The sequence below is a fragment of the Macaca fascicularis genome, chromosome 12 (assembly GCF_037993035.2).
Source record: "Macaca fascicularis isolate 582-1 chromosome 12, T2T-MFA8v1.1".
NCBI classification, from domain to species: domain Eukaryota; kingdom Metazoa; phylum Chordata; class Mammalia; order Primates; family Cercopithecidae; genus Macaca; species Macaca fascicularis.
The window spans coordinates 65186724-65721635 of record NC_088386.1 but is presented as its reverse complement, the minus strand read 5'-3'; the positions used below and the strand labels follow the sequence as shown (position 1 = coordinate 65721635).

At 39.4% G+C, this 534912-nt stretch overlaps 7 protein-coding genes, 1 long non-coding RNA gene, 2 other non-coding genes and 3 pseudogenes across 44 annotated transcripts; 5 read left to right on the top strand and 8 right to left on the bottom strand.

Moving 5' to 3' along the window:
- Positions 1-22349: 22349 nt before the first annotated feature.
- On the bottom strand, positions 22350-23293 carry LOC102114854 (large ribosomal subunit protein eL15-like). Its single transcript, XM_005573437.4, has one exon. The coding sequence runs from the start codon at positions 23254-23256 to the stop codon at positions 22642-22644; it is 615 nt and encodes a 204-aa protein (XP_005573494.3). The 5' UTR covers positions 23257-23293; the 3' UTR covers positions 22350-22641.
- A 15795-nt stretch (positions 23294-39088) lies between these two features.
- LOC123568114 (U6 spliceosomal RNA) lies at positions 39089-39194 on the top strand. The gene has a single exon (XR_006691340.2). It is a non-coding gene; the product is annotated as a U6 spliceosomal RNA (small nuclear RNA).
- Positions 39195-75008: 35814 nt separating this feature from the next.
- UBR3 (ubiquitin protein ligase E3 component n-recognin 3) lies at positions 75009-343930 on the bottom strand. 9 transcript variants are annotated; one of them, XR_012421203.1, is made up of 41 exons: positions 343316-343930; positions 296571-296710; positions 293006-293164; positions 291667-291810; positions 290710-290759; positions 277244-277310; positions 272038-272168; positions 269802-270030; positions 260902-261081; positions 259735-259868; positions 251736-251822; positions 243128-243193; positions 242950-243039; positions 240770-240898; positions 239785-239837; positions 239558-239691; positions 239116-239201; positions 237664-237805; positions 233563-233659; positions 223739-223880; positions 219990-220094; positions 218649-218822; positions 218428-218460; positions 216307-216767; positions 207543-207631; positions 184509-184658; positions 176833-176966; positions 170054-170164; positions 164897-165097; positions 163163-163299; positions 158078-158209; positions 156678-156763; positions 143005-143107; positions 131081-131184; positions 116278-116402; positions 104544-104651; positions 104284-104409; positions 86002-86181; positions 79448-79657; positions 78788-78927; positions 76227-77416 (listed from the first exon to the last, which is right to left on the bottom strand). XR_012421203.1 is itself a non-coding variant. In XM_005573426.4 (40 exons), the coding sequence occupies exons 1-40, from the start codon at positions 343858-343860 to the stop codon at positions 77299-77301; spliced, it is 5712 nt and encodes a 1903-aa protein (XP_005573483.1). In that variant the 5' UTR covers positions 343861-343930; the 3' UTR covers positions 75009-77298. The 9 variants fall into 9 exon arrangements, 8 of the variants coding, with proteins under 8 accessions (XP_005573483.1, XP_005573484.1, XP_045223158.1 ...); XM_005573426.4 differs by lacking the exon at positions 158078-158209 and having other exon boundaries at positions 75009-77416; positions 164885-165097; XM_005573427.4 differs by lacking the exon at positions 158078-158209 and having other exon boundaries at positions 75009-77416.
- LOC102142737 (ribosome biogenesis protein NSA2 homolog) lies at positions 81181-82275 on the top strand (annotated as a pseudogene).
- On the top strand, positions 94731-95117 carry LOC123567911 (mitochondrial pyruvate carrier 2 pseudogene; annotated as a pseudogene).
- A 2536-nt stretch (positions 343931-346466) lies between the features above and the next one.
- On the top strand, positions 346467-359043 carry METTL5 (methyltransferase 5, N6-adenosine). Of its 12 annotated transcripts, none has more exons than XM_074009426.1 (8): positions 346467-346504; positions 346732-346883; positions 349291-349405; positions 350208-350269; positions 351414-351496; positions 355543-355594; positions 358293-358342; positions 358940-359043. In XM_074009426.1, exons 2-8 carry the CDS (start codon positions 346775-346777, stop codon positions 358976-358978), a joined length of 510 nt encoding a protein of 169 aa, XP_073865527.1. In that variant the 5' UTR covers positions 346467-346504; positions 346732-346774; the 3' UTR covers positions 358979-359043. The 12 variants fall into 12 exon arrangements, with proteins under 12 accessions (XP_073865527.1, XP_073865526.1, XP_005573487.1 ...); XM_074009425.1 differs by having other exon boundaries at positions 358275-358342; XM_005573430.4 differs by having other exon boundaries at positions 350088-350269.
- Positions 346471-356141, bottom strand: LOC141408184 (uncharacterized). The gene is made up of 2 exons (XR_012421205.1): positions 356044-356141; positions 346471-346664 (listed from the first exon to the last, which is right to left on the bottom strand). It is a non-coding gene; the product is annotated as an uncharacterized lncRNA (long non-coding RNA).
- Positions 354710-354788, bottom strand: LOC123568214 (small nucleolar RNA U3; annotated as a pseudogene).
- SSB (small RNA binding exonuclease protection factor La) lies at positions 358737-372166 on the bottom strand. 3 transcript variants are annotated; one of them, XM_045367217.2, is made up of 12 exons: positions 371707-372166; positions 370049-370123; positions 364792-364895; positions 364530-364704; positions 363483-363590; positions 363305-363405; positions 362511-362582; positions 362159-362201; positions 360361-360501; positions 359746-359932; positions 359475-359606; positions 358737-359132 (listed from the first exon to the last, which is right to left on the bottom strand). In XM_045367217.2, the coding sequence occupies exons 1-12, from the start codon at positions 372046-372048 to the stop codon at positions 359044-359046; spliced, it is 1569 nt and encodes a 522-aa protein (XP_045223152.2). In that variant the 5' UTR covers positions 372049-372166; the 3' UTR covers positions 358737-359043. The 3 variants fall into 3 exon arrangements, with proteins under 3 accessions (XP_045223152.2, XP_045223154.1, XP_073865521.1); XM_045367219.2 differs by having other exon boundaries at positions 372070-372166; XM_074009420.1 differs by lacking the exon at positions 364792-364895 and having other exon boundaries at positions 372070-372166.
- A 5278-nt stretch (positions 372167-377444) lies between these two features.
- On the bottom strand, positions 377445-434219 carry KLHL23 (kelch like family member 23). 4 transcript variants are annotated; one of them, XM_065525634.1, is made up of 4 exons: positions 433964-434219; positions 431833-433047; positions 426641-426793; positions 377445-378024 (listed from the first exon to the last, which is right to left on the bottom strand). In XM_065525634.1, the coding sequence occupies exons 2-4, from the start codon at positions 433043-433045 to the stop codon at positions 377975-377977; spliced, it is 1416 nt and encodes a 471-aa protein (XP_065381706.1). In that variant the 5' UTR covers positions 433046-433047; positions 433964-434219; the 3' UTR covers positions 377445-377974. The 4 variants fall into 4 exon arrangements, with proteins under 4 accessions (XP_065381706.1, XP_065381705.1, XP_005573481.1 ...); XM_065525633.2 differs by lacking the exon at positions 377445-378024 and adding an exon at positions 378813-380514; XM_005573424.5 differs by lacking the exon at positions 377445-378024 and adding an exon at positions 416476-418703.
- A 6405-nt stretch (positions 434220-440624) lies between these two features.
- On the bottom strand, positions 440625-440756 carry LOC123568162 (small nucleolar RNA SNORA51). Its single transcript, XR_006691383.1, has one exon. It is a non-coding gene; the product is annotated as a small nucleolar RNA SNORA51 (small nucleolar RNA).
- A 26112-nt stretch (positions 440757-466868) lies between these two features.
- Positions 466869-474320, bottom strand: PHOSPHO2 (phosphatase, orphan 2). 3 transcript variants are annotated; one of them, XM_065525631.2, is made up of 5 exons: positions 474041-474320; positions 473536-473568; positions 471321-471491; positions 470241-470334; positions 466869-467635 (listed from the first exon to the last, which is right to left on the bottom strand). In XM_065525631.2, exon 5 carries the CDS (start codon positions 467607-467609, stop codon positions 466884-466886), a length of 726 nt encoding a protein of 241 aa, XP_065381703.1. In that variant the 5' UTR covers positions 467610-467635; positions 470241-470334; positions 471321-471491; positions 473536-473568; positions 474041-474320; the 3' UTR covers positions 466869-466883. The 3 variants fall into 3 exon arrangements, with proteins under 3 accessions (XP_065381703.1, XP_005573476.2, XP_005573477.2); XM_005573419.5 differs by lacking the exon at positions 470241-470334; XM_005573420.5 differs by lacking the exons at positions 470241-470334; positions 473536-473568.
- Positions 474321-474383: 63 nt separating this feature from the next.
- On the top strand, positions 474384-531039 carry CFAP210 (cilia and flagella associated protein 210). 9 transcript variants are annotated; one of them, XM_074009417.1, is made up of 11 exons: positions 474384-474529; positions 487626-487852; positions 494028-494094; positions 494415-494588; positions 494684-494877; positions 507318-507474; positions 519097-519197; positions 521501-521640; positions 525170-525362; positions 526693-526857; positions 530599-531039. In XM_074009417.1, exons 7-11 carry the CDS (start codon positions 519123-519125, stop codon positions 530938-530940), a joined length of 915 nt encoding a protein of 304 aa, XP_073865518.1. In that variant the 5' UTR covers positions 474384-474529; positions 487626-487852; positions 494028-494094; positions 494415-494588; positions 494684-494877; positions 507318-507474; positions 519097-519122; the 3' UTR covers positions 530941-531039. The 9 variants fall into 9 exon arrangements, 7 of the variants coding, with proteins under 7 accessions (XP_073865518.1, XP_073865515.1, XP_015287820.3 ...); XM_074009414.1 differs by lacking the exon at positions 519097-519197; XM_015432334.3 differs by lacking the exons at positions 494028-494094; positions 519097-519197.
- The last annotated feature ends 3873 nt before the right edge of the window (positions 531040-534912 follow it).

Below are 534912 nucleotides of genomic sequence, written 5' to 3'. Positions count from 1 at the left end.
CAACATGGACGGCAGCAAAAATTCTAATTAGGAGGCTATTGCAGACACTTCACCACTCTGTGGCTCAATGTCCTCATTATAAAATGACAAGGGTAAGTCAGGAACTGTGTATAAGTGACAAAAACATGTCTGAAACTAGTTTTTTTTTTTTTTTTTTTTTTCCCAAAGGTGGTTTCTTGGCTCATATAGGGCTATACTGACGTCAGGCATCACTCACAGGATTTCGTCAGAGCTCTCTCTCTCACTCTCTCCATCTAACAGGCTCTCTCCATCTGAGAAACAAGGTGGCCACAGCAACCCAAAGTTGCTAATCTATAAAGTTAGTCCCCGCCAGTGGAAGAACAGCACAAAAACAAGTGTCCCACGGAAAACGCTAACTGAGCTGGCTTTGGTCATGTGTCTAGCCCTGAACCAATCACTGTGAATTGGGAAATGGAGCTCTCTGATTGGCCAGGCCCGAGTCACTGCCTACTCCTGGGAGATGTGGGCAGGCAGGGGTGAGGCCACATGGACCCCCCATGGGAAATGGGACTCCTGCTCCTTCCTCTCCCAGAGGAAAGGAGAAAGGATGTTGAGTGGGCAAAAACATCGGTCCACTAGAGGAGATGGAGGGAAAGGTCTTTAGGATCCACATGCTGTAAGTCATGTTTTCACCATAAGCTCACTCAAATTTCTCCATCAGGCAAGGCTCCAAGAGCCCCAAGCCCCAGTCCAGGAGGGGAGTTTACACATTTCTCACTATGGCTTAACTTATTGGCTAAAGTTCATTATTTTGAGCTAAGACTGTACACACGCACGCACGCGCGCACACACACACACACAGATACACATACATACTGATCGATAATGAACAGAAGCAAATGACTTCTTTAGTTCTTGCATAATTCAGCTTTACACTAAAAAGAAAGTGAAGAAGTGGGGAAGAAAGGGAAAGAGGATAGATTCCAGTGAAGCAAGGGCCCTTTTTCTAAAGAAAAAGCACCAGGGCTCAGAAACTCTGTTAAATTGCTTTTATTGTGAAACTGGAAAAGGTTCCAAAGACAGCAACCCGGATGATTAAAGTCACAGAGAATACGTTCTTAGGAAAGCTCAAGAATCTCAGATTTTTCACTACAAAGAAAAGATTAAGATTGAATAAATGGCATGCACCAGTAAGGTACTTGGCTTCTATCTACAATATTAGAGAGTGTGCTAGACATAAAGAATAGCTATACTTCTTTCCTCTTCTTTTTCGTCCTCTCCTCCCACTCTGCCTTTTGACTGAAAAGATGTGGGGGTATCTCAAATGACAAAAACCCACTCATGAAGGGATATTGAAAGTTAAAATAGTTACTAGAGTAAGGTGAGAAAAAGGAAGAAAGAGAGAAGCCCATAGATTCTCAGGATAGGTATTAGATTGCTGATTCTTTACAACATGAAGGAGAACTAAATGATGCTGAGGTTTCTTGTGCTTCAGTCTAATCTTAAAATTAAATTAGGTGATAATGTATATTCTTCTCACTTGACTTTTAGCCATATTTCAAAAACTACCCTCCCCAAACCTTAAAATATACAAATGTAAAAAAAAAATTGTCAAACAATATTCTATGTACACATCACTTAACACTTCAAGAAAACAATAAAGTGGTGTCACTCTAACATCTTTGGTTTCAAAGTACCACGTAGGATAAATGCATTTCTAACTAAAGATTTCCGAACTTTTGAACCAAAACAAAAATTTTCAAAATGAAACTAAGAAACCAACTAACACTTAATTTTGTTATCTTTAGCCTCATGTCAGCTATTTTTGTTTTAAAGTGGTTTATGATTCAACTGGCATATGTTTAGGGAACATATCTCATGTGCAAAATACTATCCTAGACATTGTGGAGAAAACAAAGAGGCAAAAGGAAAAGTCTCTACTGGCATGAAGCTTATAATTAATTTGTGTAGACAAAGAGTAAGTATTGTTACAAGTTAAATAAAAATGTATAAGAATGCAATATGGGCCAGGCACTGTGGCTCACACCTGTAATCCCAACACTTTGGGAGGCCGAGGTGGGTGGATCACCTGAGGTCAGGAGTTGGAGACTAGCCTGACCAACATGGTGAAACCCCATCTCTGCTAAAAATACAGAATTAGCCAAGCAGGCTGACGCATGCCTGTAGTCCCAGCTACTTGGGAGGGTGAGGCAGGAGAATTCACTTGAACCCAGGAGTTGGAGGTTACAGTGAGCCAAGATCCCACCATTGCACTCCAGCCTGGGCAACAAGAGCGAAACTCCATCTCAAAGAAAAAAAAATGCAGTATAGCAAATATCATGTGGCAGGTCGCAATTAAGTACAAAATAACTGCAAGAAACTCCCAGTCTCAAGCAGGCAGGGGTCATCACTGTGGGCTGGGGAGACTGCCTGGAGGAGGAAGTCCTGAAGGGGGCCTGCAAGCTGACTGAGAGTCAGGAGAGGGCTGCGCAGCTGAGAAGCAGAATGCGAGGCTCAAATCTGGAAAGCACACATGAGAACCAGCAGAGGGGCTCTCCAGGAGGCAGTGGGATCAGCCTGGGTGTATGTTTTGGCACAACCCTAGCCTTCAATTCTTCGGGATTTAGAAGTTTCTTAAGAGAATCTCGAATAAAATCGTCATGTTAGGACCAGGGGTCTGGTTGCAATTGGTTTATTTGTATATACTGCTTACTGTGTTCCAGATGTAGTTCCAAGTGCTTTTTAAAGATCAACTCAATTCATCCTCATGACACCCCTTTGAGGTGGGTATTAGGAAGCTAATGCACAGAGTGGTTACAGTAACTTGGCTATGGCCACACCATGAATAAGGGATGGAACCAGTATTTGCAGCCAGCAGTCCGGCTCCCAGGTCTGTCCTGCTCAGCGCTATGTTATGCCCTACAGAGAAGCCCAGGGCAGAATGTGCCTCCTGGAAGCAGGTCGGGAGTCCCCACCCAGGGGCTGAGAACTGAGTCAGAGTGTCGGTTGATGGAGAGGAGAGGGACACTGGAGGAATAAGGAATAGACAATATAATGACTGGTTGGATATGAGTGAGGGAGGACAGCAAGGGAGAGGGGATAGGGAGTGGAGATAGGGGTGATAAGAAAGGAAAATTCAAAGGGACTTGGAATTTTTAATTTGTATGCTTCCCCTGGTGAGGAACAGGTCTACTCAGGGATGATGAGTCCAATTTTGACCCAAAAAGTATGAGCTCCTTGAAGTCAGACAAATCTCAGTTTGAATCTGGTTGTGTGGCTTTGGGAAAGTTTCACATTTTCTCTGTGCCTCTTCTCTCTTCATCTCTAATGGGAACAATTCCAATAGCTGAGGTGATGTAAATCAAGAGTCTGGCACAGTGTCTGACAAGGAGAAAGCCTTCCATTCAATGTCCTTAAGCCACTGGAGGTGTGGAACCCAGAGCCTGCACATGAGTTCACGGCTAGAGAATTTGGATTTGGAGATGGAGAGAAGGCAGAGCTTGAAATAATCAAGAAACAGCAACGTGACTGCCACTGTGCTGGGTTCTTCGCATTCTTTATTTTATATGATTATCACAACAACCCAACAAGGCCATTTACAGATGAGAAAACTGGCTTAGGAAGGATGAGTAAGAGGCAGCTTTTCCAGCCTGGGTCTGCCTAACTCTGAAGTCCTCAATCCTCACAGCTCATTGCCTCCTCAGCTGGTGTTATGAGAGGTGAGATCACCAAGAGATCACCAGAGACTATCGGAGTTGGGGAAGACAGATGGAGACTGAATGGGAAAAGAGACCAAGAGGGATTATAGGAGTATCTTTCCCTCCCCAGCTTCTCATAGTCATGGATGCCATCTGCAAACTATGAGTATAAGCTGGCAAACAGTGGTTTTTTTTTTTTAAAACACCCAAATGTCAAAAGAGGAGTTTGGCAACAGTGGCTTTGTGCATACCACCTATACAACATGGGGAATCTCCAATCAACTCCAGATGAGGAGCTGTCTCACCTCCACCACCCAGGAAAAGCCCAGACCTGTGCCCCAGATAGCCACCTGGGATCTGCTTTCTCTCTCCCCTGCCAATCCTGTTTCCAAGGTGGACTGGATCCCTGTTGGTCCTCTCTTTAAAGGACTTCACTCAACATAGCCTGGTTCTGCAACTAAAATCTGCATCCCACCCTCCCAGAGATGTGCTCCCAAGCCTGCCCCCTTAAATACGAACACAGGCCTAGAATCGGAGAATTTGCCAGTCCCTCTTGGTCTGGGTGTTCTGACCTGCTGGTCATTGAGCTTTTCCTGAGAAGGAGCCACCACTTCTTGCCCCAGGGTTTCCTTGCCCCCTGCAGCCCAGTAAGCCTCCACACTTATATTCCCTGCCTATCTTGCAGGCTATTTTAATCCCTTCTGGAAAATATTTCTGACGGAGTGGTTAGTGGAGATCCCAGCCAAGGAAGGCAGAGTTTCAAAGAAAGAGTGGTCGATAGTATTAAAGTCTGCAAGACAACTGAGGACTGTGAAAAGGCCATTTGAGTTAAGCTGGTAAAGGCTAAAGGTCTCATACCAGTTAGAATGGCAATCATTAAACAGTCAGGAAACAACCGGTGCTGGAGAGGATGTGGAGAAATAGGAACACTTTTACACTGTTGGTGGGACTGTAAACTAGTTCAACCATTGTGGAAAATAGTGTGGCGATTCCTCAAGGATCTAGAACTAGAAATATCATTCGACCCAGCCATCCCATTACTGGGGATATACCCAGAGTATTATAAATCATGCTGCTATAAAGACACATGCACACACATGTTTATTGCAGCACTATTCACAATAGCAAAGACTTGTGAATGTCCAATCAACCCAAATGTCCATCAGTGACAGACTGGATTAAGAAAATGTGGCACATACACACCATGGAATACTATGCAGCCATAAAAAAGGATGAGCTCGTGTCCTTTGTAGGGACATGGATGCAGCTGGAAACCATCATTCTCAGCAAACTATCGCAAGAACAGAAAACCAAATGCCGCATGTTCTCACTCATAGGTGGGAATTGAACAATGAGATCACTTGGACTCGGGAAGGGGAGCATCATACACCGGGGCCTATTGTGGGGAGGGGGCAGGGGGGAGGGATAGTATTAGGAGATATACCTAATGTAAATGACGAGTTAATGGGTGCAGCACACCAACATGGCACACGTATACATATGTAACAAACCTGAACGTTGTGCACATGTACCCAGAACTTAAAGTATTTAAAAAAAAAAAAAAGGCTAATGGTGGCTTTGAAATATGTAAAGGAGGCAGAAGCCACATTGTAAGGGTGATGAGCAGAGGATCTGTAAACCTCTTTCCCCTTCAAAACTTGTCCAAGACAAGAAAGGAAAAATAATATTATGGTGAATGGGCCCCAAGTGAAAGTTTTTCTTAAGTTATTAAAAATCCAGGGGTTATTTTCCAGCAGAGGATAAAGAAACAGAATATAGAACCAAAGTCTAAGGTGTAACAAAATTTCCCCCTTGTTGTTGAAATATTTATATCTATTTGTCATCAAGGATTAACTTTATTTTCCAAAAGTTTTAATGAGCAAGTAAAGTATATATGAATATAGGTACCTTTTCACTTGGCTTATGAAAATGATCTCATAAAAGTTAACATATGCAAATCATTTAAAAATTATAAGCCTTGTATGACTCTCTGACCTCCTTTGATTAAATTCGACTGGCATAAAAACAAGTAATTGAAGTATTAAGAATCAATTAACAGTGAGCTGGCTGATTGTCATTACACCTTTAATTAGCAGTATTGGTTTCAGTATCACAGTGCTATGGTTAGCAGCTATAAATGAATGGATTGAGCAGCCACCAGCTGACATTTTGAGAACCTTGATACATCATCACTTTTTCCTGCTACTAATTAAGATTTATATCTTCCACTGTATTAATACTGCAAAGGCCTTTGTGATGGAGGCAGGATTTTTCCACTGCCTTTGTTTCTGTGGGTCTCTTCGATTACAGTGTACATTGCCTGGGATCACAGACTTGTAAACACCATCCCCGTGACTCAGTTCAAACAGGGTCTTCTGCTGATTCATCCAACAAACACTAAAGAACGACCACATGCAAATCACTGTGCTAAATGCTAGGGCAAAGGAGGAGGAAGAGAGAAGAATCCAATGATGAATAAGGTATTCACCCTGTATTTAAGAAGCTCATAGTTTCAGGAGGAGACACACATAGTACTTTCACCGTGATACATAATAGGATAGAAATAATGTGAATGGGAGCACAGAAGACAGAGAATTTAGTTCTGACTTCCAACAAGTTACTTTTTTTGTTTATTGCCACAAAGATTCAAGGGCTCACTCTGAGTCCATACAACTGGGAAGGAGAATTTTATCAGGTCATTCCATGACCACTCCATGGACATTTATGAAAAAGGCGACTCACTCATCTCCAGGCCATGATTTCCACTCACTGCCGGGATGGGCACAGCCTGTCTACAGCTCAGACTCAGCTTTCCATTCTCTTGTCAGAGGGTCAGTGCTCGTGCCTCTCAGGGCATAATTTCTCTCTTCCTCCCAAAGCAACTCAATGCCAACTGTTTGAATGAGCTCAATGCTCATTTAATTATGTGGGTTCTGCTACGATTAAATAAACATGCATAAGAATGGCATTTTTATAACTCCTTTCCAGGCCACACTCTAAGAGATTTTATTTAAACTGATACTCTAGGTTATTTTGATGCTAGAGGTCTCCAGACCACATTTTGAAAGCCAGCACTCTAGCTTTACAGCTGAGGAAGCTGAAACCAGACAGGTAAATTACCCTAGGACCTAGTTAGTATATAATAACAGCAAACGTTTATATAGCCCATATAATGAGGTAGGTATGGTTCCAGACGTTCTAAACATGCAGTGGTAATTCATTTAGTCTTCACAACAACTCTACAAGATAGATATGATTATCATCTCTTTTTATAGATAAGGAAACTGATGCACAAAGAGGTGAACTAAGTTGCTCATGGTCAACAATAAGAAGCTATCAGACTTGCCCCTTGAATCCAGACTGCCTGAATCAAGAGTCCACCACAACCACTGCCCCAGAGGGGCAAATGTGGGTCTGAACCCAGGTTGTCGGACGTCCAGACTGGGTGCTGTCTATCACACATGCTGCCTTGAAGGCTGAGTCTCAAATAAAAAGCTGGAGTTCTTCTATTGGCCACTGAGACATCTAGTGATTTTTCTTTCCAGGAAGAGCTGGCTTGTTTCTGAGACTCTTCCATACCACTTCTTTGCCTCTGCAAAATTCTGTACTTTTCTTTGCTTAGAGCATCTTGAGAACCAGAGCAGCTCAACTTCACAGCTACACTTAAGCTAAGCTTTAACTGACACATTCTTTAAGCAATTGAACTGATGCATTCTGTTAGCAATTCCAGAAAAGGACAGGAAAGAAAAAGATATATACTGATATTTAAGTGTGTGCTGAAGATTAGAACGCCTGAAATTATACTTCCAACTTTGCCTCATTGTTAAACTTTTCTTTTTTTTCTGCTTTAACTGACTGAGAGACCCAACTTCTCATGGAAGAGCGTGGGGAAGTCAGAAGTTCCAGTCATTAAGAAGAAAGTGTGGCAAGTCTGGCTGACAGAAACAAGCTCAAAAGTAGAAGTGCCTGACTACAAATTCAAGTGCACTTGTCTGCATGAGACAATAACCTTCATGAGACATTTCTCTTTATGACTCTGCTGTTTTGAATCTCTGGCTGGCTGTAACAATAATTAAGCAAAGCTTTTTATTTCTGAGTCCCTTCATTTAAAAAAAAAAAGAAAGAAAGAAAGAAAATAACCAAAAAACTCTCCGTGGTCCCTTTAGTGAGCTCTTCCTCGCTGCTTTGTTACTTGGTGCTGATAGCTCAAGGTTCTCATTCCAGCTGGTTCTGCAGCTCTGACTCAACTGCCAACTTCCTGACTTTCAGAAATCTCATTTCCAGGTCCCTGCTGTTTTCCTGCGTGATGCTGATTGCTGGCTCTGGTTCCCAGGAGGCGCCCAAGATCGGATTAACTGCCAGCTTCCTGACGCACAGCCTTGTTATCAGAGCCTATATCCTTGTTCAGCAAAGTGCTTCTCCACCAACTTAATGTTCTTTTCACCAGCCCATTTCTGCACGACGTAGTCACAGTAAGACACAGAGTATGCAGTCCCAATCCCAGTGCTACACAATAAAAATCCAGAGCTCACTTTTGTTGCACCAATGTTCTCGCCAACTGCTGGTCACCAGACTATCAGGAATCATAAGCACAATTTTGGAAACGGTGATGCCTTAGGATTTTATTGCTGCACCACACTAGGCCAAGGAAAGCAATTGTACTGTGCAATATTGCCCAGCATTTGAGAACTCTTTGTTGTTTTTGCCACATTCATGGCTTTTTGTAGGTGTCCTTTATCAGGTTTAAGAATTACAGATTACACGCATGAGCCACAGCCGGGCACAATGGCTCATGCCTGTAATCCCAACACTTTGGGAGACTGAGGCAGGAAACTTGCTTGAGCCCAGGAGTTCAAGACCAGCCTGGTCAACATGGCAAGACTCCATCTCTACAAAAAAAAATTTTTAAAAATTACTTGCTGGGCACGGTGGCATACATCTATGGTTCCAGCTGCTTGGGAGGTGGCAGTGAAAGGATTGGAGGTCAAGACTGCAGTGAGCCATGTTTATGCTACTGCACTCTAGCCTGGGCCACAGAGCAAGACCCTGTCTCAAAAATAATTAAAATAATAATTTCCCTTCTATTCCTAGTTTGCTGTTTTTTTTCATGAGTGAATGTTGAATTTTTTAAAATACTTTCTCTGCATCAATTGCTATAATCATCTGCTTTTTCTTTTTTTTTTTTTTTTTTTTTTTTTTTTGAGACGGAGTCTCGCTCTGTCAACCAGGCTGGAGTGCAGTGGCCGGATCTCAGCTCACTGTAAGCTCTGCCTCCCAGGTTTACGCCATTCTCCTGCCTCAGTCTCCCAAGTAGCTGGGACTACAGGCGCCCGCCACCTCGTCCGGCTAGTTTTTTGTATTTTTTAGTAGAGACGGGGTTTCACCATGTTAGCCAGGATGGTCTCGATCTCCTGACCTCGTGATCCGCCCGTCTCGGCCTCCCAAAGTGCTGGGATTACAGGCTTGAGCCACCGTGCCCGGCCATCATGTGCTTTTTCTTTAGACTATTAATAGGGTGAATTGCATTGATTGATTTTCACAGACTGAACTACTTTTGCATTCTCAGGATACACTCCACTTGGTTGTGGTGTAGTATTCTGTTTTTATATTGCTGGATTTGATGTGCTAATAATTTGTTGGGGGGTTTTGTGTCTATGATCATGAGGATATTGACCTGTAGTTTCCTTGTCTTGTTACTGCCTTTGTCCAGTTTTGCTTTCAATGTAATGCTGGCCTCATAAAATGAGTTGGGAAGTATTTCTCTTCTATTTCCTGAAAGAAATTGTTTAGAATTGATTTTTTAAATATTTGATAGACTTACTGAAACTCTGGTTTTTGAAGTTTTTTTTAGTATGGATTCAATTACTTTTGATAATTATAAGACTATTCAGATTATCTACTTTGTCTTGGGTTAGTTTTGGTAACTTCTGTTTTCTGAGGAGCTAGTCTGTTTCATCTACACTGACAAATGTATGTGAATAAGAAACTTATGCTTTAGTCCTGCAGCCATAAGGGAATAAATTCTGCCAACAACCTGAGGAAGTTTGGAATCAGATTCTGCACCTCCCCCCACATCATCCACCACCCCCAAGCTTCTGATGAGGCCACAGCTTCATCCAAGACCCTGAGGGTTAAAACTCGGTAAGGCCCTGAAGTAAAGTAACCAGCTAAGCCATACCCAGGCTTCTGACCCCTGAGATGATAAATGTGTTGTTTTAAGGCACGATTTGTAGTAATCTGTTACACAGCATTTAAGCCACTACTTGTAGTAATCTATTACATGGGGGGAAAAAAAACGGATACGGTACAATCTTTTCCTGTCCTCTACCTGTATAACTATGAAGTAAATTTCTTGTAGACAGCATATAGTTGGTGTGTTTAAACCATTTACATTTAATATAATTTTTGATCAGTTTGGATTTAGTTCTACCATCTTATTATTGGTTTCCTGTTTGTTTCTAAGTTGGATCCTTTTTAAAAATCTATTTGACCATCTCTGCTTTTAATTAGTATTAACAGGAATTAGTTTCGTTTTCCCTGCCTTCTTTTGAGTTAAATGTTTTTTAGTATTCTATTTAAATGTATTTGTTTTCTCACTATATCTGTTTTTCAGTGCTTGCTATAGTGATTACAACTTAAGCAATATTCCACTTGAAGCCGTAAAACACAAGCACACTATGAAACGTTAAGTGTGTGCTAATATTATGAAATGAAAAAAGATATAGTGGAATGAAATGGAATGACATGGAATGGAAGAAACAACTGTTTGGAAAATGTGCATATATTAGAATTGGCTTAGTGTTTTGGCACCAGAGAAAGCAAAGGCTCAGATAGGGCAGGATGGGAAGCTGGAGATTCCTCTTATTCCGTGGGCAAAATATTTGGTAAGACTGTCCTCTCTGTGAACTTGCATATTAACCCAATATCTACCAAGCCTTTAGCTCTTGGGGCAGGAGTCAGCAAACTGTGACTCATGGCCAGTTTAGCCTGTTGTCTGTTTTTGTAAATAAAGTTTTACTGGAACACAGCCATGCCCATTCATTCACATATTGTCTATGGCTGCTTATGTACAAGAGAAGCATTGAGTCGTTGCAAGAGAAACTATATGGCCCTCAAAGCCTAAAATGTTTACTATGTAGCCCTTTAAGAAGTTTGTCAACCCCTGATATAGGCAGTAGTGGGATCTAGGTGATAATGGAGCTAAGAAATGAAAGGAGTCACTCAGTAACCAGGACCTGTACTGTTAAATGAACAAGAAATTAACTTCTAGAGTATTTCAGTTATTATCTACTTTAGAATTTATTTGTTTCAGCAGGTTAGCCTGCCCTACTGTGGCTGATTGATGGCAGGCATGGCCTCAAATCCTCACGCCTCCTTGGGTCTTTTTCCTATGTAACTTTGCAGTGCCTTCCCATTGTAGAAGGGCCTTTCTGTCCCAACTCTCAACTTTAGGTTTTGCCATGTGATTTACCGTGATCACTGGGATAATAGCAAATATAACACAAGCATTGACTTGAGAAAGCACTTGCACATTCTTGCTTTCTCTCTCTTGTTCCTCTGACATTGCCATGAGAACAAGCCCAGACCAACTTGCTGGAGGATGAGTCACATGGAATAGAATGCCCAGCCACCAGCCTCAGACATGTGAGAGAGCCCAACCCAGATCAGCAGAGCCATCCATCCAACCTATAAATTCACAGGGAAAAATAAGTGCTTATTGCCACTGAGATATTGTGGTTGTTACATGAAGCATCATTGTGGCAATAAATAACCGTATATCTTCTAACACATAACAGATATGTGTTACTCATTCTTATTTATAAGCTGAGGTGCTTATCTTATATGAAACTTTTCCAAAATCTTATGAGGTCATTATATTTCCATTGTGCATAGAAAGAAAAAGTCTCAAAAAGGTGAAGTGACTTGACCAAGTTGCCCCAGCTGAAAAATGTCCAAGCTGGGGCTTTAGCTTTGTCTTCACAAATCCAAAGCGTTTTGGCATAGAATTAAAGCAGTCAGTCTAATATATTACTCAAGTATCACATATTCAAATACACAAATGAGCCAGGCAAGTTGTATCAACAGGGAAAGAGACCACTGTCATTGTCAGAGCTGTCAGGGAAGGGGACAGATCGCCAGAACTGGAACGGCGTGCCCCTTCTTGAGGAGCTGCCACAATTCAACTCGGGCCAACTGCTGCCACACAGAGATGGGGCCCAGGTTGCCACATTGCTTGGTTTTTCAAGAGAAGAAATCCAAAATTTATGTAAATTGTTCTGTTTTTAGATGTTAGCTCTGTTTTTAAAAATACAGTGCAAACCAAGCAAAATACATGTGCAATATTTGGCCCATGATTGCCAGCATGTGACCTCTGCCTTGTATTTGCACAACACTTTACAGTTTGACAAGCAGTTTTACACCTATTATGTACTTTCTCCCTCATAAAAGCCCTGTCAAAGCTAGGCACAGTAGTGTGCACCTGCAGTCCCAGCTCCTTGGGAGGCTGAGGCATGATGATCACTAGAGCCTAGGAGTTTGAGACTAGCATGCATAATATAATGAGGCCCTGTCTCTGGGGGGAATAAAAAGCCCTATAAAGACAGAAAAAGTAGATGTTATTAACACTTTTAGAGATGTGGAAACTGAGGCTCATAGAAAGTAAATAACTTGCCCAAGTTCACATAGCCAATTAGTAAGAGTCAAGACCAGCATTCCCAGGCCTTAGAGTTTCTGTACTGTCTTTTTCCTTTTTCTTTTCTTCTTGCAGTATAAGATCATTCAATCTTATTCCTTTTTCACATAATGGTTGAAAGCTTTTCTATGTCTGGGGTAAGAGCAGTAGGGGGTGGCGGTGGAGTCTCCATTATTTCAGAAAGTGATGGTCTAGTCAGATCACCAAGGCTCTGCACTGTAGGCAGATCTTTATTTAAATTAGGAAAATGATTATGGTCGTTCCCCCAAATAGTTTACTTTCTCTGATTATTTTCTTTGTTTCCTCTGTAAGTGAACCATATCTACTTATTTAATTTATAAAAAATCTGCCTGCCCATCCAATAGCCTTAGGCTATGAAAAAAAGAAAACTCATAATTAAAGTATTAATAGAGCTTTAAAAGCAGCAGAAATTATTTTAAAAAAAAAACCCCTAGGCACTAAATCTATACATTAAGCATAAAATTACATTAAGAAATAATTTCCTCCTGGTATCCAATCAAGGTAGCTCAGCAGACGGCAAAGACAATATAACATGCAGCAAACCATCTAATGAATGGCCCTGATGAAAACAAGCATGTAATTTCTGCACAGGAAGCAGTACTGTTTTTACTTCGTTAACTTGCTCTTTAATCATTTAAACAAATTTATATTTGAATGAGGAGAGCCAGAGGGCGGGTAGGAGGCAGGGAAGATGAGTAGATGTCTTTTCACAGTTCACTGCTGGCTCAGAGTATCCACAAACATTTTCAAAGGTCAGGGCATTCCTGGAGTCATCTGTCGCTATTCTGGGGCTCTAGTTTTTCAAATGAGCTCAAGAGGCTGAAGTGAAGGAGACAGTAAGCACAGCGGGGCGGCAGCAGGGACATGCAGGCTCACCCATCCATACCAGGAAGGTATATGTCTTTAAGAGAAAGGCCATTCACAATGACACTTCCACTAATGCTAATGAGATGTTAGACACAACAGCTTATAGACTTACAACAGTCCATAGATTGCCCACATAAAAGAGAAAACACAATTCAGTTGATGCTGAACATAAAATGTGCTTGAGGAATTCCCTTATTGAAGTTTCAGTCTTTTTTCATATTATTTTGACATTTAAAAAAATACATTTTGGGGACCTCTCTCTAAAAAAACTCAGGATTTTTTTTTTAGGACCAAAATTAATAAAGATTACTCTCTCACAATACTGCTGTCATCCTGCCAAGTAAATAAAGTGACTACTCAATAACCAGAAATTGCACCTTGAGTCCTTAGTCATCACCAATCCAAATTCTGTTAGCTATTACCAATTGCTTTGCCTTTTTTTTTTTTTGTAAGAAAGTCATTCAGCACAAAATATTCTAGAAACATAAGAGTGATGTAATAGAGTCCTGAGGAGACATGGCAACTAGACAAGTGATTTTGGGGGGAAAATAGGGGTGTGGATTCTCCACCACTAAAGTCCCAGAGTATGCTGCTTTAGAGACGGAATTCCTGGAAAGATTCCTTTAGCAGAGCTTTAAATTCACCCATCAGAGCAATAACTGGGATGAATGTCCTATTGGAAGCAGCTTAGCATTTTACTAACTCGCTCAACTTTTGTAGTCTTCACACCAGACATTTATAGGTGGTTGCTTTCAGGGAGGTAGAAAGCTGTGTACAGGGCACGTTGCTGAGCCTGGCGTCTGGCCCATCTGTGCCAGTTGGCTGAACACCCAGATTATGTAGAATGGGGAGACAGTAAGGTCAGTCTTCTCCTTCCACAAGCAGGTTTGGGCACCAGAGAAATCCATTAATATTTCTCCTTGAAAGAAACAGACTTGCTAAACGCAGAGAAAATGGAGGACATTGTGGGGACATCCCACATCCCACACTTGCTTTTATAGATATTTTTAGCAAGTGACCAAAGACCAGTATTTAGGATTCCCACAGAGGACTTTCTTGGTTAAAAAATATCTGCCAGATTACTGGGGTAAAAATGGTAGTTTTATTAAATCCTGCCTGTGTCCAATTAAGCCTTTTAGTTCAACACCACTATCCGTTTCACTTTATTCAAACAGACCGAATCTTCAACAGCAATCATTTGAAAATCAAACAGTTGCCTCCTCCAAAATTGCCTTTTCTTTATATCCTTCCCTAATTATTAATGCCACAAACATGTATCAAAGTCCACTCTGAAGTGGTTCTCCCAGGCCTGAGGAGATCACTGAAGAAGACACTGGCCCCACACTGTCGCCAGCTGATGTTAGTCAAGGGAGGAGACTCTTGCGCAAACTGTTTTCACGTTCAACTTCTACTTTCATCCTATGTAGATAACTCAGCATCCTGCTTCTCATTTTTATTAAAAATGTCTGAGTATGAAAGATATAGTCACTGAAAAAAATTAAAAAGTATTGACAGATATGAAGGAAAAGAATAAAGTCATGTGTAATCCTCTCATTCAGAGATAATTATTAAAATATTGGTGGGTTGTGGGGGAGACTCTTTCCAGAACGTTTTAAATGTATGTATATACCCAATTATACCTACTATTTTGTAAAGTTTATCGGTGGAGACAAGTTTAAGAGAGAACAAAGAGAGGGAGAGAAACAGAAAAAGAGGAGTGGCTAAAGCAAAGAGACAGAGGCAGAGCGGGGAGAGATGAGGAGGAAGGGCAATGGCAAGCTGGCAGGGTCCTTAAATCAATTGAGGTCTGCTTCCTCGCCAGGATGATCAGCCAGTGCAGGGTCGCAGGCCCGCCAATTGACAACCTTTTATCCTACTGTCCTTTCCAAGCACACTGAATCAATAAGCTAATCCAACCCTGCCGTTACCTCCTGCCCACAAGCCCAAGGCCACTGAAAATTACAGGAGGCCGATTCATAAAAAAGCACTGCTGTCTCCTGACTAGTGGTTTAAAAACATTCTTTTTCAAATTTTTAAATATTTATTTAGCATTACTTTATGCTTATACCTCAATATCTGATTACCTTGTCACGTCATCTTCTGTTTTGGCAAAAAGCAAAAAGAAAAAAAACCCTGTTCACAACCTGGCAAAAGATTCTGGCTGAGCCCAAGGTCACCACCATAGAGAAGCAGATTGAGGGTATTCAAATCTACTAGCCCAAGTATATTTTTGATTAAAAAATACAACCAAGCCATGTGTCAGAGCCAAGATACCTAAATGCATGGCCTTGTCCAGGCAAAACTGTCAGATAAGTGAATTTGCTTTGGACTTTATATGTGGGGGTTTTGATGTTAAGTGGACAATAACTACATTCTCATTCTGGTTAGAATGAGAGAGCACAGTCTTAGGCAATCCTTATCAAGGAGTCCCCTGCCTGCGCTGATAACCACCTGGAAAGCATTCTTTATGCTTCCATCCGAGGACTTGACCACACCAAGTGTTTACTCCTAAAGCAGCCAGTGAAACCCTCAAGAGATCTGTCTGGAGATCATCTGGGGAAGTGGGGAAGAGGACAGCAAAAGCATTAGGTTCATCAGCTTCTGCTTGGGAACAGCCCCTCCTGGCAAACATCAATGACCACTCCAGGTGAGGCCGGGCAGCAGTGGGAGCCAGCACCATTCCCACCTCTCACAAAGCCCATTGCCACCGAAGAAAATGTGCTCATCTTAACCTCATTTTTGCCTCCTGGTGAGAATCTTCCAACAACTAGCCTTTCTGCTAGGCATTAGCAACGATGAACACAATGAGCTCGTGATTGCATCTGGGATCACACACCACATTCTGTCGTTTAAAAATCATGAGATAACTCTCAGCCACGACAAACACTGTCTGCCAGTGGACTGTGTAAGACACTGGGGGGGCAAACAATTTTCTCTAAATGCTTCCTGATGACCCATTCTCAGGATTCCCCTTATCGCCTCCCATCTGAAGACAGACTGCCAGCCAAGGCACTCCCTAGCCAGCTTCAGGGCAGGCAGAACGGCATAAATCAGTTTTAGAGCTGTGGTTATGATGAGGGTAAGGAAAGCTACATGCATCTGTCCTCTCCAATTTCCTAAACCTTGTCATCTTATCATCTGATAACACTGCCATGGCCTTCCACCAGCTTCCCTCTGCCCTGCAGTGGGGGCGGCCTTAGAGACGGGGAAGGAGGGAGGCCTGACCAGCCTGTGGTGGGCAGAAACAGGAATCAGACCACTCACCTACCTACCTAGTGCTTGGAACTCGGAAGCTTTCTCTCCAAAAATGTCAGGGGACTGATTGCATGGTAAAAGTTTTGGACTATAGGGGAAAAAAACAGGTAGGTAAGTTCACCGAAGCCCTGAGCAAGAGCCCCTAGGGGTCTGGGTCTGAGCAAATCTGCAGCCCACCTGCTTCCAAAGTGACCCGCCCAGCAACGATCTGTCCGTGGCTCCTCTGCATTGCGGCTCCCTCATGGTCTGGGCTACTCTGGGCGAGGAAGGTGTCACACAGCTAAAGGGAAGGGAACCAGCCCCACTCCTTAAGCTGCATGACGCCCCACGGGGAAAGCAGGTGAGGCCCATTACGGGGGCACAGCAGGCAGTTTACTGGAACGTGCGGGCGGAGGGTACACAGCAGTTTTCAATCATAGTTTAAGTCAAATTTACTGAACCCTTACTAATTTTAACTCTTCTGGTGCCGCAGCTGACATAATCACAATCACATGACTCGCAGCTGTAATGTTTCTTAAAAAGGAAGCTTCTTCAGGATGATATCAACTAATGCAGGACAGAAAGAGCAGCTTACAGGTCTAGTTCTCCAAGGAGGAATGAGTGGCTTTGGAAATTCTTCCTCTTACCTTGTTTTGTCTTCTTCAGTACCTTCGCTGCTCACATCCAATGCTGCTGCAACGACAAGCAAAAAAGCAGAATCATGACAGGCACCTGACACCTGAGGCCCTGCCGCCAGCCTGCTGGGGCCGCCTGAGGTACCAGGGTCCAGGCATTGGTTTTCACTCACTGTGCTCCTGGCAGAGGAGGAAGGGCCTTACCTGCCATTGTTCCACCTGACCAAAGATGAGACTAAACCAGGGGAAATCCTGCTCCCAAGGAAAAGGACTGGGAGAGATGAATAATTAATAATGCCCCAGAACTTGAAGCAGAAGGTAAGTGTGAGGCCTGGGGTGAATAAAAGAAACACTCAACGGGAAAGGCCACATTTTACCCCTAAGGAGGCTCAGAAAGGGGAGGTTCACGTTCATGTGCTGGGAACTGAGCCTGTTTCCAAATGTTAGTTTTGGACTGAGGAAGACCAGGCCGTGGGTTCCAAAAAATCCCAGGGGGACACTTGCTGCTGGCGAAAATGCCCGCTTTGGAGACTGGCCACACTGGTGAGTGCGCCCGGCTTGCCATGCAAGTCAGTTCTGAGGCGTCCGTCCATGTTCCTCCCTGTCCCCTGGGTTCCATTCCTAGGAAACTTTCTTTTTCTTTTCGCAATAGTTCACTGTTGTAAGCACGATAACTCAACCAATACCATTCACTGACTCTTTTATCCATGCATGCTTTCCTCCACAAATATTTGTGAAGTCTCTCTCTGTGCCAAGATCTGTGCTAAGACACTGGAACTGAAAAGAAATATAAGACCCAGAATGTCTCCAGGCTGCCTTGCAGGCCTGTGGAGCTGAATGCCCATGTTGGTGGCCTCCGCATGGCCATCTCCAGCCCAAGCCTCTCCCATGCAGTCAAAACGCACACACCCGACAGCCCACTCGGGATCTCCCTCAGACACCTCATGACGTCCAGCAGGTGTCTAAATGTAACTCGTCCAAAACCAGGCCCCAAACCTGCTCTTCCCAGCCTTGTCTATGGCAGCTCTGTGCTTCCTGTGGCTCAGGATTTTCTTGGGATCATTGATGCTTTCTGCGTTAGAGTCTGTTTGAGAACTAGAAACCACAGCGTTATTCTCACAGAGTTTAATATAAATAATTGTTAATCAGGTATTAGAGGTCTAAAAGGCAAAAGGGGGCCCCCGAGGCAGCACAGAGGTTGTTACTGTAGGAAGCAGCCTCTCTGTCTGGAGGGCTGGGGGAACAGAGAGAAGAGCTGGGCTCATCAAAAGCCTGCAGTCTCGAGAAGGGACCCACAGTGAGACCAGACCACTGAGGAGGGCGCGAGGGCCAGTGGGTGCTGGTACCTCGGAGGGGTCCAGTGAGGCTGCTCTGGCAGTGTGAGGAAAAGCTGGAATTTGGAACTAGCTCCTGTGGTAGCGTAGCTGACAGGGACAGGAAGTCAACACAGCGGAACACGTCTCGTCTCTCTCCCCAGACTTTATCTCCCTCTAGCTCTGCTGAACATGGAGCTGGGACTGGGAAAAATGAAGACTGGTTTGCAGAAACATTGGGTGAGAAACATAAACTTAAGAACCAGCACTGCCCATGTCTTTGGCTTCTGAGGCTCCACACACATTTCTAAAAACTTTTTCTTTCATGCCCCACCTCCAACCTGCCAATAAATCCTGTCAGTTCTATCTGTAACATTTTCTGGATTTTACTCCTCCTTCCCACTCTGCTGCCACCATTGTGATCTAAACAGCAGGCCTCACCTGGATCACCATAGCAGCCTCCTCAGGGGTGTCCTTGGCTTCCCTGAGAGTCAGTTCTTTATCCAGAAGCCAACAAGATTGCGTTCATTAATGAGGACTGCTGGAACAAATTACCACAAACTTGATGGATTAAAACAGTGGAAATGTATTCCTTTACAGTTCTAGAGGCCAGAAGTCTGTGATTAAGGTTTTGGTAGGGTTGGTTTCCTCTAGAGGCCATAGGGGGAATGTTTAGATGTTCCACACCTCTCTCCTAGCTGCTGGTGGGCCCTGGCGAGCCTTGGAATCTCTTAGTTCTTAGATGAATCGTTCAGGCGTCGGCCTCTGTTTGCCCATTACCTTCTTCTCTGCAGCTGTGTTCACTGTGTTCTCCCACCAGTCATTGGGTTTAGGGCTTACCCTGAATCTAGTATGATTTCATCTTGAGATCTTTAACTTGATTACATCTGCAAAGACCGTATTTCCAAATAAGGTCACATTCACAGGTACTAGGATATATCTAGTCTTAGACATGGACATACCTAGATTTGGACATATCTTTTAGGGGTCAGTCTTCAACCCCCTGCAGTGATTCTATTAAAACACAAATCACATCACCCCTCCGCTCAAAATCTTCCAAAGAGTCCCAGCTCATCCTGAGTCAAAACTATCCTCCTCCTGAATCTGTCACTTTACTCTCTGATTTCCCCTCCTTCTGCTCTCATGTTTCCCCACCCCTTAAACTACTCTGTTCCTCGACACTCCACACACAGACCAGCCTCGGCCTTTGCACACACTGTGTCTCTACCTGAAACACTGTCCCGCTAGTTACTCCTGTGGCCCACTGCCTTGGATTCTTCAGATCTTTTCTCAAAAGTCATCCACTCAGTGAGCCTGCCCCAGACCATGTTGTGTACAACTTCTATCCTCATTTCCTACTTTTTTTCTCACCATAGCATTCAACAATATAAGATACTATACATGTTTATTAATCTTCTTTCTCCTGTCAGCAAAATCTATGCTCAATAAGGACAAGGAGTTTTTGCCAATCTCATTCACTGCTGTACCTGAAGCACTTAGAATAGCACCTGGCACTTATAGGCCCTCAAAAATTATACTTTAAAATGCAGCATATACAATTGGAATCGCCCAAAGCACAATATACTAACATTCCTGTGTCGGTAAGGCACAATACTACAGCAGCATTAAAAACAGCTAGTGCTGCTGTAGATGAAAACATGCTTTTGCTTCACAGCAAATCATAATTTAGTATATTTGACTCACTTTATCCTGATGACATCTGATGATAACCAAAGTAGAAAGCATACTTGCCACCAATGGAGTTAAATAGTTTAAAATTTTCTTGAGATATAAATAAAACCCAACTTTGATCAACAGTAATAAAAGCTGAATTATTCTATTCTCTTGGTAGAAAATAATGTTACAAAACTTTTTATCATAAAGAGTATTCAGTAAATATTTTAGGGAAGAAGTTCTTTAAAGATGTGTCAGAAGGTTAATAAGATATGTTATTTTTCTGGATGGTTTTACTTTTGCAGCATCTGTCAGCCTTTTTTTTTTTTTTTTTTTTTTTTTTTTTGGAAACAGAGTCTCGCCCTGTTGCCCAGGCTGGAGTGCAGTGGCACGATCTTGGCTCACTGCAACCTCTGCCTCCTGGGTTCAAGCAATCCTCCTGCCTCAGCCTCCCAAGTAGCTGGGACTACTATTTTAGTAGAGATGGGGTTTCACCATGTTGCCCAGGCTGGTCTCAACTCCTGAGCTCAGGAAATCCACCCGCCTCGGCCTCCAGAAGCGCTGGGATTACAGGCATGAGCTACCGTGCCCGGCCCCCTGTCAGCTTTTTATGACTTTTCATTGACTACTTTGTTGAGGTATAAGTGACATAGAATAAACTGCATGCATTTGGAGGGCACGATTTGATGTTTTGACATTGCTATAAACCCATGAAATGCTTACATTCATACATCATTATCAAGATAGTGAATATAGCCATCACTCTCAAAACTTTCTTTGCAACCCTTTATACCTACTGTAACCCTTAGCTGCTTCTCGATAGGCTGTGGCTTTCTTTTCATTCCGTTTAAAATACTTTCTAATTTTCCTTTTCATTTCTTCTTTGACCCATGTAGAGATATGTTCTTTAGTTTCCAAAAATTTAGAGGTTTTCCAGAAGTCTTTCTTTTGTTGATTTCTTATTTAAATCCATTATAGTCAGAGAACAGTCATTATGTGACTTGAATCTTTTAAAATTTACTGAGAATTGTTTTATGCGGCAGAATATGGTTTATCTTGGTAAATGCACTGTGAAAAGAATATGTATTCTGCTGTTGTTAGGTGGAGCACTCTCTTAATGTCAGTTAGATCAAGTTAGTTGATACTATTGATCAAGTCTTCTATATTTTTATTTTCCTATTTTTTCTACGTATCCTATTAAGTTAGGGGTTTTGAAATCTCCAGCTATAATTGGAGTTTGTCTGTTTCTCCTTGTAGTTATATTGGTTTTCACTTTACATCTTTTAAAGCATTGTTATTAAGTGCGTAAACATTGAGGATTTTTATGTTCTCTCTAAGAACTCACTGGCTTCATCTTTAAGAAATGACTTTTTTGTTGATACATAATTGTATATATAGGTACATATATTTTGATACATGTACACAATGTGTAATGATCAAAATCATTCTTTTTTATAGCTGAATAATATTCCATTGTATATATGTACTACACGTTCTTCATTTATCCATTCATACATATGTAGGTTGATTCCTTATCCTGGCTATTGTGAATACTGCTGCAATAAACATGGGTATGCAGATATCTCTTCAGTCTACTGATTTTCTTTATTTAACCCAGTAGTGAGATTGCTTTCTATCTAGCCAGCAGTGGGATTGCTGGATCATGTGGTAGATGTATTTTCAGTTTTTTGAGGAACTTCAGTATTTTCCAAGTGGCAATACTAATTTACATTCCCACCAGCAGGATCCTGTGAACAATCTGCAGAGTGAAGGGACAACCTATAGAATGGGAGAAAACATTTGCAAACTATCCATCCAACAAGGGGTTAGTAACTACAATATATAAAGGACTCAACTCAATATCAGAAAAACAATTCAATTTCAAAATGGACAAATCTGAATATACATTTCTCAAAAAAAGACATATCAATGGCCAACAGACGTATGAAAAAATGCTCAACATCAGTAATCAGGGAAATGCCAATATTTATCTAAAAGACAAATTTCCCTTTCACAACATCCTCACCAGCATCTATTATTTTTTGTCTTTTTGATAATAGCTATTTTAACTGGAGTGAGATGATATCTCATTGTGTATAAGTTGTCTCTTCACTCTGTAGATTGTTTTGCTGCACAGATGGTATTTAGCTTGATATAATGCCATTTGTCTTTTTTGCCTTTGTTGCCTATACTTTTGAGGTCTTACCCAAAAAAATCTTTGCCCAGATCAATGTCCTAGATCATTTCCCTAATGTTCTCTTTTTTTTCTCTTAAAGAATTTATTTTAAACCTATTATACCACAGTATGTTTTATACACTGACATACAACTCCCTAATAAGATAAAGACAAAAAAGTTTATCTTATTAGAAACAAGATACACCACCACTTATTGTCTTCAAACATTATTGCACTTTAACTTTCTTAATTTGACAAAGCATTCAAGAAACAAGCTGCAGACTAGTTTTAACAGACAAATAACACCTGTAAGCAGACATGACTGTCCTAAATTGTTTATTAGGTATGAATTTTACAAACTTTACTTACATTAGCGGTAACGGTGGAGCTGGAGAGTATTGCGCCTTCTCCAAGCTGCCCGGTGAGAACCACCAATAGTGTGGTGGAACTTACGGCCCTTTCCAAGGCCAGGGCTCTTTCGACCTGCAGATGTCAGCCCACGCATCTCCCTGTGCTTGTGGACTGGTTTGGTGATCCATTGGGTGTCAGGATTTCTTCTGATAGCTTTATGGAATGGATCAATGAGGATAACCTCAAAAAATTTGTATGTGGAATCTTCTCCAACCCAGTAAGAATTCAGGACTCTCAGAGCCCCACAGTGGCGTCCAGCTCGCTCCTCTGCAACGGACTGAAGGCTTCGAGCAAACTTTAGCTGGTTAACACCATGATGGACAGGCTTGCCGTAAGTTGCACCCTTAGGAACAGGGCATTTTCGGCCACCACGGCGAACACGAATCCTATATATAACGTAACCTTGCTTGGCCTTGTAGCCCAGTCGGCACACTTTATCAGGCCGGGTGGGGCGGGGAGCCCTGTGGAGAGCAGAGAGCTGGCGGTACTGCCAGCAGCGGACCCTCAGAAGAAAGCGCATGACATCAGACTGCTTCTTTCTCCATAGCTCCTGGATGTACTTGTATGCGCCCATCTTGGCTTACCTGATGGCTGCCGCCAGACGGAAAGGCCTAATGTTTTCTTCTAGTAGTTTCATAGTTTAAGGTCTTACATTTAAGTATTTAATCCACTTTCATTTGATTTTTGTATATGGTGAGAGATAAGAGTCTACTCTTGTTTTTCAGCATATAGATATTCAGTTTTCCCAGCGCCATTTATTGAAGAGATTTTCATTTCCCCACTAAATGCTGTTGGCACCTTTGTCAAAAATCAGTTGGCTATAAATATGTAGATTTATTTCTGGATTCTCTACTCTGTTCCATTGGTCTATGTGCCTGTTTTTATGCCAGTACCATGTTCTTTTGTTTACTATGACTTTGTAGTATATTTTGATGTCAGGAAGTGTGATGCCTTCAGCCTTGTTCATTTTGCTAGGATTGCTTTGGCTATTTGAGATCTTTTGTGATTCCATATGAATTTTAAGATTGTTTTTCTATTTATGTGAAGAATGTCATTGTTATTTTGATAGGGATTGCACTGAACGTGTAGATTGCTTTTGGTAGTATAATAATTTTTCACAATTTTACTTTTTCCAGTCCATGAATGTGGGATGCTTTTCTATTTTTGTGTTACCTTTTCAATTCTTTCATCAGTGTTTGGTAGTTTTCTTTGTAGTGAGCTTTTACCTCCCTGGTTGAATTGATTCCTAGGTTTTTTGTTGTTGTTGTTGTTGTTGTTTTGTAGATATTGTAAGTGAGACTACTTTCTGGATTTATTTTTCCTTGGGTTCATTGTTGGTATATAGAAATGCTGCTGATTTTTGTACATTGATTTTTTTATCCTGAAACTTTACTGAATTTATCAGTTCTAAGAGTATTTTGTGAAGCTTTTAGGGTTTTCTAGATATAAAATAATGTCATCTGCAAATAGGGATATTTTTACTTTCTCCTTTTTCATTTAGATGCCTATTATTTCTTTTTCTTGCCTAATTGCTCTGGCTAGGACTTCCAGTTCTATGTTGAATAAGAGTGGCAAGAGTGGGCATTTTTGTCTTGTTTCGGTTCTTAGAGAAAAAGCTGAAAGCTTTTCACTATAATGTTACCTGTGGGTCTGTCATATATGGCCTTCATTGTATTGAGATATGCTCCTTCTATACCTGTTTATTGGGGATTTTTATTATCAAAGGATCTTGAATGTTACTTAATGCATTTTCTGTGTCTATTGAAATTATCATATGGCTTTGTCCTCCATTCTGTTGATGTGATGTATCATATTTATTGATTCACAAATGTTGAACCATCTTCACCTCCCTGGGATAAATCCCACTTGGTCGTGATGAATGACCATGTTAATGTACTGCTTACTTCAATTTGCTAGTGTTTTGTTGAGGATTTTTGCATCTATGTTCATTAGGGATATTGGTCTGTGATTTTCTTTTTTTTGTTGTGTACCTGTCTGTTTTTGTATCAGTGTAGTGCTAATCTCATAGAATGAGTTTGAAAGAATTTCCTCCTCTTCAATTTTCTGGAAGAGTTTGAGAAGAATTGGTATTACTTCTGCTTTAAAAGTTTAATAGAATTCAGCACAGTGAAACCATGAGGTCCTGGGCTTTTCTTTGATTGGAAACCTTTTATTACTAATTCAACCTTGTTTCACGTAATTGGTCTGTTTAGGCCTTCTGTTTCATCTTGGTTCAATCTTAGTAGGTTTTATGTTTCCTGGAATTCATCTATTTCCATTAGGCTTTCCAATTTTCTGGCATATAGTTGTTTGTAATAGTTTCTAATAATCCTTTGTATTTCTGTGGTATCAGTTGTAAATATGTTTCTGTTTTTATTTATTTGGATCTTTTCTCTTTTTTTGGTTAGTCTAGCTAATGGTTTATTTTTATGTTTTTAAAGAACAACTTTTCATTTTATTAATCTTTTGTATTTTTTGTCTCTTTTTTTAAAATTATACTTTAAGTTCTAGGGTACACGTGCACAATGTACAGGTTTGTTACATAGGTATTCATGTGCCATGGTGGTTTGCCACACCCATCAACTTATTTACTTTAGGTATTTCTCCTAATGTTATCCCTCCCCCTGCCCCTGACAGGCCCTGGTGTGTGATGTTTCCCGCCCTGTGTCCAAGTGTTCTCATTGTTCAGTTCCCACCTATGAGTGAGAACATGTGGTGTTTGGTTTACTGTCCTTGTGATAGTTTGCTGAGAATGATGGTTTCCAGCTTCATCCATGTCCCTGCAAAGGACATGAACTCATCCTTTCTTATGGCTGCATAGCATTTCATGGTGTATATGTACCACATCTTCTTAGTCCAGTCTATCATTGATGGACATTTTGGTTGGTTCCAAGTCTTTGCTATTGTGAATAGTGCCGCAGTAAACATACGTGTGCATGTGTCTTTATAGTAAAATGATTTATAATCCTTTGGGTATATACCCAGTAATGGGATTGCTGGGTCAAATGGTATTTCTAGTTCTAGATCTTTGAGGAATCACCACACCGTCTTCCACAATGGTTGAACTAATTTACCTCCCACCGTGTAAAAGCATTTCAATTTTAAAAAATTTGTGCTCTGATCTTTATTCTTTCTTTACTTCTACTTATTTGGGGTTTAGTTTGTTCCTGCTTTTCTAGTTCCTTGAGATACATCATTAGGTTGTTTATTTGAAATTATTCTACTTTTTTGATGTAGGCATTTATTACTATAAACTTCCCTCTTCATACTGTTTTTGCTGTATCCCATAGTTTGTTACGATGTATTTCTATTTTTATTTGTTTTAATAAATTTTTAAATTTCCTTCTTAATTTCTTCATTTACCCCTTGGTCATTCAGGAACATGTTGTTTAATTTGCATATATTTGTACAGTTTCAAAAGTTCCTCTTGTTATTGATTTCTAATTTTATTCCATTGTGGTCAGAAAATATACTGGATATAATTTAAATTCTTTTAAATTTGCTGTCCCATAAGTCTTACAGGCATTGTTCTCTATTTTTATTCTTATTTCTTTCTTTCTTTCTTTCTTTTGTTTTTTCTCTAGCTGGGCAATTCCAAACAATCTATCTTCAAGTTCAGGGACACTTTCTTCTGCTTGATCAAGTCTGCTGCTGAACCTCTTGATTGTATTTTTTATTTTATTTATTGAATTTTTCAGCTATAAAATTTATGTTTGGGCTTTTTAATGTTATCTACTTCTTTGTTGAATTTCTTGTTCGTATCATATATTGTTTTCATGATTTCATTGTCTTTCCAATTGTCTATCTGTATTTTCTTGTATCTCATTTGAGTTTCCTTAAGATCATCATTTTGTAAATCTTTTCCAGCAATTTTTCAATTTTTTTGTATTGGGGTCTGTTACTAAAGATTTATTATGTTCCTTTGTGGTGTCATAATTCCTTGTTTTTTCATGTTTCTTATGTCCCTGCATTGAAGTCTGTGCATCTGGTGGAATTGCCTCTTCCAATCTATCTAGAGTGACTTTCATAGAGACTTGCACTTATGGTTGAATCCTAGTGTGTTGGTTGGGAAGGGTGTGGCGACTCTGTTTCTAGGTAAGTGCAGCGGTATAGTCTCTGTGCAGCTTTTCTTCTGCAATGTCTAATTTACCATTAATTCCCTCTAACAGACTTATATAGAAAAGAAATGAGAGTTTTCATCTCTAGAGATTCAATTTGATTTTTTAAAATATCTTTCATGTCTCTATTTACTATTGTAAACATATGTAACACAGTCATTAAAAAAACTTTTTATGTCTTTGCCTACCAATTCTAACATCTGTATGAGTTCTGGGTCAATTTCAATTGGTTTTCTCATAGTTATTAGTCATATTTTCCCTCTGCTTTGTGTACCTGGTAATTTATTGGATGCCAGTCCTTTTGAATTCTTAAGATTTTTTTCTCCTTTGGATTTGTGTAGGGGTTTTTTTTGTTTTGTTTTTGTCTGTTCTGTTTTGTTTTTGCCATTTTTTATTATACTTTAAGTTCTGGGGTACATGTGCAGAACATGCAGTTTTGTTATATACGTATACGTGTGCCATGGTGGTTTGCTGCACCCATCAACCTGTCACCTACATTAGGTATTTCTCCTAATGCCATCCTTCCCCTTGCCCCCTACCTCCACGACAGGCCCCAGTGTGTGATGTTCCCCTCCCTGTGTCCATGTGTTCTCATTGTTCAACTCCCACTTATGAGTAAGAACATGCAGTGTCTGGTTTTCTGTTCTTGTGTTAGTTTACTGAGAATGATGGTTTCCAGCTTCATCCATGTCCCTGTAAAGGACATGAACTCATCCTTTTTTGTGGCTGCATAGTATTCCATGGTGTATAAGTGCCACATTTTCTTTATCCAGTCTATCATTGATGGACCTTTGGGTTCGTTCCCACTCTTTGCTATTGTGAATAGTGCTGCAATAAACATGAGTGTGCATGTGTCTGTGGAATGATTTATAATCCTTTGGATATATACCCAGTAATGGGATTGCTGGGTCAAATGGTATTTCTAGTTCTAGATCCTTGAGGAATTGTCACACTGTCTTCCACAATGGTTGAACTAATTTACACTCCCACCAACAGTGTAAAAGCGTTTCTATTTCTCTACATCCTCTCCAGCATCTATTGTTTCCTGAATTTTTAATGATTGCCATTCTAAGTGACGTGAGATGGTATCTCATTGTGGGTTTAATTTGCATTTCTCTAATGACGAGTGATGATGAGCTTTTTTTCATATGTTTTTTGGCCACATAAACGTCTTCTTTTGAGAAGTGCCTGTTCATATCCTTTGCCCACTTTTTGATGGGGTCGTTTGTTTTTTTCTTGTAAATTTGTTTAATTCTTTGTAGATTCTGGATATTAGCCTTTTGTCAGATGGATAGATTGCAAAACTTTTCTCCCATTCTGTAGGTTGCCTGTTCACTCTGAGGATAGTTTCTTTTGCTGTGCAGAAGCTCTCTAGTTTAATTACTTCCCATTTGTCAATTTTGGCTTTTGTTGTCATTGCTTCTGATGTTTTAGACATGATGTGTTTGCCCATGCCTATGTCCTGAATGGTATTGCCTAGGATTTCTTCTGGGATTTTTATGGTTTTAGGTCTTATGTTTAAGTCTTTAATCCATCTTGAGTTAATTTTTGTATAAGGTGTAAGGAAGAGGTCCAGTTTCAGTTTTCTGTATATGGCTAGCCAGTTTTCCCAATGCCATGTATTAAATAGGGAATCCTTTCCCCATTGCTTGTTTTTGTCAGGTTTGTCAAAGATCAGATGGTTGTAGATGTTCTCTACAACAGAGGTTGTAGAGGCCTCTGTTCTCTTCCATCAGTCTATATATCTGTTTTGGTACCAGTACCATGCTGTTTTGGTTACTGTAGCCTTGTAGTATAGCTTGAAGTCAGGTAGCGTGATGCCTCCAGCTTTGGTCTTTTTGCTTAGGATTGTCTTGGTTATGCAGGCTCTTTTTTGGTTCCATATGAAGTTTAAAGTAGTTTTTTTTCCAATTCTGTGAAGAAAGTCAATAGTAGCTTGATGGAGATGCTATTGAATCTATAAACTACTTTGGGCAGTATGGCCATTTTCATGATATTCTTCCTATCCATGAGCATGGAATGTTCTTCCACTTATTTGTGTCCTCTCGTATTTCCTTGAGCAGTGGTTTGTAGCTCTCCTTGAAAAGGTCCTTCACATCCCCTGTAAGTTGTATTTCTAGGTATTTTATTCTCTTTGTAGCAATTGTGAATGGGAGTTCATTCATGATTTGGCTCTCTGTTTGTCTGTTATTAGTGTATAGGAATGTTGTGATTTTTGCACATTGATTTTGTATCCTGAGACTTTACTGAAGTTGCTTATCAGCGAAAGGAGATTTGAGGCTGAGACGGTGGGATTTTCTAAATATACAATCATGTCATCTGCAGAGACAATTTGACTTCCTCTTTTCCTAATTGAATACCCTTTATTTGTTTCTCTTGTCTGATTGCCCTGGCCAGAACTTCCAATACTATGTTGAATAGGAGTGGTGAGAGAGTGCTTCCTTGTTTTGTGCCGGTTTTCAAAGGAAATGCTTCCAGGTTTTGCCCTTTCAGTACAATATTGGCTTGAGTTTGTCATAAATAGCTCTTATTATTTTGAGATATGTTCCATCAATACCTAGTTTGTTGAGAGTTTTTAGCATGAAGCACTGTTGAATTTTGTCAAAGGCCTTTTCTGCATCTATTGAGATAATCATGTGGTTTTTGTCATTGGTTCTGTTTATGTAATGGATTATGTTTATTGATTTGCATATGTTGAACCAGCCTTGCATCCCAGGGATGAAGCCGACTTGATAGTGGTGGATAAGCTTTTTGATGTGCTGCTGGATTCTGTTTGCCAGTATTTTATTGAGGATTTTCACATCAGTGTTCATCAGGAATATTGTTCTGAAATTTTCTTTTTGTGTGTGTGTCTCTGCCAGGTTTTGGTATCAGGATGATGCTGGGCTCTTAAAACGATGTAGGGAGGATTCCCTCTTTTTCTGTTGTTTGAAATAGTTTCAGAAGGAATGGTACCACTTTCTCTTTGTACCTCTGGTAGAATTCAACTGTGAATCTGTCTGGTCCTGGACTTTTTTTGGTTGGTAGGCTATTAATTACTGCCTCAATTTCAGAACTTGTTATTGGTCTATTTAGGAATTTGACTCCTTGCTGGTTTAGAATGTATTCATTTCTAGATTTTCTAGTTTATTTGCATAGAGGTATTCATAGTATTCTCTGATGGTAGTTGGTATTTCTGTGGGATCAGTGGTGATATCCCCTTTATCATTTTTTATTGCATCTATTTGATTCTTCTCTCTTTTCTTCTTTATTAGTCTGGCTAGCGGTCTATCTATTTTGTTCATCTTTTCAAAAAACCAGCTCCTGGATTCATTGATTTTTTTTTTAAAGGGTTTCATGTCTCTATCTCCTTTAGTTCTGCACTGATCTTAGTTATTTCTTGTCCTCTGCTACCTTTTGAATTTGTTTGCTCTTGCTTCTCTAGTTTTTTAATTTTGATGTTCAGGTATCAATTTTAGATCTTTCCTGCTTTCTCTTGTGGGCATTTAATGGTATAAATTTCCCTCTAACCACTGCTTTAAATGTGGGATTCTGGTACATTGTGTCTTTGTTCTCGTTGGCTTCAAAGAACATCTTTATTTCTGCCTTTATTTCGTTATTTACCCAGTAGTCATTCAGGAGCAGGTTGTTCAGTTTCCGTGTAGTTGTGTGGTTTTGAGTGAGTTTCTTAATCGTGAGTTCTAATTTGATTGCACTGTGGTCCGAGAGACTGTTTGTCATGATTTCTATTCTTTTATATTTGCTGAGGAGTGGTTTACTTCCAATTATGTGATCGATTTTAGAATAAGTGTGATGAGGTGCTGGGAAGAATGTATATTCTGTTGATTTGGGGTGGAGAGTTCTGTAGACGTCTATTAGGTCTGCTTGGTCCAGAGCTGAGTTCAACTCCTGAATATTCTTGTTAATTTTCTGTCTCATTGATCTAATATTGACAGTGGGGTGTTACAGTCTCCCATTATTATTGTGTGGGAGTCTAAGTTTCTTTGTAGGTCTCTAAGAACTTGCTTTATGAATCTGGGTGCTCCTGTATTGGGTGCATATATATTTAAGATAGTTAGCTCTTCTAGTTGCATTGATCCCTTTACCATTGTGTAATGGCCTTCTTTGTCTCTTTTGATCCTTGTTGGTTTAAAGTCTGTTTTATCAGAGACTAGGATTGCAATGCCTCCTTTTTTTTTTTTTTTTTTTTTTTCTTTCCATTTGTTTGGTAAATATTCCTCCATCCCTTTATTTTGAGCCTATGTGTATCTTTGCACGTGAGATGGGTCTCCTGAATACAGCACACCAATGGGTCTTGACTCTTTATCTGATTTGCCAGTCTGTCTTTTAATTGGGGCATTTAGCCCATTTACATTTAAGGTTTATATTGTTATGTGTGAAGTTGATCCTGTTATTATGATGCTAGCTGGTTATTTTGCCCATTAGTTGATGCAGTTTCTTCGTAGTGTTGATGGCCTTTACAGTTTGGCATGTTTTTGCAGTGGCTGGTACCAGCTATTCCTTTCCATGTTTAGTGCTTCCTTCAGAAGCTTTTGTAAGGCAGGCCTGGTGGTGACAAAATCTCTCAGCATTTGCTTGTCTGTAAAGGATTTTATTTCTCCTTCACTTATGAAGCTTAATTTGGCTGGATATGAAATTCTGGGTTGAAAATTCTCTAAGAATGTTGAATATTGACACCCACTCTCTTCTGGCTTGTAGAGTTTCTGCAAAGAGATCTGCTGTTAGTCTGATGGGCTTGTGTTTGTGGGTAACCCAACCTTTCTCTCTGGCTGCCCTTAGTATTTTCTCCTTCATTTCAACATTGGTGAATCTGATGATTATGTGTCTGAGGGCTGCTCTTCTCGAGGAGTATCTTTGTGGTGGTCTCTGTATTCCTGAATTTGAGTGTTGGCCTGTCTTACTAGGTTGGGGAAGTTCTCCTGGATAATATCCTGAAGAGTGTTTTCCAACTTGGTTCCACGGTCCCCATCACTTTCAGGTACACCAGTCGAATGTAGATTTGGTCTTTTCGCAGAGTCTCATATTTTTGGAAGGCTTTGTTTGTTGCTTTTCATTCTTTTTTCTCTAATCTTGTCTTCTCACTTTACTGTTGTTGATCTTCAATCTCTGATATACTTTCTTCCGCTTGATCGATTCAGCTATTGATGCTTGTGCATGCTTCACGAAGTTCTTGCGCTGTGTTTTTCAAGCTCCATCAGGTCATTTATGTTCTTCTCTAAACTGGTTGTTCTAGTTAGCAATTCATCTAACCTTTTTTCAAGGCTCTTGGCTTCCTTGCATTGGGTTAGAATGTGTTCCTTTAGCTCAGAGGAGTTTGTTATTACCCACCTTCTGAAGCCTCCTTCTGTCAATTCGTAAAACTCATTCTCTGTCCAGTTTTGTTCCCTTGCTGGCAAGGAGTTGTGATCCTTTGGAGGAGAAGAGGCGTTCTGATTTTTGGAATTTTCAGCCTTTTTCTGCTGGTTTCTCCCCATCTTCGTGGATTTATCTATCTTTGGTCTTTGATGTTGGGGTCAAAGACCCCAACATCAGATGGGGTCTCAGAGTGGATGTCCTTTTTGTTGTTGTTGATGCTAGTCCTTTCAATTTGTTAGTTTTCCTTCTAGCAGTTGGGCCCCTCTGCTGCAGGTCTGCTGGAGTTTGTTGGAGGTCTACTCCAGACCCTGTTTGCCTGGGTATCACCAGCACAGGCTGAAGAACAGTAAAGATTGCTGCCTGTTCCTTCCTCTGGAAGCTTTGTCCCAGAGAGGCAGCCGCCAGATGCCAGCCAGAGTTCTCCTGTTTGAGGTATCTGTCAGCCCCTCCTGAGACATGTCTCCCGGTCAGAATACACGGGGGTCAGGGACCCACCTGAGGAGACAGTCTGACCCTTGTCAGAGCCCGAACACTATGCTGGGAGATCTGTTGCTCTCTTCAGAGCCGTCAGGTAGGAACGTTTAAATCTGTTGAAGCTGCACCCACAGCCGCCCCTTTCCCCAGGTGCTCTGTCCCGGGGAGATGGGAGTTATAAGTCCCTGACTGGGGCTGCTCCCTTTTTTTCAGAGATACCCTGCGCAGAGAGGAGGAATCTAGAGAGGCAGTCTGGCCTCAGTGGCCTTGCTGAGCTGCGGTGGGCTCCATCCAGTTTGAACTTCCTGGTAGCTTTGTTTACACTGTGAGGGTAAAACTGCCTATTCAGGCCTCAGCAATGGTGGATGCCCTTCCCCCCACCAAGCTCAAGCATCCCAGGTCAACCTCAAACTGCTGTGTTGGCAGTGAGAATTTCAAGCCAGTGGATCTTAGCTTGCTGGGCTCCATGGGGGTGGGACTTGCAGAACCAGACCACATGGCTCACTGGCTCCAGCCCCCTTTCCAGGCAAGTGAATGGTTCTGTCTCGCTGGCATTCCAAGCACCACTGGGTATGAGAAAACAAAAAAAATCTCCTGCAGCTAGCTCAGTGTCTGCCCATACGGCCGCCCAGTGTTGTGCTTGAAACCCAGGGCCCTGGTGGCATAGGCACCGGAGGGAATCTCCTGATCTGTGGGTTGTGAAGACTGGGAAAAGCACAGTATCTAGGCCGCAGTGCACCGGTCCTCAGGCACAGTCTCTCACAGCTTCCGTTGGGTGGGGGAGAGAATTCCCTGACCCCTTGCATTTCCTGGGTGAGGTGATGCCCCACCCTGCTTTGGCTCGCCCTCCATGAGCTGTACCCACTGTCCAACCAGTCCCAGTGAGATGAATCAGGTACCTCAATTGGAAATGCAGAAATCACCCACCTTCTGCACCAATCTCGCTGGGAGCTGCAGCCCAGAGCTGTTCCTATTTGGCCATCTTCCAAGACTTTTTTTTTTTTTTTTAACGTGAGGGAAGACCATGGTTTTTTCTAGAGCTAATTACTTCCCACCACTGAGATTATACATTTCTGAGTATTCTACCTAATGCTTTGAGAATTCTGAGGGTTTCCATCTGGCTGGTAGAAAGAAATACTATTCTTGGCCCTGTACAAACACTAGATATCCTTTTGGGTGATTCTTTCTTTGGCCTTGTGTAGTTTTCTCATACACATGCACTGATTAGTACTCTGCCAATACACAAGGGCAGCCCTCTGCAGATCTCTGGAATTCCTTCTCTGTGGAGCTCTTTCCTCCCCAGTAGTCTGTCTATGAACTCTCGCTGCTTTGGACTTCACAGACTCTCAGTTCAGCCCGTTCAATTCAGGGAGTCCACCAGGTTCCATTTGGAATTTTCTTCTTTGCATTACAGCCTGGAAATGCTCAATAAAGTAAGGGTAATTATAAGATTTATTTTATTTATTTCTTATTTCTTTGATCACTGTCTTTTGTTACTTGATAACCACTGTCTTGAAAAATCACTGGATTATATATTCTTTCCACTTTTTTGGATGTTGTTTTTGACTGTTTCAGGTAAGATGTGGTCTCTGTTATTCCACCTTAACCAAAAGTGGAAACCTCTATTACCGATTTCGAATTTATAATTTGTTATGATTTCTTTTCTCATTCTTAATATTCACTTTTCTACTTAATTTTCATTTGCAATTTTGTGTTCTCTTTCTTAAAGAGGACCCTCCACCTCGGGTCCTTTACCCAGGCTCTTGAGCCGAACCCCCTGGTTAGAATTCTGTCTCCACCACTTAGGAGCTTGTGACCATGAGCAGCCTCAGTACCTCAGTTTCTTCATCCTATTAAATCAGAATAATAGGAATTACCTCATGGTGTTGAACATCAAGTGAATTATTACATCTAAACTACTTAGAAAAAATCCTGGAACATAGAAACCATTCAAGAATAGTAACTGACATTTCTACTCTTGAGCATCATTAATGTATAGGTGGTACTATAAATTATGGGATCATTTACAGAGAGTGTGAAGGCTTAGGATGGAACCCCACATACATGATAAGAGCAGAGTGTAGACCACAAAGGAAATAGAACAACGGCCAGAAAGCAGGAACTAGAAGAACATGGTGTCCTGGAAAACAAAGTAGGCAAACATCCAAAGGAGAGGTTAAACAGCAAAATGAGGACTTAGAAATGACCCCTGAATTAGGCAATAGAACAGTCACGACTGATGCTGTGAAATGGGGGTAAAAACAGGCTACATCACATATGTTAATGAGTATTAATTGAGATAATTCACGCTAATTCCTCAGCACAGGACTTGGCACATATGAAGTGTTAAAAATATAAGATATCTTAATTGTTATTGTTAAATATGTTTGCCTTTTGTGTCACTGGACCCAGCCCTTGTCTTACCATAGTATATCAATATTAGAGCAGATACAGAGTCTCTTCTGGTCCTACTGTCTCTATTTTCTTTGTCTCACCATCACCCATACCCCAAGGTATGACACTAGAAGTCCTTCTGTCAAGCAAACACAAGCACATGCATGCATGCACACATACTCACACACACCACATACTATACACATGCCACATGCACACATCAAAGTCTATCCTGCAAGATCCTTTCTTTTTACCAAGGGCAGTCATTTCCCCTACCCTGACACTCCCAGTCTATCTTATTAAAATAGTATAGATGTCATGAACAACTACTACTTCCTGTGGATTCAAAGGCCAAGGCCAATCCTGGGTCACGTGGCCACATTCTTTCCGGGCTAGGAAAGATGCTTGGGCCCCTCTGGCTTCTTCAGGGAGAAGTACAGCCCATCTTTCCACGAAGATTTCTTCCAAGTAACAAGGGAGACTAGATTCTTAGCAGCCAAAAACTAGTGGCTGCTGTGCTCTACAGCCAGCCAATTCCAGGGTTTAGGATGTAACCAACCAAACCAAAAATAATAATTTTGACAGCCTTGGAATTTAGATCAAACACCTTGAGTTATATTTCCAAATTCTCTTTTTAATTTTGGGGAGGCACCAAATCCATTTGGTCACTTGTTTATAAACCCACATAGATTCCAGGTGAAACGTTTGGTTCTTGTGGTTCTGATTCATTGCTGTGTGAAACATATTAATGCTATTTGCATTAAAAGCAAGGCAGGTCTATGTGGAGCTCCAGATTATACCTTTCGAGATGGGAAGTATAATTTGTACCAAGAGTCAACTGATTAAAACCCCAAACGCACCTGTGTTCACGCTGAAACCCTGCTACCCAGGCTTATTTGAACCTTGTGCTGTGAGTCATTCTAGATGACTAAGTCTCCAAATACTTGAAAATTCTATCATGTATACACAAAACTTAAAAGTTTTAGTGATTTGAGACAAAAATCTTTCTAAACAAATAAATTTCAACTTCCTTAAAGTGAATATAATTTTACCTCTTCTTAAAGACTCGGGGTCATCAATGAAAATATCAGTAAGTGACCCAGTCTAGATTAGGTGTAAGAGTCTAAGGGTTATTTAACCCCACACTAAATGGGCCCAGGCAGTTGGTTTTGGGCTCTGGAGACTATTACAGTAGTTTTTCTGTCTCCCCTCTTGTTGGAACTTGTCATTTCCTGCTGTTATCAGTTTCTCTGTCTGTAGTAGCTTCTCCCACATTTAATTATTTGCTGCTTTTTATATTTAAGAGCTTAGAAAACTTATTAGAATTATGTGTAAAGTTAGTGCAAATGGATTCCAAATGGAGATTTTACATGTGAATAAATTGAAGTTACTCTGAGGCTTTTTCTGAAAATAGGTTGGTTATAAATAAATAAAACAAGTGAAACATTTTGTGACATCGATTTTGGCCTCTTTGGTGATTTGCTGGCTTGTTTTGTCATTCTTGGCCATGCCCTACACTGTTGGGCGGTAGGAACCTCACAAGGGGACTAGGCTTCAGGTGTGCTTTACTTGCTCTAAAACGTCATGGGTGGCAGCTGGGTTAGAAATAGAGGCAGTCACTCGGATTGGCAACTCGTGAAATATCTCAGGGAAAGACTTGCCAATGGTTGTGGCAGGAGGCAAAAGAGCCAGGGGAGGAGGAGGAGGGGAGGGGCAGAAGGCGGCACCCTCACAATTTCCTTATTCCTTATAGAGAATTACTAAAAGAATGAGGTCTTCCCCATCCCTGAGGGAACTCTGTTCCATAAGTTTGGCTGAGTGGGGTCCCTGCCCACAAGGAGACCTCGGGCTATGAGACGCCACACTTCCATCCTGCAGAAATGGCTTCCAGGCAGGGCTTCTTCCTCTGCTGCCTCCCCCTGCAGCACACCATCCAGTCACTGGATTTTTCTGTACCAGGAGAAACCCCAGCCCAGCATTTCAGTATCATCCTGGGGTGCATTTTCAATGGGTGAGTGAGATCCCAACCATTTAATTCCTTATACAGCAGAAATCTCAACTGTTCCCAGGTGTCTGCACATTGGCTCAGGAAAAGCCCTGCTGCTTCTGTTCCCCCAAAGTCTCCTGGCATAAGACTGCAGAGGCACCCAACCATTCCTTGCACTGGGACATTGCTCAGGCGAATGGCCCTCCTCAGGCTGTGGGGGGCCCTCTGGGGAGACAGGTGCCCTTGTCCTGGAACACACACTCACATCCTAACCCTCTGTCCCCAGTAGGCTGGCCTGTGAGCTTCTTTCCAGCCTTTTACAGCCTCTGGGCAACTCACACTTACCTGACCTATTTTTACAAGCTCAAGACAGAGAGCATAGAAAAGTGTTGAATCACTCTGGGGTCTGTGTCCTGGTTCTAGAGTTCAATGTCAAAGTGAAATTCTGCCTTTTAGTGGATTCTAATGAATGTCAGCTCATGTTTCTTTATTTTTCTTTTCCTAGAGTGAAAGGAAAGAAAGGTTTTTTCTTTCAGAAGAGTCTATATTCTGTATTTATAAAGCTCTTAAGGGCTATACATTTTCTTCATGACAAGAAAAGTAAAGATTTTCCCTATTCACCCAAAAGGACAAACCAATTTTCTCTTTTATTATTGGGGCATTGTCTTCCCTCTTCATCTCCAACTCAGTGTCCTGGGTCTCTAGGCACATAGTAGCTACTAAAGAAATATTCATTGGTTGAATGAATGAAAGAACGAACGGATAGATGGATGGCTGGACGGACAGATGGACGGACGGATGGGTGGATGACTAGATGGACAGGAAAATGTCTCTGCATTGTTGCCTTCCAGGGTACCTTCCCAACTTGGCAGAAACCTCTCATAATGCTCCTTGGTAGCTCTTCTTCAGGGATCTGCCTATCAAAGAAACATCTTTTAAGCCTATTTGGGGTTCATACAATAGAATTTAATAATGAAGACTCCTTTATTGGATTCTTTGCTATCTTTTGCAGAAGAGCTGGATGAAAACCTGGCTGCCTGGGTCCTGGCTAGAATTTCTCAGTGAATGGTTGCATGGTTGTGTGCTTCCAGCACAGCTCAGTTCTGTCAGGCCCCTTGGCATCTGCTTTGTCCTGGAATGGCTGTGCACAGTTTGGGGTCTGGACAGCAGTTCCAATGGCTCTTCTGGGGCTCTGAAGCAATTAAAGTTGGGGCCTATTTTTCTTTGTCATGAGGCTGTTGGATTTTTTGGTCTTTTTAAAAGCCTCTGCAGTTGCTGGCTTTGCTCTAAAGGGTATCATTCCTCAGATATTCCAGGTTGCCACTGCCCACTGGCAACCCTGCAGAGAAAAGTGCCCAGGCTGCTGGCCCCACAGAGTGTGGGAAGCCAGGGGCTCAGTTTCACAGAACCAGACCAAGCCTCACTGGTATGACTCAGTGACTCTAAGTCCCCAACCTCCCAGCCCTTCAAGTCTTTCTCCCTTTCCCACAGCTGAGCCAGGACTCTGAAGACCGTTTCCTCCTCCTGATGGGACCCCTCATTAACATGTCTTCTTTTCTCTTTTTCTCTGCTCCAGTTCCATCTGCAGCTTCCTAATCACAGCATTGGCAACCTCAGATCTGATCCTGCTTCTGATACAGTGCGTCCAAGAGAGAGCTCCAAGCCAAGAGAAGATGGGTTTGTGGTCGTGAGAAGTGAAGGAGCCCTCCTAGGATAGCAAGAGGCCACATCTGGAATGCACAGTGCTCGGCATGGGAAAGGTATGCTCACAATCGTCACGGTTAGGGTATCTGCATAATCTTAAAGTGATCCCCACATATTATTAGTTTCTTATTAGTTGTGAGGGAGAAAAAAAACCAAAATGGTATGAGACCAGGGAGAAACCGTGCAATACTTTTTGACCAGGTGATCAAAATTAACCTCATTTCTGCAGTACCGATGACATTGTGTGGCTCTTGATGTGACACCCTGGATAGGACAGTATTCAGGTTGAAATTACATAACCTCAATCCAACCTTGAGGAAACATGAGACAAACACACAACGAGGAACATGCTATTCAAACAAAAATGGTGCATGGTGCTTGCTTTGACAGAATATATGTGAAAATTGAAATAACACAGAGAAGATTAGCATTGCCCTGCACAAAGATGATACAAATTTGTGAAGGACAAAAAAGGGTATTGGTGGTGGGTGATGGTGGAGGGGGTCAGATGAGGGAATCAACATCATGAAAGCCAGATCAAAGGAGGCTAAGGAGAAATGACAACAAAATGCCATACCTGACCCTAGACTGAATCCTGTACTGGAGATGGGGAAATGCCATAAAGGACATTGGTAAGTTAATTAATAAAAGTGACATACAGTGATAGACTAGATAAAGTGCTTTGCCAAGTGCCAGATCTGACCTGCAGGCCTTGGCTGAACAATGGATGAAAGAATGCACTCAGACAGAGGTATCCAGTGAAAGAGCAGGCTAGGAGACCGGGCTGTTTATAGACTCTGAGAAGGGTGCTGTAGAGTCAGCAGCTGTGGCCCTGACCCACTGGCGCTGCAGGCCTTTATTCAGTACAGATTCAATGAGAAAGGCCTGAGTCAACACACCTGGGGGCCACCACCCCCCAACCTCCCCACCCAGAGAGAGCAGTCCTGTGTGCAGATGACTAAAGGCCAAGTTCCGAGGCCTGAGTAAGCTAACTTATCTAGATCCGTTTCTTTACATCCCCTTGTTATCTAACCTAAGCTTTCAGGCACCGGATTAGAGAATCTGGCTGCCTTCAGCCAAATCCTTTTCCAAAGCTTTTGTAAAACCTCCTGGCCTTCCAAGAAGGTTTGAGTCTTTCTACAATTTTTCCCACCACCCTGACCGATCTCCTACATCTCCTCTTTTTCTGTTTTTTTGCATCAGGTTTTGTTGATTGAAGAGTACAGATTTGTACAGCAACAGGTTCATCAGGCGTGGCGGTCATTGGTCATATTCTAGCTTTGCATCCTAGAATTAGTGAATAATATAAGCAAACATGAGTATAATTAGCAACATTCTTTTGCAGTGAAGGAGTGGCCCCCAGGAATGGGAGTCTATCTAGGAGAGATGATCTCGCACACCCTTCCATATGGCTGTTTGTTGGGTGTGTAGATCTATGGCATTTAGGGAGTCTAGAATTTTAGTTTTAAGTTGCTTTATGTCTGCTGTTAAATTGTCATGAAAGGTTCCCCAGAGGTGTTGTTTCACCTCATCCCAACTATGTATTGATTGATTCCAAGGAAGAGAAGTGACACAGGTATGCTTATGTCCCAGTCACAGTTTAATTGCTGTCAGAATGCCAGTGCATCTTGTCACTCCCCCACATCTTCCAAGGCAGCCTTGAGGGCTTGCAGACATACAAGAATCTTTTGATCTATATCCTGCTGTAAGAGAAGTTCATTAGACACATTTCTGGCCAAATTATCTACAAAAGTAGCTATTTGTACTGATTGAGTAATAGATGCTACAGCCACACTAGCAGTTGCTAGGATGACTATGGCTGAGACTATAAAGGCTATAAGTGTATGAATCTTTTGTGTCTGAACTGGGACAAGGCACATTTTAAGGTGGCAAGGGCAGAGGAACCTTGCCAATCATGTATTGAATTGGCTGGTAGAAAAGCCTCAGATTGTCTCCTCAATACTATGACACTGGTAATATTTAAATTAAATATATTATAATTAGAGATACAAGAGGCAAACCAAGCCTGTCCCTGCACTCGGGTCACACATGTGGAGTTTTGGGGTGTAATAGAAATATTGGTTCCCATAAGGGAAAACATATGGATGGGTAGTGCAAATCAGGCACTGATCAGTGTGATTATGAAAAAAGGTCATAGTATAATTGTGACGGAATTATGGTATGTCCCGTGCCAGGTGTTAAGGGGGGTGCTAAGATGTCCCAGGCACCATAAAGAGTCTTGAGGTGGCATGGACTCTACCTGGGGTCTGGAATATCACATCCTATCAGTCCAAATTATAGGGGAATGGGACGTGGCTTCGAAACTGTCATTGATGCTACCATAGGCGTGGACATCAGTATGATCGCCCTGCAAATGGCTGTGGGGGCTCCAGTCTAAGATGTTATAATTGCCTAACTCCCCCGTGACAGACCTCCCAGCTAAAGTGGAATCCGTTACTTTCCCAGCTTTGTTCTTTTTTTTTTTTTTTTTTTTTTTTTTTGTTGTTGTTGTTGTTGTTGTTGTTGTTGTTGAGACAGTCTCGCTCTGCCGCCCAGGCTGGAGTGCAGTGGCCGGATCTCAGCTCACTGCAAGCTCCGCCTTCCGGGTTCACGCCATTCTCCTGCCTCAGCCTCCCGAGTAGCTGGGACTATAGGCGCCCGCCACCTCGCCCGGCTAGTTTTTTGTATTTTTAAAGTAGAGACGGGGTTTCACCATGTCAGCCAGGATGGTCTCGATCTCCTGACCTCGTGATCCGCCCGTCTCGGCCTCCCAAAGTGCTGGGATTACAGGCTTGAGCCACCGCGCCCGGCCCCCCAGATTTGTTCTTTAGCACAGGAAGGAATGCTTGGGAAAGCAGCATTGATTGCGTTGCCCAGTTTGAGGCTACCGGCAGCTGAGAATGTTAAGGCATTTCCTTTGCCATGATGTAGCCATAATTGTATTTGGGGCAGGTACACAGTAAGAGTTAGAACTTTTATAACTACCCACAGCGGGAGGATAGTGGAGTGATATGTAGTGTTACCCGGCACCTTAGTCCAATGTGTGCCATTAATGAGAGACCCCACTGGGGGTAAATCTGTCCCTCCCAGCCAAGCAGTAATGTTATTGAGGGGGGAAAGGGGTGTCTGCCCAGGTGACAGGGCTAAGAAAAGCAGATCTAAGATATGAACCCAATAGAGTATAGCAGGTACAGGTTGCAGACAAAGCGAGAGCATAATGTACCCTACATGAGTGGCAGTGTACTACAGACAGCATAGCAAGAAACAAATTATCTGGAGTGAATGGTGTCTGTGTCCGGAGCAGGATTTGTTCAGCCTCCTGAGTTGTCTTCTTCAGCATCCTCCAGGTAACATCTGAGCTTGTGTCATCCAAGGAAGCCACATTGTCCAGGGCTGTGGGTCCTGTAGGATCATTTTCTTCATTTCTGGTACCAGGTTGGGTCCTAGCCATGCCATGGTATGGTTTGATGCATCGTGCTGGAATCCAAAGAGGACCTGAGGGGGTGGGGGTGAACACAAGCATATCCTCTTCCCCACATTAACGATTCACTTGGACCACACCATACATTACTGTCTACATCTTTCCATCAAACTGCAGGTTTTATGTCTGGAGAGGTTTCAGCAAAGTGCTTTTCTACAGCTGATTGAAATTTATCATTTAAATTTAAAAAATTGGCCGGGCGCGGTGGCTCAAGCCTATAATCCCAGCACTTTGGGAGGCCGAGACGGGCGGATCACGAGGTCAGGAGATCGAGACCATCCTGGCTAACAAGGTGAAACACCGTCTCTACTAAAAAATACAAAAAAAAACTAGCTGGGTGAGGTGGCGGGCGCCTATAGTCCCAGCTACTCGGGAGGCTGAGGCAGGAGAATGGCGTGAACCTGGGAGGCGGAGCTTGCAGTGAGCTGAGATTCGGCCACTGCACTCCAGCCTGGGTGACACAGGGAGACTCTGTCTCAAGAAAAAAAATAAAAATAAAAATAATAAATGAAAAAAAATTTTTTTAATTAAGAGTAAATAAGGCTTGTGCCAATAGTGTTGCAGGGCCCTTACTCATATTCCTCCTTTTGTGTTTTCTGAACATATTTTTAAGGGTGGAGTGGGTATGTTCTACTATGGCCTATATTTGGGGTTACATGGGATGCCTGTGGAATGTTGGGTGTTCTACGTGTGACAAAAATTGTTGAAATTGTGAGCTGGCATAAGCCGGACCATTATCAGTTTTAAGTTTTGTGGGCTGCCCCATAAATGCAAAAGTTAAAAGATGTTTAATGACATATTGGGTGGACTCCCCAGGAAAGGCATAAGCGCTAATTAAGTGAGAATTGGTATCAATGAATACATGTACATATCTAAGTTTTCCAAATTCAGGGATGTGTGTAACATCTGTTTGCCATAGCTGATTAGGTTCTAGTCCTCTAGGGTTAACACCTGTGGAAGGAGGTGATGTGACTGAGCTGGCAATCTGGGCATTGCAGGATAATTTGTTTAGTCTCTGGGTGAGTTGAAATTGTTTAGATAAGTTTCTCCAGTTTTGGTGGAAAAATTGATGCGATTGGGTGGCTTGGTCAAGCAGTGATGTCATAACTGGTATGTCTGCTTGTTCATGCCCCAGGTTGCAAAGGGCCAGGCAGTGAGCTGTGGGTTCGAATATGTGTGATAAAAATAGGATGTCTACGTTGATCTAGCAAATGCTGAAGTTGGAGAAAAAGTGCACACGGGGTGGGCTCCAGTGTGGACTTAATGAGGGCTGCCTCAAGATTCTGCAGTAAATAAACAGAGTAAACAGAGTCGCTAACAATATTGATGGGCTGAGCGGAAAAAGTTTCCAAGGCCAATATTAAGGCTCCAGCCTCAGCTTTCTGAGTGCTAGTAAATCCAGACCAAGTGAGGGAAGTATGCAAAATCCACCAAACAGCCGCTTTTCCATGTTTACCAGAACCATCAGTAAACAGTGTTAAAGCCTTAGGTATGGGGGATTGAACTATATTAGTAGGCAAAACCACAGAAGTACAGATAAGAACTGAAGGAGTTTGTCAGCAGGTAGGGCATGCTCTGTTTGGCCTGTGTAATCAGACAGGGCTATTTGCAGGTCCATAGATAAAGGCAATACTGCTTTGAGTTGCTTTTTACTTAAAGGAATCCTGATGATATCAGGGTCATAACCTAGCAACTGATTGTATCATCTGCAGCCTGAATAGATGACTGTACTGATGAGCTGGATATAGGGAGAGAGTGTTTTAGTCCCAGTATGTGAGCAAAAAACCCATTCTAGGAAGTGTGCAACCTGGGGTCATCTGTCCTATTAACCCTGTAGGGGAGTATTTAGTGGGAAAAACAAACAATTGAACTGAGTACCGTGGATCTATGCCATCTGGTTGCCTCTGAGAAATAGCTTGCTCTCTCTCTTCAATTTTCCCTTTGTGCTGCAGGAGTTAAATACCTAAGAGAGTCTAGGGCGGCGTTGCTTTTTAAGATAGAAAACAGGTTCTGTAACTTATCAGCAGATATGCCTAAAGCGGGGTGAAGCCAGTTAATATCGCCTAGTAATTTCTGATAATCATTTAAGGTGTATAAGTTGCTAGTATTTAATTTAACTTTTTGAGGGCTTACTGACCAGGAAGTTAGCATGTATCCAAGATATTTCCAAGGAGAAGACATCTATAATTTTTCATGTGCTATGATCAAACCTCTTAACTGTGTTCTTTACAACAGAGGCATATAAATTTACAAGTGCTGGCTCCGTTGGGGCTGCTAGTAAAATATCATCCATAAAATGAATAATCTTGCAATTAGGAAATTCTTTTCTACTGGGGAGCAAAGCCTGATTTACGTGATACTGACACATGGTAGGACTGTTTAGCATCCCTTGAGGAAGCACTTTCCAATGAAATCGGTGATTTCATTACTGATAGTTGATATTGCAAACGCAAATTTTTCTCTGTCCTGCTTTGCAAGGGGAATAGTATGAAAACAGTCTTTAAAGTCAGTAACGATTATAGGCCAATCTCAAGGAATCGCCACGGGGGAGGAGAGCTCCTGCTGAAGGCGCCCCATAGGTTGCAAATGAGCATTGATGGCACTTAAGTCATGCAAAAGTCTCCCTTTACCAGACTTTTTGGGAATGAAAAAAATGGGCGAATTCCAAAGGCTGTTTAATGGCCGGTTTTTAATTGCTCCTCAACTAATTCATGGGCTCTTTGTAATTTCTCTCCTTTTAAAAGCCACTGTTCTACCCAAATTGGATAGTGAGAAAACCATGTCAGGGTACAGGACGGATAATAACAGTGACCATTATTAGAAAGGGGTCTGCAGAGTGACCCCCCCCATTGGGCTGATAGATCCCATCCCCAAAGATTAACAGGGATAGGCATGATTAGAGGTTGTATAACTGCCTTTCTTCCCTCTCAATTGCAACAGGTTAGAGGCGTGTGCTCTGCTTAGCTGTGTGTGCTTCCCCGATGCCGACAATTTTTTGTTTCTGAGTGACCCAAGGCCAAGTTTCCAGCCAGTTTTCATCACTAATGATTGAAATGTCCACCTTGTATCCAATAAGCCAGTAAAATTTTTATTTCCAATTTTTAAGGTAATTATGGGTCTCTGATCAGTGATTAATCGATTCTGGTATACTCCTGTGGCTCCTGTACTTCCAAAACTTCCCTTTCCCCTTTCCTTTCCATGGGCGTTGGGGACCCAGCATGGTAATGTTATGCCCAGACCGTTTATTCCCCGAAGAAGACCACCAGAGTCCAGAGTCAAAGCTAAGCAGCAAGGATCTTTATTACAGGTTCGAACCTGGAACTCTCCCTCGCTCGTGAAACGAGACGGGCAGGAGAGCTCCCCCACTGAGCTCCGAGCAGTGTTATATAGTCTAAGAAAAGTGGGCATAGAGTTATTATACAAATCAGATATATGATTGGCTAGTGTTTGAACAAGGCGATTTGGCTAACTATGATTGGTTCCCGCCATTTCTGATATTTTGGTTCAAACTTTGAGGCGGGAGAGCAGGTTTATGGCAGCAAGAGTTTATCTTACTTAAACACGTCTTGTGACCTTGCCTCAGAACTTACAAAATCTCTGGTATGTGCAAAACAAAATCTCTGGTACGTGCAGAAAACCAGGTACTCACAGAACTTACGAAATCTCTGGTATGTGCAAAGATTAGAGAGCAGAACAAAAGGGTGTAGCGGGTGGGGGGCGGGTACACATCTATCTTTGTGTCCTTTCAGTAAAAGCAGTAACTGCGATATCTTTGATCCAGGGGAAGACTACGCAGACCTTTACATTCCATCATAACTAATATCTCACCTTGGTAGTCACCATCAATTACCCCAGTGAGCACATTGATTCCTTTACTGGATGGGCTCGATCACTCTAGGACTAATCCCACTGTTCCCAGAGGCAGTGGGCCCCAGATCCCAGTTGCAACCCTTTTAGGATCTTCTTCTTTTAGCACTAATTCACTGGGGCAGAGTAAGTCCAGTCCTTCGCTTCCAGAGGTGGCTGCTCTGAGAGAGAAGACTGTGGGCTTTCCGTCTGACCAAGGAAAGCCACTGGCATTGCCCCAGTTTGAAGTAGGGCCTGGGGCGGGCCCCCTCATGAAGTTTCCTGCCTGGTTACTTATGGGGTTGCCATTCTTATCAAATTTGGACCTGCGTTGATTTGCCCATTGTATCCCCTTTTTACATTGCGGGCATATAGAAGGGGGTTGTTTTCCTGAGGTACCTTGGTCTCTATTATTGAGGCATTCTCTCTTCATATGACCGGGCTCTTCACATACAAAACAGTTTGGGTTTCTCTTCCCTTTTCACTTTAGGAGGCCTCAATGCCATAGCCAGTATTTTGGCTTTGTGTGTTTCAGTCCCCACCAGTTGACATGCTCATATAAATTCTCCAGCTGTGGCTGCCTTTCCTCTGATTGCCTGTGTTTCTTGCAGGCAATCCACATTAGCATTTTCATAAGCCAATTGCAACAATAAGATATCAGCAGCCTGGGCGTGACTAATTTGTCTCTTAATTGTCTGGGTTAACCGATTGATAAACTCAACAAATGGATCCTGAGGCCCTTGTCAAACATTGATAAAAGATCCCTGTTGAACTCCACTTTTGGGAATTCAGTCCCAAGCCCTGATAGTGCACAGAGACACTGTGCATAGACCTGGGGATCAAAAGTTAGTTGTTGTACGTCGGCATGGGGGACCCTCCCCTGCGGCATAGCAGCTGTTGTCTTGCCCGGCAACCTGATTCTGGTTGGCTTGTTGTTCACACAACTCATTGTATTCTGTTCTCCAGAGGATGTATCGGCTGGGCTCCAAAGTTGTTTTAGCTAGCACTAACCAGTCCCGTGGGTCGTACAGAAGTTTTCTGCCATGGCTTCAATCACTCCTTTCATAAATGGGCTAGCAGCTCCATTTTATTTAATGTGTTTTCTTAGCTCTTTGTAAGCATTAAAGAAATGGGTTCATGTACCTGATCGCCTTGTCGATCTTGCATTACTGGGCAGGCTAAGAGCTTCCCTTTTAATGTTGCTTGTCTAAGACAGGGTCCCATAGCTGTAGCGTATCCCTTGTCTTTTTTACATTTTATTGGAGGAGGGGACTTAGGCAAAATCTCAGCTGCTTCTTTGTTATTTTGACCTGGAGATAGCAGGGCTGAGGGATAAGGAGGCAGTAAGGTAGGTGACGGTTCTTCCTCCCTTCCCTTTTTCAGCTCTTTTGTGTAAAGTAGAACCAGAGCCTCCCTAACTAAAGCCCATAACGTTAGAGATGTTACTGGGACCCGTTGCCCTTGCGGATGATGTTGTTTAAGACTTCTCCCCACTTGTTCCCAGAGTTTCTATGTCTAGCGTACCTTCTTCCAGGAACCATGGGTTATGGGAAACAACAGTTTGCATTAGGTCCCTTAATTGAGCCTGCAAAACTGAGACTCCACAAGCTTTAAGCAGCTGTTTCAATACTTTTATGTACTGTTACTGTTGAGCTGATAACTGTTGTCCCATGATGAAACTCTAGCCTGAACAATTCCCTTGAACTTGGAAGTCTCAAGCAGGCACCAGTGACTTACTGACTGGACAGTCTCTCCACCTTCGTTTTCAAGGGTTCCGTCACGATCCGTTGTGGCGTTCCTCACACAGGGCACCACCTGCTGGGTCCAACCTGCAGACCCTGGCCAAGTGATGGATGAAAGAATGCACTCAGACACAGGTATCCAGTGAAAGAGTGGGTTAGGGGACCCAGGCCATTTACAGACCCCAAGGAGGGTGCTGTAAAGATTCAGCAGCTGCAGCCCTGACCTGCTGGCACTGTGAGCATTTATTCAGTAAAGATTCAATGACAAAGTCCTGAGTCAACACACTTTGGGGTCGCCCCCACCCCGGAGAGAGCAAAGGCCAGGTTCCCAGGCTTAAGTAAACTAACTTATCTAGATCAGTTTCTTTACATCCCCTTGTTACTAACCTAAGCTTTCAGGCACCGAATAAGAGAATCTGGCTGCCTTCCGCCAAATGCTTTTCCAAAGCTTTTGTAAAACCTCCTGGCCTTCCAAGAAGGTTTGCATCTTTCTACAATTTTTCCCACCACCCTGACTGATCTACTACAGCCAAGTATTGCAGTTAAGTTTTAGAACATCCCTGTTCTTAGGAAATACACACTGGAATATTTAGGGGTAAAGGGCCATGAGATATGTAACTAACCTTCAAGTGATTCAGAAAATATATACATATATATGTGTTGAGCAGGGGAGAAACATACAAATAATAAAGCAAGTGGAGTACAAACATGACCAAACAGATGCTCTTTGTACTATTTTCTTGCAACTTTTTGTAATTTTGAAATTATTTTCAAATACAAATTTCAAAAGTATAACTGCACTTATTCTGATCCTCACATATTCTCCAAGTCTGAACCTTCCCCTCAGGTTCGCAAAGTGTCATGAAAGGGGATGTATTTTGAACTTACCTGTAATTTTGAAGCAGATGTTCCATGACAGCAGCCACTCTGGGGGCCCTGGGCTTCCACTGGGGGAAGACATGAATGGGATAAGGAGGGCTGAAGGCAGAGTGGGGCATGAAGCTTGGCAAGTTTAATCCATGGCTCCATTTTGCCCAATGCCAGGCTTAGGGCAAGGGCTTTAGAGAGAGCAAACCCCCAGCCATGACCCCCTCCCAAGTCCAATTCAGAAAATAAACAATGCCAAGCTGTTGGGACTGACAGAGCAACAAAAACTCAGATCGACTTCAAACTCTATTTTTTTTTTTAGCAAAAATCAGAGATGCCATATAGCATAGAGGTTGAATGTGACTTGGGAGACCTGTGGATCTGGGTCTAAATTCTGACCCTGCCACTACCAGCTGTGGTACCTAGGGCAAGTTACTTTGTCTTCTGAGCCTCAGTTTCTGCCTCTGTGGAGAGATAATTTCCAAAGGTTATGATGAAGATTGAGGGAAGCAGTATATATGAAGTGCTTAGAGTGTATGAGGTTCAGGCACGGTAAATTCTCAGCTGTCGGTAGCTGTTATTGCAAAGACGGTGTCTCCTGCCCCTGACTCTGTGCAGACAGACACAGTTATAAAGACACCTGAGTCCAAGCGCAGGGCCGTCAGGGGGATGTGGTCCTGGAAGCAGGACTTCTGAAGGCAAAGAGGGTTCTTCAGTGGGAGAAGGCCTGACAAGAGAGCCACTTAGACCTGACAGTGTTTGCTCTGGGGAGCTTCCCCAGACAACAGCCACAATCTGCTCAGGCCTTTTTCTACCATTTAATAAGACAAAACACATATGCACACAGGCTTTATTTGATAAAAAGCTGGGTATATTGGGCAATTTACCATGAAAGCCAAACCTCTGCTGTAAGAATTTACCAGTTCCTTCTGTTACGTCAAACTTTTTCGGCCCCCAACAAATACTTTAAAAAGTAAAAAATGCCTTTAAGTAATTAATTCTCCTCTAAGCAATCTGGAAAGTGAAGAAACCAGATCTCCCTGGAGAGCAGCGCTCATCTTTCCGCAGCGCGGTCATCACCGGCCTGGCTCACTCACGTTTTTGGAATTGCCTGGTGGCCTCTCTACTAGAATTCCAAAGACACTTAACCCAAGCCACATGAGGACTCTGGAGTGGGCCCTAAATGCTTATTGCCTGCACATCGTTCGCTTATTATGTTCTCTATGTTCCTAATATTCTTTCTTTTCCCATCGCGGTCTGTCTACTCACAGCATCTGAATCAGGGTGGCCACCGTCAACACGGTGCACCAAGGGTAGTTCTTCATCCAGTTCTTTAATTGTTAAACAGAAGCCTCCTCACACGATGCCTCCACTCATTCACAACACAGGCATTTTACTGATGCCCATTTTTGTGCCAGATACTGGTCTAGACACTAAAATGTGGGGAGGAATGAGCCATTGTCCCTCCCCAGCAGGAGCTCAGCATCCAGCGAGACACATGAACACAGACAGGAGAGGCAGGTAGAGTCACAGCTCACAGGCCTACACCGGTGCTTCCCAGCCCACCTTCTGCACCAGAGTAACTGAGCAACTAATTTAAAACACAGCATCTGGCCCCAAACACCAGAACTACCAAATCAGAATCTCTGAGTGTAAGGCCTTGAAATCTGCATTTTAACAATGGCATCTAAAATACCCCCAAGTTTAATACTCACAGATCTGTCCTACACCCCACTGAAGCTTTAGCCATATCTGTGCATTTAGTCACATCTGTGTACAGATTTAGTCACATCTGTACATTTCTGTGCAGTAGCACAGGCTCACTGGGGGTCTATTTCTATGGGGTTCCTAGGGACCCATAGGACTGAAGGAGGCACCATGGGCAGAACCCATGAAAACTCTTGAAACAGAAGGGCTGCAGCTTTGGGAGCTCAGGATGAAGGGACTTCACCCCACCCCAGCATTGTGACTGCTGTGAGACCGTGGGGTGCAGCATGGGAACAGTGGCAGCAGTCATTACATACTGGTGGAATGGAGGAGCAGGAGCAGAGGACAACACGTGGACAAGTTGGAGTGAATAGAGCCGCACTCCAGCACTAGAGAGAAGCAGAGAGGAAGCAGCCAAGAGGTCGGTGTTTCCGATCTAGCATGGCTTTGCTGCTTCCAGGGACCTCTTGATGCATCATGGAACTTGCAGGAGTTGGAGAGGTGGGTGAGCTATTCACACCAAAGCTGCCAGTGTCTCAGGTTGTCCTCATGGAGAGAAATGTTTCTGAAGCATCCAGCACCAGTGCTGCTTCAGGCTTCATGTGCATGGAGTTTGACTATAGCCGTGTCCCCCAGGACACTGTCATAGGCCAACATGCTATGTGCATATATCCCAGATGGGCCACTGGTCTGTCAAACCTAGTGAGACAAGTCCAACTCTCAGGTGAGCACAGGTTAGGCTCAAAAACCGGCTCCGCTGCACTGGTTTCCACTTTGGTCTCATCATATGCGCTTGGCTAATGGATTCCGTCCCTTGAGAGATCACACAGCTAAAACTAGACCATCCTGTAGATCTCTTGATACCCAGCCTCAAACACCCCTAATTCAATGCTGCTTTCTTTCTAAGCTCCACACTGGGTTGTGGAAACGATATTCGCTTTAACCCATTGAATCCCAGCTGTGCCACTAACTCGTTGTGTGACTGGGAAAGTTGTTTACCTTTGAGCTTCAGTTGCCCCATCTATTAAATAATAATATATATTTCACAGTACTGCTTTATAAATATCAGCTGCTTTCCATTTCTCTAGAGTTCAGTATCATAAGTAATAGGCCCATGTTTTGACATTTGAAAAGACACATTTATAGTCAGCCACTTTGTTCATAACTTCATATATTAATTTTAATTTGAACATTTAGTTAATGGAAAAGACTTCAGATACAGCAGAAAATTCTCCAGAGATACTTTTCAATGGGTGGTAGGTTTTAAAGTGTCTGTCTTTTGGAATGGATGGCAGACAATTAGCCTGCCTTTTGCCTGAGAAATCAGACTAATTACTGGTGAGGCTTGGCTAATGGGGTCCTTTGTGAACTCTCTCCCTAAATGAGAAATCTTTAACTTTTCACAAAAATGCAATCTCATTTGTGCTGCTGATTCCTAATATTTTGAAATAAATGCATGGCCTCTGGGCTTTTGTAGTCAAATCGCCCAAATCAAACCAAGCTGCTCTGCTAGGAGAAACGTTTATTTTGCGTGAATCTCCTGGAAGAAATTTTTAGAATCAGTTTGGAGTTACCACAAGCAAAGACTGGCCGTAGCCTGCTATGGGGCAAGATTCATGGGCCTGGCTTAGAGTGGGGGGTTACCCCGTTTGGGCTGAATTGGCTTGTTGAGGTGTTTGAACAATAAACTCTGGCATGTTTCAGAGCTCTCAGTTTGTAAGAAGCAGGCAATTTTCCTGACCCCAAGTTGACTGCCACCCATAGACACAGGAGCAGGGTTCTTTCTGTATCTAAGGCAGAGGAGACAAAAGGTCAGGAAAGACATTATCTGTCCTGCATCAACTTGAAATGAGGATAAAAGCCTGGGGAGGTAAAAGGAGTTTGAGGCATGGGACATCCTAATAATGACAGGGTCATCCACCAACAGGAGGCCCTTCAAAGACAGCTTGAAATAGACTGATACACATGGACATGCTGATAGGAGGAGAGGAATGGGCAACCCAGGGCTTGGCAGAAATCTGGAGAATCCAAAAATGACCCAGAGCTGAGATGTAACCCATCAAGTCAGCTGGAGGGAGCTGTTCCAGCAGAATCTCCAGTGGCCGTAAAAGGGATGTCTGAAATGTTCTACTTAATAGTCCTTCCTTCAAATTTCTTTGTCAAGGACTTTCACAACCACAACTCTTGAGTTACAGGGTCAAAATGGAACTTGGAGATGCTAGGTGCCTTTAGATTGCTTTTGTAATATTAAATGACATTGAACTGCTTCCTAGCTGACCCTAAGCTCTTCCCCTATTTTATTTTCACCAGCTTCGCTAGTTCTTCCTGAAACTTTGAGAAGGGATGGTTGTCTGCCCCATAAAAGTTTGGGATATTCTGGGTCCCCAATCCGTCCTGATGGTGGAATGGAAAGAATCCTTCATTTTCACTTAATGAAGATATCATTCAATTAAAGAAAAGATTTGGTGGAAAACTTTAGGAAGATAAGGGACAGAAATGGTTTTAGGACATACAGATAATGAAGTTGTAAGGGGAGTTTTTGGCAAAAGTAGGAACCCATACACCTCACCTCTACCTGGCCTAGAACACCTTGATCAAAAACATCTTTTTAAATCCTTTAGCATCTCCATTTCCCATTTCATTCTTAGCGTGTGTACCATCCCTGTAGAAAATAAGCTTAGGCAGAGGCCTCCATCGCCACATGTAAGACTAAATAGGTCATTAAAGGCCTAGGCAGAGAAAGAATGCCTTTTATTTCTAAATAACCATGATTCTCAAACTGTAGTGTGCCTAAGGACCGCCAGGAAAGTATGTTAAAGTGTATAAAGAGTTATTCCTAGGATCTGGTTCTTTCTCCTCCTCCAGGATAGCACTCTGTGGAAGTTGCTCACAACAGCTGCTGCCTGTTTTCAAAGATCACAGAGGAGCAAGGTTTCCACATCCTCCCATGCAAAGCCATTTGTGTTTAATTGCCCTTCAGTTAAGAAGTTCTTCCTTAAGCATTTCATCAATTCTCTCATTGCAAGACTCATCAACTCTTGCTCTATTCTCTGTGGAGATTGAAAAACAAGAAGTTAGTGTGTAATTTCTAACCCTTCATTGAATCACAGAGTGTAAAAGCCAAATGAGACTGGAGACATTATCTGGCACTACTCCTATATTCTACCTATATGGATGCTTGCCCAAAGATATGCATGTATTCAGTGGGTTTTAGTTTCCAGTGCCTGCAAGACATCTGAGGGAAGCCGTCTGAGACACAGTTGGCTAAGCTAATCTTCCTCTGGTACTGTCCATAGAATTTAAAAATTCAATGTGGTTTTAATTTGGGGGTGGAAATGGGTGCATCTGCCCTTCTCTGTTCTGGAATATACATATGAACTCCTTCACCATTCCTCCAAAGGGATGTGCTTTCTATTCCTGTAATCATTTTACTTTATCAAATGAAATTACAAGATACCTAGTTAAATTTGAATTTCAGATGAAGAACTAATAATTTTTGCAGTATTTGAAACATACTTTTACTGAAACAAAAAGTTATGTATCTGAAATTCAGAATTAACAGGGGGTCTATATTTAATCTGGCAATCCTCGTTCCAGACATTCTTGAAGTTTTTCAATTAAAACACGACACAGAACTCTTCACATCTTTGGCAATTCTTCATACTCACTAAGGATACTCCCACCTCATGGTCTTTGTACTTGAAGTTCCCTCTGCTAGAATGTTCTTCCCCAGAATACCTACATGGCTGGATCCCTCACTTTGTGTCAGTACTCATATTTTTACTTAATAAAGATGTGTTCCTTGGCCATCTTATAGAAGCCCCGCTATTACTTTTCAACTTCTTATACTGATTTATTTTTTTCTCAACACTTATTTCTACCTGGCAAAGTATATCTTTATTTCTATAGTTTATATATCTTCTCTTGAAGTAGAATAAAAACTGCATGACACAGGCACTTGGCTTTACTCATTGCTGTGTTTGTATTGTATATATTGTATGCCTATATATTGTAGGCATACAATAGGGCCATGTATTAGTTATCTAAGGCTGCATTAAAAAGTGCCCCAAAATGTAGGGCTTAAACACTAGTCATTTATTATCTCTTACTATTTCTGTGATCAGGAATGCAGGAGTTGCTTGGCTAGGTAGTTCTGGCCAAGGGTCTCTCATGTGGTTTCAGTTGGATATTGGCTAGGGTTACACACATCTGAAGACTTGTTTGGGGCCAGAGGATCCACTTCAAGGTGGCTCATTCACACGGCTGGAAGATGCTGCATTTCTTTTTTTTCCATGTCAGTCTTTTCACAGGGCTGCCATGATGCTTGTGTGATGTAGTTGTCAAAGTCACAGAGAGTTGGGAGGATTGCTTGAGGCCAGTAGTTCAAGACCAGCCTAGGCAACAAAGGGAGACCCCATCTCTACAAATACACACACACACACACACACACACACACACAGAGAGAAACAAAGTCACGCATTGTTACTTCCTTCATATTGTACTGATCACATATGCCAGCACTGATTTAATGTGGAAAGGGACCTGTATTAATTTTCTATTGCTGCATAACAAATTACCACAAAGTTAGCAGCTGAAAACCATACAAGTCTGTTATCTTACTGTTCTATAAGTGAGAAGTCTGGGCAGAACTTACTAGGTTCTTTGTTTATGGTCTCACAAGCCTGAAAATAGAAATACTCATCAACAGAAAACAAGTACTAAAAATATAGACCTAAATCTAAATATATTAATAATTACATGAATGTACATGGTCTAAATACACATTAAAAAAGAGATTATCAGAATGATTTTTTAAAAGTTCCAACTATAATATCTTCAAAAAACTTATTTTAAATATGATGATATAGGTAAGTTTAAAGTAAAGGATGGAGAAATATATACCAGGCACACGTTTATTTTTTTAAAGCTGAGTGGCTATATTAATAACAAAGTAGACTTCAGAGCAAAGCAAATGACCAGGTATAAAGAAGGACATTCTACAGTGATGCAATGGTCATTTCACCAAGAAGACAGAACAGTCTTAAATGTGTGTGTGCCTAACAACAGAGCTTCAAACGTGAAGAAAAACTAATATAACTGAAAGGAGAAACACATGAATTACAGTTAGAGTTGGAGATTTCATACTCCTTGCTCAGTAATGAATAGAATTAGTACCTAGAAAATCTGCAAGATTATAAGAACTGAACATCGTCAGCCAACTCTAAGTGAAAATTTTGGAATATTCCACCCAACAACAGTAGAATTCTTTTCGAGTACACATAGAACATTTACCAAGATGGACCATATTCCATGTCACAAAATAAACTTTAACAAATTTGAAAGCATGGAATTATACAATGTATGTTCTCTGACTGTAATGGAATTAAACCAGAAATCATCAGCTGCAAGAGAAACCAGAAAGATATCCGAACACTAAATACTTATTTCAGAAAAAAAAATAAAAATGTCAAACCAATAATCTAAGCTTCTTCCTAAAGAAACTAGAAAAAGAATAGTAAGACAAACTCAGAGGAAGAAGGAGGGAAATAATAAGGAGCAGAAATCAATGAAATTGAAAGCAGAAAAGCAATAGGGAAAATAAATGAAACAAAAAGCTAGGTCTGTGAAAATAATAAAATTTACAAATATCTTGGAAGACTGAAAAGAAAATAGAGGAAAGACATAAATTCTATCAGGAATGAAAAAGAATATTACTAGAGATTTCATATGCATTAATAGGATAAGTGAATACTATGAACAATTCAATGCTTATAGACTAAAAAATTAGATAAAATGGACCAATTCCTCAAAATCCTCAAACTACTAAAACTCTCTAAATGAAACAAATAACCTACATAGTCCTAAAACTGTAAATAAATTAAATCTGTGGTTTAAAATCTTCTGAAAAAGAAATCAAGAGGCCCAAATTATTTCACTGGCAAATTCTACCTAACCTTTAAAGAAGAAATACTAATTCTATACAATGTCTTCCAGAAAACATCTCATTTTGTGAGGCCAGCATTACCCTGATACTAAAACATGGCAAAGACAATACAAGAAAACTATAGACCAATGTTCTTCATCAACATAGATGCAAAATTCCTCAATGAAATATTAATTGAATGCATTATAAGTAAATAATAGTATACTAACACCAAGTGGGATTTATTCTAGGAATATAAGGCTGATCTCAGTAATCAAAATGCACTATTCACAATAGCAAAGACATGGAATCAACCCAAATGCCCATCAATGATAGACTGGATAAAGAAAATGTAGTACATATATACCATGAAATACTATGCAGCCATAAAAAGGAATGAGATCATGTTCTTTGTAGGGACATAGATGGAGCCGGAAGCCATTATTCTCAGCAAACTAACACAGCAACAGAAAACCAAACACCACATGTTCTCAATTATAGGTGGGAGCTGAACAATAAGAACACATGGACACAGGGGAGGGGAACAACAAGCACTGGGGCCTGTCAGGGGCTGGGGTGAGGGAGAGCATCAGGATAAATAGCTAATGCACGTGAGGCTTAATACCTAGGTGATGGGTTGATAGGTGTAGCAAACTACGATGGCAAATGTTTACCTATGTAACAAGCCTGCATGTCCTGCATGTGTATCCTGGAACTTAAAATGTAAAACAACAAAAAAGCAAACCTTTTATAACTTCCACGGGGAAGGGGAGAAATCAATAAATGTAATCTACCCTATAAATGGTGTAAAGATTGTACCAATAGATACAAAAATAGAATTTGACAAATTCAACATCTCTTCATAATTGAAACTAGCAACAAACTAAAAAATAGAAGGAAACTTCCTTAACCTGTGAAAGGACAGCTAAAAAAAAATATGGCTAACATTATACTTAGTGGTTAAAGACTGGATCATTTTTTCTTAAGATTAGGACCAAGGGAAGGATTTGCTCTTATCCCTCTTATCCCTGACTGGATATCCTAATCAGTGTAATAAGGCAAGAAAAAGTAATAAAAGTCATATAAATTAGAAAGGAATAAAAAACTGTTTCTATTCACAGATGACATAATTATCCACATGGAAGATCCTAAAAAAGCTATCCTCTCCCCCACCCCTGCCAAAAAAGAAAAACATCTCCTAGAACTAATAAGTGAGTTTGATAAGGTCTCAACATACCAGGCCAACACACAAAAATCGTTTGATTTCTAAATACTAGCAATAAACAGTTGGAAACAAAGATTATTTTTTAAGAAAACACCATTTATAAAATGAAATCTCAAACATAGGTCTAATATTCAACTTCAGGTTTTTTTTAATTTCTAATGTATTAAGGCATTTAAAAATTCTAAACAAAAGTTCAGAAACAGACAAAACTAAGCTGTGATGTTGGAAGACAGTGATTGCGCCTGGAAAGTAAAAAGGGTGTATCGTTTGGGTGGGGCCATGGAGGCCTTCTGGCATCTCTGCTGCATCCTATTTTTTACTTGGGTGATGATATGTTTACTTTGTGATAACTCACTGGAGTAAACAATTATGAATTATGTACTTTTCTGAAAATTTGTTCCACACCAAAAATTTAATAATAAACATAAAAAGAAAATAGAGTGCTATTATGTCTTGAAACATTTGTAAACTGCATTTTGAAATTGCAGTTTGGCATTAACCAATTAAACACTAGCAGAATGACCTGAGAAATGTGTTGATTTAACTGTATCTAATTAACAGTCATTTACAAATACCTTTAGATCTCTATACATCTTCATGTTTTATAAAATTTGCAGCAGCCTCACCCATATTTTACTCACCACTGTTACCTACCACTGGCAGTAACTATTGTCACTATGACTAACACTAGTGGTCCTCACAGAACATGGAGTGTATTTTTATTTAGTGAGTGCTGGTCTTAGGGTTAGAAAGGTGGGATAAACATCCCCTATTTGCACAAGTTCTGTCTATGGTTTTGTTTTGTTTTTTTCCAGTGTCCCTAATTCTTCTCTTCCTGTCCTCCTTTTGCCCCCAAACATAGGTTCCTACAGAATGTTCCTGAAACTATTCTTGGATGTCAATGTATTCTTTATGTAGAGTCTTTTAGTGTGTATACATTTTAGTATACATACATGGTTTGGGCTATAGATCTTATTCTTTTCTTTTTTCAGCCAGCATCATGTTTTTGAACAATTGTCTCTGTTACCATGTGCATATCTGACAACCGCAGCGTTTCCTCAGCATGTATCTACTACTTTAAAAAAATCTGTCTTTTCGTTTTGTGCTGAATAACAAAAAACACTGCAGAGAATATTCTCTTACCCATCTCCTGTGTAAAAAGTTTCTCTGGAATATATATCTGGGATTGGGATAACTGGGTCATAAAGTATTCATACTTATCTTTGCCAGGTACTGCCAGCAAAGAAATCCTAATGCTGGCCGGGCGCGGTGGCTCAAGCCTGTAATCCCAGCATTTTCAGAGGCCGAGACGGGCGGATCACGAGGTCAGGAGATCGAGACCATCCTGGCTAACACGGTTTACGGTGAAACCCCGTCTCTACTAAAAAAAAATACAAAAACTAGGCGGGCGCCTGTAGTCCCAGCTACTCGGGAGGCTGAGGCAGTGTAAACCCGGGAGGCGGAGCTTGCAGTGAGCTGAGATCCGGCCACTGCACTGCAGCCCGGGCGACAGAGCGAGTCTCCGTCTCAAAAAAAAAAAAGAAAAAAAAAAAAAAGAAATCCTAATCCTTTCTAGAATAGTATCTCATTATGCTTATGCTTTTAGCCTGTATTTCCCTAACTGTTAGTGAGGTTGAGCATTTCTTTCATCCACATAATAATACAGATTTCTGGTTCTGTAAATTACCTGTTTATATTCTTTTCTCATTTTGCTACCAGGTTTCCAGGTACTTTTGACTAATTTAAACAAGTCACCCCAAAAGGACAAACTAATAAACAATTGATAAATTTGATATCAAAACTAAACATTTCTCTTCCATGAACAACACTATAGGCAAAATTCAAATAAAACAGATAACCCAGTGAGGGAAGATACTTGCAGTAACCAACATCAAGTGAAGGAGGAGGTCCTGTTCTACCTTATTTAATCCTCCCAAAGACCCCAGAAGTCAGTGCCATTATAATCTTCATTTTATAGACAAGAAAACTGAGACCAGAGAGGCTAAATCACTTGCCTAAGATCAAAGAGCTACTTGGAAGATGGACAACAGGTTTACTGCCAGATTTATCTGATCTAAAAGTCTGCGCCCATATACACCTGGTGTGTACCCACAAAAAATTTTTTTAAATGAGAATAAAGTTGTATGATTTTTAAAAATCTATGCTCATAACAATCGCCCCCATTTCCTTCTAGCAGATTGAGAACATCCGTCCTCTACTTCCCACCTTCTATTGTATCTTTTGTTTCCTTCCCCCTTCATCAAAGTCTGTATTTCTCAATAATATCAATGTCTTTAATGCTGGGACATTTGTAGTTTTTACTCTGCTAGCCATATGTGGTTCATACTGTAATTGTATTCCTACTTAGTTTTTTATTTTACAGTTAAATTAATGTTTCACCAACTCTAGTATCACCTCCTTGAGTACATGGACTTCTGACTTCTTTGTATTGCTGGAAACAACCAACACAGGGCCTTAAACATGAGGCCCTCAATAAATACACGTTGCTTTAAAACAAATAAATACATAAAACACTTCTATATCCCTCTATCCCACTTCCTGCCATCAGTTTCCACAGAAAACAGAAGATAGAAATGCTTGCTATTTCTTTTAGGTACACTGCCTGTTTGCATTTGATCTTTGTCGTATTTGTGGCTCATGTGAACAGTTACAGCTGAAAGATCTGAAAGATTTAGTGCCATGTCGGGTCAGACCATTCACTGATTGAATCATCTGAGGCAGTTATCTCTGTTACTGTTTTAGTTTTCTTATTGGTGAAATGTAGAAGATTGTATGCCTTGGGGTTTTTTGGACAGAATAACTTAAGAACATAGAACTTAAGTAATTATGGTATATGGGCAAGTAAATAAAAATAAAAGTTCATCTGGTTTTCTTTCTTTCTTTTTTTTTTTTGAGACGGAGTTTCGCTCTTATTGCCCAGGCTGGAGTGCAGTGGCACGATCTCCACTTACCACAACCTCCGCCTCCCGGGTTCAAGTGATTCTCCTGCCTCAGCCTCCCATTACAGACATGTACCATCACACCCAGCTAATACTGTGTTTTTAGTAGAGATGGGGTTTCTCCATGCTGGTCAGGTTGGTCTCAAACTCCCAGCCTCAGGTGATCCACCTGCCTCGGCCTCCCAAAGTGCTGGAATTACAGGCGTGAGCCACCTCGCAAAGCACATCTGGTCATTGTTAAGTCCCCTGACTAATAGATCTCTGACCTATAAATCTTTATGTGTGGCCATATGTAGGTACGTTTTTTTTCTACTATCTTTCTTTCTTTCCAAATGATGACATAAGTATAGCAGTGGGGGCCAGAGTAGTACTAGAATTGGAAGTAAGCCAGTGAAATCTAGAAACAAGCAGAATTGAAACCAAGAAAAATAAACCTTCAAGGCTGATGGTTAAACACAATTACAGGATATTGAGAAAGGCCCCAAATATGTTGTCAACGAGCAGGTCAAAAACGAAGAGATGGAATGGACAGAGTCACCTGTCTCTTCTCTTCTTTTTTAGCTGTTTATTTTGAAATAATTTTACATTTGCAGGAAGTTGCAAAGATAGTACAGAGAGGTCCCAATATCCTTCACCCAGTGTTTACATCATACGTAATCACAGTACAATATAAAAACTAGGAAACTGACATGGGTAGTGTGTACAGTGCTATGTCATTTTATCACATGGGGATCTGTGTAACCATTCATTTCTGCAATCAAACATAAGATTCTTCCAATCACCACAAAGATCTCCCTCTTGCTACCATTTATAGTACAGAGTTTGCTTTTATAGGAGGATAACAGTAAGTAGAGGGCAAGTTCAAAGCCCAGTCTAGGAGCACATCCAGGGTGTGGGGAAAGTCAGTGGAGGAAGGTTGTTCCTGAACTGTTCTCTAAACCCAACTCTCCAGTGTGTCAGGAACTTTGCGTATCTCTCACTGTTATATATTATAATTATATGTTATTATATATAATACATATATATGTTAAAATAGCAGAAAAATACAGAGAAAGTAATTTCTTTGAAGCAACTGTTCCTTTAAATAAGAACATTAAGGAGAAATTGCTTGACTATAATACCCATTCCAGGCAAGCAACCAATCTGTGTAGATCTGGGTCTCTAAGGTAATGGGATCATCTCTACATAATCATCCACTACTGATATCCCCTTTGGAAAAACTAAAGTGAGGGGCACTGATCTGAAGAATGTAAAGGTCACTGAAAGACTCATATACTTAAAAAAACCAAATGTCATATAAGAAAAGAGAAGCCTAGAGGTAAAGTTACATAATTATGATTCTCTTAAAGTATCCATATAATATAACTAGTTTGGATAACTTAGAAAATTTAACAACAAATGGCTGGCAAAAGAACTGTAATCTATTTTTTAAAGGAAACTAGCTAAGAATATATGGGCCGATATTAACAATGAAATAAAATCAAAACATTTAACCTCAGATAGGAATTCTCAAACATTTTAGGCCCAAAACCTTTAATTTTATTTCATCCAGATTTTCTTATTAACCTTTGGTACTTGCTTATGTATATTTTACTTACAGCTGTCATACTCCTTTTAGACAAAATATTTAACTTTGACATTTGCTTCTTTACATCTAACTAAAGCCTGTAATCCCTGGAGTTTTTATTTTAATGATTAGTTTTCCTTAGAACACTTTAAGAGAAGAAATATAAAGTGATTTAATATACATTTTAAAAATCATATTTATTAAAAATCTGTTGCAGAGAAAAACTATTTTAGTAAACAAGTCTAATTACATAGAAAACAAAATGTGAATATATAATAAGGGAAAAGGAATTAGATAACAACAATAAACACTTCCAATTAGAAAATTAAAAAATTAGTCTGGGTGTGGTAGCTTACACCTATAATCCCAGCACGTTGGGAGGCCAAGGTGGGCTGATCATTTGAGGCCAGGAGTTTGAGACCACCCTGGCCAACTTGGTGAAACCCCATATCTACTACAAATACAAAAATTAGCCGGGTGCGGTGGCATGCACCTGTAATCCCAGCTACTCGGGAGGCTGAGGCAGAAGAAGTGCTTGAACCTGGGAGGTGGAGGTTGCAGTGAGCTGAGATTGTGCCATTGCCCTCCAGCCTGGGTAACAGAGCAAGAGCAAGACTCTGTCTCAAAAAAAAAAGAAAAAAAGAAAAGAAAACTAAACACAGCAGTCACTGATTCATAGCAATTTTGCAATGTGGCTGGGAAGATACTCTGAAGTTCCTCTAGGGGACAGTATGTAATATTTCTCGATTAGGTCCAGATTCTGCTCCTTGGGAAGAGCTCCTTTGTCCATTGTTCTTAGTAGCTTGTGGCTCCAGCCTCTGGGAATATCTTCCTTTCCCATTATACTCTTGGTCCACATCTGGAGTGGGCATTTGAGAATAAGCCTCCTTGGGAATTGTGCAGTTCTCTCAGCTTCTTTCCCATATATGGCTGGTAGTACAAAGTCATTTCAAGTCCCAAAGAGTCACAGACTTTTAATATCTAGATTTATGGTTTAACAACACAACTCTCTTAAAAACATACACTTTTTATGTATTAGAGTCCAATCAGTTCCATGTTTCAAAAGCTACATCAACAGCTCCTTTCTAGACATTCTCCTTAGATTTACTCTATTCATTGCTTTCTAGTTTCCATGACTCTCTTTCAACAATTTTCAGGTAAATTGAATTTATCAGGACTTCAGTGATACAGTCAAACTTTTAGTCTATTTTCCTTAAACCATTTTGTCTAAGTACATCCTTTAGTTGGTCCTTGATTCTGAGACAAATACTTTCACAGAAGCTTTTCAGAGGTTTTAACCATGGTGTCAAGACCATAATCTCATTTAATCTTTGCTACAAGGCTGAGTTTAATCTTTGTTGCTCACAGCTCTCTCAGTTTTATCTGTTAGTGGTTATGGTTAAGAGCAGTTGTGTTTTCCAACTCTTAAATCCCCCAAATTTCTAGACTATATTATTTTTTATTCCTGCTACAAAATGGCCATTTATATATCTGAGTTCATCTCTTCCATGTAATACCCTATGTAACGCAAACACTGGCAGGCAACACATTCTGTTTTTCAGCTCTTTCCCTTATAGTCACAAATTCATTCGGTGTGTTATTCTCTTATAATTTACTGCACACAACAGCTCAACAAATGCTTTGCTCCTGGAAAACATGGATCTCCCTTTCATCCTTCATTATCACCTACCATCGACTTTTAAGTCATTAATACATATGTCAATAACTTTTTGTTACAAAAGCATCCTGTTTCTCCTAGCAATTTCTATCAGAATGCATAATCCACAGTACATTTCAATAACTCTAAGAATCTCATCAAATTAAAACACTGGGTTTATTTTTGCTCATGTTTATTTTGCTTATCCAGCCAGATTGGCTTGTTCTCAAACTGAGACCTAGGCCAACAACTGGAACATCGCAAATTGTCATGACAGTGGGAAAAAGAACAGAATGATCACTCACTGGCTTTGAAAAATTCCACCGGTAGCACATATCACTTCCAGTCACATGACATTAGCCAAAGCAAGTTATGTGGCTATACCCAATTTCAAGGGGTAGGGAATTCTAACATGGACCTGAAAAGGAACTAGAAATATTTGGTGGGCGACATTAATGACCATGACATCCTCCAGTATCTTTGTTTTGCTTTTCATACTTAGGACTACCGTCTAACTGGAACAGATTTTTGTATGGTGTGATGAGATCCAATATAGATCGTATCATTTATTGAAAAGCACATCCTCTTTCCACTGCTGTGCAGTACTTCCCTTATAATAAATCAGTGTTCATGTATGCACAGCTCTCTTTCTGGGCTCTTGACTCTTTTCTTTTGGTCTACTTATCTACCCTTGCACAAACTGCGTATTATCTTCTTTAATTTTTTTTTTATATTCAGAGGTAGATGTGCAGGTTTGTTACATGAGTATATTGCATGATGCTGAGGTTTAGGCTTCTAATAATCCCCTCACCCAAGTAGTGAACATATTATAGTACCTGATAGGTAGTTTTTTGTTGTTGTTTGGTTGTTGTTATTATTATTTTTTAGGGTCTCACTGTTGCCTAGGCTGGAGTGGTGCAGTGGCATGATCATGGGTCACTGCAGCCTCAAACTCCTAGGCTCAAGTGATCCTCCAACCTCAGCCTCCCAAGTAGTTGGGACTACAGATGCATGCCACTGTGCCCAGCCTGATAGGTAGTTTTTCAACTTTTTCTTTTCTTAAGAGATGGGGTCTTACTATGTTGCCCATCCTGGAGTTGAACTCCTGGGCTCAAGCAAGCCCTCTGCTTCAGTTTCCCAAGTAGCTAGGACTAGAGTCCCACACCACCACCACCCAAGTAGCTGGGAATACAGGCATGTGTCATCGCACCTGGCTTGCACATTATCTTCACTGTTATTGAAAAGACTGGATAACAGTGAATCTCCCCTCCTTGCTCTTGTCCTGGGTTAACCTTGATGTCTTTCTGTCTTTCTTTTCTTTTCTTTCTTTCTCTCTCTCTTTCTTTGCTTCTTCCTTTCCTTCTTTCCTTCCTCCTTTCCTTCTTTCCTCCTCCTTTCCTTCTTTCCTTTCTTTCCTTTCCTTCCTTTCTTTTCTCTTTTCTCTCTCTTATCCCCCTCCCCTCCCTTCCCCTCCCCTCCCCTTCCAGATGGAGTCTTGCTCTGTCACCCCATCTGGAGTGCAGTGGAACTGCAACCTCTTCCTCTCGGTTTCAAGAGATTCTCCTGCCTCAGCCTCCCAAGTAGTGGGATTACAGGCACCCACCACCACGCCCGGATAGTTTTTGTATTTTTAGTAGAGATGGTGTTTCACCATGTTGGCCAGGCTGGTCTTGAAATCCTGACCTTGTGATCCTCCCGCCTTGGTCTCCGAAAGTGCTGGGATTACAGGTGTGAGCCACCACGCCTGGCCAATGTCTACATTTCTATATAAAATTTAGATTTATCCTTGAATTTTATATCTTTGAATTTTTACCGCATTGGCACTGATTATAGATATATTTAAGGAAGGCTATCTTTACAATGAGTCTACCAATTTTTAATATGTACATGTTTAATTAGGTTCTCTTTGATTCTTCTCATTGATATCTTACTGTTTTATCTAAAGAAGTCTTACAAATCTTTTATTGTTCAGAAACTTGATACTTGTATGCTTTTAGATAGTAACTTTTAAATTCTTTCATTTTTGATAGAAATTGTTTATCAAACTATTAGAAATTATTTCCAGTAACCTGTTGACATTAATTGGGATAGTGCATCTGTAGATCTGAATTTTCTGTGTACATATATCAGGTGTACACAATCATATCACTGAAAAATGAGTTTTATTTATTCCGTCATTATACTTTTTATTTCTTTGCTTGTCTTATTGAACTAAATAGGACATCTTACCTTGTTCCCAATCTCAAAGGTAAGCTTTCAATCTTTCACCATTCGATATATGACCTATGGCTAGTTTTTTGGTAGCTAATCTTTATCAAAGTAATTTAAAATATAGCAGTAATTTTTTATATGTATCTCTTGTAAACAGCATATGCTGGTTTTCCATTTAGTCTGACAATCTTTGTCTTTTAACTAGGAATTCAGATCATTTGCAATTTAATGTAATTACCATGTGAACTTAAATACCACCCTCTTATTGTACTTGTATTTCTCTTCACTGGCTACATTTCTTTTTCGCTTATTATTTTAGATTGCTTTTTATTATTGCATTATCCACTCCCACATTAGTTTGGAAGTTTTACCCTCTTTATACTCTATCTGAAAAATTTTCAAAACACCTGCCCTAGAAATGAACTTTACATGGTATAATATTACTCTTCTTCTTTCATTAACATTTATGAAGTATGTCCATATATCAGGTGAAGTAAAACGCAATGGGGCTAAGAAGGTGAGTAGCACAGTCTCTCTTCCTGAAGAACTTAAGTCTAAGTCAACCTCTTCATTTTTCTTTTGAAGGATCTCCAGGTCTCCCAAGTTCAGACCACTACTTTTCTTTCTGCAAATGCCATATATTTACAAATAAACTAAATATTTTATGAGCTTATTGTAGAGATTGTCAGCTGTTATATCAGTCTTTTTCACATATTAATTTTTTGGTTTGGGTTTGTCATTTCAAAGGATCCAGCTGTTTGGGATCTTTACAAGTATCTTTTTACACATTACAGCTATCCTCACCACAAGCTTCAAGTGAACTATTATCTCCATTATACAGAGGAGAAAACTGATTTCAGTGAGATTTTCCCAGGATCACACAGCCATTAAGGGGTGGACTGAATTTGAACCCAGACCTATACCCATCTCTAATGCCTATATATTTTTCCCACCTTATCACAGAAGTTGTCAAAATGTAGGCTAAATAACTATAATATGTATTGCTACTTTGAGTGCATATGATTGTCACTTGATTTTTTTGAGGTATAATTACATAGTACAAAACTTATTATTTAAAGTGCATAACTGACTGGTTTTTATCACATTCACAACGTTGTGCAATGATGATCACTTTTGAATTCCAGAACGTTTTCATCTCACCACAAAGAAACTCCATCCCTATTAGCAGTCATTCTGTATTTCCCTTCCCCCAGCCCCCTGGCAACCACCAATCTACTTTTTAACTGTATAAAGATGCCTATCCTGGATATGTCATATAAATGGCCTTTTTTGTAGCCTTTGTGTCTGGCTTCTTTCACTGAGCAGGTTTTTAAGGTCCATCCATGTTGTAATGTGTATCAGTACTTCATTCCTTTTATGGTTGAATAATATTCTGTCATGCAGATATACCACCCTTTGTTTATTCATTCATTGGTTGGTAGACATTTTTCACTATTATGAATAATGCTGTGTAAACATTTGTATGCAAGTTTTTGTGTGAACATATTTTTTCATTCCCTTGGGTAAACAGCCAAGAGTAGAATTGCTGAGTCATGTGGCAATTTTATGTTTAACGTTTTGAGGGAACACAGCATCCTTTCACATACCTACAAGCAACATGGAGAGTCTAACTTCTCCACATCCTCCTCAACACTTGCTGTTCATGTTTTTCATTAAAGCCATCCTAGTGGGTGTGAAGTGATAGTCCACCGTGGTTTTGATTTCCATTTCCATAATGATAAATGATGTTGAAATCTTTTCATATGCTTATTTGCCTTTTGCATATCTTCCTCAAAGTATTCAAGTCCTTGGTCTATTGTTTAAGTGGGTTGTCCTTTTATTGTTGATAGGAGTTCTTTATTTTGGACATTAAGGCTTAGCAAATACATGATTTGAAAATATTCTCCCATTCTGTGGATTGTTTTGTCATTCTATTGATAGTGTCCTTTGAAGCACAAAAGTTTCAAATTTTGGTGAAGTGAAATTTTTCCTTTTGAAGGGTGGGGAATTGCTTGTGCTCTGTAGATTAGTGGTTCCCAAACTTTTTGGTGCCAGGGACTGTTTTTGTGGCAAACAGTTTTTACAGACTGGGGGGTGGGAGGGAGAGCATGGTTTCTGGATAATGCAAGCACATTACATTTATTGTGTTCTTTATTTCAATTATTACATTCTAATATATCATGAAATAATTAATTCACCATAATGTGGAATCAGTGGAAGCCCTGAACTTGTTTTCCTGCAACTAGATAGCCCCATCTGGGGGTGATGGGAAACAGTGACAGATCATCAGGCATTAGATTCTCATAAGCAGCAGGCAACCTAAATCCCTTGCATGCTAGTTCACAGTAGGGTTCACACTTCTATGAGAATCTGCTGCCACTACTGATATGACAGGAAGTGGAGATCAGGCAGTAATTGGTGCCATGGGGAGTGGCTGTAAATGCAGATGAAGCTTTGTTCACAGTCACTCGCCTCCTGCTGTGTGGCGTGGTTCCTCACAGGCCTTGAACTGGTCATGGGTCCATGGCCCAGGGGTTGGGGACTCCCTGCTTTAGATGTTATATCTAGGAAATGATTGCCTAATCCAAGGCAACAGGGACTTAAAACTATGTCCTAAGTATAATGTTAACTTTCACCATTTTCTGAGATAATGCAAGGACTTCGGAACATCTATCCCCGTCTGCTTATATTTCTGTTAAACACCAACGTACACACATACTGAAATCCCATATAATGCAGTATCATAATCATTTTATGCAGAAAGTGTTCATTTAGTTATACATATATTCACAATTTTTATTTTCTTGCCAAAACTTAAACTTCCACCAGGGCTTATTTTCCTTCTGCCCAAAAACTCTTTTTGTGTTTTCCTTGCTTACTGTAGTTATGCTGCTGTTACATTCTCTCCATTTTTATTTTAATGTCTTTATTTTGCTGTCATTTTTGAAGAGTATTTGTTGTGTAGAGGATCTTTGGTTAAGAGTTATTTTCTTTCCACATTTTGAGGATATTTTTCTATTGCTCTGTTTCCAATGTTACTATTAAGAAGACAGAAGCCTTTTGACGTAATCCATCCTTTTTCCACCAAGCAGTTTTTAAGATACTTTTTATTTATTACAGTTTCACTATTATTTCTCTAGGTATGGATTTTCCATTTATCCTATTTGTGATCTTTTGAACTTCCTGAATTTATGGTTCAATGTCATTCATCACTTCTGAAAAATTCTCAGCCATTATCTCTTCCAATATTGTCTCTGCCATATTCTCTCTCCTCTCCCTTCCTGGGGCTCCAATTACAAGTGTGTTTGGTATTTTCACAGGGTGCTTTATGTCTTTTACCTCTTACTCCTTTTTCGTCTTTTAGTCTCTGTGCTCTATTCTATATGCCTCCTTCTAATTTATAACCCAGTTTACCAACTCTTTCTTTAACTGTATTTCATCTGATAAACAGCTCCATTTAGTTCTTATTTTTGGTTATCTTTTCAGGACTAGAATCTCTAAAACTTTTTCAAATAAAAAAATTACACAAGTCAAGTAATTTTAATAACTGGAGTCCCTGTGATGTTATTATTTTTCTATTGATTCTGGCTTTTGTGAATTGTCTGATCATGTTTACTTGAAACACTTTCAGAAATGGTTTGAGAATTAGAATGACATCATCATTCACCAGAGAGGATATTTCTTTCCAGGCACTGGAGGGTAATAGCAGTCTGTGACCAAGATTTGAGTTTATTTTAGAGCTGGAGTACAATTAATATCTCCACTTCAACAGTCTTGTTGAAGTTTCCTCCAGTCTACTTGTGGCTAAACGAAGCCAATCTTTTAGTAGATTTTCACTAGAAAGACTGACATAGGCATGCTTTAAACTATTTTTCTATGATCTGATACTTGAAGGACAGCATGACCTTACATAAAATCACTGGCTTATACGTTCTTTCCTTGAGGTTTTCTTGAAAATTCTGCTCAATTTTGCCTTGCACTTGCTTGTGAAAAGTCTAATACCCAGTCTAATTCTAAGTCTTGGGAACTTGTCTTTATAGTCAAATAGTTTTTCTAGGGTATGTCTTACTATTGATGATCAATTTTCCTGGTACTCTGTGGGCTCTTTCAATATGAACTCAAGTCTTTTTATCTGAGGAAAGTTTTCTTAGGTTATTGGTCTTTTTTAAAAAAAAACTTCCCATTTTAAAATACATTTTAGATATACAGAAGAGTTGCATGAGGAATGCACAGAATGCCTGTACACCCTTGACTCTGCTTCCCCTAATGTAACAATTCACAGAAACACAGCACAATCATCAAAATCAGAAATTAGCATGAAATACTATTAACTAAACAACAGACTTTATCTGGATTTTGCGTTTTCTCACTATTATCTATTTTTGGTGTCAGGATTTTGTCCAAGGTTTCACATTGCATTTAGTTATATCTCCTCAGTCCCCTACAGTCTGTAACAATTCTTTGATTTTTCCTCCTCTTTCATTTTGACATTCAAAGAGTACTGGTAAGTTATTTTGTAGAATGTCCTTCAGTTGACTTTGTCCTATGTTTTTACATGATTAGAATGAAGTTATGCAACATTTGCAGTTACACTGCAGTAATGATACTATGTAACTTCTCAGTGAATCATATTTAGGGGTTTATTAAGTCTTTACTGGTAATAATTGATTTGTTTTATGCGACCACCGGAGCAGGCGCCAGAGATGAGGCAAGTAGGCAAGGTAAAAAAACTTTACTAGCTAGCCAATGTGAAGGAGGAAAGGGCGAGGTTCACTGGTCTCCGGCGGTGGAGGCCGAGGAAGTCGCTCTGGCATTCTCGGGCGAGGTTCCTAGGTCCGCATATGAGGAGGGGCCGAGGAAGTTCGCCCTGATGTCTTCCAGGAGCCGCCTTTTATGGGTGGGGCTCAAGGTGGGCAGGACAGGGGCGGGGGGTAAAGGCATCTTCATAGGCGTGGCTGGGTAAGTTTTGGTTTCTTTGTTTTGACGTCACAATGCGCAGGCGCAGACAATCGGTGTTTTTCCCGGGCGGGGGAGTTTTTCCCAGGCGCGGGAAAGTAGCTGATGAAGAACCTGGAACTGTGCCATCTTGTTTACCTTCTTTACCTTCTTCCATCTTGTCCTTTCTCCCCCACCCAAACAATAATGAATTTTAATCACTTATCTATCAGGTTTCTCTTCTGTAAAGCTACAGTCTTTCTCTTTGTAATTCATACGTACCTTGAGGGACGTACCATGAAACAATGCAAACCTGGTTCTTCAACTTTTGCCCACTCATTTGGCATTTTTCCTTCAGTAAGATGGGCCCCTAATGATCTCTCCTCCCCGCAGTATTTAGACTCTTGTGTAACCTCCTACATGGTCTCGGGGTTGGTATGTTTGGCAGAAGTAATATATGCCACTTCTAAGATTAGGTGATAAAAGACACCAGGGCTTTCCTTGTAGGCATGCTTTTTTATGTGTTCTGTGTCTCCCTCTCTTGGATCACTTCTTCCATGGACAGTCAGCTGCTATGTTGTTAGCAGCCCTATGGATAGTACTTAAGGGTCTTACCACAGGCCCTTTTCTCTCTGGATGAGAGCCATTCCCATGGCTTCAGTTACAATTTGTTGGTGATGACTCCTCTGAGCATCTACCCTTCAAACCCATCAGTTATCACATCCCCATCAATTATCACATCCCCATTTGGATGACTCACAAAAGTCTCACTTTCAACTGGTCAAAATCTGTACACATCACTTTCAACTTTATACCTGGATAAAGTTGATTCTAGCTCATGAAATAACATGACCAACCATTAGGCCAGAGCATAAGTCGTTTCTGTCACTGCCCTAGTATACACCATACACCATCCTCATCTCTCCTCTGGCTACTGAGTTACCCTCCTGAAGGGTTGTTCCAAATGTTCTTGTTACCCTCCTCTCATTCTCTTGACCTACAGCCTGCTTTTGTAAGTAAGTCTTATTGGAACACAGCCATGCCCATTCACACACACACACATACACATCCATATGCATATATATGTGTATATATATGTAGGGGTGTGTGTGTATGTCTTGGATGCATCTGTATTATAATGGCAGAGATTAATAGTTGTGACAGAAACCATCTGGCCCTTTATACAAAAGGTTTGCTTACCTATGCTCTAAACTGAGGCAACAACCAAAATAGAAAAGGTTTGCTGACCTCTGCTCTAGGCAATAACCAAAATAAAGGCCACAAAGCCCAACATCTGTAACATTACTCAAGCAGCCAGGATCTGATTCCCGCCTATTGTTCCTGCACCAGCAATTACTAATGCTCTTCTGCCTTCTATGCTTCAACCATACTGTACTTCCTTCAGTTTCCTGAGTGCAACCCTGCTTATTCTTATTTCAGGGTCTATGTGCTGCACTCTTCAAAATGCCCTCCCCCATTCCCTCCTTCACTTAGCTCACCTCTACTTTTTTTTCAGGCAGGTCTCGGCTTAAACATCATTTATTCCACATAACCTTCTGTGAACTTCCCAAACTAAATGAGTCTATTGATTCCCATAGCCTAACTTGCTGATAACATCCTGTTGAACTGTAATGACATAATCAGTGTTGTTTTCCACCAGACTGTAAGCGGACACTGACCCTTTCTGTCTTGTTCAACGTGGGATCCCTAGAACTTACTTTAGTATCTGGCACACCTTAGGCACTCAATATTCTTGGCCATCCCTTACGTTACTGCATTCTGTCAACTCTCTTCAGATACTGTCCACATCTTTCTGTCCCCACCACAACTCCCCTACTTGAGCCAACTATCCTGTTGTATCTGGAGTCTTTCAACAGACGCCTGGCAGGTTTCCCCACTGGTGGATTTTTCTCCAGGGTGCAGCCAGGTTGACTTTTCTAATGCAAATCTGATGTCACTCTACTATCTAAAGCCCTAAAATGGCTTCCTATTGCTCTCTTAAAAAGTCTAAAATCCTCAGCATGGCTTACAAAACTCTTTGTAATTTAGATTTTACCTACCTCTCAAAAGCACCTATGCTTACAGTCAAACTGATTCCCTTTCACATCCACAAGTGCTCTCTCCACTCTTTGCAAACAATATTCTCTATGCCTGCCTGAATCACTATTCTCCACACCTGTTTCACCCAGAAAACGCCTATATAATATTTAGGGATCATCATCTCTCCCCACTGGAAGCCTCCTCATACACTCAAGTCTGGTTTAGAGGGTCCATCTATAGCACCTTCTACTCTACTTCTCTTCTCCAAACACACATACCGTTTGTAACATTAATCATATAGAAAGCGAGGTGAGGGAAGGGACTATCTGACTTCTTTTCCACTGTATTTCCAGTATTTATCACAGTGCTTGGTACACAGGAGGAGCTCAATAAGTATTTACTAAATAAATGAATTTAAATGCTTCAACATTGAAGCTATTTTGCATCATTTTAAAAGAAAACTTTGAAAGATTTCATTGTCTTATTAAATCTTATTGTGACTTCCAATCCTGCGCCCCTCACTTTATCCTACAAATCCAACACGAACCCCACACTCATTTGAACCAGCACCCCTAATTCTCTTATCAACTTATATTGCACCCTTTACATACTGTATCTGTCCAATCCCCAGTTAATTTAGCAGTCTAATTTCTATCCTTCAGGTCCTAAGCTGCTCAACTCTGGGGCTCCATAAAGTTACAGAATCTTTCTAACTGGCTCCATTAAACTTAGGTTTTCTAACCCCACTCGGTTGTGAATATAACTTCAGTGGTGCTTCCCCTTATTTCTGGACTGTTCTCTCTCCAGCATATGTCTAAGCTTTTGCCACTTATCTCAAGCCCCCAGATATGCTAGGCTTGTTCACTCTTGGTACATGATCCTGCTCCTTTGTCACCAAGAGAAGAGGGGATAAGACACAAATCCTCTTTTTTGCTCTAGACTTTCTTCCTTTTCTCTGTATCTTTCCCCTGAACCTGAAGCTTTTATCTGTGCTTTTGACCCCACTCCTTCTGGTCTGTTCTTGGACTCTACCTCACTGATTTTGGTACTGTCACATCTTACATTAATTTAACTTGCACAAAGGCAGCTCTACACAAGGTTCCACTGTGTTTTCACTGTGTTGCATCAGCTGAAGTCACATTCATTCCACTGCTTGTAGATTACTGTACACTAAGATGGCAGGTCATAGCTCTTCCATACCTGATATGCCTAATTAATAGAGAGGCTGAAGTGTCATAAATAGAGAAGTGATCGTGTTGCTGTTTTGCCCACTCCAACTCATTCCTGTTGAACTAAGCAGTGCTTAATATCATCTAGCCAGATCATAAGGCAGAGGAAAGAACTATGTGCTGTGAATGGGACTGAGACACAGTCATAAGTCATCTGCTCTCCCATAATCATCGATTATCAGGCATCCTCACCAATGAATTCATCTTCTCTTGGCGATTTGATTCTAGTGGTTAAAACCATGCTTTGTGCCCCCCCAACCCCCAATATGATCTCAAATATGATCTCAAATATGATCTAAACAGCCATTTGAGAGTCAGCAATTAGAATCCTGGAGATAATACAGAGTCTTAGACCATATCTCCTCCCATACTGCTGTTTCCTCTAAGCCTTCAGTGCTTTTAGTCAGCATCTTTTCTAAGTCACAGAAATCAGTAAATATCGGAATCCATAAAACGGAAAGGTCTGAAGAGAAACGGACTGCTAGCTGATAGATGGCTGGTGAGCTTCAGGATGGAGAGGTAGGGGTGAGGACTGTCAATTCAAACAAGAATGCAAACCACTCAAAATAAACATTCTCCTAAAGCAATAAACATTTCTGAAGTCTGGCTGGGAACTTTCAGAAAAGAACACAGACCACAGCAGCTGTGTTCCTCAGATCTACATACTCATTTCCTTCTCCCCCTACCAAACACACACACTTAGCAAAGACACTGATTATGAGATAAGGACTGAAGAAGCAAGAACTAGCTCTGCAAATAAAAAAAAGGCAAAGCAAACCCTTTACACACTTACTGCACCCTAAAGCAACTACTAATTATGTTATGCTTTGATCTTTTCAGCCATGTTCACTCACATATATTACTGTCATTATCTTTGGGGGAAAAAAAATGTAAGCAGTAAACATTTTAAGGACCTTTCACAAACCAAATGACAGCAGGTTTTTATTAACATATCTTACAATGTTGATTATTCCTAGTTTTGTAATTTCTGCTTAATTATAAAGATCAATTTAGCTTCTACAGTAATGTACTGTATTTAAATGATCATTCATACAAGATATCACACCAGTACATTTTTTTGAATAATATACACACATCACTCTAACTTGGACCTGTTATTTTTAAAAGTGGGTTTATAAATGGGACTTATAAAAGTTATGGGGAAAAATTAAAGTTCTAGTTTAGCAGCATGCATGTATGTATTCAAGTACAATTTTCAACCAAGTGCTTTTTTAAAATTTACTGGTGACTAATTCACCAATATCAAAATAAACACTATCAAACACCCAAATTTTAAAGTTAAGGCTAATATTTTCACTTCACATCCATATGCACAACCATAAAACATTCCATTTTAAATAAGTAGTAATCAAAGTCTGAATACATTATACCATGTATATATAGCATCAGAGTTTCAAACTGTAGAATTATTCAAGTTCATGAATCCTGTAACAGTATTTACTAGAGATGTAAATTAGCATTTTGCTCTTCAACCACACTTACAAATGGTCTGGTATTCATAATGATCAATGCAAAAAGTATGACAGGCTGAACTTATGATACAGTATTTAAAAAAGTAGCAATGTGTTGGAAAGGACAGCTATTTAGTCAAACAGAATCATTTGAGTCTTACAGAAAGTTATCTTAATATTTTGGAAATGTATATAAAAATAGCAAGCTATTTCCATGTATTTTATTGTAGAACTATAGGTAATTTTTTGACTTTGTGAATACATTTGAATATGTACTGCTCTGCTTTCCATATTTTAATGCAAGGCCATCATTTAATATCCATTTTTATACTCTTGTAATGTCATGTCATTAGAAACATTTTTTAGAACATGGATCTGACATTATTTTTATACTTTATCATTAGATTTGTTTAGTTTATTTTTACATGTAAAAATGTAATTTTATATAACAAGCCATGGAAGTCCAAAGTACCAGGGATAGCTTGATTTGATAGCACTATATGTTAAATAATCAATTACCGAATCATTTAGGAAAAAAATCTTTGTAGCAATATATCACATGCTTTTCAGTAATTTTCCTTCTCATAGAGTGGGTTTTAGCTCAATCATTCCCATTTTTACTGATTTTTAAACCCTGCAAACATAAATTGTTTTTCACAGCAGTTTCTAAGAAGAATGCAGAAGCAAGGCTCATTCATGAGGGTCATCACCACTGCGCCTTTTTTTTTTTTTCCTTTTAGGAAACCAAGCAGAAATAGCAATGATTACACTGCACAAATACAATATAGCTGAACCTCTTGAGCTGAAAGAAAGTTCCAAAACTTATGGTTCATTTCTGGGGAAGTCTGAGCATTTCTAATACAATCATATAAACAAAACCTTGTTTAGTAATAAAAGGTGGGCATGCACAGAATCAACATCTGCCCAATGTATGTACCTCTTGATTTTATAGTAAGATTTGTTATTACCTCTAGTAATTCATCCAACTTGAAATGGCAAATTTTGATTTTTAAGGACCCCCCCAACCACACATATGCCCCCCAAAATGTACTGTATTATATTAACAGCAGCTATCTACTTATTTTACAGCTATTTCAATTATTTACCTGGGGAGAAGATTTATGAAATTCCTGAGAATGAATTCAGTTTTCAGCAAAGCCTTAAACTTTTAACAGATTCCTCACAATAAGAAAAAATTTTAAAGTTCTACTATTAGACCAACTTTTACTATACAATATTTCACATAAATCATGTTTTACATTTTTTTCTAATTACATACAGAAAAATTCTCAAATCAACACAAGAATGGCAGAGGAAAAAAGATGCATTATGCTTAGCAGATGCAAATTAAAACACAGAAAGAAGCAGTAAAATGTCAAATAAATCACACCCACTCTAAGTATCAATGAATAGCTGATATGCATTGTTGGGAGAATCATTTCTGAATGAGTTTGTGAACAAGTTGTGCTTCTTATTAATTGTGCACTTAAAAAATGACCACTAAAGAATAATTTAACTTGTTATTAATGTTTTCCAGATATTAAAACAAATTATTATACCATTAACGTGATTACCAAGCACCTAATTTTGGAAAGGCTTCATAATATGTTTTCTTTTTCTCCCTCAGCAAAAGTGTTAATCCCCCAAATTAAGTTAAAGCTTATCGTTGAAAAATAAATTCGTAGCGAAAATGATGATATGATGCAATGCTGAGGTGGAGAGTCACAGCCCATTGTAATGTGGACCCCATCTTTTATTGATGTGATCAAAAGTATGGGAAATCCACTGTTGCTCAAGAACTTTGTATCTTTCCTTACAAATGTAGAGAGGCTTGCCTCGCCTAGAATAAAAAGAAAAAAAAAAGTATTAATATCATACAAGGAAGATTTCACTTGCATTTCTTTCTTCTTTTTTTTGAGACAGTCTCTCACAGTGGAGCAATCTCAGCTCACTGCAACCTCCACCTCCTGGATTCAAGCAATTCTGTTTCAGCCTCTCGAGTAGCTGGGATTACAGGTGCTCACCACCATGTCTGTCTCTTTTTTTATTTTTTTTATCTTTTATTTATTTATTTATTTATTTTTTGAGACAGAGTCTCACTCTGTCACCCAGGCTGGAGTGCAGTGGCGCGATCTCAGCTCACTGCAAGCTCTGCCTCCCTAGTTCACGCCATTCTCCTGCCTCAGCCTCCCGAGTAGCTGGGACTACAGGTGCCTGCCACCATGCCCGGCTAATTTTTTGTATTTTTAGTAGACACGGGGTTTCACCATATTGGCCAGCCTGGTCTCGAACTCCTGACCTCAAGTGATCCACCCACCTCGGTCTCCCAAAGTGCTGGGATTACAGGCGTGAGCCACCGCACCTACCGCATTTCTTTTTTTACTAGATTCTTCTTTTTTGAGACAGTCTTTCTCTGTTGCCCAGGTTGGTGTGCAGTGGCACGATCACAGCTCACTGCAACCTCCACCTGCCGGGCTCAAGCGATCCTTCCACCTCCTTCCGAATTGCTGGGACCACAGGCATATACCACCACACCTGGCTTATTTATTTATTTATTTTTTGTAGAGATGAGGTCTCACTATGTTGCCCAGGCTGGTCTCAAACTCCTGGGTTCAAGCAATCCTCCTGCTTCAGCCTCCTAAAGTGCTGAGATTACAGGTGTGAGCCACTGGGCCTGGCCAACAGATTCTTCGTGGCAAAAACCTCACATGGTAATTTGGTTTATTTCATGTTTCCTCAATGTATTGATAGGGACAATATCTCAAAAACTAGAAATAGCTCTAAATTAATGACTGTAGGAATTTCTTTCTTTTTTTTTTTTTTGAGACAGTTTCCCTCTTTTTGCCCATGCTGGAGTGCAATGGCACCATCTTGGCTTACCGCAACTTCCGCCTCCCGGGTTCAAGCGATTCTCCCGCCTCAGCCTCCCGAGTAGCTGGGACTACAGGCATGTGCCACCACCCCGGCTAATTTTGTATTTTTAGTAGAGACAGGGTTTCTCCATGTTGGTCAGGCTGGTCTTGAACTCCCGACCTAATGTGATCCACCTGCCTCGGCCTCCCAAAGTGCTGGGATTACAGGCGTGAGCTACCGCGCCTGGCAAGAATTTCTTAATATTAAAAAAATTGTAATTACAAAGCCAGGAATAGCATATTGGTTTTCACTGACCAAATTTCAATAAAACACCAGGATATATCCATGAACATCTCACCTAAGATCCCGGTCTTCCTCTCCATGAGCATCCAAATACACGGAACCCCAGAGGCAGAAGCGGTGACCTCGAATGATGATAATTACCGATGCATTGATCAAAAGGAAAATACCTGTTCCTGCACCACAGTTCTGAGAATGCTAAAAAATTAAAAATATATTAATGAACTTCATAATCAAATAGGCTTTATAATAAAATCAAGAATATCTTAATGCCTTCTAAATAATACAGTGACTTAAAAATAGTAAGATTTCATTGAAGTTAAACTTATAACTCCAATGAAACTTTATTATTAATACATTAAGAGGAATTTGGGTAAGGAATATCTAGTAAAGCAATTAAGAGCCAATCTAATTCAGAGTCTAGTATCTCTAACAGCACAGATGACTTTTGTTTCACAGCACATTCCCAAGTATATACCATTAAAGGATAGTAGGTGAAAGGAGAACTAGAATTGTACTTAAGGAAGGATTTACTCACTTAAAACCTCAGAGACTTTGTTTTTTTACTGTTCTACTGGATTAAAAAACACACAATCCCTGTATGTATTATATACTTAATTCAAAGAGTAGTTAAATATGAAGAGCTGGCTTGACCATATTTTCCTTGTGCTATGAGATCTATGTTTTCATAAATTTTGTATTATCTATTATTGCTTACCAATACACATTCACAGTAACTTTGTTGCTTGCAGCAAAGTCCTTTCAGGCATACAAAAGTACCACACACAAGGCAAACAGCAGGATCTTTAGGAACCTTGGTGCAGACACTACAGGTTTTTCTGTGGTAGTACTGAAAAATGGTGTTATAATTCTCAGGCAACTGTAGTAGGTGTGGTAATTTCCATTTTGACTCTTGGATAAGCAAGGCCTAAAACATCCAAAAATATTCATTAGTTTTATGTATTTAAGTCACTAACACAATATATTTTTTAAAAGTAATTTTTACAGAAAGAAAAATCTGCCTCCAAGAATGTGGCTTATTTTCTTCATTAACACTCCTCTCATTTCCATTTTATACATGACTAAAATAGTAGTTCAACAGTTACCATTATCTATTTTAATGTATTATCGTTTCCAATTACAATATGATTTAATTTTTTAGATTAAGCAACCTAAAACATTTAAACTTGTTATTACTTTAAAAGAAAAATACCATCTCTAAGCATGCAGGGAAAATACATCTAATTGTATTTGACTTTAAACATGCATAGTGCAAAGGTTTTTAAAAGTTACATATTTTTTAAAACCAAGTTTTGACCATTCTCAAACAATTCTTTAGCTTTTTCTTTAGGGGAAATCATGGTTATAACTCATTTTTTCTACTTTAATACTTTATAATGTAGAATCTCCTTCCTAGAATATGTACAATTCATTACACCTCAAGCTCTTAAGATCTTTTATATCCGTTAAGTGCTGGGTTAGAATTCTTTTCATACATTTCTTGCTTTAAGAATAAAAAAAATTTCAAGTTAGTTAAATTTCCCTGAAGGGTATGCTTTATTAACTATTTGCAGCTGTATAAAAATACCGGCAACAGCATTAAATTTTTCTAGATGCTACTCCATTCACACTTAAAACAGATAAAATGTAGTGTGAGTCTATCACCTTAAGAAACTAAGTAATAGTCAATTTAAATGGAGATCATATCATGTTACCTACATGCAGCCATAATCTACCTAAATCAGTGGAGTAACTAAGCTAGCTTGTTCCTCATCAACAAGTTAATGGATAAAGTGTCCATGGAAGCAATTATAAGAACAGTATACAATATATCATTTGCCAGTACTCAGTGCCCAACCCTGGACCCCAAGGATGGCACATTCTGAAATGAGTTGATTACAGTGGAACCCTTCCATTAAAGGGAGGGGATAACAATTTGTCCTCACTGAACTTGACACTTATTATAGGTTAGGCTGCATGTTATCCAGTAGCCCATAGCACATTACCTCCAATAATTTCCCTCATGAAGAGAGATGTAAGGCAACAGGTGGATGTCCATGGAATTCACTGATCTTAACATATACTCAATCATCTGAAAAAAGCAGTGGTATTTTAAATCATGAACTACAAAACCGTTTTTTTCAGTGCCATAAAAATTATGAAATTCATGAAATTTACAAATTTTTAGATGGCACCAGCTGGAAGAAAACACCTACAGAATGTGTATGCTCTAAACAGCAACCAGTATATATGGGTGACCTTTCTCGCAACTGGAATACATATGTCTGGGAAACAAGAGGTGGGAAGTATTTAACAGTTGTAGCAACTCTCATGATTACACCTAAAATTCGGTCTTGCCTTTCCTGTTGCGGCCTGTGTGGAGTTTGCTCATGGGTCTCTGAGACCCAAAAATTGAGAGCATTTTCACACCCCAGGGGCTGTGCCTGTGCCATGCCACAGAACAAATATATTGAATTACACTGTGAATGCTAATGGATATCATTTGGATTACTATGAGAAAAGGAAAGAAGGAAAGTTGAGAGGCTTATGAACATTCAAAGAAGGCAAAGAAAATGATTGGTCTGAAGGCTAAGCTTTATCTTAAACAGCACCATGCTGAGAAAATACAAATGAAAAAGACTATCAAGATGCATGAAAAAAGAAGCACCAAACAAAAAAAAGACTCCACAGGGAGCAGTACCTGCCTATCTGCTGGACAGAGAGGGACAACCTCGAGCTAATGTACTTTCCAGTATGATTAAGCAGAAATGAAAAGAGAAAGTGGGAAAATGGAAAGTCCTTCTGTCTAAAAGTACCTGCCTAGGGAGAAACAGAGTGTTAAAAGTTACTTCAACAGGGCCAGGTGCAGTGGCTCATGCCTGTAATGCCAGAACTATGGGAGGCCAAGGTAGGCAGATCATTTGAGGTCAGGCGTTCAAGACCAGCCTGGGCAACATGGTGAAACCCTGTCTTTACTAAAAATACAAAAATTAGCTGGGCATAGTGGCAGGCGCCTGTAATCCCAGCTATTCAGGAGGCCAAGGCAGGAAAATCACCTGAACCCGGGAGGTAAAGGTTGCAGTAAGCCAAGATCGCTCTACTGCACTCAAGCCTGGGCAACAGAGCGAGACTGTGTCTCAAAAAAAAAAAAAAAAAAAAAAAAAAAAGTTATTCCAACAGGAAAGAGAAAGAAGAAGGCATGGAAGAGGATGGTTACTAAAGTCTACTTTGTTGGAGATGGCTTTACAAGAAAACTATGTATCTATGGAACATTCATCAGGCCAATGGGCTTGCGTTTCAAGAAAGCCCATGTAACATCCTGAACTGAGAGCCACCTTTTGCCTAACAATACTTGGTGTAAAGAAGGGTCCTTCATTCCCAATGTATATAACTTTGGGTGTTATTATCAAAGGTACTGTTACTGAGGTAAACGTGAGTGAGTTGGGCCCTGTGACAGAAGGAGGCAAGGTTATTTGGGGAAAATATGCTCTGGTTACCAACAATCCTGAAAATTATGGAGGTATAAATGCAGTCATACTGGTTTGACAGTTTCATAGATATTTGTTGAAGACTACATACCAATTGAAAAACTTGCCATTACTGTGATGTTTCTGAATACTACCAAACAGCCTTACATGTCTGCAATCAAGAGATTTATTAAATTGTAAACATTAAAATGGAAAAAAAAACTTTGGTTGCAAATTTCTGCTTCACTGCTATTCTGGATTCTTCTGTGGATTTACAAGCTAAGGGAGCTATGTACTATCTATCCTCTAGTACAGTTTATAACACTGGTTATACTGAATTAGAAACTAAACGTCACCTGACCATTCTATGTTCCTCAGACCACTAGGAACATTTGTGGTATACGCCATCCACATCACAAGGATAGCTTATCGCATTGCCTGGAGGGATTGACCATGACTATCAAGAAGAATAAAAATGTTGCCATACAATTGGTAGAGCAATATTTTGGAATTTAAAAATGCCCTCTGCCACCCCACCATAGACCAAGCTTGAAAGGCAGAAATTTAACACAGAATGATTACAGCCTTATAGAAACAAGACAGGACCAATCACCAGAAGCTCAGCCCTCTCAGAATAAAGTTTGGTATCACATCCTTGCTCAAACAAATCCAATCAGGTGAGGTGTGCTGGATCACGGATGGTAAAATAATAAAGTCATATATATTTGTATATTAGCTGCAGCTTTATGACTACTTGCAAATCTTGCTTACTGTGTCATATATCTTTGCAACATTTTCATTCTCTTACTATTGAATTCAGTGAGAGTAGGTACTAATTAAAATGTTCCAGACCATCTGGGTGTGAGTACAACAAATGATAGGAACAATGGACATCTCTCAGAGCTACTGGATGCAGAGAGGCCTGATGATGTAAGGACTGTATGTGACAACAGGTTGCTTATTTGGAAAAGTCACAGATGCATTTGCAGTCATAAGTAAAATGGTTACATCATTTTGAACAGCAGAAGTGAAATTCTGTGAATGAGAAGAAGGGTGTGTATGTGCCAGGCAGGTAAGATGTGAAAGTAGTGGGCCACCAGTTTGTTTTTTAAATCCTCCTAGCATCCTTTGCTGCCTTCTTATATTAATAACATTATAAGTTGTTTTGGAAAATAACCCCTGCTCTTGCTCCATACAGTTCTGATGGGGCTGCCCCCAACACAAGATCCTGCCCCACCACTAGGGTATATATATTACAAGAGTTAGGCCAACCAGATTCTCTCTCCCAGGAATCTGAACCTTGAGCATGCAAACGGATGGAAGGAAAATGGTTGAAGCTTAGTTATCTGGTGGCAGCACTTCAGAGAAAAGAGACCAGAGATCTTTGTGGTTTCTCTTCTTCCCAAGTGATGACAGTTAAGCTCTTCAATTCTGCACATTACCAAGTATGCTTCCAATGAATCTTGTTTTTTTTTTTTTTTTTTTCTGTCATAGTTTGCTTTGGTTTTCCTTATTTTAAATCAGAACTGGATTTTGTTGTTTCTGAACAAAGAATCTTAACTGATACAAAAATTCAGAAGTAGAATTCACAGACAGTTTTTCAAGGGTAGTGCTGTTGGACTACACAGCTCCTGTCACCATTTACCCTGCTAGGTCTCTCTATACAGATTAACCTTCCTGAGAAAGAGAATCTGGTTGACCTAGGGGTCAGGATCAGGGTTAGGAACACAAGAGTGGAGCAGGGACACAAGTGGGGATGCAGGTCAAATGGTGGTGCACTACTTACATAACTGGCAAAAATTCTGTGTTAGCATAAATTAATAAACTAATCAAATGTCTACTACACTGCCTCTAAAATAATTATCACCTAATTATATAAAAAAGATTAAACATTTTAAAATGATAAATTATTGTTTTCCATCAGCATACATACCAATAATCATTCATCTAAAATGTAGGCTTGATTTTAACCTATGGCTCATATGAAGACAAACTCTGGGTGTGCTCATTACTTTTTTCCCTGCCTTGGTTCTACAGTTATACCCATCTCTTACTCCATGTCATTCTGCATAGGTTTTCAGACATCAAAGTATGATGTCAAATTATTGCTATATGCTCTGTGAATAAAGAAATTATTAGGAAGATATTTGTATATGTAATATGCAAGGTTCAGTTAACTTCTTGAATTTCCCTTTCCTTTTTTTTTTTTAAAAAAAAGGGTATAAAATGAGATAGCATCTTTTTAAGGATTTCAGCAAAAAATGGAAAAGAACAAAAGCAGAAACATTTATAACTTATGCTTATCTTGCTTTTATTTTTCACTTCAATGTTTTAAAAATTAAATCGTCTGACATATCCATCTGAAATATTAATTTTTTATTGTCCTTTTGATGTTCAAAATTAAAATTCTCATTTTCCCTGAAACCTGGCTCCTCTTTCACAAGTTCTATTTCTGCCAATGACACCACCCCACAACTTAATTGTTCCACAAATATTTATTAGGTGACTAGTCTATATGAGACACTTTCTAGAAACTGGGGATAAATAAGAAACAATTTCTGCTTCATGGAGCCCGCATTCAGATACATTAAAGAAACAAATGTAATAAACATGCCAACTGTTAGAGACAGTCAAAAAAGTACAACCTTATAGAACAACAGAAAAAAAGGGATTAGGATGTAAGGAAGATGGACTATCAGACAAATCTTCACGGAGGAAGTCACATTTATCTTAGCAAAAGTAAATGTTACTTAGCAAACAGTGATTATTAATTCAACAGAAGGGTGGGAAGGTTGCTTTAGTAATAGCAATAAGTAATGTTCTAGAAGTTTAAAAATGTATAGCATATTTATGAAACATGCTTTTGTGATTTGAGCAAGGTAATGGCACAGGAGGGGTATACAATGAGATGGAAAGGCAAGCAAGATGGTGAAGATCCTTGAATGCCATGTAAGGAGTCTGTACCTTCTTCCACAGGCAATGGGGCATCATCAGTGGTGTTTAAGCAACATCATGTTCCTACTGTAGTTATATATACTAGACACTACTTTCCTAATGATTGGAGTTCAAGATCTTAAAGTCATGTACATCTGGTCACCAAGTCCTATATTTTTCTCAAATGTCTCTTACATTAGTTACTTTCTAAGTTTTACAATCAGAAAAATAGTCTAGATTTTCTTCACCACCTAAATATTTTCTGGCTTCCCTTTATCCTTAATTTATCCACCAAAAAGACACCAGAATTACTTCCCAAAATACTTTCATCACGTTATTCAATTTTTTAAAAACTGTAGTTCTAGAATTCTGAGCCTCCAACCATGGCATACACAGCCACTCACTGCTGTTCCCACTCTATTCATCTTCAATACAAACCCTTTCACTAGCTGAGCCAGTAGCACTAGGCCCAACAAATTTTAAAGTTAAAGACATGACCTTTTAGATCTGCTAGTCCAATTTGTTTTAAAAATATAAGTCAGTTCTTCAAACAAAAACACAATTCCTTGTCTATCTTATAATTCCTTTGTATCTACCAAGTCTAATGCTATGATTACTTAAGGTGTTCAATAAAAATCTGCTGACCCCAAACAAACTAAAAGTGTTGACTAATGCCTCATCTTTGTTAGCTAAAATACTTCTGCCATTATACTCATAAATGCAATTTACATAAGTAAACCATTTTTTCAATTTAATCAAGTTTTATAATTGCTGTCAAACACAGATGACCTAAAATTTAACAGTCTTCATTATTCTCTTACCTATTAGCATATCACCACCGTGGCAAGTTAGTACAACTCTTTTAACATACCTTTCCTTGTTCTGCATGTCTTTCAGTAAACGATTTTATCTCAAAACACCACTGAGTTATAATATCAAATGCTGGAACCGGCCAATCCAGACAGGAGGCACTGATGAATGGATGTTCTGTTTGGTAAAATGTTGGCAGAAGTCCCAGGCAGCTGGCAAGAACTGAAAATTCTTCTTCTTCCTTTTAGACATGAAATAGAAAATTCTCAAAATATTTCATCAAGAACATTTCCTATTACATAGATTTTAAGGGTCATCCTCATCAATTACTTTAAGACAATAAAACTTTCTTAACTGAGTCAACTGAAAAAACATGAAGGGAGTAGGAGAAACAAGAGAGAAAAAGGTTCCTAGCTGTTATATCTAAATATCCTCAAAATACATCTCTTTGAAATATAACTCCTAAATGTCATCTGCTGCTTTCATATATTTATTTTTTAAATAGAGTCGTTACATATCTAATAGTTCTATGGAACCTAGCTACTCTGTGAAAGCAAATGTTAATTTGGAGCAAAGAGAAAGGTATTTCTGGTTTAAAACGTGTAGGTTGTCAGTGTGGATAAGGAACAACAGTAAAAACACGAAATTCACAAGAGACGGTGCTAATTAACGTGCCTAGACTTTGAATAAGTGTGAAACAAAATCAGTTTTAAAAAGGGGGGTGGGGTTGCTTATCAGCTTAAGGAGATTTTGGGCTGAGACAATGGGGTTTTCTAAATATACAATCATGTCATCTGCAAACAGGGACAGTTTGACTTCTTCTTTTCCTAACTGAATACCCTTGATTTCTTTCTCTTGCCTAATTGCCCTAGCCAGAACTTCCAACACTATGTTGAATAGGAGTGGTGAGAGAGGGCATCCCTGTCTTGTGCCAGTTTTCAAAGGGAATTTTTCCAGTTTTTGCCCATTCAGTATGATATTGGCTGTGGGTTTGTCATAAATAGCTCTTATGATTTTGAGGTACGTTCCATCAATACCGAATTTATTGAGCGTTTTTAGCATGAAGGGCTGTTGAATTTTGTCAAAAGCCTTTTCTGCATCTATTGAGATAATCATGTGGTTCTTGTCTTTGGTTCTGTTTATATGCTGGATTATGTTTATTGATTTGCGAATGTTGAACCAGCCTTGCATCCCAGGGATGAAGCCCACTTGATCATGGTGGATAAGCTTTTTGATGTGTTGCTGAATCCGGTTTGCCAGTATTTTATTGAGGATTTTTGCATCGATGTTCATCAGGGATATTGGTCTAAAATTCTCTTTTTTTGTTGTGTCTCTGCCAGGCTTTGGTATCAGGATGATGTTGGCCTCATAAAATGAGTTAGGGAGGATTCCCTCTTTTTCTATTGATTGGAATAGTTTCAGAAGGAATGGTACCAACTCCTCCTTGTACCTCTGGTAGAATTCAGCTGTGAATCCATCTGGTCCTGGACTTTTTTTGGTAGTACCATTCAGGACATAGGCATGGGCAAAGACTTCATGTCTAAAACACCAAAAGCAACGGCAGCAAAAACCAAAATTGACAAATGGGATCTCATTAAACTAAAGAGCTTCTGCACAGCAAAAGAAACTACCATCAGAGTGAACAGGCAACCTACAGAATGGGAGAAAATTTTTGCAATCTACTCATCTGACAAAGGGCTAATATCCAGAACCTACAAAGAACTCAAACAAATTTACAAGAAAAAAACAAACAACTCCATCAAAAAGTGGGCAAAGGATATGAACAGACATTTCTCAAAAGAAGACATTCATACAGCCAACAGACACATGAAAAAATGCTCATCATCACTGGCCATCAGAGAAATGCAAATCAAAACCACAATGAGATACCATCTCACACCAGTTAGAATGGCGATCATTAAAAAGTCAGGAAACAACAGGTGCTGGAGAGGATGTGGAGAAATAGGAACACTTTTACACTGTTGGTGGGATTGTAAACTAGTTCAACCATTATGGAAAACAGTATGGCGATTCCTCAAGGATCTAGAACTAGATGTACCATATGACCCAGCCATCCCATTACTGGGTATATACCCAAAGGATTATAAATTATGCTGCTATAAAGACACATGCACTCGTATGTTTACTGCAGCACTATTCACAATAACAAAGACTTGGAATCAACCCAAATGTCCATCCATGACAGATTGGATTAAGAAAATGTGGCACATATACACCATGGAATACTATGCAGCCATCAAAAAGGATGAGTTTGTATCCTTTGTAGGGACATGGATGCAGCTGGAAACCATCATTCTTAGCAAACTATCACAAGAACAGAAAACCAAACACCGCATGTTCTCACTCATAGATGGGAACTGAACAATGAGATCACTTGGACTCAGGAAGGAGAACATCACACACAGGGGCCTGTCATGGGGAGGGGGGAGGGGGGAGGGATTGCATTGGGAGTTATACCTGATGTAAATGACGAGTTGATGGGTGCTGACGAGTTGATGGGTGCAGCACACCAACATGGCACAAGTATACATATGTAACAAACCTGCACGTTATGCACATGTACCCTACAACTTAAAGTATAATAATAATAATAAATTAATTAAAAAAAAAAAAGGGGGGGTGGGGTTGTTAGTAGCCAGGTAATCCGAAGCTCTATTTGCTAATGAAAGTACCAGATATATCAGTGACCAAGAACTCATATCCTAAAAGTTGATTTTTAAAGAAGCTTATTAGTCTTATAAACACAGAAATATATTCCCCAATCCCTCTTTATTTAACTGAAAGACCACATAGGAAGCTAATGTGTCTACTCTCCCTTGTGCACGGAATCAATTCCTATTATCCTCCAAATTCCAGCTCACTAGGGAAGCCTTCCCTGACACCATTTAATGAAACCTCAGACCACCCAGCTCCATTCAGATATAATTAGTTCTTCCATACCTTGTCAGCACTTCTATTCTTGCATTTATGTTTCCTATTAATTACTTTAAAAACAAATTTGCCTTCTCCATAAGATTGTGAGTTCTCTGGAAGTAGGAACTCTGTCCTCCTAACGCTTGGCACATAGCAGACATTCAACAAAGGTCTGCCAAACTAATTATGCACATTAAGTACAAAATTCTGAAATATACTACAAAGAAGAAATGCAGATGAAAAAGAAAAATATGCAGACTGAGAAAGATGTTAATTTTCAAATCTCTAGAAATAAAGTTACAAATCTTCCATTTATATAGTTAAAGAAGGCATTTAAAAAAACTTTACTGAGCTATAAATCCACATACCATAACATTCAACCATTTTGTGTATAGTTTAATGAATTTTGGTAAATGTATAGTCATGCAACCACCACCACAATAGTTTCAGAATAATTCCATCACGCCTTAAAATTTGCTTACGTTCCTATGCAGTCAATCCTGGCCCCTACTCTTTGGACCCAAGCAGTCACTGATATTTCTACTATTATAGTTTTGGCTTTTTTAAAAACTTCATGTAAATAAAATCATACAGGATGTAATCTTTTGTACCTGGCCTCTTTCACTTATTTTGAGACTCATTCATGTTATATACCACATTTTGTTCATGCATTCACCTGTTGATGGTTGTTTCCAGGTTTTGACTATGAATCAGGCTATTTTGAACATTCATTTAGAAGTCTAAATGTAGACATATGTTTTCATTTCTTCTGGCTGATACTTAGCAGAACTGCTGGGTTGTACAGTAAGCATATGCTTAATATTTTTAAAAACTGCTAACCTTTTTCCAAATTGACTATACCATCTTGCATTCCAGTGAATAAGACTTCTAGGACTTCAAATCCTCGCCAACACTTCGTATTATCACTTGTGATATTAATTGGTACTTCTCTAATGAACAAAGATGTTGAGTATCTTTTCATCTACTTGTTGGCCATTCATATATATTCTCTTAAGAAGTATCTATTCAAGTATTTTGCCCACTTTTGTGCTGGGTTTTTGTTTTCTTACACTTGAGTTAAAAGAATTTTTGACACATTCTGGATACAAGTCTTTTTTCACACAGCTAGAAAAAAATTTTAGGTATAAGTCACATACCATAAATGTTACTCTTTTAATATATACAATTCAGTGGTTTTCAGTATATTCATGAAATTGTGCAACCCTTGCCAGTATCTAATTCCAAAATATTTTCATCACCCCTATTATAAATTGAATTATTAATTTCATTTTCAGATCGCTCGCTGCTAGTGTATAAAAATACAATGAAATTTTTGTACATCTATCTTATATCCTACAACCTTGCTGAACTTGTTTATTAGCTCTAACAGGTTTCTTTGGAGATTCCTTATGGTGTTCTAGAGGTAAGGTCATTTTATTTGCAAACAGAAACTGTTTCACCTCTTCCTTTCCAATCTGGATGTCTTTTTTTCTTTTTCTTGCCTACCTGCCTTGCTAGAAAATTTAGTACAATACTAAAAGTGGTGAGAGCAGGCATCCTTGTCTTGTTCCAATCTTGTTCCTGTCTTTCACTATTAAGTATGATGTTAGCTAAGAGTTTTTGATATGCTCTTTATCAGGCTGAGAAAATGCCCTTCTATTCCTAGCTTTGTGAGTGTTTTTACCATGAAAGGACATTAGGTTTTGCTAAATGGTTTTCTTTGACAAATGAAATGATCATATGGTTTTTCTCCCATTTATCCAATTAATATGTGAACTAAATTAATTGACTTTTGTTGTCAAACCAACTGTGCATTCCAGGATAAACCCATTTGGTCATGCTCATGTTCAATGCAGCATTACTTACAATAGCAAAGATGTTAATGAACCTAAGTGTCCATTGATGGATGAGTGAATAAAGAAATAGCCCTCTGTATTCATGAGTTCCACAACCAGCCATACATTAAAAATATTTAAAAAAATAAAATACAAATAATACAATATAATTATTTGTAAAGCATTTATATTATATTAGGTATTATAAGTAATCTAGGGTAGAGATGATTTAAAATATATGGGAGGGTGTGCATATGTTATAAGCAAATACTACACTATTTTATGTAAGGGACTTGAACATCTAAGGCTTTTAGTATCTGCGGGGAGGTTCCTGGAACAAATCCCCTACAGATAGCGAGGGATGACTGTATACACATGAAATATTACTCAACCTAAGAAAAGAAGGAAATGCTGTCATTTGTCACAACATTAATGAATCTGAAGGACATTATGTTAAAAGAAATAAGCCAGTCACAGAGAGACAAATACTGCATGATCTCATACTGGAATCTTGAAAAGTAGAAGCAGAGTAGAATGGTGGTTACCAGGGTCTGGGAGAAATGGGGAGATGTTGGTCAAAGGATACAAACTCTGTTATAAGATGAATAAGTTCTGGAGAGGTAATGTATAGCATGGTGACTATATTTAATAATACTGTATTGTATACTTGAAATTTGCTAACAGAGTAGATCTTAAATGTTCTCATCAGAAAACTATGTGAGATGATGGATATGTTAATTAGCCTGATTGTGGTCATCATATACAATGTATACATATATCAAAACATTACACATTGTATATGATAAATATATATAATTTTTACTTGTCCTTAATATTTATAACTCAAATATTTCTTGTACCTCAATAAAGCTAAAAGAAAAATACCCATTTGGTTATAGTGTATTATCCTTTCTATTGCTAATATTTTGTGAAGGCTTTTGCTTCTATGTTCATGGGAGACATGGGTTTGTAGTTTTTTTCATAACGCCTGGTTCAACTATCAGGATAAAACTGGCCTCATAAATTGAGTTCAGAAGTGTTCCTTCTTCCTTTATTTTCTGAGATAGGTTCAAGAGTATTGGTACAATTTCTTCCTTAAATGTCTCATAGAGTTTACCACAATGTTATCTTTGTTGGTATAAAGTTCTTGATGTTTCTTTTCTGGATGAGTAACAATTATGTAAGTTTGATAACTAAATTAAATTTTCTTGGTATACATATATTCAAATTTTCTATTTCTTCTTGAGTCAGTTTTAGTAATTTATATCTTTCAAGAAATTTATCCATTTTATCTAAGTTGTCAAATTTATTGCCAAATGTTATCCATATATTCTCTTATGGCTCAATATGGATGTCTTCTTCTCTTTCATTCCTGATATTGGTAATTTGTACCACCTCCTTTTTTTTTCTTATCAATCAGCTCTCTTCCAGTTCAGCTGAGCTCTTGTCATCTAGGTTTATCCATTTTACAGACTTTTGCAAAGAACCAGATTTTGGACTCATTCATTTTCTCTACTGTTTTGCCATTACAACTTCATTGATTTCTGTTCTGATTTTTATTATTTCCTTTCTTGTATTTGCTTTAGGTCTAATTTGCTCTATTTCTAGCTTCATATGGTAGAAACTTATATAATGATTTAGATATTTCTTTTTAATTTTTATGTATTTATGTATGTATATATGTATTTATTTATTGAGATAGAGTCTCGCTGTCGCCCAGGCTGGAGTGCAGTGGTGCAATCTCTGTTCACTGCAACCTCCGCCTCCCAAGTTCACGTGATTATCCTGCCTTAGCCTCCTGAGTAGCTGGGACTACAGGTGCGCACCACCATGCCCAGCTAATGTTTGTATTTTTAGTAGAAACAGGGTTTTACCATATTGGCCAGGCTGGTCTCAAACTCCTCGGCCTCCCAAAATGCTGGGATTACAGGCGTGAGCCACTGTACCTGGCCCTTCTTTTTTTAAAAAAAGTATTTGAAGTGACAAATATCCCTCTAAGAACTGCTTTAGCTGGATCCCACAATTTCAGTATATTGTGTTTACATTTTTACTCAGTTAAAAATATTTTCTAGGCTGGGTGAGGTGGCTCATGCCTGTAATCCCAGCACTTTGGGAGGTCAAGGTGGGTGGGTCACTTGAGGTCAGGAGTTCAAGACCAGCCTGCCCAACGTGGTGAAACCCCATCTCTACTAAAAATAAAAAAATTAGCCAGGCATGGTGTTGGGCACCTGTAATCCCAGCTATTCAGGACTCTGAGGGAGGAGAATTGCTTGAACCCAGGCAGCAGAGGTTGCAGTCAGCTGAGATCACACGACTGCACTTGAGCCTGGGCAACAGAGGGAAACGCTGTCTCAAAAAAAAGGAAAAAAGATCTTTTCTAATTTCCTTGTGATTTCTGCTTTGATCCATAAATTACTTAGAATTATGATGCTTATCACAGATTTGATGATTTTCTGTTACTAATTTCTAATTTAATTCTGTGTGGTCAAAAAATGCTCTATAACTTCTTTGAAAATTGATACTTTACGACTTGACATATGGTTTATTCTAATGAACGATATTCCATATGTAGTTGTATATAATATATATTCTACTGTTTGTTGGAGAAGTTATAGATGTAGTTATGTCATAATAGTGTTGTTCAGGTCTCTTTTATCCTAGTTGATTTGCTCTCTACTTGTTATTGCTTACTAAGAAGGCACATTGAAGTCTCCAGCTATAACTATAGATTTGTCTATTTCTTCCTTCAATTCTGTCATTTATTTATGTAATTTGGAGCACTGTTATTTTGTGCATGTATGTTTACAATTTTTGTATCTTCTCGCTCTATTGAGAGAGGGAATTTGTTACATGTAATGCACAAAATAACTTGGGAAGATGGGAACTGCCAATGGTAGAAAAATAGCAACATTTTTCCAGCTTATGATAGGAAACACAACAATGAATAAAAATTAACAAAGATCTACATAAATACATTTTTTCCCCTAGACCTCATAGGATATATTTCAGTATTACTTGGCCTCTCCTATGAAGCAGACCTTAAGTCCAAATGTTGGTCACTAAGATGAAAAAAACCTACTGCAAGAAACATTTATAAAATAAAATTTTCTCAGTTTTTGACTTGGACAAAGGTGACATTATTCTAAACAAAGAAAAACTCATGAGGTGATGGCTTTTTAAAAAATCGAATATTTTCAAAAGACGTATTATATAACAAGCGTGTCATAGTAAAGAAAATACAAATGGGCTTTTTCTCGCAAGATGACGATCACCCTGGGGACTGAGGCTGGTGTGTGCCGCGCGGCTGCTCTCACCCTGGAAGAAGGCATTCGGGCCACTCTAACCAGATTCTTAAGTCGCTAGGGATAAAAGAGGGGTAGAGAGAGAAGCGACTCAATTCTGTAGTCTCTCGCTCACGAGCCTCCAGTCAAAAGAAGAGAATGGTGCAGCATCATCTTTAGGCACTGAAGGCCCGAAAAGCCCATTTTAACTACAGGTCTGCTTAATCAAAGTTAAGGAGCAGAAGAACCAGCGCAGCTTTACTTTCCCTTCTCTAACATGGCCTCGAGTGCGGGGTGGGGGGAGGGGAGAGAAAGAGGAGGTTTCCGCTCGACCCCGCCCACGCCTCGGGGCGAGCCAATCCTGGCGGGCAGCTCAGCCTGCGTAAGCTCGCTGCCAGTAGGGCGCTGGGTGGACTCGGTGAGGTGATTGTTTTGACACCTGTTGCCAAGGCTCCTCCTCCCTCTCTCCTTCACCCGGCGGGCTGCGGACCAGGAGCGGGCCAGGGGCGGGCCGTTGGCAGCCTCCGCCCCCTCAACCTTCGCGGGGCGCCGGGCGCGGGCCGCGGACCTCAGCTTTTTGGTTCACAGCGGGGCAGGGAGAGCCACGGGAAGGGCTTTCCAGGCGAGAGGCGGACGCCAGGCGTCGTGGCAAGGAAAAGGGACTAGCTCCACTTCGTTGTCAGCTGGGGACGAGAATCGAGCCACGCTCCCACCTGGCTGCTCACGATCCGTCGGCGGCGATGTCGGCCTCCGGTGCCCGAGGCCTGCGGGCCACCTACCACCAGCTCCTCGATAAAGTGGAACTGATGCTGCCCGAGAAATTGAGGCCGTTGTATAACCATCCAGCAGGTCCCAGAACAATTTTTTTCTGGGCTCCAATTATGAAATGGGGGTTGGTGTGTGCTGGATTGGCTGATATGGCCAGACCTGCAGAAAAACTTAGCACAGCTCAATCTGCTGTTCTGATGGCTACAGGGTTTATTTGGTCAAGATACTCACTTGTAATTATTCCAAAAAATTGGAATCTGTTTGCTGTTAATTTCTTTGTGGGGACAGCAGGAGCCTCTCAGCTTTTTCGTATTTGGAGATATAACCAAGAACTAAAAGCTAAAGCACACAAATAAAAAGAGTTCCTGATCACCTGAACAGTCTGGATGTGGACATAACCATTGGGACCTAGTTTATTATTTGGTTATTGATAAAGCAAAGCTAACTGTGCGTTTGGAAGGCACAATAAAACTAACTGTAACTGGTAGCTAGCGCTTGATTCAATAGAAAAATGAAGTTTTAATAACAGTAAAAAAAAAAAAAATACAAACGGCTCAACTATGGAAAATGCTCAACATCAGGAGAAATTAAAACTACACTGAGTTGCTACACTGAGTGATCTTTTGTACCCAGACAAAAGAGCTCAAAGATCAAATAGTTTTATAACACAAAGTAACTTATAATAGGGTAACTTACACATTACTGGTATTCACATAAATTGGTAAAACTCAATGAAGGGCAGTTTTACAATAACCATTAAAACTATAAATGTATGCAACTGTTGACACAGCAAATCACTCCTAAGAATTTATCCTAAAAATATAATTGAAAAAATGCAAAATAACATATATGTACTATTATTCACTGTGGTATCATTTATCAATGGCAAAGGATTAGAAATAATCCCAATGTTTATTAACAGTGGACTGATTAAATACACTCAATATATCATATAATGAAATGTTCTGAAGCTGTGAAACAGAATGAGGAAGATCTTCATGTACTGAATATGAAATGGTCTCCAAAATATATTAATAGCAGAAAAATGCAAGGTGTAGAACAGTGTGCAAAAAGGGAGCTAAAAGAAAAAAATATATACCTTCACACCCATGAATTTGTATAGGCATAAAATGTCTATGGAATAATAAAAAGGAAACGGATAGTGATTGATAGCAACTACTGAGTGGCTAGGGAAAGGGGTAAAAGGGAAATTTTTTCATAGTCTTTTTGCACTGTTTGAATGTTGAAAAATGTGAAAACATTACTTATTCCCCCCAAAATACATTTTTTATTTTCTGTAAATTTAATTGTTGCAATAATGTATCTATGCTGTTTAGAAATCAAAAGTAAAAAAATATATCATTAGCAAAAAAGTCTCTTCACCATCTTCTCCAAATCTTACATTCACTACCCCAACTTCTACGACTAGACGTAATTTATGTATCTTTCCAGAATATCTTACACATATATAAGCAATATAAATACCACTATTTCTCCCCTATCTGAATTTATGCCTTACCTTTAGTTATTCATCTCTGAGCTCTTTCTATGTAACAATATAGAAAACTTTCTATTCTTTACTACAGAGTATTCCATTGTATGAATAAACCATAATTTAGCCAATTTCTCATTGATTAATGCTTAAGATGTTTTAATTTTTTGCTATCCCATTATGTATATCCAACTACCAATAAATAGATCACCATATTATTATAAGAAATGTCTCCAGTGGAGTTTTGATAGATTGAGATCAAAGCGAGTACAGTAAGCAATATTATAGTAGTTTTTACAGATTTAATACTAGAAAATTACCTATATTTCTCAAAAAATGCTTTTGTGTGGCAAAAAACAGCGTAGCCTGGGTCCAGATGTTAGTAGTGTAGGGTCAGGGTTCAAACTAAATGTTTTCAAATTCTGCCTGCTTTTACTTACAAGGTGTGAATCTTAAGTTACCTCATCTCTGTGCGCCTGCTTCCTTGTCTGGAAAATGATAACAGCTACCTCTCAGTTATAATGAAGTTTATTATTATTATTATTATTTTATTATTTTTAGAGACGGAGTCTCGCTCTGTCTCCCAGGCTGGAGTGCAGTGGTGCGATCTCGGCTCACTGCAAGCTCCGCCTCCCGGGTTCCCGCCATTCTCCTGCCTTAGCCTCCCGAGTAGCTGGGATTACAGACGCCCAGCTAATTTTTGTATTTTTAGTAGAGGTGGGGTTTCACCATGTTAGCCAGGATGGTCTCGATCTCCTGAACTCATGATCTGCCTGCCTCGGCCTGCCAAAGTGCTGGGATTACAGGCATGAGCCACCGCGCCTGGCCTATAATGAAGTTTAAAAGGATAAAAATGCAAAGCACTTAAACAGTACTTAGCATGTAGTCAATGTGTACTACATGCTAGCTATCATTTTTCATGGGAAAATTACTTTGACAGAAGAAGAAAAAAATAAAGGAGATATATTAATGTTCTTCAAGTTTTATGGAGGTGGGGGGGGGGGCTAGATAATAAGGCCCTGTGAGAATCTTATAACTATTTTCTTCCAATAAAAATGCACATAACACAAACTACAAACAATGCTATGGAACTTAGAAGTTACATGAAGCTGCTCTATTTAGAATTCCAGAGTTAGAGAATAAAAGAGACAGATTCATTTAAGAAGAGAGAAAAGATAAGGGAACTATGTAGGTTACTATCATTAGTCCTAACATGGTAGTAGAAATAGTGCTAGACTAAGATATTTCACTAAATTAGGAAGTCTAATAGATTACTGTGGAGCACAAGCTTGCTGTGTTAGAACATCTACTTACCATTCTTGATTATTTGCTATGCTTAACAAAATGTTTGATTAAAAAATGTATTGCTGGGGGCGCCCAAGATGGCTGAATAGGAACAGCTCCAGCCTCCAGCTCCCAGCGTGAGCAACACAGACAATGGGTGATTTCTGCATTTTCACCTGAGGTACCAGGTTCATCTCACTGGGGCATGTCAGACAGTCAGTGCTGGTCAGCAGGTGCAGCCCAACCAGCAAGAGCTGAAGCAGGACAAGGCATCACCTCACCTGGGAAGCACAAGGGAGAAGGGAATTCCTTTTCCTAGCCAAGGGAAACTGAGACACACAACACCTGGAAAATCGGGTAACTCCCACCCTAATACTGTGCTTTACCAAGGGTCTTAGCAAACTGCACACCACATTATATCCCACACTTGGCCTGGAGGGTCCCACGCCCACAGAGCCTCCCTCATTGCTAGCACAGCAGTCTGAGATCTAACTGCAAGGCTGCAGAAAGGCTGGGGGAGGGGCGCCCACCATTGCTGAGGCTTAAGTAGATAAACAAAGCTGCTGGGAAGCTCGAATTGGGTGGAGCCCACCACAGCTCAAGGAGGCCTGCCTGCCTCTGTAGACTCCACCTCTGGGGACAGGGCATAGCTAAACAAAAAGCAGCAGAAACCTCTGCAGATGTAAAGTCCCTGTCTGACAGCTCTGAAGAGAGTAGTGGTTCTCCCAGCACGGAGGTTGAGCAGTGGTTCTCCCAGCATGGAGGTTGATATCTGAGAATGGACAGACTGCCTGCGTAAGTGGGTCCCTGACCCCTGAGTAGCCTAACTGTGGGACATCCCCCACTAGGTGCAGACCAACACCTCACCTCACACAGCTGGGTACATCTCTGAGACAAAGCTTCCAGAGTAAGAATCAGACAGACAGCAACACTCGGTGTTCAGCAATATTCTATCTTCTGCAGCCTCCGCTGCTGATACCCAGGAAAACAGGGTCTGGAGTGGACCTCAAGCAAATTCCAACAGACCTACAGCTGAGGGTCTGACTGTTAGAAGGAAAACTAACAAACAGAAAGGACACCCACACCATCATCAAAGACCAAAGGCAGATAAAACCACAAAGATGGGGAAAAAGCAGTGCAGAAAAGCTGGAAGTTCAAAAAATCAGAGCACATCTCCCCCTTCAAAGGAACGTAGCTCATCACCAGCAACGGAACAAAGCTGGACGGAGAATGACTTTGACAAGTTGGGAGAAGAAGGCTTCAGTCGATCAAACTTCTCAGAGCTAAAGGAGGAACTACGTAACCAGCGCAAAGAAACTAAAAACCATGAAAAGAGAATGGATAAATGGATAACTAGAATAATCAATGCAGAGAAGACTATAAAAGAACAGAGAGCGATGAAAACCATGACACGAGAACTACGTGACAAATGCACAAGCTTCAGTAACTGACTCCATCAACTGGAAGAAACAGTATCAGCAACTGAAGATCAAATGAATGAAATGAAGCGAGAAGTATAGAGAAAAAAGAGTAAAAAGAAATGAACAAAGCCTCCAAGAATATGGGATTATGTGAAAAGACCAAATCTACGTCTGATTGGGGTGCCTGAAAGTGACAGGGAAAATGGAACCAAGTTGGAAAACACTCTGCAGGATATCATCCAGGAGAACTTCCCCAACCTAGTAAAGCAGGCCAACATTCATATTTAGGAAATACAGAGAACGCCACAAAGATACTCCTCTAGAAGAGCAACTCCAAGACAGATAACTGTCAGATTCACCAAAGTTGAAATGAAGGAAAAAATGTTAAGGGCAGCCAGAGAGAAAGGTCGGGTTACACACAAAGGGAAGCCCATCAGACTAACAGCAGATCTCTCGGCAGAAACTCTCTAAGACAGAAGACAGGGGGGCCAATATTCAACATTCTTAAAGAAAAGAATTTTCAACCCAGAATTTCATATCCAGGCAAACTAAGTTTCATAAGTGAAGGATAAATAAAATCCTTTACAGATAAGCAAATGCTTAGAGATTTTGTCATCACCAGGCCTGCCCTACAAGAGATCCTGAAGGAAGCACTAAACATGGAAAGGAACAACCGGTACCAGTCATTGCAAAAACATGTCAAAATGTAAAGTCCGTCGATGCTAGGAAGAAACTGCATCAACTAGTGAGCAACATAACCAGCTAATATCACAATGACAGGATCAAGTTTACACATAACAATATTAACCTTAAATGTAAATGGACTAAATGGTCCAATTAAAAGACACAGACTGGCAAATTGGATAAAGAGTCAAGACCCATCAGTTTGCTGTATTCAGGAGACCCATCTCACATGCAGAGATACACACAGGCTCAAAATAAAGGGATGGAGGAAGATCTACCAAGCAAATGGAAAACAAAAAAAAGCAGGGATTGCAATCCTAGTCTCTGATAAAACAGACTTTAAACCATCAAAGATCAAAAGAGACAAAGAAGGCCATTACATAATGGTAAAGGGATCAATTCATCAGGAACAGCTAACTATCCTCAATATATATGCACCCAATACAGGAGCACTCAGATTCATAAAGCAAGTCCTTAGACACTTACAAAGAGACTTAGACAACCATACAATAATAATGGGAGATTTTAAGACCCCACTGTCAACATTAGACAGAACAACGAGACAGAAAGTTAACAAGGATATCCAGGAATTTAACTCAACTCTGCACCAAGCAGAGCTAATAGACATCTACAGAACTCTCCACCCCAAATCAACAGAATATACATTCTTCTCAGCACTACATCGCACTTATTCCAAAATCGACCACATAGTTGGAAGTAAAGCACTCCTCAGCAAATGTACAAGAACAGAAATTATAACAAACTGTCTCTCAGACCACAATGCAATCAAACTAGAACTCAAGACTAAGAAACTCAATCAAAACCACTCAACTACATGGAAACTGAACAACCTGCTCCTGAATGACTACTGGGTACACAACGAAATGAAGGCAGCAATAAAGATGTTCTTTGAAACCAATGAGAACAAAGATACATCATACCAGAATCTCTGGGACACATTTAAAGCAGCGTGTAGAGGGAAATTTATAGCACTAAATACCCACAAGAGAAAGCAGGAAAGATCTAAAATTGACACCCTAACATCACAATTAAAAGAACTAGAGAAGCAAGAGCAAACACATTCAAATGCTAGCAGAAGGCAAGAAATAACGAAGATCAGAGCAGAACTGAAGGAGATAGAGACACAAAAAACCTTCCAAAAAATCAATGAATCCAGGAGTTGGTTTTTTGAAAAGATCAACAAAATTGATAGACCGCTAGCAAGATTAATAAAGAAGAAAAGAGAGAAGAATCAAATAGACGCAATAAAAAATGAAAAAGGGGATATCACCACCAACCCCACAGAAATACAAACTACTATCAGAGAATATTATAAACACCTCTATGCAAATAAACTAGAAAACCTAGAAGAAATGGATAATTTCCTGGACACTTACACTCTCCCAAGACTAAACCAGGAAGAAGTTGAATCCCTGAACAGACCAAGAGCAGGCTCTGAAATTGAGGCAATAATTAATAGCCTACCAACCAAAAAAAGTCCAGGACCAGACGGATTCACAGCCGAATTCTACCAGAGGGACAAGGAGGAGTTGGTACCATTCCTTCTGAAACTATTCCAATCAATAGAAAAAGAGGGAATCCTCCCTAACTCATTTTATGAGGCCAACATCATCCTGATACCAAAGCCTGACAGAGATACAACAAAAAAAGAGAATTTTAGACTAATATCCCTGATGAATATCGATGCAAAAATCCTCAGTAAAATACTGGAAAACCAAATCCAGCAGCACATCAAAAAGGTTATCCACCATGATCAAGTGGGCTTCATCCCTGGGGTGCAAGGCTGGTTCAACATACGCAAATCAATAAACATAATCCAGCATATAAACAGAACCAAAGACACAAACCACATGATTATCTCAATAGATGCAGAAAAGGCCTTTGACAAAATTCAACAGCCCTTCATGCTAAAAACTCTCAATAAATTCGGTATTGATGGAACTTATCTCAAAATAGTAAGAGCTATTTATGGCAAACCCACAGCCAATATCATACTGAATGGGCAAAAACTGGAAGCATTCCCTTTGAAAACTGGCACAAGACAGGGATGCCCTCTCTCACCACTCCTATTCAACATAGTGTTGGAAGTTCTGGCTAGGGCAATCAGGCAAGAGAAAGAAATCAAGGGTATTCAGTTAGGAAAAGAAGAAGTCAAATTATCCCTGTTTGCAGATGACATGATTGTATATTTAGAAAACCCCATCTTCTCAGTCCAAAATCTCCTTAAGCTGATAAGCAACTTCAGCAAAGTCTCAGGATACAAAATCAATGTGCAAAAATCACAAGCATTCTTATACACCAGTAACAGACAAACAGAGAGCCAAATCATGAATGAACTCCCATTCACAATAGCTTCAAAGAGAATAAAATACCTAGGAATCCAACTTACGGATGTAAAGGACCTCTTCAAGGAGAACTACAAACCACTGCTCAGTGAAATAAAAGAGGACACAAACAAATGGAAGAACATACCATGCTCATGGATAGGAAGAATCAATATTGTGAAAATGGCCATACTGCCCAAGGTAATTTATAGATTCAATGCCATCCCCATTAAGCTACCAATGACTTTCTTCACAGAGTTGGAAAAAACTGCTTTAAAGTTCATATGGAACCAAAAAAGACCCCGCATTGCCAAGACAATCCTAAGCCAAAAGGACAAAGCTGGAGGCATCATGCTACCTGACTTCAAACTATACTACAAGGCTACAGTAACCAAAACAGCATGGTACTGGTACCAAAACAGAGATATAGACCAATGGAATAGAACAGTGCCCTCAGAAATAATACCTCACATCTATAGCCATCTGATTTTTGACAAACCTGACAAAAGCAAGAAATGGAGAAAGGATTCCCTATTTAATAAATGGTGCTGGGAAAATTGGCTGGCCCTAAGTAGAAAGCTGAAACTGGATCCTTTCCTTACTCTTTATACGAAAATTATTCCCAGTATGTCCTTTCCTAACTGGTCTTTCTGTTCCCATCTGTCTATTCTTCACAATCTGTCTTATACTAGAATGAGGTTTTATCCTGAAACAAAATTTGAGTCATATCATATTTTTGTCTAACATCTTTCAATGGTCCAAATTCATTCATGTGAAATTCAAGATCCATTACAACTATATTTTAATCTCTTTCTTCACCATGTCACATTGTTCCTTTTTATGCACTATATTGAATGTATTTCTTTCTTGGTCTAAGCACATGTGGTATTCCACTACAGGCATCACTGTACACTCAAACACCAGACCAACTTTCAATGCCCAGCTCAAGAGCTTCTGCCTCCACATACTTTCCAACTTATGGGCAAAAAATACTCTCATAAAAACTAATAACAAAATAAGCCATAAGGTAAGAAGAACAGAGAGAACCAAAGCCTTTAAATGTGAAAAAAGTACAGGTGGTAAAAGAAGTTGATTTTGTTCGGTTACACTTCTCCATGCTTGAGGATGCTCATATGCCAGAAACAAACACACTTTTTTAAAATATAAAATTTTAAAACTATGAAAGAAAATATCTAATGAATGGTTATTCTAAGAATTTGTTCAACATCTTATAACTCTAAAAAGAATGTTTTGGTGACAAATGTGCAGCATTTATCTTGAAGCACTTGATAAAAACCAAAGAATTCTAACTATTTAATGTAATGATGAATTACTTAAGAAAGAGGGAGCACAAAACTGCTTAATTCTAAAATACTTCAGGATTCAAAGGCCATAAATATGATAAATGTTTAATTTCCACATCAAATTCCCTAGAACTGAATGGCAGATAAGTCAGGATCACATTCCTATAAGCACAGTTTGGGTTTACTTACCTTCTGGTTTCCTACCCTGTCATTTTCTTGCCCACTCATATCAATCCACAGTTTTATGAAATAGATTAAACCAGTGATAATTCATTCACCCATTTTAATACAACTGGTTACAAACTGAATACTGCTATAAATGCCGTCATAACTTCAAACAACCAGTTTTCTGACCAACATAACTTTTAAAAGAATATTAAAAGCAGATGATGTTAGGGATACAAATGTCAATAACACTGAATCCTATGATCCTATTCATCAGGTACTGGGAATGTATCATTGATCTAATCCAAAGCTGCTCAAATATCCAACATTAGTAATATTATCATAAAAATGGGTGGATGTTAACAAATACAACAAAAATAGTAAATATCCTAAATATTTATTCCTTTAATCTAGACTAACATATAGTCATATGAGTTACATATGTACTACACTACATATCAGTATATTTAAAACAAAATAGCTTACTATAAAAACAAGGCTTGGCTGATGCAGTGGCTCACACCTGTAATTCTAGCACTTTGGAAGGCCAAGGCAGGTGGATCACCTGAGGTCAGGAGTCTTGAGATCAGCCTGGCCAACATGGTGAAAACCCTGTCTCTACTACAAATACAAAAATTAGCTGGGCATGGTGGTGTGTGCCTGTAATCCCAGCTACTAGGGGGGCTGAGGGAGGAGGATCGCATGAACCTGGGAGGCGGAGGTTGCAGTAAACCGAGATTGTGCCACTGCACTCCAGCCTGGGTAACAGAGAGAGACTCCGTCTAAAATAAAACAAAAAAGCTCCCTCCTACCTATCCCAAATTATCTACCTGGCAGCTAGGTAAATCTTCCCCAAAAAGATGGTGCTGAAGAAGGCTGGTGATTCTGAGAAAAGGTAAGCAGAAGTCCTGTAAGTACTTTTCCATGGATTCAGGAGACCAAGCAATAGGGTTAACCTAAAGTTAAAAAAGAAAATTAGAACAAGTCAGTCTACAATAAATAAGAGTTTTCAAAAATTACTTTCATAATGGCAAGAAAATGTAAATTTTTTACTAAATAACCACTACATCTGATTTTAGCAAAAGCATACCATTGCACACTCCTGAGTTCCTTCTTCATGGTATAACTTTCCTTTAGATAGTTCACTTATCACAAAGCTCAGTAACACTTCATAAGACTTTTCTGCATCACATGTACTCTGAAAAAATTAAAATATAAGTTACACTGGTCATTGAAAATTATAAGAAATTTACATTGGAAGTAATTTTTAATGAGTAGAGTAAAACTGTGATCATATTATTTTTCAAGCATATGAGCTTCTTCAAAATTTGGGTAAAACTGTACACCTCTGGATTCACAATGAAACTGGGTAGGTGGTCAAAGCTATTCCAATACTTCTTTAAAAGACAGCTTATAAATTACATAATTATATGTAAATAAACATATGTAAGTCATGTTTTTTGACCCAGTAACTCCCACCCCTGGGAATTCTTTCCTGGGATATAATCCAAAAGAAAAAAAAATAGCTGTATGTACAAGACATCTATTACAGCACTATTACAGCAAGAAACTAGAAATGACCAACAAGAGTGAGGGAGTTACCTAAAAAATGGAATACTAACTTAAAAAACATTTTCTAAGCAGTGAATGTGACAAATTTAAGCTGTACAAAAAATATTTACGATGTGAAAAGAGTCAAATTTTAAAAAAATATAGTCATTATAGTGGTATAATATATGCATATAATATATGCATACAATAGAAAAAATATAGACCACAACTTTTTTCTTTTACAATTTCCCTCAAATGTCTTTGAGGATTTATTAAAATAATACACCATAAAAATACGACAATATATTTATTACAGAATATGCAGATAGTGACATTAAGTAACAGTCTACAAGTTGATCTTAGTGATTACTTCCATTTTTATAAGAAAGAAAAAATAATGGCTTTTTATGAATTCAAATTTATTTCAATAAAATCTTTATACTTAAAGAAATGCACCTCTTTTTATATTCACTAAAATAGAAAGTGTAACATGCAAAGTACCATAATATGTAAATTGGGATAAAGTCAGAACTGCTATGATGTCCTTTATTCTACTTATTAACTATACTTTTAAAATCCTAAAATATAGGAAGGGACAAACACCACAGAATGTAAGTTTAACCTTAACTTTTAAGGCACTGATAGTTTGGATCAGAGAATTTATTATTGGATGATATTTGGTCTTTCTGTAGTTCCTCATTGTTTCCTTCATGTTACTATGCTCTTTCAAACTAGACTGTAAATTCCAAAATATCAGGAATTATGCTTTTTATTTTCCATGTATCCCTCTGCATAACAAAAAGCTGAGCAAGAAATACTTGCTAATTAACTGATGAAATTTATTTTGGTAATATTGAAGTTTTGGAATACTGGACGTTGGAACTCGCTTGGGTGTGCCTCTTCTGGTAATCAGTTCTTTGCATTATCTTTAAATTACTCCTGTGCTTTCCGCCATATTCACTCAGTCATGTAGTATTATGTCCTGATTCTAAACTATAACAATGACTCTGACTCTGCAATGATTCTCTTTGTATCATGTGACTCGCCCCATCCTTATCTAATTAACAGTATGATTACTTGTTAAATATAATGACCTATAGATTACATATCCAAGAATCAATATCCCACTAAATATCAAAACAGCAATGTATCATGTTTTTAAAATTAAGTAAACTATCTCTTAAACAGACAGAGTTCACCTAAACTCAAAACACTACCATAGATTTGTAGAAAACTCAAAATACTACCATAGATTTGCTATTTATTAATGTGGCATAGTTAAGTTTCTCTAAATGTACAATTCAGCCTAAAAGCTTCCTAAATGCAATATACCTTTTTGAGTAAAATATTCAAAGAGTACAACAGAATAGTATTTCTGTTCAGATCAGCTAAGTAAGTTACTGAGTGGTAACTGATTTTTAAGTCATTATTAACATACATTTTGAGTGCTTGTTTTACACACAGCAAGTTTTATATCATATCAGAAAGTTAAATATAATGTAATGTTCACCGCTTTGTATTGAGAATTCTTCACAATACAAAGTATTAAGAAAACATATTTTACACAGGCAATCTCTGAATAAAAGAAAAAGTAGGCTCATGAAGCTTAAGAAAGATAATTTCTGAGAACATGGATGAAAGACCTAAAATAGAGATAAGAAGAATCCTAAGGGGGAGGCGGCAAAATTATGTGGGTTAAATTTTAAAAAGGATCAAGGGTCAAGAGATGCAAGAGAGTCTGTGTTGGATAGAATACTTTGTCTAAATTATAGTACTTCTTAAAGTTTTTTATTTCAATATATTTTGGATGCTATGATACCACACCCCAAACAAAACAAAAAATACAAACAAAACAATAAAACCTATCCAAGGATCCCAGACTAAGACATTCTAGTAGGCATAGTGGCTCATGCCTGTAATCCCAGCACTTTGGGAGGCCAAGGTGGGAGGACTGCTTGAGGCCTGGAGTTCAAGACCAGCCTGGCCAACACAGCCAGACTTCCTCTCCACAAAAAATGGGAAAGTTAGCCATGTGTGGTGGTGTGCGCCTGTAGTCCTAGCTACTTCAGAGGCTGAAGTGGGAGGATCAATCGAGCCCAGGAGTTTGAGGTTGCAGTGAGCTGTGATCATGCCACTGCACTCCAACAAGGGTGATAGAGTGAGACCCTGTCAAAAATAAAAAAAGAAAAGAAAGATAAGAAAGGAAAAGGAAAAGGAAGGAAGGAAAGAAAAAGAAAAAAGAAAAGAAATTCTAGTATAAATACTCTTAGCAGAAATTCCATTGACAAAAAAGTACGATTTACACTAACTGTAATGATGACTTTTTCAGAACTAAATCTCATTATCAAATTAACACCCCTTCAAAAAATATATAGTACCTATATTTTTACTACCATAGGCCAGATTAGATCTGGCAAAAATATGTTTTCATTACAATTATTATGCCAAACACATGCAATTAAAGAGATGAAGTGAATCAGTGAAATTCAATGAAGAAAGGGAGGAAAAGGTTGGGAGAAGACATAAAGAAGGAAGTGAAAAAAATAAGAGGAATCAATGATGCAGAAATCCAAGTAGTTACAGAGGTCACGATGGTATATTTTGTCACTCATAAATATGGTTGTCTCCCAGTTTCCATGATGGATGGGTTCCAGGAACCTCCCCATTGGAAACCAAAAGCCACAGATCCTCAATTACCCAACATAAAATAGTGTACTACAGTATAGTTATTGGTATTACAGGCATTTACAATCTGCTATGTGTCTAAATGTTTATGTCTGTTATACAAAAATCTAATAACATGTAGTAAACCAACCTATAGATTATCATAATTTTTAATTTTCTTTCACTAAAGAAAATTATATATTTATATAGCTATAAACTAATATACTAATATATATTTATATGGCTATAAGCCAATATGCTTCTAATTAATGTTCTGATAAGAATCTGTCTCATATAAAGTATTTTATTAAGTGTTTTTTAAAAATAACTAAATTATTAGGTTCAGGAAAAAACTGTACTGAACAGTTACCTAAATTACATCAATTGTAAATAGAGGTAGACCCAAATTATATCAGCAAATTTCTTAAATGTGTAATTTTTATGATTAGACAGCTTACTAAGGAAACATATTTAAATAATGACACAGCACAGACACCTAATATACCTGATTTGAATACTATCTAAGCACTAACAATCCAAATATCAGATTACATTGCAGTCAGAAAAATTAAAAGAATATTTAGGAAAAATAGGCCAGGCAAGGTGGCTTACGCCTGTAATCCCAGCGCTTTGGGAGGCCAAGGCAGGTAGATCACCTTGAGTCCAGGAATTCAAGACCAGCCTGGGCAACATGGTGAAACCCCAGCTCTACTAAAAATACAAAAAATGAGCCGTGCATGGTGGCACAAGCCTGTAGTCCCAACTACTCATCAGGGCTGAGGTGGGAGGATCCCTTGGGCACAGGAGGTTGAGGCTGCAGTGAGCCCTGATCATACCATTGCACTACAGCCAGGGTGACAGTGAGACCCTGTCTCAAGAAAAAAAAAAAAAATTAGGAAAAACTAAAGATAATTACAAAAAGAAAAACTGCCTAAGAATTAACCAGCAAGAAGGGGAAAAAATATTTCAAGAAAGACAGAAATTCATTTTGAGAATTTAGAATAACAGAATTGAAACAGAAGTGCCCTTATAAATCATATGGTCTGGTTATTGTTGGGGGGCGGAGCAAGATGGCCGAATAGGAACAGCTCCAGTCTCCAACTCCCAGCGCGAGCGACACAGAAGACCGGTGATTTCTGCATTTTCAACTGAGGTACTGGGTTCATCTCACTGGGGAGTGCCGGACAATCGGTGCTGGTCAGCTGCTGTAGCCCGACCAGCGAGAGCTGAAGCAGGGCGAGGCATCACCTCACCTGGGAAGCGCAAGGGGGAAGGGAATCCCTTTTCCTAGCCAGGGGAACTGAGACACACGACACCTGGAAAATTGGGTAACTCCCACCCCAATACTGCGCTTTAAGCAAACAGACACACCAGGAGATCATATCCCACACCTGGCCGGGAGGGTCCCACACCCACGGAGCCTCCCTCATTGCTAGCACAGCAGTCTGTGATCTACCGGCAAGGCAGCAGCGAGGCTGGGGGAGGGGCGCCCGCCATTGCTGAGGCTTGAGTAGGTAAACAAAGCTGCTGGGAAGCTCGAACTGGGTGGAGCTCACAGCAGCTCAAGGAAACCTGCCTGTCTCTGTAGACTCCACCTCTGGGGACAGGACAATAACAAACGCAGCCGAAACCTCTGCAGACGCAAACGACTCTGTCTGACAGCTTTGAAGAGAGCAGTGGATCTCCCAACACGGAGGCTGAGATCTGAGAAGGGACAGACTCCCTGCTCAAGTGGGTCCCTGACCCCTGAGTAGCCTAACTAGGAGACATCCCCCACTAGGGGCAGTCTGACACCCCACACCTCACAGGGTGGAGTACACCCCTGAGAGGAAGCTTCCAAAGCAAGAATCAGCCAGGTACACTCGCTGTTCAGAAATATTCTATCTTCTGCAGCCTCTGCTGCTGATACCCAGGCAAAAAGGGTCTGGAGTGGACCTCAAGCAATCTCCAACAGACCTACAGCTGAGGGTCCTGACTATTAGAAGGAAAACTATCAAACAGGAAGGACACCTACACCAAAACGCCATCAGTACATCACCATCATCAAAGACCAGAGGCAGATAAAACCACAAAGATGGGGAAAAAGCAGGGCAGAAAAGCTGGAAATTCAAAAAATAAGAGCGCATCTCCCCCGCCAAAGGAGCACAGCTCATCGCCAAAAACGGATCAAAGCTGGACGGAGAATGACTGACGAGATGAGAGATGAAGGCTTCAGTCCATCAAATTTCTCAGAGCTGAAGCAGGAATTACGTACCCAGCGCAAAGAAACTAAAAATCTTGAAAAAAAAGTGGAAGAATTGATGGCTAGAGTAATTAATGCAGAGAAGGTCATAAACGAAATGAAAGAGATGAAAACCATGACACGAGAAATACGTGACAAATGCACAAGCTTCAGTAACCGACTCCATCAACTGGAAGAAAGAGTATCTGCGATTGAGGATCAAATGAATGAAATGAAGCAAGAAGAGAAACCAAAAGAAAAAAGAAGAAAAAGAAATGAACAAAGCCTGCAAGAAGTATGGGATTATGTAAAAAGACCAAATCTACGTCTGATTGGGGTGCCTGAAAGTGAGGGGGAAAATGGAACCAAGTTGGAAAACACTCTTCAGGATATCATCCAGGAGAACTTCCCCAACCTAGTAGGGCAGGCCAACATTCAAATCCAGGAAATACAGAGAACGCCACAAAGATACTCCTCGAGAAGAGCAACTCCAAGACACATAATTGCCAGATTCACCAAAGTTGAAATGAAGGAAAAAATCTTAAGGGCAGCCAGAGAGAAAGGTCGGGTTATCCACAAAGGGAAGCCCATCAGACTAACAGCAGATCTCTCGGCAGAAACTCTACAAGCCAGAAGAGAGTGGGGGCCAATATTCAACATTCTTAAAGAAAAGAATTTTCAACCCAGAATTTCATATCCAGCCAAACTAAGTTTCATAAGTGAAGGAGAAATAAAATCCTTTACAGATAAGCAAATGCTTAGAGATTTTGTCACCACTAGGCCTGCCTTACAAGAGACCCTGAAGGAAGTACTAAACATTGAAAGGAACAACCGATACCAGCCATTGCAAAAACATGCCAAAATGTAAAGACCATCGAGGCTAGGAAGAAACTGCATCAACTAACGAGCAAAATAACCAGTTAATATCATAATGGCAGGATCAAGTTCACACATAACAATCTTAACCTTAAATGTAAATGGACTAAATGCTCCAATTAAAAGACACAGACTGGCAAACTGGATAAAGAGTCAAGACCCATCAGTCTGCTGTATTCAGGAGACCCATCTCACACGCAGAGACATACATAGGCTCAAAATAAAGGGATGGAGGAAGATTTACCAAGCAAATGGAGAACAAAAAAAAGCGGGGGTTGCAATACTAGTCTCTGATAAAACAGACTTTAAACCATCAAAGATCAAGAGAGACAAAGAAGGCCATTACATAATGGTAAAGGGATCAATTCAACAGGAAGAGCTAACTATCTTAAATATATATGCACCCAATACAGGAGCACCCAGATTCATAAAGCAAGTCCTTAGAGACTTACAAAGAGACTTAGACTCCCATACAATAATAATGGGAGACTTCAACACTCCACTGTCAACATTAGACAGATCAACGAGACAGAAAGTTAACAAGGATATCCAGGAATTGAACTCATCTCTGCAGCAAGCAGACCTAATAGACATCTATAGAACTCTCCACTCAAAATCAACAGAATATACATTCTTCTCAGCACCACATCGTACTTACTCCAAAATCGACCACGTAATTGGAAGTAAAGCACTCCTCAGCAAATGTACAAGAACAGAAATTATAACAAACTGTCTCTCAGACCACAGTGCAATCAAACTAGAACTCAGGACTAAGAAACTCAATCAAAACCGCTCAACTACATGGAAACTGAACAACCTGCTCCTGAATGACTACTGGGTACATAACGAAATGAAGGCAGAAATAAAGATGTTCTTTGAAACCAATGAGAACAAAGATACAACATACCAGAATCTCTGGGACACATTTAAAGCAGTGTGTAGAGGGAAATTTATAGCACTAAATGCCCACAAGAGAAAGCAGGAAAGATCTAAAATCGACACCCTAACATCACAATTAAAAGAACTAGAGAAGCAAGAGCAAACACATTCGAAAGCTAGCAGAAGGCAAGAAATAACTAAGATCAGAGCAGAACTGAAGGAGATAGAGACACAAAAAACTCTCCAAAAAATCAATGAATCCAGGAGTTGGTTTTTTGAAAAGATCAACAAAATTGACAGACCACTAGCAAGACTAATAAAGAAGAAAAGAGAGAAGAATCAAATCGACGCAATTAAAAATGATAAAGGGGATATCACCACCGACCCCACAGAAATACAAACTACCATCAGAGAATACTATAAACACCTCTACGCAAATAAACTGGAAATCTAGAAGAAATGGATAATTTCCTGGACACTTACACTCTTCCAAGACTACACCAGGAAGAAGTTGAATCCCTGAATAGACCAATAGCAGGCTCTGAAATTGAGGCAATAATTAATAGCCTACCAACCAAAAAAAGTCCAGGACCAGATGGATTCACAGCTGAATTCTACCAGAGGTACAAGGAGGAGTTGGTACCATTCCTTCTGAAACTATTCCAATCAACAGAAAAAGAGGGAATCCTCCCTAACTCATTTTATGAGGCCAACATCATCCTGATACCAAAGCCTGGCAGAGACACAACAAAAAAAGAGAATTTTAGACCAATATCCCTGATGAACATCGATGCAAAAATCCTCAATAAAATACTGGCAAACCAGATTCAGCAACACATCAAAAAGCTTATCCACCATGATCAAGTGGGCTTCATCCCTGGGATGCAAGGCTGGTTCAACATTCGCAAATCAATAAACATAATCCAGCATATAAACAGAACCAAAGACAAGAACCACATGATTATCTCAATAGATGCAGAAAAGGCTTTTGACAAAATTCAACAGCCCTTCATGCTAAAAACGCTCAATAAATTTGGTATTGATGGAACATACCTCAAAATCATAAGAGCTATTTATGACATACCCACAGCCAATATCATACTGAATGGGCAAAAACTGGAAAAATTCCCTTTGAAAACTGGCACAAGACAGGGATGCCCTCTCTCACCACTCCTATTCAACATAGTGTTGGAAGTTCTGGCTAGGGCAATTAGGCAAGAGAAAGAAATCAAGGGTATTCAGTTAGGAAAAGAAGAAGTCAAACTGTCCCTGTTTGCAGATGACATGATTGTATATTTAGAAAACCCCATTGTCTCAGCCCAAAATCTCCTTAAGCTGATAAGCAACTTCAGCAAAGTCTCAGGATACAAAATTAATGTGCAAAAATCACAAGCATTCTTATACACCAGTAACAGACAAACAGAGAGCCAAATCAGGAATGAACTTCCATTCACAATTGCTTCAAAGAGAATCAAATACCTAGGAATCCAACTTACAAGGGATGTAAAGGACCTCTTCAAGGAGAACTACAAACCACTGCTCAGTGAAATAAAAGAGGACACAAACAAATGGAAGAACATACCATGCTCATGGATAGGAAGAATCAATATCGTGAAAATGGCCATACTGCCCAAGGTAATTTATAGATTCAATGCCATCCCCATCAAGCTACCAATGAGTTTCTTCACAGAATTGGAAAAAACTGCTTTAAAGTTCATATGGAACCAAAAAAGAGCCCGCATCTCCAAGACAATCCTAAGTCAAAAGAACAAAGCTGGAGGCATCACGCTACCTGACTTCAAACTGTACTACAAGGCTACAGTAACCAAAACAGCATGGTACTGGTACCAAAACAGAGATATAGACCAATGGAACAGAACAGAGTCCTCAGAAATAATACCACACATATACAGCCATCTGATCTTTGACAAACCTGAGAGAAACAAGAAATGGGGAAAGGATTCCCTATTTAATAAATGGTGCTGGGAAAATTGGCTAGCCATAAGTAGAAAGCTGAAACTGGATCCTTTCCTTACTCCTTATACGAAAATTAATTCAAGATGGATTAGAGACTTAAATGTTAGACCTAATACCATAAAAATCCTAGAGGAAAACCTAGGTAGTACCATTCAGGACATAGGCATGGGCAAAGACTTCATGTCTAAAACACCAAAAGCAACGGCAGCAAAAGCCAAAATTGACAAATGGAATCTCATTAAACTAAAGAGCTTCTGCACAGCAAAAGAAACTACCATCAGAGTGAACAGGCAACCTACAGAATGGGAGAAAATTTTTGCAATCTACTCATCTGACAAAGGGCTAATATCCAGAACCTACAAAGAACTCAAACAAATTTACAAGAAAAAAACAAACAACCCCATCAAAAAGTGGGCAAAGGATATGAACAGACATTTCTCAAAAGAAGACATTCATACAGCCAACAGACACATGAAAAAATGCTCATCATCACTGGCCATCAGAGAAATACAAATCAAAACCACAATGAGATACCATCTCACACCAGTTAGAATGGCGATCATTAAAAAGTCAGGAAACAACAGGTGCTGGAGAGGATGTGGAGAAATAGGAACACTTTTATACTGTTGGTGGGATTGTAAACTAGTTCAACCATTATGGAAAACAGTATGGCGATTCCTCAAGGATCTAGAACTAGATGTACCATATGACCCAGCCATCCCATTACTGGGTATATACCCAAAGGATTATAAATTATGCTGCTATAAAGACACATGCACACGTATGTTTATTGCAGCACTATTCACAATAGCAAAGACTTGGAATCAACCCAAATGTCCATCCGTGACAGATTGGATTAAGAAAATGTGGCACATATACACCATGGAATACTATGCAGCCATCAAAAAGGATGAGTTTGTGTCCTTTGTAGGGACATGGATGCAGCTGGAAACCATCATTCTTAGCAAACTATCACAAGAACAGAAAACCAAACACCGCGTGCTCTCACTCATAGGTGGGAACTGAACAATGAGATCACTTGGACTCAGGAAGGGGAACATCACACACCGGGGCCTATCATGGGGAGGGGGGAGGGGGGAGGGATTGCATTGGGAGTTATACCTGATGTAAATGACGAGTTGATGGGTGCAGCACACCAACATGGCACAAGTATACATATGTAACAAACCTGCACGTTATGCACATGTACCCTACAACTTAAAGTATAATAATAATAAATTTTAAAAAAATAAAATAAAATAAAATAAAATAAAATAAATAAAAATAAATCATATGGTCTAAACCTTTCATTTACCTTTGAGAAAGCTGAGGCTTAGACAGTTATGTTTTGACTAAAAAAGTAACATCTCTATTCAGTGGCAGGAGATTGGCCTTGTACTTGGGTTTGATGGCCAACTGACACATAATACATAATTATCCTTAACCCATAATTAAGACATAGTGAACTCTGTGATGATATATTAAATGTACACATAATTGTGATTTGAGAGTAAACTGGTAACAGTGAAGATTATATTGAATACATTTCCTGTATTTGTAATTGGTTCTCTCTCCTTTGATACAAGTAGATATGATTTTAACAAAAAAGTTTTAATGACATTTTAAAACCCCTTAAGACTGTGAGCCAATCAAAAGGTTCAATTTATACTATACCTACTATTTTTTTCCTACCAATTTCAACAAATAAACACTGAAGCAATTTTCTTCTTTACCTATCTCTAAGCTGAACCACTCAGTCAGTTCTTCGGTTCTATAGCTCTATAGTATCTCATTCATTCTCAAGCTACTGAAAGTATTTACATTTAGTGTAATTTTTCTAAATGGTTTACATAATTTAGCTTAAACTGAGTTCCTCTGAGTTTGCTGAGAACTTGTATATATTCTAACATGAAAAAAGGTAATATTTCAAGAAGCATTATTAAGAAAAGGTTAGGACTGGCCGGGCGCAGAGGCTCATGCCTATAATCCCAGCACTTTGGGAGGCCGAGGTGGGCGGATCACGAGGTCAGGAGTTCAAGACCAGCCTGACCAACATGGCGAAACCCTGACTCTACTAAAAATACAAAAATTAGCCGGGCATCATGGCAGGTGCCTGTAGTCCTGGCGATTCAGAGGGCTGAGGCAGGAGAATTGCTTGAACCCGGGAAGCAGAGGTTGCAGTGAGCCGAGATTGTGCCACTGCACTCCAGCCTAGGTGACAGAGAGGAAAAAAAAAAAAAAAGAAAAGGCTAGGATTTTAAATTTAGAAGTGGTGCATCAAAAGCTATCTTTGGATTGTGATTGGGGATAGGGACAAGAAGAAAAAGTGGCAAATACAATAGATAAGTCTGCAGATCTTTTACCATGTGCTCACTGTGTTAGCACAATTTTTACAACTTCTCTAAGTTTAAGGCTTGCAGAAAAGGCAAAACAAACTGCTGAAATATAAAGGGATAAAAGGATGAGGTTTAGACACAGATACAGAAGGCCTCATTGTTCAGCGAAAACATTTTCAACGTTTTTGAGCCTGTAGGTGCTCAATTTACAATTAAAATACCAGTAACTCATTTTTTAACACCTACTCTTATTCACTCAATATCCCCAGCTTAAATGACTTCACCTACCTGCTAAATGACAAATTTAGAAAGATACTTACCTTTTTGAGAGCTCCCGCGTGTTTCCAGGCTGACCTATCTTCTTCGCTGCATTTAACTGAGAGTTCTGCAAGAGCCTGTGTGTACAGTAGGGTAAAAAGTACCTTCACAATGCAAGTAAAGTGGTCTGCAAGAGAAAAAAAAATCATTATTTCTTTGGAATCTAGATATTTTGTACTTAAGATAGTTTTACAAATATATGCCTTTCCTTGCATATGTAATTGGTTTTTGTTTTCAACACTTCATTGTTTGTTTGTTTTTGAGACAAGGTCTCAGTCTATCACCCAGGCAGTGTGGTGCCTGGAGTGCAGTGGTGTGATCAGAGTTTACTGAAGCCTTGACCTCCCAAACTCAAGCGATCCTCTCATCTTGGCCTGTGATCTGCCCCACCCAACAGTAGCTGGCACTACAGGCATGTGCCACTATGCCTAATTTTTTATTTTTTGTAGAGATGGGGCCTCCTTATGTTGCCCAGGCTAGTCTCAAATTCCATGGGCTCAAGCAATCCTCCCACTGCAGCCTCCCAAAGTGCTAGGATTAGACACATGAGAGTCTGAAATTATAATGTACTATTATATTTGCTGCCCAACAGATCTGAAATTATGAAAGCAAAATTCCTCTATTCATCCAAAGAACATATAAATGAGAAGCACTCAGCATAGTGGAAACGGTGCTCTCTTTCAGAAGACCAGAGTGCTAACTCCATTCATCCTTGGAATAGCTGTGGGACCTTGGCAAACGCCCTTCCTGGGCTTCAGATGCTCAAAAATAATGTTTGGGAGTCTCAGTGTTTAAAACCAACACATCATCTACCCCTATATGATATACATCTTAACAAGGACAGTATTATATAGAATATGATATAAATCTTGTAAAAAAAAAAAAAAAAAAAGAAATCTTGATGTTTAGGTTACTAATTTGGCTACAGAATTTAATGAAAACTATAGAAATAAGCCTGGGCAACACAGACCCCCATCTCTACAAAAAATTTTTAAAATAGCTGGGTGTGGCCAGGTGCAGTGGCTCACGCCTGTACTCCCAGCACTTTGGGAGGCCTAGGTGGGCAGATCACAAGGTCAGGAGTTTGAGACCAGCCTGGCCAATATGGTGAAACCCTGTCTCTACTAAAAAATACCCAAAAAAAGCCAGGCGTGGTGGCGGGTGCCTGAAATCCCAGCTACTTGGGAGGCCGAGGCAGGAGAATCGCTTGAACCCAGGAGGCGGAGGTTGCAGTGAGCTGAGATTGCGCCATTGCACTCCAACCCAGGCAAAGTGTGAGACTCTGTCTCAAAAAAAAAAAAAAAAGCTGGGTGTGGTGACAAGCACCTGTCATCCTAGCTACTCAGGAGGCGGAGGCAGAAGGATCACTTGAGCTCAGAAGGTGAAGGCTATAGTAATCCAAGATCACTCCACTTAACTCCAGCCTGGGCGATGGAGTGAGAGCCTGTTTCAAATAAAGATAAAAATAAAAACAAAAAAACTACAGCAATATGAAATAGTAGTAACAATATGTAAAGTACCTGGTAGCTTCTGGCACATATTAGGTACTTAATAAATGGAAGCTTTAATATTGATAATTAACATTTATATTTACCTAATAACTTAGCAATTTTCTTCAAGTGTCTCATTCAATCCTCAAAACAGTCTCAACTGGATAACTGAGCTTCAGAAAGATGTGCTTGTTATATCAAAGCTAATAAGCACCCAGGTCTGAACTTGAATCCATATAGATCATTTTTCTTCAGGTTCAGTGTTCCTTCTATTTTACTCCTCCCTAGTAAATGGATACTACCATTTAATCAGTTGCTGGAGTTAGAAATTTTCAGATATTCTTGACAATTTCCCCATTAAAATAATCACCAAGTCCTGTTAATTCTACTTTTTAAATATTTCTCAAGTCAGTTTCAACACCCTGGACTAGACTTCCAACCTTTCTTGCCTAGACCTACAATCCCAGCTAAAGTGGCTGTGTTGGGGGTCCCGAAAACCACTGCCAAGTTTGATGATTCACTAGGAGGACTTATAAGACTGCATACAGAATCATACTCATAGCTGTTATGACTTATGACTGCAAAAGGATAAAAGTTAAAATCAGGAAAGGGAAAAGGCATATTGGGTGAAGTCCAGAGGAAACTTCCAGAGTCTTCTCCCAGTAGAACCACACAGGATGTGCTAAACTTCCCCAGCAACAACAAGCTGTGATGGCATGTAGGAAATGGATACCAGGGGATCTCATTAGAGACTCAGTGCCCAAGGTTTTTACTGGGGTTATGCAGGTACTCTCTTCCTGGTACATAACAAAATTCCAGACTCTCAAGAGGAAAGCAGGTATGTTCAGCATAAGCCATATTCTTTGTACAAACAGTTTAGGCATAGTGTGACACTTTTATCAATTCTGGGAATAGTGGGGCCCCTCCTGAAATCAAGTTCCCAGATGCTAGTCAAGGCCTAACGTTGCAAGCAGGCCTTTCAAAGGACAACAGTCAGGCCTTCTATGTTAATTCTTTTCAGTACAGTAGTTTATCTTTACCACCTCTCAGCCCCCTGCAATCTACTTTCCTTATTCTAGCCAGAATGAACTTTTATTTTTCCTCCAGCTTTACTGAGGTATAATGGACAAAAATTACATTATTGAAGGTAGACAATGTAGTTTTGATATAAGTATACATTGTGAAATGATGGCCAGAATCAAGGTTAACTAACATATTCATCATCCCATATAGTTACATGTGTCTGTGTGTATGTGTGTGTCCTGAGAATACTTAAGATCTCTTTGCTTAGTACATTTTAAGTATACAGGAGAATATTACAGCTCTCATCACCATGTTATATATTAGATCTCCAGAACTACTACTTCTTATAACTGAAAGTGCACACCCTTTGACCAACATCTCCCCATTTTCCCCACCTCCCTGTCCCATGTGAACCACCCTCCTACTCTCTATTTTGACTTGTTTAGATTCCACATATAAGTGAGATCATGCAGTATCTCTCTCTTTGTGGCTTATTTCATTTAGCATTATGTCCTATGGGTTCATCCACACTGTCACAAACGGCAAGATTTCCTTCTTTTTTAAGGCTAAATAATGTCCCAGTGTACTTATATGCCACATTATCTTTATTCATCCACTGACAGACACTTAGGTGGTTTCCATATCTCGGCTATTGTGATTAAAGCCACAATGAACATGGGAGTGGAGTGCAGATGTCTCTTTGAGATACTGATTTTACTTCCTTAGGATGTATACCCAGAAGTGGGACTACTGGATCATACAGTAGCTCTATTTTAGTTTTCTGAGGAACCTCCATACAGTTTCAGGATGCCCAGAACTAAGGAGGAACAATGAGTCAACAATCAGAATGAACTATATTAGAGACATATTTTGATGACAGAAATTATAGGATTTGGTAGACCTTTGGAGGTAGAGGGTGATGGTGGTATCTCATAGATGGTAGCAGCATTGACTAAAATGTAAAACAGAGGATGAGAGCAGGCTTGGATAGGTAGAAAATTAACATTATATATCCTGAGTTTGAGGCATGTCTAAAAATTCAAGTCTGGAACTCACTGGGGAGTTGTAGTCTAAAGCTAGAGATTTGAATCATCAGATCATAGGTATAGTTAAAGCTATGGGAAAGAAGATAAAATCATGAAGGAAGGGGACAGGAGATAAAAAACAATTAATTTAAAAAGAGCCTGAAAATGAGTCAGTAGAAGAACCAGGAAAGAACCATCGAAGTCAAGAAAAGTATTCCATCAATAATTAAATATTTTAATAAGTGACAGACATTACAGAATTTGTCTATTAAGCACACAAACAAAAACATCCTAACCAGAAAGTCATTTATATAGTGTAGAAACACCACTCACATACAGCTTCTTCTTAAATTATACATACATATATTTTTTCTTTCACTAAAAAGAAGTGATGTGGCCAGACGCAGTGGTGGCTCACACCTGTAATCCCAGCATTTTGGGGGCTGAGGTGGGTGAATCACCTGAGGTCAGGAGTTTGAGACCAGCCTGGCCAACATGGTGAAACCTCGTCTCAACTAAAAATACAAAAACTTAGTTGGGCGTGGTGGCGGGTGCCTATAATCCCAGCTACTTGGAAGGCTGAGGCAGGAAAATCGCTTGAACCCAAGAGGTGGAGTTTGCAGTGAGCCAATAATGGTGCCATTGTACTTTAGCCTGGGCAACAAGAGCGAAATTCTGTCTCAAAAAATAAATAAATAAATAAATAAATAAAATAGAAGTAATGTACTAAAAGAAATGATAGCCACTAGTTTTAGCCTTTCATCATAGAAAAGTACTAATTTCTAGTTTAGTCCATTTGTCTGTCTTGATTATCATCATTTAAAAAAATACAGTCAGCTCTTTGTACCTGTGGTTTCCTCATCCATGGATTCAACCAGTCATGGATCAAAAGTATTTGGGAAAAAAAAATAGATGGTTGTGTCTGTACTGAACATGTACAAATTTTGGCCTTCTCATTATGCTCTAAAAAATACAGTATAGCAACTATTTAACATTTGTATTGTACTAAGTAATCTAGAGATGATTTAAAGTATATGAGAAGATATGTGTAGTTTATATACAAATACTATACCATTTTATGTAAGGGACTTGAGCATCTGTGGATTTTGGTATTGGCAGGGGCTCGTGGAACCAATATCCCATGGATACCAATGGATGACTGTTAACTGGCAATTTAAAGTCAAAGCTTAAGTTCTCACATTCACTTGTTCATTTAACGAATATTTATTTATTGAATGCTTGCCATGTGTAATACCAACATCTTTCAGGGACCAAGAATAAACAAAGAATCTCTCACATGAGATTTATATTAGGTCAACAGACTGCTAACTACCAACATTAAAACAGAAAACAAAGTCCTTCAAATACAATTATCAAAATTTAAAAAGAAGAAAAAAGGACTGGACATCTAATCTAAATCAATGTGTTTAAAAATTACAATAACAACAAAAAAAACTATCAAAATACCTGAGGATGAACAAAGGAAGATCGATACTTACTTGAAATGCCTTAAAAGCAAACTATCTGTAGTTTCTTTTAAGACAAGGTAGAGTGTATCTAAAATAACAAATCCCTAGGGGAAGAGCACACAAGTAAACAGGACATGATCTGAAGAAGGTATCAGACATTTTATTCTGTTTCTATCACCATGATAATTTTTTTATAAAAATATATACTATTCCACTGCTTTAATAAAGCACTTTGCATATACCACATGCAGACATCAAATCTTCTTAGTCTTACCTTTTATGATTTGGAGTTACTAACTACATGTGCTCTGACCCTCTCCAAAAAGAAAAATCAATCTGTGATGTGTTTTTCTGTGTGATAAACTCAAGTCTATTTTCTCTTTGATGAGTGAAGAATCTACACAGTTTAATAAAACTTCATTTGCCGTAGTCAACATAGAACCAAGAGAAGATACCAAGTCCGTCTAACAACTAATAGGGCAGTAAATGCTGGTCCTTTGGGTATACTTCAGGCAATTGAATTTGGGGTCCAGTAAACTGCCAACATTCTCAAAAAACATAATACAGAAGTGATCACAATGTAAGTGGTAAAGATTCAAATGAAAGTAATAGCTTTTTTGAATTTTAAAGTGGAAAAGAAGCAATTTGCCATAAAATAAGACTATTGTATTTTTAACACACCCACTGCATCCCCAAAGCATTTACTGAACATATGATGTACCAAGTGGGCATTGGGGATATACACAAGATGGTGCTGCTAGTCTTGGAGGAACTGACAGTCTGGAGAAGGAGACAGTAAAGAAAATCAGGCAAGTCAGACAAGTATCAAAATAGAATCACAGAGAAGTTATGGCAATGAGAAGAAGGATATCCAATAGAAAGGCTTCTACGAAAGGGCAACATAAGGTAAAGGACCATCATGAGTTATTAAGTAAAGAATGGAGAAATGGCAAACACTTAAAGATGCTCACAATTCTCCTATCTTGAAAACAAAAAAATAACCCCTTTGAAATAGTAATCCCCCTCTTATCCTCAGGAGATACACTCCAAGACCCCAGGGATGTCTGAAACTGCAGATAGTTCTGAACCCTACATCTGCAGTACTATGTAACAAGATGGGTTTGAACTGTGCAGGGATTTTCTTCCACTTCTGCCACCCCTGAGACAGCAAGACCAACCCTTCCTCTTCCTCAGCCTATTCAACATGAAGATGACAAGGATGAATATTTTTATGATGATCCACTTCCATTTAATGAATAGTAAATACATTTTCTCTTTCTCATGATTTTCTTAATGTTTTCTCTAGCCTTATTGTGAGAATAAAGTACATAATACATATACAAATTATGTGTTAATTGTGTTATGGTAAGGCTTCTGGTCAACAATAGGCTATTAGTAGTTAAGTTTTTGGGAAGTCGAAAAATACGTGCAGTAGATTCAATTGCATGTTGGAGCAGGGTGGGAAGTGAAGAAGTAAAGGGGGACTGCACCCTTAGCCTCTGTGTTGTTCAAGGGTCAACTGTACAGATATACCTATGATAAAATTTAATTCATAAATTAGACACAATAAGACATTAACAACAATAATAAAATAGAACAATTACAATATTATAATAAAAATTATGAAAATGTGATCTCTCAAAATTATTTACTGTACTATGGCCATAACTTTTGCTGTTTAAAGTGTGATTGTGAAACTAGCACAATTTTTTTTCCTTCTTCATAATTTCATGGATAGAAGGTTCATTCGTACCAAAGACCTTAGTAACCTCAGCATACAATTTTTTTCCTTTCCTTATTAAGTCAGGAATTTTCACCTTTTCACTTAAAAGAAAGAAATTTAGTTTCTCTTTGGTGTATCCAAATTGCCAGTGTCAACTGAAGAATCACAAGGTTTACAAATTTGGAAAGGAGGGCTTTATTTCTCAAAAAGTTTGTATCCTGTAGGCTAGCCATCAGCAAGCTGGGAATCACAGCCTGTAGGATAAGCCAAGAGCAAGTCCTTTGAGGGAGGTCAGGAATTTATGCTAAACAGGGTGGCCTGGTGTTCATATTCAATAAGCTGTAGGAAGAGTCATGAGTATTTATGAAAGGAGAAACATGCACATGCGCAATTTAGCTTCATGCCTCTTCATGGGTTGCCTGTTCAAAAAATGGCGGCAGCAGCATGATGCCAGGGTGGAGGTTTCGGCCCTCTGACATTAGAAGGTAGAGTAGAAGACACAAACACCCTCACTGAACTTCCTCCATGAGTTGGCCAAAACTAGTCTAGAGATGCTGGTCAGCTTTGGGGAAGGGATGTATTGTGAAACTGCAAAGAGGGAGAGGGGAGTTCGGTTGCAACCCCAGATGATTAGCTAAATGTGATTAAAGAATGATACGATGATCCTAAAGAATGTTGTTCACACCTCAGTGTGCCCCTCCCTTATCAACCTTTAACCTGAATTATTTTCTTTTTTTTTTTGAGACGGAGTCTCGCTCTTTCACCCAGGCTGGAGTGCAGTGGCGCGATCTCGGCTCATTGCAAACTCCACCTCCCGGATTCACGCCATTCTCCTGCCTCAGCCTCCCGAGCAGCTGGGACTACAGGCGTCCGCCACCAAGCCCAGCTAATTTTTTGTATTTTTAGTAGAGACGGGGTTTCCCCATGTTGGCCAGGATGGTCTCGATCTCCTGACCTCGTGATCCGCCCGCCTTGGCCTCTCAAAGTGCTGAGATTACAGGCCTGAACCACCGCGCCCGGCCAACCTGAATTATTTTCTAAGGAGTAAGCAGAAACCAGCTCTAGAAAACAAGAAACAAAAGATCATTCTTTAATCACATCTGCTCAGTTGGGGAGCTTAAGATTTTATTTTTATTTCTCACCACCATCACTAGTCTTCTGCTTTGGGGCCATTATTAAGTAAAATAAGAGTTACTTGAACACAAGCACTGTGATACCCCGACAGTTGTTCTGACAGCCCAGATGGATACTAAATGACTAATGGGTGGGTAGCATCTACAGAGTGGATATGCTGGGCAAATAGATGACTTCACTTCCCAGGAAGAAATGAACAAGACAGCACAAGATTTCAGTGTACTACTCAGAATGGCACGCAACTTAAAATATATAAATTGTTTATTTCTGGAATTTTCCATTTACTCTTTTTGGACCAAAGTTGACCACTGGTAACAAAAACCACAGAAAGTGCAACTATGGGTAAGGGGGGACTGCTGTACATCATGTATGGCTTCTGTTCTCCTCCATTCTCTCTTAGAAGATCTCTCTCTTCACTGTCTCAATTATCTCACTTCTCATTTCTCATCCCACTGTAATCTGCTGATCCTACAAAATATATTTGTCTATGGCCAGGAGTCTCCAGGATAATATATAAGTAATTCAATTTCAGGGGTCAAAATCTTTTTGAAAATCTGGTAAGAGCTGTGAAACTACTCAGAAAAAAAATGCATATATATGTACAATTTTTTTCCTTACCATTTTAGGAGACTGATGGATTTCCTGAATCCTATTAATGAACTCTGGAACCACATACTAAAAAGCCTTGGTCTTAGGCCAGCACAGTGGCTCATGCCTGTAATTCCAGCACTTTGGGAGGCCAAGGCAGGTGGATTCCTTGAGCCCAGAGTTCGAGACCAGCCTGGGCAACAGAGTGAGACCCCCTCCATCTCTACAAAAAATAAAATTAGCCAAATGTGGTAGTGTGCGCCTGTGGTCCCAACTACACGGACTCTGAGGCAGGAGGATTGCTTGAGCCCAGGAGGTCAAGGCTGCAGTGAGTTATGACTGCACCACTGTACTCCAGCCTGGGCAATAGAACAAGACCCTGTGCCTCCCCAAAATAGAAAAAAAAAATAAAGCTTTGGTTTGAAGAAGCTATCAAAGACTGTTGGGGTTATATCAATAGGATACAAGCCAACCTGAGGTGTTTAAACAGTTATTATTTTACTATGGAACTGAAGGATGCTAAATATATTAAAATCCAAGAATTCATAATACTGGAAAAAAAGAAATCACCTTTGGAGAACACACACACAAAAAAAGTCATTTTTCTGAAAACTGGTAAAAAAAAAAATCAAGCATTTAACCTGCCTTTCCTGTATCAACTTTACCAATGTATAAACAAATAGGAAAAATAAATAGGAAAAAATTTTATTTTATGAATTCCACTTAACAAATGAAATAATTAAGGAATAAATCTAAAGAATAATCAATAGCTTCTACTGTCACATAAAGAGAAACAACTGGAAATTATATCTCCTGACAAAAATATTAAACACTATCCATGAAGTATTTTTGCAAAAAGAAATAAGAAACTGATTCCATCTAAATCTATCTGCCAGTTTGTAGGACACACACAGGGACAGAAGATCATGTTATTAAATGATGTTATTGGGGGTACAATTAGCAAAATAGAGACTATGGGAAGTTCTGAAGGAAAAAAGACCCAGATTTTTCAACAAATAAAATGCAAGGAGGTAGGAGGAAGGAAGCAACCCACAACAGATTTAAAAGAACTAAAAAAACCAAATCCAATGTATGGATCTTTTTTGGATCCTAAGTCAAATAAACCAAACATAAAAAAATCATTTACAGGCCTGGCGCAGTGGCTCATGCCTGTAGTCTCAGCACTTTAGGAGGCTGAGGCAGGTGGATCACAAGGTCAGAAGATTGAGACCAGTCTGGCCAACATGGTGAAACCCTGTCTCTACTAAAAATACAAAACTTAGCCAGGTGTGGTGGTGGGTGCCTGTAATCCCAGCTACTCCAGAGGCTGAGGCAGGAGAATTGCTTGAACCCAGGAGGCACAGGTTGCAGTGAGCTAAGATAGTGCCACTGCACTCCAGCCTAGGCGACAGAGAGAGACTGTCTCAAAAAAAAAAAAAAAAAAAAATCATTTACAAGGAGCAACTATGGAAATTTGAACACTGATGGGATAGTTACTGATATTTAGGCATAACCATTCATTTTTAATTGTGTTCACAATATTTTCTTTTATTATTTTAAGAATCCTTATCTTTTAGAGATATATACTGAAGACTATATAGATAAAATGATATGCGGTCTGGAATTTGCTTCAGAATAACCACAGGTGGGAGGGAGTAGGGAATAAGTCAGGGTATAAATAAAACAAGACTGGTCATGAGTTGACATGGGGGTTCATGAAACTCTGCTCTTTACTGTTATGTATGCTTGTAAATAAAGTTTTTTAAGCCCTTGATTTATAACAAAGCAAAACTGAGATACTTTTTCTTCAAGTCAATGGAAAATAATAAGCAGCATTCAAGCTCTCTTCTGTGAGCCCTGCTTATGGGATCTTGGAAGCAGGGATATTCTATAATCACTGGTCCCAGATGCTCTACAGAATCTTGGAGTCTGTATTCTAGAAAGCATGGTTAAGAACAGATTTGTGAAGCTCCTCAAGAACAGCAACATGATCCGAACCTGGGTAACTGACCCTCCCTGACGGTTTCATTGTCTCCCCACCCAAATCTCATCTTGAATTGTAACTCCCATAATTCCCCCATGTTGTGGGAGGGATCCAGTGGGAGATAACTGAATCATGGGGGTGGTTCCCCCATACTGTTCTCGTGGTAGTGAATGAGTCTCATGAGATGTGATGGTTTCATGTGGGGAAACCCCTTTCACTTGGCTATCATTCTCTTCTCTTGTTGCCACCATGTGAAACGTGCCTTTTGCCTTCTGCCATGATTGTGAGACCTCCCAGTCATATGGAACTGTGAGTCCATTAAACCTCTTTCTTTTGTAAATTGCCCAGTCTCAGGTATGTCTTTATTAATCAGCATGAAAATGAACTAATACACTCCCTATAAAGGATGATGATTTTATGTCTTAAACCCTGGAGGCTCAAAAATAAGAAAGAATTTTAGCCTGAGAGATAATAATTGTAAATTTTGTGTGAATCGTCTAAGAGGGCTTCTTTAAAAAGGTGAAGTTCCTCTCTTAACTCTCATCCTGCTGCTTTAAACTAGACTGTGATGCCTGGAACTCTTAGCAGCTACCTTGGCACAGGGAGATGAGAGCCATACCATAAAGAATCTGGTGCTGTGAAGTAGAAGCGTCTGGCCTGCCTACTTTCATACTTCTACATGAAAGAAAAACAAGCAGTATCTTATTTAAGCTACTGTGTTAATTTGGTTTCTTCTCTACATTATATAGCTAAATCTGATCCTAAGTTATAAATCTTCTTTCCCCTTGTACATAAAGAACTAAATATGAATACCTGAAAACAGTGATGTCAGAAGTTACTTCCGAGTTTATTCTTTAGAGACCAGTGATGTGATGAGTATTATGAAACATAAGATACAAGGACATAAGAGATCAAAGAAAAAACTTGTCTTTAATATATTTAATTTGAGCTTCTGATGAGATAATTGGCTAAAAAGGTCTTTTAACCCGGAAACAATGCTAAGCATTAAAAAATTTAAGAGGTATATAGGTAGGTTTATGCATCCATCTATTTTTCAGATAAAACCATGGGAAGCATTTAACATTCTAGTAAGTCTATACAGTAAAATTTTCCTTTGCTTTTCTCTTCTAATAACAACCAATAACTTAAACAGTTATACAAATACACATTCTTACAATAAAAATAGTTCATAATAAAAACACTGTCACAATAAAGACTATTAACTCTTACATCAAAAGGGAGTGGAAAAGAAAAATTTATATTAATAACTCTATCTCCCCAACTCTCCACCTCCCCTCAAAAAAAACCTGTCTGTGGAAAATTAAGCTCTGAACTTCCTAGCAATTAAAGGCCTCTATCCAGTTCTCAAACTGTGAAAGACTAAAAAAATTAATAAGTAATGGCATTTTTTGTCTGACCCTAAATTCTAAGAGGAATTCATCACCACAATGACAGCTAGCAAAATATTATACAATGTGTTTGACAGCGGTATAATCCAATCTCAAGATAATCTGATCTTGAATTAGTGTAAAATTTTAAGAAATAATATAAAGCACAAGTTTTAAAAGCAATTCTAACTACAGGTAAATTTAATGACTGCTAAATACCTAGCTATTTGGTTCCCTAAGCACAAAGTCCATGTTTTAGTCATCTTTGTGTATCCAGCACTTGGCAAAGAAGCATAGCAACCTGGTAAACAGTAGGTACTTATTAAGTATTTCTTGAACTGAATCAAGCAATGAATTTATTAAATTTTCTTATTAAATTTGTCCACCAAGAAACTCTTCTTTAATGATATTACTTTAAGGCATGATTATTAACAATATTATACATTTTTATGTTGATGATTTCCTGAATTTATTAACCATTACTAAGGAGATCAATTTTCTTGACTCATTTTAGAACATAGTTTTTAGACTCTGTTTCTACTGAATTAAATTCACTAGGTTTGGTTAATTTCAGGTATTGCATCCTCTTTCAGCATGAACTTCGTCTTCTGTTGAAAGCCAGTGCCAACAATGACTTCTGACAAGGAGGATGATGCACCAGCTACAGCTCTCAGACACTGACACAACAGGTCCTTTACTCTTAACTAAAATATTTTTCTCTTTAGATTAAATATTAATATAGATTAAATACTGACATAGAGACAATCTTCTCTATGTCAAGTTTCCTTCCCTTTTACCTTTTCAGGTTTATGTAATAACTAAGCTTATAAGTAAAAGGTATATTTAAATAATATATTTAAATATTTTGAAGATATAATAAAGTAATTTTTTTAATATTTCAAAATGTAATACTACTAATATAATTAGAAGAGCACAATCAGGAGTAAACCAGCATGATCCAAGGCAACTGTTTCCCTAGAATAAGAAAAACTAACCAAAGTGACACAAAAAGCCTAAAGAATTTGAAACTAATTTTACAAGGAGATTAATTTTAATGAGACTATTTAACAGGTTTTTAAGCTCTATAAACACAAATGATTACATTAGCAGACACAGCCTAACCCTCCAAAAAAGTAACATTCAAAAGTATCTGAACTTTTGCAGTTAAATATATAATTACCTCAAGAAGTTAAACAGAATTACCATATGATCCAGCAATTCCACTTCTAGCTATACATCCCCCAAAAAAGAAAAAAACGTGTTCAAAAACTTTTTTTTTTTTTGAGACAGAGTCTCATTCTGTCACCCAGGCTACAGTGCAGTGTCGTGATCTCAGCTCACTGTAACCTCCACCTCCCGGGCTCAAGTGGTTCTTGTGCCTCAGCCTCCTGAATAGCTGGGATTACAGGTGTGTGCCACCATGCCAGGCTAATTTTTGTATTTTTAGTAGAGAAGGGGTTTCACCATATTAGCCAGGCTGGTCATGAGCTCCTGGCCTCAAGTGATCCATCACACCTGGCCTCAAACAAAAACTTCTATATCAATGTTCATGGCAGCACTATTCACAATAGCCAAAAGGCGGTAATAACCCAACTGATCCATCAGTTGTGTTGGTAATAATCCATCAACTGACAAATGGATAAACAATGTTGTATATCCATACAATGGAATATTACCAAGCCATCGAGATAAATGAAGTAATAATGCATGCTATAACGTGGATAAACCTTGAAAACATGCTAAGTGAAAGAAGCCAGACACAAAATGCAATGTAATGTATAATTTCATTAATATGAAATATCCTGTGTAGGCAAATCCATGAAGACAGGAAATCAGATTAGTGGTTTCCAGGGGTTGGGAGAAAGAGAAAACAAGAAGGTGACTGCTTAACAGGCATAGAGTTTCCTTTGGGGCTGATGAAAATGTTCTGGAACTAAATAATGGTGATGATCACACAATACTATGACAGTACTAAATGGCACTTCAGTTGTACACTTTAAATTGTTTAAATAGTAAGTTTTATTTTATGTGAATTTCATGATTAAAAATATTAATTGAAGCTCACAGCGCTAGTATATTATGCTTGTTTATTAATCATATTGTTTTACAGAATGTCATAATTTGCATGAAATATCATAATTTGCCTATATATTTTTAAATGATTATTTCACACCCTTAGGTAAAAAGATTTATCAAAGATCAAGCTGGAGTTTGTATAAACAATGTCATCCCTAGGAACAAGAACTTTATACACCCATAGATGTTCATTCTACTGATAAAAACTTGTTTTCTAATATACAAGATGTTAATTATCTGATAGACTATTTAAAATGTTGTCTTCAAGTGAAAGCTACAAAGACCAAGAAGCAATAATTAAAATGTTGCTAACATAATACTGATGCTGTTAACATAATAATGTTATGATATTAACACTAAAAATGATGAGACTATATTTTTAATAACTCTACAATTACTACTATATCAAAATATGTACACATATAGATAAAGGCACTAAGGCTGAGTTTGCTCTGTTTTTCAAATTTTCATTTGTATCATCACTTCAATATTTTAAGCCATTTTCAGAGTGTTTTCCCCACATCTTTACCTCTTAGTGACTAAAAAGCTGAAAAGAACAGACCCATAAGAATTTTAAAAAACACTTTTTCATTGTCATTTTTTTAGATATGATTACTATTTGCTAATAACAGAAAAAACAACATCTGTTATTACCACAAAAAATATCCAGCAGACTTACTGCTATATTTACTTCTCTTTCTCTTTCTGGACAGCATCTCACTATATTAATAGCTCAGGCTGGTCTCGAGCTCCTGGGCTCAAGCAATCCACCCATGGGCCTCAGTCTCCCAAAGTGCTGGGGTTACAAGCATGAGCCACCACACCTAGCCTATTTGTCTCTATACTCTCTAGAATATGCAAAATACATAGTATATAATCAAAGAATCTGAATTACAAAGACATACCTTTGCGTAAGGGTTGTGGCATCATTAAGATTTGGATGAGCAAAAGGGATGTTACATCATGATAAAGAATTGGAACCTCAGGCTGTTGTTCTTCATATCCCAGCCTAAAAGAAAAACGTAGTCACTTTAGATAGTATTGTATATCTTCTCTTTCTAATTTATTTTATATGTCACATATATATCTATGGAACAGAAATAAAAACTGTAATCAACAAAGAAGAAATCTAAAAAAAAAAACCTTAGGACTCATATTTTTGCAAAAAATTATATTTTAGACTCATATTCTCTTGACTCTAATATAAAGAAAATGCACAGAAAATATGTTATCGAAGTAAACAATTAGGGTACATTAATTTGATTATGAGTCTTTCTGATCTCAGATTACAGATAGTAAAGCATTAAATACAGAATGAAAGAATTAGTTTCACTACAAATGGAGTGGCTTACAGGATACTTATCACAAACGAATAAGGAAGTTTTCACATCATTAAAAAAAGATAGGTACAGTTCCCAAATCGATTCCTGTTGAAAAGGTATGGTTAACTGCTCTTATTAAAATGTTTCAGCCGGGCACAGTGGCTCGTGCCTGTAATCCCAGCACTTTGTGAGGCTGAGGCTGAGGCAGGTGGATCACTTGAGCTCAGAAGTTTGAGACTAGATTGACAACATGGTGAAAACCTGCCTCTACAAAAAATATAAAAAATTAGCAGGGCTTGGTGGTGTGTGTCTACTTGGAAAGCTGAGGTGGGAGGACTGCTTGAATAGAGGAGGTCAAGTCTGCAATGGGCTGTGATTGTGCTGCTGCACTCCAGCCTGGATGAAAAAGGGAGACTCTGTCTCAAAATTAATAATAAAATAAAATGTTTCAACTTTGTAAGTAACAAAATTCAAATAAATCTTTAGCACTTGCAAAGTTTCAAAAGGAGATAACCAAAGCAGAACTTAAAATACACTATAAAAGGGCTGGATGTGGTATCTCATGCCTGTAATCCCAACAGGCATGGGAGGCTGAGGTGGGAGGATCACTTGAGATCAGGAGTTCAAGACCCAACTGGGCAACATAGTGAGACCCCGTCTCTACAAAAAAATAAATTTTAAAAAGTACACCATAAAAGATAAAGTAGCAAACCTTAGGAATGTGCAGTACTATGAAAAACAGACTATACTATAAAGCAGAGCTTATTCTAAAAGAATTTTTTAAATGCCTTTAGAAGGTTAATTTTTTGACTACAGGTTTAATTTTTAATGACAGAGAACAAAAGTAAATCTTAAGCTCCAGAAGTGACTAAATTCTGAAGCTACACTTTAGACTTGGGATGAACAAAATTGTTCAACTCTTTTATTGGGCTCGATTGTTTAGCAAATATTTACTGATTACTTACTACACATTAGGCACTAAACACATTGGTGAGTAAATCAACCCCTGCTGCTAAGAAACTTTTAGCTGACAGAGGAAGACAGCTCTTCGAATTTCTCCATTTTCTACAAATATCCCTTGCTATACTTGTTTTCCTCTCCGAAGGTAACCCTTCATTAATGCTACGAATCCTGATACTGTCTTTCAAGTTTCTCTAACCTCTCTGCAAGGCCAAGGTTTAAAAAACAAAAAAAAAAATGTGTAGGGGTCACACCATTTCTATTATTCAACTTCCCCACAGAAATAGTTTCACATGATCAATGATGATATCCTAATTACAAAATTTAGTGGACATTTTAAATCCTCATCTTACTGACCCTTGACTTGACTTTAGATACAGTTGAATATTCTGCCTGGAAAATTTTCTTGGCTTTTGTGAAACACTGTCCCAAGTTCCCTTCTGTCTCTCTGATTACTCCACTTTAGTCTTCTTCACAGGTTCATCTTCTCTAACAAAAAATACTGTTATTCCTCAAGATTCCAATTCTCCCTTTCTTTTCTCACTAAGGACTCTTTTTGAAAGACCTTCTAATCCACGATTTCAATTGCCAGCTATACAATGATGATTGTATGTCCAGCAATGACTCTCTCAAACTCTCTATCTGAATATCCATTACTTCCACTTGTAAATCTAACAGGCAGGCAGCTCAACAGGCCTGAAAGTGAATTCATAATCTCTCTCTATATGCACACTCCCACCCCAGTCACAACCACTCTACTAGGCTGGTGCCAAAGTAATTGCTGTTTCTGCCACTAAAAGCAATGCACCAATCTAATACTTTCCCCTCTATAATCTACGTACTGATGTGGCTTATTTCTTATATCCTCCTGCATTTACACAATGCCTGAAACATAACAATGCCTAAAACATGACAGTCCTCCAATAAAAGCATGATAAATAAATAATCTAGGAACTTGAGGACATCCCAAAGCCATCTTCTCTTACTCATCCCATATTTAATTGACACTAAGTCCTAATGACTCTATCTCTACTTCCTCTTTGCCACCCCTATGGCCATTGCCTTTAACTATTCAATATCCGCCAATTTTATGTTCCTCTAATTCATCCTTTATATCTTTAGTGCCTGGAAGAAGTTTCCACAGGAATGATATCTTGCTTATCATTATATCCCAATGCCTGGACTGAAACAGTTAATAAAACTAGCTGGATAAACAAATGAAATATTCATGGGAAAATGGATGGATGAATGAACAAATAAACAAGTGGTATATAATTTCAGATTATCAAACTGCTACATTAAATTTAACAGGTGTTTAAGGCCGGGCGCGGTGGCTCAAGCCTGTAATCCCAGCACTTTGGGAGGCCGAGACGGGCGGATCACGAGGTCAGGAGATCGAGACCATCCTGGCTGACACGGTGAAACCCCGTCTCTACTAAAAAATACAAAAAACTAGCCGGGCGAGGTGGCGGGCGCCTGTAGTCCCAGCTACTTGGGAGGCTGAGGCAGGAGAATGGCGTGAACCCGGGAGGCGGAGCTTGCAGTGAGCTGAGATCCGGCCACTGCACTCCAGCCTGGGTGGCAGAGCGAGACTCTGTCTCAAAAAAAAAAAAATAAAATAAATAAATAAATAAATTTAACAGGTGTTTAAAAGATTCTCACTGAAAATTAGAAGAAAGTTTATGGATCCATTTAAGCTAGCCCAATTTCACTCTTATGCAAAGATGTACTTTATTGCACAAAAATCAAAAAGGCTTGAGAACTTCTTGCATGATAACCTAAAGATCAACAAATTAGCTTTTAGGTACAAAAAGAAAAGCATTCCCAAACAAAAAAATTAAATATAGTTGAATAGGGGTAGTATATACAACTGAAAAACTTACAGTGCTTAACAATTCTAGACTCTTATTTTACATTATATGCTAACAATTGCTTTCTACAATACAAGCAATCTTTCTCAAAATTAGAGGTGGATTCCTTTATGCTATTATTAATTTGCTTATTATTGTATGTGACTTTCCAACATTATTTAAAATCAGTCTGAACTGCCGTATGCAAGAATTATATACTACTAAGAATGCATAATTAACAAATGTTTCAGAACTGCAACATAATATGCATACAACAGAATAAAACAAAAAATGAATTAAAAGAATGGGAAATATTTCTAGTTGAAGAAACTGCATATTGTAAAGATAACTACCTTCCCAGATTAATTTATGAGTTTAAAATAATTATAATCAAAATTACAAGTGAGGCCAGATGCAGTGGCTCACACCTGTAATCCCAACACTTAGGGAGGCCAAGGTCAGAAGTTTGAGACCAATATGGTGAAACCCTGTCTCTACTAAAAATACAAGAATTAGCCAGTCGTGGCAGCGTGCGCCTGTGGTCCCAGCTATTTGGGAGACTGAGTCAGAAGAATTGCTTGAATCCGGGAGGTGGAGGTTGCAGTGAGCCAAGATCACGCCACTGCATTCCAGCCTGGGTAACAGAGCAAGACTCTGTCTCAAAAAAAAATTATAAGTGAGGGGAAGGGCTTAGAAAAGTTTCTAAAAATCTTCTGGAGAATAAATGAGAACAGCAAAGAAAAACTGGGAGTCAGAGTTTGGGGAAGAGAAACGAGAGGAACCTAACTCCACCAGATAATTAGACATAATAAATCACCTCAACAATAAACCAGCATGGTATTATCAGAGAAATAGGCTTGGAGCTCAATAGAACAAAGAAGAAAGCTCCTAATCAGGCCTATAATGTAGGAACACTTAATATTTCATAACTAGGATATAAAATCACTAAAAAAACCTAGTTGGTTATTTGCAAATAAATTTTAGATCTTCACCTAACAATACAGGTGAGAATGAATTCCAAGTATATTCATACAGTTTTAAAAATCATCCCATGAGAAAATCCTAAAGTGAAAATATAGGTAGATATTGCAAATCCTAAGACCGGATTACACATTGTAATACTAGTTATAAAAGTATACATCAGCTCTTGGAAGAGATGGGCATTCTAAGTATGAAAGTAATAGGAAAAAATAAGAAATATAAAGTCTGACTGATCTGGCTACATGAAAATTTAAAACTTCAATGGGTCAAGAAAAGTAATTACAAAAGTAGAAGGCAAACATATTTTGGAAAATACTTCAACAACTATGACAAAATAAGATTTAATATTTTAAACCGTGAAGAATCATTCATATAATTTTAAACAATAAGATGCCAACAGAAAATGGACAGAGGTCCTAAATATATCATTTACAAAGAGTGTATACAAATAGCTAATAAATATAAAAATACTTAACTTTGCTAGAAATCAAATAAATTTCCATTATTTTGGGATCCCATTTTTAATCACTCATATTAGCCAAAAAATGTGTCAGTGATAATACTGTTTTTGGGTAAGTTTTTTTCCCCAATAATAATCAGAAAAAATCCTGGCAGTTATTGGCTAAGATAAAAGTAGCCATTCTAAGGATGGAGAGAAAAAAGATCTTTCCTAGCACATCACTGACCCATAATTGGAATGAATGAATGGATTGATGCACCCCTCTGTAGAAAAGAGAACCAAAGACCACATGTACAAAATGAACCCGGGTCAACTTGTACCAGAATGCAAACATATGATAAAAGACTACTTGGCTCACGTCAAAAGTACAAAAGTCAGTCTCAAGTAAAAGGGATCAATTTGTATCAAAAAGAAGACTGAAATGGAGTGAAACACATCAAATATATAAAAATCCATGAGATCATAAAATACACAAAAAAACAAACTTATTGGTCACTATTGGAAGTTGATAGGGCATCCATTCCTTACTTTGAAAATTTATAAATCAGAAAAGAATCAAGTGTTCATCCTGCCAAACTATATTTCAGGGTCAAAAAATAGTTGATATGGTAAAGTTCTTTATAAAAACATTCCATCTAATCAGAAGAAAGATTTTTTTTAAATCACCATTTTGCAGCACCTAATGAAATAATGGATTTTAGCAAGATTATCAGGGGTCCTTAAAACCATTAGGTGAAAGACTAATGGGGCACTTTACAATGGAGGAATCTGACTAAAGCTACCTGAACCCACTGACTAATTGTGACGTAAAAAGAGAGACAACCAGCCATTATGTGCCTCCAATTCAATATTTCATCTGCATAAATATCAGTGGGATTCTTTAAAATATTTTCTCATGGTGGGGGATGGTCAGGGCATGCCCAAGATGGCCAAACAGGAACAGCTCCAGCCTCCAGCTCCCAGCGTGAGCAACACAGAAGAAAAGTGATTTCTGCATTTTCCACAGAGGTACCGGGTTCATCTCACTGGGGCATGTCAGACAGTTGGCGCCAGTCCGCAGGTGCAGCCCAATCAGCAAGAGCTGAAGCAGGGCAAGGCATTGCCTCACCTGGGAAGCGCAAGGGAGAAGGCAATTCCTTTTCCTAGCCAAAGGAAATTGAGACACACAACACCTGGAAAATCGGGTAACTCCCACCCTAATACTGCGCTTTACAAAGGATCTTAGCAAACGGCTCATCAGGAGACTATATCCCACACCTGGCCCGGAGGGTCCCACGCCCACGGAGCCTCCCCCATTGCTAGCACAGCAGTCTGAGATCTAACTGCAAGGATGCAGCGACGCTGGGGGAGGGGCACCCACCATTGCTGAAGCTTACGTAGGTAAACAAAGCCGCTGGGAAGCTCGAATTGGGTGGAGCCCACCACAGCTCAAGGAGGCCGACCTGCCTCTGTAGACCACCTCTGAGGACAGGGTATAGCTAAACAAAAAGCAGCAGAAACCTCGGCAGAGGTAAATGCCACGGTCTGACAGCTTTGAAGAGAGCAGTGGATCTCCCAGCACGGAGGTTGAGATCTAAGAACAGACAGACTGCCTGCTCAAGTGGGTCCCTGACCCGTGAGTAGCCTAACTGGGAGACACCCCCCAGGTGCAGACCGACACCTCACACCTCACACAGCAGGGTACACCCCTGACACAAAGCTTCCAGACCAAGAATCAGACAGCAACACTCGGTGTTCAGCAATATTCTATCTTCTGCAGCCTCTGCTGCTGATACCCAGGCAAACAGGGTCTGGAGTGGCCCTCAAGCAAACTCCAACAGACCTACAGCTGAGGGTCCTGACTGTTAGAAGGAAAACTAACAAACAGAAAGGACACCCACACCAAAACTCCATCAGTACGTCACCATCATCAAAGACAAAAGGCAGATAAAACCACAAAGATGGGGAAAAGCAGTGCAAAAAAGCTGGAAGTTCAAAAAATCAGAGCACATCTCCCCCTTCGAAGGAACGCAGCTCATCACCGGCAACAAAACAAAGCTGGATGGAGAATGACTTTGACAAAATGAGAGAAGAAGGCTTCAGTCGATCAAACTTCTCAGAGCTAAAGGAGGAACTACGTAACCAGCACAAAGAAACTAAAAACCATGAAAAGAGAATGGATGAATGGATAACTAGAATAATCAATGTAGAGAAGACCTTAAAAGAACAGAGAGCGATGAAAACCATAACACGAGAACTACGTGACAAATGCACAAGCTTCAATAACTGACTAGATCAACTGGAAGAAACAGTATCAGCGACTGAAGATCAAATGAATGAAATGAAGCGAGAAGTGTAGAGAAAAAAGAGTAAAAAGAAATGAAGAAAGCCTCCAAGAAATATGGGATTATGTGAAAAGACCAAATCTACGTCTGATTGGTGTGCCTGAAAGTGATGGGGAAAATGGAACCAAGTTGGAAAACACTCTGCAGGATATCATCCAGGAGAACTTCCCCAACCTAGTAAAGCAGGCCAACATTCATATTTAGGAAATACAGAGAACGCCACAAAGATACTCCTCGAGAAGAGCAACTCCAAGACAGATAACTGTCAGATTCACCAAAGTTGAAATGAAGGAAAAAATGTTAAGGGCAGCCAGAGAGAAAGGTCGGGTTACACACAAAGGGAAGCCCATCAGACTAACAGCAGATCTCTCGGCAGAAACTCTCTAAGACAGAAGACAGTGGGGGCCAATATTCAACATTCTTAAAGAAAAGAATTTTCAACCCAGAATTTCATATCCAGGCAAACTAAGTTTCATAAGTGAAGGAGAAATAAAATCCTTTACAGACAAGAAAATGCTTAGAGATTTTGTCATCACCAGGCCTGCCCTACAAGAGATCCTGAAGGAAGCACTAAACATGGAAAGGAACAACCGGTACCAGTCATTGCAAAAACATGTCAAAATGTAAAGTCCGTCGATGCTAGGAAGAAACTGCATCAACTAGCGAGCAACACAACCAGCTAATATCATAATGACAGGATCAAGCTCACACATAACAATATTAACCTTAAATGTAAATGGACTAAATGGTTCAATTAAAAGACACAGACTGGCAAGTTGGATAAAGAGTCAAGACCCATCAGTTTGCTATATTCAGGAGACCCATCTCACATGCAGAGATACACATAGGCTCAAAATAAAGGGATGGAGGAAGATCTACCAAATGGAAAACAAAAAACAAAAGCAGGGGTTGCAATCCTAGTCTCTGATAAAACAGACTTTAAACCATCAAAGATCAAAAGAGACAAAACAAAGAAGGCCATTACATAATGGTAAAGGGATCAATTCATCAGGAACAGCTAACTATCCTCAATATATATGCACCCAATACAGGAGCACTCAGATTCATAAATCAAGTCCTTAGATACTTACAAAGAGACTTAGACTCCCATACAATAATAATGGGAGACTTTAAGACCCCACTGTCAACAATAGACAGAAAAATGAGACAGAAAGTTAACAAGGATATCCAGGAATTGAACTCAACTCTGCACCAAGGGGACCTAATAGACATCTACAGAACTCTCCACCCCAAATCAACAGAGTATACATTCTTCTCAGCACCACATCACACTTATTCCAAAATCGACCACATACTTGGAAGTAAAGCACTCCTCAGCAAATGTACAAGAACAGAAATTATAACAAACTGTCTCTCAGACCACAGTGCAATCAAACTAGAACTCAGGACTAAGAAACTCAATCAAACCCGCTCAACTACATGGAAACTGAACAACGTGCTCCTGAATGACTACTGGGTACACAACGAAATGAAGGCAGCAATAAAGATGTTCTTTGAAACCAATGAGAACAAAGATACATCATACCAGAATCTCTGGGACACATTTAAAGCAGTGTGTAGAGGGAAATTTATAGCACTAAATGCCCACAAGAGAAAGCAGGAAAGATCTAAAATCGACACCCTAACATCACAATTAAAAGAACTAGAGAAGCAAGAGTAAACACATTCAAAAGCTAGGAGAAGGCAAGAAATAACGAAGATCAGAGCAGAACTGAAGGAGATAGAGACACAAAAAGCTTTCCAAAAAATCAATGAATCCAGGAGCTGGTTTTTGAAAAGATCAACAAAATTGACAGACCGCTAGCAAGATTAATAAAGAAGAAAAGAGAGAAGAATCAAATAGACGCAATAAAAAATGAAAAAGGGGATATCACCACCGACCCCACAGAAATACAAACTACCATCAGAGAATACTATAAACACCGCTACACAAATAAACTAGAAAACCTAGAAGAAATGGATAATTTCTTGGACACTTACACTCTCCCAAGACTAAACCAGGAAGAAGTTGAATCCCTGAATAGACCAAGAGCAGGCTCTGAAATTGAGGCAATAATTAATAGCCTACCAATCAAAAAAAAATCCAGGACCAGACGGATTCACAGCCGAATTCTACCAGAGGGACAAGGAGGAGTTGGTACCATTCCTTCTGAAACTATTCCAATCAATAGAAAAAGAGGGAATCCTCCCTAACTCATTTTATGAGGCCATCATCATCCTGATACCAAAGCCTGACAGAGATACAACAAAAAAAGAGAATTTTAGACCAATATCCCTGATGAACATCGATGCAAAAATCCTCAATAAAATACTGGAAAACCGAATCCAGCAGCACATCAAAAAGGTTATCCACCATGATCAAGTGGGCTTCATCCCTGGGGTGCAAGGCTGGTTCAACATACGCAAATCAATAAACGTAATCCAGCATATAAACAGAACCAAAGACACAAACCACATGATTATCTCAATAGATGCAGAAAAGGCCTTTGACAAAATTCAACAGCCCTTCATGCTAAAAACTCTCAATAAATTCGGTATTGATGGAACTTATCTCAAAATAGTAAGAGCTATTTATGGCAAACCCACAGCCAATATCATACTGAATGGGCAAAAACTGGAAGCATTCCCTTTGAAAACTGGCACAAGACAGGGATGCCCTCTCTCACCACTCCTATTCAACATAGTGTTGGAAGTTCTGGCTAGGGCAATCAGGCAAGAGAAAGAAATCAAGGGTATTCAGTTAGGAAAAGAAGAAGTCAAATTGTCCGTGTTTGCAGATGAATGATTATATATTTAGAAAACCCCATTGTCTCAGCCCAAAATCTCCTTAAGCTGATAAGCAACTTCAGCAAAGTCTCAGGATACAAAATCAACGTGCAAAAATCACAAGCATTCTTATACACCAGTAACAGACAAACAGAGAGCCAAATCATGAATGAACTCCCATTCACAATAGCTTCAAAGAGAATAAAATACCTAGGAATCCAACTTACAAGGGATATAAAGGACCTCTTCAAGGAGAACTACAAACCACTGCTCAGTGAAATAAAAGAGGACACAAACAAATGGAAGAACATACCATGCTCATGGATAGGAAGAATCAATATTGTGAAAATGGCCATACTGCCCAAGGTAATTTATAGATTCAATGCCATCCCCATTAAGCTACCAATGACTTTCTTCACAGAGTTGGAAAAAACTGCTTTAAAGTTCATATGGAACCAAAAAAGACCCCGCGTTGCCAAGACAATCCTAAGCCAAAAGAACAAAGCTGGAGGCACCATGCTACCTGACTTCAAACTATACTACAAGGCTACAGTAACCAAAACAGCATGGTACTGGTACCAAAACAGAGATATAGACCAATGGAACAGAACAGTGCCCTGAGAAATAATACCACACATCTACAGCCATCTGATCTTTGACAAACCTGACAAAAGCAAGAAATGGGGAAAGGATTCCCTATTTAATAAATGGTGCTGGGAAAATTGGTTAGCCATAAGTAGAAAGCTGAAACTGGATCCTTTCCTTACTCCTTATACAAAAATTAATTCAAGATGGATTAGAGACTTAAATGTTAGACCTAAAACCATAAAAACCCTAGAAGAAAACCTAGGTAATACCATTCAGGACATAGGCATGGGCAAGGACTTCATGTCTAAAATACCAAAAGCAATGGCAACAAAAGCCAAAATTGACAAATGGGATCTAATTAAACTAAAGAGCTTCTGCACAGCAAAAGAAACTACCATCAGAGTGAACAGGCAACCTACAGAATGGGAGAAAATTTTTGCAATCTACTCATCTGACAAAGGGCTAATATCCAGAACCTATAAAGAACTCAATCAAATTTACAAGAAAAAAACAACCCCATCAAAAAGTGTGCAAAGGATATGAACAGACACTTCTCAAAAGAAGACATTCATACAGCCAACAGACACATGAAAAAATGCTCATCATCACTCACCACCAGAGAAATGCAAATCAAAACCACAATGAGATACCATCTCATACCAGTTAGAATGGCAATCATTAAAAAATCAGGAAACCACAGGTGCTGGAGAGGATGTGGAGAAACAGGAACACTTTTACACTGTTGGTGGGACTGTAAACTAGTTCAACCATTGTGGAAAACAGTGTGGCTATTCCTCAAGGATCTAGAACTAGAAATACCATTTGACCCAGCCATCCCATTACGGGGGATATACCCAAAGGATTATAAGTCATGCTGCTATAAAGACACATGCACACGTATGTTTATTGCGGCACTATTCACAATAGCAAAGACTTGGAATCAACCCAAATGTCCATCAATAACAGACTGGATTAAGAAAATGTAGCACATATACACCATGGAATACCATGCAGCCATAGAAAAGGATGAGTTCGTGTTCTTTGTAGGGACATGGATGCAGCTGGAAACCACCATTCTCAGCAAACTATCACAAGAACAGAAAACCAAATACCGCATGTTCTCACTCATAGGTGGGAATTGAACAACGAGATCACTTGGACACAGGAAGGGGATCATCACACACCGGGTCTTATTGTGGCGATGGGGAGAAGGGATAGTATTAGGAGATATACCTAATGTAAATGACGAGTTAATGGGTGCAGCACACCAACATGGCACATGTATACATATGTAACAAACCTGCACGTTGTGTACATGTACCTTAGAACTTAAAGTATAAAAAAAAAAAAAGATTTTCTCACATGGTGGAAATTTGTATGCAATTTTTACAGACAGCATAATGGTAAACTGTTTTCAATTCTTATGATATATTTCTGTGTTTCATAAAGAAAATGTGAAAAAAATCACATATACTGAAATTTCAATTCCATTTTTATATTTAACACCTATTTTTCATAAAGAGTTTTAATTGATTTTAGTCTTTCAATTATACTTACTGTGGATTCATCTCTTCTAACTGGGTGAGCTTTCTCCAGGGATTATACTCAGAGTCAATGCTATAAAGCCGCATGTGCAAGGCTAATACATGAAACAGCTGATCTGAAAAAATTGAAGGAAAGGTAATTAGAAAGTTCACACATTTGTTCCAGAACAAAATTCAGACAAAATTTCTAGTTATTTCATAACGAAATCTGTTTCCTATCCTGACAATTAAAATTCACCAAGTTTAAGTCCCAATTACTTCACACTCTCTTTTACGGTAAACTCTGAAATACATATCCAAATAATCTGTGCTAGAATCTGGACTGTCCTTACGCTCAATACAGGAATGGTTTTTTTCATCTCCTATCACAGACATACTTGTCCTTGACTTTATGCTGCAGCCTTGCCAATTTGTACTTGTCACCATTGTGGTCTCCTCCTAACCAAACTTTACTATTATCTTCAATCCTCTACCCTGGGTAACATGAACCACAACATCCTAATAGCTCACTGTTAGGTGAAGTTCTTTCTTTGCTTTATATGTCCCTCTAAACCTTGTTTAGACTGAAGAGTGAATTCATCATCTTTGGATTCTACATAAAGAAACAGTAACTGAAATAGAGTATTATTTGGTACCATTTCAACTATTTAAATTTCTTCTATCTGAATTATAACAATAATCTACCAATCTTGGCTTTCAACAAAATTCTGCTCATGACATTTAGAAGAAAATATCACGTTTAAAATTATTCTGGAAAAAAAACCGTAAGTATTGCTTTTGTATCTGATGCATCTCTTCTTTTTTTGTTATAAATGACAAGAATTGTCATTTGGTATAAATTGTCATTTGGTACAAATGACAATAATTATTCTGCCACACAAACTCAAAGATACTTGGAAATCAAAATTTTTCCCTTAAAAAAATATTTTCGAACTCTGCCCACTGAATTGGTCTATAAACAACGATATATTTTAGAAATTCAGATATGATACTTCTTAACATACGATAAAAATTCATTCTTAAATCTAGGAAAAAAGCTAACTGAATGACACAAACCTATTATTGTTACTTACTTTCTAATTAAAACTAGACCAGATATTGCTGCTCTGAGTCAGCAGACCTAGAAATTAACTATATTTTATGTCAACTTACTCAAGATCCATCAATACAAGTGGTGTAGTATGGGGTGTGCATGTGTGTTTATGTGTATATGCGTGTATGTGTATAGTAGTTTTGGGAAGCTGTTATAAAACATATGAGAGCTGTAAAATAAGTAAAATAAATGTTCTACTCTATGGGGCAGGATAAAGGAAATATATTTTTGTAAGTTTCAATCTGATCTCTCTTTAACAAACAGAAGAATCTAAATACCCTGTTTCATCCTCTATTTATAAGTCAATATGTAGCCTAAATCTTCCTTAAATTTCTTCATTCTATTAATGACTTAGTTACTTATTATGTGCCAGGCATTATGTTACACTGATTGATAATCTCAATTAATTTTCACAAAAATTCTAGGTGGGTAATACTATTAACCCTCACTTTTGGGGCAAGTAAGTTCCCCAAATTTCCAGTTTTTATAGTAACCTGGTTTCACAGACGATACTGAGAACAAGGGAAGTTTTAGCAGAGGCAAAACATGACTAAAGATTGGTAAATTTTATTTTAATTGAATTATACATAAGAGATTACTAAGCATATAATTTTTACTTTTAATGAGTGTTTTAATGACTAAAACCTAAAAGTGTTTAAAAAACTAAATTCTTCTCACAGAAAAATATTAAGATTATCTCAAGTTGCATGGTGAGGAGTTCTGCATTCTTTTTATATAGGTATTAACTTGATCAAAGGGCTAATTTTAATAACTCCTATCAAGATGAAGGTGGATCATTTTAGTTTCCCTAATTTAATCAAAAGCATAGAAGCTGCAATTGTACTAACCTGTTTTGCATTGAAACCACAGCCAGCACAGAAAATAACGTTACATTCACCTATTTTCCTAATCACTATCCTAATTTAAGAATTTCAGAATGTTAGAAGAAAAGTTTTGCATCATTTCCTTATTCTATAGATAAGAAAATAGGCCCAGAGAAAGGAAGTACCTTGCCAGCTCACTCTTAATTTATTGTTTTTCTAAAAGTTAAGAATAGGATTCAAGATTTGCCACTTCTTAGTTATTTCTACCACTCCACTTCTTGGGGGTTTTATGATTAAAATAAAAGTACAGGATTCTTTCTCTCTCTCTCTCAGAGAACTGACCAAATAACCATTAATAACTTCAATTTGTTAATAAAATTCATTGTTTATTGTTATTTATTCATTATTTTGTTTTCAAAATTTAGTCTTATAAGAAAGAACTCTAATATTCATTTAGCAGCAACAATGCCTCTTATGCCAGACAAATATTAAAGATGCAGGATGAGGAGAATCTATAATCATAATCAAAAGGTTAACAACTTTAAAAAATGTATTACCTACCAACTGCATGCATGACATTTAAAAAGTTGAAAAATAATTATATCAAGAAAGCATATTAAAATTTTGAATAATAGCAAAAAAAAATTAACTCCTTTCCTAATATAACACATTTTAAAATTCTAAAGTTTGATCCACATATAAAAATAGATTTGGAAAAGACAAATACCTTTAAATTCATTTATAAGTGTGCTGTGATTTCAATCTATGTATAGGAAGCACCACTGTCTGGGAGGAGCCAGGAAGTCCTGCATTGAATCCAAGTCTGTACTAGCCATGTATCCTTAAATAAATTAACTAACCTTAGTTTTACGGTCTGTAAAATAAATATAGCATCATCTTTCTGGTACATTATATAGTATAATAGTTATAGCATAAATCTATAGTATGTTTGTAAGTTGGGCTTACATACAGGTAGATACATATATGTTTTGTATAAATATGAAACAAATTTAATATTTATAAACTTTACAACTAAAATTAGAGATTATTATACATTGGAAACATAAGGTCTCCACATAAAACCATCACTCTACAAACATATATTAACATATATTCTTAACTCTCTTCTCTCTTCTTTCCTTAATATTTGATACCACTCTCCCCTGGCTTTCCTCCGGTTCCTTCTCAGTTACTTTTATGTGCCCTTCTTCTGCTAATGAACCCTAAAAGGTGACATTTCTCATAAAAAAAAGGAAAAGGAATCCTTTGTTAGTCCTCTTTCCCTCTCATTCTGCACACACTACCCAGGCCCACTTCTACCTGTTAAGTTCACAATTCACAAGGCTCTGTGGTACTTCAGATGTTCAACAGGCCTTAAAATCAATACACCCAGACTAACCTGATTTACAGCCCAACCCAGCTCCAATGTTAATTTCCTTTTATAATTCCTATTTGAGTGAATGATACCACTACCCATGCAAACATCCAAGGAAAAACTTGGGATTCATCTCCCACAGCCTTGCCCTCCATATCCAATTGATTACCAATCCTATTGGTTCTGCCTCTTGTGATCCATCCTATTCTGGCCCACTCTGCCACTACATTGTTTTCCACCTAAATTGCTCAACATAATGCTCACTCAGCTGTATGCCTTTTGGTTCACCCCTTCCAAACCGTCTAATCAATAAATCTGTTCACAATACCTCATAATTGATGTTGAACCACTGAAGGAACAGGCATAGAAAGCCCTTCATGAGCTAGCCTATTTTCTTTTTCAGGTTTATTTCTTAACCTTCCTTCTTTTCTTTTCAAGTATTCCCCAAAGTGTCATGTTGTCTCATGTCTTTGCAAGCTGTTCTCTCAGCCTAGAAAAGTATCATTTTGTCCTTCAGGCCAACTCAATTCATCTTTCAAGAGCCAGTTCATGTGCTGCTCTGTAAGGTTCTGATACCTCAAAAAGATCAGATTATCCCCTTACTTTATGCATTATCTGTACCTTGTGCTATCTATTTCAATTTTAGCATCTCTTACAGAGTTTTGTAATTACTTTTCATGTTTTCCTCTCTCATTAGATGGTCAGATCTCCCTGAAGAAGACAATTGTGTCTTTATATTTTTGAACCACCTAGGCTAGCACAAGTGCTTGACATACAATAGGATTTTTAAAAGTAGGCTGAGCATTATATATTTACAATTCTATGAAAAAATCATAAACATAAAATTCATGATGATTTTCTACTTTTCCCTCTCTGTCACAATGACACATTGGTTCAGTTACCAAGAAGCAAGCCAATTAATCAGCCCTACTTTCACTTCCCCAAAAGAGACTGACCTCTCAACTCTAACTACTAAAGCAGTGCTTGACCTACTTGCTCCTACCATCTTCTTCCCATGCTGGTTCCCATGCGACAACTCACCTGGGATAAATTCTATTTTCTGCAATATCTAATCAAATTCTTTACAACTGTGACAAGTCTAAAGTATTATAATGTGATTAATCACAAGACAGACACATCATCTCTGAAAATGAGAAAACAACACTGAAAGACCAGTTTGTCCTTAAGAAAATCTAAGACTTAATTATAAGTACTCCTAGCTAGAACCAAAAAGTAAGGTTTAAGAAATCCTTCTACCTTTGTCAACATTAAGGTAAGACTATTAAAAAAAAAACTCTATAAAATATAACTCCAAATTTATTATATAATTGAGTTTCACATGATGTGTATGAATACCACACACACACACAAACACACACACACAGATACTATTATGCCAATTTTTATGACCTCAGGAATATCCACTTAAAGAAACTAAAATCAAAGTTACCATATGTCTAAATCTTATCAAAAATGCTTTTGAAACAGATGTTCCAGCACCATCCTGGAAACTGTGTATCTCTGTCAGTTATTTATTTTCTTTCTTTTTTGGAGATGGAGTCTCATACTGTTGCCCAAGATGGAGGACAATGGCACAATCTCAGCTCACTGTAACCTCCGACTCCCGGGTTCAAGCAATTCTCCTGCCTCGGCCTCCCAAGTAGCTGGGATTACAGGCTCCTGCCACCATGCCCAGCTAATTTTTTGTATTTTTAGTAGAGATGGGGTTTCACAGTGTTACCCAGGATGGTCTCGATCTCCTGACCTCGTGATCTACCCACCTCCAGCCCTCTGTCAGTTATTTCTAAACATGCAAGAAATCTAAAACTGGTAGGTTATTTCTTACTATACTCATACTGATCATTAAGATATAAAGACATTAAAGAGTTATCCTGAAGACTTCCTGCCAGGTGTGGTGGCTCACACCTGTAATCCCAGCACTTTGGGAGGCCAAGGGGGGGTGGATCATGAGGTCAGGAGATCGAGACCAACATGGTGAAACCCCATCTCTACTGAAAAATACAAACCCCATCTCTACTAAAAATACAAAAATTAGCCAGGTGTAGTTGCAGGTGCCTGTAATCCCAGCTACTCAGGAGGCTGAGGCAGGAGAATCACTTGAACCTGGGAGACAGAGGTTGCAGTAAGCCAAGACCATGCCACTGGACTCCAGCCTAGGCGACAGAGCAAGACATCTCAGAAACAAAACAAAACAAAACAAAAATTAGCTGGGTGTGGTGGTGGGCGCTCATAATCCCAGCTACTTTAGAGGCTGAGGCAGGAGAATTGCTTGAACCCAGGAGACAGAAGTTGCTGTGAGCCGACATGGTGCCACTGCACTCCAGCCTGGGCAACAGAGTGAGACTCCGTCTCAAAAAAACAAAAAGACTTTGATAAATATGGTTCTATCTTAAATTGTACCACTGTTAAAATGCACCTAAGGTAAACTTAACGGGGTCTGCATTCAAGATTTCAGTCTTACCAGTCTAGTCATCAATAGTTAAATCACTGTCAATGAAAAAAACCTCAGTCAGGTAAGGTGACACATACCTGTAGTCCCAGCTACTCAGAAGGCTAAGGTGGGAGGATTATTTGAGCCCAGGAGTCTGAGGCCAGCATAGGTAACAAAGCAAGACCCTGTCCCTTAAAAAAAAAAAAAAAAAAAAAAAAAAATCTCAACTAGCCAAATGATTCTCTGAAATATCATAGCGGTGGAAAAAAAAAAAAAATCTCCCTTTCTCTGCAACTGAATAATTAAAGTGAAGAAATGGTTCTGACCTATTTATCCTAAGGTGAACTGTAATAGGTGTGAGTATACACCTCTCACAGCAAAGCCAGCTTCCACTGGTTCCTCTGTACATTCCTGAGAAATCAGCCATGAAGAGACGGGAGAGAGCTCCTTAAATGAGGTCTGGGAACAGGTCCAAGAAGAAGGGAATATCTGTAGATCTGGTTCCCAAGAGACAGAAGGTTGATGTCATGGATGACAGGAGCTGACTCATCTCTCCCTATCCCATTCCTAAGCACTCCAGGCAAGGCAGGGCAGAGAATCAAGTGGCAGTTATGGTAGAATTTTAAAGGGTTAAAAGACAAGTTTAATAATCATTATTATATATAATAACATTATGTAAGATACTTTAGCTCATATATCTAATACTATTTGATCATTACATTAACTATGATGGATATATCAGATAGTCAGTATAAGTACCATCATCCTCACTTCCACAATGAGGTAAAAAGTTAGGTTAGTTTCCTGAAGTCCAACAGATAACAAATACACTAGAATCCACATCTTCAAACTCCAACCTGGTGTTCTTTCCAGCACTGTATGCTATGTTTTCGCACGTCAACAAGGACACATGGGAGTTTGGCAATAGAGTGGGGAAGTGTTGCTTCCTTTGGAGAGGTTTTTTCTGCCATGTGAGGAAGGGAAGACAGTGAAAAAAAAGGCTGTCTTTAGTACTTTCATAATTTCCATGCTGTGTTCCTCTCCTGCCTCCCAGAGTTCCTATGTCTCCACTCCCAGGCACACTATGACATCATTCTCTGGTTACCTCAAGTATCCACAAGTATTATTATTAGCTTCAACAAATTGTTCACCTTATACTTTAAGGTTTCAGTGACTAGAAGCCTCCCCTTTTCCCTTTCTGACAGAGCTTAGGATGATAAGAGGCAGGGAGAGGTACAATTCTGTTTCTGCATATAGGTAGCCCTAGGAAGGGGAAGAGAGAGGTCAGTTCTTAGGACTCCTAATTTCCCCTTTATTAAAGAGACACATTCCATGAATCCAGGTCTTATTTATGCACCTCATCTAAAATGGAGGTAGGGTTTGTCCCATCTAACTGCAGAAGAAAGAAGCTGCCTTGCCCTAAGCCAAGTAAGATCTGAAGACCCCATGCCCTGATAGTGAAAACTACTATCTATGGTACTTAGTTCTTAGAATGCCCAAATTATAAATATAGAAAGGCCTGGCTACTTAAGTCACAAATCATGGGACTTTCAGAAAGGCCTTAAAGAAAAGTTAAAGCCACTCTTCTAACTTAAATTTTCATGCCACATTCTTAAACCTCTCCAAAGTAACAATGTATTTTGTTCTCAACAGACAAACTTCATCATGTGGATAAATCTCATTCCGTCCTCCTAATCTCATCTCTGAAGAGGTCAAAACAATGTTTGTCAAGTCCCTTAAAAAAAACTGCAATGGACTGAATGTTTATGTCCCACCAAAATTCATACGTTAAAGTCCCAACCCCAAGGTTAGTATAAGGAGGTGGGCCTTTGAGAAGTGATTAGGTCATGAGGAAGCCCTCATGAATGGGATTAGTGCTCTCATAAAAGAGATCCCAGAGAGATCTCTTGCCACTTCCACCACGTGAGGTTACAGTGAGAAGACAGCTATGTATGAGGAAGCAAGCAGGTCCTCACCAGACACCAAATCTGCTGGAGCCTTGATCTTAGACTTCCCAGCCTCCAGATCTGTGAGAAACACATTTCTGTTGTATACAAGCCATGCAGTCTATGGTATATTGTTATAGACTAAGACAAAAATTGAGCTAAAAATTGTTATCTTGCTCCTTCTCCTTATCCACACACCCCCTAATTTGACAATTATAGTGTTGAAATAGGAGAAATATTAATGTTGAGATTTACAATCTATAGAAACTAGAATATATATTATAAAATTGAATTCTTACAACAATCCTCTGATTGGGTATTAATGAGGAACACAATCTCACTCTCTAGTTTACACTATGCTGCCTTTTAATATCACCATCCTTCAAAAGGCTTACCAAACTCCTCACCTATCTCAAAAAGTACTCTTTATCTCTGAAAGTGTTTAAGCAGAGCACAAATGATTGGAATAGTAGGTACAAGATGCCTGAGCTAGATAACATTTAGACTAGGTGATTTCCTAAGTAACTTTTAGCTCAAAGATTCTGATTCTATTTATCATGTGACTTCATTGACAGCCTCTATTTTTTATTTATGTACTACTTAAGAGCAAAATAAAATATAAAACAAAATACCAAAATCTTCTGAATTTGTAAGATGTATCAAAAGAAAAGAACAACAAAAACTCCAAGCCTTGATTTAGTCTATAGTATATGACTATAGATAAAGTATAATTCTAAAAGTTCCTAGAGTATAACTCCTAGTCCAGCTATTTGCCTTTTGTGCTTAATGTCAATGATGTTAATTAACAGGGGGAAAAAGCTCCAGATTGGAGCTTTGCATGTAAGAGTTAACAACCATGAACATCTGTCAGGACACAGATCATCCAGTCTAATACACTAATTTTATAGATGAGGAAACTGAAGCCAAAAACATAAAATGTCTTGCGTAAGCACATGCCTATGACTCCTAGTTTGCTGTTGTCTATTCCACCACATATGCATCTTTCATGTTGGCCCTAAATACACACCAACTGGCTCTTCAGAACATAAAACATTCCCAAATACCACAAAATCAGCTTTTAGCCATCAAATCTTACCAATAACTAGTCTCAGCAGACAATTTACACATTTTTGTATTAATTTATACCTTTTGACCATTATAATAATTTGATGGCCAAATTTCCATCCTTTTTATGGTAACAAAAATTGAACAAAATTGTTATTCAGTCTGCTTGCAGAAATTGATATTTTTACATTTGAAAAACGCGTTCATAAACCATCAATGTAAAAATTTTACTACTAAATGTGAAATAATAAGGCCAGGCTACTTCAAAGTAATTTTAGGCCAGGCATAGTGGTTCATGCCTATAATCGCAGCACTTTGGGAGGCCAAGGTGGGAGGACTGCTTAAGGCCAAAACCTTGAGACCAGCCTCATCAACACAGCGAGACCCCATCGCTAAAGAAATATATTAAAAAATTAGTTGGGTGTGACGGTGTGTGTCTGCTGTCCTAGCTACTCGGGAGGCTGAGGTGGGAGGACTGCTTGAGCCCAGGAGTTCGAGGCTGCAGTGAACTATGATTGTGCCACTGCACTCCAGCCTGAGTGACAAAGGGGAGACCCTGTTTCTCAAAAATAAAGAGTAATTTTGTTAAAACTCATTACTTGTTTAACAATATCCTTATGCTGCCTAACTGTAGGGAGAAATTAATGTCAAAATAATTTTCTATAATTTTTTTTTTGAGACAGCATCTTGCTCTGTCGCCCAGTCTGTAGTGCAATGGCACAGTCATGGCTCACTGCAGCCTCCACCTTCTGGGCTTAAGCGATCCTCCCACCTCCATCTCCTGAGTAGTTGGGACCACAGGCTCACGCCACCACACCCAGCTAATTTTTTTTTTCTTTTTAGAGATGACGTTCTCCCTATGTTGCCCAGGCTGTTAACAACTTCTGGACTCAAGTGATCCTCCCCACCTCAGCTTCCCAAAATGTTAGGATCACAGGAGTGAGCCATCGCACCTGGCTAATTTTCTGTAATTTTAAATTCACCAAAAATTCACTCTTTCTCTGAGAAAGTAGAACTATTTTAAGTTGCCTGCACAGATCTAAGCTGGGTTGCTTGCTATGAATAGCAAATTCTGGTAGAAATTATTTACTGCAGTGACTATGCATAATTTCTTGATCAGATCATAGATTACATCAAAATTAAGTCAGAACTTCCCAAATGAAAATGTCAAGGTAAGAGTTTGCCTTATCCTCTCTTGCCTACCGTTTCATTTTTAATCTCTCTATAAAATCATGGAATCCATTTGAGACATGAACTGTGGTTTCTTAGTTAAATGACAGTAATAAGCAGAAAAATTCTCAGACCCAAAGACAGGAAAAAACATTTACCTACAAATAATTTTATATTATGCTCCAATATTAATAATCTATCAAATGGCATTGCCAATGGTTTCAACAATTTCTACTTGAGAAATACACTGAGAATATCATGCCAAAAAAGTGTCAAAAGCATGTGAACTTCACTAGAATTTATGGGGTGTCATATTTACTTTCAAATCACTTGAATGAAGAAATTAATACAGTAAGCTTAATATTTTTCTTAATAAAAAGTTATGCCTTTAATTTTTACATCTGCTTTTTCCAACATATGTTGCTAACCAAGTTGGTGGTACTTACCGTATATATCAATTTGTAACAAAAACTCGAAACCTCACTTACCTTTCAAAGTCTTGTTCAAATGCCTTGTCCACCAAAAGCTTCACTGATTCCAGCAGATAGATATGATCCCAAACCTCTAAATTCCCTAGAACTTCTAAGTAACTTTTCACTGCTGGAATCAGTGAAGTTTTTAGTGGACGTGGCATTTGAACAAATCTCATCTGCTGAATACAAGTCCAGCAGATGAGAACCAGTCTCTAGAACCAGTATCATGTGCTGAATACAAAGTCCTAAATGCCTGATCTTCCCTGGTGGGTAAGGAGGAGGGCTAGAACTCTGACCTGGGAATCAGCAGCTATGCCGTATGTGAGAGCTAACGCACATGGCTCACAGCAAGAGCAAGGGGAACCAGCCGGCAAACTGGCAAGGAATAAAGGAGAACTAACTGGTATCCAGGGCAGAAGGACTCAGGACTAGGACTTGCAAAAATGTCTGAAAAGATGGCTCAGAACAAAGGATTTATGGTGAAAGGCTGATAAAAGAAAATAGACAAGATAAATAGGAGAGTAAGCACAGAAGGGCCTGGAAAGATCCCAAGGCAATGTTGTACAGTAGAGTGTCTTTGACTAAACCAATGGGTGAAAGGTCTTAAAAGTTCTGCATCCTTTGGGACACTTAAGGGCAGGAGATATGTCTTATATAACTGAATTTACAGTCAGAAGAGCTGGGCTCAAGTGCAAGCTCTGACATTTTCCAGCTGTGTGACTTGGCAAGGCAATTACTCTGAACTTCAGATTCCTTTTCTATGAAAAAGAGATAACACCTATTTCACATGGTTGTTCTAAAGATTAAATAATTTATGTGAAAGAACTTTACAAACTTTAAAACTACAAACGTAGGATATTATTAAAATACCATAGTATGCTGCTATGTGAGCTAATTTGAGTAGCTTTTTACTATGGAAAATTTCCCACACACATATTTTTAGGACTGACGTTTTGCTCTGATTGACACTGGTTAACTACCCTCAACTATTTAAAAATGTCTGAAGATGTAGTTGAATGGCATTGTTCCATTTCAATTTTATTTCTCACCAGAGATTTGGCCATTAATATTTTCTGCTTTCATTGTTGTAGAAAGAACAATCTTCTTCTCTTCTCCCCCACTGAGTGTATGTGTGTGTCCCCATAATTATATACCAGGCATGACACAATCCTTTCTAGACAAAATTTATTAGAAGTTTTCCTGACTAGACAAATTTTCAGTTTCATCAAGAAGTCGTAACAGAACAGTATTTCAAAAGTGTGATATTCTTAGAATGAAAAAAGTTCCCTTATCATTTGCTTAGTCAGTGAGGCATTTTCTCACTCTCCTCAGAAACATTATGGAAGAAAAAAACATTAAAAGTGAGATTTTCAAAAAGTAATAAAGAGCAATCAATGGGAAAAGGAAAATATGAATACAAGAAGATTTTTCCCTAGAAAAAAGAATTTTTTTTTTTTATAATACCACTGAAGTTGCACTGGAAGATCAAAAAAATGAGATATTTGCACTGAGATCCCATGAATCATCATCAATTTGAGTCCTGGTGTACAATTTAAGTTTGAATTTTATTTGAATAAATAACAAATACTAAGTTCATACACTTGTAAGATAGTGGGATTTTGTATATATACAACATATTCTATATATATGACTTACAGGCTGCTTTTATTAATATTAGGATAAATAAGTAATTGAACAATAATAAATTATACAAAAACTAAGAAACATATTAACTTATATTTAGGATAAACTGTATCATGACTTTGTCTATACTGGCACAGTGTAATTTCTTATTTAGTAAAGGGAAAAATAAGCGAAAATCTGAAAGTAACTATAAATTTAACAATTTAAATTACAAAATTGACTCTGGTAATTGAAGTGACTACCATCAGAATTTTATTACTATTTTCAGGAATCTGGATAAATTCATTATTTACAAGCCTCTAGATAAGTTTAAGTGCCTCAGAGAAAAAAAATTAAGTAGATTTTTAAAAACAGAAAATCATTCACTAAAGTAAACACTTTGTAACACAATGGTTTCTGGAATATTATCAGCCAATGCCAAACATCAATTAATAACAAATTAACAAGAAAGAATAATTTATATAACTAAAATGATTATTATATCTATTAATTCAAACAGATTAGAAACTAAAACTCCCATGTATCAACAACTACCTTTGAAACATACTAGTAAAGCACTGAACAGAAATAGGGTTTAGATGAATGCATAGAGGGGTCAATTTTTACTAATACTTGGTTAAAAAATAAAAACAATAACCTCCAAAATCTTAAGTTCTAGGAATAAAGTGACAATCCAAAAGAAAAGGCAATTTATAAGACTTTAAAGATAACCAAGTTAAAATTTCACATACGTTTGCTTTTACGTTAGAAATTTTAAAGTGCTTTTGATCATCCCTCTGCTTTGAAATCAATTCAAAATTACATATTTTTTGAAATAACATATTTTTGTTAAAACACCAACATGTATTGATAATTTTTAATACTTTTTTTAGTATTTTAAGAAAAATACTCATTTTTCAAAAGACGATATTATGTGTTTTAAACAAGTTTTATTTCCTACACCAATCACATTAGGTAATATTTCAACTCCAGTGATCTGGGGCCAATAATCAGAGCTATATGGTGACATTCAATAATAATATTCCTAGTATTCACCTTAATTCCCTAAACATTGACTAAAAAATGATAGCATCAAAGCCATGCTTATGAAAAATCTACCTTAAATTACAAGTTACACTTTTCTCAAATATATCCTTACAAACAAGATTGCAGAATTATGTTCATTTTATAACATAAAGTATATATATAAATAAAAGCAAACATCTGTAATTTCAATTCATTTTAATATGCACATCAAAATATAGCACAAATATCTTCATTAATAGCAATAATATAAATCTGTGGGCAACATATATTGTCTTTATAAAAATATTTTCTTAATTCAATGTAAAAATTATTTAAGAGAATTAAAGTTTAAGGACAATTTTTTATAGCTGAGAATAATACAGTGCTTAAATTTTGAAACAGTATAAACCTCGTCACTTAGCATCACATTTATCTGCTAGGTAATCATAATCTAGAAAGAGCTAAATATTCATATGATTCTTCCAAGTACAAGATTAACCATTTAAAGTACATATCACTATCTATATAGATCATATATAACATAGACAGAATTTGAAATACACCAAAATGTCACTTTACCTGTCAATGCTTCCAAAAATGACAGAATTTTTTTTTAATTTAGTACTATTTAGTACTTACTTAAACAAGACCTTTTGCCAGCTGTGCTTGCACCACCTGAACACAAATTGCCTCCTCGATGAATCAATTCAAGTTCTAAATTGGTTCTGTAAGTAAAACATTATATCTCAGTCACTAAACAGAAGAGTCTTTACTAATTTGCTTTACTGACATGTCTGAATCAACCTAAAAAATAAAGTTCTTCAACTTTTTTTGCAAAAGCAGTTTTTATGTTGTATCAATAATAATCGTATTTATCTGATATTAAGAAATAAAAAGGGAACAATTTATCCATCCTTACTTATATGTTCATATTTATACCTGCAAAAAATTGCACACATCATGGTGTAATTGTTGCAAAGTCCCAACTCTTGGCACATACTAAAAACTAGGCCTTAAGAAAAAAAAACCTGCAACATATTTCATAAACCTTCATAAGAATATGAAGAAAGAATTTGTACTCCAACATCAGCCACTGTGTAGGTGGTTATTGCCATATAAAACACAAGGGCATACCAATTTTTCTATCAGAGAAATGGTTATCATTCATTAGAGGTTAGATGGTATCTGGAAATCAGTATTAAGAAACAAAATCACTAATATCGAAATGGCTAAGAACACCACATATAATTTAACAGCAGTCTCTCTTATGGACTTCTAAAAGTAGTTTCATTAAAATACACTGTGTAACTATTGATATGGCTAACCATCAATATTGTTCATACATCTGAAATTGCAAGGTATTTAGCAATTATTAGCTTACAAAATAGCAATAATCAATAAATCAACATTTCAAAAATCAAACTAATGCAGAATCTAAGGATTTATTCAAAAACAGTAGCAGTAAAATAACCAATTATGCCAAAATAAATGACAACTCTGAGAAAGAATTTAAATTGTATTTTTCTTCAACAGTATTAATACACTTAGACATACCTTTATTTTCTACAACCAAAACTGAATAGATTAGTTTATATTCAAGATATACATTTAACCCTAATAGTGAGATACTGTCCCACTTAAAAAAAAAAAAAAAAAGAGAGAGAAAAAGCAGTTTCAAGCTTACTCTTTGCAAGTGAATTCATGAAAGACTATTATCCTATTTTATTTAAAACAACACATTTTGCACTAGTTTGGTTGTATTTTGAACACAGAATGTTTTGAGATTATATTTCCATGTATTTACTTATAAATGCAAATTGTTAAAAATATTAATATTCCTAAGTCTGTACATTTGCCACCCATTTCTAAAGGAATGCTTTAATCCTCTCTACTCAGGGTGGGAGAAAAAGCAATTTAACACTGATAATGTTCCAGCTCAGAGCTCCATCTGGTTGCTGCTGATAAGGGCATCTGTGTGACAAGGGAATTTTCCACCCTTCAGGCGATTTGCATTGCTCACTGAACTTCTAAAAACCTACCAGCAAGGAAGCAGGGACAGGGATTTCATACTAGTGGACAGAAAGCGAGCGGAGACCAGCATGTGTTCCTTCATCAAGGGAATATAAATGAGATCAATACATTTTGTTTTCACAAATCTTCTGTTGCCTAATCTGTAGAAAAAAATTAATGGCTATATTCTCTTATAAAAACTAAGATTTCCTAGATACTACTTTTAAGAGAGCTAACCAGAAACACAAACAATACTTACAAATGAATGTTAAAACCAGAATGTCAACATTTCACCATATTTGCAAAAATATTCATTAAAATTAAATATAAGAACAATTCTGTTTTCTCAATCCCCAAATATAAAGGATGACAAACATGTTACTAACAATTTCATTGCAAAGAATACTAGAAAAAAAACTAGTAAAATCTAATTAATTATTCCAGATTATGACTGGAAGATCTCCTATGCAATATTCTTTCTGAATTAAAAATAAAAAAACTACCTATCCAAAGGATTAATGTGAATAATATCTACAATTTTACATTTCTTAACATTTTTTTTTGAGAGATGAGGTCTTGCTGTGTTTCCCAGGGTGTATTTGAACTCCTGTGCTCAAGCAATCCTCCTGCCTCAGCCTCCAAGTAGCCAGGAATAGGCGCACACCACTGCATCCAGCAATATCTAGGATTTTAAAATCCAATATGGCTCTAAATATCAACTTTTATTTCATTTATGTGAAAACTGGTCCTTTGAGACATGATAAAGAACACACAAATGGGTCATATGTCCCATGTCCACATTTCCTCAACTGCTGAAATTCACACAGCAGTATTATGTTTCTTCCCTCCTCAATGAATGATGTAAAACTAAAGATATGCTGGGAGTGGTAATTTTCTGAGCTTTTTGCTGTGAAAGAAAAGCAGACTCTTTTCTGTATTTTCTAACACAAATACATTCAAATTAGTTTGGAAGAAAAAGGAGAAAATCTCCACCTCTGAAATAATGATGAGAAAGACTGTTTAAAGCCTACCCTAGTGGCCACCTAGATATGCGTATTAAAAACCCCTCTAATTATGCTCCAGCTTCTTTTTGCATGACCAAAGTATGCTGTCTTCTCAACCCCCCATTCCACACTAACTTCTATTTTAGACCATAATTTGAAAAGCAAATGTGTGTACACACACTACACACCCCACACTCTCAAACACACGTTGGTTGGGTGAAAAAGGCAAAGCTTCTGGAAAGAGATCTAGGTTCAAGGCCTGAGTAGACCACTTAGTAGCTGAGCAAGTTACTCAATTTCTCAGGGAAAAAAAAAAAAAAAAACAGTATCTTCATCCATACCACAGCCTACATTATACAAGAGGCAATTCAAGTTTTAACTTCTCCAGGAAGCTTTCCTGGGACAAGAAAGAAGGCCTTACGCATATTTCATATTTCAATTTGCTCATCTTCCCTTCAGAAGTTCTACAGTACTTTCTCTATATGACATTTTTAAAAACAAATTATATTCTGTTATATAGATTGATGTTATATTAGTTCCATCTCCCCAACTAAATTGTAAATTCCTGGAGAACAGGGATTATTTCATATATAGCTTCTAAATCCCCAATGGTACCTGGCAAGATGCTTTAAAAAAAAAAAGTGTGAAGTGTGTGTGTGTGTGGGGGGGGGAATGACATCTTTTTTTTGATATGTAACCAATTATAAGATTCTCTTTAGCCCCTGCAGTTTATTTTCTTTCTTTTCCTAACTCTTCCATTCCCTTAAACCCAGTAGTGACCCCCGTCCAAGCCCCAAAAAAAGGATTGTTTTAGGAAAGAATTTTCTGTTTTTTAAAAGGCTTCATAGTTTGGTATTTAGCAAGCATCCGTTTTATTTTGAACAGAATTAGTTTACAAAGTAACTAACCTGTGAAGGTACACTGCCTCTGCTGAGTAACCACGATGTAAAGATGTCTCTCCACCTACACTGCAGTTACTTAACGTTTCATTTTCTTTCCATTTTTCTCTATACAAACCACCTACTACTCACCGATACCTTTTGATTATATGAAATTTGAGTCCAAAATCCTTGGAAAAATCAGTTACTGAAATTCATGTCATTCATTGTTTCAACAAAAAAATAATGAATTGGTATTAAAAAAAGAAAACTTTCTTCCCCCAAATTAGCTTTCCATTATCTGTTTCGATGACTGACATTTGCGATAGAATGAAAATTCTGGAAATACATTAAAACTTGAATGTAATAATTTTGATTAATTTTTCAATTATTTTAAATTTGAATGGATTTTCCAACAGTTTCTTCTCTGATATCCTCAGAAAATTCTCCAAGGCTTCACCATGCAAATAAAATTTAAAAACAAAAGACATGTACTGTCTTACAAAAAAAAACAAAAAACAAAAAACTCTAAAACTCACCAGAAACACTTTGCTTCTAAATATCCAAAATTCAAACTCTGAAGAGCAAACAAAATTACTTATTCAGCAGGGAGAAATTCAGCTCTAAGAAATGAGGGTTATATTCTACTCACATTACTAATACTAAATACAAATAAACGTGCAAATTCTAATGAATTATACCTTTTAAAATCACTACATTTAATTCAAAACTTAATTCAAAGTAAGTTTATTGTTAAATATTTTAAACGTTTAAATATTGCTAAATATTTTAATGTTCACCTTTTAGGAATAAATGTTATATGTTATGCATAAATAAGTTATATGTTACGCATAAAAAGCCTGGTTTCCTGTTTTGAGAAAATTACAACCTATTTAAACAGAATACAATATACTTTTTTCCTTCAATACATGTAAATTTCTGAGTCAATTTGTTTCTCTTATTTTTTATATTTTTTAGACAGGGTTTTGCTCTGTTGCCCAAGTTGAAGTGCAGTGGCTCGATCACAGCTCACTATAGCCTTGACCTCCCATCTCTTGTAGCTCAAGCAATCAACCCATCTCAGCCTCCCAAGTAGCTGGGACTACAAATGTGTGCCACCAAACCAAACCTAGCTAATTTTTTTTTTTTTAATTATTTTTCATAGAGATAGGGTTTTACTATGTTGTCCAGGCTGGTCTCAAACTCCTGGTCTCAAGCAATCCTCCTTGGTCTCTCAAAGTGCTGAGATTATGGTGTGAGCCACCATGCCCAGCCTTTGTTTTCTTTGTAATGACTAAGTAAAACTTAGAGAAGGAATGTCGCCTCACTGGAAGAGCTTTGCAATACTTTGGGGAATTCCAAGCAAAGGATAATAAAGTTTTAAAGTGTTATATACACTCATTTTCAGAATTACTGTTTTGCTGCTTTAGAGCTTATCATTAAGTTTCAGAAAAGGATGGGGGAAGTATATTTTCTCTGTTTCTCTGTCTACACCTTAGTAAAGTATTTGACATCTGTTTCTGCTTCTCTAAAAAATAGAGAAACCAAAATGTCTTGATCCAGAAGGTCTCCCATTATTATTGCAAGCTTTTTTCTCTAAGTTACTTATAAACTTAAACCAAGAAATGAGGATCTAAAACTTCCACTAAATTATATTTAAATCAAATTGTTTGATTTATCATACTACGGGAAAATTCCAAGTACAGATTATTCCCATTCAATAAAGATTTTCTTAAAAGGTCAACTCTAATAAAATTAAAGGCATAAATACATGAGCAACATAAATGTGTGTAGGTCTGTGATCATGTATGTGTATAAATATGTATAGCAGAACTGAGTTGATCCATATTCAACCCAATCGCCTACAATGTTATAATCACAGTATCATATGGAAGTTCTGTAAAACCTTGGCACCCTGGCAAAGTTAAATTATATTCAGTTTTGTTTTCACATAAAGTATCTTTTATTGCAAGAATGTAGTAACTAGTAACTCTTCAGAAACAAGATACCAAATTGTTATGTCTTCCCCAAAAACATTCTAGATAAACAAGAGGCTAGGAATATACAAACTACAAAGTTACTTTCCAATCCATTAGATCCTTTTACATCAACCCATGTCCAGTATTTGCATTCTCAGACCAACTAATGCTCCTTATCTTGAACTCTAATTTGCTTGCTGCAATTTTTCTAAGTCTGGTTCCACTTCTCCTGGGTTCCAAAGGCTATGTATAGTTCATTTACTCTTTCGTTACCCTCTGTTCCAGGAGTGGGCCAGAGAGAATAGCCATGATTAACTATATACATAATACAACTTATAAAAGCTAAACATAGGAAAGGAAAAACGAAGGTAGCAAATTGAAAAAAACACTAAACCTTGACTCAAGAGATCCTACTCTGCCACTAACTTGCTGTATGACTTCAAGTCACATTATCTCTCTAAATCTTACCTATTACAATACTTAGATAAAACATGAAGTACACTTCCAGAGATATTCAAGGATGTACAGAGTCAGTTTTGGCAGAATGCATTTACAAGTTCTTAGTTGTGTCTGCTTCTCCTCTATTTACTTCTTTTATAGTTCTGCATTTTCACTCAAGTTTTCCAAAATTCCCATTTAGAACTACTGCTTCTGTATTGCATACAATTAGACTAATCCTTCCTAATCTGAAAGATGAGAAACATTTACTTCTAACAGCTTTCTTGAGCCCCTTACTCACTACAAATTGAGGTTTAGAACATGCCTGATCCCTTGCTTCCTCTCCCTTATCTGATTTTTCTAAACTCCTGTCTTTTAGGCTATCGCTAGATCTTTCCAGTTTCTATTTAAAACAAAGTTCTTCTACTCCTTACTGTTCTTATTTTTCCATAAATCAAAGGGTTTAACATATTACAACGTTTTAGTTCTCAGTATTACCACTTTTTGACAGGTCTCATATATAATACATGCTTCAAGGTATATATCTGTGCCAAAATGTTAGTAACATACTTTTGCCCCATGTACTATTAATGCTTAGTAACATATATGCAAATATTTCATTAAAATAAAACCTCTTCAGGAAATAAAAGAAAGCTACACACTTATAGTTATCCTAGGAGGCACTAAAACTAGCCATAATTTCAACTGATATTAAAAATATGCAACCTTTAAATAAATAAAACAAATATTTATTAAATAATAAAATCAACTATTAATAATAAGTAAACTAAAGAGTATATACTATATATACCTACCTAGCAACAGAGTACATAAAGAGAAAATCATTGTCTGGTGAGCCCGGGGTCTTGCTATAGTCTCTATATTTCTTCTGAGTGGTATTTTTTATATCTTTCATTACAGATTCCATTTCTTTACTTAAATTTGTTTCTGACTATAAAACAATGCAAACATATATATATAAAGTTTATATTCACTTTCTTTAATACTGGTCTAAAACTAGAATGTTTATTATATAAACATAGGAAATAAAAATTAAAAAGTCAAAACAGATAGAACATTATCTATTATAAATATATTTAGTATACAAAGATAAAACCAGTCAAAAAATACTCTCTTAAACAGTGATCTTTAATTCTACATTGTGACTGGTAACACTGTAATCCAACTATGAATTAACCACATAAATTATTCTAAGCCAATGAGATGATGGTATTAAAATAATATGTTAGAACAAACTTTCCATGTCTATAAAAAACCTGACTTTCATTTAAGTTCATTTTTCAAAGAATTATATCAATGTCCCATAAGTTTAAGCATATTTTAAACACACAAGAATTAGGGTTTATAAAATTTAAAAAAGACCACAAATTCTAAAATTAGTCTTCGCTTGAGAAAGGGAATTGACAGATGACTCTACTTAGGTTTAAAGTATGCATTTCTGTTTCAAAAGTCACATATTCACAGTTTTCACAAATTTACTACATAAACCAGACACAACTGTCACTTCTCTCAGAGACCATATAATAAATCTATAATGAAGGTGAAATATTTTAAGAATTTAAAACAAACAAATCCTACTGGATGGCATAAAAGATGAGTTCCCCGCTACAGTAGTCTGACTTGTGATGAACAGTTCAATCAATTACGCAATATTTTATCTCTCGAATACACATACACACAAATACATGTGCGTATCTGTGTAAATATATCTTCTGAATCCTAATATACCTAATGGGCATATTTTTAAGTGATTAAATTGTGCTTTATATTGAGATACACACACACACACAGAGTATATATAGCTTGTGTGTTTGCTTTTAAATACTTCAACCTTTTTTTTTTTTTTTTTTTTTTTGAGAAGGGAGTCTCGCTCTGCTGCCCAGGCTGGAGTGCAGTGGCGATCTCAGCTCACTGCAACCTCTGGCTCCGGGGTTCAAGCGATTCTCCTGCCTCAGCCTCCCGAGTAGCTGGGATTACAGGTGTGTGCCACCGTACCCAGCTAATTTTTGTATTTCTAGTAGAGATGGGGTTTTGCCATGTTGGTCAGGCTGGTTTCAAACTCCTGCCCTTAAGTGATCCATCTGCCTCAGCGCCACCATGCCTGGCTAATTTTTGTATTTTTAGTAGAGATGGGGTTTTGCCATGTTGGCCAGGCTGGTCTCAAACTCCTGACTTTAAGTTATCTGTCAGCCTCAGCCTCCCAAAGTGCTGGGATTACAGGTCTGAGCCACCACGACTGGCCTCCTTCAACATCTTAAAAGAGCCTAACTATATCTAAACCTATAGGGGTTCTTGACCTCCGAAGATGTATATTAAAACTAAGAATTTAGCCTAAAGAGAAGTATAGCCTTTGATAATAATTTGTTCTATTACTTTTATTTAAATATAAATAGAAGAGAACAAAACCTCTAAAAGCAATTTCTACTAAATATGTAAAAGTCCAGAGTAATTTATAAACTGAATGAAAATGAAAGCAGAAAATCAGAGCTGAGTTAACCAGGATATTTATGCCTTACACTGATGCTTACTGGGAAAGCTCCCGGTCGTCCCTGCAGCTCCTCCACTTCCTTTATGAGATCTTGTATGCTTTTGTTGCTAGGACGTTGCCAAGGGTTATTTTCCACATTGCTTCCAGGATAACATGGAAGAACACTGTTAGCAAACTGCCTACAGAGGGGACACGTGAATTCTCCTTTGTCCACTGAGAAGCCCTGAAGAACCTGATCATTCTAAAAGATGAAATAAACATACAGATGCATGATACACACATTTACAGAAAACAAAAATTATACCACCCATTTTATAGTAAATTAATAAACCATACAAAAAAAGACATCTCTAATATGTCATAAAGAAATAAACAAAATCCTTCATTTAACTGTTAAAGTTCACCAAATCACTTCTTACATCATAGCAATTACATAACACTTGCCCTCACCAAAACACTGTTTAAGTATCTTACTCTTCTCTCAGTATGAAACATTCAAGTGATTATGCAATTAATCTGAAATGTGGATTTAAGATAAACAATAGTTCAAAAAACAGGTCACATTAAAGTGGGTCACCCTCCTCTTACCCCACACCCCTGTTTTCATAATCTGTAACTGACTACTGGGAAGATTATCCCAATGCTCATGTTCCTTGATCTAGGATAAATAGCTTTTGAGAGCAAATAAGCCTCAAAAAAGTAACTTCTAAGGTGTCTAACTGCTAAATACAACTGATTAGACAACTGAGTTAGTGCTCATTTCATTATATCTTGCATCTCAAGTACTTTGACTAAGAGAACTATGAATTCTATTTTTCACTTTTTGACATTAACTTTTTAAGTCCTTAAAAATGTAACAACATATCTTCCTAAATCCAATTCTACAAACATTTACTAAGCTCCTACTATGTGATAAATGCTGTGCGAGGTGATAGCATAAAGAGTTAAGATACATTTTTCCTTCTTAAGGTGCTCACAATTTAAAAGCAAAATCAGGCAAATAAATTATAGTGCGATAAATGCAACAACGGAGAAGCCTTCCCAGAGAAGATTTGTGAGCTAAGTTTTAAAAATACACAAAAAAGAGAGTGCTAAAAATTGGGGCAATGGTCCTGATCACAGAACATTCTGTGATAAGCTTCTTGGCAGCCTTAATTCTAAAGAATGCTAGATACTCTTTTTTGCTATAACTGAAGCTAGGTTCTCTACTGAAGCACCCCCAGAAACCCTCTCAACTCACCCTCCTACATCTCTCACATCTCAGCACCCTCTGGTGCTGGCCCGAGATCATTACTCTTGCATTCCCTTGTATTTGTGGCTCATGTCATTTAGCAATACTATCCTTTTCCTTCCTTTTCACTGCCACCTACTGCCCGCAACCACTGAAGACTTTGGTACCTTGATACGTTTTCCTCATCACTCCAAGTCCTGCATCTTCCTATGCAGTTTCACTATATATGTATACAACCAATCTTATACCTCAGTCCTTCAGCTCCTTAACCTCATCAGCGCCTACAGTTTTGGCCTTCACTCTACTCCAGCACCTGTTACCATAACCATATCCTTGTCCTGTAATAACTCAAAATTACTCGTGATCTGAAAATATTAAATCTAAACATCTTATATTCTGACTACCAACTTCCACCTCCTTTATTTCTCTTCTTTTTCTCCTAGTTCATCAGGTTTTTCCTATCCCATCTGCACACCATTGTCTACCACTTCAAAAACTCATGGCAATACTTCCCACTTACCCTCCATGTGTCCTTTCATCATTCACACCAAACAAAGCCTTCATACTAAATTAATCCAATGTATGCCTTCTCCAATTCTGCACTCAAACTGAGTGTTGTCAGAGAAAAATGAAATGCCTTCTTGCTACAAACTGTTTCCAACCTCAACTTTGTCCTGCATACTGCCTGGCACTTTCTCCACATCCTAGGAAGCACTCTCTCATCCAATCCCAGAGTGGTTTTTCTGTTTTTGTTTATTTATTTTTTATTTATTTTTTTATTTTTTGAGATGGAGTTTTGCTTTTGTTGCCCAGGCTGGAGTGCAATGGCGCAATCTCAGTTCACTGCAACCTCCGCCTCCCAGGTTTAAGCAATTCTCCTGCCTCAGCCTCCCGAGTAGCTGGGATTACAGGGGCTCGCCACCATGCCCAACTAATTTTTGTATTTTTAGTACAGATGGGGTTTCGCCATGTTGGCCAAGCTGATCTCAAACTACTGACCTCAGGTGATCAGCACGCCTCGGCCTCCCAAAGTGCTGAAATTACAGGCATGAGCCACCGTACCTGGCCCCCAAAGTGGTTTTTCAAACCACCTCCTCACCTGCCAAGTCACTCACCTTCCCCACCCCTGTTCCCTTTACTCTAGGAGCATAAGGTTACACCTCATATCTCAGAGAGAAGAGCCTCATAGCAACTCCTTCCATATCCTGCCCATCTCCCATCACAAATATATAATTAATTAACCCCATCAATCCTTCCATCTACTTTCTTCTTTCTGTCCCCTTTACTAATTTCTCTAAGTAGTCTCCCAAACATACCACTACATGACCTAATGCGTCTAGTGTCTAATGTCTAATTTGAGACTTTGTTATTTCCAATCAAAATCTTTCAGTGTCATCATCACCTCCCACCTTGATTCCTTCTTCCCCCTCATGCTCCACAAGACTGTCCTAAATATATTTCAAATCTATATTCTCTTCTCCATTTTCATAGACATGAGTAAGTCCAAGCCCCTACCATATTCTTTCTTACTTTTCTGCAATCCCCCTTCTACACAACTGTCACAATGACTCTTCTGGACATTTTATATTTCTGCTTAAGTCTTTAATGGCTTTCTCTAAGGAATCTATATAAAGTCCAAATTCTTTAAATGGACCAGAAGGTCCCTTACAATGTAAACCTTAATTACTCATTCTGTCTCATCTCTCATCACTCAAGCGCCTTACTCCATCAAAATGTTCTGGCACCTGGCAGATGTTCCAGTAAGACTCTGTGTATACCTAACATTTAGCACGCATACTGTAACTGTTTACTTGTCTCTCTTACGTAATACATATTAAACTCATTGAGGGAAGGAACTGTGCCTTATGTACCATTGTATCCACAATGATTATCACAGTATCTGGAACACTGTAGATACTGAATAAATATTTACTGAAAGAATACTTGAATACAGGGATATGAAAAATGCATAATGTGCTTAAGGAACTAGTAATTAGCTTATTAATGTTGAATTGATGGAAGACAACACTAAAGCAATAGGCAAGTCCAGATCCTGTAGTACCTGAATGCCATTCAGAGAATAGTGAACTTTATCCTATCAGGAGGAAGACAGCAAGAGATTTTAAGCCAACAACACATATTGTCGATTTAAATTTTAGAAAGCTCAATGTAGTAAATAAATTACACCTGGAGTAAGGAAATCAATAAGAAAGCAATTCCTATAATCAAGATGAGCAAGGAAGGCATACACAAAAAAGTAGCAGTGGGATTAATGAAGGTAGAATATAGTCAAGTGAGGTTTAGAAGGCAGAATCAATAGAATTTTGGTAAGGGACTGAAAGTGAGAGGTGAAGAACAGGAAGGAAAAAAGAGATATCTACTGCTTCTGAGTTAGGAATATGGGAATATAGTAGACCTGTATTTAAGAAGTTGCTTTTAAGAAGTTGCACTGCTTGAACTCAGGAGTGTAAGGCTTCAGTGAGCTATGATCTAGCCACTGCACTCCATCCTGGGAAACAGAGTGAGACCCCATCTCAAAAAAAATAAATAAATAAAATAAAAGTTACACTGAAGGAGAAAGAGAAGTCTTCAGCTATAGGAAAATAAGAAAATGTAATGTCCAGGGAAGGATTCTGAATGGGAGAGGTTTGAACTCAGCTCCTGATGAGCTGAGAAGGGGCAGAAGAGGCAGAAAAACTGAAAATACAGAAGAAAAAGAGGTTACCTACTGATGAATCAAGGCCCCTGAGGTGTTGGGGAGAAAGGTCTACCAGAGCTCAGGCAGAAAAGTTATTCCTGAACAGAAGAAAGGCTATAGTACTACCTCAAAGAGTAGCAAAGAAAAGACTGGTTGGGATGTTGGACTCATTTATCAGGGAATAGAAAAGCAAGACAGGAATCTAAGAGAATGTGACAACAGACACTGTTTTCTTCATGACAAAGGAAGAGACCGAATCTATTAAGAGGAAATGAATCTTGGGGAGGCAAAGGTTTGGAATAGCTGCTGAGGAAAACAGGAGAAGGAACTGATCAAAGACAGGTAAATGAATTAATGGGTAGTATTTACAGCCCATAACTCTAGTCTAAGCCACTGTTATAGGAAGCCACAAGTTTGTGATAATAACCATTCACCTAGTTTTATGACTTTTCTAGCTGGGATAGCTGACTGGGTCTAAAGTCAAAGGAGGTTGATTAAATGAGATTCACAAGAACAGAATGGGTATAGTACAAGAAAGAGAGGATAGCAAAGAGCTAATACACTAGGAAAAAATTCAAAGGGTTAAAGGACTATAGATCTCGATGTCAGAGGCAAATCACAATAATGAGAGTGAAGACAAGAGAACTTATGTGATAATCATAAGATGATATGGTAGGATATTAAAGCTTAATATTTCAGAGAGAGTAGCAAAGTCTAAAGTGCAGCCATGGAAGTCAGTTGCTGAAGTGAAAAAAATTTTTCTTTTTTTTTTTTTTTTTTTGAGATGGAGTCTTGCTCTGTTGCCCAGGCTGGAGGGCAGTGGTGCAATCTCAGTTCACTGCAACCTCTGCCTCACAGAGTCAAGTGATTCTCCTGCCTCAGCCTTCCGAGTAGCTTGGATTACAAGTGCACACCACCATGCCCAGCTAATTTTTGTATTTTTAGTAGAGACAGGGTTTTGCCAGGTTGGCCAGGTGGCCACATTGGCCAGGCTGGTCTCGAACTCCCGACCTCAAGTGATCTGTCCACCTCGGCCTCCCAAAGTGCTGGGATTACAGGCATGAGCCACTGCATTCAGCCAGCTGCTAAAATGAAATTTAAAATTAAAATCCTTGAAGTTGAACAGGTCTGTGTTAAAGTGAGACTGGATAGTTTACACGATGATCAAAACCACCTAAAAAGATGAGCTGGAATTGGGATGTATATACTATACAAAGATTTAATACCTGGAAAGATACATGCAACTTTAAAAAATTTTTGCAACTTACCCGTAATGATTCCATATAAGATTTATGACAATCTATATGTAATGTGTGACCACAGGTTTGTACATAAACACCTCCTTCCCAGCCAATTGATACTGCCAAGAGACATGAACTCTTCAAAATAAAAAGAAGACAAATACAATTAATTTTAAAGTATAAACATATTTAAATATTAATATGTCCGCATAAACCTCTGCATGATTTTCTATTTTTATATTAACGTGAAGTTTCTATTTTTGTGGTATCAATTAATGCCTGACTAGATAGTCTTAAGACATTATCTTTAAAATTGGAATACCATGAAGTTGCAGCTCCCAAACTTCTATACTCATAATGAAAGAGAATATTATGAATTAGCCTTTGTCCGCTCCATAAAATATATGCTCTCAATATTACACTATAGTTCAGTATGAACTATACTGTTGCTGAGATTAAGTATGGTACTTAATCTCTCTCTGATTTCTGACATTAACAACTTACTTGTTGAAACGCCTACTTTCCTCTGGTTTAATGCTACTCTCTCTTGGTTTTGTTCCTGTCTCTTTAACTGCTTTTCTCAGCCTTCCTTCTAAGGATCTTTTTTTCTTCACTACTCCTTCAATGTCTATTCCTCTACTCCTCAAGGTTCTATTCTCAGTGCTACTCTCTTCTCATTAAACTATTTTTCCTAGTGATTTAAGCAGTAATTTCGACTACACCGTAAGCTTAGATCCCTTGCCTGACTGTTAGATACAAGTACTTAAACGCCACTCAGAAATCTCCAGTTTAATGTCCCAAAGAAAATATAAACTCAATGTGCCAAAAATGTAAATTGTTAGCTTCTCCATGAATCATTTCCTTCCTCTTGGTTCAATAACTCCACAATCTATTTAGTCACCACTCAGAAAGCCAAGAGTCATTCTGTATCACACTCTTACCTTCATACCACAGTATCAGTTCCCAAATCATATGGATTCTGTGTCCTAAATAACTCATGATTTTGGTCTTTCCTCTTCTTTTCCACTACATAATATTCAAGTCTATATCCCACAGACTGGGAGAAGGGGTTCTTAAACAGTTTCTTAACTCGTCTCCTTAACTCAAGTTTGTTCTGATGTACCCCCCATACATCTTTATAAAGTATAAATCTAGTCACAAGAATAACCCAAAAACATGCCTTAATATTTACAAGGTCTTAATATAATATACAATAAAGAAGGGACCTAGACTATATAAGCAAACTATAATCCTTTCCAAATTTGTGTTTTTGTTTTTTGAGGTTTTTTTTTTTTTGAGATTGAGTTTCCCTCTTGTTGCCCAGGCTGGAGTGCAATGGCGCAATCTTGGCTCACCACAACCTCTGCCTCCTGGATTCAAGTAATTCTCCTGCCTCAGCCTCCCGAGTAGCTGGGATTACAGGCATGTGCCACCACACCTGGCTAATTTTGTATTTTTAGTACAGATGGAGTTTCTCCATGTTGATCAGGCTGGTCTCACCTCAGGGAGTGATCCGCCCACCTCTGCCTCCCAAAGTGCTGGGATTATAGGCATGAGCCATCGTGCCTGGCTCCAGATTTGTTTTAAAGGTTTCTTTCTCTCATCTTTCCTTTCTCTTTTACATCTTCAACTTCTCTTTCATTGCTAATTCCTTCCTCTAAACTTATAAATAGGCGGAAGACTTTTTCTCCTAAAATCTCTTCCTTAGAATTTTCATCAATTGGCCTCTGAATAGCATTTGGGCCTAAACTTGAATTCATTTTCTACTATCTATAGTAAATAGATGGGCGGGCCAGAGCAATGTGAAAGCATAAGATCTAACAGGAGTGGCAGCATATGATGAAAGATTTGAAAGCCATCAAACAAGCATGTACTTACATGCTTAAAAACCTGAGTCAATCTTTAAATTTTATTTTTATAATGTAAGATTACCAATGATCTTTAAATGACAGTAAAGTTCCGATATTAAATCAAGACTCTTCATGAGTATCTAAAGTTGAAAGTACTGTGTATTACATAGTACAAAATGACTTCCCAGCCAATTTAAAGATGTGAAGCAGCATAAATCAAATACAGCTGGTTAGCAGGCTTCTGTTACAAATGAGAAAAACAACAGGAGCCCTGCTCATCCTTGTTTTACATTTTGGAGCTGCTTGAAATTGAAGCAGATTTTGGTGTTAGATCATTTAGAATGATTGGTAGTCAGTTAATAAACCAGTTGCTCTCTTTGGCACTATACTACAAAAAGGCAATTAATCTGTATTTTTAATAAAAATGGTTAGCTTTTAAAACTGGAAACAATGAATCATTTGTCTATACAACTTTTAGATGTTTGAGTTTGACAGTCAAAAAATGCAGGGTAACATTTAATAATGTGAGACTAGTATTTTAGGGAGACCTCAAGTATCCACCACTGTGCTAAGTGCCTAACACTGAAATGTCACAACCTCAATAATTACTAAAACCTAATACAGTAGCTGGAGTTGCCCCTTTTTACAAGAGAGGAATGATAACTTTAGTAAGATCACGAAGTTATAAATTCAAATCCAAGTCTATCTAACTCCAAAGATCAGGTTCCTTCTCTCTGTTGTGTCATATTCCCCATGTGTTACACTTCCAGTTTCTACAGTGAATGCACTGTCTTACATAACTAATATTCTACATGTCAATTCTGTAAAATGCATGCATTTAATCTGAAGACAGTAGAATCTACAGTCTAATCCTATAATCAATATCAGTGCCTACTGATGGTCATTCTTCAGCTCTATACAGTCTGGTCCAGCTACCACTCTGGTACTCTTATGTTTAGAGTAATTCAGGAAGAAACCCAGTAAGCATCTACAACACACATAGCATGTGCTAGCCTCTGAATCAACATGAGGCACAGCTCCGGACCTTCAGAGGTATGCAGTCTAGGGAATATGCCATATATACATAAAACAGGTCTTATAAAAGCATACAAAAGTAATGATGTAGGAATACAAATCTCACAATCACTAACAGAAATACAACAGAGTATAATCCAACTCAGATTTCAGCTCAGAGACTTTTTATTAAAAATATTTTTTTCTAGAAATGAATAATTACTCTGGCTGCAAAAAAGAGATACCCTCCCTTTTTGCTCCCATTTATTAGATCATCTCTTTCCTCAAAATTATGATGCTCTTAGGTCTAGGTTTATTTTGATCGATTTTTTTTTTAAGTTTTCTATTTGGTGTTGGGATTCATCTTTACCTGTTTACTCTAAAGTAATTAAAAATGATAAAAATTAAAACCAGGATTATTGATAGTGGCAGGAGACAGACAAATTCCTAGGTAGACAGGGCCAGGTCCCTGGTGAAATCCAACCTTCAAACCACAGACAATTTAAAGCCTGAAAACCAGTTGCAGTTTCAGGTAGAGTCCATGACTGGAGTGAGAACTTCCTCGAAGCCTTTTAGCCAATCAAACAGTGCTGCTTTTATCAGGTCCACACATGGACCATTCAGCACACACTCCCCCATTCTGAGACCATAAAAACCACAGACTCAGTCACACAGGCAGCTACGCGTTTTCAGGCCCCCTCTCTTGTTGTTGAGATCTTTCCTGTCACTTGATAAAATTCTTCTCTGCCTTGCTCACTCTCTGGTGTCCATGTACTTCATTCTTCATGGTTGTGGGACAAGAACCTACTCACCAAATGGCAGGGGCAAAAAGGGCTGTAACACATTCCTGGCCGGCTCACAGAGCTGTGGGTAGCAGGAATGAAAAGAGTTGTGACACGCTCCCATTCACTGGACTATGGGAGTGAAGAGCTGCAACCCTTCTGGGGGCCCAGACCTCGGCACTCCCCAAGCAGAAGCTGTGGCACTCCCTTGGGGCTCTGCAGTTGCTGGTGTCTCTGAGTTTTTGGGTGCCACTGCATCCCCATCATTTGAATGCTGGCACCCAGCCACAGAAGCTGCTTGCAGCACACCTAGCCCCACCACAGGCAGAGCTTGGAGCTGCAATGGTTGAGGGATCCAGACTAGGGAGCGAGCTAAGCATGGCCCGCCAGCCAGCCTGGGTAGAGTGAGCCCAGTGGGCCCTAGTGAAGCCCAGGCAGAGGTGCCACCTAGTGAAGTGGCACCAAAAGAATCCTGTATCATTATGACAAGAAAATAAGGTCTAAATAAGGTGGCAGTAAATTTCTGCAAAAGCAGAACTTAGCATCATTTCCCAATTTTCCTTGAAAATAAAATATTTATTGGTCTCTGATTAATAAAGTAATATATATATATCCTGTAAAAAAAAATCCAAAGCAAGCCAGGTGCAGTGGCTCACGCCTGTAATCCCAACACTTTGGGAGGCCAAAGCGGGCGGATCACAAGGTCAAGAGATCGAGACCATACTGGCCAACATGGTGAAATCCTGTCTCTACTAAAAATATAAAAAATTAGCCGGGTGTGGTGGCGGGCACCTGTAGTCCCAGCTACTCAGTAGGCTGAGGCAGGGGAGTCATTTGAACACAGGCCCCGGGAGACGGCTGCAGTGAGCCGAGATCGCACCACTGCACTCCAGCCTGGAGACAGAGTGAGACGCCATCTCAAAAAAAAAAAAAGTCCAAAGCAATAAAGAACAAAGTGTGAAAATATGTATGTGTGCGCACATACATGTATTTATACACATGCACATACAGATACTGCTACAAAATAACCATAATTTCATTTTAAAGTCTCTGAAAATATATGGAAGCATGACCCTTATTACCTAACCCAAACTGCCTAACAGGCCTAACCTAGCCTTCCTAAATGGGATAGCTTGAATATTTAAAACATCACTTTACATTTATATTGACCTGTATTATATGCAGGGTGACCTATATGCAGAGTGAACTCTAACCTGGTGATTACTGCATGAAAGATCATTATCAGCCCTATTTTACAGATGAGGAAATTGAGTCTCAGGCCACTTAAGGGATTTGGCCAAGCTCACATTGCTCAGAAATGGCAGAATCAGGACCAAACCCAGTTTTTCTGGTCTAGGATTCTTTCTGATCTACACAATACCTCCCTGTAGGTCCATCAGCTCCTGTAGAAGCCACCAGAAACCTTCTTGTCAGTCTAGCATATTAAGGAACCAGACTCGACTCTGGCTCTTACCATCACTAGGTCAGTTCTTATTTATTCTGATTATGTATTCTGTCTTCCACTTATCTTACTAATTTCTTCCACTTCAATGGATTTATGGGCAAGAAAGTTCTATTTGGAAATCTATCCATATAATCATCTCATACAGTTAACTAAAAATGTTTTACTTTATATTTTAAGTTTATATCTTATCTTTATTTAATTCAAGACACAGTAGATTTAAAAAACTACAACAGGAGAAAGGAAACCCCATTTGATAATCCACTCAGGAAACATCAAAAGGAATACAGAAATTTTAAAAAGACGTTAACAATGCTGCTGCTACTAAAGTTTATCTTGAAAGCCTTCAGATACTTATGAGTTCCAGAGTCCCTAAATGCAAAACACTGAAAAAAACTACCAAGTTTATAAGAAGTCATAGCAGATATGAATCAAATCCATCCTTACTTTACATTTTAAAAGTATCATAATGAAATTTTATTACATATCTTTAAATGAAAGTAAAAGAGGGAGGCAAAAATCTTCATACAATATTCCCACCATAATACAAGTTTCCAAAGAGTTAATACATTAAGTCCTCACTTAATGTTATCAATAGGTTCTTGGAAACTGTGACTTTAAGCAAATTATGTGGAACGAAACTAATTTAACCATAGGCTAACGGATATAAACAAGAGTTAAATTCCTATAGTATATTTCTGATTACAAAAACATCATCATAACTTCTAAAGACCCAAAACATTTCTAATATGAAACACTGAAATGAATGCAGAGTATTTGAGAAAGGTTAATAGAAACAAGAAAACGATTTACCCAGTTTTTAACAAAACAATGAGTACTGTGAGTAGTAGTGGTGATGGGTTAAATTAAGGAATAAGTGTTTGCAAAGTGAAAATCGTTAAAGAGTACTTCCTATTACCATGCAATTTAAAAACAAACAATAACAAATATGCAGGTTCACTGAGCCCTTTCATACCACATCGTTATTATGCAGTTGTATAATTATCATATGCTTTATAAATTTTTACTTTATCATACACTTTGTAAATTTATAAATTTAAAAAAAAAAAATACGTTTTCATTATTTCATTCATTTTCCAACCTACTTATTCTAGTTCACAGTCATAGGTGGCTGGAGCCTAATCCCGCAGCTCAGAGCACAAGGCAGGAATTGACCCTGGGCAGGACACCATCCAATGGCAGGACATACTCACATCCACACCCATACTCACTCATACCAGGACAATTTAGACATGCCAATTAACCTAATGTGCAGCACATCTTTGGGAAGTAGGAAGAACTGGAATACCCAGACAAAACCCATAAAGACAAGGGGAGAACACACAAATTCCACACTGACAGTGGCCCCGGTAGGGAATTTTTTTCTCATCAACATTATAACAAAACAATGTTGAAAGAAACATCATTATTTAAGGATCTGCTGTACTCATCATTCCACTTAATTGAATGTGTGTATCACACAATAAACAACATTTAAAACAAAGGTATCACATTTATTATCTGAAATGTTTATTAACAGATTTCCATTTCTTTCTATCCACATATTAATTTTTTTCTAATAAACTTTCAAATTTAACATCAGAATGCCATTTTGGTAAAAGACATATAAAATTCTGGAGGGAAATAACCAACCATCAACTTGGCAGACAAAAGTACTATTTTATAAAGAGTACTTACATCCTTAAAATAACGCTGTAATAATGAAAGCCTCACGTCATGAACGGCTGCACAGGTATCCCAAGGGTAAATCTGCTCCTCTTCAGTGATTGGCAACTTTTTTGGCTCAACATTGTCACGGCACTGCCCCAAAACTACATTAACAGATAAAAGCTCATTAATCAAAAATAATCAATGCCATAGATCTGTAACTCCAAGAAAAGCTGAGTTATTTACCACAAGCAACTCAAATTTTTTCACTATTAGAAATTTTTAAAGACTCCTCAAAAAAGTGGTATTCTAGTTTTCTTCTACAGGCTAAATAAAGCTTCAAATATGCCAATATTTACTTTAAAAAATAACACTGAACTATGATTATAAACTCAAAATGGATGGATGGATGGATTGATGGGTTCCTAAATCTGTCCACTGAGAAAATCTAGATGATATAACTCTCTAGTATTCACAAACTTTATTTCTAAATATACTATTTCTCACTAAAAGGAAGAAGAGATCCATGGAGAAACAGCTGAGTCCAGGGTTGGGGAAAAGTGCAAGGTGACCCCAGAAGGATGTGTGATTAAAAAGAGCAAGTAAGGGTTCAAACACTGAGGGAGCAGATTTATAAGGACCTGGAGTTCTGACTGGTAAAATTTGAGAAAAGTTGAGTATTAAAAAGAATAATAATAGTAATAGATAATACAATACGTTCACTGACCCAGGCAAGGAAAATGAAATAAAAGAGTAAAAGGGTGAGTACAGTCTTAATGTATCATCCTATAGATTACCTACTACCTTACCCAAGTGATCAAACTTGATTGGCACCACCAATAATAGGACAAATTGACACAGTGGACCTCCTGATGTAACGCTATTCAAAGGAACATCACCTGTGTAATACCCTTGCCAAAACTGTTTAACTTCAATCTAGTAACAAGGAAATAATCACACAAATCCAGATTCTGAGATATTCTATGGAACAACCAACCTGGACTCTGAAACTTTAAAAAGGGGCTAGAGAAACTGTTCTAAATTACAGGAGAATAACAAGAAATGACAATGAAAAAACAATACATGATCTTTTATTCGATTGTGAATCAAGAAATATCTGCTATAAAAATATTACTGACTCTGACCATAAAAAAATGATGTAAGTGGATATGTGTATAAGTTAATCAGCCTGATTAATGGCAAAGTGGCATATATGTTGATTAGCTTGGCTTAACCATTCCACAATGTATACATATCAAAATACCATATCACATTTATGTACCCCATAAATATGTACAATTTTTATTTATCAAGTAAATAAGAAACACAAAAAATATTGCAGGGACAACTGAGAGAATCTGAATATAAACAATATTTGATGTTAATAATGTTACATTTCTTAGGAATGATAATGGTACCATAATTATGTAAAAGAATATCCTTGGGCTGGGTGTGGTGGCTCATATCTGTAAACCCAGTACTTTGGAAGGCCAAGGTGGACAGATCACTTGAGGCCAAGAGTTCAAGACCAGCCTGGCTAACATGACAAAACCCCGTCTCTAATAAAAATACAAAATTTAGCTGGGTATGGTGGTGCATGCCTGTGATCCCAGCTACTTGAGAGGCTGAGGCATGAGAATTGCTTGAGCCTGGGAGGCTGGGGTTGCAGTGAGCTGAGATCGCACCACTGCACTCTAGCCTGAGCAACAGAGAGGGACTCTGTCTCAAAATATATATAAGAAAAAATTTAAAAAGAGTATCCTTGTTCTTAGGAGTTATATTCTAAAGTATTTACAGATAAAATATCACGATGTGTGCATCAGAAGAGCTGCTCTTTAAAAAGGGAATAATATTAGGTGTATCACTGTGGGCCCTAAGTTTTGGAGGGATTTATAATAGCAACAGAAGTAAGAGACAAAAGCTGATAGATGCTACCAGCTAAAACATAATTGCCATGATGCATAATCCTCTTAATATGCTGCTGCATTCAATTTGCTAGAATTCTGTTGAGAATTTTTGCATGTATATTCATAAGGGATATTGGTCTACTGTTTTCCTATATTATCTTTATCTGGCTTTGGTATCAAAACTAGCCTCATAGAAAGAGTTAGGGAGTGTTCACTCCTCTTTATTTTTTGGACAAGTTTGAGAAGCACTGGTGTTAATTCTTTAAATGACTGATATAATTCACCAGTGAAGCCATCTGGTCCTGTGCTTTTCATTGTCAGATTTTTTAAAATTACTGAATCAATCTTTTTATGTGTTACAAATATGTTCAAATTTTTTATTATTTCTTGGGTCCATTTGGTAGTTTGTATATTTCTAGGAAATCATTTATTTAATCCATGTCATATAATTTTTTGGCATAAATTGGTCATAGTGTTCTCCTATAATCCTTTTTATTTCTGTGAGGTCTGTAGTAAAGTCAACAATTTCATTTCCAATTTTAGTTATTTGAATCTTTTTTAATGTATGCATTTACAGCTGTAAATTTCCCCATTTTCACTGCATTCTAAAGGTTTAGGTATGTTGTATTTTCATTTTCCTTCACCTCAAAGTGTTTTCTAATTTCGTTTGTAATTTCTTCTTTGGCCCATTGGTTGTTTAAGAGTATGTTGTTTTAGGTTGGGTGCGGTGGCTCACACCTGTAATCCCAGCACTTTGGGAGGCCGAGGCGGGCGGATCACAAAGTCAGGAGATCGAGATCATCCTGGCTAACACGGTGAAACACCGTCTCTACTAAAAATACAAAAAAATTAGCCAGGCATGGTGGCAGGCGCCTGTAGTCCCAGCTACTGGGGAGGCTGAGGCAGGAGAATGGTGTGAACCCGGGAGACAGAGCTTGCTGTGAACCAAGACTATGCCACTGCACTCCAGCCTGGGTGACAGAGCTAGACTCCATCTCAAAAAAATAAAATAAAATAAAGAGTATGTTGTTTAATTTCCATATACTTGTGAATTTCCCAGGTTTCCTTTTGTTATTCATAGCTAGTTTCATTCCATTATGACCACAGACAATTTTTTGAATAATTTCAATCTTTTAAAATGTTATTGAGGCTTTTTTTGTGGCCTAACATATGATCTACCTAGGATAATGTTCCATATACCATTGAGAAAAATATATATTCCACTGTTCTTGGGTGGAGTGTTCTATTTAAGTCTGTTAGGTCTAGTTGTTTTATAGTGTTGCTCAAGTATTCAGTTTCCTTTCTGATCTTCTGTCTAGTTGTTCTATCAATTAAAGTCTCCAACTATTATTTTAGAAGTATCTATTTCTTCCTTCAGTTCTATCCATTTTTGCTTCATACATTGGGGGCTCTGTTGTTTGGAGCATATATGTCTATAATATCTTCATGATGGATTGGCTGTTTATCAATATATAATCTCCTTCTTTGTCTCTTGTAACAATTCTTAACTTACAGTTTATTTTGTCTCATAGTATAACCACCCCAGCTCTCTTTTGGTTACTATTTGCATGGAATCTCTTCCCATCCTTTCACTTTCAACTTATTGTGTCTCTGGATCTAAAGTGAATCTCTTGTAGCATCACATTTTTAAAAATTCATTCTGTCAACCTCTGCCTTTTACCTGGGCAGTTTAATGCATTTATATTTTAAGTAATTACTAACTTTAAAAAAATTAATTAATCCATTTTGCTATTTTCTATTTCTTCTTTAATTGATTACTGACTTTTTTGTAATTAATTGACTTTTCTGGTATAAAATTTTGATCCCTTTCTCTTTTCGTGTGTGTGTGTGTGTGTGTATATGTGTGTGTGTGTGTAACTTTTTTTTTATAGTGTTTACCCTGGGGATTAGAATTAACATCTCCACTTTGTAACAATCAAATTTAAATATCTACTTTATTTCAGAAGTATACAAAAACTGCTCCATCCCCCTTCCCTTTATGTTTTTATCTCAATGCCTACACTCTTCCACAAACAAGAACATTATTATTTGATTTACAAATCTAGATATGCAGTTCTATCCAGATTTGCTTTCTTTTTATTATATATATTTTTGAAGTGCTATCACAACTAACTTTGCACTTTCTGAATCTTTGCAACTTTGGACTTTCTGAATCTTTGCAAAGAATGTAGGGTTTAGTAAAAGGAAAAGACTATATAATATTATATTCTTCTCCTATGGCGAACTGAAGCTCCCCAGATCAGTAATGCTTACAACAGGCATTCTGAGCAATAGTGAGATAGCACATAAATTAATATCTTTCCATGTAGATAAATGTACTTAAAGGCCCTTAATTTGAGCAGTGTTTTGAAGGGTTTCTAATCAAAAGTCTATAATTTAGCACAAATCAAATATAAAAATAAAGAGATAAAGGCATGAGACTTTTAATACATGGTTTGAAGAACATGGCAATAAAGTATTAGTGAACACTAAAAGATCTAGAACAATAAGCACACCTAGCATCCAGACTTTTGTCTCTAAATACCATTTCCCACTAAAAAGAAACTAATGCTTCTTTGAGAGACTGCTGATTTCAGGGCAGGAAATGTATAAGATAAATTTATTGTAACTAGCCACACCAAAAAATGTAGAAAGACCCAAGGCTACTCTAGGCTTGTGTCAAAAGAACTCAGGAGACAACTCGAATAAGCTCTCAGTGAACAAAGATGGAAGAACATGAGCATCAACAAGAAAGTAACTACAGAGTTATGAACAGAGTTCATAATGATTAAAAACAGAGTTCATTAATGATACCTAAAAGTACTAATTATCTTTAGAAAATGATTTTTAAACCCCACTATCTCAATACTTTGAGCACCTGTAAATAAAAGGAAAGAATACTGTGTCTACTCTCCTGCGCAATCTGGATCTTTCCTGCACAATCTGGATCTCGGAGTAACAAAAAAAAGGTGATGAAGTAAAATTTCTTTTATGGAAGTATATGTCAGCTAATAAACAACAACAAAAAAAAACCATGAAAGAGATTTGTAATCTCTGATCACCTGATGGATTTAAGCAGTAATCATCATTTGCTACTAATCTCACAGAGAGAAAACAGAGGGAACAGAGGAATATGTTAATCATCACAGCAACATTCAGAAAAATCCAAATTGGTTTTCAATGATCCAATTTCTTTAAAAAAGTAAAATGATGGGAGGAGGGGGTAAAGATAGAGGGAGAGTGGATCTATTAATTAAAAGACCACAAAGGAACACTACAACTATAAATAAATTAAGCAAAATAAATAAATAAATAGAGACAATGGGGAAATTTTAAACACTGACTGGATGTTTGATGATATTGGAGAATGTATTTAGGACTGACTGTGGTTATGTTTAAAAAACAAGACCTTTCTTTTTAACAGAAACACTGAAATTTTTACAGATGAAATTATACAATGTCTGAAATCTGCTTCGAAATAATTCTAATAAGGAGGGAACAAATGAAATAAGATTAGCCAGAAATTAATCACTGTTGAAGATAAATGGGGACATGTGGGTTCACTTTGCACATCTCTTTAGCATATTGTTAAAAATGTTCCATATTCAAATCTAAAAAGAAAAGAGAAGAAATGAATCAAAATAAATAAGCCCAGAGAAAAAAGGGAGAAAGTATCAATGGGTGGATAAGGTTCAGATGGTAAAGAAGGAAACAGCTACACAATTCACCTGGTATACTAAAATCATTCCTGAGATTTAATACTCTTTAATGTCAGTTTCTTTTTTTTTTTTTTTTTTAATTTTTTTTAAGATAGGGTCTTACTCCATCACCCAGGCTAGAGTGCAGTGGTGCAATCTCAGCTCACTGCAACCTCGACCTCTTGGGCTCAGGCAATCCTCCCACCTTGGCCTCCCGAGTAGCTGGGACCACAGGTGCACGTCACCACACCTGTTTAATTTTACTTTTTGTAGAGACAGGGTCTTACTGTGTTGCCCAGGCTGGTCTTGAACTCCTAGACTCAAGCAATCCTCCAGCCTTGGCTTCCCAAAGTGCTGGAATTACAGGTGTGAACCACTGTGTCCTGGCAATATTAGTTTCTTATTTTTTTCCCCTTCTATCTCTAAGAGATAAGGCAGCTACAGTATAGTGGAATTGTCTAATATCTATTTATCTAGCTAGCGTATATACTACTGTTTAAAAGAGACTTTAAAAACTAACAGACCAAATAAACTTAAAAATATAAAATAATGAACAAATAAAAGCTTAAAACAAAAACATAAGTTTCACTGGAGCAGAGATTTTGTTTTGTTTCTTACTAGAACAGTGCCTGGCACCTAGGTGCTCAATAAATATCTATGAAATAAATTAATAAATAAAACAAATCATTAAGTTGATAACTATATAGTATTTAGTCAAAAAGTTGAAAGTCAATTGGCAATAATCTAATAAACTGCTTTCCTAAGAGTAGTAGAAAGGAGAAGAAGCTGTAGAAGTAGTTAATACTTCCATACATTTCCCTTTCAGTAGGCATTTCTGATTTTGACAGCTCTATTTCAATGTCCCACTAAATCAGGGTTTCCCAAATCAATTCATTTTAGGCAAGAAGAGTAACAGAATAAACGAATTTACTATGCACCATATTGGATTCTTTTTGCTTATATTACATTACTTAACCAACACAAAAATCTTCTAAAGTCAAGAAAATAAGATATTTGGCCACATGAAGTAAAGCAATACCATATTTGAATTCAGGGGAGTTTATAATATCTAACTCTTTCCACTTTACCATACGAATTCAGAGACTTAACAACCTAGGAAAAAATCCTCTGGAGAAATATGTAAGAATTTTATTTTCTCTTTATTTTACACATACTCCTGTTGGAAAAGGATTAAATTCATTGTGACTAGATTGTGTAAGAATTATCACTACCCTCAAAAATACTTCATTACAGAAGACAATGGACACCATTCAGATGAATCCTTCAAACTTTTAAAATTATACGTTTATAATGTATAATAAAATTACATAGTTTAAAACTATAGACTGGTAAACATACCATTTCACAGACTGAACAAATAAAGGCAGAGCTGTCTAAATATGCCTTGTGTAATTAAAAGCTGACAATATTTATGGGCTAAGGAGCTTTCCAGATCTTAGAACAATTTTTTTTTTTTTTTTTTTTTTTTTTTTTTTGGAGACAAGAGTCTCACTCTGTCACCCAGGCTGGAGTGCAGTGGTACAATCTTAGCTCAATGCAACCTCCACCTCCCGGGTTCCAGCAATTCTCCTGCCTCAGCCTCCCGAGTAGCTGGGATTACAGGTACCTGCCACCACACCCGCCAATATTTTGTATTTTTTTAGTAGAGACAGGATTTCTCCATGTTGGCCAGGCTAGTATTGAACTCCTGACCTCAGGTGATCTGCCCACTTCAGCCTCCCAAAATGCTGGGATTGTAGATGTGAGGCACCACACCCAGCCAGAACAATTATAATTACCAAGAAAGCTGAATGCAGTTATTGGACACCTAGCATTTAAAGAAAAAAATTGTGTAACCATATAGCAATATCTTTGTTAAGAGTTTCTTCTAACACTCATGTCCAGGAAAGTAAGATATAACCAGATAAAGAATCTTTGTTATTCGGATCTAAATCGATCCTTGCTATGAAGGATCTAAACTGACCCTTGCCTAGTTGTAAGTAAACAAAGATATCATTTTCATTTAATACAGATATTTATTAATCTGTTGTATATACTTCGGCTCTAAAATGTTCCCATGAAAAAATTACTTTGACTTTACCTGAGGATGCTTGTAACAGTACAACTAATCCAGTAGGTCGGTCTTCAGAGGAGGGGCCACTCTGTCCACAAATAACACAGTCATATACTGCCTCGGAAACCTGTGGTTCTGCCGTGGTGATCTCCATAGGTATATCATTCTCAGGAGAATCTGAGGGAAAAAAGTTACATCTCTTTAATTCCTTAGGAGGAAAATCTCTCTTCAATGAAAGTGTGAGGGAAAAATCAAGTTCAAACAATTTTTAGCTTCAATACCAATAAAGTATATAGTAATAACACTGTGGAAAAACTTACCTTACTCAAATAAAATATTTAGACAGATAAAATAATGCAAAGACTTTAATAATGAAAGATTTAAACTAAAATATGGTTAAATATACTTCTAATGTTGTATCATTCAAATATAAAATAGATACAGAAAACACAGAGGCAAAGATTATTTGTATCAAAAGATAAATATTTTAAAATAACATGTTACAGAAAGAAGGGAGATGTTCGTTTTAATCTTCCTTGAGGCACCTAAGGGGATATTCACAACAACATGACAGCTCTTGGGAAAATATGGTAGTATTTACTAGAATATAAAAGAGAAAAAAAAACTATTTCTTTCTCACTCTCAATTTTAGTGATTGTATCTCAGAAATAGTAGCTATCAATATATTTTTTTATGTAGAGAAATCATGAAGATATGACCATATTATATAAGAATAAAGCAGAACTCATTGAAAATAGCAATAATCCTCTGGTGATATAATGTTATTAATAGCAAAAAATAAAATATTGAGCTAATAATTATTTACAGATAAAGATACTTAAATTCATGAAGATAAGTGATGCTGCCACTGGTGACAAAGAAATGGGTGGAAGAGACTGGGAAGAACTGGGAAGCAGAAGTTGCTTTATGAAATGTTTAAAAGATGGAGGCACATCTAAGTAAATATGTAAAAATATACGTCAGAAATAAGAAAAGAAAAATGTCAAGTTTAGGTATTTTAAAATAAGAATTCATGCAGCTATACATACCTCTGATAGTTATGAAGAATGACTGAGAGGAAAAGGGACAGTAACCTAAAATAGAACTTTGGGTAATGCCTACTATTACTGGAAATAAAAAGATGCCACCAAAGAAATTAGCAAAAAACAAAAACAGTGCCTGAATAGAATCAAACCAAAAAGCACAATGTCTATGAAAATACATTAGTAGGTCAAAATGAAAAGAAGGTTTCAAAAGAAAAAAGTACCAGAGGCCATTAAGAATTGATATAAGGCCAGGCACCATAGTTCATGCCTGTAATCCCAGCACTTTGGGAGGCTGAGGTGGGCGGATCACCTGAGGTCAGGAGTTTGAGACCAAGCCTGACCAACATGGTGAAACCCCATGTCTACTAAAAATACAAAAAATTAGCCAGGCGTGGTGGCGGGCACCTGTAATCCTGGCTACTTGGAAGGCTAAGGCAGGAGAATCACTTGAACCCAGGAGGCGGAGGCTGCAGTTAGCTGAGATCACACCACTGCACTCCAGTCTGGGCAACGAGAGTGAAACTACGTCTCAAAAAAAAAAAAAGGAGGGAAAGGGAAGGAAAGGAAAGGAAGAAAAGGAAGAAGAAAAGAAAAGAAAAAGAAAAGAGTTGATATGGGATTACTTCGAGTTTTAGGGAGAAAAGAGAAGAGAAAACCATACAGAAAAAAAGAAATGTGTCTGTTCTTAAGGGCAAAGGAGAACACAGAGATACCTGACAAAGTACAGTGAAATAACTTGGTCTCGTGTTAAATGCCAAAGAAATACAATTTCATTAACCCTATCTCATACACAAAGATTTATTTATTTTTTTAATAAGTCTTGGTACAATCGACTTGAAAACCTCCAGGAAACCCTGATGCCAACACACATTATACAAGATTTTGCTAAGTCATCTTTTCTAGTTTTTAAAACAAACTTCAATGACAATCTTCAATGGTGATACAGTACCAATGGCATGAAAATAAAATAGGTGACCTCATTTTCATGGAGAGTACTATTTATTTGAAGTCTGACTTTAAAAATTACAGACACCAATGTCCCTTCTTTTCTTTAAGAAACTAAGATCACGGTTTATTTCCGAAAAGAGGAGGAAAAGTCACAGCTTTTTATATCCTATGTTGAATTAAAAATGTTATTGGTAATACATGGTTGATTCTATTATTCCAGTACCAAATTTTGACATTTTTAGTAAGATTTTAAAAGGATCTGTGTCCAAATTAAATGCTGTATTTAAATGTGATTATTGTTTCTCACTTATCTGTGAGATATGAAAAAATAAAGAACCTATTCTGAAAGAAGTCAGGCCCCAAAAAAGTACATATTGTGTGTAAATGGTTAAAGAACAAAAGCATGAAAAACTAATATACAGAGTCCCGAGTAATGACACTGGTTACTCTTGGAAGAAGCAGTGACAGAAAGAAACTACGAAGGGAGCTTATGGGATGCTAGTAATTTTTACTTCTCAATTTGGATGCTGGTTTCTCAATCGGGATTCGGTTATACAGTTACAATCTGTTTGTTAAAACTCAAAGAGCTCTAAAGTCCTGAAACATGCATTATGAGTATATTTCAATAAAAAGGTTTCTTTTAAAAACCCCTACTCTAAATGAGTAACTTGGTATATTCTGTAACAAGTATTATAATAAAGGTACTTAATGCACACATCAATATCTGCACATATTTTTCACACCAAAAAAAATCTAAATGATGTGTCATGCAAATTGATGCAATTAAGAGATTACAATGATTTACAATCTAGGTAAACTAAATGAATAAAAGATGCAAAACTGAGAGAGTAATAGTAAAAAATGACAAATCCAAGAGACTAACAACGAAAATAGTCTTGCTACCAAACAACCCTGGAATTCTTAAGTTCTACTTTCACTTTCAATTCAATTCAGATCAAAAGGGTTTCTGTATAAAATTCACACTTGCCCTTTTAGAACAGAAGTACTACTTAAATTACCATACTTGATATTATTACAATAAACACAAAAAAGATAACTAAAACAACAGTTAATTCATCTGTTTGGTTTTACATAAACAGAAAAGAATCTATCTGAATGAAGCAGTTGATTCTTCTGAATGCTATTTCACTTAGCCAAATGACCACAAGATGGCCCCAATTCTCCACTCCTCCCTGTATCCACGCTCTTGACAATGTGATATTGTAATTCCTCCCATCAAGACAGAGTTTATTTCCCCACTCCTTGAATATCACCTGGTCTTGACTTGTTTTAACGAAGAGAATGTGGAGGATGGGCACGGTGGCTCACACCTATAATCCCAACACTTTTGGGAGGCCAAGGCAGGTGGATTGCCAGGAGCTCAAGACCAGCCTGGACAACATGGCAAAACCCCATCTCTACTAAAAATACAAAAATTAGCTGGGTGTGGTGACGCACGCCTGTAATTCCAGCTACTCAGGAAGCTGAGGCAGGAGAATCACTTGAACTTGGGAGGCAGAGGCTGCAGTGAGCCAAGATCATGCCACCATACTACAGCCTGGGCGGCAGAATGAGTGAGACTTCATCTCAAAAAAAAAAAAAGGAGAGAGAATGTGGCAAAAACAACAATATGCCTTCCAAGACTAGGCCCCAGGTGATCTTGCATAGTTTGTCTCTCTTGCTCTTGCTCTCACTCTCTCTCAACTCCACCTTGCATAGTTTCTCTCTCCTGTTCTTACTCTCTCAACTCCACCACCTCCATAAAAGTCCAGGTGGGCTACCTTGCCAGGGGAGGACAGACCAAATGGAACACAGATAAGTTGTCTCACCAGCTCATGGCAGCCCCCTGTTAACTAATTAGCAGATCACAGACCCACAACTCAGCCCACGGGTCTGTGGGTGATGAGATCAGCTAAGCCTTCTCCAGAAAAGTTGGGTTCACAATAGAACCACTGAGTCTACTCATTGACTCACGAAAACTAACTAGAGGTTGTTGTTTTAAGTCACTAAATTTTGGGGGACAGCTAGTTACACAACAATTGCTAACTAATAATTCTACTGTATGTTAATTATAATACAGAAACTTTCAAAAGAATTGAAGTACTTTGCCTTACCAAGATGAGTCATGAAAACTAATATTTAAAGTGATAAAGGTATTTCCGTTCAGAAAATTTTCTAGTCTAAGGAATTTAAAAAATCATTTTCCAAAATGATTTTTATCTTTAATATCTACTTATTTTACAACCACTATTTTCAACATCATCAGAGTGAAAAGCCTCCACATTCACAAATATCACAGTTCTACTTCAAGAGTTTACACTGTTACCTAAAATTTCCTGTTCTAATATTTGTTAAAAATGCTTAAAGTCTATTTTAATATAAAATTAATCTTTAATTACAAAATATCCTTTGCCTTTATTCTTAACCTTTATATTTATAAATTAGATTAAACTAAAATAAGTATGTATAGAACAATCAAAATTCTTCCGGCTTCATGTTTTGCTTTCATGTTTGTGGGGTTTTGTGGCTGAATAGAAGGATGGGTAAATGATATAGGGATGATGTATTCGGTGCCCTCAAAATCATGTGAAATACGTTTTTATTTGAAAGAGGAATAAGCAACTGCAAAACACAAGTGCAAAGAGTAAGGTGTGGTTTGCAGCCCAGAGGCAGGCACAGAGAATTTTTATTGCATAAATCCAAAATTTTAAATTTTTAACACAATTTAATTTTTAAAAACAACTGAGAAGTACTTGCTACTAACCTAGCAGGTGAGCTACTATTCATAAATTAAGCACACTACTAGAGTTCACTGATTTCTGCTAAGAAGTCTGACTTCCCTCTGATAAGTGCCAATATTGCAAAACTCCTACTGCACAAAATCATTACTTTTGGTAAGGATGTACAGTATTACCTTCAGTCGGTCATCATTTTTATTATCTTTCTTGCTTTCCTCTTTTTTTAGTTGGTGTATAGAGAGAGTATTCGCATTCTTTTTTAAAAAATAATCTTCCCGTTTTAGAATAGTTTTAGACTTGCAGATACTAGAGTTTTGAAGATACTACAGAGAATTCCCACGTACCCCACACACAGTTTCACCTTAAACTTCACATTAGCATGGTATGACTGTTAGAATTAATGAATATATATTATTTATTTTTATTAATACAATATTGACAAATTAACTAAAGTTCAATTTTTTTCAGATTTCCTTCATTTTTATCCAACGTTCTTTTTCCATCCCAGGATGCCACATTACATTTAGTTGTTATGTTTCCTTAGGTTCTTCTTAGCATGACAGTTTCTCACACTTTCCTTGTTTCCTTGCTTTGATGACCTTGACAGTTTTGAGGAGTACTGTCCAGGTATTTGCATAACAGTCCTCAATTATGATTTGTCTGATGTTTTTCTCATGATTAGTCTAAGGTTATCGATTTTAGAGAGGAAGACCACAGAAGCATCATTCTCATCACATCATATCAAGGGTACAAAATATTAACATGAATTACCACTGCTAACGCTGACCTTGATCACCTTGTTAAGATGTTTCCCAAGTTCTCTACTGTAAAATTACTCTTTCCCCTCTTTCCACATAAAGAAGCCATTACATGCAGCTCACACTTAAGGAGTGGGGAGTTATATTCCACCTCCTTGAGGGTAAAGGCTCTACCTAAAATACTTGGTATTCTTCTGCATAGGAAACTTCTCTATGCTACCTTATTTATTTATTCATTCATTTATACTAGTATATACTGATTGATATTTCTTTTATACTCAGGGTTATAATGCTTTATACTTTATTTTGTTGCTCAAATTGTTCCAGCTTTGGCCACTGGAATCTCTCAGTTGGCTCCTGTGCACCTTGACATAGCCCCAGCCCATATCATCACTAGAGGGGGTGGGGGCTGTTTGTTTTTGAGTACCCCTCTACTTTCCGGCCCTATGAGATACACCAGATTCACCCTGCATGTTCCCTGCCCCAGTTCTTAAAAATCAACCATTTCTCCAAGGACCCTAGTTCCTCTTTTCAGCAAGGGAGGAGGGGACTGTATTAGAAACCAAGACCTGGGCAATGGGTGTGTATGTACCTGGGAAATATCTATGAATACATACTAATATAAATGAACGAATAAATAAACAAAGGAACACAGATAAAGTTTCCTAAGCAGAAGAATACCAAATATTTTATGTAGTGCCTTTACCCTCAAGGAGGTGGAATATAACTCCCCAACCCAGTTTCTACTGGAATGTCCTTGCTTCTAGGCCCTTTCAGCTGACAACACAAGGGACTACGTATCTGTACACTAACTCATGCATATGCATATGCCTATATTTATACATATATAATTCCATCTTTATCTAGAGCTGTCTAAACATGAGTTCATACTAATGTGTCTAACTCTAATCCATATTATCACATGAATCATTCACGCCTTCTCCTTTTATCTGTAACTTCTTACTCCAACAGTGAGAAATCCAGCTCTCATCATCTGCCATTCATTTACTTAATTGTTCAATCTCAGTATATACGTATAGTGGTTTCAGAATTGTTAACTCATGATGCCATGGAGAAACTTTTTCCACTGGTTACACACAGTTCCTTTTGCCTTTAGTCTTATAGACGCTATTTATTTCCAAAGTCCGGTAGCCAGCACCTTTCCCCCTACCCTTTTCAGAGTGGTTGTTTCATACATTTGTAATACAGTTAGATTCTCCGGTCATAGTCTGCATTCCATCCTGGGATCACCCCAACTCCTAAATGATTTTTTAAAATATACATACTTTAAAGATTCACTCTTTCTGCTATAAAGTTCTAAGGGTTTTAACAGCATTACGTATCCAACTTTACTGTATCACGCAGAATAATTTCAATGCTCTAAAAAAACTCCCATGTTTCATTTATTCACCTGTACCTCAACCCTGACAACTAGTGATCTATTTACTGTCTCTATAGTTTTGCATTTTCCATAATGTCATATAACTGGAAACACAGTATGTAACATTTTCAGATTGGCTACTTTCACTAAGTGGTATGTATTTAAGATTCACCCATGTCTTCATGTGGCTTAATAGTTCATTCCTTTTTATTGCTGGACAGTAATTCATTATATGGATGTGCCACAGTTTCTTTATCCATTCATCTATGGAAGGACATCTTAGCTGCTTCCAATTCTGAGCAATTATAAACAAAGCTGCTAGAAAAATAAATATGAAGGCCAGGCACGCCTGTAATTACAGGTGGCTCACGCCTGTAATCCCAGCACTTTGGGAGGCCGAGGCAGGCGATCACAAGGTCAGGAGATCGAGACCATCCTGGCGAACACGGTGAAACCCCGTCTCTACTAAAAATACCAAAAAAAATTAGCCGGGCGAGGTGGCGGGCGCCTGTAGTTCCAGCTACTCGGGAGGCTGAGGCAGGAGAATGCCGTGAACCCGGGAGGCGGAGCTTGCAGTAAGCTGAGATCCAGCCACTGCACTCCAGCCTGGGTGACAGAGCGAGACTCCACCTCAAAAAAAAAAAAAAGAAAAAAAGAAAAATCAGTATGAAGACTTTTTGTGTGGACATAAGTTTTTTAATCAGTTAAATGAATATTTAAGAGCACAAGTGATGGATCATATGGTCAGATTAAGCTTAGCTTCACAGGAAAATGCCAAACTTTTCCAAAGCAGCTGTACCATTTTGAATTCCAACCAGCAATGAATGAGAGTTCCCACTGCTCTGCATTCTCACAAAAAATTGGTAGCGTCAGATTTCTGAATTTAGCCATAGTCACGTAGTGGTATCTCACTGTTGTTTTACTCTGCACTTCCCTAATGATGAATGATGCTGAGCATCTTTTGACACACTTATTTGCCATTCTAGAATCTTCTTTGTAAGGTGTCTATTCAGATCTTTTGCTCATTTTAAAAGCTAGGTTATTTGTTTTCTTATTGTTGAATTATTTCTATCTTTTGAATACCAGTCCTTTATCAGATGTGTGTTTTGCAAATATCTCCTCTCAGTCTGCGGCACACCATTTCATTCTCTTAACAGTACAATACCTCCTGGGGAACTGATGCCCTGGCTGAGCTACAGAGCCTAGGCCTAGGCTGATACAACACCCCCCATCCCAGGAAAACAGAGCAGTGGCTGAGCTGAGACACTCCTCCATACAGGTCAAACAACTCTAGTAATTTGCTTCCCTGGAGCTAGACTAGCCCCTAGAGTCTGAGCTGCTGAGACACCCTTCTCTATGGGAAGTGGACTCCCTGCTGTGCTGCTCCATAACCCTCAAGGGCCCAAATGACATCTGTATTTGGCCATTCTGACATACTTGCTGACACTGCACCTGGGATCACAGAGTCTGGGATACTGCCAAGTCCCACCATCACAGTCTAGAGTCACCATTATACAGTGCTACATCCCCAGGGACCTGGCTGCCACTAAGCCCTACTGGCTCAGACTCCTGAATAGTGGCTATACCCCACATCCTGTGCTCAAACCTCAGGAGCACCCTTTCTTCCCCAGAGGCAAGATATGACCTGTTCCCCAGGGGTAAACAACCCAACTCCCTGAATCCAAGCTGCTAGAAGGTACCTCAGAATCACAGATCCTGTCTCTGTGGCAACCTAAATCTACCCCTACCACAGACAGCAAAATGGCATGCCAAAACCCAAGTGCCATAATAGGTTCATGAGACCCAGGCCCCACATTCCCTCCAAGCACCTGCACCTGGAACCCAGCACTGCTACTGGTACTCATAGGCCATGAAAGACATGACACCAAGAGGGATCCCGTTGGGTAAGTCTCCCCACTGTGGAGAAAATGAGAATAGGAGGAGCCCAAAAGGCCTTGCCACCAAGGACATTAACAGCTTGTGTCACCACTGCTGCTACCACAAACTTCTATAGCCTAGGCCATAGTTATTGCTGATATTGAACACCACCAGAGAAGCTGCATGGAAGTTATACCGCTATACTCACCCAGAAACAGAGTCACAACATCTTTCCTAGACAGCACACTAAGATTCAACTGCAGGTGAATCATTCTCTACAAAAGCCACTCTAGGAAGTTCAGAAGACAGAATTCCACAAGATGTATAGATATCAATGCAGTGATACAAGAAACATGAAAAAGCAAGGAAATATGACATGACAAAATGAACTGATGGCTAATACTAGGTGTCAATTTGACTGCATTGAGGGATGCCTAGATGGCTGGTGGAACATCGTTCCACATTCTGGGTGTGTCTGTGAGGGTTTTCCAGAGGAGAATGACATATGAGTCAGTGAATGAAAGAGGAAGAAATTAAGAGGGAATTTTTGTTGTTGTTGTTGTTTTGAGACAGGGTCTCACTCTGTCGTCCAAGCTGGAGTACAGTGGCATGATCTCTGCTCACTGCAACCTCCACCTCCTGGACTCAAGCAATCCTCCCACCTCAGCCTCTCAGGTAGCTGGACTACAGGCATGCACCACCACACCAGGCTAATTTTTGTATTTTGGTGTTTTGCCATGTTGTGCAGGCTGGTTCTGAACTTTCGGGCTAAAGCAATCCACCCGCTTGGCCTCCCAAAGTGCTGGAATTACAGGCATAAGCCACCATGCCCAGCCTTAAGAAGGAAATTTAAGTTTCTTGAAACAAACGAAAATAGAAACACAACATACCAAAACCTATAGGATACAGCAAAAGTAGAATTAAAAGGAAAGTTATAGCAATAAACACCTACATTGAAAAAGTAGAAATTTCAAATAAACAACCTAATGATGTATCTCAAGGAACCAGAAATGCAAAAATAAACCAAACCTAAAATTAGCAAGAGGAAGGAAATAATAAAGATCAGAGCCGAAATAAATAAAATTGAGAGTTAAAAAATGCAAAAGATCAATGAAATGAAAGGCTGGTTTTGTGAAAAGATAAAATTGACAAACCATTAGCTATACTAAGGAAAAATAAGAAAAGACTCAAAATAAAATCAGAAATGAAGAACACTACAAATGATGCCACAGAAATACAAAGGATCATTACGGAGTATTATGAACAACTATATGCCAACCAACTGGAAAACCTGAAAGAAATGGATAAATTCCTGGACACATACAACCTACCAAAATTGGACCAAGAAGAAATTAAAAATCTGAACAAATAAATAATGAGTAATGAGATTGAATCAGTAATAAAAAGTCTCCCATCAAAGAAAAGCCCAGGACCACATGACTTCACTGCTGATTTCTGCCAAAATATTAAAGAACCAATACCAATTCTTCTCAAACTCTTCCAGAAAAATGAAAAGAAGGGAATTATTCTGAACTCATTCTACAAGGCAAGCATTGCCATGATACAAAAACCAGACAAAGACATAACAAAAAGACTACAGGCCGATATCCCTGATGAACACAGATGCAAAAAATCCTTAACAAATACTAGAAAGCTAAAAGATCATTCACCATGATCAAATGGGATTTATTCCAAGGATTCAAGGATTGTTAAACATATGCAAATCAATAAATGTGATACATCACAGCAACAGAAGGAAGGACAAAAACTGTACAACCATCTCAACAGATGCAGAAAAAGCATTTAACAAAATTCAACATCCCTTCATGATAACCCCAACAAACTAGGTATAGATGGAGGTATGTCAACATAATAATGACTGTATATGACAAGTCCAGAGCTAACACTGGAAAATGTTAACATTGGAAAAAGCTGAAAGCTTTTCCTCTAAGAACTGGAACAAGACAAGGATGCCCACTCTCACCACTCTTTTCCAACACAGAACTGGAAGTCTTAGCCAGAGTATTTCGGCAAGAGAAATAATGGGCATCCAAATGGAAAAGGAGGAAATCAAATTGTCCCTATTTGCAAATGACCTGACTTTACATATAGAAAATCCTAAAAGCTTTGCCAAGAAACTTTTAGAACTGATAAGCAAATTCAGTAAAGCTGCAGGATACAAAATTAACATAGAAAAATCAGTAGTGTTTCTATACGTCAATAATAAACTAGCAGAAAAATAAATCAAGGAAAAAACTCATTTACAACAGCTACCAAAAAAAAAAAAAAACCTAGGAACAAGTTTAACCAAGGAAGTAAAAGCTCCTACAATGAAAACTATAAAACACTGATGAAAGAAATTGAAGACATCACCAAAGAACGGACAGACATCTCATGTCATGGATTGGAAGAATACTGTGAAAATGATCACACTACCAAAAGTGATCTAACAATGCAATCCTTATCAATACCAATGACATTCTTCACAGAGATAGAAAAAGAGATAGAAAAATTCACATAGTATGGAACCACAAAACATCCTGAATAGCCAAAGCAATCCTGAGCAAAAAAAAAGAAAAAAGAAAAAAGCTGGAGGCATCATACTTCCTGACATCAAAATATACTACAAAGCTATATTAATCAAAATAACATGGTACTGGCATAAAAAACAGACACAGGCTGGGCTCATGCCTGTAATCCTAACACTTTGGGACGCTGAGGCGGGCGGATCATGAGGTCAGCAGATCAAGACCATCCTGGCTAACACAGTGAAACTGCATCTCTACTAAAAATAAAAAAAAAAAATTAGCCAGGCATGGTGGCAGGCCCCTGTAGTCCCAGCTACTCAGGAGGCTGAGGCAGGAGAATGGCATGAACCCGGGAGGTGGAGCTTGCAGTGAGCCAAGATTGTGCCACTGCACTCCAGCCTAGGCAACGGAACAAGACTCCGTCTCAAAAAAGAAAAAAAAAAAAAAAAGACACAAAGACAAATGGAACAGAACAGAGAACACAGAAATAAATACACATATTTACAGCCAACTGATTTTCTTTTTTTTTTTTTTTTTTTTTTTGAGACGGAGTCTCACGCTGTTGCCCAGGCTGGAGTGCAGTGGCGCGATCTCGGCTCACTGCAAGCTCCGCCTCCCGGGTTCCCGCCATTCTCCTGCCTCAGCCTCCTGAGTAGCTGGGACTACAGGCGCCCGCCACCGCGCCCGGCTAATTTTTTGTATTTTTAGTAGAGACGGGGTTTCACTGTGGTCTCGATCTCCTGACCTTGTGATCCGCCCGCCTCGGCCTCCCAAAGTGCTGGGATTACAGGCTTGAGCCACCGCGCCCGGCCCAACTGATTTTCAACAAAGGTACCAAAAACATTCAGTGCTGGGGAAAAGACAGTCTCTTCAGTAAATGATGTTAGGAAAACTAAGTATCTATAAGCAGAAAAACGAAACTAGACCCTTATCTCTCAACATATACAAAAATCAAATCAAAATGGATTAAAGACTTTCTAATACCTCAAACTATGAGATTACTAGAAGAAAACACTGTGGAAATGCTTAAGGCATTGGTCTGAGTAAAGATTTTTGTGTGTACAACATCAAAAGTACAAGCAACAAAAGCAAAAATAGATAAATGGGGTTATATCAGCTAGAAAGCTTTTGTACAGCAAAGAAAATCAACAGAGTGAAGAGACAACCTACAGTATGAGAGAAAATATTTGCAAACTATCCATGCAACGAAGGATTAATAACTAGAATACAGAAGAAACGAACAATTTAATAGCAGAAAATAATCCAATTTGAAAATGGACAAATTATCTGACAAGTCATTTCTCAAAAAAGACATATAAATGGCCAACAGGCATATGAAAAAAAAAAAAAAGGTCAACATGATTAATCATATGGGCAATACAAATCAAAACCACAACGAGATATCATCCATCTCACCCCAGTTAAAATAGCTATTATCAAAAAGAAAACAATCACAGATGCTGGCAAGGATGTAGAGAAAGGGCATGCTTGTATACTACCGGAAGGAATGTAAATTAGTATAGCAACTATGAAAAACAGTATGGAGGTTCCTCAGAAAAGTAAAAATAGATCTACTAAATGACCCAGCAATCCAAGTGCTGGGTATATATTCAAAAGAAAAGAAATGAGTATATTGAAGAGCTAGCTGCGTGTCCATGTTTATTGTTATCACAATAGTGAAGATACCACCCTAAATTTCCATCAACAGATGAATAAAGAAAATGTGGTAGGTGGCTGTGTGTATAGAATGGAACATTATTTAGTCATAAAAAGAGTGAAATCCTGTCATTTACAGCAACAAGGATGGAATTGGAAGTCATTATGTTAAGTGAAATAAGGTAGGCACAGAAAGACAAATATCACTTTTTCTTACTCGTGTATGGGAATTTAAAAAGTGAATCCTGTGAACATAAAGAGCAAAATGATGGTTACCAGACTCTGGGAATGGTTGGGGAGGAGGAGATGAAGAGAGGTTGGTTAATGGGTACAAACATACAGTTATAGAAGGAATAGGGTTTGATAGTACAGTTGGGTAACGATAGTTAACAATAATTGATTATGTATTTAAAAATAACTAAAAGATTTGAAACGTTCCTAACACAAAGAAATGATAAATGTTTGAGGTGACAGACATCCTAATTACCCTGATTTGATCATTACACACTGTATTCATGTATCAAAATATCACATGTGCCTCATAAGTACATACAGTTATTATGTACAAATTTTTTTAATATTAAAATTTTTAAAAAGAATGAAGAATATCTCCACACACTGCATGGTAGGATCCCCTGGATATGACATTAAGTGAAAAAGCAAGGTAGGGAAAGTGTACATATATGTTACCTAAGAAAAGTATACACTTACCTAAGAAAGGGACTCTAGGAAAAATTAAATATTTTATATTTAAATATAATATACATAATTATATATATTTATATAAGAAGATATATTCATATCTCCAGCCCTACTTCTTATATAAATGGTAGCACACAAACATATATGTATTTGCTTATACTGTTAAAAGGATAAATCACAAATTAAGCTGTATTATTAAATAAAACAACTCCTTCCATCTATAACAATAAAAGTCAACCAAATCCTGCAATGTGGCAGCTCTCGGCTCAGACTCTCCTACTTTCCAAGGGAAATCTTAATGTATGCGGTCTGTGGACAGATGCTGTTCTTATCTACCCAGTAGCTATTGTCCTTTCTGATAATAACAGGCCTCAATTTTTGTTGACAAAAAATCACTCCTTCACCACCCTTTTCAATTCATATGATTTAGGTGGGACTGACTATACAACCAGGCAAGAGCGGTAGAGTCACAGCAAGGATTTTTGTTGTGTCTACTGGAAAAGCAGTGTTTTCAGTCTGTTTTATAAAATTAAAAAAATAAAACTTTTCCAGACACTCAGAATATCACTTCTATCCTGTGCCTGAAGCAATGAACCAACCATCAGGTCTATTAATTCTTATTTTGCAATTGATCTCATATCTATCCCTTCCTATGTATAGGCTACTAACTATGTGTGGGGGTGGGGGTGTGGGGGCGTGGGGGGAGCATACTCTCCTCGATTTGCTTTAAATATGAATAGTAAAGAGCATACAAAACTTGTTGATTAACAGCCCTTGTTCCACAATTACTACTGTATAACCTCAAATTTACTTAATCTCTCTTAGCCTAGGCATCTGTAACTGGGATAATACCTATCTCATGGATGTGTCAAGACAAAATGCAATATACATAACGTATTATCACAGTCCTGAGTACACAGTTAACATACAAAAATATGTTTCATCCTCATCATGCTCAACCCCCAAAATTCATACTCTTGGACCCAGACTAAAAATAGAGGAAAAATTTTACGTACACAGTGTTTATTATAGTTAAAATTAGGGAAAAAAACCCTACAGTCCACTTGTGGGTGAATGATTAAGCAAACTGTAGAATAAAAATGATGACAGCAATAGCCAACATTTATGTAATGCTTATTATGTACCATTCTATTCTAAGCATTTTAAATGTACTAGTACATTTGACCCTCCCAACCCTATGATGTAATCTAAAAATTCCTTTGTAACAATGTGAAAACTGAGGCAGAGAGAAGTTAAGTAAATTACTCCAGGCAATGGAGTGTGACTGAGATATAAACCCAGTCAGGCTCCAGAGTCCATGCTCGCAACCACTACACTACACTGTTTCCCCAAAGAAGTATACAGACTTTAATAGTTACAAGAAGCTTTCAATAATAATGTAGGGAAATTCTTACACTAAAATATCAGGTAAAAAGGCATGGCATAAAATTGTGCTATACAGTATAATCAGTAGTGTACATTATTTGGATAGTGGGACCAGGGATAAAATTGTTCCTTCTTGATGCTTTTCTGTACTGTATAAATTTTACAATTAAAATCTAATATGTCTAATAACAGAAAGTAATTCCCAAATAAATTCTTATTCTTTATTAAGTACTTGAACTCTCACTGGGAACGTAATTCTGTTGCATTTCAGCTATACCTATCTGACAAACCTGACAAACCTTACTGGATCAAGGTTATAATCTAACACCTTGACTCCTACACCTAGATGGCTAGTAAAACTAAATAAAGGTGGGGGAGAGGATAATGATCAAGAAAGAAGGATGAAAGGAAATGCAGAAGTAATACTGCCTCTTCATGTAGGAAACTTGATAACTACAGAAAGGCATTAAACAGACAGGCAAGAGTACTAATCACAGTAGAAATCTGTTGCATTCAGAGAGAAAAGTTTTTGTACTTAAACTACCTAATAATGTACTATATTTGATTAGAGGATTTATAATATACTGTATGTTATAAATTGGAAATATTTTGTATGTTAAGCTTCTACATTAGAATTTTTGTCATATACAAAGATATAGACACAATAAAAAGAAGCAACTACAGTAGTTTCCCCATATCTAGAATTTCACTTTCCATGGTTTCAGTTACTTGTGGTCAACCATGGTCAGAAAATATTAAACGGAAAATTTCAGAAATAAACAGTTAAACAATTTTAAACTATGCACCATTTTGAGCACCGTGATGAAATCTCATACTGTCCCATTTGGTCCTGTCCAGGATGTGAATCATCCCTTTGTCCAGAATATCCATCTCTGTTATCAGATCAACTGCTGTAATATCCCAATGACTGTGTTCCAGTAACCCTTATTTTACTTAATAATGGCCCCAAAGTATAAGAGCAGTGATGCTGGCATACCGTTGTAATTGTTCTATTTTATTATCGTGTTGCTAATCTCTTACTGTGCTTAATTTATAAACTTTATCATGTATAGGAAAAAACAGTATATATGGGGTTTGATACTACCCATGGTTAGTTTCAGCCATCCTCTGGGGGCCTTGGAACAGATCCCCGGTGATAAGGAGACACTACTATACAAATTATTTACGTTCTTACAACACAGATGTGAAATAAGACCAAAAAAAGGGGGAATTTGACAAATGAGGGAGAGGATGTAGCTAAGGTTAAATTGTATCAGTATGCTGCCAAGTATTAATAGTACTTCAGGTATAGGCCCTGCTTCGTGTGTTAATAATACTATAAGTACAAAATGTGACGTGTAAATAGTCATCAAAAGCAGAACAACACGTTTGCAAGTTTTATCTTGAGCAGTGGGTGAAAATGGGGTCTCAAATAGGCTTTTTGGGGTCAGATATCTTTGGAAAGAGACTGCTATAAATAAAGGGAATACAGAATCAGTGTGATCCGGAATCCTAGTGGTGTGGCCATGGCCAACATAAACAAATGAAATGCCCATAAATCTTTATTGCCTCACCTGTCACCACTGCAGCATGCAAGAACCGAGACTGGGAGAAAGTAGAGCTCATTATCCTGAAGACTTCTGTGAACTGCCTCTGTTTGCTAGCAATCATATTTGCCTGATCCCTCAATTGTTCTTCCTGTGCCCTGGCTACTGCCAAAAGAGGTCAAACCTTCCAAAAATTAGGACATGGAGTCAATAACTTTGCACTTATGACATTCAAATCTATGATCTTGACCATAACTGAGCTGTAAGCATTGTTTATCAATATTTATAGTCAGCTTTCATGACCAATGTCTCCCACTCTCCTCAGCAATTCCAAACTTCAGGTCACATTCTTTTTCACCCAGAAGAACTCACCTTTTACCTAACCCCTGAAAACTAAAGCAATCAAAGGTGATCTGCCTGAGCTTCCCATTTCCCTTAAAGCCAGTGGAACTTACCTCTATCTCCATCCATTCTTTCCTCCTTCCCTCCAGTTTCCTCAGAGGATAAGGTGACCATTCTCTTATTCAAGGCAATACCACCCAGTCTGCTCTGGGTACGTTGCTTAATTGATTCCTCAGAAAATTGTTTTTGTTTTGTCTCACTTGTGAGTGGGAAGTAGCAAATAAAAACAATTTCTTAAAGTATTAATTAAGCTTTTTTTCTTAGTTCTTAAAATTGCAAACATACTGACATGGATGAACTAAAACTATACATCAGACTAGTTACATCACCTCACAAAAACAGGACTGCTCCTAAGTAACTTCAGAGCTCAAAACTTGGACTATATACCTTTGGTGGGATGCAATGAGGACAAAATAATCTGGAAAAAATTTAAAATTTGCTATACTTTTTAAACATTTTTTAAAATTTAAGAAATTTTAAAGTTTTATTCAATAATTTCACTGTTTAACATAGTACTGAGTTTGATATTTTGAAGCCATTTTCTTTATTTTATGGGAAGGTAATTTTCTTAGGTATGATGTACTGTGATTGTGTAAGAGAAGACTCTCAATCCTAAGGCATGCATGTTAAAAATACTTTAGCAGTAAGGTCTGCAACTTACTTCATTTAACAGAGAGAAAGCAAGAGAACATATACAGAACAATGTTAACAAGGTGATGGTTATATTAGTATATGGGTGTTCACAAGACTATTTTGTCAGCTTTTCTCTACGTTTGGAATTTTTCATTAAAAAATAGCATTGTAAAACCTCATTTTGGTAAAAAGTACATTTATATGCATATGTTCTTAGAAAAAGTCTTGTAAGGATACAACCTAGGTTAGGAAATCTGGTAGTAAAAATATATTATTTCTTATTTTTTATTATTTGTGTTTTCTAAATTTTAATAAAAATTTAGTGCTTTTGTTATAATAAATTAACTTTATACACTGCAATAATGCATATTAAGTATTTAATTCAAGATTACAGGCTAAATATCTGCTTTTGTCCCTCATTCTTTTTAAAAACAATCCCACTGAAATAAAGATAGAAAAGAAATGAAGAAATATTCCCACAGAATATAGAAAAAGGATGAAGTGGTAGGTGAGAATTTCACCAGCAAATAGGAGATGTCAATAACATTTCTGAAAGACTGGAGAAGATAGAGGCATGATGACAGAGAAAAGATATGTGATATCAGAAAGTTAAAGAAAAGCAAGAATTGATCTATCCATTAGAATGTCAACTCTGCTCAGAATCAGCACATGAGGCAGAAGACAGGAGCCATAAGTATAAAATGACTCTGAAAACAGAATAATTATTTGAAGGACTGTATGTAGACTTCACTACATAGCACCCCAATTCCTTCCCCAACTCTGACTAAACAGAGCATTCAGGGGGCTTGGCATTTACCTCACAGAAAAAACAGATCATCCACAACAACAAAAACCAGCCTATTCTTATCCAAAGAAACTCAACAAGAAGCTTGGAGAAAACTGGGGCTTCTAATGTGAATGTTAGCATCTGGGCGCTCCAACCTAGAGTGATCAGCCCTTCTCCCATCCCTAATCCAAATCTGATAGTCAACACACCTTACCCATGTACACAGACTAGAGACAATTATTAGGATCAAACCTCTTTACACCTCAGTAAAATGAACCCACATGAGCTACCCAGACCACCTCTCCAGGACAATCAGGAATCATCAGGCAAATGAGGAAAACTAACAACATGAAAGACTAACATAAGTTTTTCAAGCAATTTAGAAGGATAAAGGATAATTTAGAGAGAGAAACAGATAAAGAAAAAAAAAGAAACACCCTAAACTCATTCAGAAAGATTTTTAGAGAAAATTCTATACAGATGGTAAGAACAAGATACTGGAGAGAGGAAATCTATATGTGTATAAAACAAAAACAACAAATGATATAAAAGATAAAACACATTACAAAATTAAAAGATCAGTCTTGGAGATCCAACATCCAATTACGAGTCCCAAAAAAGAATAAAATGTTAAGAAGGAAAGTATTGCTGTATAACAAAATACCCTCATGCTCAGTGGCTTAAAAAGAATTATCTCCAACAGTTTCTGAGGGCCAGGCATCTGGGAGCAGCTTAGTGGTATGGTTCTGGCTAAGGAGCTCTCCTGAAATTACTATCAAACCTGCAGTCATTTAAAGGCTTAACTGGCACCAGATGCAGTGGCTCACACCTGTAATCCTGGACTTTGGGAGGCCGAGGCAGAAGGATTGCTTTGAGGCCAGGAGTTTGAGGCCAGCCTGAACAATACAGAGAGACTTTGTCTCTTTAGTTAAAAAAAAAAAAAAAATTTTTTTTTTTAAGAAAAAAATAACAAAATTAAATAAAGGCTTAACTGGGACAGGAAGTTTCACAACCAAGCTCACTCACATGACTGCTGGGGAAAGAAGCCTCAGTTCCTCACTCACATGGGCCTCCACAGGGATACTCATGCCATGGCAGCTGGCTTCCACCAGAATGAGTAATCCGAGAGAGAGAGAAAGTAACAAAGACAGAAGCCGTAATGTCTTTCATTACCTAATATGAGAAATGATATACCTTCACTTCTGCCATATTCTATAGGTCATGCACATCAATGTAGGAGAAGACTACACAGGGCATCAGGACCAGGAGATAGAGATCATTCAGAAGAACCATCTTGGAGGATGACTATACCAGTTATCAAAAAAAAAAAAAAATCATGGGAAAAAAAATCTCATAGTTTCAGAGATATGAATCTTCAGACTGAAAAGGCTCATTAAGCACTAAGGAGGATGGGAAAAAAACTCTTAGATACAAATGATAAAACTTCAGATCTCTAAGGATCAGATAATCACAAATTTGTCACAGGAAAGGAAAAAATGCTCACCTACAAAGGTGTAAGAATTAGATTACCACCAGACTTTTTATCAAATGAATGGTAGAAGACAAAGAGGCAATGCCTTCAGTTGTAAATTTGTGACAGAATATGTTTATCAACCTGGAATTCTACATCCATCTAAATGAACAATCAAGTGTGAGAGTAGACTAAAGTCCCTTCCAGAAATAATCAGGTGGTTGAGCTACCAAACGTCATTATTAAGATTTGAGCTAGGCACAGTGGTGCATGACTATAGTCCCAGATACTAGGTAGGCTGAGGTGGGAGAATCGCTTGAGCTCAGTAGTTCAAATCCAGCCTGGGTAAGATAGCAATGCCTTATCTCTTAAAGAAGAAAAAAATTAAAAAAAAAAAAAAAAAAAAAAAAATATATATATATATATACACACACACACTTGAATTGGCACCCCAATAAAACAAGATTTCAAAAAGAGATGACATTAATATGCAAGAAACTCTATTATCAATCCCAAAAGGGGAAAATCCTCAGGTAATGGCTGTAGGGCATGCCTGAAGAACAAATGGACCAGATTGGAAAAGAATTCCATGCAAAAGACAGTATGATTGAGTAGGAAGAATAACAGAGATATCATAAAGGCACACTGGTTCTTGCTACAATAAAATTTTAAAAATAAAATTTAAAAAGACAGTTCGGGAACTTCAGGGAAAACAAAAGGCAACATAACAAAGTCATGGTTCATATAGAAACAAATAAAAGGTCGTATGGGTTTAGCAATCAAGGGACTGGAAGAAAAGAGCTATGTACTAAAGATAGTCTCTTTGAAGGGGTCCAGGAGTTGGGCCACCAGACTCAAAAATAGTCAATGGTTCTAGCCTTGTACTCAATAGCATTTAAAAAGTCATACTAATACAAACTCTTCATTGTTTTTAAGAGTCAACCTTCACATGGAAGACATTAATGTGACTGCAAAACAGAATGTCAGCAACCTTGACAATTTAAAAGTTAAAAAGTATCTGAAAAAACGCAGGAGGTAGAAGAGGAAAGGAAGGATGGGGTGCTTATTAGTTCATTTTATATGAAGCAGTATCAAGATACTGACTACTGCAGATAGAACAATACATAAATATTATAATTATATTAAACATGTAAAAAAACAAAAATAAAATTATCAATTTTTGGAAAGAAGAGAGAAAGGGAAAGTAGTGTCAATAAACTAAACCCTCTTCTTTCATATGATAAAGTCAACTGATGCTAGGTAAATTTCATAAACAGAATTTCAGTACAGGTTAAGTATCCCTTATCTGAAATGCTTGGGACCATTAGTGTTTCAGATTTCAGATTTTTTTCAGACTTCAGAATATTTACATAGACATAATGAGATATCTTGGGGATGGGACCCAAGTCTAAACACAAAATTCATTTATGTTTCATATACACTTTATACATACAGGCTATGGTGATTTTACACAACCTTTTTTTTTTTTTTTTTTTTTGCTCTTGTCACCCAGGCTGCAGTGCAATGGCACTATCTCGGCTCACTGAAACCTGTCTCCTGGTTCAAGCAATTCTCCTGCCTCAGCCTCCCATGTAGCTGGGATTACAGGTATGCACCACCACGCCCAGCTAATTTTTTTGTATTTTTAGTAGAGATGGGTTTCACCATGTTGGTCAGGCTGGTCTCAAACTCCTGACCTCAAGTGATCTACCCACCTCGGCCTCCCAAAGTGCTGGGATTACAGATATGAACGACCGCACCCAGGCTTATGCAACATTTTACATAATTTTGTAAATGAAATATAGTTTTGACTGCAACCCATCACAAGAGGTCAAGTGTGAAACTTTCCACTTGTGGCATCATGCCACGGCTATATGCCAATCAACTGGAAAACCTAAAAGAAATGGATAAATTGGCATTTGGGCTTTCAGACCTGTAACAATGGCCTCTTGGGGGTTTTTGGCCTTCAGCCTCAGATCGGGTGCTGTACTTTCAGCTTCTCCAGTTTTGAGGGTTTTAGACTTGGAATGAACCATGGTACTAGCTTTTCTCATCCCCCAGCTTGCAGATGGCCGATCATGGGATGTCACCTTTGTAATTATGTAAGCCAATTCTCCCTAGTAAACTCCCTTTCATATATACATATCCTACCATTTCTGTCCCTCTGGAAAAACCTAATAGAGATTTTGAACTTCATAGCTCTCTAGTAACAGACCCAAATGAAAAGGAAATCAACAAGTTGCCAGAAAAGAAATACAAAAGGTGAATCTTAAGTCAAAAACTTTCCACATGTGGCATCATGCCACCAGTGGAAAGTCAAAGCTCAGAAAGTTTTGGATTTTGGCACATTTTAGATTTCAGATTTTCAGATTAGGGGTGCTCAATCTGTATTCTTTCTGTCAAAGTTATATCTTGAATATTAACTATACTTGATGGTTTAGAACCCATTAGGCTAAATTTGAATTGATCTCTACAAATTTCTTCAGGAAGTTGGTTATGTGTTTAGGTGCACAAAAATGCATGAAAATGTACATGCATGCTCGAATGCATATATATGTGTGTATTTTAACTAAATGCATGACTTTATTTTCTTTCTGCATTTTCTAAAAATTAAAGAAAAAATTTGCTGGAATGCAAGAAATAGTCAGGGAAGGGAATATCCCGGTTAACTAAAGACTGACACTAAGATTTAATCTATTTCTCCAACGTGTGTAAAAGGCTACTATCATACAGAAACATGGTATCCTCTCTCACTGTATAAATTCTAATGCTAATCTTAATGGAAATGAGAAGTTCACCTGATTTTAAGAAATAATGAAGGGGTACCAGAAAGAGGCACTAGAAGCATCTGAAACTATTTGAAGGATTTTAAGATAATTTCAAAGAAAAAGATCAAGATAAGTAAATATATATTGATGGATCTCACAAATCTAAGAGACCATTTAACAGAAGAGAACAAAAGGAGCATACTACATTGCTACCATCAGGAAGAACTTCCTAACAATTATAGCTACTAACAACAGAATGGACTGTCTATAATAAAAGTCTGATCTTCCATCACTATATTACTTAAATAAAGACCAAATAAACACTAGAAATAATAAGTCTGTAATGTTTTAAATTAGTAAAAGATTGGACTACATCATCCCTAAAGTAGTAAGTATAATTATGAGAGTTCTAAACTAATAACTTTGACTTACCAACATCCATTGCAGTTTCCATAAAGCTTTTCTGTCGTGAAGCAAACTCTGCAAGCAATTTCTGCTGCCTCTCTCTAGCCTTCTGTCGCCTAGATTAAACAGAAATAAAGTTTTAAGTATCAGATGTCCTTAAGACCTAGCTACTATATTTCAAGAGTATATAATGTATGCAAATGTATATATGTATGTCTTTAGGTGCACAAAAATGCATGAAAATGTACATGCATGCTTGAATGCTATATATGTGTGTATTTTAACTAAATGCATGACTTTATTTTCTTTCCACATTTTCTAAAAATTAAAGAAAAAATTTGCTGGAATGCAAGAAATAGTCAAGGAAGGGAATATCCTGGTTAACCCCTGGCACACAGTTGAGAACAATCCATTTTTTGTATTATGTATTAAACTTCTTCTAATATTTGATTGTCCTTAAAAGGATTCTAATTTTAAAAGGTTACAAACTCACTGGTTTAATGAAAATAAAAGCCAAGATGTACTTTAAAATGTGAAATAATAATTAAGGTAGATAGAATATTTGGATTTCCAACAACACAAGTTCCTAAGTATATGTCAGAAGGCAGCAAGCACAAGAATAGTCTTTTTTAGCAAGAGACTAACAATTTAACCCCAGGCACAAATAACAGTAAACTGATTGCTAGAAGAAGCTATGATGTTTAGATATAAACAAAGCCTAAAAGATAAGAACAGTCATATTTACTGTTACCCTAAGAACAGGTCTCTCCTAACAGAGAATGAACAGAAGCCAGTAAGTTTCCCAGTTTCTACTAGGACATATTTCAAGTTTGGTTTATTTTGTATAAAGTAAAGGAATGTGAAGGAGTCTCAAACACAACATAAGACAAAACTGTATTACAAAGCCCTAAATATTCCCTTGGATTAATTCACTATATTATATTTATTATGTATGCCTTATCTACTTCCAAAGAATATTTTAATTGCAACTGGTTGCCAAAAAAAAAAAAAAAAAAAAAAAAAAATCCACCAATACAATGTTACCATAACATAGGAATAGGAAAATAAGTCAAAGGCGACAGGTTTCTTCAGATTATGTGACGCTAACAATACCAGTAGGCATAAAGTTTCACTCCCAGCAAGGAAAGGTTAAATTAGTAATTTAAACAAGAAGTGAAGGAGAGGAAGAAGAAGAAGAAAAGAAAGGTTAGAAAAGGTAAATTATATGTTAGTTCATGGAAGAGATAAACTTTTTACTTGAACAAAACTCAAAGAGGAGCTGATGTTCTCTGTGTCATACCCATAATACAGAAGAAAAATGAGAACATAATGGACAAAGTATACTACAGCAGTTTTTTTAATGACCATTTATTATGTCTATACAGTATAGAAGTCAAAGCATTATGTTAAACTGAGAGTCTATGCAATCATTGTTATGGGAAACCTAAAAGTATTTTTCTATTAATCTGATCTGATTCAAGGATATAACATATAAAATTCAGAAGAATGAAATACAGTAATTTTTAAATTATCCACACATTTGCTCCCATCAAATTGGTGGGGATAATCAGGAGCAACTATAAAGTCAAGTTCTGTGGTCCACTTTACCATGAGAAGTTACATATTTTTGACAATAATATTCAAAAAATTGTTAACACTCCTTTTCTAACATTTACAGATAATTTAGGATCCACATAAAAAACTCGCCTTATTATTTTATAACAACAATTCTTTTATACTGTTTTTGAGCCAAAATGTTATTATCCAGGTTGCTCACTCACCTTATTCACCAAAGTTAACTCTCAATGATGATGGTCATTTCAAAAAATTAAATCTACCCGTCCCCTCTCTTCCCTTTCTGAACATGTCCTAGCATGGAGTGTCAGGACTCGACAGCCTGGCACAGGAGGGCATTTGTGTGGTAAAATTTTAGTTAAATATGTGTAATTTTTTGACTAAAAAGTTAAATATATGTATCTACATAGAGAGAGAGAGAGTTATAGGTGTCAGGTATCTCACTGTGGAAGAAGGGAGTTACAGAGTTACAAATATGGAAAGAGAGAAAACAAGAATGACTCCTAGAGTGATAGATTGGAACGGAAAGTATCAGAGTGAACTCACAGTTTTCAGTACATAAAGGTAGACATAAAACTAAATATAAATTTCTCCCTTCCTCTCTCTCACTACCTTCCAAAACAAACACAGACTTACAAAGAAACACACACACAATTTTCCCCAGCTCTGTCCTAAGAGGACCTGAGACAGCTATACTTCATTAGAATAAACACATGGACTGGGGTTTCTAAATACCATTCTCTCTTAAAAGCAACCAGGACACCTCGGAGCAATGGCTGACTCCAAGTACAGGATAAGCCTGCAACATCTTTTTTTTTTTTTTTTTTTTTTTGAGATAGAGTCTCACTCTATTGCTAAGGCTGGAGTGCAGTGGCGTGATCTAGGGTCACTGTAACCTCTGCCTCCTGGGTTCAAGCGATCCTCGTGCTTCAGCCTCCTGAGTAGATGGGATTACAGGAACGCGCCACCATGCCCGACTAATTTTTGTATTGTTAGTAGAGACAGGGTTTCACCACATTGGCCAGGCTGATCTCGAACTCCTGAGCTCAGGTCATCTGCCCATCTCAGCCTCCCAAAGTGCTGGGATTACAGGTGTGAGCCACCACCTGGCCAAGCCTGAAACATCTTATTGCCCCAGAAAATAAGAATATGCTCAAAGAATGATGGGGACAGATCAACAGGACCCAGAAACCAGCTTGACGTGACTCCTAGTGGCCAAATCTGTAATAATTTGAGCACCAAAATTAATAACAAGCATATGAGATTATAACCCATAAAATAAAATAGGAACCCATGAGTCCATACTGATAAAAATGAATGAATATAAAGTTGATATGGATTGGGATATTACAATATCTCAAAGTATCTCTCCACAAATTATGTATTAATTGTAAAGTGGGGTGGGAAAGGTAATTTGACTGTGAAGAAGTCTGGCAGACATGGTCAAAGTAAATCACCAGTGATGAAACAAATTGAAATCATATAACACCTTATGGGATACAATGAAAACAAAACAGCAACACTTCATTGACATTCCTGCCAAAGTTGTATAAACTGAGTCAAAATATAAAGGGAAAACAGAGAATCCCAAATTAAGAGATATTCTACAATGTTACTACTGCTTCATAATCTTTAAAAGTGCCAAGGTCATGAAAATAAAAACTTCTATATTGAAGGAGAACAAAGAGGCATGACAATTAAGTGCAAGGAGTGATTATGAACTGGATCTTTCTGCTATAAGAAATATTAGTGGCTGGGCACAGTGCCTCATGCCTGTAATCCCAGCACTTTCGGATGCCAAGGCGGGTGGATCACAAGGTCAGGAGTTCAAGACCAGCTTGGCCAACATGGTGAAACCCTGTCTCTACTAAAAATACAAAAATTAGCCTGGCGTAGTGGCAGGCGCCTGTAATCGCAGCTACTCGGGAGGCTGAGGCAGAGAATTGCTTGAACCTGGGAGGCAGAGGTTGCAGTGAGTCGAGATCACGCCACTGCTTTCCAGCCTGGGTGACAGAGCGAGACTCTGTCTCAAAACAGAAAAAAAAAGAAACAAAGAAAGAAAAGAAATATTATTGGGGGCTAGGAGAAGTGGCTCATGCCTGTAATCACACCACTTTGTGGAGCTGAGGCGGGAGGATCACTTGAGCCCAGGAGTTTGAGACCAGCCTGGGTAACATAGCAAGACCTCATCTCTACAACTGATTTTTAAAAATTAGCCAGGCATGGTGGCACACACCTGTAGTACCAGCTATTCAAGAGGCTGAGGCGGGAGAATCACTTGAGCCTAGGAGGTCAAGGCAGAAGTGAGCCGTGATCATGCCACTACACTCCAGCCTGAGTGACAGAGCATGACCCTGTCTCCAAAAAAAAAGAAAAGAAAAAAGGAGAAGAGAAGAGAGGCGAGGGGAGGGGAGGGGAGGGGAGACGAGACAGACGAGACGAGACATTACTGGGACAACTATCAAAACTTGGGATCTAAAGATTTAATCATACTCAAATATCATATTGATTTGCTAATTCTCATAGTTGAGGGTACAAAGAACTTCCTGAACCATTTATGTACGTTTAAGATTCCTTCAAAATAAAAAGCTTTTTAAAATTAAATCCATCCTCAAAGGACAAATATTTGCCACAATGGAAGAAATGGAAGCAAAGAAAAATGTGCTCTAGATGCTCAAAGCATTCTAAGTGACCTCCAAAAATGTTTTGAGCAACAATAGCAGTGACAGACTACATTTTTGGTCTTCTGAATCACTACTTTGCAAATCTGTAAGTTTTGCCATGCTTCTTTAATTAATGCCACTCACTCTACAGCTCACCTTTAAACATGTACACTTAAAATTAGAATACGTATGTCCATAGAATGTACTTTTTAAAATCTATTAAACATAAGAAAACCTCAAATGTAACTGCTTGACACTAGTATTAGAGTGCATTTCTATAGCAGGTTTCTATACTAACCAGAAATGGAATGTCATTGTTGTGAATGTTTTCTTAATCGAGATTATTACTTTTCTAAATGGGCATAAATGTAAATAAAGGCCATTAACAAAGAACATACACAAGTTCTGGCAGATTCAGTATAACTCAAAAATTTTCCATTAACTCCTGAGGCAAAGACATTAAAGCTGCATTTTATTACAACCATCTAATGTTTTCTGCTTACATCTTGTTTTCTATGAAGTTAATCTATTATGAAAGTGATACTGAGTTTGTCTAAAGGTGAGGTACTTGGAAATGGATCCTCATTTATTGTTCATAAACAAATGGAAGTGTTTATGAACGGTTCTGCCTTTATCATGAAAATCCAAAACAAAACCAAAGGAAAGACAAATGTGAGAAGCATGGTGAGATCCAAATAGTCACCTTAATCCTTAGCTGTCCACTACAAATTAGTTTCAAGTACTTGTCAATACCATCATTGTTCAAAGGAAACAAAATCTATCACAAAGAAAGCCTTTAAAATTTTTAGAATATTATTTATTACAGTAGCATCAGGGCCTTTGTAAAAGTAGCATCTAAACTATGTCCTCTAGTATCACATTATTAGTAATAATTACCAAAAAAAACAGATTTTGATTCACTGTTTATCTTCTTTCAAAATAAAAGGATATACTATTACATAACAGAAAGAAGGATCTGACCACTAAGAGAGACCACTAATTGACAAAAATAACAATCTTACCTCATTTTCAACCTTCTAATTTTGTCAGTAGATTTATTACATTCTAGGCTATTACTAATTCAAACTTAATGACTGGTCATCTAAATTATATGTTACTGAATGTCCTTTCTCCCATGGAAACAAATTTTTAGTTAGTTCTTTATAACTCCTATTTAGGAATTCTCCTAAATTCTTAATCTACCGTAGGCTTTTGCATATATTAATATAAATTTTTTATAACAAACTTTTTTTTTTTTTTGAGATGGAGTCTCACTCTGTCGCTAGGCAGGAGTGCCGTGGCATGATCTCAGCTCACTGCAACCTCCGCCTCCCAGCTTCAAGCAATTCTCCTGCCTCAGCCTCCCTAGTAGCTGGGACTACAGGCACACGCCACCACGCCCAGCTATTTTTTATATTTTTAGTAAAGGTGGGGTTTCACCATGTTGGCCAGGATGGTCTTAATCTCCTGACCTCGTGATCCACCCGCCTCGACCTCCCAACAAACTTTTTTTTTTTTTTTTGAGACTGAGTCTGGCTCTGTCGCCCAGGCTGGAGTGCAGTGGCCGGATCTCAGCTCACTGCAAGCTCCGCCTCCCGGGTTTACGCCATTCTCCTGCCTCAGCCTCCGGAGTAGCTGGGACCACAGGCGCCCGCCACCTCGCCCGGCTAGTTTTTTTTTTTGTATTTTTTAGTAGAGACGGGGTTTCACCGTGTTAGCCAGGATGGTCTCGATCTCCTGACCTTGTGATCCGCCCGTCTCAGCCTCCCAAAGTGCTGGGATTACAGGCTTGAGCCACCGTGCCCGGCTCCAACAAACTTTTAATTACATCAAAGATGTAGTATAACTATGTATGTGACTAAAATTGCTCCTTATACAGGTACCAAAGGATGACCTCCTAACTAATAAATCAAACAGGATGGCCAATCTTATTGAACTCCTGTAGCACTTAACAATTTTGATAAGTTTCTTGCTTTCTGAACTTCCTCTTGTGACTTCTCTAAAGCCACTCACCCCAGTTTTTCTCTTACTCTGCTCAACCATCCATTTATCAGTCACCTTTGTAGGTACCCTTTCCTCAGTCATTCCCTTTAATGTTTTTCCCTTGAGTTCTATATTCAGTCTTCTCATTTTCTCACTGTACACTTTCTCCCATATACAAGGATTCTACTATTACCTATGTGCTCATATCTGTATCTCTAAGAATTCTCCCCTAAATCTTAAACCCTATATCTGACTGGACATCTTCACCTGGGTATCCCTCTTAAACTTAGTAGTGTCCAGAACTGAACAGATCAGTTTTACTACTGAGCCTGAGACCCCTCCTATACTCCATTATCTTGGTAAAAGGAACATTATCCAAGTCAGAAATCAGGGCACCATTCATGACATCTCCCTCATTTCTCACATCAAGCTGATTACCGAGTCTAACAACTTGTACCTGCTAAATATCTCATATACATCTCCTCCTCTCTTTATTATCATCACTGTCTTAGTTCAGACCCTTATCACACCTGCCCCACTAGATGACTAAGTAGCTTGCTCTCCCAATTTCCAGTCTTACCCCACTCTAATCCACCCGCATGTAATGATCCTATATATATACACACATATATATACATATATATACACACACACACATATATGTTTTTGTTTTTGTTTTTTGAGGCAGAGTCTCACTCTGTCATCCAGGCTGGAGTGCAGTGGCACAATCTCGGCTCACTGCAAGCTCCGCCTCCTGGGTTCACACCATTCTCCTGCCTCAGCCTCCAGAGTAGCTGGGACTACAGGCTCCCACCACTATGCCCAGCCAATTTTTTGTATTTTTAGTAGAGACGGGGTTTCACCGTGTTAGCCAGGATGGTCTCAATCTCCTGACCTCGTGATCCGCCCGCCTCAGCCTCCCAAAGTGCTGGGATTACAGGCGTGAGCCACCGCGCACAGTTCTATCCTATATATTATTCCTCACTTAAAATCCTTCCAGTTTCCCTGTAACCATTTATACCCTGTGCCAGTTAATTATATGCAGTTACCCTCTTAGCCTTATGTCCTGCTACTCCCATTAACACTCTGTGTACCCAATATAGTACCTGTTACACTATGTTAACACTACTAACAAACTATCTGTTTACCAGTCTGTCTCTCCATTATAGTATCAATTCCTCGAGGTCAGGAAGTCCAACACCGGACACAGATATGTCTAGAAAAGTGCTGGACTGACACCCAGTGAGTGAGAAATGGATCAATCGAGTAAGATCCATCTTAGGCTTGCTTCCACTGATCATTTAACCCATAACTGCCTATATTTAATTTTAAAAGTAAGAAGATGAAATTATCCAGAAAATACCTCTAAAGTACACTTCAAACTGCTAAATGATGTATTAGTCATACCGCTCACAACAGTAGTCCAAATAACTCTGTTGATAATGATTTTTACCTATATAAAAGAGATCGAGATGATCAAGGTCCTAGGTTCTTAAATTAAGATAATATTGATGTGATCTCTTTGGACCCTCCCTAAGGGGAAATGTGTACCCTTCCCCTATAATTGTTGCTTTGGTAGACAAATTTGTCTTAAATAATAAAGAAATTAAAACAACGAATATTATTTATAACCTCGGAGAAGTGAGCAATGACTATCTTGAATTTGATCTGAAATCCTTTTTTTTAATGTCCTGGGTCTTTTAGCCTATGTACACTCATTAAAAGGCATGTTCTTTTTTTTTTTTTTTTTTTTTCTGTAATAAACACTGAACCCTTTCCAAGAGTTTGACAATTATGCTGAGTTTCACTCTCTCAAGATTCACCTTGTCATGTTTATGACAGTAGGGTCAGCAATGTTGACAAGGCTCTTGGGAAACAATTGGTGACAATGCACAGTAACACAACTCTTCTGGCAAACCCACTGAAAAAAAGAACCATACTATGCTCATAGTCCTTGACCCACAAACCCCACATAACATAGTATATATCTTGAGATTTTTTTTTAAATCCCATTCTTTTTTTTTTCAAGAAAGTCAAAAGATGAAAAAAAGTTTATAAATATAATTTTAACAACAAATTATAAGCAACCTAAAGATCCAAAAGCTAGAAGCATAAGTTAGTCAGAATGTGTTTTAAAACATCACTTTTTAAAAATCAGCAATCATATATTAATAAAGATTAGAAAAGACCAAAAGAAACTAAAGCAGTTGGATTTTTATTTTGAGAAATGTTTAAATATTTTTTTATTCTCATTTAAAGTTGAACAGTTCAACTTTAACAGTAAGAGAATTATTAGATCCTTACAGCAATAAAAGCAGTAGCAATTTTTCCAAAGAGACATATAGATTTAAGGTAGTAATTTTACGGTGGGGTCAGAAAGTCTCACCTGTCCATCAATAAACTCAATATATCACATGTACAAGCACTGACCATGCTCCATTCCACTTACATTACATCAGCTATGACTGTTGCTATTAAACATCCAAGTGATTATCCTCAAATGACCAAAAGGAAAAAAATATCAATTTTTCAACTATACACACGTTTAAAACATTAAAAATAAAAATTACCTTTCTTCTTTGTCCAATGTTTTCTTCTCTGCTGCAGTGACTTTTTTAGGTGGTACAGGAGGGGTCACTTTTCTACATATCTCTTCAATGATGCGTTTGTTCATTCTACTTTGCGACGCAGCTTTTAGTAAAATTCTTTCCACTGCAGTTATACCATCTCCATGACTGTATTTAGGAATTTCTGGTTGGATTAAAATTTCTATGTCATCAAGCCAAGGAGGATAGTAGGAGTTTTGTTTTCCTGAGAGTTTGTGATGAAGTTTAATTAGCAAAGACAATATGCTTTCTTTAATTTCCAAAATGGCTGTAGTTAACTGTGGAGCTGAGCCAGGAGCAGACCATTTACTTGAAGTTTTGGGACGAACCACCTGATTTGCTTCACTGCTACTGCGATTGATGATTTCCTGAAATTTCTTTCTACGTTCTGCTACTAAACTGAAAACTTGAGCTGTACCAGAATTCTACCATTAAAAAAGAGAAACAAAGAAAAATCAAGAGAAGTTATTTAGCATCATTTTAAAAACATACTAGTACTACATTTTCCAAAGGGAATGCTCAGTTTCATAGAAAGATTTATTCAACAGATTTGCTCTTTAAATAATTCTGTCCCTTGACCTATCTCTCTCAAATATATTTAATCCCACTCAATCTGGAAAGACTTATAAGGAGATCATCAGCAGTAACACCTCCTTTTCAACCTCCCGAAAACAGACAAAACTTACGTAGTATCTACAGCCATATTAAAGAGAATCATAAACTAAATTATTCGTTAGTTTAAAGGAGGAAAGGCTGTTCTGGTCAGCATTCATGAGGAATAGGGTACTCTTTAGTAACTTCTGGAAGACTGCTACAGTTTCCAGTTAAGAAAATTATAAATTCGTTTTTCAAAAAATTTTCTAAGCTAACAAACATGAACTAGTAATTAATTTCACTTTTAAGGAACTTTAAAGTTTGAAAATTCTAACATAAATGCTTAAAGTTACTAAACTGAAATATAAGGATGAAAAAATCAAACTGATGTTTCATATTTTAATATGAAATTTAATTTGTTTTATTAAATTTTAATATGAAATTAAAACTGTGATTTGTGATTTGTTTTTTCTTTGTTTTTGGTTTGTCGGTCAAGGACTATGAATTGTTTTCTGAACAGTTTTTTTTTTTTTAACTAAGTATTTTCCTCATTAATTTAAATTCTAAAAAGCTTTTTTGCTAAAGCAATCAAACTGCACCAGGGCTCTTAGAAAACATCTTTTAATTAAGATATGAATCAGTTTAATGAATTTATTTTTTAAAAGCAAGCATAGAAAGGATGCTCTAATATCAGATGAGCTTTTGTGAGTCAAATGACAGTATATACTATTTTTTAACATCGAAGCTGTTTTTTAAAGTACTCTGCCAGCATTAGAGGCAAAAGCCTCTTTAGAGGTTCCAGTTTTTGCTTACAGCGAAAATACGTTGTCAAAGACCAAGAAAGCTCCTACAAATAGACTCTACTATAAGAAATGTATGATTCAATGTTCTCTACTGACAAAAATCTAGGCTGGGAAGACTAAAACTGCTTAAGTTTAGTTACTTAAAATGTCATTTCAAGATTTTTCATTACTGCTTTTTAAAAATTAACTTACATGCAATGAAAGCACTGATTTTCAAAATGAGTCCAAAGCCAGAACATACAGAATTTAAGACTTCATAGGCTTAGTTTGTCAAAGTTAATTAATTGCCATAGAAGCAAAAAAAAGTTATTTGCAAATGAGCATGCTGCTAGCAATTAAATTTATTTTAATTTAGAAAATATCCAAGTCATTTTTAAGAAGTTAGTAGTATAGTGGCAATGCTAAATGTAAAGAGACTCAAATATGCTACCTATAATTGGTCCAAAATACTTCGAACACTAATAAGAAAATACTCAGTGTTATTTTTAAGCTCAATATAAATTTTCTTTAATATTAAGCTTAAATCACTTTGTCAAAAAAAAAAACCACACACAAATCCAAGAAACTTTCTTTTAAATTTAATCATATTAATTAAACACCTATACACACACAAATACTTCAAAGCAGTTTTTCCCCATTTCCAGTTAAAGCCATGTTGCTAGTTAATGCAAATATCATACACATCTACCTCTCTTTGAAGAACTTTAGGCCGTCGTGAACTCTGGCAGATTAAGGGAAAAAGACTGATAAGGTAGAAGTTGCATAGATATATCAGAGGAAATAAAAAACAATTTAAAGTTATCTGCAACCACTTTTTTTTTCTTTTGGATATCATAGGAACAGTATATCCCAACATAACATACATAACTTAAAGCTTTTCCTTATTTTCTTTCTTACGTTTACACTTACTTGAAAGGAACCCAAGTTATCAGAGCTAGTACTTGCAGGTGAGTCTCTCTTCACTTCAGGCGCAGTCTCTGGAACTCTTACTCTAACATAGTTTATAAAGTGTCGCATGTTTGACACTAAGTTACTGCCAGGAAACCAACTGTCATGACAACGTTCTGGTCCACCCACGGATGCCTAAAAAAAAAAAAAAAAAAAAAAAAAGAATATCAAATCTTGCCACGTCAGGTCCAAGGTACAAAGGAGATGTAACAAGCCCCCAAAAATCATCCATTGCCTATCATAATCCTGGATCCTTTACTGTCTCATCCACAAATTATAGAGTGAATAAATTTGAATAAAACCAAATTCAAACAAAAAATGTAGTAATAAATTACTCAATACCAATATGGGTAAGTCTGATGGAATCAGCTAAACATCTGACTTAAAATACATTTTTAAATACATTTTTCAATCTAGAATACTGAACATTACAGAATATTCATCCTCACCCATTAGTAATACAAATAATGCTAATTTGGACTAATTTGGAGGAAACTGAAAAATCAACCAAAGGTATGACCTAATCATAGAGGAATCTTTATAACCTTTTAACATCTATGAAAGAACATATGTTGATTCAACTTGGACTACAAAGAACTACAAAGTGGTTTCTTTAACTTGTTTTTTGCAATTATTATGTTGTGTTACATTTTGTCATTTAGGAGGGAAGAGATGAGGAGAATCTTACACATTAGTGAAACTAATTTGTAGTAACAATTGCTTTTATGGACACAATACTTCTAAAGTCCTGAAACAAATTAACAACTTTCACTCTTAAGTACTTTAAACATTCTCCCATATAACAATATTCATGCCATTACCTTAAAACCTTTACAGAAAGAATTTGCTACTCAAAAATAATCCCTAATCAAATTATTAGAATTTTTGGAGCTAAGCCCTAACTTCAGTTTTACTGATTATTTATTGATTACTGGTAATTTTTTGCCAATAATCAATATTCTTAGCATAACACCAAAAATGCATTAAACACTTTTATTAATTTTTGTGATAGGAATTATAAATTTCAAATTCAGTAATTCCATAATAGAATTTAATGCATCAATTAAGGCCCTAAAAAACTGTACGTATTTGAAGATCCCAAAGGGCCTTTTCCAGTAGTTCTTTAAAAGATCTTATGAGTCTGATGAAAACATAAATATACCTCAAGATGAATCCATAAATACACTTTACTAAGGCATGTCATAACTAGCAAAAGTATAACATGTCTGGTTTGGCAACAATTGGTTGGAGCCAGATAGGGACTGCCTATCTAAAAATTTTAAATTACAAAAAACTACTTACCTCTTCATCTGGTTCTTCTTCAGCAGAATTTTCGAGTCCTAATTCAATCAGATACAAAACCATGCAGAGTACATGTTCTGACAGATTTTGATGATCCATCAAAATCTTTAAAAAGGGAAGAAAATGCCTCATAATTACTTTTTTCCACAAAATGTATTTCATTTAGAGATCCAAAAATATTTTACTGTTATAGACAAAAAGTACTTTAAGTAATATCTAGAAATACCAGTTCACAAATTTTCTAAAGGTTATGTCAGAGAGTCCACTAAAATAAATTCATATGAATATAAGTATTTAATAAAATAAATAAGAATATTTTTATATCCTAATTTGCTGACACTCTTCTCTTGATGACAAGGCCATCAGATAAATAAGTTTACTAAATAGGATAATTCAAGCAAATGTGTTTAGCACAGCACCTGGCATATAACTGGAAGCACAATAAATGTTTATGGTGCATTAATGTTCTTAAAAACATGTCTCTGAAATTAAAGTTCTGAGCCTCTGAGTATTTTGAGTAGCTATATTCATATGTATGTCAGTGTGTGATTTACATGTAGGAGAAAGGTAGAAGGAATTCAAGCGGTTAGTAAAGAGGCTTCTCTGAAGAAAATTTGATAAATCTGACCTATGGATTACTCAATGCAAACCTTATGCATCTTACACAGGGTTTCTGGGCTACCTACATCAATCACTCATTCACTATGATATAACAGACCACTAACCAGAAGATATCTAAAATACGACAAGTAACAAAATGGCCTGGCAGCTATCATCTTGTCCTCATTATAAAAGTCAACTGGCCAAATGATGGAAAGGACAAAAGGAAGAAATTCTGTAGGGAATGGCAGTTTTAATTGTGGGCAAGATAGCAGAGAGCAAAAAAGAGGACAGGATAAGCTGAGCCTCACAGAAGCTGCCCAAATGGCTGAGGCGACTTGGAAAGGAGGTCTTAATCGCTTAAGACCTAATCTACTACAACTAAAGAATAGAGAGACTTTCAAGTCACTGACTCTTCTCATGTTTTTCTGACTATTCAGAGGGCTTCTCTGTTCATCTGTTGTGTGGCACAATGAAGAGCACAGGCATTCAAAACCTTTTAAAAACCAGATTTTTAAACAAATTTCTGTCTATTCCTAGTTGACCTTCAGCAACAGACTCTGGTCTTAGTTTTCTTATCTCTAAAGTTGAAATTATAGAGCCCCTCCTAGCACTTTCACTTGTCCCATCCCCATCCAAAAAAAAAACCAAAAATAAGAAAGAAAAATAAAAATGGAATTAAAGCCCAGAATTGTTGTAAGGATTGCACGGGTTAATATCTGTCATTTGCTTTGTGTAGTGTCTAGCAATGTGTGTTCAACAAATAGTGAGTGAGTGGTGCCAACGATGTGAGGAGCAGAAGCAGCAGCAGGAGGAGACTGAAGGCTGGGAGACCACAGAAGTCATCCCTTCTGATCCACTATGTTATGGAGAGAAAACCAAGGCCCAGCCACACAACCAGTTAGCTAGTGTAAGCAACACTAGAACGCAGACCTCAGACTCCCAGGCCACTGACTATCATTACTATACTATCTCCTCCTGATAAATAAAACATTACCAGCTAAATTCAATTAAATTTTGACTTCAAAGCTTGTGGCATTACAGCTTTAACTGAATAACTTAAGAGCTAAGGAGGAAAAAAATCCCTCTATTAGGTACTTCCAAAAAAAAAAAAAAGAAAGAAAGAAAAATGATGTTTCCAGGCAGTTTTATTTTGACACTAAACACGTCAGAGGATAAAGGTGGTTTACTAAAATTGATTTTTAGAAAGTTGACTTGCCAACGTAATGTCAATGGAGAATTTTATTATTAGTAGTAGTAGTAAAATCAAGAAAGCTATTTTAAAGTTGAGATTTCAAGAGTTCATTTATGATAGTCTTGTAACAACTAAAACATTGTCTTATTTTTCATAAAATACTATTTGTACATTTAGCATACGAAAACATTGAAACATATAACTTGAAAGAGCATAATAATTTGCCATAAGGCTTCCTTAAATTTTCATGAATTATTTGTCACTTATTAATTATTACTTATAACAGTACTTAGCTTCCCCATCTGAACTAGTTATTTAACCTCTAAAACTCAATTTCATATCTGAAAAAGGAGAATAACAACAGAACTTTCACTCATAAGGATTTTTGCTAGCTTAAGCAAAATAACGTCTACAAGTATATATAAAGCATTTCAAACAAAATCTGGCACTAAGTAAACATTCGAAGACTGTCCATTATTTGTAAAACAAATACAAATATCTTTTCAGTACAAAAAGATATTCTACATTTTTTAATAAAGAAAAAGAACATTTTAAATCAATTACTGAATAACCCTCTTGGAAGTTAATGAAAATAAACCACCCAAGGTGTTTTTTGAGGCACCTGTCCAAAATCATAACAGGAAAACTTTAGAAACAAGTACAATGAAAAATTGGTCATGGGTGGAGTTGAAAGAAAAGTATAGAAATTTAAAAGTATTATTTCATTATAAGATTAAGAAAAAAACTAAAATTCCTACCTAACTAAATATATACTTTCTTAAACAATGTGTTAAATGATTGTACATAGTAATTGGAAATTTGTGTAACAAATATTCTTATTTTTCTTTGAATTTCTCTTAACTTTTAATTTTTCAAATTATAACTAGGAAGAGGAACAAGAGGTTTTCTTTGTATCTACCTGCATAACATTTATCATGTCTATATAGTTATTTTCTTTTTTCTTTCATCTTTCTTTCCTCCACCCCCGAGATGGAGTCCTACTATGTCACCCAGGCTGGAGTGCAGTGGCACGATCTGGGGTCACTGCAACCTGCACCTCCCAGGTTCAAGCAATTCTCCTGCCTCGGCCTCCCAAGAAGTTGGGATTACAGGCGCCCACCACCATACCCATCTAATTTTTGTAGTTTTAGTAGAGACGCGGTTTCACCATGTTGGCCAGGCTGGTCTCGAACTCCTGACCTCGAGATCTGCCCACCTTAGCCTCCCAAAGTGCCGGGATTACAGGCATAAGCCACTGCACCCAGACTTTTTTCATCTTTCATGCAGATGAGATTATAAAAATCCCTATTATATACACACATACATACTATACAATATTATGTTTCATACAAGTTTTTGAGTACACAATTAATGTTAGTCAAATAAATCTGTTTTACGTGAGAAGATCCCAAAATAAAACAAATTTTAGATAACAAGAAAGTAAATGCATCATCTTGTGAGTTCCTAAGATGTTTATCAAAAACAATTTTTGATCTTGCCACATAGAAACCACACTCAAATCCTTCCACGTCACTTTCCTGATTAGAGGAAAAAAGCAAAAAGAACCACCCCAACCTAAGATTCACTGGCTCACATAACTGCCATTCTAGTTTTGTCATTTTAGTGGGTTCTGATGGTTGTTTGGTCCCTGTAGCTCATTCTACACCTCTTGTAGTTCCATGGTATTTCACTTATTGTTCTGCAGAAGCCATAAATACATATTTTTATCTGTAGCTAGATAAGATAAATAGTTTCTCACAAAGAATGCTGTAGCTATTCTGTTATATTCAACTTGGATTTCAAATATATGTGATTATAACATATCTTCATACATCTTAAATGTATAAACACACTTTGCTTTATAAGTGATACTTTTATATAAATATTATCCTAAAGGATTATTATTTGAAAATAAATTCTAAACTTAGTCTTTCTATTCAAATTACTACTGTACCTTGTAAAGCAGAGTGAATAGCACAATGTGTAAAGTTTTACAGTGCAAAAGTCTCATGAGACCTTTATAGCTAGGATGGAGTGATGTCCTTTTCTTATAGGGAGGCCAGGGATTTCCAGGAAATTTTCCGCTCTGTTTTAAACTGTAAAAAAAAAACAAAACTAGAATTAGATGATAGCCTCAAAATCAAACTGTGGTTTAAATGTAATTTATAGACACCAATTTCTGCCACAATGTTTTATGCAGTGCTATTTTTAATCAAATTGCTTAAAATGCCAAAGAGGTTTCTATTCTCTATACAATGAACATTACTATTTCTTTTCCTAATGGCTAAAAATGAGTAAAGAGAGCTAAGCTGAATATTAAAAAATATATAAACTTTAAAGTGCTAACAAAGAGAAATGAACAGAAAGAATACAGATGAAGTACTCAGCAAAGAAATTTCCAGCTGTAACAATTAAGCAAAACAGATGACCTGAAAATTCTCCCACTACCAATGGTTGGAAAAGCTGGATAAAATAAATATAATCTTTTGAATGCATATTTGAGCTCACACACAAAAAGTGGAATTCTCCAGTTACCACAAAAAAGAAGGAATTAGTGACAAGCACTAACACTGTGCCAGTTGTTATAAAGTCCTTGAGCAAACAGATCACAAGGTGTGTTGGGCTCACATAAGACTCAGAGACAGAACTGAGATCCCACCTAAAGCTAAGACCCTTGAAAGGCTTTACCCTCATTGAAAGAATAACTCACAAGGAGAATGAATTAGCTTGTCTGTCTCTTCTGGGATGTAAGAACAACAAGTTCCCCAAGAAGATAATTATGAACTTGTATGCAAATACAGTAGGCCCCTCTTATCTTCAGGGAACATGTTCCAAAGCCCCCAGTAGATGCCTGAAAATAAGGATAGTACCAAACTCTCTATATACTATGTTTTCCTACACATACATACCTATGATAAAGGTTAATTTATAAATTAGACACAATAAGAGACTAACAACAGTAAGTGATAACAGAATAATTACAACAATATACTGTAATAGAAATTAGGTGAATGTGTACATGCTTTCTCTCTCAAAATACCTTATGTATAGTAGTCCCCCTTATACCTAGTTTCACTTTCCACAGTTTCAGTTACCCATAGTCAACCACGGTCAGAAAATATTCAATGAAAATCTCCAGAAATAATTCATACGTTTCAGTTGTATGCCATTCAGATTATTGTTACAATTCTTCTATTTTACCTTTAGTTATTACTGTTTATCTCTAATTAGTATTATCTATCTAATACTATGATAAAGTAAGCTTTATCATAGGTATGTATTGTAGGAGAAAAACATAGTAGATATAGGGTTGGATACCATCCCTCATTTCAGGCATCTACTGTGGGTCTTGGAACATGTCCCAAGGATAAGAGGGGGACCACTGTACTATACTCACTCTTGTTCTTCTTGTGATGATGTGAGATGATAAAATGCCTACGTGATGAGATGAAGTGAAGTGAATGATGGTAAGCACTGTGACATGGCATCAGGCTACTAATGACCTTCTGACAATATGTCATCAGAAGGAGGAACATCTGCTTCAGGTGATCTTGAATCATCAGGCCATGACAATGTGATGGCTGGATGTCAGGAGCAGACAATGTCAATAACTAACAAGCAAGTAGTATATACAGCATGGTACACTGGACTAAGGAACAATTCATATTCCAGGTGGGACAGAGCAGGATGGCACAATAATTCATCACCCTGCTTACAATGGCATATAATTTAAAATTTATAAGTTATTTATTTCTGGAATTTTCCATTTAATATTTTTGGACAGCCATTGGCTATAGGTAACTATGCTCTTAGAAATTCAGAAGCCATTAAAAATCATAACAGAAAAATTTAAAGCCTAAACTATATAGAAAAAGTTGTGGGCCACAACCAAAGTAGTGCTTAGAAGGAAATACATAGCCTTAAAATCCATATGTTTGTGAAAAAATCAACAACTAAGCATCCAAATTATAGTTAATAATAATGTATATTTCAAAATAGCTAGAAGAACTGTAATGTTCCCAACATAAAAAAAAAGATAAATGTTTGAGATGATGAATATCCCAATTTCCCTGATTTGATCATTACACACTGTACACATGTATGAAACTATCAGAGAAGTATCTTCAAATACTGTGTAAAAGGTAATATTAAGGCTAAGATATATCAATTTAAAATATTTTTTAAATATATAACAATAAAAATTAAATAGGAGTAATTAAAAATGAAAACCAAATGCACTAAAACAACAACAACAATAACTGAGTATCCAAGAAAAGGAACAAAGACAATCCAAACTAAATTGCAAGAAGACAATAATGGCCTGGCATAGTGGCTCACATCTGTAATCCCAGCACTCTGGAAGGCCAAGGCAAGCAGATCGCTTTGAGCTCAGTAGTTCAAGACCAGCCTGGGCAGCATGGTGAAACTCTGTCTCTACAAAAAATACAAAAATTAGCCAAGCATGGTGATGCACCCCTGTAATCCCAGCTACTCAGGAAGTTGAGGTGGGAGGATCGCTTGAGCCCAGCAGTTAAAGGCTACAGTGAGCCAAGATTGCACCACTACACATCAGCCTGGAAGACAGAGTGAGACTGTCTCAAAAAAGGGAAAAAAAAAAGGCCTGGCATGAGGGCTCACACCTGTAATCCCAGCACTCTGGGAGACTGAGGAGGGAGGATCACGAGGTCAGGAGATCGAGGCCATCCTAGCTAACATGGTGAAGCCCTGTCTCTCCTAAAAAAAAATACAAAAAATTAGCTGGGCGTGCTGGCAGGTGCCTGTAGTCCCAGCTATTCAGGAGGCTGAGGCAGGAGAATGGTGTAAACCTGGGAGGCGGAGATTGCAGTGAGCAGAGATCGCACCACTGCACTCCAGCCTGGGCGACAGGGTGAGACTCCAACTCAAAAAAAAAAAAAAAAAGATAATAAGTAATACAGAAAAAAAAGAATGAAATAGAAAATGAGGGTGGGAGGAGAGAGACAATCAAAAGTTGGTTCTTAGAAAGCATAATAAAACTGATCATCATCTGCTATGACACCTAATTCAAAATAAGAAATAGCAAACACACATAAATAACAGGAATAAAAACACAGGGAAGTTTTTTTAATCATTAAGTATAAACTTAAAGATTTCTTAGAAAAATACAACTTAGCAATTTTTTTTCAAGAAATAACCTAAGCAAGCCTATAACCTTTAAAGAAAGTGAATGTGTAGTTTTAAGCTATCCACAAAAAAAGAAAAGATTGTATGAGGCCCAGGTTGTTGAACAGGCAAGGTCCATTAAAACTCAAAGAAACACCACATGAATAAGAATGAAGTTGGACCACTACCTCACAGCATACATAAACACTAACTCAAAATCGATCAGAGAATTTGATGTAAAAGCTTCAGCTGTAGTTTTATATTTTTAAGCATAAAACTCTTTGAGAAAAACACAGGTTTAGCTATTTGTGACCTTGATTTAGGCAACAGACAGGAAAATTAAATTAATTTAGGCGACAAACAGAAAAATTAAAGAAAAAAACTGGAATTCATCAAAATTTAAAACATTTGTGACTCAAAGGACACTTTCAAATAAGTGAAAAAGACAATCCACAGAATGGTGGAAAACATGCACAGACGGGCGCCATAGCTCATGCCTGTAATCCCAACACTTTGGGAGGCTGAGCAGGCAGATCACTTAAGCCGCAGAGATCAAACCAGCCTGGGCAACACATGTAGAGACCCCATCTCTACAAAAAATTCAAAAATTAGTCATGTGTGGTGGCACATGCCTGTAGTCCCAGCTACTCGGGAGGCCACTCAGGATCACCTGAGCCTGGAGAGGCTCAAAGCTGCAGAGAATTGTGATCATGCCACCAGTCTGAGCAACAGAGTGACATTGTCTTAAAAAAAAAAAAAAAAAAAGGAGAAAGAAATGAAAACATTTGCAAATCATATACCTGATAAGTCTAGTATTCAGAAAATATAAAGAGGTCTTAAAACTCAATAATAAAAAGTGCAATTAAAAAATAAACAACAAAATTGACAGCACCTGGTACCTTTACAACTGGAGGTGGGAAGGCAGGGGGTTAAAATAAGGAGGATTGGATGAAAACTGCCTTTCCACCATTGAAACAGAATTTTGGCTACAGAACTCATCTCTGGGGAGGATAAAATAGCAAGTACAACTGAGGGTATAAGGAGGAAAGATTAAAGTCGTCATATGCATATTTGACTCAGAGTCCCTAGGCCTTGTCTCCCAGTCGGTTCACGGAATAATAGCAGCCATACCATTACCTCTGGGCAGTATCTCAGGATACTTCCCTGAGGAATCTGACCAGGCCAAAAAGAAAGATCTAACACAAGTGTTTCTCAACAAACCTGCCTACCCAAATCACTCTATATTAAAATTCAGAATCTACAAGTTCCGACAATGCACTCAAGAGCTCTTAATAACAAGCAGTCAACATTGTCAGACATCTGGGGAATGCCTCTAACTCGAAAGCTAGAGACTGAACAATAGAAAATGCACCTTAGAGGAAACAAATACTATATAGAATGAAGAAAAAAAAATCTTAAAAATAAGAAAACTATCATTAATATATCAGAGAAATAAGCTGTACCTATGATTATGAAGATGCTATAAAATTAACTTTGCAATTAAAAAAACTGGTTTCTGGGCCAGGCGCGGTGGCTGCTGCCTGCAATCCCAGCACTTTGGGAGGCCGAGGCAGGCGGATCACCTGAGGTCAGGAGTTCGAGACCAGCCTGACCAACATGGAGAAACTCCGTCTCTACTAAAAATACAAAATTAGCCGGGCATGGTAGACACATGCCTGTAATCCCAGCTACTTGGGAGGCTGAGGTAGAAGAATTGCTTGAATTCGGGAGGCAGAGGTTCCAGTGAGCCGAGATCGCGCCATTGCACTCCAACCTGGGCAACAAAAGTGAAACTCTCTCAAAAAAATAAAAATAAATTAAAAATAAATTTAAAAATTAGTTTGTATATAATACTACAGTGACAACATATAAATGTAATTTTCAAAATGATCGCAATAGCCATGATGAAATACTTCAACTATTCTATTTCATTTAGCATTAAAAAAGCAATTTTTAATTTTACTTTGTCTCTTTGTTTGCTTTAAGCAGTAACCACTAAATATGTGGCACCTAGATTAATAAATTGTTGCAAAATAAAGGTTATACATTTGTTGAAGGCCTGAGTAATACATCATTTTGACTGCTCTTTTCAAAAGCATTAACAGAATAATGCAAAGGAAATGCTACATGACAGAAAAAAATTACTTAAGTGACTCACACCAACACGTAATTATTGACTAGTTTGAGACAAAAATGACATACATAAAACTCATACATCATACTTTCAAACATGGGGCAGCAGTCATTAACCTTCAAAATGGGAGACAGGAGGCAACAGAAATACAAGAAATTACATATTTTTTAAAATGTACTTTTCAGTTGAATTTAAAACAGATGCTTTACGAAATCATTTCTATCTTTGGAAATGGCCTAGCTCATAGTTCTAACAACACTGCCACTGTCAGACATATTTCACCAGGAACAGTGGTTCACATCTATAATCCTAGCACTATGGGAAGCTGAGACAGGAAGATCACTTGAGACTACGAGTTCAAGACTAGCCTGGGCAATATAGCAAGAACCCACCTCTACAAAAAACTTTTAAACAATCTAGCCAGGCATGGTGGTGCACCTGTAGTCCTAGCTACTCAGGAGGGTAAGATGGGAAGATCACTTGAGTCCAGAAGTTGGAAGCTGCAGTGGGCTATGATCACGCCACTGCACTCCAGCCTGGGTGACAAAGTGAGACCCTGTCTCAAAAACAAACAAAAAAAAACCAGACATATTTTCACTGACCTTCTCTGAGCCACAATGTCTTCATATATAAAATATAACACTGAAATGATGGTTTTCCAACTGTTGGTTTGCTTTGTTGTTGTTATCTCGTTTTTGTTTTCTTTTTAAGAGCTGAATGCCCACTCGGGGATATTTGGAAGGGAGAAAGGGAAGCAGGATGAGCCACTTCCACTCTCTTAAGCCTCTTCTTGTTGTTGCCCAACCCTGTCTTCCAGTGAAGGCCCACAAGACACTTTTATAGAACCTGGACTAGATTTTAAAGGCCTTTTCCAGCAATAAGAGCCTAAAATTCTAAGCATCTAAGCATCACATAGAGCAAATGGCTTACTTTCACTTAAACTCTCAGCACAAAAACTGAAAGAAATCTACTTTTCATTCATTTAACAAATATTTACTGGTTGCCTTTAAAGTGCCTGGCACAGAGCTAAATTGTGAGAACACAAAAGTTTAAATTTATCTGACCATTTTTCATTTTAATTTGCAAGATGACCTCCAAAAGGTCATCTTGCAAATAAAAAAAGATCCCTCCCAGTATAATCAGTTAAGCCACTTTTTGTCCCTTAAAACTAAAAAGCAGATGAAAATAATCAATAGCAAACAAATCGGCCAGGCATGGTGGCTCATGCCTGTAATCCCAACACTTTGGGAGGCCGAGGTCGGCGGATTATCTGAGGTCAGGAGTTCAAGACCAGCCTGGAAAACATGGTGAAACCCCATCTCTATTAAAAATAGAAAAGTTAGCTAGGCATGGTGGTGGGTGCCTGTAATCCCAGCTACTCAGGAGGCTGAGGCAGAAGAATCACTTGAGCTCAGGAGGCGGAGGTTGCAGTGAGCCGGGATCGTGCCACTGCACTCCAGCCTGGGTGACAGAGTGAGACTCTGTCTCTATAAAATGAAATAAATTAAAATAAAATAAGATAAAATAAATAAAATAGCAAACAAATCCTAGAGTTTAGGGTTATCTTCCCACTTGTGCTGAAACAACAACTGAAACAGTCAATTGTACAGTCAAATATACAACAAATAAAAGACACTGCATAAAGGAAGCAGGTATTATTGTTTCACATACAAAATAAATCACAAAAATTTTAAGTTTTACATAATTATGTAACCAATGCATTTCTTTTTTTTTTTTTTTTTTGAGGTAGAGTCTCACTCTGTCTCCCAGGCTGGAGAGTGGCATGATCTCAGCTCACTGCAAGCTCCACCTCCCGCGTTCACGCCATTCTCCCGCCTCAGCCTCCTGAGTAGCTGAGACTACAGGTGCCCACCACCACGCCCAGCTAATTTTGTTTTTGTATTTTTAGTAGAGACGGGGTTTCACCGTGTTAGCCAGGATGGTCTCAATCTCCTGACATAGCGATCTGCCCACCTGACCTCCCAAAATGCTGGGATTAGAGGTGTGAGCCACCGCGCCCAGCAGTAACCAATGCATTTCTGCAAGGATATGGTATTTATTTTACATACACAAAAGTTATCACACAAATAGGTTGCACATAAAATTTCAAAGAGTATTTTAAAAGATAATGGTTAAAAGGTTTTAGTCTAAAGCTAAAAAGTTTGTAATCTGCTATTACTGCTTTGAGTACATTATTTCTTTTAAAACATAGATTTTCAAACTGCTAAGAAACATCACAGTGGTTCAGAAATGTTTCTGTTTTGTTTTACTGTGAAACAGGGGTCTCATTCTGTTTACAGGCTAGAATCCACTGGCATGATCACAGCTTACTGCAGCCTTGACCTCCCAGGCTCAAGCAATTCTCCTGCCTCAGCCTCCCGAGTAGCTGGGACTACAGGCATGCACCACCAGGCCCAGCTAATTTTTGTATCTTTTGAAAAGATGGGGTTTCACCATGTTCCCCAGGCTGGTCTTGAACGCCTAGGCTCAAGTGATCCACCTGCCTTGGCCTTCTAAAAACTGCTAGGATTACAGATGTGAGTCACTGTACCCAGCCTGTTCAGAAATATTTCTAAGAAGCTATAAAGAAATTGTACAAGAACTCAAAAGCCAAATAGAGGAAACAAGAGAATGAGGGAAAATAGAGAACAAAATAAGAAAGTGAAAAAACTGATAAAAACAGCTTTGGGAATATGGTTTTATCTGACTATGTGAAATAGTTATAAATCAAAATATGATACAGATCTAAACGATATAAAACAGATCCCAAAACACAGGATACTTGGAAACAGAAAAAGTATATCTATGTATCAATATGGGTCTAAACCAGGTTTCTCAACCTAGGCACTAACGACATTAAGGGAATTCTTGGTAGAGGTGGTAGAACTGGCCTTTACTAGATGTCAGTGGCAACCCTACTAGTCTTCAGACAACGCCAAATATCATCCCTACTTAAGAACCACTGTTCTAAATGAAAGAAATAAACTGCTCAGAGCTAAAAGTTTGCTAAGTGAAAAATAAAACAATTATATTTTCCTTACAGAGTACCTGGCATATAATAAGCATTCAATAAATGTGTACTGTTAAATAAAATTTCCCCTTTAAAACTGATTGCATTATTTAATGATTCCTTCAAAGCTTTGAAAGTTTCAGCCCAATCTCAGTCCAAATTTCTAGTAACTACAAAGTAAAAGAGAATAAAATTTACTTCTTATACATTCAAAACAACTAACCGTCACCACTACCCTGAAAAAAAGGCAGAGTCATTTAAGACCGGTGTTTATGAAGTCTCAGTTAGGTTTTCCATGCAAATACTTCTTCCCAATTTTCTTCATTTTTCAATTTTTCAACAGGAATTACTCAAATTTATTTATTCAACAAATATATTATGAATACCTACTAAGTGCCAGCATTGAGATAAGTATTAAAGATGTAGAAGAGATACAGAGATAAAAATATCCTCCCTCAAGGAACTAAGAGTTTAGTAAGACTACAAGCAAATTTTTACAAAACTACATGAAAAGCAGAAAAAGAGGGAGATAAGAAACCAGAGAAAGAGAACCTCAGTCTAATTTCTCCAAGGGTTTAGAGAAAGGGAGAGAGAGATGCTGATGGCTGAACTGGGTTGTTGTCGTTGTTGACTCAAAGATTGTTTTGGTTTTGTTTGGGGGGAGGAAGCAAATTAAAATTCCACATTAAAAACTTTCTTCAGATATTTGTCTGTGATAGATATTTCTATTACTGCAAAGTCTTGGCAAAAGAGAAGTTTCACTTTGATAGTTATCTGGGTAAGTATTAATACTTTCTCAAAATCAAGGACATTTGCATCATTTAAACTTGCTTTTTAAATGTTTAGCTGTAGGAAAGCACAAGTAAAAGATGATATCCTGTGATATTCAGCAATATAATATTAACTATTAAGGTTTTAAAAGAGGTGGAAATAATACATTTACAACAGTCTACAATTTACAATAACATACAAAATTGAATTCTGCATTTAAAAGATATCTTTCAAAATGTTTGTCTTCTGCAGGCATCAATACTGTAAACTATTTTGTTAAATATTTACAAGTAAAATTCATTTTGCTTTGGCTATTTTCCCAGTTGTCACGAACACAGAAATATGTTCACTTATTACAGACACCCATTACCATCTCTGATGTCAGAGAATTCTCTTAACTTGTGCCTCCTCTACTGGTTCAAAAGTAGAACAACACAAGACCAAGCCTTTAATTCCACTGATGAAACAGCAACTAAGTAAGTTTCTGTTTTTTAAATTTAGTGATCATGTTCTAAATCTATCACATTAACATCAAATTTTGGATAAAGATCTTAACATAAATCTCTGACAGATTATTATTTAAACCTTAAATTATTATTTGCATCTCTAAAGAATGGACATATACTTTAATGAGAGCATATCATATCTGTGTTATAATTGAAATTTTTCCATATAAATATAAAATACTCTGTTATGATGCTAATCAATTTGATGGACTTACAATGCAGTATATCTGTCCATTGCAGACTGCACATCTCTACGGTAAACTGTTCGAAGAATGACCATGACGGGGTCAAACTCTTGATCCCAGACTTCAGCTATTATTCAAAAGAAAGTAGAAACATTGACTTCTCAGAAATAAAATCAATATTTATTGACTTCTTACATTTGTTAAGTATAGTTTACATTTGAAAGACAGAACAATTTAATCTGATTATAGTATTTGCCTTAAGAAGCTTGATGCCATGATTACTTTTCTAAGTCAAAAATCACAATTTCATCATCAGGAATGTTCTCTTGAGTTCAGCAAGCACTAAAGAACAAAAGTTTTGTAATACAACAATGCCTCACCAGAAAAGTTTACTTCATTGTTGTTGTTGTTTTCTGCAGGGTGCCAATTAGAAAGAAACCCAGCACGTTAAGACCTTTGAGTGTACTTAAAGGCAAGTAGGGTATGTCTCACACCTGCAGTCCCAACTACCTGGGAGGCTTAGGCAGGAGGCTCATCTGAACCCAGGAGTTGGAGGCCAGTCCAGGCAACAAAGCCAGACCTCATTTCCCTTCCGAAAAAAGTATTTAAAAAAAAAAAAAGTGCTTAAAAGTAAAAGCATGAAAACTAGATTTAAAGATTAATGAGGCTGGACACGGTGCCTCATGCCTGTAATCCCAGCACTTTGGGAGTCTGAGGTGGGCAGATCACTTGAGGTCAGGAGTTTGAGACAAGCCTGGCCATCATGGTGAAACCCTGTCTCTACTAAAAATACAAAAATTAGCCAGGCCTGGTGGCACACACCTGTAATCCCAGCTACTTGGGTGGCTGAGGCAGGAGAAACACTTGAACCCAGGAGACAAAGGTTGTAGTGAGCCAAGATCACGCCACTGCACACCAGCCTGAGCAACAGAGACCTACTTTATAAGTCTTTTTTGTTTATAAAAGATTTTCTGCTCCTTTGCTAAAACGGATCACTTGTCTCCTTATCTTCGGCATAATTAGGAACCACTATCCTGTGTGTGGAATGTGTACAACTGATGGTTCACAAGATGATTTTAAGTATTAAGTATATAAAACTTTTCATTTTAATAATTATGTAATTATTTTTAAATGTGTATTAGAAAATTGTAAGTTGCAAATAAAATTCATGACACCTCACTAATAATCATGCTTAGGATGAGGCAAGGTTTTTTTTAAGTTAACTCATTTTTTAAAAATACTGAAATACTAAGTATATTTCAGTAGAGCGGATATTTAGATGTGGCAAAAATCTAAAGGATGGACTGAGATAATAATTTTAGAAACCACTGAATTAAAAGAATCTCCATACTAGATTAAGTTTTTTTCTTTCATTCTTTCTAGCAAAATTCTTAACATTTGAAAACATGATGAGAAGCTTAAGCTTCTCCCTACCCATCTACTATAATTACAACTTTCTAGCACAAGACACTGTTAACCATTGTTAACCACTGTCCCTAGTTTCATGTAACAAGCTATTCATCTTAAAGTATCAGAAGTATGACTTAAAATTCTGAAAACAGTCCTTCACAAAGACCTTCATTAGTATTTCTAGAATCATTTATCTTTTTTTTTTTTTTTTTTTTTTTTGAGACAGATTCTCGCTCTGTCGTCCAGGTTGGAATACAGTGGCGCGATCTTGGCTCACTGCAAGCTCCACCTCCCGGGTTCATGCCATTCTCCTGCCTCAGCCTCCCGAGCAGCTGGGACTACAGGAGCCCGCCACCACGCCCGGCTAATTTTTTGTATTTTTAGTAGAGAATGGGTTTCACCATGTTATCCAGGATGGTCTCGATCTCCTGACCTCGTGATCCACCCGCCTCAGCCTCCCAAAGTGCTGGGATTACAAGCGTGAGCCACTGTGCCCGGCCGTGATCGTCCTTCTCTTTAAACTCTATTATTCTGCACAATTAACATGCCAAAGCTTTTATTAGAATTGCACAACCTTAGCAATGGAAGAAAACTTTAGTGATTAATTAGTCCAGTGGGCTTCAAACAGTGTTCCATGGAGCTGAATTACCACAGATGTATAACAGGGGTCACTTTAGGAGCAAGTGGATAGCAGGACAGAGGAGAAGCTAAGTTCAACTACCCATACCCACTTTAACAGGAGTAGGCCAGCTTTTGTTGGTTTTATATTAATATAACAAATTCACTTGAGGGTTAGCCCCCGAAACCAGAGGCTTGTTTCAACCACTTTTTAAAAGTTTAAAAACTTATTTTATAGATAAGAAGCCAAACCCAAAGATAAAAAACTGGCTGGACACAGCGGTTCACATCTGTAATCCCAGCACTTTGGGAGGCTGAGGCAGGAGGACTGCTTAAACCCAATAGTCGAGACCAGCCTGGGCAACACAGCAAGGCCCTGTCTCTACAAAACACACGAAAATTAGTCAGCATGGTGGTGGGTGCCTATGGTCCCAGCTACTGGGGAAGCTGAGGTGGCAGGATCGCTTGAGCCCAGTAGGTCAAGGGTGCAGTGAGCTGTGATGGCGCCACTGCACTCTAGCCTGAGTGACAAACACAGCTCACTGCACTCTAGCCTGAGTGACAAAGTGAGGTTCTGTCTCCAGAAAAAAAAACAAAAAACAAAACAACTGATTTCCTAAACCACACAACTAGCAAATATAATTCATACGGTATTTAAATATGACAATTTGCTAGCTTTAATGTCCGAATGCCCAGTATTCCATCTCAGCATTGTTCAGAACAATCATCTAAAGAGCTTGTTTTAAAAAGCAGATTCCCAGATTTCACCCACAGAGATTCTGATGACAGCAGACAGGAGATGAGACACAGGAACCTGCATTCTTAATGAGGAGCGCAAGTGAGTCTGACAGAGATGTAATCCTCACATCACACTTTTATAAGTCCTGCACTACACCACAGCACCACTCCACTCCCAAATTCATCTAATTTTACACACAAAATATCCTCTACACTAAAAACATACTGTGCTTTTCTTTCATGGAATACTTTCCAACCAGAGACTCTGGATTTTCTTGCTCCTTGTGAATTCCCTGAAAAATCCCAAATAAGGCTTTTCTGTTCTGCTTTGCCAAACACACACAGCACAGTACGTATTATTTACAACTTCAAAATGGGCATTGGTTTTTCATTTAGACAATGTGTTGAGGGAGGCAAGAAGCACGTAACTGTTACTTCCTTCAAAATTTTAACTTAGAGAAGTGAAAATCTGAAAGTCAAACAAAAAAGACTGTGTAAATCAAAACCTCACTTACCTCTGGCTCCTGTCAAGCATGTCAACTGTAAATCTAGGGGGGGAAACCTTAGAAAACCAATCATCCACTTAAGGAAAACGTTCTGTGCATTTAACATAGGTTCAAAATGTAAGTAAGTGCTATCAGCATTCTATGTGGACTTTTTTTTTAAGATGGAGTTTCACTCTTGTTGACCAGGTTAGAGCCGCAATAGCGGCTCACTGTAACCTCCATCTCCTGGATTCAAGTGATTCTCCTGCTTCAGCCTCCCGAGTAGCTGGGATTACAGTCACCTGCCACCATGGCTGGCTAATTTTTTTGTATTTTTAGTAGAGACGGGTTTCATCACGTTGGCCAGGATGGTGTCGAACTCCTGACCTCAGGTGATCCACCCACCTCGGCCTCCCAAAGTGCTGGGATTACAGGCACAAGCCACCGCGCCCAGCCTATACAGACCTTAGTTTGAACTATTTCAAGTTAAAATTTGGGTCATGAGGATTGTTTTGCTGTTTCAAAATCAAATTTGGAGAGTAAATACATTCAAAATATTTTTAAATATACATTTTGTTTTATAGTTTCTGGTTCACTTATGGTTATGATCACTTATAAAAATGAATTAGAGTTCAAATATAAATTTCCTTTATAGTTTAGAGTCATCTAAGAAGTCTTAGTGTAACATAAAGCTATAGATTTCTAAGTAATTGAAAGCAGTATCACTGTTTACCAGTAAAGACATACATTTATAACAAAATGGAGAAAAGAAAACCAAAGCTTGAAGGAACAAAAGGTAAACATTTTCTTTTAATACACAGAAGAATTCACCATTCAAGAACTGATATTTGAAAGAGTTCATTTATGTATATAAACATACCTTTGGGAGTATACATGCCTTGTTGCATAGAACCTCCAGGTTCAAAAACAGGAGCCTTAAAATCAGCTACAGCTGATAAAACTGATTCAAAGCTGTAACTGCCTGGAATAATGCCACTTTTGGGATTAGGATTTTCTGGAATATGATATATATGTCAAGAAAAAATATTAGCAACAAAAAGCCAGATTTATAGCCTTTCCAAGGTACTCTAGTTTCTCATTTTGCTGAAGTAGGCAAATAGTAATTGGCTGTAATATACAGAGCTGGCCACAAGAGGGCTATATAATACAACAGTTCAATAATAACTTTTTAATTGTGATTTTTGAAAATATGTTTAATCTAGGAGCCTACTAATAAATTGTATGCTGTAGTAGTTCCCAGGTATATTTTCCCCGAAATTAATTTAAAAATTTCAGAAAATGACTGAAAAATTTCTAAAAATGTGTCTTCATTTTCATCATTTTGTAAATAACTTTTCCTTAAAAAAACAGAAAGAACTTGCGAAAAATTAGCAGATTTTTATAGCAAAGATTGTTTTTCCAAAAAACACAAAATTTCACCCCCAAAGAAAAAAATGCTAAGCAAATTTAAGCAAAGAGGCTAACCAAAAAGATTCTCTCCTCACATTACACAAATCTTTAAAATTCAAAATACAGAGATCGTTTTTACTCTATAATAAACTGATGCATAGTTCATAATGACTGAAGGAACTCATCAGACAATATCAAATTGATGCTGCTTACAAAAATCAAGGTTGTCAAATAGGCATTCTAATAGGACTTATTTCACAAAACAAAAATTTTAGCCAATTCTTCCAAACATAGTCATAAGATATACAAATACTAAATTTAGCCAGAATTTTTATCACAAAATTACTTGATAATCTTGTGTAAAATTTTATTAACAATAACTTAAAAAGATAATCAGATACTCACTGTACGTTCAGTCGTATACAAAGAACCACAGGTTCCCTGTTTGTAAACAATAATCTACAAACAAAAATGCTTTAAGACCAAATTCTACAGAAAAACCCTCAAAATGTTTAAAATCCTGGTAATAATAATCTTAAGGTGTACCTTTAACTGTTCGCCATGAATTGCATCCTGGCTACACAGACAAAATAGACCTAGCTGCCTTTTACAAAACGTTCAGTAATGTTGTCCTAGAAGGTTAAATGCTGGGGTGGCCAAAGCCATCAATCTGTCCTGAAATCTACTCTAAAGTCCAAGAAGAGTTCCCCAAGAGGTAATAATAGGAGGTTAAAAAAAAAAAAAAAAAAAAAAACAGTCACCAGCACTGAATACACACTTGAGCAAACAACTGGCATTCTTCTTTTTCTGTTATTTTTCAACTTTGAAAAACAATTAATCAAAAAACTGATAAACCATTAATCATAAAAATTACTTATTTTAGATCCTGCAACTAACAGAAACTAAAATTTTAAAAGGATATGAGGTCCAGCAATGAACTGTGTGTCCTGTCATTCATACACAGCTGGGCTACCATCTCCGCCCTGAGAATCTCATCATCAGACATTCCTAAAATTATTAAAAACAGAATTAACAAATCTGAGTATACATAAATTATAAAGAAAAAAATTACCACATTTTTCATTAAGCTGTTTTACCAACTACAGGATGTTTCAAATTAAAGAGTAAAGAAGCAATGCTCTAAACATAACTGTAGTTTAACTGCTATTTGCAGTTCCCTTAAGCAAAGGATATTTTAAGGATATTCTAAAAGGTATACCTATAGTACAACATACAAGAGTTTGAAACATTCTTTAAATTTATCTACATCCTTTCCTTTTTTCCCTAAGCCAGTTCTACTACAGGGATGGGGAGAAAGGGAGGAAAACAGTTAATACCTAAGTATTAGTATCAGTGAGTTTTACCTAAATGTAAACGAAGACTCAAAAGAATCACAAGAAATGTAAGAGCGCCTTCTAACATCGACCTCTCATGCTCTGCATCAAGTACTGTATTTTGATGTTGTGATGCCATTGTCAACAAATCCACTACCTTAAATCTACAAGAAGAAATATTTGAAACATATTTTTATAAATTAAAACAAAATTAACTGGACACTTCCTAATATCTGTCTTAATAAAATTATGCCTACCTTTCGAAGACGGATGAAATAAAATAATCTGGGTCAAGTCTAGAAGCACAAACCTTTAAAAGAAAACAAAATGCTTTATTTCTCAATATTCAGTTTTCCTTCTTCTATTAATCATGTTTTTCTATACTTTTTGTTTTTTGTTTTGTTTTGTTTTTTGAGAGAGTCTTACTCTGTCACCCAAGCTGGTGCAATCTCAGCTCACTGCAACCTCCACCTCTGCCTCCCAGGCTCAAGCTATTCTCAGCCCTCAGTCTCCCAAGTAACTCGGATTACAGGCGTGTGCCACCACAGCTGCCTAATTTTTGTGTTTTTAGTAGAGACAGGGTTTCAACCTGTTGGCAAGGCTGGTCTCAAACTCCTGGCCTCAAGTGATCTGCCTGCCTTGGCCTCCCAAAGTGCTGGGATTACAGGCGTGAGCCACCACGCCTGGCCATGATTTTTATTTTCTGTATGTTATAATGTTTTGACATCTTGAGGGGCCTTACAGGCCTGAAGACAGATACTCCCTCCCAGAGCCAGCTAATTCCTAAACATAATAAACAACTTACTTGGGAACATGCCCATCATGAAAGCCAATCATTGTCTTTATCTAACTCTCATACATCAACCTAGTATTTCCCCTGCTCTAAATCAATCCAGGGCCAGGTACCACAGAGTCAGGTTCAGCCCCTATGCCTCAAAACCTGCTGGAATTATTCAAACTAGCCAATCCTGCCTTGCCTTGCTTTTCCCGTAGAAACCCCAATAAAGGCTCTTGCCTAGGCTCTCCCCTCACTCCTTTCTGCCTCTTGACCAAAACCTGGTGCTTTCCTTGTAGTCTTGTGTTGGGTGGTATGCCTCTTCTCCTGGGAAATGTAAGTAATAAATTATTCTTTCAGTGGCATCGGCCTCTCCATGTCATCTCTCAGTCACCTCTATAAATTAAAATCCCTTGGGTACAAATGAGACACTTCTAAAGTATATCTGCATTATCTAGTTGGCTTACCTGTAACAGGTAAATGTCAGGATCAATCATGGAATTACAAAAATGAGACTGGACATAGGTCATGGCTTGTCCTTTGATTTGTAGACCATTTCTTACCCACATATTGCTGTGGATTTCAGCAAGACTTGCCTAATAAAAGTAAATTGGACAAAGAATAAATTATCTAAACTCAATCTTTACAAAATATTATAAATAACCATTTCAAAATATTTAATGATGTAATCATAGTATGAGCCCGATATTCTGTCCAATGTTAATCAGTTGAAATATACACTTCTACATTTTTTTTAACAATAATTATGTTTTTACATAGCCACTTTTTTTTTTTTTTTTTTGAGACGGAGTCTCGCTCTGTCACCCAGGCTGGAGTACAGTGGCTGGATCTCAGCTCACTGCAAGCTCCGCCTCCCGGGTTCACGCCATTCTCCTGCCTCAGCCTCCCGAGTAGCTGGGACTACAGGCGCCCGCCACCTCGCCTGGCTAATTTTTTGTATTTTTTAGTAGAGATGGGGTTTCACCGTGTTAGCCAGCATGGTCTCAATCTCCTGACCTCGTGATCCGCCCATCTCGGCCTCCCAAAGTGCTGGGATTACAGGCTTGAGCCACCGCACCCGGCCATAGCCACTTTTTTTTTTTTTTTTTTTTTTTTTTGAGACGGAGTCTTGCTCTGTCGCCCAGGCTGGAGTGCAGTGGCCGGATCTCAGCTCACTGCAAGCTCCGCCTCCCGGGTTCACGCCATTCTCCTGCCTCAGCCTCCCGAGTAGCTGGGACTACAGGCGCCCGTCACCTCGCCCGGCTAGTTTTTTGTATTTTTTAGTAGAGATGGGGTTTCACCATGTTAGCCAGGATGGTCTCGATCTCCTGACCTTGTGATCCACCCATCTCGGCCTCCCAAAGTGCTGGGATTACAGGCTTGAGCCACCGCGCCCGGCCCATAGCCACTTTTTTAGTTTAAACATGAGTTGGTTTTCCATGTTGGCCTCTGGATACATTTATAATGACTTTCACTGACATCTTTCATAAGAAATCAATGCTTATGTTTCACTCTATTTCTCCCTTAAGAAAACTCTAAGTAACAACAACAATCCTAATATACATGTTTAAAGAAAGACACTTGGAATAAGCATAAAATAAAACCAATTGTTCAAAGTCAATGAATACATTCTACATCTTTAATTCACCCTAACTCAAACCTATACTACTAATTTTCCAAATATTGGAGGTTAGAATAAATGTTCTCACTATATCAGTATTCAATTCTTCATGTATTTATGTCCAGTGTCAACTAAAACTAAGCAGTCATAATTTTTTTTTTTTTTTTTTTTTTTTTGAGACAGAGTCTCACTCTGTCACCAGATTGGAGTGTAGTGGCGTGATCTCGGCTCACTGCAACCTCTGTCTCCCAGGTTCAAGCAATTCTCCTGCCTCAGCCTCCCGAGTAGCTGGGACTACAGGCACATGCCACCACGCCCAGCTAAGTTTTGTATATTCAGTAGAGACAAGGTTTCACTATGTTGGCCAGGATGGCCTCAATCTCTTGACCTCGTCATCTGCCCGCCTTGGCCTCCCAAAGTGCTGGGATTACACACGTGAGCCACCGCTCCCAGCTTCAAGCAGTCATAATTTTATCTGTTTCCTAACACCCAGAGTTCAGGTTCAATAATATTATAATTAACAAATCTAAAATTGCCAGGAAAAAAAAATTGAAGTGCATGTATATAAAAAGCTGGCCTGCCAAATTACAGTGTTGGTATTAAAAGAAATCACAGTGCTTATCTAAGCTAATTCTTCTCTCTTCTTTCTCCTCACATTATACAGATAGGGAAATTAAGAATCAAGGAGGTGAATTACCCTAAACTTTGTGGAAAATAAAACAGTGGTAGCACCAAGGCTAGAATCTTTCGGATCTCCTGACTCCCAAAACAGTGCTATATAGTATGTTAAATACCACCCCATAAGTAAATATCATGAAAAGAATTCCTGGAAAAAGTAAAACTAAAAAGTAAATCTCATAAAATGAAAAAATACCTAAACATAATCTGGCAAAAACACAATAACAACTTTTTTAAAAAAGTTTTCAAACATCTCAGCTATAATAACAATGAAAGGCAAATAAATAAAGGAAGAATCTCCTAAACAAGGAATCCACTTCAAAAGTTTTTAAATGCCTGAATACATACTTGAATTTGGAGTGGGTGAATCATTAGTTTCATTAACATTTCCTGATCTGGTAAAACAGAATCCAAATCTAGTTCTTGACATTTCACAGCCTAAAATTATAATAAAAAAGTTACTAATTCAATTCTTATTTCTGAAAATTAAAAAAAAAAGAACAGAACTCTTTAATGACAGTCTTACCTTACTCAAAAACATAGCATAGTAACGATGTAGTGGCAGATGAAAAGTGACTTGGTTAGGTGCTGGCTGGAATAAACAAACAAAATCCATAAGTCAAAGACTATTTTACAGAAATTTTAAGATGGTTGTAAAATGTTTAAACCATACTCTCACCTGGATTTATTCCTATACTTTAAATTCAAAACTTAACATTTTAGAAGATGCAGATTCTAAAATCACTACAGATAAAATTATCCCATTTTAAACACTTAAGCATAAGTTTCTTAAAGGCAGAAATCGTATTCTACTCAACTTTGAATCCTCTGAAGCATCCAGCACAGATTAATATTTCCTAAATTCACTTTAGCCAAAGTAAATAATCATTATTAAAACAAGGCATGGAATGGATTTCAGCTACAGAGACCATTTGGGACTCTTCAAACGCATGTATACCAAATATCATGACAGTAATAAGAGTAACGGTCACACATAACATTCATTGAACACTTACTATGTGCCAGTCACCATGCTAAGCACTTTATTCACATTATCACATTTAATCCTCAGAAGAATGCTATGGAGTAGGAACTACTAACATTCTCATTCTACAAGTAGCAAAATTCAAACTTAGAAAACTTAAGTAACTTCCTAAAATTCAAAAGTAGTGAACCGGGGAGCTAATCTGGACTCCACTGTCATATTCAAAACGGTAAGAAGACTCTGACCAAATCCCTAAACAGAGGTATAAATGCAGGGCATCGTTAGATTCCTTCACCAGTTGGATAAGATGCTTCCAATCAGTACCAAACAACCAGCCTCCATACAAAACTTCGTAAAAAATATGTGAATGACGTTACGCATTCCTGTAAATATTACAAAAACTGTATTTTAAATCTGTGAATCCCATGGATCACAAAATCACTACAGGGCAGGGCAAAAATATACCACAGCTGTCCTTCTTAAACAAATGAGTTAAAAACTAAAAAGGTGTTGTTTGCTTTTAATGCTTTTTAAGTTCTTAGTAAATATTCTCTTGTTAAAAATTTTTATACTGGACATTCAGGTAATTATGCTAATGTCATATCATTATAGAGGTTATAAGGAGTCTAAATATGTCACCATCCCTGAAATAATTATTTTTTTCAAAACCAATAAGATAATAACATCCTCCTCAATAGGTAAAGGCTACAAAAATGTGTTCTAACAAATAAAAGTTTGCCCTCCATAAAAAGAAAGGAAATGATAACAATGTTCTGTAACATGAATAAACCTTGGGGACATTATGCTAAGTAAAATAAGCCAGTCACAAAAAGTAACTATATGATTCCACTTATATGAGGTTCTTAGAGCAGCCAAATTCATAGAGATACAAAGTAGAATGGTGGTTGCCAGAAGCTGGGGGAAGAGGAAATGGGGAGTAGCTATTTAATGAGTATAGTTTCAGTTTTACAAGACAAAAAAGTTATGGAGATTGGCTGCACAACAATACAAATACACATAACACTACTGAACTGTACACTTAAAAATGATTAAGATAGTGAATTTTATGTTTTATGTGTATTTTGCCACAATTAAAAATAAAATTTTTAAAAGTCTGCTCTCCATTACCATAATCATCTTAGTAACATATTCTACACTAACTAGCTAAGTCAGAATCTCTCTCTATTTCCTTTGAGGCATTAAGCAGACTGGGTAAGTGCAGACTCTTTTTTTTTTTTTTTTTTTTTTTTTTAATAGACAGGGTCTTACTCTGTGGCCCAGGCTGGAGTATGGTGGCACGATCACAGCTAGCTGCAACCTCCACCTCCAGGGCTCAAGTCATCCTCCCTGCTTGGCCTCCTAAGTAGCTGGGACTACAGACACACACCACCATGCCTGGTTAATTTGTGTATTTTTTGGTAGAGACAGGGTTTTTGCCACGTTGCCCAGACTGCTCTCGAACTTCTGGGCTCACGCAATCTGCCCACTTCAGCTTCCCAAAGTGTTGTTATAGACGTGAATCACCATGCCCAGCCTAAATGCAGACTCGTTTTTTGAGCCTCGCACTGTCCCCCAGGCTGGAGTATAGCGGCGCAATCTCAGCTCACTGCAACCTCTGCCTCCCGGGTTCAAGCAATTCTCCTGCCTCAGCCTCCTGAGTAGCTGGGACTACAGGCGTATACTGCCACACCCGGCTAATTTTTGTAATTTTAGTAGAGATGGGGTTTCACCATGTTGCCCAGGCTGGTCTCAAACTCCTGACCTCAAGTGATCCACCTGTCTCAGCCTCCCAAAGTGCTGGGACCACAGGTGTGAGCCACCGTGCCTGCGCCCTAAGTGCAGAATCCTGTCTCTGCCACCTACCTGTAAAACTGGGCAAGTTGCCTCTCTGTGCCTAAGCTGTCTGGTCCTTAGAGTAGGAATAATAAAGAGTTGGGCAGCTGCGAGAAATAAGTAAAACAGCACAGCACCCAGTACATATTGCTATTAACTAGTAAGCCATGAACTCTATTTTATCTTTCAGGGCTTTAGCATATCCTATATTCACATTCTCCATAATGTTAAAGTCCATATTCCTTCCTTGTCTAATATCACAGACTGGCTACTTGATAAGCGCTTCTTCTATTCCTATATATACTGATAGTCCTTGGATTCCATTCTTCACTCTATAGTCTTCTCATTATATGTGAATTTATCCAGATACACAGCTTCAGCTGCTAACTCTACCCAGTTGACTCCCAAATCTCAGCAGAAATCTAACTCCTGAACTCCAAATCTCACTTTCAGGTGTCTACTGAACATCAATACTTAATATTCCATGGGACTACAAATACAGTGTGTTCAAACCAAACTCAGTATCTTTGCCATAAAACTCAATCCTCCTCAATAATTCTTCTCCAGATTCCCAGTAATTTAAATATGAAATGTAGACTTCCTCCTTCTCACAAGCCTCCTATATTTGATGAGGTATCAAATTATGTTTACTTATTTTTTAAATAATCTCTTAAATCCACTTTCTTCTTTCTGTCTACACTGCACCTAACTAACCTTAGCTCAGGCACTCAACACCTAGTGCCTAGGTTTCAGTGATAACTGCTACTTCTACTATTATCTTCCATAAAACACCTTTTGTGGTGTCTGCCTAGCTCACAAGCTTCCCATCTTCTCAGAATGTCTCTCCCTTCCCCACTCTCTGCCACCTCAACCACACACAGAGATTGGGGCCTGACAGTCAAGTTTATAATAGCCATATTTGACTGGAGGCAGGGCAGGGGACATCTGACCCAGCCTGAGCAATGATTTTCTCTCTTAAAAAATTGGAACTGGGATTCAGGGACATTCATAGACAATCTGGGAGTATGCCTGAAATGGTAACATTAGGCAACTATAAGAAGGCAGTATTTCACCACATGGACAAAGTACGGGAAGGGAAGAAAAAATGAGGCACACACACACAGGGCAAAGCAAAGGCAAGCGACAAGAGCTCCTATTCAGATTTTCAGTCCATCCCTGAGGTCCAGGTGCCCTAACCCTGAGACACCCCTATGTATTAATAATAAATGACTGCTTCTTTAACTCAGGCTGCTTTAAATTATTTTTCCCCTTGCATTAAAAGAATCTTGACTAACATATCTTCTATTACCCGCTATATGCTGCCAGAAGGTGGTCTTACTTAAACATTAATTTAATCTTGAACTTCTTCCACTCACAATCTTTTAATGACTCCCTATGGTTTTAGCCTCCTGATAACCTTCCAACTCCTGAAAGAAACAGCTTACCTCTCCAGCCTCATCTGTCACACAAATTCATGCACCATAGGTACTGCCCCTAACTTACTAAGCTTCTGTGCCTTTGTATATACACTATTCCCTCTGCCCCAAATGTTATATATCCCTTCTCCCATTGGATTAATGTATCTTTAAGACTGCTCGGTTGACACTTCTACAAAGAAGCTTTTCTTGGGTTCTTCAGGCTAAGTCAGGTGCTCCCTTTTATCCTCCTACATGGCACCTGGTCACAACTTTACAGAAGCACAGGAATCAAATTAACCATATACTTGTCTTCCACTTCCTTAAGTTAGGGACTGTTTTACCACTATATCCCCTATGTTTACAACATAGTAAACATTCAATAAATATTTGCTATATGAATGCATGTTCTACTTTCCTCTTACCAGAGGACTCTAGCCAAACCCACTCTGCTACAAACTCACAATTGTTGCCCTACATGATATTCATATTTTTAAGAACTCTTAAATGGCCTATCTTATAGGAAAATGTATTCCATCCCCTGTTTCTGTATGATTGATTTGGCTTACTTCAGTTCAAAACATATTATTGGCCAGGCACAATGGCTCACATCTGTAATCTCAACACTTTGGGAGGATGGAAGAAGAACTAATGTTTATCACACATGTAATATGTGCCTCTTAGTCAATCCTCACTGGTTAATGTTACCAACTTCAACAGATGAGGAAATGGGCTCAGCAGGGTTAAAAAAAAAAAAAAAAAAAAAGTAAAAATATATTAAAAATTAAACCTAAAAAAATCTATCCAAGGCCACATAGCTAGTTAAATTATGGCAGAGTCACAATTTACACTCAAATCTGCCTGACGTTAAAGCTCTTTCCACTGCCAACAACCAATATAGTTAAAACACTACCAGACAAGGAGTTCCAAAATGTGGACTGTGGACCCAGAAGTACCATAATTTGCTACATAACAATAGGCAAGTCATTTAATATCTCTGCATCTCCACTTCCCAATGACAAAAAAAAGGAGGAATAATAAAACCTTTAAGCACCATATAAAAACATGACATGGGCCAGGCACAGTGGCTCGCGGCTGTCATCCCAGAACTTTGGGAGGTCAAGGTGGGTGGACCACCTGAGGTCAGAAGTTCGAGACGAGCCTCATCGACACAGTGAAACCCCATCTCTACTAAAAATACAAAAATTAGCTAGGCATGGTGACACAAGCCTGTAGTCCCAGTTACTCGGGAGACTGAGGCAGGAGAATCGCTTGAACCCAGAAGGTGGAGGCAGCAATGAGCCGAGATTGTGCCACTGCACCCCAGCCTGGGCAACAAGAGCAAAAACTCCATCTCAAAAATAAATAAATAAATAAATAAATAAATAAATAAATAAATAACATATTATTTGATTCCTTAAGTTCTATACTTAATTTCTACTCTTTTAAGAATCCATTTAAATTTTTTAGAACATTCAATATCTTCCTAAAAATATTTCTGTGTGAAAAACAAATACACTATTTCCTAGAGTTCAGCTGCTCTGTATGTCATACATGATTCTAACTGTCCTTCACTATACTCCTGATTCCAAGCATGATTAATTTAAATATTATTTTCTTTTGTATAATTTTCCCCCAGTTCAATCTTACTGCTGCCTTAGTGATGCTACTATTTCAACAATAACTCCTGAAGTTTCAAACACCAAAGAAAGCTGGATTGAGAAAAGCTTCAGTTAAAGCTCCAGCTGAGGGACTGACCCTGGACAGGTTGAAGAAGGAGGGAAGCAGGCTGGAAGTGGGATGGAGCTCCATGAAGGCTGGAGAATATTCTCTCTGAACACTGACCTATTACCATTTATGTAAACAGAATTTAAGCCTAAAGACCAACAATTACACAAAGCAAAGAATCAAGATGAGCTGGTCAGGGCAGAATCAAAATCCAAATGGACAAAATCCAGGTTGAAGGCTAAGAGCTGACACAAGTGTTGGGGGAGGGGTAATGAGGGGTAAAGAAAAATTAATTCAGGAAAGGAGGGATTAGAATTAAAGATAACAAAGGGTTCTTCCCTTCCTAAACCATTCCTAAAGCCACTGGAAGGTAAAGAGAGGGAGCATGGTAAAATAAGCATCTAAAGGTTAGGAAACTGAGAGGGAAGTCAGAGCTCAGACTGAGGAGGGCAACTGTTGGGGGTAATCGAGGGGTTGAGATGTCAGGGGTTGCTCAGGCATAGGGGGTGTGGCCTAGCACAGGGCATCAGACGTGGACAGAGTCAAAGGGGACCCACACAGCAGGGCAGCCCAGTGTAGAGCATCAGAGCCAATCTGGGTGAGGAGGGCCTCCAAATGGGGAATCACAGCCTGACTGAGGTAAGGAGGGCAACAATACAGGGGGCCAGCCTGGAATAGGGAATCAAAATCCAAGCTGGGTAAGGAGATTATCCACATGTGCAAAGAGCCCAGCAGGAGGCATCAGAGCCAAGGCAGAATGAGAAGGACATCCAAAAACAGGAAGAGCCTGGTGCGGGAATTTCAAGCACAAAGAGGGTGAACAGGGCTTCTCCACAGAAGGGCAGTCCAAAGTGGGGAGTCAGAGCCCAGGCAGGATGAGGAGGGTGTCCACGTGTGGGAAAAGGGGTACTAGGATGAGGACTCAGAGTCAAAGCAGGGAAAAGAGGCATCCATGCAGGGGAAAGAGAGGCAACTGAGATGAGAGTCGCTTCTCATATTTATATGTGAGATTGGTCATAAATAAATATGTATTTATAGATAAGTAAACATATAAAAGATAATGGAAGCCAGGTTTTCCACTATTGAAGAAAACTAGAATAAATCCTACAGTGTTAAACTTGAATTAAAAATATCAGTTTGAACTCACAGATTTCACTGTAGACAAAAAAATATAGATGCAAATATGTATATGTACTTACATACATACACTCCTCTGTTCACTGTGAAGTCCTGGGAGCAGTGATACGCCAATAGCAATGAGCACATGTAGCACCTAGATTTTTCTAAATATTGTTCCACACTAAAAGTAACCAGGGATCCATAAAGAAATGACTGATTCCAGGAATGGATGGGGAAACTATGAGTCTGAAACATCCTGATGGGCCAGAAAACATGGAAGTTCTCAAAAAATGATGGGACAAGCAGAAACTAAGCTTAAAGGGGCTCTCACTGGCCAAATCTGAAGCAATTTGAGCATCAAATAATGACGGAAATAGCTTATAACCCACTGAATAAAATAGAAACTATGAATCTCTAGAGACAAAAATAAATGAATGAATTAAAAACTGGATCACAAAATACTTTATTAATTACATGAGAAAAAGGGTAATTTTATGATGAAAGAGTCTAACAGGTACCACCCTAATCAAGTGATCAAAGGGAACATCATCAGTAATAGAACACAAATCACAAACCACCAGATAGGATGCGATGAAAAGACTACAACATCACTTCTGTAATATTCCTGAAAATGATACATAATCTGAATCTAATCATGAAACAAACTCAAACTGAGAGGCATTCTTCAAAATGTCACTGTCCTGGCCAGGAGCAGTGACTCACACCGGTAATCCCAGCACTTTGGGAGGCTGAGGCGGGTGAATCAACTGAGGTCAGGAGTTCCAGACCAGCCTGGCCAACATGGTGAAACCCTGTCCCTACTAAAAATATTAAAAAATCAGCTGGTGCAGTGGCACGCACCTGTAATCCCAGCTACTCAGGAGGCTGGGACAAGAGAATTGCTTGAACCTGGGAGGCAGAGGTTGCAGTGAACGGAGATCGCACTCCAGCCTGGGCAACAGAGTGAGACTCTGTCTCAAAAAAAAAAAAGTCACTGTCCTAAAATGCAAAGAAAGACTGGGAAAATGTCTCAGAAGGAGATTAGAGACATGATAACAAAATGCAAAATGCAATTCTGAACCAGATCCTTTTTCTATAAAAGATATCATGGGACAACTGATAAAACATAAATGAGTTATAAGAATTAAACGTTAATAATATATTAATGATTTTTATAGTTGCATTCTGGCTATATAAGAAAATATCCTTGTTTGTAGGAAACACTTAAATGCATGGGGGTAGTGAGGCATCAAGTCAACAACTGAACTCTCAAATGGTTCAAGAATAGAAAGTTCTTTGTTCACTCAACTTTCCAATAGATTTGTGATTGTGTCAAAAATTTTTAAAACAGAAAGGGAAAAAAACACACATACACACAAGAGATAAAATTTGCCTACCCTCCACATATACACAAACACACAGCAATGTTCTGTGTGCCCAGGGTTCAGAAACCAGATGAAGTGGGGGTGACCTGTCTGAAACATGGTCTTTCTTTTGCATATGGCATATTCTGACCCTGCTTCATAAGAGGAATAGGAGCTTCTGATGGTAAACTTGGCTGACTAATAAAAGCAATTACTTGTTCAATTCATACATACCAAGTCCTGTGCCAGCTCTTCTCATTATTAACAATAATCACCTTTGTTCAAGCCCATCTTTTCCTACTCTGACAAGCAGAACACTGTCCAATTAATAGAGTTGTGATACCCTTTTCATTAATCTCCCCTATCCTACTCACACTTGCATTGTCACTTTTATATATTCAACTGAAACTAATTTTCACTCAATAAGAAATAATGAAACATATATACTTCATAATGGAAAAACAAATCATGCCACTCTTCTCTAGGAAATAAGCAGACATATTAGTGTGCTCCAGAATTTCCTAAATGTCAAAGAACTAAAGAATTAGTCTCCCCTTTGGGTTTCTCTTTTTCAAAGCCTAATACGTTCATTACTTCTCCCCTCTCCTATGAAAAGGTATTATTTTCAACATTAAATGAAATCTAACACTTTTCTTAAATGTCTTTACATACATCAGAAAATATACATACCTCATCTACGAAGTTAATAGCATCAAACCAGTCTTGAAGAGCTTCAAGGCAATATCTAACAACATTTCGGGTATATTCTTGAGTTTCCTAAAATAGTAAGTTATATATAATAAATGTATAATATATAAACATATATTTTCAACATTAAATTATATGTAATACATAATCATTATATGCATTGTATATACATAAAATGGTAAAATGTAAACATTTTCAATATTATATTTGCCATTTCAAGAAACTGTCCCTTCATAACCAACCAGTGACAAATATGAAAATTTAAAAAGTCGATATGCTTCCTTTTTTACAATATGTTTCTAAAAATGAATGAAAGCTGAAATAGATTTTAAATAGATTTAAATCAGACTCCATTTCAGGAGACCCCCCCCCCACCAATTTATTATAAATTCCCTAATGTCATTGTTTAATGGGTACACAGCTTCTTTGTGGCTGATGAAAAAGTATGGGACATGGACAGTAGCGAGAGTTGTACAACACTGTAAATGTACTTCAAGTCACTGAATTTCACAGCTAAAAATAGTTAGTGGTAAATGTTACGTATATTTTACACAATTAAAAAGAAAGGGCAGAGCATATGCGGACTGTAAGTAACCTGTGAATACCTTGACTTACAACAGAATTAGGGAAAAGACATGATGTGTGTGCCACTTGAAGTAAGAGTACTGTAAAACACAACTACAATGTTTTGTGGTAAAACGGATCCACCAAAATAGGTGAGTTCCAAATTAAACAGAAATAGAAATAATGATAGGCTTGCTCACCAAAAACAACAACAACAACAACAACAACAGGCAAAGGATTTAAAAAGACATTTCTTCCAAGAAAATACACAAATGACCAATAAGCACAATCAAAGATGCTCAACATCATAGGAAAATGCAAATCAAGCCACAATGAGATACCACTTTACACCAACTAGAGAGGCCATAATTTTAAAAAAGGAAACAAAGTGTTAGGAAGGATGCAGAGAAACTGGAATCCTCATATACTGCTGATAAGACTGTAAAATGGTACAGCTGCTTTGATAAATTGTTTGCAGCTGGGCACGGTGTCTCACACCTATAATGGCAACACTTTGGGAGGCCAAGTCAGAAGCATCAATTGAGGCCAGGAGTTCAAAACTAGCTGGGACACAGCAAGTCTCTGTCTCTGCGAAAAAAATTTAAAAATTAGTCAAGAGTGGTGGCATGCATGTATAGTCCTATCTACTTGGGAGGGAGGCTGAGGTGAAAGGGCTGCTTGAGCCCAGGAGTTTAAGGATGCAATGAGGTATGATCACGCTACTGCACTCCAGCCTGGGCAACAGAGTGAGGCCCTATCTCAAAAAGAAAAAAAAAAAGTTTGGCAGTTCTTTGGTAAGTTAAATATAGAGTTACCATACAACCAAGTAATTCCACTCCTATGTGTATTTCCAGATAATTGAAAACATATGTTCACACAAAAAATGTACATAAATATTCACAGAAGTATTATTCATAGCAGCCAAAAAGTGGAATCAACCCAAATATCTATCAACTAATGAAAGGACAAATGAAATGTTGTATATCCATATGATGAAATATTACTCAGATAGAAAAAGGAATGAAGTACTGAGACATGCTACAACACAGCTGAACCTTGAAAGCATTACATTAAGTGAAAGAAGCCAGACACAAAAGGCCACATATTACAGGATTCCATTTATATGAAATGTGCAGACTAGGCAGATTTATAAAGACTGAAAGTAGATTAGTGATTTCCAAGAGATGAGGGGAGGTTGGAATTGGGAGGTATGCAATTTCTTTTGGGGGTGATAGAAATACTCTGGAATTAGATAGTGGTAGTAGTGGTAAACTTTGTGAATACACTGTAAACCACTGAATAGTATATACTTTAAAATGGTTAAATGGTGAATTTTATTTAAGTTAAAAAAAGATATTTTGGGGTATCAATGTATAATGTGTAAGTACAGAAAGCATCAAAGCCACGTGGGTTAAACTCATCAGCTACCTATGTAAATGATATAAACATGCCTTTTTAAAAAGCTGAAAGTCTCACATTCATTCTTGACTTCTCCTTCACCTTACTCATCTCCATGTCATGTCAATTCTTGCTTGATATTATCATATAGCTTCATGCCTATTTCCATTGCCACAATACAGACCAAAATCACTTACCTGGTCACCTTACTAACATTCTCATCCTGTTTTAATCTATGCTATATGAGATTTATATTTATAAAATATTATTTTATACATTCTATTCCACACCTCTCACTGAAAACAAATTAATGGCACTTATAAGTTTTCATAAATAATCTGTCATAACCAAACTAAAGCAGCAGGTAATTCACAGATAAATAAACTTTTAAAACCAAATGTTCTCCTATTTCATCAAGCATTTGGGCAATGGGGTACCATTACAGGCTCTTAGTGCAAATGTAAACTGGTACCACCTTCTGGAGAACAATTTGACAAGTAGGTACTAAGAGTCTTAAAACAGTGACCAGTTAATTCCATTCATAAATACAGCATATTTCATAATCATGTTCTGATTGTCTCTCTCCTATCTTCCCACTACTACCACTCCCCAACCCCCAAAAAAGTCAGTATGCATGCTAACTTAGTAGTTTTATGACCTTGAGCAAATTACTTAAATTTTATGAGTCTCAGTTTCTCCACATGTAAAAACGAGCATAATACAACCTACTTCCCAGTACTGTCCTGAAGAGGCAAGTGAAATGATGTACATAAAATGCTCTGTATCATAGGTTAACACTATGTGTGACAAGTAATTAAGTGCTCCAAAGAGTCAAGACCACATTAATCTTTTATCAAGTCTATAGTACCCTATAGTTGCCACCGGATGAAGATTTTGCAGTTTAATTTTCTCCTTAGAAAGCAAGTATCAGTAAAATTCTAGAAACGTGTCATCCTCTTATCCAATCTTCATGTCATTAGTTAATTAGCATTAAAAGTATGATGCTGTACTGACTGAGCTATCTCAGTAGTATTACTTTTTTTAACTAGCCCTTAATGTTTTCAAGAATCAAATAGCATTCAATGCAATCATACAAAGACAGTAATTTATCAAGTGAAGTTTCCTTTTAAATTACTTAATCCTTAAGTTTTATATTTTACAGTAGAAAATTTAAACAGAGAAATAACATTTTTTTTCCTATAAACAATAGTGTTTCTTCTAGTTTATACTTCTAAACCCTGACAGCACTGCAACTAAAAAGCTTTGGACATTCTTGCTTAAAAAACAACTATAGCAAAGTGATAAAGAGCATTGGTTTTTAAATCAGATGAATTTGCTTTCAAATTCAGTGTCTACTTATAGTATGTGAACTTAAGCAAGTTATTTAACCTCTGAAAGAACAGAATGATGCCATGTACTTTATAGGAGATACAATGAAGGTTAGATAAGAATATATGAAAAGTGCCTAGAACAATGTCTCACATAGTGTAAGTGTTCACCAAGAGAATGTCTTATCTAGGAACCAGATGCTCCTATAACTGAGAAGTTACTCTCTGATACTGCCAGGACAACAGGAGCCTGTTTTCTCTCTGTTCTCTTTATTTCATAGATTAGGAGAACCATACTGCATTGTAATTCTAGCCTTCAAAGCTGAAATATGAACTACTGCCCAGAAACAATAATTTTTCATTATCAAAGAGATAAACATAACCTCAGCCTCATAATTCAAATTCATCTTTAACACAGTAGTCAGAATAATCTTCTTAAAATATTGATCTTTTTATATCAATATCATATCAACCCACTTTACTGAGTATCTTCTGTTGGCTTACATACATGACATGGCATTCTTCTGATTTTTCTCTTCTCCCTATCCTTAATATCTAAATGTCAGTTTTTTCTTCGGGGTTCACATCTCTCTTCTCCCTATTTAATCTCATTCCATCCCTTGGTGATAAATATATTCTATATGTCGAAGGGTCTAGAATGTATAACCTCAGTCCAGACTTACTTTTTGAGCATGAGACTCATATATCCAACTGTCTATTCTCTATTTCTACTTGGACATTTCACGGGCATCTCAAACTTAACCTATTTAAAGCTAATTCTGATCTCTCTAAACTTGACATTGTCTCAGTCTTTACTACCTTTGTAAATAGCACTTCCATACACAGTAACTCAAAAGTCTCTCTCATCAATAATGTACAATCCATCACCAAGCCTGTAGATGCTACCTCAAAAATACATCTTGAATATCCAAAATACACTTTGAATATATATATATCAAATATATATGCTACCTGAATTTCATGTTCAGACTACTGTCATAGCATCTGTTAGTTGACAAATAATAACTACATTTATTTATGGGGTACAATGTGATGTTTCCAGATATATATATGTGTATATATATATATACACATATATATACACACACACACAAGGATTGTGGGATGAATATATCAAGCTAATTAACATATCCATCACCTCAGACACTTATCATTTTTTGTAGTGAGAGCATTAAAAACCTATTCCTTTAGCAATTCTGAAATGTAAAATACATTATTATTAACTACAGTCACCATGCTGTGCAATAGATTTCAGAAAGTTATTCCTCCTCTCTAGCTAAAACTTTGTATCCTTTAGTCAAAATCTCCCCATTTCCCACTCCCTCAGCCCCAGCTTCTGGAAACCATCATTCTACTCTCTACTGCTATAAGTTCAACTTTTTTAGATTCTACATACAAGTGAGATCAATTTATCGTAGCATCTTAATTGGTCTATTTACTCCTGGCCTTGCTGCTTCCCACCCACGCTACTCCTGCTCAAATCCAGTCTTCTCCAGGAACAGAATGATCTTTTAAGGGTAAATCTGATCACATTAAACCCTTGCTTAAAAATCTTCAGTGGTTTCTCCTTAAAATTGAATCCAAGAGTCCTTAACATGATCTGCGAATATCTGCAATAATAATCTGATCTCTGCTTCTCTCTCCAACTCCACCTTGTTTACTCTGTGGTTCCAGCCACAAATTCCTTAAAAAGACCAATCACGGCCGGGCGCAGTGGCTCACGCCTGTAATCCCAGCACTTTGGGAGGCCGACGCGGGCGGATCATGAGGTCAGGAGATCGAGACCATTCTGGCTAACACGGTGAAACCCTGTCTCTACTAAAAAAAATACAAAAAATTAGCCAGGCGTCATGGCAGGTGCCTGTAGTCCCAGCTCCTCGGGAGGTTGAGACAGAAGAAGGGCGTAAACCCCGAGAGGTGGAGCTTGCAGTGAGCTGAGATCGTGCCACTGCACTCCATCCTGGGAGACAGAGCAAGACTCCGTCTCAAAAAAAAAAAAAAAAGGACCAATCACTTTCCTACCGAAGGTAGGCTATTCCCTCTAATCTCCCGCGCGACTACCACTAACCCCAATTTAACCTTCACAGAGATAGGCCCTTCATATTCTCTCTTCATAAAGACATTCTCTGATACTCAAATCATCAGTCCTCATACTCATTACTCTCCCTCATAACAACCTGTTATTTTCCCAAAAAGCACTTTACGAAAGCTTGTGAAGTAAACAGATGTGTTTACTTACTCAAGGTTTATCTCACCCATGAGAGCAAGAACTGTATCTATTTGGTTCAGTACCAAAAATTTAAGCATCTAAATAATGTCTGGCATATATTTTTTGAATAAATGAACAAACAAACCTCATATTATATGACAGTTTCTTGATAAATGCTACAGTGGAAATTAAACAAGGTACATTATGAAAACAACCTGACTGGAGGAATAAATGAGTAGATTATATATCTGAGTCTTCAGAATATTTGAAGAAAACTTTAAAATTTCAAAGAGTTAATATTAATTGTTCTTCATTTTGGTTAGAATCACTACCCAGGTCCCACTGCATAGCTAGTGGGACCTCTGACAGTGGGGCTCATGCATACATATTTTTTAAGCTTCCAAGATAACTCTCATGCAAGAAAAACACTGAGCCAACAAAAGAGAATGAAAGAGTGTATGCCAAAGAGAGAGACTAGCTTGAACAAAAGCACAGGAATCAAGAAAGGACACTGCACGTTGAGGAATAATAATCAATCCAATAAAGGTACAGAGGGAGAGGTGATATAAGAAGATGAATTATAGGCTAAGGTGGGCAGTTCACCTGAGGTCAGGAGTTTAAGACAAGTCTATGCAACATGATGAAACCCTGTCTTTACTAAAAATACAAAAATTAGCCAGGCATGGTGGTGCACATCTGTAATCCTAGCTACTTGGGAGGCTGAGACAGAAGAATCACTTGAACCAAGGAGGCAGAGGTTGCAGTGAGCTGAGATCGCACCATTGCACTCCAGTCTGGGCGACAGTGAGTGAGACTCCATCTCAAAAAATAAAAAATAAAAGATAATGAATTATGAGAGCCAAGTTGAGGGCAACCTGTGGAGAATTTTAAATGTCTCTAGAAGAAAAATAGATGTTATCCTATAAAGTGATGAGAACTTGAATGATTTTTAAGTAAAGGAGAGGGAGATTTATAGAGCTTAGAAAAGTAAGTTTGGTATTGAGCTAGGTCACAGTAGAAAGAGTCTAGAAATAGGAAAACCAGTTAAGTTACCTTAATAATCCACATTTTTAAAATACATTAATAATCCATATTTTTAAAATACAGAGAAATAAAGGAAAAAAGCAGGAGAGGAATATTTCTGGAATGAAAGAAAGATTCTTAGTATCTGATTACAGGTTGAACACAACTAGTACAGCAAGGGAAGAAAGTTTCCAGAATGGACAATTAAGTAATTTAAGATACCATTAAATGACAATAAGGGCACAAAAGGAAATATTGTATGGACAGATAGTTTTTAAAAGTTAATTCAGAACCTGAGAAAATTCATGTACCTACAAGGGGATCTACATTAATAATCAGACCTGTTAGAAATTTGAACCGGACCAACATGGTGAAACCCTGTCTCTACTAAAAATACAAAAATTAGCCAAGTGTGCTGGTGCACACCTGTAATCCCAGCTACTCAGGAGGTTCAGGCAGGAGAATTGCTTAAACCTGGGAGATGGAGGTTGCAGTAAGCGGAGATGGCGCCACTGCACTCCAGCCTGGGCGACAGAGAGAGACTCCCTCTAAAAAAAGAAAAAAAGAAATTTGAATCTATTAAGACTGTAACAAGGTTGTGAGTCATTTGCATTTAGGGAATGGTTGAACTAACAAAACACAGTATAAATCTACTTAAAGAAACACATACGTTTAAGTGGTAGATGGAAGAGAGCTTCACAATAACAAAGAGCAAGATTTACTGTCCATTTCTCTTTCACTTTGTTTTTAAAAGGTCAGTAAACAGACTGAGAAATTCAAATATTTTTAAATGAGCTGACCAAGTCACCCAAGTAAAAAAGAGGCAGAGCCAAAACTAGAACCCAGGGCTTCAAAATATGTCTACTACAAAATCTTGTCCAGCATGATTACTGGTACAGGACAATAGGCTGGAACTGCATGGTGTCCATATATCAAAATTTTAGTCAAGTCTTCAGTTTAATAGGGTCAGGGATTCCATTTGTCTGGATTGCCCAAAGTTTCTGGAGACCCATCAAACCAATGCTTATAATAGTATATATTATAATATACATTATATAACAATCACTGGAAGGTTTTTGAAATTTATACTTGTTTTGTCCTTGGAATCTTGAAAGTGTAACATTGAGGACTATCCTACTCCTTGAAAGATAAGAAGCATTAGGTAACTGATAATAAATGAAACAATAAAGATGAATGTGGAGACTAATGAAGTTCCAAAGACTGTTCACAATAGCAATAGGCTGGAAAAATCTGATAATAATGAATTCCAAACTGCCTAAGAATGAAAATTACCGTCTCGGGTCAATTTTCATAAAGTTGAATTCAATTTGAAACAAAATTAAACATTACACATTATATACAAATGAACAAACCAATATTTTTCACAAGTCTTTTTCTTAAATAAACACAGAAATTAACAAAAATATTTCCAACATACCCTAACTTTACAATGTGATAAAAGCCCCCACATTGGCTGTGCACAGGCCTCAAGTTCAGCAGCAAAGGCAGCATAGTAGGTCTGAGACTCAAATTCCACATGCTCATTTAGTTCTCGCTTGTTTAAGTTCATACCTTGCAAAAATTAAAGCAGATATAAACTTTGTCAAGTGGAAGCACACATTCATATTAAATATCAAGTACAACAGTTCCCAGTCCCAAACACATTTATGCACACAAACGGCATTACTGACACAGTACATACAGAAGCAAATGACTAAAAATGAAATAATCTAGTCCTTTCAGAATTTTTTACAAACTAAGTTTTCTTAGAAACATGTTATGAATTGTCTCATGTAACAAACTGAATATCTTTTAATAAGAAAGTCAAAAAAATTAAATTTTTTTTTTTTGAGACGGAGTCTCGCTTTGTCGCCCAGGCTGGAGTGCAGTGACCGGATCTCGGCTCACTGCAAGCTCCGCCTCCCGGGTTCACACCATTCTCCTGCCTCAGCCTCCCGAGTAGCTGGGACTACAGGCGCCCGCCAACACGCCCGGCTATTTTTTTGTTTTTTAGTAGAGACGGGGTTTCACTGTGTTAGCCAGGATGGTCTCGATCTCCTGACCTCGTGATCCACCCGTCTTGGCCTCCCAGTGCTGGGATTACAGGCGTGAGCCACTGAAAAAAATTTTAATTGATCTTACTTGAAAGTTTTATGTGTTATGAATCTTTCTCAGAGAATAGATTTCACATTTCTAGATTAATGGTTACAAATGCTTCAAAGCCAGGCACAGTGGCTAATCCTGGTAATCCCAGCACTTTGGGAGGCTGAGGCAAATGGATTGGTTGAGCCCAGGAGTTCTAGACCAGCCTGGGCAACATAGTGAGACTCTGTCTCTACTAAAAATAAAAAAATTAAGTTAAATTTTTTAAATGCTTAAAAAAGTTATACTCCCGTTTCTTTTTCAATCATTTGATACTTTTCCTAATTCCTTGGTATGTTTTATGAACAATTTATTAGAGTACTTACAAATACCAATTAAAATAATGAGATATTTCATATGTAGTCTGAATGATATGCTATTATATTTTAATTGATGCTTAATAATTTAGCATTAGGAATTTTGTAAACCAAAAAATTAACAAAGGTACCAGTAAAATTCATACCTTGAAAGAAAGATACAAAGTTCATCCATGTAACTAACAAACCGTGATCCTCCAAAAATCTCTTGGCCACACTTTGATGAGAAAGAATATTAATAAAATCACTAACAAGAGGCCAATAAGTGTTATTCTTCAGTAATGCTTCTCCACAGTTCACTACCACATGTAAACTATTTTCTTCATCTAAAAAAAGACATACAAAACCCAAAAATGTCATAAGATTTTTTTAAAAGCTTAACAAATAATACAGAATACATACACTTTAGAATCAGATATACCTAAATTCAAACCCCAGCCTTCCATTTAATACCTATATGGCTTTAGGCACAATATTTACACTCTCTGAATCAATTTCCTCATCTATAAAGTGGAAAATAAAAACATCCATCTTAAAATAATTACATGAAGCATTAACAAAAAGTACTTAGCACATCATTACAGTAATTATTACCATATGTCCAATATATGACATGATACTGAAGTAGCTGTATGTTTATAAAACCTTATTTTCTTGATTCTAATGATATAATGCAATATTTTCTTTTTTTTTTTTTTTTTTTTTTTTTTTTTTGAGACAGAGTCTCGCTGTGTCTCCCAGGCTGGAGTGCAGTGGCGCGATCTCGGCTCACTGCAAGCTCCGCCTCCCGGGTTCACGCCATTCTCCCGCCTCAGCCTCCCAAGTAGCTGGGACTACAGGCGCCCGCCACCACGCCCAGCTAGTTTTTTTTTTTTGTATTTTTAGTAGAGACGGGGTTTCACCATGTTAGCCAGGATAGTCTCGATCTCCTGACCTCGTGATCCACCCGCCTCGGCCTCCCAAAGTGCTGGGATTACAGGCTTGAGCCACCGTGCCCGGCCAATGCAATATTTTCTGATCCAATCAATAAAAAATTTTTACCCCTAGATTAATCTCATTTCATCTTATCAATCAAATCTGTATGATTTCAAGAGACATACATTTAATTCCTTTCTTCTATTCAAAGAATACATCAATACAATTTTTAGCAAACAGTATTTCAAAGATAAAAGAAAAAACACATTTTAAAAAAAGAAAAACACACACACACACCAACTTCTTAAGCTGTGGAAAAAAAGTAGTTTAAATACATCGTTGGGGGTGGTGGGGGGATAGGCTTGTACAAAATATTTAGCATTAAAAATTATTAGTATATATGTATTAGCTCACTTTAACCTATTCCAACTTCACTGACTCACTGGACTAGGAAGTTTCCATTCCCATTGTAAAGCATATTAATACCCATAATACATGGAATGCTCAAGGCTCGTAGCTCATTCCCTGTACACAAGCTGGGGTGTATGGTTACCCAGAGTCAATTTTTGTTTCTATTTATGCTAATTGTTCTTTTTTTCATAATTACACAATTTAGATCAAAAGTATATGAACTAATGACATGTGAAAGCACAGAGAGGTATTACAGAAACTGAATCATATGCTTTTGAGAGACAATAAAATAAAAACAAGTGCCAGGAAAAAAAGCTAAAAAACCTTGGGACAGAAAAATCATAAAACCTATAAGTATATTTTACACTCAGATTGCTTTATATTCTAACTCTATTTTAAAGAGATTAAAATTAGAATCCACAGATGATGCTTCATAGATGTGCTATTTATAAAAAAGATGAACGAGAACTCCAGTCAAGGAAACCATATCCTGAAAATACTTTGCCCAAAGTTAAAAGCCTGGAGAATGAACACGCAGTTCTGTGTTTTAAGTTACAATACAATGTTTAAGGTATATATATATTTTTTCAAAGATGGGGGTCTCACTATGTTGCCCATGCTGGACTCAAACTCCTGGGTTCAAGCATTCCTCCCACCTCAGCCTCCTCAGCAGCTGGGATTACAGGTGTATGCCGCCACACCCAGCTCATACCATTTTTTTAAATGAGTCCTCACTTTAACCAACTTATTCAACTACCTACCTACCTGTCATACTCATCAGTCAGGAAGGCCTCTACTGCACTTTTTAATTTCCACACATTAAACTTAGGTTTCAGTCCACACAATTATTTTGCCAAATATTAAGTAAGTTTAACAATGTCTAAGAACAGGGCCTACTGAAGTTAAGTACACTCTCTTTCAGTACTTCTCAATGGACAAGGGAGGGTCTAACTCAATGAGGAAGTAAGGATTAGGGGCTTCTTACAAATTATTTATACTAACCCCTGAGATTCTGAAAAGCACCCCCATGACTGACAACTACAGTTCCACTTCTGAGCTAGTGAGCCATTGATATTGATGCGACAGTGCTAAGGAATGTTGGGATTTTTTTTAAGTTAAAAATTGAGAATCACTGTTGTATATAATTGAAACCAGAGGATGAATAAGCAGAATATAATTAATCAAACTCACTATTTTCCTGACATTGCTTAAATACTACTGTTCTTGTGAAAAACGCCTTGGAATCATTAATGAAATAAAATGATTAGGACTTCTATTTTTACTCAAACTGGTACTTTCCTCATTACAGATATAAAGAGCAATGATTCAGTGTTAAATTAAATTCACTCATCAACAAATATTTATTGAGCACCTACTAAGGGTCAGGTTTTCAACTAATCTCTGAGAATAAAGTAGTAAATAAATCAAGATTTAGATGATCTCTGTCTTCATGGAGATTAATACCTAAGAAGGCAGAGTGTGATAAGGGCTGTAACGGGAAAAGTACAGGGAGTCATAAGAACAAATAGGCCGGGCGCGGTGGCTCAAGCCTGTAATCCCAGCACTTTGGGAGGCCGAGACGGGCGGATCACGAGGTCAGGAGATCGAGACCATCCTGGCTAACACGGTGAAACCCCGTCTCTACTAAAAAATACAAAAAACTAGCCGGGTGAGGTGGCGGGCGCCTGTCGTCCCAGCTACTCAGGAGGCTGAGGCAGGAGAATGGCGTGAACCCAGGAGGCAGAGCTTGCAGTGAGCTGAGATCTGGTCACTGCACTCCAGCCTGGGCGACAGAGCGAGACTCCGTCTCAAAAAAAAAAAAAAAAAAGAACAAATAAAGCTAGACTACAATTCAAGAACAGACTTGGCTGGGCATAGTGGCTCACACCTGTAATCCCAGCACTTTGGGAGGCCGAGGTGGGCAGATCACCTGAAGTCAGGAGTTCGAGACCAGCCTGGCCAACGTGGTGAAACCCCCACCTCTACTAAAAACACAAAAATTAGCTGGGCATAGTGGCGGGCACCTGTAATCCCAATTACTCGGGAGGCTGAGACAGGAGAATTGCTTGAACCTGGGAGGCGGAGGGTGCACTGAACCGAGATTGTGCCACTGCACTCCAGCCTAAGTGACAGAGCAAGAATCCGTCTCAAAAAAAAAAAGACTCTCCTGAGGAAGTGAAGATTAAACTGAGGCCTATAAAATAAAGCAGGAATTAGGATTAGCCAGATAAACTAGTGATGGTGGAGTAGATGGTGCTATAGGTAGAAGGAGCAGTACCATAAGAAAAGGTTAGAATCACTTGAAGAAAGAATGCAGAGGATGCATGGTACAAATGAGGTTACAGGGTCTTATAAACCAGCATCCGAACTTTAGCGTTCACATGAAGAGAATGGAAAGCCACTAGGGGGTTTTAGGAGAGGAACATTATAAGAAGTGTAATATAAAAAGTGACTGAAGGAGAGTGACAACAACAAGAGATGAGAGGCTTAGAGATGGCCATGGCTTGAACTGTGGTGGTGGCAAAAAGATGCAGTGATGAAGAGGCTATGTAAAGATATTCAAAAGATTTGAAGGACAGTTGGTAACGTCTGCTATATCTGCATGGAGTAAAAAGAAGTCAAAGACAACTCCTAGGTTTTTAGGCTGCACAACTGTTTAGAATGGTTAGACACTGGAATCAAAATACACAATCACGTGCTCATGTACATACACACACACACAGGATAATGTAAAAGAAGTCAGATTAATGGAGCAATAATGAGTCTTTGCTGTGAACATTGTGTGTTTGGGGTGTTTATAGACATCCAAACATATAGTTCAATAAGTAGCTTGATATGCAGGGAGGAAAGGCAATCTGGGATTATGAGCATCTACAGACATTCCCATGTCATGCAACACATGGTTTTAGATTCCACTTTACAAAGACTGTTTCAAAAGACAAATTCTAACATAAATTCTGGGACATGAAAAATTATGAGCTATGTTTGGAACCACAAAGCATACGGTATAATATTGAATATAAAAAAGTAAAAGTATAAGGTAGGAATCACGTACTACTATAAGGCTGTTTCCCTTTAGTCTTCAGCTATTGCTGTGGCCAAGCAAATTCTCATTGTATCAGCTCCTGTATTTATTAAAAGTATAGATAAAATTTTAAAATATCATTTAACAACAATTCAAGCCAAGGCTAGATAGAGGCTGCTAAAAAATAAAAAGAAAGTACAGAGATCCTGTTGTAGTATCTGTGGCTAGTTATGGGTAGTTCAGGTTTATTCTAATACTTACTGTAAAAATGGGAAAAGCTTATGATACTTTTAGAAAAGCAGTAAATATATATCATAATATCTTATGCTACTACTGAAAGAGGAAAAAATAGTATGGCAAAGTTTGCAGACTTCTAAAGATAGTTTTAGACCTTGGCTGGAAATAATGTAATTTACTGCTAAAAAAAAAAATTATATTTAAAGATCTCAACAATCTTTACTTCAGCTTGTTGAAAATTCAATTTATATAAGAATTTCCAGAAAAGACTAACTGCATTAGAAGCATATGTAAAAAGCAACTGATACCATATAATATCATTTCAGAAAAATATGGGAAAAGTGTGAAAAGCAGAGCCACGAGGACAAAGTGCTAAGAAACACCAATATTGATAGGATAAGTAGAGAAGAGTGCTGGGCCACAGAAAGAGAATCAACAGTGTGAAATGCGACTGAAAATCAAGTAAGGTAAAGTTTAAACTATGACCACTGGCTTCCTCAACATGTAGTTTACAAAAAGGGTAAACCACATAATTTATCATATAAACTGGGACACTTTTGAGCGTAAAAGAAATTGTATTAATAACTACATCAGACTAACAGGCACAACTTAAGGCTATTCTCGGAAAACTAGGACATATGGCTACATGAGTCATGGACAATTTTGTAGACAGCAATTTCAATAGAACAATGGGAGTGAACACTAGAATGAGGTAGGTTAATGAGTGACTTGTAGGTAAGGATATGAATATAAAAACTGAGGAAAGCTACTATTTAAAAAAAAAAAATGGGAGGCAGATTTAAGACTCATCTTGTTCCCAAACATTCTCCCTTAAAGGCCAAATGCAAACTGTATGTAATAAGCACAGCTAAATCACCTGGTGAAGACAATGGACTCCAGATTCTTTTAAAACAGGTACTTCTAAATTTTGTTTTCTCAATTATGAATTTAAAACATTTTGCTGCGAAGACTTCATGACTAAAACACCAAAAGTAATGGCAACATAAGCCAAAATTGACAAATGGGATCTAATTAAACTAAAGAGCTTCTGCACAGCAAAAGAAACTATTATCAGAGTGAGCAGGCAACCTACAGAATGGGAGAAAATTTTTGCAATCTAGCCATCTGGCAAAGGGCTAATATGTAGAATCCACAAAAAACTTAAACAAATTTACAATAAAAAAACAACCCCATCAAAAAGTGGGCAAAGGATATGAATAGACACTTCTCAAAAGAAGACATTTATGCAGCCAACAAACATACGAAAAAATGCTCATCATCACTGGTCATTAGAGAAATGCAAATCAAAACCACAATGAGATACCATCTCATACCAGTTAGAATGGCAATCATTAAAAAGTCAGCAACAACAGACGCTGGAGAAGATGTGGAGAAATAGGAATGCTTTTACACTGTTGGTGGGAGTGTAAATTAGTTCAACCATTGTGGAAGACAGTGTGGCGATTCCTCAAGGATCTAGAACTAGAAATACCATTTGACCCAGCAATCCCATTACTGGGTATATACCCAAAGGGTTATATATCATGCTACAATAAAGACACACGCACATGTATGTTTACTGTGGCACTGTTCACAATAGCAAAGACTTGGAACCAACCCAAATGTCCATCAATAATAGACTGGATTAAGAAAGTGTGGCACATATACACCATGGAATACTATGCAGCCATAAAAAAGGATGAGTTCACGTCCTTTCCAGGGACATGGATGAAGCTGGAAACTATCATTCTCAGCAAATTATCACAAGGACAGAAAACCAAACAATGCATGTTCTCACTCATAAGTGGGAGTTGAACAATGAGAACACATGGACACAGGGAGGGGGACATCACACACCAGGGCCTATTGGAGGACAGGGGGCAGGGGGTTGGGGGAGGAATGGCATTAGGAGAAATACCTAATGTAGATGACAGGTTGATGGGTGCAGCAAACCACCGTGGCACATGTATCCCTATGTAACGAACCTGCACATTCTGTACATGTACCCCAGAACTTAAAGTATAATTAAAAAGTAAATAAATAAATAAAACACTATTTTTGTGAAAAGTCTTTCTTTAAATATATAATTCCATATAAGAACATCATTCATACAGCTGAATGACAGCAGACACTATTTCAAAAATGAAAAAAGAAAAAGCAATATATGTAGATAAATCTCTAGGAAAGAAAAGGTCATGTTACATGAAGTTAGTAAAACTATAATATAAAGCAGCTTTTAAATTTTCCTTTAAAAAGTAAAGAAGTAGGCCAGGTATGGTGGCTCAGGCCTGTAATCCCAGCACTTTGGGAGGCCAAGGCAGGTGGATCACCTGAGGTCAGGAGTTCAAGACCAGCCTGGACAACGTGGTGAAACCCCATCTCTACTAAAAATACAAAAAATTAGCTGGGCGTGGTGGCAGGCACCTGTAGTCTCAGCTACTTGGGAGGCTGAGGCAGAAGAATCACTTGAACCCGGAAGGTGGAGGATGCAGTGAGCCGAGATCACACCATTGCACTCCAGCCTAGGCAACAAGAGTGAAACTCCATCTTAAAAAAAAAAAAAAAAAGTAAAGAAGTATATTGTTAATGTAAATAATGTATTATGCTCCCACTATACCTACAATGGGAAGACAGACTCACAAAGTAGGTAAGAAAGAGTACAGCCTTTGAAGTTAGACAACCCGGCTTACTACTCAGAGCTGTAAGATCACAGATCATTGACTTCAACTCCCTATGCCTCAGCTGCCTCATCTATAAAATGGAGATGACAGTATCTTCAAAGAATTATTGATGGTTAAATGACATAATGCATATAAAGTACTGAGAAAAGAGTCTAGCATATAGTTGAGTACTCTAGAGATGGTAGCTATCATAATTAGCTAGCTATTATATATAATGCATTATGCCTTGCACTGAGTTCATATCAATTTTCAGGACATGGTGTCACACCTGAGAACAGACAGATTATCAGTATAAGGAGAAAACAGGAGCTGATATGCACAAAGAGGCCAAGAGTGGAACAAAGCAAGGCTCAACTACAAGATTTCTCCTCCTCAGAGAATGGAGAGGTCCTAAGATTTAATTAATCTGAGGTACTGTTTGTCATTATTTTTAAAGTTTAGCTCCTAGTGCCAACAAGTAAAGACACATCCTATCAAAGTGGGACTGGCTGTGTCAAGGTTAAGAATACTAAGAGTTCTGACATTAGGAGCCATGAAATCCTTCTTAACTGTCATTTGCTAGCTATATAACCTACGGCAAATTGCTTAATTTTCCTAAACCTCAATGTACTCATCTCTAAAGCATGGATAATAATAATGCCAATCTCAGAGACTTGCTCAGAAACTTAATTGAAACAATATGTAAATAGCATCCAACAAAGTACCAGGTACATAGAAAATATTTAAATACTTATATTATTGGCCAGGCATGGTGTCTCATACCTATAATCCCAGCACTTTGGGTGGCTGAGGCAGATGGATCACCTGAGGTCAGGAGTTCAAGACTAGCCTGGGCACCATGGCAAAACCTCATCTCTACTAAAAATACAAAAATTAGCCAGACTTGGTGACGCGCACCTTTGTAATCCCAGCTACTCAGGAGGCTAAGACAGAACTGCTTGAACTGAACCCAGGAGGCGGAGGTTGCAGTGAGCCAAGATCACACCACGGCACTCCAGCCTAGGGGACAGAGCAAGACTCTGTCTCAAAAATAATAATAATAATTATATATATATTTATATATGTGTATGTGTGTATATATATATAATTTAAGGGAGGTAAAGTTAAGATGAATAACCATAGAGACATGAGAACAGGAAGAGATACAGAAACATTATGGTAGGCTGAAGAGTATCAACCACATAGTGGGCACGAAAGAAAAATATAAAGTTCTCACTAAGGGAGTAGAAAAAAGGCAAGATTCATCCCAATTTTTAAGTTATAAAATATAAGCATTTAAAAATATCTAAGACTGACAGCAGCAAATTTATGATTAAAAAATAGAAATATGTCTAATAAGGAAATGACTAAATAAATTATGGTATAGCCATGATATTAACACCTACACTTATTAAAATGCATGTTTTTGACATGTACACTATGGCAACTTTTTTAAAAGTATTTATTGTATCTATAAGTATAGTCATCACACAAAAAGAAAAGAAATATAGCAAAGTGCTAACAACAGGTGTTTGTAAATAACAAAACTACAAGTGCTTTTAACTTTTTCTTGAAACTTCACTGGAAATTTTCAAAAATGTCTGCAACAAATATGTATTATTTTATAATTTTTTAAACATAAGGTCTTTTTAAGACTAGTTATACAAAGTTCACTAATACTAGACTATTAATACTATCATTAGTAATTAGTAATATTACTAACTATACGAAGTACACTAATAATACTAGAATAATAATACTGATAATAATAGAACTAGTGAATATAATTCTGAGTTACCTTGTAGCTCACTTTTAATAAGGCAACTTTCCATCATGTATAATAGCACAGTGACCATAATATCCAGCAGCTGACATTCTTCTGTTACCTGTCTGGCTAGCTCCTCATTGCTGAACAACTGAACACTAATATGCACAATTCTGTTAGACATTGTGTCTGATTCATGACTTTTCTTCAGTGTTTTCATAATGAAAGCATAATGCTGAACAAAAGTTTTTGTAAAAGCAACCTGTAAACATTTTAATAGAAAGGAAAAAACACATTAGTTTTAATTTTTAATTTAAAATCATTTTTAATATATCATATTAACATTTTACATCTTTACTAATTTATAATAATGTCCAAGGTAACAAAAAAAAATCTCAATGATGAGGTAGTCTTTCACTTTTTGGGAACATTTGCAAAATATTTTGATGGTTAAAGAAAAAAAAACTTTTTTTTTCCCCAAGATGGAGTCTTGCTCTATTGCCCAAGCCTGAGTGCAGTGGCATGATCTCGGCTCACTGCAACCTCCGCCTCCCAGGTTCAAGCAATTCTCCTGCCTCAGCCTCCCAAGTAGCTGGGATTACAGGCATGCGCCATCACGCCCAGTTAATTTTTGTATTCTTAGTAGAGATGGGGTTTCACCATGTTGGCCAGGATGGTCTCAAACTCTTGGCCTTGTGATCTGCCCGCCTCGGCCTCCCAAAGTGCTGGGATTACAGGCGTGAGCCTGGCCCCGTTAAAAAAAATTTTAATAGACATTTTAAATTATTAAAGTTGTAAAGCAATAATAAATGCTGTGGTTTAAGAATACAAGATATACTAAGTCTCAGCTACAAACTATTGCAGAGGATTTAACATAACTAAATAAGTGAGTCAATGTGATTACTTCAAAACAAATATCTTCTCCTATTTGATCTGAATGCTGACCACTAATTTGACTAAACGATCTGCAGGATTATTTATTTTTACTTTTTACTTTTTTTTTTTTGGAGACCAAGTCTCACTCTGTCACCCAGGCTGGAGTGCAGTGATGCAATCCTGGCTCACTGCAACCTCCGCCTTCCAGGTTCAAGCCATTCTCCTGCCTCAGTCTCCCAAGTAGCTGGGATTACAGGCACATGCCACCATGCCCAGCTAATTTTTGTATTTTTAGTAGAGATGGGGTTTCATCATGTTGGCCAGGCTGATCTCAAACTCCAGACCTCTGGTGATCTGCCCGCCTCGGGCTCCCAAAGTGCTGGGATTATAGGCATGAGCCACTGCGCCCAGCCATATTTATTTTTACTGTTATTTGCAGATATAAAGACACACAAAACAATGACACTATTAAAGTGTCTCTCCTAACCTACACCATAAAAATTACATCATGCTTTATTTTCTTTTCATAAACTGAGCTTTGTCACTCTGCCATAACCATATGATGGTAACAGGTGCGTTCTAACCCCCTGGGTCTAGAAACTTCACCTATCAACATTTTTATATGAGTCAATAACTGTTCTCTGTTTATCAGCAGTGACCAGACACTATTCAATCCATGCTTTTCCCAGCCTGATCTCACAATCTAAATTCAAATGCCCCCATTAAACATTCTCAAAGCACCTTGTACTCTTCTTCAGAGGATTTAGAACAATTTGTAACTACATATTTATTTCTGCAAAATAAAAATTGTGGTTTCAATGTTTGCTTCCCAGCATTCCCTCCAGACCAAGTTCCATGCAGAAAAGCAATCTTTTGGAACTCTGCTGAGTAATGCTGCTTTGCCACAAAGTTAACACACTGTTGGCTGGACGCGGTGGCTCACGCCTGTAATCCCAGCACTTCGGGAGGCCGAGGTGGGTGCATCACGAGGTCAGGAAATCGAGACCATCCCGGCTAATAAGGTGAATCCCCGTCTCTACTAAAAATACAAAAAAAATTAGCCGGGCATGGTGGCGAGTGCCTGTAGTCCCAGCTACTCTGGAGGCTGAGGCAGGAGAATGGCATGAACCCAGGAGGCAGAGCTTGCAGTGAGCCAAGATCACACCACTGCACTCGAGCCTAGGCAACAGAGCGAGACTCCATGTCAAAAACAAAAAAAAAGCTAAGACACTGTGCCTTTTGTGCAGAACCTGTGTTAGCAAGAGAAGAAACTAATGCTTGTTTATAGTGTTATATCAACCCTCACCTGAGATATATATCAAAAAAAAGATTTAATAATGAAAGGCAAAGAAAGAAAAGCAAAGTTCAGAAAAGCAGAAAAATATATAGATACCTTATACTCTTGATCGGGAAGCATGTTGAGTAAGAAAGTTACCATCTTTTGAGGGAATTCATATTTTATAGTCCAAAATAATAGTTCTTCTAGGAAGCTTTTATGTTTCAAAACATCCATTATGGATTGATCTGCATAAGAAAAATGAAATTTATCAGTTAATGATTGAAGTTGCTCATCTCATTTAAACCTTACTATAACTAATAACCCATAAACCATAAAACGTGAATGTATCTAAAAATTAAAAATATCCTTAAGTGCAATAATATTGACAAGCTAGATTTCTATAATGTACATACTATATAAATAAGAAAAAATTTAATGCGTATATTTTAATATAAAGCAGTAAGTGGAAAAATGAATGGGGGAAATGGATGCCCTTTTCAAATAAAGGTATTCAATGGAAGATAGCATTATCTACTGGAAAGTCTAAGGCCAAGTGCCACTTCTCGAGGGCCAGTCTGTCTCTTCCAAAGCTCTGCATCCTTGCCAAGCTTATTCAACAGAAGATCTCAAGAAGTATATGAGGAACTAGGTATTTTGAATACTTTCACTGTTTCTTTCTCTCACTAATTTCTTCCCCTGCAAATGAACTAGAAAATTAAGACTATTAATCTTTGTCAGAGGAAATGATCTTAAGTTACTGCTCTGGATCATCAGCTCTACCACAAAGACATCAAGAGGATACAAGAAGTATCAACTATGAATGTATTGGCTCTAGTGACACTGCTTAAGCAGGGGCTAAACTTAGATGAGAGACTGGAAAAAACAGTATCTAACACACATTAAAATCCTCAGGTCCAGCCCTAACTACATCACTGTTCAAGGTGTCTTGCAGGATAACCTTGTAGAGTTTTTTCAGTTAACAGTACCCTACCCCAGCTTTATACTTCTTCTAGTATTGAATAATGTGTTCATACCACATCTCCCCAGGTAGTGGGTCTAAATGAGTAACAATAAGCTCAGTATGTCATCACTTTCTTTATAAAACATTGTGTTTACTAAGACTTGAATCAGTCCTTTAGATATAACTGTAACATAGTTTTTTCATTAATAACTAAAGAAAAAACGGGGCCGGGCGCGGTGGCTCAAGCCTGTAATCCCAGCACTTTGGGAGGCCGAGACGGGTGGATCACGAGGTCAGAAGATCGAGACCATCCTGGCTAACACGGTGAAACCCCGTCTCTACTAAAAAAATACAAAAAACTAGCCGGGCGAGGTGGCGGGCGCCTGTAGTCCCAGCTACTCGGGAGGCTGAGGCAGGAGAATGGCGTGAACCCGGGAGGCGGGGCTTGCAGTGAGCTGAGATCCGGCCACTGCACTCCAGCCTGGGCGACAGAGCAAGACTCCGTCTCAAAAAAAAAAAAAAGAAAAAAGAAAAAACGGCACCAAAATATCCTATATATCCTGAAGATATTATGATTTTAACCACAGAGAGGCAAAAATGTCTTCCAACTCCCTAATTCCATTTCAGTGGTGACATAAGTGATAAATAGGAGTGGTTAACATACAAAGACAAATACACTATAACACTATACATCTGGTTTTTTTTGTTTTTTCCTTAAGAGTCAGGGTCTCACTCTGGAGGCTAGAGTGCAGTGGCGTAATCATAGCTCACTGCAGCCTCAAACTCCTCAGCTCGAGTGATCCTCCCACCTTACCCTCCCAAATAGCTAGGACTATAGGGGTACAAGACCACACCCTGCTAATTTATTTTTTATTTTTTGAAGAGACAAGGTCTTGCTATGTTGTCCAGGCTACATTTCTTTATTATTAGCAATTAAGTAATTATTTTCAAAACTCAGAATATTCTACTTATAAAACAGAAATATATTCCTCCTGAAACAGATCATTTCCAGGGCATGACAATGATTTAAAAACAAAAACAAGCCAAGATTGCAAGAAATGAGGTAAAATACAGTAAAAAGAACTCACTGACAGATTCAAAGACAAAAAGTAATAAAAACAGGGCTCAAGAGATTCAGGTAGCAGGAATTTAAGATTTGTAACTAAAAATTATAATATAGGCTTGGCACAGTGGCCCACACCTTAATCCCAGCACTTTGGGAGGCTGAGGTGGGCAGATAGATGGCTTGAGCTCAGGAATTTGAGACCAGCCTAGGCAACATGGCAAAACCCTGTCTCTAAAAAACATACGAAAATCAGCCAGGTGGGGTGGCATGTGCCTGTAGTCCCAACTACTCCGGAGGTTGAGACAGGAGAATTGGATCGCTTGAGCCCGGGGGGCAGAAGTTGCAGTGAACCAAGATCATGCCATTGATCATTCTAGCCTGGGTAACACAGTAAGACCCTGTCCTGAAAAAAAATAAATTATAATCCACCGCACACTGCTGTACCTAATTTAATTCTCACAATTCACTTAACACAATGTGACTGATAATTTCACAGACTACCAAAATAAAAGCTCTCATTGGTAAGTGCTTCTTAAAAGCATTTACAAAGCTGAACAAAACTAGTACTATTAATCACAGAATTCAGTTTTGACTCTGCAAGCCTGTATTAGGCAAATGAAAAGCCTGAAGCCATCATAATTAACTGTCAAGCACTTAAAAGAAAATATACATTAACAATGTTTTAAATCAATTAAACAACCTGAATATACCAGGAAAGCTGTGGCTTCTGCTAAAATGAAAATAGTTGCAGTTATGTAGAATTTAATATTTTTGTCTGCAGACCAAAAAAACTCCAGCAATGTCTTCTTTGTTGCTCTTAAAATAGGTGATGTCAGTCTCCCAAGATGTTAAAGCACATGTTATATTGTGTAATATTATGAAAATGTAGTTAGAAATGCTTCTATTAGTTATGTTTGACTATCTTTAAATCTTGACATGACTTTTAACAATGTGTAAACTACCTTAAGTCGAATTGTAAAAAAGAGATTTTTGAAGAATCACTATGCACTGTAAATGCATCACTAAAGCAAAGGTTTTAATAATCTTGGAATCTTGGCCATGTAGTTAAAACCCTCAAGGCCTCAGTTTCTTCACCCTTAAAATGCAGGTTTAGAGAACAAGCAGTGATGAGGTTAGCATAGTGTCTGGCCTCTTTCTTACCATTACATATTTTCTTCTCAGTGCACTTTTCAAGCTGTTGAACAAAATTCTTACAAAAATTGAGCCATTCCCTAAACTTCAGATATCTTCAAAATAAGGTCAGTTTTTGAAAACACCTGGCGTTCTAATTCACAAAGCCATTCCTTCCATGTACATACTTAAACTGAAAATGATAACTGATGAAGTCTTAAATCTCTGTACTATTTCTTACCATTAGAGGAAAGAAGAGAAGGCACTCAATCCAAACACACATGTGAAAAAAGTTCAGGTATTTAAAAACAAAGAAAAAATACTTCAACTTAAGTCTGCATAAAAAGTATCTTCAGCCAGAGAGTGACCGGGCTGAAGGAAAACAATGACTTCTTACACCATAGCAGGTATTTTCTGGGCACCCCTAAAGCTTAAACTCAACTATGTGCTTAACAATCTCTAACTAAGATGTGTCACAAGGACTCAGTTTAATATCTGATAAGTTAAAGAGCCAGATGGCCATATGGGTTCCTAATTTCCTTCAGACATACAGGTTCTCTGCTGAGCCAGAAGAAAGGAGAACATATGTGTATGTGTGCATCCTGGACTGCAGATCAAATTCCATACCCTTTCCTAGCAACTCCCAAGTTAAATGCAGCAGCATAGTAACTGAGACTTAGAAAAGGAACCTGCAACTCAAAGTGCCTGCATGTTCTACCTTTCTAGGCAGTCCTAAATATTTCACAAGATACACTTAATTAAGAGCAGAAGTAAGAAATTTCTTTTCATTGGCTGGGTGTGGTGGCTCACGCCTGTAATTCCAGCACTTTGGGAGGCCGAGTCGGGAGGATCACGAGGTCAGGAGATCGAGATCATCCTAGCTAACACAGTGAAACCCCGTCTCTACTAAAAATACAAAAAAATTAGCTGGGCGTGATGGCGGGCACCTGTAGTCCCAGCTGCTGGGGAGGCTGAGGCAGGAGAATGGCGTGAACCTGGGAGGCAGAGCTTGCAGTGAGCCAAGATCGCACCACGGCACTCCAGCCTGGGTGACACAGCAAGACTCCGTCTCCAAAATAAAAAGAAATTTCTTTTCATCAAAATAACATTTTAGCCGCTGGAGACTTTTTTTTTTTTTTTTTTTGGAGGCAGAGTCTTGCTCTGTCACCCAGGCTGGAGTGCAGTGGCCAGATCTCAGCTCACTGCAAGCTCCGCCTTCCGGGTTTACGCCATTCTCCTGCCTCAGCCTCCCCAGTAGCTGGGACTACAGGCGCCCGCCACCTCGGCCGGCTAGTTTTTTGTATTTTTTTTTAGTAGAGACAGGGTTTCATCGTGTTAGCCAGGATGGTCTCGGCCTCCCAAAGTGCTGGGATTACAGGCTTGAGCCACCGCGCCCGGCCTGGAGACTTTTTAAACCAACCACACCTTAAGATATGGAAATCCCTGGCAAAAATCCAAAGCACAGACTTGTCAACTAATTACAAGTATTCTAGAAAAGCTTTTAGTGACAGTCAAGTAAACATTGTGGTTAAAAGCTTAGGCTCTGGGAGATGAATTAAGGATCTACCTCTCATTAGCCATAATCTCTAACATGTCCAACACATACAAAAGATTCAATAAATATTACTCATTATTATTACTAATCTAGTCCCTCACTACAAAGCATATCTATAATACTTTCTCCCCTTGAGTAAACACGTGAGTCCCTACTGAGCCTTTATTACGTGTTAAGTACTATTTACTCATTCCCATTGTGTGTGTGGGTGTCTGTCTGTCTCTGTCTCTCTCTCACCATGTCATCTCCCTTGTCTTTTTTCACTCTAGAAATTGCACACCCCAGATTATAAAAGGAACTAGGCCAAACTACAAATTCACACAAAAAACACTGGAGCCAAATCAATCAACCAATGAAAAGACTTCCTTTTGGGGGGGACTCAAATATGATAATGCATATTTTATGATGAAAATAATGAACAAAACCCAATAGTAATCCCTTAACAATACTTTCTCCAAGACTTACTAGATAAATCTAATAACATAAGTCTCCCTTTAAACAGCTTTGATGTCAATATGGTTAGCCCATCAAGTATTTTTAGTGATTAGGCATTTTTTAGAAGCATTTTATTCAAGGAAAAAAAATAAATAAATAAAAATAAAAATACCTTTGGTGCCACTGCTTAGTTTTACCCTCTTTCTCTTGCCCAGACCTTGACTACCATCCTGATCATCCTGAAGGAAAATAAAATTAGCATTATACACAGTCACATTCATAAATTGATACACTTTATAAATGTGCTACAAATTACATTAAACACACAATATATGCATACTTACATACTACTAATCAACATCTATGTATTTGCTATAATATGTATTTTAGTGTTAATTTTGATTTTAAAATATAGTGAAATATCCCTAATATTAAAACACAAGAGTTCTTAATCTCTGCTTCTAACGGAAGACTCTTAAACACCCCAAAATGCCAAGATTAAAGATTTTCCTAACCTTATAAATTAACATCAAATGCACAAAGAAACTAAAGAGTGGAATAAGAGAGATTATTATAGGAAAGTAGGAGAGAAGAGGAGAGGACAAAAACAATGAATAGAGGAAAGGCTTTCAAGAGTCTAAGAAAAAATGAGTTCAAGAAATCAAATTTTGAAAAACACAACATATTAGAAGTTGGAGTTGAGAGTTCAAAATAATAATAAAAACAAATTAAAATATGCTTAGAAAAAAAAATCCAAAAAGGAAATACAGACATTTCTGCTCAATGTGATATATACATACATATATCCTAGAAAAACCTCACACTAAAAATAACACGGCTTATGGGGTAAAAAAAGGGTAAGGGGCGGACACTCACAACCTATTCAAATTTGTAACCAGAGAAGTAACAAAAGCAGTAATTGGTGCCTGGGAAGATCATTCGCAGGCCCAGGCAAACATCTTGTGGTGGTTTAAGGCTATATCAGAGCATGTTAACACTGTACAACAGAGTAAGAAAGCCAGCCAGCTATGACAATGCAGAGGGAAGAGGAGCAAAGGGAGCCTCCCTCTGGTAAAACCAAGGTAAAAGTAGCAGTGCACCTCTTGAGAAGGAAGCCCCAGGTATAGGTGCTCATTTCTAATTTTCTTAGTATAGTGCTGAAAAGGCTCCTGCTGTCTTTGCAGCAGAGCTCAGAGTTTTTTACTCTCCAGCTAAAGGTTATGATTCTACCCCACTATCCCAGCTCTCCTAAACCAAGGATGTTACATATGAATCCACAACTTCCACATTATACTGACATATTTTCCCTGTTTTCCAAACACATATGAACCAACCAATATTATAAAGAGGTGTGGTAGTATTTGGCAAATAGTCAGTTGTGCTAACAATGGTGTTGGTGGCAGGTGAGAATTATAATATAAGTTCCAAAATACTTTTCTCAATTAGCATCCATCACATTTCTAAAGCAGAAAAGTAGCCTCAGCTTCATGCTGGAGCTCTACACACTGGTGCAGCTTCCTTGGCCTAAATGTAATAGCCTTAACTTAGGTTTCTGTGAAGTGCAGCATCAATCCTCAGGGCCATTCTCTGGGGTTTTCCAGAGCTGCCACTTAGCTCAGTCATTCAGCATTTACCGGGCCCTTCAATATGTCTTCCCTGTTAATCTCTACCTTTGCCAGGCCTCTCTGGCCATCCACCTGGCAACAGAACTGACAGTCAAACTACAATCTCCTCCTCCTCTGCCACTCTCAGCTGCTGCTGGAGAAATTAACGAGAAAGAAATATGAAGCCTTAAAAGACAAAAAACAGACACAGGAATGTAAAAGCATACTACAGGGCTCAGAGGGTTCCGAAATTTAAGATTTCAGTTAATAGCCATTTATGAAACTTGTTCTCTAAGACCTGAGAGAACAGGCAAACTTGGAAAAACATGTTATGTCCCAGATGAGGATTATTTCATAATTTCAAATATAAGCTTCCTATGAAAAGAGCATCCTTGATCAAGTGATAGTCATGGCAATATGAAGTTTTGTAAGTTTCCTGACCTTACATACTTACAGGACAAGTAGAATTAGACAAGCAGAGGAGGGCAAAGTCATGCCAAGAAGAGAATACAGCATAAGCAAAGGCAAAAGACAAAAGTCTGAAAACACGGACCACTGAGTTGGCCTTAACATCATGTTAGATATCAAATACAGCTAGGAAGGGAGATTATCTGCATCTGAGCTGGTGGGAAAATGGGTACTCTTATATACCAATGGGGAGAATATACAGTAGTAAAATTTCCCTGAATGGCAATTGGGTAATCTTTGGAACAGAAATTCCAGTTCTAGGAATTTAACCCAAAGAAATAATCAGACAAGTGAATTGGGACTATATGCATAGCTATTCATCACAATGTTATTTATAATGGCCAAAAAAAAAAAAAAGGTCTTTGGTTTCCAACAGAAGATGATTAGGTAAATAAATAAAAGCACACCTGGGGCCGGGTGCGGTGGCTCAAGCCTGTAATCCCAGCACTTTGGGAGGCCGAGATGGACAGATCATGAGGTCAAGAGATCGAGACCATCCTGGCTAACACGGTGAAACCCCGTTTCTACTAAAAAATACAAAAAACTAGCCGGGCGAGGTGGCGGGCGCCTGTAGTCCCAGCTACTCGGGAGGCTGAGGCAGGAGAATGGCGTGAACCCGGGAGACGGAGCTTGCAGTGAGCCGAGATCCGGCCACTGCACTCCAGCCTGGGCGACAGAGCGAGACTCCATCTCAAAAAAATCATAACATAACATAACATAACATAACATAACATAACATAACAGCACAACTGTACCATATAAAGAAAAACAATGCTGGAGCTCTATATTCATTGTGACCAGATGTTCAAAAACTATTATTATAAATGAGAAAAGCATGCTATTTAAAATAGCATATGCAGTATGAAATTACTTAAGTATTGATAATATTCACAAATAAAATCTGTTAGTATATTCCTTCTTATAGATGTTCAAAACTATCATTAATGAGAAAAGCAAGTAATACAGGAGTATATACGGCATGAAACCATTAAAATACAACATACATAAAATCTATTAGAATGTCAGACATTATAAAGTCACAATACAGGACTGTGCGCAGTGGCTCACGCCTGCAATCCCAGCACTTTGGGAGGCTGAGGCGGTGGATCACCTGAGGTAAGGAGTTCGAGATCAGCCCAACCAGTATGTTGAAACCCCGTCTCTCCTAAAAATACAAAAATTAGCTGGGCGTAGTGGCAGGCACCTATAATCCTGGCTACTCAGGAGGCTGCGGCTGGAGAATTGCTTGAACCTGGGAGGCAGAGGTTGCAGCGAGCCGAGATCACACCACTGCACTCCAGCCTGGGCGACAGAACGAGACTCCATTTCAAAAATAAGTAAGTAAATAAATAAATAAAGTCATAACACAGATGAAAAAGAAAAAGAAAAAACTGCCGGGCGCAGTGGCTCATGCCTGTAATCCCAGCACTTTGGGAGGCCAAGGCAGGCAGATCACCTGAGGTCGGGAGTTTGAGACCAGCCTGACCAATATGGGGAAACCCCATCTCTACTAAAAATACAAAATTAGCTGGGTGTGGTGGCACATGCCTGTAATCCCCGCTACTCAGGAGGCTGAGACAGGAGAATAGCTTGAACCCGGGAGAGGTAAGTTGCAGTGAGCTGAGATTGTGCCATTGCACTCCAGCCTGGGCAACAAGAGTGAAACTCCGTCTCAAAAAAAAAAGAGAAAGAACAAGAAAAAATTTTAAAAATAAAGAATGTCAGATGTTTACAGTTAGTCACCACTAAGTGATAGAGATTTAGGTAATATCTTTTTGTTAATATTTATTTTCTATTTATTCAACAATAAATACGGATTGCAGTTTTAAGTTAATAAACATGTTTTTAAAATACAAGTCTGATTTCCAATACTACTTGCTCCAACAGTAATAGATTACTATATTATCAGTTATAAGTTTTATATTTTTATTTTTAGAAAGTACAATACTGTTAACAAACAGAAATAACTCCCAACAGTGGGGAATTCAAGCATTAAGGAAAATGAAAACGAAACAGTTATCATAACCACAATTTCCCATTCCTCCAAATTCATGATGTGGAGCTGAGGTTCATTTGTACCTGAGGAAGCAGTACAGGACCCTAAGAGAAGATGATGATCCAACTGACGAGAGGAAATAAATCAAATACAATCTCAACCCAGACAGCATTTGTACAGCCCTCAGGAACTTTTCAGACCTTAAATAGTCCCTGAGCAGGGAAGTAGGCACTATTGCTACATGTGTTTCAGGCACAAAATATGGACACAGGTCCAAACCATTTTGGAAAAGAAACAAGAAGACATGAGACAAGAAAATCCAAGAAAAACAGATTCAAACTCCCAATCTGCTATATCTACAGATGGTTTCTCAACCTAAATTAACCTTTCTTTTTTTGATGGATTTTCTAGACAGATGAAAAAAATGTGAGCTTCATAAAAAGAAGTCAGGTAAATTCAAAGCTGGTTACAACAATACTCAAAGAATATTAATACAGACTACACAGGGCTAGAAGGAATATTTAATATGTCACCTTATAAAAATGAAAGCCAAAGATCTTAAAAGACTAGAACGATAAGATGAAACTTGAAGATTTATGTAAGCCTCTATAATCAGACTACTTTAAATCAGCTTCACAAGTATAACGCTAGAAGGGAGTTCTAACATGTCAGCTGTAAGCTGGGGCCCAGGGGGAAATGCTGGGCATTCTGTTTGACCTCTGTGGCTCCTGCCAAAAATTTAGGATAGCTGCTAAAAAAATAACAAAAAGCTTTGGACCTTAATGAAGACATGGTATGCTTATCAAAAGATGTCCCATCACTGGCACTGAATCGGGACATAGATTTTAAAAGAAAATGAATTTACTAGATAGTGAAAAGAAAGAACTATGCACAACAGAGAATATTTAAAAGTAAATATTTAAAACAGTGTCATATGGAAATAAAAATCTTTCTAGAGGGTAAAACAAGAAATATGCAAAAGTTACAATATTTAACACAATACTGAGAAGATTTTAATAATTAGAGCTATCAAGGGAATAAGTTGCTTCATAAACTAGGTAAGCTCCCTACGATTGGCAGTGTTTATGGAGAGGCCTACCAACTGTGAGGAATGTTACAAATCAATTCCTGCACTAGAAAAGAAATACATTAAATATTTCTAAGGCCTTTCCTACCAACAGTTTATGTGATTCCCTGCCCTACCCTCACCATAACGTAATTTATGATACCAAATTAAATTTAAACCTTATGCCTCCAAAAGTAAAATTAACTTTTTTTCTTTTTTATTTTATTATTTTTTATTTTTTTGAGACAGAGTCTTGCTCTGTCGCCCAGGCTGGAGTGCAGTGGCCCGATCTCGGCTCACTGCAACCTCTGCCTCCCAGATTCAAGCGATTCTCCTGCCTCAGCCACCCAAGTTGCTGGGACTACAAGCGCGTGCCATCACACGGGGCTAATTTTTGTATTTTTAGTAGAGACGGGGTTTCACCATATTGGCCAGGCTGATCTCAAACTCCTGACCTAGTGATCCGCCTGCCTCGGCCTCCCAAAGTTCTGGAATTACAGGCATCAGCCACCACACCCAGCCTTTTTTCTTTTACCTATTCACTTATGAAAAGTATCTCTGATTTTTTATTTCAATTGTCCTACTTTTGCTGTTATTTTTGGAAAGCTGTCGTTCACTTGGATTGTGTCTTGAATAAAGACAAGAATATTCAAAGTATATCTACACAGTAACTTATTTTATTTTGCAAAGTGATTATTTCTCAATTATGTAACAGTATGCAGGAAAAAAAGATAAAAGTAAACAAGCAAAATTTATAAACACTGATCATCTTTGGATGGGAGGGCTAAATGTAAACGTTTTCTTTTCAGGTTTTTTTTGCTTGTTTTTTTTGAGACAGGGTCTCCTTCTGTCACCCAGGCTGGAGTGCAGTGGCACAATGTTAGTTTACTGCAAGCTCCGCCTCCCAGGTTCAAGTGATTCTCTTGCCTCAGCCTCCCAAGTAGCTAGGATTACAGGCATGCGCCACCATGCCTGGCTAATTTTGTATTTTTAGTAGAAATGGGGTTTCTCCATGTTAGGTTGGTCTCGAACTCTCAACCTCAGGTGATCCACCCGCCTCAGCCTCCCAAAGTGCTGGGATTACAGGCATGAGCTACCTCGCCCAGCCAAAACATCTTTTAATTGTTACAATTCCTACTCTACAGTAGTAATTAAAATGTCATTGTCTACTTATTCTCATGCTATCTTCCTTTATATATAATATCTTAAATTACAATAATAAAATTATGTAAAGGGTTTGCTTAATAATCCCATGAGCCTATAAGGTAATGTGTAGAAATTCTAATCCTGAAGCCACATCTAGCTGTTCATTATATTTCAAATATAAATACTAGAGCAAATATGTAATTTGTGCCTACAGTTCCAAATAAAACGCAACATGACATGAAAAGCCATTTAAAAAAAAATTATTTTTAAATGGCATAAAATAGTTATTTATTCAAGAACATATATATCTAAGTACTCTTCCTCTATCATCCTATTTCCATCTATCTTATCCCTTCATCTATTTTTACCTTAATCTATTCTATATTAATTCTTGTATTTTGACCATTTTAATATATGTTTAAAAATACTTAAAGAACAAAAGTAAAAGCAAATTTTAAATAATAATCATATTCATTTTTAAAGGGGTTGATGGGAATTCTTATCTTTCTCTCCAAATAAATCACACAAACTCAATTAACATTGTTTTTGCTTATGATGCCTAGCCACCAACTGAATTTTTATTCCATGTAGGCCATGAGTCCTAATAAAATAATGTTTTGCATTAATAAATAAAAAACAAACCAGATTAAAACAGGATATACAACCCAAAAAAGAGACTAGCAGAAGAGTCACAGTAGTTTTATAGCCTCATTAGTAATTAAATTCAAAAATATATTTTGTTCTTTAACCTACAATGAATACTAGTAAAATTTCAGTATATTTTCTTTTGCTTTACAAAGTTAAAAGTCAACTCTCAGCCGGGCACAGTGGCTCACGCCTGTAATACCAGCACTTTGGGAGGCCAGGGCGGATCATGACGTCAGGAGATCGAGACCATCCTGGCTAACACGGTGAAACCCCGTCTCTATTAATGATACAAAAAATTAGCCAGGCATGGTGGCGGGCACCTGTAGTTAGGAGGCTGAGGCGGGAGAATGGCCTGAACCTGGGAGGCGGAGCTTGCAGTAAGCGGAGATCGCGTCACTGCACTCCAGACTGGGCGACAGCACAAGACACCGTCTCAAACAAAAAAAGCCAACTCTCCAAAATACCTTACAGGCTGAGCACAGTGGCTCACACCTCTAATCCCAGCACTTTGGGAGGCCAAGGTGGGTGAATCACCTGAGGTCAGGAGTTCAACACCAGCCTGGCTAACATGGCAAAACCCCCATCTCTACTAAAAATACAAAAATTATCTGAGTGTGGTGGCATGCACCTGTAGTCCCAGCTACTAGGGACGCTGAGACAGGAGAATCGCTCGAACCCGGGAAGCAGAGGTTCAGTGAGCCAAGATCATGCCACTACACTCCAGCCTGGGCGACAGAGTTAAGACTCTGTCTCGAAATAAAATTAAAATAAAATAAAATAAAATAAAATAAAATAAAACAAAATACCTTACAATGTAAATATAAGCTTTTATTCTCTTGATGTACAATAGTAACTATTCTACTTAAGGAAAGCTTTGATTTTCATTAAAACTCTGTAATAGCCATTACTGGCTAAAATGACATGACTTTACCAGTTGTAGTTTTTCCCAAGAGATAGTGCCACTAAAATAGATAGAAAATTTATAAGAAATTATTGGTACATTATTTAGCTATTATCACTACCCACTATTGGATTATCAACTGAATCCAGGGAAAAGAATGGCTAATGTCATATCCTGGTTGTGGAAGTTTTAAAACATGTTTACAAATTCTTTGACGTTCTTCCCATCAAGAGGTGGGATCTATATCACCTCCCACTGAATCTGGACATATTTTAGCAACTCTTTTATAACTAAAAAGGATGAAGTGACACCATGTAACTTCCAAGACTAGCTCAGAAAAGGCTCTACAGCTTCTACTCTTGGGCTGTTGGCCTGGGAGAAGTCAGTACTATGTAAGATGTCCAACTTGAGACCACCATGCTGGAGAAACCACGTTATCATACTGATCAACAACCAGCTGAGTTCCCAGTGGATGGCCAGCATCAACTATCAGCCCTGTGAGTGAGCCATCTTAGATCTACATCTCATTGTGAAGCCCTCAGATGACTATGGCTGCAGCCAACAACTAACTGCAACCACATATGATAACCTAAGTGAGAACTGCCCAGGTGCCATTCTCACGTTCCTATGTCATAAAATTGTGAGCAAAATAAAATCGTAATGTTAAGACATAAAGCTTTGGGCAAATTTGCTGCATAGCAATAGTAATGACAATCATGGTTTATCCACTTTATAGAAAGAACACTTACACCAGCAGATAGAAGCACTAGTGCCCAATTTCAACTCCACCACTAACTAGATGGCATTTACTAGCCTGAGTGAATCAGTTAATTCTATGGAATTCAGTTTTCTCATCCATAAATAAGACAAGATGAATTATATGGTCCCTTTATAGCTCAAGCATTCATATTTTTATAACCCTTGAATTGCTTGACACTAATTTTCATTTCGTTTTTGTTTATCACATATCTTTTTTTGTTTGTTTGTTTTTGACACGGAGTCTCGCTCTGTCATCCAGGCTGAAGAGCAGTGGTGCGATCTCAGCTCTGAAACCTCTGCCTCCCAGGTTTCAAGGGGTTATCCTGTCTCAGCATCCTGAGTAGCTGGGATTACATGCATGTGCCAGCAAGCCCAGCTAATTTTTGTATTTTCAGTAGAGATGGGATTATCGCACCCAGCCGACTTTTCTAACTCAAGACTTGACAATAAGTTTAAAACCATAAAGCAAAACCTTTATATATATACACATATATGTATATATGAGTGTGTGTGCGTGTGTGTGTATTTGCCAGACTTGGTGGTGCACGCCTGTAGTCCCAGCTACTCAGGAGGCTGAGGTAAAAGGATTGCTTGAGCCCAGGAGGTGGAGGCTGCAGTGAGCCACGATGGTACACCACTGCAGTGAGCCATGATGGTACCACTGCACTCTAGCCTGAGAGACAGAGCAAGACCCTATCTCAAAAAAAAAAAAAAAAAACAAATACAGTAGATACTTTGGCTAAACAACTCTACTTCAAATTCTTAAGTTTTCAAATGCTTAAACGACCCCATTTTTATCCCTTTGGAAAATGTGATCAATATATAAACTATAAAAAGTTTAGCTTTCTGGGGCGGTGCATGGTGGCTCACGCCTGTAATCCCAGCACTTTGGGAGGTCGAGGTGGGCAGATCACCTGAGGTCAGGAGTTCAAGACCAACCTGACCAACATGGAGAAACCCCATCACCACCAAAAATACAAAACTAGCCAGGCGTGGTTGTGCACGCCTGTAATCCCAGCTACTCGGGAGGCTGAGGCAGGAGAATCGCTTGAACCCAGGAGGCACAGGTTGTGGTGAGCCAAGATCACGCCACTGCACTCCAGCCTAGGCAACTAGAGCGAAACTCCATCTCAAAAAAAAAAAAAAAAAAGCTTTCCTTTTTTATTTATTTTATTTTATTTTTTTTGGTAGAGACAGGGTCTCACCATCTTGCCCAGGCTGGTCAAGCAATCCTCCCACCTCAGCATCCCAAAGTGCTGGGATTACAGGCATGAGCCACTATGCCTGGCCAAATATTTTTAGACTACAAAAAAATATAATCAACCTAAATGTCCATCAATGGTAAACTGCATAAAGAAAATGTGGTACATATACACCATGGAATACTACATAGCCATAAAAAAGGACAAGATCATGGCCTCTGCAGGAACATGGATGGAGCAGGAGGCCATCATCCTTAGCAAACTAACACAGGAACAGAAAACCAAATACTGCATATTCTCACTTTAAGTGGGAGATAAACTATGAGAAAATATGGACACAAAGAGGGGAACAACAGACACTGAGGCCTACTTGAAGATGAAGGTGGGAGGAGAGAGAGGATCAGAAAAAAATAACTGTTGGGTACGAGGCTTAGTACCTGGGTGATGAAATATAAATAATCTGTACAACAAACCCCTGTGACACAAGTTTACCTATATAACAAACCTGCACATGTACCTCTGAATGTAAAAGTTAAAAAAGAAAAAAAAATTATTTTTTTAAATCAACGGCCAGGTAAGGTTGGTCACGTATATAATCCCAGCACTTTGGTAGGCCAATGCAGGTGGATCACCTGAGGTCAGAAGTTCGAGACCAGCCTGACCAACATGGCAAAACCCCGTCTCTACTAAAAATACAAAAATTAGCCAGGCATGGTGGCAGGTGCCTGTCATCCCAGCTACTCAGGAGGCTGAGGCAAGAGAATTGCTTAATACAGGAGGTGGAGGTCGCAGTGAGCCAAGATCTCACCATTGTACTCCAGCCTGGGCGACAAGAGTGAAACTCCATCTCAAAAAAAAAAAAAAAATTTCAATAAATGAAAAGTTTAATAAATGTATGATTTAAAGGTCAAAGAGGCTGGGCACGGTGGCTCCTGCCTATAATCCCAGCACTTCGGGAGGCCCAGGCAGGCAGATCACTTGAGGTCAGGTGTTCAAGACCAGCCTGGCCAACATGGTGAAACCCCGTCTCTACTAAAAATACAAAAACAATTAGCCAGGAGTGGTGGATGGCACCTGTAATCCCAGCTACTCAGGAGGCTGAGGCAGGAGAATCACTTGAACCCAGGAGGCAGAGGTTGCAGTGAGCCAAGATCACGCCACTGCACTCCAGCCTGGGCAATGCAGCAAGACTCTATCTCAAAAAAATAAACAAATAAATAAAGGTCAAAGAGTCTCAGCTACTTAAATGTATCAAATATACATCACATGCTTTAAAAGTAAATCTTCTCAGCTATAACAAAAACAATGCATTATGAGAGACTAGGGGTTGAAATAAAGTATTTTAAAGTCGTTGACATCAAAAAGTATTTACCATGATATTCACACAGAGACATGATCATAATTAAGGAACAAATGGTTACATCAAGCATACTATACACAGAAGTTGCTGAAACAGAATCTAAGAGGAATGAACATGGATGAAGCAGGAGGTCATCATCCTTAGCCAACTAATGCAGGAACAGAAAACCAAGTACCATATATTCTCACTTTAAGTGGGAGATAAATGATGAGAAAATTATGGACACAAAGGGAGAAACAACAGACCCCACTGGGGCCTGCTTGAGGATGGAGGTGGGAAACAGAAGTGAGGACCTAAAACTAAAAAGGACAGATTAGAAGCAACAGTAATGAACAAAAAAGTGGCAATATTTCAAATTATCTGATATCATCCTAGAAATTACTTCTAGAAGAGATTCAAAAGCCCCTCAATACACACACGTGCACACACGAACACACACACACACACACACAAGGATGTCCTTCTAGCACCCAACCATAAAATACAATGTTGTTGCAATGCAGTTGTGTGCGATGGAAGTCTCCACGGGAAATTCAAATGCTAATCTGGAAAGTTTAGGCCAAGATAAAAATGAATGTTACTTCTTTCCTAGACAGAGGAGAAAGCATCTATGTTGAAGATCAGCTTTTTACATATCCAGAAATAAAATTCAATTCATGAAAATAAAGTAAAATTGTTGGCAAGCCTGTTGGATACGTAATGCTAGACATGCTAAAATAATATGATGGTTCTAACCTACCACATAAATACAAACTTAAGACCACAGATTTTTGTTGTTCTAAATCAAGTCAAGATGCTTATTTTAACAAAGTGCTCTGAACAATGACCAAACCATTTCATTATGCAACAGCTGTCTAAAGTTCCTACTGGCTACAGATAGAAGACTCCCACCCAGGTGGCTTTAGCTAAAGAAGTGCCCATTCATTCATCCATTCATATTCAACTCCTAATCCAAGAACTCGCCTTTTAATAAAAGGCCATTTCACCTCCCCACAAAATGCCCTTAAAGCAGAAAAACAGTTTCAAACTACATGTCTATTATCAATTACTTCCTTCTTTGGCATACGAAGAATTAGCATTCTTACTCCCACCATTCCCCTCCCCTATCTTCAAAATGGAATTATTACAGTTTAGTTAAAATAATGTTTACATGTTTTTTGAAAGTCTATTTTAAATATCAGAAAGTTTTTCCCATTTGTCATTATAACAATATGATTCTCAGAAGTTATTTTGTTACAAAACAAAAGCAAAATTTATAAGTTAACCATTTACATAATTTTTTTAATGACTCTATTTTATTTCTTTAACACACATATAGTGTTTACAATATGCTGGGCACTAGGGCTCTAAGTGCTTACATATATTAACTCATTCAATCCTCATAATATTCTCATGAAATAAGTACTATTATTATCTCCATTTCACAGATAAGGAAATTTAGACATGAAGAAGTTAAGACACTTGCCCAAGGTCACACTACTAATAGGTAAAGGAGCCACAATTCAAACCCAGGCAGTCTAATTCCAGAGTCAAACTCCTACACAGCATAATAAACTGCCTCTCCAATCTGATGAAAATTCTTGAAAATTACCCGAAATGAGACTCCACAAAATGTAACATTTTGTGAAAGCCTTTTTAGAGAGGAAAAACTGTAAAATTTAAATTTTATGGTATTAAATCAATTACAAGACTTCCATAACAGAAGCCATCCCTTTAAAAGGAGTATATTTGGCTTAGTTCACATTATATTATCAACTCAAAATGAATTTCCAAAAGAAAAAAGATACATATGTTTAAATGTAATTTTATTTTTTAGATTTTAATAATTAAATGTATTAGAAATATAAAATTTAAATTGTATAAGCAACAAGATTATAAGTAAATATATGTAACAGCAATTTTTCTCTTATAAATTATGTAATAAAATATAGAAATAATGATTTATTATTCATATTAATAAAAACTATAAAAATTGAAATTTCAAATCGATGGTCTTTTTCCCAGCACATAATTTAAAAACAATCCTTGACAAGTAAAATGTAACTTTATTATGAGACTAGAAAAACAGTTTCATTTCATAGTCTTTTAATAAATTATCCTAAACTTAGCAAAATTTTCAAAAATAATTTCATTGTATATATGAAAACTATATGGGTAAATTTGGGGATAGCTTCTGAGGAGAAATCTCTACCTCTTTCTACCCACTTTTAAACTGTGAAAAAGAAAAATGAATTATAAAGAAGAAGTAAAAATCTAGTTATAGACCTTGTTCTGTCACTAAGTAATTGTGTGACCTAGGCTTCCCAGAAGCCATTCTCGGCTTCAGTGTCCTTGTCTATAGAATTAAAAACTTAAACTACATAATGCTTACAAATCTATATAGTTTTAGAACTATAAAAAAGTAAAATTATAAAAAAGTATAAAATTATAAAATTATAAAAAAGTATAAAATTATACTTTTTAAAAAGTTTTGAACTTTAAATCTCACCTCATCTGAAGAATCTACTTGTCCCAAAGTTCCTGTTGCACCTACAAAACCTTTGGAGGAGAAGAAAAATAGTTGTCCTTCATAGTTGCTACATATTGCTTTATTTTCAAATTATTCTGAGAAATACAAATATCAAAAGGCCAAGTTTTGTTATGTTAGGACACTTCATTCTAACAGTTATCTTAGCAAAGTCCAACGTTTATCTTTTTTATTTATTTATTTATTTTTTTGAGACGGGAGTCTCGCTCTGTCTCCCAGGCTGGAGTACAGTGGCGCAATCTCACCTCACTGCAATCTCCACTTCTCAGATTCAAGCGATTCTCCTGCCTCAGCTTCCCAAGTAGCTGGGTTTACAGGCGCCTGCCACCATGCCCAGCTAATTTTTGTATTTTAGTAAAGACGGGGTTTCACCATGTTCGCCAGGCTGGTCTCAAAACTCCCAACCTCAGGCTCAGGTGATCCACCCACCTCGACCTCCCAAACTGCTGAGATTATAGGCATGACCCTCCGTACCCAGCCTCCAACATTTATCTTAAATAAGTTTGGACCAAATAGGTTGATACTTCAATAGGAATGATCCAGTGAAAACTAAGATTTAATACAGTGATTACAAATGGTGTTTCAGAAGGATCTCTTTTTAGTTTTAAACCATAGTTTACTAAAATATTGAGGGAGTAAAGTTCTGGGCTACTCTTGAATAGCAACTGTACATTTTTCATGAGTAGAACCAGAACCTTAATAAGCTAATCAAATTCCATTTAAGAAAAATGCATTCTCTTCTTTGGTCAATCTATTCTTTTTTGCCTCTAAATTTTTACTACTTTTATTATTTTTCTTAAAAAGAATAATACTGTTTTGGCTCAAAATAATTTTTTCAATAATGAGTAAAGTTTGAGAGGTTTTTTTGCTTTTAACACAGAAAAGTTACTACTGTTCAAATTAAATATTTAGACAAACCTTGAACTGCCAGAGAACTAGTACCAGCAGATGGTTCCTGCACACCATATACAAGCTTATCCTCAGGATATGTAAGTCCAGAGCTCTTTAAAGCTATAAGGTACTTTTCATGACTTTTCTTTACACAAGCATTTTCTCCAAGACCTAATGAAAACAAACTTCAAATCAGAAAAAAATATTCCATTCAAAATCTCAGTATGGTCTTTTCATTAACTAATATCTATAAATAGGTGAATATTCTAATGGAGTGGGAGCCCTAGAATGAATAATATAAGATAGCTTCAGATAACATTTTTGTGCTTATGTTTAGCACTAACAATCCCAGAATACACAGTGAAATAACGAAATCTATAAAGTAGGTGAGCATCTAAAATATCCAAGGGAATGTGGGGCACAAAAATTAGTAAGACATGATCCTAGCTTTCAAGGAACCTGAAAATTACAGTAAAGAAAGTCAGAAAGTTAATATGGTAGATAATAATTATGTAGCAGAATTCACATTTGGTTTGACAGTCTGTGCTCTCGTAACACCAAGCATGCAGTTATCCAAAGCAGAGTGCTTGGGAAGGGCGTATGAAATGTTTTGTATAACAATATACCATTCAACAATTCCAAGTTTTGGAACTTAAAACTGTGTATTAGAAAATCCTAGGCCATACAACCCAAAAACTTAAAATATCAAAAGTGAAAACATAGACATGATGGTTGTTACTGTTAAAGAAAGGAGATCACTTAGCAGCCTTGTGTTTAAAGAAAGAGAGGTAGGGCTGGGCATGGTGGCTCACACCTGTGATCCCAGCACTTTGGGAGGCCAAGGCAGGCAGATCACCTGAGGTCAAGACTCAAGACCAGCCTGGCCAACGTGGTAAAACCCTGTCTCTAAAAAAATACAAAAATTAGCTCGGTGTGATGGCGGGTACCTGTAATCCCAGCTACTTGGGAGGCTGAGGCAAGAGAATCGCTTGAACCCAGGAGGCAGAGGTTGCAGTGGGCCGAGATCATGCCACTGCACTCCAGCCTGGGTGACAGAGCAAGACTCCGTCTCAAAAAAAAAAAAAAAAAGAGAGGTAGAGCATAATTATCTTGTATCGCACCAAAAGTTAGGAGACCTGGGTTCTAGTACCAACTCCAACATAAATTAATTGTGAGGTTTAAACAGGCTATTTCATTTTTCTGGGGCTCAATTTCCTCATCCATAAAACAAGAAGTTCTCTAAATAACTTCCAGCTTTAGCATTCTATGAAAATTCTACAATTTACCTTTAAGTTCTAAAAGACTCAATTTCTTATCATTATAGTAATGTATGTAAACTATAAATTTCTTCTAACATTTTACTCACCAGAAGTCAGATCTTTGTAGTTTTGTTGGTTTGTCAAAACCTGAGTAAGAACAGACCGCATTGCTCCTCCCATTTTAGTTAGGTCTTCTAAAAAGGAAATTTGAGGTTCCAAAAGTTGAAGGACCTTGTTAAGGTCCTTTTCTGATGGTCCATCAGCTGCTAAAATAAAAAAAGAAAAAAAATCAAATAAGGGTAATTTTCTTTAAAATATCTTACTGAAAATAACAGTATTCTTTTTAAATTACAATGGCTTAAATTATAGTATTTTATAATCAAAAAAGTCAATACAACAACTCTGTTTAGAAAATTGGTATCTGCCCAGCACCTAGCCAAGCAAGGGTAGACTTGTTCAGGAATTCAGTCCTTTGGAAAAAAGTAGATGGAAAAACACAGATGACCTCCTAAGGTATAAAGTACTTAATTTGTGTAACAAGAATCTGAATACAAAAAATTAGCCGAGTGTGGTGGTGCGCGTCTGTAGTCCCAGCTACTCAGGAGTCTGAGGCAGGAGAATGGCTTAAGTCTGGAGGTGAAGGTTGCAGTGAACCGAGATCATGCCACTGTACTCCAGCTTGGGCGACAGAGTGATACCATGTCTCAAAAACAAAAAAAAAAAGTAGCAGCATTCGATCTGTGGGCCCTATACTTCCACATATATAAATGTCATCATGAGATCATTTCAAAAAAAGATAATATTTAAGAAAAAGTTTAGATCACATCCTAAAATAAAACAAGATACAATTCAAATACATTGAGAGTAGTATAAGACTATTAGGACAAAATTATGTCAAATTTAAACCTGTATAACAAATAACCTATCCCCTATAATATTCCAAAAATACAGATACATGTTAGCTGAAGGGCAAGCAACTAAAATGAAAGATAACTTTTCATAAACATGAATAACTATTAAAAACAAAAAACAGGCAAATAGAGATGGAAAGAAAGAAAAGAAGCTTGGACAACAACTGAAAAAGAATATTAAAGATGAAAAATATAGAGAGGTTTTACAGAAGCCGAGGTCTAAAAGGAAGGAAATAAAGAGATTTATAGCTTAACCATAATTGTTTTTAAAACAAAAACAAACAAATGAATAAAACCACACCTATAAAAGAGGTAATGGAGAACCTGTGTGCCCAGGAAAGGGGATGTCCATTTCATTCAACATTTATTCAGAATCTCAAAACCTACTTTCTCAGTGTAAAGCGAATGTCATATATTATCCAACTTTATATTCTCCCCAGTGACTTATATATTAATATAACAGATGTTTACTGTTCGCTGTAGGTTTTCAAGGGCTCTGAAACAAATTCTAATACAGATCTAAGGATTATAGGATGAATGAGAAACAGAATTGAAAGAAACTGGGAAACCACAAGATCTCTGAGCTTTCATTACCTTGGATTGGTTATTGCAAGTCTTTTCTTTAATTTCTTTAATTTTAAACAGTAATTTCTACACACAAAAAGCTGAATTTTGGCTGGGCACGGTGGCTCACGCCTGTAATCCCAGCACTTTGGGAGGCCAAGGTGGTGGATCACCTTGTGAGACCAGCTTGGCAACACGGTAAAACTCCACCTCTACTAAAAATACAAAAACTCAGCCAGGCATGGTGGCAGGCACCTGTAATCCCAGCTATTTGGGAGGCTGAGGCAGGAGAATCACTTGAACCCGGGAGGTGGAGGTTGCGGTGAGCTGACATCACAACACTGCACTCCAGCCTGGGCAATAAGAGCGAAACTCCGTCTCAAAAAAAAAAAAAAAAAAAAAAGGCAGAATTTTTTTTGCACAGACAGAAATTAATGCTGAGCAGAAGTAGTAATATAAGGAAGAAACTTCCATGAACCTACATTCATGCAGGTCATCTTTAGATAAAAAATGCTTCCATTTTTCCCTTCATATTTTCAGATAACAGATAATTAAAAAGCTATGGACCTATGTTGTCTATGTTTTACAACTGTTATGTCAACAAAAATATAACACACTTTCGTGTGAAGTACTCTTGGATTAAACTAATGATAAGCTTTAAGGTTCTTATAACAAATAATTTCTATTTCTAAAATAGGACACCTGTAATACAAAACATAAATTCCCAAAAAAGTCTGCTAACTAGTATATAAGAAATAATGCAGAAGGCTATTTCAATAACCCAGCTAGTAACTGGTTCCTTCATTCCGAAGAGACAGTAATTTGGAACCAAATCAAAATAATATTTTTCTCTATATATTCTTTTTTCTTTTCTTTTTTTTTCTGGGGGGCGGGGTGGGGCACAGGGTCTCACTCTGTCACCCAGACTGGAGTGCAGCAATGTAATCATAGCTCACTGCAGTCTTGAACTCCTGAGCTCAAGGGATCCTCCTGCCTCAGTCTCTCAAGTAGCTAGGACTACAGGCACGTGCCACCACCACACCTAGCTAACTTTTAAAAATGTTTGCAAAGACAGGGTCTCTATGTTGCCTAGCTGGTCTTGAACTCCTGGCTTCAAGCAATCCTCCTGCCTCAGCTCCCCAAAGTGCTGGGATTACAGGTATGAACCACCATGCCCAGCTTATTTTTCTGTATTTTAAGATATATTCTCTGTTAAGTAGAAGTACTTAACAAAGGATTGTATGTTTTTGTTTAAAATGTACAAATAAGGAAGTATAATGGTTTGCTCACAATAAAGATAACAAGACAGTTTTAGAAATGAGGATATTATATAACATACCCCTACACTTTAAGGATGGAGATAGAAGATGAAAATGTGTGCCACAGTTTCAAAATGAATATAAAGTTATTTATAGTACTAAATAATTTTAAAACTCTAAAAATAATGCAAAATGTAATCTCTTATAGAAAAGAAATGCAGGTTATCATTAGAAAGGTAAAAAAAATCATAAAAAGTTAATAAATTTGATTCATACTACTAATGAATATCTATAATTCACAATGTCAGACTGAGAACTTTTAATAGATACCTAAATCCAAATATTTACCTAACTGAAGTATGTTAATCAAGACTGTGATTAAATCTTAAAAAGTTAGAAGAACACCTGTAATTTATTTTCTCTTTTAAATATTAACATGATGATTACACACCCATATATTCTACCAGTAATCTGGAAGTCAGCAATTTGACCCTATCATAAGTTATTATATAATATACATGGAGAAAAAATATATACAGACCTCTAAAAAAAAGGTGATAAAACATTTTATCTTCTAAAATCTAAGTTAAATTCAAACATTTCCAGGAATTCTCAATTCTGATTTATCATATTATTGTAAATAAAGCCACATTAACCCCACAAAATGGTTACTTCCTCATCTGCAAAAGCTCAAATAAGTTTGATCAAAAACATTTATGACCCCAGAAGCAGAAAGCACGAAACTAGGTCAACTACAACGTATCTATAAGGTTATCTAATTTATCTTTAGTGTGTTTCTATTCAGTCCATATAGTCATCTCTTTTTAAATGTTAAGCAAAAAAATGATATCTGAAAAAATTCACCTCATAATTAATGCTAAAACTTCGTAAATTTATAATTTAAAAAGAGTACTAATAAGAAGTAGATTAAAACATACCTGGTTCATTATAGCCTTCTCTTAAGTACTGAATAAGACAAAATATAAATCTTGGAAGAACAAATTCAGACATCATCAGTAAGTCTTTAGGGACACAGGGAATATTTGAACTTGATTTAATTTGATGCCTTTTGCAAAACCTGTAATACGAAAAAGAAAAAAATTAACAGTAATGTCTAATCAGTTAAAAATATATTATTTCTATTTACAATATTCATAAATAGAATACAGGCCAGTAAATCCTTCTTTATGATTTTTAAGGTACCAGGTTAAAAGAATGTAATTTTAATCAGTGTTTATATAAAAATGGCACTCAGGTATATTTTTCCCAAGAAAAGACCATACTATTAATAGTTAAATTCCAACTAGAATACAAAAAGAAACTCTCATTACAGAGCACATTTTTTAACTGAAATTTATTCCTTTCAAGTACCACTTTATGACCTCCACTCTTTTAAACCATTAAGTACAAGTTGATCACTTCCAAAGCATTTACATTTTTCCTATTTCTAACTTATTGCATTAATGAATAGGTAAGTGATACAAAAACTTGAAGTTTATTTTAAAAGTTTTTATGTTTAAGTGTATACATTCCTTCTAATCTTGTTTATATTCATTCTATTTTTCTTTTTCTTTTTCTTTTTGAGGAGTCTTAGTCTGTTGCCCAGGCTGGAGTGCAATGGCACAATCTAGGCTCACTGCAACCTCTGCTTCCCAGGTTCAAGCAATTCTCCCACCTCAGTCTCCCAAGTAGCTGGGACCACAGGTGTGCACCACCTCACCAGCTAAGTTTTTTTATTTTTAGTAGAGACGAGGTTTCACCATGTTGGTTGGCCAAGCTGGTCTTGAACTCCTGACCTCAGGTGATCCGCCCACCTCAGCTCCACAAAGCACTGGGATTACAGGCCACTGCGCCTGGCCTATATTCATTTTCAAGTGTGATTGGTATGCTCGAGCAAAAATGAAGTAAACTATTCTTTTTTTTTTTTTTTCCCTTAAAGACAGGGTCTCGCTTTGCCACCCACATGCATCCTGGAAGTCCTGAGCTCAAGCAATCCTCCCACCTCAACCTCAGGCATGCACCACTATGCCTGGCTAATTTTTTTTATTTTTACTTTTTGTAGAGACAGGGTCTTGCTACATTGCCAAGGCTGAAGTACAACTCTTGGCCTCTAGCAATCCTCCAGCCTTGACTTCCCAAAGTACTGGGATTGTGAGCCACTGTGCTCCACCCTGAAGAAAACTATTCTATAGTCAATATCCAAATAATCACAAATAAGTTATTCTGTGACCAAACATATAGTTACCACACTAAACATGTAAAATGCCTAGAAATAAGTAGAAAGGAAGAGAAGCTATTTAAGCTGTAAAATATAAAAGATCTGAATGAACAGAGAAAAACCATATTCCTAAACAGAAAAATTGATTTTTTTTTTTTTAAAAGACAGTTTTGGCCAGGCACGGTGGCTCACGCCTGTAATCTCGGCACTCTGGGAGGCAGAAGCTGGTGCATCACCTGAGGTCAGGAGTTTGAGACCAGCCTGGTCAACAGGGTGAAACGCTGTCTCTACTAAAAATACAAAAATTAGCCAGGCATAGTGGCATGTGCCTGTAGTCCCAGCTACTCGGGAGGCTGAGGCAGGAGAATCGCTTGAACCCAGGAGGCAGAGGTTGCAGTGAGCCAAGACCATGTGACTGCACTCCAGCCTGGGTGACTGAGTGATGCTCTGTCTCAAAATGATGATGATGATGATAATAATAATAATAATAATAATAAAAAAAGACAGTTTCCCCCAGACTTAATGCCATTAGATTTACATCCCAATGGAATTAATCACAAACTAATTCTAAAGTTCAAATGGAAGAGCATATTTGTGAAAAATACTATTAAAGCCTTAAAAAAAAAAAAGGTTAATGATAATGAACTAGACCTTAAAGCACAGTACAAAATTATTTTAATTAAAATTCTGTGGTAATGTGCCAACATCAATGGACCACAATGGGCCAGGCATGGTGGCTCATGCCTGTAATCCCAGCATGCTGGGAGGCCAAGGCAGAAGGATCACATGAGGCCAGGAGTTCAAAACCAGCCTAGGTGACATACCAAGACCCAGTCTACCAAAAAAACTTAAATAATTTAAAATGAACAACAATGAAGTCCAGAAAAAGAATATACAAATTTGTGATGAATGTGACATCTCAAATCAATATGGTGGGAAGAAGACTTAATAAACTACGTTAGGACAAAATTTACTGTTATTTAAATGCAGGAAGCAAATTTGATTCCTATCTTATACTATATACAAAATATATTCCATATACATTAAAAATCAAATGTAAGCAATGGAGCCTGGAAGATAATTAACTATTTTCCTACATTATCTCAGAATATAGAAAGCCTAAGTTAAGACTTAAAACCAAAAGCCACAAAAGAAAGAAAAGAAACTGACTATGCAAATCAAAAGTTTCTACACAGAAGACAGTAACAAACTGGAAAAAATATTTATAATATATAAATGAGATAAAAGATTAATATCTATGACTACAAACACTCAAAAATGGATAAGAAAAATAAAACAATTCAATAGAAAAATCAAGCAAGGTCATGAACAATTCACAAAACAAGTACCAAAGAGCTAATAAACAAATGGAAAGATGTTCCAGTTTTCTCTAATAAAGCAATGAATTTTATTAAAACAAAAAATGAATAACTGGAGAAACCATTTTGTGGTATCTAGTGAAATAACTGACTTATGCAATGGAGCCATCAGAGAAAAGCTTGAGGGGAAATTTTCATTACAGTTACTTACAGTTCATTACAGTTCTTTGGTTCATTATAGTTAATTTTATTAGGTGTGGTAACAATACTGTGGTTAAATAAGAAAAAGATCTGACTATCACATCCTTATCAATCTGCTGAGCGAGGTGGCTCACACCCGTAATCCCAACACTTTAGGAGGCTGAGGCAAGTGGACTGCTTGAGGTCAGGAGTTCGAGACCAGCCTGGCCAACATGGTGAAGCCCTGTCTCTGCTAAAATATCAAAAAAATTAGCTGGGCATGGTGGCACACGCCTGTAGTCCTAGCTACTCAGGAGGCTGAGGCAGGAGAATCACTTGAACCTGGGAGGCAGAGGTTGCAGTGAGCCAAGATCGTGCCACTACACTCAAGCCTGGGTGACAGAGCAAGACTCCATCTCAAAAAAAAAAAAAAAAAAATCAATCTTAGTATCATCAGAGGTTTAAAAACAAAACAAAACAAAACAAAAAAGCAGAGACACTGTGATGTGAGTAAAGCACACAACACCATTTATGAAATGTACTTATCAAACAAATTGAACTTGAATGACACCATGTCTCCAGAACTAACATTCATTTACAAGAAGTATGGGAGATAAAGGAACATGTTAAATGACACCACAAAAAAGCAAATAAACAAATGGAGAATGTGAGACATTATACAGTACAACTGACCCAGTTTCTGTAACCTGTCAGTGACAGAGGGGAATAAAGGGGTATGAGGGCTACTCTAGGTTAAAAAGAGGCTTGAGACACCCAATAAGCACATGCAATATGTAAACCAATTCTAACAAACCGACTCTGAAAGGAATTTTTGGAAGGCATTTTTTAGTCTTTCACAAAGGAAATTCCTTTCTGGGGGAATCTTATTATAAACTGTGTACTAGTTCATTACAGTTGATTTTATTAGTGTGATAATGCAATTGTGGTTATACAAGAAAATGTTCATGTTTATTTGATGATACAGGAATTATTTTATGTGGGTGTGACAATAACAGCACTGTGATTATCACTAAAAAGTGAATTCCTGGCTGGGTGCAGTGGCTCATGCCTGTAATCCCAGTACTTTGGGAGGCCAAGGCAGGCAGATCACTTGATGTCAGGAGTTCAAGACCAGCCTGGCCAATACAGCAAAGCCCTGTTTCTACTAAAAACACAAAACTTAGACAGGCGTGGTGGTGTGCACAAGAATCACTTGAATCCAGGAGGTGGAGACTGCAGTGAGCTGAGATCATGCGCCACTTCACTCCAGCCTGGATAACAGAATAAGACTGTGTCTTAAATAAAAATAAAAAATAAAAAAAAAGTAAATTCCCTGTCTTTTAGACAGAGATAGGGACTTACAGATGAAATGCTCTAATATATGGGACCTTCAAAATAATCTGGTGAGATAAAGGGAAGTAGATGGGAGTATACCAAGAGCAGCTCTGAATTGCTACTTGTTGAAACTGAGAGATACATGAGGTTTCATTATGTTATGTTCATGAAACAGAATATGGATCGATATCGAAGTCAATGAAGTACTCTCTTCTGATGTTTAAGGAATTCATTTAAAAGATTGTAATTTAAATTTGTCTTTCAGTCAAAAATGACAACAAGGGATTTTTCCCCTAATAAAAAGATTCTACTAGTTAGGCTCATTGTGCTGACTGCTTTTATATATGTTTTAAATTTTCTATACTAAAAAACTAAAAATCTTAAAAAGAAAAAAAAATTCCCTGCTCTTTAAAGATGAATGCTGAAGGATGTCTGTGTAAAATAACATGATTTGGGGGACTTGTTTTAAAATACTTCCGAGAAAGGGAAAAAAGAGTAGTTGAAGCGAATGTGGCTAAAATCTTTAAAAATGTTGAGTCTGCATGATTAGCACAGGAAGGTTCAACGCCCTGTTTTTGCATATGTTTGGAAATTTTCATAATGTAAAAAGTTTTTCATCTTGCAGATCAGGAAAGATTCACTTTACTAATTCATTGAAAGCATGTTCAGAAATTTTTGTTGTACACATGAAGTGTAAACAGGTCGAGTTTTTGCTGGCACTTGACCATATCTATTAAAATTTTAAATGTTCATAACACAAGCTTAGCATTTCTATTTCTATGAATTTATTATACAGAAATACTCTGAAATATACTTACAAAGATGTTCATTATACCTCCATTTAGAATATAAAAAAGTTGGCCGGGCGCAGTGGCTCAAGCCTGTAATCCCAGCACTTTGGGAGGCCGAGACGGGCGGATCACGAGGTCAGGAGATCGAAACCATCCTGGCTAACACGGTGAAACCCCGTCTCTATTAAGAAATACAAAAAACTAGCCGGGCGAGGTGGCGGGCGCCTGTAGTCCCAGCTACTCGGGAGGCAGAGGCCGGAGAATGGCGTGAACCCGGGAGGCGGAGCTTGCAGTGAGCTGAGATCCGGCCACTGCACTCCAGCCTGGGCGACAGAGCGAGACTCCGTCTCAAAAAAAAAAAAAAAAAAAAAAAAGAATATAAAAAAGTTTAAAATGCATGCATTTAATCATAGAAGAAAAGTAAAACAAACTATGGCAGATCCATAACATACTTTGATTTTAACAAAAATGAGGTGGAATAATAAGTGCTAAAGTATAATTATATCTAAGATAAATGAAGTGAGAAATGAATTATATAGAAGTATATACATTTAATCTCTTCTATAAATACAATTTTAGAGAAGGGGAAAGAAACATTAATATATAAAAGAAGAAAAATATTTTCAGAAATATATACCAAACTTTGTAGAAATTAACTGAGAGTGTGATATGTTATACTTTCACTTACAATGTTAATTCTACCTATAATGTTTGAATTTTATATAACAAACATACGTACAACCTTGTAATCAAAAGGAAAAATTTAAGCCAAAAACAAAAAATAAGTTATGCCATATATTTGGTTTTAGTTCCACAATTTAAAACATCATTGGGGCCGGGCGCGGTGGCTCAAGCCTGTAATCCCAGCACTTTGGGAGGCCGAGACGGGCGGATCACGAGGCCAGGAGATCGAGAGACGATCCCGGCTAACACGGTGAAACCCCGGGCGAGGTGGCGGGCGCCTGTAGTCCCAGCTACTCCGGAGGCTGAGGCAGGAGAATGGCGTGAACCCGGGAGGCGGAGCTTGCAGTGAGCTGAGACCCGGCCACTGCACTCCAGCCTGGGCGACAGAGCGAGACTCCGTCTCAAAAAAAAAAAAAAAAAAAAAAAAAGAAACCCCGTCTCTACTAAAAAATACAAAAAAACTAGCCGGGCGAGGTGGCGGGCGCCTGTAGTCCCAGCTACACGGGAGGCTGAGGCAGGAGAACGGCGTAAACCCGGGAGGCGGAGCTTGCAGTGAGCTGAGATCCGGCCACTGCACTCCAGCCTGGGTGACAGAGCAAGACTCCGTCTCAAAAAAAAAAAAAAAAAACACATCATTGGTATTCTTTTTTGCTTCAAGGACCCTTTTGAGAATCTAATGAAAGTTACAACTCTTAAGAAAATACATACATAAATGCAAAATAAAAGTTAGCATGTTCACACTCTGCTGAAGTCTATCTACCCTTAAGGTAGGGCTTTTAATTGTTAGGTCAGCAGATGACAGAGCAGAGAGACGGATTTTCCTTGGTCCTCAAGGCAGACACATAGGCAGAGCCTGAGCAGCCTCCTCAGTTGCCTCTGTGTCCCATCCAAATACTATTTTCCATATCTGCCATATTATGATAAAGGGTAGGAAGCATCACACCTTAAGGTTCAAACCTTGATTTAAAAGAAAAAACGAATTTAATAACTTCTTCCAGTCCAGGCACATTTGCTCACACCTGTAATCCCAGCACTTTGGGAGGCCGAGGTGGGCGACTGACTTGAGATCAGGAGTTCAAGACCAGCCTGGCCAACATGGTGAAACCCCGTCTGCACTAAAATTACAAAAATTAGCCAGACATGGTGACATACACCTGTAATCCCAGCTATTCAGGAAGCTGAGGTAGAGAATCGCTTGAACTCAGGAGGCGGAGGTCGCAGTAAGCTGAGATCTCGCCACTGCACTCCAGCCTGGATGACAGAGCAAGACTTCATCTCAAAAGAAAAAACAACAACAACGACGAAAAACTTCTTCCAGCTGGGACACACAATATCTAAATAAAATCAAGTACACTTTTTTAAAGCTATATTTCCATAAAAGCTTTTTTTTTTTTTTTTTTTTGAGACACAGTCTCAACTCTGTTGCCCAGGTTGGAGAAATCAAGTACCCTTTTTAAAAGCTATATTCACATAAAAGCTTTTTTTTCTTTTTTCTTTTCTTTGAAACACAGTCTCACTCTGTTGCCCACGCTGGAGTGCAGTGGCACAATACCGGCTCACTGCAACCCCCGCCTCCCAGGTTCAAGCAATTCTCCTGCATCAGCCTCCCAAGGAGCTGAGACTACAGGTGCCCGCCATCACACCCATCTAATTTTTTGTATTTTTAGTAGAGATGGGGTTTCGCCATGTTGGCCAGGCTGGTCTCAAACTCCTGACCTCACGTGATCCACCTGCCTTGGCCTCCCAAAGTGTTGGGATTACAGGCGTGAGCCACCGTGTCCTGCCTTTGTAAAAGCTTTTAAAGATAAAGGAGAACCTGGCCTGTGTGACAGATTAAAGAGCTAGCTGTGATCTAAGACAACTTAATTAAGAAGCCTGCAAGCATAAATGTGAAGGACAGAAAATGGATGAAACGAAAGCCAGGAGAGAAGAATAGGAAAACATAATTGGGCACAAAACTGAAGGATGTACTAAAAGAATTGACAGCTGGAAAGCAGAAAGAGAAAGGATTAGAAAGCACAGAAAGCTCTCCTTAGACACTTTGTGCAGGAAAGAAACCAATTCCAAAGAGCAACTGAGTAAAGAAAAATCTGAACACAGTACCAAGTAGCTAAGCCAAAGGAACAGTAAGAATGGTCTAAGTAATTTCGAGACTGAGGTTACAGAAGTGTATTAGAAGACTGGAGATTAAAAACTTAATGGTCAAAAAAGTTAAAAAAAAAAAATCATACTCTGGCAACTAGTTTGAGTACGGCAGAACTGTCCAATGTGGATGTAACATACTGTAAGGCTGACGAACAATACTGGTTTTTGTAATTCAGGCTGAGCATGGTGTGGGGGACTGACCATTTAACATAGCAGATGCTCAATAAAGACTTGATAATACTCAGTTTGAGGCAGGAAGATTGCCTGAGCCCAGGAATTCATGACCAGCTTGGGCAATATAGCATGACCCTGTCTCTTTAAAAAATCTTTTTTAAAATTACTATTAACATTTCATCAAGTCCTAGAAAAAGATTTGCTGGAACAAAGAATTAATTAACAGAACAAAAAAGAAATTTTTTTTTTTTTTTTTTGAGACAAAATCTCACTCTGTTGCCCAGGCTGGAGTGCCATGGCATGATCTCGGCTCACCGCAACCTCAGCCTCCCGGGTTCAAGCGATTCTCCTGCCACAGTGTCTGGAGTAGCTAGAATTACAGGCGTGTGCCATGATGCCTAGCTAATGTTTTTTTTTTTGTTTTCTTGGGTTTTTTTGAGACAGAGTCTCGCACTGTCGCCCAGGCTGGAGTGCAGTGGCGCAATCTTGTTTCACTGCAAGCTCCGGCTCCTGGGTTCATGCCATTCTCCTGCCTCAGCCTCCCAAGTAGCTGGAACTACAGGCACCCACCACCACACCCAGCTAATTTTTTTGTACTTTTTTTAGTAGAGACGGCGTTTCACTGTGTTAGCCAGGATGGTCTCGATGTCCTGACCTCATGATCCACCTGCCTCGGCCTCCCAAAGTGCTGGGATTACAGGCGTGAGCCACCGTGCCAGCCTTTTTTTTGTATTTTTAGTACAGACAGGGTTTCACCATGTTGGCCAGGCTGGTCTTGAACTCCTGACCTCAAGTGATCTGCCTGACTTGGCCTCCCAAAGTGCTGGGATTACAGGCGTGAGCCACTGCACCTAGCCAACAAAATTATTTTAAGGGCATCCAATTAAATAATAATCTGGGACCCATTTAATAATCCCAGTTGTTCAAATTTTTTTTGAAGAGCTACTACATGCCTGGAACCTAAGCCCTGGGAATATAGAGGCCTTGTCCTCATGGAGCTAACTTTCTGAGGGAGGAGGAAAGAGAGAAACAAGAAAATAAATATGGAAATATCTGATAGTAATAAATTCTACAAAATTATTTCTAGCCTGGGCAACACTGCAAAACCCCATCCCTACAAAAAATACAAACATGAGCCAGATGTGGTGGTGTGCACCTGTAATCCCAGCTACTCAGGAGGCTGACGTAGGAGGATCACTTGAACCTGGGTGCAGGAGGTTGCAGTAGAGATTGTCCCATTGTACTCCATTCTGGGTGACAGGGTAAGATCCTGTCTCAAAAAAAAAAAGAAAAGAAAAAGTATTTGACAGCACCATATATAAAAAGTATCCATGAGACTCCTTTAGATTGGGTTTGTCAGGGAAGGTCTTTCTGAAGAGGTGATATTTAGGCTACAGGCCAAAATGTCATGAAGGAGGTAGGCTAGACATGCAAAGCTCTGGGAGAGTTAAGGGAGAAAGTTTGCTATTTTTACTTTGTGTGTTTAGATTGTACCAATTCAACCATCAAGAAATTTACTTCATTTAGAACACCTAAATTGATCCTAAAATTCATGTCACTTCATCAGCAATGACTAAGCCTACAGGTAGAACCAATAAGTCAAGTAAGCTAACCAAAAGACACCAGTAAAATCAGTCAAAAGACCTGACAAATGAAACTGCATATAAACATGTATTAACAATCTCTCCCCAAATGAACAAGAGAGGGGCTTTCTAGACAACTGGTATAGCTCCAAATTAAAAATGAGGCAGGAAGTAATACATTCACATTAGCAGTTCAGAGGTCACAGATAACTTTCTTCAAGGAACCCAACAGATTTGCAAGATTAAGAAGGTTAAATAGTCCTTAGTGGGGAAGGATGTTACAGCAATAATAGAATGATCAAATAGAACTACAAAAATAGTAGACAAAATGACTTCTCTATATTTTGTTTGACATCATCTTTTTAAAATTTTTCACTGAAGCACACAGATAAAAAATTGCCTAAAAGGTAAGTATGCAACTCAACAAAATATCACTAAATGAACATACTCACGTAAACGCCAACGCCAATTCAAGATCAAGAAACACAACATTACCCCCCAGAAACTCTCCTTATGATTCTTCTGAAATCAAATTTAAATGACTAAAAGCAAACTTCCTGGACTGTGGGAGAAGTAGAGGAGAGAGGAAACAAAAGGGGGGGGCGGGTTCTGGTGCTCTCTTTGCAAGTTACTGATATTCGGTGGGGAGAAAGAGGGCAAGGAGAGGTCAACTCAAATAATGAAACCAAATTTTTCAAGAATTTGAAAAGTATGTGAGATAATAAGCTCCCCTACAGATGTTCTTTGGCAAGAACATGCTATTCTCAACTCACTACACACATTACACATTATTTTGCAAGAAATTACACACATACACATTATTCTGCATATAATTTTGGATTATTCCAAAATAATGGAGATTCCTGGAGAGTCATACCACCCCCCCCCAATGTTAAACGCCCTGATGATATAATCTGTGCCCTTCATCTGGCAGGTGGGGAAATCTCAGAAACATTAAATGACATACCTAACTAAACTTTAACAAAATTATCAAAAGATATTTAGGATACAGGCCAAAATGACATAAAAGGCATACCATAAACATATATGATACCTACCTAAACGAATCTATATATTTAATATGATCCTGTGAAAATAACAGTAAGGAATAAACAAGCTGATTCTAAAGTTTATACGGAAGAATAAACAAGAATCGCTAAGAAAATTAAAAAAAAACAAGAGTAATAAAAGTCAAGTAGCTTTATCAGAGATGAAAATTTATTTTAAAGTTAAAATCATCAGAAGTATTGATTCCAGCCTTTAGGAAGCTAACATTCTATAGGACAGAAATAGACAATGACGATGAATACAATTAAGTAAACTACAAAGCAGAGAAAGGGAGATCAGAAATTCAGTTCCAAATTCACCTATACATATTCCTGGGCCATTTTCCTAGATACACATTTCTACATCTCTCATAGGAAGGACTAAAGTACAGCTCCATCCTATGTCTAAAACTGCTAGACAAATGGTAAGAACTAAAAGAAAAAACTTTAAATTCCATCTACATGGGTTTAAATAGTATTTAGTGGACCCTAAAGTACCAGAAAAGCAAAAAAAAATTTTATGAAAACTAAAAATTTTAAATTACAGCATGCACATAAGATCAGAAAACTTGAAAGTAAAAATAGAGATGTTGTAAACCTATTAAACTATTAAGACAGTAAATATACATTGAAACCTTGAAGCAGAAACAAAACAGCATGGTAATGGTACATGAAAAATAATATGGGTCCAGAAATAGAACCAAATACATGTGGAATTTATAATAAAGGCAAAATTCAAATCTATGCAGAAAACAGGGCTTAATCAGAGAAATGATACTGAGATATTTGGGTAAACCAGTCAAGCTGGGGTAGGCGGGAGGATCTTCCTCACATCTTATACCTCGATAATAAATTCTTAACATATCAAAAAGGTAAATGTAAAATGTGAAATCGTTAGAGTGCTAGACCCAACTTGGTGTGGGAAGAGTTACTTAGTAATTGTGTAGAAGAGACAGTTTAAGTATGACAAAATCTAAAAGTCACTAGATTTTGCTTATTAATTAAACATAAAAGATTAATAAACATAAAATTAATAAACATAAAAATTGACAAGAAAAAATTTCTGTATAAAAATAAATGCCCATGGGCTTCTGTTTTTCTTTCTTTTTTTTTTTTTTTTTTTTTGAGACAGAGTCTTGCTCTGTCATCCAGGCTGGAGTGCAGTGGCACGATCTCAGCTCACTGCAACCTCCGCCTCTCGGGTTCCAACGATTCTCCTGCCTCAGGCTCCCGAGTAGCTGGGATTACAGGTGCCTGCCACTACGCCCAGCTAATTTTTGTATTTTTAGTAGAGACAGGGTTTCACCATGTCGGTCAGGCTGGTCTCGAACTCCTGACCTCGTGATCTGCCTGCCTTGGCCTCCCAAAGTGCTGGGCTTACGGGCATAAGTCACCACACCCGGCCGGCATTTGTTTTTGAAAAGACGAGTAGGAAAAAAGGTTTGCAACTCATAACTGGTCAAAGAGTTTGTGATGGTTAATATTGAATATCAACTTGATTAGATACAAAGTATTGTTCCCAGGTGTATCTGTGAGGGTGTTACCCAAGGAGATTAACATTTGAGTCAGTGGACTGGGAGAGGCAGACCCACCCTCAATCTGGGTGGACAACATCTAATAAGCTGCCAGAGCAGCTAGAAAAAAGCAGGCAGGAGAAGATGGAAGACCAGACTTGCTGAATCTTCCAGACTTCATCTTTCTCCTGTGGTGGATGCTTCCCGCCCTTGAACATCAGACACCAAGTTCTTCAGCTTTTGGACTCTTCGACTTACACTGGTGGTTTGCCAAGGGCTCTCGGGCCTGTGGCCACAGACTGAGGACTTTACAACAAACCGTTGGAAAGTCCCTACTTTCGAGGTTCTGGGACTCGGACTGATCCACCACTGGCTTCCTTGCTCCTCAACTTGCAGATGGCCTATCGTGGGACTTTACCTTGTGATCGTGTGAGTCAATTCTCCTTAATAAACTCCATCTCATATATTCATATATCCTATTAGTTCTGTCCCTCTAGAGAACCCTGACTAATACAGGGCTATTTTTCCTAAGACAATCCAAGAGAAAATGAGAAAAAGAAATACCAATCGTTCTTAAACATATGAAAAGATGCTCAAGTCAGTAAATAAACACATTAAAACTATACTGAGGAATAAAAACAAACAAAAAAACTCACACTGAGAAAAAACTTGTCAAGATGGAGTAGCAAGGAGCAAATTTACTCCCTCATCTTAAACAATTAGAAAATTGGGGAGGATGCTGGGGGGGCATGGGCAGGTAATGTATGGAACAATGGTTTTCAAACATTAGACAATAGGCAGTGCAAGACTATGACCCTTAAGAGAAAAGAAAGAAAAAGGTGAGCCCCAGACCTACACCTACTGCTCAGAGGCACTTTCCAAACTGCAACAAAAGGGAGGTGGAACCCAAAGAGAGCCCTGTGGCCTCAGTGAGTTGAGAAAACAGAGATAGAACTCAGGGATGTTAAGGTAGCTAGAATTTGAAGGACTGAAAGGGAGCTCTGGAGACATGCAAACAGACCCCCTAAGTCTTTGGCTGAGTGGAATTTTGGCTCTCGTAAGTGGAAACACCCAAGGCGAGGGTAAAAACAATCACAAAGGAATGGGCAAAAGAATTACCAAGAATGACACAGAGCTGGAAACAGTTCATGTTCCCAACAGCGAGAATGGCGAAACCTCAAAATATATGGGAATCACGTAGAATCTTCTGAAGGGCACTGTACTACCAGTGCAGATAAATTCACTCAAGACTAAAGGTTGCTTTGAACCCACACTAATATAGCTTAAAGATAAGCCCTGAGTCCAAGTAACTTATCTGCACTGCAGAACAAAATCCAAACCTAAGGAATACAACTTAATCCACAATCAACAACATAAAGTGCAGAAATTCTGGCGCACAATCAATGTTTTCTAGGCATGCAAAAACAAACAAAAAACAAAAACAGAAAAATATCACCCATAACCAGCAGAAAAATTAACAGACATAGACCCAAAAGTGATGGAGATAATGAGACTAACAAACCTATTTTCCATATGTTCAAGAAGAGAAAGCACAGAAACGAAAGCATAATGATGGAAATAGAAGATATAAAATAGAACTGTATCAAACTTGTAGATTAAAAAATAAGGCCAGGCGCAGTGGCTCACGCCTGTAATCCCAGCACTTTGGGAGGCCAAGGCGGGCAGATCACAAGGTCGGGAGATCGAGAACATCTTGGTCAATGTGGTGAAACCCCGTCTCTACTAAAAAAATACAAAAATTAGTCGGGTGTGGTAGCGTGCCCCTGTAGTTCCAGCTACTCGGGAGCCTGAGGCAGAAAATCGCTTGAACCCAGGAGGCAGAGGTTGCAGTGAGCCAAGATCGCATCACTGCACTCCAGCCTGGGCAATAAGAGTGAAACTCCGTCCCAAAAATAAATAAATAAATAAAATATCGTCAGTGAAGAATACACCAGATAATTAACAGTAGAATGACACTAGAAAAAACAGATCAATGAATTTAATGACAGAGCAATAAAAATTATCGAAAATAAAACACAGAGACTAGAAAAGTAAACAGAACCTCAGTGAACTGTGGGATAATAACAAGGTGGTATTGCATTATATGGAATACCAAAAGAGAAGGAGGGGAGACAAAACAAATATCTAAAGAATTAGTGGCTGAAATTTTTCCAAATTCATTAAAAATCTAAAATTGCATATCCAAAATACTCAAACCTCAAACAGAATAAATATTTTTTTAAGAGCCATGCTGAGGGCCGGGCGTGGTGTGTCACGCCTGTAATCCCAGCAGTTTGGGAAGCCGAGTCAGGTGGATCACAAGGTCAGGAGATCAAGACCATCCTGGCTGGCATGGTGAAACACCATCTCTACTAAAAATACAAAACATTAACCAGGCATGGTGGTGGTGGGGGCCTGTGGTCCCCACTATTCAGGAAGCTGAGGCAGGGGAATGGTGTGAACCCGGGAGGAGGAGTTTGCAGTGAAGCCGAGATTGCCTCACTGCACTCCAACCTGGACGACTGGGTGAGACTCCATCTCAAAAAAAAAAAAAAAGCCATACTGAGGCACATGATAACTAAATAGCTGAAAACCAGTGATTAGGAGAAAAATCATCAAAGTAACCAGAAGAAACTGACTGATTCATTATATACAAAGGAACAGATACAAATAACAGCAGACTTTTTGTAAAAAATTATGCAAGCCAGAACAAAACGGAGAGAGATTTAAAGTACTAAATGAAGCCAGGCACAGTGCCTCACAACTGTAATTTCAGCAATTTGCGAGGCCAAGGTGAGTGGCGCTTGACTTCAGGAGCTCAAGACCAGCCTGGCCAACATAGTGAAACCCCGTCTCTACTAAAAACACAAAAATTAGCTGGGCGTGGTAGAGGGTGCCTGTAATCCTAGCTACTCAGGAGGTTGAGGCAGGAGAAATCACTTGAAGCTGGGAGGCAAAAGTTGCAGTGAGCCGAGATCACACCATTGCATTCCAGCCTGGGTAACAGAGACTCCGTCCCAAAAATAAATAAATTTATTTCAAATAAAGTACTAAATGAAAAAGTTATATGCAAAGAAACAACATTGAAAATCTAGAATTCTTAACACACAGAGAAAATACCCTTCAAAACTGAGGAAAAATAAACTCTTCAAGCTGGCATGGTGACTGACACATACCTACAGTCCCAGCTACTTGGGAGGCCAAGACAGCCTAGAAAACATAGCAACACCCAGTCTCTTAAAAAATAAAAATAAAAAGGCTTTTCAAACAAAAGCTGGGACAATTCATTGCCATCATACCTGGTGATCAGAAATATTAAAGGAAGTTTTTCAAGCAGCCTTATGAAAAGCCCACATGGTTAGAAAATGACCCTCTTGTCAACAGCCATGTGAGTAACCCATCTTAGAAGTCGATCCTCCAGTCCCAACCAAGCCTTTGGAAGAGGCAGGCGAATCATCTGAAGGGTCAGAGCAGTTTGAGACCAGCCTGGCCAATGTGGCGAAGCCCTGTCTCTACTAAAAATACAAAAATTAGCTGGGCATGGTGACACGTGCCTGTAAGTCCCAGCTACTCGGGAAGATGAGGCACAAGAATCACCTGAACCCAGGAGGCAGAGGTTACAGTGAGCCTAGATCGCGCCACTGCACTCTAGCCTGTACGACAGAACAAGACTCCGTCTAAAAAAAAAAAAAAACTCACAATAAAATTATACTGGAAATCATTAACAAGATAGCTTTAAAAATTCCCCAAATTTAGAAATTAAATAAATAACATACCTCTAAATAACACACAGGTCAAAAAAGGAATAAAATTAGACTGAAACACCTTTTTTTCTACCTATCATATTTGCAAAGATCAAAAGTTTGATGACATACTTTGCTGGCCAGGTTGTAAAGTAATGGATACTCTCATACTGACGGAAGGAGTACAAACTAGCATATTATATATGAGAACAATTTGGCAAAAATTTATGAAAAGTATAAATTTACATCCATTTGACCCAATAATTAAATGGTGATTTAGAGCAGGATCTCTTAATTTTTCATCCTTTTCACCATACCCATGAAGACATTTTCTCAAACCAAAGTCCAAGAAAGAATCTGCATATTATTTCCAGATGAGTCAACCTGGAGGAAGACGTAGTCTAGCCAAAGTAACAAAAATTCTGTAATTCCCATAATTTTCAATGGTTTCAAGAAACAATTAAAATATCAAAATCAGCACTGATTCAAAAAATCCAGGCTGCATGGTCCTAAAACATTAAATGACAATGTTTTAATGAAATGACAATGTCATTCATTAAATGACAATGTTTTAATGAAAACGAGAAATCATCTTGGTTTAAGAATCTATTATATATAGTATTTTAATACCAGCATTAAGGATGAACCTTTTTAACCTCTTCCTAATCTCAACACGTAATCCCTTAAATACTCTCTATTGCTTTTTTTAGTCTTAAAAAAACAACCACCAGGAAACTTCTTGACCCTGAGATTTTATAACTATATTAGCTTGAATTAATTTCAGATTAGAAATAAGGTAATACAAAATACTTATCAATACTTTATGTTGTATTTCGTAAGGTGGATAGTGGTACCTGAATGTCCATTGTACTGAAATTCTTTAAACTGTACATATACATTTTATAAACTCTCTCCTGTGTATGTAAGTTTATAACATAAAAAAAACTTAAGATTTATCAATATAGAAACAAGTTAAAACTCCCACTCAATATTATTCTAAATAAATCCTAGTAAGGCATCACTTCCCACTTTCTCAATGACAAAAAAAGGGTTAACTCTAACTACCAATGTTAAAGTTCCAGTTTACAAAAACCTAAACCTCTTTCTTTTAGAGTACCTAATTACAGGATGGGAAATTGAGTCCGTGATGAGAAATACAATTTCCAAAACCATGGTAATGCATTAACAGTTTCAGAGACAAAGAAGAATATCTACCTTACAGGTTTTCTTCCTATTGTCATTAAAAAACTATTTGCCAATATATATTTCTGACTAGAATTCTTTTTTTTTTTTTTTTTTTTTTTTTGAGGCGGAGTCTCACTCTGTCGCCCAGGCTGGAATGCAGTGGCACGATCTCGGCTCACTGCAAGCTCCGCCTCCTGGGTTCATGCCATTCTCCTGCCTCAGCCTCCCGAGTAGCTGGGACTACAGGCGCCCGCCACCGTGCCCAGCTAATTTTTTGTATTTTTTTTAGTAGAGACGGGGTTTCACCATGTTAGCCAAGATGGTCTCGATCTCCTGACCTCGTGATCCGCCCGCCTCGGCCTCCCAAAGTGCAGGGATTACAGGCGTGAGCCACCGCGCCTGGCCTAGAATTCTTTATATTATTAAGTATAATACATAGATAACATTCATAAACTTTTTTTTAATACTTTAAGTTCTGGGATACATGCGCAGAACGTGCAAGTTTTTTACATAGGTATACATGTGCCATGGTGGTTTGCTGCAGTCACCAATCCATCATCTAGGTTTTAAGCCCTGCATGCATTACGTATTTGTCCTAATGCTCTAGCTCCCCTTGCCCCCCACCCCGACAGGCCCCAGTGTGTGATGTTCCCCTCCCTGTGTCCATGTGTTCTCACTGTTCAACTCCCATTTATGAGTGAGAACATGCGGTGTTTGGTTTGCCCAAAGAAGTTCCAAGACTAGAATTTTTAAACAGCTTTCTCTTCTTCTCTCCCTCATTCACTTCCACACACATATGCACATATAAACAACAAACACAAATGCATGCAGATTTAAAAAACAAACAAACAAACAACTAAGTCCCTTTATAAAGAAAAAAAAGGGCCAGGCAGGATGGTTCACACCTATAATCCCAGCACTTTGGGAGGCTGAGGTGGATGGATCACCTGAGGTCAGAAGATCGAGACTGGCCTGGCCAACATGGTAAAACTCCATCTCTACTAAAAATACAAAAATTGCCAGGTGTGGTGACGTGTGCTTGTAGTCCCAGTGACTCAGGAGGCTGAGGCAGGAGAATCGCTTGAACCTGGGAGGCGGAGGCTAAAGTGAGCCAAGATTGTGCCACGGCACTCTAGCCTGAGCAACAGAGTGAGACTCTGCCTCAAAAAAAAAATAAAAAAGAAGAAGAAGAGGAAGAAGAAAAAGAGGAAGAGCAAAAAGAAGGAGGAGGAAAATAAAGAAAAAGTATTTACATTACAAGAAAGAACCTATACATCTTTGTAATTGCCTGACAAAAAGACCCTGCTCATAGCTTATCATAACCTGGTAAAAGATAAACCAGTCATTACTAGACAAAACTGAAAGTTCTAAATAATTGTCTGCCTCCTGCCCAGCTCTTCTCCATGAACCCTATTCACCTGTTCCCATCCTGGGTTCCGTATTGCAGCTAAGGACAGCACCATTTACTCAAGCATTCATAAGTAACTATTCCCTCTCACCTTTCAAACTGGAATTCAAATAGTTACATGTTAGTTATATTTAGGCTATCATATGGTGTGTAAAGCCAAAACACAGCTATTTAAAAATTTACATTCATTCATTGTTTTGGTTCGAATAAGATCTCAAGTTAATTATTTAATTTAGTCATTATTCATACACACGTTTGCTAATTTTATTTGGTTGAGGAAAAAAAACATAAATTTCTATATCCATAAAAACCTATGGCTCTCTTAGAGGACTCCTTTTGGTTTTTTTTTTTTAGATGAAGTCTCGCTCTGACACAGGCTGGAGTGAAGTAGTGCAATCTCAGTTCACTGCAACCTCCAACCCCTGGGTTCAAGTGATTCTCCTGCCTCTCAGCCTCCTGAATAGCTGGGATTACAGGCACCTGCCACCACGCCCAGCTAATTTTTTTTTTCCCGTATTTTTAGTAGAGACAGGGTTTCACCATGTTGGTCGACCTGGTCTCAAACCCCTGATCTCAAGTTATCTGCCCGCCTTGGCCTCCCAAAGTGCTGGGATTACAGGCGTGAGCCACCACGCCCGGCCTCAATTTGTTCCTAAAGAGCCAGACAGTATTTTCTACTTTGAGGGCCATGCAGTCTGGTGTAATTACTCAATTCTGTTTTTGTAGAGTGAAAGCCACCATAGGCAATAAGTAAATAAATTAGTGTGGTACATTCCAATAACATTTTATTTACCAAAACAAGTTGCCAACCCTTGGGGAATAGTTTGCCAACCTCACGTTCCAAAAGGATCCAAAAGGATGTAGAGCCATAGAAAAGAAAACACAAAAGCCTACCTAATCTCAGTTATCAAATTAATCCATTATTCCATTCATCTATTAATCAAATGAGGTCAGTGCTCCTAAATTGTGAAGAAAGTGTATAAAACAGAAATCTGAGTCACTGTTCCAAAGGTCTTAAGGTATATCTCCACTATAAAATGAAGAATTGGTAGTAAATGACCTCCAAATTATGCTCTAGCATTAAAATTCTATGTGCCCTTCTACAAATAGGCAGTCTAAATGCCCAGAGAGATTAAACTACATTGTCTTCTGATCATAAACAATTACCAGAAAAAAATAACCATGGAGGACAAAGTTGCAGGCATATGAAAACATCTCAAAAGATGTCTTCACGTAAATGGTTCAGCAGTAAGCAAAAGAGGGGTTCACATTTCAAACCAATATTTATTCAGTGCACACTCCAATTCAGAAGACCTGGGCCCCAGCTCTGTCACTTAATTTTTTTTTTTTTTTTTTTTTTGAGACAGAGCCTCTCTCTGTCACCAGGCTGGAGTGCAGTGGTGCGATCTCAGCTCACTGCAACCTCAGCTGCCCTGGTTCAAGTGATTCTCCTGCCTCAGCCTCCTGAGTCACTGGAACTACATGTGTGTGTAGTTAATTTTTGTATTTTTAGCTAATTTTTGTATTTTTAGTAGAGACGGGGCTTCACCATGTTGGCCAGGATGGTCTTGATCTCTTGACCGTGATCCGCTCGCCTCAGCCTCCCAAAGTTCTGGGATTATAGGCATGAGCTACCACGCCCAGCCAACTTCCTACTCATTGAGTAAGATTCTCTATTATTTTAACTTCTCCAAAAAGTGAAGACAAGAATATCTACCCCAAACACTGTTGGGTAGAAAAGGGGTTTGTAAAAAGTAACACAAAATAGAAAATTAGCATCTGGGTGCAAAGGCTCATGCCTGTAATCCCAATGCTTTGGGAGGCTGAGGAAGGCGCATCACTTGACTGAGCTCAGAAGTTTGAGACCAACCTGGGCAACATGGTAAAACCCTGTGTAAACAAAAAATACAAAAATTAGCCGGACACGGTGGGACACACCTGTGGTCCTAGCTACTCAGGAGGCTGAGCTGGGATAATCACTTGAGCTTAGGAGGTCAAGGCTGCAGTGAGCCAAGATTATGCCACTGCACTGTAGCCTGTGCAACAGAACAAGACCCTGTCTCAAAAAAAAAAAAAAAAAGGAAAAGAAAATGAGCAAGGTGGCAAATGTTAATAAAACCATATCAATAATTAAAACAAGTGTGAATAGTGTAAGCATACCTACTGAAAGACAAGGATTGTCAAAATGGATTTTTTAAAGCAAAATCCAAATTTAAGTTAAAAGTAGAATAGAAATGTAACCAAGTACCCACATTTTTCTAAGAAAAAGAAAATATTTTTTATGTTTTTCTCTTCTTTTCTCCATGTTTCCCTGTTATCCATTTCCTACTTAGCCCTTTAAAATTCAATTATAACTTTTTACTTCCCCTTCACCTAACACTCCTTACAGGGCAAGTTCATCTAACTACGTGCTTAAAAGATCCAGAGCAGGACAGACGCGGTGGCCCATGCCTGTAATCCCACCACTTTGGGAGGAGGAGATGGGAGGATCCCTTGAATCAAGGAGTTGAAGACCAGCCTGGGCAATAAAGTAAGACTTTGTCTCTACAGAAACATTTTAAAATTGGCCAAGCATTGTGGCATGTGCCTCTAGTCCCAGCTACTTGGGAGGCTGAAGTGGGAGGACTGCTTGAGCCCAGGAGGGAGAGGTTGCAATAAGCCAATACCATGGTGCTGCACTCCAGCCTGGGTAAAAGAGCAAGACCCTGTCTCAAAAAAAAAAAAAAAAGGGCCGGGCGCAGTGGTTCACACCGGTAATCCCAGCACTTTGGGAGGCTGAGGCGGGTGGATCACGAGGTCAGGAGATTGAGACCATCCTGGCTAACACAGTGAAACCCCATCTCTACTAAAAACAAAAAATTAGCCAGACGTGGTGGCAGGCGCCTGTAGTCCCAACTATTCGGGAGGCTGAGGCAGGAGAATAACGTGAACCAGGAAGGCAGAACTTGCAATGAGCCCTGATCGCACCACTGCACTCCAGCCTGAGTGACAGAGCAAGACTCCGTCTCCAAAAAAAAAAAAAAAGCTTTAGAACAGAACTCTCACCCACCAGGAGACTGCCTCAAGAGAAAACAGTTGACTTACAACCCAAAGGGTGTCCACTATGAAACTCTCTCCTCCTGGAAGGCTGCCTCAAGAGACAACAGTCCAGCTACAACCCAAAGTATGCCCACTACAAAACTCTCTCCTACTTGGAGGGTTTTCAGCCACTTTTACAACTTAATCCTGTCCACAAAGGTGTCAGCACTCATCAGCTCCTTCTCCCACTAGATAATGCACCAAGCTAGCATGCAGATCCCCATCTGCTTCCTTCCTCTCCTGCATGCCACTTACATTAGGCCCCCTTTTAAAAGTGCTCACTTTCTGCTCCAAAAGCAAAGCAGCATCCTTAAAGCAGGAAGCTTTCTTCCCCTAAGCTACCCTTGGAATAAAAAGTTAATTTATACCAGACCTTGTTCTTGTTAACTGGATTCTGCAAGCAGCAAACAACTGAATCTGCATTTTGATTAGAGAGAGGGATATACCATCCAAATTCTATCTGACTTAACAACATCTGACCAACTGTATTTTAAAAAAAAAAAAACAAGCTAAAAGTTCCTAATTTAAAAATCAGGCCAGGCACTGTGGCTCATGCCTGTAATTCCAACACTTTGGGAGGTCAAGGTGGGCGGATCACTTGAGGTCAGGAGTTCAAGACCAGCCTGGCAAAAATGGTGAAACCCCATCTCTTTTAAAAATAGAAAAACTAGCCAGGTGTGTGTGGAGGAAAAGTTAAATATTAAATTTGAAACTCAATTGAACGTGGACACAAACAATGGTCACCAAGTCCCAGAAGAGGTTGTGTGAGCCCCTTGAGGTGTTCATCCAGCACCATTTCGGAGAAATCTCTATTTCAATCTATTCCTATACATTAGTTATTGAAAATCGATGGACAATCACAAAAACAAGTTGACCTTGTTGTGTTCCTTAAGCCCAGTCATGCAGGGCACTCGTGACTGGGCCTCATGCCAAACAACTCATTACAAAAAAAGCTAGGGTCCCAGACTGCTCGGAAGCTTCATGAGAGACCTGTCCTCATCTGTGAATGGACAAGTGGCTGACTCTGGAGCCCAGGCTGTTGCTTGCAAGTCTGGTGAGTGTCCATATTCTGCAGCCCAGGCTGTTGGTGAGTGTCCGATTCTGGAGCCCAGGCTGACTCTGGAGCCCAGGGTGTTGCTTGCCAGTCTGGTGGTGAATCCTCCATAGTCTGGTGAGTGTAAATATATATGTATCTTTTCCCTTATCCCCTCCCCGTTGCAATTTGCTTATTATATCCATTTGCTTATATTATTTATTATATCTGCATTGCCATTTACATGGGATAAAGGTTGTTTACCCTTAAAGGGATTGTGTGTGTGTGTCTTTTCTTCTTCCCTTGCACATTTCCCACACAGAACAGTGTGGTAGTGGGCACCTGTAATCCCAGCTACTCGGGAGGCTGAGGCAGGAAAATCGCTTGAACCCAGGAGGCAGAGGGTGAGCTGAGATCATGCCACTGCACTCCAGCCTGGGCAACAGAATGAGAGTCTTTGTCTCAAAAAAAAAAAAAAAAAAAATTTAAAAACTTGACATTACATGTTTTCAAGAAGATCTACTCATATATGTAACAGGTGTGGGGTCCTTCCCCAAAAGGAGATAGTCCTCTCCCAAAAATAGAGCAGAAAGCAATAGACTTTCTGGGAGCACATACATGAAAGAAAGTTCACTTTGGTAACTGCCCTAAGTGAACTTAAATATAAAAAAGTAAATATAACTGTAATGTAGAAGTTAATATTGCACTGTAAATATGTGCATAATTTAAAAAGTTTAAAATCTTATTTAAGTAATTTGTTCTCTGCAAGAGCAGACAGGCAATACCACTTTTTCTTCTATCTGTTATAATCAAAGCACTAGTTAACCCTAAAGGAAAAAAAAAACTATAATACTTTTATACTTACTTCAAAAATACTCTTTATTAACATAAGTAAATTAAATACAATCTGTATCTAAAACAAAAATAACGGGTCATTGTGTTAACCCCTTCATCTAAAGCAAACAAAAAACCAGATAAAATAAATGAACCAATGGTTTTCAAGATATTGGACATCAGGCAATGAAGGACAATAATCTGTGATAAATGGGAAGCAAGTGACATGGCAACAGGTGTCACAGCTTACTTCCTTGACACCTTCCAGGCCGCAGTAAAGGAAGGAGAATCAAAATGGGCCCAAACTCTGTGAAGTTGAGAAGACAGAAATAAGCATCTAGGAAAATCAATGCTGCTTATAGTTTACAGGACAGAGTACTAAAAAGTAAAGAATTTCACACCGAAATAATCCCAGAAATCTACACAGAGTGCTCCTGAGTATTTGACTATTTGCCAGAGTACTAATTAGCACATAAATGTGTGGAAACTACCAAAGGCCAGGGATAAAAATATTTGACAGGATGGGAAAACAGTACATGCTCACATATAAAGTTGAGAATGATGTCTGTTCGCATCAGCCAAACTGATGGAAAACTTGTAATTCAGGAGGCATTAGATAGATGACACAGGAGTATCTTTCCTCAGTGGTGGAGAATAATGAGCACCAGACTAAGCACTTCTTCAGACTCAACAGATCATAAAAGCAAGACCTAAAAGGATCAAACTGTTTCCACAAAAATTGTACACCAAAGCAAAGTTTAAAAAATATTCATGGGCCGGGCACGATGGCTCATGCCTGTAATCCTAGCACTTTGGTAGGCCGAGATGGGCAGATCACGAGGCCAGGAGATCGAGATCATCCTGGCTAACATGATGAAACCCCGTCTCTACCAAAAAAATACAAAAAACTAGCTGGGCGAGGTGGTGGGCGCCTGTAGTCCCAGCTACTCGGGAGGCTGAGGCAGGAGAATGGCGTGAACCCGGGAGGCGGAGCTTGCAGTGAGCTGAGATCCTGCCACTGCACTCCACCCTGGGTGACAAAATGAGACTCCGTCTCAAAAAAAAAAAAAAAATATTCATGGGCCGGGCACGGTGGCTCATGCCTGTAATACCAGCACTTTGGGAGGTCGAGGTGGGTGGATCACAAGGTCAAGAGATCGAGATCATCCTGGCCAACATGGTGAAGTCCCGTCTCTACCAAAAATACAAAAATTAGCTGGGCGTGGTGGTGCACGCCTGTAGTCTCAGCTACTTGGGAGGCTGAGGCAGGAGAATCGCTTGAACCTGGGAGGTGGAGGCTGCAGTGAGCCGAGATGGCAACACTGCACTCCAGCCTGGCGACAGAGCGAGACTCCATCAAAAATAAATAAATGAACGAATTAATGAATGAATGAATAAAAATATTCATAAAAAGACAAAATTTCAAGTACCCAACAAGGTAGAACTCACAATATGAGGCATCCAGTATCTGGAACACAGTGAAGCTGGAAAACACAATCTGTAATGAATAGGATAATCAATAAATTGAAACTAACCCAGGCCAGGTGCAATGGTTCACGCCTGTAATCCCAGCATTTTAGGAAGCCGAGGAGGGCAGATCATCTGTGGTCAGGAGTTCGGGACCAGCCTGACCAATATGGTGAAACCTCGTCTCTACTAAAAATACAAAAATTAGCTGGGCTGTGGTGGCACACGCCTGTAATCTCAGCTACTCAGGAGGCTGAGGCAGGAGAATCACTTGAACCCAGGAGGCAAAGGTTGCAATGAGCCAAGATCATGCCACTGCACTCCAGCGTGGGCAACAGAGGGAGACCCTGTCTCCAAAAAGAGAAAGTAACCCAGAACTAACATGTTAGAATTACTAGACAAGAACATTAAAAAGTTTTTATAACAGCATTCCATAGTTCAAAAGTTTAGTAGAGGCCGGACACAGTGGCTCACACTTGTAATCCCAGCACTTTGGGAGTCCAGGGCAGGCGGATCACTTGAGGTCAGGAGCTCAAGACCAGCCTGGCCAATGAAGTGAAACCCTGTCTCTACTAAAAATCAAAATAGGCCGGGCACGGTGGCTCACGCCTGTAATCCCAGCATTTTGGGAGGCCGAGGTGGGCAGATCACGAGGTAAGGAGACCGAGACCATCCTGGCTAACACAGTGAAACGCTGTCTCTACTAAAACTTCAAAAACTTAGCCGGGCACGGTGGTGGGCGCCTGTAGTCCCAGCTACTCGGGAGGCTGAGGCAGGAGAATGGCGTGAACCTGGGAGGCGGAGCTTGCAGCGAGCCAAGATCACGCCACTGCACTCCAGCCTGGGCAACACAGCGAGACTCCGTCTCAAAAAAAATCAAATCAAATCAAATCAAAATAAAATAAAATAAAATAAAACTTAGCCGGGCATGGTGGCAGGTGCCTGTAATCCCAGCTACACAGAGGCTGATGCAGGATAATCACTTGAACCCGGGAGGCAGAGGTTGCAGTGAGCCAAGATGGTGCCACTGCACTCCAGCCTGGGCAATGGAGCAACGCTCCATCTCAGAAAAAAAAAAAGTTAAGTAGATATATGGAAGATATAAAAATAGACCCAAATTGAAATTCTAGGGATTAAAATTGCAATGTCTGAAATTAAAAAATACACTGGATAGGAAAAACAGCAGAATAGATATAGCAGAAAAAAGATTAGAGGGCCCAAAGATCTGGCAATATAAACAAAAATAAAACAGAAAAAAAGACTCCAAAAAATGAAAAAAGCATCAGTGAGCTATATTTTAAGCAGGCTACTGTACATGTAATTTGAGTCCACAAAAGCGGGGTAGGGTAAAAAATATATAAAGAAATCCCGCACTTTGCAGACGCCACCAAGTGCCACTGGGCACCCAGTACTACCAGCCATGGTCAACCCCACCTTGTTCTTCAACATTACTGTCAATGGCTTGCCCTTGAGCCCCATCTTCTTTGAGCTGTTTGCAGATGAGGTTCCAAAGACAGCAGAAAACTTTTGTGCTCTGAGCACTGGAGAGAAAGGACTTGGTTACAAAGGTTCCAGCTTTCACAGAATTATTCCAGGGTTTATGTGTCAGGGTGGTGACTACACAGGCCATAATGGCACTGGCAACAAGTCAATCTACGGGGAGAAATTTGATGATGAGAACTTCATCCTGAAGCATACAGGTCCTGGCATCTTGTCCATGGCAAATGCTAGACCCAACACAAATGGTTCCCAGTTCTTCATCTGTACTGCCAAGACTGAATGGTTGGATGGCAAGTATGTGGTCTTTGGCAAGACGAAAGAAGGCATGAATATTGTGGAGGCCATGGAGCACTTTGGGTCCAGGAATGGCAAGACCAGCAAGAAGATCACCATTGCTGACTGTGGACAACTCTAAAAAGTTTGACCTGTTTTATCTTAACCACTGGACCATTCCTTCTGCAGCTCAGGAGAGCACCCTCCACCCCATCTGCTTGCAGTATCCTAGAATCTTTGTGCTCTCACTGCAGTTCCCTTTGGGTTCCGTGTTTTCCTTGTTCCCTTCCATGCCTAGCTGAACTGCAGAGTTATGCTTATGATTATGGAAAAAAAAACTAAATAACAAAAAAAGAAAAAGAAATCATGCTCAAATTTGGTGAAAATTATAAACTCACAAGTCTAAGAAGTTCAACAAACCCAAAAAAGATTTAAAAAATTACATTGAGGCATATCATAACCAAATTGCTCAGAACATGGATAAAGAAAAACTCTGAAAAACAGTCACAGAAAAAGGCACCGTAGGTACAGAGGAGCAAAGATAAAGATGAGACTAGATTTCTCCTTGGAAACAATGCAAGCAAGAAGACACTGGAGCATCTTTACTCAAAGAGAAGCCTGGGCAATATAATGAGACCCCCCATCTCTATAAAAAACAAAAATTTTTAAAAATTAACCAGGCATGGTGGAACACACCTGTAACCTTAATTATTAAAAACCTGAAGGCCAAGCCCGGTGGCTCACGCCTGTAATCCCAGCACTTTGGGAGGCCAAGGCGGGCGGATCCCCTGAGGTCAGGAATTCGAGACCAGCCTCAACATGGAGAAACCCTGTCTCTACTGAAAATACAAAATTAGCCGGGCATGGTGATGCATGCCTGCAATCCCAGCTACTCGGGAGGTTGAGGCAGGAGAATTGCTTGAACCTGGGAGGCGGAGGTTGCGGTGAGCCGAGATCGCGCCATTGCACTCCAGCCTAGGCAACAAGAGCGAAACTCTGTCTCAAAAAAAAAAAAAGAAAAAAAAAAAACCTGAGAGGCAGAGGCAGGTGGAACCTTTGAGCCAGGCGTGTGAGGTTACAGTGAGCTATGACTGTTCCACTGGACCCTAGCCTTGGAGACAGAGCGAGACCCTGTCTCTTAAAAAATAAATAGTAGCCGGGCGCGGTGGCTCACGCCTGTAATCCCTGCACTTTGGGAGGCCGAGACGGGCGGATCACGAGGTCAGGAGATCGAGACCATTCTGGCTAACATGGTGAAACCCCGTCTCTACTAAAAAAAATACAAAAAACTAGTCGGGCGAGGTGGTGGGTGCCTATAGTCCCAGCTACTCGGGAGGCTGAGGCAGGAGAATGGCGTGAACCCGGGAGGCGGAGCTTGCAGTGAGCTGAGATCTGGCCACTGCACTCCAGCCTGGGCAACAGAGCAAGACTCTGTCTCCAAAAAAAAAAAAAATTGTAAATAAAATTTAAAAAAAAATTTAAGTACTAAAAGAAAAATGTCCACTTAGAATCCTATATCCAAAGAAATTATCTTTCAAAAACACAGGCAAAAAAGGGGCAAAATAATGACATTTTCAGACGTATAAAAAAAGGAAGAATACATCACTAGCAAACCCATACTGCAGAAAAGTAAAGGCCTTCAAGCAGAAAGAAACACTAGAAAAAATAGAAACTTACATAAAGAAACAAAGAGCACTGGAAATCGTAAGTAGATGGGTAAGATTTTTTAGTTATTATTTAAATCTCTTTAAAATTGTTGACTGTGTAAATAAAAATAACATTATATTCAGGGGTTTATTAAATATATAAAAGTAAAATGTTTGACAACAATAGGATAATGGCTTAGAGGGAAATTTAAAAAGAAGCAAACTATTATAAGGTTTCTGTACTATACATAAAGTAGTGTAAGTAGACTGTGATAATACTATAAGCCATAAAGAGATCAGTAAAATAACAAAAGAATTACAGTTCATAAGCCAACAAAGAATAAATGGAAACATTTTTAAAGTCTGAAAAAGGCATAAAAGAGAGAAAAAGCAAACAAAGAACAGATGGGATAAACAGGAAACGATGGACTTAAATTTAATAATATCAATAACTGTTTTAAATGTAAATGGTCTAAGTACCATTGCCAGAGATTTGAAGACTGGATTTTAAAAAAGCAAGGCCAAACAAGATCAACTGCCAGTACACACACACACACACACACACACACGAAGAGTTTTCAAGAAAAGACACCAACAGTTTAAAAGAAAAAAAATTTGGCCAGGCATAGTAGCTCACGTCTATAATCTCAGCACTTTGAAAGGCCAAGGGGCCAGTGGATTGCATGAGTTCAGGAGTTTGAAACCAGCCTGGACAACTTGGCAAAACCCTGTCTCTATTAAAGAAAAAAAAAAAAAAATTTGTCGGGTGTGGTGGCACACACCTATAGTCTCAGTTACTGAGGATGCTGAAGTGGGAGAATCACCTGAGCCCAGGAGGTCAAGACTGCAGTGAGCCAAGATTGTGCCACTGCACTCTAGCCTGAGTGACATGGTGAGATGCCGTCTCCAAAAAAAAACACTTCAAGATTTTTTGGGTTTTTTTTGAGACAGAGTCTTGCTCTGTCACCCAGGCTAGAGTGCAGTGGTGCAATCTCGGCTCACTGCAACCTCCGCCTGCCGGGTTCAAGCGATTCTCCTGCCTCAGCCTCCCAAGCAGCTGGGATTACAGGCACATGCCACCACGTCTGACTAATTTTTGTCTTTTTAGTAGAGACAGTATTTCACCATGTTGATCAGGCTGGTCTTGATCTCCTGACCTCGCGATCCGCCCACCTTGGCCTCCCAAAGTGCTGGGATTACAAGTGTGAACCACAGCACCCGGTCCCTAAAAAAAAAGAGTTTTAAAAATACACGCTATGTTGACAATAATCAAAAGAAATATGGGTGATGACATTAATATCAGACAAAATAGACTAAAGAATAAGGAATATTGCCAGGGATAAAGAGGACATGATATAATGATTAAAAAGTTAACTCACCACAAAGACATAACAATCCTAAGTGCATACCTAACAACAGAACTCCAAAATGCAAGCAGCAAAAACTGACAACTGCAAGGAAAAAGAGACAAATCCACAATTATATTTGGAGACTTCAACACCATTCTCAGTAATGAAGAGAACAAGCAGACAGAAAATCAGTAAGAACATAGAAGACCTGAACAACAATATCAACCAACTTGCCAAATTGACATTTATAAAACACTACACCCCACAACAGAATAATAACCGCTTTTTTCTAGTGCACATGGAACATTCCAAGACAGACCACATTCTGAGCTATGAAAGAAACCTTAACTATTTTAAATAAATTGACATCGTGTAAGTGTGCTATCTCACCATAATGGAATTAAATTAGAAATTACTGGCTGAGCACCATAGCTCACACTCGTACTCCCAGCATTCTTAGAGGCTGAGGCAGGTGGATCATTTGAGTCCAGCAGTTCAAGCCTAGCCTGTGCAACAAGGCAAAATACTGTCTCTACTAAAAATACAAAAATTATCTGGGCGTGGTGGTGTGCCTGTTGTCCCAGCCACTTGGCAGGCTGAGGCACAAGAATCACTTGAACCCGGGAGATGGAGGCTGGAGGCTGCAGTGAGCTGAGATGGTACACAACTGCATTCCAGCCTAGGTGACAGAGCAAGACCCCTGTCTCAAAAAAAAAAAAAAGAAGGAGAAGGAGAAGAAAATTACTAATATAGTCATAATCTTAAAAAAAAAAACAAACTCAAAATTTCTTTCTTTTTTTTTTTTGAAATGGGGTCTCACTACGTCACCCAGACTGGAATGCAGTGGCGCCATCCTGGCTCACTGCAGCCTCTATATGACAGACTCAAGAAACCCTACTGCCTCAGCTTTCTGAGTAGCTGGGACTACAGGCACATGCCACCATGCCTGGCTCATTTTTCTACTTTTTATAAAGATGGGGTCTTACCATGTAGGCCAGGCTGGTCTCGAACTCCTGAGCTCAAGTGATTCACCACCCTCACCCTCCCAGAGCGCTGGGATTATAGGCAGAAGCCACCACTTCCAGCCTTAAAAAGCTCAAAACTTCTAAATGACCCATTGGCTAAAAAGAAGATCACAGAAAATAGAAGATATTTTGAACTACATAAAAATGAAAACATATCAAAAATGTGGGATGCCTGTACACTATGCTTAGAGGGAAATGTATTGCATTATATCCTATTAGAAAAGAAGACTACAAATCTAAGCTGCCACCTTAAGAAACCATAAAAAGACTAGAAAATTAAATTCAAACAAAACAAAGGAAGATAATAATGAAGAGCAGATATCAATGAAATTGAGAACAACAACAAAAAAAAAATCAGTAAAACCAAAAGCTGGTTCCTTGAAAAAGTAAAAAAAAGTGATAAAGAAATGAAAAAGCCAGCCAGGCGCAATGGCTCACGCCTGTAATACCAGCACTTTGGGAGGCCGAGGTGGCAGATCACCTGAGGTCATCAGGAGTTAAAGACCAGCCTGGACAACATGGTGAAATGCCATCTCTACCAAAAAATACAAAAAAATTAGTTAGACACAGTGGTGCACACCTGTAGTCCCAGCTACTGGGGAGGCTGAGGAGGAAGAATTGCTTGAACCCAGGAGGCTGCAGTAAGCCACGACTGCACCGCTGCACTCCATACTGGCCGACAGAGTAAGACTCTGTCTCAAAAAATAAATAAATTAATTAATTAAATAAAATAAAATAAAGAGGAAAGGATATCACTACATACTTTACAGACATTGAGAAAATAAGGACAAATAGTACAAATTTCTCCTTATTTGTACCCATAAATTCAACAACTTAGATGAAATGGACAAACTTCATGAAAGATTCAAACTGTCAAAGCTCACACAAAGAAAAAAAAGTACTGAATAAATGACACAGGTCACTAAAGAAATTGAATATAGGGCCGGGTACGGTGGCTCACACCTGTAATCCCAGCACTTTGGGAGGCTGAGGTGGGTGGATCGCCTGAGTTCAAGACCAGCCTGGCCAATGTGGTGAAACCCTGTCTCTACTAAAAATACAAAAATTAGCCAGGCATGGTGGCAGGCGCCTGTAATCCCCGCTACTCAGGAAGCTGAGGCAGGAGAATCAATTGAACCCGGGAGGCTGAGGCTGCAGCGAGCCAAGGTCGTGCCATTGCACTCCAGCCTGGGCAAAAAGCACAAAACTCAGTCTCAAAAAAAAAGAAAAAAGAAAAGAAATTGAATATGTGAAAACCTTATTCAACAAATATTACAATTAAGTTAAAAAGCTTCCAACAACAAATATTCCAAACCTAGACTGTTTTACCCACAAACTCTATCAAGATATTTAAAGGAGGAATAATGTCATATTCTATACAAACTCTTACAAAATAAAGAGGAGGGTGTCCTTCCCGACTCATTTATGAAGCCAGCTTTACCCCGATACCAAAATCAGACATATTGCAAAAGAAGAAAAGTACAGTACAATATCCTTCTTGACTATAGATACAAAAATCCTCATGTCAAAATACAAGCAACTTAAATCCAGCAATCTATAAAAAGGATAATATATCATGACAATGTGGATTTTATCCCAGAAATGCAAGACTGCTTCAATATTCAATAATAATTCCATGTGTAATACTACATAGATGGTGTTACGGTTTGAATATGTGACCTCTCCAAAACTATGTTCATAACTGAATCCCCACTGTGGGGGTATTAAGAGGCAGGGCCTTTGGGGAAGTGATTAAGTCATTACGGCTCTGCCCTCTCAGATGGATTAGTGCCTTATAAAAGGGCTGGAGAGAACTAGCTCAGGTCCCTTTTGCTTATCCACTCTTCTACCATATGAGGACACAAGATCTGCCCCTTTTGCCCTTTTCATCCCTTCCACCATGTGAGGATGCAGCAGAAGGCCCTCACCAGACCCCAAATATGAGTGCTTTGATCTTGGACTTTCCAGCCTTCAAACTGTAAGAAATAATTTATGTTCTTTATTACTCAGTCTCAAGTATTTTGTTATAATAGCACAGATGAACTAAGCCAGAAATTGATATGGAGAAGTGATGTTGTTGCTATAACAAATACCTGAAAATGTGGAACTGGGTAATAGGTAGAGGCTGGAGTAGTTTTGAAGTGAATGCTAGGAAAAGCTTAGATTGCCATAAAAGAAGCATTAAAGATAGTTCCAGTGAGGGCCCAAAGGAAGAATGAAATTTTGGTAGAAATATGAATAAAGGCCATTCTGATGATCTCTTAAGCAGAAATGAGGAATACCATATCAAAAAATGGAGGAAAGACCATTCTTTTTACAAAATGGCAAAAAACAAATTGGCTGAATTATATCCATGTCCTACTACTTTGTGAAAGGCAAAATTTAAGAGCTATAAACTAGGATATTTAGCAGAAAAAAATCTCTAAGCAAAGTGTTTAGGATATTGCATGGCTCCTCTTGGCTGCTTATAGTAAAATCCAAAGAGAGACAATGATGTGAAGATGAAATTTATAATCGAGAAAGACACAGAATGTAAAGATTTGGAAAATTCTCAACCAGGCCAGGTAAAGAATAAAAAAGTATGCTTAGGAGAAAAAAATCAAGGGCGTGGCCAAGGTGTGACTATTTCATCAAGATAATGGAAGAATGACCCTAAAAGCTATTGAGATCTTTGAGACAGCCATACCCATCACAGGCCCAGAATGCCGGGGCCTTGAGGGCAGAACTGTTTCAAGGGAGAGGTCCAGGGTACCTATGGAGCCTCAGGGCTTGCTGCACAGCACCAACTCAAGTCTCCGCTCCCTGCATTCCAATGCAGTGCCCCTTGCACCCCATCTGTAGTTCAAGTGGGCCCGGATGCTGCTAAGGCTGCCACTCCCAAAGGAACAAGCAGTAAGCAGCCTTCCCAAGTGTCCACATGTTGCTAAATTTCAAAGGATGTACCAGAGAGCCTGAGGCCCAGGCAGAGAACTGTCACAGGGCGAACTGTCACAGGGCAGGTCAGCAGCAGAGTCCACACAAGGGCAATGCCTAGTGGAGCCAGCGGTAGGGTCGGCAGGAGGCAGGTCCACCAGAGAGAGTCTCCACAAGGGCAACACCCAGTAGAGCTGTGGGGGCAGGGTTGGCCCCAAAACCCCAGAATCATAGTCACATAGTCACCAACCTGCAACTGTAGCCTAGGAGAGCCACAGGTACCTGATTCCAACTGGTAAGAGGTACAGTGTGGACTGCACCCAACAGAGGCTACAGGGGTGGAGCCACCAGGAGCCTTGTGACAGAGGAGGAGCACTGTCATCTCAGTCAGACACTGCCACTTTCAGTTCCAGCTTCCTTTCTAGTCTCATGCATTTCAAGGAAATAACTTCTCTGCTAACTACAAGCAGCCAGAAAGAACAGACAGTAAAATACAGATAAGACAGCTCAGGCCCAGAGGGAGGTGGGGGGAAAGTCTCTAGGGTAACTGCCAAACTTCACGTTCATACAATAGGCCCCAGTAAAACAGTGGGTCTTAATAAGCACATTCCTTTCCCATCAGGTGAACTAAGATAGGGAAGCTAAAAGCAGACTCGGGGGTATGCCTGTAGTTGCAGAAAAATGTATGGGAAGACACACAACTCTCCTTCTCAGATAATCACAACAAAGAGACACAGAAGCAGTCCAAGCCTCTGATAAACTCTCCCACCCTGAATCCTTAAAAACTCTCAGTCTGTAAGACAGTGGGCCTAACTTGGCCAGAAGGCTCCCGTCAGGTTTGTTTTCTCTAAAATAAATCAGTCTTGACCGGCAAGCCACCTTTCATGTTTCTTTTTTTTTTTTTTTTTTGAGACAGAGTCTCGCTCTGTAGCCCGGGCTGGAGTGCAGGGGCCGGATCTCAGCTCACTGCAAGCTCCGCCTCCCAGGTTTACGCCATTCTCCTGCCTCAGCCTCCCGAGTAGCTGGGACTACAGGCGCCCGCCACCTCGCCCGGCTAGTTTTTTGTATTTTTTAGTAGAGACGGGGTTTCACGGTGTTCGCCAGGATGGTCTCGATCTCCTGACCTCGTGATCCACCCGTCTCGGCCTCCCAAAGTGCTGGGATTACAGGCTTGAGCCACCGCGCCCGGCCCACCTTTCATGTTTCTTTCCTCTTTCTTTAATTCTTACACCTTGAGGACCCAACCCCCAACACAGTGTGTCCAGAAAGCAAGACAATTATTCTCAAGCCTTAGGATTTAATGTTGTTTGCCTTACTGAGTTTTGCACTTACTTGGGATCGGTCACTCCTCTCTTCTTGCCTATTCCTCCCTTCATAATGAAAACATCTGTGCTTGCCTCTCTCACCATTGCAGTATATGTGTGTGTTAGTGTATGTGTGTGTTTTATCTGATGCATAATAGATGTACATAGTTTCTGAGTACATGTAATAATGTAATACGTTCATATAATTTGTAAAGATCAAATCAATGTACTTGGAATACCACCACCTTAAATATTTGTCTTTTTATGCTACAGCCATTCAAATTCTTCTCTTCTAGCTATTTTGTAATTTACAATGGATTATTGTAAACTACTGTTACCCTACTGATCTATATAACATTAGGTCTTATTTCTTCCATCAAACCATGTATTTGTACCCACCAATTAACTTATCTTTATCCCCCTCCTCCTTTCTACCCTTCCCTCTGGTAACCACCAATCTACTCTCTATCTTCATGAGATCCACTTTTTTAGCTCCCACACATGAGTGAAAACATGTGGTATTTGTCTTTCTGCCCTTGGCTTATTTCACTTAACATAATAACCTCCAGTCCCACCCACGTTGCTACAAATGACAAGATTTCATTTTTATGGCTGAATAATATTCCATTGTGCATATATACCACATTTTCTTTATCCATTCTTCCATTGGTGGGCATTTAAGTTGATTCCATATTTTGGCTACTCTGAATAGTGCTGCAATAAACATGGAACTTCACGTCTCTTTTTCATATACTGATTTCCCTTTTTTGTTGATATATACCCAGTAGTGGAATTACTACTATGGTGATCTATTTTTAGTTTTCTGAGGAATCTCCATACTGTTCTCCATAGTGGCATTACTATTAATAATTTACATTCCCACCAACAGTGTAGACACTGTATTTTGAAAACAGGTAACTTGTTGGACTTCACAGGTTCACAGCTAGAGAGAAATCTGCCACAGGATGAAGCATATCTTTGAGTCTCACCATATCTGATTGAAATGATATTTAGATAAGACTCTCAAGTTTAGACTTTTGAGCTGGTGCTAGAACAAGTTAAGACTTCTGGGGCTACTGGAATGGAATGAATGTATTTGTAGGTGACAAGGACATAAATTTGTGCGGGCAAGGGGCAGAAGCAGAGCACCACAGTCTGAATGTGTGTCCCCTCCAAAATTCACATTGAAACTTAATCTCCATTGTGGTGGTATTAAGAGGCAGAAGTCTTTGGGGATGTGATTAAGTCCATTAGGGCTCTAACTTAAGCAAGTGCTGGAGGGAAAAAGCTTAGGCCCCATTTGCCCTCTTCCCAGCTTCTGCCATGTGAGGATGCAATAAGAAAGCCTCACCAGACACACATACACACATACAAAGCCTTAATCTCGGACTTCCCAGCCTCCAGACTGGAAGAAATAAATTTCTGTTCTAAATTACTCAGTCTGGTATAATATCAGCACAGACTAAGATGGATGGCAATTTATGTATTCTACCATAAAGTATTCCATTGAATGATTAAACTACAGTTAACTAATCTCATTGTTTCCATTTTTCCCTGTTTCAGTGTTACAATGAATATACTTGAACATGTATCTTTCTGCAACCTCCTCATATTTAATGTGATGCCAGTCAACATCTTAACAGAAGTTTTCCAAACAACTTGACAAGCTCCTAAAATTCAAATGAAAACAGGGACCAAGAACAGCCAAAAATCCTTTTGAAGAGTAATAATACAGAAATCCTGCCATATCAAAATACATTTTAATGTTCTAAAAAAGTAGTATGGTATTGCTACAAGAGACATATCAATACAACAGAGAGCTTAGGATACACATAGGAGGTTTGGTATGTGATAGAGGTGACACTATAGATCAATGGAGAAAAAAAATATTCAATAAGTGAATCCTCATATTGAAAAAGATAAAATTAGATCTAATGATATGGTTTGGCTGTGTCCCCACCCAAAATCTCATCCTGAATTGTAATCCTCATAATCCCCATGTGTCAAGGGTAGGATGAGGTGAAGGTAACTGGATCATGGGGATAGTTTGCCCTATGTTGTTCTCATGATAGCGAGTGAGTTCTCACGAGATGTGATGGTTTTATAAGCATCTAGCATTTCCCCTGCTTGCTGCTTCTCCCTCCTGCTGCTGTGATGAGGTGCCTCCTACCATGATTATAAGTTTCCTGAGGCCTCCCCAGCCATGCTGAACTATGAGTCAATTAAACCTCTTTTCTTTATAAATCACCCAGTCTCTAGCAATTCTTTTTTCTTTTTTTTTTTTTTTTGAGACAGAGTTTTCCTCTTGTTGCCCAGACTGGAGTGCAATAGCATGATCTCAGCTTACCGCAACTTCTGCCTCCTGGGTTCAAGCGATTCTCTTGCCTCAGCCTCCCAAGTAGCTGGGATTACAGCCATGTGCTACCACGCCTGGCTAATTTTGTATTTTTAGGAGAGACGGGGTTTCTCCATGTTGATCAGGCTGGTCTCGAACTCCCAACCTCAGGTGATCCACCTGCCTCGGCTTCCCAAAGTGCTGGAATTACAGGCGTGAGCCAACATGCCCAGCCAGGCAGTTCTTTATAGCAGTGTGAAAACAGACTAATACAGACCTCAATCTCATACTACATGTAAAAATAAATTCCAGATGGACAAAAGACCTAAGTGTACAATGAAAAACCTTAAATCTTTTAGTAGAAAACATATAAGCATTTTTTAAAACCAGAGTGAAGATTTCTTTAACAAAATAAAAATAATACAAACTGTAGAAGAAAAACTACATTTTTAATTTAAAATCGTTTACAACAAAATTATGTATTTCAAGGTAAAAAGACACAAACTAGAAGATGAAATCAGGTATTTATACAACCAAAGGATCAGCATCTAGAGTACGTACAGCATTCTTAAAACTCAGTAAAACAGAAAAACAAACAAAACAGGCAATATAAACCAGCAGTTCACCAGCGAAGATGCCCAAATGGCCCCAAAACATATGAAAAGATGTTCAACTTCACTACTCAAGAAAATATAAATTTTAAAAAGATGTCTGTCTCCAACAGATTGGTAAAATATTATAAATTTATATATATAACACCAAGTGTTTTTTGGTTTTTTTTTTTTTAAGTTCTGAAGTACATGTGCAGGATGTACAGGTCACATAGGTAAATGTTTGCTGTGGTGGTTTGGTGCACCTATCAACCCGTCACCGAGGTATGAAGCCCAGCATGCATTAGCTATTTTTTCTGATGCTCTCCCTCTCCCTGTCCCCCACCCAACAGGCCCCAGTGTGTGTTGCTCCCCTCCCTGTGTCCACGTATTCTCATTAATACCAAGTTTCGATAAGCAGAAAAACAAGACCTCAAATTCCTGATGGGGCAGGCATGGTGGCCCATGCCTGTAATCCCGGCACCCTGGAAGGCTGAGGCGGGAAGATCACCTGAGGTCAGGAGTTCGAGACCAGCCTGGCCAATATGGTAAAACCCCGTCTCTACTAAAAATACAAAAATTAGCTGGGCATGGTGGCAGCCCTCTGTAATCCCAGCTACTCAGGAGGCTGAGGTAGAAGAATTGCTTGAATTCAGGAGGAGGAGGTTGCAGTGAGCCGAGATCGCACCACTGCACTTCAGCCTGGGGGACAGAGTGAATCTCCATCTCAAAAAAAAAAATATATATATATATATATATATAATGTGGCACAGGAATTTCAGGAAAATGGTAACTTCTGGAGAGGGAAAGAGAAAGGAAGGGAGAGGTGGGTTGACCTTTCTTTGGGGTTTTGACTAAAAGCAGCTCTATAGCAAACATGGCAAAAGGTTAACATCTATTCATCTCAATGGTAAGTACAAAGGTATCTGTTATATTACTTTTGTAATTTTCTGTAAATTCAAATTGTTTCATAATTGAAAATAGTTTTAACTGAGTTTTGTAATGATTAAAAAATTAGGCCAGGTGTGGGGGTCACACCTGCAATCCCAGTACTACTTTGGGAGGCTGTGACAGGTGAATTGCCTGAGGTCAGCAATTCCAGACCAGTCTGACCAATATGGTGAAACCCCACCTCCACTAAAAATACAAAAAATTAGCCAGGCGTGGTGGCATGCGCCTGTAGTTCCAGCTACTCAGGAGGTTGAGGCAGGAGAATCGCTTGAACCCAGGAGGCAGAGGTTGCAGTGAGCCGAGATCACACCACTGCACTCCAGCCTGGTGACAGAGTGAGACTCCATCTCAAAACGAGCAAACAAACAAACAAAAAGATTATGAATATTTTAGGTGTAGTATTGGTATTGTGGTTTTGGGGGAGTTTTTTGTTTGTTTTTTGCTTTGTTTTCAAGAAATGAGGTCTCTTCGTGTTGCTGAGGCTGGAGTGCAGTGACTATTCACAGGTCTGATCATAATGCACTGCAGCCTCTTACTCCCAGGCTCAAGCAATACTCCCATCTCAGCCTTGGGAATAGCTGGGACTATAGGTGTAAGCCACTATGCCTGACATTATTTTTTAATTGTGGTAAAATATAAATAACATAAAATTTACCATTTAAAACCATCTTAAATGTACAGTTTAGTGGCATTAAGTACATTCACATTGTTTTGCAACCATCACAACCATCGATCTCAAGGACGTTTTCATCTACCCAAACTGAAACTCTGTATCTGTTAAATAAACAAATAAATAAATAATTCCCCAGGCCGGGCATGGTGGCTTATGCCTGTAATCCCAGCACTTTGGGAGGCCGAGGCGGGCAGATCACGAGGTCAGGAGATCGAGACCATCCTGGCTAACGTGGTGAAACCCCGTCTCTACTAAAAATACAAAAAATTAGCTGGGCGTGGTGGCGGGCGCCTGTAGTCCCAGTTATTAGGGAGGCTGAGGCAGGAGAATGGCGTGAACCCAGGAGGTAGAGCTTGCAGTGAGCCAATATCGTGCCACTGCACTCCAGCCTGGGCAACAGAGTGAGACTCAAAAAAATAATAAATGCCAGAGTGAGTCTCAAATAAATAAATAAATAAATAAATAACTCCCCAATCTTCCCTTCCCTTGGCCTCTGATAATCACTATTCTGCTTTCTGTCTGTATGAATTTGACTATTCCTGGCACTTCACATAAACAGAAGCATCTGTTCTTTTGTGATGGGCTTATTTCATTTGGCATAATGTCTCCAAGGTTTATCTACATTGTAACATTCTAACATGTCAGAATTTTATAGTTTTTAAGGCTAAATATTCCATTTATGGACACTCCACATATTGTGTATCCATTCATCCGCTGATGGACACTTGAGTTATGTTTTAGAGTTCACATCTATTTACTCAGATGCATACTCAAATATTTTCAAATTAAATTATAAGGCATCTGATATTTGCTTCAAAATAGTCCTGGCTGGGAAGAAAGAGCAGTGGGACGGGGAGATAACAAATGAAACAAGAGGCTGGGCGCGGTGTCTCACGCCTGTAATCCCAGCACTTTGGGAGGCCAAGGCGGGCGGATCACAAGGTCAGGAGATTGAGACCACGGTGAACCCCGTCTCTACTAAAAATACAAAAAAATTAGCCGGGCACGGTGGCGGTCGCCTGTAGTCCCAGCTACTCGGGAGGCTGAAGCAGGAGAATGGCGTGAACCCAAGAGGCAGAGCTTGCAGAGAGCCGAGATCACGCCACCGTACTCCAGCCTGGGTGACAGAGCGAGACTCTGTCTCAAAAAAAAAAAAAAGAAACAAGATACCACTTTTCCTTATGAGAGCAGCAAAGATCAGAAACATTGATACCACCATATATACTGCCAGGATATGGGGAAACAAACTGTTTTATACATTGTTGGCAGGAATGTAAATTAATTTCTTTGGAGGGTTCTATCAAAGTTGAATTTGCACATTTCCTTCAACCAAAATATAACTTCTAGGAATTTATCCTCATACATAAGCTCACACACATATGAAGAAGCGTATACAAGAATACTTGCTGCAACAATGTTTACAATAGCCCAAGTCTGGAAACAATTTAAATGTCTATCAGTAGGGAACTGACTGCAAAAATCACAGTACATTACAAAAACATGGAAATACAATGAAATACTATTTAACTTCAAAAATGAAGCAGTTCAACTTTCGAGATAGTGTCCATAAATATGTTAAGGGGAAAAAAGCAAGATACTTTTCAACCAGACATTCACATGGTTCAATTTCTGGCTACCACAGATCAAAAAACCTAAAGACCTTCCACGACACAGGCCAGGCACCACACTCTGGCCCATGCCTATAATCCCAGCCCTTTGAGAGGCTGAGGCAGATGGACTGCTTGAAGCCAGGAGTTCAAGATCAGCCTGGCCAATGTGGTGAAATATCATCTCTACAAAAAAAACAAAAAAAAAAAATGTAACTGGGTGTAGTGGTGTGTCCCTATAGTCCCAGCTACTTGGGAAGATGAGGTGGGAAATCACTTGAGCCTGGGAGGTAGAGGCTGCAGTGAGCTGTGATGTCACACCACTGCACTCAAGCCTGGGAGACACTGCGAGAACCTGTCTCTAAAAAAAAAAACTAGAAATGCTCGATAAAGTATAACTAATGTCTTTTAAATACATAAGTAAGCTCAAAAGAAAGGGAAATTTCTTACTGAGGGGTAGGATGGAGAAAGGCACCTTTACTTTTTACTTTATCCACTTATGTTTATGTTATAATCAATGTGTATTACTTCAGAAATTAAAAAAAATGAAAGCACTCTGAAAAAAGCTGCTATGGATTTAATAATCAATACGACCTCACAAATAACTAAAGCAATGTAATCTGACAGCAACTTTTTCAGTATAGCAGCCACTTTTTTATCCAATTTAATTCAAAATTACTGACACCTACTAAATACAAGAGACTGTGCTGGCCTCTGGCTAATAGCAAAATGAGGTCCTTATCTTTTAAGGAGCTTAGAATATGTGAGAAAGAACAAGCAAGGAGACAAAAATATCTGTAATATAGGACAGAACATGAAACTCCTCATTTTCTGCACCAAAATTTGAGAACTAAATGTTTAAAATCCCAGTTGCCGGTTAGTATCCCATCAACGCCCAAAACCAGCCAGTCAGACATTACAGTTGACCCTTGAACAACACTAGTTTGAACAGCAAGGGTTCCACTTATACAAGGATTTTTAAACCAAACATGGATCGAAAATACAGAATTCATGGGATCTGACACTCATATACATGAAGGGCAGACTTTTCTTACAAGCAGGATTTCAGTATACCCTGGAGAATGGGTGGGAGGTGGGTATTCTGGAACCAGTCTCCAATGTATACCATATACTGAGGAACGAGTGCATTTTAGACTTTCCATTACAGGCTATTTTGTTTTGTTTCATTTTGTTTTGAGTTAATCCCCCCATAAAGCTTTTTTTTTTTTCCAGATGGAGTTTCACTCTTGTTACTCAGGCTGGAGTGCAATGGCATGATCTTGGCTCACCGTAACCTCTGCCTCCCAGGCTCAAGCGATTCTCCTGTCTCAGCCTCCGGAGTAGCTGGGATTACAGGCATGTGCCACCATGCTCAGATAATTTTGAATTTTTAGTAGAGATGGGGTTTCTCCATGTTGGTCAGGCTGGTCTTGAACTCCCAACTTAAGGTGATCTGCCCACCTTGGCCTCCCAAAGTGCTGGGATTACAGGTGTGGGCCACCGCACCCAGCCCCCATGAAGCATTTCTGACAATGACCGCATTGCATTTACTCACTAGTGGCAAAACTGTAGTTACATATACAGCTGTTTTGGTTTTTTTGTTTTTTTTTTTTTTTCCTGAGACGGAGTCTCGCTCTGTCGCCCAGGCTGGAGTGCAGTGGCAAGATCTCAGCTCACTCCAAGCTCCACCTCCAAGGTTCATGCCATTCTCCTGCCTCAGCCTCCCGAATAGCTGGGACTACAAGCACCCACCACCACGCCCGGCTAATTTTTTGTATTTTTAGTAGAGACAGGGTTTCACCATGTTAGCCAGGATGGTCTTGATCTCCTGACCTTGTGATCCGCCCACCTTGGCCTCCCAAAGTGTGGGACTGCAGGTGTGAGCCACCGCGCCCGGCCACATACAGTTATTAGTACACAGTTTCCATAGCCTTTGTGATCTCATCCCACAAATGAATCCTCAATTGTTTTCTTCCTTTGGTTTGTATATCTGCTAATACTGCCACATTGATTATACCAATACTACTCAGTCAAAAATAACTAAATCCTCCCCATAGTTCTATAATTGCTAATTTGAAAATTAAATATAAATACAGCTGTGATGGATTCAAGATCCTTCTCCAACTCCAATCACTGAACATCCTACAGGCAACAGTCAGACACTTGTGAAAAGGATTATGGCACAGCAAGATGTATTCTCATTTACTAAGAGCACAAATACAGCAGAAGAAAAGGAATCCTTCCTCTAAAAGTGACTGACCATGAAATTTACAAACTTTTATGGCAGTTAGAATAAAAATCAACACACATTCAATCTTCGGCAACCTAAACGGGTTTTTAAAATATCAAAAACTTAGAAAAGTTCAAACATTCTGTTCATGTCAGGGTAGTCCAGCTTTGCCCATGAGAACACTGTTATAGGCTGTTGATGATTTCCAGTTCTAAAAAGGTTCCACAGGCAGTCTTTTAGGTTGCAAAGCTGGTCAACATCACCTATGTCTCTTGAGGCAGTAAATTAGTTGTATAGCCCAGAAAAATTACTCTATCCAATTCAAGCAGTTATAAAAAATTCAGAATAATCACATGGCCACCATACTGTTTATTGTTCAATCTTGCCCTTTATGAAACTGGACATGGCAACTGCTGACACATATAGGCAATGGTTCTGGTTTCAGACAGAGATAATAATAAATCTTTAAATATTATGTATCAACTCATAGAGGGTTGCCAGACTGGGAAAATAATACTTACCTATGAGACACCAGTAAAAGCAAATACCATGAGGTTAGGATGTTGACTATCTATAGCCTGGATACCCTAAAACTGTATGAATACCTTCAAAGAAACTCACTGGCATATTTCTGGTAGTACACTGAAGCATCACAAGCAATCAAACTTGCATCTCATCCTCAATAATCTGATAATTACCACTGTATTCCAAAAGTCAGGAAAGAATCAATGTCATTTCCTACCTTCAGGTTCTCTGGAGGCTTTCCTAAATGCTAACCCAGTCCAAGAAATAAAAATGTCTAACTATCAGTAAAGGATTGCTCCAACTCCTGTTTTGATGTGCTTCTTTAAAACAAAAACAAACAAAAAAGTTTAAAAAGAAAGAAACGAAGGCCCAAATAAGAATAACATATTAAGTAAAAAAAAAAAAAAAAAAAAGAAAAAAAAAGAAAAAAAAGATAAAACATAGAATTGAAAAGAAAAACCAGTAAGAATGCTATTTAGTAGAGGCAGTAAAGAGAAATGGTTGACTAGACCAGCTCTGGAGCCCTGGAGCCAGCATGCCTAGCTTACCGCCAATGCAATCTTGACCAAGTTTTTTTTTAACTCTGCCCTACTTCCCTCTTCTGTACAATGAAAATAATAAAAGTAAGAATCTCAGAGTCAAAGAATAAGTTAAATCACGTAAAACAGCTAGAATTTGGCCACTTTTAACCAATAAAAGTCCAAAATTTTACTACTACTCTGTTGATGAGGCTGTTGGAAAACAGGCAGTCTCATACAGTAATTAGTACTAAGCCTCAGGGGGGCAATTTGGAAAACACACGTTTGAGAATTTATCCCACTGACCCTCTTGACTAGGTGGGAAAAGACAGTTAATACCACGTTGTTAATTTTATACTGGAAAGTCAAATGCCCATGAAGAGACATTAAATCAAGAATGGCAAATTCACACACACACACACCAAAAAAATTTTAAAAAGAAATTAAAAAAAAGAATGGCAAATTCAAAACATGTAACACTATGCAGCAGTTTTAAAAAAAAAAAATTGAATGACGACACTGACTTTTTAATAAGAAAAATACATCTAAGATAACTAAAAAATGCAAGATGTAAAATAGTGGAAAGTATGCAACCCTTTGCACAAAAAGAGACTGAAAAACTAGGAAACATCCTTGCTTGTTCTGCACTAAGAGAAACTAAGCAGGAAGGAACTGGACAGATGGAAGACTAGATGGGAGAAAAATTTCCAACTCTGTGTGTGTGTGTGTATCTGCTTTATTAGCTATATATTTTATCTATTCAAATATAAAATTTTTAAAAGTACTTTTAAAGTGTCAGAGATACAGTTCAAGAACTCAAATGTTGGCCGGGCGCAGTGGCTCACGCCTGTAATCCCAGCACTTGTGAGGCCAAGGCAGGCAGATCACCTGAGGTCGGGAATTCGTGACTAGCCTGACCGACATGGAGAAACCCTGTCTCTACTAAAAAAAAAAAAAATACAAAATTAGCCGGGCGTGGTGGTGCATGACTGTAATCCCAGCTACTCGGGAGGCTGAGGCAGGAGAATCGCTTGAACCCAGGGGGCGGAGGTTGCGGTGAGCCGAGATCGCGCCATTGCATTCCAGCCTGGGCAACAAGAGCGAAACTCCATCTTTAAAAAATAAATAAATAAATAAATAAAAACTCAAATGTTAGCTGCAATTATGTTATTATTATTAGCAAAATCAAAATACCTTCTTTCTGAAGACTTTTTCTTACTCCCTCTGGACAGAAACCTCCTCTCCCTCCTCTAGTTATCAAGTTATTGTTTAAGGAATTTATTACTTTCTACTCCAGTGCAAGTAGAGTAAGGGGTTGGTCAATGTTTCATTCATTTTTAATATCCAAGAAGCCTTGCTTGCACATAGTAGGTACAAACATTTTGGAGTAACAGTAACCTTACAAGTACTCCCAAAAAAAAGGTGACCATTTATAAAAAGATTGTACTCTGTCATTAATCCTAAGACCTGAAAATTGAAGAAGTTTAATAACTGCTAGCAACTAGTAGTTGCTAATATTCTTTCAACTACTGCCTATCCAAAATCGCCCCTTTCACTTTTTCCTTTTTTCTCAGACTGTCCCTGACATTGACATCACGTTCCAAGCCAAGACTCTACATGTACTAACTCTCTAACTCACTGCAAACTCTGAAATGTCTTCTCTCATAAGTCCCAACATCTGATGTATCGCTCCTGTCAAAAGGGCATTTGTTGTCTCCTCTTAGATGTTCACATATCAGTGAGTGAATAAAGTGCCCTTAACTGGAGAAGACCTAACACTTGATTCCTAGTTCGCTCAGTATTTTGTTCGTTCTCCTGGTACGGCGGGTATTCTGTAACGGACTGCTCAGTAGCCCAATTCTAAATGTCATCCCAGCATACCAAATACTCCACTGACAGCTCAACAGTCACTTTTCATGCAGGCCCCTCCCCTTCCCTCCTCCCTCAACCCTCTAGAGCTCCTTCTCTCATACTGACAGACACACTGGCAGTTCAGAAGACCTTTTCCTCAAGCGTCCTTCCCTGCACGTACAAGACCACCTCCCCAGCTCTCATCATCCCGCGAGCCAATACAGTCCCCAATAACAACCCCTCCCAGCCAATCCAAATCACAACCTAAGTCTCTTCCCAAGAACCAGGCTTTATAGCCTTTCCCAACAAGTACACACTTGACAGCTCGACACGAGCTTCCCCAAAAATCCTTTCCCCCTCACTCCCCTCCTAACCCATACACTGGCTCTTTTCTCGCTATCATTTACCCACCCTGGCTTCCCCATAATTCACAGCCCGGTTTCCTAAACATGCTCTACGCTCTCCTCTCCCTGCTTTCTGCTCCCCACCCCCTTTCCACCGCTGACAGCTCAGTCACCTCCATCCCCCTGTGGCTGCACCCTCCCCCGCACCCTCCCCTTGACAGCTCAAGAGTGGGCTCCCGGTGCCCCGCTCCAGGCCCTCCAGCGACGTCCCCGGCCCAGGGTCGCCTCGCCCGCGGGGACGGCTCCACTCACCCGCTCTCCCGCATCACGTTGCTGTCCCCACAGTCGCAGGCGCCCCCGGCCTGGCTACGGAACATGTTGAAGTCGTGTCCGGTGTGGTCGCCCTGGTGGAAGCACTCGGCGCACAGCGACATGCAGGGCGAGATGCCGCACGTCCGGCAGCGGTAGGCCACGAAGTTGGCTGTCCAGACCAGGCCGCAGAGCGCCGCGGGATCGTAGGCCCGCACCGCCGCGCAGAACTCGTCGTAGCCGCCGCCGCCCGCCAGAAGGCACTTACACCACTCCAAGGCCTCCTCCTCGGCGGCCCCCGGACCGCCCCCGCCTCCGGCCGCCGCCGCGTCCTCGCCGCCGGCAGCCGCGGCCAGCGGCCGCTCGGCGCTCAGCACCCGCTCCAGCAGCGCCTGCAGCTCCTCAGCACCTGCGCGGTTGTCCGGCCGGCTGAGGGCCGCCTTGAGGTGCGCGGCGGTGGCCGCCTTGTCTAGGGCCAGCCCCGACGCGGGCAGCTCGGGCTGTGACGGCTGCTGGCCCCCGACGGCCGCCGCGGCCGCCGCCGCCATGATGAGAGCTCAGAATTTGGAGAGTCCAGGGCCAGCGGCTCCTCCAGGGAGAGTGAGGGAGTAGACTGCTGCGATTGCTCGGCCCGCCCAACTCTCGCGATACCCGGAGCGTCCGCGCTCCTCCGCCCGCGGCCCCGCCCCTGCACACGCCCCCTCGGGCTGCAGAGCCTTCTCCCCGCCCTCCCGCCTGGGTGCCTCTGGACCAAGCTAGGCTCCCAACTTTCTAAGTTAAGAGCTACTGAAATAAAGGACTCACCTTATAGGAAGTCTTTAATAAAGGCAATTATTTCTTTATTTGCATAGACTACAGGAATTATTCACATCGTCTTTCAGATGTACTTTAGGCATCTGCATTTTGTGTAAGATGTACATTCCTATTGTTATCAAAGTCCAGCGGGCGACAGAGTGAGACCCCAACTTAAGGAAAACAAAAACTGTAGGAAGAGCAATCCAAAGAAAAACAGAAGGCCGGGCTCAGTGGCTCACACCTGTAATCCCAGCACTTTGGGAGGCCGAGGCAGGCGGATTACTTGAGGTCAGGAGTTTGAGATGAGCCTGGCTGACATGGTGAAACCCTGTCTCTAGTGAAAATACAAAAATTAGCCGGGCGTGGTGGCGCACGCCTGTAATACCAGCTACTCGGGAGGCTGAGGTAGGAGAATCGCTTGAACCCAGGAGGCAGAGGTTGTAGTGAGCCAAGATCACGTCACTGCACTCCAGCCTGGGAGACAAAGCGAGACTCCGTCTCAAAAAACAACAACAACATCAAAGAAGAACAGGGGTGTTTCCAATCCATAACCGTGTGTTTGAAATGAATGAAACATAATTAAGACAGGTTATTTTACAGTCTTGGTCTTCTACATTAGTTAAGTATGTCACGATCATCATATAACAGTGATAAGTTAAATTTGCTCAATAATTTTATGAATCACTAAATTATAAACTAAATAAAACTTTATGTATTAACTTTACATGCTAAAACTTTGAATGCTTTAACTCATTTGATTTCATAACAGAAAATTTTGAATTCTACCATTCCTAGGAAGAAGCAGCCTCAGACACTTCTCTACTTCGTCATCATCCATTCACTCTTTTTCTTCTTCCTTTAATAATGCAAAGAGGTGTCCATCCACAGGCTTAAATACAGTCCTGCAATCCTTTTACTTAACCACTGGATCCTGCCTTCTCAGGATCCCAACTCTATCCAATATCCTCTTGTATTTTTAACACCTCTCTTTCTATTAGCTCAATTCTTGTCAGAATTTGTCTCCTCCTGTCTTAAAAATAGTTGAAAAAACAATAAAACTTCCCCCATTACTAAGCATCAACCATTCTCTTCTTTTCGTAGGCCGCCTTTCTCTTTCTCTTTTCTTTTTCTTTCTTTTTTTTTTTTTTTTTTTTTTTTTTGAGACAGAGTCTCACTGTCAACCAGGCTGGAGTGCACTGGTGCAATTTCAGATCACTGGAAGCTTTGCATCCCGGGTTCAAGCGATTTTCCCACCCCAGCCACCGGAGCAGCTGGGACCACAGGCTCGCGCCATCACACCCAGCTAATTTTTGTATTTTTAGTAGATACAGGGTCTCCTTACGTTGCCCAGGCTGGTCTCAAACTCCGGTCTCAAGCGATCCGCCCATCTCGGCCTCCCAAAATGCTGGGATTACAGGAGTGAGCCACCGCGTCCGGGGCCACGTTTAATTGTTCATATTTACTCTTTCTTCTTTCTAAACTTCCATTCGCTCCACAATCTGCTACAACTTGGTTTCTGCTCCTACTTTATGAAGCCCGACCTCTTTCCAGTATTTGACACTGCTACCTATTCTTTCGTTTCCACTCTTTTTTTTTTTTTTTTTTTTCTGAGACGGAGTCTTGCTCTGTCGCCCAGGCTGGAGTGCACGGCACGATCTCGGCTCACTGCAAGCTCCGCCTCCCGGGTTCACGCCATTCTCCTGCCTCAACCTCCCGAGTAGCTGGGACTACAGGAGCCCGCCACCGCGCCCGGCTAATTTTTTTGTATTTTTAGTAGAGATAGGGTTTCACCGTGTTAGCCAGGATGGTCTCGATCTCCTGACCTCGTGATTCGCCTGCCTCGGCCTCCCAAAGTGCTGGGATTACAGGCGTGAGCCACCGCGCCCGGCCCATCCGCTATCTCTTCTTTGGGTTTCTTTGACATCACCACTTCTGTGAGAATTGCAAGTGACACAAATGACCTAAAAATTGAGAAACAAAGTTACAATAAAGTAAGGCATGAGAATGGCGAAGGAGGTAAAGATGAATGGAGATCGCTACTTTTTGAGCCGAGACTTGGGAAACAAGAAGAGTCACTCTGGGCCATACAACAAAGTGACTGTGACTTTCTCTTCCGCATCCCTTTCACTCTTTCCCCATCCTTTGAGGGCCCGCAGGTACTCATGGCAAACTAGAGGGTAACGAGCAGGCGATAGGCGGCGAGGACTGGCCGTGGGTCAGCGAGTAGCGCAGGCTTTGCAGGTGGAGGGGATGGGGTAATGAGGCCCCCAGGTGGCCAGCGGAACCCCGGCTTAGGACAAAAGTTGCAGCTCGGCGCCGGGCCGCTGGGCGGCGAACGCGTGCGCGCTTGCGGGCTGGCGCTTCCGGCCCCGGCCGAGGTGCGGGTCGCCCCAAGAGGTGTGTTGTCGTGGCGCGAGGGATCCTGGGGCTGCTCCAGCCACGCGCCGCCGCCGTCTCCTGGGGTGGTGTGGGTTACCCGGGAGGTGGGTCAGAGGCTCGTCCCGTGCCCTGCGTCCCGGCTCTCCTTAGGGCGCGTCTTCGGGTCCGGCCAGCGGTTCTGAAAAAGGGGAGAAGGTTGGGGGTAGGGAGGAAACAAAATCCCAGTTCAATAGATTTCTCCGCAGATCCTGTGCCTGCAAACCCTACGAGTCCATACTTTAAAACAAAATGAAGAAATTAAGGCTTAAGGAACTAGAGAGTCGCCTGCAACAAGTGGATGGATTCGAAAAGCCCAAGCTACTTCTAGAACAGTATCCTACCAGGCCGCACATTGCAGGTAGGGCGGCTGGTTCACCACGCCCCTGCTTTCGGCGTTAGTCCAGTCTACTCTGTGATAAAAATAGAACAGTTATTTGGATACAGATAATGTCTAGAGAAATTTTGCCCAAAGATCACCTAGTTAGGTCTTCCTTGACACTGCAGCTCACAGCACGCCCTCCACACACACACTCACTATCGTTTTACTGTCTGGTTTTCTGCATATCCCTTAACACTGCCAAACAGTATTTTTAATGTGTTTTTTTCTCTTCTCACATTATAATCTCTTTGAGGACAAGGAATTTGTTAGTCTCGTTCATACTCGAGTTCCCAGTGCCTAGAAGAGTCGCTGGTACTATTTAGGAGCTCAGTAAACATTTACTAAATAAGGATCAATTTCCTATTGCTACTAATTGCCTAGGCAAGGATTCTTGTGCTATACTCTGCCCTAGAAATGAATACCAGAGTTGATAGTGGAAGGATAGTTTAACAAAATCAGAGTATGTGCTGTATAAAGATGAGCATGCATATTAATTTTAACAGATTTTCTGAGTATTAGTGTTGTTGCTTCATGCCGGACACTGATACTGGGAGTACAAGAGAGAATACAGGAAAACATATATTTATGTTACCGAAGTCATTGGGAAGCCTTAGGGGAAAAAAATTTATTATTATTATTTTTTGAGATGGAGGTCTTACTCTGTCACCCAGGCTAAAGTGCAGTGGCATGATCACGGCAACTGCAGCCTTGACCTCCAGGACTCAAGTAATCCTCCTACCTAAGCCTCCTAAGTAGCTGGGACTACAGGCATGCACCATCACGCTGGCTAATATTTTTTATTTTTTGTAGAGACAGGGTCTTGCTATGTTGCCCAAGATGGTCTCAAACTCCTGGGCTGAAGTGATCCTCCCACCTTGGCCTCAAGAAGTGCTGAGATTACAGGCATGAGCCACTGAGCCTGGCCCCTTAGGAAAATTAATTTTCTGAGAGTACCTGCAAGGAGGAGTTTTTTCCAGTTCCAAAATAGTTGTTTCTAAGCTGCCAGTAAAAGTCAAGGAGGACACGTGTGTATTTACACTTAACTCCAAGATACTGTCATAATTCCAACCAAAAATTCACACAAAACTACTGTGTCTAGGTTAAGACCAGTTTTCTCAAATAATGACTTACTAGGTTTTTTTAGTGGAATCCAATTTAAAATATAATAACAATCTGGCCAAGTATGGTGGCTCATCCCTATAATCCCAGCACTTTGGGAAACCAAGGCAAGAGGATGACTTGAGGCCAGGAGTTCAAGATCAGCCTGGGCAACACAGTGAGACCCCGGCTCTTAAAAATAAATAAATAAATTAGCCGGGTGTAGTAGTATGCGCCTATAGTCCCAGCCGCTGTTACTAAGGCAGGAGAATTGCTTGAGCCCTGGAGTTTCAGGCTGCAGTGAGCTCTGATCCCACCACTGCACCCCAGCCTGGGTTATAGAGATAGACCCCATCTCTGAAAAAAACAACAACAAAAAAACCTCTGGATCCTTGGGTATCAATGGCCAGCAGTCCTTGCTGGGTTCAGATATCTTCAGGGAAATATCAGTGGTGGTGGTATTCATGTTTAACCTTCAGTATATCTAACACCCAGTAGTTCTATTATCAGGTCTCATTTGTAGATTATGAATATATATATGTCTGTAGACCATGAGTTTATGTGTCTAAAGGCTACATTGCAGAGCTTATGGTGCTTGTGTTCTGGTGACAAACTTGCTACAGCAAAGTTCTGTGGTTGGGTGCAGTGGCTCATGTCTGTAATCCCAACACTTTGGGAGGCTGGGGTGGGAAAAATCGCTTAAGCCCTGGAGTTCGAGACCAGCGTGGCAATATAGTGAGAACCTGTCTGTGTTTAAAAAAAAAAAAAAGAAAAAAAGGTTTTGTGTCTTTGTGATGCTAATGCTTGTTTGATAGTGGTTTCTAGTCTTATAGATTTCACAGATAAGTAAAATTTCAAAACAATTTAGGAAACTGATACAGAGTTGCTAAATTTATGTTGACAAGAAAGGATTTTTTTAAAACCTATTTACTCTTAATGTTCTTTCAAAAAAATATTTCAGCATCAAAGAAAGAACCAATATGAGTGTATGGCAATGTTCTTAACAATCTGAGGAAAAACTAAACGTTTTGACTTTTTTTTCCATTTTACATCAGAGACTGGTCACAGTTTTGTCATTCTTGGCATTGCTAGCAGAGACTATTTTTTGAGAACCACTGGTGGGTATTAGCTTCCTTTATGGTGCCTCTTACTACATACCAAATTATTACACCTTATCTTTTAAAAAAATAATCTGGAATGGCATTTAGGGGAAGACTGAGTAATGCACAAATAAGATTTTAGTCATCAGCTTGCTTACTTATTCTCTAATTTTTTTTTTATTTTTTAGCATGTATGCTCTATACAATCCATAACACGTATGATGACATTGAAAATAAAGTCGTTGCAGATCTAGGATGTGGTTGTGGAGTACTTAGCATTGGAACTGCAATGTTAGGAGCAGGGTACGTAATGCAATATATACTATTTGGGTATTGGGTAGCTTTAATAAGGAGCATCAATGGGATTAACTGAATTATATTTATGAGACTCCACAGAATGAGATACAGGGAGCAAAAATCTGATACTGAATACATTTTGAACCGGCAGAAGATCTAAACAAACTACAAAATATAAATAAAAATGGTAAAAGCAGCAGTTCCTTTTATACAAACCTGAGTTTCCAACCCCTGCCAGGTTTGGAAATTATGCTATTGAAAAGCAACACTTGACCAGGCACAGTGGCTCACGCCTGTAATCTCAACACTTTGGGAGGCCAAAGTGGGCAGATTACTTGAGCCCAGGAGTTTGAGACCAGCCTGGGCAACATGGTGGAACCCCATGTCTACAAAAATACAAAAATTAGCTGGATGTGGTCCCAGCTACTTGGGAGGCTGAGGTGGGAGGATTGCTTGAGCCTGGGAGGTCGAGGCTGCAGTGCAAGATGGCATCACTACACTCACCTGGGTAGCACAGCAAGATCCTGTCTGAAAAAAAAAAAAAAAAAGAAGAAGAAGAAAACACTCACTCTTACTTTGCTAATTGGGTTAGAAAGATACATGATTAAAAAGAAAAAAGCTAATTTTGGTTTTGTTTTTCCTTGGGAGCTATAAATCGCCACTCTTTGTGTGTGTTTTGTATTTATAGGTTGTGTGTTGGATTTGACATAGATGAAGATGCATTGGAAATATTTAATAGGAATGTGGAAGAGTTTGAGTTAACAAATATTGACATGGTTCAATGTGATGTGTGCTTATTATCTAACAGAATGTCCAAGTCATTCGATACAGTGATTATGAATCCTCCCTTTGGGACCAAAAATAATAAAGGTTTGTAACAAGAATCGGGTATATTGGTATATTTATAGAAAAGATTTTAAAGCTATTTTTAAGGCCAGGCGCAGTGGCTCAGGCATGTAATACCAGTGCTTTGGGAGGCTGATACAGGAGGATCTTTTGGGGCCAAGAGTTGGTAGCCATCCTGGGCAACATAGTTAGACCCTGCCTCTACACACACACACAAAAAAATTTTAATTTGCCAAGTGCGGTGGTGTGCCTATGGTCCTAGCTACTCAGAAGACTGAGGTGGGAGGATCACCTGAGCTAAGGTATTGAAGGCTGCCATGAGCTATGAATGTGCCACTGCACTTCAGTCTTGGTAACAGCAAGACCCTGTCTAGAAAAAATAAAACAAAAATAAAAACCCTTTTTATCACTGACTGTTTGGGCTAAGTGATTTTATCACTCTTCATTAAATAAACCAAGGCTAAGTGATTTTATTACTCTTCATTAAGTAAACCAATCTCTTACCTGTGTAATTCTTATAATTTAAATTCCAATTTGTTTAGTGCATGGCTAAGAAATTGAGTTTTTCAACTTTTGTTTTTACAGATTTGTATTAAGTAAACAAAGATAGTCATGTCATTTATTGTATATCTCCCATTTGCTTTCAGGAATAATTTGCCTAACCTTTATGAATGAATATGAAACATATAAAGAATTTTATACTTTTAGAACCTGTTTTTTAATGTCTTAACACACCCAAGGGTTTCTACATGTGCCCACCAGTAACAGTGACTCACTGTGGCTGTTAATTTTGTGGGTACTGTGGGCAAGGAAGTTAGGAAGTCAGTGAGGGTAGGAAAAAACATGCATAGTTTAAAAAGTACCCTGCCCCCACCAAGAGGATTCTGAATACTACTCTACGCGTTTCCTTCTCCCCTTTTTGAAAGTCATTAATGTTGGAATATAATACTAAATTTTTTACTTTATCCTTATTTAACCAAGACAGTGAAATTCTGGTTTTATCCTACCAACCTTAAAATAATATTTTGATAGTTTATTTGTACCCTTATTGCTGAAAGATTTCAAGGTGGCTATTTTGAAGTTTGGAAGAAAATGTTTCTAAATCCTACTAACTTAATCTTCTATTTTGATAAGAGGTAAATAGGAGGTTTTTTTCTACTCTTCACAGGGACAGATATGGCTTTTCTAAAGACTGCTTTGGAAATGGCAAGAACAGCAGTATATTCCTTACACAAATCCTCAACTAGAGAAGTAAGTTCAAATCATCTGATACTCTGTGGCATTTATTTTTAAATTCATGACAGTGTTTTTAGGATTTGCTGTGAATACTAGATACCACAATATCTATTTCTCCTGACCTTTTTGACATATGAAACTTAGAACTAAATTTTCTGCTTAACCAGCTAGCATCTGATTGGCCTTTTTCTGAGCTATAAGACTTCTTTCCTCAAAGATTTTTTCAGACAGGAACTGTTGCCAGAAGAGATACTATAACTCAGGAGTAGAGAAGTGTGTTGTAACTAGGATTATGGTATGTTTTGGTTTATGAGTAAGTCTTAGTTGATCCCTTTTGCCCCATTGTCCCCGTGTGGCCTGATGTACTTAAGGGAGGCAATAAGGCCAGGTTTTCAGAACACTGAGCCTGGAGCTAAACAGATCTGAGTTCAGAAATCAGCTATTCTATTATTACTTTTGCAGCATGTAACACACGGAGAGGTGTATAAGTTGTATTCCAGGAAACTGGGGGGAAGGGCAGTACATTTTTTTAGTGTCAGTATAACACGGTGGTTAGGAACGGAGATTCTGAAGCCAGACCAGAATTTCTGGGTTCAGATCCAAGCTCTGCTGCCTCCCAGCATTATCTTGGTCAAGGTAATTGAGCTTCATCATCAAGGTAATTGAGCTTTTTGTCATCTGTACTATCCTCACCTGTATTCTAAGTGTAAGGGACTAAGAGTACCCAATAATTCATAAGAATTGTGAGGATTACATGAGTTAATATTTACAAAGCACTTAGATCAGTGTCTGACATGTGTAACTGCTATGTGCTAGCTACTGTTATTTAAATCATACATGTATTCAAAGATTTTAAAGTGATTTTGTAGGAAAAATAGTTAATTCATGTAAATACAGTGTATAAGAACTCAGTTGGAAATAATACATTCTAGTTACATGGTAATCTGATAACCTTTTAAAAAGCATAAAATATAACAGCTAAAAAGAACTATACTGCTAACAAGTAGTGGTACATGTAGGCAAGCAACAGGACACAACATAGCTAGTAAATAAATCCTCACTATATATGAAAGCAAACACCAGTTAAACATTGGTATCCAAACGTGTGTCCCCAAGAACACCCTCAGGTTTGATGATTCACTAGGAAATCTCATAGGACTCAGCATATAGTCTTATTCATGGCTATGATGTATTACAGTGAAAAGATAGAGAGCAAAATCAGCAAAGAGAAAGGTGCATTAGGCAGAGAATGGGGGAAACCAGGAGCAAGCTTCCCGAGTCTTCTGCCAGTGGAATAACACAGGACACACTTAATTTTCCCAGAATGAATTATTGATAACACACGTGAAACATTGCCAACCAGGGAAGCTCATTAGAGACTCAGTGCCCAGGGCTTTTATTAGGGACTGATCATGTAGGCAATTCCCTTTCTGACACATACCCAAATTCTAGACTCCTAGTAGGAAAACAGGTGTTCAGCATAAACAGTGTTAGGCACAGTGAGACACTATTATTAAGGGAGTAGGGAGTGGGAACCTTCCCAAAATCTAAGTTCCTAATCTCCAGCCAAGGGCCAAACTTGTAAGCAGGCCTTTCTAAGGATAAGCAGCCAGGCCTGCTGTGAACTCTTTTCTGCACAGCTTGGCATAACATGAATTTTTTTTTTAATTATACTTTAAGTTCTAGGGAACATGTGCATAACATGCAGGTTACATAGGGATACATGTGCCATGTTGGTTTGCTGCACCCATCACATTAGTTATTTCTCCTAATGCTCTCTCTCCCCCAGCCCCCCACCCCCTAGCAGGCCCCGGTGTGTGATGTTCCCCTCCCTGTGTCCATGTGTTCTCATTGTTCAACTCCCACTTACGAGTGAGAACATGTGGTGTTTGGTTTTCTGTCCTTGTGATAGTTTGCTGAGAATGATGGTTTCCAGCTTCATCCATGTCCCTGGAAAGGACATGAACTCATCCTTTTTTATGGCTGCATAGTATTCCATGGTGTATATGTGCCACACTTTCTTAATCCAGTCTATTATTGATGGACATTTGGGTTGGTTCCAAGTCTTTGTTATTGTGAATAGTGCCGCAGTAAACACGTGTGCATGTGTCTTTATGGTAGCATGATTTATAACCCTTTGGGTGTATACCCAGTAATGGGATTGCTGGGTCAAATGATATTTCTAGTTCTAGATCCTTGAGGAATCGCCACACTGTCTTCCACAATGGTTGAACTAATTTACACTCCCACCAACAGTGTAAAAGTGTTCCTATTTCTCCACATTCTCTCCAACATCTGTTGTTTCCTGACTTTTTAATGATCGCCATTCTGACTGGTGTGAGATGGTGTTTCATTGTGGTTTTGATTTGCATTTCTCTGATGACCAGTGATGATGAGCATTTTTTTCATGTGTCTGTTGGCTGCCTAAATGTCTTCTTTTGGGAAGTGTCTGTTCATATCCTTTGCCCACTTTTTGATGGGTTTTTTTTTTTCTTGTAAATTTGTTTCAGTTCTTTGTAGATTCTGGATATTAGCCCTGTGTCAGATGGATAGATTGCAAAAATTTTCTCCCATTCTGTAGGTTGCCTGGTTACTCTGATGATAGTTTTCTTTTGCTGTGCAGAAGCTCTTTAGTTTAATTAGATCCCATTTGTCAGTTTTGGCTTTTGTTGCCATTGCTTTTGGTGTTTTACTCATGAAATCTTTGCCCATGCCTATGTCCTGAATGGTATCGCCTACATTTTCTTCTAGAGCTTTTATGGTTTTGGGTCTTACATTTAAGTCTTTAATCCATCTTGAGTTAATGTTTGTATAAGGTGTAAGGAATGGATCCAATTTCAGCTTTCTACATATGGCTAGCCAGTTTTCCCAGCACCACTTATTAAATAGGGAATCCTTTTCCCTTTGCTTTTGTCAGGTTTGTCAAAGATCAGATGGTTGTAGATGTGTGGTGTCATTTCTGAGGCCTGTGTTCTGTTCCATTGGTCTATATATGTTTTGGTACCAGTACCATGCTATTTTGGTTACTGTAGCCTTGTATCATTTGAAGTCAGGTAGCATGGTGCCTCCAGCTTTGTTCTTTTTGCTTAGGATTGTCTTGGCTATGTGGGCTCTTTTGGTTCCATATGAAATGTAAAGTAGTTTTTTCCAATTCTGTGAAGAAAGTCAGTGGTAGCTTGATGGGGATAGCATTAAATCTATAAATTATCTTGGGCAGTATGGCCATTTTCACGATATGGTGCTCTACACTTTCAGAGAAACTTCTCTAGTGACGAACTATAGAAATGATCCCTGAAAGTATAGTCTTGGCATAACATAAATTTATAAAACTCAGTTTTACTGCATGAACTGAATTGCCCATGTACACAGATCTCTGCCAAATGGTTTCTAGGATACCTAGCTGTATAAATGAAATAATGCTACAGAAACCATATGAGAACATTAGACATCTTTGATAGATTTCTGAAATAGTCATGCATCCTTTAACAACAGGGATATGTTCTGACAAATGTATTCTGAGAAATGCATCCTGAGGTGATTTCACCATTGTGCAGACATAGAGTGGACCACTGAGGCTCTGTGGTTAGTCTATTGTTCCTAGGCTACAAACCTGTCAACCTGTTACTGTATTGAATACTACAGGTAACTGTAACACAATGGTATTTTTTTAAATCTAAACATATATAAATACCAAGAAGGTAATGTGTTGTGCTATGATGTCAAGATAGCAACATCACTAGGCAATAGCAATTTTTCAGCTCCATTTATAATTTTATGGGACTACCGAAATATATGCAGTCCCTAGATAACCCCAAATGGCATTATATGGTGCATGAGTAGCTTTCTATCACTTGGATTTATTGTATGATTTGGTTCAGATTGTTAAATATATTGAAATTGATTTCTTACTTTCAGACTACTATCCATTCAATTGAAATTTTTATAAGGGTCTAGATTCTAATGAAATTTTAAGCTTAAAAACTCAATCTCAATTATTAGTAAAAAGCAATTTTAAAAAATCATTAAAAATCAGCTCATAACAACATATTGTTTATGTTCAGCATGTTCAAAAGAAAGCTGCAGAATGGAAAATCAAGATAGATATTATAGCAGGTAAGACAAATCTCAATCCTAATATCCAAAAGGGCCAACATGCATTCGCCCAACCAAAACTTTCATGCAGGTGCTGAGAAGATCTACTATAAAGTATGCTTTGCAGTGTGGCAAAATGTGCATGATTGGTAATAGATTGGAAATGGAGTAAAAGCAGAGTGATCACTTCGCTTAAGACTGTCCTAATTTATGCAATTTACTGAAAATTTCTAATAGCACTCAGGTATTTGGTCACTCCAGACTCAGGCGGAACACTGTATAGCAGCACAATGGCTAAAAACATGGGCTTGGGGCCAGGCATGGTGGCTCACGCCTGTAATCCCAGCACTTTGGGAGGCGGAGGTGGGCAGATCACCTGAGGTTTAGAGTTCGAGAATAGCCTGGCCAACATGCTGAAACCCCATCTCTACTAAAACTACAAAAAATTAGCCAGGCATGGTAGCGCACACCTGCAATCTCAGCTACTTGGGAGACTGAGGTGGGAGAACCGCTTGAGTCCCAGAGGCAGAGGTTGCAGTCAGCCGAGATTGTGCCACTGTTCTTCAGCCTGGATGACAGAGGAGACTCAGTCTCAAAAAACAAAAACAAAAACAAAACAAACAAACAAAAACGTGGGCTTGGATTTGGTCAGATCTTGGTTTGAAATTCATTCATGGAAAATGCTATCAGATTATTTCCAGATAATCTTTCTAATTTCTTTTTTTTTTTTTTTTGGGAGACAGAGCCTTGCTCTGTTACCTAGGTTGGAGTGCAGTGGCAACCTCCACCTGCCGGGTTCAAGCGATGCTCTTGCTTCAGTCTCCCGAATAGCTGGAACTACAGGCGTGCACTACCATGTCCGGCTAATTTTTTTATCTTTAGTAGAGACAGGGTTTCACCACATTGGCCAGGCTGGTCTTGAACTCCTGACCTCAGATGATCCTCCAGCCTCTGCCTCCCAAAGTGCTGGGATTACAGGTGTGAGCAACCGAGCCTGGCCTCTAATTCCATTCTCTAATTGCCCCTGGAATCAAATAACATTTATCTTTTTCTTCTAAATATCAACACTATGAGTAAATCATGTTTAATACATTTTTATTACTAAATTGAGTAATAGTCACAAACATCAAAACAGGAAAAGCATATAACTAGAAGCTAATTATAATCTAAGCCCAAAATAAGAGTGCAATAAGGGAACATGTTTTTTCACAATAGACAATGAATTGCCACTGTAGTGTTAAACATACACCTGGATATATTACTGTTCATAATAATAATGTAACATATACATCTGTTCATCTTGCTGTTATTTTCAGTGTTGCATTACTTAGACAGTTTTAGGGGTGTTTTTTCTGTTTTTGTTTTTTGAGATGGAGTCTCCCTCTGTTGCCCAGGCTGGAGTGCAGCAGCACGATCTTGGCTCACTGCAACCTCCACCTCCTGGGTTCAAGGGATTCTTCTCCTGGCTCAGCCTTCACAAGTGGGTGGGACTACAGGCGCACCACCACACCCAGCTTTTTTCTAATTATTTTTGGTAGAAACGAGGTTTCACCATGTTGGCCAGGCTGCTCTTGAACTCTTCACCTCAGCTCATCTGCCCGCCTTGGCCTCCCAAAGTGCTGGGATTAGAGGCGTGAACCACCACACCCGGCCAGTTTTAGGTATTATATGCAGTATGGAACACCTTAGAACAGTCCCAGTAGTATACCGAGCCAGAGCCTTGCTCCTCCAAATGTTGTCCTCAGACCATCAGCATTAAAATCCCTGGGATTTCCTTGTTAGAAATAAAGAATTTCAGGCCGGGCGTGGTGGCTCACGTCTGTAATCCCAGCACTTTGGGAGGCTGAGGCGGGCAGATCACAGGTCAGGAGATCAAGACCATCCTGGCTAACACAGTGAAATTCTGTGTCTATTAAAAAATACAAAAAAATTAGCCAGGCATGGTGGTGAGCACCTGTAGTCCCAGCTACTCTGGAGGCTGAGGCAGGAGAATGGCATGAACCTGGGAGGTGGAGCTTGCAGTGAGCCCAGATTGCGCCACTGCACTCCAGCCTGGGCGATAGAGCGAGACTCCATCTCAAAAAAAAAAAAAAATTTCAGGCTCCACCCAGACCTACTGAATTAGAATCTGCATTTCAACAAGATCCCCAGGTGATTTGATTGCACATTAAAACTTGAAAGCTGTGACATACAGGAATAGACTACTGCCATCCCTCTAAAATAGATCAGTAGTAAAGAGTTTGGAGAATCTACATTATTCTTTAGAAGGAAGAAATATGAAAAACTAGTTTTCGTTTTAGAACTTAGGAGGAAAATGGGTACTTACTACAATTATTAAACTCTGGGTAAGAAAATTTTGAAATAAGCATGGTTATTATGAGATTAAGTTAGCTACAGACCATTAGGAAATTAAAAATAGAAAGGTGCCATCCTTTTCGTAGGATTTACTTTTTGGTCCACTTTTTATCCTTCTAAACTCTTCACTTGTAACCTCAAATTTCAGTATAAATGGCCATAATAACAGAAATGCCAAGCTGCCATGGCCAATGCTGGGAATATAGCAAGTCACTACTTGGATAAGTTAAAGGTTCTAAAATGTTCAGTTTACCAGCACTTAATACTTGTCTTAGTTTTTTGTTGTTGTTGTTGTTGTTGTTTAGTCAAGGGTGGTAAATGCTTGGAAATATAATTTTATCCTTAGGTGGCTTTTGTTTTACAGAGCTTCGATATGACCTGCCAGCATCATACAAGTTTCATAAAAAGAAATCAGTAAGTCTCTTGATTTTGGCTGGTCTACATTCGGTATTGAAAAGTTTTCTGGGCCGGACGTGGTGGCTCATGCCTGTAATCCCAGCTACTCGGGAGGCTGAGGCAAGAGAATCGCTTGAACTCAGGAGGCGGAGGTTGCAGTGAGCTGAGATTGCCCCACTACACTTCAGCCTGTGCAACAGAGTGAGAGTCAGTCTCAAAAAAGAAAAAGAAAAAAAAAAGAAAAGCTTTATGACAAGTAATTATTTCTAGTGTTATCAACTTTCCTGTGTAAATATAGAAAGACAGCCTAGGAGACACCATAAATGGCCTGTGGGAAGGGCCCATGGTCAACAGCTAATATTCTAGTTCTTTATTAAATGCTCTGGGTACAAAAAGAAAAAAAAAAAAACTGTTTTTGCTCTTTTCATATAGCATATATTTTATTAGTTTGTACTAATACATTCTCATATTACAAAGGCAATTTAATGGAAGAATCTTCCTTTTGATATTTGAACATCTGAAATAACACAAACAGAACTATACATTCAAAGAAATCTCATTTGCATAACAAAAAGACAAGTTAAACAACAACAAAAAATTTTTCCTTTCTCACAGGTGGACATTGAAGTGGACCTAATTCGGTTTTCCTTTTAAAAGCCCCCGCAAACAAAAGTAGTTTAAAACCTATTTAAAATGAATTAAAAAATTGGTTTACTAAACTACTGGTCTCCAGCACCATTTTCTGTTTTCTGTTGTTTGGATGCAGGTTCTTCTTTGTCTGTTTCTTCTCTTGCTCTTTTCACAGGTCCTATAACGTAACAATTAATTTTTGTTAAATTCAACGTAAGTACTGCTCTATTTTAATACTGAGTACAATTACTAATAATGATACTGTTGAAAAAGATGCAACAACTTCCTTGCACCAATGAGAAAAGGCTTTTCTCTTAGTACAGACCTGACCTCTAGATTCATCTTCCAAATATCCTGTCCCTGACTTATACAACAGCATAACCAAGGTAAATCATAATAATCCAAGAATGGCACTTATCCAGAAGTTGAAAAGCCAAATCCCTATTCTCTGGCAAATCATTTATTTATGGAAGTACAAATTTTCTCATGAAACTACCAAAGGACTTAGGAAAAAACTTACCAGTTGCACCATTTTCATCATGTTCATCATCACTAGCAAATTTCGTTTTCTTGCCCTGAAACTGTACTTTTCCTTTACCAGACCCAGGCTGGGCAGCTTTATTACCCTTTCCTTTTCCTTTAAATCTACGACCTGTAGAGACACAATTGAGCACTCTGTAAAGAATTTTTTTTTAAGTCTCTTGTCAATGTTTTTGAACACTGATTAAAGTTTTTGCTCAAGTAAATGGGTTCAACAACCAAACTGTTAAAGAAAAATCAGAATAAATGACCTTTTGACTTCCATTTGTTTAGGGATTCCTGTTGGTCTTCTATTATTTTTTTCAGTGCTTCTTTTTCCACCTCTCCTTCTAGTACTTCCCAAGTCACTTCTTTGTTCCTTAATTGTAGGTTACCATTATTTGCATCTTTGGCTTTACCCAAAGCTTCCTTGGCTTTTTCTTTAAATAGAATTATCCCCTATATCAGAGACAGAAAACAAAAGCCATACCCTTAGTTTTTTAGTCCCACAATTAATTTCTTTGTTCAAAGTAATTTTTTCTACCCTGCAAACCTTCCATGCCTTTACCAGTTTCAATGAACTTTACTGAACAGTAGAAAAGGAATGCTACAGAAGTAAAACTGCAATAATCAATATGAACAGTTATTCATAGTATAATTCAGAAACTATCAGACATCACATATAGTGACAATAACAACAAAGTAAATGATCAAGTAGAAACTAGTATAATTCAGAAAATATCAGACATCACATCTAGTGACAATAACAACAAATGATCAAGTAGAAACTAATAAACACAATTTTAAAAATTGCTTTCTACTAATTTTGTCTAAGTTTCTACAGATTTTCAAACTGACTGCTAAAAAGCATAGGAATGTTTCCAAACCTCTTTTGCTCCTCTGACGAAGTCTATCCATTTTATTTCACCATGATTTGAGAAAAGTATGTGTAAATCTTCTCTACAGGTCTGATCATCTAAATCACCTGAAAATTTCAGCAAGCATCCAATCTTTTCTTCTAGAGATTTCTATAAAAATATACAAAGCGATCAAAAAGTTTCTTAAAAGCAACAGACCATAAATGACTCACACCACATTATAGCTATACAAGAAAGAGCCTAGAAACCAAAATGCTATTTTAAAGTAGTTTCTCTTGCCTAGGCAGCAAGAGCGAAACTCCATCTCAAAAAAATAATAGTAATAAATAAATAAAGCAGTTTCATAGTGTTGGTGTTTTCCTTTGTCATCCTTTATCCCAAAATGGCTTTCAATATTATTTGATCTCTTATACAACTGGCATTTAGTTATAAACTACATAAAATCTGGTTATTAAACTATCTTGGAAAATAATTCCAGGCAGTATTTATCATACTTTAAAAATTTTTTAGGCCAGTTGCAGTGGCTCATGCCTGTAATCCTAGCACTTTGGGAGGCCGAGGTAGGCGGATCACAAGGTCAGGAGATGGAGACCATCCTGGCTAACATGGTGAAACCCCGTCTCTACTAAAAAAAAATATACAAAAAATTAGCTGGGCATAGTGGCGGGTGCCTGTAGTCGCAGCTACTCAGGAGTCTGAGGCAGGAGAATGGGGTGAACCCAGGAGACGGAGCTTGCAGTGAGCCCAGATCGCGCCACTACACTCCAGCCTGGGCGACAAAGCAAGACGTCTCAAAAAAAGAAAAAAAAAATTTTTTTTTAAAGAGTCATTATTATTTTCCCCAAATAAAAAATTTTACCTGTAACTTTCTAAATGGAAATACACATCACTATCTTATTAAGTCAAAAATAGCTGGGCACGGTGGCTCAAGCCTGTAATCCCAGCACTTTGGGAGGCCACGACGGGCGGATCACGAGGTCAGGAGATCGAGACCATCCTGGCTAACACGGTGAAACCCCGTCTCTACTAAAAAATACAAAAAATTAGCCGGGCGAGGTGGCGGGCGCCTGTAGTCCCAGCTACTTGGGAGGCCGAGGCAGGAGAAGGGCGTGAACCCGGGAGGCGGAGCTTGCAGTGAGCTGAGATCTGGCCACTGCACTCCAGCCTGGGCAACAGAGCGAGACTCTGTCTCAAAAAAAAAAAAAAAAAGTATTAATCTATGATTAGAATCTTTAGAAGTTATAGGAGGACATTTTCTCATAAACATAAGTTCTAGGCATAAATGAACTTTTTCTGAATATTTCAAAATATATTTTCCTGTGTTTTATTATATTCTTTATTTTTAGACAGGGTCTCACTCTGTCACCCAGGCTGGAGTGCAGTGGCATGATCTTGGTTCACTGCAACCTCCACTTCCTGGGTTCAAGTGATTCTCCTGCCTCAGCCTCCCGAGTAGCTGGCATTACAGGCATACACCACCACGCCTGGCTAATTTTTGTATTTTTAGTAGAGGCGGGATTTCACCATATTGGCCAGGCTGGTCTCGAACTCCCAACCTCAGGTGATCCACCCACCTTGGCCTCCTAAAGTGCTGGGAATACAGGCGTGGGCCACTGCACCCGGCCTTTTCGTATTTTAGAACATATTTCCTATCCTTAGTGTTCTCTTTTCCCTCAATATAATACCTGTGCAATGACAACTATAGATAGCTTTGCTTACATATTTTCTTGAAAAAGTCCTCAGACTTAAAAGCTATTCATTTAACTATGAATTACAGATATACTAGATAGCAGTAATATATACTTACCATTTCAGCATCTTCTTCTAACTTTTGTTTTGCTTCTTGCTCTCTACAAATAAAAATATCATAATTATAACATACTTCCATTTACTATATAAGAAAATTAAGTCCTAATAAAGTTAACCAATCATGATCACTAAACTTACTTAACCAAAGCCAGAAGTCCTTAGGTTTTTTTGATCGTCCAATGCTAGACTGCAATGCAATTTGGCCCCGAAATTGTCAAGGCAGCTTAAGATCGCAATGTTTCACTAGCAAAGAGAAAGGTCTACTGCCACTATTTCAGAGCTCACCAACTATATTTCTGTCAGAGCATTAAGGAATTCAAAGTATGTCATGATTAGTTCAACATACTTACTGTTTAGCTCTTAATTTAGCTTCCACTTTGTTTTGTTTTCTTTCTTCATTTTTTTTGGCAAAGTAATCATCCCTAAAGAACACACAGTACAGAGGCTAAGTTCACGAGAACAAAGTTAAGACCGCAGATTATTTTGAATAACTTAAGCCATGGCACAGCAATAAATGTTGCATACATTTACTATCAACATAATCATCAACTAAAAATCCAAAATATGCCAAGGAAGTTACTCTCATGTTGTTTTAAATAACAGCTTTACTAAGGAAAAATTCCATGTGCCACAAAATTCACTCTTTTAAAGTGTACCTTGAATTTTTTTTAGTATATTCAGTTGTACAACCATCACTACTAATTTCAGAACATTTTCATGACCCCAAAAAGAAACCCCCTATCCATTAGCAACTTCATGTTGATTTTCATTTATCATTCATGTATAGGGGGAAAAAAGTGTATCAGAAGTCATGCAAATAATATTGCAGTTTTCTATAGTGTTAATTCCACAAAAGGAGAAAATTCTAAAATCCCCAAGATCCAAGAATAACAGCAATTATGAAAACCATGTTAAGTAATTTTTGAGGAATTAACACTGATACTATGACTGACACTATGACTGTGATCCATCACAGTGCATCTCTAAGTCAATCAGGTTTAGTATATACCATTTAGAAGACCGTAATGCACTAAAATACTAAAAATATTGGCCTTTCAGGGGATGCTACTTCCATGCTCCTTACCCTAGCGTGTCAATTCCATATAACTAAAAGGCCAGGAGAAACATCAGCAAAAAGACTTACTTGAAAAGTATTAGCAGGTCTGTTTCTTTGTACTTCTGGTCAGGGGTCTCTACAAACTTCTTAGCAGATTCAATGCTATCAAACACAACAAAAATTGATCCCTATAAAAAGGAAGGAAAATATTTTTTAAGTTATTTCCCATATATTCTAAAACTAGAAAAAGTCTGTATTATCATACCTTAAATGCTTTATGCAATGTTCTTCTCATCTGAATATTTAGTACTTGACCTTTATCTTCTAACCATTCTTTTATGTCATCAAGAGTTGCATCAGTTGGGAAGCCTTTCTGTGAAGAGTGGGAAGTAATGTACAAATAACAAATAATGACTTCTCAGATAAACAATTGGAGAGAATTTGATTCATTTTATCTTGAAATGAACACGGGATATACCTATCTATCTCTATTTATCTTTGTTAATCACTTAACAGCCTTGTTTAGGAGCCACTACTCTCCAGTGCAATAAAAGTGATTCATCTGGTATTTGCTTCAAAATAATTCAGTTGAGGCAAAAATAAAACAAGATGATTTGCATGTTCTGTTAATAACTAGTAAAGCTGGTGATGGTACATTATTGAATCTATTTATATACATCTGAAATTTTCCATAATAAAAAAACTATTTAAAAATATGCTAAAGAAAATTGCAATCAAGTTTAGCTGCTGATAAGAACAGCTAACATGCAGTTGGTGCTTAGAATATGTCAAAGATTTGATCCAATGGTGTATTTTTTTTTTCATTTAATTCTCACAACAGTTCTACAAGGTAGAAAATATCCACGTTTATGAAGATAAAACTTAGGACCAGGCATGGTGGCTCACACCTGTAATCCCAGCACTTTGGGAGGTCAAGGTGATTGAATTACTTGCACCCAGGAGATTGACACCAGCCTGGGCAACACAGGGAGACCCCTGTCTCTACAAAAAATGTTTAGCCACATGTGGTAGCATGCGCCTGTAGTCCCAGCTACTCAGGAGGCTGAGGTGAGAGGATCACTTGAGCCCAGGTGGTCAAGACTGCAATGGACCATGATCAAACCACTGCATTCCAACATGAGCAACAGGATGAGATTCTGTCTCAAAAACAAAACAAAAAGAAACTTAGGTTAAGAATATTACAAAAGGACATAAAGTAATTAGTGAGGCTGTGATTCCTGAGCCCTTATTCTTCCGTACTTTACTTTCTAAATAAATGTAAGATGTTTAAGTGCATCACAGGCCCACTTACAATATAAACAGATCTGTTTTTTACATCATTTTTATACTCATCAGTCACTTCAGGTAGGGGTTTGCTTGGAGACCTTCTGATTTTAGTTTTATCTTCACTGATTTCCATGAGTTCTGCCTTGGATTTGCTCAATGCTTCCACAATTACATTAAAGTCTGTTGTTAGACGGTTCAACCTGAAGAGTACATATAAAAATGTAAGACTCAGCAGTAGCACTCACTGTAAACAGAAAACCTAAAGATTATTTTTAAAAGCTTGTTACCTGTTGAATTTTATCATTATCTCCAAAGGTACCCAGCCTTCATCCAGTTTTATCTGTTCCTTTAGAAACTTGTCCCGTGGCAAATTGAAGTCGCCAAAATAATACTGTGAGATAATTACAATGTATTTCAGAATACTGTATAATATGAACTCTAATCCTGACATTACTCTACAGTACCAAGTTCTGTTATTTAAAAATACATGTCAGGCCGGGCGCGGTGGCTCAAGCCTGTAATCCCAGCACTTTGGGAGGCCGAGACGGGCGGATCACGAGGTCAGGAGATCGAGACCATCCTGGCTGACACGGTGAAACCCCGTCTCTACTAAAAAATACAAAAAACTAGCCGGGCAAGGTGGCGGGTGCCTGTAGTCCCAGCTACTGGGGAGGCTGAGGCAGGAGAATGGCGTGAACCCGGGAGGCGGAGCTTGCAGTGAGCTGAGATCCGGCCACTGCACTCCAGCCTGGGCGACAGAGCGAGACTCCGTCTCAAAAAAAAAAAAAAAAAAAAAAAAATACATGTCATAAGTTACAAAAGGCAATAAACATTTTCCCCAAATATATGATAATAAAATGTTTACAATACAAATTAGCAAAAAGATAAAACTAAAATGTCAATTATTAAAATAGTGTAAGTAACAGATATGTCAATAGACTAGAAAACCTTAAAGAAAAATATATTTAAAGATTATATGAAAAGCCTCTTGCAAATCAGTGTGTAAAGAATAGATGGTTAAATAAAAAGAACTGGAATAAATTGATTAATCACTCAATTTTTATTTTTATTTTTCTTTATTTTTATTTTTTGACAGAGAGTCTCACTCTCTCGCTCAGGCTGGAGTGCAGTGGCATGAACTCGGCTCACTGCAACCTCCACTTCCCAGGTTCAAGTGATTCTCCTGCCTCAGCCTCCTAAGTAGCTGGGATTACAGGCATATGCCACCACGCCCAGCGAATTTTTGTTATTTTTAGTAGAGACCCAGGGTTTCACCATGTTGGCCTTGAACTCCTGATCTCAAGTGACCTGTCTACCTCGGCCTCCCACAGTGCTGGGACTGCAGGCATGAGTCACCACACCTGGCCTTCTAATTTTTTAAAATTAAAAAATAAGGGACAGGGGCCAGGCATGGTGGTGCACACCTGTGATCCCTGCACTTTGGGAGGTCAAGATAGAGACCACCCTGGCCAAGATGGTGAAACCACATCTCTACTAAAAATACAAAAATTAGCTGGGCGTAGTGGCGCACACCTGTAGTCTCAGCTACTCAGGAGGCTGGGGCAGGAAAATCGCTTGAACCCAGGAGGAGGAGGTTGCAGTGAGCCAAGATCATGCCACTGTACTCCAGCCTGACAAAAGAGTGAGACTCCATCTCAAAAAAAAAAAAAAGTTGGCGGGGGGTTGCGGGGGTCAGGAGTGCTGGTTCATGCCTAATCCCAGCACTTTAGGAGGCTGAGGTGGGTGCATCGCTTGAGTCTAGGAGTTCAAGACCAGTCTGGGCAACATGGCAAGACCCCATCTCTACCCAAAAAATAAAAAAAAAAAAAAAAAAAAAAAAAGGCCAGGCATGGGTGGTACGTGTCTCTAGTCCCAGCGCAGGAAGCTGAAGTGGGAGGATTGCTTAAGCCTGGCGGGTTGAAGCTGCAATGAGGCATAACTGTGCCACTGTACTCCAGCCTTGGAAACAGAGTAAGACGTTGCCTCAAAAAAACAAAAAATTAAACATTTATCAAATTTAACCATAGAGGTACTCTCAATATACACGCAAAGGAAAAACCCAAGTATGACTATTTGGAATGCCAGAAGTAACAAAAAAAGTAAAAGACAAATTTGTCAAGAATTCTTAAAAAGAAGAAGGGTAAAAAGAGAACACCCTAATAGAAAATAGTTAAAAGGTATTTTATTGGCCTCGCATGGTGGCCCAAGCCCATAATCCCAGCACTTTGGGAGGCTGAGGCGGGTCAATTTCTTGAGGCCAGAAGTTTGAGACCAGACTGGCCAATGTGGTGAAACCCTGACTCTACTAAAAATACAAAAAATAGCTGCACATAGTGGTGCACACCTGTAATCCCAACTACTCAAGTGGCTGAGGCACAAGACTAGTTTGAACTCAGGAGGTGGAGGTTGCAGTGAGCCAAGATCACTGCCACTATACTCCAGTCTGAGCGGAAAGCAATACTGTCTCTCTGTCTTAAATAAAAAAAATTAAAAAAAAAAAAAAAGACACTTTATTTTTCGGAGGTCGGGTCTTGCTTTGTTGCCCAGACTGGAGTGCAGTGGTGCAACCATAGCTCACTGCAGCCTGAAACTCCTGGGCTCAATTGATCTTCCACCTCAGCCTTCCAAGTAACTAGGACAACAGGCACATGCCACCATGCCCAGCTAACGATTTTTTTAAAAATTATAAAAAATAGGCCAAACGCTCATGCCTATAATCCCAGCACTTTGGGAGGCCAAAGCAGGCAGATCACTTGAGGTCAGAAGTTCAAAACCAGCATGACCAACATGGTGAAACCCCGTCTCCACTAAAAATACAAAAATTAGCCGGACATGGTGGTGTGCACCTATAATCCCAGATACTTGGGAGGCTGAGGAATTGCGTGAACCTGGAAGGTGGAGGTTGCGGTGAGCTAAAATCACACCACGGCACTCTGCACTCCAGCCTGGGAGATAAGAATAAGACTCCATCTCAAAAAATAAATAAATAAATACTATAAACTAAAAAAAGTCCAACTTCATTTCATTATTAATCAAAGAAATACAATTTAAAGCAATGAGACAGCATTTTTCATCTAACAAACTGGCTTAGATTAGGAAAAAAACCAAGACTACCTAGTATTGACTTGAACACAGAGAACTAGCCATGCAGGTAAGATGTAAATTGACAATTACCAGTGTTTTTTTAAATGTGCATAATCCTTGAGCCAGTATGGCTCCTTCTAAGAATTTTACCTTGAAAAAAATCAATAATAAAAATGTTTACTAAGATTTATATACAAGAATATTTGTCAAAGAATGATTACAGCTAAAAAAATTAGAAGGATCCTTCGTTTTATTTTTTATTTTTTTATTTTTTGAGACGGAGTCTCGCTCTGTCGCCCAGGCTGGAGTGCAGTGGCGCGATCTCGGCTCACTGCAAGCTCCGCCTCCCGGGTTCACGCCATTCTCCTGCCTCAGCCTCCCGAGTAGCTGGGACTACAGGCGCCCACAACCGCGCCCGGCTAATTTTTTGTATTTTTAGTAGAGACGGGGTTTCACCGTGGTCTCGATCTCCTGACCTTGTGATCCGCCCGCCTCGGCCTCCCAAAGTGCTGGGATTACAGGCGTGAGCCACCGCGCCCGGCTGGATCCTTGGTTTTAAAGAGGAGGATGAAAAAATTATTGATTACAGAACTTTTCTCCACAAAAATGCATCCTATGTTTAGCGGGGGAAAGGGAAGGAAATAAAATTGTTAGAAATGTACCACTGTGGTGGGGGATGTTTTTAAAGGTGAAGGCACTATGCTTGTGTGGAGGCAGGGGATATATGGAAAATCTCTGTACCTTCCACTCAATTTTGCTGTAAACCTAGAACTGTTGTAAAATATAAGGTCCACTAAAAAAATAAAAATTAATATGAGCATGAAGCAAAGTGTCAAAACCTTTTAACCTTGATTACCTTAGAAGAGTAGGATTTGAGAGCAGGTTGTAGGAGAGATGTAACCTTTTCTATATACATCTTAGTATTGTTCTAAGTATTAAACACAGAATGAGTAATTTCTAATTTTTCTCCCCACAATCATAAGGAAATTAATATTAAAAAAAAGGAACATAAGACATTTTAAATGCAGAGGTGCAGCTTAAAAAAAAAAAGAAAAAAAGCAGTTCAGAGAATTGCAGAAAAAACCCACACCAAACAATATGATCTGAGGGATTCCTTAGCAAGAACATAAGTTTAAAGATAATTTCCTATGCAACCATTATTGATATTGTAAAGATTTAAAGGTTTTTTTCTTTTTGACTTTAACTGAACAAAGAACGATTTGCAAATCAGGAAGCCTCCCCAGCCAGAGTATGCTCACAAAGACTCTCAAGTTTCTTCCCCCTGACCCCCCAAAACAGTATCTCACTCTGTCATCCAGGCTTGAGTGCAGTGGTATGATCACAGCCACTGCAGCCTCTACCTTCTGGGCTCCATCAATCCTCCCACCTCGGCTTCCCAAGTAGCTGGGACTACAGGCAAACCGCTAACACACTCAGCTAATTTATAAAAATTTTTTGTAGAGATGGGGCCTCATCATGTTGCCCAGGCTGGTCTCTAACTCCTGGACTCAAGCCATCCTCCTGCCTCCGTACTGCAAAGGTACTGAGGATCACTTGAGGTTATTACGTTAACATAAACATAATACCTAAATTTGAAAAAATGCTAAGAGGAGTTTGAAAACAGATACTATATTAAAATTACTGGCCAGGCACAGTGGGTCACACTTGTAATCCCAGCACTTTGGGAGGCTGAGGTGGGCAGATCACCTGAGGTCTGGAGTTCGAGACCAACCTGGCCAACATGGTGAAACTCCGTCTCTACTAAAAATACAAAAATTAGCCTGGTGTGGTGGCGTGTTCCTGTAGTCCCAGCTATTTGGCAGCTGAGGCAGGATAATCATTTGAACCCAGGAGGCAGAGGCTACAGTGAGCCGAGACTGTTGTAGTGAGTCAGGATAGTGCCACTGCACTCCAGCCTGGTCAACAGAGTGAGACTCCAGCTCAAAAAAAAAAATACTATATTAAAGTTACAATAGCTGAGAACTGACTGGGCAGAAAAAAACTACGAAGATCATCAAAAATATAGTGTTATTTAACAGGGAAGGTACTTTACCAAGGACTTTTATGTTACTTATGTGTCAGGCATTCTTCTAAGTACTTAACATTATATTCACTAATCCTCCAAACTACCTTATGAGGAGGGAACTACTATTATCCTCATTTTACATGGGACTAAGAAGCTAAAATTTTATATGAGACTATGAAACTAAAATTTTAAAAAGATTAAGTAACTAGTTTATAGTGTTACCTTTTGAAATGTTTGTAACATCTTAAGTTTCACAACCTGGCTCCACCAGTATAAAACTGTATGCTATTATATGTTCATCTAAGAATCAAAGGCAAACCAAATGTTGAATATGTCCATATACTGAAATGAAATGTTCTTTCTGTATTTGTGTTGCGGTCCTACATTTTCTTTCAAGGAACTTGTTTTTGCAGTTTATAGCACAGGAATCATACCTCAATTTGATGACAGATTTTGGCCTCCAGGGCAGCCATCTTTTCATTATCACCATTTTCAGCCATTGTGGCTATCTGTAAAATTTCCCAAATTAGCATAAAGTTATTTTTTTATATAAAACTCAAGACTAGAAAGAGAATGTTTACAAAGTATTACTATCCCATTGTTTTCTTAAAAAATCAGGAATTTCTGTTTTCACAGGTTGTTTATTTACTCAATTCTCAAATATCTCAACGAAGCAACACTTTGGAATAAGTGATGAAAAAATCTAAAAACTATAAAAAACCTCTCTCTCTTTCAGTAAATCACTACCCCATCTTCTATAACAAGAAACTGTTTATCTCACTTGGCTGGTCAAGAAAGATTTACGGAAAAAAACTCCAATCACTTACTAACCATTTCCAGCTTTAAACAGATATCTGTCAGTATGTCACCATGGCTCGCTGTACACTTGTTTGGTTTGGTTCACTTTCTTTTTTCTTTTTTGGAGACGGAGTCTCGCTCTTGTTGCCCAGGCTGGAGTGCAATGGCGCGATCTCGACTCACTGCAATCTCCGCCTCCCAGGTTCAAGTGATTTTTTCGTCTTAGCCTCCTGAGTAGCTAGAATTACAGGCACCCGCCACCTCGCCTGACTAATTTTTGTATTTTTAGTAGAGACGGGGTTTCACCATGTTGGTCAGGTTGGTCTTGAATTCCTGACCTCAGGCGATCCACCCGCCTCGGCTTCCCAAAGTGCTGGGTTTACAGGCGTGAGCCACCGCGCCCGGCCTTATTTCTTTTAAAATGCAGTCACAACTGACTTACCCAAACCTTGTATTATAACTTTTAAGGTGAAAAACGTTACAGTTCCTTAGATACTCTATGCTCAGGAACACACGAAAACAAAAATGGGAGAATGTGGTCACACTAGCAAAACATTAAACTGGGGAGTATGCCTACTAATTTACTAATACATTGGATAGCCAGTTTCCTGTTTCGTATTCCTGACATTAGCATTGCAGGAAAAAAAGGAGGCTGTGCTATTGGTTTGCTAGAAATTACAAACCAAGTCTTCTAATTACAAAGTACTTGCCTCTAGGACTCTACTAAGTCACCCAGTCATCCCAATTGTACAAAAGTTATGTGAACAAATTATCAAGAATATTGCCATTAGTTGACTCTAGTTATGAACTGATGTAGGTACACTTCTTGGAAACATCGCCTGACACACTGCAATTGCATTCGCTACCCTGGATACACATAGGAAGCACTTGCAACGGGGTACTGCGTGATCCACATCCCCCTAGAGAAATTATTCAATTTCATGCATTGTCTTGTCTATCACAATTTACACTCCTAAGTTACCACAGTGATCTAGAGGCCCCTACAAAGCAAACGATGAAATAAAAGAACTATTTAGAACTTGCAAAATCTATTTGGCCTAATTTTGGAAATGCGCTTCATCAGATAATTTTCCAGAATGCACGACTGTAAGTGAAATATTACCCACGTTTTCCCGTTTCACACCGAAACCTGATGTGAGCGATGAAGGCCCTAACAGAACAAGAGTGACACTGGGGTACATCTGCGGCCCAAAGTTCTTTGGCCTCCAGTCAGTCCCATAGGCTCCACAGAATCCTTCGACGTTTACCCGTAACCACCTCCGCAGAAACTTACAGAGATGGCCAGAAGCCTTCGGTGAGACCAGAACGCGGTGGAGGTAAAAAAAACCGAAAAGACGCAGTGGGGATGGGGGCAGCCACAGTCCCGTCTCTCAGCAACCGCGGAACTGCCTGGGCACCAGCCACATGCGGGGAACCCCAGGATCCCGCATTCCTCGCGGGGGCGGCCTCGCCGCCGCCCGCGCCCCCTCCGCTCCGCCGCCTCCGGCTGAGGCCCACGCGGCGCTCGGCCTGAACGTGAGGAAGGCGAGGGAAGGACGGACGCCGCGAGAAGCAGTAAGGAACGGAAACGCGCAGTCGCGCACCAGCAAAGCGGGCCCTTATTGTAGCTTCTCATTAGCCACCAAGAATTGCTCACCTTTAAGGTTCCGGCCCCCAGAGCCGCGCCACAGGCTCACACACAGGAACACCAACGACTCCACTTCCCAGCTCCGCCGGCCGGCCTAAAGCGCTCCAAGAAGATGGGGACCGTCCCAGCAGCCCTTGCGGCCTGGGTGGGCGGGGCCAAGGACGAGCTGGAGCGGTCCCTGTGCTCTGAGCATGCGCGACTGCCGGGGCTTCCCAGGGACCCTGGAGTCCCCGCCCTCAATCGCAAACAGATTGGGTTAAAAAGTACCGCAGGGTATAGGGGAATGGCTGCTAGTTTGTGTTAGTATAAACATTTATTTTTAAGTATTTCTGGACGGCGTCTGTACCCCAGCCCTTCCTTTGGCCCTCCATTCATATGAAGTGTTTTGGGTTTCTCTTCAGATCTTTTCCAAAGATGTGTGTGAATACACACACATATCGTGTAGTAGTTCTCAAAAAAAAAAGGACAAGTGAAATTTAAAAAAAAAATCAAAGATCCATGTAATCTCAGTTTTGAAGACAGTACAGTACAGCGTGTAAAAACTGGGTGTCTGGAATCAGACTGCCTGCTTCAAATAATGGTCCTCCTCCTGCTGTGAAACTGTGATCTCGGGCAAGTTGTTCAACTTCTGTGTTCCTCAGGTATAAATAGGACCAATAATAAATACTACCTAGTTCATACAATTGCTGTAAGTATTCAACTTGATGCAATATTGTCAACCTAAAGGGAAAAACTGAGGCAAAATTAGTATAAGTAGACAGTTTATTTGAGCCAAGTTTGAGGACTGCCACGTGAGAGCATGGATTCAAATTGCTCTGAATATATGCTCTGATTAGCAGCCCTTACAAGTAGATTTTTAAAGAAAAAAGAAGAGGCAATTCCTAAGTTGTTTACCAATAATTTACATTACAATAACATAAGCTATTGATTGGCTATACATTGTTCTTTGTATCACAAATTCCAAGAACATGAAAATGGATGAAGCAGGTAGTAAGAAACATAGAGACGTTAAACAATTGCCCCCCAAGCATGGTGATTAATATAGTTTAGTTCTCTGTCCCCACACAAATCTCATCTCAAATTGTAATCCGCATAATCTCCAAGTGTGGAGGGGAGGAACCACACACATGGTGGGAGGTGATTGGATCATGGGAATTGTCAGGCCTCTGAGCCCAAGCCAAGCCATCGCATCCCCTGTGACTTGCACGTATAGGCCCAGATGGCCTGAAGTAACTGAAGAATCACAAAAGAAGTGCAAATGCCCTGCCTCGGCTTAACAGATGACATTGCACCACAAAAGAAGTGAAAATGGTCGGTCCTTGCCTTAAGCGATGATATTATCTTGTGAAATTCCTTTTCCTGGCTCATCCTGGCTCAAAAAGCTCCCCCACTGAGCACCTTGTGACCCCCCCACTCCTGCCCACCAGAGAACAACCCCCCTTTGACTGTAATTTTCCTTTACCTACCCAAATCCTATAAAACAGCCATACCCTTATCTCCCTTCGCTGACTCTCTTTGCGGACTCAGCCCGCCTGCACCCAGGTGAAATAAACAGCCGTGTTGCTCACACAAAGCCTGTTTGGTGGTCTCTTCACACGGACCCACGTAACAGGGATGGTTTCCCCCATGCTGTTCTCCTGGTGGTTTTTTAAGGCAGTTTTCCTTGCTCTTCCTTGCTCCCTCTCACCTGCCACTGTGTAAGACATGCCTCTTCCCCTTCCACCATGATTGTAAGTTTCCTGAGGACTCACCAGACATGCGGAATTGTGAGTCAATTAAACCTCTTTTCTTTATGAATTAACCAGTCTTGGGTATGTCTTTATTGCAGTGTGAGACCTGACTAATACAGGGGTGTAGGGACATGACTGAAGTCCCAAACTCATCTCTCGCTGTGCCTGATAAATTCTGCATACCTCACATAGTTCAGACTGCTCTGGGCTCTTTTTCTTTTCTTAAGGTCAATGAGAAAAAACATATTTAACAGCGTTGTGCTCAGGTAGTTTAAATTCAAATTAATTAGATTATCTTTTATCCACTCAACGAATATTTAGTCTCTATTTTATGCCAGACACAATTGAAATCTTCATTCTTGTTTTGATCAAGTCAGTGAGAATACACGTATTTAACAGAACAAATAATATGAGTGTCAGGGTACTCTCATTCATCCATTCAGCAAACTATTTATTACATACCTGTTAATGTCCTGGTATGGAGGCTTAACACTGGGAATAGAAAGAAGAGCCAGACTCTGCCTAGAGACAGAGCTACCTAAACAAATATATCTGCTTCTTTATGCCCCACAACATCTAGGCAGAACTGCAGGTACAGCCTATTATCAGAAATCACACCTGCTAAAAACATTTATTTCATGTTCTCATCAGGTACCTGGTCCTTTGCTCTCCCTTTCTTGTCTTTTGTTTTGTTTTTCGTTTTCTTTCTTCTTCTTTTTTCTTTTTTTTTAGACAGTCTCCCTCTGTCGCCGAGGCTGGAATGCAGTGGCACCACCTCGGCTCAGGGCAACCTCTGCCTCCCAGATTCAAGTGATTCTCCTGCCTCAGCCTCCTGAGTAGCTGGGATTACAGGTGCCTGCCACCACACCTGGCTAATTTTTTTATTTTTAGTAGATTCAGGGCTTCGCTATGTTGGCCAGGTTGGCCAGTTTGGTTTCAAATTCCTGGACTCAGGTGATCCACCCGCCTCAGCCTCCTGAAGTACTGGGATTACAGGCATGAGCCACCGCGTCTGACCCTTTTCTTATCTTTTCTTTTTCTCCCTCATTCCCTTCCAGAAGCTGAGCTCCCTGCAGACACATCCTTTAAGGAAAATGAATTCCTGGTGGCAGACCAGGAAGCTTCACGTTTCATTTACAGTACCTAGGAAAGGACTCTCTCTCATACTGGTATCCATCTCTTATAGCATAACTTTGTAAGTCAGTGCACTAAAAGACCATCTTTCTGGGTATACATTTAGTACAATTATTTTAGAGAACAAATTGATAATATCTACTAAAGTTTAAGATGTGCATAGCTGATGGTGCAGAAAGTCCACTCTAAAGAATATACTCCCAGGCTGGCCAACATGGTGAAACCCTGTCTCTACTAAAAATACAAAAATTAGCCAGGCGCGTGCCTGTAATTCCAGCTACTTGGGAGGCTGAAGCAGAAGAATCGCCTGAACCTGGAAGGTGGAGGTTGCAGTGAGCTGAGATCGCGCCATTGCACTCCAGCCTGGGTGACGAGAGTAAGACTCCGTCTCAAAAAAATAAAAATAAAAATAAAAATAATATACTCTAGAGCAATGCTCACATCTGTACACAAGAAAACATGTTCAAGAATATTCGGGCCGGGTGCAGTGGCTCATGTCTGTAATCCCAGCACTTTGGGAGGCTGAGGAGGGTGGATCACGAGGTCAAGAGTTCGAGACCAGCCTGGCCAACATGGTGAAACCCCGCTTCTACTACGAATACAAAAATTAGCCAGGTGTGGTGGTGCATGCCTGTAATTCCAGCTACTTGGGAGGCTGAGTCAGGAGAATGGCGTGAACCAGGGAGGCGGAGCTTGCAGTGAGTGGAGATGGTGCCACTGCACTCCAGCCTGGATGACAGAGCGAGACATCGTCTCAAACAAAACAAAACAAAAAAATTAAAATTAAATTCACTAAAAACAAATGAGACAAGTTAAGTATGGTGGGCCAAATCAGGTTAGCCCTCAGTTTCAGGTTAAAATGCTTATTAGGCATCACTGTAAAGATGTCAAGTAGGCAGTTGGTATGAGTTTGGAGAAGTCAGGGTTAAAGATATAAATTTTGGAGCTATTAGTATATAGCAGACATTTTAAGTCATGTCATTATATGAGCTCTCCTAAAGAAAGTATAGATAACAAAGATGGGAGAATTCCAGACTGACCCCTCTAGCATTCCAGTTTTTTGGATAATGAATAAAAGAAGAGAAGCCTGTACAGCAGCTAGAATAAGCAGACCCTGAGAGATGCTATGAAAATATGGCACCATAGAAGCTAAAGAGGGGAATGTTTCAAGGAAGGAGTGACCAACTGAGTACATATAGCTAAGAAGATGCTATGGATTGTGCATGGGTCATGAGGATGGATCCCTGATGAATGGCTTGGTTCCATTCTTGCAGTAGCCAGTAAGTTTCCCTTCTAATTGGTTCTCAGAGGAATGGGTTAGTTCCCATGAGAATGGGTTGTTATGAAACAACGGATTTTTATACCAGGGTGCCCCTCAGATTTGGTCTTTCTTCACACATGCCTGCTTCTCTTTGACCTTTTCCACCATGTTTGACTCAGCAGAAAAGCCCTTACCAAAAGCCAAGAAGATGCTGGTGGGTGTCATGCTTCTTGTACAGCCTGCAGAATTGTGAGCCAAATAAACGTCTTTTTAAAAAAATTATCCAGCCTTGGGTATTCATTTACAGCCAACACAAAACAGACTAAGACAGAAGATTTGCAGGCTGACCTAAACCATTTTTGTCACTGTGGCAGATACTGTTACTTATCTCTTAATATTGGCTCTCTCCTTCCTATATAATAATAATAAAATCACCTGTGGCTTTCAACAAAATGTATGGCCAATCAGAAATAAAAACTACATTTTTCCAGCCTTCCTTGAAGCTTAGTAAGACCATGTCTGGCCTGTGAGACATGAGCGGAAGTGATGTGTGCAACTTGCAGGTCATTCTTAAATGGAATGAGTTTATTCTCTTACCTCCTTTTCTCTTTTCTTCAACTAGCTAGATGTGGAAGATGAGCAAAACTGGACCAAGCAAATGAAGGAAACACCATAGGTGTGGCAAAGCAGCAAGATAGAAGGAAGCCAAGTTCCAACATCCTGTAGTGCCATACCAACCCTGATGGCTTCATAGAATGGACTTATCATTTTAACCTGAACTTTAAATGCGAGGGTGAAAAATCCATGAAAAAGTATTCAAGGCAGATGATGACAATATTTTAGACTTTTGGTCAGGGCAAGTGAGAGAATTCATCACTAAGGGGCAGAAAACTCAACTAAATCGAAACTCCAGGCCAAGAGTACCACTCCAAAGGCTGCTAGGCTTGCTAAGTTTTTCTATTTGTGTGTGTGTGCGTGCAATATGAATATCAGATTGCCTAAAAGCCAGAAATCTAGGGTCTCCCTGAATTTTGGGAATGGGTTGTAGGACTACTTTTGTGTTTTCTTGCTAATAGATGTTTGAATGTGGATCTTGTCTAAAGAAAATTTCCTTCATTGTAATAAGTCATCTGAAAGTGAGGTTGTTAAGGGGAGACCTAGAGCTATGTCCCCTATGTCTAACAATTGGTGGCCTCCACTATCCCCTAAATTATCTAATAATTGTGAACAGCCAAATTTACTTGGGTCAGTTTGCTACATTTGGCAAGTGAACGAGGTCAGCATGCATGAAACCATAAGTAGATCTTCTATAGAAGACAATACATGGAAGCTGATACAACAGCACAGATTCTTTACCAAGACTTCATGCAAAATAAAATAGCTGTGATAGATAAAGAGAAAAGAAGGGCCTTTGGGGGTTAAACTTTTAAAAATTGAATTGTAACACACAAACTATAAGGTGCATGAATTTTAAGTGCTCAATGAAGTTTCACAAGTGAACGCTACCTTGTAATTACCATCCAGATTGAGATATAGAACATTTCAGCACTCTAGTAAGTTCCTTTGTGCTCCTCTCCCAGTCAATATCCTCCTTAAAAGTAACTACCATTGATTAGCTTTGCCTGTTCTAGATCATGTAGTATGTATATATCTGGGTCTCAGTCAGTTTGGACAGCTATAACAAAATATCATAGACTGGGTGTCTTAAACAACAGAAATTTAGAAATTTATTGCTCACAGTTTTGGAGGCTGAGAAGTCCAAGATCAAGGTGCTGTTAGATCTGGTGTCTCATGATGGCCTGCTTCCTGGTTTGCAGATGGCCATCTTCTTCATGTATCCTTACAAGGTGAAAAGCAGAAAGGAAGTAAACTCTCCAGTCTCTTCTTACAAGGCACTAAATCCCATTCATGAGGGTCCTACCACCATGACGTTATTACCTCCCAAAGGCCTCACTTCCTAATACCATCCCACTGGAGGTTAGGATGTCAACGTATGAATTTTGGGGAACTACAAACAGTTCACAACATGTGGTATATGCACATACCACAACTGATTTATCCATTCTTCTGTTTCTTTTCCTTTTTTTGAAACAGAGTCTCACTCTGTCGCCCAGGCTAGAGTGCAGTGGTACAATCTCGGCTCACTGCAACCTCTGCCCCCCAGGTTCAAGTGATTCTCATGCCTCAGCATCCCGAGTAACTGGGATTACTGGTGCCTGCCACCATGCCTGACTAATTTTTGTATGGTTTTAAGTAGAGACAGGGTTTTGCCACGTTGGCCAGGCTGGTTTCAAACTTCTGACCTCAAGGGATCCACCCACCTTGGCCTCCCAAAGTGCTGGGATTACAGGCATGAGCCAGGACGTCTGGCCCATTCTTCTGTTTCTGACCATTTGGTTGTTTCTAGTTTTTTGCTGTTATGAATAAAGCTATTCCGAACATTCTTATACATGTCTTCTGCACTCATTTCTGTTAGGTGTATGCCTAAGAATGAAATTATGGGTCACAGGGCAGGCATGTGTTTAGCTCTAATATGTACCGCTAAACAGCTTTCCAAAGTGGTCATACCATTTTTCACTCACACCGGCAATGTAGTCGCTAAACATTCTGGACAATGCACTGTCATGTTTTAAAGCCAGGTATTATTTTTTATTTTAGTTTTAATTTATACCTATATAGGGAGTACCAGTGCAGATTTCTTAACATGCACATATTACGTAGTGGTGGAGTCTGGGCTTTTAGTGCACCCATCACCTAAATAGTGAACATTGTACCTGATAAGCAATTTTTCAGCCCTCACCCCTGCTCTCATCCTCCCACCTTTTGTAATCTCCAATGTCCATTATTCCACTCTAAGCAACATATAATATTAATATTAAAAGCTCATGCTTACATAGTGAAGAGACTTCAAAATAAAGTTGGTAAATAAAAAGGCACACTTGAAAAGTTTCAGAAAGAATAGAACAATTCTTGTTTTGTTTCTGGTGTAGGAGGAAAGGGAAACAGACACATTAAAATTCTTCTTTCAGATGAAGGCTGCTGACAGTTGAAATAGTTAATTAACTTTGGCTTCTTTTCTCCCTAATCCAAAGCAGTCTTTTCTTTCATTGGCTTCTGAAAAGTTATTTAGTCTTCTGCCTACATGTAGAGGCAATACAGGAAGGCTTTCGCCAGTGCTGAGATGGCTGGGATCACTCAACCGGTCCACTAACTGGAATTAAAGTCAACAGTAGTAATAAGGGTTTCCAATGGTGCATGCCAGTAGTCCCAACCACTCAGGGGCATCCCTTGAGCTCAGGATTTGGAAACCAGCCTGGACAACATAGAGATAAACCATCTCTTGAGGGGGGAAAACAAAAAGGCCAGGTGCAGTAGCTCGCACTTGTAATCCTAGAACTTTGGGAGGCCAAGGTGGGCAGATCACGAGGTCAGGAGTTTGAGACCAGCCTGACCAACATGGTGAAACCCAGTTGCTACTAAAAATACAAAAATTAGCCAGGCATGGTGGTGCGCACCTGTAATCCCAGCTACTCCGGAGGCTGAGGCAGGGGAATCGCCTGAACCTGGTAGGTGGAGGTTGCAGTGAGCCCAGATGGTGCCATTGCACTCCAGCCTGGGCGACAGAGTGAGACTCCATCTAAAAATAGAAAATAAAAAAAATTCTGAAGTCTTGGTTAACTTTATCTGTCATCCGGATGAAACCCCAATGATTTATGATTTGGACAATTCTCTGGCATCTGTAGAGTGCCCGGCATCCTCAAAGTTTTCAGTAGCATCTCTGCAGCTTATTCCCTTAAGACTTCTTTCCCACCAGGATGATCTGCCAGGAATTTGGTCAAATCGTACACCCAAGTGCTTTAGATATGATTGTGCTTTGAATCTCCTCTGGGGCGCAGGGCGCAGCACTTCAGGGCCTTGTCCCACTGCTGGGCCATCTCGGTGGGCTGCGAGCCAGTCCCAGCACACTCAGCGGTGCCTTGCCAGCAGCGCGCGCCTCTCATCCAGCTCCGCCGGGGACATTCCCCGCCCGCACCAGGGACCCCTGCCAGAGGCGGGGCAGCCGGTCTGTCATTGTTTTTAATTTTGGCCACATGGTGGTGTGGTGGTATCTCATTGCGCCTTTAATTTGCATTTCCTTGATTTACAATGTTAAGCACCTTTTCAGATGCTCATTTGCCATTTGACGTCCTCCTTTGTGCAGGGCCTTGCCCATTTAAAGATTGTGAGAGTTGGCCAGAAGCGGTGGCTCACGACTGTAATCCCAGCACTTTGGGAGGTTAGGAGTTCGAGACTCAGTCCGGGCAACATAGTGAGATCCAGACCTTGAATCTACAAAAAATAATTTAAAAATTAGCCGGATGTGTCTCTTAAAAAAAAAAAAAAAAGTGTGTGTTTCTTAAAATTGATTTTTACCAATTTTATCAATTAGGATTTTTATAAATTAGGATTCTTCCAATTTTATCAATTAGGATTACCAATTTTATCAATTCTTCCAATTTTATCAATTAGGATTCTTTAAATGAATCTGGATACAAAGGTTACGTCAGATGTAGGATTTGTGGATTTCTTCCCCCCAGTATACGGCTTTCTTTTTCACTCTCCTATTGGTGTCTTTGGATAATTAGTGCTTTTTATGTTGCGTTTAAAAAATCATTGCCTACTCCAAATGCACAGAGATATTCTCCTCTAATTTCTTTTAGAATCTGTATTGTTTTATTTTCACATTTAGTTCTATGATTCATGTTAAATTAATTTTGGGGCATAATATAAGGCAGATGGCAAAGTTCCTTTTTTTCTATACGGATGAACAATAATTGCTCCAGCAACATTTGTTGAAAAGATTGTTACCACGTCTAATTCTAATTCTAGAATGGTTATCCGAATTTTTAAAAAGACTTTTTTTTTTTTTTTGAAACAAGGTCTAGCTCTGTTGCCCAGGTTGGAGTGCAGTGGTATGATCATGACTCCCTGCAGCCTGGAACTCCTGGGCTCAGGTGATCCTCCCATCTTAGCCTCCAGAGTATCTGGGACTACAAGGCACATGCTACCACAAACACCTGGCTAATTTTTAAATTCTTTTGTAGAGACAGGGTCTCACTATGTTGCTCAGGCTGGTCATGAACTGCTGGCCTCAAGTTATCCTCCCACCGTGGCCTTCCAAAGTGCTGGGATTACAGGTGTGAGCTACTGTGCCCTGCCTAGAATGAGATTTTTTTAAAGAAATGAAAATAGCCCCATAAAAAAATCCAGGTATTAAGCAGATAGAAGATAATTCTCCTTTGATCATATCCACCTTAGAGGTAAGAAGACGATGCTGATCCCTTGAAAATAAAGACAGTAATTAAAAATGATTTTAGAGGAAGTTAAATGTACAGTGAAATTACTGCCTACATAAGGTTGATGTTACAAACTGTATCAGAGTCCCAGCAAGATTTTTTTTTTTTTTTTTTTTTGAGATGGGGTTTCAAACTCTTGGGCTCTATGGATCCTCCCTCCTCAGCCTCCTGACTATCTGGGATTACAGGTATGTGCTACCACGACCGTCTGGCAGCAGGAAAATGTAATAAACTACTTTTTACAAAGGTGTGGGAAGGGCATAAGTAAATTCTGAGGCATAGTGCGATACCCCAAGGTTAGTAATATTGAGGGCTCCATTACCACCCCAAGGGGAGGGTGGCAGAGCGAAAGGAGGAGCTAGTCTCTTGGGAGAAAGAGGACGGTAAGGAGAGGCCCCTGAGGATGCATCCAAGCCATGCCAACCCTGCAGGAATGGAGCCAGGGGAATGAAGCCTGGAGTGAATGCTCCCCTCCCCCACTCTGTTGTTAGTGCTCTCCTCTGCGTAGATCAGTCTCCTGGTGGAGAAGGAACTGGTAGAGAATGTATCTGGAGAGGAAAAAGAAGATCAAGCACACAAAACACAGGAAAACACTTAGTCCAAGAGGAGGAAGAGTGGATCTGTGTTACGTACTCAAGATCAGAGGTGGGTTTGCGTGAAGCCAATAAGGTTTAAGCTTCAGGATCCCTCAATTATATTGGCCCTTTCCAAGGACCTGGGAGGGATCCTAATAATGTGTTCACAAGGTCATATAGTTTTGTTAAATTTGTAAAAGATATTTTAACAAAAATCATCAAACTGTTGTTCTTTCCATTTCAAATCTCCCTCCATTCCACTTCCCCAGCATTTAATGGTACTGAAGTGACACAAGTGTTTTGAGTTTCTGTCTAAAAAGGAGTTGAATTGAGAATAAGCCACTATAAATGTAATTTGAGCAGACATTTTAAAACATTTTAATAAGACATGAAGAAGTTACAGTTCCTAGTTTATTAAAGAACTGAAAAAACTGAGATAAAATAATAGAATATGTAGCTAAAGTCATAAACATGAGTAACAAAATCAGTGGAGATTATTCTGTATTCAAGAAGCAAATTATAAGAAAGAAGTTTTCAAATCATACCAATATCAGTGATTCATTAAGAATACATTTCAAAAAAGAAATTAATAAGCTTCTTGGATTGTGTATAATCCAATTAACAAAGTGGAGCAAATCATAAGAATATATTGGAAAAAATTAAAATTTTTGATGATTTGAAAATAATGAGATTGGCCAGGTGTGGTGGCTCACACTTGTAATCACTGCACTTTGGGAGGCCGAGGTGGGTGAATCACAAGGTCAGGAGTTCAAGACCAGCCTGGCCAATATGGCAAAACCCCGTCTCTACTTTAAAAAATACAAAAATTAGCTGGGAGTGGTGGTGCTTGCCTGTAGTCCCAGCTACTTGGGAGGCTGAGGCAGAAGAATCGCTTGAACCCAGGAGGTGGAGGTTGCAGTGAGCTGAGGCTGTGCCATTGCACTCCAGCCTGGGCGACAGAGCAAGACTCCATCTCAAAACAAAAAAAAAAAAAGAAAGAAAAGAAATCATAAGACACCATTTTTTTTTTTTTTTTGAGACGGAGTCTCGCTCTGTCGCCCAGGCTGGAGTGCAGTGGCCTGATCTCAGCTCACTGCAAGCTCCGCCTCCCAGGTTCACGCCATTCTCCTGCCTCAGCCTCCGCAGTAGCTGGGACTACAGGCGCCCACCACCTCGCCCGACTAGTTTTTTGTATTTTTTAGTAGAGACGGGGTTTCACCGTGTTAGCCAGGATGGTCTCGATCTCCTGACCTCGTGATCCGCCCGTCTCGGCCTCCCAAAGTGCTGGGATTACAGGCTTGAGCCACCGTACCCGGCCATAAAACATCATTTTAATCACATTGATGACAAACTGTTTAATGAGTGCCCTGAAGTACACTTACACATCCTGAAATCTTACCACCCACACGTGAAAAAGACTTACAAAAGTGTCCTCAAATTTGTAATACTCTTAAATGTATTTTTTCTTTTTAAATTTTTTCTAACCATGAGATCACCAGAGAACTCTTACATATTTATAAGACATCACCGATAACAACTTATTAAGCTGACACTTTTCTTTTTTTTTTTTTTTTTTGAGACGGAGTCTCGCTCTGCCGCCCAGGCTGGAGTGCAGTGGCCTGATCTCAGCTCACTGCAAGCTCCGCCTCCCGGGTTCACGCCATTCTCCTGCCTCAGCCTCCCGAGTAGCTGGGACTACAGGCGCCCGCCACCGCGCCCGGCTAGTTTTTTGTATTTTTTAGTAGAGACGGGGTTTCACCGTGTTAGCCAGGATGGTCTCGATCTCCTGACCTCGTGATCCGCCCATCTCGGCCTCCCAAAGTGCTGGGATTACAGGCTTGAGCCACCGCGCCCGGCCTAAGCTGACACTTTTCTAAACAACCAGTAATTAAAAAAAAAAAAAAAAACTTTATAGAGGAATTCCAATTATTCTAGAAAAAAGTAAATTATCCTTTTACCTGCTCCATTGAAAATACCCTCTCTGTAAAAAATGTTACAAAATTGAAGAGTAATCAAAGTCTATGTGGCTAAAAAATGTAGGGAAAAAATATTATGGGTCTGTTTCTGGCAGTTAATTATGTTCAAGTACTTTTTTGTCCTGGATTTTGTGATGCTTGTGCTATTTGCCTTTGTTGTGATTTACCTATTTATTCTAAATAAATATTTATTTATTTAGGAAATATTCATTTTCCTAATTTTTTTTTTTTTTTTTTTGAGATGGAGTCTCGTTCTATTACCCAGGCTGGAAGGCAGTGGCGCAATCTCACTGCAACCTCTGCCTCCCAGGTTCAAGCAATTCTCTTGCCTCAGCCTCCTGCATAGCTGGGACTACAGGCACGTGCCACCACGCCCAGCTATTTTTGTATTTTTGGTAGAGACAGGGTTTCACTATGTTGGCCAGGCTGGTCTTGAATTCCTGACCTCAGGTGATCAGCCCGCCTCAGAAAGTGTTGGGATAACAGGCGTGAGCCACCACGCCTGGCCTCCTGCCTAATTTTGTATTCATAATTTGGTATTATTTTTCCTAAAGAGTTCCCCTTCCCCCAAATTGCATTTAATGCCATGCCCCACAAATTCTGATGTGACCTTGTTCAGAATTCACACTAAAGAAACAGGGACTGGGCAAACTTCAACAGTAACAGCAATGGCAATGAAATTAGAACATGAAGCACTCTCCCTAAGGTAGCAGACTGGCGTGCATGTTTGATATGTATACGCAAGTCCAACACACACAAACATAAACACACGTATGACAGGGTCTCACTCTGTCATCCAGGCTGGAGTTCCCCTAGGGTAGAAGACTGGCGTACATGTTTGATATGTATATGCAAGTCCAACACACACAAACACAAACACACATATGACAGGGTCTCACTCTGTCCATCCAGGCTGGAGTGCAATGGCACAATCACAGCTTGCTGTAGCCTTAACTTCCTGAGCTCAAGTGACCCTCCCACCTCAGCTTCCTGAGTAGCAGGGACCACAGGTTCGGACCACCTCACCTGGCTAATTTTTGTATTTTTTTGTAGAGACAGGGTCTTGCCATGTTGCCCAAACTAGTCTCGAACACCTGGCCTCAACCAATCCTCCTGCCTCGGCCTCCCAAAGTGCTGGGATTACAAGTGTGAGCCACCATGTCAAACCAGGAATATTTAAAAGAATCTGCAAACCTCGTTAAGGAAAGAAGGGGGAAAAAGCAAAACCAGCTGAGATGGGTAAATTGTAGTCTGGAGGAAATCTGGCCCACACATTTTTGGCAGTAAATTGGTGGAAAATTATTCCAGAAGCAAATCTATTCTAAGAAATTCACTATGACGCAGAGGTCCCAGGAAAGCAGTGTGGAGACTGGAGCAGCACTGGAAGGCCTTTGGCACTTACTCTAAAGGCTAAGCTGCCACCATACTTTAAGGCAGCACCTCCTACTGGGAGGACAGCCTTAATCCATACATTGGGAAACATTACTGACAGCAAATAGTAGGAAAATCCCAGAGAAAATAATTCTACCCTCATCACTCAAAACAGAAATGAAGCAATACATTAACTTGAAAAATCCATGAGGAATTTTGAGAGAATCAGGGGTCCCAAAAGAAAAAATCAGATGAAGTATTGTAAAGATATTACTAATCAACCATTCACAGAATTTGGAAAGAATTCTTTTTTCTTTTTTTATGAAATGGAGTTTCGCTCTTGTTGCCCAAGCTGGAGTGCAATGGCGCGATCTTGGCTCACCACAACCTCCACCTCCTGGGTTCAAGCGATTCTCCTGCCTCAGCCTCCTGAGTAGCTGGGATTACAGGCATGCACCACCACGCCCAGCTAATTTTTTTGTATTTTTAGTAGAGAGGTTTCTCCTTGTTGGTCAGGCTGGTCTCAAACTCCCGGCCTCAGGTGGTCCACCACCTCAGCCTCCCAAAGTGCTGGGATTATAGGCGTGAGCCACTGTGCCTGGCCTGAAAATAATTCTTAAGGGGAGAGCTCAGAGGGTTGCAAGCTTTTTGGTTTCAAGTTCGGATTTTTTTTTTTTTTGGTCTGTTTTTTTGGCTGGTTTTTTGTTTTTGTTTTTGTTTTTTTTTTGCTTGCTTCTTTGTTTTCTTTTTATTATAGAAATTTTCAAGCATACTTCCAAAGTAAAAAGTGTAATATAAATAGTATAATAACCCTTTAAATAGCCATCATCCACCTTCCACATGCATCAGCACATGTTCAGTCTTATTTTATCTACATGCCAACCCACTTTCCCAAAGCCCTTACAAGACTATTTTAGAGCAAATGACAGACATCTTAATTTAATCTACAAAGTCTTATCTATGTACCTTTAAGAATAAGAACTCTTTTTAAAAATATATAACCATATGAAAGGCGCAGTGGCTCACGTCTGTAATCCCAGCATTTTAGGAGGCCGAGGCAGGCGGATCACGAGGTCAGGAAATCAAGACCATCCTGGCTAACACAATGAAACCCCGTCTCTACTAAAAATACAAAAAATTAGACGGGCGTGGTGGCGGGTTCCTGTAGTCCCAGCTACTCGGGAGGCTGAGGCAGGAGAATGGCATGAACTCGGGAGGCAGAGCTTGCAGTGAGCAGAGATCGTGCCACTGCACTCCAGCCCGGGTGACAGAGCAAGACTCCATCTCAAAAGAAAAAAAAAAAAAAAAAAATATATATATATATATACACACACACACATATATATATAACCATATTTACCATGATCATACCCAACAAATTAACAAAATTATTCAATGTCATCAAATATCCAGTCAGTATTTAAATTTTTTATTGTCTTATAAACATTTTTTAAGTTGCATTATTCAAATCAGGTTCCAAATGCTATTCACATGTTGTCTTGTGAATAGCAATGGCTCTTAAATTTCTTTCAACCTAGAGTTTCTTCTGTTTTTCTTGCCATTTATTTGTTGATGAAATCAAGTCATTTTCCCTAGAGAATTTGTTACATTCTAGATTTGATTAATCATATCCTGAGGTGTTATTTAACACATTTCTCCATCTTCTGTATTTCACATAAGCTGAAAATTAGGTCTAGAGGCTTGATAAGATTTAGGCTAGATATTTTTGGAAGAGTACTTCATAGGCGATGCTGTGTTCTTATTGCATCACACCTGTAAGTATATAATGTCTGTTTGCCTCTCTTTTTGGAATATTACAATTAATCGGTGGGTTCAAGTGTTGTCAGCCTGATCCATCATTATAAAGTTCCTCATCAGCCTCTCACCTAATGATTTCAGCAGCTATCAATAATCATTGCCTAGATCCATTATTTCATTCAAGTGTCAAAATAGTTAATAGTCTGTCATTTCTTCTGCATTCACTCACTGGAATTCTTCTATTTAAAAAAAAAAAAATTGGGGCCAGGCGCTGTGGCTCATACCTGTAATCCCAGCACTTTTGGAGGCAGAGGTGGGCAGATCATGAGATCAGGAGTTCGAGACCAGCCTGACCAAAATGGTGAAACCCTGTTTCTACTAAAAAATACAAAAATCAGCCAGGCATGGTGGTGTGCACCTGTAATCCCAGCTACTCAGGAGGCTGAGGTAGGAGAATCACTTGACCCGGGAGTCAGAAGTTGCAGTGAGCCAAGATTGCACCACTGCACTCTAGCCTGGGAGACAGAGCGAGACCCTGTCTCAAAAAAAAAAAAAAAAAAAAAAAATTGGCTGGGTGCAGTGGCTCGTACCTGTAATCCTAGCACTTTGGAAGGCCAAGACGGGTGGATTACTTGACTGCAGGAGTTCAAGACCAGCCTGGGCAACATGGTGAAACCCCCATCTCTACAAAAAAATACAAAAAAAAAAAAAAAAAAAAAAAGAAAAAAGAAAAAAAGCTGAGCATGGTGGCAAGCATCTGTAGTTCCAGCTACCTGGGAGGCTGAAGTGGGAGGATCCATGGAGCCCAGGCAGAGCCCAGGCAGTGTGTGTGAATGGGCCACCACACATTTCACTCCAGCCTTGGTGAGAAAGCAAGACCCTCTCTCATTAAAAAAAAAAAAAAAAAAAAGGCCGGGCGTGGTGGCTCAAGCCTGTAATCCCAGCACTTTGGGAGGCCGAGATGGGCAGATCACGAGGTCAGGAGATCGAGACCAGCCTGGCTAACACGGCGAAACCCCATCTCTACCAAAAAAATACAAAAAAAACTAGCCGGACGAGGTGGCGGGCGCCTGTAGTCCCAGCTACTCGGGAGGCTGAGGCAGGAGAATGGCGTAGACCCGGGAGGCGGAGCTTGCAGTGAGCTGAGATCAGGCCACTGCACTCCAGCCTGGGCGACAGAGCAAGACTCCGTCTCAAAAAAAAAAAAAAAAAAGTACCATATTCACAATTTGGTTTCCTTGATGTACATACAAGAAAAAGAACATAAGTGCTTGATTTTTTCCCTTCACTAATTTTTAGAATAATGAGTTGGTTTCTTAATATTCTTCAGGAGTAACCAATTAGTTTGGCTGCAAGTCCAGCAGTGCTAAGCATGGCACTAAATAGCACCATCTAAGAAGGTAATAGAGCCCTGACCCTACTCAACTGCTCAGTTCTCTCAGACAGTGATGGGTCTCAGTCAGTGGAGTAGGCAGCAGACAATCAGGCACCATTGTAACCATTCATTCATTCTTGAGAAATCATCAAAATGAATAATCATTTATAGATGACAGATCCTAAGTGATAACTCTTCTTGAAAACCAAACATTTTTAGAAGAGTCAGCAAGGCAGAAAAATCAAAGGTTTTAGTAGTACCTCTCCACTTGCAGTGGAGAAGTATATGGTGAAGTATGGTGACACTGGAAATAGGGCGCTAATTCGGGAATTTGGGGTAGCAGTAGCCAGAACCTCAGAATGAATCAGTGGAATCAATGTTTTTTGGGGGAGACATAAATTGGAAGAATGAAAAATTCAAGATTTTATGTTTGTAAGGGAGGCTAATTAGTAGTTTGCTAAAATGTTCTTCATAAAGTACCCAGCTCAGAATCAAGAGAGACCCATAGCCCTCATTTCCCTGCATATGCCGGAGACTACTGACACCTACAAAAAGAAGCTAATAATTGAGAAGGGTCAAAGTGGGTCAGATCAGTTTGCACAAGACTCAGGCAAAATGAGGAAAAGGAAGTTATCTACTGAATTTGGCAACATGTAAGTCACAGATGACTTGATAACAGTAGTTTCAGTGATGTGATGAGGGTGGAAGCCCTGGAGTAGGTGGAACAGTGTGGGATTAACAATTCTTTCAAGAAGTTTTTCTATAAAGGGGAGCAAAGAAACGAGATGTTCCTGGAAGGGTATCTAAGGACAACTGAGGTTTATTTATTTTTAAAAATAGAGACGAGATCTTGCTATGTTGGCCAGGCTGGTCTTGAACTCCTGAGCTCAAGTATCCTCTCTCCTTCCTCCTTGTTGATGGCATCCCAAAGGGAACTGAGGATCTTTGTTTGTTGGTTGGTTTGTTTGTTTTTGATATGGAGTCTCTGTCACCCAGCCTGGAGTGCAGTGGCACAATCTCAGCTCTCTGCAGCCTCCGCCTCTCAGGTTCAAGCAATTCTACTGCCTCAGCCTCCTGAGTAGCTGGGATTACAGGTGCCTGCCACCACACCCGGCTAATTTTTGTATTTTATTTCAGACCAGGCTGGTCTTGAACTCCTGACCCCAAGTGATCTGCCTGCCTCGGCCTCCCAAAGTGCTGGGATTGCAGGTGTGAGCCACCGCGCCCAGCTGGAACTGAGGATCTTTTTAACAATAGGGTTTTTTAAAGGATGATGGTTTAAGGCTGGGCACGGTGACACGCACCTGTAATCCCAGCACTTTAGAAGGCCCAAGTGGGTGGATCACCTGAGGTCAGGAGTTCGAGACCAGCCTAACAAACATGGTAAAACCCTCTATTCTACTAAAAATACAAAAAATTAGCCATCTGTGGTGGCATGTGCCTGTAGTCCCAACTACTCAGGAGGCTGAGGCAGGAGAATCTCTTGAATCCTGGAGGCGGAGGCTTCACTGAGCAGAGATTGCACCACTGCATTCCAGCCTGGGTGACAGAGCAAGACTCCATCTCAAAAAAAAAAAAAAAAAAAAAAAAGAGGGTAGCTTAAGAACTGCAAATTCCACATAATAAAGGGAGAAACTGGTGATCTATGAGAGTGGGGACAATTGCAAGAGTGATGTCCTTGAGAAAACAAGAGAAGATAGAATCCAGAGCATGACTGCTTTGATAGAGCAATGGCATTTGTATTATAACAAGTGGGAGAAGAGGAAATATTGACACAAGTGTTGAAAGATTTGGTGGTTAGAAGAATAGAGTTCCTGTTCAATTGCTTACGTTTTTTCAGTTATGTGAGAGTGGGGCCAATGAGGAAGGGTTTATGTTCTACAGTATTTATCTTAGAAAAAAAAAAAAAAAAGGGAAAGGGACAAAAAGGAAAGGAAAAAAAGAGGAAGGGTTGAAATTTTTAGGAAAAAAAAACATAAAATAGTTGACTCAGAGAATAAAATATTGATCTTACTAGGGAAACCTTTTAGGATTATGGAGCAGATAGAGAGCGTTTGTTTCAGCTTTGTGGTCATAAATTTAAGGCACTGTGCCAGTGTTCAGCTGCTCTGCTGCAGGCCCAGAGAAGTTATACTCAGCTGGGCAAGTGAGTATAAAAGAAGTACAATTGCTTTTCATAATGATGACCAGGACATCAAAGGTAGATAAGGGAGAGAATGAACACAGAATAGACATAACAGTTAAAAAAAAAAAAAAAGCAGTGAGGTTGGTGGGTTGAGGACCCCAGGTGTCAGATGGGAGGCTATCTGGATAAAAATGAGGACCCAAGTCAGGATGAAGAGGAAGACAGTGAGCTAGGAGTCAAGTCTTCAGTGAATGAGGGGTGTGACTGGGAGATCATTAGAATGTAGACACACGGAGGTGGGGCTTTTGAAGAAGGAGGAATAGTTTGAAAGTCATGATGTGAGGCCGGGCGCCATGGCTCATGCCTGTAATCTCAGCACTTTGGGAGGCCAAGGCAGGTGGATCTCTTGAGGTCAGGAGTTCGAGACCAGCCTGAGCAAACATGGTGAAAGGTGAAACCCCGTTTCTGCTACAAAAAAAATACAAAATTAGCCGGGTGTGGTGGCACATGCCTGTAATCCCAGCCGCATGGGAGGCTGAGCCAGGAGAATCGCTTGAACCAGGGAGGCAGAGGTTGCAGTGAACCAAGATTGCACCATTGTACTCTAGCCTGAGCAACAGAGTGATACTCTGTCTCAGAAAAAAAGAAAAGAAAGTGAAAAGAAGAAAAGCTGGTGTCTCACATTCTGGGCCAGAATTACACAGGATGTAAGAGGAAAAATTACTTCACTTAAAAAGGCTACAGGGGAGCCAGTGTCCTCAGGAGACTGATGGATCATACTCAGTGAGGTCAAGAAGTCAGAAGAGACACTGATGAAAGAGGTTAAGGATATAGGGGAGCGTGTTCATCACTCATCTGGAACTCCGGGTTTCTAGAAGACACATAGGAAAGATTTTGGAGGGCGTGGAAGGGTGAGGGATTTTGGTCAGATTGGGAGCTGTGCTGAACAGAATGAGGGTCGGGAAGAGATGCTTCAGGAGACGTGAGCTTCTGTTGACTGGGAAAGAGGGAGGTGAGGCATGATAGAATGGCTGGATGACTGGGAAAACAAGTCAAGTTCAAGTCATTTTCAGGTCTTAGTTCAGACTTCATTTCTTGTGGGAAGTTGTCCCTCTTGTACGCTCCAATAGTACGCCAGACTGCCCCAGTTATGGCACTTACTACTGCTTTTGCTTGGGAATTAAGACCTGTTGTGGCCTCCATTTTTTATTAGAACCAACCCTCAAGTGCTCCCCACACCCAGTGAGGACACTACATCATATCTAGGACCAACACACTAGGGTTCACGCAGTATAACCCCAGGCTTTCACAGCTCCAGGACCCCTGCTCCCACTGCAGGGACACATGCTGTCCCAACCCTAGAAGGCTGACACTCTGGCCAGAGGCTCTGGGCCTCACCTGGATGAGACCCCTCATACCACATCCAGCCACAGTGACAGCCTGGGGAGCTGCGGGGGAAACAGGAAACACCCACACCCTCAAGGTGACTAATGAGCCATCACAGACAACACCGAGAGATTAAGATGCTGTGGCTTTCTACCCCAACCCCAAAACGTGAGTGGCATTGTGGCATATGAGTAAACAAGGTCTAGCTTAGGCAGATTATAGAATTCCATACCAGAAATTTAAGGCACTGTTCCAGTGTTTAGCTGCTCTGCTGCAGGCCCAGAGAAGGTCTGTAGTGAAACTGGAAAATCTTTTTTTTTTTTTTTTTTTTTGAGACAGAGTCTCGCTCTGTTGCCCAGGCTGGAGTGCAGTGGCGCGATCTCGGCTCACTGCAAGCTCCGCCTCCCGGGTTTACGCCATTCTCCTGCCTCAGCCTCCCGAGTAGCTGGGACTACAGGCGCCTGCCACCTCACCCGGCTAGTTTTTTTTTTTTATTTCTTAGTAGAGACGGGGTTTCACCGTATTAGCCAGGATGGTCTCGATCTCCCGACCTCGTGATCCGCCCGTCACGGCCTCCCAAAGTGCTGGGATTACTGGCTTGAGCCACCGCGCCCGGCCGAGAAATCTTTTGTTGTATTTTAAAATCCTATTTAAAAAAGTAAGTGCCTATAATCCCAGCACTTTGGGAGGCTGAGGCAGGTGGATCACCTGAGGTCAGGAGTTCGATACCAGCCTGACCAACATGGTGAAATCCCGTCTCTACTAAAACTACAAAAATCAGCTGGGCGTGGTGGCATGTGCCTGTAATCCCAGCTACTCAGGAGGTTGAAACAGGAGAATTGCTTGAACGCGGGAGGTGGAGTTTGCAGTGAGCTGAGATTGTGCACTACACTCCAGCCTGGGTGACACAGTGAGACTGCGTCTTAAAAACAAAACAAACAAACAAAATATATATATTTGAAAAGGCCTATTTCTACACTATTACATCTATTGGATTGAACATCCTCTAGTTTACTATAGGTCTTAGACCCTCTAACTTTGTCTTGACTTTAGAGATAGTAATGGTTTTTACACTTTTTGTCTCCCTCACTAGACAGTCAGCTCTTTGAGGCCAAGAGTATATTCCCATAGCTTCTCTTAAAATAATACTCACTGTGCACAAATTGTCACCTTTTATTAAATGTATGTGTTCACTGTAAAAACAGAGCTAGACAATATAATGTAAGCTGAAAATCAGACCATGGAATCTGGCCTGAGTTTGGGGAATGGCGAGAATAAAGACTTGGATTTCATTCAAGTTGATTTTACTTTGGTTTAGTTTTGAATGAACTAAGAAGCAGAGCAAAGAATATAAACAAGATAGAGACGCAGGAGAATAAATGTGGCTTCCCATTGCCTCCCTTGTATGTCCCAGAATACACACAAAGTTTGCATTCTTGTCAATTCTGCACAGTGAGGTATCTACCAGGTCAAAGAGGCAGAGAATGACAGGCTCCCCGCCTTCTATATTCCCAGTTATATCAGCTCGGAAACAACTTATACTATCATATAAGGTGATCATTCTCAGACTCAGTGAACCATGCTATCCAGGTTCTGGGCCTTGAAATTCATCTGATGTCCACAGTCAGGCAGGTTCCCATTTTCTGTGGCTGCATGGCAGGGCCTAGGAATTTTTCACCTCATCTTCTTGTGTTTTTTTGTGGGCAGGCCTTGGAAAAACAATGAGAAATCCATATATAAAATGAAACCCACGTTATCACCAGATGGTGTAGAATAATTATGGTTGCTATCACATAGATTAACATTAATTCCTAATTGCACAAATATGTATGGTGTGCTTACCATGTGCTTCGCCCGAAGATGCAAAAGTAAATAAAACTTAGGCTCTGCCTCAGTACGCTTGTAGTCTAGTTAAATCCATCATGCTTTTCTGTCATGACCATGTTTTAAATAGCAGGTGGACAGCAAAAAAACAGTATACTTTGGCTGAAACCTTTTTTTTTTTTTTTTTTTTTTTTTTTTTGAGACGGAGTCTGGCTCTGTCGCCCGGGCTGGAGTGCAGTGGCCGGATCTCAGCTCACTGCAAGCTCCGCCCCCCGGGTTTACGCCATTCTCCTGCCTCAGCCTCCCGAGCAGCTGGGACTACAGGCGCCCGCCGCCTCGCCCGGCTAGTTTTTTGTATTTTTTTAGTAGAGACGGGGTTTCACCGTGTTCGCCAGGATGGTCTCGATCTCCTGACCTCGTGATCCGCCCGTCTCGGCCTCCCAAAGTGCTGGGATTACAGGCTTGAGCCACCGCGCCCGGCCTGAAACTTTTTTAAAAAAGTATATTATTGATTCCAGGTTGTTTAATAACCTTTTGATCTCTTTTGGTTTTCTCCCATCTCTCCTTTCTGTGCTGTTTCCCTTAAAATAACACTCAGTGTACACACTGTTTTCATTAAATGGGTGTGTTTATTCTAAAAACAGAGCTAAGAGTTATCAACAGGCAGATTCTTCCTGCTCAGGCCTCCTTAGTCTCTAAACAGTGCAGGACTCGCAGAAAATGCAAAGAGGTTTGTTCTGGTTCTCAGAGGCAGAGTGCTAGGAGGGCCAACTGACAGAAACAGAACTTAATCATTTTAGGATTTCAGGAGTATCACTGTAGAAGACCAAGGGTGAATGTAGGAGTCAGCCTGTAGACTCTGTACAATCCGAAATTCCAGCCTCATCTGAAGAAAATGAACCGTTTTCACGAAAATTCACCTTTTGTATTTCTTATAAATGGGTAGTTTAATAAGTGTATGTATTTATTAATATAACTGATCCTTGATTTTGGAGACATAATATATTCTAAAAGAATTAATTTAGCCTAGGGAACATCCTCTTAGGTAATAAGTCTATAGATGGCTTCATAGTACACATGCCTCAGGGCCTTTGTACCTACTGTTTCCAAGGTTATAGCTTGCTTCCTTCAGGGCTCAGCACAAACATCATCTACTAGAGAGGTCATTGCTGACCACCTTATATTAATAGTACCTCCCCCACAACAATTTTACTCCATCATCTTCATTCTGATTTTTCTTCATAAAACTTGTTACCAGCTGGCCATGGTGGCTCACGCCCATAATCCCAACACTTTGGGAGGCTGAGGTGGGTGGATCACGAGGTCAAAAGATCGAGGCCATCATGGCCAACATGTTGAAACCCCATCTCTACAAAAAATACAAAAATTAGCTGGGCATGGTGGTGAGCGCCTGTAGTCCCAGCCACTTGGGAGGCTGAAGCAGGAGAATCACTTGACCCCGCGAGGTGGAGGTTGCAGTGAGCGAAGATCACACCACTGTACTCCAGCCTGGGGACAGAGCAAAACTCCATCCCAAAAAAAAAACAAAAAACAAAAAACAAAAACACTTGTTACCACCTGATATCTTATTATGGGAACAGCTAAGTTTTGTGGGGCCTGAAGTTTTTATAATGAGGGGAGCACTTTTTAAAGAAACAAAATATAAAAATTGCAATTAAAAAATTAAGTATGAAAGTGAATATTTATTAAGAATGTGAAAATAAATCATAAATTGCTAGAGTCTTGGAGCTCAGTTATTCCTTCTAAGATTTATTTAGGCAATTTACTAGAAATTTTTTTTTTTTTTTTTTTTGAGACGGAGTCTTGCTCTGTCACCCAGGCTGGAGTGCAGTGGCCGGATCTCAGCTCACTGCAAGCTCCGCCTCCCGGGTTTACGCCATTCTCCTGCCTCAGCCTCCCGAGTAGCTGGGACTACAGGCGCCCGCCACCTCGCCCAGCTATTTTTTTGTATTTTTTTAGTAGAGACGGGGTTTCACCGTGTTAGCCGGGATCGTCTCTCGATCTCCTGACCTCGTGATCCGCCCATCTCGGCCTCCCAAAGTGCTGGGATTACAGGCTTGAGCCACCGCGCCCGGCCTAGAAATATTTATGTAAAACTATGTAGTTGTTGCAACCTGGCTTCCACTTGCCACCTAGAACATTCTATGGCCCTCAGCAATGACCAGCCCCGGCTGGGGTATCACAGTAAATCTGACTCTGCATATGAATCTGCATATTAAATATCAATTTGCTTGTTTGTTTATTGTCAGTCTGTATCAATGGAATGTCTTAAGCTTCTTGAGAACAAAGATTTAACCTTCTGTGTTGCTTTATGCCCAGTGTCCACAACAGGAGTAGGCACAGAGGGGCATATATACATGCTTGTTTAATAAATTGTATCTCTCCCCAAAAATTAACTTGGAAAAAATAATCCTTCCTCCTCTCCCATTTTATTTTTTTCATTTTTATTTTTTTTTTTTTTGAGACGGAGTCTCGCTTTGTCGCCCAGGCTGGAGTGCAGTGGCCGGATCTCAGCTCACTGCAAGCTCCGCCTCCCGGGTTTACGCCATTCTCCTGCCTCAGCCTCCCGAGTAGCTGGGACTACAGGCGCCCACCACCTCGCCCGGCTAGTTTTTTGTATTTTTAGTAGAGACGGGGTTTCACCATATTAGCCAGGATGGTCTCGATCTCCTGACCTCGTGATCCGCCCGTCTCGGCCTCCCAAAGTGCTGGGATTACAGGCTTGAGCCACCGCGCCCGGCCCCCTCTCCCATTTTAGCCACTCTATATTGTCATAGCTCTGTGTTATTGTCTTTTAGTACTATCGCTTTAAAAATAGCTCATCTGCTTGTTTACTTTGTGTCTTTTTTTTTTTTTTTTGAGACAGAGTCTCACTCTGTCACCCAGGCTAGAGTGCAGTGGCACAATATTGGCTCACTGCAAAATCCACCTCCCGGGTTTAGGGGATCTCATGTCTCAGCCTCCCAGGTAGCTGGGATCACAGGTGTGTGCCACCATGCTTGGCTAATTTTTTCGTATGTTTAGTAGAGATAGGGTTTCACCATGTTGGCCAGGCTGGTCTGGAACTCCCGGCCTCAAGTGATCTGCCCGCCTTAGCCTCCCAAAGTGCTGGGATTTCAGGCATGAGCTACTGCACCCGGCCTGCTTGTTTACTTGTTATCTGTGTCCCCTACTAGAGTAGGCCATACTAAGAAAAGAGAGTGTCTTGCTCCTATTTCCCCAGAGTTTAGAGCTGGGCACAGAGGAGGCTCTCAATAAGCATTTTTTTGAGTAAATGAAAATAAGGCAAATAAAAAACTTTTCATGATGAAACTTGCCATGTACTGCAACTCTCCTTGTACCTCTGTTTTTATTCTATTTATTTGAAAGTTTCATTTAGGTACTCAATTACATGCTAATTTAATGAAACATAATTAAGTTTTTTAAAAAGTAAAATTATAATAATCACTTCACTTTACACTTTAGCTAAATAAGCACAAATGCATTTTGATTTGACAGAAAGATTAAGTAATTAATTTGTAACCATCTACTAACAAGATTTGAAAGAGACAGGTACTTAATAGTACTTTCAGACACATGATTTCCACTCTGAATTTGCACTCACCCATGATTTCTGTGACTTTAGGGAGTATCAGATAGAAAATGCACCTACGTGACAGGTTTTCTTCCCTGGAGGCAAAATAAAATAAATAAACCGACCAATTTCTTACATAATATTTCTGAAATATGGTATAAAGGTATTAGCAGATATTTAAATATTTCTCTTTTTCTTGCACAATTTATAGCATACTATACTCACAATTCTTGTTTTTGTTTTGTGATTTTGTTTTTTTAATATATCTTGGAGCTTACTATTTTTTTTTTGGATGCATAGTAGTCCATTGTGCAACAGTGTCTTATTTAAATAATCCTCTATATGGACATTTAGATTGCTCTCAGTCTTTTGGTATTATAAACAATGCTACAATGATTAACCTTGTACACATGTAACGTCACACATATATAAGTACGTCTGTAGGATAAATCCGTAGATGTGTGTTTGGATCTTACAGCAATAAATGACACTCCTCATCCTCACCCAAATTCTAAGCCAATTAGGAAGTAAGACAAAAGAAGCAGACAGGTGTTTAAAATGTCACCTTCATTACTGATGACAGCTGATGTTGAAGCATGTGGCTTACATTTGAAGATAAGACAGTTTCCCAATTCTGGATCTCTTTCCATTTAATCATAGGCAATGTTCTTCAAACACAAGTCTCCCCATGCAGGTTTTAGGAAGATGATGGGCAGAACGCGGCCTTCCCCGCTTATTCTTTACAAATTTAACAATTAGAGGAGTCACCCCTCCTTTCTTAGGGAAAAGCAAATGAGGAGGAGAAGAGAGGCCCGCAGCATTAAACTAGGAGAGCTACTTCAGCCTGGAAGCACACATCAAGAAACATTCTCACCCTTAATATAAGTACAAAATACTCTTATGTTCAAAACCATCTTCAATTTGTAATTTTAATATATTTTTCTCAGTTGTTCACCAGAAATGTGTCAATTTACACTCCTTCCATGAATATGCATCCAGGTATATGAGAAAAGTTAGCATAAGATAAATGTTTTTCAATTATCCTTGGTCTATTCATGTCTTACTACCTCAGAGGTTTTTCTTGAATTTTCTTTCATTATTTTGAAAAATAACACAGAAGAATTTTATTTTATTTTTGAGATAGAGTCTCGCTCTGTTGCCCAGGCTGTAGTAGAGTGGTGCAATCTTGGCTCACTGCAACCTCCGCCTCATGGGTTCAAGTGATTCTCCTGCCTCAGCCTCCCAAGTACTGGGACTACAGGCGTGCACCACCATGTCTGGCTAATTTTTGTATTTTTAGTGGAGATGGCATTTTGCCATGTAGGCCAGGCTGGTCTCGAACTCCTGACCTCAAGTGATCTGCTTGCCTTGGCCTTCCGAAGTGCTGGGATTACAGGTGTCAGCTGCAGTGCCTGGCCCATAATTTTAATAATAGTGGCTTCATAGCATTTTAATGTCTGGCAGAGACTGTCAGTTGTCACAGTATCCATTGCTCCCATCTTCCTGTTTGAAACCAGACTTTCTGAGCTTTCACCCGGGCCTATGGCTGTCCATCTTTGTGTGAGTCGTTGTAGCACACATGCATATAATTGTAAGGACTTTGACTTCAGCTCTGAGTGAAATGTGGCGTCATCACGGGGATGTGAACAGAGGAGTGACGTGATCACCATGTCTTATAGACTAACCTGTAACCATCTGCTCATAAGGAAAGTCTGGTACAAAGTGCAAGGCACTTCTCCAATCAAAGAACTGACTGCAAAGTAGCCACAAGACTGGAAGTAAAGCTGCTCTACAAGTTAGGGACACTAGGTCACTGGAGAACTGGGTGAGTGGCTCTCCTTTCCCTCATCTTAAATTCTTCTAAATGTTTGGGGTTGTTTTGTCATTGTTGTCATTGTTGTTGTTGTTGTTTTTGAGACAGGGTATCGCTCTGTCACCCAGGCTGGAGTGCAGTGGTGCGATCTTGGCTCACTGTAGCCTCAACCTCCTGGGCTCGGGTGATCGTCCCACCTCAGTCTCCCAAGTAGCTGGAACTACATGTACATGACATGATATGTACATGACATGACAGGTACATGTATATGACACTGTACAAAAAATTCCCAGCTAATTTTTTGTATTGTTTGTAGAGACAGGGTTTTGCCCCATTGTCCAGGCTGGTCTTGAAATCCTAGCCTCAAGCAATCCACCCATTTGGGTCTCCTAAAGTGCTGGGGCTAGAGCCATGAGCCACTGTGCCTGACCTAAATATTTGGTTTTTACAGACAAGAAAGGGGACAGAAACCGGAAGGATACTGATGGTTTCCGATCCTGATTTTATGAGCCAGGATGCTGTGCTACTTCCACAGATGTTTTGTTATATTTTTGCAGTTGTTTTCTTATCAAACTTTGAGCTTCCTTATTGAAAAAAAATTTCAAAGCTTCGTCTCATCCATTGTAATGGCCAATAACATATTTATTTATAATTTATGGAATAAAAGCACAGAGCTTCATAGAAGGCAGATATCACTATGGAAAGATGCCCAGTTAGAACTACTTTTCAATATATTACAGCTATGCAAGATGAAAAACTCAAATAGGGAATACAAAGCTACAAAACACACTTGAAGATTGTAGTTGTATCCAGCCAAGACCATAATGATAATTTCTGCTTGCTTTCTTTTATTTATTTCCTTTTTGTGCGTGTGTGTGTGTGTGAGAGAAGGTCTTGCTCTGTCACCCAGGCTGGAGTGCAGTGGCACAATCATAGCTTACGGCAGCCTATACCTCTTGAGCTCACGTAATCCTCCCACCTCAGCCCCCTGCGTACAGGACCACAGGTGTGCACCATCATACCTGGCTAATGTTTAATTTTTTTTTTTTTCTTTTGAGGTAGAGTCTTGCTCGGCCACCCAGGCTTGAGTGCAATGGCGCAATCTCAGCTCACTGCAACCTCCGCCTCCCGGGTTCCAACGATTCTCCTGCCTCAGCCTCCCGAGTACCTGGGATTACAGGTATGCACCACCATGCCCAGCTAATTTTTGTATTTTTAGTAGAGATGGGGTTTCCTCATGTTGGTCAGGCTGGTCTCGAACTCCTGACCTCAGGTGATCCACCCGCCTCAGCCTCCCAAAGAGCTGGGATTACAGGTGTGAGCCACTGAGCCCAGCCTACTAATTTTTTTTTAAGGATGGGATCTCATTATGTTGCCCAGCCTGGTGTCAAACTCCTGGCCTCAAGTAATCCTCCTGCCTTGGCCTCTCAAAATGCTGAGATTACAGGAATGAGCCACCACACCTAGCCAGTAATGATCATTTCTACTGGCCACAACTTTGGTTTAAATTTTCTAGTAATTTTTTTATAATCACAAAAAAAGAAAAATGTATTATAACAAAAAACTTGGAACTCATAAAAGTATTTGTTAATTGAACTACAAAAGTAAGCCATGGCACTAAGCAAAATGGGGAGATGCTTGTAACTCTGATCACAAGAAAGGTGGTCGTTTTTAAAAACTATAAAGGGTTCCTACAAAACAAGAAGAAAATCTCAGCAATCCAAAGGGAAAACTTCTGAATGGAATAGGCACACACAAGATATGAAAGTTCACTCAAAAAGGAAAGACAGGCCGGGCATGGTGGCTCACACCTGTAATCCCAGCACTTTGGGAGGCAGAGGTGGGTGGATCACAAGGTCAGGAGATCAAGACCAACCTGGCTAACACAGTGAAACCCCGTCTCTACTAAAAATACAAAAAATTAGCCAGGCATGGCAGCAGGCGCCTGTAGTCCCAGCTACTAGGGAGGCTGAGGCAGGAGAACGGTGTGAACCCAGCAGGCGGAGCTTGCAGTGAGCCGAGATTGTGCCACTGCACTGCACTCCAGCCTGGGCGACAGAGTGAGACTCCGTCTAAAAAAAAAAAAAAAAAAAAGGAAAGATAAGGATGCTAAGCAATGCATTCAAAATTAAACCAAAGATACCAGTGGCACAAACCAAACACTTTGCTGACACTGTGGGATAGCCTATGGCAAATTCATATATTGCTTATGAGGGTATAAATTAATACAACTTCTTTGGATTTTAATCTCTCAATAGCTCTAAAAATTTAAAAGAACCTATCCTTTGGCCTAGTGAATCCACTCTGAAAAATTATCTCACAGATACGGTTCCTGTGTATAGGTTAAATAAAAGACATTAATTCACCAAGCACTATTTATAAAAGCAAATGACTAAACAATCTATGAGTCCATCAATAAGATTCTGATGAAATTATGTTTCATCTATACATTGGAAAAGTATAGAGCAGTTAAAAAATAAGATAAATTTATTTGCACTGACATGTTCAAATCCTCTGCCACTGTAGATGAAAAATATAATCTGCATAACATGAATAGTACAATAATATTTATGAAAAAAGTATATTTGCTATATCTTTGATATGCATGTCTTGCATAGAAAGGGTTTGTAAGGATGTAGACCCACTTTTTAACATTTCCTTTAAGAGGAATGGGTAAGAGGTTTAGATTTTTTTTCCACTTTTCATTCTATACTTCTTTCACAAGTAGATGTATGCACATGTTACATTTATGGATAGAAAATAAAAACAATAACTAAGTTAAGTGTATCAGGTTCACAAAAGTCTTACCTGAAACTGCTACTGGGTGAACCCCAAGTAAGGTAATATCTGTCACTCAGGACATGTGGAATATCTATGGCATTTGTGTGTGAGAGAAACACCCAAATTCTCCCAATAAATTACAAGTCCCGTAGGATAGGCACGCATCTGATGGCCTTGAAGAAGCATTCCTTGTGTTTGCTGAACCCCTGAGAGTCCAGGCACGCCTCAAACACATTTCAGATTCGCTGGGCATCCGGGCCAGCCATGTGCTCCCAACGCCGCCTCTGCGTCCGGGCGTGCGGCCAGAGCTCAGACTCCCTGGAATGTCTCCAGGAAACCGTCGGGTGGGGCGGAGATCTGCTCCCCGCAGCGGCCTTTTCACCTGCTGTCCCGCCTGTGCTTCCTGGAAATGAGTTTCTGTTCCTCTAAGGTCGTGGGGCAGCCGGACCCGAGCCCGGGGCGAAGCGGGAGCTGGAGTAGGCGCCCAGGAAGAGGGACTGGGCGATTAGCCGGAGTCGCGGGAGCCTGAGCGGAGTCGGTCAGAGTCGGAGGGGAAGCCGGAGCCGGGCCGCGGCAGCGGAGCTCAAAGTCTGGGTCCGGGTCGGTGGAGGTCCCAGTGTGGGACCAGGGAGCGAAGCGAGGCCGGGCTGGGAGTCAGGGCAGCCCTCGGAGCGGCGACCGTAGCTAGAGAAGGGGCCGCAGCCACCCGGCATGGGTTGGAAGGACGCACCCTTGCTGGGGCGAAACCCCGAATCCGTAGCCGTCTGCACGCGACTGCCACGCCGACCGCCTGAAGGGGCCACTGTCCCGCGCCTTCCAATGGCTGGGGTGGTGGTGGGCACCCCTCATCTTCCTCTGGCGCCCATGATGCTGCCGGCAGCGCTGGGCTCCGACTCCCTTTACCTGCCTGAGGATGAAGATCTGGAGGAGCCGTGCGCCCCGGGGGGAGCCTGGCCAAGGCGGAGTGGGCTTCATGCAGGGCCATTTCACCACCACCGACTCCTACCGCTTCTCCAGGAGCTCCAAGGTCAATTTCGCCTTCATTTTGGTGGTCTCCAAAAGCGACTTATAGCCGGAACCAGACATCTTTGCCGAAGTCGGTAGATTGGGCAGTGTGATGCAGGCCCTTCAGGTCCCAAGGGGAGACGAAGCCAGATCCAGTACCAGCAGGTGTCCCTGAGTTACCAGCCGCTCTGTGTGCCCCCCAACCCGCTCCTGCATGCCTGGCAGGTGTACAAAACACTTGACCTGAGCAGCATCACCTTCCCCATCTACAAGCACAGCAGGCATCTCGTCTTCCTGACCAGCTTCTTCGGAGGACACATCTTGGGGGGCAGCCTGGGAATGGCCCAGTTACTTCTGCGGGTCAAAGCCATGCGGCTGCTGTACTACCTGAAGACCCAGCACCCGGAGGACAACGTGCAGAGCAAGCAGTGGCTCACCCATTTCCTCCACCCATTTAACAATTAACAACAGTCTTGGCCATGAAGAAAATTGAGGTACCTGGCGGTTCAGGTTTACAAGGAGGCCAAAAGAAGGTGGGAGGGATGAGGAAGACTTGCTCCGAGAACCGTAACAAAAGCACTGCATGACTACTTCAAGAGGTCCTTGCCTCAAAGCCAGGTTTGCTTTACTGTATCTAATTGGTACTTAATCCAGCTTTTGGTCCTTAACACCGACGGATGCCAGGAATCGTGAATTCTTGGTAACATTCAAGTCGATAACACAAATCCTGTGTCCACCAGATGGGGCTGTTCAGTACAGACACTGATCTTCCTGTTTAATTTTGGGGTTTGGTTTCTTAGAGTGCTTTGAAATTCTACTTTTAGTTGAAGTCTTCACCGGTTTTGGGGAGCCCCCAAAACTTGCTTGGAGCTCGCTGAGTATTTTTTTTTTTTTTTGGCAGGTGGTCCCACTTTACATTTCTTTCCAGACAACTGGAATTTGAGGCAACATCTATGACAGTGATCCCTTTGTTTCACCTGGCATACATTCTAATCATACTGTTTGCAGTCACATCATGCTATTGTTGCTGCAAGTTCCAGGTCAAAAGTATCATCTGTGAACCTCAAGAGCAGGAGGACTTGCCCACCCCACTCTCACAAAGATGAGGATCTTCAGGGTGGTCAGCATGTCCTCGTCCATCCTGACCCTGCTCCACTCTGAGCCCAGCTGGCCACCCTGGAGTACACTTCCGAACCCTTCGGCAGCTCTAATAACTTCATAAACCAGTTGTATGCTCTCATTTTAGTGAGGCTGAGTAAATATTTGGATTCATGGGGTTTCTTAACTGTGTGTAATTCCTGCCCCAAACTTTCTTAGAGAAGTTTCTTCTTATTCAAGAAGACAAAGCTTATGGGCTCCATTAGTTTGTCTTCCTAACTTCTTTTAAAAGCAGATATAAAAGGGAATAGACATGTTTTTAAACCAATAACTTTGTGTTAAAAATACTGGAAAATACTTTTCTATTTTGCGTGTGTGTTGATTGGACCTCCTAACATGTTGGACAAGCAAAAATGTTATATGGAAGAGTCTTTCTAAAAGCTGAACCTCTGAGAATAAATGCCTTATACTAGGAATTGGGGAAGAGAAAAGCAGAAGAAGTTCTAACAAAGACCTTGTTTCAAAGATCTTCAGAAATTACGAAGGACACCTCTCTGAAAAGTACTCCAGTATGATGTTCCTTGAAATGGATGTGACTGTCAGGATGTCGCTTCAGTGTGTGAAGTCAAATGCATGCTAATCTTCCAGTTTTGTTTTGTTTGACACAGGGTTTCTGTCACCCAGGCTGGAGTGCAGTGGCACAATCTCAGCTCACTACAATCTCTGCCTCCAAGGCTTAAGCGATCCTCCACCTCAACTTCCCAAGTAGCTTGAATTACAGGTGTGCACCACCATGCCTGGCTAATTTTTATATTTTTAATAGAGATGGGGTTTTGCCATATTGCCCAGGCTGGTCTCAAATTTCTGAGCTCAAGTGACCCACCCACCTTGGCATCCCAAAGTGCTGGGATTACAGGCATGTGCCACCATGCCCTTCCAATCTTACAATTTTTTAAAAAGAGACAAAAGGTGGTTGAATTTTCTGGAGTTAATAAGAAAAAACTTGAAGCAACCATTAATCAATCAATCATGTTTTCTGAAAATATAACGAGCCATTGGCTATTTAGAACTCGTAATTTTTTTTATTTACAAGAAGTATGGAGACTATACTGCCATCTGATTATAAATGACAATAAAATATTAATTCAACCTTTAAAAATTTTTATGAAGAACAAAATGCTCTAAACTTGCCTACTTTTAATGTATGTTTAGTATTTCTGGCTGGAATTCCATACCATTCTTTTCTTCTTACCAAAATATCAAGTCTCAGGTGGCAGCTTGCCAGTTTCAACCTCACCTTCTCATCTGCTTTCTGACTGAAATGTTTAAGAAATCCGGCCAGGCATGGTGGCTCACGCCTGTAATCCTAGCACTTTGGGAGGCCGAGGCAGGTGGGTCGCTTGAGGTCAGGAGTTCAAAACCAGCCTGGTCAACATGGTGAAACCACGTCTCTACAAAAAATTAGCCAGGCGTGGTGGCGCATGCCTATAATCCCAGCTACTCAGGAAGCTGAGGCACAAGAATTGCTTGAGTTTGGGAGGCAGAGGTTGCAGTGAGCCGAGATCATACCACTGCACTCCAGCCTGGGTGACAGAGAGACTCTCTCAAAACTAACTAACTAACTAACTAAATAAATCTGGAATTATCAAAAATTCATACCCAAACTGCACGTTGGCATTGTTATTCTAAGAATGATATGTCTGTGTGAGGGAGGGAGGGAGGGAGAGAGAGAGAGATGTGGAATAAAGCAGTGAGTTATAATGTGATACCCCAGGTGACCTTGAGAACCAGAATACTTTCTGTGGGAAAAAGGGCTACCTATAGTTGTTAAGATGCTTTTACCATTTCCCTGACAATGCTAGAATCTTAAACATGTTAAATTCTAATACTCCTCTCCTGCTTTTATGTTATGTATTTTTTTTTCTAATTTTTAGAATTATTTATAGTGAGCTATATCACCCAGGCTGGTCTCAAATTCCTGAGCTCATGCAATCCTCCTGCCTTGGCCTTTCAAAATGCTGGGATTACAGGTGTGAGCCACCACACCCAACCTGTGTTATTATGTATTTTAATTTTAGGCCTAGCGACAATGAACAATCCAGCAGCAATAAGCATCCCTAGCATCCAGACTATAGACGTTAGTGAGACTAAAAGAAACTAGTGCTGCTTAAACAAATGGTTCATTCCAGGTTTCAGGGAGGAATTGTACAAAATGGGCCAGGAGCATCTTGTTACACAAGGTAGCAAAGAAGCTATCAAAAACTATTACGGTTTTAACTGAAGTAGTTGGAAACAATCTGCAGATGATTCCACTGGCTCAAGATGGAATAAATCATGCATGAATAAGAGTAACTGCAGTGGACTGGGGGAAAAAAAAAGTTTAATTATTTAAAAATGATTACATAATGCTTTTTTAAAAACCTACCCGGCCAGGCACGGTGGCTCATGCCTGTAATCCCAGCACTTTGGGAGGCCGAGGCGGGCGGATCATGAGGTCAGGAGATTGAGACCATCCTGGTCAACATGGTGAAACCCCATCTGTACTAAAACAATACAAAAATTACCTGGATGTGATGGCACATGCCTGTAATCCCAGCTACTCTGGAGGCTGAGGCACGAGAATCACTTGAACCCAGGAGGCGAAGTTGCAGTGAGCTGAGATCTTGCCACTGCACTCCAGCCTGGCAACAGAGCAAGACTCCGCCTCAAAAAAAAAAAAAAAAAAGAAAAGAAAAGAAAATCATCCTAGATTATCCTGGTGGCCCTAAATCCAATGACAAGTGTCCTTATAAGAGTTAGGCAGAGGGAGATTTGACACAGATGGAAGAGGAGGAGTCAATGTGACCAGGGAGCAGAGACTGGCGTGATGTGGCCACAAGTCAAGGAATGCCAGCAGCCACAGGATGCTGGAAAAGAATGGATTCTTCCCTAGGTCTCCCAGGGGTGCAGCCCTGCTGGCACCTTGATTTCAGACCTCTGGGCTCCAGAACTTTGAGAGAACACATTTCCGTTGCCATCTAGTTTAATTTTTTACAGCAGCCACAGGATGTTCATAATACAGGTGGATAATATCCAAGAGAAAGAAAATAATCCCCATAGTGAAGACAGAGGTTATCAATAAGGGTTTGGGAGGTACATGTGGAGGGTGTCTGAGGTAGTTGGCAGGTATTCTCTCCTGACATGGATGCCAGTTGCAAGGCATTACCCTTCAATAACTCCTTAAGCTGTACGTTTGTCTCATGTGGATTTCTGTATTCGTATCATATTTAACAGCAACGTTTTCAAAAAATCATACAACTAGTAAAGCTCTTATCTCAAATATCTGCCCGTGCACAAGGAGGGCCTGTATTCTCTAGACAGGGAAGAAGGTATGACTCATTTCCTTGATGGTCAAGGTGTGAGGAGGGAAAAGCTATAAAGGGTTAGCGAAGGGCTGCGGAAACACACCTTCGGGAAACCATAAGTACCACTTTTATGTATTTATCTGTCCAGGAAAGACTAGAAACAGAGTTTGTCTGTGAACTTTCAAATGAAAGATGTATTTCACAAGTCTCTCCTGAAAGTGTTCAGATCATACATGCCCAGCCTGACTTTTAAATGCCAGGGAACAAAGGTTGGGGGTGGTCAGTATCACTGACCTTTCTCCACAACCTCACCAGCATCTGTTGTTTTTTCATTTTTTAGTAATAGCTATTCTAACTGGTGTGAGATGGTATCTCATTGTGGTTTTGATTTGCATTTCTCTAATGATCAGTGATACTGACCTTTTTCTCATATGCTTTTTGGCCACATATATGTCTTCTTTTGTAAAATAACTGGTATATACCTTGGCTGGGCGCTGTGGCTCACACCTGTATTCTCAGCACTTTGGGAGGCCAAGGCGGGGGATCACCTGAGGTCAGGAGTTCGACACCAGCCTGACCAACATGGAGAAACCTCATCTCTACTAAAAATACAAAATTAGCCGGGCGTGGTGGCGCATGCCTGTAGTCCCAGCTACTTGGGGGGCTGAGGCGGAAGAATTGCTTGAACCCAGGAGGCAGAGCTTGCGGTGAGCCGAGATCACGCCACTGCACTCCAGTCTGACAACAAGAGCGAAACGCTGTCTCAAAAAAATAAAAATAGTGGCCGGGCGTGGTGGCTCAAGCCTGTAATCCCAGCACTTTGGGAGGCCGAGACGGGTGGATCACTAGGTCAGGAGATCGAGACCATCCTGGCTAACACGGTGAAACCCCGTCTCTACTAAAAAATACAAAAAACTAGCCGGGCGAGGTGGCGGGCGCCTGTAGTCCCAGCTACTCAGGAGGCTGAGACAGGAGAATGGCCCGAACCCGGGAGGCGGAGGTTGCAGTGAGCTGAGATCCGGCCACTACACTCCAGCCTGGGCGACAGAGCAAGACTCCGTCTCAAAAAAAAAAAAAATAAAAATAAAAATAAAAATAAAAAAAAATAAGAAGAAAAAGGACTAGTATATAATGTTAGGTGATGCTTTATTACCTTCAATAAAAATGAAAATTCCTCTCATTTAATTTCTCGACAATAGAATTAATTTCATATTAAGTCTTTCAAATGTGAAGCATTGGTTGTGTTCTTTACTACTGTGATAGTTAATGAAGCTTTTTTTTTTTGAGAGAGAGAGAGGGTCTCTGTCACCCAGGCTGGAGTGTGGTGGCATGATCATAGCTCACTGTAGCCCCAAACTCCTGGGCTCAAGTGATCCTCCCACCTCAACCTCTCGAGTAGCTAGGACTACAGGCATGTGCCACCACGCCCAGGTAATTTTTTGTATTTTTTTTGTAGAGACAGAGTTGCACAGGCTGGTCTTAAATTCCTGGCCTCAAGTAATCCTCTAGCCTGGGCCTCCCAAAGTGCTGGGATTATAGGTGTGACCATCACACCTGGCCTAATGAAGTTTTAATATCAGTATTGATATTTTATAACTTTATAAATATTATTTTCTTACACTGCTCTATTTCTTAGCTGTTAAACAATAATTGCTATAGCTAAAACACCTTATGAAATACTTGATATTATGAAATACTCTGGTTGTCTTATATAATAATTTTTATTATTAATAAAATTTTTATTATTATTAATAATTTAATAATAATTGGGCCAGTCACAGTGGCTCATGCCTATAATTTCAGCACTTTGGGAGGCCAAGGCGGGCAGATCACTTGAGGTCAGGAGTTTGAGACCAGCCTGGCCAACATGGTGAAATCCCATCTCTACTAAAAATACAAAAATACAAAAATTAGCTGGGGGTGGTGGGGTGCCTGTAATCCCAGCTACTTGGGAGGCTGAGGCACGAGAATTGCTTGAACCCAGGAGGCGGAGGTTGCAGTGAGCTAAGATTGCACCACTGCATTCCAGACTGGGCAACACAGTAAGACTTCGTCTCAAAATAATAATAATTGGCAAAGAAATTATATGAAAACAACTTTTTATATTAGCCTCAAGAAAGATGAACTCTTTATCACCTTGAGTCTTTCTCTCTCTCTCCTAGAAGCAAAAACCTCTTTTTTTTTTTTTTTTTTTTTGCTAGAGGACACCCCCCTAGAATCCATCTTCTAATATCTTAGAGGTTAGAACTGCTTCACATACATTCCTCCACCAAACACTGGCAAGGAGGATGGAATATCCATGACTGGCTTAGAGTAATTAAGATTCAAGTTACATGGCCTCCTAATATGCAAAAAGACCTGGGGCTCTTGATAATCTACATATTTGACACAATTAGTCACTTGTCTTGCATTGTATTTTGCTTCCAGCCCTTGGCAGAATGGTCTAATAGTCAATGACCCTGTCACCAACTTCCTTTTTTTCTAAACCTACTTTCCATCTTCTACTCCTCAGGAGTTCCTGACACCCATCCTTGTTTTTTTTTCTTTTTCTTTCTGTCAGAATCTCCTCTCAAATCAAATGGAATTGCGAAAGTCGGGATAAGACAATATATTACTATATGTGGTATGCAGAATAATGGCCCCCTAAAGATGTCTACATCTTGATCTTTGGCATCTATGTATCAGGTTACATGGAAAGGAGAATTAAGGCTCATAACACTGATACGGTGAAACCTGTACCACACTTCTATCCTGCAGAATTATAAAATAAATTTGTATTACTTTAAGTTACTAAGTTTGTGGTAATTTCTTACAGAAGTGATAGAAAACACAATACACTTTCCAAAAAAATGTACATTTTAACAATGGACAAAGCCCTTCCTTGACTTAGCACATTTTTGGTTGCAAGAGATAGAAACTTGATTCAAAACAAAAATGGATGTATTGGGTCACATCACCAAATTGTGGAAAAGACAGGAATGGAACTGTGTCAGGAAGGCCTGGAACCAAGATGTTAACATCATCCCCCATCCCTAGTCACTGGGCATCTGTATCTGTTCTCTTCATTCACACCACCTTAGTCCCAATAGCAGGGAACTTGGCCAACCACAGCTCTGGATCTGCCCCCATGACTCAAACACCTCCCATTAGGCCCCACCTCCAATCCGGGGTATCAAATATCAACATGAGGTTTGGAGGGGAAGAATTTCCAAACCATAGCATTCCACCCCTGGCCCCCAAAACTGATGTCCTTCTCACATGTAAAGTACAATCATCTATCTCAATGGTACCAAATGTCTTAAGTTGTTCCAGCACCAACTCAAAAGTCCAAAGTCTAAAATCTCATCTGAGATTCAAGACCAGTTCCTTTCAGCTATCAGCATGTAAAATAAAAAACAAGTTATTTAATTCCAAGATACAATGGTTATACAGGCATTCGCATGTCAGACATTCCCATGCCAAATGGGAGTAATCAGTGAAAAGAAAGGGGTACTAGGTCCCATGCATGTCCAAAACCCAGCAGGGCAGGCATTACATCTTTTTTTTTTTTTTTTTTTTGAGATGGAGTCTCGCTGTGTCTCCCAGGCTGGAGTGCAGTGGCGTGATCTCGGCTCACTGCAAGCTCCGCCTCCCGGGTTCATGCCATTCTCCCGCCTCAGCCTCCCGAGTAGCTGAGACTACAGGCGCCCGCCACCGCGCCCGGCTAGTTTTTTGTATTTTTAGTAGAGACGGGGTTTCCCGTGTTAGCCAGGATAGTCTCCATCTCCTGACCTCGTGATCCACCCGCCTCGGCCTCCCAAAGTGCTGGGATTACAGGCTTGAGCCACCGCGCCCGGCCAGGAATTACATCTTAAAGCTCCAAAATAATCTCCTATGACTCCATGTCATGCAACCTGGGCACACTGGTGAGTCCTGAGGCCTCAAGCAGACCCTTCCCTGTGGCTATTCTGGGTGCAGCCCATGTGGCTGCTCTCATAAGGTGGAGTCAAATGCCAGAGGATTTCCAGGCTGAAGGTACACACTGCTGGTGGCTCTATCATTCTAGGGGCTGGAGGGCAGTGCCCCTTCTGCAAATCCACTAGGCATTACTCTAGCAGAGGCTGGCTGTGAGGGGTCTGACTCTGCAGCAGGCTCTTGCTTGGGCACCCAGGCTTTTCAATAAACCCTCTGAAATCTAGGTGGAAGCCACATCTCTGCAGCTTTTGCATTCTGTGGGCCTGCAGAATTAATACCACATGGATACCACCAAGGCTTCCACTTTGTGCCCTCTAGAGCAGCAGCACCAATCTTATCTGTGGCTCCTGGGGTCATTTGAGCCACAGTTGCTACAGCCTGGGAACAGCATCCTGAGGCAGTGAGGAGCAGTGGTGCCCTGGTCCTGTCCCCCAAAACCAATCTGTCCTCCTAATACCGCTAGGCCTGTGATGGGAGGGGTGGCTGCACAGCAGAAATTTCAATTTGTTAAACGCCTTTGTGGCCTTTTCCCCATTGTCTTGACTATTAATACCTAGATCCCTTTTTGTCACCCTAAACTCTTTAGCAACCTGTGGCTCCAGCTTGATCATATTCTTGGATTTCTCTTCTGAAAATGCTCTTTCCTTCTCTATTACATGACCAGGCTGAGAATTTTCCAATATTTTACACTCTGCTTTTAATGATAAATTCTGCCTTTAAGTCATTCCTTTGCTGCTGCAATTCAACATATGCTTTAAAAGTAATCATGACACTTCTCGATTGCTTTGCTGCTTAGAAATTTCTCCTGTCAATTATGCTAGGTCATTACTCTTATGTTTGGTCTTCCACAAAGCCCTAGGGCATGGACACAATGCAGCCAAGTTCTTTGCTGTGCTGTAACATGGGTGATCTCTGCTTCACTTCCCAGTAAATTCCTCATTTCCACCTGAGACCTTGTCAACATGGCCTTTACTGTCTATATTTCTTTTTTAGTTTTTAAAAATTTTTTAGAAGTCCCCATTTGACATACTGTCTACATTTCTATCAGCATTTTGGTTATAACCAATTAATCAATCTGTAAGAAGTTCCAACCTCTTAGAATTTCCAATCTCTAAATTCCTCATCTTTTTGTCTTCTTGTAACCAGGGGCCTTGGTGTTAAAAATCACCCACTTTCTTCTTCTTCCTTCCTTCTCTAGACACTCCCTTTCAGCAATGCCTGCTTACCTAATTAGGCTCTTGCTCAAGAACTCCCAGAGGCTAACCTTGAAACAAATCAATGACAGAGCTCTCATTAAGGAATTCTCCCACTTGGAGGGAGTAACCAACGATTAGTCCACCACCATCAGGCTGAAGTCAAGATTTTGCCAACCAGACCTCTGGCCAGGCATTACCCAAGATAACCACTGGAACAAGACACACAGACCCTGCACCCTGCACCTCCACGTCTCCAAGTTTCCCTTTAAAACCCTATGGTAAATTTTAAAACGTAAGATGGTACTTTCATTGCAGCACTATCCACAATAGCAAAGACATGGAATGAACCTAAATGCCCATCAATGATAGACTGGATAAAGAAAATGTGGTACATATACGCCCTGCAATACTATGCAGCCATAAAAAATGATATCATGTCCTTTGCAGGGACATGGATGAACCTGGAAGCCACTATCCTCAGCAAACTAATGCAGGAACAAAAAAAAAGCAAATACCACATGTTCTCAATTGTAAGTGGGAGCTGAATGATAAGAACACATGGACACATGCGGGGGACAACACACTAGGGCCTGTGGAGATGGGGGCTGGGGGAGGGAGAGCATCAGGAAGAACAGCTAATGGGCACTGGGCTTAATACCTAGGTGATGGAATGATCTGTGCAGCAAACTACCATGGCACACGTTTACCTATGTAACAAATCTGCACATCCTGCACGTGCACCCGGGAACTTAAAAGTTGAAGAAAAAAATAAAGATGGCACTTTCGAATGCTAGTTCACTATGTTCTTAAGTTTGCTGGCTCTCCAATTAAATCTGCTTTTCCTCCCACCAATCCTAGACTCTAATGTCTGGTGTTTGAGCGGCAGCAGCTGAACCTAAATCTGGTTACATTCTGAGCCCTCCAAACTCTTCCAACCTCAGTCCATTACCCAGTTCCAAAGCTGCTTCCACATGTTTAGGTATTGTTAAAGCAATACTCCACTCCTCAGCACCAATTTTCTGTCTTATTCCATTTTGTATTGTTATAAAAGAATACCAGAGATCAGTAATTTATTAAGAAAAAAAAGGTTTATTTAGGACGGGTGCGGTGGTTCATGCCAGCACGTTGGGAGGCTGAAGCTGGTGGATCATGAGGTCAAGAGATCGAGACCAACCTGGCCAACATGGTGAAACCCCATTTCTACTAAAAATACAAAAATTAGCTGGGTGTGGTGGTGCGCACCTGTAGTCCCAGCTACTCCGGAGGCCGAGGCAGAAGAATCGCTTGAATCAGGGAGGTGGAGGTTGCAGTGAGCCGAGATTGTACCACTGCACTCCAGCCTGGTGACAGAGTAAGATTCCATCTCAAAAAAAAAAAAAAAAAAGGAAAAGAAAAAGAAAAAAACGGTTTATATAGCTCATGATTCTGATGGCTGCAAAGTCCAAGATTGGGCATCTGCATCTGATGAGGGCCTCACACCTGCTTCCACTCACAGTGGGAAAGCAAAGGGGAGCCTGTGTGTGCAGAGATCACATGGCAAGAAAAGGAAGAGAAAGGAAGGGAGGGGCCAGGCTCTTTTTAACAACCAGCTCTCATTGGAACAGAGAACTCACCACAAGGGAGGGGGTTAATCTATCCATGAGGGATCTGCCCCCATGACCCAATCACCTCTCATTAGGTCTCACCTCCAACACTGGGGAGCAAATTTCAGCATGAGACTTGGAGAGGTCAAACATCCAAACCATAGCATAGTCCAAGTGTAAGTGTCCCATCAAAAAAGAGTTAGGGCATCAGCACAGTCACAGCCTTTGGAAGAACTGCTCTAAGGCAGACAGAAGCCCCAAGCTGTGTCTACTGTGACCTAAGAACTGTAAGCCATATTTATAGTTTCAGACATTTTCAGACTAATCAAAAAAGTGTTTTTTGTTGCTTTGCATATGTGAAGGGAGGGAGGATGGAGGGCTGACTGTTTACTACTGGCTGATCCAGCACCTAAACTGATCATATAAACGGCAATCTCCTCTGCAGTCTGTATTAGTCAGTTTGGGCTACTATAATGGGTGGCAAACAAGCAATTTTTTTTTCTTCTCACAGTTCTGGAGGCTGGAAGTTTGAGATCAGGGTGCCAATATGGTTGGGTTCTGGGGAGGGCTTGCTTCTGGCTTTTAGACAGCAAGGTGTCTTTTCTTATAATGACACTCATCCTGTTAAATCAAGGCCCTCTCCTCAGTACCTCATTTAACCTTAATTACTTCCACAAAGGCTGTATCTCCAAATACAATCACATTGAGGGTTAGGGCTTACAGATATTTATTTATATAAATGTGAAAACATAGGGCAATGTGCCTCTGAGCAAGTATCCTAGATGCTAATCCTCTTTCAGTTACAGCTGAAACACTGAAAATAAAACCTATGAGTAATAACAACTTCTAAAATTTGGATAAACTCATCTTAATCCATGCTTAAAATAATCTCCATGATTTTCACTATTTTGTAAAATAATGTTTGACCTCCCAAAGCAATGGCTTGCACTTGATTTTAGTGAAAGACAAAAATACGTACATATATATGTGTGCATACACACACACACACACACACACACACATATGTATTTTTTTGTAGAGACAAGGTCTCACTCTGTTGCTCAGGATGGAGTACAGTGCGATCATGGCTCACTGTAACCTGAAACTCCTGAGCTCAAGGGATCCTCCCCACTCAGCCTCCTAAGTAGCTGGAACTACAGGCATGCACCATGCTGGGCTAATTTTTTTATTTTTTGTAGAGATAGCGTCTCCCTATGTTTCCCAGACTGGTGTCGAACTCCTGGCCTCAAGCAATTCTCCCACCCTGGCCTCCCAAAGTACTGGGATTACAGGCTAGGATTACTAAAGTGCTTGGCCTTAGTAAAATACTTTTCATCATACTGCAGTGACCTCAAATTTGAAAAAATTGACAGAAAGTTGTACACCTTTTTAATTCTTTCTGCTGTGCACAAATTCATAGCAAAAATGTTTTGTTTTGTTTTTTTTAACAGAAAACAGGAGCCTTTGACACAAAGTACAGCATTTTAAAAATTCAAAAAAAGGCCAGGTGCAGTGGCTCATGCCTGTAATCCTAGCACTTTGGGACGCCAAGACGGGTGGATCACCTGAGGTCAAGAGTTCAAGACCCGCCTCGCCAACATGGTGAAACCCTGTCTCTACTAAAAAAAAAAAATTCAAAAAACAAACAGAAAATAGGAGCTGAAAATTAAATACCTCAGATCACAAACTATTTTCAAGATTCTTCAAGTACCTCCAGCATGCTTTTCTGTAAAAATAATCCATACCATCATCCTTGTATGCTGGACATACACATGAAATACTAGATCTTAAGAAGGCCAAGAATAAGATGCGGTCCATAGTCTCTAACTTAGCCAAGAGATGCACAATCCACATATAAATGACCAATTCTTAAATGGGACAATGGGAGTCTTTCTGTGGCTGAAACAGGAAAGACTTTCCAGAGAAGGCCGGACTTGACTCAGGAGCTGATAGGACCTAGATAAACTGGCAAAGGAGGGAAAGGTGACTGCAATTGTTCTCATCTATGCCATAAAGTGGATCTCTAAAGCACTACTGGGCAGCATAATAGTTCTAGCATTAATTGCTAAATGTTCTTCAGAGCAATAAAATAGTCTACAATTCAATTACAGATTGAACTAGTCTAATTCACTTGTTTTCATTAATTCAGACTATCCTTCAACCCAATCAGCCCAAATTCAAGCAGTCTTACTATGTACGGTGATTTATTTTTATTGAAAATACAAAGTAATATTAAAGAAAAGATTTAAATAAATAAAGTCATTCCATATCCGGCTACACTAACACAATCAATTTGTTTTGCATATTACCTTCCACATGCATAAAGATTTTACAAAGTCACAATCATAGTATGCATCCTATTTTGTATTGTGCTCATTTTACTTACCATATCAAGCATGTCCACGTTTCTACAGTCTTCCACATAATTATTTTAATGGCAGGATAATACTTCACTATTTTTATTATCGCACTTTCTTCTTTGACATGGAGATTTTTTCCCCCCAATTTTTGTTACTATAAAGAATGCAGACATAAACATCTTCATGCATTTATCTTTTTTCTGAATTAATTTTAAGGTTAAAAGTATAGAAGTAGAATTTATGGGGCAAAGGATATGGTCATTTTTACAGCCCTTGCTATATAGTACCATATTGTGTTTCCAAAGGCTTGTATCTATTTAAAATGCCATCTGAAATAAATGCATTAAAAATTTCCTTCTAAATTTTTTTTAAAAAATCAGAAGTGCTAGGTAGTTTTAAACTTCAGTAAAGTTAAAAATAATCATTGTCTCTTTTTAAAAAATGAAGAATGTGGAATAGATGGTCTCACAGATAACTAATGGTTTAAAAGAATTAAGCAACACATCCCAACTATTCCGGTTATGGCACACATGGAAAGCAATGCTGTAGGCACACTGAGGAAAATGGACAAAGGTGGTTCTGGCCCAGAGGCTCTAGTCACTCAGGCCACCTCTGGATGTAGCAAGGGGTGAGGGGATCCGTATCTAGGCATATCTGTGATTTGCAGTGCCAGTGTGCATGGTTCAGGAAACTCAAGGAGAGGTTAAATGACTTAAGTCACAAAATCTAGTTAGTGGCAGCATTGGGAAATAAATGCAAATATCTTCTTGTCAATGTATTTTCTACTAATCACAACTGCTCTACATGCTTTCTGGCTCTAAAATTCAATCATATATGCAGACATGTATCTACATTTAAGAATAAAGAGGAATTCCTAACATGCTTGAACTAAAGACACCTAAACTAGCAATTCACATCAAAGCTGAAAATTAAAAACAGTCCTTAGCATAAACAAATATTTGACTATCTTCTCATCGATTTTTCAGACTTGCCATTCTTTTAAATTTAGTTTGTAAACTCTTTGAACAGTAACAATCTTATGCACAGTATTTTGTATATCTCTGGTAGTCAGTAAATAGAGAATAATAACAATAAATTATCTACACTATAAAGGAAAAAACTAGACAAAGTAAATCCACATTCTAAATAATTCTAAAGGTGAAAAAAGTGTTGACTTTGTAGAGGTAGAGAAGATTCCCTCTTTAAATTTCAAATTCCTGCTAGCTAAATGGAATTTTTTTTTTTTTTTTGGAGACAGGGTCTTGCCAGGCTGGTCTCCAACTCCTAGGCTCAAGTGATCCTCCTGCCTCAGCCTCCCAAAGTGCTGGGATTACAGGCATGAGCCACCATGCCCAGCCAGACATCTTAATATATGCTATCTACTATATTATAGGCTCTTGAGAAACATTTCACTCCACAGAATGGTTCTGATCTATCCCCAGTGTTGATGCTACCAAGAGGAAAAGATTCACTACAAAGGTAGTTCACCTTTTACCAGATGTCAAATATTCCATATTACCTTTGAAAAGCAGAGATTATAGGTATTAATCCCACTGATTTAACTGTGTATATACATAAGATTTTTCTTGACCGTGAATCACCACATTTGGAAGTAGAGTGGGGTTAGGAATTACAATTTACTGATCCCCTATCATGTGCCAGACACAATTATCAGGTAAGGAACTTCAAACCCTGCATTTTTTTAAACTATACTCCAAAACAGTGATTGCTTGGTGATTTCTGCAGATTCAATCAGACATTATACACACAAACACACCCATGAGACCGCATGGCACTGGGAAGATTACCCACTATTTCCCACTTATTAAGATCTGGATCATATTTCTCAATGCTCTGAAGATACGTTCCCTTTGAGTAGGAGTATCCTCCAGTGACATAAATACATCCATTCATGATGACGGCACCGCACTCCATCCTCCTTTCCATCATGGGAGCTATCTCTCTCCATTCATTTTGTTCAGGGTCATAGCATTCTGTGATTGTAGTTTGTCCACCGACTAGATAGAGCTTATTTTCAAACGGAACTGAGCACAATCCATATTCTTTTAAAAAGAGAAAAAGAAAAGAGCAATTTTTTAAAGGATAACAAACAAAAGAGATTCCACAGTGTGGTAATGTAACAATCCTTTACAATTCAGCACACAAAAAATAGGGGAGTGGTGGCATTTTGATTCTGGCACGCAATACTGCAACACTGAGGCTGAAAATCATTCCCCGTCACCTAATTCAGATCGTCTGTTCCTGCCATGCTGCCATTATACTTCAGCTTGTCCTTAAGCTGGCTCCGTAGGAGGCCAGGGAGAAACTCACCTGACAGATCACCTTTCTGGGAATTTCCCAACACAGACACCTTTTACTTGACACTTATCTGTAAAAGATGGTAGCAGTAGAATCCTTATAGAAAGACACACTCGATAAGCGGTGGTGTCCCTTCAGGTCTTGGCAGCTGTCTCTTTAACCAGTGGCAGGCAATCTGGCACGCCTGCTGCCACAGGTGCCACACAGGGTGGCCTTGTATGCTTCTCACACTGCCAGTCCAGTTACGAACTCAAGAAGCTAAAGAAACACACCCAGACTTGTGAGGCATGACAGTCTATCATCCTTAGAAGCTGTGAAGGGCGCCCCCAGGCGGAGGGCTGCTGTGTGGGATCTGCGTCCTGGGGCTGGAAGTCTGTATATGGGGTGGTCCTCCTAGGCTGTTTTAGTGTTTTCCATTTTATCTCCCCCTCTACACCCAAACCTGCTGGATCTTCAAAGCACCAGGATATCTCACAACTCTACTTCTTCCTTCTTCCCAGGGCTGTGACAAGAGTAAGGCTAGCGAGGTGCTTAGGGTGCAAAATGCAGGCAGGCAGAACTCTGTGAGTCATATGCACCACATGGCCTTACATTTTGTGCCTGAAACACCTCATTTGCCTCATCCTGGTCTCTGCCCTGTTTCTTCCACACCCCCGCTTTTATCACCACTCCTAGCCTGTCAGTTCACTCTCTGGGAATAACAGTCATAAAATTACACTTAAATACCCCTCGCCCCAAAGGAAGAGGAGGATTTGTCAGTGCATTCAAATTAAAGCAAGGAAAGATTTAGCGCACTATGGCTGAGCTGTTCCTTCTGCCTTGAAGTCTCTCCTCTCCCCAGGTCTCTGCACAGCTGCATCCTTCCTGTCATTCCGGTCTTATCTTACTGTCACCTCTTCAAAGGGCCTTCCCTGACCACCCAGCCTGAAGTGGCCAGTCAGGCGTCTCTACATCATCCTGTTTTAACTCTCTCCATAGCACTTCTCATTATCTGGAATGTTTCTTTTCTTTTCTTTTTTAGAGACAGGGTCTTGCTCTGTCACCCAGGTTGGACAGCAATGGCATAATCATAGCTCAATATAGCCTCAAACTCCTGGGCTCAAGTAATCCTCCCATCTCAGCCTCTCAAGAAGCTGGGACTAGAGGTACACATCACCACAACTGGCTAATTTTTGTATTTTTGTAGAGATGGGGTCTCCCTTTGTTGCCCAGGCTGGTCTACAACTCCTGGCCTCAAGAGATCCTCCTCTGCCTCAGCCTCTCAAAGTGCTGGGCTTACAGGTGTGAGCCACACCTGGCCAGGTGTGTTTCTTATCGTCTCTCTCTCCCTCCTGGCAGCACAGGAACTGTGTCCTGCCCACTAATCTATTCCTAATTGGAGAATGGGAACTGTCTGGCACCTTGTGAGAATTCAATAAACATTTGTTGAATAATGAATTAATTGTACTTTGTACACTTGTGTCCCAATGTGTCCTCACATTATAATGTAGAAGGAAAGCTTATAATAAGCAAGCCCCTCTTTAGAAAGAATAATACAATTAGAAATGTGATTTCCAGATGAGTGTGGTGGTGTACCCCTGCAATCCTAGCTACTGGGGAGGCTGAGGCTGGAGGATTGCTTGAGCCCAGGAGTTCAAGGCCAGTCTGGACAACACAGTGAGACCCTGTCTCTAAAAAACAAACAAACAAAAAAGTGATTTCCTCTTTAGGAGTGGAAGACAACTTCTTATCAGTAAAGTTCTCCCTCAGTTTTTTTTTTTTTGAGACAGAGTCTCACTCTGTCTCCCAGGCTGGAGTGCAGTGGTGCAATCTCGGCTCACTGCAATCTCTGCTTCCCGGGTTCAAGTGATTCTCACGCTTCAGCCACCCAAAGTAGCTGGGATTACAGGTGTGCACTGTAGCTGGGATTACAGGTGAACGCCACCATGCCTGGCTAATTTTTGTATTTTTAGTAGAGATGGGGTTTTGCTATGTTGCCCAGGTGCTAGTTTTGAACTCCTGGACTCAAGCAATGCACTGAGATTACAGGTGTAAGTCACTGTGCCCGGCCCTCCCTAGATTCTGACAGTTAAGGAAAGTCTTAGAAGATTGCATTTTTGCTTTGCTTCCACATATTTTTCTCAAGTTACTGACATCTAAGAAAATAATTATCCTACTTCTTAAAAACTCATTTGTTACTTTCCAGTTATTTATATGTTGAATTTTTATAGGATTTACTTGTTTCAAGTACTTGTGAAACACTGCTTCTATCAATTATATGAATCATTCAATTAATGGTTATTGTGAAAATTAATAATAGTTCAAAAATGTTATCATTTGGTGAAAGTGCTTCAACATCACTTACTAGGCTTTTCTTAAATTACTCAGTTTATCAAAACACCCCAATTTTTGATTCATATACTAAGAAAGCCATCTCAGTCTTCCTATAGCAGTAAAAATATTTAAAGTAAAGTGATTCCTAATGATTTTTTCTCTTTTACTCAAATACAACACATGTTCTATTATTGTTGATAGGAACTTTTTCTTCCCGAGTTGTAACTGCTTTTTTTCTTGTTGGTGAATCCCTCTAAGCCACTGAGGCTCCGGCACTGTGCCTTGCTCACTGTGCTCCTGGCACTGTGTATATAGCAGCATGTAGGATGCACACAGCAGATATGTTAGACGTGAATGAGTGAACAAATGAATAATCAAGAATGGAAGTGACGCCATCTGTCACAGCTCAAAAGTTTGCACACAAGTATAAAACATCAACACACGGCAGTCTGTATTCAGTGTTAGATGAGTGATATGAACAAACAGCTAGAGGGATTCAGAGAAAACCACAACATCCATTTGAAATGATTTCAATTTTTTTTCCTAATATATTTTCTCATTGAAGAGCCTGTAAAGCTTATGTAGTCCAACTTCCTGATTTTACTGGAAAGTAAGGCCCAAGAGCTTAATCTACTTGCCGATGGCAAGGCAGGTAAATAAATGGCAGCGCCAGGAAAGTTCTCTCCCCACTTGACACAGCTCTCCACAGGTCCTTCTTTATCACATACTGCTTCCTCTCGGCTCTTCACACACTCTTCTTCCTCAGCTTATCCCTCAACTCTGCCCCTTTCCTAGGATTCTGCCCATAGCTGTATTGCTGGTCCCACCCTCTCAAGGCATTGTATTCATCCCCATACCCACAGCCACCATCCAAGCAAACAATCCCCAGATCTCTACATTCAGCTACCTCCCTCCTCCTCAGCTGCAGACCCACATTTCCCTTTGCCTGCTGGACAGCTCTTTTGTGTTATCCAACGATTCCTTCACTCTAAACTACAAAATTGAGCTCATCACTTCCCCTCTTCTCCCTTCCTGTCAGCTTCTCCTTCAGTACTCCCCATTCTCCCAGACAACCAGCCAGAGCCCCTGAGATAACCGTCAACTCCTTTCTCTCCCTCATCGCCTGTATGCTGTCAGTCAAGGAAGCAATCAGCTGTTGAATCCATGACATTCATCACATCAGCTCCTCTTTTTACTTCTACCACTTCTTCAGGCTTTCAGCATTTCTCCCTTGGTTAAACACAATAGTCTTAGTAGATCCCCTTGCTGTCTTTCTCCCAATCTACCTAAAAGGAGTTCTCTTCTTAAAACCAGAGCTGGGCCAGGCTCAGTGGCTCAGGCCTGTAATCCCAGTGCTTTGGGAGGCTGAGGCAGGTGGATGACTTTAGGCCAGGAGTTCAAGACCAGCCTGGCCAACATGGTGAAACCCCATCTTTACTTAAAAAAAAAAATACAAAAATTAGCCAGGCATGGTGGCGCATGCCTGTAATCCCAGCTACCTGGAAGGCTGAGACACAAGAATCGCTGAACCCAAGATTGCACCACTGCACTCCAGCCTGGGCAACAGAGCAAGACTGTCTTAAAAACAAAACAAACAAAACAACAACAACAACAAAAACAAACCTAGACCTGATCATACATCATTCTCTTGCTTGAAAACCTTTGATGATTCTGCATTTTAAAAATTACCCAGACTGCCGGGCGCGGTGGCTCAAGCCTGTAATCCCAGCACTTTGGGAGGCCGAGACGGGCGGATCACGAGGTCAGGAGATCGAGACCATCCTGGCTAACACGGTGAAACCCCGTCTCTACTAAAAAATACAAAAAAAAACTAGCCGGGCGAGGTGGCGGGCGCCTGTAGTCCCGGCTACTCGGGAGGCTGAGGCAGGAGAATGGCGGGAACCCGGGAGGCGGAGCTTGCAGTGAGCTGAGATCCGGCCACTGCACTCCAGCCTGGGTGACAGAGCGAGACTCCGTCTCAAAAAAAAAAAAAAAAAAAAAAAATTACCCAGACTGAGCTGGGTGTGGTGCCTCACACCTGTAATTCCAGCACTTTGGGAGGCTGAGGAAGGCGAATCACAAGGTCAGGAGTTCGAGACCAGCCTGGCCAACATGGTGAAACCCCGTCTCTACTAAAAATACAAAAAATTAGCCAGGCATAGCGGTGGCACCTGTAATCTCAGCTACTCGGCAGGCTGAGGCAGGAGAATAGTTTGAACCTGGGATGTGGAGGTTACAGTGAGCCAAGATCACTCCACTCCACTAAAGCCTGGGCAACAGAGCGAGACTCCATCTCAAAAAACAAACAAAAAATATTACCCAGACTGCCATTCAAAGCTCTCCATGACATGCTCTCCAACTGAGCTCTCCCATCCGATCTCCCATTCTACCCTCTTACATTCCATTCATTCACGTCTACTCCCAGGTAATGGAATACACCTGAAACTTTCCTTTCCACCTTCCTCCACTGGACTGACTTCTTGCCAGAAAAACCCTTCCTCAAGAACTACCTTCCTTATCTGGGGCCATTCTTTAAGGCCCAGATCAAAACCACCCACCGTTGGAAGCATTCTAAGAAGGTCAGATTTCCCTTAATTAGACTTACACTCTCTTTATTCTCAATTTCAATAGCACTTGTTTTTACAGAACTTAGCAGAGACTGCCCTGTATTTCCATTATGTATGTTTATTTGCTCCTGGATTCTGAGCTCCTATGGTAGTAGAGACTAGCACTTAATCATCTTATATAATTATCAGAATCCTACCTTTTCCAATATAGGGTCTCAATAAATGTCACCTTGAATTCAATGTAACTACAGTCTCGTGTTTTCCAATTATACAAACTACCCCATTAAAGGGGTTAAGATAAAATATAATACTTATATTATCTTTAAAAAATAATAGTAGTCATTTCTTCTCAGTGTAAGTAATGTATCTCTATGGGGTCAACTCAAGGATGACATTTTAATTCCTCAGGAGGTGCTGCTAAAATCCATAAGAAACAAACCTTGCTATAATTCAGTGGATGCAGATACACAGTCTTCAAGAGCTTAAGGATTTAACAGACTAGCTGAGCAAAGCCAGCCGGGAGCAAGAAAAACAATGGCACAGGACCCCTAGGTCAGTGATGTGAGGAGAATTGGAAGGACCGTGGTGAAACGGAGCACACAAGCCTCATTTAAGGGAACAGCTGTCCCCGGCTCCCGTGACTGCTGCCTAGAAGGAATACATCCAAGGCTGGAGGGTCTTCCCATTTCTTCTAAAAGACAGAAATCATGATTTTTATTTGAAATCTCCTAAATTTTAAATACTGGTAACAAGCCAGTTCAAAAATATTTTAAGGACTGTGAAAGCTAAATAGAACACATCATGCAAGGTACTGATTTAAAATCTGTTTTTTATGTTTCATCAGGAAAAAGTTCAACGTAAATCAAAACTTTACACATGGATGTGTATTATATGTTACCATTGATTTATACTACAATTTAACATTTATTTTGGATTTTTAATTTGCCATGGCTTATTAATACTTTGGATTAAGTCCAAAGTGACACTGTTTCTCAGACTCCTTTTCATGTAGTTAATAAGCTATATGAAATCTGTTATGGGAAACTTATTTTTGAGGGAACCTCTTAATGACATATACATTAAGTTTATAATATAAATAACTGCCCTCTAATTTATGAATTCTGACTTTTCATACACTGGATTTTCTTTGTAAAGATAAGTCTATCCACAAAATAGGCAGAGTAACATCTAACTCCTAAGGTTAACATGAGGTTCAGGTGAGCTAATAGTGAAGTTCAAGCCAGACTGTGTAGGTTTGAACCTCAGTTCTAATAAGCACTAGCTGGCTAACCTTGGGCAATTTGTTTAATCTCTTTGTACCTCAGTGTCCTATAAAATGTGTTAAGAGCAGTACCTAGCTCATGGAATTATTTTGAGGTTTAAACAGATTATACATGTAAAATTACTGGAATAGTTTGTGCCTGCCACACACCGACTAAATAAATGCTAGCTATTACTCAATATGAGTTGTTATTATTCCTTTCCATTATAACTCATTGATGACAGCAGAAAGTGGTGGGGAGTCTGGGATGGTCCATTTGGGCTACTAGGAGGCAGAAGTTTACCCATTCCATGACGTCTTTGGAGCCAGGGAAGCCTGTGGCTGAAGTTTCTTCTCATGCAAAGCCTGGGCATATGGAGATGCAGCACCAGATTTAGGTGTGCTTCAGCTGAACCATCATATGGGATAGATGATGTATGGGCTGGAAGTAGCTGCCTTGGTTGAAAGCAGGAGAGTCTGCTCCCTTAAGGAGAGGCAGACTGTTTAGTGGCTACAGCACAAGTTATGGAATCAGACCGCCAGATTTTGAATCCTGGTCCACCACTTTCAAACTGTGAAACTGTGACCTTGGAAAAGTTACTTATTGTTTCTAAGCCTCCATTTCCAGATATGTAAAACAGTGACAAACAATACCTGCTCACAGACTTGTAGCGAGAATCTGAGGTAATACACATATGAAGCACTTAGCCAATGCCTGATCTATGGTAAGCATTACTAGTTCTCACAGATGGTTCCAGCTTGGAATTTCAACTACCCTCTCCACTGACCCACATGGAAGCCTGATGCTCTATGGAAAATGATTCAAGGTAACATGGTGGTATGATGATGTGAATCTTTCCTAATGAAAGTAACTTAAACCTATGGCATAACTGAAACAGACTAAAACCTGTGCTTCCCTCTGAACTCTTCACAAAGAGACAAGTCAAACAACAAAAGACATTCAAGAAGGCAGGCCGTTCCTTATGGGCAGACAGCATGTTCCCTGTATGAGTGTTAAGGTAAGGCCAACATATGGCTCTGCACATTGTAGGAGTGAGTGCTTAATTAATAGTAAGTGAAACCTAGAAAGAACATGCTTCTAAAACAGGAAACAATCTCTAGCTGAACTTCGATCACTGGGTACCCTTTCTGACTATTTGATAGAATGGTGCTTTTCAGCTACTTATGAACATTGTGTTTTATATAATTCATGTTGTAAATGAAAGATGGCACAGAAAGGAAAACATGAAAAAGAATTAAGTGGAAAAAAATTTTAAAGATGCTAACATTTTTGACCACATAAACTTATAATGTGCACTGTATAAAGACATCAGGGAAAATATTTGTAGATGTGGCCCAATCAGAATCTCATTGTGATTATTGTTGGGTGGATATATATGAATATTCTGAGACTTTTAATTCTGCCCATGTATAGTCTATAATAAAATCAGCATTTTCTCTTTCCAGCCCATTTTAAGCCATCGTTTATGCTGATAAACTGCATCACAACATATACTATTTGAGATAGTATTTCTGTTACCTGGATGTGGACTGGAGGTGATGAGGCTCCATTCGTTGATGTCGGAATTGTAGCTCTGAACCTTGTCATAGGTGCAGCTTCCTCTGTAGCCACAGTGGCCACCAATGACGTAGATAACATCATGTAAGACACAGGCAGTAGCATTTCCCACACCTATGTATTAATTAAAATCACATCTTTAGATTGATCTTTTGTTCTTTTGTGCAGGGAACACTGGGCTAAATATATTGTTGTTTTTGTTATTACTGATGGTAAAATGCAAGGTACTGTGCTAAGTGCTATAAGGGACAAAAGAATAAAGAGAGAAGGCTCCTTGTGCTCTTAAGAGAGGGTGAGACGTGCACACAAATACAGCCATGCACCATGCATAATGACCTCCATAAAATTATAATGGAGTGGAAAATTTCCTATCACCTAGTGATATTGTTGTAGCTGTTTTAAAGACATGACATAGTAGGCCGGGCGCGGTGGCTCAAGCCTGTAATCCCAGCACTTTGGGAGGACGAGATGGGTGGATCACGAGGTCAGGAGATCGAGCCCATCCTGGCTAACCTGGTGAAACCCCGTCTCTACTAAAAAATACAAAAAACTAGCTGGGCAACGTGGCGGGCGCCTGTAGTCCCAGCTACTTGGGAGGCTGAGCCAGGAGAATGGTGTAAACCCGGGAGGCGGAGCTTGCAGTGAGCTGAGATCCGGCCACTGCACTCCAGCCTGGGCGACAGAGCCAGACTCCGTCTCAAAAAAAAAGAAAAAAAAAAAAGACATGACATAAAGCATTCTCATGTGTTTCTGGTGATGCTGGTGTAAATAAATCTACGCCTCTGGCAGGTCCTTCAAGAGGTATTCCAGAAGAAGGCATTGTTATCATAGGAGAGGACGGCTCTATGCCTGTTTTTGCCCCTGGAAGCCTGCAAGTGGGACAAGATGTAGAGGTGGAAGATATCGTGATATTGATGATTCTGACACTGATGATCCTGACCCTGTATAGGCCTCGGCTAATGTGTGTGTCTGTGTCTTACTTTTTAACAAAAAAGTTTAACAAGTAAAAAAAATCAATAAATAAGTTATATATATATAATATATATAAAAGCTTATAGAATAAGGATAAAGAAAATATTTTTGTAAGCCATACAAAGTCTACAGTAATGCCTGTAATTCCAGCAGTTTAGGAGGCTGAGGAGGGAGGATCACTTGAGCCCAGGAGGAGTTTGAGACCAGCCTGGACAACAAAGTGAGACCACATCTCTACAAAAAATAAAAAATTAGCCACGTGTGATGGCATATGCCTGTAGTTCCAGCTACTCAGGAGGCTGAGACGGGAGAATCGCTTGATCTCAGGAGGTCAAGGCTGCAGTTATGTTTGCATCACTGAAGTCCAGCCTAGGTGTCAGAGCAAGATCCTGTCTCAAAAAAAGTAAAAAGTAAAGACTACGGTAGTGTACAGTAATGTCCTAGGCCTTCACAATCCCTCCCCACTCACTCACTGACTCAACCAGAACAACCTCCAGTCCTGCAAGCTCCATTCGTGGTAATTGCCCTCAATAGGTCTACCATTTTTATCTTTTATACTGTATTTGTACTGTACCTTTTCTATGTTTAGATACACAAAGACTCACCATTGTGTTATATTGCTTCGAGTATTCAGTATAGTAACATGCTGTATAGGATTGAAGCCTAGGAGTAACAGGCTATACCACACAGCTTAGGTGTGTGTTAGGCTGTACTATTAGTATGGTATAGCCTGTTGTGTAAGTATAATGTTCACATGACAAAATTGCCTAATCACACATTTCTCAGAACATATCCCCATTGTTGTTAAGTGGCTGCAATTAGAACAGTAGGTATAAAATGGAAGAAACACAATTAAAAAGGGACAGATGAACTGCTGGGCATGGTCAGGGCAAGGAAACCCTGCATTTGACAAGGGAAATCACAGCAGGTGGTGGTGGTATTTGACCTGGGTGATGGTAGGAAGTTGGCAGGTATGCGTGAGAGGAGGCCATTCTAGACAGAGGGAAAAGCCAGTGCAAAGGCTTACTGGACAATGTCAAGTAGCCCAGTTTGACCAGGCCAGATGGCACACTGGGGGTTGTTACATGGGACTTTAAGGCTGGCACGGTAAGTTGAAGCCATATAGCAAAGGATACTGACGCCCAACAAAGAATCTGGATTTAATTTAGCCAGATTTTAAAGATTTTTAAACAGAGTAATAGAGTGACTAACAAAGGAAGAACAGGTACCAGAAAGATCTAGTTACTGGCCAGGGTGGGCAGTCTCAAGGGCCTGATTTTGAAGGGGCTTTGGGTATGGAGGGAAGAGCATAGAGGAAAGAGACAGGTAAAACACACAGTCTTGATGACTGACTGAGGCAGAGGCAAACCAGACTGATTTTGAGGTCCTGAGCTGGGAAAACTGGAATCACTGATGCCAAAACAAGGAGGAGGAGGGGGAGGGAAGGCAAGGAGGGGAAGGAGGGGGAGGAGGAGGAGGAGGAGAAGGAAGAAGGAGGAAGGAGGAGGAGGAGGGGGAGGGAGGAGGAGGGAGGGAGAAGGGGGAAAGGAGGAGGAGGAGGAGGGGGAGGAAATGGGTTCAGAGGGACGATGAAAAAAGGAAGAAAGATGATGAGGATCATTTTAGTTGAAAATGTTGGTTTTGTCTTTCCACCAACTTTTACTTAGCACTATTTTGCAGGATACAGTTCAATCTTCTTGTTCCTTTCTATTCCAAAATAAAAGTGGGTTTATAAGTAGAGCAGTTATAATGGAAAAAAATAAAGACTTAGGAGTTCCTAAACAGCCAAGTATGTATTTCCTCTCTGTACATTAGTGAACTTAATTTGGGTCTAGGACCAAAAAAGGAAATAAATTTTAAATTTGACTGTACCCAAATTAAGTTCATTACCAGAGAAAGCTGCTAATTCACTCCAAGTCTACAAAATAAAACGAACTGAAAAAAATGTCATCCTTTCTACCGAAAAATGGGAATCTAAAAGTTCAGTATGGCTGGGTGTGGAGGCTCACACCTATAATCCCAGCACTTTGGGAGGCCAAGGTAGGAGAATCACTTGAGGCCAGGGGTTCAAGACCAGCCTGGGCAACATAGTGAGACCCCCATTTCTATTTTTAAAAATTAAAAATAAAACTTTAAAAATTGTTTTAAAAAAATTCTGTATGTGTCCACCCACCAAAACAAGTATTAGTCAAAACTGCACATAACTGGCAAAGTGTTACCTCTCCCTGGGATGACTAGATATAAACAAGAATCAAAGCTTTGAGTTCACAGTATAAAACTGGAATTTCAGACCCAGTTAGCAGGTGAGGGAGGACTTTGAGGTATGAGGGTCTCCCTCTCCACTCAAGGTTAAGGCAAGCACACATATGGCTTTTCTTTCACAATAGACACACCATCGCAGCATATTTTTTTTCAGCAAGCACTGTTCTAAATATAAATTTTAAAAATTTCAGTAAAGCAATAAGCTTTCATTCTCAAAGAAATATACTCTGAACCCACCCTTGTAATCCCAGCACTTTGGGAGGCCGAGGTTGGGGGATCACTTGAGGTCAGGAGTTCAAGACCAGCCTGGCCAACATGGTGAAACCCCGTCTCCACTAAAAATGCAAAAATTAGCTAGGTGTGGTGGCACATGCCTGTAACCCCAGCTACTCAGGAGGCTGAGGCAGGAGAATTGCTTGAACTTGGGAGGCAGAGGTTGCAGTGAGCCAAGATCACGTCACTGCACTCCAGCCTGGGAGACAGAGTGAGACTCCATCTCAAAAAAAAAAAAAAGAAAGAAATATACTCTGAACCACAAAACCACTGAAACTGTTACATCATCCTTAAAAAACAGAATCAGAAATGTATGCTAGTTTACAATAGCTGCTTAAATATATGGACTTCCCTTGTTTCTTCTGCAGAAGAGGAGTCAGGACATTCAGAGCCCTCCTGGAATGGCCAAGTAGTGGTGAGGCTCAGGCAAAGCCAAAAACCAGGGGAGCAACAGCACCGGGTTTTCCACTACCTTCTCCCACCCTGGTGTGAGAGTGGTCACGACTTAACATGAAATGAATTTCTGCTCTATCAGAGCTGACATGTCCTTCAATACCGACATTCAGGACAATCATGCCTAACATTTATAGCATGCTTACTCTGTGTATAGCATGCTTACACTATTCTAGGCACTTCACAAGCATAGATTCATTTAATCCTCTCAATGATCCGAGACTAGGTAATATTGTCATCCCCATTACACAGATGACAAAACGGGGGCACAGGGTGATTAAACAATTTGCCAGAGCTCATCAGCAAGTAAGAGGAAAGCAGGGATCTGGATGCAGGCAGTTTAGCTTCAGAGGCAGCACGCCTGATCCCAGGACTGGTCTGCCTCTCAGCTTCCTGCCTGTCATCCAAGGATCACACCAGGTCAGATTTCCAGACCAGGTCAAATTCCCACACTCTCACTAGCATTAAAAAAGAAACAGAAAAGCCTGGGAAGAAACATTTGGGACAAAATGATACAAATTTGGTAACAACCTACCAGTTGTTTTTGTACAGCTCCTCAGCACCAATGAATAAATACAATGAAATAAGATTCCGGTTCAACTTTTTTTCCAGTGGGAGAGAAGGAGAGCAAGGCTAACAAATCGCCAAACACAGAAGAAAATAGTGTTTATCAGACAGATACCGAGACCCAGGGGTGTGCCAGGTTCTGTGGGCCACATGAGGGAGAGTATGGTGTCTGCCCCTCTCAGAAAGGAATGAATTGCAAAAGCAGAGGTTGTCTCTAGTTCCTGGAAGAATGTACTTTGTTACATCCTGTAGGGACCAAACCTTCCAAGGTTTTAATGAAGGACCTCTTGAAAGCTGATCAGCGTATTTTGAGAGGAAAAAAGTTGAACAGCAGAATTTTAAAGCAGAATTTAAAAGGGTGCAATTTTAAGAACACGAAAAAATGAAAAACTGTCCAGATTTGTCTCTTCATCTAGCCCTTGACTTGAATATAAATTCTCATAACTCTCAGACAAGTTGGGAACTATGCTATCCTGTTTTTATCTGGAACATTCTGTGCAGCATTATTTATATAATTCACTATAGTTCCTAGATAGCATCCAAAAGTGATAAATTCAAGAGAAGTGAGACTGCTGGCCTAGCCCCAAACATCTAAAAAATACAAAATAAACATAATCTCCACTTACCTTTAATCATGTTTGCAATAGGAATCCATTTCTCTTTTAATGGATCATAGAACTCAGCCTCCTCTGCTGGAGCCCCTTTTCTGTAACCACCTAAAGCATAGACACAGCCACCCAAGGTGACTGCACAGTGGTAATACCTGGCATTGAGCATTGGCAAACCTTCTGTCCATTCATCACTTTCACTGTTATAGATCCACACTGTGTCAAGAGCTTCTATGTTATCCGTCCTGTAGCCCCCAGTTACGTAAATGTTGGGTCCTAAACACGTAACACCATAGCTCTCCCTGGTATAATCTGGTATTTCTGCTCCCTGAATCCAAACATTTGTCAAAGGGTCCCATATGTGAACCTCTGATAAAGGATGCCAGTAATAGCCTCCAATTATATACATTGTGGCTGTGGATCTCTGGGAAATCTCTTTATGCATGGGATTCAAGGCATTGTATATTAGAGAGCGGATCTTATTTTCGGTTAGCAGGCAGCTTCTTTGAAGGCCTAAGGCTGTTTTTAAGTACACTGGATCTATATCAATGTTGATATAGCTCAGTAGATTATATAGGCATTCAATTCGATTTTCTACATCATGAGCAGTCCACTTAATAACTGGTTCTATGATAGCTTCTTCTTTCCAAACACTGAGATTCTTTCTGGACAAGATAAAGAGAAACTTTTCAAGGCTGATTTCCAGAAATTCTTCTTGTTGCCACACTTCCTTAAACTTTGAACACAGAATTCTTCGAGATTCCTTCTCGAGTTCTGGACACACATGAAATTCTGCAAAGGAGTGCATTCCAATACAATTATCAATATCCAAGTGCCTTACCAAAAACCGCTCACAAGCCTTCTTTACTGAAAGGAACTGTAGCAGATCTGCTGCCTCAAGCAGGCTTTGAACATTTCTTTTAGTTATTTCAATTTGGGAAGTGTATGCATAATTTACAAGGCCTTCCAGAATATCATGGTGGATGCCAGAGAGTTTTATTTTATTTTTAAATTTTTCTTTCATGTCAGCTGTGAACATTGCCTTAAAATAATTGCTGCAAGCAGCTAAAACGGCTCGGTGACAATGGAAGATTATGCCTGAAGGACACTGAAGGGTAATATCAGTAAATAATCCATCCAAGTAAAATGTTCTGAATGCATCCAGAAAATCCACTGGATGTGTTGAATCCTTGAAAAGATAAATATAATCGTCTTGTCCTTTTAGAGCCATGGCTGCAATAAATATGAAATAACAAATGTGTTTTCAATTTTGCACATTATCTCAAATAATCAATGCTAAATAACTGACTAGCATCGGATATACTCCAAAATTGGACTAAGTTCAGCATTCTAAATAATAAATGCAAAATGTGGATGGACAGTTTGATCATTTATATGGTGGTCAATTTAAATTCAGGGTAGCTCGGGGCTTGAAATGATGCCCCCGGATTTTTCAGTAGTCCTTTTGAGAGTACTGATTTGCTATTCCATTCACCGCAATCTACCCTGGCCTGGCGTTCAGGAGACCAGATCCCACACTAGGCAAGGAAAGTGTCCGAGGGTCACCCCACTCGAGGCCGGACCTCAGCTGTCTCGGCTCGGCCCCAATTCAACCTTTTCCCCGAGCTCGTCTCCCTTTCAAATCACATCGAAATGCCAAGAAAGGGATGATGGAAATATAAAAGGACAAGAAGAGGTCTCGGAAAAGGGAAATCCTGAGCCCTTTCGTTTAAGGAAGGAGAGAAAGGAAGGCGGCCCGGCGAAGCCCCTGCAGCCCGCGCCCCCTCCCCCGCGCCCGCCGCAGGGGTTTCCGCGCGCTGCGCGTCCCGCGCCTGGGCCCTGGCCCACGTTCCAGCCCGGAGACCGCCCCGCCCCGGGGCCAGGAGCGGGGCTGGACTCGAGGGCGCCGCATGCCGCCCGTGGGCCCGGTGCCCGCGTCCCTCTGCCTGGCGCTCCGTGCAGGTGTGGGAAGGACGCCGCAGGCAGCACCCGCGCAACGCCTTCGGCCCGGCCAGGCGCCCGCGCGGCCATTGTCTATGCTCCTCACTCGCGCGGCCTCCCTGCCAGCGCCCGGCCCCGCTCCCCGCGCCCGGCCCCGCTCGCTCCCTGCAGACCGGCCTCGGGCTGCGGGTCCGCACACCGCACCTACCTCCCGCCGGGGCTCGGGACGCGGCGCTGGCCCGCGGGCTAGCAGCGAGCGGGAGCGGGGACGCCTCCGGCCCCTCTGACCATCTTTGGAAGAGGCGCTCGGAGGCCGCCAGCTAGTGCCGCTCCACCCCACAAGCAGCTCCTATTTTGGTGTCCCGGTGGCTCCCCCGCCTCCACCCGAACAGCCCCCCGCGCGGTCTGGGCGCGAAGCCACTCGCGGGAACTCCCCGGTCGCCGGGCAGCGCGGCGAGCGGGGCGGGGCGTGCGGGCGTGCGCGCGGCTCGGCCCCTCCCCGGCGGCGCCCCCCACAGCAGGTGGGACGGCTTCCCCGGGAGACAGCTCGTGCCGCCGCCTTCCCCTTCCTTGGCTCGCTCGCTCTCCCGCGCGCTTTTTCACACCCGGTCGAGCGTCTTCTCTTAGATAACCTGAGTCCTGAATTATTAATAACACCATATATGAGTGTGTGTGTGCGCGCGCGCTCGTGTGCGTGTGTGTACACTCCCCTCCCTCAGTAGGCTTCACCAGCCCAGACCCAATTGTGAGGACAGAGAAGGGGGAAAGAGTGGAGAGAATGCGGCACAACTAAAGGTCAGGGATTGGAGGCGCCTTTGAAATGCCAGAAGCAGCCGGCCTTTCCCACAAACGCCATCCCACCCCCCGCAAAGCACTCAGGAGGGCGCCTTGGGGCTGGTGAGCACATCAGGGGTTAAGCTGAAGCTTTGAGAAAAACTTTGGGCAGCCGGGGCCAAGGCGAAGTCCAGTCGTGCTAGGATTCAGGTTACTGTATTTAGAGCATAGTAGCTGGAAGGAGCAGCCTTTCTGGTGGCGGCCAGTCTAGTCATGGATGTCTATGTGGTACACAAAGTTCATTTTCTTGTTCCAACTAAAGCCAGTATCAAATATTTTTGCATATCATTAATTCATTCGTTCGCAAGATTTTATTAAGTGCTTTGAGTGCCTGATAGGGATAGGCACTAGTAGTGATAAGAGTGTTCACAGATGGTCCCTAGCTCACAGGGACCTTCACCACCACCAGAGGACCACGTGTTTCCCAGAGTATGGTCTCAGAAACAGAATATACATGAATGGCCAGATAGTATATGACAACAGAACTCTGAACCACATAAGAAGCCCAGGAAGCCAGACCACAACCTTGGTAGCAGCTGAACCAGAACAGTCAGGAAGTAGTCAACGACTGGCAATTGCCCAATATATATATATATTATATATATATATATTTTTTTTTTTGAGACAGGGTCTTGCTATGTAATACCTAGGCTGGAATGTAGTGGCACGATCTTAGCTCACTGCAGCCTGGATCTCCTGGGCTCAAGAGATCCTCTGCCTCAGCTTCCCAAGTACCTAGGATTACAGGTGTGCAATTTTTTTTTTAATTTTTAAATTTTTTTTTTTTTTTTTTTTTTTTTTTTTGGAGACGGAGTCTCGCCTGTCGCCCGGGCTGGAGTGCAGTGGCAGGATCTCAGCTCACTGCAAGCTCCGCCTCCCGGGTTTACGCCATTCTCCTGCCTCAGCCTCCCAAGTAGCTGGGACTACAGGCGCCAGCCACCTCGCCCGGCTAGCTTTTTTTATTTTTTTAGTAGAGACGGGGTTTCACCGTGTTAGCCAGAATGGTCTCGAACTCCTGACCTCGTGATCCGCCCGTCTCCGCCTCCCAAAGTGCTGGGATTACAGGCTTGAGCCACCGCGCCCGGCATAATTTTTAACATTTTTTTCATGACAGGGTCTCACTATGTTGCCCAGGCTGGTCTCAAACTCCTGGACTCAAGCGATCCTCCTGCCTGGGCCTTCCAAAGTGCAACTTCCCTATTTTTACCCCTAGTTCCACCTCAGCACCAACCAGAGAAAGCCAAATATGTTCTGCAAACCAACCACATAAAATACCCACGCTTCTAGTAGCCCACTTGCCGCTTTCCCATGCCAACAACTTCCAATTAGAGCATACCTGGGGCTTTTCTTCACTTCTATAAACCTTCCCACTCCTCTGCCCCACCTTTGAGCCTCTGACAAAGTCAAGTGATGGTGACTGGGACTCCCTTCTACAGCAAGCTCTGAATAAATAGCATCTATTTGTTCTCCTGTGGGTGGGTTTTAGTTTAATTCCACAAATCAGATCATCTTAATTGAATTAAGATGGTTATGCAGCCCCCACAACTACCACACCCCACGCACAGACTTCTGTGGGGTGGAAACCTAGGGATCTGCATTCTAATCAGGGGCAGCAGGTGATTCTTATGGACAAATAAGAGAATGTGTTGGACTCAAAAGGAAGAAGGATGAAAGTTTAACATACGAACATCTGGTAAACAGTATAGTTAGAAAAGGAAAGCATATGAGATTTAGTTTCAGGCTTAAGGCTCATCTCTGCCACCTATCTAACACATAGCCTCTCACAAATTACTAACCTTCTCTGATCCTTAGTCTTCGGATCTGTAAAACACAGATAACATGGATACTTTCTCAACCTAACCTAAGGTTACTGGAAAGACAAATTAATAATGAAGCACTTAGGACTTGATATATAAATGTTAGCTATTATAATGAAAGAATCTTTACACTTAATTCTGCATCTCAACCTTAATCTGGAAATTAGCCTCTTCTTAACATTTCTTCAGAAATTATGAACTTCGTAGTTAAGAGTAATTATAGCTTGCCCTTCATAACTGATAGTGATACTGTTGTCACTGTTGCCATTCAAGGACACAATTGTGACTGATTGAAGGAGTCTTCTCTCCATTTTTGTCACTCAAGTGTAGAGATGGCTGTTTTTGTAGCTATAGTTACTGTTTGCCAAGTTTGATGTATAAAAAAATATAGCCTCCATCTAACTTAGAGTAAGGGCTTCTGGAATCGTAACTACATGTAATAATAAATGTTTCGTGAATAATAGAATTCACTACATTCTCATTTGTGCAGTTATTTCAGATTGCTGCATGAACCAATTAAAACTCTTGCTTTCATTGCCTGATGTTCCCTGGTTGTGAATTACTGCTTAAAAGTGTATATCAGTGTGTATTACATATTAGACTATTATACTGCTTCGCTTTGCCTAGAGAAGAGCAGGTCCTGAAGGGTATTGCCTGGAATTGTTCCTCTTTACCATATTCTTATCAAAGAGACCATTGCAAATGCTGATAGATTTGATGCATTCAGAAACATATAATTAGCATTCATAAATCAAATAAATTAATGATACTGTTCAAGAAAACAGATGTGCCATCTGTGGTTCCAAGTCTTAAAGAAATAAAGTGCTGCCATGGAAATGAGACATAAATGATTTGGCAGACACTAAGCTTGGCATGGAGTTAGATGACTTATTGACATCACACTTCAGCTTTCAAAGGACTACTAGTTCTAAAAATAATGATTTTATTTATAATTTTTACCTTATTAGTATATCTTTCCACTAAGTACAGCCATGCCATTAAATGTTTGATATGCTGTGATATCATCATTAATGTGTGTAGATGATGGGCTTAAATAGAACATTTTGTATACTTCATTTACATACTGGATTAAACAAGTTGCTGCCAAGTTAAAAAAAAAAAAAAAAAAAAGGCCAGGCCTGTTGGCTCACGCCTGTAATCCCAGCACTTTGGGAGACTGAGGCAGGCAGATCACGAGGTCAGGAGTTCAAGGCGATCCTGACCAACATGGTGAAACCCCATCTCTACTAAAAATACAAAAATTAGCCGGGTGTGGTGGTGTACGCCTGTAATCCCAGCTACTCAGGAGGCTGAGGCAGGAGAATCTCTTGAACCCAGGAGGCAGAGGTTGCAGTGAGGCGAGATTGCGCCATTGCACTCCAGCCTGGGCGACAGAGTGACACTCCATCTCAAAACAAAAAACAATAGTAGGTAAAATGTATAAGGCTACCACATACAGCTTTGTAAATTGTGCACTGCACAATTCCAGCTCGTGCAACTTGAGTACAGTGTAAACACTGCTTTCAGGAGTTGTATACTACACAAGCAACACAGGTATCTGTGGCTGCCCTGCAGCTGATGTGTCTTGGTAAAACCTTTTTTGGTACGTTTCGTGTAAAATAAGAAAGTGAACATTCTAATAACTAGGCAACAATGCTTTTGCAAGTCAGAGGTTTCCAGTTCCTGGTTTTCAGCACAAGTGAAAGAGGATTTTTGGCAAATAATTTGGAAGGAATGACAAAATGAATGGCTTTACTATAATAAAGTTGCTTTTTTTTTTTTGAGACGGAGTCTTGCTCTGTCACCCAGGCTGGAGTGCAATGATGTGATCTTGGCTCACTGCAACTGCTGCCTCCCAGGTTCAAGCGATTCTCCTTCCTCAGCCTCCCAAGTACTGGACTACAGGTGCGCACTACCACGCCCGGTTAATTTTTGTATTTTTAGTAGAGATGGGGTTTTGCCATGTTGGCCAGGTTGGTCTTGAACTCCTGACCTTGGGTGATCTACCAGCCTCAGCCTCCCAAAGTGCTGGGATTACAGGCGTGAGCCACCACACCCGGCCACTACGATAAATTTATCTCATTCTTACCTATTTGTCTCTGTGAACATGTTTTCTCAGCGATTATGTCTACAGAGGTGTTAAACAGGAACGTCATTGATCCTAAATACTGTCTCATTCCAGCAGTAAGCACTACTTGACTTCACGCTCTAAATGATCATCAGATTGAAATAATTTTTGATAATTTTTTACTTTTGATTTAAACATATTTATGTTTAATCAATTATAATAATAATTATAATATTAATTAGGTCAGGATTTGTAAAATAACCAAGGACATAAAACAATCAAGGACATACAAATTTTAATTTATAGACATTTTCATCACAGAGAAGGTTAAGAGATTAATAAAAGATATTCAGTATAAAATCATACAGAAAAGTCTTTCTTGGCCAGGTGCGGTGGCTCACGCCTGTAATCCCAGAACTTTGGGAGGCCAAGGAGGGTGGATCACGAAATCAGGATATCGAGACCATCCTGGCTAACGCGGTGAAACTCCGTGTCTACTAAAGATACAAAAAAATTAGCCAGGCGTGGTGGCGGGCACTTGTAGTCCCAGCTACTCAGGAGGCTGAGGCAGGAGAATGGCATGAACCCGGGAGGTGGAGCTTGCAGTGAGCTGAGATTAAAAAAACAAAAAAACAAACAAACAAAAGTCTTTTTTTATTGGACTGGCCAAAAATTCTTTCTTTGAATGTTTCCAATATGTACGAATTTTAGTTACCACGGTTTAAATAACACCTGTCCTCTGAGAACAAGGTTTCAAATTTCAGTTACTGAGGTAAATTAACTAACTCTGAGTAACTGCATAAAATACAAATTTGCTACTAGCTCTTCAGGTCCATGAATTACTACATTAACAGGTGTGCATCCTGATCGGTGACTAATCATGTATCTTCTTTCAAAGTCTGTGATTGGTCTCTGTGCATCTGTCAGTTCACACACAGACAGCAAGGCTTGCAGTCGCATTGTCTCCTTGTCTGCCAGTAAAAAACCCATGTGACATTTTACAAAAATGGGTGATTAAGAAAGGGTATTGGCCAACAAGGATGAAAGTATGGCATGGAAATAAAAAGTGACAATACTGAAAATAAAATGTGAAATAGCTGGGCATGGTGGCTTATGCCTGTAATTCCAGCACTTTGGGAGGCCGAGGCAGGCAGATCACCTGAGGTCAGGAGTTCAAGACAAGCCTGGCCAAAGTGGTGAAACCCCATTTTTACTAAAAATACAAAAAACTAGCCAGGCGTGGTGGCGGGCGCCTGTAATCCTAGCTACTCGGGAGACTGAGGCAGGAGAATCGCTTGAACCTGGGAGGCGGAGGATGCAGTGAGCCGAGATCACGCCATTGCACTCCGGCCTGGGCTACAAGAGCAAAACTCCATCTAAAAAACATCAACCAAAAAGAAGTGAAATGAATGTAATGAGGTTATAGAGGAAATAGCTGACCATGGGAATGTTTACACTACCACCATTGGAGAGACTGCAGATATGCAGCCAGGGAACTTAGAGCAGGTGAACTCATGACATAAGTGAGTCACCTTATGTCTCAGAGAAAGTGATCCTGGCAAAAATCTTCACATTAAAGGAACTCTTGGAAATATTTCACCACATCGAAAATGCAAAGGATAACACACTGGAAGCTGATCCAAACGTAAAACTATGACAGTTTACCAAGGCGTAGAAAGATGAATACGCCAAATCATAAGTTCTATGACAAGAAGGGAAGAAACTAAGCAAACTACTATTGTTAAGTTTTTTTTACAAAGAAACACAACACTTAATTATCAATGTTTCTGATGTTTTAAATTGCAGTATACTAAGTGAATATCAGTCTTACTATGTTCTTTATTTCCCTATACATTTATAACGAAGAGAGTTTATAATGTTCTGACAAAAAATTTTAAAGGTCATAGGACAATCATAATTTTTCCCATTGATTATTTAGATCACATTATACATTTTCAACTTGTACAGTTATTTTGAAGGTCCTGCATTATTGTGCAAAGTGAGGACTGCCTGTATTTTCCGAGGGACAACCTTCTCTAAGAGAAGTAGAATGGAAATATGAACTCAAGAAGAAAGAAGACTGAGAACTAAATTTAAAAAATGAAAAAATAAAAAACTTCCAACAGTTTTTTTTTTTTTTTTCCTGAACTCCTTGTCTCCTGATTCACAATACAGACCAGGCACAGGGCCTGGGCTGAGGTATATATGGGGTTGGTTTACTCTGCCTCCTCTTTCTATACAGTCAGTGTAAGAATACAGACTGTGGTAAGTACCAGGAAGCCAAAATTTCCCACTTTTAAAGAACAACTTGTTTATGTATTTTTAAATGAATGACAGTGGTTTTGAACGGCTATATTTAGTTTTTACTGAATAGATTTAAAAGTATTATTTAACAGTCATTATTTATAACATGTTAGAAATTACAATCTTGGCAAATATTTAAACTGGTGATGAAAATTTCCAATATCAATCTAAAAATGAGTACATAATTTTTCAAACGTATTAGATTTGAAAGATCACTGATCTGTTCCCAAAACAGGAATTAGCCTATTACTACTTGGGGGAGTATTTTTACTATTTAAAAGATAGCAGCTTATTTGGGAATGTTTCTGTGCCACAGTTAGAGCTCAATTCCAGATAAAATTAATACAAGACAGAAGGATAATAAACTAGGGCTTTTTCCATTATAAGCAATGGAAAAAGAATACAAGTAAGAGCATTGGCTCAACTAACCCCAGAAAGACTGATACTATTATATAAGTCAGAGATTAAAGCTCGCCAAAGACTTCCTGTCTCATTCAGTAAAAGCCTACTTATAATAGGCTCCTGCATCCCCACACCCAGCTTTGCTTTGGCTCTCATCAGGAGGCAATGCCTCAGGGCTTTCTCCGTGCTTTGCTGCTACATATTCCTTTCGCCTGGACTGCTCTTTTCCCAGCTACAGCTACAGGACTGGCTCACTCACCTTCATTAGAATTTTTTTTTTTTTTTTTTTTTTTGTGAGATGGAGTCTTGCTGTGTCACCCAGGCTGGAGTGCAATGGCGTGATATCAGCTCACCGCAACATCTGCCCCCCAGGTTCAAGCGATTCTCCTGCCTCAGCCTCCCGAGTAGCTGGGATTACAGGTACATGCCACCACTCTCAGCTAATTTTTGTATTTTAGTAGAGATGGGGTTTTGCCATGTTGGTCAGGCTGGTCTTGAACTTCTGACCTCAAGTGATCCGCCCACTATGGCCTCCCAAAGTGCTAGGATTGCAGGTGTGAGCCACTGTGCCCGGCCTTTTTAAAATTTTTGTGGGTTCATAGTAGGTGTGTATATTTATGGAATACATGAGATACTTTAATGCAGACATGCAATGTGTAATAATCACATCATGGTAAACGGAGTATCTGTCACCACAAGCATTTATCCTTTGTGTCACAAACAATCCAATTATACTCTTTTAGTTATTTGAAAATGTATAATTATTATTGGCTATAGTCACCCTGTTGTGCTAGCAAATACTAGGTCTTATTTATTCTTTGAAACTACTTTTTGTACCAATTAAACATCCCCACAATCCCCCACTACCCTTCCCAGCCTCTGGTAAACTTCCTTCTACTTTCTATCTCCATGAGTCAATTGTTTACATTTTTAGCTCCCACAAAGAAGTGAGAACATGTGATGTTTGTCTTTCTGTGCCTGGCTTATTTCACTTAATATGACCTTCCAGTTCTATCCATGTTGTTGCAAATGACAGGATCTCGTTCTTTTTTATGGCTGAATAGTACTTCATTGTGTAAATGTACCACATTTTCTTTTTCCATTCATCTGTGGATGGACACTTAGGTTACTTTCAAATTTTGGCTATGGTGAACAGTGCAACAAACACGAGAGTGCAGATATCTCTTTGATATACTGATTTATTTCTTTTGGATATATACCCAGCAGCAGGATTGCTGGATCATATGGTAGCTCTATTTTTAAGAGTTTTTAAAGAAAGGGTCTTACTCTATCACCCAAGCTAGAGAGCAGTGGCAGGATTACAGCTAACTGCAGCCTCGACTATAGCCTCAGGCGATTCTCCCTGATTCTCCCACCTCAGCCTCTCAAGTAGCTGAAACTACAGGCATGCACCACCATACCTGGCTAATTTTTGTATTTTTAGTAGAGACGAGGTTTTGCCACGTTGGCCAGGCTGGTCTTGAACTCCTGGCCTCAAGTCATCCACCCACCTCGGCCTCCCAAAGTGTTGGGATTATAGGTGTGAGCCACCCCGCCCTGCCTAATTGTAGTTTTGATTTGTATTTCTCTGATGATCACCGATGTTGAGTACCTTTTCATATGCCTGTTTGCCATTTGTATGTCTTCTTTTGAGAGAAGTCTATTCAGATCTTTCACTCATTTTTAAATCGAACAATTAAACTTTTTCCTATAGAGTTGTTTGCGTGCCTTATACATTCTGGTTATTGATCTCTTGTCAGATGGACAGTTTACAAATATTCTCTCCCATTCGGTGGGATGTCTCTTCACTTTGTTGATTGTTTCCTTTGGTGTGCAGAAGCTTTTTAACTTGATGTGATCCCATTTGTCTATTTTTGCTTTAGTAGTCTGTGCTTGGGGGGTTCCATCAGGTTTTTGCTCAAATGCCACCTTCCCAGCAATTCCTTCTTTTACCAATGTGTTAAAAATGATTTTGCAGCCGGGCATGGTGGCTCACGCCTGTAATCCCAGTGCTTTGGGAAGTGGAGGTAGCCGGATCACCTAAGGTCAGAAGTTCAAGACCAGCCTGGCCAATATGGCGAAACCCCTTCTCTACTAACAAAATAAAAATGAGCCGGGCATTGTGGTGCACGCCTGTAATCCCAGCTACTAGGGAAGCTGAGGCAGGAGAATCACTTGAACCTGGGAGGTGGAGGTTGCAGTGAGCCAAGATTGCACCACTGCACTCCAGCCTGGGTGACAGAGCAAGACTCTGTCTAAAAAAAAAAAAAAAAAAAAAAAAAAAAAATTTCTACTACAATTTGCTGTTCTCTATTCCCCTTCCCTGCTTTATTTTAATCCATAGTACTTATTACCATTTATATTATGTATTTTGCTTATTGTGTTTCTCCCACTAGAATGTTAGCTCCATGAAAGCAGTGATTTTTGTGTTTTCCTCATTGCTATATATAGTTCATAACATGTAACAGATGCTCAAGAAATATCTGTTGTGGCTGGGCACGGTGGCTCACGCCTGTAATCCCAACATTTTGAGAGGCCGAGGCCGGCAGGTCATGAGGTCAGGAGATTGAGACCATCCTGGCTAACATGGTCAAACCCCATCTCTACTAAAAATACAAAAAATTAGCCGGGCTTAAAGGCATGCACCTGTAATCCAAGCTACTCGGGAGGCTGAGACAGGAGAATCACTTGAACCCAGGAGGCCGAGGTTGCAGTGAGTTGAGATCGTGCCACTGCACTCCAGCCTGGTCAACAGAGCGAGACTCCATCCAAAAAAAAAAAAACAAAAAACAAATATTTGTTGTGTAAATGAAAACTCAACTGGATTAAGAGTAAGACTCAAAGTTTCTTTAAAAACTTGCTCAAGGGCACATAGTTGTTTAAGAAATTACAAAAGTGACTTAATCCACAGACACTGCCCTCCTGCAGCATATGGTCTAAAAGTTTTGTGCTGTTTTTCATTTTTCAAATTCAAAGCATCAGATTTATCCATCCCTTCATTTTCATTCCTTCTGACATCACTCTTATCCAGGTCTTTATCACTTCTCATCTGGTTTACTGCAAGATGTTTCTATCTCAGTCTCAGTCTCTCTCCTTCTCCCCAAAGTTGTACACCATCTTTAATCCTCCCCAAACACCATTTTCCTCACATCACATCCATCCCCCACCCCGTTGTTTTTTTTTTTTTTTTTTTTTTTGAGATGGAGTTTTGCTCTTGTAGCCCAGGCTGGAGTGCAATGGCATGATCTCAGCTCACTGCAACCTCCACCTCCCAGGTTCAAGTGATTTTCCTGCCTCAGCCTCCCAAAGTGCTGGGATTACAGGTGTGTGCCACCATGACTGGCTAATTTTTGAATTTTAGTAGAGATGGGTTTCACCATGTTGGCCAGGCTGGTCTCAAACTCCTGACCTCAGGTCATCCGCCTGCCTCCACCTCCCAAAGTGCTGGGATTACAGGTGTGAGCCACCGCGCCTGGCCACATCACTTCCCTTTACTTGCTCATAAGAGCTACCAAGAAAAAGTTGAAACTCCTCCAATCGGGTTTCAACTTTTTACCTTGGTAAAGTAAAAAGTGGAATTGGCCAAATTCCACTTACAAAGCTTTATTCCACTACTTCCCAGTTTAAAACCTTAACTTCATCAGGCCATCCCCCTCATCACTACCTAATGAACAATCTGTGCTCACTCCCATTTCAGTTCATATTGTTCCCATCATCCGGAAAGTTCTGTGGAGTCCTTTTCATCTGTCCAAATGCTTCTTACCCTTTAAGGCAGGGGTGTCCAATCTTTTGGGTTCCCTGGGCCACACTGGAAGAAGAACTATCTTGGTCCACATAGAAAATACAATAACGCTACACTAACACTAATGATAGCTGATGAGCTAAAAAAAAAAAAAAAAAAAAAAAAGGCAACAAAATCTCATGTTTTAACAAAGTTTACAAACTTGTGTTGGGCCACATTCAAAGCCGTCCTGGGCCACATGCAGCCCATGGGCATGGGTTGGATAAGCTTGCTTTATGGCATGGACCACTGTCTACCTCTTTCATAAGGTTTCTCTTATTTCACAATTAACTGATTGATTACAAAACTCAATGCTTTGTAATCATCTTTTCCCCTCTGAAGTACTTTTGTTAGTGTGCTGATTACTAAGATGTTTATGAAGCATACCTTGGTATTATGTATTATGTATGTTCACATCCCAACTCTTCAATCAAATTGTAAATTCTTTGAAGGACATCATTCTTTGTAAGATATAATCCTACACTTATACTTCCACAAGTTATTTTGTTTTTTGCGCATAGTAGGTACCCAAAATATTTGTCGAATGAAGTATTTTTTTAATACCAAAAATTGTAGAATAAGATAGTGTTCCGGATTTAAATGTGAAAAGGGCTATGTTGTCAATAAATCCTCCAAAGAATATACTTTCATATTGAACTGAGGATAATAAAATATTGCTTAAACTTGGTGGTAAAATGAGTTGTGATGTTGTTACATGTCTTAGTCCTTTTTGGACTGCTATAAGAAAATACCTGGCCAGGTGTGGTGGCTCACGCCTGTAATCCCAGAACTTTGGGAGGCCGAAGTGGATGAATCACCTGAGGTCAGGAGTTCGAGCCCAGCCTGGCCAACATGGTGAAACCCCATCTCTACTAAAAATACAAAAAAATTAGCCAGGGGTGGTGATGTGTGCCTGTAGTCCCAGCTACTTGGGAGGCTGAGGCAGGAGAATCGCTCGAACCTGGGAGGCAGAGGTTGCAGTGAGCCAAGATCATGCCACTGCAATACAGCCTGAGCAACAGAGCAAGATTCCATCTCAAAAAAAAAAGAGGGGAGAGGAGAGGAGGGGAGGCTAATTTATAAAGAACAGAAATTGATTTTGTCACCGTTCTGGAGACTGGGAAGTCCAAGACCACGGTGCTGACAGGTTTGATTGTCTGGTGAGGCCTGCTTTCTGCTTCTAAGATGGCCCTTATTGCTGCACCCTTCAGAGGAAAGGAACACTGTATCCTCTCAAGGTGGAAGGCCATCCTTTACATGGTGGAGGCTAGCTTAGTGCTGTGTGAAACCTCTTTTGAAAGGGCCTTCATCCCATTCATGAGGGGAGAAGCCCTCATGACCTAATCACCTCCTGAAAGCCCTACCTCTTAATAGTATCACATCAACCATTAAGTTTCAACACCTGAATTTTGGAGGGAATACATTCAAACCATAGCAGTATGTAATAAAATCCAGAGTACGACTGTAGAGTAGACAAAATGTGAATGAGCAAGGTTTCCATTTTACACTGATTATAAATGTCCATGCAGCAACTAGTATTTAGTTTAATTGTAAATATTTTTTTGCTATTTGTTTAGCTACATGACTGAAAATTTATTATTTAGATATAAAAGAGAAACTGATTTTTTTGCTAAGTAACATCTTCCATAAACAATGGGAGTTTCGGAGAATTCTGTTTTGGGAAACATCCATGTTAATATTTTGTTTCCATATGAACCATCATCACACAGACATTATTTTGTACAATACAAACAAGTAGAATATATTTAGCTTTTGGCTCAGAACATATTGTTCCACATGCCCTACAGAGTATATCTAAAACTCTATGTGACGAGACCAAATCTCTACAAAAAAATGAAAAGATTAGTCAGGCACTGTGGCACACATCTGTGGTCCTAGCTACACAGCAGGCTGAGGTGGGAAGATCACTTGAGCCCACGAGGTTGAGGCTGCAGTAAGCCGTGTTTGCATCACTGCACTCTAGCCTAAGTGACAGACAGAGATCCTGTCTTACAAAAAATCTATTTACAACGTAACTACTACACTGTCCACCTAAAAAAGAAATCCAACAGGTTACACAAAATGAAAGGGTATTAGGTAAAAGGGTTTGGTCAATTCATTATTAACCACATGTCCTCTACAACTGTTCTCATCTGAAGATGTACTTTGGGGTTATTAGGTCAATAATGGACTCTTCTATCTTCTTAAAAAAAAAAAAAAGAAAAGCATTATCCCGTATCGAGTAGCGAGGTTGCTATAAATTCCAACACCACTCACATTAACAGAGTCACTGCACCCCATCTCATGCTGTATCTCATCTGTACCTCATCTCATCAATCTATCAGCTGTCCCTTGAAGGAGTTTACAAGACTGTAAAGAGAAATATCTAATTCTTCTTCAGGGCTAGTTTCAACCAGGATCTAAAACATTCAAATGCTATAAAAGGAAATGGATATCAAATATAGCCTTAAAAAACAAGGAGAATAGTGATATGATTATGGCTTGTGCTACAAAAGATCTTTTTTTTTTTTTTTTTTTTTGAGACGGAGTCTCGCTCTGTCGCCCAGGCTGGAGTGCAGTGGCCGGATCTCAGCTCACTGCAAGCTCCGCCTCCCAGGTTTGCGCCATTCTCCTGCCTCAGCCTCCTGAGTAGCTGGGACTACAGGCGCCTGCCACCTCGCCCGGCTATTTTTTTGTATTTTTTAGTAGAGACGGAGTTTCACTGTGTTAGCCAGGATGGTCTCGATCTCCTGGCCTCGTCATCCGCCCGTCTCGGCCTCCCAAAGTGCTGGGATTACAGGCTTGAGCCACCGCGCCCGGCTACAAAAGATCTTTAAAAGCAGATTTAAGGCTGGGCATGGTGGCTCATGCCTGTAGTAATCCCAGCACTTTGGGAGGCCAAGATAGGTGGATCACCTGAGGTCAGGAGTTCGAGACCAGCCTGGCCAACATGGTGAAACCCCGTCTCTACTAAGAATACAAAAACTAGCCAGGCGTGGTGGCACATGTCTGTAATCCCAGCTACTCAGGAGGCTGAGGCAGGAGAATGCTTGAATCTGGGAGGCAAATGTTGCAGTCAGCCAAGATTACGCCACTGCACTCCAGCCTGGGTGACCGAACGAGACTCCATCTCAAAAAAAAAAAAAAAAAAAAAAAAAAAAAAAAGCAGATTTAAGCGAATAGATGTATGCCACAACACATATATAGCACCTGGGTAGGAAAATAATCTGTGTACTTTACTTCTTGTGTTAGAAGTATCTAGCACAAGAAGTAAAATTAGGCATTACCAAAAAAATGCCTAACTTTTGTGAGTTAGGCATCAAAAATATTTGTTAAACACTCAAATGATGATTGCTATGCTGTGACAAGGCTATGGACTTGATAACAATTTTTTATAGGAAAGAGAAGCCATTATTTAATATATACATCTAGTATGTACAATTGCTGTAACTTCACTTGATCCATAAGTGGACTTTTAAGCATTAAGTGGTTCTCAAATAGGGGCAATTTTATTGTGCAGGAGATATGTGGCAGTATCTGGAGACATTTTTAGTTGTTATAACTTGAGGTGGGAGGAGCAACTGCCACTGGCATCTGCTATTGAGTAGAGGTCAGAGATGCTACTAAATATCCTACACTGCACAGGAAGCCCTTGCCCCATCCTCCTCCACCAAAGAAATTATCTGGCCTCAAATGCCTATAGCACTAAAGTTGAGAAATCCTGCATTCAGTCACATAGTATTCCAGGTCCTACTCTAACAGTTTATTTCTGTGTCTAGTACTTCCTCTTTGGGGTAGGCACAGGAGCTGGGGTAGGTTATTCTGTGGCAGGTAAGCTTGAAAGTCATCACATTTGGCTGCCTATTTAGACAGGGTGAGGTTGGACTCAATTTTAAAGGTTGAACTGACTTTCAGATTATTTCAGTGGTACCCAGACTTGACCTATGGGCCAGTCAAGACTGCTTTCAGGTTCTTAATGTCTTTATAGGAAATGGTGCTAGACTCAGCCCAATGAGTTAATCAAAGAGGCATCTAAGTATATGAAGCATCTGTAGTAGCAACGCACAATTTAGGTATGTCCTGTGAGCATTCCTGGAAAAAGGGTATACTACCTCGCTTATGGTAAACATACCTGATGCAATAATTGAAGCATACCGTGAGAATGCCCTCTATGGCAGACACACCTGAATGCAGGTGGAAGTTCCAAGCTATCTGGGAGTGGCCAACCTGGAGAGCCATTCCTTGTCTATGAGAAACATCTGAGTCCCCAGCTCCTCTCATGGAACTCGCCAGTACATTGAGGGCCTTCATTTCGGGTTAAATGGATGTTGCCAGGTGGAGGTTGTTAGGGGGAGGGTCCTAGCTGAAAATGGTACATAAACTGCATGTGTTTTGTAAGCAGTTGCAGTTCTTCTGCCCAGCCCGCCATCAATGGGTCATGTAGATATCCTGTCTAGCCTCCCGCCACTGGACTCTGTCCCCTGTATGTAAGCCTCCTGTGAAACCCCATGTCTTGTTTGCTGGCTCTGGGTCTCTTCTGTCTCCCACACACAGTGCCATCACTATTAGGTTAACACGGGTCCAGCACAACACTCACCACAACTCTGTGGATTGCTACTACTTAGGGTTGTGGGAAAGAGGTTATTTAAAAAACCTTTTAACAAAGCACATTTCATTGGAATATACTATGCTACTGAATGTGTGTTCCAGGGAGTAGCACCATCAACATAACCTGTGAATATGTTAGAAAGGCAGAATCTCCAGTCCCACCCCAGGCTTACTGGAAAAGAATTGGCATTTTAACACCATTCCCAGAGAAATGCTGTCCTAATACATTGATGGGGGGGGGGGAAGGAAGAGAGGAGAAATATAATGCTTATAAGAAGAAAATGAAAAGGATAATCAGTGACTTCACCCTTGCATACAGTACCATGTCTGGTTCAGGGACAATCTTGAAGGTCAGAGAGGACCTGTGAGTAGGTCAAAGGAGACTTATGAAAATAAAAATAGGCCAGGCATGGTGGGTCATGCCTGTAATCCCAGCACTTTGGGAGGCTGAGGCGGGCGGATCACCTCAGGTCGCGAGTTTGAGACCAGCCCAACCAACATGGAGAAACCCTGTCTCCACTAAAAATACAAAAAATTAGCCAGGCATGGTGGTGCATGCCTGTAATCCCAGCTACTTGGGTGGTTGAGGCAGGAGAATCGTTTGAACCCCGGAGGCAGAGGTTGCGGTGAGCCAAGATCCTGCCAGATAAGGCAATTACCTCAAAGACAAGAAAACTAAGCAATATGTCAAGTTCAAGTCTACGATCTAATATGATAAGAGATGGCAAACAAGGCTGTAAGAAATATGGCTGCACTTTGCTCAAGGATAGGCTGAGGAAGGATGTTTACATCCTGTGTGATTCAGTGAGTTTAGAGCACAGGCACATAACTCCACTTGTTATCACAGCCATGTAGTCATAACATGGGAAGGCCATCACTTGGCCTAAGCCACTATTGTCAGTAAAAGGTCTAATTGCCCTGTTGACACTGCGCAGGCGTGCTGGCACCCAGAGAAAGAGTCAGAGCTATCTTTGCAGATAGCCATGCAGCTGCAGGTGTGGGGGCTGCCAAATAAAGCCATGTCTCATCTGCCTGCTGTCTCTCTAGTGTTCTTCCAGTTCCCTGCCCCACATCCGCCCACTCCCCTCAGCCCTCAGCTGGGGCTGGAACCTAACCCTGAGCATACTTGGTGTAGTTGGCGGGATGAGGTGAGGTCTCCCCAGAGGCTCCCGGGTTGGCTATGTGGCCGCAGCATGGGCTATAGTACCCCGTGGCAGAGATGCTGCTTGGATGGGCCCCGTGGAAACGTGGGGGGCAGTGAATGGGTCTCCCACAAGTGTGGAGAAGCATCTGGAAGCTTACAGCACCAAGAAGGAACGACCTTCGCCAGCAGAGTCGGATGGGCGTTTCTGACTCAGTCAGAAACTGCGTTTCATGCTCAGTGCCTGCAGGACACAGCCCAGGTAAGGGACTTTCAGGCACAAGCTGAGTGCCTGGGAGCCCAAATGCACAGCTTGGAGCAAAACCTTGGGGAGGGGGTGAAGGACCTCCATGTGCAAGCAGGGTGCTTAGAGGCCCAGATAAACAACCTGGAACAGGAGTTAGCAACAGCTGTCAGCGCGACCTTCAGTCAGTCCTCCTGGCCGGACACTCCCGTTGGGTCTGATGCTGAGGAGGAGGAGGCTTCTCTACTGCGGGCTCGCCCTGTGATCCATCAGAAGATAGACCATGAGCAGGTGACGGGACCCCAGGGGAGAGCCCAGGGACCCCCACCCTGACCCCCCGGCCACACCGCGGTGGAACACACCTCTTACAGTGTTTACCCTGACTGAGTTGCAGGAATTAGGTAACAGTGCCAGCAGTGTCCGAGGGAACTGACAGCATTTCTTGCTCTGCCTCTGAGAGGGAGAAGCTGGCTTCTATCACAACTCACCCCTCCCTTCATCAGCAGCTGCAGCTGTGCGGACAGTTAGCACAAGGGCAAGATGACCACACGTTAATCGAATGGCTAATGACAGCCATATGGACTGTTTGGAATGATGCCGGAAAGATACCAGAAACTGTGAGTAAATGGCAATCATACACTGGTTTGGTGCAGACACTCTGAGAGCTGGCTATGCAGCAGGCTGTTTGATCTAAACACCCGGGGGCCAGATGATGAACGCTTTACCTCGCACATGAGGGCTCTTGTGCTGGGCTCAGTGCCCCTGAGTGCTTTTGACTTTCTAGCTGCTGTTCTCACTCCACATGCGGGGCGCCGCATACATGAAGTGACGACTGCTACGGCAGCCCTGGGGGAGGCAGAAGGCATCGGCAGGACCAGGGAACCCATGCCATAAAGAAGGGGAAGGTGCCTCCTCCACAGGTAACCATCCCACGTGATAAAAATGGGCCCAGCAGGTGACCTGCATGCAGACGTGGATTGATTTACTTGTAGCTGGGGTTGCTCCGGAGAAATCTGACAGGCAACCCAATAGAATGCTCTTGGCTCTGTGGAGGCAATTGTCCCTGGAGCAGCAATTCCAGAGACTGCCTAAGTGAGGGGTGAAGCAATGTTGTTCATCCTACTCCCGCCTGGACACTGCAACTCAAGGACTATTTGCAGACAGGCAGAGATATGGAGCCTTTCTTGTTTGATTAAGGAACTGGCTGAGGTACCCAGCTCTGCGCGGGGAACCAGACAACCAGAGGCCGTATGTGGCGCTGGTAATCCACTGGACCCCACTAATGTACAGTGGGTCACAGCGGGTCCTAGTGCTGGTAGATACTGGTGCAGACTGCAGCCTCGTTTATGGGAACCCGGATAACTTTTCTGGCAGAGCTGCATTTATTACCAGCTATGAAAGCTGGTCAGTGAAAGTGAAACCTGTGTCTCTGCATCTTGGCATTAGTCGCTTGGCTCTCCACCTACACACTGTGTATGTCTCTCTCATACCTGAATATATTCTGGGAGTGGACATTTTGCATGGTCTGGACTTGCACACCATGGCTGGAGAATTCAGGTTCCGAGTTAGTGTAGTAAATCTGGTACTGCAGGGACATACACATCACCAGCCCCAAGCTCTGCCACAACCCTGACGGGTTACCTCCATTCATCAATACCGTTTGCCAGGGGGGCATACAGCGATAACTGAGACTATTCAGAAGTTAGAGGAGGTGCAAATAGTGTGTGGCACCCATAGCCCCTACAATTCCCTGGTGTGGCCAGTCAGAAAGCCTGCTGGAACTTGGCGAATGACAGCAGATTATGGGGAACTGAATAAAGTAACACCCTCTTGGCATGCAGCTGTACCCTCCATCACGGATTTGATGAACCGCTTGACAGCAGAACTGGGACAGTACCACTCTGTGATGAAGTTGAATAATGCATTCTTCTCCACTGACATTGCTCCAGGGAGCCACGAACAGCTTGCCTTCACGGCAGGGTGACACTGGATTTTCATGGGATTGCTGCAGGGCTATATGCATACCCCCACCATGTGTCATGGTTTTATTGATGATGTTATATTAACCTCTGATTCTCTTTCAGATTTGGAGGCGACAACGCCCCTCTTGCCAGGGACTGGATGATGCGGTTGAGACAGCTGTCCTGGCTATCTCAAGCAGGCTATTTAGCAGGCACAAGCCCTATGGGTAGTTGACCAGAGGTGCCCATTTAAGCTAGATGTGCATGTGACCACAGATAGTTTTGGTTGGGGCCTATAGCAAATTAGGGCCTATAGCAGCACATGGAGTGCCTGAATATGCCGGTAGGCTTTTGGCCCCAACTATGGAGCTGAGCTTATCTTTATTGATAGAGAAGCAGTTAGTAATAGCAGAATAGGTTATGTTCATGGATAACAACCCCCTGGACTTGGAAGCAGTTAGTAACTGCATATGCTGCCCTTCAGGCTCGTAAGAGCATGGCAAGACAGGCTACAGTCGTCGTGCAGATGACTTACCCAATAGCAGGATGGCTGCGTTCATGGGTAGCCACCCCTCCAGACTGGGACAGCACAGACTGGGACAGCACTTTATCAAAGTGGGGCGCCTACTTAGAGCAGTGAGGTACACTGAGTACAAGTCCCTTAGCAGCAGAGTTACAAGAGGGCTTAGGGTCTGTAGTCTTGATGCAAGATAAGGCCATGGGGCCTGAGGCACCCCCGGCCCCATTCCTGATAAGGCATAGTATATATAGACAGGTTTAGCCAGAGTACTGCTGCTGCCTGGAGTGCTGCTGCAGTCCGGCCTAGTACTGACACTATATGGTTTGATATCAAGTGTGGGCAAAGTAGCTAATAAGTTGAACTCAGGGCAACATTGATGATGATCACCAAGGAGGTGACACCCATGATAATCTACACCAATGCTGGGCAGTTTATCAAGGCTTAACCTTGTGGTTTATTACCTGAAAGTTACAGAATTAGCTAGTTAGTCACCAGCCATGTAGGGCTAGGCCATGTGGCCAGATCTATGAGAGGAAGGATGACCCTCTCCAACCAGGTATGGGACAAACGGCAATCTGTTATTGCCTGCCCCAATGCCCCTAAAGGTAGGGAAACAAACAAAACCTGGTGTTAGTCATGGACTCTCCAAGCCCCTCATTGTAGATGTTTGGCTATCGTAGCCCCCTTAGGAGAGGGTCTGCAGTATGACTTATATGTTATTCCCTGGGTATTTAATGTGTGGCCTCCATGATTGACTGTTCATAGGGGAACGGCCAGGGAAGGAACCCTCTTCCGGTGGGGGGACATATGTACTGTCTGTGTGGCCTATTATGAGTTCCCCTGTGACTTTGGCATGGGTACAGGACCCAAAAGAACAAGGAGCTGATAAGGTGTGGTAGCGTCACCCAGGCAGAAGCCTTGGTGGCTGCATTGTTATCTAGAGATTAAAGTTGGCTTATATTTGGCCTAAGGGACGTGACTTACCCTTGTTAGTACCTGTGCTTACTCTGTCGTTTCAGCTGTAGGTTGGCATGCTCCAATTGCATTGTAGATTGGGCCCACACTTATTCCGAGGTCACCAATGTCTCCAACTGTTGGATCTGCACTGCCCTTCCAGCAGCAGCTGAGGATGGCTTGCCCTGGCACATGTATCCAGCTTCTGTGAAAAACTGGACATAGCTAGAAACTTGGGGTTCCACAGACAATGGCTGGGATGCAGCACAGCAGGATTTGGACAGGGGGTGTCGCAAAACCCATGGCTAGCCTGCCCCTTGGCTGACTCGTAGTGTCCGTGATGGGTGGGACTGGCTAATGGGAGAACATATGGTACCCCCATTGCAGGTACCACGATGCATAGAGCAGCACAGGGGTAAAGTCACTGTGGGATGGTTGCCTGCTGAGGTTTGTGCAAACATAACATGTGTCACCACACCAAGGGTGTTGTGGAACAAGTGGCCTTACCACGGCTGGGCCCCAATGGACTTTGTGCTCCCTGGGAGTTTATGGGTCTGTGGGGACACCAAATTGCCATATCTACCAACCAATTGGACTGGACGTTTTAGCTGGGAGTGGCCTTCTGTGCCTGCCACTGTGCTTCCCACATTGCCTAGTTGCCCGAATAACTAGGAGGTGCTGCGTTCCCAGTTTTTGCCACCCCTGGTGGCTCCACCCCTTAGCAATAACTATTCCTGGAGCAGGTGTCATTACTGTAGAAATGCAGGTTACAGCCCTCGCAGAGCACACAGCTCAGGCCCTGAATTATACCCGAGTTGCTCTCCTTTTGCTAACTGATGAGGTCGATCAGATCAGGAAGGTGGTGCTGCAAAACCGGATGGCCTTAAACATAGTCACAGCTACCCAGGGTGGCACCTCTGCCCTTGGAGGGACACAATGTTGTACATTTATCCCTGACATCCACTAGAACATAACGGTGGCTTTACAAGGGGTGTCACAGGGGATTAAGGCGATTGAGGACCTTACTGATGATCCCCTGCAGAGATACTGCAGAGATAGTGTCTCTGGGCACTACTCTACCTATGTTGGGCTCTAATAATCATAAGTAACATAACAGGAATATTTATGATAGGTTGTTGTTCTCCGTATTGTTGTTGTGACCTATGAGTTCAGGGTGCTGCCCTATGTGCACGGATCCCCACTAAAAGAACTCCCTCAGTCCAGGGGGTGGAATGTAAGGCCTGTTTATCAAATCTGTGTGGCCAAAACTTATGTATAAAGCCTGCGTGTGTATATCAAGCCTATGTACCCAAAGCTTATGCATATAACCTGTATCCAAGGCCTATGTCTCCCTTGGCCTAGGGGGTGGAGTGTAAGGAACATGGCTGTGCTTTGGTCAAGGATAGGCCAAGGTAGGATGTTTACATCCTGTGTGACTCAGTGGGTTTAGAGCGCAGGCATATAACTCCACCTGTTATCATAGCCATGTAGCCATACATGGAAAGGCCATCACTTGGCTCTATGCCACTATTGTCTGTAAAATGTATGATTGCTCTGTTGACATCGTGCAGGTACACTGGGAGAGTCAGAGCTGTCCTTTGCAGACAGACAGGGGAAGCCAGGACACAGCTTGGCTCACTTGTGCCCAGAGAAACAGTTAAACTACTGACCCTGAAGCCAATGGAGAGCTGACCATGCAGCTGTAGGCATGGGGGCTGCTGAACAAAGCCATGTCTCTGGCTGGGAGCAGTGGCTCACACCTGTAATCCCAACACTTTGGGAGGCTGACGTGGGTGGATCACCTGAGGTAGGGAGTTTGAGACCAGCCTGGCCAACATGGGGAAACCCCATCTCTACTGAAATTACAAATATCAGCCAGGCATGGTCGCGGGTGTCTGTAATCCCAGCTACTTGGGAGGCTGAGCAACAAGAATTGCTTGAACGTGGGAGGCGGACACAGCAGTGAGCTGAGATCGCGCCACTGCACTCCTGTCTGGGCAACAAGAGCAAGACTCCATCTCAAAAAAAAAAAAAAAAAAGCCATGTCTCATCTACCTGCTGTCTCTCTAGTGTTCTTCCAGCTCCCTGCCCCACATCCACCCAGTCACTCAGCCCTCAGCTGGGGCTGGAACCTGACACTGAGCATGACAAAGACTGACCCCCAAATGGTTTTAAATTACAGTAAAACAAAAACCTCCTTCTAAAGGCCTTAAAAATTGGATAATGACTTCGTTTCATTCAAAGAATAGATTTTAAAAGCCCCTTATAGCCATAGCCAGACCTAGAGACCACTCAAATCCATAATGATACTGGAAGTATAGAATTTTAGAACTGGGGCCGGGAGCGGTGGCTCAAGCCTGTAATCCCAGCACTTTGGGAGGCCGAGATGGGCGGATCACAAGGTCAGGAGATCGAGACCATCCTGGCTAACACAGTGAAACCCCGTCTCTACTAAAAAATGCAAAAAAACTAGCCGGGCGGGTTGGCGGGCGCCTGTAGTCCCAGCTACTCGGGAGGCTGAGGTAGGAGAATGGCGTAAACCCAAGAGGCAGAGCTTGCAGTGAGCTGAGATCCGGTCACTGCACCCCAGCCTGGGCGACAGAGCAAGACTCCGTCTCAAAAAAAAAAAAAAAAAAAAAAAAGAATTTTAGAACTGGAAGGTATTTAGGGGGATAAAAATTCATTAAGTCATTTTACAGAAAATAAAATGAGCTCCAGAGAAGTGAAATTATTTACGAAAGTCACACAGCTAATTGGCTGTTAGAGCTAGGACTAGAATTTAGTTCTCTTGACTCAAGATCACCTACTTTTGAAGTATCCTTTCATTACTTAGTTCTGTGACCTCGCTGAGATTTTCTTTTTTTTTTTTTTTTTTTTTTTTTTTTTGAGATGGAGTCTCGCTCTGTCACCCAGGCTGAGGTGCAGTGGCCAGATCTCAGCTCACTGCAAGCTCCGCCTCCTGGGTTCCCGCCATTCTCCTGCCTCAGCCTCCCGAGTAGCTGGGACCACAGGCGCCGCCACCTCGCCCGGCTAATTTTTTTTTGTGTGTTTTTAGTAGAGACGGGGTTTCGCCGTGTTAGCCAGGATGGTCTCGATCTCCTGACCTTGTGATCCGCCCGTCTGGGCCTCCCAAAGTGCTGGGATTACAGGCTTGAGCCACCGCGCCCGGCCGAGATTTTCTTATATAAAAAATTGAAATATGTGAACATTTAAATTTTATTCTTAAATGCTATTAATACAGAGAAATACTCCTGCTATAATTTTAAGTGACAAAATAGTGTAACAATTGTTAAGAACAATCCACCTGTGTCAAAGAGACACATACACAAACACACATACAACCTTGGAGAAAATTCTGAAAGGATTTGGTTGTCCTAGATTGTGGCATTATGGGCAATTAATTTGCAAATGTCACCCAGTGAAGAAGCAATGGGGCCTTTGGAAAGTATATAGCTCTTAGTTAAGCTTTTATCTGGAAGGTGCTGGAGAAGGTCTGGGCACAGAGCTGGTTGGCTCCACGGTTTTGTGACCTGTGCCATCACACAGGACCCCATGTTCAGAAGGACCCCACTCTTGCTTTAATGCTCTGCTGCCCGTGTCTTGAAATTCTGAATAATTTTTTTGAACAAGGGATGCTGCATTTTCACTGTGTTCTGGGCCTCATGATTATGTAGTCAATCTTGTCTGGCAGCTCATCTCTGGCCCATTCACTGGTAGATGATTGTGGGGTGGTTATTTCTTTAAATTTGTTTTTCATTTTGTAAAAAATCATATTCATATTACTAAAAATTAAAAAATAGATTTGCAGAAAAATTAGATCACCCTTAGAACTCTCAAGGGCAGAGAAATTTTAACTAGTGTCTCTTCACACATCACAATGATGCTTGGTGTTTAATCAGAAGAATAAAAAACAATTCAGTACTTTATAGTATAAATTGCCAAACACATAATTACAAAAAAAGTATGGTTGTGAAATTAGGCTATCTATTCCTTGAGAGACGGAATTAGATACTAGTTTTCTATTGCCACAAATGTAGTAATTTAAAGCAAGAGTTTATTATCTCCCAGTTTCTGTAGGTCTGGCCATAATGTGACTGGGCTCTCTGCTCAGGGTCTCACCAAGTTATAATCAAGGTGTCAGCCTGGACTGTGTTTCTCATCTGAGGCTTGAGGTCCTCTTCCAAGATCAAGTGGCTGTTGGCAGAATTCATTTCCTTGCAGGACTGAGGTCCCAGTTTCCTTGCTGGCTGTCATCCAGGAACTGCTCTCAGCTCCTAGAGGTTGCCCACATTCCTTACCACGTACCTGCATCCATCTTTAAGCCAGCAATGGCATATGCTTCAACTCTCTGACTTCCTCTTCTGCAACCAGCCAAGACAGCTCTTTGCTTTTAAAAGGCTCATCCGATTAGGTCAGGTCCACCTGGATAATTAGGTCAACTGTGCCATAAAACATAACCTAGTCAAGGTTGTAGATACATCAAATTTACAGTAACAGGGTGGTACAGCAGGGGGTAAGTCTTGGGGACCATTTTAGAATTCTGCCTACTACAACTGTGCTAAAGAGACTCATGTGACAAACAAGAGGTTTCTATACTCTACTTCTCTATCCAACCCTATCATGACTTTAATAGTCTTTTCAGCCAGGCACACTGATGCCCACCTATAATCCCAGCACTTTGGGAGGCTGAGGCAGGAGGATCACTTCAGGTTAGCAGTTTGAGACAAGCCTGGGTAACATAGTGAGACCTTTGTCTCCACTAAATAAATAAATAAATAAATTGGGCAAATACAGGTGTCCCTGTATTCCCCCAGCTACTTGGGAGGCTGAGACTGGAAGATTGCTTACGTCCAGGAGTTTGAGGTTGCAGTGAGCTGTGATAGAATCACAGCACTCCAGCTTGGGCTACAGAGACCCTGTCTCCAAAAAAAACACAAGTCTTTGCAATTCACATTTAACTCTAACATCTCTATTTTATAAGTGCGTGTTTAAATGTAATAAAAACTGGCCATGACAAATTTGCTTATCTTTGGGGGAAAACAGAGATCCTTTTGTTTGCAAAGAAAAAGATTTAAAGAAAAATCTTGCATTCAAAAAGCCTAGTTAGTGTATATCAGTATGTTTATTTCATTAAGTTTAATACAACCTAATGAGATAAGCCATATATTCAATTTAAATGTTTACATTTTAAAATGAAGAACATATTATCTAGATACATATAATCAAGCATGAGATTTAGAAAATATTAACACAATGCAAACATTTGTCACAAATATGGGAATGTTAGCATCCTCCCTATATAAAGTACTCAGACAAAGAGATAAGCAGAACACAAGACCCTACAGATAAATGACCAAAGAACATGCCCAGACATTTAAAAAGAAGAAGTAGAAATGACTTAGTAAAAGTTGGATCTCAATGAACTCATATTTATTCGGTGTATAGGATGTGTGAGATGCTGGCATACAGCAAGTACAGGGCTGCTATTCAGCCAAAGGCGCTGTTAGCGGGGTTTGTGGCCAGCATCCATTCTTATTAGTTGGTGCTTATTATCTGAGAGGTTGGTGCCTTGGTGCCTTATAGTGGTGTTAAATGTTTTGATTATTAGTGAATGTGTGTCAAATGCTTTATCACCTCGTAGTAGGTTAAATAATGGCCACAGAAAGACATCATGTTCTAATCCCTGAAACTTGTAAATGTTGCCTTGTAAGAAAAATGGGTTGCAGGTGTAATTAAGGATCTTAAAAATGAGGGGATTATCCTAGATTATCTGGGTGGGTCCTAAATGCAATCTTTATAAGAAAGTGGAAGAGGGGAATTTGATACAGAGAGAAGAGGAGAAAAGAATGTAACTATGAAGGCAGAGATTGGAGTGATGCAGCCACAAGCCAAAGGCCTGTGGCCACCAGAACGTGGAAGAGGCAAGGAATGAATCCCCCCTAGGGCCTGCGAAGGACCATGGTCCTGCTGACATCTTGATTTCAGCTCAGTGAAACTGTTTTGGACTTTTGGTCTCCAAAACTGTGTTTTAAGTCACCCAGTTTGTAATGATTTGTTACAGCAGCCACAGTAAACTAATACAATACCATATTCAGTAAATCTTCACAATAATCTCAGGAGATAGGGACTTTTATTATCCCCACTTAAAATAAAACTGCAGGAGAATGGCGTAAACCCGCGAGGCGGAGCTTGCAGTGAGCTGAGATCCGGCCACTGCACTCCAGCCTGGGCGACAAAGCGAGACTCCGTCTCAAAAAAAAAAAAAAATAAAATAAAACTGCAGTATTAAGAAGCTATTAATTTATTCCATTCAGAGCTAGACTTCAAATTCAGGTCTTTCTAATTCAGAGTGGAGGTCTTACCACTATGTTGCATTAGAAAATAAAAATGAGATTCCAGAATTACTCTTTCTGGAGGAAGTGGGACTGGACTAATCCTCCCACCGTAAATAATTTAAAAAACTGAACAAAAGATACAAAATAACAGTTTTCAAGCATTGGTCAACAAGCAGTACAGAACTGTGGTCCTCGAGAGAGAGAAGGAACAAATGAGGAGAGCCTTATAATTGCCTCTACTTTTGCCTGGAGACACGTTCCAGCCCAAGGTGCAGGGAGGGGGGTGCCCCAAACAGACCACAGTAGTCTTGCTGAGTTGAAGGAATGGAAATCAGTTTGGGGAGGCAAAAGTGGCTGGAATTTGCAGGGGAGAGTACCAGAAAGCAAGAAGGTAAATCAAGAAAGATTCCAGAAATCTGCAAGGGAGGATGTCCCCTTGAGTCTGTGGTTGAATACTAAGCCATACTTGTGAGGATGAAACCCCATAAATCTGGGCAGAGAATGACCCTCGGAACTATAAGCTAAACAATTCCCAGGGCTCACACAAAGCTGGAAGACACCTGAGTCCCAATCAGCCCCAGAGAAGCACTGGTTTAATCAACTGGGGAGCAAAGAAGAAAAGAGAAAAGACAATATTTATGTTAAAAAGGCAGAAGAAAAAAAAGGATGGCTAGAGAGAAGAACAGATACGTGACGAAACAAGAAGAGTCAAATGTTAATGGTAGAATCTAGATAGTGGGTATATAGGCATTTGCTATAAAATTAAAGGGTTAATAAAAGAATATTATGAAAAACATGCTCATAAATTTCACTACTTTGATCAAATGAACAAAGTCCTCAAGTGACACTAGTGGTTTTTAAACGCCCACACATTTTTTTTGACTGTCATTCACCCAAAGGTGGTGTCTAATTCTCCTCTTTTTCAGTGTGGGTCAGACTAGTGTTCTGCTTTAACAAACAGAATACAGCAGAAGTAATGGGGTGCCACTTCTGAGATAGGTAACAAAAGGCATCGTAGTTTCTTCTTTTTTAATTTTTATTACTTTTTTTTTGAGATGGAGTTTTGCCCTTGTCACCCAGGCTGGAGTACAGTGGTGCAATCTCCAGTCACTGACTGCAACCTCCGCCTTCTGGGTTCAAACGATTTTCTTGCGTCAGCCTCCCAAGTAGCTGGGATTACTGGCGCCTGTCACCATGCCTGGCTAATTTTTGTAATTTTAGTAGAGATGGGGTAGCACCATGTTGGCCAGGCTGGTCTCGAACCCCCTACCTCAGGTGATCCACCCACCTTGGCCTCCCAAAGTGCTGGGATTAAGGGCGTGAACCACCATGCCTGGCCTGTAGTTTCTTCTTTGCCCTTCCTCTTGGTTCACTCACTTGGCTAGAAAACAGCTACCTTTTTTTTTTTTTTTTTTTTTTTTTAAAGGATTCTTGATCAGCACTATGGAGAGGCCCATGTAGTTGGAAAATGAAGTCTTCTGCCAATCAGCAATACATTGGCCAACAGGCAATAAGGAAATGAGGCTTCTTGCCAAAAACCACGAATGGGCCACCTTGGAAGCAGATACTCCAGCCCTGGTCAGGTTTTCATATGGCTTCAACCTCAGGTAACATCTTGACCCATTTTTGATCCTGAGCCAGAACTACCCAGCTAAATGCTCCTGAATTCCTGACCCACAGAAACTGTGAGATAACTGTTTATTTTTCCAAGCTGTTAAGTTTTGAAGTAATTTATTATGTAGCAATAGATAATTAACACAGTCAAACTACCAAAGCTTACTCAAGAAAAGCTACACAATGGAGTAGTCCTATATCCATGAAAGAAATGGAATTTGTGGTTAAAACCTTTCAAAAGAGAAAACTCCAGGTCTGGATAGTTTCACTGTTGTATTCTATCAAGCATTTAAGAACGAAAGAAAAAAATGCCAGCTATTAGCTTAATTGTTGCTCCTTTCAAAGTAATATTTATTTTGGCCGCTTTATACTTTTTCCATCTTTGGTTATCAGCAGTTTTACAACGGTGTAATTTCATGTGGTTTTCATTTTATTTATCCTGTTTGGGGTTTATGAGGGTTCTTGAATCTGAGGTTTGACATCTTTCAATTTTGTTTTTTACAAATTTTAAAAATGTATTTTTTGTATTCTGTTTGTTTTACCCAAGTCCTGCCTCAGGATCTATCTTTCGATTTTGTAAAGTTTTATTATTATTATTATTATTATTATTTTTTTTTTTGAGACGGAGTCTCGCTCTGTCGCCCAGGCTGGAGTGCAGTGGCGCAATCTGGGCTCACTACAAGCTCCACCTCCCGGGTTCCCGCCATTCTCCTGCCTCAGCCTCCCGAGTAGCTGGGACTACAGGCGCCCGCCACCACGCCTGGCTAATTTTTTGTATTTTTAGTAGAGACAGGGTTTCACCGTGTTAGCCAGGATGGTCTCGATCTCCTGACTTCGTGATCCACCCGCCTTGGCCTCCCAAAGTGCTGGGATTATAGGCATGAGCCACCGTGTGCAGCCAATAATTATCTCTTAAACTATTGCTTATGTTTCATTTTCCTTCTCCTCTCTTGGGACATAAATTTCCTCTGTTATATCTTCTTACTAAATCTATGTCTCAACTTTTGTATTTTTATTATTTTGTCTCTCTGCATCATTCTGGATTTTTTCTTGTAACTTGTGTTCATTCACCAATTCTTTCTTCAGCTATGCCTGTTCTGTCAATTCTATCCATCAAGCTCCTAATTTCAACCATACTATTTTCAGTTCTAGTGTTTCCTTTAAAAATTTTTTTAAATTGACGCAAAATAATTGTACATATTTATGACATATATGGTGATATTTTGATACATTTACTGTATAGTGATTAGATCAGGGAAATCAGCATATTCTTCAACTCAAAGTATTTCTCATTTGTGTTGGGAACATTCAATATCCTCTATTTGGAAATATATATTATTATTAACGATAGTCATCCTACAGTGCAGAAGAATGCTAGAACTTATTTCTCCCATCTAGCTGTTTCATTTTGTTTTTAATATAATTTTCAATGCTTTGCCAAAATTCTTGTAAGTTTAATTTTTTTTTTAAGCTTGTCTCTGAAAACTCCAATATCTGGAGGTCCCTACAGATGTTTAAATAGAAGCTTCTGCTGGTGTTCACTCATGTCTCTTTGTGTGGCTACTTTTTATTGTGTGTTCTACAGTGCACCTGCAAAACTATTTGTACATTCTGAGGCCTAATTTGTTAGTTTTCTACATTGTATAACAATATTACCACAAATCTGGTGTCTTAAGAACAAGACACATTTATTATCTCACAGGTTCTGTGGGTCAGGAGTCCAAGCACAGATTTAGCTGGCTTCTTTCTGTTTCCTGGTCTCAAAAGGCTGCAATCAAGGTGTTAGCCAGAGCTGAGGTCTCAGCTAGGGCTCCACTGAACCAGGATTCACTTCCAAAATAACAAGGTTGTTGGCAATCTTCAGTTCCTAGGACACTACTGGAACAAGGATCTGTTTTCTTGCTGACTACTGGCTAGAGGCCACCCTTAGTTTCTTGACATGAGGCCCTCTCCAGTGGCTGGTTTACAGCATGGCAGCTTGCTTCTTCAAAGTCAACAAGAGTCTCTCAATAAGATGAATATTAGAATTTGGTGTAATCATGTCCATCTCATCATCTTTGTGGTAGTCTATGAATTAGAATCAAGTCATAGGAGTCTCCCTCCACACAAGGAATACCAGGGGACAGGGATCATAGTGGCCACCTTAGAGTCTGTCTGCTACACCTAGGATGTTAATTTCTTCCTGAAAAGCAAATGTACATTTGCTTCTGCCATGCATCTGGGAGCTCTAAAAACCTTAGATAACCTCAATCTAATTTCAGAAACTGAGGGTATTTGAAGCTGAGCTGCCATCCCTTTGAAGGCCTGCTTACTTCTGGACCATTGTTACTCCTAATGAGTAGCCATTTGGGATCCTCACCCCAAGTAAGGGAAAGGGTTTACCAGTGCAGGTCCCTTCTTCCTTGTCCCATGAGGTTATCAAAATGGCCATTCAACATCTGAGCAATCACTTACCACTTACAGAACTGGCCAACACAAGGGAAAACGGCTCCCCTAACAAAGTTTCTGTTTCCTTAGGAATTCTTCATTGTTGCCAGCTCGCTGATGTCTTCAACTAGGTGTTTTTAATTAATTTATCTTTTTTTTTTTTTTTAAGAGATGGGGTCTCCCTATGTTCCTGAGGCTGTTCTGAAACTCCTGAGCTCACGTGATCCCCTCGCCTGGGCCTCCCAAAGTGCTGGGATTAAAGGTGTAAGCCACGACACCCAGCCCAGATGTTTTTAAAATTTTGTTCAGCTGCCAGCTTTTATAGATATTCTCAGTGAAGATCTAGGACAAATTTCTTGGTCTACCATCATTGTAAATGAAAGCCTTTATTTTTATTTATTGTAGAGATGGGGTCTCCCTATATTGCCCAGGCTAGACTTGAACTCCTGGCCTCAAGCGATCCTCCTACCTTGGCTTCCCAAACTGCTGGGATTACAGGTGTGAGCCATTGTGCTCAGCCTACTTTTTTATGTCCAGCATTTGGAGAGGGCCACATGGCAAGAAATTAAGTCAGCAAGAAAACAGATTCTTGTTCCAGTAGTTTGCTAGGAACTGAATACTGGCAACAACTCTTATTTTGGAAGTGAATCCTGCTTCAGTGGAGCCTCAGCTGAGACCTCAGCTCTGAACACATCTGAAACACAGATGTGTTTCAACATAATCTAACCTAAAGCAAAACAAAGATTTTTCAACCTAGAAAAAAGATTAGCGAGTAGTAATTATATTGAATATTTCTATTTCTGGAGCTTTCCATAATTTGGAAAATACAATATATTAAATACTGCATTTATATGGCTAAAACATGAATCTAGAAATTAGCATGGACTTATAAAACATTTTAGATCGGTTGATATTTGCTAATATCCCTATATTAAAGTCTTAAATATTAAGTATTGCTGCAAATTATATATAGTATTGAATTGCTCAAAACTGCATTGCCAAACATAAACAACACACTGATTAAACTAGCTACTGTAGTTGTCTATGGTGCCAAGATATAAAGTTAGAATATTTGAAGGATATTAATAGTATAATAGTACTTCATTTCAAATGGAAAGTCTGAAATTGATGAAAACTTCAACAATAGATACTGCATCCCTATCTTTAAAATACACTGGTTTGGGAGGATATTATATAAATTTGGCAGCCTTTTATTCTTATGTGAATAAAGCATCAGGCTTTATTTTTTAAGATCTGTAACTACTGGACATACTTTCAAAATAAGTATCTGGCTGGCCATGGTGGCTCATGCCTGTAATCCCAGCACTTTGGGAAGCCAAGGCAGGAGGATCACTTGAATCCAAGATTTTGAGATCTGTGCAAAGTAGTGAGACCTCATCTCCAACAAAAAATAACAAAACAGCTGGCATGGTGGCGCGAGCCTGTAGTCCTAGCTCCTCAGGAGGCTGAGGTGCGAGGATCACTTGAGTCCGGGAGGTTGGGGCTGCAGTGTGCGAAGATCAAGTCACTGCAATCCAGGCTAGGTGACAGAGACCTTGTCTCAAAAGAGGAGGAATATCTAAAAGAATAAAATATGCTTACTTGCTCGAGAAATCAATTTAAAAATATAACCTATCAACCACCTTTAGTGGAGACCACTAGCTGTACCTACCTCAATTCTGTACTTTTTCCCCCAACTTTTCCTGGGCACGTGACTACCTGGAATGAAAGCTGTATTTTCCATCTTTCTTTGCTATTTACAAGTAAGGCATTACGACAAAATTTGGCCAATGATACTTCAATAGAAGTATTGGGTACAACTTCTGGGAAATTTCTTTAGACAGGGAATGTAACTTTCTCACTGCCCTCCTTGCTGGCCAGAGTGCTGCTGTGAGGGCTAGAGCTTCACCAGCAACCTTGGATCAAGGGTTGAATGCCAAGTGCTGAGGTTGGTAGACTAATACAGCAACTTGAAATACTTACCTCTGGAATTCTTTTATGTGAGAGGAAAAAAAAATTCTCTGTCTGTTTTTTTTAAGCCTCTGGTATTTGGGGTTTTAGTTTTATGCTGCTGAACCTAATCTTAAGTGATACACTTTTCAATTGCTGGCATATTAATTAATCCTTTATTAGAAATTGTAAATGAGAAATTATATCAACACCTGAGGACCAAACTACAACAGAATATTCCATAGGCTCAAGATTTTGAGACATTCTGGAAAGAGTTTTCTGTAAGGTATATCCTTTCCGTGGCATGGCAACATCATCATTCTTTAAAAAGGTGACTGGACAGACATCATTTCCACCATCACCAATATAAACAATTTGTGTATAATTCACTCCGTGTTGTAACTGTTTATCTACAAATTCTATCAAAACTACCTTTTTGCAAAGATTCTTTGGGCATCTATTGCAAGAATGAGTATGATAATTTTCCACAGTGAGATGACCACTGCTATTAAAAGCTGCTGGATTTGTAAACACTTTATCAAATACATCATGAAAACTGGCAGCTTTTAAAACCCAATCTATGAAGACTGAATTTGAATCTGAAATAATAATGCAGTCAAATTTATCCTTATTCTTTCTTATAAAGTTGAAGAGTTCCACCATCCCTGGAGTGAAAGGCAATGATGTCACTGCTCTTTTCATTTCATGTTCTCTTACACCTTTATCTCCCAAATACTTAAAGACTCTGCCCATAAATTCTGTCCAAAATCCTTTTTGATAAGAATCACGTAGTTCAATAGGAAGTTTTTTGTTGGGAGCACATTGTACAATCCAAGTGTCACTATTGTCATCTATGATCGTATTGTCAAAGTCAAAAACTAGCAAAATTTTCATGGTTCCAGAAGTAGATATGGATTATCCTGAAAAAGAAAAAATATTATTCTCTAAACAAACTCTGTTTACATATCTAACTAAAACACTTATTTAATAAACATAACTAAATGTTAATATGTTAAAAGAAGGAATATAAACAAAGTGATTAAGCACTTCGAGACCACTACCTAACCACTTTTCTCTAAGAAGCAAAGTTCATATTTGAGTATTTTAAGTGGAAAACAAAATATATAAAAAGGACATTCATAGTATTATTGTGTTCCTGGGGGTGTGTTTCTTATAGGAGTTATAAGAAAGAAAAAAAAGGCATTCTTACTATGATCACATTATCAATCAAACCACACTTATTTTATTAGATTAAAATATTTACAATCCTCATATTAAATAATAGGTCATGTATAAAGGATTCTCTGTGTACTACCCAAAATCCTGAACAAATTTAACATACCATGAAATCTTGCAAGATGTAAAATAATTTTTTAAAAAAGGTATTTGCTAACAAAAACAAGTGGGGAAAGGATTCCCTATTTAATAATGGTGCTAGGATAGCTGGCTAGCCATATGCAGAAAACTGAAACTGGACCCCTTCTTTACACCATATACAAAAATCAACTCAAGGTGGATTAAAGACTTAAGTGTAAAACCCAAACTATAAAAAAACCTAGAAGAAAATCTAGGTGATACCATTCAGGACACAGCACAGGCAAAGATTTCATGACAAAGATGCCAAAAGCAAATGCAACAAAAGCAAAAATTGACAAATGGTATCTAATTAAACTAAAGAGCTTCTGCACAGCAAAAGAAACTATCAACAGAGTAAACAGACAACTTAGAGAATGGGAGAAAATTTTTGCAATTTATCCATCTGACAAAGGTCTAATATCCAGCAATTATTATAAAGTTGAAAAATTATACCATCCCTGAAGTGAAAGGCATTGATGTCACTGCGCTTTTCATTTTATATTACACCTTTAGCTCCCAAATATTTAAAGACTCTGCTCATAAAATCTGCCCACAATCCTTTTTGGTAAGAATCATGTAGTTCCTTGTTAAGGAACTTAAACAAATTTACAAGAAAAAACAAACAGCCCCATTAAGAAGTGGGGAAAGGACACAAACAGACAATTCTTGAAAGAAGACAATACATGTGCCCAAGAAATATATGAAAGAAAAAAAAAGCTCAACATCACTGATCATTAGAGAAATGCAAACTAAAGCCACAATGAGATACCATCTTATACTAGTCAGAACGGCTATCATTAAAAAGTCAAAAAACAACCTGGCAAGGTTGTGGAGAAAAAGGAACGCTTTTACACTGTTGGTAGGAGTGTAAATTAGTTCAACCATCGTGGAAGATAGTGTGGTGATTCCTCAAAGACGTAGAGGCCGAAATACCACTTGACCCAGCAATCTCATTACTGGGTATATACCCAAAGGAATATAAATCATTCTATTATAAAGATACATGCATGCATATGTTCACTGCAGCACTGTTCACAATAGCAAAGACATGGAATCAACCTAAATGCCCGTCAATGATGGACTGCATAAACAAAATGTGGTACTTATACACCATGGAATATTATGCAGCTATAGAAAGGAATGAGATGATTTCCTTTACACGGACATGGATGGAGCTGGAAGCCATCATCTTCAGTGAACTAACACAGGAACAACAACAACAACAAAAACAAACACCACGTGCTCTCATTTATAAGTGGGAGCTGAATCATGAGAACACATGGAATGGAACAACATACACTGGGGCCTGTTGGAGGGTTGGGCGTAGGAGGAGGCAGAGCATCAGGAAAACAGCTAGTGGATGCTGGGCTTAATACCTAGGTGACGTGATGACCTGTGCAGCAGAGCATCATGGCACACGCTTACCTATGTAACAAATCTACATATCCTGCACATGTACCCCGAACTTAAAAGGTAGAAATCAGAAAAATTTAAAAAAGAAGGTATTTAGTTTAAAATCAATTTCTAAATGCCAATATTACAATTAAATAATTGCTGACACTCTATATGATAGTCTAAACAAATTACCTGAGAACTGAAGGCCAATTCTTCCGAACTAGAAGTAACTTGGTTAAGAGTTTTCACATGTTTATCTATATCTGCTCTAGATAGTTTAGCTCTGGGGTGCCAAATAATCTGAATACACCTGAGTAATCATATTGTTTGTGGTGTGACACTTATGTCTCTGTTTTCATTAGAAGATAATGAAAGTGATTAATTATAAATCTCAAGAGAAAAGGAAAGAATAAGCCGGTCAACTGATGGTAAGAATAAACATTATTTATAAAAAATAACTATATAGAATATCCAGAAAAGGATATAATTAATGTGTGTAAACAGATAATAACAATAATTTTGAGAGTCATTATATGTCAGGTACTGGCCTAAAAACTTTGCAGTATCATACCATTTAATTGTCATAACCCTATTAAGTAGGAATCATTATTATCCTCATCTTAAAGATGTATAAGCTGGATCTTAAAGTGGTTAGGTGTTAGTAAAGTGCCAGAGCTGGAATCTTAGGTTGATTTGATTCCAAACTTAATGCTTTTAAGTACCAAATTCTAGTGTTAAAAAATAGAATTAAAGGCCAGGCGCTGTGGCTCACACCCGTAATTCCAGCACTTTGGGCGGCCGAGGCGGGCGGATCACGAGGTCAAGAGATCGAGACCATTCTGGCCAACATGGTGAAACCCCATCTCTACTAAAAGTACAAAAAAAAAATTAGCTGGGCATGGTGGTGCTCGCCTACTCAGGAGGCTGAGGCAGGAGAATTGCTTGAACCCAGGAGGCGGAGGTTGCCGTGAGCCAAGATCGCGCCACTGCACTCCAGCCTGGCGACAGAGCAAGAATCTGTCTCAAAAAAATAGAACATTTAATGACTACTCATTAGTTTAAAAATAAAATACTAAGTAGGTCATTTCGGCAGAAAGATATTTAATTACATAAAAACATTCATTAGTTTCAAAGTACACACTAACTGTAACACCACATCGGTGATACACTTTATAACCATTTTGAGGTTTCTACAAGAAATCCTAAAAAGACAAAGAACCCAAGCAATAAGAAAAAGATCAATTAAAAATGAAAGACATGGCATTTAGCCACACATATTCTCCACTTTATAACAGTTGATACCCAGTAGTGAAGACAGAATAGAGCTCTTGACTCACATAAGACTAAGTATTCTGTGTCTCTTAATTTAGAATATCTAGAGAATAATTAACCTACAGGGGTATCACCTGTTGTGTGAATGTGGATGATACATAATATTTTGTCACTCTGGATCCTTGTATCACTAAATGCCTAATCCAGATGCTTCTGACTGGTTCCCTGAGATTTAAATGCAGAATTCACTTTCCTACAGAAACAATGTAATAAATAATAAGGCATAATTGACAATCACATTAGTACTGTAACTAGGCATGTTTTAAATTAAATATGCTTTTTGAGAATTCTGAATTTATAATTAAAACAAATTTCAAATGTAACTCACTGTTGGTTGAAAACTGCCTCAAGCCTAAACTTAATTAGCCACAAATTACTGAAATTCCTGAATTATTAGCCTCAAAATAGCATGAGACTGAGGTAACAGTTCCCCTGCTGATCTGAAAGTGCACTTTAAAAATTTCACCTTTTTCTATTAGTATTTTCTCACCATTCAACACAAACCTTTATAAAAATACTTACCCAACTTAGTATTTCCAAGACAATCTTACTTCAGCATTGGGATTAGGATAAACAATCACGACAATCTTCAGTCTTAAACACCAGCCAGTTGTTTTCAAACATTACTCCTATTCTATATACAGGGAACAGAGTCTTCTGGTTTGGAGCAAAATAATGGAAACTTCTTAACTCCTAAAATTAATAAAAGTATTTTAAAAGCTTTAACATTTGTATTTTCTAATTATGTTGTTTTTCTTATGTCAGGAAAGTATCTCTTGGCAATAGGAGAACAAAGTTTTGCTTTCCACTTGGTATTGACTTGGTGTCGAAAATAAGAAATGTTACGTGAAAATAAGTTTTTGTCCAGTGGATAAAATCATAGTGCTAAGCTGACTGAGATTTTTCAGAGTCCATTTTTTTCTTTTTACTTGTTTAATAATAGAGGAATTCCACATTCTGTTGTCAATAGACATTTAGAGATTTAGTGCTGCATTAGAAATTAAAATGTCTCCAAAAATTAAGGATATGCACAAAGATTTAGTTTTAAGAATGTGAATCTATTTTGAAACCAATCTGTTAAAGTTCCAAAAAGAGTTAACGGTTCTCTTCAAAAGCACAATCTATGTCCATTTGGTATGTCTGCAATGTTTCCATAGTGTAACAATATCCTGTGTACTTTACACAATGAAAATTAGAAACTACGGCCGGGCGCGGTGGCTCAAGCCTGTAATCCCAGCACTTTGGGAGGCCGAGACGGGCGGATCACGAGGTCAGGAGATCGAGACCATCCTGGCTAACACAGTGAAACCCCGTCTCTACTAAAAAAATACAAAAAACTAGCCGGGCGAGGTGGCGGGCGCCTGTAGTCCCAGCTACTCGGGAGGCTGAGGCAGGAGAATGGCGCAAACCCGGGAGGCGGAGCTTGCAGTGAGCTGAGATCCGGCCACTGCACTCCAGCCTGGGCGACAGCGCGAGACTCCCTCTCAAAAAAAAAAAAAAAAAAAGAAAATTAGAAACTACACAGACATCCAAGAATTGGGAAATAATTAAATAAGATATGCATGTGACAGCATATAATAGAATATCCAGCCAGTAAAAGCTAAGATATTCAGTTCAAATTAAACAAGCAAGTCACAAAATAGTATGTACAGTATAATCCTGTTGTTTTAGAAAATGTTTACATGTGCGGTGGAATGGTTATGGTTGGTTCAACCATAGTTCACACTTTTTCTACATTAATTTTGTAATAAAATTTTTTTCTTCTCAGAATAATTTAAACTGTTTCAGATCAGAGTGCATATGCTACCTTATTAAATTTACAACAAAGAAAAAAAAGAGTGGTGGGTATAGGACAAACAACTCTAGATTGACTTGGATTGTGGTTGGAGTTGGAAGCTCGAGTCTGAAGTCAAATTATATCTGACCACCATGTCAAATTGGCAAGTAACTGACATCAAATCATGAGATTCGACACTTTTTGTAACCAATTTTGTTAAAATTCCAGAGAATTTTTGTTGGGGGACAATTCTCCCTGCGTCTCTGGTGGTTGTGCATGTCTTACTGACTGCTCTTTCCACTATTGTTTCAAGGATGTTTCTACAGTGGACAGCCTTGAGAAACATGCTTATTTGTCCAAATGATAAAGATCTGGGTTCCCTAAGCTCAGGGCTGCTTTCCTGTAATTCAACATACTCTACATCTAGGTGACTTCTTGCCCACTTTGCATTATCCTGTGGGAACTGGGGCTTTAGGGAACTCAGGCAAAATTGCTGATATACTGGCTACTGCTGGGGGTAATTCATTCCTGAAACGAATAGTCTTCTGTCTTCCATGAAACTGCCAGGCTAAGTTAGCCTGCAAACAGGGTAAAATCTCTGTTCCTTCCCAGTTCTTGACACTTTGGCACTGCAAGCTCCGCCTCCCGGATTCACGCCATTCTCCTGCCTCAGCCTCCTGAGTAGCTGGGACTACAGGCGCCCCCCACCACGTCCGGCTAACTTTTTTTGTATTTTTCGTAGAGACAGGGTTTCACCGTGTTAGCCAGGATGGTCTCCGTCTCCTGACCTCGTGATCTGCCTGCCTCGGCCTCCCAAAGTGCTGGGATTACAGGCGTGAGCCACCGCGCCTGGCCCCCAGTTCTTGACTTTTTAAGGTATGCTTCCAAAAACCTACCAGCGCTCTATGTGCACAAACTAATTTATGTCTACAAATATTTTCTTAATTATTCCATACTTACCAGCATTATTACGTAGAACATCTGATAGAAAACCTAAAGAAAAATAGCACGACTGTGTGTTAGGACGTTCGTTATTAAAAATCTTTTTGTTCTTTCACTTTGAGAGACTCCAGTTTGGTGCATTATGTGTACACATCAGAGCCAACTTGTTAGTAATGAAGTTATCTGTACATCAATGTATTAGAAAAGGATCTTTTGAAACCAAACGCGCAGCTACTCCTAACAGATTTCTGTGGTCCTGTATTTACCAATAAATTTAAAATATCTCAAAGGTCCTAACATAAATGTTCTAAGCATATCATTAAGTTTTAACATTCCTATTTTTAAAAAACTTGGCCCCATCTAGTCCTGACCATGCCCCAGAAACCAAAGGATTAAAAAAACGGCGTTTATGTCAGCGAATCCGCGGGTTTTTATAGTTAAGGAAGGGCTTTGCTCCTCACATTCCACCCGCGAGGAGATCGGGGACACACAAACCACGGCTAGGCCTCGCGCGCTCACACACCTGCCGGCTCCACCCCGAGGGTAGGCATCGGACCCAATCGGAGGTCGTTCCCCATGGAGCGCGCAGCAGGCGAGGATGGGAGTAGCAGGCAGGGCGGGGGTCCACGGCCTTCTCACTGACCCAGGCCCGCCGTCGGCAGCCGCCCCGGCGCCTGTGACGCTCCTGCGGGTTCAGTCCTTTGGCCTCGCCCCACGCCTGCCCGCTGGGCAGCCCCACTCACAAGCCCAGCTCGCAGGCGCGGGCGCAGGCGCCTCTCTTGTCTAGCCCGACCGCCAACTGCAGCGCCTTCCTTGTTCCTCGGCGACGGCTGGCGTCACTTCCGGCGGCGTTGCCAAGCAACCGCGTGGTTCGAGTAACAACGTCCACCGGCTGGAGTCCGCGGCGCATGGCGCTACAGTCACTTTTCCAGATCTGGGCGCACCGTGGACACCTCGTCAGAGATGCTGGTACGGTTTGGACGACGCTGTGGACAGGCGAAGGAAAGTACAGGTGAGCTACACTGACTTATCCAGGGACAGGGATTGTTTCTGGATCCCCGGCATGGAGTGAGAGGCGAGGATGCCGAATGAGAGCTTCAGCTGCTTTTTGAAATGGACTCCATCAAGTCGAAAGCATCCTCAATAAGCATCTTTGGGCTCTGTGTAAAGTTAGGCCATCTTGCCCTCAGGTGAATGGATGAAGGAGGGAAACGAGGAGTGGAAGTGGGTGGGAGAATGTTTACAGAAATAGGGGTGGAGAAAAGATAGGAAATCAGAGACCCCCCACCCCCAGCTAACCTAAAACTGCGCAGTTGCAGCTCTGAGAATCTGGGCTTTGTTAAATTTCCGGCACGCTTAAAGTTTGTTATTCACTGATTGAATTGGAATATCTCTTGGAAATATAAGTCCCCTCTTTAGAGTCTTGGCTCTGCTGCAAACTTGCTGATTGGTCTTTACTAAAAGTCTCTGAAGGAAATTCTCCATTTCCTCCTCTCTAAAGTAAATATAAGGTATCTCTCTAAGTCAAATGCTTGCATAGAGTTTAAAAAAAAAAAATCGTGCGACATAAAGTATTGTAATTCAGATGACCTGTTATAACAATTTGATTTTGGAATAGAAATAGACTTCTAAAGAACTCTATCAATTCTAGCTACGACAGTTTCTTAAGTCTGTAAATTGGCAATTAATGTAGTCATGGTGACAACTAGAACTTTGGCAGTTTGAAGTATCTTCATGTCATTGCCCGAACTTCTGTAGCAATAGTGCCCCCTGCACCAGATGCAGAGTGAGAGCCAGTCATTCTTCACTAGTGGATATTTATGCAGTGGAGGTTTCATGAGGTTAGCAGCGGACTTTTGCCATGTAAAAGGAAAGAAACAGTATCAATATGGCAAGTATTGGAAAAGCACAATTACTCCCACATATTCACTTTCCTGCATATGCATTTCTGCACTACCTGGTTTAGATTTACCTAATAGTTGTTAAATAATGTTTTGTGTCAACTAGCTCACAAGCCTCCATCCGAGCCTCGCTGCTAAATTTTAATCTCCATTTTTAGGGGAAGGCTAAGTAGGAGAGGGTTTCAGAGATGTGTGCAACTATTTGTAAAACAAATACTTTATCAAGATTTAGTGGGGTGACATCAGCCAGAATAGTGAAATAGGATCTATGCCTGAAATCCTGTCCTCCATAAAATCAACAAGAACAGTGGCAAAAATAATCCGTATCGACTTTTTCAAAACACTGGAAATTAACCAAAGGCTTGCAACAATATGTGGAGTGTTTACTAAAGAAAAACAGCTGGATTTTTGTAACAACAGCGAGGTTTTTGGCATTTTAACTTGCCATAGTCCTATACTTTTCTCCTAGCCCCATGGCAGCCTAGATAACCACAGCAATCACAGTGAAAAATACTGACTTAACAACTTGTAGAGGGGACAAAACAGAATTTGACCCACTCCAAAGCCAGACAACTGTTATTCGACGTGTCTCATAGTTCTTTGGAGAATCTCACTCATGAGGCTTATTGTTATTTAGTCTGACTTCAGACTCACCAAGTATGTTTGTCAAATGATCAGTGGCAATTTTAAATATCACAGCTATCAGAGGCAGTGCTATAGTTTTAATGTGTCCTCTAAAAAGCATATGTGGGAACTTAATCCCCAATGTAAAAATGTTGGGAGGTAGGGACTAATGAGAGGTGATTAGGCCATGAGAGCAGAGTAAAGGGATTAATGCCATTATCTGGGGAGTGGGTTCATTATAAAAGTGGGAAAGTTGGCCCTCTTCTCTCTCTCTCTCTCTCAATCTGTGCGTGTGTGTCTGTTGCTCTCTCTTTGCCCTTTTGCCATGTAATGCCTTCCATCATGTTATGATGAGGCACGAAGGCCACTGCCAGATGCTGGCACCTTGATACTGGCTTTCTCAGCCTCCAGAACCATAAGCCAATAAATATCTATTCTTTATGAATTACCCAGCCTAAGGTATAAGGTATTCTGTTATAACAGCATGAAACAGGCAGGCAGTGATACAGTTGGGAGGCAAACAACACGCTGACCAAAAAACTTAAAAGGATCAGCTGGAAAGTGATATGTCCATAGGGGGTTTTGGAAAACTCCTGACATATTCCTGGGAATCTAGAAGGCCAAATGCATGCATAGAGCTACATACATGTCCAGGAAAGACCTGAAAATGCCTCTCACCTATGACTTACCTTGAGACTCTGTTTAAGAAAGAAGTAAAAGCTAAGATGGAGTTGTAAATTGCCTGCCCGAGCATTGAAGGCATGCCTTAATGCTCATAGACAGTCCCTTGGCAAAGACTGGGAGACTTGTCAGTTCCAGTCATCCAAAGATATATCTGTCTAGTTATTAGCTGACCACTAAGCAAACCAGAGACTCCAGTGACTCCAGTGGTCACATGTGACAAAGAATACAGACTACAGAATTGGTTCAGAGAAGTCATGAAACAACAACAGCAGGAATAAGAAACTTTGGGTGTATGTGGCGATCTGATTTCCAGAGTTGAAACATATATGTACAGTTTTTAATAAAAATTATGAAAGATGAAAATAAATAAAGTATGACCCAAACATAAGAAAAAGTTTCAGTAGAAAGTGTCTTTGAAATGGACTCCACCAAGTTGAAAGCATCCTCAATAATCATCTTTTGGCTCTGTGGAAGTTAGGCCATTTTGCCCTCAGGTGAGTGGGTGGAAGAGGGAAAGGGGCTGTGGAAGTGGCAGGGAGGATGTCTACAGAAACAGGGGTGGAGAAAGGTAGGAAATCAGAGACCCCCCTAACTGACCTAAAACTGTGCAGTTACAGTTGTTGTAAGCCCAGATGTTGGATTTACTAGATAAAAACTTTTGTAAATTTATAGCTATTGTAAATATATTTAAAGAACTCAAGCAAAAGTCTAAAGAACTATAGAAAAGTATTAAGAATGTTGTCTTACCAAATAGAGGATATCAATGAAGATTTTAAAAAATTATAAAAAGGAACTGAACAGAAATGTTGGAGTTGAAAAGCACAATAACTGAATTAAAAAATTCACTAGAGGGATCAATAGCAGATTTGAACTTGTGGAAGAAATAATCAGTGAACTTGAAGATAAGCCAATTGAGATTATTCAATCTCAGAATAGTGAGAAAGAAAAAAAGATAAAAGAATGAAGAAGCCGGGCGTGGTGGCTCATGCCTGTAATCCCAGCACTTTGAGAGGCTGAGACGGGCAGATCACGAGGTCAGGAGATCGAGACCATCCTGGCTAACACGGTGAAACCCCGTCTCTACTAAAAATACAAAAAAAAATTAGCCAGGCATGGTGGTGCGTGCCTGTAGTCCCAGCTACTCAGAGGCTGAGGCAGGAGAATGGCGTGAACCCAGGAGGCAGAGCTTGCAGTGAGCCGAGATGGTGCCACTGCACTCCAGCCTGGGCGACAAAGCGAGACTCCATCTCAAAACAAAACAAAACAAAACAAAACAAAAAGAGTGAAGAAAAACGAGCCGATCTTCAGGGAAGTGTAGGTCACCAGCAAATATGCTAACATAAATGTAACTTGAGTTCTGGAAGGAAAAGAGCAGGGAAAGGGGTAAAAACATTTGAAGAATTAATGGCTAAAAGCTTTCCAAATTTGATGAAAAGCATTACACATTCAAAAGGCTCAGTGATCCTCTAAGTATGGTCAACTCAACTCAAAGAGATCCACAGCTGTACACATCATGATCAAACTGTTGAAAGCTAAAGACAGAAAAAACCTTGAAAGCACAAGAGAGAAATGACATTACATAAAAGGAATCCTCAATAAGATTAACAACAAATTTCTTATAAGAAATTATGGAGTCCAGGGGCAGCAGGCTGATATATTCAAAGTACTGAAAGGAAAAGTCTTCAAGAATTCTTTTTTTTTTTTTTTTTTTTTGAGATAGAGTCTTGCTCTTGTCACCCAGGCTGGAGTGTAGTGGCATGATCTCAGCTCACTGCAACCTCTGCCTCCCAGGTTCAAGCGATTCTCCTGCCTCAGCCTCCTGAGTAGCTGGGATTACAGGCACCCACCACCATGCCTGGCTAATTTTTGTACTTTTAGTAGAGACGGGGTTTCACCATGTTGGCCAGGCGTGTCTCAAATTCCTGACCTCAGATGATCCCACCTTCAGTTATTAATTGAAAAAATTATCACAAAGAAAAACTGAGGACCAGATGGCTTCGTTGGTTAATTCTAAATGTTTAATGAAATATTAACATAAATCCTTCAAAATCTTTTTAAAAAATAAGGAAGGAGCACTTTCCAACTCATTCTATAAGGGCAATATTACCCTGATACCAACAGCAGACAAAGACATCACAAGAAAACTATAGATCATTATCTTTTATGAATAGAGATGCAAAAATCTTCAACATAGTTTTAGCACATCAGCTAGATGTGGCACACACCTCCCAGCTACTTGGGAGGCTGAGGTGGGAGGACCACTTGAGGCCAGGAATTTGAGGCTGTAATGTGCTATGGTCACACTTGTAAATAGCCACTGCACTCCAGCCTGGGCAATATAGCAAGACCCCATCTCAAAAAATAAGTTAATTAATTAAATAAAATACTAGCAAACCAAATCCAGCAACATATAAAAATTATTATATACCATGACCAAGTGGTATTTATCCCAGGAATGCAAGGTTGGCTTAAAAACAATTAATGTAGTACACTGTATAAATAGAATAAAGAACAAAACTACATGATTATCCTAATAGAAAAAACATTTGACAAATCCAACATTCCATTTATGATAAAAACAACAAACTAGGAATAGAAAGGAATTTTCTTAACCTGATAAAGGGGACCTATGAAAAGCCTATAGCTAACATCATAGTTAATGGTGATAGACTGAAAGCCTGATCAGGAAAAGACAAGTATGCCTGCTTTCATCACTTCTATTTAACATCATACTGAAAATTCTAGCCATGGCATTTAGGCAAGCAAAAGAGAAGGCCATCCAGATTGGAAAGGAAAAAATAAAACTTTCTATTTTCACAGATGACATGATATTCTATATTAAAAATCCTAAAGGATATTCTATACAATTATTAGATCTAATAAAGTTTAGTGGCATTGAAAGATGATCAATTTACAAAATTGTATTTCTTTACACTTGCAAAGAACAATCTGATAATAAATTTAAGAAAACAATTCCATTTACAATAGCACCAAAATACTTAGGAAAAGCTTTTCTAAGGAAAAATACTTAGGAATAAGCAAAAATTTATCTTTCAAAAAACTACAAAACATTATTGAAAAAAGTTAGATGTAAATAAATGGAAAGACATCTTGATATGGTTTGGATGTGTCCCTGCCCAAATCTCAACTTGAATTCCCAGGTGTTATGGGCACATGGAGATAATTGAATCATGGGGGCTGGCCTTTCCTGTGCTATTCTTGTGATAGTAATTAAGTCTTATGAGATCAATGGGTTTATCAGGGATTTCCACTTTTGCTTCTTCCTCATTTTCTCTTGCCGCCACCACGTAAGAAGTGTCTTTCACCTCCTGCCATGATTCCGAGGCCTCTCCAGCCATGTGGAACTGTAGGTCTAATTAAACCTCTTTTTTCTCAGTCTTCAGTATGTCTTTATCAGCAGGGTGAAAATGGATTAATATAGTAAATTGGTACCAGCAGAGTGGGGCATTGCTGGAAAGATAACTGAAAATGTGGAAGCGACTTTGGAACTGGGTAACAGGCAGAGATTGGAACAGTTTGAAGAGCTCAGAAGAAGACACGAAAATGTGGGAAAGTTTGGAACTTCCTAGAGACTTGTTGAATGACTTTGACCAAAATGCTGATAGCGATATGGACAGTGAAATCCAGGCTGAGGTGGTCTCAGATGGAGATAAGGAACTTTTTGGAAACTGGAGTAAAGGTGATTCTTACTATGTTTTAGCAAAAAGACTGGCGTCATTTTGCCCCTGCCCTAAAGATTTGTGGAACTTTGAGAAAGATGATATAGGGTATCTGACAGAAGAAATTTCTAAGCAGCAAAGCATTCAAGAGGTGAGTTGAGTACTGTTAAGGGCATTCAGTTTTAAAAGGGAAACAGAGCACAAAAATTCAGAAAATTTGTAGTCTGACTATGCAATAGAAAAGAAAAACCAATTTTCTGTGGAGAAATTCAAGCCAGCTGCAGAAATCTGCATAAGCATCAAGCAGCCTAATGTTAATCACCAAGACCATGGGGAAAATGTCTCCAGGCTATGTTGGAGACCTTCACAGCAGCCCCCCCTGTCACAGGCCTAGAGGTCCAGGAGGAGAAAGTGGTTTTATGGTCTGGGCCCAGGGTCCCTGTGCTGTGTGCAGCCTATAGACTTGGTGCCCTGTGTCCCTGCTGCTCCAGCCATGGCTGAAAGGGGCCAATGTAGAGCTCATGCTGTGGCTTCAGAGGGTGGAAGCCCCAAGCCTTGGCAGCTTCCACATGGTGTTGAGCCTGTGGGTGTGCAGAAGTCAAGAATTGAGGTTTGGGAACCTCCACCTAGATTTCAGAAGATATATGGAAATGCCTGGATGCCCAGGCAAAAGTTTGCTGCAGAGGCAGGGCCCTCATGGAGAACCTCTGCTAGGGCAGTGAAGAAGGGAATTGTGGGGTCGGAGCTCCCACATAGAGTCCCTACTGGGACATTATCTAGTGGAGCTGTGAGAAGAGGGCCACCATCCTCCAGACCCCAACATGGTAGATCCACTGACAGTTTGCACCATCCACCTGGAAAAGCCACAGACACTCAATGCCAGTTCATGAAAGCAGCCAGGAAGGAGGCTGTACCCTGCAAAGCCACAGGGGCAGAGCTACCAAAGACCATGGGAACCCACTTTTGCATCAGTGTGACCTGAATGTGAGACCTAGAGTCAAAGGAGATCATTTTGGAGCTTTAAAATTGTATTGCCCTGCTGGATTTTGGACTTGCATGGGTCCTGTAGCCCCTTTGTTTTGGCCAGTGTCTCCCATTTGGAATGGCTGTATTTGCCTAATACCTGTACCCCCATTGTATCTAGGAAGTAACTAGCTTGCTTTTGATTTTACAGGCTCATAGGCAGAAGGGACTTGCCTTGTCTCAGATGAGACTTTGGACTATGGACTTTTGGGTTAATGCTGAAATGAGTTAAGACTTTGGGGGACTGTTGTGAAGGCATGATTGGTTTTGAAATGTGAGGATATGAGATTTAGAGGGGCCAGGGGCAGAATGATATGGTTTGGCTGTGTCCCCACCCAAATCTCAACTTGAATTGTATCTCCCAGAATTCCTACATGTTGTGGGAGGGACCCAGGGAGAGGTAATTGAATCACGGGGACTGGTCTTTACCATGCCGTTCTTATAATAGTGAATACATCTCATGAGATCTGATGGGATTATCAGGGGTTTCCACTTTTGCTTCTTCCTCATTTTCTCTTGCTGCCACCATGTAAGAAGTGCCTTTTGCCTCTCACCATGATTCTGAGGCCTCCCCAGCCATGTGGAACTGTAAGTCCAACTAAACCTTTTTTTCTCCCTAGTCTTGGGTATGTCTTTATCAGCAGCATGAAAATAGACTAATACACATCTCATGTTAATGGACTGGGAGATTTAGTATTGTTAATATGGTTTGAATATTTGTCCCCTTCAAAACTCATGTTGCAAATTAATTCCCAAAATGGTAGTATTGAGAGGTGGAGCCTTTAAGAAGTGATTGGGTCATGAGGGATCTGCCCTCATGAATGGAGTAGAAACGGGGTCTTGCTGTGAATGGATTAATGGCTTATGCTGGAAGTGGGACTCTTGGCTTCATAAGAAGAGGAAGAGAGATCTCAGCTAGCATCCTCAGCCCCCTTGCCATATGATGCCCTGCACTACTTCCAGACTCTGCAGAGAGACTTCACCAGCAAGAAAGCCCTCAACAAATGCAGCCCCTCAACCTTGCGCTTCTCAGCCTCTATAATTGTAAGAAATAAAATCATTTGCTTTACAAATTATCTAGTTTCAGATATTCTGATATAGCAACAGAAAATGGACTAAGACAGATGGCAACATCATGTCTTTTTTGGCAACAACAACAACAAAAAAGAAATAATGAAATAAACCCATACATCTATACTGAATGGGTTTTGACAAGAATGTTAATGCAATGGGGAAAGAGTAGAATTTTTAACAAATGGTGCCGGGATAAGTGGGTATCTATATACAAAATAATGAATTTCGACTCCCAAATTAATATACACCTCACACTACATACAAATATTAGTTTGAAATGAAATATATAACTAAATATAAAAGCTAGAACTATAAAACTATTAGAAGAAAACTTATATATACATCTTTATTACCTTGGATTAGGCAACAATTTCTTAGATGTGACACCAAAAGCACAATCAACCCAAGAAAAATAGATTTGGCCTTCATCAAAATTAAAAACTTCAGTATGAATACATCAAAGAACACTATCTTTTTTTTTTTTTTTTTTTTTTTGAGACGGAGTCTCGCTCTGTCACCCAGGCTGGAGTGCAGTGGCCGGATCTCAGCTCACTGCAAGCTCCGCCTCCCGGATTTACGCCATTCTCCTGCCTCAGCCTCCCGAGTAGCTGGGACTACAGGCGCCCGCCACCTCGCCCGGCTAGTTTTTTTGTATTTTTTTTTAGTAGAGATGGGGTTTCACCGTGTTAACCAGGATGGTCTCGATCTCCTGACCTCGTGATCCGCCCATCTCGGCCTCCCAAAGTGCTGGGATTACAGGCTTGAGCCACCGCGCCCGGCCAAAGAACACTATCAAAAAGTGCAAATACATCCACCAAATGGGAGAAGATATTTGCAAATTATATATATGCTAAGAATCTATAATCCAGATTATAAAGAATTCTTACAACTCAACAATAAAAAGCCCATTTTTAAAAAGGGACAAATGATTTGAACTTATATTTCTCCAAACAAGATGTACAAACAGCCAATAAGCACATTAAATGATGCTCAACTTCATTACCCATTATAGAAATACAAATCAACACCACAGTGAGAAACTACTTCCCACCCACTAGGATGAATGAAAAAAATAAAGGGACAGTATTTTGGGAAGGATGCAGAGAAATTGAAACCTTCATATGTTGTTAGTGGAAATGTAAAATAGCATAGTGACTTTGAAAAACAATCTGGCACTTTCTCAAAATGTTAAATATGGAGGTATAATTCTGTTCCTAAGCATAACCAAAGATAATGAAAAACATATATCCACACAAAAACATGTGAATGTTCGTAACAGAATTATTCATAGTAGTCAAAAGGTGGAAACACCCCTAATGTCCATCAACTGATAATGGATAAACAAAATGTGCTACATCTATAGAATGGAATATTACTCACCATAAAAAGGAATTAGGGCCAGGCGTGGTGGCTCACACCTGTAATCCCAGCACTTTGGGAGGCCAAGGCAGGTGGATCACTTGATGCCATGAGTTTGAGACCAGCCTGGCCAACACGGTGAAACCCCATGTCTACTAAAAATACAAAAAAATTTAGTTGGGTGTGGTGGTGCACGACCATAGTCCCAGCTACCTGGGAGGCTTGGCAGGAGAATTGCTTGAGCCTGGGAGATGGAGGTTGCAGTGAGCCGAGATTGTGCCACCGCACTCCAATCTGGGCAATGGAGACAGACTCATCTCTACAACAACAACAACAACAAAAAGGAATCAAGTATGGATACATTCTACAATGTGAATGAAACTTGAAAACATTTGAGTAAAAGAGGCCAGATATAAAAGGCCACATATTGTATGATTCCATGCACATGAAATGTCTCGAATAGGCAAATTCATAGAGCCAGAAAGTAGATTAGTGGTTGCCAGGACCTATGAGGAGGAGAGGACTGCTAATGCATAGAGTGTCCTTCTGGAGTGATGAAAATGTTCTGAATTAGATATTAGTGATAGTTGCCCAGCTTTGAGAATAGAATAAAAACCATCGAATGCTACTGTTTGCAGTGGTGGATTTTTATGTGTATTATAACTCAATAAAAAGATGATCTAATCCATGGAAAATGTGTCAATATGGCAGGCAGGTGGACTGATTTTAGACACTTTTAGGTAACTTGCCACTGCTTTTGTCCCCTCTCTCCTGCTTGCGAGTCTGCCTATTTATATTCTCTCTCTGTCCATCTGTCTCTGTCTTTCATGTCCCTTCATTCAACTGTGGTCTGCCCTTCTTCGACTTCTCTAACAGCCTCTACTGACATTGTATGAGAGCTACTGTGGGGTAGAAATCTTGGAAGTAAGATTGCCCTCTAAGAACTAAATTTTACATCAACCAGTGGATTAAAGTGGGGATATATGAAACCATCTATAGCTCTGATCTCAACCAGGGCTCTCCTGATCTTCAAAGATATGGGGAACTTGCCCCAACTTCAGTGGCCTGAGATAGTAAAAAGCCTTTCCCAAGCTTTCTGTGGGCTTTCTTTTTTCTCTATTCCTGCATTTGTGGTGGTTCTCTTTGTTTGTTCCTGTATCAGAGTCCATCAAAAGATATACTTGAATAAAATATCCTGTGAACACAGTTATTCTACTAAAGATTTGAGATGTCAAAGAGGAAGGATCACACTTTGCACTGCATAGCTTTCTGACATCCTGCTCTCCTGTCACCACTGCCAAGGCCCACTTACCACTGTATACTTTGTGGGGAGCAGCTCCTGCCAGAATGGACCATGTACTATATTGACCCTCTTTAGAATTTTAGTGAATTAAATTTAGAATGACTCTTGGGTCAGACAAAGATATTAACATGCCTAGCAATTTGTTAATCAAAAGGCAGATGGTTTAACTTAGAGGCCATTGTTTGGTTAGCTTCTGGTTGCAAGTAACACAAGCCAAATTGAGCTGGTTTAGGCAAAATAAAGGACATTTGTTACAAGGCTGTAAAAATGTATTGGTCATGACTCTTAAGTAGAACAGTGTTCTGAATCAAGTTACACCGCAATCCCCAGATATGGGAGACACAATATTCTCCTTTTTATTGTAACTACTGTGAATTAGATTAGTCATTTGCAACTAAAGAATCATGATGATACTCTTTGCAACTAAAGATAGTATTATTTGCAACTAAAGAGTCATGATAAAGTCAGCTTTGTTTGGTTTTATTCTGCATGCAGAGGTTTGGTATGTGGTAGGCAAGATAGTGCCGGTGGTTGTAAACTCACAACCACAGAGGTAGTCACCAAGTTCTCACCCCTACCTGCCTTAATTTAAACCCCAAGAAGACTTTAATTGGTCCTAACGGCTTTTCTTTCAGTATCTTTCTCTTTCTGGAACTATGTGATTTTCTTGCTTCTGCCTTTCTCTCTACTTGTTTCATTCTTCTCATACTAATAGTAAAAATAATAATAGCTAATATTTGTTGAGAACATATTATGTACCAGATGCTAGTCTTAAATTCTTTACATCCAGTAGAGACTGTTAATGACCCCATTTTGCAATTAAGGAAACAGATTCAGAAGGGTTAAATAATTTTATCTGGATTCATATAGTTAACATACGGTGTGTTCAGAAAAAGTTCAGGTAGTCTGACTCCAGAATCCACACTCTTACCCACTCTGCTATCCTACCTTTGTTATGCCTATGGCCACCCATCATTGTTCAAATGCCTATCCTATTTTGGTGAATTTCCTTCCTTTGATGCCCTACCTCCTTAAGATAGAAGACAAAATTCACTTTTTGAGCTACGATACAATTAGAGGGCAAGCATGGGACAAAGACTCATCCAATCAATTTTATATATGCCAGATTTATATTCTGAAGAGAGTAATATAAGGAATCAAACAGCATGTTGAAACAGTTTGTGTGTGTGTGTGTGTGTGTGTAGAAAATGGCAACAAAAGTGTACCAATTTCAGAGGCAACAGTGGTGAAGATTCAAGTATTCCAGTATATGGTTTCCAGTGGGGCAAGTTGTAAATGGGGCAAGTCGAGATGCCTACACAAAGCCAGTTGCCATGGGCCCTCACTGGAATCCCATGTTGTGGTTTGTATGATGTTTTGTATATACAGCTTATAAGGATGACTATGGCTCTCTAGTAGATTGAGTCCATTACTTAATGCCCCTTAATTAATTCCTTTTCTTTTCTGCCTAAACTAGTTAGAGTAAGTTTGGCTGTTAATAATTAAGAAACTTGATTGATTAAAAGGGTAGGACCATTTTTCCAAGGAGATCTATTATGAGTTCCACTGTGTCATTTAAGATGCTTTGAATTCATATAATGGAACACCCAACTCAATCATCTTCAAAAATAAGGACCTTTTCTTCACTTTATAACAGGAATGCCAGGCTTCAGGTTGAGTTGATTAGCAGAATAATGAGATTATCATTGCCTCAGATTCTCCTGTTGTTTCTTCTTTGCAGTAACAGCTTCTTTGCAGTAATAGCTTCATTCAAGGCTGGTTTCTCTTGTGGTTGTAGCTAGTTATCTGTCTGTCTTTCTTCCTTATTCATACTTAGCTTGAGAGTCTTTTGGATGTCTCTCCCAGAAGAACAAGGAAGAACTTTTCTAAAAGTTGCAAGTAAACCTTTTGTCCTGTTTCTTTGCTTTTTAGAAGAAATAGTGATTGACAATGGAGATACAAGTGTTCTTAAACCAATTCGGCCCACCCTGGAACTATAGTGAGTTCTCCAAATTATGTTGCTGCTGCTCAGTGGGAAGAGGTTGAATAGAGTTAGTCATAATGCCTACAACCCCAAAAGATGAACACCCACAAAGTTATCCATTTATAAACTGCCACTTTGTTAACTTTGAAAAATGCTTTTATAACAAGCTGTTGGGATAGGTATTACTAGGAGATCTCTATTTTAAAGATGAGGGTACTGAGATTCCAAAAAGTTAAATGACTTGCCCAAGTTTACACAGTAAGGAAGTGATTAAAGTAGTCAAATATATGCCTTCTGATTTCAAGGCCTTGTATTTTTTTTTTTTCGCTTAATCATAGCTGTTCTTGGGATAACAAGAGTAAATTAAGTATTTGAAATAATTTCCAGTTATCATGCCACTATTAGAACTTCTGAGACAAATATCACTTAAACTGTTCCTGTAAGTCTTTAATAATCATTTTTTTACAATTTATTAGAAATAAGAAACTCTGAAGAAGATCAAGCTCTCTATCCACCTCTTCTGCCTAGCAAAGTAGATCTCCAGCAGGTCACCATAATTCCACACAATGAGTGGAAAAGGATTCAAGATAGCCTTGACAGGTTGACAAGAGAAGCAGCATGCCTCCGTGCAGAAAGAAAGGCAAAGAAAGAAATGCATTTGCGATCTCAAGAGGTGGTAAAACACTGGACTAATACATATGCAGTAAGTATTAACCACCGAGGAGTACACATGCACTGAAGACTTACTCTTGTTTCTTAGTACTCTTATGCTTCTTTTTATAATTTTTTTTACATGTAAAATTTCATTAAAATGCATCGAAACACACTTTCAACAGTGTTATTTAGGTATAAGTGATATACAATGAATTGGACATATTTGAAATGTACAATCCTATAATTTTGACATATGTATAAACCCCCAAAACCATCATTACTATTAGGATAATGAACATGTCCTTCACCTCAAAATTTCCTCATGACCTGTTTTATTCCCTCTCCTTCCTCCCTGCTCCTCTTCTGGATCCTTAAGTAACCACTGATCTGCTTCCTATTACAGATTTCATTCAACACAGTTACTTCGAGATTCATTCATGTTGTGGGTATCAATTGTTAATTTTTATTGCTGAATAGTATTCCATTGTATGGATATACCACAGTTTGTTTATTTGGTTAGTTTTTGATGGTTGACATCAATGAAATGTTGACATTTGAGCTGTTTCTTTACCTTTTTGGCTATTACAAACAAAGCTACTATGAACATTCGTGTATAAGTCTAGGTATGGACATATACTTCCATTTCTCTTAGTAAATATCTTCATGTAGAATAGCTGTTTTTTATGATAAGTGTATATTTAACTTTGTAAGAAAATTCCAAACTGTTATCCAAAGTAGTTGTAATTTTGCATTCCCAATAGTAATCTTTGAGAGTTCTATTTCCTCTCCATTCTCAACAACACTTGGTATAGTTGGTCTTTTTAATTATAAACATTTTAATAGGTGTGAAATATCTCATTATAGTTTTAATTTGAATTTCTCTAAGTAAAAATGATGTTGAATGTCTCTTCCTGAACTTATTTTCTACCAGTATATCTTCTTTAGTGATGTATCCATTCAAATATTTTTCCCATTTAAAAATTAGTTTTATTATTGAGCTTAGATAATTTTAAAACTATATTCCAAATACAAATTCATGATTAGGTATTTGACTTGAAAATACTTTCTCCCACTCTATATCTTGACTTTTCATTTCCTTACTGTGTCTTTTGAAAAGCAAAAGTTTTTACTTTTAGTGAAGTATGGTTTATCAATTTTTCTTGTATATATCATTATTTTAGTGGCTTATCCAAGAAATATTTACCTAATCTAATATCACAAAGATTTTCTCCTATGTTTTCTTTTAGAAGTTTAAAAATTTTAGATTTCACCAAATACTTCATGTTCTCACTTATAAGTGGGAGGTAAATATTGAGTACACATGGACACAAAGAAGAGAACAGTAGACACTGGCACCTTTTTTGTTTTGTTTTGTTTTGAGATGGAGTCTTGCTCTGTTGCCCAGGCTGGAGTGCAGTGGCGTGATCTTTGCTCACTGCAAGCTCCGCCTCCCAGGTTCACGCCATTCTCCTGCCTCAGCCTCCCGAGTATGTGGGACTTCAGGTACCTGCCACAACACCCTGTTAATTTTTTGTGTTTTTTTTTTAGTAGAGATAGGTTTTCACCATGTTAGCCAGGATGGTCTTGATCTTCTGACCTCATGATCAGGATTGACCTTCCAAAGTGCTGGGATTACATGCGTGAGCCACTGCACCCAGTCGACACTGGCACCTGCTTAAGGATGGAGGAGGGTGGGAGGAAGATGACGATTGGATATTATGCTGATTACCTAGGTGACAAAATTATCTGCACACCAAATCCTCATGACATGCAATTTACCTATGTAACAAAACTGCACATGTAACCCTTGAACCTAAAATAAAAGTCGGAAAGAAATATATATTTTTTGGTTTCCTGTATAGGTCTATGAACCATTTTAAATATATGTTTATATGCAGTGAGATATTGATTTTTTTTTGTTTTTGTGTATGAAGATCCAATTGTTCTTGCATAATTTATTGAAAATACTATTCTTTATCCACTACATTGCCTTTGCACTTTTCTTGAAAATCCACTTGCGTATATATATTCAGGCGACATTTCTGCACTATCTATTCTGTTTTATTGCTCTATTTATCTGTGTTTACTCCAATAATACACTGTCTTGATAACTGCAGATTTAATAACAGGTCTTGAAATCAGTTCCTTTTCAAAGCTGTTTTGGCTATTCTAGGTCCTTTGTACATCGTTATGATTTTTTTAATTTTAATTTTTTATTTTAAAAAAATTTTTTTGGGCCGGGCGCGGTGGCTCAAGCCTGTAATCCCAGCACTTTGGGAGGCCGAGACGGGCGAATCATTAGGTCAGGAGATCGAGACCATCCTGGTTAACACGGTGAAACCTCGTCTCTACTAAAAATACAAAAAACTAGCCGGGCGAGGTGGCGGGCGCCTGTAGTCCCAGCTACTCGGGAGACTGAGGCAGGAGAATGGCGTAAACCTGGGAGGCGGAGCTTGCAGTGAGCTGAGATCCGGCCACTGTACTCCAACCTGGGCGGCAGAGTGAGACTCCGTCTCAAAAAAAAAAAAAAAAAAAATTTTTTTTGAAACGGAGTCTCACTCTGTCACCTAGTCTGGAGTGCAGTGGCACGATCTTGGCTCACTGCAACCTCCACCTCCTGGATTCAAGCAATTCTCCTGCCTCAGTGTCCTGAGTAGCTGGGACTACAGGCCCGCACCATCATGCCCGACTAATTTTTGTATTTTTAATAGAGACGGGGTTTCACCATGTTGGCCGGGATGGTCTCGAACTCCTGACCTCAAGTGATCTGCCAGCCTCAGCCTCCCCAAGTGCCTGGCTGTTATGAATTTTAGAATCTGCTTGTCAATTCATGTAAAAAAGCCAGCTGGAATTTTGATTGGGATAGTGTTGAATCTCTAGATCAATTTGGAGATAATTATATTTTGACAATATTGAATCTTCTGAACCATGAACATACTCTATTTGTTTAAGGCTTAATTTCTTTTTTCTTTTCTTTTTTTTTTTTGAGATGGAGTTTTGCTCTTGTTGCCCACGCTGCAGTGTAATGGCGAGGTCTCTGCTCACTGCAACCTCCGCCTCCGGGGTTCAAGCAATTCTCCTGGCTCAGCCTCCTGAGTAGCTGAGATTACAGGCATGTGCCACAATGCCTATCTAATTTTGTATTTTTAGTAAAGACGGGGTTTCTTCATGTTGGTCAGGCTGGTCTCGAACTCCCAACCTCAGGTGATCCACCAACCTCGGTCTCCCAAAGTACTGGGATTACAGGCGTGAGCCACCGCGCCCAGCCTAAGTCTTAGTTTCTGTCAGCAGTGTTTTATAGTGTTCAGTATATAGGTTTTATACATCTTTTGTTGGATTTATCCCTAAATATTTTGTATTTTTAATATTATGGTAAATGGTGTTTTTAAAAGTTTCAATCTGCTGTTGTTAGCTTTAGAAATACAGTAAATGTTTCCTGTATTGATCTGGTATCCTGCAACATGGCTAATCTCACTTATTAGTTCTAGTCCCTTCTTGGTAGATTCCATCAGATTTCCTACATAGACAATCATGGCGTCAGAGAATAAAGACAGTTTTAATTCTTTTTTTTTCCCAATCTGAATGCCTATTTCTTTTTCTTGACTTACCGCACTGGCTAGAAGCTCCAATATAATATTGAATAAATGTAGTGAAGGTAGATATTCTTATTCCTGACTTTGGGGGAAAAGTACTCGTTCTTTCACCTTTAACTGTGATGCTAAGTGTATGGTTTTTGTAGATGTCCCTAATCAAGTTGAAGTTGCCTTCCGTATCGAAATTGTTGAGTGTTTTGGTTCTTTTAAAATCAGAAATGGATGTTAGACTTTTTAAAGTACTTTTTTGATGTCTATTGAGATTATCATGAGGTTCTTATTTTCTAGTCTGTTAAAATTGTGAATTACATTGATTGATTTTTAAATATTCAACCAAGCTTTCATTACTAGGATAAAACCCCATTGCTCATAATGTATTATCCTTTTGATGGATTTAATTTGCTAAAATGTTATTAATTTTTGTATCTGTGTTCATGAGGGATATTGGTCCATAATTTTCTCGAAATATCTTTATCTAGTTTGATTATCAGAGTCGTACTGTTTACTGTTATGACGCAGGATTGCACAGAAAGCCAGAGTACTGGAAACTGTGAAGAACCAAGGCAGCTTCTCATCATTTGCCTCTGATTTGTCTATCTGCCTGCCTCTTCCTCTCTCTGGAACTGCATAGTGCTTTTGCTGTGCCCTGCCCCGTGCATCTGCTAGCCTCCCTCTACCTGAGGGTTACAGTAGCCCAGTTTAGTTCCATATGCATGAATGGGAAACTTCTTTGAAATGGGGAGGTGTCGGCCGGGCGCGGTGGCTCAAGCCTGTAATCCCAGCACTTTGGGAGGCTGAGACGGGCGGATCACAAGGTCAGGAGATCGAGACCATCCTGGCTAACCCGGTGAAACCCCGTCTCTACTAAAAAATACAAAAAACTAGCCGGGCGAGGTGGCGGGCGCCTGTAGTCCCAGCTACTCGGGAGGCTGAGGCAGGAGAATGGCGTGAACCTGAAAGGCGGAGCTTGCAGTGAGCTGAGATCCGGCTACTGCACTCCAGTTTGGGCGACAGAGCGAGACTCCATCTCAAAAAAAAAAAAAAAAAAAAGAAATGGGGAGGTGTCCCCTGACTCCTTTTATTATCTTGCCTGGGGAGAAATGCTGGGAAAAGGTAATCCCTTCCTCCACCCTACTTTCCTCCATTGTTTGAGGCACTGAGAGGCAGGGTTATGTTTGTTTTATGATAGAATTATTAAAACTACAGATAGGCATAAACTCAGTCTAGAGAGTTCTCACTGATTTTTTCTTTTTAACATTGCATGTTTCCTTACTTTGTTGCAGTATACATTATTTATCTTTGGGAAAGGACATAGAAAACTTATAGTACCTTGCTTTAGAAATGATGGTCATAATTTATTAATTCTCTTTTTTTTTTTCTCAAAAAGGGAAGAATTATCTGATGACTAATATATGTAACATACGACATTCTGAAAAAGGCAAAACTATAGGGAAAGAAAACAGATCAGTGGTTGCAAAGGCCTACAGGTAGAGGGAGTGGTTGACTATAATGAGACATGATGGGATTCTTTGGGAGGATGGAACTATTTGTAAGTGACTGTATGCATTTGTAAACTCTACACTAAAAGGGCACATGTAAATTATAATATAGAAAACCTGATTTGAAAAAGGTCCCTGGTACATAAAGGGATAGGGGATGGGGATATATCCTTTTTTTTTTTTTTTAATACAGAAGTAGCACATATACTGCTTTAACTCTCCATGGGTATTAAAGATGAATAATAAATGATGATTCATCTTACCAGTAGCAAGACTGTCTTGCTACTAAACCCGTAGTAGTAAAAACTATGATATAGACACAGAGGTTGACAAAATAATAGGTCAGAAGAGAGAACTTAGAAACAAACCCACGTTATATATAGGAACTTGACATATGACAAAAATATCATTGCAAATAGGAAAGGAAAGGAAAGATGGGAATTCAACAACTGATACTGGGATAATTGGCATATGAAAGAGATTAAATTACATCTTATTAGTACAGAATACAGAAAAATGGATTTCAGCCAGACTAAATACCTAAATTTAAAAGGCAAAACACTAAAACTTTTAACATAAATAATAGAATATCTTCAGGATATCAAAGTAAATAAAGTTTTCTTAAGACATAGGAAATAGAACCAATAAGGAAAAGGAAGACCTCATATGACATGAGGAATGGAGGCCTCAGAGTTATAGAAGAACATATAAAATATACAACTATTGGTTTTTTAAAGGAGCAAAAGTAGTAAGATATATATTTATTGTGTAACTGTAGAGAGGAACGTTGGAAGTAAACAAAAGAAACTAATAGCAGTTATCTTAGAATGAGAGGAGATTGCAGATGGGTTGGAAGGTGATATAGTTTGGATGTGTGTCCCCATTCAGATATCATATTGAAATGTAATTCCCAATGTTGGAGGTGGGGCCTGGTGGGAGGTGATTGGATCATGGGGGCAGATTTCTCATGAATGGTTTAGCACCATCCCCATTGGTACTATCCTCGAAATAGTGACTGTGTTCTCGTGAGATCTGGTTGTTTAAAAGTGTGTAGCACCTCCTTCCTCCACTCTCGTTTCTCCTCCGGCCATGACATGCCTGTTCCCCATTTGCCTTCCACCACGATTGTAAGTTTCCTGAGGCCTCTCCAGAAGCTGAGCAGATGCCAACATCATCCTTCCTGTACAGCCTACAGAACTGTGAGCTAATTAAATCTCTTTTCTTTATAAGTTACCCAGTCTCTGGTATTTCTTTATAGAAATGTGAGAACAGATTAATACAAAAGGAGAAGTTCATATGCCTCTATAATATTTTGGGATTTTGAACCATGTAATGTGTTATCTACCTAAAAGAGTCAGTCTAAAAAATAAGCTCATAAATGTAGCCTCATATTTTATTTATTAATAAAATATTATAAATACAATAAAAACAATAAAAGCTCAAATTATAATATTATGTTAAATTGTAGTAAAATTAAATTGAAAAATGAAAACAAAAGATTGTGTTTGTCTTTTTACAGGGGATGAAAGAACAGAAACTTGAAGCCAAAAAAAAGCGTGATGAAGAAATAGAGGCAGAAAGACAAATTCTTGATCTGGAAGAAGAAATACATAAACAAGGAAAAAGAAAAAAGGCCATCGAAAATGCAAAGCAATATCAATTTTACCAGACAGAAAGAGTGAAAAACTTTCATGTACTACTTGGGTTTTCTTGTATTTTTATATATTTAACATATCTATACATAATTAGGCATCATTTTCTTAAAGTACTTTAATTTTTCTTTTGTAGTCAGGACTTCTTCTTAGTAGAGTTATGAAAGAACGTGATGCCCAGATTGAATTCCGAAAGAGTAAGATAAAATCAGATAAAAAATGGGAGGAACAATTGAAACTCAACATTGAAAAAGCTTTTAAAGAAGAGCAAGAAAAAGCAGAAAAACGACACAGAGAAAGGGTGGCTCTTGCCAAAGATCATCTAAAACAGTATGTATACATAAAATACCTTTTTGTACCTTTCTCTTTTTTTTCATAATGGATGTAGCTTTTTTCTGATTATAAAAGTAATACATGCTAAAATAATTAGTCAGTAGAAAAAGTACAAAAAGGAGGTTAAAAATCACTATCACTTTCTTACCCAGAGATTGTATATTGGTTATTATTGTCATAATAATGCAACATAATACACAACCATGCAATCTAGTGGCATACAAAAAAAAAACATGTTTACTTCTCATGCATCTGGGGGTTGGCTGATCTAGGCTGGAATCAGGTAAGCAGCTTTTCTTCAAGCTGTAGGACTGGCTGGGTTTGTTTATTGTTGTGGAGAGGATTCTGATCCGCTTCATGTGTATACATTCTGAGGTTCAGGATGAAGCAGCCACATGGGGCAACTTTTCACATGGTATTGACAGAGATGCAAGAGAGCGAGCCCAAGCTTGCAAGAACACAACTAAACCCAAAGTCAATGGACAAGGAAGTATACTTGACCTTCCATCAGTCTAAAGCAAGTCACATGGCCAACCCCAAAAACAATAATGGAACAGAGAAGTAGACTTCCATTAAAGTGAGGCAGGAAGGGGAAGGGAGTGAATCTTTTCTGAATGATAAATCTAAACTACCATAGGAAGTTACTATTATTGTTTTGGTATATAGCCATGTGGAGTTTTTTTATGAAGGATTCATCAGGCTTATTGAAATATAATTTGCATTCAGTAAAATTCACCCTTTAAAAAGTATAGCTGCATAACTACCACTCAAATCAATATATAGAACATTTCCATCACCCCCAAAATTTCCCTCATGCCCCTTTGCTGTATAAGTTCTATCCCCTGCTCCTAGCCTCTGGAAGTCATTGATCTAGTGATAGACTTTTTTTTCTGAACGTATATACTCACGTTTTATAAAATGACATTTGAATTAGCAATATTGCCTTATTACATGCTTTTTTCATGTACCTGCATGTCATATGTATAATTATTTATCAAAATCACATTATATCTAAATGACACAGACATCAGTTCTCAGAATATATATATTGCCAAATTGTGTATTTTTCAATTCAGTCCTTAGTAACAAGGGAAGAAAAACCTTTGGATTTATTGTAATTTTTTTCTTTGGCAGTGTAGAGATCTAAACGTTTGTACAAGTTAGGGACAAAGCCATTGGCAGAGGGAGGCAAGTATTTGACCAGTGAATCACTTGTGTTTGAGAAATCTCTTGTTATATTGCAGCTCAGAGGTGGCAGTCAGATTTCCAGCAAGCTACTTGGCAAGTGCTAACACCTTTACAGGCTGTCTATCCTCCTATAGCCTTTGTATCTAGGCTGTGTTTGGGCCACAGCATGTTTTTTCCTTGTAGTATTTGTCAGTAGGTTAGAGGTTCAAGCTGGTGTAGGATTTATTTTAGTTATTTCTTTGGCATATCTTCAGTGCAGTCTCAGAAATGTTCATCAAGCTCTGATATCAGCATAAATTCCTTTACTTACTTCTCATGGTGGGCTTTGTCCTTGTGGATGGTGACCAAGTGTTACCTGTCCTCACTGTACTCTCAACTGTTCTATTTTCCTTTGAGATGTCTTGAAAATTTAGTTATGTGGATAAGACTAATGGTATAGAATTTATATTGGTTGCATTTTGGGGAATTAGGAGAGGAAGGATGTTGTGATGGTTAATATTAGATGTCAACTTGATTGGATTGAAGGATGCCTAGATGGCTGGTAAAGTATCATTTCTGGGTGTGTCTGCGAGGGTGTCACCAGAGGAGATAGATGTTTGAGTCAGTGGTCTGGGAGAAGAAGTCCCACCCTCAATGTGGGTGGGAACCATCCAGTCAGCTGCCAGCACAGCTAGAACAAAGCAGGCAGAAGAAGGTGGGCTAATCTTGCTTGCTGAGCCTTCTGGCTTCCTCCGTTATCAGTGCCAGATGCTTCCTTCTGCTTTTCCTGCCCTTGGACGTCAGATCCCAGGTTCTTCCATCATTAGACTCTGGGACTTGCACCAGTGGCTTGCTGGGGGCTCTCGGGCCTTTGGCCACAGACTGAAGGCTGCACTGTGAGCCTCCCTGGTTTTGAGGCTTTTGGACTCCGACTGAACACTACTGGTTTCTCTCTTCCTCAGTTTGCAGACAGCCTATTGTGGGACTTCGCCTTGTAATAGTGTGAGCTAATTCTCCCAAATAAACTCACACATACACACACACCCTCTTGGTTCTGTTTCTCTGGAGAACCCATGACTAATAGAGATGTTCAACATGTGAACCTGGGTTGCCAATTTGTTTCCAAAGTCCTACAGCTTAAATTTAATAAGAAACATTCAAGTCTGTAATTGAAAATAACATAGGAAATTATAAATGTATTATTATATATTTAAGTATATGAGTTTACAAACTTATCACCAAGCTATATTCTGTTGAATGTTTATTCGTGTATGGGTTTTATAGAATTCAGAATGCGTGTTACTTTAAAATACTGTTAGGAATAGTGATGAACCTATAAAAAACCTCTTTAAACCAATAGAAATGGAATAATAGCACTGGCGTTTACCTGAGTTGGGAAGAGGAGCATGTAGCAGAAAAGAGATGCAAAGGAGAATTCCTTTCCCCTTTCTTGAATAAGAGTTTATTCAGGAGCAAAATTTCAAAATAGGCTATTTATTCATTCGTTAGGATATTCCTTCCTTCATTAATTCATACAACATTTATTGAACAACCTCCATTTGCCAGTCACTATTCTAGTCATTGAGAATACAAAGATGAATATGATACAATCTTCTTAAGAAGTTCATGGCTGGGCGTGGTGGCTCATGCCTCCCAATCCCGGCACTTTGGGAGGCCAAGGTGGGTTGATCACTTGAGGTCAGGAGTTCGAGACCAGCCTGACCAACATGGTGAAACCCTGTCTCTACTAAAAAAATACAAAATTAGCCAGGCATGGTGGTACACGCCTATAATCCCAGCTAGTCAGGAGGCTGAGGCAGGCGAATTGCTTGAACCTGGGAGGTGAAGGTTGCAGTGAGCCGAGATTGTGCCATTGCGCTGCAGCCTGGGCAACAAGAGTGAAACTCCATCTCAAAAAAAAAAAAAAAAAGTTCAGAATCTGGGAGCAGAGAGCACAGAAATGGAACAAATAATTAGAATATAATGATAAATATTATTTTGGCAAATATGTGTAGAGAGTGTGTGGAAGTGTGTAAAATGAGTATCTGACCCAGTCTAGAGAAGGCTTTTCAGAAGAAACTGGCTCCTGCACCTAATTGCAAAGAATAAATAGTAATAAGCCACGCTAAGAGTGGGCTGTAGAGGTATTTGAAGCACAGGTGAAGGCCCAGAGTGGGATAGAATATGGTGGATTTGGAGAACTCCAAGTAGTCAAGATGGCTGTAGTATAAAAGATGAAAAATAAGGTTGGAGAGATAGGCTGGGATCAGCTCATGGTGTCTTTTGTAGGTCCTGTGCCTTAAGGCCTGCCAGAATTTGGAATGACTGTCTTCTTTGGGCAAAGACCATATTTTAATTATTTTTATCACAAAGAAATGGAAATTGCAGAATACCAAAGGGCAAGTCTCTTTTTGTGTGCCCTATTAATTGTATTACCAAGTGCTACCTTGTGGTGATTTAAAATATTTCCACACATTCTTTGATACTCCTTCCTTCAGAGGATGGAGCCCAATTTATTTCCCTCTTAAGTGTGGCTATACATAGTAACTCATTTCCAAGAAATAGAATGTGTCAGAAATAATGGTGGGTGACATCTAAGCTTAGGATACTAAAGGCATTGTGGCTTTCTCCTTGCCGTCTCCCATGGATTGCTCATTGGGGAATCTAACTGCCGTGGTGTAAGGATACTCAAGCAGATCAATGGAGAGGTCCATGTGGCAAGGACCTGACGTGTCCTGACACCAAATATGTGAAAGTGGATTCTCCAGCTTCCTTTAAGCCCTTGGATGACTACTACTTCAACTGGCATCTTGACTACAACATTAGTTGAGAACCATCCAACTAACTCAGTCTCAGGTTCCTGACTCTCAGGAATGGTATGAGATAATAAGTGTTTATTGTTTTAAGCTGTTAAGTTTTAGAGTAATTAGTTATTCAGGAATAGAAAATTGAAACACATTGCACAGCTGCTGGCCCTGTGCCTGAAAGTAAAAATTCTCACATACTTTCTAAACAATCTATAAACTCCAGACCTGGGAAGCCTATGCTACTGTGGGGGCTTTGACTAGTATAAGAGTCTTTGTGTGACTCATAGCCCGGTGGGTATGATGGGGATATGACACATAAGATACCACAGTGACACCAAAATCCCAAAATAGAGGGATTTTGACCAGGAATCTTATACATAATTATTAAAAAGAAACTTAATGCCATAGCTATAGACACTGTATAGGTCTTCTTTCTTCTATATATAGGTAAGCCTTTCTCTAGAAACAGACACATAGACTTTGCTTAAGAAAAAAATTCACTAATTACTCTCTGTTAATCCCATCAGCTTCACACACAAAGAAAGAAAAAATGGTCATAGGATAGTTTGCATCACTTTTCCCTGGATAAAGATTATTTAGGGAAAGAGTAGAAAGAGAGAAGAGGGCTTAAGTGATCTCATCCATTTTGCAGATGTAAGTACCATCCTAAATCTGATAGCTCTAGTCTAGACCATCCCTTTGAACCCCAGCTTCACATATCCAGCTGCTTCCATGGTATCTCCATTTCAACGTCTCATAGTATCTCAAACTTAAAATGTCTACACAGAATCATTGATTTCCAGTGGCATCTTTATCCAACCAGTTTTTCAAACCAGAAATCTAAGAATTCACCTTGATTCCTCATTTTTCTTTATCTTCCACGTCAGATCTCTCAGCAATTCATTTTGATTTTTTCTCCAAAACAAATCATGAATTTGGTTTATCATATAAGATGGCAAACTTAATTGAGGAATATTGTGTGTGTTCTGACTAGTTTATCATCTAGTCCAGGCCACCCTCATATATTCCATGGGTTATTGTATTAGACTCTTAATTGGCCTCACATTATTTATTTGCCAAATTCTTCTTTACTTATCATCCAGAGATATTTTATCAAGATGAAAATTGATCATATTATTATTCTACCTTAAGCACTTCAATGGCTTTCCATTCAACTTAAAATAAAATGGAAATTTGACATTCCCTGCAAGGCTCTGTATGATCTGGCCTGCCTACTTCTCAACCTCCTCTTCTACCATTCTGTCCTCTTAGTTATGATGCCTCCGTTACACTGATCTTCCAGGGCCTAGAGCATCTACCAAACCCTTGCTTGCCTCATGTTTTCTCTACTGTCTGCAATTTTACCTGTCCATTCTTCATCTGTGGACCTCTTACCAGCTCAGAGAGGCCTTCCTGTCTTAGAGTTCAACTTCATTGAAAGTTATCTAAGTACCTCAATTATGACTCTTTTACTTAGTCTCTTATTTTTTAAAAAACACTACAATTTGTAATTACATTGTCTATTTATAGGCATACCTTGTTTGTGCTTTGCTTTATTGTACTTTGCAGCTATTGTGTTTTTTTACAAATCGAAGGTTTGTGGCAACCCTGCATTGAGCGAATTTATCAGCACCATTTGTTCAGCAGCATGTCACTTTATGTCTCTGTGTCTCATTTTGGTAATTCTCGCAGTATTTCAAATTCCTCAATATTACTATATCTATTATGGTGATCTGTGATCAGTGATCTTTGATGTTACTATTGTAATGTTTTGAGGTGCCACGAACTGCACCCATATAAGATGGCAAACTTAATTGAGGAATATTGTGTGTGTTCTGACTGCTCTACCAAGCACTGTTCCCCTATCTCTCTCTCTTTCCTTGGGCTTCCTTATTCCCTGAGACACAACAATATTGAAATCAGGCCAATTAATAACCTTATAATGGCCTCTAAGTGTTCAAATGAAAGGAAGAGGTGCACACCTCTCATTTGAAGTCAAAAGCTAGAAATGATTAAGCTTAGTGAGGAAGACATGTCAAAAGCCAAAACAGGCTGAAAGCTGAATCTCTTCCACCAAACAGCCAAGCTGTGAATGCAAAGGAAAAGTTCTTGAAAGAACTTAAAAGTGCTACTCTAGTGAGCACACAAATGATAAGAAAGCCAAACAGCCTTATTGCTGATATGGAGAAAATTCTAGTGGTTTGGATAGAAGCTCAAACCAGCCCTGACATTCCCTTAAGCCAAAGCCTAATCCAGAACAAGGTCCTAACTCTCTTCAAGTCTGTGATGGCTGGAGAGGTACAGACACTGCAGAAGAAAAACTTGAAGCTAGCAGAAGTTGGTTCATGAGGTTTGAGGAAAGAAGCTGCCTCCATGACATAAATGTACAAGGTGAAGCATCAAGTGCTGATGTAAAAGCTGCAGCAAGTTATCCAGAAGATTTGGCTAAAATCATTGATGAAGGTGATAATACATTTCCAGTGTAGATGAAGCAGTCTTACATTGGAAGAAAATCCCATCTAGGACTTTCATAGCTAGAAGAGAAATCAATGCCTGGCTTCAAAGCTTCAAAGGGCAGACTGACTCACTTGTTAGCAGCTAATGTAGCTGGTGACTTTAAGCTGAAGCCAATGCTCATTTACCATTCTAAAAATCCTAGGACCCTTAAGAATTATGTTAAATCTTCTCTGCCTGGGCTCTGGAAATGGAACTACAAAGCTAAGATGGCATCACTTGTGTTTACAGCAAGGCTTACTGAATATTTTAAGCCCACTATTGACATCTACAGCTCAGAAAATAATATTCCTTTCAAAATATTACTGACCATTGACAATGCACCTGGTCATTGTCAGTGATCAGTAATAAGAGCTCTGATGGAGATATACAGGAGATTAATGTTGTTTTCATGGCTGTTAACATAACATCCATTCTGCAGCCCATGGATCAAGGAGTAACTTAGGCTTTCAAGTCTTACTATTAAAGAAATGCATTTCAGAAGACTATAGCTGCCATAGATAACGTTTCTTCTAATGGATCTGGGGAAAGTAAATTGAAAACCTTCTGGAAAGGATTCACCATTCCAGTTGCTATTAAGAACATTTGGGCCAGGTGCAGTGGCTCATGCCTGTAATCCCAGCACTTTGGGAGGCTGAGGTGGGTGGATCACCTGTGGTCAGGAGTTCGAGACCAGCCTGGCCAACATGGTCAAACCCTATCTCTACTAAAAATATAAAAATTAGCCAGGCATGGTGGTGGGCATCTGTAATCCCAGCTACTCGGGAGGCTGAGGCAGGAGAATCTCTTGAACCTGGGGGGCAGAGGTTGCAGTGAGCTGAGATTACGCCGTTGCACTCCAGCCTGGGCAATAAGAGTGAAACTCCATCTCAAAAAAAAAAAAAAAAAAAGAACATTTGTGATTCATGGAAGAAAGTTAAAAATATCAACATTAATAAGAGTTTGGAAGAAGTTGATTTCAGCCTTCATGGATGACTTTGAGGGGTTCAAGACTTCAGTGGAGAAAGTAACTGCAGATGTGGTGTCAATAGCAAGAGAACTAGAATTAGAAGTGGAGCCTGAAGATATGAGTGAATTGCTTCAATCTCATGATAAAACTTGAATGGATGAGAAGCTGATTCTTATGGATGAGCAAAGAAAGTGGTTTCTTGAGATGGAATCTGCTGTGGGTGAAGATGCTGTGAAAACCATTCAAATGACAGCAAAGGATTTAGGATATTATATAAACTTAGTTGATAAAGCAGCAGCAGGTTGAGAGGATTGACTCTAATTTTGAAAGAAGTCCTACTGTGGGTTAAATGCCCTCCAACAGCATTACATACTACAGGGAAACCTTCTGTGAAGAGTCGATCAATATGGCAGACTTCATTGTTGTCTTATTTTTTTTTCTGTTTTCTTCTTTTTGCCTTCCTTTCCTTTTCTTTTCTTTTCTTTTCTTTTTTTTTTTTGACAGAGTCTCACTCTGTCGCCCAGGTTGGAGTGCAGTGGTGCAATCTCGGCTCACTGCAAGCTCCGCCTCCTGGGTTCACTCCATTCTCCTGCCTCAGCCTCCCGAGTAGCTGGGACTACAGGCGCCCGCCACCATGCCTGGCTAATTTTTTGTATTTTTAGTAGAGACGGGATTTCACCGTGTTGGCCAGGGTGGTCTCGATCTCCTGACCTCATAATCTGCCTGCCTCGGCCTCCCAAAGTGCTGGGATTACAGGCGTGAGTCACTGCGCCCAGCCCATTGTTGTCTTATTTTAAATAAATTGCCACAGCCACTTCAGCCTTCAAAAACCACCACCCTGATCAGTCAGCACCCATCAACGTCAAGGCAAGACCCTCTGTTAGCAGAAAGATTCTGACTTCTTGAAGGCTGAGATGGTTGTTAGCATGTTTTAGCAATAAAGTATTTTTTAATTAAGATGTATACATTTTCTAGACATGATGCTATTGTATACTTAATAGACTACAGTATAGTGTAAACATAACTTTTATATGCAATGGGAAACTAAAACATTTGAATGGCTTACTTTATTGAGATATTCATTTTATTGCAGCAGTTTGGAACCAAACCCACAATATCTCTGAGGTATGCCTGTACTTTGTTTGTTTTTGCTTGTCTCCGTCACTAGAATGAGTGAGCCATATCTGTTTTATCATTGTAGTAGAAATTCAATAAATAGTAGGTAAATGAATGAGAGGTCTAAGGATTAGAGAAGAGTTAGGTATAATTCTTAAGTCCCTAGCATAGGTAACTGAAAAGGTGGTGGTACTGTTCACCAAAATAAAGAAAAGAGACCAAAAGGGTCAGTTTAGAAGAGAAGGATGATGAATTTGGTTTTAGATGTAGAGAAGGTAAAGTACCTATGTAATAGCCAGGTGATGATGCCTAATGGGTTGTCTCTATAAGAATCAAGGTAGGCTGGGCATGGTGGCTCATGCCTATCATCCTAGCAGTTTGGGAGGTCAAGCGGGGAGGATCACTTGAGCCCAGGAGTTCAAAGAGCATCCTGGTTAACATAGTGAGACCCCTGTGGAGTCCTAATTGGAGAAAAGTAGTCGGGCTGGTGGGAGCGAGAAAAAGCAAAACAGAAGATGCAGATAAGCTACAAGCCTGCCTTTTTTCCTGGTTCAGGACACATAGCCCTTCTGCACAAATAATTCACAATCTTCCTGTGCTCAACTACCACCAGCCACCTGCAAGTAAGCTCACTGCAACCTTGGTGTTATCAGTACTGCATAAAGCCCTCCTCAGCATACAGCATAAACACTATCCTATAAAATCTCCAGCAAGCCTTGTTTCCTCACCGCCAGCCTCTCTCTTGCAGGCTGCTTATTGCCTCACTGGCAATGTATTTTTATACTTTTTCTAATAAGGCTGCCTTTCTTTATCTACAATTGTCTTGGCAAATTCTTTTACCCCCATGCTAATACCCAGATAGCCATCTTTCCCCTGCAACAACTCTCTCTTTCTCTCTCAAACAAAAAAAAAAAAAAAAAAAAAAAAAGCTAGAATTAGCTGGGTGTGGTGGTACACACCTGTAGTTCCAGCTTGGGAGGCTGACGCAGAAGGATCACTTGAACCCAGGAGTTTGAGGTTGCAGTGAGCTATGAGGTTGCAGTGAGCTATGATTGCAACACTACACTCCAGCCTGGATGAGAGAGTGAGACCCTCTCTCAAAAAACAATTTTTAAAAATGAAAGAATCAAACTTGTCTATTGTAATAGAGAGAGAGAGAGAGAGAACTCGGTTTGGATGTTTGACTACTGACTTCGTTTTTAGGCCTCACTCTCACTTCCCTTTTGGCCCTACATCTGTACAGGCTGATAAGAAGGGTCCTGGAACTCTCCTCCTCCTCTTTTGGCACCAGTACTTAATTTAAATCCCTCCTGCTCAGAAACTTTTCCTCAGTCCCACCTCTTAGCCATTAATAAAGGCCCCAAACCCACTCCCTCTGCTTTGTCCAAAGCAATCAAGACCTACTTGTGCCTGCCCAGCTCTTCCCAGGAGTCCCTCGTGTGAGTAATACTTTCTACCAAGTTTTCTTGGGATGTAATGTCATCAGTCTGGACATCTGAACCAAATTTTGGGTAGTAGTCTTTCCTGCTTTTACAGGAAAACTGTGCAACATCTATGTAAGCCCAAGAATCAGATCTGTGCTAGATAAGTACAGATTTGGAACCTTCAGAATGTGAATCAAGGATAGCAAGGAGCCTACTCAAGGAGAGCAAGGCGTTGACATATTCAGCTCTAATTTCCTGGTAGAGGCTGCCCAATGCATTGTTTGAGAAGGACCAAGGATCAGCAGGAAAGAGTTTTGTGTTGGTGGCTGACATCTGCTTTGGGAATGGGAGTTGGAAGTAATGATATGAATGTTATGTATTTCTTCCTTGAACTAGAGGATCTCAAATTTACTTCAGCAAGTTAACTTTGCATTAAGCCAAATTAATGGCATGTGGATGACAAGTCTATTCAAACTACCCAAACTAAGGAGAAAGTCTCTTTTGACAGCGAATTAAATTTTTAATTATTGTAAATTATTGTGTAAGTCACTGGCAATATATTATATTTTAACTGACATTAGAGACGTTTTTGTTATTCTTAGAATAGGTAATTTTTTTGCTGAAATGACAAATTATCCAATGGATGCATAGTTATAATGTTAGTAATTTCCAGATTTGCTAAGAAATGCTAAAGTTGAAAAATTTTAAAGTATCTTGTTTTCCCTTAAAAGTAGCAATTTAAAAATTTCAAAAGCTTCTGTTTTTAGAATTGGATAAATCTCTTTTTATAATGTTCTTCAAATCTTTCTTTTTTTTGAGACAGAGTCTTGCTCTCACCCAGGCCAGGGTGCAGTGGTGTGATCTCAGCTCTCTGCAACCTCTGCCACCCAGGTTCAAGCGATTTCCTTTCTCAGCCTCCCAAGTAACTGGGTGTACAGGTGGGCACCACCACATCTGGCTAAATTTTTTTTTTTTTTGGTAGAGATGGGGTTTCATTATGTTGGCCAGGCTGGTCTCAAACTCCTGACCTCAGGTGATCTGCCCACCTTGGCCTCCCAAAGTGCTGGGATTACAGCGTGAGCCACTGCGCCCAGCCTTGAGTTTTTTTTTTTTTTTTTAGGGCAATCATAAACCTGGTTTAGCATTGACCAACAGTGATCTTTTTATTACCTCCTCCTAAAGAGAGTGACTCTGACTCTAAAGCTTATTATTCTGCACAGATGAATCAAGTAGGAATCTCCTGTCCTGAATTGGCTTAACAGTAACAAAGTAAACTTGTTGGCTTACTTAACTGTATAGTCCTCCATGGCATAGGGGAAGGGAATTTTCCCTTCCCTAAAGCTGAGTGAGGGGACTCCAGTAAAAAATGTTTTCTCGATTGGGTGCATATGAAAGAAAGGTTGGCTGGGTACATTGGCTCATTCCTGTAATCCCAACACTTTGGGAGGCTGAGGCGGGAGGATTGCTTCAGGCCAGGAGTTTGAGACCAGCCTGGACAACATAGCAAGACCCCATTTCTATAGAAGAAAAATTTTTAAAGAAAGAAAGGTTTATTCCTTAGTCATTCATCTATTTAGGTGGGTTGTTGACCTACCCTGTGCCTACCTTTTCAGGAAAAAAGAGAGAGCGAGAGAGAGGGCAGATAGAGTAGTGAGAAAGCCTGTATATTGTTGATTGGCTAACAAGGATGCATGGATTTTCCATGGGCAAGGAGACAACTTGGACTTGTGCTGTCTTGCCAGTATGCAGAGGTTTGGCTGCCGGATGAGAGGCCTTTGAGACCTGGAGTCTTTACTAAACTACTTAGAGTGGGAGCTCCTGGTAGTGATGGTGGTGGGGTTTAGGGGTGAGTTGAAGAGATGGAGCTGGAGCTAAATCACTCAGATCAGGGCTCTGCAGTGAGGAGGACCCTCAGGGATCTCTGAGGAACTCACACATAAGTTTGGAAAGACAGCCAGGGAGGCTGACCACTCAGAAGAAATTATCAGCTAGTCAGTATTGGCTACAGAAAGAATTACAACGCAAGTGGTCAGTTGAGTAAGGAGACCGTTCTTCCTCTCATTCCATCAAACTGCATTCCTTGAGAGGCTAGACCCACAGCTTATATAGCATCATCTAGGGCTGAAGTTGGGAAGCACTAGGGATTAGGAACCTTTCTGTAAAATAATGTCACTATTTCTTCTTACTGTCATCCCATTAACTGGTTCTTTCTAAAGGAAAAGAACTTACTTGGGTGAAAAATGAAATAAATTTTGAGGCAAGGAAAGTATTGCCAATTCTAGGTTAACCAAGATTGGATTAGTTTTAATCACTGCTGTTTAATGTCTGTTCTTTTCCCCCAAAGAAATTCACAACTTCCTTGCGGCTTCAGCTCATTCCAGGTTGGAACTGAATTCATTTCTTAAAAATATAGCCTATTTTTCTGCTTTGTTCTCAATTATAATTATGTTTTTGCTTTAGAATAAAGGAACATGAGGAAGAAGAAGAAAGAAGGAAAAAGCGTGAAGAAAAAGATGCCGAAGAAATAAAGCGACAGAATGCATTATATGAAATTGAAATGAGAAAAAAACTAGAAAAGAAAAGAGAAGAGATGCATGAAAGCAGGAGACGGTTTCTCGTAAGTTGAAAGTGCAAAAGTTCCAAAAAGGTTCAAAGTCAAATGCCCAACTTTTAAAATTAATACATAATATATTTGTACATGTTTATAGAGTACATGTGGTATTTTGATCCATACATACGTTATGTAATGATCAAATAAGGGAATTTAGGTTATCTGTCACCTTGAACATTTATCATTTCTTTGTGTTGGGAACATTTCAAATCTTCTAGTTATTTTGAAATGTACAATATATTGTTGTTAACTATAGTCCCCCCACTATGCTATCAAACACTAAAACTTATTCCTTATATCTAAAACTTTGTACATCCCCACTGTGTCTCCACGTCCTTACCAGCTTCTGATAGAATAACTGTCATTCTAGTCTCTGCTTTTTAGCTCACACATAATGAGTGAGAACATAGTATATTTGTCTTTCTGTGCCTGCAAATGCCTAACTTTTAATATTAAAAAAAAAAGTGGGGTAGAAAAGGAGTTGCTATTAAGTTGGGTTTCTAAGGGAATGTATACTGTTGGGATAGCTATATTTGCTGTGGTTTTATATGCATGTGCTCTCATGCACGAACAAGACAGAGAGAAGAGAAAATGATATTTTAAAACAATGAATTTATTTTCTTAAGAGTTGTGGGGAATGAATGGGGTGATTTATGTTTGGGGTCTGTTGTGCCATTAATATGTGCTCCACAAACGGTAATATTTTTGTCACAGTTCACCACAGGGGCATGTTTGGAGGGTCTCCTAGTCGTAGTGTCACTGCCCTCTAGCTCCAGGCCTGGGGCTTTCCCTAGCACTGCTGAGGAGCCGTCTGTGCAGGTCAGCCCCTCGAGGGCAGAGGAGAGGGGCCGAGTAATTGGAGGTTCAAGAGGAGGATAAAAGAATAAGGATAGAGTTATGAGCAGTGCCTGAAAATGCCCAGCCTACAGAGTCTTTGAGAAGGAAATTTATAATTAGGTGAATGTGGTATTGAAAGATGCAAATGGCATCTTGGAGGACTTGCAGTCATACAGAGGAGATGACCATAAAATACAAGAGGCAATCCAGCAGCCAGCAGATGAGAAGTTGGAAGAGAAGGCATGGGGTGCATTTGTTCCACTGGGAGGCAAATTAAAGAAATCTTATGAATTGTCTCAGCAGTAAGAAGCAGCATTAAAATGTCTTCAGAGAGCCTTGACAAGTACCCCATGTTCTCCCACCCAGCATCTAGTGCAAAAATAGACTTTTGCTAAAGAGTTTGCAGAAATTCTTCATTTCACACTCTGGTTTGATGAACTCAGGATGACAAATCCTGCTATACAGAATGATTTCAGCTATTATAGAAGAACACTGAGTTGTATAAGGATTAATAATGTATCATCAGGCCGAGCACAGTGAGTGGCTCATGCCTATAATCCTAGCACTTTGGAAGGCTAAGGCAGGCAGATCTCTTTGAGCTCAGGAGTTCGAGACCAGCCTGGCCAACATGGTGAAACCCTGTCTCTACAAAAAATACAAAAATTAGCCAGGCATGGTAGTGCACGCCTGTGGTCCCAGCTACTCAGGAGGCTGAGGCTGGAGGATTGCTTGAGCCCAGAAGTAGAGGCCGCAGTGAGTCAAGATCATGTCACTGCACTCCAGCCTGGGCAATAGAGCAAGACTCTGTCTCAAAAAAATATATATATATATATACACACACACACATATGTGTATATATATGTGTGTGTGTGTGTGTATATCAAATAACCTAATGAGGCATCTTAAAGAACTAGAAAAGCAAGAGCAAACCAAACCCAAAATCCCAAGACACAACCCAAGTGCAAAATTAGTAGAAGAAAATAAATAATAAAGATCAGAGCAGAAATAAATGAAATTGAAGCAAAAAAAAAAAAAAATACGAAAGAGCAATGAAATGAAAATTTGGTGGTTTTGTTTTGTTTTGTTTTGTTTTTGAGACGGAGTCTTGCTCTGTCTACCAGGTTGGAGTGCAGTGGTGTGATCTCAGCTCACTGCAACCTCCGCCTCCTGGGTTCAAGCGACTCTTCTGCCTCAGCCTCCTGAGTAGCTGGGATTACAGGCACGCACCATCATGCTCAGCTAATTTTTCTATTTTTTTAGTAGAGACAAGATTTCACCATGTTGGCCAGGCTGGTCTTGGACTCCTGACCTCATGATCTGCTTGCCTAGGCCTCCCAAAGTGCTGGGATTACAGGCATGAGCCACCGTACTCGGCCTGAAACTTTTTTTTTTTTTTTTAAAGATAAACAAAATTTACAAACCTCTAGCCAGATTAACTAAGAGAAAAAGAGAAGACCTGAATGAAAAAACTCAGAGATGAAAACTAAGACATTACAGCTGATGCTGCAGAAATTCAAAGGATCATTAGAGGCTACTACGAACAACTATATGTCAATGAATTGGACAATCAAGAATACATGGGTAAGTTCCTAGACACATACAACCTACTGAGATTGAACCATGAAGAAATCCAAAACCTGAACAGACCAATAACAAGGGATGAGATTGATGCCATAATAAAAAGTCTTCCAGTAAAGAAAAGCCTGGGACCCAATGGCTTCACTGCTGTATTCTACCAAACCTCCAAAGAAGGACTAATGCCAATCCTACTTAGACTATTCTGAGAAATAGAGGAGGAATACTTTCACACTTAAAACATACCTTTAAAAGGAATACTTTCACACTCATTCTGTGATGCCAGTATTACCCTGATACCAAAACCAGACAAAGATACATCAAAAAAAGAATACTACAGGCCAGTGTCTCTGATGAATGTTGATACAAAAATCCTCAACAAAATAGTAGCAAACTGAATTCAACAATACATTAGTAAGATAATTCATCATGACGAACGAAGTGGGATTTATCCCTGGGATGCAAGGATGGTTCAACATATGGAAATCAATCAATGTGATATATAAACAGAATGAAGGACAAAACCAAATGATCATTTCAATTGATGCTGAAAAAGCATTTGAAAAAATTCACCACTCTTTCATGATAAAAATCCCCACAAAACTGGGGATAGAAGGAACATACTTCAACATAATTAAAGGCATATATGACAGACCCACAGCTAGAACCATACTGAATGGGGAAAATTTGAAAGCCTTTTCTCTATGATCTGGAACACAACAAGGATGTCCAGTGTCACCACTGTTATTCAACAATGTACTGAAAGTCCTAGCTAAAGCAATCAGATAAGAGAATGAAACAAAAGGCATCCAAAATAGAAAGTAAGAAGTCAAATTATCCCTGTTTGCAGATGATATGATCTTATATTTGGAAGGCCCTAAAGACTGTTCCAAAAATGTATTAGAGCTGATGAGCAAATTCAGTAAAGTTGCAGGACACAAAATCGACACATAAAAATCAGTAACATTTCTGTATGCCAACAGTAAACAGTCTGAAAAAGAAATCAAGAAAGTAATCCCATTTACACAGCTACAAATAAAATAAAATGCCTAGGAATTAATCAAAGAAGTGAAAGATCTCTACCATGAAAACTATAAAACACTGATGCAAGAAATTGAAGAAGACACAAAAAATGGAAAGATATTCCATGTTCATGGATTGGAAGAATCAATGCTATTCAAATGTCCATACTACTGAAAGCAGACTACAGAGTCAGTGCAATCCCTGTCAAAATACCAATGACATTCTTCACAGAAATAGAAAAAAAAACAATCCTAAAGTTTATATGGAACCACAAAAGACCCAGAATAGCTAAAGCTATCCTGAGCAAAAGAGTGAAACTGGAGGAACCACATTGCCTGACTTCAAATTATACTACAGAGATACAGTAGCCAAAACACCATGGTACCAGCATGAGAAAAGATACACAGACCAATGGAACAGAATACAGAACCCAGAAATAAATGTATACACCTACAGTGAACTCATTTTCTTATTTTTAAATTTTTGTTTATTTTAAAATTATTTTTGAGATGGAGCTTGCTCTGTTGCCCAGGCTGGAGTGCAGGGGTGTGATCTTGGTTTAACTCTGCCTCCCAAGTTCAGGTGATTCTCTTGCCTCAGCCTCCCAAATAGCTGGGTTTAAGGCACCCACCACCATGCCTGGCTAATTTTTGTATTTTTGAGTAGAGATGGGATTTCACCATGTTGGCCATGGCTCGTCTCAAACTCCTACCTCAAGAGATCCGCCTGCCTTTGTCTCCCAAAGTGCTGGGAATACAAATGTGAGCAACCATGCCTGATCCCTACAATGAACTCATTTTCGACAAAGGTGCCAAGAACATATGTAGGAGAAAAGACAGTCTCTTCAGTAAATGGCGCTGGGTAAACTGGATATCCATATGCAAAAGAATGAAACTAGACCCCTATCTCTCACCATACACAAAAATCAAATTAGGATAGGCCCAGTGGCTCACACCTATAATTCCAGCACTTTGGGAGGCCAAGGCAGGAGGATCACTGGAGGCCAGGAACTTGAGACCAGCCTGGGCAACATAGCAAGACCCTACCTTTCTCTCTCTCTCTCTCTCTCTCTCTCTCTTTCTCTCTCTCTCTCTCTCTCTCTATATATATATATATATATATTTGATTAAAAATCAAATCAAAGTGGATTAAAGACTTAAATCTAACACCTCACACTATGAAACTACTAGAAGAAAACCTTGAAGAAACTCTTTAGGACATTGGACTGGACAAAGATTTCTTGAGTAATACCCTATAAGCACAGGCAACTAAAGCAAAAAGGGACAAACTGGATCATATCAAGTTAAAAAGCTTCTGCACAGCAAAGGAAACAAAATAGTGAAGAGACAACCCACAGAATGGGAGACAGTATTTGCAAATTATCCATCTGACAAGAGATTGATAACCAGAATATATAAGGAGCTCAAACAACTCAATAGGAAAAACAAATCTAATAATCTGATTTTTAAATGGGCAAAGATCTGAATAGACATTTCTCAAAAGAAGACATACAAATGGCTAAGAGGTTGATATAGTTTGGCTCTGTGTCCCCACCCAAATCTCATGTTGAATTGTAATTCCCAATGTTCAGGGAGGGACCTGCTGGGATGTGATTGGATCATGGGGGTGGATTTTCCCCTTGCTGTTCTCATGATAGTAAGTTCTCATGAGATCGGGTTGTTTAAAAGTGTGTAGCACTTTCCCCTTTACTCTCTCTCCTGCTGCCATGTAAAGATGTGCCTTGCCTCCCCTTTGCCTTCTGCCATGATTGTAAGTTTCCTGAGCCCTTCCCAGCCATGCTTTCTGTACAGCCTGTGGAACTGTGAATCAGTTAAACCTCTTTTCTTTATAAATTACCCAGTCTCAGGTAGTTCTTTATAGCATTGTAAGAACGGACTAATACAGAAAATTGGTACTGAGGGTGGGGCATTGCTATAAAGATACCTGAAAATATGGAAGTGACGTTGGAACTGGGTAAGAGACAGAGGTTGAAGCAGGAGCTCAGAAGAAGACAGGAAGATGAGAGACAGTTTAGAACTTCCTACAGACTTGTTGAATGGTTGTAACCAAAATGCTGATAGTCATGTGGACAATGAAGTCCAGGCTAAGGTGGTATTAGATGCAGATGAGGAACTTATTGGGAAATAAATGGAGTAAAGGTCACTCTTACTACGCTTTAGTAAAGAGACTAGCAGCCTTGAGTCCCTGCTTTAGAGATCTAGAGCAGGAATGCTTTTTACAGCACCCAAGTCACCCCTTGAATGCTTTGCTTCTTAGAATTTTTTTCTGCCAGATACCCTAAATCATCTCTCTCAAATTCAAAGTTCCACAGATCTCCAGGGCAGGGGCAAAATGCCACCGGTCTCTTTGCTAAAACATAACAAGAGTCATGTTTGCTCCATTTCCCAACAAGTTCTTCATCTCCATCTGAGACCACCTCAGCCTGGATCTTATTGTCCATATCGCTATCAGGTTTTTGGTCAAAGCCATTCAACACGTCTCTAGGAAGTTCCAAACTTTCCCATATTTTCTTGTCTTCTTCTGAGCCCTGCAAACTGTTTCAACCTCTGCCTGTTACTCAGTTCCAAAGTCACTTCCATATTTTCGGGTATCTTTTCAGCAATGCCCCACTCTGCTGGTACCAATTTACTGTATTAGTGAATTTTCACACAGCTAATAAAGACATATCTGAGACTGGACAATTTACAAAAGAAAGAGGTTTAATTGGATTTACAGTTCCACATGGCTGGGGAAGCCTTACAATCATGGTGGAAGGCAAGGAGGAGCAAGTCATGTCTTACATGGATGGCAGCACGCAAAGAGAGAGAGCTTGTGTGGGAGAACTCCTCTTTATAAAACCTTCAGATCTCATGATACTTATTCATTATCATGAGAACAGTATGGAGGAAACTGCCCCTGTGATTCAATTATCTCTCATTGGATCTCTCCCACAACATGTGGGAATTATGGAAGTACAATTCAAGAGAAGATTTGGGTGGGGACACAGAGTTAAACCATGTCAGCCACTGTCCTACAGACCCCAGAATGGTAGATCCATTGACATCTTGCACCGTGCACCTGGAAAAGCCTCAGGCATTCAACACCAGTCCATGAAAGCAGCTGTACCCTGCAGAGACACAGGGGTGGAACTGCCCAAGGCCATGGGAGTCCACCCCTTGCATCAACATGCCCTGGATATGAGACATAGAGTCAAAGAAGATTATTTAGGAACTTTAAGATTTAATAACTACCAATGATCATACTGCCCAAGGTAATTAATAGATTCAATGCCATCCCCATCAAGTTACCAATGACTTTCTTCACGGAATTGGAAAAAACTAAAGTTCATATGGAAGCAAAAAAGAGCTTGCATTGCCAAGACAATCCTAAGCCAAAAGAACAAAGCTGGAGGCATCATGCTACCTGACTTCAAACTATACTACAAGGCTACAGTAACCAAAACAGCATAGTACTGGTACCAAAACAGAGATATAGACCAATGGAACAGAACAGAGCCCTCAGAAATAATACCACACATCTACAACCATCTGATCTTTGACAAACCTGACAAAAACAAGAAATGGGGAAAGGATTCCCTATTTAATAAATGGTGCTGGGAAAACTGGCTAGCCATATGTAGAAAGCTGAAACTGGATCCCTTCCTTACACCTTATACAAAAATTAATTCAAGATGGATTAAAGACTTAAATGTTAGACCTAAAACCATACAAACCCTAGAATAAAACCTAGGCAATACCATTCAGGACATAGGCATGGGCAAGGACTTCATGACTAAAACACCAAAAGCAATGGCAACAAAAGCCAAAATTGACAGATGGGATCTAATTAAACTAAACAGCTTCTGCACAGCAAAAGAAACTACCATCAGAGTGAACAGGCAACCTACAGAATGGGAGAAAATTTTTACAATCTACCCATCTGACAAAGGGCTAATATCCAGAATCTACAAAGAACTTAAACAAATTTACAAGAAAAAAAATCAAACAACCCCATCAAAAAGTGGGAAAAGGATATGAACAGACATTTCTCAAAAGAAGACATTTATGTAGCCAACAGACACATGAAAAAATGTTCATCACTGGCCATCAGAGAAATGCAAATCAAAACCACAATGAGATACCATCTCACACCAGTTAGAATGGCGATCATTGAAAAATCAGGAAACAACAGGTGCTGGAGATGATGTGAAGAAATAGGAATGCTTTTACACCGTTGGTGGGACTGTAAACTAGTTCAACCATTGTGGAAGACAGTGTGGCGATTCCTCAAGGATCTAGGACTAGAAATACCATTTGACCCAGCCATCCCATTACTGGGCATATACCCAAAGGATTATAAATCATACGGCTATAAAGACACATGCACACATATGTTTATTGTGGCACTACTCACAATAGCAAAGACTTGGCACCAACCCAAATGTCCATCAATGATAGACTGGATTAAGAAAATGTGGCACATATACACCATGGAATACTATCAGCCATAAAAAAGGATAAGTTCGTGTCCTTTGTAGGGACATGGATGAAGCTGGAAACCATCATTCTCAGCAAACTATCACAAGGACAGAAAACCAAGCACCACATATTCTCACTTATAGGTGGGAATTGATCAATGAGAACACTTAGATACAGGGTGGGGAACATCACACACCGACAGGGACCTGTCGTGGGGTGAGGGGAGGGGAGAGAGATAGCATTAGGAGATATACCTAAAGTAAATGACGAGTTAATGGGTGCAGCACACCAACATGGCACATGTATACATATGTAATAAATCTGCACGTTGTGCACATGTACCCTAGAACTTAAAGTATAATTAAAAAAAAAAAAGATTTAATAACTGCCCTGCTGGGTTTTGGACTTGCATGCAGCCTGTAGCTCTTTTGTTTTGGCCAATTTCTCCATTTTGGAACAGGAGCATTTACCCAATGCCTGTATCCCCGTTGTATCTTGAAATTAATTAGCTTGTTTTTTATTTTATGGCCTCATAGGTGGGAGAGACTTGCTTGTCTCAGATGAGACTTTGGACTTGAACTTTTGAGCTAATGCTGGAATGAGTGGAGACTTTTGGGGACTGTTGGGAAGGCATAATTGGTTTTGAAATATGAGAAGGACATGAGATTTGGGAGAGGTTAAGAGCAAAATGATATGGTTTGGTTCTGTGTCGCCACCTAAATCCCTTGTTGAATTATGATCCCGAATGTTGGAGGTGGGTCCTGATGGGAAGTGATTAGATCACGGGGAGTGGTTTCTAATGGTTTAACACCATCCTCCTAGTGCTGTCTTGTGAGTGAATTCTTATGAGATTTGATTGTTTAAAAGTGGGTAGCACTTCCCCCTTCACACTCTCTCTGTCTTGCCATCATATGAAGACATGCTCACTTCCTCTTTGCCTTATGCCATGATTGTTGTTTCCTGAGGCCTCCCGGCCATGATTCCTGTACAATCTGTGGAACTGTGAGCCTATTAAACCTCTTTTCTTCATAAATACCCAGTTTCAGGTAGTTCTTTATAATAATTTGAGAATGGACTAATATAGTAGGTATCATAAGACTCTATGATTAAGTATATTCAGTGGGAGCATTTGCCAAAACTTTCAAACTTGATGTGAAAGTTTGTATCAAAGTTCTTTTTTTTTAAAGCCTAATCTGATAGACAAAGGTAACATATCTTCCTGATTTTTTATTTATTTTATTTTTTGAGATAGGGTCTTGCTCTGTTGCCCAGGCTGGAGTGCAGTGGCACGATCACAGCTCACTGAAGCCTTGACTTCCCAGGCTTAAGTGATTCTCCCACCTTAGCATTCTGAGTAGATGGGACTAGTCATACACCACTATGCCTGGTTACTTTTTAAAATTTTTTTATAGAGATGGGGTGTTTCCTAGGCTGGTCTCCAACTCCTGAGCTCAAGCGGTCCTTCTGCCTTGGCCTCCCATGGTTCTGGGATTATTGATGTGAGCTACCACAACTGGCCTGTATCGAAGTTCTTAAGGACCAACCTCCTAATAGTGTAGGATATCTTCTAAATGCTCTCTGGTACACAATAAAACATTTGAATGATCAGACTAACTCCAAGCAAATTAAATTCATGCTGCAGTAACAGTTCAGGAATAAGCACCTGTTGTAGACAGAAGACAGTATTCTGCACTGACTGAGAATACAATTTTTTAGTGATTGCAATTACCATGTCATTTTTCTTGCTTTTATGTATTCCTCTGTTCCTCTTCCCTCCTTTAAGATCATGTTCATGTTCTTAAGACTTCGTCTCTATGCCCAAATTAGTAAAATTATACTCTAAAGAGATACTGTCCTTTCGAACAGGTCACCTACAGCAGCTAATTATTGGGGTCTCTACTGAGAAAAATTCTGTGACTTTTAACTAAATATTTTCAAATGTGAATTTTGGGGAAACTAATATTTATTTGCTTCTCCTACATGGCAAAACTGCCAGTTCTGCTATTTGAAAACCCCCAATGACTTTATTTTCTACCATCACTTTTTTCATGTGCTGCGAAAATGAAAATGTTTAAATTAAGTGTGTTGTACAAATGGTAGCCAACACAAACTTTTTTTTTTAAATTTGTAAGAGTTTAAAGTTTTAATTTTACATTTTGACCTTTTTTGTAAGGGTGTATGTTATGTGTTTAACCTTTGTTAACATTAAAAACTGTGATGTGTGCGTAGAATATTACTTTCTAGGGCTAAATCTCTGATTTCCTGAATCTTACGTCTTTTTCTTTCTTGATTTACTCCCTCATCTTGCTAAAATACACCTTGTAGTAGCTTCCTTAAGAAAGGGTGTATGAGAGGTAAAATGTTTTAATTATCTGAAAAGTTTATTTTATTTTTAATCATTTTTATTTATTTTATTATTTTTTAAGGACCAGTATGATAGTATGAAAAGCTTATCTTTTAAAGTCATGCATGATTTATAGTTTGATTGGTTATAGAATTCTCGGTTCAGAATTCAGAATTTTGTATTCACTGTTCTGTATTCCTTTGGCATCCAGTATTGCTATTGAAAAGTATGATGCCATTGATGATCTTCATCTGACATATGCAATTATTTTTACTTTTCTTTCTTTCTTTTTTCTTTTCTTTTCTTTCTTTTTTTTTTTTTTTTTGAGACAGTTTCACCCTGCCTCCCTGGCTGGAGTGCAGTGGCATGATCTTGGCTCACTGCTGCAACCTCCACCTCCTGGGCTTAAGCACTTCTTGTGCCTCAGCCTCCCGAGTAGCTGGGATTACAGGCATGTGCCACATACCTGGCTAATTTTTGTACTTTTAGTAGAGACAGGGTTTCGCCATGTTGGCTAGGCTGGTCTCGAACTCTTGGCCTCAAGTGATCTGTCTGCCTTGGCTTCCTGAAGTGCTGTGATTACAAGGGTGAGCCACTATGCCTGGCCATTTTGCTTTTTTTTTCTTCTTTCTGTCTTTCTGAATGGTTTTAGGGTCCTGTCTTTATCTCTTGTGCTCCAAAATTTTACAGTGATGTGCCTTGAATTATGTGCCTTCATTCATTTTTCTGGGCACTCAGTTGATGCTTTTATTCTGTAAACTCATATTTCTTTCATCCTGAGAACTTTTATTGTTTTATTTCTTAGATAATTTTGTCCCCTTCCATTTTATCTTTCTGTTCTAGAATCCCTCTGATAGACATTGGATTTTTTGAAATAATGCTGTAATTTCTAAGAATCTTTTCTCATTAGTTAAGATAAGGCTTAAATGCATATGATAGAAAACCGCAAATAATATACAGGTTTAAAGTGCAGGGGTGTGTGGTAACGGCAGCTATAGAGTTAACAGGGACTAAGACACCACCTTCTCTTTTTTTTACTCTGTTACTCTTTTTTTTTTTTTTTTGAGATGGAGTCTTATTCTGTCACCCAGGCTGAAGTACAGTGGCATGATCTCAGCTCACTGCAACCTCTGCCTCCCAGGTTCAAGCAATTCTTCCTGCTTCAGCCTCCCAAGTAGCTGGGATTACAGGCACCCACCACCATACCCCACTAATTTCTGTATTTTTAGTAGAGATGGGTTTTCACCATGTTGGCCAGGCTGGTCTTGAACTCCTGACCTCAAGTGATCCGCCTGCCTTGGCCTCCCAAAGTGCTGGGATTACAGGTGTGAGCCACCACACCCAGTCTACTCTGTTATTCTTTGTACATAGATGGCATCTGTCCTCAAGTTTGCCTAATGGCCCTGAATAGCTGCTGGAGTTTCAGCCCTCACGTCCACATTCTGGATAGCAAGAAGGAAGAAAGGATGAAGGTAAAAAGGGAGTACTCTATTTCCTATCTCCTTCTCCTCCTTCTCCTCATCCTTCTCCTTCTCTACCTCCTCCTCCTTCTCTACCTCCTCCTCCTTCTCTACCTCCTCCTCTTTCTTCTTCTTTCTTCTTCCTTCTTCCTCCTTTTCTTTTCTTCTTCCTCTCTTCTCCTTCTCTTCCTCCTTCTCCTCCTCCTCCTCCTTCTTCTTCTTCCTCTTCCTTTTCCTCTTTTTGAGACAGGGTCTCACTCTGTCTCCCAGGCTGGAGTGCAGTGGCACGATGTTGGCTCACTGCAGCCTTGACCTCCTGGGCTTAAGTGATCCTCCCACTTCATCCTGCCTGGTAGCTGGGACTACAGGCATGTGCTGCCATACCTGTCTAATTTTTTTGGTCTTTTTTGTACAGATGGGTTCTGGTACATTGCCCAGGCTGTTCTCCTTTTGAGGAATTTTCCAAGAAGTCCCACTTAACAGTTTTCCCTGAATCTCATTGATCATAATTTTGTTACATCTGGCTGATAAGAAAGCTGGATGTATAGTCTTTTAGCTGAGCATATTTCTACCCTGAATAAAATCTGGGTCCTGCTGCTAATGAAGCACAGAAGAAATAATCTTTGGTAGGCAACTAATTGTTTCTGCCATTTTCTTTTTGTTCTACTGAGTTTCAACTTTGTATTCTAAGTCTTCTGTTGATTTTTTAAATTTTAGCTATGAAAATTTTAATTCCTAAGACTTTTACTTGAAATGTTGTTGTTTTCATTAAAATCTAATTCTTGGATAATGGGTGGAATACTTTTTATGTCTCAAGTAGGCTTGGAGTAGCAGAGACCTAGTTTTTAATGCTAACTCTGCCATTTACTGGCTATATAACCTTGAGCTTAAGCTTTCAATATTGAAAAATGAGAATTAACTTTGTGTTAATCAACTCTATATTTTTTCATATTATAAAAAGTCTTTGTGAATATTAGAATAAACTTGGAGAAAACAGCAAAATAAAACTTGTAAGGAATTATCCAAAACAATCACTTTTAACAGTTTGCTGTTTGCTTTAGTTTTTCATGTTGATCATATTGACCAATATATCTCCTAACCAGATTATAGGCTTGTAAAATTAACCCATAAAATAGGAGATTAGTTAAGAGTGCTGGGCACATAGTAGACCCTGAGGTATAAATATATTGGAGGATTAAGAACTTTTACTTTGAATTGGTTTCTACTTATATAATAACAGATTATGCCAGGCACGGTGGCTCGTGCCTGTAGCCCCAGCTACTCTCGAGGCTGAGGTGGGAGTTTCCCTTGAGCCCCAGAATTCAAGGCTTTCATGAGCTATGATCGTGCCACTGCACCTTGGGCAACAGACACCCTGTCTAAATAACAGAATATACTAATATATCTATATATTCAGGCTATTGTGCTCAACGGCATCTGTTTTTATGATGGCTAACTCAGGCGGAGCTCATAGAACGTATGCTAATATGAACAGATTTTTACTTTTTGTTGTAAATACTAGTGACCTACTTTAAAAATTTGTTAGAATACATATCTGTATTTTCATATATGTATGCAAAAGCAAAGTCTGGACAAGAAACTAGCAATAGTGATTTGAGTCTGGAGGGAGGATTAGGAAGAGACATAGTGGATGGAGCGGAAGGACGCTCGCTACACTGTGTATGTAAAAAGCATTTTTGGTTTTTGAACCATATGACTATTCAAACATTAAATGAACTTTATATATATTTGGTGTATTTTTTCTTATTATACAATTATTTTTAATTGCATACTTTAAAGACATGAAATATTTGAAGAGACATACAGAAAATCATTAATAAGATATAAAAGTTACCTATTATCTCATACCCCAGAGGTAACTACTGTTAACATTTGACACATTTCTTCCAGTCATTTATACATTATAAAGTTGTACTTACATGTATTTGTGAAATTGGAATATACTATGTAATGTTACATATTCTGCTTTCCCCCACCTACATATTGATTATATTATTTGAATCACATCTCATGCAACTGAGAATATGATTTAACTATATTCTCCATGATTATTCTCTATGATTGAATATTTAGAGGTTGTTTCCATTTTTTGGCTATCATAAGTAACTTTGAGATAAAGTGCATGGCACTTAAACCTTTATGCACTTCTCTGGTCATCTCTTTGGGATAAAATTTCAAGGAGAGAAATAACTGGGTCAGAAGGTGTGACCATTTGACAGGTTCTTGTTAGCTGTTGATACGTTGAAAGATATTTTTCTTTGTGATAAGTTAATACATACAGTTTTTCCCCCAAGGAACATATGCAGGATAAACATATTATCAAAGCTGTAGAACAGCAGCAGCAAGAGGAAGAAGATGAAAAGATTAGAAAATTTATCAAAGCAAAAAAGTGTCTTATACAAATGGGGAAAGAAAAAGAAGCTGAAACACACAGGTAGGCTTTAATAATGTGTATAATAAAGTACTATCTGAAATTATTATGATTTTATGACTATTATGACAGTAGTCTTTAGGAACAGAGGTCTTATTTTATATATGACTAGAGCATTCAGTGATTTGATTTCAGTTTGGGATGTGGGTATGAGGACATCATCTTGTAGATGGTCAGAAATGCTGATCTCCTGTTCCAGAGGAGTATGAGCTGAAGATGGCTTTGTGAGCCATTGGTATATAAGTGGCAGTTGGAGTTGTGGATACAGATGAGCTCACCTAGGGTGGGTAGGTAAGAAATGAAGGTGGCAGAGTCCCTAGGGAACTCCATTTAAAAGTCAAATGGAAAAAGAAGATAATGTGAAGACCAACGAATAGTTTCCAGAGATTGGAGAAAAACCAGGGAAACATCAGGGAGAAGAGTCTCAGTAAGAAGGGAGCGGTCATCAGTGTTAGGTCAGTAATGGGATTAAGTATAATTTTTAAAATGAAGTATTCATCCAATTTAGAGGACATTGCTTATGTTAGTGATCAGTTTGGTATGGGATGTAGAGATAAGAGTAGGAGGCCAGATTGCAGTATAGGGGGTTTCTGTCTAAATCATGCTTTCCCCTTGTGCAGAATCCTCTGATGGCTTCACAACTCACTTAGTCTTTACAATGGCCCATAAGGCTCTCCACCTACCCAAATTTCCATCTTCCCAGCTCATCCCTCTCAGCCTTATCCCTCAGACCTCTTCTCTTACTATTCTCTCCTCTCCTTCTTCTCACCTGTACTGGACTTGCCTCTGCCTGCTCTAGGGAATGCTCACCTCCAGAGAGCATGTAACTTGCTTTCTTAACTCTGTCAGATCTGTACTTAAATATTACCTTGTCACTGAGGCTTTCTCTGACTACCTTATTTAAAATTATACCACCTCCCCAATTGCTTGTCAGTTTACTTGCTTTTCCCACCCTCGTTGCTTGATATATAGCACTATATACATTTTTTTTTTTTTTTTTTTTTTTTTGAGACGGAGTCTCGCTCTGTCACCCAGGCTCGAGTGCAGTGGCTGGATCTCAGCTCACTGCAAGCTCTGCCTCCCGGGTTTACGCCATTCTCCTGCCTCAGCCTCCCGAGTAGCTGGGACTACAGGCGCCTGCCACCTTGCCCGGCTAATTTTTTGTATTTTTTAGTAGAGACGGGGTTTCACCGTGTTAGCCAGGATGGTCTCGATCTCCTGACCTCGTGATCCGCCCATCTCGGCCTCCCAAAGTGCTGGGATTACAGGCTTGAGCCATCGCGCCCGGCTCACTATATACATTTTTTAAATTATTTATTTTGTTTACTGTCCCTCTCCTCCAGCAATCATGAAAGCCCCATGAGGACACAGATTTTTATTTTTATTAAACCTTTTTTTTTTTTAGAGATGAGGTCTTGCTGTGTTGCCCAGGGTGGAGGACAATGACTATTCACAGGTGTGATCACAGTGCCCTGTAGCCTCAACCTCATAGCCTCAAGGGATCCTTCTATCTTAGCCTCTTGAGTAGCTGGGATTAAAGGTGCGCGCCACCATGCCCAACTTTTTTGTTCACTGTTAGGTCTGTCCCCAGCACCTGGAATGGTGTCAGGAGCATAGTAAGCAATCAATAAAACTGTTTAAAATACTGTTTTTTGGAATTCTACCTGAAATGTCACCTTTTCTCTGAAAGCTTTCTTTTTTTCTCCTTTGTCCATATCATTTTCTAGCTTTCTCATGGCATTTATTACCCTTTGTCTTGGATAGTTATAAAGACATTTGCATAAATGTTTTTTCTCCACTTTAAATTGTAATTTCCTTGGAGTATGCATTGTATCCTTTCTCATCATTTCTCACATGCTGCTTTGCCAATTCACTCAGTAAGTGAATTTGTCACAACAAAATTATTTTTTATACAATTTCATAAATTAAAATGCCCCAATTTATTTAACAAAATTTATTTATTCTTATAATCTACCAGGCACATGCTTTGCTCTTCACTAGAGAGAGGACCCATTCAATTTCTGACCTGAGGAATCTCATAGTGAATTTGAGAGGCCAAAGTAGGAGGATTGCTTGAGGCCAGGAGTTTGAGACCAGCCTGGCCAGCATAGCAAAATCCTGTCTCTTAAAAAAAAAAAAAAAAGGAACCTTAAAGTGTAAAGGGAGAAATTTAAACAGATCAAGTCAAAAAAGTGCTGTGAATAAATTCCAGACAGAATATTGTGAGGGGATGGATATTTAGGATTTTGATAACTTTAATTATTAGATTATTTCTTTGATTTTATTTAAATAAAGGCCTTTTATAGCCTCAGCCTCCAATGATAGAGTAAGCAGGGTAGTCTGATAAAATATTGAAATATTTTCTGTGGCCAGGTGCAGTGGCTCACGCCTGTAATCCCAGCACTTTGGTAGGCTGAGGCAGGTGGATCACTTGAGGTCAAGAGTTCAAGACTAGCCTGGGCACATGGTGAAACCCCCTCTCTACTAAAAATACAAAAACTAGCTGGGTTGAGGCAGGAGAATCGCTTGACCCCAGGAGGCGGAGGTTGCAGTGAGCTGAGATTGTGCTACTGCACTCCAGCCTGGGTGACAGTGAGACTCTATCTCAAAAAAAATTTTTTTTCTTTAATTTTTTTTTAATAGAGTCTCACTCTGTCACTCAGGCTGGAATACAGTGGTACACAGTTCACTGCCACCTTGAACCCCTGGGCTCAAGCAATCCTCCTGCCTCAGCCTCCTGAGTAGCTGGGACTACAGGTCCGTGCCACTGCCTTGGCTAAGACTTTTTTTTTTTTTTTTTTTTTTGAGACAGAGTCTCGCTCTGTCGCCCAGGCTGGAGTGCAGTGGTGTGATCTCAGCTCACTGCAACCTACACCTCCTGGGTTCAAGCAATTCTCCTGCCTCAGCCCCCGAGTAGCTGGGATTACAGGCGTGTGCCACCACGCCCAGCTAATTTTTATATTTTTAGTAGAGACAGGGTTTCACCATGTTGGTCAGGCTGGTCTCGAACTCCTGACCTCATGATCCACTCGCCTCGGCCTCTCAAAGTGCTAGGATTACAGGCATGAGCCACCGTGCCCAACTTAAAAAATTTGTCTGTAGAAATGGGGTCTTGCCATCTTGCCCAGGCTGGTCTCTTAACTCCTGGGCTCTAGCGATCCTCCCACCTCAGCCTCGCAAAGTGTTGGGATTATAGGCATGAGCTACCACACCTGGCCTAAAATATTTTTCAATGTAGATAATTTTAAGATCTTATTTCTTACACACATACACACACACACAGAGAGAGAGAGAGAGAAAGAGAGAGAGAGAGATGTATTATACATATTACTCTCTTTGGATTTTAGAATATATGTACTTTATAGTTAAAAAATAATTCCCACTTAAAATAATCAATGTATGTAAGGAGCAATGGGGCTCCTGTTAGTTTTGTAAGAGATGACAAGTTATCTCAGACTCCCTAATTAAGTTATGTTGGCTCCACTGGACATCTGTTCATGAAGATTTGACAAGTATGGTTATTTTGTTACAGGCTTATGGAGAAACGAAGAGAAAGAATACATAACTTCCTGAGTGAACTATTGAAAGAGAAACTTGACAATGAAGATATGATTATTGCTAGAGATATTGCAGAAGCTGAGGCTGAATGGGAAAAAAGAGAAAGAGAAAAAGATGAAAAAAACAAAGCAGAATTAAAAACAATTGCAGAATATAGAGCCATTGTGGTAAACAATTCAATTATGAAAATAAAAATAGAAAGACAAAGTTAGGACCTTTCTACTATGTTTCCCATCCCATCTGCCTCTCTAACCAAAAACTAGCCAAGATATTAAAAACAATATATTACTTATCTTCCTGTATTTTTGAAATTGGACAATGTTTACTTCCTAACAAAGAGGACATGATCGGCCGGGCGCGGTGGCTCACGCCTGTAATCCCAGCACTTTGGGAGGCCGAGACGGGCGGATCACGAGGTCAGGAGATCGAGACCATCCTGGCTAACACAGTGAAACCCCGTCTCTACTAAAAAATACAAAAAACTAGCCGGGCGAGGTGGCGGGCGCCTATAGTCCCAGCTACTCGGGAGGCTGAGGCAGGAGAATAGCGTGAACCCGGGAGGCGGAGCTTGCAGTGAGCTGAGATCCGGCCACCGCACTCCAGCCTGGGTGACAGAGCGAGACTCCGTCTCAAAAAAAAAAAAAAAAAAAAAAAAAAGATGACATGACAGTCAGTTACAAATGAGATATTTATAGATGCAAAGTAATACTCTCTCCTGTTTCAGAACCATCTGAAACACAAAGGTTACTTATGTGGTATACTTTTCATTTGTATGTTTTAAAGACAAACCATGTAAAAATTATACATTTGTTTAATATTTCAAAACTTATATCTTACATGACTGTCATAACATTTAATTTGGATAGCTGATAGTTTATACACATAGGAGCAATTTTTTTTTTTTTTGAGACGGAGTTTCACTCTTGTTGCCCAGGCTGGAGTGCAATGGCGCAATCTTGGCTCACCGTAACCTCCGCCTTCTGGGTTCAAGCAATTTTCCTGCCTCAGTCTCCAGAGTAGTAGGGATTACAGGCATGCACCACCATGCCTGGCTAATTTTGTATTTTTAGTAGAGACAGGGTTTCTCCATGTTGGTCAGGCTGGTCTCAAACTCCCGACCTCCCGAGGTGATCTGCCCACCTTGGCCTCCCAAAGTGCTGGGATTACAGGCGTGAGCCACCACGCATGGCTGGAGCAATTAATTTTTTACTTACGTATTTCCCTTCCTTGAGAAGATCTTTTTTCTTTTCCTGTATTTTCTTTTTCAAGCCAATAAAGATTGTCCTGTACCACTTGGGTGTTTTCTGATATTCAGGAAATAGAGCAAAACCAAAGTAAACTGGCCTCATGGGAACCACCCAGGTGCATGCACTTTTCTGCTCCTGTATTGCTCCTGGCTGACTCTCCTCTGCTTCAACTCTCTGACTCTATGCCTTTTCAGACAGGACTGGTTGCTATAACTGGTTTTAATTTGTTTCCTTTGCTTTAAACGTCTAGATGAAAAATAAAGAGGAAGAAGAAAGACAAAGAAAAATAGAGGCTAAAGAACAATTGCTGGCTGTCATGAAAGCAGATCAAATTTTCTGGGAACATGAAAAGGAGAAAAAATACAAAGCTGATAAAGAACACCGAGAGGTTCAAGACGCCCATATTCAGCAAATGGTAATTATTCCTGAATGTTTATACTTATATTAGCAATAAGTATATAATACAGAATTCATGCTAGTTTTCTATCTCCCAAGCAGTTTATTTTGTCAGATAAGAAAAAAATGATCATTATGGTTATGGCTCAATAAAATATATTAAAAATGTAGGGTTAGTTTCTGTTTTTATCTCCAGTGAAGTTCCCATGCGAGTTTTATCTTTTAGATGAATGTTTATCCTTCTTTAGTGTCTATTATACTTTAGTAAATATTAAAGAAAATACAAATGCATGTGGCAGGCCATAATGCTCATCTTCTTTGTTTTACTTTTTTCCCATATCTCAAAGACTATGTTGATTGGGATCTCATAGGTTTCAGATTTGAGGTGAATGGAGATATCAGATTTTAGAAGATATGTAGAGGACCTAGCATCCAATCATTTGCAACTAAAACCTGTTTTTGAAATGGCTGTACCATTTTCCATTCCTACCAGCAATGTATGCGAGCACAACTTACTCCACATACTCATCAACACTTGATATTGTCATCCCCTAATTTTAACTATTCTAGTATAGTGATATCTTATGGCCTTATTTTACATTTCTCTAATGACCAAAGATAATGGACATCTTTTCACATCCTTGCTAGCCATCTGTATACCTTCTTTTGTGAAGTGTCTATTTAAGAGTGTTGCCAATTTTTAATTGGGTTTTCTTAGTGCTGAGTTTTTTAAAATTGATTTTTATTGTGGTAAAACATAACATAAAAAAGTACCATTTTAAGCATGATTAAGGGTACGGTTCAGAGGCATTGAGTACATTCACATTGACCACTCTACATCTCCAGAGTTTTCCATCATCCTGTACTAAAACTATACACGTTAAACAGTAACTCCCCATCCCCTCTTTTCTCCAGTCTGGGTAACCTCTGTTCTACTTTCTATCTCAATGAATTTGATTGTTCTAGGTATCTCATAAATGGAATCAGACAATATTTGTCCTTTTCTGTTTGACTTTTTTCACTTTTTTTTTTTTTTTTGAGACAGAGTTTTGCTCCACTGCCCAGGCTGGAGTGCAGTGGCGTGATCTCGGCTCACTGCAACCTCTGCCTCCAGCGTTCAAGCAATTCTCCTGTCTCAGTCTCTCAAGTATCTGGGATTACAGGTGCCCACCACTACGCCAGGCTAATTTTTGTATTTTTAGTAGAGACGGGGTTCCACCATGTTGGCCAGGCTGGTCTCAAACTCCTGACCTCAAGTGCCCGCCTTGGCCTCCCAAAGTGCTAGGACTCCAAGTGTGATCCACTGCACCTGGCCTCCATTTTTGAATTGGATTTTTTGCTGTTGGGTTTTAGAGGTTTTGAAAATATTCTGTATATTAATCTCTTATCAGATAACATGATCTGCAAATGTCTTCTCCCATCCCATGAGTTACCTTTTCACTCTGTTGATAATATCTTTGAGATATAAAAGTTTTTAATTTTTGGCCGGGTGCCAAAATAGTTTGTTTCAATCATGATCAAATAAGATCAGTATTTGGAATCCTTCTGATTTACTTGTTGAAGTCTTTAAGAAGTTTTCTTGATCAAATACTTGGTTCCTGTTAGGTACAATTTTTATAAATACTTGATTTTTTTTTTGCCTTATTTTCCAGTTTTCAGGATAGTTAATTAGCTATTATCTTCCAAATGTACTTGGAAAGTACTTTTACCTTCATCTATTAGCATTTTTAGGATTTTAAACTTAATTTTTTGGAACTTTTTCTTTATAAACTTATATTTATGCTTAATGCATATCAAATGTGAGGTACCGCCGGGCGCGGTGGCTCAAGCCTGTAATCCCAGCACTTTGGGAGGCCGAGGCGGGCGGATTCCAAGGTCAGGAGATCGAGACCACAGTGAAACCCCGTCTCTACTAAAAATACAAAAAATTAGCCGGGCGCGGTGGCGGGCGCCTGTAGTCCTAGCTACTCAGGAGGCTGAGGCAGGAGAATGGCGTGAACCCAGGAGGCGGAGCTTGCAGTGAGCCGAGATCGCGCCACTGCACTCCAGCCTGGGCAACAGCGTGAGACTCCGTCTCAAAAAAAAAAAAAAAAAAAAAAAAAAAAAAAAAAAAAAACAAATGTGAGGTACCAATCATATGTTCCATCACAGTAATTCTTTCCTTCCATTGTCACTTCCTTTCTGTGCTTCAAATGGTTCTTTCTGTTCCCTCAATATTTTTCTACATTTACTAAATTAACTTATCCAAATTGCTGCTTATTAAGTTCCCAAATATTAGCATTTTACCTTTGATGAGAGATAGATTTTGGCCTTTTTTTGACCTTTTCTCCAATCTTATTGTCATTTTCTACTTTTTAAAACTCTGGTATTTTATCCCCAATTTCACAAATAGTATGTAAACTGAATTTTGAATTGCAGCACCCAATAATGAAAAATTTGATATTTCACATTAAATATGGTTGCTCTGTTCCATCAAAAATTTAAATTTATGGTAGATATCAGGTTTGGACTACTGTTTTATGCCAACATTTTGGATTTTGAGAAATATTTTTATGAATATTAAATATATTCCTAAGTAGACAAAGTAACTGTTATTTTAAAAAATAAACTCAACATTTCTTAAAGTGCCACAGAGAATACAAATGAAAAGTTGCCAACCAGAGCATCACAGAAAAGCCATAAAAAGAATCCCATCCAATGTAAATTAATATAAACAATTAAAAGACAAAATTTGTATAAAATATTGGTAAACTGGCTTTTGGCAAATTGCCTACTTATTCCACTCAGTGCCTTCTCAACCTCCCTTGATAAATGTCACTCATTGTTCCAGTTTAAAATTTTTGGGAAATAATGTAAATGGTTTTAGTCCAGATATTCACTGCTGATTTAATCTTATGTGGCTGGGAACATGGTATATTGGGCTGACCCAGCACAGTAGAGTTGATTGAATTCCTCCAAAATAGCGGATGGTTAGAGACAATGGTGGCTGTGCATTCTAAACCACTAAAGTTCGCATCTTGTAAGTGGTTGAAACAGGATTCTAAACTCTGTTACCTGAGTTTTATCTAAATTTCATGTTTCGCTATGTCACTGTGTTATTTGCAAATGTATCACATTAGGCTATTAATAAAGGTTTCATTGAGCCACTACTTTGAGCATGATAGGAAAGTTTCTGAAATACATGATAGTATATAGTTGTTAAATCAGAACTTGTAAAATATCAATGAGTTTAGAAAATTATACCTACATTTTCTTTTTCTTTCTTTTTTTTTTTTTTTTTTTGAGACGGAGTCCCGCTCTGTCGCCCAGGCTGGAGTGCAGTGGCGCGATCTCGGCTCACTGCAAGCTCCGCCTCCTGGGTTTACGCCATTCTCCTGCCTCAGCCTCCCGAGTAGCTGGGACTACAGGCGCCCGCCACCTCGCCCGGCTAGTTTTTTGTACTTTTTAGTAGAGACGGGGTTTCACCGTGTTAGCCAGGATGGTCTCGATCTCCTGACCTCGTGATCCGCCCGTCTCGGCCTCCCAAAGTGCTGGGATTACAGGCTTGAGCCACCGCGCCCGGCCATACCTACATTTTCAAATGCTACCTATGCATGATAGGAAAGTTTCTGAAATAAATGATAGTACATAGTTGTTAAATCAGAACTTCTAAAATATCAATGAGTTTAGAAAATTATACCTACATTTTCAAATGCTACCTATATTTAGAAAGTTCATGTTCTTAACCAATATTGTTATATTTCCTTTCTTTTCCAAATAGGCCAAAAATAAGTTTAATGCAAAGCAAGCAAAACAAGCAGAATTAGATTATTGCAGACTTACTGAAGCTCTTGTGGCTGAAAAGGAGAAAGAATTTCAGGACTATGCCAGAGAGGTAATTGAACTTGAATCGGAAACAACAAATAAATATATTTACCCTCTTGTAAAAGCTGTACAGGAAGGACCTGGAGGTGGCCGTGGACCAGTGCTTGTGGATAGAGGTGGATTAAGACCCAGCTATCAGGCAAAAGATATTACTGGAGTCCAGCTCCCTTTTTATAATTCTCAGGGACCAAAATATAATTTTCAGAAGTCAAAGAGAAGGTTAGGTTTTACATGGTAGAAAAAAATTTTTAACATTGAGAAGACTAAGTTGTAGCATATATGAGCTTCAAATGTAAATGGATTTCTGTTAATAAAGCTGTTCTTCATCTAAGTACAATTATGTCTGATTTAATTGATCGTTCTCAGTATTTCTTTTGGGTATATATAAAACCCCAATTTTGAGATTCCTAACTGTGGTAAATTACACAAGTAAAATTTACTTTTTAAATGTACATTCAGTGGTATTAAGTACATTCAAAATATTGTATAGCCATGACCATTGTGTAGTTCCAGAATTTTTCAGTGCTCTGACTGGAAACCCTAGACCCATTCATTAAGCAGTGACTCCCCATTCCACTTCCCCACAGCCCCTGGTAACTGTTTATATGCTTTGCCTATACTGGGTATTTTGAATAAACAGAATCATACCGTGGCCTTTTGTGTCTGGCTTGTTTCACTTAGCATATTTTCAAGGTTCATCCATGTTGTGCCATTTATCAGTGCCTCATTTCAGTTTATGGCGGAATAATATTTCTCGATATATTTCTTTTCTCCTCAGCAGAAATTCATATGCTTATTTGTTTTGTCCTTCTGTGGTTAGTATCAGATAACATTAGCAGCATTACTACACTAACAATAGGATTATTGAATGAAGTTTAAGACTTCTTTGTGGTTTATTTTATGGAGTATATCTTATTAGACATGTACACATTATAATATTTTGAGGTCACTTAAAATAATTCTACATGTAGTTGTGCCAACTTGAGACAAGACGACAAAACTTGTCTTGCTTCCAAAGAGACAGCAGATTAGCAGTTACCAGGGGCTGTGGGGGAGGGGAATGGGGAGTGACTGCTTCATGAGTAGGGAGTTTCCAGGTGGAGCGCCAGAAACTTCTGGAACTAGATAATGGTCATGGCTATACAATACTGTGAATGTACTCAGTACTACTGAATTTTGTGTGATTTTTGTGAACTGCATTCTCTCATTTTTTTTTTCCATTTCTTATTGAGGTAAAAAACACAGAACACATAGTTTAATGTCTTAATCATTTCTAAGTATATAATTCAGTAGTGTTAAGTATATTCATATTGCTGAACAATCTGCCGAATTTTTCCATCTTGCACAATTGAAACTATGTATAAACAACTAGTCTCCATTTCCCCCTCCCCTCAGCTACTGCGAAACATCATTCTACTTTGTTTCTGTGAATTTCGACCACTACAGTATAAGTCCTTTTGTGACTATTTCATTTAGTGAACAGTCCTCAAGGTTCATCCATGTTATAGTTTGTCAGTTTTCTTCCTTTTTAAAGCTGAATACTCCATTGTATGTATATCACATTTTGTTTATTCATTCCTTCATGAATGGACACTTGGGTTGCTTCCACCTCCTGGCTATTGTGAATAATGCTCCTTTAATCGTGGATGTACAAATAACTCTAAGATCCTTTCCATTCTTTTGGACATATACCCAGAAGTAGAATTGTTGAATCATATAATTCTAAATTTTTAGAAACTCATACTTTCCTCCATAGCAGCTGAACCATTTTGCATTTCCAACAGTGCATGAAGTGCACATCCTCACTACCATGTTTTTTTGACGGTAGACATCCTGAGTGACTTTGAGGTATTATTTCATTGTGATGGTGATTTTGATTTGCATTCCCTAAGGATTAGTAACATCGAATGTTTTTTCATATGCTTGCTGGCCATTTGTCTATCATCTTTGGAGAAATGTCTATTCAAGTCCTTTCCCCATTTTTTTCATGTTATTTGTTTTGTTGTTGAGTTGTAGTTATTGTGTATTCTAGATTGATCCCTTATCAGATAAATGATTTGCAAATACTTTTCCTTCCTTAGGTTGCCATTTCACTGTTGTGTCCTTTGCTTATTTCTCTTTAAAAGCAAATACACATGTATTTTACTCTTAACACAAAATAACTTTGTTCTTTTCACTTAATATATCCTAGAGACACAACACAGCAGATATAAATATCTTCATTTCTTATCCAACTGGCATAGTATTCTCTTGCAAGGGTGTACCTGTTTATTCAACCAGTGGTATACCAATAGATGTTTGTGTGGTTTCCAGTCTTCTGCTATTACAAATTCTGTAATTAACAGCTGCCTTTTTTTTTTCCCCCCATATTTTTGTCGGTTAACCTTTGAGATAGATTGCTACAAATGGGAATGCTGGGTAAAGGTGTAAATTGTTCAGTGTATCATTCTCTAAGAGACCAAGTCTTGAGCAAACATTACTTATGTCATGAGCCTCTTGGAATCTGATAAAACTTGGTGGCTTTTTCAGCAGTAAGGTACACACACACATATACTCTACAATTCTGCATATAGTTTTAAGGACTTCCACAATGCCCTCTAATACACTGCACAGCACAGTGACTAACATACATCCAACATTGTGGCTCAGTATTATCTGGGTTATACTTTTTTAAAATGGCAGATTCTGTGGGCAACCATCATTCTGAGTTACTGTTTGTGGGTTTATGGACCTCAGGTTTTACGAACTGTTTTAAAGGAGTAAAATAGCTGGTTATTTTAACACTGTTATCTACTGATTCCCAAATTGTGTGCCAAGGCATACTGAGGAACCACCGTGAACTCACAAAGGCACAGCTGGTGGGACAGTTTAAACTTTTGAAACAAACTACCTGACATCTGTAAGACTAGCTAGAGGTAGTTCAACATACTAAAACTCTGCCTTTTGATGACATCCTGTCTGTAAAGCTGGATTTTCAGCAGTTGATGGGATAAAACATATATTGCACAAAATCAACGTATTATAGGAGATGGTGTATGTGATCTGATCTGAGGTTTGAGAAGTTGTGCTGTGACCAACAGTTGCAGACATCCCATTAGTAACTCATTGTGGTTAAGAATGGAACTGTAAACATATTTTTTAATATTTCAAATGGCTAAGTTGTTGGATATACTTTAGCTATGTGAACTTTCTATTTATTTTTTATTAGAGATTGGGTCTCACCTGTGGCCCAGGCTGGAGTGCAGTGGCATGATCACAACTCACTGCAGCCTCAAGCTCTTGGACTCAAGCAATCCTCTTGCCTCAGCCTCCCAAAGTTTTGGGATTATAGGTGTGCTCCTGGCCTTTTAAACTATTTAATAAACAGATGTTAGGTATTTCTTCTGGCCCAGGGATAACACCATGTTAAAATTACTGAGACACACAGGTAAAGTGAACCAAGAAAGTCTGGGAACTTCTGCTATATATCCTTTCCTTTAAATTACATAAATACAATATATAGTGGTAATTAGTAATTTTAGACAGCTATCTTCTCCCATATTATAAAACAGGAAATAAGTTTCTACGAAATGGTTAATTACATAAATTTGTTATACAACCAACTTAGCTTGAGTGCAGGATAACATAAAACACCAGACATTACTAGTTTTTCTGCCTTACATATACAATTTATTTTACTTTAAATTGGGCTGGGCTTTCTACTAAAGGACATTGAGAAGAAAGGTAAGGCTACACAATGTTTTTAAATAATCACAAAATAATTCAGTGAAAAGAACTGAATGGCACAGCAGTGGAAACTCAACTGCTCTAATCTGCTAATTTGGTAAGAGAAACTCGTAGATAAAATCTGTGGCAAAGACATAACTTGGAACAAGGCATTCTGAGTCCTGAGAGGACTTTGATGGGAGCAGGGAAATACAAAAATTATGAAAACAAAAAGTTATCAGGTAAGGAAATATGTTTAGGAAAGAAACCTAGAAAGTAAACAGAAAAAGCAGGCCGGGCATGGTGGCTCACGCCTGTAATCCCAGCACTTTGGGAGGCCGAGGTGGGCAGATCACGAGGTCAGGAGATCGAGCCCATCCTGGCTAACACGGTGAAACCCTGTCTCCACTAAAAATACAAAAAAAAAAATTAGCCAGGCGTGGTGGTGGGCGCCTGTAGTCCCAGCTACTCAGGAGGCTGAGGCAGGAGAATGGTGTGATCCAGG

Bases quoted from the DNA above. Each gene is read 5' to 3' on its own strand.
- LOC102114854 (XM_005573437.4), bottom strand. From the start codon at position 23,256: ATGGGCGCATACAAGTACATCCAGGAGCTATGGAGAAAGAAGCAGTCT.
- UBR3 (XM_005573426.4), bottom strand. From the start codon at position 343,860: ATGGCGGCGGCGGCCGCGGCGGCCGTCGGGGGCCAGCAGCCGTCACAG. The intron at 220,095-223,738 runs GTACAGTAGTAA...CCCTTTTTAAAG, and splicing joins TATTCACTCTGCTTTACAAG to ATTTTGATGGATCATCAAAA. The intron at 218,461-218,648 runs GTAAGTGTAAAC...TTAATCTGCCAG, and splicing joins ATAACTTGGGTTCCTTTCAA to AGTTCACGACGGCCTAAAGT.
- METTL5 (XM_005573429.4), top strand. From the start codon at position 346,775: ATGAAGAAATTAAGGCTTAAGGAACTAGAGAGTCGCCTGCAACAAGTG. The intron at 349,406-350,087 runs GTACGTAATGCA...TTGTATTTATAG, and splicing joins ACTGCAATGTTAGGAGCAGG to GTTGTGTGTTGGATTTGACA. The intron at 358,343-358,939 runs GTAAGTCTCTTG...CCTTTCTCACAG, and splicing joins AGTTTCATAAAAAGAAATCA to GTGGACATTGAAGTGGACCT.
- SSB (XM_045367217.2), bottom strand. From the start codon at position 372,048: ATGAGAAGCTACAATAAGGGCCCGCTTTGCTGGTGCGCGACTGCGCGT. The intron at 363,406-363,482 runs GTATGATAATAC...TCCTTTTTATAG, and splicing joins CATTGCATAAAGCATTTAAG to GGATCAATTTTTGTTGTGTT. The intron at 360,502-362,158 runs GTAAGTATATAT...ATATTTTTATAG, and splicing joins TAGAAGAAGATGCTGAAATG to AAATCTCTAGAAGAAAAGAT.
- KLHL23 (XM_005573424.5), bottom strand. From the start codon at position 433,045: ATGGCTCTAAAAGGACAAGACGATTATATTTATCTTTTCAAGGATTCA. The intron at 426,794-431,832 runs GTAAGTGGAGAT...ATTAATACATAG, and splicing joins TATTGCAAACATGATTAAAG to GTGTGGGAAATGCTACTGCC. The intron at 418,704-426,640 runs GTAACAGAAATA...TCTTTTTAAAAG, and splicing joins CACCTCCAGTCCACATCCAG to AATATGGATTGTGCTCAGTT.
- PHOSPHO2 (XM_065525631.2), bottom strand. From the start codon at position 467,609: ATGAAAATTTTGCTAGTTTTTGACTTTGACAATACGATCATAGATGAC.
- CFAP210 (XM_015432334.3), top strand. From the start codon at position 474,481: ATGCTGGTACGGTTTGGACGACGCTGTGGACAGGCGAAGGAAAGTACA. The intron at 474,530-487,625 runs GTGAGCTACACT...ACAATTTATTAG, and splicing joins ACAGGCGAAGGAAAGTACAG to AAATAAGAAACTCTGAAGAA. The intron at 494,589-494,683 runs GTACTACTTGGG...TTTCTTTTGTAG, and splicing joins AAAGAGTGAAAAACTTTCAT to TCAGGACTTCTTCTTAGTAG.